This window comes from Wyeomyia smithii, chromosome 2, assembly GCF_029784165.1.
Source record: "Wyeomyia smithii strain HCP4-BCI-WySm-NY-G18 chromosome 2, ASM2978416v1, whole genome shotgun sequence".
NCBI lineage: Eukaryota > Metazoa > Arthropoda > Insecta > Diptera > Culicidae > Wyeomyia > Wyeomyia smithii.
This window is the reverse complement of record NC_073695.1, coordinates 169037144-169613859: the sequence shown is the minus strand read 5'-3', so window position 1 is coordinate 169613859 and position 576716 is coordinate 169037144. Positions and strand designations below refer to the sequence as shown.

The following is a 576716-nucleotide window of genomic DNA, read 5'->3' as shown; positions in this document are numbered from 1 at the left end:
AAACACTGAAAAAGTTTTCTGTTCTAGGGGTACCAACATTCATAGGAATGGTTAAAAATCTGAATCTTTTATTTTTTCCAATTTGAGTTCTAGGATTAAACCTGTGTTTACCTGTGTTATGATTTTCTATTCAAACTTATTTTTTTGAAAGTATTATAAGCGAACGTGACGGATACAAAAATGCTGAAGCCTTCTTACATGAGTAAACATGAAAAATTCATCATGTGTCGCAATACTTTCATAAACTATCGAAATTTTTGAACATCTTGCATTACAATAACTTTTTCTATTGTAAGAAAATGTTACTGCCGAGATATATGTTCCGCATTTGAAGTAACAGAGTCGACAGATGAGTACAAATTTATTTTTAAACTGATCCTTCAAAGATAATTGTAGCTTGTGTATGTATGTTTGCTGCATTGTTTTTACTGAAGGTATTTGCACGAGAGTTATCAAAAGTGGTTTCATTGCTTATTCGGCAGCCGAAGAGGAAAGTTAATTTTCTTGTGCGCTCCGCAGTTCGCTTAAATTAATTTACCGTTTTTTCTAGCGCTCGCTGGTGAAGAACAGTGTGTGGTAGTGGTGAAGTGCTTGCTTTTGGCGCGTGTGCTGGAAGGTGCTGCGCTTGTTTTTTTGGTTTGCTTCTTCTCCCAGCGGAACAGGGCGATTTGATCGGAGCTCCGGCGAGGAAAGGGAGGCGGTGACGCCGTTTCTCGGACGGTGAAGCATCGCAACTGTGCTGGAAGGTGTCGTGCGTTGACAGAGGAGAAAATCGGCGGCGCCGTTGTGCAGTCGATGTAACTCCCGCTAGTGCTGATTACAACTACATACAAAGATAAGTGACACTTTTTATTTATTCTCTTTCCCACTTGTGTATATACATAACTGATCTATCTTTCATTCTTTTTATACATTACTTTCATTCTTTTATACATACATCTTTCATTCTTTTTATACATACATCTTTTTTTTTACCTTGTATACATTAGGATATTACATATTTTTATACTTGATACATTGCGCAGCTGTTGAATGGTGGTTGGGGGTCTGGCTACCCCACCGGACCTTACATCCTCCTCAGAGGGTGAAGAGTCCGGGATGGACTTTGCCGAGATTCCCATAAATGACAACAACGCTTTCTTTGATGTGCCAATACGGGTCAAACAGTACCAGGTGAACCAACCCGGTCTTCGTTGGGTCGTGTTTTTCCGACCCAAAAATAAACCTCTCAGAGTTATGCAGATATGCAAAACTCTGAAGAAAGATTACACCAGGTTGACTGAGATTTTTAAAGTCAAAACGGACAAGCTGAAGGCAACGTTTTCTGATCCTCGACAAGCAAATGCTGTCGTCCAGGATCCAAATTTCAACATCGAGTACCGCGTTTATATACCGACACGCGTTGTTGAAATAGGTGTTATCACCGAGGCTGACCTCACTGAAGAAGATGTCATGAAAGGTGTTGGATGTTTTAATAACCCATCCCTTCCTGAAATCAAGATCCTTGAATGCAGGAGAATGTATTCCAAGGGTAATACGGGCAAATATTCCCCAAACGACTCGTTTAGAGTAACTTTTGAGGGAAAAGTACTCCCGGATTTTGTCGAGCTCCACAAGCTTCGACCACATGACTTTTTTTTCCGAAAGTCATGACGTGTACGAACTGTTTGCAGTTAGGGCACACGAAAACCCAATGCAATAAGAAATCTAAATGCTCCAAGTGTGGTGAAATCTCGGAGATTAGCCACACTTGTAGCGAACAGCACGTAAAATGCTGTCTATATGGAGGTGAACCACATAAAACAGAAGCGTGCCCAACATATAAATTGCGCTCAGAAGCGTTGAAAAAATCGACGAAACTACGCTGTAAGCAGTCATTCGCACAGATGCTAAAGACTGCCTTACAACAACAGGAAAATCCGTATTCCAGCTTGTAACATGACGATCCCAATGATGTTGAAGAGGTATATCAACCTCTTCCGTCAAGCGGGGCCGTGCGAAAACGACCAAGTGTATCTTCCCCCAAGCTCCCTAGAAAGGAGAGAAGAAAACGCATACATACCCCAAGTGGTCCACCTTCTAAGCAAAATATTGCTAAACCGTCACCTCCAGGATTCAAGCTTAATCCTGAGGGTAACAATTTCGATAAAGAGTTTCCCAAACTACCAAGAAAAAAATCTGCTTCCGCCAAAAAACAGTCATCGGAACCTAAAATACCGACCACTGATGGACGTATCTCATTCAAAATGATCGTTGAATGGATATTTACCACTTTTGGTTTATCCGGTACTCTTAAAAGTATGATTTCGGCTTGGCTTCCAACAATCTGCATGTTGGGTAAGCAACTAAGCACCAAATGGCCCCTCCTCGCGTTCGTATCCTTCGATGTCTAAATCAGACAACAGAAGTGACGAATCGACAACAAGGATCATACAATGGAACTGTAGAAGTTTGATCCCCAAATTAGATAAATTTAAACTTCTGGTTCACGATAGCAAATACGATATTTTCGCGCTATCTGAAACATGGTTATCAACTGATACAACACTAGCCGTACCAGACTTCAATATCATCCGTTTAGACCGAGGAAACTCTTATGGCGGAGTGCTCCTTGGTATCAAAAAATGCTACACATTCTTCCGTATTCCTCTCCCAGTAATTGACGGTATAGAAATCGTTGCTTGTCATAAAACAATTGCTGGTGAGGGCCTCACTGTCGCATCAGTTTACATTCCGCCTAGAGCTACTATTAACCGGTTGCAGCTGACATAAATAGCTGAGCTGCTTCCGACTCCACGCCTTATCCTGGGAGATTTCAACTCTCACGGTACGGCGTGGGGAGCACCCAGGGATGACAGCCGTGCTGTTCTCATTGAAAGTTTGTTGGACGACTTCGATCTGACCTTATTGAACATACCTGGGTTAGCTACGGGAATAGCAAGGCCTCCAATACGAGAGAGCACATTAGACTTGTCGATGTGCTCCTCCTCAATAGCTTTGGACTGCAAATGGGAGATTATTCAAGATCCCCACGGTAGCGACCATTTGCCAATTAGTATTATGAGCAGGCTCCATTCTGCTACCACAGTCGAAGTATGATCTTACCCGGAATATTGATTGGGAAAAATTCTCGAACATAATATCCCAGGGTATCGAAACAAACGAAGAGCTTTCCCCATCTGACGAATACAACTTCCTTACAACATTAGTGCTAGATAGCGCGTTGCAATCTCAGACGAGGCCCGCCCCTGAGAACAAGTTGAAAATTCGTCCCAACAAACAATGGTGGGACAAAGATTTCACCGAGATGAAAAAAGCTCTGATAGCATCATACTTAGCATTCAGGAATGGTGGCTCAATTGAGCTTTATGATCAGTTTAGAGAGCTGGAACTAAAGCAAGCTAAACTACACAAACTGAAAAAAAGATCGTACTGGCGAAATTTAATAAGCACGTTACTCAGAGATGCTTCTATGAGCTATCTCTGGAATACGGCTCGAAAAATGCGCAATAGGTCCGACAACAATGAGGCTAATGAATACTCTGAGCGTTGGATCTATGATTTCGCGAAAAAGGTATGTCCAGATGCAGCCCCGTCACAGCAGAAATTCAGTGACACAACGGCGATTGAAGAACCTGATTTTTCAATGATGTAATTCTCGATTGCCCTCGCGTCTTGCAAGAACAAGGCTCCAGGACCGGACAGGATCAAATTTAATTTGATGAAAAACCTGCCGGATTCAGCCAAGATACGATTTCTTGAACTGTTTAATAAACTTATCAGGAACAATATGGTCCCGAAAGCTTGGAGACAGGTTAAGATTATCGCAATCAAAAAGCCAGATAAACCTGCCGCAGATCACCGCTCGTACAGGCCGATTGCGATGCTCTCATGCATACGCAAATTGCTTCAAAAAATGATCCTGCGTAGAATTGAAAACTGTGCAGAAACAACTAACCAACTATCAGAGACCCAATTCGGCTTTCGTAGGGGCAAGGGCCCTAACGATTGCCTGGCATTGCTAGCCACAGAAGCGAAAATGGCTCTTGGCAGCAAACAACAAATGACTTCGGTTTTCTTGGACATCACAGGCGCATTTGATTCAGTTTCAATCGAAATTCTTTCCGAGAAACTGCATCAAAGAGGGTTCTCCCCTATATTGACAAACTTTTTGATGAACCTGCTGTCTGAAAAGCATTTACTTTTCAACCACGGTTCTTTAACAATAACACGAACAAGCTACATGGGTCTCCCCCAAGGCTCTTGTCTGAGTCCGCTGTTGTACAACTTCTACATCAGTGACATCGACACATGTTTGACGGACGGCTGCACGATGCGCCAGTTAGCTGACGACTGTGTAGTTTCAGTCACAGCGTCTCTAGCCGCAGACATGAAGAACAGCCTGCAAAACACGCTCGACAATCTGACCGTTCGGGCCAGTTGTCTTGGAATCGAGTTCTCGCTTGAAAAAACGGAGATGGTAGTCTTTTCAAAAAAGCGACCACCACCTCGTTTTGAGCTAGTTCTGTCCGGAAGACCCATCACTCAGTCACCTAGCTTCAAATATCTCGGAGTATGGTATGACTCTAAGTGCACGTGGGAAAAACATGTGAATTACCTGAAGCAAAGATGCCAACCGAGAATTAATTTTCTTCGGATGGTAACAGGAACATCATGGGGAGCTCATCCAAAGGATTTGATACGACTCTACCAAACCACGATTTTGCCCGTAATAGAATACGGTAGCATATGCTTCAGAGGTGTCGCAGCTTCACACATGCTGAAGTTAGAGAGGATACAATACCGTTGTTTGCGTATCGCTCTAGGTTGCATGCAATCGACACATACCATGTCTCTAGAGGTCATAGCTGGAATACTACCACTCAAAGAGAGGCTATTTGAGTTGGCCCTTCGTTTCCTCATTAGATCGGAAATAGCAAATCCAATGCTTATTGCGAACTATGAGAAAAGTTTGGAAGTTGTCCAGAAACCCTGTATGTCAGTATACCAGCGATTCATATCTACGGAGATAAACCCTTCGTCTGTTGCTTCATACCGTGAAATTTCACCATCGCTCAACAATTCTTCCGTTGTATTCGATTTGACGATGAAACAAGAAATCCATGGAATCCCTGAACACCTCAAACCAACAGTTGTGCCAGCAATATTTTCGGCAAAATTCGGTCATCTCCGGATATGGCGTTTTCAACACGGATCATCGCATATCCCGAAAATTGGCACAACCATGCTCCATATACGTAGCTGAATTAGCTGCCATACATAATTCGCTACATATTATCGAGCTCAAACCTCCAGACAATTATTTTATCTTTTCGGACAGTCTCAGTTCTATCGAAGCTCTCCCTTCGATTAAACCGGTCAAGCACCCGTCAGAAGTGCTGGTTGATCGGTCTTATACTATCTGTTTCGTGTGGGTTCCCTCTGATTGTTCAATCCCAGGCAATGCAGAAGCTGATTTACTAGCGAAAAAAGGGGCCATAGAAGGAGATACGTTTGAAAGACCGATCATCTATACCGAATATTTTCACCTGCCCCGAGAAATGGCCCTAGCAAACTGGCAGGACAGATGGGATACTGGCGACCTAGGGCGATGGATGCACTCGATCTCGCCCAAAGTGTCTACAAAAGCTTGGTTTAAAGGGCTCGACTTAACTCGGGATTTTATACGAGTTATTTCGCGCCTCATGTCAAACCATTACATAGCTAATACACACCTATACCGAATAGGATTAGTCGATAGCAATCTTTGCGAATGTGGAGGGTACGAGGATATCGAACACATTGTCTTCGTATGCCCTAAATACCACAGAGCAAGAAAAAAACTGTTCGATTCCCTCCGGAAACGGAATGCACCACCCATAATGCAAGTCCGTGATGCACTTGCCAGCCACAATGCCAATTTTCTTATCCCTATATACGAATTCATTAAAGAAATAAATTATCATATCTGGACTCTCTATCTTTCTCTCTGTCCCTCTCTTGCTATCAAGATCTTCATGAACAATACTTATCATCGTTTTTCTTTCTCTATTTTTCATCCCAGGTTTTGATTTCCGAAAGACGAGGACTCATCATCCTTCAATGCTATTAGTTATATAGGAAAATGTACATATTAGTTATAAGTCACATCATTTTTATTCAATTGTATTTTTGAAATGTATTTTTAACAAGAAAAGATGAGAGAATTTTTTAGCCAGTTTGAGGAGGAGCAGTTGGGATACAGGCTCTACTCAAGCTGGCTTTTCCCTACTCCAAATTGGGCCTAAATAAATATTAGAGTTAAAAAAAGTGGTTTACAACGTGGAATGAGGAGAACTAAAAAAATAAAAAATTTATTCCACCACTTATCACATTATTTTGGTTTTAATCAAACCGCATCTGGTTGGATGAGAGATGATGCATTTTTTACTTTATTAAGCAGCTTCTAAATCCCCGTTGGCAAGAAATGAAAATCGAACGTCCAATAATTTTGGTTGTAGATGGTTATTCAGGCCATCGCTTGGAAAATTATACAGGTGTTGTTATGAGAATCTAGTCAAGTTGGTTTTTTGTACCCCAACGTAACCCACATAAGGCCAGTTCTAGATTTAGCAATTTTTGCACTCCTTAAGGTGAAACTGGACGTGGTCGCGATCAACTCGAATTTTGCAATCTAATTTTTTGTTGATTTATGAAGACTACGTACATGAAACTTTGATCAATTGTTTTCACAACTGTTGCATGCCTGAGGTAGCAATTTGAGTGCTGTTTATTTAGTGGAAGCCGAATTTTTTACGATCAAAATACAGAAGTAAAAAGAACTCTAACCTCAAAATTGTATAGGAAAAGGCCACAATCCCGTTTCACCCTAAGCTGGTTGAAAAAACAAATGATGATGTATTACGCAAGGATATCATTATTAATGGTTGGAAATCAACTGGCCTTCAACCCTTCAATTTTGGTAATTTATTTATAGAGCATTTAACTGACACTGACACCAGACCAATCTCGTGACTTGACTAAAACATATACATACATCGCAAACTGATTTGAATCCCGTGAATGCCACTTTATTGTTGATCAAAACTGGCTAAGTAGACGGTAGTATAAATATGAATGCAAAGGACATAGTTGGTAACGAAAGCTGTAACACTGAAGCGTTCGATTTCGAACATTTGTGTTTAAGTTTTTTTGACCTTAATTCAAATGTAGAAAGCGATCTTCAATCATCAGAAACTGTCAGTAAGACTAAAGAGTTAGTAGCGAATACACTTTAGGGTGGTAATGGGAATCGATTTTTTGCATTTCGCTTAGAAGTAGAGCTCAAAAATTGAGACAGAGGTTCCACTCGCATCTTGTGAAACGTTTAATATGTAACATTTCTATCATATATGGCGATGTAAAAATCGACATATATGTTTATGGTTTATGCATCATTCAATTTCTGTATTTTATAAGATTTGTTGTTAGCATTAACAGTACGACATAATATGTTATAATAGTTATCATTATCAAATTTAAGAACTTCCCTTTCTCATCGAATATTTTTTGGTCTATTATCAAATCAAAATGAAATACCACGTTTGTGGTTCTGTGTTGCGCTATTTTTTTAATTAATCTAATATAATTCGTTATAAATCGCAAACAAATAGTGCGCTTCCAGAACCCATTTCAGTCACCTCTGGGGTGTCCCAGGGTTCGCATTCAGGTCCATATTTTTTTCATATTGTATGTAAATGACATTTCTCTCATGCTTAAAAAAATAAATATATTAATCTACGCAGACGACATGAAACTCTTCATGGAAATCAGCAACTCTAGCGACACAGAAGAATTCCAGAAAGAAGTCAACTTATTCTGCACTTGGTGCAATGAAAGCCTACTCCAACTCAATGTCAAGAAATGTAACGCAATAACATTTAGTCGAAAAATTGAAATACCACTTATTGTAACATCTTTAGAAAATCAAACTGTACGAAAATGCAAGATTTTTAGGGACTTAGGAGTAATCCTAGACACCAAGCTATTCTTTACAGGACATTATAACTCCATCATAAGGAAAGCAAATAGTATACTGGGCTTTATTAAGCGGTTCAGCTATAATTTTCAAGACCCGCACACTATCAAACTATTGTATATTACATATGTTAGACCTATTTTAGAATATTGTAATCTCATATGGAATCCTTATGTTGCCGCACACGGAGTACGTGTAGAATCAGTCCAAAAACAATACCTTCTATACACGCTTCGCAGCTTGAGTTGGACTGCATTTCCTCTGCCATCGTATGAAGCCCGTTGCATGCTCATTAATCTGCAAACACTTAAACAACGCCGCAAATTCGCAATGCTATTATTCGTCAATGACATGATTTCAAAACGTATAGATTTATCTGCAGTACTATCACAACTCAGCTTTTATACACCTTCACGACACCTTAGAACAAGAAAACTTTTTTCAGAAAAACAGTGCAGAACAAATTATGCAAAAAATGATCCCATAAATCGAATAATGCGTCAGTCGGTCAGTCTACATTGTGAAACCGTTGACATAACAATATCAAAAGAACAAATTTAAAAACTGTCTGTATTATAATCGCAGGGATTGGCCAAATCACAAGAATCAATAAAAGCGTCCTACACGTGCTAGTTTATAACAACGAATGACATTTATTTTGCCTTTTCTCTTCACTAAGCGTAGAGTTGGTTATGGTATAGATTGGTAATCATAAGGAGGTTCATCAGGGGTATGGCAAATCATGACAGTTCTTCCCCCCTGGGAGAGAATTCTGCTTAATTTACTAGAGTTAGTAAGTTAGTCACAAACTTCAAAGATTCAGCCTACGCGGAGGTCGCCGCTCGCGGATCGATCGACGAACACTATCGGGAGCAATTTCGACATTTGTTTTGGGTTGTGCGTTCCGTTTGCCGTTTGAGTCTAAGCCAGCTTCAGCGTCCCCTGCAGTACTATATACTGCAAGGTGTTGCTGGTCCACAGCGTCCAAAGTCTCTTGTAGAATAAGCGTCTTCGTCGGAGTCGTCAGAAACTATAGTTGAATCGGTGTCAAGTTCTGTTTTCGGCTGAAGTGCTTCCGTGATTGCTTGAGATGGTGTTATTGCTTTACAACGTCTTGTGATGTCAGTTGGGATCTGGATCGCCGGTTGCGCAGTTTGAATCGCGGGTCCTGGTTTCAGCTGGTCAATATGTCGTTTCCACATTCTTCCGTCATTTAATTCGATCATGTAATGGAGTCTTCCTATCTTTTCGGCAACCTTACCAAACCTCCATTTCTCGGAAATCGATAAGAAATCTCGAGCAGCTACTCTATCATTGATTGTGAACGAGCGCACCACTTGCTCTCCCCCTCGGAGATAGTTTGGTTTATCCCCTCTCGGCATCATTAGATCAATCCTCGACTTGAGCTGCCTTCCGAACACTAACATTGAAGGACTGTTCCCTGTAGAAGGATGCACCGTTCTTCGATATGCCATGAGTATCTTTTGTAGCTCATTTATCCTTGAACGTTTGGACATAACGTTCCGCTTGCCCATTCGTAGCAGGGTGGTACGGGGCTCCCATTTTATGTACTATTCCGTTCTTCTTTAGGAAGTTTTAAAAGCATTCTGATGTGAACTGAGTACCTCGATCAGTTACCAAGACCGACGGAAGTCCAAAAGTGGCGAAATATTCCCTCATTCTTTCGATGGTTGCCTCCGTGGTCATATCGGGTATAATCTTCACTTCAGGCCATTTACTATGTGCGTCAACTATAATTAAGAAGTTCAGCCCCATGAATGGTCCAGCGAAGTCTGCATGAGTTCTTTGAAATGGTTCTGAAGGTCGTTCCCAACAGTGCACCGTGACCTTACGAGGGTTTGTCCTAACACGAGCACAAGCTGTACAGTTTCGAGTTGTTTCCTCAATATGCTTGTCAATATTTTCCCACCAACAATACGATCTCGCGAGAGATTTCATACGTGATACACCGAAATGACCACGATGCAGCTCTTTCAAAACACGGTCGCGCAACGGAAAAGGAATATAAACCCGGATACCTCTCATTAACATTCGCCATGCATACTGAATTCGTTCTGATCAATGCCGAATCTTAAACGACCTTCAACGGCTCTTCCAGTTTTCAGTCCTTGAATCAGTTCCCTTACACTCTTGTCTTTGCTTGTTAACTCTCCAAGCTCTTGCGCGTTCACTAGAAATGTTTCAATCTGATTGATTTGCACAATGTTGACTTCCTCCACTTGGTGGCGATTACTTCGGTCGGTAACAGGTAAGCGTGACATCCCGTCAGCATTTCCATGATTCTTCGAAGCACGGTAGCGAATTTTAAAATCGAAACACTCAAGAAACACGGCCTAGTGTTGCATACGCACCGCTGAAAGTGTTGGTAGTCCTTTATTTGGCGAAAAGATCTGTACAACAGGTTTGTTGTCCGTTACCAAGATAAACCTCCGTCCGGAAAGGTACTGGTGGAATTTTTTAACACCAAAAATAATTGCATATGCTTCCTTATCTACCTGGCTGTAGTTTTGTTGAGTAGTATTCAGTGTCTGTGAAGCGTATTGAATTGGTCGCTCACTGCCATCCGGGTAAATGTGGCTCAATACCGCTCCAACCCCGTATGGCGATGCGTCAGTGGCTAACATCAGCGGTGAGTTAACGTCGTAGTGGACTAGCACGCGATCCGATTGCATCTCAACCTTAACCCATAAGAAAGCTTGTTCACAATCATCGGTCCACACAAATGGCGTTTTGTCCTTCGGTAGATTGATTAATGGATACAGCTTCGTACTCAAGTTCTTCATGAATCTAGTGTAGTAGTTCACCAGTCCTAAGAATGCACGAACTTGTTTCCGATTTTGCGGACGTGGCATCTTCTGTAATGCTTCTACCTTTTGTTGCATCTTGTGTACTCCATGGCGATCAATGGTGTATCCACAATATTCGATACTGTCAGCAAAGAACTCACATTTGGTTACATTCACACGCATGTTGTGTTCATGGAATCTTTTCAAGACTTCCCGCAAACGACACAGATGGACTTATAGTCGCCACATAAGCGAACTCTATTAGCCGATTTCATTACTGGTACGATCGGTGTTGCCCACTCGCTGCGGTTCACTTTTACGAGAACCCCACTTTCCACCATCTTGTGAATTTTGCACTCCACTGTATCGCGAATCGAAAATGGTAAAGAACGTGCTTTAAGAAACACTGGTTTCGAATCTTTCTTAAGATGCAACGCTGCTTGTATTCCCTCGATATTACCCATTGATTCCTCGAAGACTGCCGAAAACTCTTCAAGTAATTGTTTAACCACACCGGTTGGAGGTGTGCGCAAGGTGATCTTGTCCACCGAACTAACAAAGCCCCTCAGAATCTTTTTCCAGTCTAAGTGTAGCTCTCGCATCCACTCACGCCCCAGCAACGGGTGCCGCTTAGAGTTGACCACGAACAAACGCAACTTGTTTGTTCGACCTTTGTAAACGATCTTTGGTTCCACAACACCAAGCACTTCAATTTTGTTCCCACAGTAGCTTCGCAATTCAGTGTCCGTTGGTTGTATCTTCATATCAGTCAAGTATTTTGTCATGTCAGTACTACTAATTAAAGATACGGGGGAACCACTATCCACTTCAAACTGGACCAGTGATTCACCAACCTTTACTTTGAGGAAAATTTTAGATAAATCTTTGAAGTCATTTTCAATCTTACATACGTCAACAACGTAAACCTGATCGTTATCTGTGCATTCCAGTTCCGAATCGACACTACCATTTAACAGATTGGTCGAATATTTCTTCGATTTGTTCTTGCTTTTGGATTTTTGTTTATGCGGTTCATTGGTGCTGAGACATACTCTCTTTAGATGGCCTACCTTCTTGCACAAACTACAAACTTTATTTTTATGTTCACACTTGTCTGCCAAGTTTGCCTGACTACCGCACCGAAAACAAAAACACTTGTTAGTAGGGTTAGTTACCTTCTTAGCAGCGGTAACTGCTGCAGTATCTCGTCGTGATTGGGAGTTACGGTCCATCAAGTTGACGTGTTGCATACGCTGATTCAGTACTTCGGCCCCCTCGCCGGAAGCCTCCACCGATAGTGCAATCTGCTTAGCCTTGTCGAAGGTCAAATTCTTCTCCTCAATCAACCGGGTGCGAATACGATGATTTCGCAGGCCGAAAACTAACTGATTTCGCAGTCCATTCGGAAGATATTCACCCCTTCTCGCTGCATTCGCTTACTAAATTTCCACAACTCAACCATCTCTGGTGGCTTTGGGTCGAAGTATTCTCTAAGAAGCGTGACTATTTCGTTATATGTTTTGTTTTCAGGTTCGGTTGGAAATAAATTATCGCATAGTACGTCGTATGTTTCTGCGCCCATGAAATGGAGTAACATATTCTTTCGATTCGCCTCAGGTATTCCGAAAATTAGAAGCGCCCCTTTGAATCTCTTCACCCAACGAGACCACTTCGATTTATTTTTATCAAATGTCTCGACCGCAAAACTGGGTGGAATAGCAGCACTTCGAGTAGCAACATTTCCTTCGGATGTCATTATGTGTTCCCTGGTGTACACGACACACTTGAAGGTAACTAACACAACAGTGATAGCAAACAGCAATACGTATACCGTAGCAGAAGTAAGTGTACGTCAACGTTTTCCTCTGCGAAAACGTAGCAATGTGTGTGTGTAACTTCACTGGTGAGCCCCAATGGGGAACGCCTATCTTTCCTCCTCTTCGAATGGTGTTTTCATAGCGTCACAACCAGAGCCGTAGCTACTCCTTTTCGCGTGGGGGGGGGGGGGGGGGGGGGCAGAGAATTTTTATTTAATAAAATGTTATTTTTTGTGGAGTAAGCAGTTAAAAACCGTTATGTGCTCGAAAAAAAAGGATCTTTACGCGTCCAACGGAGTTCTCGGGTACTCACAAATTAAAATTCTTATACCGTTTGCAGTTTTCGTCCCATTTCGATTGTTTTAGTACCTAAAGATTCAGAAGCTCATTTATTTTCAAATAAGCGTCAGGGGTGTCCCGTAAGAATTTTCTTATTCCCGAAAATCCGGTTTTCCGGGTTGATATTCCCAGAGATTCCCGGAAATAAAGGAAAATTTTAATGAGTTTGCTAACTTAAATGAGCAGGTTTACATTGTGTAATTGAGTTTCAGGGGACCAATTTTTGACGCAGGTTCAGCTAGTTTTATTCTAACTTAGTAAGAGCTTCGTACATTTACTTTATATCCATATCGAGCTTGTATTCAAATACCCAGCCGTAAAAATACTCACCTCAATTGACGAGTAATGGAAGATATACAGTGAGGCGCCAGTGAGATGAATGAAAAAAGGTCATTCGAATATCGTTTAGCGGTAGGGTTCAAAAGTCCCCATGCAAAATTCCAGCAAAATCGGCCTTTGGGAACACGTCCCTCAAAGCGATCAATGATTAAACTTTCTGACTGATGAAATGCACAGATAAAAGTTCATGATATCGTCGATATCGAATTTTTTTTATGCCAAATATCTGAAAGATGCATGAAACGTCGAGATCTGGTGTACCTTATAGGAAAAAAAATAATTTTGGATGATTTTTTTTCGAGAAGACGAAACTTTTAAGCCCTATCGTTAAACGAAATTCGAAAAATTGATTTTCATTGGCACCCTAATACACAGGTTACGGCTAGGTATTTGTATTCGAGCTCGACGTGAAAACCGCTATTGATTAGCGTAACTGTGTATCTTTTGGTTCAAGGAACAAGTGTAGTCTGAACATGAATCAATCACACACATGAGAAAAATGCGTGGTGGGGCAATATAAACGCGTGGGGGGGCTAAACCCCCCCTAGCCCCCCGGTACCTACGGGCCTGGTCACAATAGGAACTCTGCATTTATTTGAACGCGGGATTACTAATCCGCTCGTCGCCAATTATTATAATCGCAGGGATTGGCCAAATCACAAGAATCAATAAAAGCGTCCCACACGTGCTAGTTTATAACAACGAATGACATTTATTTTGCCTTTTCTCTTCACTAAGCATAGAGTTGGTTATGGTATATATTGGTAATCATAAGGAGGTTCATCAGGGGTATGGCAAATCATGACAGTCTGAAATACAAAGGTAAAAAAATGCGCCTTGCTAATATGGTCAAGGATCTCATTCACATAAGAGATAACCGGGATCAGAGTATAGACTATAACATAGATGGGTATCTGAATCTCATCATCTCTCTTAGCTTCCATCCGCAATCCAAGAGCGCCGTTCAGCTGTCAAAGCACACATACAACAACTTTTTGGCTCAATCTCAAAGGATTCCGTAAAGCTTCTGGTTGAGAAAACTAAAACGTTGAACAAAACTTGCGGCCAGGACCAAATTATATGAATGAAAAAAATATTTGTTATATTACCGGCCATCTCGCGTTGCAACACAGGACTTCAGTAAAATGGAATAACAAAAACCGCACAAAGAACAGACTAACAAGCTACGAACAAACAGTTTGAAAAAAGTATGTAAAATTGTGCATGTGTGCCACGAAATATCCTACGAATTAAACCCCTCGTCGCTAAACGGTAAACTAAAGTGTGATGTCACTACCGTCGCTAAACAGCCTGTGTACTTTTCACTCCCTCTGGTACCGACTTTGAAATATATTTGTTATGCCGTTCGCTCCACAGCGACATCACCCTTTACTTTACCATTCAGCATAACGACGGGTTTAATCAGAGGGTATATTTTTGAGCACACCAACTTTTTTACACTCTCTCTATCGTTTCCTTGTTTGTCTGTTCTCTGTGCTACAAGCATAGACGTGATACTCAACGATAATTTCAAGTGTCTATGCAAATAACAGTAGAGGTGCTACACCACCGTTTGGGGTACTTTACGGTATTCTTATACATTTCTAGTCTGTCACAATCTGCCACATGCACATAAACTGGCGCTGCTGTCTAAATAAAAGATTTGGAGTGAAAACTGCACCAGATGGTGTTGCTGTTGTTAGCATGAATTACTGCTTCCATCTAAACGATGAATTTTATTGGAATTTGGAAGTTTGTTCGAAGTGTGGCGTCAGTTAGCTTATTCTCTGTCTGTTATCATTATTATTGTGATACTTTTATTCATTGATTGTATTGTCGAGTACTAATATATGAGATAAACAATTTATTAACGTATTGGCATGCAACATTCGCTAATTCGCTAAATCACAAATAGGCAACACTAATTTTCAGTTAGCGTTTTCAAGATCTTCCTGATTTTTAAACAGGTTAACGAACTGTTTAGCTAGAGATGGTCGGGTTTGATGTATTTCAAACCCGTACCCGACCCGAACCCGAATTTTTTTTTTCTGTCGAAACCCGAGCCCGACCCGAACCCGAACTTTTTTTATTCGTTCAAACCCGAACCCGACCCGAACCCGAAAATTTTATTTCTATGAAACCCGAACCCGACCCGAACCCGAAATCGTGGAACCCGAACCCGAAATTTCATAGATTTTATAGTCGGGTTTCGGGTTTTCATACCCAAACCCGACCTGAACCCGGAATTTTCAAACCCGAGCCCGACCCGAACCCGATTTTTTTTTCACCAAACCCGAACCCGACCCGTACCCGACACTTTCAAAAATTTTCAAACCCGAACCCGACCCGAACCCGTCGGGTACGGGTCGGGTTCGGGTTCGGGTTTGAAAACCCGAAACCCGACCATCTCTACTGTTTACGTTGCTGAAACATTATTCTTTAAAACGCTTATCGTTAACTCGCTCAATTTATAGTGAATCACAAAAAAAAAAAAATACAAAATTGAATTACTGATGGCGGTCATTAATTGCTTGAATGATAAATATGCTAGAGTTACTTCATGTATGATACATTCAACGATCATTTATCTTAATGCTATCTAGGGGGCCGTTCAATAATTACGTAAGCATATTGTTTCATTTTTTCTTTTCAGTTTGCTCTGTCGATTTGTTCGCACGCGTTACTTCTACGATCTGTTTTGTTCATTGCCATGGAAGAACATAAAAAGAGACTCGATGCTGCGTCGTTTGAGAAGTTGCAAATCAACAGTGTTTCTTATATTAGGTCTAGAATGTCCACTATATGGCTGCAATACCTTTGTCACAGGTTTTACAAATGAAACATCACGCGAGAAATTATCACCAAATGAAAACGATTGCGATTCTGACAATTGATGATAGCAGATAAAATACTCCTGTATTCGTAAATAAGAGTCATTTTTATACATTTGCAAATAATTAAAAATAGTTGATTTCACTTTCACTTTTTTGTGTGATAATCACAAAGTTTCCGTATTTGCATGGATACAGTTTTCTTTAATAATGGGTAAAATTTCACCCATTTTCTTGAGAAAATTCACCTTTCGAAATGAGTGAAATTGTACCCAGTTTTTTGACGTTTGATAGGTATACCCATGGGCGCAACTACGGGGGGGCTAAGGGGGGCTTCAGCACCCCTAGAAAGTTCTTAGCCCCCCCCCCCCCCCCCCCCTAGAAAATTCTTAGGCCCCTCCTTGAATTTCCCAGAGAATGAATGTATTCAATATAAATAAATTCCATGCTTCCTATCAGAGTATCAAAATCAACACAAATTGAGATGTCATAATTTGTTGGCTAAAACCTAGTACTGCACCCAGGATTCTCGAACCTAGACCTCTTACTTACCTTACCAATCAAACGAAAGCTGTAGTGGCTCGTGTTGTATCAAGAAATTAACGCCATGTTACTCGGTTTTGGGCTGTTTCGCCAGTTCCCCGAACGTCTAATCACCCGCAAGTCTCTTTCGATCTGGACGAGCCATCGTTCACGCTGCGCGATGTGATTTCAGAGAGTCGTCGTACGGCATCCTTACGACGTGACCGGCCCACCACAACCTATTGACTTTCACTTGGTGTGCAATGGAGTTCCCTCCTAGCAGCGGTTGCAGCTCATGGCTCATGCGCTGCCGCCATTATCCGTCGTCTGTCTGTAATTCACCGTAGATAGTCAGCAGCGCCTTCCGTTCGAAAGCTCCAAGAGCATTAAGAACCTCCGTGAAAAGCGTTGTTATATCGATTCCATAAAGGACTACCGGTTATATCAGGGTTTTGTACAGCGAAGGGTCAACTTCATGCGTCGTCGCACTAGACGACGAAGTGGTCATGTCCGAGCCAATATGCGCACCGCGATTGGTGCGTACGTTGGTAATGTCTGAGAAGAACGGGCTGTCGATGAGAACACGGTCAATTTGGTTTACTGTACGTTAGTCAGGTGAAATCCATGTGGTTTTGTGTATATCCTTTCGAGGAAACAAAGGACTTCGGACTGCCAGTCCGCGGGAAGCTGCGAAGTTAGCGCATAGCTGGCCGTTGTTGTTCGTCACGGGGTGCAGGCTGTGCGAGCAGATCACCGGCTCATATATGTTTTTCCTACCGATCTGAGCGTTCATGTCCCTAATGGCGATCTTGATGTCCCTACGCGAGCAGCTATCGTAGAGTTTCTCCAGCTGTGCGTAAAACGTTTTTTCTCTACATCGGGTCTTCCTTCGTGGGGGCAGAGCTAATTGGGATAGTGTAGTTGTAGAACTGGCCTTTTATTCTTAACAAACACAACCTGTTGCTGATCGCCTGCTATTTGATCACACGACTCTGTATCCTACCCAGCACTATAAAGCCGGTACCCAACTCATTGGTTGTGCCGCCGCTCTGGAGGTACTGTGCCCTGCGGCCATAAATTCACCGTATTTTCTCTCCTTTCCGGCAAAGCTTCTGGAGCGCAACGATGGCGAAGTGGCGGGGCTCTAGCTGATCCAGCAGAACCCGGTCGGCACCCGGGGCGTTCAGCGATCTACTGTTACATGTATCGAGCTTCTAATCGTAGTCCTAATTTTGTCGGCAGATCATTGCCGATTGTTCCGGCTCGTTTTGAATTCTTAATTCTTCGTAGTATGTTTATTTTAGCATGCGGCCTTACTAGGACTGCGATGCCTAGATGGCTGCCGCGGGCTGCCGTCTTGAGGGAGCTGGCGAGCAACCGCATTTCATAGTTCAACGGATCAGTCGCTGTTTGAGCCGCCCCTAACCTAAGGAACAGACGCTCAGACGAGCTGCTCTTCAAAGAGAACAACTACCCCTTCCCTGTCAGCATACGACCAAGTTCCCACCGGTTCACCGATCTTCACTTGGTTGCTCGTATCCCTGTTCTCAGTTGGTACAACGTGGAGGTAGGGATAAGGTACTGTTCCTTGGAACCCACTGGGGTCTATTTTATGCCAACTAGTACGGGTGTACTGCTAGAAAGCACTGTCCATTCGTTTACCAACCAGTACGGGTGTACTGCTAGAAAGCACTGTCCATTCGTTTACCAACCCTAGCTCTCCTCAATATCGTGTTGCTGTAGCGTTGCTGAAAAAGGTTGACGTTGACGCTGCGGTCAAGAGATTCAATCCCGATTTAACTGATTTCTTCTGCTGTTCCGGCTCTATTTTATGCGTTATTAAATAAGCATTAAATTCATTTAAATTCTTTTTTCTCTTATTTTAAATGACATATATAAAAACTAGCCCCCCCCCCCTAGAAATTTTCCTTGGTTGCGCTCATGGGTATATCCGTTAATGGGTAAATCGAGTTCACCCATTAAATAGGTTGGCTCACTTATTGGCGGAATGGTTGAAAAAGTACCCATTAATGGGTTTTCCTTTCTTACCATGTTGTTTTTGGTAATTAATACACTATTAGAGATCAATAAAAGGTTTTTATTCAAGCCATGATTTGAAAAAAGCAAACATAACATGAATTTTCAGAATTAAAGGTTAAACAAAACAGTATCATTTTACCTTTAATAAAGATTAGGATGAACATTACTCATCATTGACGGTAAACTCATTCTTTGCCCACACATGCGCTGGATGGATCTCAGCATCGTCCAAACCTTCAGAACACTCAATTACCTCAGTTGTCTCTCCTGCATCAATATCCTTTACATTAACCCATTCCCGGCGGAGATAAATCAGTTTTTACTTCAAAAAATGAGCTTTAATTTTTTTTTTATAGGGGGATTTGTTAGTAGCTTAAGTATTTATGATAAATATTAGTAATTAATGAGTATGTGTGTCCAATCACAAATGGTGACTTCTCAACACTGTTTTTTTTATTCTCGCTTATTTTCCGTCGGTCTATTTCCGCCACTGTTGTGGCCAATTACCGACGCCCAGGGAGGCGACTCCACACCCAGGTCCCTAACTCACGACCCGTTTATTAACGGACCGGCGCCAACGGCTTTACTTCCTTATGCGATGGAAGGCGTGATCCCAGAGATTTTTCGCCTCAGAAAATCTCCCGGTGTCGGCTAGGATTGAATCTAGACCAGTTTGGGTTGGTTGTGAGTGGATCACGCCACCTCACAACCATCGACACCTATGTCGGCGGTGGGATACGAACCCAGGCGTCGAGCGTGGTTGGCGGAGACGTTACCAACCACACTAGGCCCCCGCTCTAAACTCAACACTGTTAGTAATTTGTAATTTTAATTGTTAGGATTTGTTTGCTTTCGCAATTAGGACTTATCATTCGTAGGGATTTAAACCTACTTGTCAAGAAAGGAAAGTAAACTTACAACTAACTTAAATGCTAACTTATTGGCTATAAAGAGAGCTTATCGTAGCAATTGAGGATTGCAACGATTTTTGTCGAAAATTGTTAATAATTTTATTTGACAAAGCTTCTAATGGTTCAACACCAGTAAGTCTATGTAATTCGAGTGTACCAAACCAAGAAGGACGCTTCCAAATAATTTTCAGAATTTTATTCTGAATCCTTTGAAGCGTTTTCTTCCTTGTTGAACAGCAACTTGACCAGATCGGTACAGCATGAAGCATTGCTGGTCTAAAAATTTGTTTGTAAATCAAAAGTTTGTTTTTTAAACAAAGTTTAGAATTTCTGTTAATGAGAGGATATAAAGCAAAGCAAAGCCTAGGTGCTACATTCCGATTCGGAACTTGACCTTCTGTTTATTCTACACAGACTTCGCAGCCAACTGTTTTAGTGTACAGGACAATTGCGTGGCTAGCGCTACGATCCTACTGACACTAACAGTCTCTCCCGAGACAAGACTCGAACCTACGACAACTGGCTTGTTAGGCCAGCATCGTACCTCGAGACCAACTGAGAGATATAAACATCTCGTATATTTGATGCACTTGGCTTGTATACTCTCAATGTGCTCTTTGAAAATAAGTTTTTTATCGTAAATTAGTCCCAAGTACTTAACCTTGTCAGACCAACTTAAGATAACCCCATTCATCTTGACAACGTGATTATTGTTTGGCTTGAGGAAAGAAGCCCTAGGCTTATGAGGAAAAATTATCATTTGAGTTTTAGAAGCATTGGGAGAGATTTTCCACTTTTGCAAGTAGGAAGAAAAAATATCTAAACTTTTCTGCAATCGACTGCATATGACACGAAGGCTTTTTCCTTTTACGGAAATGCTTGTGTCATCGCAGAACAATGACTTTGTGCATCCTGGAGGCAAATCAGGAAGATCTGAAGTGAATATGTTATACAGGACTGGGCCCAAGACAGAACCTTGAGGCACACCTGCTCTGACAGGAAATCTATCAGATATTGAATTCTGATAGACAACCTGCAGAGTTCGATCAGTAAGATAATTTTTCAAAATTTTGATTAGGAAAATTGGAAAATTAAAAGTTTGCAATTTCGCAATCAAACCTTTATGCCAAACACTGTCGAATGCTTTTTCTATGTCTAAAAGAGCAGCTCCAGTGGAATAACCTTCAGATTTGTTAGCTCGTATCATATTAGTAACTCTGAGCAATTGATGAGTTGTGGAATGCCCATGGCGAAATCCAAACTGTTCATTTGCAAAAATTGAATTTTCGTTGATGTGTGACATAGTCAAACAGTTTACTTATTGAAGAAAGCAAACTGATTGGTCGATAACTTGAAACTTCAGCTGGGTTCTTATCCGGTTTTAAAATTGGAGTAATTTTTGCATTTTTCCATAATTTGGGAAAATATGCAATTTTGAAGCAGCAATTGAAAATTTTCACTAAAAATTTCATTGTGCTCTCAGGGAGATGTTTGATTAGTATATTAAAGATTCCATCGTCACCAGGTGCTTTCATATTTTTGAAATTTTTAATCTCATTCAAGTTAGTTTCAATTATTTCTGCAGGTAAAAAATTCTGGGATTAAAATAAATCAAATTGACGTGTGACTTCATTTTCAATTGGACTCACAAAATTCAAATTTGAGTTATGAACACTCTCAAACTGCTGAGCAAGTCTTTGAGCCTTTTGTTCATTGGATACAAGAAAACGTTCACCATCTTTTAAAACTGGAATAGGCTTTGAAGGTTTCTTAAGAATCTTCGACAGCTTCCAAAGGGTTTTGAATATGGTTTCAATTTTTCAACTTTAGTCTCAAAATTTTGATTTCTCAGAAGAGTAAATCTATGTTTAATCTCTTTCTGTAAATCTTTATAAATAGTTTTAAAAACAGGGTCACGAGAACGTTGATATTGACGTCTGCGGACATTTTTTAAACGAATTAGTAGTTGAAGATTTTCGTCAATTATTGGTGAATCAAATTTCACTTGAGCCTTTGGAACAGAATAATTCCTGGCATCAACAATTGCACATTTTAATGCTTCCAAAGCGGAATCAATATTCACTTCGTTTTGCAAATCAAGCTCATTATTGAAATTTCTCTCAATATGAGTTTTGTATCTTTCCCAATTAGCCTTGTTATAATTAAAAACAGAGCTCATAGGGTTTAAAACTGATTCATGTGATAAAGAAAAAAGTTATTGGAAGATGGTCAGAATCAATGTCAGCATGTGTGATCAAATCACTTCATACATGACTTTGATCTGTAAGCACCAAACCAATTGTTGAAGGGTTTCTTACAGAAGAAAAGCATGTAGGACTATTCGGAGACAAAATAGAATAGTATCCTGAAGAACAATCATTGAATAAAATTTTGCCATTAGAATTACTTTGAGAGTTATTTCATGATCGATGTTTAGCGTTAAAGTCGCCGATTATAAAAAATTTCGAACGATTTCTGGTGAGTTTTTGTAAATCACCTTTCAAATAATTTTTGTGCTCGCGTGTACATTGAAATGGTAAATATGCTGCGGCAATAAATAAAATCCCAAGTTCAGTTTGAACTTCAATTCCCAAAGTTTCAATAACTTTCGTCTCAAGATGGGTAAGAGCACAATGTTTGATTCGGCGATAAATAACAATTGCAACTCCACCGCCGGAACCCTGAATCCTATCATATCTATGAATCACGTTATTGGGATCATATTTTAATTTCATGTTAGGTTTCAAAAATGTTTCAGTAATAATTGCAATATGCACATTATTTACTGTTAAAAAATTAAAAAGCTCATTCTCATTGGCTTTCAATGAGCGAGCATTCCAATTTAATATTTTAATTGTTTTATTTAAAATCATTGCTAAATTTTAAATTAGAAACAATTTTATTAGTAAAATTTGTGCCTATTTAAATGGCTTCAAACATTGATTTTGCCTGCAACATGGCGTCCATAAGATCGAACATTGCCTGTTGCAGAAAAGAAAGTTTACCTGCCGTAATAGGCCCCAGGCAGTTGACATTAGAAAAAATATTTTCGGTAGTAATATTAGCTGGGGTAATAGGTGTACTATTATTTTCTAGCGTGTTTTGCTTACCCATATTAACGGTCATTTTCGAACTACCAACATTAGGCGGTAGAATGTTCGAACTACCTGTAACCTGTGCATATGTTAAACGGGTATGCAAAGGAGTAGGTAAACTATGCGTCACTGGTACGCTTGGAGAATTTTGGTTTGAAGCTTGTTTTAAATGGGAAATTGAATTTTGTTTACCTTGCCTTGCCTTAACAATTGCTAAACGGACTGGGCATTGATTAAAATTCGACATATGGTTGCCGTTACAATTCGCACAGCGAAAATTTTTACTCTCTTTCACAGGACATGTGTCATTTTTGTGAGAAGAGTCTCCACAAATCAGGCATTTTTGGTCCATGTTACAGAACTTTGAACCATGGCCATAACGTTGGCAAATACGGCATTGGGTGATATGCTTTTCACCTCCGCCAAACTTTCTATAAGCTTCCCATTTTACACGCACGTTAAATAAAGCATGTGCTTTTTCAAAAAAAAGTAAGTTATTAACCTCACTGCGGTTAAAATGAATTAAATAGTTTACAAGGGAAATTCCAGTTCGCTGACTGTTTTCGCCTCGTGATTTTTGTTTCATTAGAATTACTTGGGTAGGGGCTATACCAAGTAATTCTGTTAAAGTAAGTTTGATCTCATCAACGGTTTGATCGTTGGTGAGACCTTTCAAGACAACCTTGAACGGCTTGGCGTTCTTGGTGTCATATGTAAAAAATTTGTACATCTTGTCAGTTAAATACTGAACAAGACGATCACGATCCTTTATTGAGTCGGCTAATAAGCGGCATTCACCTCTACGGCCAATTTGATAGGTAACTTTAACGTCAGAAACAAACGTTGAAAGTTCCTTTTTGAATATATTAAATTCAGAAGAAATAGTTACCTCAATAGGTGGAACTTTCTCCTTTTTTAAAGATTTTACATTTTCATTATTAATAACTTCCATTTCACCAGCTTCTTGCTCAGGCAAAATATCAAAAGGATTGTCACTACAGACACTCGAAGTGTCAGAAAGAGATGCCTCTCTTTTCCTCCCCGCAGCGATGCGAGGTTTCTTTTTTCGTCCTGCCATTTCAGGTGATACGAAAAAAGTTAAAACAAATATTAAATTCAAAAGTAGGTAGTCTTGAGAAAGACTGATGGGAAATAATTTTCAGGTGGTCTTTAAAAGACACACTGACAAAACACAAACTTTGAAGCTATAGACAGTCAAAGTCCAGTCCACAAGCAACTGAAAACCTGTAGGACAGTTCAAGACGCACTCAATGAGCTTTAAATTCGTATTAGTAATCAACTATATGCACAATTACCACAAACGTTATTGAATATGGAAAACCAATCAGTCTAAAAATACTGAATCAGCGGACGATTTTTCAAGTTTAATTGTTGAACTCTAATCAAAGTTTGAATGTCAGGGGATGCCATATGGCATCACCCGCCGGGAATGGGTTAATCCACTCCACGTCTGAGCTCCAGTTTCCTCATCCTGAAGCAAGCACTATACTTCGCTACCTCTTCTGCCCTTAATTAGAGTTCTTCCGTAATTTACCTTTTATGAATTTTACCGTCCACACTTTAATGAACATGGCTATTTGAACAGCTGCATTAACAATGTTTTTCTTACGTAAGATAATCAATTCATTCCCCTCCCCACCTTGTAAGATAACGTAAGAAAATTACACACACCCCCTCTCCTCTAATTTGCTTGAGTAATTATTGAACGGCCCCTAGCCTAGCCTAGCAAGCCAGTCGTTGTAAGTTCGAGTCTCGGCTTGGGGGAGACTGTTAATCCAGTAGGATTGTAGCGCTAGCCCCGTAATTGTCGTGAACACATAACAGTTGGCTGCAAAGTCCGTGTATAATAAATAGAAGATCGAGTTACTAATCGGTACCTATGTACCATAAGGGTTTTATTATGCGGTTTCATGTTGATCACCCTCTTCTGTTGAATTGATTAAGTGGAAGTCAACTCATGATTATGATCATTAGGATAAAAATGTTAAACACAGTAAAATACAACTTTGCACAAATTAATATTTCAAAATTATATTATTTTTGAAGTAGAATACTTCTCTCAGGAAGTTCGGCTACATAGGGATGTGAAATGAAAATCTGAAACCGAAAAAAGTGAAAAATATGTCCAATTTCAAATGCTAATAAATCGATTAGTATTCGATGGATTTCCTTCGTTATTGTAGCAATAGATTGGAAAATCTTCTAAGATTCTTCCCAAAAGAAGATAATTGTAATTTTATTATTCGTACTATTGTACTATTGAAAATAGTCAAGCCTTGTCAAAACGAAAAATTCGATCTCTGGTTGGTCGTTATATGATTGCTTCCCAAGCACGGTCGACAGAATCATATACCTTGCAATTGAAAACATGCTATTTGGCCTATATAAGAGCCTGTTTCAGCCGAAGCCGCTCATAATAGTTCTAGACAGCGACAACAGCAGTCGTCCTTCCTTAGCAGCAGCGCTAGCCCTGTGGTTGGTCACCACGTCTTAGGAGCAGCGAGGTTCTTCTCAGCGTGTGTCGCCAGACTGCCATTATTCCCCCCATGTTGGGGCAGCATTCTGTGCAAGCATTCTGTGTTGGATCATAGCAATTTAAAACTGTCGCGCCCGTCTAATTTACTGAATGTGAAATAGCTTCCACAGTGCATGTTGTCCGTGTATCTTAATTCCCCCACTGTTGAGGCAGCTCAAAGGTTGCGATCAGCAACCGATTTTGAACCGCAAAGTGCCTTTTTCAAGGCAAATAAACAAATAATTGAAGGTTAATAATTTTCTGGCATCAGCACAAGCACACATTCTGTGCGGGATGCAATCAAATTCTGTTGTAGTTGTCTAATTTTCACTTTATTTCGTAAACCCTCACTGTAGGGGCAGCGCAAAGGCTGCGATCAGCATAACCGACTTTGAATAATAAACTGCCCTGTTAGAACGCATTCACAAAAGCAGTTAGTTCGACTATGCAGAGCTAATATGAAGTCGATTCAATCAATCAGCATGAACAGAATTTCGTCATCTCCCAGCTGCAAAGTTGCAACATGATGCAACACGCAACAGCGAGCAAACGAAATCGCTTGATGTTACAAACCGAAATAAGATAAGGGTTAAAACCGTTGCGTGTATGCGAGCACCATCAGTGTTTATTCGCTGGATACAAAAATCATATGCGAATTGTGGAATAATTTGTCTGAAGAACATTAGGGAATGGAACAACGTGGCGTGGCCTTTTTCGTAGCACCCTTCGGCTATAAAAGAGTGTTTCTGGGAAAATTAGCCACATTCATTAGTCGGAAGGTGAGCTGGATGGACCGTCCGGGTTACGTCTGTCTGATTTTTGCCGTACATCAGCCGGCACTTCCTCTAATGGAAAATTTGGATCATTTTGTTCAGAAGAATATTACTGTCGGTAATATTACAGAGATGCGATTGCATTCTATCCGATATGTAATTGAACAGTTGTTCTTTTGAAGACGAATGAAATACTTAATTTGAAGAGATAACAGTTTTGGGTACCAGTAGCAGTATGGTAACATGAAACGACGCGCTTTCGTACGATAGCGGCGGTGTTAGCGGTAGATGCATTTGCCAACACTTACTCCAGTAAAGTCGTGTCTAATTTTCAATGTGAAAACACCTTTCTATTGTGTTGGCCGTGCGCATAAGGCCTCTGCCAGGCTAAACGCGATAAGCGGCGCGAACCGATTCACCCGGCCGTAGGTTAACGTACAGCCGTAAGTAGAGCTGTGTAAGAGTATTCTACTTCAACCTTGCGGTCGTGGCTTTGCACACAACCCTCCTGTGATTTTTTCTGACACATTTGCAGAAGTGCAATTTAAAGCATTACAATTTGGTAAGCGGTGAATTTAACATAATTTGTAAACATTTACTGCATTCAATAACCTCCCCAGCTGGTCTCGAGGTACGATGCTGGCCTAACAAGCCAGTCGTCGTAGGTTCGAGTCCTGACTCGGGAGAGACCGTTAGTGTCAGTAGGATCGTAGCGCTAGCCCCGCAATTGGCATGTACACTTAACGGTTAAGCTGCGAAGTCTGTGTATGGTAAACAGATGGTCAAGTTCCGAATCGGAATGTAGCACCAAGGCTTTGCTTTGCTTTATTGCATTCAATAAGGGTAAACAGTATTTATTTTCTTTTATATTTGATCTACTAAAAAGGCAAGAAATTTAAAGTAGTGCATACAAATTGAGTTTTTAGTGAAAATCGTCAAATTGTTTCTTAACCCTTTTTTCTACTTCTTTTCGTCGTGACTGCAATAATTAGATAATGTTTACTACTTCTGACATGCCCATTGATTACACTGGTCAACACAGTTCAAAGCTCAAATCGGAAAAAAATGAAAGATTATAGCTATCCAATTATTTCTGTGAATTTTGGTGTCCCTAGTCATTACCTTTTTTTTAGAGACTTTAATGAGTTTTCTCGTAAACATAATGTTTAAGCGATGAACCCGACGAGCAAATTCTAAATGACACTCTCACGTAAGTTGACGCGTTTTGGTTATGGGCAGAGGCACCAAAATTCTGAAGATATAAGCTTTTATTTTTACCGGTTTGAGCTTTTAGAATTTTTCATTTTGTCGACCAGTGTTATTTTAGGCACTAAAATAATTTTAAACATTCTAGATCAACTTAAAATATTTTTATTACTTTTTCGACTTACAATTGCTTTTCAACAGTTTGATCAGTCGTTATACATGGTTTGTATCTTGTTATGAACAGCAAAAATAGTAAAAAAAGTTTTGTTTATCCTAGCCCGAATATTTTAGCGACGACCTTTCATGTTCTTGGTGAGAAATTAAAGTGATTCTATGTTGCCATAGTCGGGACAATGGCGAAGCACAGAGGAAAAGAGTGCTACTGACAACGATGAGAACAACGACGAAGACGACGTAAAAAAGAACGTTCTACGGTAGTAGCTGGGACCAATCTCTCTTGCTTCGGCTCAGGACCAACCGATGATGGTGTCGCTATAGCAACGCGGCACCCTACGTGTCGAGCTTTGGTGTTGGCTGCCATATTTACTCGAGCCACCCACTTTTAAACACCCTTAATATAGCGCATATATATTGTAGGGGTGAATATTTATTTAGCAAACATTTCTACTGGAAGCCAAGTACATTTTCCACAGCAAGTCCGCGTCGTTTGGATTCTGTAAGATACCTTGTTCTCTTTGGCGAGACACGACTAATGCCCTGGACCTGTCCTTAGTAGCATAGTTTTTTTTTCTATGTGGAAGGGGATGTTGTATTTTTGTGTATGATGAGCTATGCGTAAAGAATGAACTGTTCTGTACAACCCAAGTGCCGCGAGGTACCGTTGAAGGCAAATCATTCTCATTCTAACACTGTGACATGGGTTGTTTATATTTTTTACCCTCTTTTTTACATCATTCACTATATTCGCCCTCTTGTAATATAGACTGGGAGCTGGAGACAGCGGGCGCATTTTCGCATAGAAAAGCTGGTTTCCATGGCAACTGATCTTCGTTTTGTTGTCGTCCCTAAAGCTTGGAGAGTGGGATGTGTTGAATGTATGTTGACTCAACTACGAACCGTTAAGATTGGCCGCTCGATCTGGCTTTCCCTGCCTTTGAATCTCTTTGTCCGAGGAGGCTGATAACGAATCGATGCTTTCTTAGTGCATTCTCGGTATTGCAAATTTAATTCTCGGTATTACAAATTTAATTGGACAATAATTATCATGCCAGGGTTTTATCATAAAAAATGGATGTTGTGGAATAAAACGCACTTTTTTAAGTGTCACAGTTTTAATGTTAGTGTATAGTTCACAGATATCGTTATCCAGAGCCGGATTTACGGTTGTGGGGGCCCCAAAATGAAGCAAAAACCTTTTTTTAACTGTACGTATATAAAACCTTTATTTGTCTTGGAGAACCTAATAAAAGTTGGTTAGAAATTTTCAAAACATCTTTTTACAAGGTTTCTCGATCAGAAAACTTATCCATTATATGATCAACACTCAATTCCTCCAGTACCGTAAAAACAGCGGGGCGAATAGAAACAAAACTTCTGAGCTTGAAGAATGTTATTACAAGTCTTTGATAACATTAAAAAATCATGTAAAAGAATTTTCTCGGATAGTTCAGTTGTAAACAAGTCTTCTAAGCCCATTTCTGGGTTAGAAGCAATAAGTACTTTCAGTTTGTTACGAAAAAATTCAAAATGGAGGCTCATGTTCAGAGCATTTACGAGTGCCAAAAAACTTTACCAATGGAAGCCATTTTGTTCCACTTTGAAGGGGGAAGGGGGGTTGAGTTTGCGTTACTTATTGTTACATATGGGGGAGGGGTAGTTAAACCAGTTACGTAACTGTGATTTACCTTTAAAATCGAAATTTTTTTAGGGGTTTAGCGTTTCGGAGAAGGGAGTCATAATGAACGTAACTTGTCATTCCATAGGAAGGAGAGGGTCTAAAAGCTGGATTTCAGCGTTACGTAATTTGTGTACGACGCCTTACGGCATTCCTTATATTCACCATGCAAACTTAAAATGCTTCACTACTGACCCAGTACAGCCCACGAACCTCGAAGAATGTTATTACAAGTTCGTACAAAACACCGGATTCACTTTGCTTGACGCAAGCAGCAAGAATGTTACATAGAACAAACTGTCCCTTCGTCAAGCGGCCACGAAATATGGAATAAACTTCCTCAGTTACCATCAGAACCCTAAACAGCAGATAACCAAGCTATTAGCCAAAAACTTGACAAAAGTCGTGTTCATTTGCTACATGAATTGACAAAGACTTCCAAAACCCGAAAGAAACGGGTTAACGCCGTGTCTAGAGGGAGTACAAGAAGATCCCGAAACGGTAGAAATGCCCAATCCTGAAATCTTAATCCTACCGCTCCTAACGCTGTTAGGAGATATCCATACATTATGATGACGTACATGAATGATGAAACCGAACATTTCCGCTATTTAAATACTTTTTAACGTTTTTTGCATCCCATTTCAATAAAGATGGTGCAATTGTTTTTTTTTCTCCAACATAAAAATTTAGACTTTCATCAGAACAAAAAAAAACGCACTAGACTCTCATTTCAAAATAATTTTATGAAAATCGGTCCAGCCATCTATGAAATCGAAAGTTGCACATACACACGTACAGAAAATGCTCAGCTCGTCGAACTGAGTCGAGTGATATATGCCATTCGCCCCCTTGGAGCACTTTCATACCTTCGGTTTTGCCAGTGATTGCTATACCTTTCTAGGAGAAAGGAAAAAATACGAAATGCAACAGAATAGTTTTTTTTTTAATTCATGGAGGCCCCCCATTAATCCAACTCTGTCGTTATCAATATATTTATGTGCCACTAAAATTCATTTGAAACTTGCATCACGGAACTTTTGCAAAAATCTTCCAAATAAACGATATCATAAATAACTTTGGCGGTAGCACGAGACAAAGGTAAACTGCAATTTAACGTATTTGCAGGGTATTCGATAAGTTCGAATACATTTTAAAAATGTATTAGCAAAAATGCTTGGCCAGCATTTACGGCTAGATAAAAGTCCAGGGGATTGAGGCCCACAAATTCTTATCGATAAAATCATTCAAATTCTTCCGGAACCACGCTTGAACGATATTCGCCGTGTATACCGGTTTAGCGTCCTATTGAAGGACGTAATGATCCATCCCGTGGAGATCCAGAAGAGCCGGGTCCACAGCCTTTTCCAGAACATTGGCATGCGACGTTGATTTTTTCTTTTTTTCTCGATAAACGCTAGCGGGAGCGTCGAAACTACTGCATATTTTGAAATAAAATTTCTAGTTGCGGTTCAGACTCGCCGATAATGTACTTTGAAGTGAGTCAACCTTTGTCTCCAATACGTGGACTAAAGGAACATGTAACATGTAACCGTCATTCTTGTCTGTGGACTCTAAATAAGTCCCAGGATAACAATCAAATTGACCTGCTCGTAAAGAGCCCAACATTTAACTAATTTTTAATGTTTTTTATTCAAACTCATTACTCGACGGTATGTTACATTATATACAATTTTTACCTATCAACAGTAGTAGCAGCTAGTATGGATCCATCCTTTCCTTCACTCCATTTTGTTACGACATTTCTCACCCTCACCCTCTTGCCACTTTACTAAATTCTGTTCGAACATGGTGGACGAAAGAAAACTGGTACTACTTTAGAGTGTTTTAGAAGCTTTTCATTTATTCAAATCAAATTCTAATATTTTATCCTACGGATTCGAGGTCGGATGTACCTACATACACTTGTTTCGTTTTTCGGAAGGGAACCCCGCATATTTGCGATGGCTGCAAAGAAATCACAGGCAAATCCAATGTGCTTGCTCTTCAGTTGTTGTACATTTTGATATGACACTGACAGAGGCTGATCAAAGTTTTTTCCCGATGCGGTGTATCTAGATGTAAAAATTTAATTACCAGTCTTCCTTTAATGTGCAGATTGCACTGCTGGAGTCACAAGGAATGGCTGATGACGATGTGATGGCGGAGTGACATTGGTTGAGATTTTGATGTTAATTGGATTGGTTAACAGATTTAAAAAGCTTTTACGGTTTACAGTATAAATGGCACCGATCGGGGCTAGCAGGCAAACCATTAAGTTAAATGTTTTAGGTACCGTGCCTTTCGAAAATGAAAATGTCGGATCGATTTGTTGTATATTTAAAAAGCGGAAACAATTTGTTTTGTGCGTTGTGTGGCCCTGTGACGGAAGCAGCTAGCTTTTAAATTAATTACCTGCAAACTTAAGAGTTATAAAAATACACTGAATGATAATGTGAACAAACGTTGAGTGGATGCGGTGCGAGCGTGACACGTAATATGAAAATCGGCAAATAGGTAATAATTTATAAACACTCCTAACAAGTGTTTCAGTTTTAATTATTTGTGTTCTTTTTTGACTTTGTTTCAGTTGTAGTAAAAACTATTCAAAACGCTCATTGTGTTATTGCGGAATATTGAAACATCGATGTCTATATCAAAAGAGTGGTGGTCTTAGAGAGTTTTCCTGCGGTATACCATATCGTGAAGCAGGCTGAACATGACTTGTTTCACCACACAGGAATGACTTTAACCACATGGCGACACATGATCAACGGCAGCCCCGTCGCGAGACTAGGCATCTGCAGCCCTAGTGAGGCAGCATGCCGAAACAATAAAATACTACGAACAATCAAGAATTGAATACGGACCGGAACAATTGGCAACGGCCTAGGCGACGAAATAAGGACGACGATTGGAAGCTCGGTACATGGAACTGTAGATCGCTAAACGCCCCGGGTGGCAACCGGATTCTGCTGGATCTGCTAGAACCCCGCCACTTCGACATCGTTGCGCTCCAGGAGCTTTGCCGGAAAGGAGAGAAGGTACGGAGGACTTGTGGCCGCAGGGCACAGTACTACCAGAGCGGCGGGTACGAGCTGTATGAGCTGTACCGGCTTTATAGTGCTGGGCAGGATGCAGACTCGTGTGACCAAGTGGCAGGCGATCAGCAACAGGTTGTGTTTGTTGAGAATAAAAGGCCGGTGCTACAACTACACTATCCTCAATGTGCACTGCCCTCACGAAGGAAAACCCGATGTAGAGAAAGAAGAGTTCTACGCACAGCTGGAGAAACTCTACGATAGCTGCTCGGTTAAAGACATCAAGATCGTCATCGGGGACATGAACGCGCAGATCGGCAGGGAAGAAATATACAAGCCGGTGATCGGCCCGCATAGCCTGCACACCGTGACGAACGATAACGGCCAGCGATGCGTCAACTTCGCAGCTTCCCGAGGATTGGTAGTCCGAAGTACCTTCTTTCCCCGTAAGGACATCCAAATCAAATTGACCATGTTCTCATCGACGGCCGGTTCTTCTCAGACATTACAAACGTACGTACCTATCGCGGTGCGGATATTGGCTTGGAACCCCGTGGCTCAACATTAAGCAGCTCCGGAACTCCTAGGCTGCGGAGGAATACGCGCAACAGCTTGAAGCGGTGCTACTCACGGCGGAGGGGCTGGGCGCATTGCCTCTCGAAGAAGGCTGGTGCAGCATTCGCACAGCTATCGGGGAGACCGCAACGGCGACACTAGGAGTGGAAGCACCGAGTGGCAGAAACGACTGGTATGACGGGGAGTGCAAGGCAGCGGTGAATGAGAAGAACCAGACCTGGACAGGTCAACGAGAGAGAACAAGGCCAATTGCAAACGGGCACGGAACGACATGACCACGATTCTTAGACGAAAGAAGCGCCAGCAAGAGGATCGTGTACATGAGGAGCTGGAGCAGCTGTACCGTACCAGTGAAACGCGGAAGTTCTATGAGAAGGTAAACCAGTCCCGCAGAGGCTATGTGCCGCAGCGGATGACCGAGTACCAGCCCCTGATATTCATGAAGTTCTTTATGAGATCGGGAAGCTGAAAAACAACAAAGCCGCAGGCAAAGACGGACTACCGAGCAAGCTCTTGAAACATGGAAGAAAGACACTGGCTAGAGCGCTGCACTGGGTCATTTCCAGGATTTGGGAGGAGGGAAAACTACCAGACGAGTGGATGTAGGGAGTCGTCTGTCCCATCTACAAGAAGAGCGACAAGCTGGAGTGCCGCAACTACCGCGGTATCTGGCTTATCAATGCCGCCTACAAAATACTATCACAGATCCTGTTCCGTCGTCTATCACCTTTAACCAGGAGGTTCGTGGGTCAGTACCAAGCTGGTTTCATGGGAGCACGTGCCACCACGGACCAGATCTTCTCAATTCGTCAGATCTTACAGAAATGTCGCGAGTACAACGTGCCCACACATCACATCTTCATTGACTTCACGGCGGCCTATGATACAGTCGATCGAGAACAGCTATGGCAGATCATGCACGGCAACGGATTTCCGGATAAACTGACTCGATTGATCAGAGCCACCATGGCGCGAGTGATGTGCTACGTGCGTGTTTCGGGGATACTCTCGAGTCCCTTTGAATCGCGCAGAGGGTTGAGACAAGGTGATGGACTTTCCTGTTTGCTGTTTAACTTCGCCCTTGAGGGGTACACGAGGGGTACGATTTTCACAAGGTCTGTTCAGCTTCTGGGCTTCGCGGATGACTTCGACATCATATCACGTAACTTTGCGACGGTGGAGGAGACTTACGCCCGACTGAAAGCCGAAGCTGGACGGATCGGACTGCGGATAAATGCGTCGAAAACAAAATACATGCAAGCGAGAGGCTTTAAGGAGAACAACATCAGCCTTCCAGCTCAAATCTTTATAGACGGTGATGTGCTTAAGGTCAGGGTTTGCAATCCCGGGAACGATTTCCCGGGAAATAGCTTTTCCCGGGATTCCCGGATCCCGGGAACAGAAATATTGATTCCCGGGATCCCGGGATTCCCGAGTTCCGCGAAAAATTTTGTATGATTCACTATAGTTTCTTATGCAATATTGCAATAAAATTAAATACGTCAAACTGGTGCGACCTGAAATAAATTATTTAATAAAAACCCAAAGTCAATATAGTATTTCAACGTAAAAATCATCTTTACATGTTAATTAGTAAGCCTTCAAATGCTCTAAGACTGACTTATTTTGAGTCGTATTGAACTGATTATTTAATATTCTATCGTTTCCTTCCGGTTTGTCTCGGTCACAGAAAACCACCGAACGGCGAAATAACGAAATAACGTGGTTAATAAAACAAAAATCTTTCTTGGAATCTTACGTTATAATCAATAATGATATAAACTCCAAAAGGGTTTAAAATGTTGTTCTGTCAATGAAAACTAGATTTGAGACGCAGTTGATTTAAAATAAATCACAATGGCATAGTAAATATATTTAAATGAAAAAAAAAGCGAATAGGTTTGCTACCGCTCAAGTAAACAGTAAATATTTACTGTAGTGTAAAAAACATTTTGCTGGAAAAGTCCGTACCGAATATAGCAAATATTTTCCGCGTCCAATGCCTTCCTAAAGGCCCAAACACAATGGATACGTTTGCGTTGCGTTAACGTTAATTTGACAGAAAATGTATGGGCTAACTGTCAAATTGCCGCAAACGCAGCCGCAACGTATCCATTGTGTTTAGGCCTTAACACTCAGTTTTCTCTTCAACAAACTGAAAGAATGGGACACCAGTTTTCAATTAAGTGTAACAAAAGCTGTAATCGGTGATTTGAAAGTAACCTAGAGTTCAAACATTAGCGGTGATTCAGCAGACTTGAGCAAAGTTTTAGGGAAGGAAATAAAATTTTTGAGCTTAACGGAAAATTGTCAGCGGTTCTGAAGCGATTGTTTGACGACATGAATTCTCCTTTTCTGCAAATATATGCTACAAAAATCGATCACGAATTTTTTATGTTAACTTGAAAATGTTTTGTATTTTATTTGTTTTTTTTTCATACGTATTGAGAATGAAATTTTAAACAATTTTTTGTTACCTTTTACAGATAAACTTCATTTAAAATATCATTTTGCTGAAGAATTTGTCAGTTCTCGGTTCCCGGGAAATGCGACTTTTCATTCCCGTTTCCCGGGAAATTGATTCCCGGGAATATTGCAAACCCTACTTGAGGTGGTCGACGAGTTCGCGTATTTGGGGTCACTGGTAACCGCCGACAATAACACCAGCAAACTTTCACTTCGGAAGACACTTCGATCGAATCGAGTGCGACGACGCATGAAGTTGACGCTGTACAAAACCCTGATAAGACCGGTAGTCCTCTACGGTATCGAGACAACAACGTTTCTCGCGGAGGACCTTAACGCTCTTGGAGTTTTCGAATGGCGACGGCGCTTGAACCATGAACTGCACGAGCTGCTTGGAGAAAATCCAATTGCACACCTGGCGGAAGTCAATAGATTGCAGTGGGCTGGTCACGTCGTAAGGATGCCGGACCACAACCCTGTAAAATAATTTCTCTTCAGCAATCCTACCGGCACCAGAAATTGAGGGTCGTCAGCTTTTCCAGATTTTCGATGATTTTTTATTTTGTTTTTGGTACTTTCCAAATTGTAGTGAAAAAAAAAACGTCACTATTAAAACAATTGTTCATTTTTTTAAAAACATGCTTTTGAACAGGTTTCGGATAACTTTTCTTCTAGTATTTTTTAAACCATAAATTCAGTCACTACGAAATTAATTAGTTAGGAATTTGAAAACCAGCTTGTTCGTTTGACATTATTTATGTTCAAATTGTTGATTGTTGATGAGATAAAAGAGTTTCGTTATGTTGACATTTGTTACAAATTACTATGATGTCACGCCAATCGCATATTATGTTTTTATCGCTTGAGAATACTCTGATTTTTCATGTCAAAGGCACTAATGACAATGTTTACAACAACTGTTACCACCGTTATGCATATTAATACATTGTTGATAATGTCAGATTTCCGTTGTTCTTCGATTTTGTTGATATTAAACAGCATAACTAAAACTACGATGATGATTGCTTGTAAAATCTGTAACGTGGAATAGTTATATGATTTTTGTCATTCGCTGATAAGAAGTTATCATATTCTCACCTGCAAGGCAATAGATGTGAGAATTAGAATGAGCAGCAAGGTGTAAAATGGATGATCTAATTCAACTGTTAGGATGAATTTGAGCTGAACAGCATTCGCTGTAAGTAGCGCTAGATCCAACAATCCTTGTACAAATGATTTTCTTGTAGCGTAATCGTTGATGTTGAAGTTTTTGTTGCTGGAGATGGGCTGCAATTTATGATTGTATCAGATATCTTCTAACTATATGAATTAATGAGTTACTTCCGATGCTCGAGAGCCAACGTTTGTTGTGTTGCTATCCATGATTAAGGGAATGGTGCAATTACTCGACTGACTTGTTATATTTTGTAGTTTCGTCCAGCGACCAAAGTTGTTTTCAAAACAATCCTTGAAAGCAACAGTGTCTTTCAATCATGTGTATACATTACGATATCTTAACAAAGTTTTTGGATTTTTGATTATGATATACACTTAATGCATCATGCAAAACAATTCAATATGAAAATTTCTATACCTGTCCCGTTTTTTGTTTGTTGATGTTCATTTGACACGGTATAATGAACGTTTCGTTATTGTTATAGCTCACTGTGTTCTTATCAGCTATTTGAAGTATGCAGGCTTCAAATGTCTCAAACACTTGAAGTTTATTTTAAGTTAAAAGAAACGAACAATCAATTGATAAAACTGAGAAATTACGATTAATTAGTTGGGCGAATAAACTGAGTAGCCAATCTACTCTTTTGTAAAGCGTGATTTGAATATTCTTGATTCAAGCATCAACACTAATTTGTATAGTACACAGCTATAACGAGTGGTCTTATTTTGATAAACTCGAAATCATTTCTATTCGTAGGATACAGTTCATAGATGAATTAACAAGTTCATCACAAAAAGGCAGAATCACAGAAGGCATAACCATGAATGGCAGAATTTCAGGATAAGATAATAGACAGAATAAGACGAAAATATATGACGCAGAGTTATGAGTGACACGAGCAATAATTAAACGCTGCGAATTACAATAAAGATAAATTAACAATAATGATATGAATTGCAGAAAGATTAGTGAGCAATCAACCCTGAATGATTATGGTGACAAAAATTGAAATTTTCTGTCTGGACGTCCATATGAAGTTGGCAGGCGCATATTTTTAAGTTATGCTGGCTCAGCTGCGTTTCGTATCTACCGAGTTTCCGAAACTGGATAAATATTTTATTGCCAACCTGGAAAGTTCAGGAAAACGTCCGCTATCCGAACACCTACCAAAATTATAATACCAATCTCCCGGTTGGGTATTTTTGAAAATGCTCGCTCGTACCTACGCCTTTAGTTCATCTCGTAGCCTAGATTTTATTGCTGCACACTCTGGTCACCGAAACCTTTGCTCCAAGTGGATCTAGCAACCGAATCGTCCGAAAACAATTCAACTCAGGTTGACAAAATTGCATCGTAAAAGAGCAGTTAAGTACTGTTTCATCTCATTGGTTGCATAGAAAAAGGCCTTCCGTTGCCATTTAGGTGCCCATTAAGGTGAAACGGTATTGATGCCACAAACGGTGGACTTTCAGCCACCATTTCAATTTTCAGAAGCACAAGATTCGGGAATTGATAATGTGTTCCCTGTGAAAACGCTATTTTATGTTAGCTTCGGCGCAGCACACATATAATAGCGTTTTCACCGGCGATGCATTGACTGTTACCGATTCTTGTGCTTCTGAAAATTCGAAGTGGTGGCTCGAAGTTGGCCATTTGTAGCTTCAATGCCATATGGCCTTAATATTCAGCTTTGTCCGTGTTGTTGGTTTTCATGAATTTTGCAGGTTTCAAATCGAAATGTTTCATTATTGACATAAAATGTTGCTGTTTTTCATCACTTTCGCGGCATTTCGCGGGTTTTAGTGGACTTCACGGCCGATGCTGGATTTCGCGGAATTCGCGGCTTCCGCGAAATCGCGATTTACCACTGTCCCTAATGATAACTTTGCTCCACTTCAATTATACATTCTGTGTTTATATATTCGACCAGCCGACGTTGTTCGTATATTTCAAAAAAATGTATGCGAAATTTGCGCTGTGCGAACTTTTACCCTGCGCTATTGTATAAAACTGGACATTGAATAGTTAGCCAAAGGCTGCGTGTGTTTTTTACTCATTAATACAAAAAAATAAAAGATATTAAAAGCGTGTTATACTGAGAGTGAAAATTTGCTTGTCATAATTCTATATGATGCTTGAAACTTGAAACCGAAGCAAAAAACAACAAAATTACAATTGTGATGATGTTCACGATTATTTTTATCAGCTCATATATAAGCTATAATAAGCTTTATACATGGTGTAGGACAACTCATGTTGCCCCACCAGGAACTTGAGATATTGTTTACAAACACAAGCATTCCTGTACACGCGGTCCTGTGATCGCGCTGAAAGCTTGATTAAACAAGATTAAATTTATTATTTGTAATTACCTTACGCTAACCCTGATCAGCCTATACACCAGAGAGACGCCGAGACACTCACCGTTAAGGCAACTGTCAACATCAAAACGGGCGAGCTGTATAATTTTGCATTGCCGTTATCCGTTTTGATGTTGACAGTTGCCTTAACGGTGAGTGTCTTGTCATTTCTCTAATGTATAGGTTCCCTACCAGAGAGACGCCAAGACACTCACCGTTAAGGCAACTGTCAACATCAAAACGGATAACGGCAATGCAAAATTATACAGCTCGCCCGTTTTGATGTTGACAGTTGCCTTAACGGTGAGTGTCTCGGCGTCTCCCTGGTGTATAGGCTGACTAGCTAACCCTAACTGCTATCTCTTTCATACTTAAGCCTATAAAAGCGAAAGTTCCAGTGACTAGGAGAGCTAAGAGAGGCTGAACTAACCTGGGTCACTCATGCGTCGCTGAGTGCGCCGCGTGATCGTACTAACTGTCCTACTATTAAATGTTTGTTATTTTACCTGGACAAAAATGTCCAGGCTTTCGCGGTTCTTCATTTCCGCCCTAGTCAAACACAGCAGAAGGCTGTGTACTAGTTAGCTTTATTTCTGTTTGTATTTTATCACCCGGTAGAAGATTTATTCTTTTCCGGGATCTAGCTACGTCGAAGTGATGGAACCCTGAAGGTTATTTTCACGAAAGGAGGGGGTGCCGTTACAATGGCAATGCCTACCTGATATGTTTTGCTTTTAGTAGCATCCTGTAATCTACTATTCATGATCCTGCTATTCGATTTTCCACTTTTCGGTTGAAACTCGTATAAAGTTTTTTTTTATATGGCAAGTATTTTTGCCGAATTTTTGCTTATGAGCAATTTAAAAAATGGGCATCCATTTTAACCAACCATTTTTAATCTGGCTGAAACTTTGCACAAGTATTCCTATAAATCAAAGATGCCATTTTGTGCTATTAGTATATTTTTTATTAATTAAGGCTCATTTTTAAGCCAAAAAAAAACAAAGAAATTAAATAATCACATAATAGATTATATAAAAAAAAGAATAAAAGCAGATGAGAAAGGGACAAGACATTCTTAGTGCAAATAGAGGATTTATTTATGAAACAGACAGAAGATACCTAACAAAGGAAAGATTGAACCGATGCGGTTTGATTGATGAAAACTTGACGGAACATAACTTTTATGAAGACATGAAAGAATGATATCTTATGAGTAAACAAATTTTTTTAATGTTATTAGGAGAAGAAGGAAAATATTTGAAGAAAAAGCAAGATAAAGAAAATAGGTGACCAAAGCAAAGCATTTAAGCTATTTTGTAAAAATTAAAGAAAGTTTTTGATATTTTACTGCGGAAAGTAAAAGCGTAATACAGATAAATGGATTGATATGTGCCGAAATAAGTCTTAATGTAAAACAAAAAAAAAAGATGAAAAAAAAACATCAAAATATCAAACATCAAAGTTAGAGAATGCATAATGGAAATATTAGTAAACAAAGCACATTTGAAATGTTATGTTTGTCAAATGAGCAATTCTCGCTGAAACTAGGCCACTAGGTGCACAAGGTCTTTCAAATTTGATATAAATGCACATAGTTATTAGAAATAGAGAAAAAATGATAATGGCATTTTTGTTTGATCGAATTTAATGACCCCTTGGTCACCAAGGGGCGGAACAGTTTTCAGAAAAGTTGAAATTTTAGCAATTCTTGATGTATTATTTGAGCTATATCTCTAAAATTTGTAATGTAAAGTACTACAAGTAGCACTTTTCTGTAAAGAAGAATGATAGGGCTTTCATTTGAAGTGATCAGAATTCAGGCCGCCATCTTGAATTCGGCCGCCACCTTGGATTATATCAGAAAAATGCAATTTTGACCGTGTTCGCAACTACCGATTTTCGATCTGAGACCAGCATTGGAAAGCTGAGAAAAAATGCTATAAGATGCAAGAGAAAAATTTGGTGAGCATTAGTGTTAACCCATCAATTGAAGCTATTTTCCAAGCTGAGTTTCAAAATATTCATCGTACATCGCGCGATCAACGTAGTAACCTGTTTACTGAGACCAAGTGGATGTAGTTTATGCTATTGGTTCAATTTTTTGGAGCACGACTGATTTTTGAGAAGCTACTGAAAATGCTATTTTGGGAAGGTATTTATGATTACAAATATTTTTAGGGCTATAACGGTTTGTTTGATCGGTATGACGTCTTCGATAAAGTTGTGGATAATACTTTTGTCTTTCCGAAAAAAATATACACTCTATAACTTTTTTTTTGGTTGCATTGTTTCAGTAATTTTTTGTAGTTTTTATAAAAAAATAGATATAAAAAAATGAGCTTTTTAGATAGATATCGGCTCTATGATCATCAGATTTTACCTATTATCGCCCGGGGGGTGAATGATGCCCTAGAGCGATAAGTTTTTGCATCATGGTTTTTCATAATGCAGATTATCTTCCCGCAAAAGATTAGTTAGTAGTTAGTAGTAGATCTATGTCTTCATTGGCCCCCCGGGCGATAATAGCTAAAACCTGACGATAAATTTACATTTTTCTCTTACCTTTTCTTTATTTTAAAGTGTATATTTTTTCGGAGAAACAAGTAATTAACTACAACTTTATAGAAGACGTCGTACCGATGAAACAAGCTGTTTTGGCCCTGAAAATATTTGTAATCATCAATACCTTCCCAAAATAGCATTTTTCGATAGCTTCTCAAAAATTAGTCGTGTTGCAAAATATTTAACTATTAGCACAGAATGGCATCTTTTGCCTATATAAACGTCTCTTGCAAAGTTTCAGCCAAACTCAAAATGATAATTTAAATAAAATATTAAAACTGGGACATTTTTTGTGGAACTGCTCAGTATTAAAAAATCTATTGCTTTGTTAGTATCACACATGCTAGTGTTGTACTCATTATTCTCACTGTGTGTGAGTGAGAATAATGAGTACAACACTAGCATGTGTGATACTAACAAAGCGATAGATTTTTTAATACTGAGCAGTTCCACAAAAAATGTCCCAGTTTTAATATTTTATTTAAATTGTCATTTTGAGTTTGGCTGAAACTTTGCATAGACGTTTCTATAGGCAAAAGATGCCATTCTGTGCTAATAGTTTAATATTTTGCAACACGACTAATTTTTGAGAAGCTATCGAAAAATGCTATTTTGGGAAGGTATTGATGATTACAAATATTTTCAGGGCCAAAACGGCCTGTTTCATCGGTACGACGTCTTCTATAAAGTTGTAGTTAATATTCTTGTCTCTCCGAAAAAATATACACTTTAAAATAAAGAAAAGGTAAGAGAAAAATGTAAATTTATCGTCAGGTTTTAGCTATTATCGCCCGGGGGGCCAATGTAGACATAGATCTACTACTAACTACTAACTAATCTTTTGCGGGAAGATAATCTGCATTATGAAAAACCATGATGCAAAAACTTATCGCTCTAGGGCATCATTTACCCCCCGGGCGATAATAGGTAAAATCTGATGATCATAGAGCCGATATCTATCTAAAAAGCTCATTTTTTTAAATCTGTTTTTTATAAAAACTACAAAAAATTACTGAAACAATGCAACCAAAAAAAAAAGTTATAGAGTGTATATTTTTTTCGGAAAGACAAAAATATTATCCACAACTTTATCGAAGACGTCATACCGATCAAACAAACCGTTATAGCCCTAAAAATATTTGTAACCATAAATACCTTCCCAAAATAGCATTTTCAGTAGCTTCTCAAAAATGAGTCGTGCTCCAAAAAATTGAACCAATAGCATAAACTACATCCACTTGGTCTCAGTAGACAGGTTACTACGTTGATCGCGCGATGTACGATGAATATTTTGAAACTCAGCTTGGAAAATAGTTTCAATTGATGGGTTAACACTAATGCTCACCAAATTTCTTTTTTCTTGCATCTTATAGCATTTTTTCTCAGCTTTCCAATGCTGGTCTCAGATCGAAAATCGGTAGTTGCGAACATGGTCAAAATTGAATTTTTCTGATATAATCCAAGATGGCGGCCAATTTCAAGATGGCGGCCTGAATTCTGATCACTTCAAATGAAAGCCCTATCATTCCTTTTTACAGAAGATTGCTACTTGTAGTACTTTACATAACGAATTTCAGAGATATAGCTCAAATAATACATCAAGAATTGCCAAAATTTCAACTTTTCTGAAAGCTGTTCCGCCCCTTGGTGAGCAAGGGGTCAACAAATTCGATCAAACTATGATCATTTATATCAAATTTGAAAGACCTTGTGCACCTAGTGGCCTAGTTTCAGCGAGAATTGCTCAAATCGGATAAATCAAATACTAATAATGATGTACAACTTAGTAGGGGAAGAGAAACCAGACTATGTCATCCGAAAAGAAGAAAAATACGGGCCTAAATTGTAAGCAGAAGCGTAGGGTAGATAATAGAATGTAAGAAGCCCGTACGCGAGTGAACAGTAATTTTAAACAGCAAGTAGAAAAAGTAACAAAGCAAAAAAAAATTGATAAAATAATGGCAAAAAAATCACAGGAGGGTTGTATGCAAATCTACGACCGCAAGGTTGAAGTAGAATACTTTTACAAGAAAGATAACTCGGCTGCTTGCGTGTCAGTCATTCTGAAATCGGATTTGTTTCGTATATACCGCTTGTTAAGCACAGTATCAACAAATCGTAATAAACATCACACTGCTGTGCATTTGCAGCATCATCAAACTTCAGTTGTAGTTTATTAATAACCATTCATTACACTGTGCTACAAATGAAAAAAATGCAAGAACTTCTGAAGTGACCTAGGGTAGGTTGTAGGTCTTGTTGAGTATAACATTCGCTCATACTAGAAATTTTCCAAACACCCCCAAAATCTTAAGTTATGGTCAAAATACGGTTTTGTGGACCTCAGTGCATATATTTTTTAACTCAGTCATTTATCAACCGATTTTCAATATTTAAGCAGCTTTAGAAAGGGGACAAATAGAGCCTTCAAAACTTATACAGGTTTTAACTAATATCAATAAAATATGTTGAGTTATTTATTTAAGTTTAAATCTAATTTTTTAGATATTTTCAAGCAATTTTTCAATTTAATTCGAAATTTGCTGTCTATTTTTGTAAGAAACATACCACAAACATACTATAATTTTGAAAGTATATTCAATTCCGAATCGAACGAAAGTAGTTTTGTGGAAATCGGTTGATATTTGGCTAAGTTATATATTATTGTTAAGAAAACCAGAATTTTTGGCTTCTATCGCACAATTATTTCACGGTGCTACAAATGATGAAAAACTGCAAGAACTTTTGATGTGACTTAGTGTGGGTTGTAGCTTTAGTGAAGTGTTACTTGCGCGTTTACTTTAAGTTTTTCAAATACCCCGAAAAATATAAGTTATGGTCAAAACCCTGTTTTTTACCTTAGCTCACAATGTTATGTTTAATACGGTTATTTTTCAACCGATTTTTTATATTTTGGCTGTTTTGGAAAGACGAAAAATAGAGCTTTTTAAACATATAAGTATGTCTATAAAGTTTACCTATATGTGATGAATAGTTTTAAAATAAATAAGATGGTTGAATATACTTTCAAAATTATAATATATTTGTGGTATGATTCTTACAAAAATAGACAGCAAATTTCAAATTAAATTGAAAAATTGCGTGAAAATATCTAAAAAATTAGATTGAAACTCAAATAACTCAGCATATTTTATTGATATTAGTAAAAACCTGTATATGTTTGAAAGCTCTATTTGTCCCCGTTTTAAAAATGCTTAAATATTGAATATTGTCGCTGTCTAGAAATATTATAAGCGGCTTCGGCTGAAACAGGCTCTTATATAGGGCAAATAGCATATTTTAAATTGCAAGGTATACGATTCTGTCGACCGTGCTTGGGAAGCAATCATATAACGACCAATCAGAGGTCGAATTTTTCGTTTTTACAAGGCTTGACTATTTTTAATAGTACAATAGTTTGAATAATAAAATTACAATTAACTTCATTTGGGAAGAATCTTAGAAGATTTTCCAATCTATTGCTGCAAGAACGAAGGAAATCAATCGAATACTAACCGATTTATTAGCATTTGAAATTGGACATATTTTTCACTTTTTTCGGTTTTAGATTTTCATTTCACATCCCTATGTAGCCGAACTACCTGAGAGAAGTATTCTACTTAAAAATTAGACAACTACAACAGAATTTGATTGCATCCCACACAGAATGTCTGCTTGTGTTGATGCCAGAAAATTATTAACCTTCAATTATTTGTTAATATGCCTTGAAAAAGGCATTTTGCGGTTCAAAATCGGTTGCTGATCACAACCTTTGAGCTGCCCTAACAGTGGGGGAATTAAGATACACGGACAACATGCCCTGTGCAAGCTATTTCACATTCAGTAAATTCGACGGGTTCGACAGATTTAAATTGCTAGGATCCAACACAGAATCTTGCTTGCGTTGTCAAAAATTATTAACTTTCAATGACTTGTTTATTTGCCTTGAAAAAGGCATTCTGATTTCCAAAATTGGATTTCCTGATGACAATCTTCATGTTGCCCCAACAGTGGGGGAATAATGGCAGTCCAGCGACACACACTGAGAAGAACCGCGCTGCTTCTGAGACGTGGTGACAAACCACAGGGCTAGTGCTGCTGCTAAGGAAGGACGACTGCTGTTGTCGCTGTCTAGAACTATTATGAGCGGCTTCGACTGAAACAGGCTCTTATATAGGCCAAATAGCATGTTTTCAATTGCAAGGTATATGATTCTGTCGACTGTGCTTGGGAAGCAATCATATAACGACCAATCAGAGGTCGAATTTTTCGTTTTGACAAGGCTTGACTATTTTCAATAGTACAATAGTGTGAATAATAAAATTACAATTATCTTCTTTTGGGAAGAATCTTAGAAGATTTTCCAATCTATTGCTGCAAGAACGAAAGAAAACCATCGGATACTAACCGATTTATTAGCATTTGAAATTGGACATATTTTTCACTTTTTTCGGTTTTAGATTTTCATTTCACATCCCTATGTAGCCGAACTTCCTGAGAGAAGTATTCTACTTCAAAAATAAATGCACCACTTGCTAAGTAGGGCAGCTAGCATCTAAGAATTGACAACGAAACGAGTTCCCGATCATCGAAGACGACCGAGGTGATTACAACGGATGCTGAGATGGGGCATGCCATGATGCCCAGTACAGCGCGGAAAGGAAAGCAGACGGTTGCGAGGGGAGTTGAACGGCGGGTGTCTATGGACGGTGGAGGTGAAGCCAAACGATATTACCAAGAACAGACGAGCAGCATCCAGTTTTCGACCCCTGAAGAGGCCAGAGGCGCAACAGAACTCAATCAATGCGGTTCATGGTCGAGCCAGAATCGAGACTTCAGCGCGAGGACGAATACATCAAACTACACAGGGAAGGACGTAATAATTTGTTCTAAATATATATTACTCATTGAGAGTTTGTAGACTTCTACAAATAAGGATTCGAGGTCAAAGCCAAACGAGCAAAATGACGCTATAAAATTTTGCTCTTGTTTCATCAACAATGTTCTTTCCGCACTACGATTTGAAAGTGTGCGTACATATGTTAGCGGGTAATTGGACACCCAGTTTGCCTTTAAGGTCATGAAATCATGAATGTTGTTTTCCGACAAAATCATGACATATGACTCATGATATCATGATCCCAACCCCGAATATCATGAGCTATGAAGAGCGTTTTTAAGAATGTGAATCATGGCTATTACAAGCGTAACACATCGCTGTTGCATGTACTCATAGAATCATGAGTTATGACTCATGATACCATGAGTTGGACTCTGAATATCATGAGCTACTCAGAGCGTTTTTATAAATACGACTCATGACTGCTATAAACGTAACACATATCTGTCAAACTGCGCGCCGGTATATTCAGTGATTGCAAATTTAGAAACCGTGATTCATACCGTAGGTGGACTAGCGTATTTCATGTGCAAAACAAGGTTTTCGCGAGTGAAAGTGTTGATAAAACATATGACGAGTGTCCGGTTGCATAAATTAACTCAACACAGTATTAACAAGTGCGGTTAGAACAACTGTAGCAGAGAACATACGATCGGAAAAAAATCGGATTGGAGATCGGAAAGGATACAAAAAAGTAAACAACTTCTGATATCAGGTCTATAATATAATATGGTTATTGACGTAGTGCTCGTATACAAATATCTAGCCGTAAAGTTTGTATTTTCCATCAAGCCCAGTTTAGAGTTCCTTCGCTTGAAATGTAAACTCGTTGTTGCAGCAACAATTAGAATTGTTAGATAAGAAGCTGTGTGGCGAGTGTCATCTGCCTATTAATGATTTGAAACCAGTGCCCCGCATTGAACTATTGTAAATGGCCCGAAGAAGCCATAAAGATGAGTTCGCGAGGATGACACCACAACCAACCGATGAGAACCTCTACTGCCAGACGCACCCTGCCGTTTCAAACCCCCTGTAACCCGACGCTTGAACACGACAGCCAGGCAGCGGAAATCTACAGGGGGCAGCGCACCAGGCGAGTGAACGTTTGTTAATTTTTTTATAAAGAAATTCCATGTCTGAATACGTTAATTTTGTAGAAATGATATATAGCACTATTGTAATTAATTGAATTTTACGTGCAAAGGAAAGAAGGCATATTATATGAAGACGAATATGTATATAGTAGCATGAAAACGCAAAAATAATTGTTATGAAAAACACACCTATCGGCCTTCAGAACGGACCAGTTGACTATTGTCTCTTCTAGATAATGGCCAACTAGGCGGGGTGAAAGATTTGACGTCACACCCGGCGCAGCGTTACCTAATGTTCCGTCACGAGTCTCGTGATGAAAGTTTTTTTTTGTTCCCAGAAGGGCACAGCCTTCCGTTGTGGTTTAGTCAGGCGAAACATTTGGTTTCCTTGACAGAGGCCCGCGAACGGCTCTGTCAACACGACAGGTAAGAATGTATCAACAGATTATGCAATAGGTGGCGTAGAACTTCGCGCAGCCTTCTGCTGTGCCACACCCTTACTAACACGCAGAGAAACCTGAGTAAGAATCCCCAGGATACCGAGTTATAGGGTGACGGAATCGTGAAAGGAATCGCGAACACGATCCAGAGGACTCCCACTCACGATTCTTATTCACGAATCCTAGCGCCATATACAGGGCATTCCTGAGGATCCTTTTTTCAGGAATCCTTTTCTAGGACGCTCACGAATCCAATGTGAGGAATCCTAGAGAATCTATGCGAATCGTATGTGTTCGTCCGTGACTGCAGTCACGTAAACTCAAACAGAATAAACATTTTGTTGTAAACAAAACAGAAGTCACCGGTTCAACGGTGTTGATGCTCTCGCATGCGTTTTATCGTACATGCGGTACTAGATTATAAGTTAGAGCTTAAAGTAAATGGTAAACAGAGAGTGGAGAAAGCCTCTCACTCTGAGTTACCTGCAGGGTATATTTAAGCAGTGATGTACAAAACCAAAGTTAATTATTATCAGCTCAAGTCTTGAGTATTAATTCCGCGCCGACTGCGCGTACAAAATCCGAAAGTCCTGGTAGAGGTGGCACCGTCTCTACAAATTTCAATAATTCTTAGTAGTTTTAGTTTCTTAGTTTCTATTTCTTCAAATTCGAAAAAGAATAAGTTTTTGGCATCCGTCGCTGCACACATTGTCTACCTTAATGAACTAAAAAGATGCAGTTTTTCTAAAAAATCCAGTTCTTTGAAAAGTGAGTTTTTAAAGATATTTAGTTTAAAATTATTTTTTGAATTTTTAATTTAAAAGGATTTTATTTTCCTGGAGTGACAAAAATATTATCTACAACTTTGCTGACGACATCACATAAATCCTACAAATTGTTTTGGCTCAGTGAACATATTATTTTATTTATTTAGTTTGCTCCGAGACAATGTGCTATTTTAAAGTATAAAAGTTTCGGTTAGCGAATATGTTTATACACTCTTCAAAGTGACTTCAAAAAATCTTTTATTACCACAAACATTAAACAGTAAATACCACTTTCAAGTGAATGTACTGTTCCACACCAAATCGACTTTTTTTTCGTTCATGAACAAATTTTTGGAGATATTTGCAATAATAAAAAAATTGATCATATCTTGGAATGCTTCAATCAACATTATTCTTTTAGTTATTTTCAAATACAATTTTCAATACAAATTTCCCCTTGAATCCGATTCGTTACTCCTGCCATAGCTCAGGGCTCTGCTGATGTAAAGATGGCGCTAATTATTCCTTCAATCGTCACCCTTCTGCTGTCAAATTTACCGCCCGAATGTGTGCTGACGAAATGAAAAAAAGGGTAGCTCGAGAACAGTCTCTGCAGAGGGACGAACATTCCCTCATGATAATCCTATTCCCGCAACCGTTTAGTTAAAAAAATCGCATAAATTACATATTCCAAAAACGTATAATGGTTTTCGATTGAGGACAACTTCAAAGCAAAATCCATACAGTGGACCACTTATCCCCGAAGGGGATTAATAACACACGCGTGTGCGTCGGCTGGGGTTCTTCGGTGAATACCAGAGGCTAATACTTGAGCGTAGAGAGGGCGGCATATCGTATTAGTACTGTAATTGAGTGCTCTGCGCAAACATGGATTTCTGCAAAAGGATACGTCAATCATCTTTCATAATGCTGTTGCAGCATGTGAGAAGTTCATCCCTCTCCTAGGCGAACAAGGCTCAATTAAAATAATCTCTTTGCGCAAACATATAATACCACTGTGCGGTACTGAACCTCCATACAAGGTAAGATCATTCAATTGCTGCAAGGATATAAAAGGTGTAGACTTTCATCACCGACTGGCCGGTCCGATTGAAATTTTGCCGCGCTGCAAAAGTAAAAAGATAGATTTCGGGAGAAATTAATCCCTCCTGGCATGCCGTAAGGTACGGCTAGTGAATACCCAACTCTTTGCGCGTTGTTACTGATCAGTCCGTTGTCGGCTGCTTTGTGATACGATATGGCTTATGTACCTGCTATGAAAGAGATGCCACGGGCAAACATGGGCAGTTTCGATCTGAGTGGACAGATGTACGCTTACAAACGGGTCATCTGGGCAACACAGCGCATGACATTTTTTCTCTTTCTCTCTGAGTGCGTAGAGATTGATTGCAGTTTTTCTTGCTGTACTTAAGTGTTACTTTCTCTTCTATTTTTGGTATGAACGCACCCCCATGTGCATAAGATCAGATAAAAAATGATTAAACTAATTTTTGTTAAACCTTAACAGGCAATGAATGTTGTTGCTGTTAGTTGAATGATCAACTTTGTTAAGTCAAGTTAGTTTTATCACTTATTTCAATAGAAGCGCTTTGCTAATAATCTACTTTAGTTTAGGAAAAATAACATTAAATTTTGTAAAATTTATTATTCATTTTTTTGAGATAGATCGCTTTCATTATTGACAAATTGAGTAACGAAAATGAGTACTTGTTAGCTGGAGACCGATGCATAAAATATTTATGAGAATGTTGCACTTTACCTTTGACTCACCTTTTTTTAGTAACAATATCCACACTAATGTCAACGTATGACTTCTTCCGGCTGACTTTAAGTTTGTTAACATCCGACTATAAATCTTCTGCCGCATAAGATTCTAAAACCCGTTTTTGAGACCCTCGACGCGTTTGATGCTAATCCGTATAATTCTACCAGAAAGCTATTCAAGTAAAATTGAAATATGAGTAGTTTTGGCACACGTGAAAGATATGGCCAGATCTGATGACAATTATGTCTTCCCACACTGGGAGTGTTACCGTCTGCCAGTAATTCACACAAAATTTCACATGAAAAGATTCCTTTCAACGATATGTTTGTTTTCTATTCTACTTTCTTATTTTTTATTGTTTTTTTTTACTACGTAGAATGGGCAAAAGTTTGTCTTTCTTATACAGATATGGGATTTGTCGCTTGAACAAACGATCAAGATCCCCCGGGCACAGACGAGGTGATCCCGAAACGATTGTCGTTGTGCTGCTGGTATGATGAATGCAATTGAGAATGAACAATCACAAACGGCAGTTATTCGGGCTGCACCCATAACGCTTAAGGACATTGGGTGAGTGAATAGGCGAACAATAACGAAATGAGAATGGTAAAAGGGATAAGGTCGATTGGCACAATTAGAGGCATTTTTAGAATATTTATTTGCAGGAAGTGAAGCGTTACGTCAAAGGATGTTACCATTGCTCGAGGGTGGTACCGATACCGGGGTCTTTCTACAAACTAGGAAACTGCAATGTTCTATCATCTGGCGAAATTATTGCGAATAGATATTCTATTACAGTCATACCTCGATATAAGGCAACCTCGATATAACGTAACTCGATATAACGTAACTTTTACCTCGATGTAACGTAACTTTTCTCAATTTTCCAAAATTAAAGTGCAACAATTGTTTTTGGGGTGTATAATGTTCCGAATAAATGTTTTGAGTTAGTTTTGAAACTAATAAGTACCGTTAAATGGGGTAAAATTGACATTTATTTTTTCAATGTTTTGTGACTGGTTATGTTTGTCTACGAAAATTGTCTTAAAGGGACTTAAGACATGTTTATATATAATTTTAGGTGAAGGAAAATAAGTTTTTGCGCACTTTTGAGTAACCAAAAAGAATTTTGCATTAAAAAAAATATTTTTTTCGTGCTTCGATATAACGTAACTCGATATAACGTAACGAAACTAAAAATAAAGTTGCCTTATATCGAGGTAAGACTGTATTACTGCTTAATCCATCTCATCTCACGATAATAAATGCTTTTCGATCAATTCGAACTTTGTCGGTATTTTGTTTGTTCACTAACTGAGAAAATGACATTAAAAAGTAAAGTAAAGTTAAAATTCGAAGGATTCGAAGATGACGTATTTTACCAAAATTTAGTGATAGTTTCAGTTTCAGTCTTTATTGCATATTTTAGATCTATTTTAGATGTCCATTTCAATAGAATCGAATCCGTACAAAAACATTTTTTTGCTTTATGCACTAATGTTGGAATTCAATTCCTCTTCCTTCTTATGAATCGCGTTGCATGCTTAGTAATACAGAAACACTTGAAATAGGAAGAGAAATTGCTTTGGTCACCCTTGTTAACGATTTAGTTTCACAACGCATATGTTCGGAAAATTTGCTAGGAAAACCTATGTTCTATGCTCCTACATGTTCGCGAAACATTTTGTATTAAATTCTTATAGAACAGATGAACATATGATATGGTTGATAGTATGATAAGTCTTTTCAATAAACATTGTGAAGTTATGGATTCAACGGTGTCGCGAAGTGTTCTTAGAACATAATTGAACTCCCTATATTATAACTATTTTTTCAGTGATGTAGTCTAAAATGATTGACGCGAATAAATGAATCAATAGTTAGCCTTTAAATAACATTGGATTTCATTTTTTCATAAGAAAAGTTAAAGTTTTTCTTTCTGAAAGTATTGAAACCAATGTGATCGAGTCTGTATATAACAAGTTTTCGGTAATAACACAAAATCAATTGAATTTATCAACTACTAAATTGTACTTAAATTTATAATACTAAAAGAGAACCATGTGTGGTATCAAACAATTTTCAGTCAAAATGGAAAGAAAAGATAAAGCTGATTTGTTTTGCGATATGACCTGAAAGTGTCCACAAGCCTAGTCCGCAAAAAAGACATGTTGGTGACCCTTAAGAGAAGAATCATATTCGTATGAAGAATATGTTCTGTAAATGGCCAGGAATGCTAACAAAGCGTCGAAATGACGAGGCTTAGAGCCTTATACAAACTTTTGGCAATTGTCAGAAAGTGGTTCGTTAGAAATATTATATTATTCACATATTTTCAACTTGGTGATATTTATAGAAGAAACCAGAAACGTTTCTTTTTTTTTAAATTATCACCGCGATCAACATATTAATGAATCTTTTTCGAGACAAAGTTCTAAAATAAAATACACTCTGTTCGTGACCAACTACCGAACATTGAGATTTTATTTTTTTTTTTCAATTTCGCCATTGAAATTTAGAAATGGTTGGATGTGTACATACAAGTAATAACATAAAACAAGCTGAAATTGCAATGAATGCCGAAAGTATATCGGCTATTCCTTAAGATTTTCATGCGTCTACAGAAAAATTAGGTTTTAGGATTACTATCTAATAAAAAAAATTATGAGTATGTTATAAACACGAAAAATCAATTTTATTGGTCTTTTTAAGCAAATGTCTGTTCATAAGTAACTCCTGTTGTAATCGTTTTACAAAAAATATGAAAATTATCGAGGGAAACGTCGACATCATATTATGGTTTTATTTAATGATATACTACTTTCGCCGCTTTTAGCATTCATTGCTTCATTTTAGCGAGCCAACAAACTTTAGGTCTTCGTCACCAATTATTCTTGGTGACTTCCGTAAAAAAGAGCGTTCCTCTTGATAACGATTACAGATCATTACTTGATTCATTATTAAAAATTAATTGATACAATACTAATCGAACATCAGTTTAAAGGAATATGTGATTTTATTAAATTGAGCTAATCTATTCTTTGTTACTTGATTGGAAAAGGATAATAACTAAAATGCCGCGGAATTTCTGAAACGATCACATATCCTTCTATAACAACATTTGACATATCCTTCCTCAAAAAAGTCACGATGACTAAATAGTAACATCTGTTGGTCACAGTCCGATGTATGCTTTTTCTGATATTTATTTAAACCAGTTGATTACCAAACTCTTTGTGACAATGTTAATAACATATAAGTTTTTTCAAAATGTCGCAAATTCTATTAAACAAAACTTTTGACAAATATTTTCTTACAAAAGTCACAGTGACTAACTGGGGAAACTATTTCTATGAAAAGTCACTATGAATTTATTAAAAATATTTAACCGTGCCTCTAAATGACTTGGTGACTATTAAAAGACAAAATGCCATTTGTGCTTCATGCTATCACCGTGACTACTTAATAAAACAAATACCGTGGAGTGGGGTGAAATTGATCACCTGAAAATTCGTGATAAAAAATACTTATCAAAAGAAATTGCTCTTACAACACTAAGCAATGTTAACGTGTCCTTAAATGCAACTTTTGCACGATTCACATACCTGTCAAAGTTAACCCTTGGATGCCCGGTGCAATATTTCATATTTTTGAAAAATTCTTCTAACTCAGTCAAAACTCAATCAAATTTGATCAAACAAGTTTCCAAATAACAAAAAAAAGTATTGAATTTACTTAAGGAGTTATATACTTTCTTGGTCGTGAAAAATGAGGGAAGTTAGAATTTATTTTTAAGTGCATAGCACCATTTTAATTGTATCAAAGTTGTATTTTTCTGAAAGTACAGTTTATCAACAACAAAAAATACGTTTGATTTTGAGATATACCAATTATTACTGGAGTAATGGTCGTTTCCCCGAAACACTATTTTTTTGCAGAGGCTTGTTGTGATAGAGACTCAGCGGATCAACCGAAATTAAAAAACTCATATTATTTCATTAGTTTAGAAGTGTGCCGGGTTCTTGAACGAACGCTTTTATGAGCATTTTGTTTTCAGTGCAAACGGGAACGTTTTTCCCAAAAAATGCACCTTTTGAGCGCTAAAAATAGCATTAAAATTTTTTTTTGCGGCAAAATTTAACTGTATGTTTCAAAAAGCGATCGTCCAAGGACCGGCGAATTTAATAACGAAAATTTAAAAAAAAGATGAAGGAAATCGGTTCAGTAGTTTTCCCGCAATCAGGATCACGGCAAAGTTATTTTTCGGAAAACACTAATCCGAGATAGTTGCGTGTAAAGTTTCAAACTTAGCTCATGCGGCCGTGGCGAGGCGCGCTGCAAATCGCTCTAACTTTCTTCCTATTGCTCAGATCTTTATGAAAATTTGTTGAAATGTTCTCAAGATGTTGTATTTGAAGATAATGCAATATTTTTTTTTCGGTTTTTTAAAACCAAAAAGGAATATAACCCCTTAAAGTAATCTTAGTTGAGGGTTAATTACGTTAAATTTGGAGAAGTGAGTAAAGTTTGATAAAAGCTCGAAAAATGTAATTTTCAACAATGATCATTCCATACCATTAAAGAAATACTGATAAATTCGCAGGAAACCACAAAGATTTTAATTACAGTTTTTGATTAATTTTTTCATTAATTACTAGTTTTTGAGCTTTTGCAACAAATAGAATTGAAATCGGTCTAACGACGATCAAATAAGAACAAATTTAGCAACAAGCAGCTCGTGAACCAAAATAAACAAATTTTAACCTGAAATATCGTTATTTTCGTTTCCAAACTAGCTGTAAATGATATTTTTCAGTACAGAAATCATCATTTATCTTCAGCATATCAAAAAAAAAAGCACATTGCCAAAAGAATGTATGGATTTCAATGGTGATCAATTTCATCCCAATTTACCTCATAGTACCTTTTAGAATCATCAATTTTATTTCATGAAGTAGACGATAGAAATTTCACCAATAGCCATAGAGGTTTACTGGTGCACATACCAGTAGGGGGAAGTAGGTAAAGACGGACACTGCGGGTAAGATGGACACTTTTAATATTTCACAAACTAGAATGTATTATGATAGTTGAGTGATGCGAATACCTTCTTTATAGTGTGTTAATGCTTTTGAGTTGCATTATCGGTTTTCAGCAAGCAAACTGTCAAATTTGTAAGTAAAACAAAGAATATTTTCGTGATCGCGCAATTTGATGTAATTTTTATTCCACGGAAAATAGTGAAAAACTCGTGAAACTTACGTGTTTTCATTTGTTCACAATAGTAAAGTGATTGATTAGTCTTTCCTCGGTTTTCTAGTGAAAATCCAGCAGATTTTCGATGTTCCGATAGAGAGCTACGATCGTTTGAAAAATTTACAACCAGGTCGGGCAAGACGGACACACTATGGTAGGGAAAGATGGACACACGGATTTTCCAAGAATTTTCACATGTGGCATCTGTTGTGTACTACAGATGTTAATCACTTAGCAGTTAGAACAGGCCATATAGGCGGAGAATTTTCGCCTTCATCGAAGCCCATCCTCTCAAACTGTTCACGTGATGTATAGATGGACTCTAATAACGTAGAGTAATGTATGGCCATCACTTAACACATAAATCAAAAGAATACTTAACGTACTACATCTTTTTTGTAAGTGTCCACCGTTACCTTCGTAGTGTCCATCTTACCCACCCCAAGTGTCCGTCTTTCCCAACCATGTCAAAAAACAGCAATTTGTAGTCTTAATTTTGAAGACCCAAAACACATAAAACTTGGAGGAAGTTCACTAATACCAAAAATGATTATGAAAACAAATGACCTTAAGTTTCAATTCGTATGATTACTGCGATCTAAATAGCAATACCTAAGTAATTATTTAGATTAAACCTTAGGGTGTCCGTCTTTACCTACTTTCCCCTACTTGTTTTAAAATTATACTATTTCGGGAAAAATGTACATAAAGCTAGTTAATTGGAAATTACTATAAAAATTGATCAATTTCATCCGTTCCATGGTACTTTCGTTTCACAAGTAAAATAATTTCGTCTGTAACTCTTCAGGGGAATATAAATAAATTGTAGTTTATTTGTCACAGAGACAAAATAAAAAAAGTATTTGTTTTTTAATCATAGCTTTAGTGTCTTTTGTAACAAAATTCACACAAGTTTTTCAGAAAAAGTAATGGTTATTCGAGCATGAGCATGAGCATGATTGACCGCCCGCGGTTGCTACTCCGTTATTGCCAGATCAGCTGTAATTACACAGAGAACCAACAGATGATGTTTGGGACCAACATGCATCCTCAATGTGTAAAAACTGGCGACCTTAATCTTTGTATTAGGCAATACCAGCGCCGGCCGCATCCGAATGCAGGTCAAAGAAGGAATTTGTATAGGAAAATGTTGACGTGATACTCGCTTACTGGAAGCCGAGAACACCTCTGCACTTCCACGAGAAATCACTGGGATGTTGGAAAAAGGGCAAGGTACACAGCAGGGTTCGTTTTGGTAAACGATGCGCTGGTTTCGAGTGTCGGGTTCTTTAGAACAAGTATCGCGCGAACAAGTTCATTATATCCGCCACGATATTCATAATGCGATTCGAACTTATTCAGTTTGACAATGTAACACCGCAACAATAAATCGTACGCGAGAATACTAGACCTTTGATCAAATTGGGACAACTTCAAATGATATGGTATCTCCTCGTAAGGTGATCCTCTCTTCCTCTTTACACCGAAATCAAGGGCGCGTTGTTGATCTATCTTTAGATAATTCGACCTCATGAATGTATCGACGCGGAGTCTAGGGGTTCGTTCAACCGGACATTTCTACCTAACAAATCGACCAGCGACGTTTCTCGTATACACTTTGTCTGCTCTAAAAAAAACGATACGATCCCGCGAAAAACACACCTGAAAAACAGAATATAACAATGGTGCGCGCTTATTACGAAAACGAACCATGAGTATATTTCTTGCCAAACGGTCCGCGATGTAGCCTTTGCTACTCGTAGCCATCAGCTATTTGTCAATCCCGAGTACTTTCGAAGAAACGACTGCACGTCGGCCGACGCGATTCTTTAGAGGGTATACATTGTGTTTTCGTTAATCGCGATATTTATCGACCGGACGAAATCTTCGGTTAAACAGTCACAGTGAGACATGAACAAGTATTTGGGTATAGCCCTCGAAATCACTATATTCTAAAAACGTTCATATAAGTAAAATGCTCCCGAGCCGGAAACGCAGTTTACATCGAAGCACTATGCACGACCGCTCTATTCCCTCCTACCGACGCAGAAACTCGGGGACACGACTTTTCACGCCGATTCTATCTTAGTTGTCGATGCGAATGTTGCCTATTAAATAAAAAAAAAATTGGCAAAGTTTCATGCATGCAAAGCCTTAATAATTTAAAAATGCAAATTTCCATATTGACCAATATATGGTCTTAAGTTTGTTAACAAAATGCCGACCTAGTCATGTTTGGAACATTGTATACAAAACATAAACAGCCCAAAAGCTAGAAAAATCGGAAAAGTGAAGCATAAGATTTCATGTATTATCACTGCACCATACTCCCAGCTTCCATAAACCACACCATTGCTCTCGAGGTGAGAACATGTTTGCTAATAAAACCCTACTTGAAGCCTGACCGTGCAAAACCGTGGTAGATGACGGATTCAAAGTATACTATGCGTCATATTGGCTCATTACTAAGTTGAGCTACCCATTACCTTATAATGGGTGTGATACTGTTGGAAAGATAGAAAAATGGCAAAGTTTGGTGCATCTAAAACATTAAGTGCAAACATCAGGTGTAGATGTACATACTAATCAAAAGTCTTGAAATTATTGACAGGACCAAACCAATGATGATTATTTCAGGCTGACTAAATAATCCTCGAAAGTCAAACTCGACTCCATTGAATTTTCTATTACCTGTCATGCGAGAGTCAGTGCGTTTAAAAATTCATGGCACACGACACATCAGTAAATACAACTTCATTAATCTATTCTAGCATAAATTCTAATAAACAATACTATTACACAAAACCACACGAAAAAAGTCTCCAGAAAAACATCTTAATTACACTCTGTTTTCTATTTGGACAATCGAAACTGTAACAGTTAAACATTCATAACGGCCACAATCAAACGGCAACGGCACGGCAACGTCGCTCCTCAAACTGGCAACTACGTGGTATCCGGTGGATCATCACATGATGTAAACCATATTCGAACGCGGACCAATTAGAAAAAAAAAATTCCAAAAGCGAATCGTGTATGTCGTATCGAGCCCGTTGATAAGATAACCTACCTCACCTGACGATTCTTGTGGGAGAAAAAAAGTAAAACATTTCAAGACTCATCGCGCAAACAAAAAAAAACCCTACTCGCAGCCGAAAAGCTACCACACCTCGTGCACCCAACAGATCACACATTCACGCTTCTGCCAAAGTCCAAAGCCCGCTAAAAACCACTACACACATAGCCTTACATTCATGAAATGTTTGATACAAAAAACATATACTCATCGGTTTTAGTTTGGTTATGCCTATGCCAGCGAAACAAACGCCGACTAGCACAGCGCAACGCTATTCTCTCCGCTCTCCAGGAAGTGCCGTTCTCTTCGTTCACACCACCATATGCACTCCATTATCGCACGTTAATAATGAACCGCTTGTTAGCGCGACGCACGAAGTAGGCACTCACACTCACGCAACCTAACTGGCCTAACAATTTTCAATTTGATTTCGTGGATAAATTATAACTTACACGCATAGAACACTGTGTTTTTCACAAAACCTCCACTTTTCTCACTTAAAAAAAGCATCACAGATCACAACTGTACACTTTTTAGCAAGTTTGGCCCCTCATTTCACTTATAAATCAATAACTTTAACGGATTGCTTTCGGGGCACGTATTATCGGTTAGTCGTGTTGCCAGCTCCTCTTCCAGAAAAAGTAATGGTTATTCGATTACAAAAACTATTTCCATATAATATTTGAAACATTCGGAGACAATTTAAAAAAAAATGTCCTATTTTAATTGTGACTCTCGTGCGGTTTGGGTGTAGAGTAGACAAGATTGCTCAATTCACAAAATGATTAGACAAGCAAAATTTTATCAATTTAAAAATGGCCATAACTTCACGTAGGTTGGCAAATGGTTGGACACGTGTCACTTGAAACCTAATGCGGTCATACAACTCTGTCCAGCAATTCATATCCCAATCTCCACGAGGTGCCGACCGGAATACGAGTAACCTCAGCGGAAATCGGGTAACCAACCCCCGGTGGAAACTATGGTCGTATGCTGACTGGGAGGGGGGTCATACGCGGCTGTGTCCCCATATTAGGGGCGGCGTACAGCAGCGTCTAACCCGGAGCGTGCGGCTGAATTATGAAATGCGGTATCCCGCCAGCTACACCTAAGATGGCAGCCCCATCAGCAGGATGTAGGTATCGCGACTCTGGTAAGGTAGCATATCGAAACCTTTTTTCAACTACGGACAACGAAATTAGAAATACGGAACGGATTAATTGGCAACGACCTAGGCTACGAACAAGAAAAAATATTAAGGTACACGATTGGAAATTGGGTACTTTGAACGTCCGATCTCTCCACGAACCGGTGCGAGCTGGCTTGCTTGCTCGAGAACTACAGCGGCAGGAAGTTGAAATCGCAGCGATTTAGAAGGTTCGGTGGCCGAATTTCGGAGAATGGGAATTTCGCGCAGTAGACCCTATTGCCCACACTTCGACCGTATATGCGTGTTAAGGATTAAGGGCAGATTCTTCTACTACAGTTTAATCAACACCCTCGCACCGACATACAACAAATCTGATGAAGTCAGAGATGAGTTCTATGAAAAGCTAGAACGAACCTATGAGTACCCAAAACACGACGTAAAAGTCGTCATCGAAGATGCAAACGCACAGGTTGGGAGGGAAGAATTCTTCCGTCCGGTCATTGGAAGGCCTCCACTCGAAAACGGCCTGAGGGTGATAAACTTTGCCGCGGCCAGAGGAATAGCCTTATGTAGCTCCTGTTTTCCACGTTTAAATAATCGGAAACACATCCAAATGGAGAAGCCTCCCAGATCGATCACGTACTGATTGACGGTCGGCACTTTTAGGATGTTACTGATGTGAGTTTTTTTCGGGGACCAAACATTGACTGTGACCAATATCTCGTCGTTTGTAAGATCCGTGCACGGTTGTCGAACGTGCTGAAATCTCGCGCTGAGAGGACGACGCGTTTCAACATTCAGCGGTTGAAAGCTGATGGCGTGGTAGCAAAATACGCCAGAGAGCTGGATCAACGGATCGCATAACAGCAGGAGGAAGGAGTGAAAGACATAAATGGGCTGTGGAGCAGTATCTATGGTGCCATCAAAACGACTGTGATGGGCACTATGCGATGCGAAACGACTGGTTTGATGCCGAGTACCAGAGAGTGACAGATGAGAAGAACCGTGCCAGGAGCCGCATGCTCACTGCGGCTACGCGTCAGAGCAGAGAGAGATACAGGGAGGCAAGAGCTGCCGAAAATAGAGTGAACCGTTGGAAGAAGCGCGAGTACGAGTAGCAGGTGCTCGCCAGCGTAGAGGACAGCTATGCTAGAAACGACGTGCAGAGTTTCTATAGAACTGTCAACAGAGTCAGAAGCAGGAATTTCCCTGTGTCGGTTATGTGTACTGACAAGGACGGCAACCTGCATACTGACGAACCGACGGTTGCAGCCAGGTGGAAGGAGCATTTTCAGGCGCTATTGAATGGTGAGGAGCCGGATGAGCAGAGCAGGAACAGGATGACGATTATGAGTGACGAACAAGCTGTGGAGCCACCAACACAGGAAGAGGTGAAAAAGGCGATTAGTGAGCTGAAAAACGGCAAGGCCACTGGGAAGGACGGTATCCCGGCCGAACTTCTAAAAGCGGGAAGCGAGCGGCTGTACTATGCGATCCATCAGATAATACTAAGGATTTGGGCGGATGAACAAACGCCGAACGACTGGTTGGAAGGCCTCATATGCTCTATCTATAAGAAGGGCCATCGATCGGATTGTTGTAACTATCAAGGCATTACGTTGCTCAACTCCGCATATGAAGTGCTCTCCCGTATCCTGTTCTTCAAATTGAGACCGTTGACGGAATCCTTTGTTGGCGAATACCAGGCTGGTTTTCGACAAGAGCGTCGGGGTCATGACGGATCAAATTTTCATCCTGCGACGGATCCTCGATAAGTTCCGTTAGTACAACTTACCGTCTCACCATGTGTTTATAGATTTTAAGGCGGCATACGATTCAGTGAAAAGAAACGAGTTGTGGCAGATAATGCTGGAACACGGTTTCCCGAGGAAACTAATTAGGCTGCTTCGTATGATGCTGCAGGGATCGAAATCATGCGTGCGGATAGCTAGCGAGACATCAGCCGCGTTGGTAACGTTAGATGAAGCAGGGGGATGCGCTCTCTAACTTACTGTTCAACATCGCCCTTGAAGGTGCAGTACGAAAAGCAAACGTGCAAAGAAACGGTACGATCAACACGAAATCTCACATGCTCCTTAGTTTTGCGGACGACATTGATAGCATTGATATCGACCGTAGGGCCGTGGAGGAGGCCTCCGTGCCTTTCGAGAGGGATGCTGCGAGATTGAGACTTGTCATTAACCCTACCAAAACCAAGTGCATGGTAGCTGGAGCTCCCGTGGTGTTGGTGCTGAGGTGGAGATAGATGTGGAACGATTTGAAGTGGTTGATGAATTCGCTTTCGACATGTGACAACTATATGAGTCGTGAAGTAAAACGACAAGTTGCAGCTGCAAACAGGGCCTTCTACGGACTACGTAACCAGCTAAAGTCCCGTAGTATGCAAACTCGCACAAAACTTGCATTGTATAGGAGGCTGATACTCCCGGTGGCTCTTTACGGACATGAAGCATGGACGCTGAAGGAAGCTGATCGACGAGGGCTTGGAGTCTTTGAGCATAAAGTTCTGCGGTCGATACTTGGTGGTAAATTGGAATATGGAGTATGGCGCAGACGCATGAATCACAAGTCGTACCAGGTATACAAACATGCTGATATGGTGAAGGTAATACAGCGGGCAGGCTTCAGTGGGCTGGACATGTAGACAGAATGCCTGACGAGAGAGCCGCTAAAACTATTTTCAGTAGAGAACCAGGAAGAGACCGTCGACTTCGTGGTAGGCTCGCACGCGGTGAATGTGCGCGGTGGAAAAAGATGCACCTACTGCTGGTATACGAGGAGACTGGAGAACGGCTGCCCAAGATAGAAGAAGCTGGACATCTCTAATTCAGTCGGCTCTAGACCGGTGAACGGTCCGTTAGCCAACAAATTAAAGTAAGTAGTTACTTCACGAAAAATGGATCAATTTGGTCGCAACCGGTTACATTTTACTGCAAAAGTTTCCTAGTTTCTTAGTGTTAACTTCAATTTAGACGTGACCAACGAACACCGAAAATGTTACGGATTTTATGAGTGTGTTTCAAAATGTGTATTCTCGCAACGTGTGGTGTTTTTTCTGAATTTTTTTTATATTTAGGAATATGTTGGTCATAAATTTATATCTCGATGGTTCCGTCAAGAAACCATCGAGATATGAATTATTTGAGTATGGGTTTTGTTTTTGGCAGTTTTTTCCTGTAGGGTACATAGTATCACATCTCGTCTTTATATGAATATATTTATTTAATAATAAGAGGTTTGAATACTTAGAGTTTGAATAGAGGTTTGAATTTTGTCGATCCCCTGAATATGACTTAATCCATTCATGGACTAATTTGGCCGTTGTTTATTAGGAACCGTTTTGGCTCTATTAATATTTTTATCATTAGTGGGCAGTCGGCTCAGTTAATTCGATTCATGAATTTTTTGTGTTAACGGGAAATCTAACTTAAGGAGTTTCTCCTGAACCAAGTGCATATTAATGGTAAAAATATTTTTAGAGCTGAAACGGTTTGTCTTTGGCAAAATTGTAAATAAAAATCTTGTACTTCAAAAAAGTATACGCTGTTTTTGGTAAAATTTAAATTAATTTATTTTTATTTTTTCAAGTTCAGTAAACTATAAATGCATTGATGAAAATATTATTAGATCCAAAACGGTTTCTAATAAAATACTTATTAAAATACTTATTGTGAAGCACGTTTTTCAACCGCGATTTCATGAAACAACTTCCAAATACTACACATCCCAAGTATTATATTTCATGACATTTACCATTGGTGGTGACAAAATTATAGCCAAAAAACCGGTTTTGAGAAGAGGTGTACCACAAAAAACTTTATTTCATCGCATCCAGCAATTTTTTTCCTTTTAAACTTTTCCACAACTTTGCTAAAGGAAGCAATCTGTTATATTGAAAATTTGAATTTTATTTTATTAAACTGTTAGGTGGATTGATCGAAAAACCGAAAACGCTAAAAGTAAGGCCTTATTCTATGTAACAATTTTGCTGAAGACATTGAGTACATGAAATCAATTTTTCACAGTCAAATCAATAGCGATCACGATTTTTCGAGTTTAGACCACTGTGCAATGTGGGATTTTCAAATAATTCCTTCCACCAATTTTAAATGCCATAAAATATAATACTTGGAATGTGGAGATAATATTTTAGAAGTTATTTCAGGAAATGGTGGTTGAAAAACGTGCTTCACAATAATTACTTATTTCTTCGTTTTTATATCCTTTTTTTGTACTCTACGACCTTCTAAAGGGCATTGCTCGAAAATGTACCGCTCGACGATTTTGCAATTTTTACCAGAGATTCAAGAACGTCATAACGAATCGAATGGTGCACTCAGATCTTTTGGTGCATTTTTTTAATAATAACGGTCTGTGGAAGCATCGTGACTCATATGAAACAACTATGAAAATTTTTACTAAAACATGTATCGTGCTCTCAGAGAGATGTTTAATCAAAATGTAAATGATCTCATTGTGACCGGGAGCTTTCATGTTCTAGAAATTTAAAAAAAAATTCATCGTAGTTATTTAGTTCCAGTTACCTCTTTAGGTAAACATTCCGGGATTGAAGTTTGATAATGTTGTCGAGTTGTTACTCTTGAGCTAGACTCACAAAATTTAAATTAGAATTTCGAATATTCTTAAATTGCTGAGCAAGTATTAGAACTTTTTGTTCTAGATGGTCTTTAAAAATATGACCAACATCTTTAATTACGAGAATAGGCTTTGAAGGTTTCTTAAGAATCTCCTACAACCTCCACAAGGGTTTGAATATTCATACATTTGCATACTCTAACCACGGAAAATTCACATTATCTTCTAAGATCTTGGAACCTATATTGTAAGTTTACAAAAGAGTAAATGTAATCGTTCGTTTTATATAGTGTAATATACGATACATTGAGCCAACTTTGCAATTGATTGATTTTTTTCACTTACCTATACAACTATAGTTTTTGCGTAAATTGGTTCTCTTTCCAAACAACTTGGATTTTAGTTGACAGTTGAAATTTATTTCATAATTCCACGCGACGTCAGCAAATAATAATGAAACTTTTCTGCTGAATATTTTCTTAGCATTCTGACCCTCCGGTTTTGCATTGTAATCAACTATGGGAGGAGTCATCTCAAGGCGAACAAAAAGAGTTCCGCTTTAATATCCTGGATGATACCGAAAGCTGAGAAAGCAGCGGGAACGTAAAAATTAATCGTACGTTTCGATTGTTTATCATACACTTCGGGCTTTATGAAATGTCACCTACTGTGAACAATGGTTCAGACATTACATTTTCCTCGTTTCCTCTTATTCTCTCCACCCAAACACCCATCGCGGAGGGTAGACGCCTAGCATGGCCGTCAGTGAAATGCACCGGAACAATATCCGTCGTCGTCCCTTGATTGAGTCAGCCTGTGGCCAAACGACAGAAGGGGACTTTCGGCTTTGTTTGAAATAAATATGGCGGATATTTGCAATTTTTACACTCTATGTTTACCGAGTGCCTCTTTCGCCCCGATTTCAATGACAAAAGCAGCAATAAGAATTCTTGAACGTAATATTATGCTGCTCTCATACTGTGTGTGCCGAGGGGTTGCCACCCATCTTTCCGTACATCTTTTCATCCTGATCCCAACTGTGAATTTGGTATGCGACTGTCATGATGGTTCTGTGTACGTGCATTTCGATCGGTTGCTGTTGAGACGAGTGGTTGGTTGGAAAAATACACAATAGAAGCAACCAGCAGCCAAAACCGAGAGCGCTAGGGGTGGGTCCGGCTGCTTTCGAACGAATAAAGGAGCAAGAAACGAATTGATTGCCTTTTTCCTATACACCGAATATTAGCTCAGCCTCCCTCGTTTGCAACCCTCGCATCAAGTTTTGTGGAGAGCTAATGAATAGAATTGCGTATCTCAAGTGTGGATATGAAGGCTAATCATTTCGACATTTCAGGGATGTTTTTTAGACTTAGATCAACAGAGGAAAGCTACGAGGTTGTACATTATAAGAACAAAAGATGCGGAAATCGGCTTTGCTATATGTGCACAGATCTCAAATAAAAATGCGAATATTGGTATATATTTCCCAAGATAGGTTCGATGATTTATTTTACCATGTACTGTATTGGTTTTGGTATAAATTAATTTGTTTTTGGTATAAAATAATAAATATAAATATTTAATAACGGTGTATTTTTCTGCTTGTTTGAAAAATGTTCGAAATTATTGGAAAACTAACACTAGCATCAAAGTACTGCGACTTTTAGAAGGCTGTGTCAATAGTATATAAGCAAAAAGTATTCAAAGTTTTGTCGATCATTTCCGTGTAGTAATATAAAGCCTCATTATTTGCCCTCTTTTCATATATTTCGGATACATTTTCTTTCTTTCATCTTTCTCGATTGTTATTTATTCGAAAGAAAAGAACAATAAATAAATGGTTAAAGATGTTGCAATGCCCTGCCTGTAAAACCATCTAATACCGGTTTGGTTGTATTAATGAATGCATATATTTAAAACACTTCAGAATGTCTAAAAAATATTCTCACTCTATTTATTGTTTCTCGTGATAAATCTCTCTGCAATATTTCCGTATTAGGAATCGATTAAATTTCCTGCATTTTTTCATCACATTCAACGTGGATGCCTGCCACCAGCAGATGAGTTCACCCTAACAATACCGATCAAGCGTAGAATTCTATTACAATTGTTATCGTCGTCTAGATGCTATCCTTTTCTACAAATCCTCCGATGGCGGTATCCGTTGCACAACAACAAAAGCTTTGAAGTACGGGCGTGAAATATGGAAGGTAAATGGATTATTATGTATTTTCATTTCACGCTGGCAGCCTCTGAAAACTTTTATCCCATATTCATTTTTTTGTTATCTTCTTACGTTGCATTCGCCCAAAACACAACAAGAATGCTTCCCAAAATAAACACACTGGTCTGGTAGAAGAATACCAACGAAAGTGATTTCGGTACCCTGTTTAACGGTACACAAAATCGTAATAAGATAATAAAAAATCCTCTGTTTTTGATAAAGAGACTGTTGCAGAGGCTCCCATCGACTGTTACAGAATTTGCCAACAATCGGTTGAACCCCTTTTACGTATCTAGTTTCTTTTTACCATTATCATCTCCACTTAAGGGTACGTACTGGAAGTGCACACTGCACATAAACAAAAAAATAGAACGCATACATGCTTTTATGTGCATCTGACGATGTGACTTTCGTCGAGGGACTAATTTTGCTACACCCTCAAGAATAATCACTCAGACATACTCGACAAATGCAAATTGCCTGGTGGTAGACATAAAATTGCCCCAACGACCCACTCAGACTCAGGCTTAACAGTGTACATTTTAGCGAACAATTCGAATTTGGATTCAAATGTAACAATGTCAAACTACATCAATATTTTTTGGGAAATGAATATGTTGTTTTCTGCTTGTGGTTATTCACAGGCCTTATAATCAATATTCTTTAGTCTGGAATAAAAGGGTGGGTCGATAACACTGTGCTACAAATGAATAAAATAAAAATGCAAGAACTTCTGAGGTGACCTAAAAATTTAGATTTAAACTCAAATAACTCAACATATTTTGCAGATATTTCTAAAAAAAATGGAATTGGAAAATTTCTAGTATGAGCGAATGTTACACTCAACAAGACCTACAACCTACACTAGGTCACTTAAGAAGTTCTTGCATTTTTTCTCCATTTGTAGCACCGTGGAATATATGTGCGATAGAAGCAAATATTGTTGGTTTTCATAAAAAACTTTGATTCGTCATTGAAGATACTTTCAAAGTTTTAGTGTTTTTGTAGTATCTTTCTCACGAAAACAGGTGGCAAATTCAAAGTTTGTTTGAAAAATTGCGTACACTAGGTCCCATTAGAAGTTCTAAATCGCTGTAGCACAGTGTAATTATTGCGATACATTAAATTGATTAGTAAATCGGCTGTAGTTATCGGAACAAATTTATACAATAGGTTATTATATAGCAAAATCATCTTAAATGACCTGGAAAAACGCAAAAATTTAATCGACTATTTTTTATTTGAATGAAACTTAGCACATGAATTTGGCTTAGCGAATTGAGTATTTTTAACAGATGGAGAGATTGTTTAGATCCATGAGTTAATTTCTTGATGGACGTATGCGTTTTGGCATTGGTTTTATTCAAAGCATTGTAGCTCAGAAACCTTTAGTTGTAGAGAAAAGTTGTCTGAGGATGAGTTGTAGAAAATTAATAATGCCTCATAAAAAATACACTGTGAAAATTTTTTTTTTCTTGACTAAAGAAATTGACAAAATTGGCTAAAAAACACTAAATTTCAATTTAAAAAAGGATTGTTTTTTTTTTTATTTTTTCAAGAAACTTTAAGTTATTACGCAACTTTTAAGAAAAGTCCAGGATGGAGAAATAAAATTAATTTTTTATGGAAGATTGATTTTATTAAAATAATTTAATTTCAAAATTTCAAAAAATTTTCAAAATTTTCTTGTTCTAATGATTTTAAAAGATTCAGCGAGTCGTTTGAAATCAAAAAGCTCTTGGTGGTTAACATTCTAAATGCATCGGATTTCGAGTTGTTTTGAATTTAAGCTCGAAAAATTTGTAATATTGAGGAAAATACACGTTGTTCTTACTTTACGAACTAATTTCATTTTTGCCATATGACTTACATTTTCAGTTTAGTAAAGCGGGCAATGTATGTAGTTTGCGAGAATGTGAAAATGAACGGGAATAGAAGGTGTGACTTTAGACTTGGAAAAAATTTCCCTCGTCCAGACGGGACTCGAACCCGCAATCTCCGTTGTCTCCGGCAAGGTGTTTTAGCCAATTAAACTACTGGGAAAGGTATAACTCATCCTAAGACCAATGTCGAATCGCCCTCAACTATTGTGTTCCCGTATCTCAGCACGCCGCGATGAACTGCATACTTCTGTAACTGAGAGAGTGGTCTCTTTACGCACACTATGTATAAAGACTTATTATATCGACCTAAGGAGAGACAACTGGGTATAGATTTGCATCCACTTTAGGAACCACTCGTTGATTGGCTGAAATTGAAAACCCCGAGTGCGTTAAAATTTATCATCAGGCTTGCTGGCAGTGTTGCTGAGCAACATTGTTCGTTGTTTTGATTTATGTTTTTTAATGATGTCACCTGTTACAATCTAAAATAATTTTAAGTGAACATTAAAAAAATTACAAAGCGTACAAATACGGCCGTAGTAAAAGATCCGACTTGGATCATCTCTAATATGAATTACCAAAAGATCCAAAAGTGCGCAAGGAGTTATTACAGTTTTGCGTAAAGCATAAGAACAGCATACTGCTGCTCAATGTCGGGAGTAAATAGTGTAGTGTGAGCTTATTTCTACTCTAGAATCCGTTCTGGATTAAGTTTGGAACATACCTGTTGAGGCATATTGCTTGTGCGGAGAGTAAAATTCAGATGAGTCAATGAATGAATCATAATCATTGATGGATGACATGGTCGATTTTAAGTATATTAAAGATGCAGATTCTCCGGTAACCCTCAGACGGTAAAACTATCGCCTGCAGGAGGAATTGTGCATAATGGTGATAAAAAGCATTAAAATATTCATGTATTTTCCGAGTGAATGGCATCACTTACGAAAAATACAACAGGGATCATCGAGGTGGATGAGGAAGAATAGTAAGAAGCCAGATGTCGCTCCTTAGATATCTACAGCGACGCAAGCGATATGTTTGTTTGATTATGTTTGATTTTGACATTTGCTCTTCAGTTGTAAAAAGGCGTCAAAGCAAGAGGAGCAACGCATCAAAATTTCGCTCGCGCATCGTGAAAATCTGAACTACTCGCACGCCAAGTTGGCAAAATTGTTGAATGTGACCAAATCAACCATAACCAATTTAATAAAAGTGTTTGGAGAACGCTTGTCGACTGCCAGGAAAACAGCATCGGTGGGAAATCGAAATCCAAAGGACGCAAAAATGACGAAAAGAGTGGCCAGCAGTCTAGATGTCGCAATAAGCAAAACAAGTCGGCCAGACAACGAACGCGAAAATTGTACGGAAAGATTCTGATGAAGTTTGTTTGCGTGGTACAGAATGATGAAACATACGTCAACAGCTTCTTGGACAAGAAAAAGGTGGAAAAAATTTTCAAACATATTAAGCTGTCGAAGTTTGCAATGAAGTATCTCGTGTAGCAGGCTATCTTGTCCTGTGGTTTGAAGAGCAACTACACTGGGGTCGTTTTTTACGCGGGTTGTTTTATGCGTTTTTTTTAAACGGGGTATTTTTACAATAACGTGAATTATTTTTACTCGATTCGGAAGATTATTTGTACGCGGTATCAAATAAGTTTAGTATAAGTATATCTAATCTAATCCTTTAAATGCGGTACAAACAACCGCGTAAAAAGTGACCCCAGTGTATTTCATCGCGATAGGCTCCGTCAACCAGTTATTCCGTTCTATTTTGGCAGGGGTTGGAAGCTCCGATCATAGAAAAAGACTGGGCTATCGTCAAGAAGACACGAAAAACAGTTGTCAACAGTGTGCAGTTCAAGGCTAACTGGTCGGTATTAAGTCAGACCGGACCAAGTGACATTTTGATCATTTCGAGAAAAACGAATTTGAAGTTTGTTGTTCTGTGAATTTCGGAGTTTTCAATATTACTACGCAATTTAAATGCTATAGGTTAGAGATACCCTTTAACTGTATCATGTGATGACAATTGAAAAAAAAAACGAACGTTATGAGTTCGACAAAGACAATTTAAAAACTGATTAGGTGAACTTGGTTCACTCTGACTGAACCAAAGAAGAATCTATATTGACTTGGTCCATTTTGACTGAACAATTGAAAAAATAATTTTAGTCAATTCATCCTCGAACAGTCCAAAGTCTGGAAATTGTATTTTTAGCTTCTGCGACACCAAAATTAACCTTATCCATGCGATGAGAAATCAATGTTTACCTCAAAAAATTAACTTTAGACTTTTATTATTCTTCAACTATATGTACAATTGACACGAACTGTATTGCATATTAAAGATCAATCTGTTCTCTAACCGTACTTAATAGATTCATCGTGCAAATTTTCAAGTGTAATTGTTAAACTTAGATCAAAAGCCTTATGGCATCACCCGCAGGGAATGGGTTGATCAAAAATAATTCTAACAACTTAAATTTAATTTATTTCAACAAATTCTCATAAAATTGATGGTGGATTGGAGAAACGTACTTCAGTAGATGCATAATATCTGCATATTTCGCTTTTTGAAATTCCATGCCAAACATTCACTTACCCCATTTTTCAACCTCCTCAAGACAGATTTCCGTGGTAACATTTTCCACTTCGAAGTCAGAATCACTATAACCCATGGGCGCAACTAAGGAAAATTTCTAGGGGGGGCTAGTTTTCATACACTTCATTTAAAAAAAAATAGGAAAAAGAGTTACAATGCGCCTTTTTAAAAACGCATAAAGTAGTGTCGTAACAGAAGACAAAATCACTTCAACCGGGAATAAATCTTCGAAGATATATTGAATATCTTGACCATCTCTTTCAGCTGACACTGATTCGATATTGAGGCGAACTAGGTTTGGTAAACGGCTGGGCAGTGCGTACCAGCAGTACACCCATGCTAATCGGCATAAAATAGATCCCAGTGTGGTCCAAGGCATAATGCCATATTCTTAACTCCACGTGTAACCGACTGGAATACGAGCAACCATGAGAAGATTGGGGAACCGGTGGGAACTTGGTCGTATGCTGACAGGGAAGCGGTAGTTGTTCTCCTTGGAGAGCAGCTTGTCTGAGCGTCTGTTTTCCAGGATGGGGTCGGCTCGAACAGCGACTGATCCGAAGTGGACGGTGAACTATGAAATGCGGTGTCTCGCCTCTACACCCAAGACGGCGGCCCCGTCGCGAGACTAGGTATCGCAGCCCTAGTAAAGCAGCATGCTAAAATAAACATACTACGAACAATCAAGAATTGAAAACGAACCGGAATTACCCGCTATGATCTAGTGACGAAATAAGGCCGACGATTAGAAGCACGGTACATGTAAAAGTAGATCGCTTAACGCCTCGGATGCCGACCGGATCCTGCTGGATCAGCTAGAACTTCACCGCCGGCCGGTTCTACAACTACACCATCCTAAATGCCTACTGCCCGATATAGGGAAAGAAACGTTCTACGCACAGCTGGGGAAACTCTACGATAGCTGCTCGCGTAGAGACATCAAGATCGTCATTGGGGACATGAACGCTCAGGTCGGTAGGGAAAACATATATAAGCCGGTGATTAGCCCGCACAGTCTGCACACCGTCACGAACGACAACGGCCAGGGATGCGTCAACTTTGCAGCTTCCCGCAGACTGGCAGTCCGAAGAACCTGCTTTCCCCAAAAAGACATCCACGAAACCACCTGGAGATCACCTGACCAACGTACAACAAACCAAATTGACCATGTTCTCATCGACGGCTCTTTTTTCTCAGACATACAAACGTACGCACCAATTGTGGTGGGGGTATTGGCATGACCACTTCGATCGAGTCTAGTGCGACGAAGTAAAAAGTTTACGATGTAGCTGATACGACCGGTAGTTCTCTACGGAATCGATACATCAACGCTTCTGGCCTCAACGCTCTTGGAGTTTTCGAACAGAAGCTGCTGCGGACTATCTATTGTGGAGTACAGACAGACGACGGATAATGGTGACAGTGCATGAACCATGAGTTGCACGCGCTGCTTGGAGAGAACCCCGTTGCACACCTGGCGAAAGTCAATAGGTTGCGGGCCGGTCGCTTCGTAAGGATGCCGGACTATGATCCTGTGAAATCACTTCTCTTCAGCAACCCCGTGGACTAGGGGGCGCAGCGTGCGCGATGGCTCGACCAGATCGAAAGAGACTTGCGGGTGATGAGACGTCTGAGGAACTGGCGAAACACAGCCCAAAACCGAGCAGCAAAGCAACAACTCCTTGATACAGCACGAGCCACCACGGCACTCGTCTTATTAGTAAGGTAAGTAAGAGAGCTAGGTTTGAGAATCGATCCTGGGCACAGTACTAGTTCTCAGCCAATGAATGATGACTTCTCAATTTGTGTTGATTTTGATGCTCTGATAGGAAGTATGGGATGTATTTATATTGACTACAATTATTTCCTGGGAAATTCTAGGGGGGGCTTGAAACTTGCTAGGGGGGGCTGTAGCCCCCCTTAGCCCCCCCGTAGTTGCGCCCATGCTATAACCTGAACTTGTTTCTGAAATTGTGGAATTTTGCATCACCCACACTAACGGACAGTCCCACAGTCAGAACGGACCAAGTACATTTTTTTCATTTACTGGTAAAGTATACTTATTATGTTAACGGGTTTTGGGGCTTTTCGATAAGTTACATGGTAGCTTTAAAATCAACTTATGCTGACTTTTCACAAATGCCGCAAATTCCCGTAATAACAACGTTTTTGTATTTGACACATGGTCCACTCTGTCTGCACACTATGAGGCATGTTATCTGGTCAGTTAAGTGATAATAATAAAACACCAAAAAAATACATTTACATAGACGGCAAAATGTGAAACTTACCAGATTCCGACGATAGATAAAAGGAAGAGTCCTCTCATACAGAGAAATCTGTAAAATCACTTGAAAGTTCTTCCATAGTTCTTCCATTTTTCTTGCTTGTAACAACACGTGAACGATTTGCAATCGCATAAACGCGAACACTTGGTCCATTTTGACTGGTTACTATGCTCACTTTTCTCTGGTCATTCAGAAAAAAATTATGCCGTTATTGCTGTTGTTTCTGAGATAAACGAAATCTGGCTGATGTGTAATGTAGCGTAAGAAAATCTTGGTCCAATGCTATCATTAACTCGTTTTTTTCATTTTTGTGACTTGGTCCGGTAGGACTTAACACCGATCAACTGGCGTTCTGCGGCGAACAAAGTGACCAAGAAGGCTGTACATAACTTTATGGAAGGAGTGAAGAGAATGGAAGCTCGTGTCAATATTTTTGCTTTTTAAAAAAAATATATATTATGGGTATTCATGTCGAGCTCGTAAACAAATACCCAGCCGTAAAAATACTCTCTTCCATTGACGAGTAATGGAAGATACACAGTTTACGGCTGGGTATTCGTATACGAGCTTGATGTGAAGACCCCTATTATATAATGTACGAATTAAACTTGACCATAGTTCCAATTTGGGAAGCTGCGTAGTCGCAAGTAGTGCTGGGACTTTTAACCGGATATATTCGTGATCCGATTATCCGAAGCTCGGATGACGGATAGGTGAACGAATACTATCCGGATATCCTGATATTCGGATACGGATAATCGAATAGTCGGATAACCGGATTTTCGGATATTTACTATCCGGATATCCGAATTTTTTTCTGTCTTTTGAAGGTCATTTAAATAAAATGTAACGGCTGGCTTTTTCCACAAACCTCCACCGATATAGAATCCGGATACCCGGATATCCGATTATCCGAAAATCCGGATATCCTGTCGGATAATATCCGGATATCCGGTTAATCCGGATTATTAATATTTGTCGGATATCCGAGGCCGGATATCCGGATATCTTAATCTGGATAGTCCCAGCACTAATCGCAAGGTTTGTCAAGCGGATCATCATGGGTTCGAATCTTAGTAGAACCAGTCCATTCGATGTCAAAAAGGACTTCAGGCATGGGTTTATTCTCAGGCTCCCCACGGCACAGTGGTTCGAATTGTATGGCAAGGGCGGTCATAAATCATTTTTCTACAGTATTGCTCTTGAAAACTACTGAAATTGATAGAATTAGGTGTTTTTCGACTATAACAAACTTTTCTGGGACTGCCATCATCCAATATGTTTAAATTTTCTGGCATTGCCATTATTATGCATGCATGATAGGGTGCCAATCGAGTATAGGAAAAAGTTTGACCATTGAATTTCAAAATACGGCAGCTTTCAAAAGCTTAGCCTTCTCGAAAAAAATTTAAGCACAATCTGGTTTCGTTAAGTGCACCCCAAAGCGATCAAAGTTTGATTTTTCTTCTTTTACGTTATTCTTCTGGAATAACATCAAATAAATTTGATATTTTCTCAAGAAACTCCCGTATTTCAACACCAAATATCAAAATTCGAATATAGACAAACGTTCAAGAACAAATTTGTAAATTTGAGCTGAATGTACCACAACCCTTCTAAGAAAATATGTAAAAAGGTATGAAATTCAAACGAAAAAGTAACCATGTTCAGCCACTTGTCATCGACTAAGATGCAAATACATGAGGCTGGAACCTTTAACAAATCATTTTTATGTCCTGAATCTTTCGTTTGGTGGTAATTTGGTGATAGTATCTCGCGCGGAACACATTTAAAAGTTTACATGAATTCAAGTATAAGTAGTGCTCTCTGACTTTATTACTACGATCCCTCTTACGACTAATTATGATTACAGTTTAGCACATACATATCCAAACAACACCGCAATAGCAAAACAAACCTGTTTTCTGAAGGCTCATGATGAAAATAAACAGATGAATCTATTGAATTTGTTCTACAGCGGATATGTACACAATGTAAAAAAACACGTCTGTTTAAGTTGATTTTGCAAGTGTCAAACACCTTTCCTTATCTCGTGCTCAAAAGTAAACTGTACATAAAATAGGCCAACAAAAACAGCTGTTCTGCATTCTCAGGTCTATAACCGATCCATTTAACCACAAACCTTTTTTCTATTTTTGACCTATGGGCGAACCACTGTGCACCGGTTAAAAGTTCCAATAAAAAAAAATGACCAATTTACACACAGTTTTGTTTGACCAATTTTTGACCATAACATCCTTTAATTTCGGTCAAGTACGAAAAAAGTTTCGCATGATTAAATGTGTAATATTCGGTTCCCCCCTTAGGACATTTATTTTTGTGATATAAAAAATGATACCCTTCGGTTTCAGAATTCGGACAAGATTAGAAAATCCCTTCTGTAATTTTATGTTTAGTTTTTTATAATCAGCCCAAGTTCCAGAAACGGGCTTTTATTATCTAGACATTGCTTTACTTTACTTCTTGAAATGTGGCTCAGTTAGCTAAACATTTATGGTTGTCTGATCATTCAGGTATGAGTAAAAAAAAGTTAAAATTTTCTGGAAAAAAACAAATAAAAAAAGGAACCCAAGCAGTGTGATTAATTGCTATGATGTCTTCGGCAATGTAAAGACGGTATCGTGGAATGGGGTGAAATTGATCAATGTTAACGCAATGGCAATGTTAACGTGTCCTTAAACGCAACTTTTGCATGATTCAGATACCTGTCAAAGTCAACCCTTGCATGCCCAGTGCAATTGTTCATATTTTCGAAAAATTCTTCTAACTCAGTCAAAACTCAATCAAATTTGATCAAACAAGTTTCTAAATAACAAAAAAAATATTGAATTTACTTAAAGTAATCTTAGTTGAGGGTTAATTACGTTAAATTTTGAGAAGTGAGTAAAGTTTGATAAAAGCTCAAAAAATGTAATTTTCAACAATGATCATTCCATACCATTAAAGAAATACTGATGAATTCACAGGAAACCATAAAGATTTTAATTTCAGAGCTAGTTATTGAGCTTTCGCAACCGACCGAATTGAAATCGGTCTAACGACGATCAAATAAGAGCAAATTTAGCAACAAGCAGCTCGTGAACCAAAATAAACAAATTTTAACCTGAAATATCGTTATTTCCGTTTCCAAACTAGCTGTAAATGATATTTTTCAGTATATAAATCATCATTTATCGTCAGCATATCGAAAAAAAAGCACATTGCCAAAAGAATGTATGGATTTCAATGGTGATCAATTTCACCCCAATTTACCTTATAGAATTATCGAATTTATTTAATGAAGTAGACGATAGAAATTTCACCAATAGCCATAGAGGTTTACTGGAGCACATACCAGTACTTGTTTTAAAATTATACTATTTCGGGAAAAATGTACATGAAGCTAGTTAATTGGAAATTGTTATAAAAATTGATCAATTTCACCCCGTTCCATAGTAATGTTGTCCTTTCAAAAAATATATAATAAAGCAGAGTGTTACATTCCGCATCGGAACTCGACCTTCTGTTTTTTATACGCATTATTTTACTATTTGAGCAGTTTCTAAATACAAGATTTTAAAGAGCCTGTTTATTCCATTAACCCCTTTTCTAAAAACCTCAAATTCTGCAAACTATTGCATTAGTGCATAAACAAAAATAACCTGATAATTAAAGCCCAATGGAACAACAACGACACAAAACGGAGTTTCACTTTCCGCACAATTGGTTCGTAATTATGGTCAAAATCATGTAATAGAAAAATGAATTTTCTCACACATCTTTATAACGGCGCATTTTTTGAATATATCAAATGAAAGCACTTGAGTTGCACTACAAAACGTACTATTTGGATATCTATCCTAGATCTGTTGGCAAGAGAAAAACTGCTGTGGAAATCACCTTCAATTTTTAGAAAAATGCGAATATCTCATCATGTATTCTCGATAGCAACTTCCAATAACCCTCATTTTGTTCCCTTTACAGAGTAGAATAAACGTGCCAATTACAGGTTACCTAAAGTTATAACAATTTTACGATTTTGGCAGTTTTTGGACATCCATTTTTGACGTGCTTTTTTACCCCACTTACCCCTTTTCAAAAAATCTGATATTATGCAGAACATTGTACTATTATATAGATAAACAAACCCTGAAAGTTTCAGTCCGATCGGAGAACCTCGATACAACCTCCCTTGTAAAGGTGGTTGCGGTTCTCGCGAACTGGCTCTTAAATTGTTGGTGAATATTCTTTATCGGTAATTCGCAGTAAAAAACGGAAGATGGAGCTTGTTTCGTCTAATTTTGGTAAATTGAAGAAATATTTTGGAGTTACTTGAGTAATTTTTTATATTTTGTTTTACTAGATGCCGCCGATAAAATTGATGACGCTAATCGAAGTTCAGGGACTAGAAATCACATGATATTTTTTATAGCGGTACCTATTAGAATGGAAGAAATTGATCTATTCACGTAATCAACTCGTTTCGTACTAAATTAAAACTAAAAATACGATGTCAGATGATAACACTGGTCAGACCACAGCTTAAAATAGAAAAAAATTAAAGATTAAATCAAAGATCCAATGTGTCGGCAATATACCTGGAAAAATGATTTAAATAAACTAAAACAAAAGCATTGCAGGTTTTTCTTTACACTGAAGATCATAGAAGTGATTGAATTTTATTTCTGCTGAAATTGACATTTGAAATAGATTTACAAAACTTCAAGTTCAAGTTTCTCTGATTAGCATCAATGTCAGATAGGAACTTCTGAAACGTTACTCTAGGTTTATTTAATAATTGAAAAAGCTATCAAAGTTAGCCGCATGAACGGTACTGCTAGAAAATAATCGGAAAGGCTTCAACAGGCAAAAGTTTGTACTTTCAATTCAACTTTCAATTGACAGTCTAAAGATAGTTATTTAATTTCACTTGTAAAGATTGGCGTGATTTACAGTTAAGGCGCAAGCACCTTCAAAAATATCTAAGTATGTCAGATAACTTTTTTATGAGATAAAAAATAACAATATTTAGCAAAAACATGCATTTTTAGATGATTGGGAACTTTTTAAAAGGTTCTAAAATCTAGGAAAAAAATGAGGACAAAAAAAAGTAGGAGGTTGTATTCAGACACGACCGCATAACTGACGTAGAACTACGCACACTATTAACAAATGCATTGTTGTAAGTGTTTCAATAATGAGTCATGAAGGCTACTTATGCTTGTTTTGTGCTGCCTCAACACTGAGAGAATAAAGACACTGAAAACACGAGCTGTAAAAGCTGTTTCACATTCGGTGAATTAGACGGCCGCCACAGATTTAAATTGCTAGTATCCAGCACAGATGGCTCGCCTGAGTTGTTAAAAAATTATTAACCTTCGAATACTTGTTTATTTGCCTTGAAAAAGACATTTTGCTGCTCAAAATTGGATTTGCTGATGGCAACCTTTATGCTGCCTCAGTAGTGGGGCAATAACGGCAGTCTGACGACACACGCTGAGAAGTGAGAAGAACCGCACTGCTCCTGTGACATGGTGACCAACCACAGTGCAAGCGATTTGTTTGATTTAAGGGTAGCCACAGGCGCAACCCGCTGTAATCTGCTGTTACTGCTGAGTGCTGATATCTGCTAATATTGCTGTCAACGTTGTGGACGGTCTAGCCAACTCACCTTCCGACTAATGAATGTAGCTGGTTTACCAGAAACACTCTTTTATAGTCGAAGGGTGCTACGAAATAGGCCACGCCTTTCTGTTCAGTTCTATCATTCTTTAATGTTCTTAGACGAATTATTCCACAATTCGCATTTGATTTTTATATACAGCGAACAAACACCGATGGTGCTCTCACACACGCAACGATTTTAACCCGTACCGTGTTGCGGTTTGTAACATCAAGCGATTTCGTTTGCTCGCTGTTGCGTGTTGCATCATGTTGCAACTGAGCAGCTGGAAGACGACGACATTCTGTTCATGCTGATTGATTGAATCGACTTCAATTTATTCCTGTAAAGTCGAATCAATCACCTTTGTTAAGGTTTTCTAACAGAACAGGGCAGTTTGTGTTCAAAATCGGTTATGCTGATCGCAGCCTTTGTGCTGCCCCAGTGGGGAGATTAGATAATAAAGAAGTAATAGATTACAGTTACAAATCTTCTGATCTACCAATACTCGAAATATGTCATATCCAGAATACACCAAACACAGTTAACTTCAGAACAGATGTAGATAACCTCAACAGCACTTACACAGGCACTCTTCACACATACCAAAACACCACCTTCGCAGATCACAGAAGGCCGAAGCCCTTAACTGGTATATCGAGACGTTTGGTGCTACCTCGCTGCTGCTAAGATACGTGGTGTGATTTGTTTACTGGCGCTACCCACTGCTGCTCCTTCCGCAACTCGCTACGATGCGGCTAACTAGTTATACTATTCTATCGACCTTTTTTGGGAAAGGCAGCAAGCGACCAATCAGAGGACGTATTTTTCGTTTTAACAAGGCTTGACAGTTTTCAATAGTACAATAGTTCGCAGAATCAATCTACACTTTTCTACATTTGGGTGGATGCGTGTATAATTTTCCAAACAATTGCTGCAAGAATCAACGAAATCGGTTGAAAACAAACCGATTTATAAGCATTTCAAAAGGGACAATTTTCGTCCCCTTTTCGTTAATAGTTTTCCTATTTACATCCCTATGTGGCAGGCTAAAGTAAAACGTAGTTCTACGTCAAAATTGGGATTGGAAGAGATGGAAACTTGATGTCCTAGGCAAAGTTTCTTGTTTTGAGATTACCCAAACTTTACTGAAAACATTACGCATATATATCAATCTGATGCAAGCTGATGAGAAAGTTAATATTATATCTAACTTTTAGGTGGATTGATCACTTATCATTCTATATCAAAAAATGCGTTTTTGAACATCTTGAAACTTCTTCGAACATTCGCTATGCTTATAATTAACATTTGAATCACTGTTTGATTCATCGCACGAAAACGGCAAAATAAAACGTTGTGCAGTGGTTTAGTTTTTAATATAAACTACATCCAGAATGATGTTAATCTACACAGAGTGGGGCAAGAGCACAAAAATATTGAATCTATATAGAAAATCAGTTCACCCTGACATTTTTTAATGAAATGTTCTATGATGATAGAATTGGGTGAAAATGTGATAAAATCGTCAGCAGACAAAATCGGGGCGTGATATAATGGGGTGGCTACTGTATCAGAAACAAACTGGAATCTCAAATTCGCTGGTTTACAAGACCTCAAAATAGGTATTTATTTTAGAAATATCAAAGTAAAACGGCACCAATTCCCTATTAATAAAATAAGGACGTTTCGTTCTTGAGATGAGGTTATAGCGCCTTTCACTTAGTTGTCCTTTCAACATTAAAAATTAGTATTTTCGGGTATGATCACTTGATTATCATAGGATTAAGTGTGTTTTGGCTTAGGGATTCAAACCCATCAGAACGATAGGCGAAAATGTGATCAACTTCACTACGTCTTCACTAGGCTGTTATAATATATATTTTTTCCATCTACGAAACGCAAAACCGAGGGAAACTAATGTCGAATTCGTTTTTACGATAGGACTATACCGTCCCGGACTACAATTTTCAGCTTAAAGAAAAAACACTTTCCGAGCAGTTGCAATGGTGTGCGTAATACCAGAGATAGCTGTCTCTTTTTTTTGTTTTGGTCATTATCGCCATTGTCTTTTTGTCGCGTTTGTGCTACTGTACGGATTCGGACGATGATGATTCCAAACGCTTAAAAAGTTCCTCCATTTCGCAGATGTTTTGACAAAATAAAATCCTACCTGATGTTTGACACGCGAAGAACGATAATCAAAGCAAACCGATTTTGTCACATTTTTTTTTGATTGTAACACATACGTGTGAATGTGTTGGTGTCTTCAAAACTGCACTCTGTTTCTTTCGCGGACTGTCCGGGACAGAAAAAGGGTAGTCCGGGATAGTCCGGGATAGTCCGGAAAAATCAAATAAACCGTGATAGGACAAAGTGTAGTCTGCGCAAAAACGGAAACGACATAAGTATGATAATCAACAACCAGAGCGAACTTAGGTTTTTGTTAGTAGGTATTGGTAGTAGTTGAGCCATGCTTTTTGCTAGTTTTACTCGATGTTTCCAATTACTAACGCAACTCGATACAGTTTTTATAAGGTTTTTAGATAGAACTAGTTGAACGTTCCCGGCGATGCTCGGGATCAAAGGTTTCAAAGATAAGAATAATTTTTTATATTTCATTACTGCATTAGCTCAACTCACTTCCAAAATATAATTCACATTTTATACGTCCGTCATCACTTTTAGTACTTTAATATTCTGAGAACGCTCAGAACGGAAATACCCTTATTAGATTGTATTTTGTGATTTTGGGCTGATATACAGAAACTGTAAGTCGCCATTTTGCATTTCAACATGACGTATGGAGTTCCGCTTCCGTAAGTATTGAAATGTTGGCCAAATATCACTTTATGTTATTTTCCCGAAACCGGAAGTCGCCATTTTTTAATTCACAAAATTTCGTTAAAAATAAAAAAATAAAAGATTTTTAATGCTTAAGCTGCCTTTTAATCGATATTCAAACCAATGAATCGTAACCTTTCCTCCAGCTGAATGTTCCAAGAGTTCTAGTTTGGATTAACCTTAAAAAAAGTAAAAAATGTAAATCGAATCACGTAACGTGTAACTATTCACAAAACTATGAAAACATCAGAAATGAAATACTTTTATGCTCAAAACATGGATTATTCTGCAAAAAAAATTGTAGATGTTGAAGGAACAACGAACATTTTATTAAAAAAAAAAACTCAAATCATTGAATTTTGATTCAGAACTGCGCTTGAAAAGTCAAAATTTCGCATATCTTGAGATATAGCATTTTTATGAAAAATTAATCACGAAATTTGAAACTATTTACGTAAAAATGCTATATCTCGAGATTGGCTCATATTATCACGGGGTGATAAATGTTTCCTACGTAAAATTTTCCGAGAAATACCATGAAACAATCGAATTTAAAATAAAAATAGCTGCATTTGCCGAAAAATTCAAATTTAGTTTTCAAATACAAAAATAATCAATCTGGCAACACTTCCGCTCAAAAACAATATTTTTTCTGGATTCCTTGGCTTATTTTCTTTAAAATTCACCTATTACTATTTTTCGTGTGTATTACATTTATAAATTGTAAAAAAAATTAGTTTCGAAGTTTACAACTTTTTTCGTTAAAATGTTATATCTCGAGATTGGCTCATATTACTTCGGGATGATAGTAGTTTTTTACGTGAGCTTTTCCAAGGAACACAATGGAATTATCCAATTCAAAATAAAAATGGCTGCATTTGCCGAAAAATGTTAATTTAGTTTTCAAATACAAAATAAAATTATCTGGCAACAATTCCGGTCAAAACTTATATTTTTTCTGGATTCCTTGGTTTATTTTCTTCAAAAATCATCTATCAGTGTTTTTCGGACATCGTACGTCTATCAATTGAAAGAAAAAGAAAAAAGAGATTTTGTACAAAAAAAGCGTAACTTTGCAATAAAGAGGGGGGTCCTACAGAGCGGGAGTATTCCAATCGACACCAAATTTGGGATTTTTCCAAAGTGACAGTAGATGAATAATTCTCCCAACTTTGAGCAAAATCTGTGATGGTCGTGTCCAAGTTTGTGCTTTTTCGTGGTCACTTCGTATGGAATGACCCATATACAGAAAATCAACTTCAAACATACTTAGTTTTGTGAATAATATCTTAACTTTTAGCATTAAGATACCTTTTATTTTTCTCAAATGTCTTTCTTGAACGTTAACAAACATTTTAATGGAAAAAGAGTCACATGTCATCGCTTTTAACTTAGATTTAGAGGCAAATTCAGCAAAAATGGTCATAATTTTGCATTTCCACGCAATTTTGTGAATAATATCTCAAGTTTTAGTAATCAGATACTTGTTATTTTTCTTCAAATGTCTCTCCAGAACGTTAACAAACATTTTGATGAAAAAACAGTCACATGTCATCGCTTTAAATTTTGATTTAGAGGCAAATTCATTATAAAAAGTCGTAAATTTGTAGTTTTGTGAATAATATCTCAAGTTTTAGTTATCAGATACTTGTTATTTTTCTTCAAATGTCTTTTATGAATATAAAGAAACATTTTAATGAAAAAATAATCACATTTCATCGCTTTAAGTTTTGATTTAGAGGCAAACTCAGCATAAAAAGTTATAAATTTGCATGTTTTACGTAGTTTTGTGAATGATATCTAAAGTTTTAGTAATCAGATACTTTTTATTTTTCCTCAAGTGTCTTTCCAGAACGTTATCAAACATTTTAATGAAAAATTAATCATATGCCATCGCTTTGAATTTTGATTTAGAGGCGAATTAAGCATAAAAAGTCATAATTTTGCATGTTCTACGTAGTTTCGTGAATAATGTCTCAAGTTTTAGTAATCGATACTTTTTATTTTTCCTCAAATGTCTTTCCTGAACATCAACAAACATTTTCATGTAAAAAAATCACCTGTCACCGCTTATTTTTTGATTGAGAACGATTTAAAATGATGGTGGTGACTGTACATCTCAGAGACAAAGGGAATAACATAAATAAGATCAAGCGTTACGGAATTCCAATTTTATATAGTAGATTGTTCGGGCTATCATGCGAATCTGCTGAGTTACATTACACGAATCAGGAATGAATAACAGATACCCGTAGGCTCCAACGTCATGTAACGTCAATGATGTCTCGGAAAACAGTGGAAATGTACCAAATTGTCGAATGTTCTCACTTACCGATGCCGTAGCCAGAGCCGGATTTATGGGGGGGCCCAGGGGGCCCGGGCCCCGGGCCCCCACATTTTAAGGGCCCCCACAAATCGACAAAAAGATTTTTCTTTTTAAAAATGAGATTTAATCAAAAGTTCGATTTACAGTAAGAAAATTTGAACAGACCATTTCAATCTGACACTTTCCTTCAGTGTTATTTTTTCGCGAGCGCCAATATCACAACTACATCCATAAGAGTTCACCTTGGATTCTCTTGGAATGACACACATTAACACACCATTTGAATCGAACCAGCGCGCATTAAACGCCTAGAGTTAAAGTTTAGCCGACTGTCACTAAAAGCGCCAATCGAGCTGTCAAAACTCGTTCCAATCGAACATCAGCAATGTTAAAACTATGATGAAAAAACTGTTGACTGTTTGATTGGCACTTTTCAGTGACAGTCGGCCAAACTTTAACTCTAGAGCTTTAGCGCGCATGGGAGGTAAAGCAAAGAAAGAAAATAATCCACAAGTTTTTTTAATGCATTGCTTTTGCTTACTTGTCCGAATCAGGGATACCAGATGTGCTTTTCAAAATGCAGATTTTCTGAGCTCGTGTGCAGATTTTATTGACCTGCAGATGTGTGTAGTTTTTTCCTAGTTTCTATTATTGTCAGAGTCGTCTTATATTTGCGCCGTCTTTCTCAAATTGTGTGCAAATTTTTGCCTGTGTTTCGCATTTTTTTTCAAATTGCGGTAGTTTTTTTTCAGGTATCAAGAAAAAAACTTGAAGACGAAACTTATTAAAAATAGGTTGCGTGCGACTGTGAAGAATGAAAGGCAGTCAAACTTAGCATTATTAAGTTTCGAGTACGAGTATACTGAAGAAGATGAATGTTGATTATTTAATTAATAAGTTTTTTGCAAAAAAACTCGTAAAGCATAGTTTACAGTTCCAAGCGAAGTGAAAAATTTGACAAGTGAAAAAGCGTAAATTTTCGCTTGCGAAATCTGTCGCGAAAACCCGTTTGTGGAACACGCAGGTATTTCACCACCCTGCAGTTTACAGTTTAAGTGGAGTGAAACTCACGAGTTTACATTCCGAGCGGAGTGAAAATTGGCTGCAACTGACAGAATAGAAACGCACGCAAGTTTTCGCTTGCTGCTCCTTTTTCACTAGCGCTTGCATGCGTGAAAGAAATAAACCCAAGTGAAAAAGATGAGATCCACAACCATCGATTTCGCTGGATCGAATTTGTTTACAGTTCCAAGCGAAGTGAAATTTTTTGCAGGTTGCATTTTTCACGAGCGTGAAAAAATGAACATGTTGTATGAGATTTTCACTTCGCTTGGAACTCTAAATAGAGCTTAAGAAAAAATTCTAACAAATTTTTGGTAATTTTTCAATAGCAAATAAATGCTTTTAACTCGTACGATGAAAAACAGTTTTGTTTTAATTTGGGCCCCCCACTATAACTGGGCCCCGGGCCCCCACAATCGTAAATCCGGCCCTGGCCGTAGCAATTATTATTGGTCGATTTTCGCTTGCGGTAGATTAATTATGAATAAACAAATGAATGGCTATTTCAACCTATTGACCATCAGCATCAACATTGCTAGTGGCATTTCATTATTTCATTAATATCAAATTCCATCCTGTCCATGGATTTCGAACGCTGGAAGACAATCTGTGTGTGTTCATTTCGATCTGGTGATGAATGTTTGTTTGATATTTAAACTATCATCGTTGTCCGATTGGTGTGTGTAATGGGAATTCGCAATCCTACTGGTTGGTAGCGGTTGGAATTGTGAGCAGATGATAAGTTGCGCTATCTACATTTGACCATTCCGTCTGTCACTCTGGATAGCGTGTGATGGGTTAGGAATGCATGGCTAAAATTTGTATGAAAAAAATCACAGGAGGGTTGTGTGCAAAGCCACGACCGCAAGGTTGAAGTAGAATACTTTTACAAGAGAGTTAACCCGGCTGCTTGCGTGTCAGTCATTTTTTCTAGTAAATAAATGTTGACCGCTCATTGGCAGTATTGAAAATTCTGTGCAAATGAAGTTGAAGTACTACTCAATTTCAGTTTGCACATATAAATACGACCTCACTGAACAGGAAAAGTACAAACCCTTTGCGGCGCAAACAAGATTCAACAGTCAGAGTATATGTCCATGTGAATTCAAATTAAGATAATTAACTTTTGATTAAAGCTCAGAACGAGGAGAATTTTAAATCTTCAATTCATTTGTTTGGTTGTCCTAAAAAGGACAGTTTGTTGTTGAAAAAAAAATCGGATATGACGCTGATTGCATCTTTGTGTTACGCCGATAGCGGGAGTGGTGAACTTGCGTATGACGAAGGCATCGTATTACCTGTTTTATTGAATGGGAGAAAGAGGAATATTGTAAAATTTTGTAAACATTTAATTCAAACAATATTACCAAATCGTAATCAGGCACTCTGATAACAAAGTTGAAGGCTGTTTTCACACTGAAAAACAGACAGCCAGCAGAAGTTTTGATTGCCAAAATCCAGAATGCTTGTGTAGTTGCCGTAATAAGGCAGAGCTTCACCGGAGGAAGGCCGAAACCCTCAACCGGCAAGGATGCTCCGATAGCAGGAAAATAGTGGTTTCGCATTCAGGAACGGCATCGTAGTTAGGAATTCTATTCTGATCACCCGGCCGTAGGTTAATGTACAGCTCTACTTACGGCTGTACATTAACCTACGGCCGGGCGAATCGGTTCGCGCCACTTTTCGCGTTAAGCCTGGCAGAGGCCTAATGCGCACGGCCAACACAATAAAAAGGTGTTTTCACATTGAAAATTAGACATGTCTTTACTGGAGTAAGTGTTGGCAAATGCATCCACCGCTAATACCGCCGCTATCGTACGAAAGCGCGTCGTTTCATGTGGGGAATAATATCAACAATGAAAAATGACGCGCGTCTAAGCACACCCGAACTGTTTCGCCGTGCCGCTTCCATTTACTTTCTTATAACGTCGGCCTAATGGAAGTACCGGCTGCACCTACCGCTGAGGCTGTTAACATACTGCTACTGGTACCCAAAGTTATTAACTCTTCAAATTAAGTGTTTTATTTGTCCTTAAAAGAACAATTGTTCAATTCCATATCGGACATAATGCAATCGCATCTCTGTAATATTACCGACAGTAAAATTCTTCTGAACAAAATGATCCAACTTTTCCATTAGGCGACATCCATAAATTACGTAACGCAAAAAACCCAATTTTCGGACCCCCACCACCCCATGTGTAACGAAACGTAACGCCAACACCTTCCCCCCATAAAAATTACGCAACGCTGCAGAAGGATTTCCTTGATAAAAATGCTCGTTTTTGAGAGTCTCTCCAGAGATTTTTCGTTACGTAACGCTGAACTCACCTCCCCCCCTCCCCTGTGTAACAAATCGTAACGCCCGAGTATACTCCCCCTCCCCCCTACGAGCGTTACGTAATTTATAGATGCCGCTTTAGAGGAAGTGCCGGCTGATGTACGGCAAAAATTTCGCCCGATCGCTCGCGTTGGTGTTTAGCCTGGCAGAGGCCTGAGACGTGGTGACAAACCACAGGGCAAGTGATTTGTTTGATTTGAAGGCAGCCACAGGCGCAACCCACTGCTGATCGCAACCTTTGAGCTGCTCTAACAGTGGGGGAATTGAGATACACGGACAACATGCACTGTGGAAGCTATTTCACATTCAGCAAATTAGACGGGCTAGTGCTGCTGCTAAGGAAGGACGACTGCTGTTGTCGCTGTCTAGAACTATTATAAGCGGCTTAGGCTGAAACAGGCTCTTATATAAGCCAAATAGCATGTTTTCAATTGCAAGGTATATGATTCTGTCGACCGTGCTTGGGAAGCAATTATATAACGACCAATCAGAGGTCGATTTTTTTGTTTTGACAAGGCTTGACTATTTTCAATAGTACAACAGTGTGAATTATAAAATTAGAATTATCTTCTTTTGGGAAGAATCTTAGAAGATTTTCCAATCTATTGCTGCAAGAACAAAGGAAATCCATCAAATACTAACCGATTTATTAGCATTTGAAATTGGACATATTTTTCACTTTTTTCGGTTTTAGATTTTCATTTCACATCCCTATGTAGTCGAACTTCCTGAGAGAAGTATTCTACTTCAAAAGAACAGAATTACATTTGAGTCATAATCAATTAAATTAAATCTGGTAGATTGGTAGTTACTGATTAAGGGTAGTAAAAACATCAAGCTTTCTTACTATTCTTTGTTTTTGTGACCACAAATAGTGCCATACTGGAAAAACGAAGTGTGAAAGAATACGAGAAAAAAAATATTGTTGAGTCTCAAATTTCATAAGAAATATCTGTAATCATATACTGTAACAGCTCACTAGAAAATACCAAACTTATTTTAACCAATTTCAGAGCTATAACCTTCTGTCCCGCAAACGCGTATTGTGGTGGGAGATGTGGTCATTTCCTCGGTAGCCGGTATGCTCCACAGGATTTAGTCATTTTGAGGTTTGTCAACTTGTCTGCTGTTCGGGAGTTGAGAAAGGTGCGCTTTGAGGCCTATTCGAATATGCATGCCATGCGAATAAAGTTATGAATGAATACGAAATTGAAAATTTATCTCTCAAATTAATCTCCAGGATGTTGTGGGTGCGTGTGTTCGCATACGTAGGTACAAAGCTCGTATGAATTCACCGGTTGCCAGTGGAAGCTTTACCACTGGGCATATATGGAAATCGATTTGGGATTATTCCATTCTGGTACTTGTGAAAAACTTCCTGATCGATTGACCTGATGCGATGCATAATGAACGGCCAATCTTTTATTACTTACAATTGAAATAAAGTTTTTTCGTACATAGTTTCTTACAATGCAATATTTGTAACAAAAATCTCGTCTAGTTTTAATCTGATTATGTCATGGAAAGATATCAGATACAGGGTCAGTAATTTATGTGAAGTCGTTTCAGACATCATTAGAATAAAATTTAATTTGTGATAGAATTATGATTTTAACATTTGAGTTGCTGGTTTTGTTAATACTATTTAATTGTCTAAGTCTAAATTACTCCAAGTTTTGAGTTTAAAATAAAACTACGCATGCCATGTAGCGTTTTATATTGTACCGCAGATATTTTGTCGCCTATATGATCTGCTACTGTAAGGTGTATCAAGCCATGTTAGCAGAGCGTAATGAAGGGTTTATCCTTCTCATTTCTTCCCCCTTCGTTCCATTAGAAGCACAATTTTGTATCGCACCGTTAGGGCTGGGATGTATGTTTTTGATATCACGCTGTAGTGTTGACATCGTCTGCTCTTGAGTCTAGTATTATGCAGTTCAACGGAAAGAGGGAAAATGGAGTCGTCAAGAGTAGAGACCGTCATTGGGAAAGATATGCGAAGAAAAAGAGAAATGTTTATAACTATGTTTCTTTTTTATTATATAATAAAAATTTAAGGATAATTAAATATAATTGAGTTCACGTTTAATATACATGCATGAAAAAATAAAATATTCTATCGCGGCTTGTTTGTATTTAACATATCTTTCTCCGCGAAAATCTCTCATCGAGCGGTAACAAATGGGTTGACAGCGGGGTTGACAGTTTTCTAACTCAATGCCGTCCTCCAACGTACGTAATGTGTATTTATTCGAAGCCGCCGAGTTTCCCGTTTTGAATATTTTCCTATTGTAAAACCCTTAGGGAGGGAATATACATCCGAACAGCCAACCCGGAGAGTGGAAATTAAAAACAGCCATTATGTGATTACAGCTTCAAACTTTACGCCATGAGAGAGTGTTATGGCGCGTCCTATACCTAGACGACGATGCTGGAATAGCTACCAACGCTTTTTTCACGCTCACTGGATAATTCTGAATATGAAAAACTTGATTTGTGATGGCTTTTTCATTTTCCCTAAGAATATTGCAATAGATTTTCACAGCGTGACGTCGGCCACTTTTTATTTTGAAAATAATAAGTATAATGCACAGGCAGGCGGTTTCAGTTATATTCACGAGGGCTGCTCTCAGACAGAATCGGAAAATTTGAGTTTGCACGAGGCATTCTAATTGGATGCGACCTTTCAATGTAATGAAAACGATAGCTCTGGATTGCGGCATGCGCTAATGACGGAAAAAAAATTTACCTTCCATTCAGTGGATTGCTTAGGCTAATGAGACGACACTTGGTGGAAAGATTGTTGAGAATTTCCGTTTCAATTATCGCAAACAATGACGGGCTGCGCGTAGAGCAATTTTGACAACTGTTAATTGGTTCAGTTGAAATTTTATTTGATTACTGCAATGTATTTTCTGTAACGCTTGAAGTGCATCAATATGTGCTCATGGAAACATGTCAAAAGAATTTGCCTCATGTTAATGCCAGTATTTGAAATTACGCGGGTGAAAATACGAAATCTGAACCAAATAATTAAACAAAAATTCAATTTAATAATGAGACATATAAGACGTTGAAAATCGAATTTTTAGCAAAACAAAAACAACAACACAATTTTTGTATCGTTGTAACGATTAAGTTAAAAATTGACGTGGAAAAAAAATAAAACCGAAAATCGTAAAAATGTTAGAAGACAAACGAAACGATCGAGCATAAATTACTTATCAACTTACTTCTAATCTGAAATTCCATTTCAACATTTTATTGTTTTCAGGTAGAAACCGATTCTCGTGTTGCTTATATAATAGACACTCACTACTTTATTAATTTGGTGTTAATTTCATCGAACTAACTATTTGTACTCGATTTCTTCGAATTCTCTGGAGCTTTAGATGGACTTTCTTCAAAATATTAAATATTGACCAACTTTTCAAATGCCCTGAGTATTGTTTCAGTATTCTGTTGAACATGTGTGTATGACACAGTAGGATTGATAAGTGTTTTTTTCTCGATCTGGCTCCGCAAAACACTAAATTGTGTTATGTCTTGTCAAATAATTGTGTTAATAAAAAAAGAATTTATTTTTGTTTATTTTTCGATCATTTTTTGATAATCGTTCGTTCCGATTGTCTATTTTATAGTTTAGATAGAATAGTCATATAGAATGTTGCTTTTAATTCTTTAATTCTTAATTGACTGTTTCAAAATATCGTTAAATCATTGATTGTACACCGTATTTACCGGATGGACACTATTAACAAATAGTGGTTCCGTAGTCTCTCAACCGACCTCGAGGTATGAAACTGATGTAATATGCTCATGGGCGTAGCCAGAATTTCAAATAGGGGGGGGGGGGGGGCAAACTCTTCAAAATTTTAGAAGTAAAAAAGTGGTACACTAAGGTCGCTTTTCATGCGGTTGTTTTTACGCGGCTTTTTTGACGTGGATTTCGGAATTTACGCGGTTTTTTTACGCGGCACGTATCCCCCGCGTAAAAAGCGACTTTAGTGTGTTTTGAAAAATAGAAATAAATACTAGTCTTTAGTGAATGTTACATCAAGGCAACCAGTGAAAAGTTGTCCTTAACATCAGAGTGGAAAATTTGATTATTCTTTGTCCAAGCCACAACGGGGAATTCAAGATATGATTCACAAGATGGCCCAAATTTTACAGCGGATAGCGGTCCAGCAGCAGCAGCATCTGTATCAAACCCCGGAGCTGATTTTGGAGTCCCTCTCTTCGAACATCATCGAGTTTGTCTTCGACGAAGAAAACGGAGTTACGTTCGGAAGTTGTTGTTTAACCGCTACCAGGACCTTTTCGAGAGCGATGCACTGCCTATAATCGCATATCAGTCCCATCTGGAAAATTGACGAGTTGAGAAAATAGCGTTTAAAGATATTTTTCTTGTTTTGGGTAGTTCACCTGTTTGGGGTGGGTTATTCTTATTTTTTCGACATAATGTAATGAAATAGATCTTAATCATAACTTCCTCATTAAAAAATTTCTTTTTTCGTGAAAATTACAATGAAAAACAAGGAAGAGACTGATATGCGATTATTAAGGCCATCGAGTAGCAAAATAATTGCATACCAGTCTCACTTTCAACCGCTCGTTGTAGGGGTAATCATATTTTTCTCAAGTATTTTGAATATGGGCAAACGTTTATGGCCGCAGACAGCTTCTAAATATGCTGCTTGGAGAATGGCGGAGACGTCCACCCATTATTTACTCCGACTTTCAGGTCGTCGTTGTAAAAGTGAAATATAAGGTTGATGTCTTGGATATGCTTCTGAATAATTTCCTTTCGTACGCATTTAGTGTTTCGCAATACGTGCTGAATAAAATTATTCTGCATTAGCCCGTGCATTAAGCATATTGGAAAAGTGGTATTGAGAAAGGGAAGTTTCCAATTTCATTACAACAGTGACTTGACGGAAGACGACGGCGATAGAGGTACAAACTGTTTTAGCTAAGCAACTACAAACGATTTCTTTTGAGTTCTGACAATTTCAACTTAAATGATCATTTGAAGTGAGCAGATCATCCACAGGAAATTAACCCCTCACAGAAAGCAGCATTGCTCAAGGCTATTATCCCTCTGATTGACGAAACCAATAACCTTTCGGGAACAAACTTTCAGAAAAAGTGGCAGTTTCAGTGTCTTCTTAAAATTAATTTTTGTGTGGAATTTATTTGAAACAACCTAGCATTTATTGATAATTTGATGATTTTTTAACAGTAAAAAGCTTGAAAAACAGTACCAAGTACTTGTTATATGGATTGAAGAGAAAAATATGGCCATACTCAGGAAAAACATTTGGTGGGACTGATATGCGATTATTTTTAAAATGGGACAGTTCGACCTCACATTTTTTTCTGACTTTTTCGAATAAAACATACTTTTTTCTTTCCTTAATCGATAGTATAGCAAGACATAGATGGAATCTGATATTTAACTCAAAAACGATGAAAATCCATATAAATCGATGGGACTGGTATGCGATTATAGGCAGTGCAGGCCAGCTGAATGATGCGGCGAAGGTACGTTTACTTCTCCGGAAGCTGGACACCCATTCGCACAGCCGCTATCTCATTTACATCCTGCCAAAGCTTCCCAAGGACGTGAAGATTGAAGACACAGTCAATATTCTCAATAAAATCTTCGGGCATCAAACGTCAAACGTTCCGGAAGAGGGTTATTTGTCTTTTCACGATTGTTGTTGACCATCTGCTGATGAACACTCAGCAAGCAGAGAGCACTCAACCGCTGTTCAAATATTGTTGACCTCAGCCAGGTTTTCACCCGACGTAATGTGCTGAACGAGCGTTCAATCGTGCATGTTTCCATGGTAGAGCAAGTGCAATTTTAACTGCTTTCTCAGTCGCAGGGAAGAAAGAACGGGCTTTAGCTAGCAGGTCTATAAGATCCAACTCTTCCAAGTTCTTACGATCTGCTCTCATACTGCTGCAATGTTAATACAAAACTTCCACCTCTCCAACAAAATTGTCAACTTCATAAAAAATTACTCTTCTAACGACATGCGTATTACGTTAGCGGGATAGAGCAAGGATAACGCGTAGGCAGGTGCACTATATTCATCGAACCGTGTTTCCAGTGAGGTTACAAGAGAATCAAGGTAAGGAATTTTCACAGTTCGGTTCCAATACTCCAAGCTAGTTGATGCAGGCGGTTTTGCCCGGCACTTTTGCCGCTACAATATCCTTGGTGGATCAACTGAAAAACATGTGCAATTCCACGCAACATAGCGCAAGCATTTCAATCAATTATTTTTGATCTGGCTGTTACTTTACACAGATGTTTCTATGGGCTAAAGATGTCGTTTTGTGCTATTAGAGTTATTGAAAACAAAACTCTGCACCGGTGTCAACATTTAGGGGGGGGGGGCAACGGCCCCCTGCCCTCCTCTGGATACGCCTATGAATATGCTCGTTGTATGCTCGAATCCCGGATTAGCACATTCTGTTAAATAACCATCTTTCTGTGGAGAGAAATCATTTTTTTATCTCTGAATGAGCTAAAATATTTTACAGATCATTTATTTGGGCGTAAATAGTTATCCGTCATGCGTAAAATGCATGTGTTTTTCGGACATCAAACTGTCAACAAGAAGCAGAATCAAAAGCTCTTTTAATGTCCAAGAACACAGACGCCACTTATCTAGATTTACTCAATTTGCTAGCGAGTTTATTTTCTGAAGATTCGCATCGTGTAATAGCACAACAAATTTATTTGCTACAAAATTAGAAAAGAGGTTTGCTACTGTTTAAGCAAACAGAATAATGAACAAATATTCGCTATAGTGTAATAGCATAAAAAATATATTTGGCCGAGGAAAATATTGTGCAAATAAGTTCCGTGAGAAATATAGGGTAGATGATTCAATAGTTGTGGTAGCACCAATAGTTGCGGCATTGCTTTTAAATTCATCGTTTAAACTAATTAGAACCGAATTGCTTATGCTGCATGTTGAAGAAATAATAGATTAAACATAAGTTCTTATGTTACTACAACAATATATACTGAAAATATTTAAATTACTGAAGAATACTGTATTTTTCAGAAACTTACCCGGAAGGCACCACTCACTACTCATTTTCTTATTTTGTCCACGATTGTTTTAAGATGTGTGTGTGGTTTTAGTACGATTATTACTCATATAATTATTTTCCCAGATAACAGTTTATTATGGAAACTGTTGCACCGGTGAAGTTCTTTAATAGATGATCATATTATTTATAAATTACTTCCTCCACTATTGGATCACAGGATACACTATGCTCTTATAGTTGCGGTATGTTTCGCAATTCTGATTTACGTTTATCAGAACATATGTATGTGGGACTACTTTTGTATATTATAGACAAGCAGGTACTAGGGGACATACCTAAATGATGTTACTTATTACTATTCAATTTTTGAGCCCCACCTTCCCCTGCCACCGTGTATTTACCGATACTTCATACATGATCGGCCACAAAAGCTATCGCTCTCACCCCTAAAATGCTGTATAATGCATTTATGACCTCTTAATCGATGCGTACCCACTGCTTTTAGTCTTGTAATTCTTTAAAGCTTCAGTCGCTCTCTTAGTAAACACTAACGTCAAAAATATAAGCGCAAACATGGTACGAAGCAGAGGTAATAGACTCTAACTTCCAGTGTTGAGAAGTCACCATTTGTGAAAAAAAAATCTTCTGAATATTTCAAAATGAGCGCCATTGGTCTTTCTCTTCAGCCAATTTCAGCCCTTTTCAAATGTTAGTCTAAAGACATTTTATAAAAAGTATGCAAAATTTGTTTTATTTTAATAAAACTTACATACCCTCACTGAATTTTGCCAACATCTAACCAAATTGGCGCAAAATCCGTCTCTTAGTTAACTTCGTGCATTTTTGTATTTACTTGCAAACCGACTTGTCAACCTATTAAAAACAATATGATAAATAGTAAAACAATCAAAAACCACTTCAAGCGAGGCAAATACCTTCATTTAACCAAGCAAACACGAATGTTTTAAATACCGCAACTACAGGAACGCCCATTCACAACTATAGGAACTCTACCGCAACTATTGGAACAAAAGCGTGCAACTTATTTTAGTTAATTTAAACCCTCAAAGCAGATTCAAAGGTGCAAAATTATCAAATAAAACCCATTTCAACAGAAAATAGTGAAACGGACCAGCTAGATTCGTTTTTCTTAGCCAAAACATGGCTAAACATGCATAACTCTTGCTTAGCTCCTCCACTATTGGGTCATTTACCCTACCAAAAGCAAATGCTTCGTGTAATGTCCCCTTCAGTATAAAACTTCGATTACCTTTGTAAGTCGTCGGATATTCCGCCTTGCAACGTACACTGTGGTCCAGAAATGAAAAAAGCTGGTCAAAAGCCATTTTCACGTAAACGTTACATTTAAGAGCAATACTGTTTTCGGTAAAGTTTTAGAGTAAAAAAAGACCCTTCTTTAGACATTAACAGATCCATGACGAATCCCCCTTCAATGAGATGAAAAAATGTTTTCTCCAAAAATCAATATTTTTGATCGCCGTTTTTGGCGAAATTTACCAAATAACATAACGAAAAGCTTTGCAGAAGACACTAGGTACCTATTTCTCAATCTTACTAAGCTATCTGATTACGTTCAATTATGTTTAAAAAAAGATTTTTGCCGCTAAAAATCATATTTTATACCACTTTACCTTTGATATTATCACTGAAATTTTAGAACAATACCAGAACTTTATTTTGCATATGGGTCATTCCATGTCAAGTGATCAGGCAAATGCAACGACCCTCTCCGATTCGCTTCAAAATGAATAAAATGACTTGTTTTAGGTCGAAACAGAAAAATCCAGAGTTTTGGGACAATCGAACAACCCCCTCCAATTGCGTGGCCCTCCATTTTTGTATTTATTGACCAAAAATCATTTTCCATGTTTTGGAAAAAGATCATTGTAGTGTCCAGACGTACCAGCTCGACAAGAGCTCATTTTTCCGCGGCCTTTCACTGTGTAAATCTCTCAGTAAACAGACGACGAATCGCTGAGGAAATAATCTTCCAGCCGATCTCTAGGTATGAGAGTGTATGCGTGAATGTTAACCGAAGACTTGGTAGATACAGTCTACCCACAGTATTTTAAACATTGAGATAATGACAACAGAATAACCGCAGGATTCTGGATATAATATGCTTGTTATGTAGTATGAAATAACATAAATTTATTTTTTAATCTGAATATTTATTTTATGTAACCCGTATCCCCTACATCTTCTTTCTCTCCTACTCTTTATTGATAAACGCGATATAGGAACATATCTTTAAAACGATCTGGCTTTCGTGAAACTCTTTTTGACTTTCGTTTGAAATCTTCTTCCTTTACTTTGTCGCGAACTTCTTTCTGTACTTTAGAGTCATTAGGGAAATCAACAGAAATATCAGTGAGTTGTGGTCCTTGATCTTCAACTCCATCATGTTGCTCATCTGAATCCTGGTCATTTTCATTGTTACCAGAATCTGCTGCCAACTTTATGTCCCGGATATTGCGCGTGTATTGTACTCCTCTATCACTGATAATAAACACTTTTGCCCCTTCTCTCACGAGTACTGTGTATCTCTCCCTAGAGAATGTAGGATCCATCTTGTTCCGTTTCGCCACTGCAACCACAACTCTGTCTCCGACGATAATATCCGAAATCTTTGACCCACGATGCTGATCAGCGTACTTCTTGCTCACAAGCTTAGCTAGTGAATCTTTTTCACGCACTTCGTCTCTATCTACTTCCTGTGACCTGAGGTTTGCCTCCCAGAGGCACGGAAATGTGCCCCTATGTTTCCAACCCATCATCAACTCGAATGGAGTGATTCCCAGTCTTGAGTGAGGCTTTAGCGTATTATGAGAGTAAACGTAATCTTCAAGAGCCACTCTCCAATTTCTGTTATCCTGCTTCGCACCGGCGAGAGCTTTGATTATGCCTTGGTTTTGGCGCTCGATGGCACCGTTCGATTGGGGATGGAGTGGAATGGACTTCCTTACCTTGACCCCTTTATCCTGCCAATAGTTGATAAATTCCTGTCCTTGGAAAGGCGGACCGTTGTCACTCTGCAAAATCAGAGGCAGACCCCAAGTACAGAAAACTTTGCACAACGCCTCGTTGGTGCATCTCGCATCGATCGTTTTTATCTCGACTGCAAAAAGATATCTCGAATAGGTGTCCACTGCAACCGCAACCAGGAACAGATAAAAAGTCGACCTGTAAGATCTGCCAAGGACCATCTGGAAGTTCTCGGTTAGACAGTGGGATAGGCGGGTCCTTTCTCGAAATCACCAAACAAGTCTCACAATTCTTGACGAACTTCTCAACATCAGATGACATACCGTACCACCAAAAATGTTCACGCATAACCCTCTTCATTGCCCCGCACCCTATGTGACCTTGATGGGCAGCAACTAATGCTCGATGATGCAATTCTTTGGGAAGAAAGATCTTATCGTGCTTAAAATTAATTGGCCCTAGAGTACGAAGGAATTTCGCTTGGGCTTCATAACGCCGCAAGTTTTCTGGCCAGTACATAGAACTGATAGCACATCTAATCTCCTGTTGTTCCGTATCCGCTTCTGCCGCCAACTGAATGTCTTTCCATGAAATATCCATGAACCCGCCATCGATGGCGTACAAAATATGTTTATCAAATTCCTCATCGAAAGGATCGTCTTTTTGTGTTTCAGCTATCAAACGCGATAGAACGTCTGCAATGTTGAGATGTCCTGGTATACGCTTTGACGAAAAATCGTACGACTGCAGTCTTAGCGCCCAGGTATCAGCACGAGTTACGGCACGTTTTCCACACCTGTACCTACCGCCAAAGATGAACTCGTTCGCCTCAGAGTCCGTCCTTACAGTAAAAGATTTCCCAGTTAAATAAAGAGAAAATCTTTCGATACCCCAAACCATCGCTAAGGCCTCCTTTTGGGTCTGAGGATATTTCTTCTCGGTTTCGGAGAGCGCCTTTGATGCGCACGATATGATTCTTGGGACAGAACAGCTATCAAACTGAACTAGGACGGCTCCGAGGCCAACGGGGGATGCATCGACGTATAACTCCGTTTCGTCTTCATGACTGATGAAACCAAGCTTGCTGATTGTTTGAAGAGCGTCATTTTGTAGGAATTTAAACTCTTTTTCCTCCTCGTTTCGCCAATAAAAAACTTCAGATTTGGCCAGATTTCGTAGATTAACCGTTTTTTCAGCTCTATGAAGGATAAATCGTTCAGAAAAGGTCACCAAACCCAAAAAACTCTTAACCTCCAGTTATGACCGCGGACGTCGAAACTCTCGTACCGCTTTCATCTTATCTTCCTGCACCCGCAAACCATCGTGAGATATGGAGTATCCAAGGAACTTGACGGTCTGTTGGCCAAACACACATTTTTCTTTGTTGATCCTTACAATATGCTCCGCTAACCGATCCAATACGCATTTAAGATTTGCATCATGCTCCATTTTTGTTTAACCGTAGACCAAAAAATCGTCTAGGTAATTCCGAACTCCTTTACATCCGGACAAGATGGTGGTTTGAACAATCTCCTGGAAAATATCGGGAGCATTGCACAGCCCGAACGGTAAACGCTTGAACCGAAACATTGTATCCCCAGCGAAGAAATTTGTTAAATGTCGCGATTTTTCATGGATTTCAACGTGAAAAAAAGCACTAGACAGATCGATCGTTGAAAACCACTGCGCACATTTGAGATCTCCAAAAATCTCATCGATTGTCGGCATTCTAAACGGTGTTCTTACTAAACATTTGTTTGGCCCGCGGAGGTCGACTACCAGCCGAATATCCGCCTTGCCGTTAGGTACAACGAGTAACGACGAGCAGAATGACTTGTCCATCTCCTCGGAAACCTGTTCTATTATGCCAGATGTTATGAGGTCGTTCAATTTTCGCTCGGTCTCGAGTTTGAATGCTGGAGGAATGTGAGTGAAAATGATCCTTGAAGGAGGTTTGGACTGATCATAAGAAAGCATGACAGGCGGCACAGCAAACTTCGGGAACTCTGATGACGGCGTTAATACAAATATTTCACCGGGGATCAATTTTCCGATTTCAACAGAAAAATCCTTAACAACAGGAACTTTCAGACCAATTTGCAGAACGCTATACCTAAACGAGTGCATCACAGCCAAATTAGTATTATCATATCATAAAAGAGATTCACAAACAGCACCTGATAGCCGTGCCTCTACTTAGAAGTGCTCTAGCATTTGGCACCACGTAAAACTTCTCCATGAAGCACGGGCGATCTTCCGTTATGTGCAACTCGGCAACAAACGTAGCACACACCTCAATATTCTTTGAAGAAGCATACGCTCTAAGAGGTCTATCTGTACCATTCGAAATGTTAAAAATCGATTTTTTGAAATTCTCGGAACTCGTCAATTTGCCGAAAACTTCTTCGTTGACTGTGTTAATCTCGGATCCAGAATCGATGAGAAACACAACAGGAACCTTTGCAATATAGCCTACGATAATGCCGTTGGTATCATCAAAAACATCCAGTTTGTTAACGGACTCGATAGCCTAAAAGCAAATAGATGCTGCTACAATATACCTGAAGGTTGTAATTTTCTTTAAGCTTCACAAAGATTTCAGAGAAATATTTAACCGTTTTTTGTGGCAAAAAAAGAAGCAGATAAAGCTTTAGAACATTTAGTTAGAGTTCATTAGTTTATTTCAATTCAGATATTCATGTAACTAAAGCAGAAAACAGTTGATGAAATTAAGATAAATATGTGCTGGTGAGTATTGAAGATATAGTAAACCTGATCAAATTTATTCATGGTCACTTACTGCTTCCTTTACATCTTCCTCCTCCGTTGATACTACAGCAACCCGCTTCGGCTCGGGAGTAACGTTTTCATCAGCACGACGTTTGAATGGAAGTGAGCTCTGTCCTGGCATCTGGGTGCATGCCCTTTCGATATGACCCTGCACTTTACAGTTGCGACAAATCTTGAGCTTAGCATGGCAGTCGTCGTGTGTGTGATTGTAGCTGGTGCCCCGCTAACATCGGCTACCGCTGTTCCGTACATCATTCCCACGGCGTTTAGTAGTAACTCGACTTGGAGGTCCAATTAATCTAGGTCTCTGATCGTGTGAACTTCTACCTTGAAACGGATGAGCGCGACCTACAGCGGCGATGCTAGCTTGCTTATCCTGGCGATGGTTCTTGGCAAAAATCTCTTCGTTTAGTTGTTCGGCCTCACAAGCACGAATTTTGATCATCAAATCGGCGAGCGAACCGCCTTTACGGCTGATTTTTCGTCCTGCTTTGCGAACCTGAATGTTCAGAGCGTGATGTTGCAAAACATCCGCAACGTTTTCCAATAATTGTTCCTCACCGTATTCACACAGCTTGGCTACCGCAATTACATGTTTCACGTAGCACACATCACTTTCATTGGGTTTTTTAAAGATCGATCGAAGTTTTTGGCGTTATAGCAGTACGTAATCACGAGATCCGAAGTATCCATCCAGACGGCGAATAGCATTTGAGTATGGCGACTGAGCTTCACCTGGCATCGATGGCGAAGAGGAGTCTTTTCCACTGCTCATATGAATTCTTGTCGATATCCTGCTCCCCATCGTCGGGTTTGCATTCAGGAATATTCATAGATGCGAATGACATTGAGGTCAATAACATCGACTCATTTTGACTGGTGCTAAAATCCTCGCGAAGCGTGGAATGGCCACGGAAAAAAACACTGCCACCGTCTTACAAATTTGCTTCCAGCTGCTTCTTATCAGCCCGAGCTTGTCTTGGCTTCGTCGATAGAGCTGCACTCCGTTTTTTTTTTCAAGCTCCAAAGCTTCCAATAACTGCTTCTCTCTCTTCGCTGCTTGGCCTGTGGATTTCCTAGAAGGCGAATGCCTTTGAATTGCTGTTAATGAAATCCAATGGTAAGCACGAAAAACACAAGTCAGCTAGAGATGAGGACGCAAAACAAATTTACCCACACAAGGATAATGTATGCTACTACTCATATTGCTCTGCATCGCGCAGCTTAAACCTTATTTTTAATCAAGCAACTATTTCACCGACGTGAGAGTAGTTGTATGTGTGTGTCAAATTTTCTCTGGACTGCTCAAAGTTCATTTTTATTTGAACAAATGTTCCCCCTCAAAGGAAGCATTGAAATTTTTACCCACTCGAAGGTAAATCTACTACAGAACCGCTCAGAGCTCTTTTTTTTTTTTTATTTAACCCGTCATGGGTAAATCTGGAGTTGAACCGCCTAGAGTTCACCAATTATCCGCACGATGGAAACGGAATTTACCTATATAAAGGTAATTTGAACCGCTCAGAGTTCAAAAAATACATATACTTACTTTTTGGGAGCGTTTCTGGCTGCGCCATTGTAGTGTCCAGACGTACCAGCTCGACAAGAGCTCATTTTTCCGCGGTCCCTCACTGTGTAAATCACTCAGTAAACAGACGACGAATCGCTGAGGAAATAATCTTCCAGCCGATCTCTAGGTACGAGAGTGTATGCGTGAATGTTAACCGAAGACTTGGTAGATACAGTCTACCCACAGTATTCCAAACATTGAGATAATGATAACAGTATAACCGCAGGATTCTGGATATAATATGCTTGTTATGTAGTATGAAATAACATAAATTTATTTTTTAATCTGAATATTTATTTTATGTAACCCGTATCCCCTACAATCATATCTCAGAGACGGTAAGAGACAATATTAGACACTCTTTTTAAAGGTTAATAAATTTACAATCGAATGGTATCATCAGTTTTTGCAACCAGTGTTGCCAATATTGATATTTTTACGTTTAAAAACTAACACTTCGTTTATCTCAAAACACTCCCAATTTGTTTTTTTTTAAATCTGATGTCATCAATGTGTTCATCGGAAATTTTACATAAGAATCACCTATTCTCAAAATGCAATATGCGCCGTTGTAGAGATATTCAACTTTTAAGATAACGAGCTCGTTAAATTTACACAACAAATGTGACCAAATGTTGAAACTCACTCGAAACAAAAGCACTATTTCACATCTCAAGTGTGGGTTTCTCATGGCCGTTTTGATGGTTGATTCCTTTGTTTTTATAACGTGGTTTCTGTCAAAGCATACGCAGGTTGATTTGAGTTTTCACGAAAATAGGTTGGAGTTTAAAAAGTAAGTGTACAGCTGAAAATCACAATCGATCGCACTTAACATCGCGAGAATGGATTTTGTTCAAACTTCGGTCTGGTGTTCAACGTTTGCAAACTATATGCGGAAGCCATGGAAAACAGTTTGGCCAATATTTCGCAGCTAGACAAAAACAATGCTGCCATCCGCTGAATTGCCATGGCGGTGCTCGTAAGAAAAATTTAAAAATCATTTCGTCATGTTTTCAATCAGGAAATAGTAGAAGGTCGAAAGACATGCATCCAATGTGATGTAGCACTGAGAGCGGAGGTTTTAAGGATTAATTCGCGAGATAGAATGATGGATCAGGAAACAGGTGTAGCAATCGGTAAAAATAGTATACCTTAGCACAAGTAATGTTACAAGCATTATAATAGTTAACATTCATTATTTCCTTGTTATAGATACTGGTGAGTTCGATCATTTAGCTGAAGAATTGGAAACTCCGTACGAGCTGAGTAAAAGGATTTTTCACACTATATTCTTTACAACATGAAAATACTGGAAATGAAATGATTAGCTCACTTCTGCGAGGTCATTATCGTTTTGTTTTATTTGAAATTGTTTTGAACCTATTATAATTGTTTACTTGTATAGTAAAGCCACAACTGGTTTGCCGTAACACAGTTTTGCAATCTCTCATTGTCAAGCTCTGATCGGGTACCTATTTCAATTTAACTACAAAAGTTAAACAAAAATCGTCACGTACTTCAAAAATCAAACGTTAGTTTCTAACAAACTTGTTAAATAAATATAATTTATAAAACGCACGTTGTACTTTAATGGCTGTTAATTCAGGTACCATCAAGTAAAATGTAAGAAACCAGTTTTTGAGATTTGAAGCGGTGGTTTAGTTTGGGATGCGTTTTAATAAGGCTTATCGCATTTGTAGGCGTATTGTTGGAATTCAACGAACTAGTAATCTTAAAAGTTGAATATCTCCGCAACGGCGTATATTGCATTTTGTGGATAAATGATTCTTATGTAAATTTTTCCGCTGAACACATTGGTGACATCAGATTTAAAAAAAATTGGGGTTATTTTGAGATAAACGAAGTTTCAGTTTTTAAACGTAAAAATATCAATATTGACTGTTTGCAAAACCTGATGTTGCCATCCGATTGTAAATTTAATAACCTTTAAAAAGAATGTCCAATATGATGTGTTTCCCTCTGAGATATGATGTGTTTCCAAAACATGGAAAATGATTTTTTGTCAATAAATACAAAAATGGAGTGCCCCGCAATTGGAGGTGGTTTTCCGATTGACCAAAAACTCTGGATTTTTCAGTTTCGACCTAAAACAAGTCATGTTATTCATTCTGAAGTGAATCGGAGAGGGTCGTTGCATTTGCCTGATCCCTTGACATGGAATGACCCATATGTTACAGCCGACTTTATTTCATGATAATTGAGTTTCTATTCAATTTTTCTGGCGTAAGAAGTAACTTTTGACAAATAATTCTCGATTTTTTACCGTTCTTCATCACATCCCACGCACCAATTGAATTGTCCAAGTGGTCTGCACACATGGCAGTTAAAGTTTCTTGCAGAAACTTGCAAAAACTTATAAAATCAAGAAAAAAAAACAATTTTAATGTAAGTTCAATTATGTCATGTTGATCAATAGCGGATCTATGTTGGAAAAACATAGCAACCTCTGGATTTTTACGTTTTGATGCATCTTTTGAAGTGTTATCGATGCGTGTAAAGTCATGTTTACTTAGAGTTCCAAGCGAAGTGAAAATCTCATACAAAATATTATTTTTTTCACGAGCGTGAAAAATGCAACCTGCAAAGATATCACTTCGCTTGGAATTGTAAACAAATTTGATCCAGGGAAATCGAAGGTTGTGGATCGCATCTTTTTCACTTGGGCTTATTTTTTTCACGCATGTACTTTACACACTCGTGGAAAAAAGCCTCTAGCGAAAACTTGACGTTTCAGTACATTTATATTCTGTCAGTTCCTGCCAATTTCTACTTCGTTTGAAGTGTAAACTCGTGAATTTCGCTTCGCATGAACTGAAAAACTGCAGGTTTGTAAAATATCTGTGTGTTCCACAACGCCAGATTTCGCTTGGAACTGTAAACTATGCTTAAGCAAGTGTTTTTTTTTCGAAAATTCAATAAGGGACCATCCACATACCACGTGGACAGATTTTCAACGATTACTACCCCCCCCCCTCCCACCGTGGACAAATGCCCATATAAATTCTTATTTTTGTAAGAACTGTGGACATTCCACAACCCCCCCCCCCCAAAGGTGTCCACGTGGTATGTGGATGGCCCCTAAACATTTTTCATTTCTGGACCATAGTGCGTGGCGAGGGAAACTAAATCCACAAGAAGGTTTATAAACTTCATGTGGTGGAAGATTTTGAATCGATTCAACAGTCTCTGTGATTATCACTTTGTACAATTTCCAATCAATATTCCGCGTGGGATTATACCGCGTATCGATTAATCGCGTGCAAGTTGATCCATTCGCAACTGAAATTAGAATAGGCCATGAGGATCGCGGATTACCTTCCATGTCTAATCCAACCGTAACAAAGTGGAACATGAAGATAAATCCAAAGGGCTTGAATGAACTGGAGGTTTCGGAAGTGTGAAAGTCGAAGTCGTTACAAAAGTTGGAACATACCTCACATGGCTTCGAGGCACGTCTAACTCAATTTGGAAGAGACTATTGTCAGCGTGAGTGTGATTTTTACTAACCCAGCAACTATCAGTTGGCTGCGAATTTTTCTTAAGTCGGGAGCGAGCAACTACTTAGTTCAATCCATTGGCTTATCATGGAGTATGGACCAAAGAAAAGCCATCGACTTGATTGCAGTAACTATTGAGACATTATACTTCTCAATTTTGCATTATCTCTCACATCTTGTCTCATAGCCAGGCCTACTCTGTAGCGCAATATAATACAATATAATCTAAGAACGGGGACAAACCGTACCAACCGATATATATATATATATATATATATATATATATATATATATATATATATATATATATATATATATATATATATATATATATATATATATATATATATATATATATATATATATATATATATATATATATATATATATATATATATATATATATATATATATATATATATATATATATGTAAGAAGTAATAGAGTAGTAAGGGACAAAAATACGCACGGGGTAAAAGTACGCAGTGGCCTTTTCGAAACATATGAGCAATATAAACTGGCAACATTGTATGAATTTGCTGCATTACAACGTCAATTACAATTGTAAGGTTTGTAGGGTGAATTTGTTTTGTCGAAAATATTTTGGTGTTTGTCATAAAAATCAAACCAGTTGAAAAATTCATTGTGGGGCAAAAGTACGCATATCGCGGGGCGTGCAGTGCGCACTAAGCTTCTGTAACCGTAACGAAAAAATGTGTTCAAGGTCAAATTCAATCAAATACAGATATTTTTGCAACCGGGATGATACCCAGAGATAGTAAAATGGCTCAAACGCGATTTTGATGGTGACTTCCTGTTTCTAGAAAACACCTGGAAATGGGCGATACCCCCCCACAAATATGTGTTTTCCCGTAATCGAGATGGGGCCTGGAGACTGGAAAACAACACCCGAAAAAATCTTGGTTTCCAAAAGGCGACCTCCGGTTTCTGGGAAATAACAAAATATAGGCAAATAACAGGCAATATGGGTATATCCGGTTGGTTGGTAAACGGCTGGGCAGTGCGTACCAGCAGTACACCCGTACTAGTTGGCATAAAATAGACCCCAGTGTGGTCCAAAGCATAATGCCCAGCAACTCCTATCCCTACCTCCACGTGGTACCGACTGGGATACAAGCAACCAAGGGAAGATCGGTGAACCGGTGTGAACTTGGTCGTATGCTGACAGGGAAGGGGGAGCTGCTCTCCTAGGAGGGCAGCTTGTCCGAGCGTCTGTTCCCCATGTTAGGGGCGGCTCAAACAGCGTCTGATCCGGAGCGGATGGCTGAATTATGAAATGCGGCGTCTCGCCAGCTACACCCAAGACGGCAGCCCCGTCGCGAGACTAGGCATCCGCAGCCCTAGTAAGGCAGCATGCCGAAACATTAAAATACTACGAACAATCAAGAATTGATTACGGACCGGAACAATTGGCAACGACCTAGGCGACGAAATAAGGACGACGATTGGAAGCTCGGTACATGGAACTGTAGATCGCTGAACGCCCCGGGTGGCGACCGGATTCTGCTGGATCAGCTAGAACCCCGCCACTTCGACATCGTTGCGCTCCAGGAGCTTTGCCGGAAAGGAGAGAAGGTACGGAGGATTTGTGGCCGCAAGGCACAGTACTACCAGAGCGGCGGCACAACCAATGAGCTGGGTACCGGCTTTATAGTGCTGGGCAGGATGCAGAGTCGTGTGATCAAGTGGCAGGCGATCAGCGACAGGTTGTGTTTGTTGAGAATAAAAGGCCGGTTCTACAACTACACTATCCTCAATGTGCACTGCCCTCACGAAGGAAGACCCGATGTAGAGAAAGAAGAGTTCTACGCACAGCTGGAGAAACTCTACGATAGCTGCTCGCGTAGAGACATCAAGATCGTCATCGGGGACATGAACGCGCAGATCGGTAGGGAAGAAATGTACAAGCCGGTGATCGGCCAACATAGCCTGCACACCGTGACGAACGACAACGGCCAGCGATGCGTCAACTTCGCAGCTTCCCGAGGACTGGCAGTCCGAAGTACCTTCTTTCCCCGTAAGGACATACAAAACCACCTGGAGATCACCTGACCAACGTATAGCAAATCAAATTGACCATGTTCTCATCGACGGCCGGTTTTTCTCTGACATTACAAACGTACGTACCTATCGCGGTGCGGATATTGGCTCGGACCACTACCTAGTTGCGGTATCATTGCGCTCAAAACTGTCGAACGTATATCACGCGCGACATCGCCGAACCCCGCGGCTCAACATTAAGCAGCTCCGGAACTCCCAGGCTGCGGAGGAATACGCGCAACAGCTTGAAGCGGTGCTACCCACAGCGGAGGGGCTGGGCACACTGCCTCTCGAAGATGGCTGGTGCAGCATTCGCACAGCTATCGTGGAGACCGCAACGGCGACACTAGGAGTGGAAGCACCGAGTGGCAGAAACGACTGGAATGACGGGGAGTGCGAGGCAGCGGTGAATGAGAAGAACCGGACCTGGGCGATATACCTGGGCAGGTCAACGAGAGAGAACAAGGCCAATTACAAACGGGCACGGAACGACATGACCACGGTTCTCAGACGAAAGAAGCGCCAGCAAGAGGATCGTGAGCATGAGGAGCTGGAGCAGCTATTCCGTGCCAGTGAACGCGGAAATTCTATGAGAAGGTAAACCAGTCCCGCAGAGGCCATGTGCCGCAAGCCGACATGTGCAACGACGCGGATGGGAACCTTCTCACGGATGCCAGCGAGGTGGTCGACAGGTAGAAGGAGTACTTCGATGGACACCTGAATGGCGAAACAGCAAACAGAAGCGGAGCAGGAACTGACCTAGGAGCACCAGCAGCGGATGACCGAGTACCAGCTCCCGATATTCACGAAGTCCTTTGTGAGATCGGGAAGCTGAAAAACAATGAAGCCGCAGGCAGAGACGGACTGCCGAGCGAGCTCTTGAAACATGGAAAAGAGGCGCTGGCTGGAGTGCTGCACTGGGTCATTTCCAGGATTTGGGAGGAGGAAAAACTGCCAGACGAGTGGATGGAGGGAGTTATCTGTCCCATCTACAAGAAGGGCGACCAGGAGGTTCGCTGACCAGTACCAAGCGAGTTTCATGGGAGCCCGTGCCACCACGGACCAGATCTTCTCAATCCGACAGATCTTACAGAAATGTCGCGAGTACAACGTGCCCACACATCACATCTTCATTGACTTCACGGCGGCCTATGATACAGTCGATCGAGAACAGCTATGGCAGATCATGCACGACAACGGATTTCCGGATAAACGGACTCGATTGATCAGAGCTACCATGGCGCAAGTGATGTGCTTCGTGCGTGTTTCGGAGATACTCTCGAGTCCCTTTGAATCGCGCAGAGGGTTGAGACAAGGTGATGGACTTTCCTGTTTGCTGTTTAACATCGCCCTTGAGGGTGTGATCCGGAGGGCGGGCATCGACACGAGGGGCACAATTTTCACAAGGTCTGTTCAGCTTCTGGGCTTCGCGGATGACTTCGATATCATATCACGTAACTTTGCGACGGCGGAGGAAACTTACGCCCGACTGAAAGCCGAAGCTGGACGAATCGGATTACGGATAAATGCGTCGAAAACAAAATACATGCGAGCGAGAGGCTCCAAGGAGAACAACATCAGCCTCCCAACTCAAGTCTCTGTGGACGGTGATGAGCTTGAGGTGGTCGATGAGTTCGTGTATTTGGGGTCACTGGTGACCGCCGAAAATAACACCAGCAAAGCGATCCAGACAGGCATCCAGGCAGGAAATCGTGCCTACTTTTCACTCCGGAAGACACTTCGATCGAATCGAGTGCGACGACGCACGAAGTTGACGCTGTACAAAACCCTGAAAAGACCGGTAGTCCTCTACGGAATCGAGACGACAACGCTTCTCGCGGAGGACCTTAACGCTCTTGGAGTTTTTGAACGGAAGGTGCTACGGACTATCTACGGTGGAGTACAGACGGACGACGGAGAATGGCGACGGCGCATGAACCACGAACTGCACGCGCTGCTTTGAGAGAATCCCATTGCACACCTGGCGAAAGTTAATAGGTTGCGGTGGGCCGGTCATGTCGCAAGGATGCCGGACGGCAACCCTGTGAAATCACTTCTCTTCAGCAATCCTGCCGGCACCAGAAATAGAGAGGCGCAGCGTGCACGATGGCTCGACCAGATCGAAGGAAACTTGCGGGTGATGAGACGCCTGGGGAACTGGCGAAACACAGCCCAAAACCGAGCAACATGGCGACAAATTCTTGATACAGCACGAGCCACCACGTCTCTCGTCTGATTGGTAAGTAAGTATGGGTATATCCGAAATCGGGATGTTGCCCAGAGACCATGAAATGACCTCAGATGTCATTTTGGATTCCAAAATGATAACTTCCGGTTTCTCGAAAACAATGGACGAGTAGCCCCCAATATGAGTTTTTCTGGAATTAAAATGATGCCCTGAGACCGAAAATCGACTTCAGGCGCCATTTTCAAACTCAAGATGATAACTTTCGGTTCGTCTGGAGTCGTTTTCAGGGCTCATGGAATCATTCTGATTCTAAAAGTACTCATATGAGGTGGTATTTGGTCAATTTAGGATGTTTTCCGGAAACCGGAAGTCACCACCTTGAATTTAAAAATCGCGTTTGGGGTTGATATCTGGTCTCTGCGGATCATCCCGAGCACTGAACTACTCATATTGGGTGGTATTCGGCCAGTTTAGGTTGTTTTCCGGAAACCGGGAGTCACCATCTTGCAATTCAACATGGAATCTGGGAACGTTTTCAGGTTTCTAAACATTATCCCGATTTGGAAAGTACTCATATGGGGTGGTATTTGGTCAATTAAGGATGTTTTCCGCAAATCGGAAATCACCATTTTGAATTTAGAAATAAAAACCAGCCTGCGAAAGTAATTTTATGAACTATGACCGAATAATTGTAGTTGTTGCGGAACATATCGTCGGAAAACCGGATTTCCAGGGATAAAAAAAAATGTTTCGGGGCACCGCTCTAACACAACTAAAATGAATCAGTGCAAAATTAACAAAATATGATAAACTTCATTGAGGGGTTATAGAGCAAGATCGCGCGAAATGACCTATGGTCGAATATTGACCATTTTTGATTTGAATGAAACTTTGCACACGTATTTGGCTTAGCAAACTGAGCATTTTTCAAAGGTGGAGAGATTTTTTACACCCATGAGTTACATTCTAAAAGGGCGTATGCCTTTTGGCATAGGTTTTATTCCAAACATTGTAGCCCAGAAACCGTTGGTTGTATAGAAAAACTGTCTGAGAGTGAGTTATAGGCAATTGAAAATGCACCATAAAAAAATATACACTATACAAAAAAAAATTTTTTTTGACCAAAAAAAAAAATAAAAATAACCATTAAATTTCAATTTAAAAAGAAAATTAAGTTGATTTTTTTTTAAAGAAACTTGACGTTAATACGCAACTTTAAAAAAAAGTCCAGGATAGAGAAATGAAAAATATTTTTTTTATGGTAGATTAATTTTTTTATGAAAATTCTTATTCAAACATTTTTCAAAATATTTGTATTCTGATGATTTTAAAAAATGCAGAGAGTCATTTTGAATCAAAAAGCTCTTGGTAGTAAACATTCTAAAGGCATTGGTTTTCGAGTTATTTCTAATTTAAGCTCGAAAAATTATAATTTTTCAGAAAAATACACGTGTTTTTTAATTTGTCCATGGTTCTCCAGCGAAAACTATACGTTCATTGGAATGCTTGATCAAAAATGTACAATTCGTTCTTTGACAACAAAACGATTGGGCGAACGGTTCTCAAGAAAAGAGTTAAATGTTCAGAGTGATATAATTATATAAGAATCAAATATTTATTTTCGAGTTTTATTATCTTAGGAACATATTTTTTTATGACATAGATTCTTTACAGAACTAGTTTCACCTTATATTTTATATACATCATAAGTAAATGATTCGTCATCTTTTGAAAACAGCTTCGTTTGTATCTTATTTTCTGAAATCGGAACAAAAGAGTAATACTTTTGTGTGGCAGCTATTATTACAGATGTTTTTAAAATATTGCTCCAATCTGTTACTCCTTGTTCATATTCTTCATATGATACCCAACTAAATGACATTTTTGATGAATTTTAATTATATTCATACAATTCTTCAAATATTATTATAATTAAAATATGGTGCATTTTCAATTCCCTACAACTTATTCTCAGACAGTTTTTCTATACAACCAACGGTTTCTGGGCTACAATTTTTGGAATAAAACCTATGCTAAAAGGCGTACGCCCTTTTAGAATGTAACTCATGGGTGTGAAATGTAACTCTCCACCTGTGAAAAATGCTCAGTTTGCTAAGCCAAATACGTGTGCAAAGTTTCATTCAAATCAAAAATGGTCCTATAAATTTTCGCGTATTTCCAGGCGATTTGAAATGATTTTGCTCTATATACCTTTTTGCTCGAGAAAAAAAGAGAAAAGTTTTTCTGAGAATTCAGTTATTCAACAACAACAAAACACGTTTGTTCATAAGAAATACAAATTATTTGGGGAGTAATGGCCGTTCCCCTGACCCGCTTTTTTGGCAGAGATTTGCGGTGTTTACGATAGCGACGCAGCAGATCAACTGAAATCAAAAAACTCATATATTTTTTTAGTTTAGAAGTGTGCCGGGTATCTAAACGATCGTTTTTATAAGTATTTTTTTTTTAGTACAAACTGAAACGTTTTTCCCGAGAAAAACATGAGTATCTTCTTCTACTATATAAAAATGGAATTCCGTAACGCTTGATCTTATTGATATTATTCCCTCAGTCTCTGAGGTGTGCAGAAATCATCATCATCTTGAATCGTTCTAAATCAAAAATAATAAGCGATGACATGTAGGTTTTTTAACATGAAAATGTTCGCTGATGTTCAGGAAAGATATTTGAGAAAAAATAATAGGTATGTAATTACTAAAACTTGAGATATTATTCACAAAACTACGTAAAACATGCAAAACTATGACTTTCTGTGCTAAATTTGCCTCTAAATCAAAATTCAAAGCGATGACATATGATTCTTTTTTCACTAAAATGTTTGTTAATGTTTAGGAAAGGCATTTAAGAAAAAATAATTAGTATATGATCACTAAAACTTGAGATATTATTTACAAAACTACGTAAAACATGCAAAATTATGACTTTTTATACTTAATTCGTCTCCAAATCAAAATTCAAAGCGATGACATGTGATTTTTTTTCATTAAAATGTTCGTTGATGTTTAAGAAAGACATTTGAGAAAAAATAATAGGTATCTAATTACTAAAACTTGAGAAATTATTCACGAAACTGCGTAAAACATGCAAAATTATGACTTACTGTGCTAAATTTGCCTCTAAATCAAAATTCAAAGCGATGACATATGATTCTTTTTTCACTAAAATGTTTGTTAATGTTTAGGAAAGGCATTTAACAAAAAATAATTAATATCTGATCACTAAAACTTGAGATATTATTCACAAAACTACGTAAAACATGCAAAATTATGACTTTTTATACAATTCATCTCCAAAGCAAAATTCAAAGCGATGACATGTGATTCTGTTTTTTATTAAAATGTTCGTTGATGTTTAAGAAAGACATTTGAAAAAAAATAACAGGTATCTGAGTACGAAAACTCGAGATATTATTCACAAAACTACGTGAAACATGCAAAATTATGGCTTTTATGTTGAATTTGCCTCTAAATCAAAACTCGAAGCAGTGATCTATGATGTTTACTATAATAAAATGTTCGTTGTGTTTAGGAACGATATTTGAGGGAAAAATAATAGGTATCTGATTATTTGAAATTTAAATATTTTCCACAAAACCACATGAAAAATGCAAAACCATAATTTTTTAGGCTCAATTTGTCTCTAAATCATAATTCAAAGCGATGACACGTGATTTTTTTCAATAAAATGTTCGTTGATATTGAATGACATTCGAGATAAAAAATAGTTATCTGGTAACTGAAAATAGAGATATTATTCATAAAACTAAGTAAAACATACAATATCATGAATATTTTGGCTCAATTTGTCTCAAAGCTACGATATATGATTTTTTAATATATGAGTATGAGTGATATATGAGTAAAAATAACAGATTTTTGGTTACTGAAAATTGAGATATTATTCACAACACTACGTTAAACAAGCAAAATCATGAATATTTGAACTCAATTCGCCTTTATATCTAAATTCAAAGCTATAATATGTAATTGTTCTTCATTGAAATGTTTGTTAATGTTCAGAAAAGACATTTGAGGAATAATAATAGGTATCTCATTGCTAAGAGTTGATATATTACTTTAAAAACTACGTATGTTCGAAGATGATTTTCTGCATACAGAAAAACACATTAAAATACTCTTTTTAAAATTAATATATATTATACATATAATGCATGCAAAATTTTGACTTTTTGATCATGAGCTCAATTCGCCTGTTAATTAATTTTTTTTTCAATAAAATGTTCGTTGTTCCTTCAACATCTGCAAATATTTTCTTGCAGAAGAATTTATGTTTTAATTTGGTGCGAGTCGAGCAGAAAAAAATACATTTCTGATGTTTTCGTAGTTTTACGAATAGTAACACATTGCGGAATTCGAAATATTTTTTTACTTTTACCAAAACTAGATCTTGGCACATTTGGCTGGAGTAAAGGCCGCATTTCATTGGTTTAATTTTTTTTTGTTTCTACGTAGTTATGTGGATTAAAACGTTAACTTCTTCTCAGACGTGTTCCTTGGACATCAACAAACATTTTCGTTATAAAAATTCACATGTTATCTCTTTATATATGATTATAGAGGAGAACTAAGCATGTCACGCTAAACTCTTCTTACTTTGATTTCTTTCTTCTAAAAATTACATAAACAGATGTTTTACTGTGAACGATTGACGAATATCCGGTTATCACCCGAGTGTGGTATATTCGGAACTCGGATGACCCCACATAACATTTTCCAAAATAACGACTTATGGTTTCAGGAAAATAATCTAAAGTGGTATTTGGCCAACCATTTCAATACGTCCGAAACTTCCGAACTCCATACGTCATTTTGAAATCAGAAATGGCGACTTACAGTTTCTGTAAAACATCCCCAAATCACAAAATTCCATCCAATATTGGTATTTCCGTTCTGTGCGTTCTCAAAATGTTTAAGTACTTAAAGTGATGTTGGACGTATAAGATGTGAAATATTTTTGAAGTGCTAATAATGCTATGAATTATAAAAAATGATTCCTAATTTTGAAACTTTTGATCCCGAGCATCGCCGGGAACGTTCAACTAGTTTTTTTCTAAAAGTGAAGTTCTCATGCTACAAACAACATTCGAAAAACTCTGGTAATACGTTTTGAAGACAAAAGGTTCTTGTACCGCTTAGAAACAAAACCTAATTTTATGATAGTTTTTTGCAATAGTTTTGTTTCAAGAACAATAAGGAGCGTACTTTTGCCCCTCACTTCTCTATAATTCGTTGGGAGTGACAAAGCTAAGAAAGTACACTCCTTTGTTGACCAATTTCCTGGGATGGAACCGATGGAACATAGTTATTCCCTCCTTATGTTCGGGCTTCGAAACCATGGATGTAGCGCCTTTACTCGCTACAACTGTTACAATTGAAACTTGAGTACACTGGATTCTCTTTTTACGCGATTGATGCGTGTGCGGAAAAAAAGAATCGCTTAAAAAAAATCGCGTAATTTTGAACAAATCGCGTAATTTGGAGCAAATCGCGTAAAAAAGATCGCGTCGTTACAAAATCTTTCGCTATGTGGTAAGTGTGTGTGTATGTGAGTATGTATGTGTATGTGTGTCTATGTTTGTGTGTGTTACATCTTTGCTCATAAACAATATTTCCCATGTCACATATCGCGTAATTTCGAGAAAATCGCGTAAAAAAATCGTGTAAAATAAAATCACGTAAAAAAAAGTCGCGTAAAAACAGAATTTAGTGTACTAACTCTAGTCCTAGCATTTTTAGCTTATGGTTATAGTGGCATTACTCGCTCTCTCAGAGGATATACCTATGAATTAGAAATAAATTTAAGTTCAATGTATACTTAGAGTTTGTCTATAGCCCTTGTTTCTAAAGCAAAATTCATGGCTCCCCTGTGACACTTCGCGTGCACTATCATAAGTCAACCCTCGCTTGTGAATGATCACATGGAACGAACTCACCATCCAGGATTCTGTTCTTGTCGATGTTCGCCCTCGACGCGCCCAAACTGCCACTGAAATTGAAACCAAAAATACGTTAACCTTGAACGCCCGCAGCGACAGCGACGAAATGATGGTGGCCATGCTTTATGATTTCCAATTTTACTGTTGTCACTGTCATTTTTTCCGATGCGGTTTTTATTCTAAAACAACTCGACTCAGATGTTTCTACTATTGGCATTTTTTTCTATTTCTAAACCACTTTAATGACAACACCTCAAGTACGTAACAATAAAACATCATTGCACTACTGGTTATTTAGAAAATATACCACAAAGTACAAAATTTGTGAATTTTTCTAGTGAAATTAAACTACGTCAAAAATTTACGTCTTCCGGAGCCAGGTGTGGATTGAATAATTTTAAACTCATTCGGGACATTGGTTCATTTAAAGCCCGGTAACGGGAGCTTGAGCCAGGTGTAGTACGGATAACAGTTGTGCAAAGAAGTGGTATCGTTGTAATGAGGTTTCAGCGTTTCAGAAGTTTCAGTTATACTCCTTGGATTGATTTAAGAGGGAAGCTGTGAAAATTAAACTCATCATCAACTGTATAAAACAATGTTTATGGTGGCTGATAAAACGCGTGGAAGAAGTACTGTTCCTAAGACTGTGATAAAAGAGGATATTGGCACTCTCGTAACATGCGACAACGAAGTAAAAAGCAGCCGCGAACAAAATCTTTTAGGGCTTAAGTAGTCAACTAGGATCCCGCAGCCTGCATGTATGCACGAAATTTGCGCTTTATACAATGCTGATTCTTTCGGTGGTACTTTACAGCTATAATCGATGAAGGAAAACGACTAGCGTGTACTTGAAGGTTTCGAGCTTGGGATCCTGTGTTCAATACTTAGCGAAAAATTTAGTGAAGCATTTAGATAAATCCGGTATTTTGCTTTTCAAACGAACAAAAAAGCGACTGTTTTTCCCGATGCCATCTTTTTAATTTATGGTTCACGCTGGTTGGTTTAATTTTCTTTTTGGTTTTTCTCCTAGAGAGGTATAGCAATTACTGCAAATACTAAAGGTATGAAATTTGACAATTTAAGGAAGGGTTAAGGTTTTTCAGAAACCGGAAACTGCTTGAGTTTCAATACGAAGTATAGAGTTCACCCCGGCTTCCAAGCATTGTTCCGGTTTTTGAAAACATTGGGTAATATTTGTCCTTTTTAGGTTGTTTTCCATAAATCAGTAGCTACTATCTAGTGACGTCTCAATTGATCTAAGTGACGTCTCAATTTGATTTCTGGCCTCTAGGTATAACGTTCCCGCAATACTCATAATAGATGATATTTGGTCACTTTAAGCTGTTTTCCAGAAACTAAAATCGCCATCTTCGCCATCGAAATACACAGATTAGGCAGAGTTTGGCCATTTTGGGATGTATCCCGATAACCAGGAGTAGTCATCTGGATTTTTCGCGTGATGTATTTAAAACATACTTATTTTATGGTATTTGCATGTGTATGTGTTAATTTATGCTCATATGTGTGTAAATGTTATGTTTCAAATACTCGGTATAGTTGTGCTGTTGGCTACCAGAAATTCTTTATTTAAAGTGAAAAATAAATCAAGCAGAAATTTTCAAGGTTTATTTTTATCCTAAAAATTGAAGTGTTCGTGTAAATCTACTTTAACAAATAATAAGTTCGAATGAGAAAGGCTGGGTCTCACCGCTAGATGGATAATTTTGGGTTTTTATTCTTGGCGTTGATACCTAAAGTTTTAAGAAGTTGGTTGCATCTCGACCCATCTGATTCACAGTTGACAATTTATGCTAGTTACAGTGATGTTTTGAGTGATTAGTTGCAAATTAAATGATAGTTTTCAGTTGAGCTGAAGAACGAAAAAAGGATTTTAAATTTTAAATCTGCAGAGTATTTCTTAACTAATGAACGTATTTCAAATATGTTTTGTGTTAGTAAATCATGAGTATTCTTAACTATTAAGTGAATAGAATGTAATATAACAATAAAAACAATATCGCACGCTCAGCCTTGGGGCTAATAGCGGTCTCGATCAACTAGGATTAGTTGAGAAAATTCGTTATCGATATTTTTTTTGGCACATTTTGCATGTGTAGTATAAGTACAACGATGCACCGTGCCCCAGTGCTGAGTCGAGCGAATTTCCAGCACGAAAAGATCCTCGACTCGATCGGGAATCGAACCCGATATCACAACCGTGTGGGAGAGCTAGCCGACCGACATCGCTAACCACAGAGCCACGGGGACCACGCATATAGTATGTAATATACTGAGTACAAGCTTTGTTTTCGAAATATCTGCAATTTTTTTTTTCCAATTTGGAGAGTTTAGGAAAATATTTTCAAGTCTCCTTTATCTACCCTACAAATATAGTGTTGCAAAACATAACGTGTATAAGTCATCGAAAAAAATCAACCAGCCTTACGAAATATGTTTCAGAATAGAATATTCTTTTATACAATTTTCAATAGATTTTAAATAATGGAAAAAAAACTAAAAAAAGTACTACCAACCATTTTATATTTCCAATAACTGTTCATATCACTTTTAGAAAAAAATAATTTGACCGGATAATAGGTAGGTATCAAATTTTAGGATTTCCATGCACATAAACTACGCTTATTTCAGTCCTAAGCGCGACGACGCCTAAATTACTCGTCTATGTGTCGGAAACACATGCAAAGGAAGTTGTGTGAAATTTATACACGTAACACGTTTTTCCCTCCATTGGTTTTCTTTTGACAGACAGAATATGTATCAAGGAAGGGCGCCGCTCCGTGATTGAAGGGTGCGGTCTAAATTCAGATGAAATACGCAAAACAACGGCAGATGTTGAAGGGATCTAACTACGTGATAATAAAGACAACAAGCGTGTATTTTCTACGGGTTCACCCGCAGCCTGCCCGCCAGCCAACATCAGTTGATTGAATCTGATATTTACCTCTCACTGGGTATTACGGATCCCGTAAGCCTTCGTTCGGTGTGTATCGCTATCAAGCAGCAACTGGGGACCGTTTTTGGTTTGTCGGTGTCAGATCATAGTCCACGGGAAGTTGAAGTGATTGTGAAACAAAAATGGGAGAAGCTATAGCTGCCTGTGCGTACTATTAATAATAATAATTGGTATCTCTTACAAATCCTTATTAATGCGGAATAAACTGTGCATATTGGCTACATCCTTTGGGATTTCATTGCAGTTTGACCGTACCGTGATAGAAAGGCAGTATACCTACTATGTTCTGCTGTGAAATATAATCATTATTCTTAAGATCCAGAAATCTTAATTACTCGACACACTAGTTAGCATTATGTGTGTAATATTTTCGTACTGGTGGTGTGCAAAACAGTGAACAAGTAACGGGCTTACATCATGAGCTAATTGTTAACGTCAGGAAGCTTGTGACCCTTTCTCTGCATTTGTTATACTTTGAATAAATCCCATGTTTACATGTGTAAAGGATAGATTCAAAAACCATCAACTGTGCCTACTGTCAAAGCTTTACTTTACTCACACTACTTCATCCCTGCGTTTTATTCGGTAGCTGCAACGCCGATTCAACACGGAACGTGCTATGTCATTTTGCACTGCTAAGCGTTTTAACATTCAGCTTCGGCTATTGCACACAAGAGGGCTTCTAGCTCTTCTCTTTTTGAATACAGCAAGAGCCACATGTAATTTGTTGGGAATTATTATCTTTCTTTAAGTAATTTTTCTAACATTTTTCTTCAATCAATGTTACGAAACATGTAATTTAACTAATATTGTTGCTACATTTGCGTAATTTTCTTTGATTATAATAAACTACCCTCTATTGACCAAAGTTTACCGATTTATGGGTGCGAAATACAAGTTTTGCGGATTATGAGTCGTTTATGAATATGAAGCTTGTTCTAACTTCTGTCTACTGCTGAATGGTATCACGACGAAATCAACTACAAAGATTGGAATTTCATTTCTGAAATCTACAGTTTATTTATTGTGCAAACATTCTAAATGAAATAAAGTTATTTTCAAATATTGAAATCAGAAAATGCTTCCATTGAATTCTACTACGACATAATTTTTGCATTCAACTTCAATGTTTACCTATTGTATACCTATTTCAATATTTAATTTAAATCTACTAACAAAGTACTACTACTACAAGTACTACTCAACGAAGTTATTTTCGAATTTATTTTTTTCTTCATTTCAACGCTTTATTACTTAGTATTTTGTATTCCCATGATTGCTTCAAGATACTGGAAATTCATTTTTTATAAGTGAGCACTTATCTACCGGTCGCTGTTCTAGAGCTTTTTTTTAAATTAGAGTAAATTTGAGTATGTTATGTCCAACTATTGTTATTTAGTCAACCAGACCGAAGCGAACCACAATATAAAGCAGTTTATGTGGCTATTTAAATAATAGGAATTGTTGAATAGCTATAATCTTTCATTTTTGAGCTTTTGAGCTTTTGGAACTTTTTTCATGTTGTCGACCATTGTTCTATAAAACTTTGATTGCCTTTGTAATTGTTTTGTGGTACTTTTTAATAATGTAGACTATATGTAGTCTATATGTGATTGAGGATATTAACGAATTTAAATTGAAGTTTAACGATTCTTCAAAATTTTGTCATACGTAGTATGATATCGTTTTTATGTTGGCATCTCAAGTGAAACATAATTGAATGTAGCTTGTGAGGGAGGAGCTTAAAAAAATATAAAAAAGTAAAATAACTAGGTAAGTAAAACCAAAAAAAAACATTCAAATATCAATTAGAAGTCATTAGAATATCAATTATTCGTCTCAAATCAAACCACGGTTGGCACGCTCTTGCTTTGAATATGGGACAGGCCACAACGCACAACATTTTTCATTAACATAATAAAATGCTTTAACATGCATTTCTCACATCTTACACTACCAACAATCTCCTGGCGCTCTTTATAACTTATTTTACGTATCGTGATTCTCAATGAATGTGAGCGAAAGCCTTACACATTGAACTAAAACAAGTAATAAATAATTTTCTTTTCTGAATGAACACAATATGCAGCATTTAAGAGTGTATGATAAAAAATCAGAGTTGTATTTCACACCTTTCATGCATACTAAATACTGACTAGATGGTGGTCGTTGCTCTCGGAACAAAAGAGCGGCATTAGCACGAAGAGAAAAAAATTTCAGTATAGATCGTAGTCATAATCTGCTCCAAACCTCCCGTATTTGCTGTTGGTGACTCATTGTTATATTAGGATTCAGGGACAAGTGCTTCATACGTGTCAAAAAGAGACGTCTCATGAATGACGGCTGCTGGTGTTTTCATCGATGCTTTCAGTGACTTTCATGTTTAACATAACTGTGAATTACTGCTATATGTTGCATGTCCAGGTCATAAAACATCTGGAACGTGCTTAACAAAGTGTAACTTTATAACCTTTTAAGCTTTTGGTCAGAAAAATGTGTTTGTCATACTAACTAGGTGTGTATAGCATGTATTCAGTAACTTCATTATGCTCTACTATTACCGTCAGACCAAATGTTCATTATAAAAATGCATAATACATAGACACTTTTCTAACACATGACACTGCCCTAAAATTTGATGGATTTCCACTCGACTGATTTCATCAAATCGTATAGTTGATAAAAAATCGTACAGTTGTCCTTTTTTTGGCAGAGAGGCCATTTTATGATATCAGTTGTTTATGTTGACTCACGACTGCTGGTTAAAATGACCTATCCGAAAATTTGACTGATGAATAAAATATTCTATATCCGAAAAACGGTTTGTTTGATTGAAATAGTGCTTTTTTTTCTCCAAAATGGTTTGTTTGTTTTATGTTATGTCTAGCAAAGTTGTGCATAGTATTTTTGTTGTTTTGGATAGGTCCTTCTGAAACAGCAGTCGTGAGTCAACACGAGCAACTGATGTTATAAAATGACCTCTTTATTAAAAAAGGAATAACTCAAAAAAGCAAAATGGGAAATGACATTTAAAAAAAATTTATTTTAATTAATTTTCTATGGAATGCCTCAGGTGTGCAACTAAGTTCTCGCCATTTGTCAATAATCATGCTAAATAATCAACATTTGCGGGAATAGTTACTTTCCTCATTTCATTCAAAAAAATTTGCAGCTGCTGAAGCGTGCAAAGACTTAGCTTTGCCAGGGATCGAGAGTTAAAAAAAGTTATGAAAATGCTGCTCTGATTGAAACAGGACCTTATTGTTTAAACAGCAATATCGTGAAATGGCCCTTTAGGTAACAAATCTGTTAATTAAAAAGCAATAAAGTTCGTCTCCAGTCAAGTAACAACACGTACTGTCATATATTTTGCACGTGTTACGGGAGTCTAATAATGGACATTTTAACCACATGCAAAATTTTCTTTGTCGGAGAATGCTCCATCTCCAGTCAAGAAACAACACATACCGTCGCATATGTTGCACATACTGTCGCGGCCTGCGCTGCGGAAGGCGACTCACCCTGCTGCAGGTTAATGTACAGCTCTACTTAGGGCTGAACATTAACCCATGGCAAGGCGGACCATCATCGCAACGCATCCCGCGCCAGTAGATCCTCGGTCTTACTAGTTTCTTCTATCTCCAATTCATCCGGTGTGCGTATATTAGTTTGTTGTACGCATACGGAGTAGAGAAATAATATGACAAGAGCTGCCAAGCAAAGACAAAGACTTCAAATGCGTCTTGAAATCACATCACGATTTGTAAACTGCGTTGGAAAAAAACACAAACATTTGTTTTCTTGCCAGCTATCTAAAACACACACTCATCCCGTCATGGAAATTCATTTGGACCTGTTTGAAGATACAGAACTCGTGCTCATCTAGAACAACATTCATAACTCCTGAAACTCTGGTCACATGGTATTACATATTTCCATTTCAAGTAAATACTGGGGAACGAAACAGTGGTTTTTAATTAGACATTTGAGGTTGACGGGTGAGATTCTGATTATGTGTGAATAAAGGGGACAGAAATGAACCTGATCGTTGAATCAGTACGAATGCAGAGAGTGAAGTCTTGCTAACAAATGCATTGCGGCTCTTGATTGTATGTTCTCCTGCAGAACACATACAAGCGTGTGGTCGTCATATATTTTGTTACTTTTGCGTCACAATAAGACACAATAAGTAATAAAATATTGTTCAGAAGTAGCAAAATTTTCCCCGTTTTTTTTTTACTATTCTGTATGCCTGAAGGGCACTGGGTACTGAAATGCCACTGCGACATTCTTGCTGATTGTCTTATGTGGCGGGCCTCGATTGCTGTGCACAGGTTACGGATTGCTCGTACTCATTGATGGAGTAGAACTGTTTTGTTGTAAACCTGTACCCCAATTAGGTACAACATAGTTGATGAAACTAATTACCTGTTTGGGATTAGAGCTCCACACTTGGTATGGAGTTCAAAGGTAGCTCCCAAAGAAGTCGTACCTAGAGGAAGCAAGAGCTTCGCAAGAGCAAAGCAAATGCTCTGAACTCTCTGGTTCAGATTTGCAGAATCGGCAGGTGTCGTTCAACACTACGCCCATTTTCTTTAAATGATAAAAAGCGGGACAGTGTCCGGTGAGGAGTCCCGTGATTATCCGTAGGTCACTACGATTTAGACTAAGTAGCTTTCTGGCGGTTCCAGTGTTCGGATAGATAAACTGTTTAGCTTGTCCTCAACCCTGTGCCTGTTGCCATTGGGATACTATTTCTAGCCCTTCCCAAGTTAGTAGTTCGCTTTTGATAGCGGAAATGGACGTACCCAGAAACGGCTCGGGGCCAATAAACCGCTGAGCTGATCCCTGTCTTGCTAGGCAGTCAGCGTGTTCATTACCCTCGACTCCGCAGTGTCCGGGCACCCAAAACAGAAAAACTGAATTCTGTCGGGAAAGTTTCCGTAGAGTTTCAATGCATTCCCAAACAAGTTTGGAAGCGCATTTGACGGACTTAAGTGCTAGTAATGCTGCTTGACTGTCCGAGAATATACCGATTTTCGCATGTCTGTAGTTGCGTTGCAGACATATTTTCGCGCAGATATATATGGCATATACCTCTGCTTGAAAAACGGTGGGCCATTTTCCCAGGGAAAACGTTTCCCTGATACCGGGTCCGTATATACCAGATCCCGTTAGGGATCCCATTTTCGAGCCGTCCGTATAAAAACTGACGATGCCAGGTGGAAGATTAGGCCCTCCATTGTTCCACATAGAGCGGTTTGTTTCAATCACTCTATATGGAATATCCATGTTGGTCCTAACGTCCATCAAGTCGGAGACTAGCGGAGTTAGTTTGAACTCCCTAAGTATGCGAAGGTGGCCGATTTGGTCCTCTTCAAGTATAGTTTTCCTCCTTTGCAACCTTAAAGCGCCAAGCTCTGCTTCCTTTTTCACATGAAGATGTAGAGGTAGTAGGCAAAGCATAGCTTCCATGGCTGCAGCTGGAGTTGTTCGCATAGCGCTGGTAACCGAAAGACATGCAAGTCTTTGAACTTTTTTGAGTTTGGCTTGCGCAGTCACTTCGTTCACCTTAGGCCACCACACTAGGGCAGCATAGGTGATTCTTGGTCGGGCAATGGTCTTGTAAGACCAGAGTGCCAAGTCTGGTTTCAGTCCCCAGGTCTTACCGAACAGAGTTCTGCAGGCCCAGATCGCTGAGATCACTTTCTTAGCGGCATGATCCAGTTGTGCAGACCAGTTCAGTTTCTTGTCCAGAATAATTCCGAGATATTTGACTTCATTGCTGAAACCCAGTCTAACTCCATTCAGTATTGGAGGAGTGATGGAGATATTCCTTCGTCTGCCGAATGGAATTAGGACTGTTTTTAAGGGGTTTATGTTTAGACCCTCCTGTAAACACCATGACATGGTGGTATTCAGAGCCGTTTGCATTCGGCTCGACAGAGTTGCGTCATCTTTACATCTGACGATGAGGACGATGTCATCGGCGTATCCAATGACCTCGTAACCAAGCTGTGAAAGCTTGTTGAGAAGTGCGTCGACAACTAGTGACCATAACAAGGGCGAGAGAACTCCTCCTTGCGGGCATCCCTTGATCACTGGCATTGTTACAGACGAATCTCCCAAGGTTGCTGTGATCACTCTGCTAGAGAGCATTGTGTGTATCCAGCTCCTTGAAGTGTGGTCGATTCCCTTATGCGAAAGAGCCGTATCAATTGATGCAAAGGACGTGTTATCGAAGGCCCCTTCAATATCAAGAAAGGCACATAGCGCCGTCTCCTGATAACTCAAGGACTTTTCAATCAACGTCACTAAGCTGTGAAGAGCAGTTTCTGTTGACTTGCCGCTTTGATAGGCATGTTGGTTCCTATTTAGCGGGGAGTCTTTAAGAAACTCATCACTCATCATATTTATCCATTATTTTCTCCATCAACTTGAGAAGTGATGAAGTCAGACTTGTGGGTCTGAAAGTTTTAGGTAGGGTTTTGTCCTTTCTTCCAACTTTGGGGATAAACACTACCTTCACCTTCAGCCAGTTATCCGGAATATGGCCCAGGATAAAGCTGGCTCTGAAGAGGTTGATGAGTTCGGACATGATAACTGCGGCCATCTGGACCTGGAGACTTCATAGGGTCGAATGAGCTTAGAGCCCAGCCTATTGAAGCTTCTGTGAACAGTCAACGGGCCAGCAGGATGGACTCCCGAGACGCCATATGTCTCGAATTGTCCTGCTGCGACCCATCACTATTCTGTTCTTCGGTCTCTGTCGATCCAGGAAAGTGGGTGTTCATAAGAACCTCCAGCGTTTCCTTGGTAAAGACAGAGAGGCATCCATCCTCTTTCCTCACTTGTCCTAAACCGTTAGTATGTTCTTTGGACATCGCTTTTTGGAGCCGCGTAGCTTCCGGCAGAGTTTGGATTCTTTCACAGAAACTAACTCTGGATTTCCGTTTAGCCTTGCATAGCTCGGCGTTGTACTTAGTGAGGGACGCCCTGTAGTCGGCCCAGTTAGACGTGACTTTTGCCCTGTTGAACACCGCCTAGTTTTCCGACGAAGGTCACTAAGTTGATCATTCCACCAGGGTACGTCACGGCATACTGACCGCTGTGTTAGTGGACAGTAGGCGTCGAAAGCATCCATGATTCTGTTTTGTAGATCATTTGCTGCCGAATTCAGGTCAACTGAATTTCGAATGTTGCTGTAACTGAAAGTTCGTGAATCGATCAGGTGTTCCTTGAAGGATTCCCAATCTGTATTCTTAGGATTTCTGAACAGCTCTCTTTTCAGAGGGTTAGCCTCTATATTAAAAACGATGTGTCTGTGGTCCGACAAACTAGGTTCATCGGAGACATGCCAGTTTTTAATCCTTTCAGAAATAGAGGCGCTACACAGAGTGAGATCAAGGACCTCCTGTCTGATAGCGTTGATAAACGTGGGGTTATTCCCTACATTACATACATTGACATCGTTAGAAGTAAAGTATTCAAGTAGGTACTCACCCCTGGTGTTAGTGTCCGAGCTGCCCCAGATCGTGTGGTGAGCGTTGGCATCGCAGCCGATCAGAAACGGCTTGTTGATGGCCTTGCAGTACCGCACAAGCGCTGCAACTCCGGGTGGCGGTATATCACCTTGGTCGCCCGGGAAGTAGGCCGACGCGACAACTATTTCCTGCTTTTCTCTGGTTGTCGGTACTTCAACCGTGACGGCAACGACGTCGCGTTGGATAAATTCTGTAATAGGTAAAAAATTTAATTCTCTATTTAGCAGAATTGCAGTCCTTGGTTTGGACTGCGTGTCACAGTAGATTAACCTACCGTTAGGAGCGTTAAGTCCGAGAACTTTGGATTCGTTGATCCACGGCTCCTGGATGAATGCAGCCGCTAGCCGCTCTTTGGCGAATCTCCTGCAAAGAACACCCGAGGCGCCTTTTGCGTGATGGAGACTCGCTTGCACGCAGCGAAGGCTGCTCACTTTGCAGTGAAGTTGCCGTCTTTGTCAGGATCGGAAGATGATCCTGGTATTGGCTGACGGCAGCCAACAGCGGTTTGGCTGGTTGATGGAAGTTGCTCTTCCTCACTGTTCGGCTTCGGTTGCAGCAGTCGATTGGCAACAGAAGGTCGTCGCGCACACTGTGGCGGTTTTTGGCTCCGGGGGTGCGACTGTTCGGTGGTTGATGCTTCACACTCTTGCGAGTCTTCGGCGGAACCGTCCGAGCAGCCGCGGGGTTGCGTTGTTTGGGTGGTGACAGGGCACTCACGGGGGAGCATCCTGCGCGTACCTTCCCAACCGCAGGGTTGCGTTTGGGTGGTTGTGGGGCACTCCCGGAGGAGTTTTCCACGCGAACCTTTAGCCCATTCGCAGGATCGCTTTGCCTGGGTGGTGGCAGAGTACTCCCGGAGGAGTTACCCGCACGTACCTTCCCTAACATTGCGACGGAGTCTTTCCTGCCTGTGACGTTCGGCCTCCCGCTTACCTTTCGGATGCGTGCTTTGCCGAAACCGTAGTGCAGTTCATTGTTTCTACTCTCAACGAGTTTGGCCGATTCTACGTCAATATCCAGAACTAGTTCGACCAAGGTCTTTACCAATTTGCGGTTACAGACTCGCCACATTTTGGTAGAGAGATGGTCGTTCTGATTCTGGAGTGAACGAAGAATCTTCTCGTCCGGAGAGTTCGCACTGTCCGCGAAGTAACCGACATACCGTCTGGCCTTCGGCAGATCCTTCATGTGGTATACACGAAGTTGTGCTCCCTCCCATGGTACGAGAGAAGGTACCTCCCTTTCCAACCACTGCACTGTGTCGTTGTCGGCCCAGACAAGTTGCAGGAAGCCATTTTTTAAATGGCAACCGTTAAACTTGGGCTTGGTGGTTGGATTTTCCTGGTCCGAAATGTGATCGAGGATGGAGGTCCGGACAGCCTGAAGCTGGTCCGTTGTGAGTAGGGAGCTGGGGTGGGTAGCAGAAGTAACCGCAAGGCTTATAGCTCCCACCATGTCCCTATATGTAGCCGTCGGGAGCGGCTTCGAACCCGATTCCGAACTCCGCTTTGGACCCTCTGCTACAGTTCTCAACAATTCAAGTCTATTCGTAAAGGCTAAACTGAACCAAAAGAACCGTAACAGGCGGAGTAACCCGTTTGTGTTGGGTGCAAAAACAGTGAATGATATCCTGTGTATTTGGTGGGATCAGGTCAGTGTTGTTTATTATGAGCTGTTGCAACCGAACGAAGCCATCCCTGGAGAACGGTATCGACTTTAATACGCAAAAAACGGCCACGATACGAGCAGAGGTACGAAAAAACGCTTTTCCTGCTTGACAAAGCCCAGCCTCATACTGCCAAAGTTGTTATAACTTACATAGAAACGGCCAAATGACAAGTTATATCTCACCCGCCATATTTCCATGATATTGCATCGTCCAATTATTACTTGTTCGACCACTTGGTCCTCATTTGGAGCTACGGGTTTGATAATGATTGAATCTTTCATGGAGGGAGGCAAAACCTTTTGTGTGAAAAATAAAACTTCGGTGCCATACATTTCGATCTGTAATGTTACCTTCTGTTTATTCGACACAGACTTCGTAATCAATTGTAAGGGTAAGGGCCTTTATATTCTAAGGGTCCCCACAAATAAAGAAATAATAAACTTTTTTAGTAAGATTTGGATCACTGCGTGGTAAAAAAAATTCTCTAATTTCGAAAGGCTTTAATCCCTAGAACCTAATAAAATCCGCTTTCTAAGCAGTTTCACAGTCTAGAGAATATTTCCTTTGAATTGCATTTGTACAATTTGATTTTAAACAACAAACTTGCAATGTATGTATGCTAAATTGAAATTGCACTGTGTATTAATTTAAGTCCAATCTAATTGGGGGAACCGTCTTTTCTAAGAAGAAATTTATTAAAAAAGGGTGTGTACGATCCTAAGAATACAAGAATGATACAAGACAAGAATGATACAAGAATACAAGAATGTCAAATTTGGCATTGTGAAGGTGCGAATACGATATACCAAAGAAATTGTGTGTTGATTAGAGTGAGGGCAAAAGTACGCAGTTAATTGTTTTGACATGGGACTACGTCTTTGTTTTCTATACAGGTATGCATTCTGTGAAATTGGAAATAAAACTGGCAAATGTTGCGTCAGATTTCAAACGATAATAACAGCAACAATGAACCAATCACATGCGAGCATTCCTAGTACAAACGACATGTATACAGTGAGGAATAATTATCCGTGTGTTTTGTTTCAGTGTATAACTAAGATTTGACGGATTTTGTAATAAGCTTACCTAACATTCTGAAAAAATGCACGTAGAATTTACCGGGAAAAGTGGCTGATTCTCATCCACCTTCTTTTCACGTAACTTTTGCCGATTTCTCGAAAGCCGTTCATGTGTTAGTGTGTTAGTGTCAACTTCAGTGTCAATCGTCTGCGTGTTGGTCAGGTAATTATAACCTGATTTTCATGTACCTTTTTACGTGATATTCAGGTGAAACCAGAAACAGAACGCATAAACCCCACATGATTTTCACGCACTTTTTACGTGTTATTCAGATGGACTCTACGTGAATTTTAAGTAAATAGAATACACAGCGCATATAAAATATATAATTTATTTTCAACTTCTAAAGAATAATTACTTGTTTAAAATCGAGATTTCCGACAGGAGCAAAACAAGAATGGCCGGAACGATGTCAACCGTTCAACGGCAGGAGGTGTTCCGCTCGAAAATGACCGTTGACGATTCCAATCGTCCGGAAAGAATTCACCAACTGAAAATTTGAAAAAATTATATGTTTCTTTCGTTAATTTAAATAAGATTCTGGCTACTTACATTGCGTGTTTTTCAATATAGAATTAGCTGGAGCAGCTCATGAGTTCATTGTACGCCATATTGACTTATTTTGCATACTAAAAATTCACGTAAATTCCGTTGTCGGAATCGTCACACCCCAGTTACTTTAACACTAACAAAGTCAAAACACACAAATACCAACGCGCTTAAACTATTCACATTATAATTTGACCGATTTACGTGAATTGACAGTGAATCGTACGTGAAATTTAGGTGAAAGTTACTAATGTCACGAAAAATGGCAGATTTTCTGAAGGTCAGTCACTTACGTGATTTTTCAGATGGATTTTACGTGCCTATTTTTTAAAATGTAATTTTTAACATTGGCTGTGTGTAAACAAGTACCACGAAATCTCCTTTGAAACAGTGTGCATTAAGTGTTATAATGAAGTCAAGTCCATTACGCAGATTCTGTTGAAAGAATTCATCGATGGACGCCATCGCACAATTTTATTTACAGATGAGAAAATTTTCACTGTGGAGCAATTTCATAACCAACAAAATGACCGACAGCTTTTGCCTCAAGGCTCCCCGCATAATCAATAAACATAAAACGTGCCTAACAACTAGTTCGGGATATAGTCCGGACTGTATGGGGTATCGTTAAACCATATGGATTACCATCCGTTTATGGTTATTGATTATGCGGGTCTTCTAAGCGTATGAACGTAGCTCGATCACATCATCCAGTTTCGGTGATGGTTTGAGCGGGAAATATGGCTACCGGTAAAACCCCCTTAACCCTCTCGTTCCCAAATTAGTTTTTAGACGAACTTCGATAAAATCACTAAACATTTTTCAAGTTCTTATTGAAGCTTTTTAGAGGTACAATTGAAGACCGTCTAAATGCGGCACTGGGCACTAGAGGGTTAATATTCATTGAAAAGGGTGTAAAAATCAATCAATTTGTTTACCAAAAGCTTTTAACCGACACAGTGGCACCTTGGGCACGTGTACAATTCGGTAAAACTAAATGGACATTACAACAAGATTGGGATCCATCGCATGGAGCGAAAAAAACACTGCAACTCTGTAGCAGACTTTCCGAGATGTTTAACTAAAGGTGAATGACCTTCAAACTCTCCTGATTTAAATTCAATGTACTGTTCCGTTTGGTCTATTCTTGAATCCAGAGCCTGTACTAAATCACACAAATCATTGGATCATTTGAAAGCTAGTCTAACCAAAGCCTGGGATGCCATTTCTGTGGAAGAACTATCGTCCATCGTCGATAATTTACCTAAACGATTGAAGGCGTGCGTTGAAGCCAAGGGAGGACATTTCGAGTCTGTGATGTAAATATTACGAACCATGCTAGACACATTCTCTGCGAAGCTACACCAACAAACCAATTTTTGAAATGCATATTTCAGCAATGCGAATAATTTTCCTAAATTCTATAGTGTTTGAACCTTCCAAAAATGTAAATGTCAAATTTATAGTGTTTATGAAACTGTAGAAAACTAATTGCAAAGTTCAAGTAAAATAAACAAAAAACAAGCGTTTTTGGTTACATATTTTTGAAATGGTTACAAATGATCAGGAGTATGTATTTATAATACATTTTTTATGTTATATGACTGTGAAATAAGTGCTTCATTCGATGCCTAAAGGGTTTTGAAGTGAAATTTCAAATATGTTGATCTTAGGCCAATATGACAACAGGGGTAATTTAGCGTTGTAACGTCACGAAAAAAGTACAGTTTTTTACTTCATGGGAACTCCTTATATTCAATCAAAGTAATATTTTGTTTTTCTTTATACTCAAAAATACCTTTAATTTGATACTAAAAGATCGCATCTAGATTGAATACAACTTGAGTTACAACCGGGTTTAGTTTGCGTTGTAACGTCACGAAATTTTTTTTCTCCCATTATATAATATTCGTCTATGTTCAAAAACATACTTGACGCGTCTAAACTAGTTCACGTTACATCTGTCATATAACAGAGAATAAATTTTGTAAAATGGATTAATGTTTTTTATTATTAAACTGTGGGTCATCCATGAGTAACGTGACATTCTGAAAAATTATAATATTATTCTATTATATTATATTACAATGCATTGCGTGAGGGGGAATTGAAAATTGTCAACTTCCGCGTTACGTAACATGCGAATGTTCCATAAGAGAAAAACTATTGACGCAAGGTAACCGTATTAATGAAATGAATAGGTACTTCGTCCGCATCGCTCAAGCCAATCTTCCGAATGTGATGGTTATCGCAATTACGGGACGTGACAGCACCACATTTAACGATGAGAAGAACATTTTTGAACGACCAACACTATATCGTGGAATAAGCCAGCTATTTATTTTTGGGGGTCTAGATGAAAAAATCTTCAGCGGCAAAAATGCACTCGAATTTTCTTGAATAAGTAGTGTGAGTTTTAAAAAATCAAAGAAATATTACGGGAGCGAAAAAAGCTAACAAGCGGCATTTTGTGTTATTATTATTATTTTTGAAAGGTTTCTTGTATTTATTGGAATTAAGGACACATTTGTAAACTTAAGGACACAGAACTCACATTCCTTCACTGAAAATCTCCAAGTTTAAGTTTGGTTCTTCATTACCAAACATTAAACGACAAAGTAAATTTGTTACGTAATTTATGATTAACCCCACAAACCAAGTGCATAAAGTAGAAATAGAAATATATAAAATCAGATATTGAACTATTTCATATGAAAATGTCTAAGAAATATGTGTAAAATAATGGATATCGACTGATTCATATTTTCGTGACGTTACAACGGAGTGAGAATACCCCTTGCTGAAAAATGAGCGTTGTAACGTCACGAAATATAAAAGCTTCTCAAATATAGATGTTACCAGTTATAGGCACTCTAAACATGGCAAAATGTTCGATTATTATTTGTTATCAAATCGTGAAAGAAGAAATTGTTATAAAATTCCAAACAGAGCAGAGTTTTTGACTTTTGTAAGAAAAGTCCCGACACCTCAATTTCTCGCGCGTTGTAACGTCACGCTACATTTTTACTCCCCAAGGTAATATAAACAAAGTAAACAAATATCTTATGCATCATTCTTATAGGAAAATTTGTCTTCTTTCCGAATCTGTAATAATATCAAAGGGTTTCATGAAAAAAATACAAGTTAGAATTAGAATGATGCCAACATAATAGTCAAAACGTTGTAACGTCACGGTAGAATGTGTCTAATGTATCTACATTTTGTATAAATATGTTGTTGTTCAATATTGAAAGAATACAGTTATGACTAAAACATTGAAAACGGATAATTTTTCCTCACCCTGTAGACACCAACCATTCTCTGTATCAATATCAAAAAAAAAAAAAAAATAATTGTTAGACTCTCCCCGTCCCAATAGGTCAATTTATGTTCGCTTCCATGAACCTGGAGTAGTTTGATGTCTCGAAGGTATAGGTTTTTCGAAAAGTTTGAAACAACTCCTTATCTTTTAAGTAAAATTTACTGTTGAAAAACAGTTTTTTAAGATGAGTGCTCGAAAAATTGTGCTGCGTGGAATTACCCGTAGACGGGTGAGTTATTTTTATTTATTTTTTATCTTCGATGTTCACTTAATAATCGTGACCGACATAATAGCAAACGAGTAAGTTTATAGAATTTATAGATTTATTGAAGAGTAAGAGCCGGCGAGTGCTTGTGAATTTTTTGTCCATTTACTAAAATCTATTCAGAATATTTTATGTATACTTCAACATTGTAAGATATTTTTTTAATTTTTAACTTTACAAATAAAATAATATACTTATATTAGCTGTCTACAGTGAATGTAATTGTTGGCAAATGAAACAAACTTGTGAAGCAAAAAACAAAAATGAATCTTTTTGAGCTTTAACTTCGTTGTATAATTGGTAAATGTTGTTTGCTCAAAAAAAAAAAACACTACAGGCATAACATCATCAAGTGTAAATGAAGTTCTTTCGAGTGTGATAAAATATATTTTTGGAAAAATGAAGGGGAGGCTGAGAAATAAAACACGTAAATCACTGAACAAACGAATTTATTTTGTCTGTAAATACAGTAATTACAGTGTTTAGTCTCACGTCACCATTTCATTTTCATACAACTCTAGGGCTGTATACCTTGTAGTATTTGCAACAGAACTATTGCAAACAATTTTCATAAAATTCGGTTTTGTTTTTAAGCGGTACACGATCCTTTTGTCTTCAAAATGTATTACCAGAGTTTTTCGAATTTTGTTTGTAGCATGAGAATTTCACTTTTTAGAAAGAATACTCAAAGGCGAACGTTTACCTAGCATGCGGGGCAATAGTACGCAGTTTACGAGGCAAAAGATCGCACTGTATGAACAGTGTATTTTTTACACTATTCCTAATAGAGTTAATTGTTTTTTGCTAGTTTTGCACTGATTCTTTTAGCTGCGTAAGAGCCCGAGCAGGAGATAATATCATCAAAATATTACAACCAGATATTGGAAATACACCTCATTTTGATCTAAATATGGTTTACATAGTTGGTAAAATAACAAAAAATAATATTAAAATATTGTTCCTCCAAGATCATGTAAATAACAAAGCTTGATATTTCAATAAAAAAGTAGGAAGTTGTATCCAAGACACGACCACATAAATGACGTAGAACTACGTACACTATTAACAAATGCATTGAGTGTTTCATTACCCTAGTAACACAACTGGTTTTATCAAAGTTTTATAGCGCTTTTTGGCTGTATTGAGCGCTATAAAACTTTGATAAAACCAATATTTTTACTTGGGTAATGAGTCATAATGTCTACTAATGAAGGGTTGTGACCGTGCCGAGTTAAAAACCATACACAGCACACACACAAACAAATCATACCATATCATAGACACACGCACATCATACCATATCATACAGACACATACACTGCCGTTTCAATCATATTAGTCCCATGTTCTACACAAACCTTATGCACGCTGGGACAACTATGCTTGGAAAAGCAGTACACATCATACCATATCATACAGACACCCCCCCCCCCACACACACACACACTCACCATATCATATACACACACACACATCATACCATATCATACACACATACACACATCATACCATATCATACACACATCATACCATATCATACACTCACAGCAAGCAAGCGGCCAATCAGAGGACGTTATTTTTATTTCAACAAGGCTTGACAATTTTCAATAGTACAATAGTTCGTAGATTCAAACAACATTTTTCTGCATCTGGGCAGATGTGTGTATAATTTTCCAATCGATTGCTGCAAGAATGAAGAAATCGGTTGAAAACCAACTGACCTATAAGCATTTAAAAAGGGACAAATTCCGTCCCAGTTTTTCAGTTTGCATCCCTGTGTGGTATGCTAAAGTAAAACGTAGTTCTACGTCATCAAACCAATAATTTGCATTTAAAATCACGAAAATGACCGATTTAGATATTTTCAACTTGTTGAACACCTAATGCATAACTGAATATATTATGAATAATCAATAACGAACCATTTTCACTTAAAAACTTACCTTCAATCTGATATTTTCAAATCAACTAAAATATCTTATTGAAGGCATAGCGAGATATGATATCAAAATTTCATGATTTTTTCATATGCATGTTTAAAAAGTGAATATTTTTCGAAAAACACGATAAGTTCTCATAGCTAAATATGTTATTGATGAGTTGACCCGTAGTGGCTAGCCACTTTTAAAATGCATGTTGGACTATTACTTCGACTCACTACAAATACTGGTATTTATTCTAAATTGATGAAGCTTCTTCAAAAAATCTAGTTTAGAATCAAGATTCAACTATGACAATTCGACAATTCGATGCAGATGATCAACACTAATTTTGAACTCAAATGTTAACCTTGACTGTGAGAAACATCCTTCTTCCAGTGTATCATGAAAATGCTTGGATTGATCGGTTATTTGAAGACGAATGAATATCTTGCCTCCCATACGAAACCACTGCACAAAACAATTTTTAACATTATCTAACCATTTTCGAAAAAAATTTCCAATGATTTATTAATTTCGTTTAAGCTGTATAATTTAAAAGAGTTCAATTTTTCAATTGTATGATGTTACATTTCAAGTAAAACTTACAAAACAAACAAAAACAAATGTGATCGAGAAAAACATAACAATTTGCATAATAGTTGCCTACGATAAAATACTGAACTACTCCAGAAATCATTCATTCGTGCAAAAGTTTGCCTCCGTACTTTATAATAGTCATGGCAAAGCCTAGAATAACTGGGTACTGACGTCTCCTAATCATTATTGAGTAGTTCAAATCACTCTGTGATACTCCGGTATAACCTCACACATTATCAATTTCGCGCATGAAAAGCCTGTCCCCGCGTTCCCTTGTTCCTGGTTTTAAACTTGAAATGTGTGGTGTAAGCCTTGAATGTGTATAAGGGTTACAACAGGAAATACACTAAGGTCTTTTTACGCAGATTTCGAAATTAACGCGTTTTTTTATGCGGCTTTCGGATTCTACGCAGATTTTTCAGAAAAGTCGTTTTTGACGCGGCATTTTTTAATGGTAATTTATTTTAAAATCGCTTATTTAGAATGTCTGAGAATCGTTCGTTTTATATTTTTCCTTGATGTTTAGCTGTTCGTATATGGAAATAACACTGCTGTTAACCTTTTTTCGAAAGTATTTGGCAGAAATGGTTAAGAACCTTTAGCAAATGAAGTTTTCTACTCGAATTTCAGAATTCGTGTGGTTTTTCACGTCGACTTCGGAATTTGTCTTATTCTTTTATTTTAACAAATCAAATGCTTGGTTTTTGTAGGACAGTACCTATGTTGGATTTTTAAAAAATCGAAAACTACATGGCGATATTTCAAACATTTAAGGGGCCATCCACATACCACGTGGACAGCTTTGGGGGGGGGGGGGGGGGGTGGGTAATGTCCACGGTCCATACAATTTTTTTAAAATTTATATGGGCAGTTGTCCACGGAGGGGGAGGGGGGGGGGGTCAAAATCGCTAAAAATCTGTCCACATGGTATGTGGATGGCCCCTAAAATAAAAACCGGTAATCAAATTTGACATCATTTTTCAAAGTAATGACAAATAGTGTAAGCTTACTGTATCTGTATTTATAAAGCAATGACATAATATCTTATTATTTGATAACGTATTGGCTGTTGATATTTTTACATATCGGCAAATAAATTATCGCTTTAACCGTACAGTTTGAACGTCAGAGTGTAGTTAAAAGATTACGTTGGAACTCTTGTTTTAAATAACCCATGATGTACTTGACTTTTTCATAGTCGGGTACTGTCTTATGCCATCACTTAACAACCTAATTTTGATGAAGCCGTATGAGGTTACAGGACTAATTCAATATGTTACTATAGATTGACGTTCATAATCAACTGATAGTGGTTTTGTTAATTTCAAATCTCTGGGACATGCTGAATATTTATGACACTACGTTTCTTTTACATCCCGAAATCATCTTCGTCTGTCATCAGCGAAACATTATATTTTTGGCGGTTTTTGTCGATGCAACTGGATCAGAACATTTAGCCATGTGCGAATAATAACACGTGTGTCTAAGAAAGTTAAAACTCAGTTAACTCTGATTCCCTTACGCTTCAATGGGTCTGTGTCAGGCGAGAGGAGGTGTGTAGAGGACTAAACGCAATCAATGGTAACTTGTAGTTGCTACATATAAAAAATAACAAACGTTGGTGTACCTCAGGTTCATAGTTTGCTAGGAAAGAAGACAGTTTTAGTAACTTGCGTTTGGCGTGTGCGTGACCACTGACAGCTTACGAAATAATATATATATTCCGATGAGTTATGATTTTGTTATGCTCTCTTGCCCGGGAGCGGTGCCCCGAAAAAAATCCCTTATTCCCGAAAGCCGGTTTTCTGGAAATATGCTCCGAATCTCAGAAAGTTTATGAATATTTTGCAGAATCTTACAATTATTGGTTCAAAGGTCATAAAATTAGTTCCACAGGCCGGGTTTTGGGTGTTTTGGTGATATGTCCCGAAAATGGACCTTAGAAACAAATTAATAAAGTTTATTTTCGGAACCGGGATGATGTACAGAGATTCGAAAACACCACACCTGATACCATATTAGATTCCAAAATAGCGACTTCTGGTTTCAGAAAAGCAACGAATCGAAATAATGCTCTGAGAAATTCCAAGATGATGACCATCTTAGGTTGTTTTCTAGAAACCCATCTTGAAATTCAAAATGGTTTCTGGACCATTTTCCGATCTGTGGACATCATCCCGGTTACGAAAATAAATGTTGGATGGTATTTGACCTTGTTTTTTTCATTGTTCCTATGGCTTCTAGAAGCCCCAATCTATCCCGGAAGAACCATTTTGAAAGCATACAAACAAAACCATTAGAATGAATGTAAGGTTGTATTAAAAAATCATAAAACCATAATATTCCTCAGTTTCGGAGCATATCCGCATATCACTAGTTATTCTTAAATAATTTCTGTACAGAAACATCGTTATTAAACACATTTTTTCATGACGGTAAATAGCACTCAGTGCGTTCTTTTGCCACGCGGTTTATGCGTACTTTTGCCCCACAATGAGTTTTCCAATTAGTTTGAGTTTTATGACAAACACCAACATATTTTCAGCAAAACAATTCCACCCTACAAACTACAATTATACGAGAAATTTTTGGGTTCTGTTGTTTTCGAGGTTCTGTAGTTTTCGAATAGGTCACTCATAGTTACCAAAACTAAGAAATTAGATCAAAACAGCCAAAAACACCATTTAACCATTAAACGGAATCTTATGTGTTTACATGTGTGATTAACTGACGTTATAACACTGCAAATTCATACAATGTTGCCGGTGTACTTTGCTTGTATGTTTTGAAAAGGCCACTGTGTACTTTTACCCCGTGCGTACTTTTGTCCCATCAATAAGATGCCAATGGAGATACCTCTTAAAAACATGTTCTAGAAATTTCTGGCAAATTTTGGTGAGTTTTCCAAGATAAATTAGTGCTTTAAATATATACTTTATTCCGGGGCCCCCACACTAGACTGGGCTACGGGCCCGACAGTCGTGTATCCGGCTCTGAGCATAGGTCTCTATGACATCTATGACACAAAAGTATAACGTAATAGTATAGGAGCGAGATTATGCTGTCAATATTTATAATCTCGTTTTCGTTTTTGCGGTGTAGCTACCCCGCGGACTACACTTTGTCCTATAGCTGTTTTTTTTTTCATTTTCCGGACTATCCCGGACTACCCTTTTTCTGTCCCGGACAGTCCACGAAAGAAACAGAGTGCAGTTTAGAAGACACCAACACATTCACACGTATGTGTCAAAATCAAAAAAAAATGTGTCAAAATCGGTTTGCTTTGATTACCGTTCTTCGCGTGTCAAACATCAGGTTGGATATTATTTTGTCAAAACATTCGCGAAATGGAGGAAATTTTTAAGCTTTTGAAATCATCATCGTCCGAATCCGTACAGTAGCACAAACGTGACAAAAAGACAATGGCGATAATGATCAAAACAAAACAAAGTGACAGCTTCCTCTGGTATTACGCACACCATTGCAATTGCTCGGAAAATGTTTTTTTCTCAGCTGCAAAGTGTATTCAGGGGCGGTATAGTCCTGCCGTAAAAACGAATTCGACATGACATAGAGACTATGAACTATGACGAAATCAGTGCGTCTTGAACTGTCCTACAGATCAGACGTTTTTTCGGTTGCTTGTGGACTGGTCTTTGACTGCCTATAACTTCAAAGTTTGTGTTTTGTCAGTGTGTCTTTTAAAGACTACCTGAAAGTTATTTCCCATCAGTCTTTCTCAAGACTACCTACTTTTGAATTTAACATTTGTTTTAACTTTTTTCGTATCACCTGAAATGGCTGGACGGAAAAAGAAACCTCGCATCGCTGCAGGGAGGAAAAGAGAGGCATCTCTTTCTGACACTTCGAGTGTCTGTAGTGACAATCCATTTGATATTTTGCCTGAGCAAGAAGCTGGTGAAATGGAAGTTACCAATAATGAAACTATACAAAATATAAAATCTTTAAAAAAGGAGAAAGTTCCACCTATTGTGGTAACTATTTCTTCTGAATTTAATATATTCAAAAAGGAACTTTCAACGTTTGTTTCTGACGTTAAAGTTACCTATCAAATTGGCCGTAGAGGTGAATGCCGCTTATTAGCCGACTCAGTAAAGGGTCGTGATCGTCTTGTTCAATATTTAACTGACAAGATGTACAAATTTTTTACATATGACACCAAGAACGCCAAGCCGTTCAAGGTTGTCTTGAAAGGTCTCACCAACGATCAAACCGTTGATGAGATCAAACTTACTTTAACAGAATTACTTGGCATAGCCCCTACCCAAGTAATTCTAATGAAACAAAAATCACGAGGCGAAAACAGTCAGAGAACTGGAATTTCCCTTGTTGATTATTTAATTCATTTTAACCGCAATGAGGTTAACAACTTAATTTTTTTTGAAAAAACACATGCTTTGTATAATGTGCGTGTAAAGTGGGAAATTTATAGGAAGTATGGCGGAGGTGAAAAGCATATCACCCAATGCCGTACTTGCCAACGTTATGGCCATGGTTCCAAATTCTGTAACATGGACCAAAAATGTCTTAATTGTGGAGACTCTTCTCACAAAAAGGACACATGTCCTGTGAAAGAGAGTAAAAATTTTCGCTGTGCGAATTGTAACGGCAACCATATGTCAAATTTTTATCAATGCCCAGTCCGTTTAGCAATTGTTAAGGCAAGGCAAGGTAAACAAAATTCAATTTCTCAATTAAAACCAACTTCAAAACAAAATTCTCCAAGCGTACCAGTGACGCATAGTTTACCTACTCCTTTGCATACCCGTTTAACATATGCACAGGTTACAGGTAGTTCGGACATTATACCGCCTAGTGTTGGTAGTTCGAAAATGACCGTTAATATGTATAATTGTAATAATTGTACACCTATTACTCCAGCTAATATTGCTGCCGAAAATATTTTTTCTAATGTCAACTGCCTGGGGCCTATTACGGCAGGTAAACTTTCTTTTTTGCAACAGGCAATGTTCGATCTTATGAACGCCATGTTGCAGGCAAAATCAATGTTTGAAGTCATTCAAATAGGCACAAATTTTACTATTAAAATTGTTTCTAATTTAAAATTTAGCAATGATTTTAAATAAAACAATTAAAATATTAAATTGGAATGCTCGCTCATTGAAGGCTAATGAGAATGAGCTTTTCAATTTTTTAACAGTAAATAATGTGCATATTGCAATTATTACTGAAACATTTTTGAAACCTAACATGAAATTAAAATATGATCCCTAATACGTGGTTCATAGATATGATAGGATTCAGGGTTCCGGCGGTGGAGTTGCAATTGTTATTCATCGCCGAATCAAACATCGACTCTTACCCATCTTGAGACGAAAGTTATTGAAACTTTGGGAACTGAAGTTCAAACTGAACTTGGGATTTTATTTATTGCCGCAGCATATTTACCATTTCAATGCACACGCGAGTACAAAAATTATTTTAAAGGTGATTTACAAAAACTCACCAGAAATCGTTCGAAATTTTTTAAAATCGGCGATTTTAACGCTAAACATCGTTCATGGAGTAATTCTCAAAGTAATTCCAATGGCAAAATTTTATTCAATGATTGTTCTTCAGGATACTATTCTATTTTGTCTCCGAATAGTCCTACATGCTTTTCTTCTGTAAGAAACCCTTCAACAATTGATTTGGTGCTAACAGATCAAAGTAATGTGAGTAGTGATTTGATCACACATGCTGACTTTGATTCTGACCATCTTCCAATAACTTTTTCTTTATCACATGAATCAGTTTTAAACCCTATGAGCTCTGTTTTTATTATAACAAGGCTAATTGGGAAAGATACAAAACTCATATTGAGAGAAATTTCAATAATGAGCTTGATTTGCAAAACGAAGTGAATATTGATTCCGCTTTGGAAGCATTAAAATGTGCAATTGTTGATGCCAGGAATTATTCTGTTCCAAAGGCTCAAATGAAATTTGATTCACCAATAATTGACGAAAATCTTCAACTTCTAATTCGTTTGAAAAATGTCCGCAGACGTCAATATCAACGTTCTTGTGACCCTGTTTTTAAAACTATTTATAAAGATTTACAGAAAGAGATTAAACATAGATTTACTCTTCTGAGAAATCAAAATTTTGAGACTAAAGTTGAAAAATTGAAACCATATTCAAAACCATTTTGGAAGCTGTCGAAGATTCTTAAGAAACCTTCAAAGCCTATTCCAGTTTTAAAAGATGGTGAACGTTTTCTTGTATCCAATGAACAAAAGGCTCAAAGACACGCTCAGCAGTTTGAGAGTGTTCATAACTCAAATTTGAATTTTGTGAGTCCAATTGAAAATGAAGTCACACGTCAATTTGATTTAATTTCTTCCCAGAATTTTTTACCTGCAGAAATAATTGAAACTAACTTGAATAAGATTAAATCAATTATTAAAAATTTCAAAAATATGAAAGCACCTGGTGACGATGGAATCTTTAATATACTAATCAAACATCTCCCTGAGAGCACAATGGAATTTTTAGTGAAAATTTTCAATTGCTGCTTCAAAATTGCATATTTTCGCAAATTATGGAAAAATGCAAAAATTACTCCAATTTTAAAACCGGATAAGAACCCAGCTGAAGTTTCAAGTTATCGACCAATCAGTTTGCTTTCTTCAATAAGTAAACTGTTTGAGAGAATTATTCTTAACAAAATGATGTCACACATCAACGAAAATTCAATTTTTGCAAATGAACAGTTTGGATTTCGCCATGGGCATTCCACAACTCATCAGTTGCTCAGAGTTACTAATATGATACGAGCTAACAAATCTGAAGGTTATTCCACTGGAGCTGCTCTTTTAGACATAGAAAAAGCATTCGACAGTGTTTGGCATAAAGGTTTGATTGCGAACTTGTAAACTTTTAATTTTCCAATTTTCATAATCAAAATTTTAAAAAATTATCTTACTGATCGAACTCTGCAGGTTGTCTATCAGAATTCAAAATCTGATAGATTTCCTGTCAGAGCAGGTGTACCTCAAGGTTCAGTCTTGGGTCCAGTCCTGTACAACATATTCACTTCAGATCTTCCTGATTTGCCTCCAGGATGCACAAAGTCATTGTTCTGCGATGACACAAGCATTTCCGTAAAAGGAAAAAGTCTTCGTGTCATATGCAGGCGATTGCAGAAAAGTTTAGATATTTTTTCTTCCTACTTGCAAAAGTGGAAAATCTCTCCCAATGCTTCTAAAACTCAAATGATAATTTTTCCGCATAAGCCTAGGGCTTCTTTCCTCAAGCCAAACAATAATCACGTTGTCAAGATGAATGGGGTTATTTTAAGTTGGTCCGACAAGGTTAAGTACTTGGGACTAATTTATGATAAAAAACTTATTTTCAAAGAGCACATTGAGAGTATACAAGCCAAGTGCATCAAATATACGAGATGTTTATATCCTCTCATTAACAGGAATTCTAAACTTTGTTTAAAGAACAAACTTTTGATTTACAAACAAATTTTTAGACCAGCAATGCTTTATGCTGTACCGATCTGGTCAAGTTGCTGTTCAACAAGGAAGAAAACGCTCCAAAGGATTCAGAATAAAATTCTGAAAATGATTTTGAAGCGTCCTCCTTGGTTTGGTACACTCGAATTACATAGACTTACTGGTGTTGAACCATTAGAAGCTATGTCAAATAAAATTATTAACAATTTTCGACAAAAATCGTTGCAATCCTCAATTGCTACGATAAGCTCTCTTTATAGCCAATAAGTTAGCAATTAAGTTAGTTGTAAGTTTACTTCCCCTTTTCTGACAAGTAGGTTTGAATCCCTACGAATGATAAGTCCTAATTGCGAAAGCAAACAAATCCTAACAATTAAAATTACAAATTTCTAACAGTGCTGAGAAGTCACCATTTGTGATTGGACACACATACTCATTATTTACTAATATTTATCATAAATACTTAAGCTACTAACAAATCCCCCCTTAAAAAAAAAAAAAAAAAAAAAAAAAAAAACTATGACGAAATAGCTCATAGCCTACTATTCCGTCATGACGAAATACTTCATACGATCAACTGTGACATAGAAACTATTGCTAGAGTGTATACTAGCGTTCGTGTGGCGTCACTTCAAGAGTCTCTTTTAAGTCAGCCCTTGAACATACGACAACGGCTTGTTACATCTTTTCATGCCTGTATCAGAGAATGAAATGAAAGCAGTAGTGTACTGCCAAAAAAGAGCTCAAATATTCGATATTAAAAAAAAAACCGCGCTGCTCCTGAGACGTGGTGACCAACCACAGAGCTAGTGCTGCTGCTAAGGAAGGACGACTGCTGTTGTCGCTGTCTAGAACTATTATGAGCGTCTCCGGCTGGCACAGACTCTTATATAGGCCAAATAGCATGTTTTCGATTGCAAGGTATATGATTCTGTCGACCGTGCTTGGGAAGCAAGCATATAACGACCAATCAGCGGTTGAATTTTTCGTTTTGATAAGGCTTGACTATTTTCAATTGTACAATAGTGTGAATAATAAAATTACAATTATCTTATTTTGGGAAGAATCTTAGAAGATTTTCCAATCTATTGCTGCAAGAACGAAGGAAATCCATCGAATACTAACCGATTCATTAGCATTTGAAATTGGACATATTTTTCACTTTTTTCGGTTTTAGATTTTCATTTCACATCCCTATGTAGCCGAACTTCCTGAGAGAAGTATTCTACTTCAAAACAAACTGGACGGTGTTTTTTTTCACTTGACGATTTTGAGCGTAAAAATCTCATCTTTCACCTAATAATTAGTGCTCGATACTATTAATATGCATTAGAGTGGGGAGTCGTTATATGAAAAAAAAAAATGCAACTTGATAGCAGAAAGTCAGAACCAAGTATTTTTTGTTTTATTTGTGGCCCCAAACAATTCTTAATTTATCGGAAGTCGATCGACGTTTCTCCGCTTGGCGCATTGGTTTTTAAATTCGTATGAAAAATTGTATGGGGAACAAACTTTTTCGCATTTTCCATTTCAAAGAGTTCAAAATGGCCTAAACCATACGTTTCATGTCTTCAAAAGGTAGGAATTTTATGCCTAATAACTAGGGACAGTGGTGAATCGCGATTTCGCGGAAGCCGCGAATTACGCGAAATCCTGCGTCGGCAGCGAAATTTACAAAAACCCGCGAAATGCCGCGAAAATAATGAAAAATAGCAGCATTCTATGTCAATCTTGAAACATTTTTCGAAACCTGCGAATTTTCTGAATAGCAGCGACACGGACAAAGCTGAAGAATAATGGGCACCTCGAGGGCAACTTTTCCTACGCAACCAATAAAATGAAACAGTAGGGGAAGGGGTGATAAAAAGGACACCCTAAGCCATTTCCCGATTTCCTACACAGTTTAACACTACAACTACGGGTCGATAGCGTACATTAACTGAGCCACTAATGGTTAATACAAAAAAATAAGAAGAAGTACTCAAATATAGTATTTTTCGTAGTTTTCATGAGCATTTTCGAAAGCAGTTTTTTGGGGGTAAAATGAACATATGGCGGTGGTAATATGGAAACCTTGGGCGTGAACATTAATTATCCTTTCACAGATAGTAAAATGTTGTTCCATAGCACGTAATACATTTATGCATTCATCAACAGTTCAATTTTCACCGTTTGTCGTAGAATTAATAACAATATATGACCTTATCCACAAGAAACTTAGAAATGGTGAAAGGTTTTTTACGGACATTCCGTATTCAACGGTACGTTTGGCCGCGGCCATCTGTTCATCGGTCCGAGTTTACCTTTGCGTTTTTCTTATATAAACACGAAGCATCTAGATTTTTCAATGGAAATTAACACAGTTTTTCCCCCATCACCATGGGCTGTCCATTTTACCCGCACATACATATTATTGAAAATACCTCAATGTATTGAGAAAATCATTTGAACAATTACTAACCTTTGATGATTTCTGCTGGTTAGTTGTCTGAGTACAGATATTTGCAGAAAAACCGTTATAAAATATTGTTTTACACTAGAAAAAAACCTTGTTTTTTGTAGGCCAAAAATAACATCACCACCACGAATGTACACGTGTTTTTGTTTTTGTTTATTATTTTGACTGTTTGACTGTATCATGTCGCATACTTTGTCTCAAATAGCTTCTAGTGCCTCTAAGATAAGGTGCCAAAGAAGTTTGTACTAGTTTTCAACGTAATAGTCGAGATTTGAACGGGTGTCCATTTTACCACCCCTGTTCATTTTACCCACAATTCCCCTACTTCTGCTCTCTTACAACGCGATTTTGTCAACCTGGAACTGTCTTCGGTTGCTAGATCCTCTTCGAGCAAATATTTTGGCGATTGATAGAATTCCAAAGTGTGCAGCCAAAATCGAAGTTGCTAAATGACCTGAGTACCTACTAGTAAGCAATTTTAAAATACTTGACAGTGAGGTCGGTACGGTATTATTATTTTTGTAGGTATTCGGATCGCGGAAGTTTTCCTGAGCTTTTTCCGGTTGGCAAATAATATTTATCAATTCCTGGAAACTCGGAAAATACGAAACGCAGCGTGAGCCAAAACTACGTGCCTATCGACACCAAAATATAACTGAACACAATTTGACACAGTATGTACTTATAATCAGTGATGCAAAGAAATTATGAATCGTACGGTTAAATTACCGAATGTGAAATTAAATAAAACAGTTGTTTCTTATTGTTACGAAAAATTTTACTTTATTTAGTATTTTGTGTAAAAATAGTTGCAACGAAATGACCGCGAATTTTGAATATTTTTTATTTTGCCACCCGCAAAACTTCAACTTATTTGCCGCGTCCTCCTTGGTTTGGTACACTCGAATTACATAGACTTACTGGTGTTAAATTATTAGAAGCTATGTCAAATAAAATTATTAACAATTTTCGACAAAAAATCGTTGCAATCCTCAATTGCTACGATAAGCTCTCTTTATGGCCAATAAGTTAGCAAATAAGTTAGTTATAAGTTTACTTCCCCTTTTCTGACAAGTAGGTTTAAATCCCTACGAACGATAGGTCCTAATTGCGAAAGCAAAAAAACCTAACAATTAAAATTACAAATTTTCAACAGTGTTGAGAAGTCACCATTTGTGATTGGACACACATACTCATTACTTACTAATATTTATCATAAATACTTAAGTTACTAACAAATCCCCCCCTTAAAAAAAATCACTGTACATTATTCAGAACTGAATAAAAAAGTTGCCATATTGAAAACAAAATTCAGTTGTCAATAAATGGCATTGACTAACACAATTACCCTTTTTTGGCTTCAGCTAAGCCCTAAAGTTTATCTGAAGAATTTATGAGCTAGTGAGCCTGAAACAAATAATTTTTCGCTCAAGTCCTACTATTTATAGCAATCAGTTGTAAAAGTATCTATGCTATCGTAAAATGCAGAAAATTGTTGTTTGAACTGTTATACTATAGATGGGGAATGCACTATTTGCCCTCGTCTATAGCCTCTTCGTAGACACTGCCTGAATTAGGATATCTTAGTGCATCTTGATACAAAAGACAGCCTCAAAACAATTCAATTTCATTCTTGTTTTGGATACGGCGGCAAGTGAAACTGCATAGCTGCACATAGCCTCTGCTGTTGTTCATTGTCGTTATCGGTGCCTATAGAGGTAAACGTCATCTGGAGCAGAGAGACCATTAAATTAATTAACCCCAATTGAGTGTACTCCCAAACCTGTTCCACAAAATACATTGACATAAGACAGGCTGTCGTATTCTACGTTTAACTGTGCGGTCGTGACTTATAAACAACCTCTTCGACTTTTTGTATGTGGTTTCCGGCCTTGCTGAGATCCTCAGGCACTAAAAATCTTCTCCACGTCTACCACGTTCCGCTCGTTAGACTGGTATTGTGGCTAATTTGGAGGTTAAAAGGTTTAAAATATAAATAAATATTAGGATCGTTCTCGCGTAGCTATTTTAAAAAATAGTAACTATTAGTGGATTTATGTCCATTCCATTGTCCATTTTCCAAAAACTCTTTTTTAAGAGGCTTGTATACAAAAAGGGCATGGGCGCAACTGAGGGGCCGTTGCGCTCCAGGAGCTTTAACGCAAAGGAGAGAGAGTATGGCGAACTTGTGGCCGCAGGACACAATTTTACCAGAGCAGTGGCACAAACAATGAGCTTGGTACCGGCTGTATAGTGCTGGGCAGGATGCAAAGTCGTGCAATCAAGTGGCAGGCGTTCAGCGACACGTTGTGTTTGTTGAGAATAAAAGGCCGGTTCTACAACTACACCATCCGCAATGCTTCCTGCCCTCACGAAGGACGTCCCGATACAGAGAAAGAAACGTTCTACGCACAGCTGGGGAAACTCTACGGTAGCTGCTCGCGTAGAGACATAAAGATCGTCATTGGAGACATGAACACTCAGGTCGGTAAGGAAAATATATATACGCCGGTGATTAGCCCGCACAGCTTGCACACCGTGACGAACGACAACGGCCAGGGATGCGTCAACTTCGCAACCTCCCGCAGACTGGCAGTCCGAAGAACCTGCTTTCCTCAAAGAGACATCCACGAAACCACCTGGAGATCACTTGACCAACGTACAACAAACTAAATTGACCATGTTCTCATCGACGGCTCTTTTTTCTCAGACATACAAACGTACGCACCAATCGTGGTGGGGTTATTGGCATGACCACTCCGATCGAGTCTAGTGCGACGAAGTAAAAAGTTGACGATGTACCTGATACGACCGGTATTTCTCTACGGAATCAATACATCAACGCTTCTGGCCTCAACGCTCTTGGAGTTTTCGAACAGAAGGTGCTGCGGACGGACGACGGATAATGGCGACAGTGCATGAACCATGAACTTCACGCGCTACTTGGAGAGAACCCCGTTGCACACCTGGCGAAAGTCAATAGGTTGCGGTGGGTCGGTCGCGTCGTAAGGATGCCGGACGATGATCCTGTGAAATCACTCCTCTTCAGCAATCCTGTTCAGGACTAGGGGGCGCAGCGTGCACGATGGCTCGACCAGATCGAAAGAGACTTGCGGGTGATGAGACGTCTGGGGAACTGGCGAAACACAGACCAAAACCGAGCAGCATGGCAACAACTCCTTGATAGAGCACGAGCCAACACGGTTCTCGTCTTGTTGGTAAGGTAAGTAAGAGAGCTAGGTTTGAGAATCGATCCTGGGCACAGTACTAGTTCTCAGCCTCAATTTGTGTTGATTTTTATAAGAAGTATGAAATGTATTTATTTTGACTACAATTATTCTCTGGGAAATTCTAGGGGGGCTTAAAACTTGCTAGGGGGGGCTGTAGCCCCCCCTAGCCCCCCCGTAGTTGCGCCCATGAATAAGGGCAACATTTGGACATTGAAGTTTCCTGCTTCATCAGAATTACCTACGCGAAAGCGATCCAAATATTTTTTATATTTAATATATTGTTTTTGTTACAAATATTAATACGTTTCAAACGTGCATCAAAATACGAAAATGACACATGTGATATTGTGATGGTCCGGCGGTAGAATATTCAACGTTCTTTATCACAGTTCTGTATAGATGACACAATTTAATAATTTAATTTCGCTTCCTTCAAAGACATTGAAAGATATACAAGGACATGGAAACGTTCTCTTCTCTAGGGTGGGCAAGTCTAAATAGCTTTTATGGCAGTCTCCTATGCCAGAAAACCCGCATGGTGTGTCGTTCGGTTTGATCGCACGAAAGCACGAAATCAAAAATCAGTACACAGTTTTACACACGCAGCTCAATTTATTACCTGCTGTTTTCTGAAACTGACTTGCTCCTCAAATAAAGTTTAGTTCACAGTTGCTTGACAAACTGTTCATTTACAGTCATTAAACAACAATTCCAGTTGATAAAGATGAGTATATATTTTTATTCGCTTCTTTAACTACCAACAGCTATATCTGCTGAGGAACATAAAAAGGGGGACTATTTTACAATGTATAGAAGGCTTTAGCGTTTGTCATTTTCCAACTAAGGATGTTGCATGCGGAAAAGTTTGTCTTCTTATAGAACTTTTCCTAGTGGAAAATGCTATTCGTTTTCGACACGATGCCGGTTCGCCAATAATCATTATGGTTTACGATAGAAATCTACAATTTAAAAATAATTTTTTTAAATGTGAACAAATACTAACAAATTTGATAGGCAATAAAATGATTGCTCGATGTAGATAACCAATAAACATTCCAGAATAGACGCTACTTTCCGGCGGGATGGGCATTTGTGTTGGCTACAACTTTTGAATTATTTAGTGTTTTGTGAGAAAGCGGATTTAATTCACACAGTTGAAAAAATTTAGCAAGTGAGAGTTGTGTTCCGCCAATTACCATAACGGAATAATAATTGATCCTTTTCGAAATGTCATAGGTACGAAATGATCACAATTTTAAAACAGCACCAAAGTAAAAGCTTATGTTGGTGCACATGTTTATACATTCCTGTTACAAATACACTACATGTTAAAAATCAAGAAGAATAATTTTATTGTTAGCGTTATACATAAATGGTTACAACTCGTCACCATCAACCTTTATGGTTAAAAGAAATGTGGTGGTAGATGTGAAATTCTTTAGAGTGCAGGAAAACTACGATTAATGTAAAACTTCGTCAAAACACAGCTGCTCTCAGACAAAAATGCCTTTTTTTCCCTTGTAGAATACTGAAACGCTGCGGCCATTTTTTGATCTATTGTGGTATAAAAAATGAACTTGTATGGAGGAGCAAGGATTCAGCGTAAGAAATCAAAACAATTTGCTCCATTTTTAAGATATACCAGACCATGATTGTAGATAATAGAAATTTTGTACACTCTAAGTAAAACAACTGCGTAAAAATAAGTGCGTTCCGAAATCTTAAGTAAAAAAAATCAGCCTTCAGTTTTTCAAATAATTCTGGAAAAGTCTAAGGTGCATAGTTAATTCTCTTAGCGAATATTAAATGAGGGACGATTAGTGAAATATGGAATTTCTGAAATTTAATCCAAAATCAATGTAAAAAAACACTTAAAAATGCATTGATATATAACAATTTTTTCAACTTTCCAAAACCGAGTCTTTTATTGTTCGCTTTAGTGGGCTCAAGGGTGGAAAATATATGCTTATAGATCAATGATGAATTGTACAAAAATTAGTAACTAACAACTAGAAAACATTATTTTCAATAGTTTCTTTTATTTCTTTAAAATTTAAAAAATATTGAAATTTTTTTTTCAAGAAAGTAAGTAAAAGTTTTCGAATGCTTTTGCGCGAAACACTCCCCCCGCTACTGGATGGAAGGTGGTTCTAGAGCCCAAACTGGTAGAAATTTGAAAACTGTGAATTGTGGTGCCCTTAGCAAGCTCGGAAGTGCATAAAGTCTTCAGAGACATATGTTAAGTTTTCCTGTTAGCAACCGTAGAAGCGAACCCGACGAGCAATTACTCTGCGGCTTTTTGATACACTTCTTTCTATGAAAGGGCACCAAAATTCATTTTGTTCCAGTTTGAGCTTTGAGGCAAATATTTTGTTTTCGTTTTTATCGACCACTGTAATCATTTAAATCGATATCCCAATGGTCGGTCTTAACTGGTTCTCCCGGAGCGATAACACTGCGTTCTACAAACGTTTAGATAATTGTTAACAGACGTATTTTTATTTTGGCTGAAATTTAGCACAGATGTTCTCTTGGGTTGGAGGGGTCATTTTGTGCTATTAGTATTTGTTTTACTTTAATTGTTTTTTATTTTAAAATATAACTAGTACCACAGTCATAACAAACTTATTTTCAGATTCCATCGCGTAATTGGATTGGGTATCACAGAACGGTCACACAGTTTGAGTCATCTTCCGCCAGTCTGGTGGTATTCGGCTTTGTTTGAAAGGCTTCAGACCGTGTGATGACCGCATAGCTTATTGAATTCATTTATTGTTTCGATATTACGAACGTTTAAATTGTACATCGAACTCCGGTAGCTGAGCTTCGGTGTTTGCGATCCATGCAAGAATTCCTGATCAGCACCTCAAGGCGGCGGCGGTATGGCGGAGGCATTCTGACTGGTGGCTACTGTGGCGGCATCGACGGCCGCATTAGAAAGTCCAGAGATGCTTGAATTATTTTAACACGTTCGAAAATTCCATCCGTAACAAAGGCGAAATCTTTATTTCCTACTGCACACTGTATCAGTTTCGTTGCATCCCATTATATGGATCACAGTGTTAGGGTGGAGGACAGACGTCATTGAGTGTTCGCAATAAGCGTTTGGGTGGCTTTGATGGCAATATTTATACAATTGAGTGGACCACTCTACGAAACGCATGAGAATTGATTGGATTCCCAGTTGAGATCGGGTCGGGCGCTTCTCGCGAGAGGTGGAAAGTGTGAAATTGATTCCCCCGCCAAGGTTGGCTGGCGACTATCGGTTAGAGCCATTCAGTCCCGTATAACTTCTGTTTCGAAACACGAAGAAGACCTGAAATTCGCTCAATCTTGATCGTGTTGCATTTCGCGCTTCCATCAGAACAGATTAACTTTGGAATCCTTACATCCCAATTTCATTGAATTCACGTATATTCAATGGGACACCGCCTGACAGGACAAGTGATATAAATTTTTCTTATTTATCTGGGAAAATTCCTGACGAGATGGATGAATGGGCAAAACAGTTCAATCGAAGCGATGCCGGGGTTCGATACTGGCTAGAAGCACATCAGGACACACGGCATTCAATCGCAATCGATTTAAAGTGGCCGGCTGAATACTTCAGGAAAAGTGTGTTGTTTCGTTTTCTGCTCCTCTCAATTATGCAGCTTTGTCACCTCCGGTAAATTATTGCTCCGAGTCGGTGAGTCAATCTGTGGATTTTTTTTTCGTATGCAGCACAAGTGAATGGAGATTTTTTATGGAATCAGAATTCCCCATAGTAATTTGAAAATTTGATTGAGATAGAGTTGGGTGAAAAAATGATACGGTTATTGGCAAAAATAGGAAAACAATTGTAAAAAATATATATCTATATAAAAAGAGATTGGAATTTTCAACGTAGAAAAAAAACTTCCGATGGAAAATATATCTTTTAGTATATACAAGAATTTTACTTAATTCTATTCAAATGAAATTTTCTTATAATAAGCACATTCTTTATTCAATTATACAAGTAAATTAGGGGACATCCACATACCACGTGGACAGCTTTGGGGAGGGGGGGGGGGGGTTGGCTCATGTCCACGGTCCATACAATTTTTGCCTTTCTCCTAGAAAGGTATAGCAATCACTGGAAAAACCGAAGGTATAAAGGTGGTCCCAATGGTCGAATGTCATATACCACTCGACTTCTTTCGACGAACTGAGCATTTTCTGTGTGTATGTATGTATGTGTGTTTTGTGTATGTGTGTATATGTGTATGTGTGTGTGTATGTGCAACTTTTTTTTTCTCACTCACTTTTCGCAGAGATGGCTGGACCGATTTTCATAAAATTAATTGCAAATGAAAGGTCTAGTGGCGCCATAGGTTGCTATTGAATTTCATTGTAATCGGATTTTTAGTTTAGAGGTTATGTATCAAAATGTCAAAATCACGAAACATCAATATCTCAGAAACCAAACAACTGATTTCAATAAAACTGGTTTCAAATGGTTGGGCTGTCCCCAGAAGCCTTAACTTTTGAATATCGTTATGATTGAACATATGGTTTAAAAGTTATGTAAAGAAAAGTTATCCTGAGGTTGTTTAAACTCACTCACTTTGCTCAGAGATGGCTGAGCCGATTTTCACAAAATTAGTGTCAAATGAAAGGTCTAGTTGCCCCATAGGTTGCTATTGAATTTCATTGCAATCGGATTGTAACTGTGTCCGTTGTTCATAAAAATGTGAAATCACATAATGAAAGTAAACATATTGACTTTCTCCTAACGATCACTGGCTAATTAAAAGGTAGAAAAATGATTGAAATGGCCGAATGTCATATACTACTCAACTCAGTTCGACGAATCGAGCATTTTCTGCATATATGCATGTATAGGTGTATATGCTTGTGTGTGGGTGTGTACGTGTGTATGTGCACCTTTCTTTCGTACTCACTTTACTCAGAGATGGTCTGACCGATTTTTTCTATCTTGGTGTCAAACGAAGGGTCTATTTGCCGCTTAGGTTGCTATTGAATTTAATTGTAATCAAACTTTTAGTTTTGGCGCTGCGTCAGAATGTGAAAAACGCCCTTATATCTCAGAAGCTATGAACATAGTTGAATTCAAATAAATGGGCTTTCAAACCCTTAAACAATGAATTTCATATTGTTTAAACATGTGGTTTGAAAGTTATAGAAAGAAATGAAACCCGCAGACTGTTTAAAACTATAGCTACGATCAAAATATGTGGCCTCAACATCATTTAAATTTAATATTGTACTATTTCAATGTTTGCGGCCTTGCTCGGGATTGAAGTTGAAATTAAAAGTCATTTCTATCATTTCACTTTTTGTCTTTCTCCTAGAAAGGTATAGCAATCACTGCAAAAACTAAAGGTATAAAAGTGCTCAAAAGGGCCGAATGTCGTATACCACTCGACTCAGTTCGACGAGCTGAGCATTTTCTGCATGTGTGTGTATGTGTGTGTGTAACGCTCTCCCAATCTCACTCGATTTTCTCAGAGATGGCTGAACCGATTTCAATGAAATTAATTGCAAATGAAAGGTCTAGTTGCCTATTGAATTTTATTGTAATCTGATTTCTAGTTATGTATCAAAATGTGAAAATCACGAAACATCAATATCTTAGAAACTACACAATCGATTTGAACAAAATTGGTTTCAAATGAACGGGCTACCTAAAAAACCCTTAACTTTTGAATTTTATGAAGGTTGAACATGTGGTTCAGAAGTTATGGAAAGAAACGTGTCTGGAGACCATTTAATCTCACTCATGTTTCTCAGAGATGGCTGGACCGATTTTCATAAAATAAATGGTAAAATGGAAGGTCTTGTTGCCTCATAAGACCCTAATGATTTTTTCTGCAAACGGATTATTACTTTGCCTGTTATGTTTAAAAGTGTAAAATCCAGCTATGAAAAGAAACATATTCCGAAGACTACTTGGACTCACTCACTTTTCTCAGAGATGGTTGACCCGATTTCCACAGAATTAGTATCAAATGAAAGTTCTAGCTGCCTCATAACACTCTATTAAATTTTGCTGTAATCGGACTGTAACTTCGTCTGTAAAGTACCAAAATGTGAAAATTACGAAACTTCATTATCCCAGAAACTACACAACCGATTTGATCAATAATATTATCAAATGAGCGGGCTAGTTAAGGGTTAACTGATGAATCATGAGATTCACGACGACCATAAACTGGACGTAGCGCTCTTAGGACGATGACGTAGTAACCGCGAATAGCATCGTGAAGCGATTCTCGTTGCCGCAAACAGAGCTGTACAATTAGCCACGGCAACGAGAATCGCTTCGCACTTCTTAATGCATATTGAATTTAAATATTAATTATTTTGTACCACGTACATATTGTTGATATAATCGAAATATGGTCACCACTTTATTTCGTGTTCGTAAGGGGCCATCCACATACCACGTGGACCAAGTTTTAACGATTTTGAGACTAGTTATGATCAATTAGGTCGTGTAATACTTGAGATAATAGACTTTCGTTGTTTTAACAATTTAATACATAACGGTTGCTTAAGTTTGATTACAATCAAATGAAAAGGGAACGTATAGGGCAGCCAAACTTTGAAACCACGTATTCAATCATGATTCATCAGTTAACCCTTAACTAGCCCGCTCATTTGATAATATTATTGATCAAATCGGTTGTGTAGTTTCTGAGATAATGAAGTTTCGTAATTTTCAAATTTTGGTACTTTACAGACGAAGTTACAGTCCGATTACAGCAAAATTTAATAGAGTGTTATGAGGCAGCTAGAACTTTCATTTGATACTAATTCTGTGGAAATTGGGTCAACCGACTCTGAGAAAAGTGAGTGAGTCCAAGTAGTCTTCGGAATATGTTTCTTTTCATAGCTGGATTTCACATTTTTAAACATAACAGGCATAATAATAGTCCAATTGCAAAACAAATCATTAGGGTCTTATGAGGCAACAAGACCTTCCATTTTACCATTTATTTTATGGAAATCGGTCCAGCCATCTCTGAGAAACATGAGTGAGATTAAATGGTCTCCAGAAAACAGTTCTTTCCATAACTTCTGTACCACATGTTCAATCTTCATAAAATTCAAACGTTAAGGGTTTTTCTAGGTAGCCCGTTCATTTGAAACCAATTTTGTTCAAATCGATTGTGTAGTTTCTGAGATATTGATGTTTCGTGATTTTCACATTTTGATACATAACTTCTAGAAATCAGATTACAATAAAATTCAATAGGCAACTAGACCTTTCATTTGCAATTAATTTCATTGAAATCGGTTCAGCCATCTCTGAGAAAATCGAGTGAGATTGGGAGAGCGTTACACTCACACACACATACACACACATGCAGAAAATGCTCAGCTCGTCGAACTGAGTCGAGCGGCATACGACATTCGGCCCTTTTGAGCACTTTTATACCTTTAGTTTTCGCAGTGATTGCTATACCTTTCTAGGAGAAAGGCAAAAAGTGGAATGATAGAAATGACTTTTAATTTCAAGTTCAATCCCGAGCAAGGCCGCAAACATTGAAATAGTACAATATTAAATTTAAATGATGTTGAGGCCACATATTTTGATCGTAGCTATAGTTTTAAACAGTCTGCGGGTTTCGTTTCTTTCTATAACTTTCAAACCACATGTTTAAACATTATGAAATTCATTGTTTAAGGGTTTGAAAGCCCATTTATTTAAATTCAACTATGTTCATAGCTTCTGAGATATAAGAGCGTTTTTCACATTCTGACGCAGCGCCAAAACTAAAAGTTTGATTACAATGAAATTCAATAGCAACCTAAGCGGCAAATAGACCCTCCATTTGACACCAAGATAGAAAGAATCAGTCAGACCATCTCTGAGAAAAGTGAGTACGAAAGAAAGGTGCACATACACACGTACACACCCACACACAAGCATATACACCTATACATGCATATATGCAGAAAATGCTCGATTCGTCGAACTGAGTTGAGTAGTATATGACATTCGGCCATTTCAATCATTTTTCTACCTTTTAATTAGCCAGTGATCGTTAGGAGAAAGTCAATATGTTTACTTTCATTATGTGATTTCACATTTTTATGAACAACGGACACAGTTACAATCCGATTGCAATGAAATTCAATAGCAACCTATGGGGCAACTAGACCTTTCATTTGACACTAATTTTGTGAAAATCGGCTCAGCCATCTCTGAGCAAAGTGAGTGAGTTTAAACAACCTCAGGATAACTTTTCTTTACATAACTTTTAAACCATATGTTCAATCATAACGATATTCAAAAGTTAAGGCTTCTGGGGACAGCCCAACCATTTGAAACCAGTTTTATTGAAATCAGTTGTTTGGTTTCTGAGATATTGATGTTTCGTGATTTTGACATTTTGATACATAACCTCTAAACTGAAAATCCGATTACAATGAAATTCAATAGCAACCTATGGCGCAACTAGACCTTTCATTTGCAATTAATTATATGAAAATCGGTCCAGCCATCTCTGCGAAAAGTGAGTGAGAAAAAAAAGTTGCACATACACACACACACATACAAACATACACACATACATACATACATACAAAAAATGCTCAGTTCATCGAAAGAAGTCGGGTGGTATATGACATTCGGCCATTGGGACTACTTTTATACCTTCGGTTTTTCCAGTGATTGTTATACCTAGGAGAAAGGCAAAAATTAAAGCAAAAATAAGTACCTCGTTGAGAACTATTCTGCAATCTCACCTTCAACAATTAGAAATCGTCATTCCGCGTCGAACACCCGACAGAAACGGACGTGCAAAGTGATCGTTCTATTACAATCCGGTCCGTGTGTACGAATAGCCAAACAAAAGAGTGTATTATTCAAGGCCATCAGTTGACAGTCGAGTCCGTGTCGCTGTGCTGAGTGATCTCACACCCGGCTCACTGCTGGTGGCTGTATTGGTGCTGCTGTACTGGTGCTGCTGGCTGCTTTGGGTGCAGCTTCGAACGATCGGACAACCACTGCTGGAAGGAAGAAGTAAAGAGGTACGTGTTCTTGTCGGCGCAAGTGCGCTAGTGCGCTACATTTAGCGCGATGGATATAGATCCCTCGCCTCCCGTGCCACCATCCCCGAACCCCCCCTGACCCTGACCCTTCTGTTACCCCCTCCCCTGTTCATTCTCCAGTCCCCCCTCGCCCCAGGCTTTACCCGGACGGGTAAACAGCTCAACAGGGCAGGGCAGCTATACTGTTTATTTTCGTCCAAAGGCAGGAGTTAATTCAAAGCGATTAAACATACTGCAAATTTCTAAAGACCTGACGAAGGGGTACAAGGCCGTGACCGAAATTTCCAATGTCCGACCTAACAAGCTCCGTGTCGTGGTTAGTGATCTGGCACAGGCCAATGCTATCGCTTGCTCTGAGCTCTTCACACGCGAGTATCGCGTTTACATACCCGCACGAGACGTGGAGATCGACGGTGTCATAACCGATTCGAGTCTGTCTGTCGAGTGTATCCTAAAAAGCGCAACCGGTTGCTTCAAAAATACCGAAACACAGGCGAAGATTTTGGATTGTAAGCAATTGCGGTCCATGTCTCTCGTCGGCGGTAAAAAAGTTTACACTCCGTCAGACTCGTTTCGCGTTACGTTTGCCGGATCTGCACTCCCTAGCCACGTCTCGATCGACCGGGTTCGTCTGCCTGTGCGATTGTATGTACCCCGTGTTATGGATTGCACCAATTGCAAGCAGTTAGGCCACACAGCCGCCTACTGCTGCAATAAGGCACGATGTAGCAAGTGTGGGGAGACTCATGCGGAAGATTCTTGCAGTGTTAATGCTGAAAAATGTATTCACTGTGGGGAAAACCAGCATGAGCTCTCCACATGCCCGGTGTACATGCAGCGCAGAGATAAAATCAAGCGGTCACTTAAAGAGCGTTCAAAGCGTTCTTACGCTGAGATGCTGAAGAAGACCGTGACCACTTCTACCATAACATCGAACCCCATTGATCTGTTGCCCTCTGATGAAACCGATTCTGACGATTCATTAGCGGGAACATCTTATGCCAATCCTGGGGAGTCTAGGAAGAGGAAAAATGTTTCTTCTCCTAAACTTCCCCGTAAAGGTCCTAAGATTTCCCAAAGTGTAATGAAAAGTACGAACAAACCAAACAGTGCTGCGGAAAAACCGAAGCAAACTCCTCCTGGGCTTGCAAATTTAAAGTCACAGAAGGAGTTCCCAGCACTGCCAGGAACATCTAAAACCCCAGTTGTTCCTTTTGCACTCCCAGTTGATGAAACAACCTCTGGATTAGTGAAATTTTCTGACATTGTGGACTGGATTTTTGAAAATTTCAATGTACCCGATCCAATTAAAATTTTTCTTACAGCATTCCTCCCAACAGTTAGATCATTTTTGAAGCAGTTGACTGCCCAATGGCCCCTCCTTGCAGCGATTGTATCCTTCGATGCCTAATTCAACTGCGTATATGAAGGATTCTATCTCTGTCTTACAGTGGAATTGTAGAAGTATTTTACCAAAAATTGATTCGTTTAAAGTTTTGATAAATAAAAACAAATGCGATGCATTTTCCTTTTGTGAAACTTGGCTTACTTCAAATGTTGATCTCAACTTCCATGATTTTAATATTATTCGCCTTGATCGAGACACCCCATATGGAGGAGTACTTTTAGGGATTAAAAAGTGCTATTCTTTCTATCGTATTAACCTCCCCTCGATTCCAGGCATCGAAGTTGTCGCATGTCAAATGACAATACAAGGTAAAGAGCTTTGTATCGCCTCAATATATATTCCTCCCAGAGCACAGGTTGGGCAACGGTTGCTCTTTGATTTAATAGAACTTCTTCCCTCGCCACGTTTGATTTTGGGAGACTTCAACTCTCATGGCGTGGCTTGGGGTTCCCCATACAATGATAACCGCTCCTCTTTAATCTATAACCTTTGCGATGACTTCGACATAACTATTTTGAACAACGGTGAAATGACACGTATCCCGAAACCTCCAGCGCGCCCAAGCGCTTTGGATCTATCCTTATGTTCGACATCGCTACGGTTGGATTGCACATGGAAGGTAATCCTCGATCCTCACGGTAGCGACCATTTGCCTATTCTTATTTCAATTAATAACGGGTCAACTCGCATGCGACCAATTGACATTCCATATGACCTCACACGGAATGTCGATTGGAAGTTATACGAGGAAATGATTTCAAAAGCGGTCGAGTCGATTCAACATCATCCACCACTTGAAGAATACAACCTCCTCGCGGGTTTGATTCTCGACGCCGCGTTGCAAGCCCAAACGAAGAAATATTCCGGCGTAACGATCAAAGAACGACCTCCCACTCCGTGGTGGGACCAAGAGTGCTCCGATGTCTACACGCAAAGATCCGACGCGTTTAAGGCCTACCAGAAGGGAGGTATACCCGACGACTATATACGGTATTCGGAGCTTAACACCAAGCTTAAAAGCCTGGCTAAAGCAAAGAAACGCGGATATTGGCGTCGGTTCGTGAACGAGACGTCGAGGGAGACATCGATGAGCACTCTTTGGAACACAGCCCGAAAAATGCGGAATCGCGTAACGGTCAACGAAAGCGAGGAGTCTTCAAGTCGGTGGATATTTGACTTTGCCAGGAAAGTATGTCCGGACTCTGTTCCGGAGCAAAACATTGTTCGCGATGCGTCTCCGGGCCACGACGCGATAGAATCACCTTTTACGATGGCAGAATTTTCAGATGCCCTCCTGTCCTGTAACAATAACGCGCCTGGGTTAGATAGAATCAAATTCAACTTGTTGAAGAATCTACCCGGCAATGCCAAGAGGCGCTTGTTGAACTTGTTCAATAAGTTCCTGGAGCAAAACATTGTACCGCAGGATTGGAGGCAAGTGAAGGTGATCGCCATCCAAAAACCAGGGAAACCAGCTTCTGATCACAACTCTTATAGGCCGATTGCAATGCTATCCTGTATCCGGAAATTGATGGAAAAAATGATACTCCGTCGTTTAGACCATTGGGTCGAATCAAGTGGTCTACTATCAGATACTCAATTTGGCTTCCGCCGTGCCAAAGGGACGAATGATTGTCTTGCGTTGCTTTCAACAGATATTCAGCTGGCGTATGCTCGCAAAGAACAAATGGCGTCTGCGTTCTTGGACATTAAGGGGGCTTTTGATTCCGTTTCTATTGACATTCTTTCGGGTAAACTAACAAGGATTTTCTCCAATTTTGAACAATTTTTTGCACAATTTGTTGTCCGAAAAGCACATGCATTTTACGCACGGCGATTTGGCAACTTTTCGCATTAGCTACATGGGTCTTCCCCAGGGCTCATGTTTAAGCCCCCTTCTTCACAACTTTTATGTAAATGACATCGACGAATGTCTGGCAAATTCATGCACGATAAGACAACTTGCAGACGACAGTGTAATCTCTGTTACAGGAGCCAAAGCTGCCGATTTGCAAGAACCATTGCAAGATACCTTGGACAATTTGTCTGCTTGGGCTTTACAGCTAGGTATCGAATTCTCTCCGGAGAAGACTGAGATAGTAGTTTTTTCTAGGAAGCATGAACCTGCTCAGCTTCAAACACAATTAATGGGTAAAACGATTTCTCAGGTTTTGGTACACAAATATCTTGGTGTCTGGTTCGACTCTAAAAGCACCTGGGGTTGTCACGTGAGGTATTTGATGAAAAAATGTCAACAAGGAGTGAATTTTCTTCGTACAATAACCGGACAATGGTGGGGAGCCCACCCAGGAGACCTTATAAGGCTTTACCAAACAACGATACTGTCTGTTATTGAGTACGGGTGTTTCTGCTTCCGCTCCGCAGCAAACACACATTTGATCAAACTGGAGCGAATACAATATCGTTGTTTGCGTATCGCCTTGGGTTGCATGCAATCGACCCATACGATGAGTTTGGAGATCTTAGCTGGAGTACTACCATTGAAAAACCGCTTCTAGAGCCTGTCTTCTCGTATTCTAATCAAATGTGAGGTCTTGAACCGTCCCGTGATTGAAAATTTTGAAAGGTTAATCGAACTTAATTCTCAAACCCGTTTTATGACATTGTATTTCAATCACATGTCCCAAAATATTAACCCTTCTTCGAATATTCCAAATCGTGTCGACTTATCAAATACTTCTGATTCTACTGTGTTTTTCGATACATCCATGATAGAAGAAACTCGTGGAATCCCGGATCATTTACGCGTGCAGCAGATCCCTAAATTTTTTTCCAATAAATATCGAAACATCAACTGCAACAATATGTTCTACACTGACGGATCACTTCTTGATGGGTCCACTGGCTTCGGTATCTTCAATAACAATTTAACCGTCTCCCATAAGCTCGATAATCCTGCTTCTGTTTACGTCGCAGAATTAGCTGCAATTCAGTACACCCTAGGGATTATCGAAAAAATGCCCACGGACCATTATTTCATCTTTACGGACAGTCTCAGTTCCATTGAGGCTCTCCGCTCGATGAAAGATGTTAAGCACTCTCCGTATTTCCTGGGGAAAATACGGGAACATCTGAGTGCTTTATCCGAAAAATCTACTCAGATTACCTTAGCGTGGATCCCTTCTCACTGCTCGATACCGGGTAATGAGAAAGCGGACTCTTTGGCTAAGGTGGGCGCAACAAATGGTGATATTTATGAAAGACCAATTGCCTTTAATGAATTTTTCGCATTTGTACGTCAGAATACGATCATCAGTTGGCAAAATTTTTGGACCAAGGGGGAACTGGGAAGGTGGTTACATTCCATAATCCCCAAGGTATCGACGAACCCGTGGTTCAAGGGGTTGGATGTAGGTCGGGATTTCATTTGCGTGATGTCCCGGCTTATGTCCAATCACTATAGATTTGACGCGCATCTCCGTCGTGTTGGGCTCGGGGAGAGTGGTATCTGTGCCTGTGGTGAAGGTTATCACGACATAGAGCACGTTGTTTGGTCATGCCCTGTACACCGTGACGCCAGGTCTAGATTAATAGCTTCCCTGCAGGCCGAAGGTAGGCAGCCGGCTGTTCCTGTTCGTGATGTCTTGGCGGGCCGTGACCTATCCTACATGTCCCTTATATACGTTTTCCTGAAATCCATCCACGCCCCAGTTTAGTCCTATCCCCTTCCGCCTACATCCAACCAAACGACAAGAACACGTTAAGACCCCGGATCCGAAACAGCAATCAGACCCGCACGATACTCTCAAGGCCCGATGGAAACTACCCAATATGCCAGTCCGTAATATCTTGGCCCAGCAGCGGAGCAAATTTAATATGCTGCTTACCTATGGCAATGAAAACCATCAAATAGCAAACCTGTGCTTTTAATGCAAAATATTCTAGCTTTAAGTTAGATTTAGTTTCAGCTCGTAGTCGGCAGCGAGGATAAAAAATTTGCTTTTAGTTAATAAGATACTTTAGAAAGTAAGCTACCAGATATAATTGGCGCCGTTAAACATTGAATTGTATTTGTGCCGTGTCAAATAAACTATAGATGAAGAAAAAAAAAAATTAGAAATCGTGATTTGTCAAAGGTACTCGTGCTTTTATAACTCTCTCTCTGACACTGTAGTTTTTATTATTAAAAGTTAGATTTTGAACAAATCAGCTCTTTTTACCTAAATAATTTTTAATTTTTATTTTAACTTGTTTTCACCAGTTTCATTGTTCAGGTAATTTTTTGTAGTTTTTATAAAAAAAAACAATTTGTTTTCAAAAATGAGCTTTTTTAGATAATTAATTTTTAGATTATTACTAGCTGATTTCCGGCCCGCGTTTAAGTTTACGACGACAACGCATATCTCTCAAATATACATAACATCAAACTAATATTAATAGTACCATATATATAAAAGACTGTATGTATTTTGCCCAAAAATCAGTTTCCCTGAATTATGTTCTCAATGCCTGACAAAATTCTTACGAATATTTTCGAGAAAATAGCAATAGATAAAAATGTTAGAAACTTTAAGGAACGTTCTGATACTAATCTTTTGTAGTTTTAATTTAAAAAAAATAGATTTTTTCAAAAAGTTTTAGATTATTTTTTTAACTTCTTTTCAAAGATAGATTTATTTTAGAGTGTATATTTTTTCGGAAAGACAAAATTTTTATCTACAACTTTGCCAAAGACGTCATTCCGATCGAACAATCCGTTTCGGCCTCAAAAATATTTGTAATCATCAATATCTTTCTAAAATAGCATTTCAATTTCAATTTCAATAGCAATATTTATTTCAATTTTAATAGCAATATTTATACTTGCTAGTTTTAATATTTGGAACAACTTAAGAAAATGATTGTCCCTGATACCTGAAAATTCGTTGGATATATTGCGTTAAATCGACTTGATAATGTTTGATATTTAAAATTGAAAGTTTTTTCTTGAAATGAAATGAATTTAAGTAAATTTGTAACATTGAATTAAAAAAACAGATACGCAGTGCCACTCGTCAGAACGTGGTAGAAATATGGTAGACAGAAGAAGATGCGGCGAACCCAAATCTTTGCAAAGCTGGAACAGCTGCATCATTCTCAGGAAAGGCGAAAGTTTTGTCAGAAGCTCAACGCATACCGCAGAGGCTTTGTGCCGTGAGCCGAAACGTGCCGGGATAAAGATGGTAGTATTCTGACAGACGATCGTGAGGTGACCGAAAGGTGGAAGCAGCACTTCGACGAACACCTGAATGGCAGCTGGCAAGGATGGCCTCGGAGCGGAGCTTATGAATATGGGCCCGGAAAAGCTGGCCATTTGTTTGCACCGGCTGATTGCAAGAATTTGGGATACAGAACAGCTACCGGAGGAGTGGAAGGATGGGGTTATCTGTCCCATCTATAAGAAAGACGACAAATTGGTCTGTGGGAATTATCGTGCGATCACCGTCCTGAATGCCGCCTACAAATCATCATTTTCCGCCGACTCTCACCGCTAGCTAACAGATTTGTGCGAAGTTATCAGGCCGGCTTCGTGAAAGGACGGTCTACGACGGACCAAATCTTAATCATACGGCAAATCCTCCAGAAATGCCGTGAATACAGAACCCCACGCACCACCTATTTATCGTCTTCAAAGCCGTGTATGACACTATCGACCTAAAAGAGCTATGGAAGGTCATGGACGAAAACGGCTTTTCGGGGAAGCTGATTAGACTGATAGAGGCTACGGTGGATGGATCGCAGTGCTGTGTGCGGATTTCGGGTGGATTGTCGGGTCCATTTGAATCCCGCAGGGGGCTTCGATAGCGTGATGGTTTCTCCTGCCTGCTATTCAAAATTGCGCTAAAGGGTGTAATGAATCGAGCGGACATCAACACGCGAGATACGATTTCCAACGATCCATTCAATTCGTTGCTTTGCTGATGACATGGATATTGTCGGCAGAACAACTGCGGCGGTGGCAGAACAGTACAACAGATTTAAACGCGCAGCAGTGAGGATTGGGGTGTAGATAAATAAGTCTAAAACGAAGTATATGCTAACCGGTGGAACAGAAGACGAACGACATCGTTTAGGCAGTAGCATTACGATCGACGGCGATGAGTTCGAGGTAGTCGACGAGTTTGTCTATCTTGGCTCACTGGTAACCGAGCACAATGATAATAGCCGTGAGACCCAGAGGCGTATTATCAGCGGTGGTTGTGCCTACTATGGGGTCCACATGCAATTGCGGTCGAACAGACTGAGCCTCCGTACGAAGTGTAACCTGTACAAAACGCTCATTAGACCGGTTGTTCTCTACGGCCATGAAATGTGGACAATGCTCGAGGAGGACCTGCGAGTGCTCGGAGTTTTCGAACGACGGGTACTAAACAAATTTTTGGCGGCGTGCAGGAGAACGGAATATATTGGCGAAGGATGAACCATGAGCTCGCGCAACTCAACGGCGAACCCAGTATTCGAAAGGTTGCCAAAGCTGGACGGATACGCTGGACAAGGCACGTTGCGAGAATGCCGGACAACTACCTTGCGAAGATAGTGTTTGCCTCGAATCCGGCAGGATGAAAACAAGACCAGGTGGAGCGAGATCTGGCGGAGAGTACCCAATAACCGAGTGGAATGGAGAAACACTGTTTATCAGGCTATGTCATGACTGTATGCCAAATAAATGAATAAAAAAAAGGTATTTGTTGCTGGAGAATCACAAATAACTCACAAAAAAGCATATTTTAATAAAGTACCTCATACCTCGATATAAGGCAACCTCGATATAACGTAGCTCGATATAACGTAACTTTTACCTCGATGTAACGTAACTTTTACCTCGATGTAACGTAACTTTTTAAAATACCTTAAAATTTAAGTACAACAACTATTTTTGGGGTGTATAATGTTCCGAATGAATGTTTGTAGTAAGTTTTGAAACCAATATGTACCATAAACTGGGGTAAAATTGACTTTTTTGTAATGTTTTGTGACGTTTATTGTGCAGTCAGGAGTACCACAAGGCAGTCATCTAGGCCCATTGCTGTTTGTGCTTTCGATGAATAAACTGCCTGATGTGATCTGCCATGCAATCGTTTTGATTTACGCAGATGATGTGAAATTGTTTCTACCTATCAAACATAATGACGACTGCCAAAGATTGCAGAGTGAATTAAAAGGTATAGCTGAGACCAAGTGTCGTTTGGCGGCCTTACTACGTAACTCACATATAGCGAATTGAAGCAATACAGAAAAAATTCTTAAAGTGTGCTCTTAGGAATCTCGGGTGGAATGTAAAAGAACTACCTCCCTATCAAGATCTGTGCTCCCTGGCGATCCTTGACACGATTACTTCACGACACAAGATAAACGACATCGTCTTTTTCACGAACATTTTATCCGGACGTACTCACAGCCAATTTCTTGCTGAAAGATTGACCTTTAACAACAGCCAAGCCACGCTTCGACAACGTAGAACATTCGACCCCCCTTTTCGATCCGAATAAATGCATAGACTGGTTGTGTTTGTCTACGAAAATTGTCTTTTTCGTGCTTCCTTATATCGAGGTATGACTGTACCATTAAAATCATATTATTTCATTGGAATTTGTTAAAAATGTTGAAATCGAAAAAAATCGTTGAAACTTAATTTTTAAGTAAATAATAAAAAAAGTTTGCGTACAATGTCAAGTTTTAATGAAGAAATAATTTGAGGGGAAAATTTATTCTTTTTTTTTGATTTAATGTATAATTTAGTGTTTATTTTATAGTTTAAAAAAATTAAATCCAAAATTCTTGAAAACGTATGCATTCACGAAGGTAATTATTATCAGCTTTTCGATTTGAAATGACCATTTAAATTGTTGAAAATCATTGGATTACAAATACATAATGTGAAAAATGTCGAAATTATTTTTTTTAATTGACCCTCTGAAAACAATTTATATTTCGGTCCTGAACTTTCAATCAGAAGTTGCATTATAACTTCAAGTTTCTGGAAAAAAATTGAAAAAAAAATCTACACTGCTCTTTTGTGAACAAAATTTTGAGTTTAATAATATATTTTTCAGTCATAAGAAATTTTTTTCATTGTGTATATTTTTTTGTAAAGCATTATATGTTCCCTACAATTCATTTTTAGACAGTTTTAATGCACAACTAATGGTATCTGCGCTAAAATGCTTTGAACAAGAATTATGCCAAAAGATATATATTATTCAAATCAAAAATGGTCGATTGAATTTTTGAAAATTTTCAGATTATTTGACATGGAAACGCTCAGCTGTTTTTTTTTTCAATAAAATCCGCATAAATTTTCTACGATCAATACAAGCTGAGGTAATTCATGTTGCAACTGAGGCGTTGAAAAGGATACATCTTTCTCGTTGCGCTGACAAAATGAGATTTATTGCTTTATTTTTTAGTTTTAGTCACACGGTTGGCTAGTGCTGTGCCTACACGTTCCCATCTGATAATGCGTTCGAAAAGGCGAAACTCTGGTATGAACTTTAAATGATGCAACACAATATAAAGTTATAAAAATAAGTATCCACGATGTCAGATCGTGTCAAGTGTGTGACAAGATTATCGCTTCACGCCATCGTGATCAGTCGATCGAAGATGGTCAACAAAAGATAAATGGATTGCATCGGAAAAGCCAAGTCAAGAGGCTATAATTGAATATATTTCCATTCAATCACAATTTCATTGTTTCGACAATTTTAGCTTGGAATGGAGCGCAAAGCGGAAGTTCTCACAATATATTTCATGACGCTTTTTATACTAATGATTCGTATTCTCCGAGCAAGCCTTTAGATTACGGTTGAAGTGCTTAAATTATTAGGTAGCAGTTATTAAATTTGTATGCAGAAAAAGTTTGATGCCACTTTCCCCGTGCGCCTTTTTATTAAGTAATCTAACTAACCAGCCAACAAAGTTATTCCTTCATTTGGGCAGTGATTAGAATCAACCTTTTACACCCGTTGCGGCATGCTTTGCTTTTCCGTCCCGTGACCGACGGTGTTGAAGAAGCGGCAGCACATATGCTCCAACCTGGGAAGCTCTAAAGGTATCACATCCATCAGTTCTGCTGTCAAGTCATATGGGAGACACTTATATAGCTATTCGCTATCGTGACTTTCAGCTATAAATTTAGTTATTACCGATAGACGGCCACATTGAAACAATTTCCAGCCAGGTGAGTTAGCTGACTTTTACAAGCACTTGTAACGTATGCGTTTTTGTCACGTACGCGTCGCATTGTGGCATCGGAGTCCAGGTTAAACATACCCTTGAGCGAACGCAGTTCGGGAAGCTAACGGAACTTGGCATCACCCACTGCAGAGCACTTATTGCTTGATATAAAGGTTTATTTGTGCAGGCATGCAATATGATCTGATGTTTATTTCAAAATATTTCACTGTAAAACTTATTAAGCGTTCAATCGGTGAAATCTGAAAAATAGGTTTTGTAATTACATATCGACAGTTAGACACTTGACGATTGAGTGTAACATTCATCGAATCTCACTAGGTTGTTGTTGCAAAGAGTTGTGCTCTAACAATTGAGTTAACCTCTAGATGTAGGCAGAAATTCAACCAGGCGTAAACGCTCATTTGGTGTGACTTGACTGAGCGGTCCGCACCCACAGTTGGATTCACAGTCGGGTGATCAAACCATAGAACAGACAGCGGCAACAGCGGGTGGCCTGACAATAAAGGAAGAAATAATGGTCTAACCGTACGACCCAAATGTGTACGCATGATATCGAACAGCCTAGCGGCGGACAATGCATAAAAAGTTTGCATGATGCAAAAACGCACAATTAAGTGTGCACGAAAAAATCACTCAACCGAGGAATATTCGTTATAAATTTTAATATCTACGGGGAGCACAATAATAATAAATATAATTATGTTGTCACCCTTTATGAGCTGTGAAAGCGTCTCGATTTGTTGTGTCCTGCCGCGCCTTTCGGTTGACTATACGTGATATCGTATTGCTGATGGTGGCGAGAAAAAAACACCAATTTCGTTTCCATCCAGTCGCAAGCGCGGGGACTTTGGCGAGGATGTTCATTTGGAAATAATTGTATTTGTCGATTGACGCCCCGCTTGGCATGGTATGTCGCGTGTGTTGCGAACGAGCCGCATCGAACCGCGGTGAAGAATTTGTCGAAAGGGTGTTGAATATCCGCGCGCGATATTTTAATGGGATTATCACTTAATCCTCTTGTTCAAAGGACGTTTCGACCAGTTATGTCATTCGTAGAGCAAATGCGCCTGTTATACATACCAAGAATTCTACCGATCTGATAAGAAAACGTCGCAAACAAAACTAAAACTGTAATTATGTCAAAAACTAAACGTATTAGACATATTAAACTTCACTTGTGGATTAGGATGTAAAATTAGAATTTCTTGTGCGAGAAAGCACAACCAATAATTACAAAAGTTTTGTTGTGGTTTACAAAACAAAATAAAAGGGCAAGTAAACTTTCTCATATCATACCAATCTTCTTACTATTCTTCTTCTTCTTATTCGTTGCAAAGAAATAACAATCCAGATTTAACAACAGTTTATATATTTATAGATTTGACTCAAATTCCCATTTTACGTTACCTACAAGTTCACTTGGTACAAATAGAATTTCAAACGAATGAACAATACATTTTTCAGTTGTTCATTTGGTAAAAGGCCGAATAATATCGATGCGTCGGGTCCTCAGTCAGAGGGGGTTACTAACTAACGTACGGGGTAGTTAAACGCAACAAGTTGTAGCAAATGATGCTAGAGCACAATTCTCTAGCATGACTGATAAATTCGATCAGTTGTCACTGTGTAGCTTCCTTTTCTATTTAAAATTTCCGTTTTTTTGTGTGAAAATTATTCGATTGTGTAGATTTTATGTCCATAGAAGGTTAAGGAGTTACAAATAATTGAAATGGGGAAAAATTTATGACCTTATATTAATTTTTGTTGCTATTTTTTGTTGTGTTTGTGAATACCTTTTCAAACACAAATTCAGTATTCAAAGCAAGGATTACTGTTTAGCAATCCACGGAATCTTTTCAGATAATCAGGCTGCAATATTGGCATTAAAGCCTGCCAAATGTGTTTCCAGACTAGTCGGGAAATGCAGTGCAACATTCAGGGAGCTTTCTCACTTCAACAAGATAATGCTAATTTAGGTATTTAGGTCATGGAACATAAATATGCTGACATCCTAACAAGACAAAGATTTGCTCAGCACCAGAACCTAACCTAACTTTGCGGTCACCCAAAGGCTACTCAATTCAACTCGTAGTGAACTATGTATCATTCATTGGACTCCTCACTGGATACTGTCATGCTGTTTATAATTTGTCGCTTTTGCTTCGCTGAACTTGAGAGATCAGAGCAATTGCTTTGGTTTGAGGAGCTCTTGATTTATTTCGGAAGCTACCTTTGAACTCCATACCAGGTATGAAGTACCAATCCCAAAATGGACGCTGGGTATGTCGTTCTGCGTGCCCTTAACAAGACGTGAAACAAATTAGACTTGCAGGACGATATGAGACCGAGAAACGTAACCTGGTATTGAATACCATGTTTTTGAAAATCCTCTCAACCGCGAAGCTCTCTGTGCTTTACAAATGGGGCCGCGGAGCACTTTGTGTTCAGCAGTAGGGGCCGTTAAACCAAAAATATTGGGAACCACTGTTTCAGACTCCTCAACAAACACGCTCTGAGAGATCTAAACTTCTCGGTTCTGCGGTCAACTAGAAGTAAGACGGTCTTTTACCGAAATATGGACTAAGGTGGCCACTAGGCAACCCTCCAGAAGATCAAAACCAGGCTTTTGAAAATGGCTGTCTTTCCGTGACAGCAAATTTTAAACTAATCCGGCTCTCATTGTATTGCCCAGCTCACCCTGCTCCCCATACGTTCGGTACACAGTTCGACAGCTACTGACGACAGCACACACATGCAATGCCTAATTGCCAATGCCAGGGTTGTTATTTCTCACCTTCTTATATCTGCTGGTTTTTCCACGCTGTTACAAATCGAGCGAGAAGCAAAACCTTTCTCCTCCTTCATGCTTGAGAACGAGACATATAGCTTTGAAGGAGAAAACTCCAATGTATGTATCGGCAGCTATGAGAACCTCGCTTGAGGTGCTTCATGCTGTTCATGAGTGAGACTAACAACACTGGTTGCTAATGGCAGCCTTTACAGCGCAAAATCCTTCGCCACAAATTCAAACGGGCTGTCAGGTGGTTATAATTCACGAGAGTAAGGCCGATGCTATGATGCAGGCGAGGCAATGCGAAACACGTTTGTTTCGTGTGAATAATATCAACAATGGGAAAATACAGAAACGGTTTGCTTCGTGTTAATCATGGCATCGGCCTAAGAGAAAGGAGAAATGAAGGAGTGTGAGTCTGATATCATCGATGATAGCCGTAGCCGATCAGTAGGCTGTCAACAGCGCAGGCCAAATCAACAGGACATCCTCAAAATGAACAAATTAGACTCTCATGTCTGAACAAAATGAGCAAATTGAGCTGTCGTGTGAACACAAGACGGCTTCTTTACCTTGTAAGCTTTTGTTCTACGTGAGCTCTCATGAATAGCTCCCCCGTGGTATGGTAGTCCGAAGTACCTTCTTCCTCCGCAAATATATCGACAAATCCACCTGGAGATCACCCAACCAACAGACAGAGAATCAAATTTACTACGCTCTAATCGACGGCAGGTTCTTCTCCGACATTATCAACGTTCGCACTTACCGCAGTGCGGCTATAGATTCGAACCATTAAGTAGTAGCTGTGTGCATGCGTTCAAAACTAACGAATGCTGTAACTATGTATTGAGCAACTGAAACTGCAACTGCGGAACGCCGGGGTTGCACAGGTTACCCACGGAAGAACAGCATGGCGCAGCTACTCTTGAAGATGGCTGGAGGAGCATCCAATCCGCCATAGGTAGCACTGCTGTAGCGCTACTAGGTACTAGGGCTCCGAATCATAGAAATGACTGATTTGATGGCGAAGTCAAACAGTTAGCCAATGAGAAGAACGCAGCACGTTCGAGAATGCTGCAACACCGTACGAAAGCGAACGTGGGACGATACCGTCAGGCATGGAACAGCCAAAACTCAGTCCATCGGAGGAAGAAGCGCCAGCAAGAGAACCGAGATCGCGTTCTACGAGAAGCTGAACAGCTCCTGAAAAAGCTTCGTGCCGCAATTCGATATGTGAACAACTTCCTTGTCGACGAGTGTGAGGTGATCGAAAGGTGGAAGCAGCGCTTCGATGAGCATCTGAACGGCGATGCAGTAGAGCGCGAGGACGGTATGGCAACTGATCTTGGAGCACGAACAGAAAAACAGAATACCAGCCCCCGATTTCCTGGAGGTGAAGGAGGAAATTGGCCGGCTGAAAAACAATAAAGCTGCTGGAGTTGACCAACCTCCCAGCGAGCTTTTGAAATACGATAGGGAAACACTGGTTAGAGCCGTGCACTGAGTCTTTGTCAAAATTTGGGAGGAAAAACGAGTACCGGAGGAGTGGATGGAAGGTATTGTGTGACCCATCTACAAAAAGGGAGACAAGCTGGAGTGCGGCAGCTACCGGGCAATCACTCTGCTGATCGCTGTCTACAAGGTACTTTCCCAAATACTATGCCGTCCGATCAAGTAGAATCTGGCAATATTCAATATTCAATACCCACCCACCTCCACGTAGCGCAATTTTACATGTTTGCCACATGCAGTGTAACGCTTCGCTGAATACCCCCCCCCACTCCTGAGCGTATTATGTACTATATGAATGATCCCCATGACCTATATGACATTATGATTGAAATATGGTTCAAGGTCGCCAATTTTCAAAACTATTCGTAGAGTTTATCGGTTTTTCTAAATCCACTCTTTGATGGTGCTATGTAACAGTGTTACATAATGTACGCTGTAAAAATAAAAAAAACACCGAGATGGAAAAAAAACATCTTTAATGAAAACTTATGTGCAAGTCACGATGTTGAAAATAAAACACTTCATCATTATTATTAATCTTTTGGCTTGCCTTTTGACGACACTCTCTCTATCACTGGACTTGTTTGTTGCTAAATTGAGTATATATGTTGTCGTAAAACCCATAATATGTATTAACAAAACGGCATGAACTTTTTCCCCCTTTTTTCCCCTTTTTTCTATAAAATTTGTATCGGCCTAAATAAAAAAACTGAAAAGCTGTAAATTGAACCAAATCACTTCTGATAAACAAGAATATTTTTGATTGAATGAAACTAAAAGAAAACAAAACAGACTTATTTTATGTTCAATCGAATGTCTCTGTTTAGCACACAAAAGGGTATACTTTATTTTTTCACATTAGATTCTTACTTACTTTCCCTTTCGCTTGCACTCCTTTGAATCAGATAACAACCCAAGTTAGGTGGATGTTGTGATGAATGACGGTGTGGCTAGTGTAATGACGTCAGCTAGGCGTTTTCAAAGGGTATTTTGTTTTATTGCATTTTTAGATAGGAAACTATAGTGAATCATGAGGAATTTTCTGAGGAACTTGCGATTACAGGGATCCTGGAATTCATGGAAAAGATGTTTTCCAAAAAATCCTGCCCTGTATTGCAAACCCAAAGATTGATTCATCTGCCCCTGAACATCTAGCTGCAATTAGATTACTGTATGAAATCTTCTAATTTCGAACTCTTAAGCTTCTTGTAATGAAATATACACCGAAAATGAATTTTCTCTTTTACTTTAAATGGCTTAGCATCTTGGTTATTTTATTGTTGCTGTTGAATGCATCAAGTGCTGTTTATATAGATTTAAACATTGTTTATTTATTTGATTATTTATTTAATTATAGTGACTTTAATTTTGAGTTATTCGTCACTCAATATAAACATGTTTTGTACCTCAAAAGATTCAGAATTCGGCTCAGATTCAAATTCCTACAACTTCGAACAATTCCGCTAAGAGATATGGTCAGAACCTTGTTTACTATAAGTCAAGCTTTTATATTTTTCATTTATTTCTGCACAGTAAAAATAACATACGCTAAATTACGCTTAGGGGTAATATAAAATAATGCCCTAACTTTTAGAAATTAACATGCGATCAAGAAATTGTTTGAACTAATTTGTTTTTTTTTTTCGCGAAAATAAGCCAGCCATGATTCATTGTTGGATTCGCAGACAAAGTGTATCCTTCTGTAATTTAGAGTAGAGACTATAACACAGTCGAGATATCGAGAGATACGCAAAGAGAAAAGCAGTAAATATGGCAACCCTATGCTAAAATTCTATTTTAAATAATTCTGGCAACCACATTTATTTTCGCATGACTTTTCATAAGCACTAGAAAGTGTAATGAAATTTCGAAACTTTGTAAGGATATATTACTGAGTTTCCATGCTTGTTCATACAGTTATTTAATTTTCAATGCATCACTCATAATATTAGCATGACGAACACATTTTTCGTTGAAACCATAATTGCACCTGATTCACAGAATTTATACCGATTACAACACACATTGTGTACGAAAAGTAACACGCATGAGTTTGTTTATTTTGCACACTTGGAGCCTCATTTGACGGTTCACTTGGAGTTTTCGACCTCACTCTTTGCGTATCTGTTTATAACACCGTCTGTAATTTAGAGTAGTCCCTTTGTGACTAGACAGTCGTTTTCGCCATATGAGGTGGAAGTTACATTCTATGTAAAACATCTTAATAATTGTGTTACGAGAAGGTTGATAGAGTATGTTCCTAGTTTCCGCTTTGCCCTACAGCAGGATCAAAAATCAGTCCATAAATTTCGCAGCACGAGTCCACATAGTTATACTACAGAGGATGAGAAATTTGCTGCGAATTGGCAAAAGATCTACTGAAGAATATATGTTCTATAACTGCTTCGATTACCGCGTTATTGCGTTTATTTCGTTGGAAGCATCTACCATTAACTGTACTCTAATCGTTTCGGTACGATACAAGTGTCGACGGAAACGGAAACTATAAAACAATTGTCGCATTGTCACGTAGCCACAGAATGTATATAGGAAGACAAATTATGAATTAAAGGGCATTCAAAAATTTGTCGCTTTCTGGAACCGGTTCGTTTTCTGCGCGGTGGAGGTAATCGTTGCCGCAATAGGAAACGAAAGAAACATTTCTGTATCTCTTTTGACGCCATATGACCTTCGATCGGAAGCGGTCCGAACATAATTTTTAGTTAGCGGGATATTGTGTATAACACAACCAACTGTGTGGCCAGTGGCGTGAATATGAGTGGTTGGGGAGAGTGAGCTCATCACTTTTCCGAGATATCTTTGTCTCTGAAGATTAAGCGCTGTATCACGCTTCATCGCGAAAGTTATCTACGCTATATCGATAACTTCGTGTTGATCGATTATTTATTTGGCATTGTTACTTCGTTATGAGTATATATTCGAAAAAATAAATAATATGATCTTTCTATACAACGCTACTGACTCTTCACTTGAAACTTTCTACGGACTAGTGTAGGTTTAGCATACCATTTTTCAGAATTGCCACCTGGAATTATTGAAAACTAATTTTTATTAATTTGAATTTATTACACACATAATTGGTAACTTTTTTTCTCCGGGGGCTTATTGTGTTCAAGGGCCTATAATAGTAGGTGTCTATAGATATTGTCAGTTGCACTTCATTCTATGAACTTCCATGGTGCTTTACAAAGTGCATTCATTCATGCATGAACAAGCCGTCGGTAGAACAAAATTGGGTATATTTCTTTCACTCCTCGAAACCATATGTTGACAACGATTGCTCTGTGATGGTGGTGAGTGCAGACCTTTGTCATGAGCAGAACGATTCCCTTCAAGAAGCAAAATCGATGAGAACTTGAACGAACGAAGAAGATATACCATCGTGCATGCTGACCTCCGAGTGTCGAATTTTCCGGTGGCAACGACTGGTGAATTGACTGGCTATTTGTTGAACCCAGTATGGTGGCAAAGAATGTGGCAGTCACGCGTCATAAAGTGTTAGATAAATTATATTTTCTGGTAGCTGCTTGCGTTTGATGCGTGATAGGTTTCTCCCTCACGTTGAAGCTAAATTTATTGCATTAGTTGTAGGAAAACTTTTAATGAAATTAGATGTGGGTATGTGTCAAGCGTCGAGTTACACTCATAAAATACACCCTGATTAGGTAGAAACATGGATTACAATTCAATATTTCGGTAAATATCTAGTCATTGTTATAATACTGTTTCAAATGGTGACAGTGATACGTTTTATGGTTGAAGTATCATGATTCGTTCACACGCAAAAGTTCGAGTCTCTACCAATTACTGCGTTCTTCCAATTTCAACAAGTTACAATTTGATATTGCATAAAAATGTGCAAAATGCCACGATTATACAATGAATCCAACGATAAAGTTCTGTTATGTACACGATTGCACGAGTAGGTAGTGAAAAGATTTTCTGAATTCACAAAACTTAAATCTCCAATGAATAACTTGCCGGTCGTATCAGGTAAACTGAACTTTGTAATTAGGTAAAAAACGTTTACAGCTGACTCTTCTCTTCTTAGCAAATAGCGAGATGAGCAAGTTATTATTAATATAGAATTATTAGGATTTCGAAGCATAGTATTGACAACAACTGTTTTATTTTGTATTGCGCTGAAAATTGTTATCAAAAACAGGGTGTCATCGGAGAGTTCTGCTTATCAATCAACTGACGCATATTAACTGAAAAGTCCACTGCACATCTAGAAGACAAACACGCCATCAGCGTGAAAAAAGTAAGTAGTATTTGTGTAGAGCGCACGGAGGCACCTTTCACTAGTGATGCTATTGTGTCAACCAACATAAAATAACGAATTGTAACAAAACGCTTTCCGGATCTGCAGTTGTTGGGCTAGAGTGATCGGGAGGGACGCACAGCAACAGCGAACATTGGTACCAATAATAAAAGTTTGAAAATAGAAATGGAAACGGGAAAAAGCAATCAGCCGAGCGTGCCACAGCCAGACGAAATACGAAGTTTATGTCAAAGTTTATGACAGAACCAATTAAAAATATCCTGAACAATATAATTTTTTGTCATGTAAATATGATATGGCTGTTTGTTTGGTGCTTTTTGTCAGCGCTGCTAGTTTTCACGCTGGCTGAGTTCGATTACGTCCGGATGTCATCGCCACAGGGCTCGATTTGCGATGTGCCTATGCGTGTGTGAATGATAATTGATTTTGTTGAACTCTTACAGGTGTGTTTCAGGTTGAATCGCGAATTGATAATTCGATTGATGCAGTTCACGGATAGATGACTATTCTTTTTCGACATCGGTTATAGCCACGAAACAGCGCAAATTACATCAAACTTTAAGGCTTAGAAGGGAGACAACATACTGGTTTATCTATTAGGACGATCGTAAGTTTTAAGCCCAGAGGAAGTAAAAGAGACTAAAAAACCGGTAATAAACCTAAAATTTACGACGAGTCAAAAATCGATTTCCGATTAGAGCGGGTTTATATTAGGTGACATTTAATACCATCGCAAGTCGCTACGCGAACGTAAACTAGAAATTTCCGTGCCGAACCTCTTATGTATGATAGTAAACGTGTACGTTCTGGAAGCCGAACAATTAAAATTCCTTTTTCTGAAATGCACAAGCCGCGCTAAAACGATAAACCTTTCTTTTACGAGGATTAGGCCGTAAATCGGACCGTCAAACGAAAGCGCAAGCTGCGTGGTTTGTGTCATGTTATTCCAAAGCGTATAAATCTATGCAATAAATCTTGAAATTCGTTCATCCAGCGTTAAAATCCACTTCTGGCGGGGAGCTTATCGGTGGGCATCAATCGGGCTTTCGGCTCAACCACATCCATGTGCGATGAGTTGTTTACATACACATAGCTGCTTCTTCTATTGTTATTGACCGTTTATTCGAGCGAATTAAATTTATTAACAGCCCATTTGAATATTTTATATCCACCGGTGCGGAGTTCTAAAGTGATGCTATTTGTAGTGGATCGCAAACATGAAACTAAAAGCGGGATGGTCGATATTTAATCTCTCCGTCGGAGGCGTTTTGTTTTATTTACTGCCAATTGATTGATTGATAATTGATTACGTATTGCATTTAAACTATATCGAATAAAAGTTGGTGAAATGTCAAGAATCGAACGGTTTGAAATCGAAGGAAAGCTTCTGAAGGGTTCAAAACTTCAAAAAAAAAAAAACCTTCTCATCAATGCATCAATTATGCAGTGCAACTTGCAAACCACCATGTAAACAATAATTTGATAATATATTGTGTGTTGTGTTGATGTAGTTTTTCGAAAAATATCAATTCGAACATCTTTAAAGTATCAAGTTTCACTTGATAAAAACAAGGTACGTTTGTCGCAAGGAAAACTAAGTTGAATTATGCCTATATCTCTAGAGCAAATTAACTTACTCATCTACTGCTCTTATTTCATTTAGAAACTCAATAAAATTTATCCCGCGAAAACATATCACTTTTTGAAATTTACTGGTCAATTTGCTCAATTCGTTCGCCCTTGAGCTGAACCGCTCGCCGAATACGTCTCAGAAACGCATGGCATGAGACCCGCAGGTGCTCTTATGGTATTTTATTTCAGGCTGCCGCCAGCTTCCACACCTTTTACAGACCGCGCCCTCTAACATACCCCAGCAAACTAGAAATTGTATAAGAATGTTAATGGTAAGTCGTTCAAATGCACATCTCATGTTGAAATTACCTGAGATGTAACATTTAATTTGTTTATATCGTTCAAGATTTGAATAAAACGCTGTCTAAAGTATATATGAAGCAATTTAACGTGTCATCTAAAATCGTGAAATGTGTCATTTCTCTAAGTCGTATAGAATGCAATTTAAAGTTACAAATGAGGCCATTCAAACTAACCTGTGAAGGTATACAAAATCGTAAGCAATTTTTTTTACATTGTACGTATATGCACTTCAGACTTGTACACATAGGCGCATTTCACGCATTTCAGATGGCCATTTTTGGTCGAATAAGGGTTCACTTAACAGAGTTGAGCGCGAGTAATACGAACCAATTTGTTTACTGGGACTCCACAGGACGAAGTCCATAAGACTTGGGTTTTCTTCGTTTTGTGAACTGGCGCAGAGTCTTGTTGAAAAACCCAATCCCTGATTCCAAAATGACGACGTGGCCACGGCTCGACGACGTTCTGTAGAACTAGTTCTCTATTTGCATTTTGGCTGATCTTCACTCAGGGACAACAACCAGCAGCGGTGCTGCTTCAAAATTGCATATTTTCCCAAATTATGGAAAAATGCAAAAAATACTCCAATTTTGAAGCCGGATAAGAATCCAGCTGAAGTTTCAAGTTACCGACCAATCAGTTTGTTTTCTTCAATAAGTAAACTGTTTGAGAGAATTATTCTTAACCGAATGATGTCACAAATCAACGGAAATTCAATTTTTGCAAATGAACAGTTTGGATTTCGCTATGGGCATTCCACAACTCATCCATTGCTCAGAGTTACTAATATGATACGAGCTAACAAATCTGAAGGTTATTCCACTGGAGCTGCTCTTTTAGCAATAGAAAAAGCATTCGACAGTGTTTGGCATAAAGGTTTGATTGCGAAATTGCAAACTTTTAATTTTCCAATTTTCCTGATCAAAATTTTGAAAAATTATCTTACTAATCGAACTCTGCAGGTTGTCTACAGAATTCAAAATCTGATAGATTTCCTGTCAGAGCAGGTGTGCCTCAAGGTTCTGTCTTGGGCCCAGTCCTGTATAACATATTCACTTCAAATCTTCCTGATTTGCCTCTAGGATGCACAAAGTCATTGTTCTGCGATGACACAAGCATTTCCGTAAAAGGGAAAAGCCTTCGTGTCATATGCAGTCGATTGCAGAAAAGTTTAGATATTTTTTCTTCCTACTTGCAAAAGTGGAAAATCTCTCCCAATGCTTCTAAAACTCAAATGATAATTTTTCCTCATAAGCCTAGGGCTTCTTTCCTCAAGCCAAACAATAATCACGTTGTCAAGATGAATGTGGTTATTTTAAGTTGGTCTGACAAGGTTAAGTACTTGGGACTTATTTACGATAAAAAACTTATTTTCAAAGAGCACATTGAGATTATTCAAGCCAAGTGTATCAAATATACGAGATGTTTATATCCTCTCATTAACAGGAATTCTAAACTTTGTTTAAAGAACAAACTTTTGATTTACAAACTAATTTATAGACCAGCAATGCATTATGCTGTACCGATCTGGTCAAGTTGCTGTTCAACAAGGAAGAAAACGCTCCAAAGGATTCAGAATAAAATTCTGAAAATGATTTTGAAGCGCCCTCCTTGGTTTGGTACACTCGAATTACATAGACTTACTGGTGTTGAACCATTAGAAGCTATGTCAAATAAAATTATTAACAATTTTCGACAAAAATCGTTGCAATCCTCAATTGCTACGATAAGCTCTCTTTATAGCCAATAAGTTAGCATTTAAGTTAGTTGTAAGTTTACTTTCCTTTCTTGACAAGAAGGTTTAAATCCCTACGAATGATAAGTCCCAATTGCGAAAGCAAACAAATCCTTACAATTAAAATTACAAATTACTAACAGTGTTGAGAAGTCACCATTTGTGATTGGACACATACTCATTATTTACTAATATTAAAAAAAACAAAAAAAAAACAGCAGCGGTGTCCGGCCATCACAGCCATCACTGATGCTGGTTTCAGTCGCCTGGTGGCTCTCAGAACGTCGGCATCTCTTTATTAGCGCCTTTGCTCTTTTGAAGTAGAACTACGTCTATCTGGAAGTTAGGTACCTGGATTTTGGAAAAACTCATTAAGTCTTTGAAAAAGTTATCTTTGCTAGGAGCACCAAAATTCACATGAATGATTATAAAGCTATAATCTTTCATTTTTTCAGTTTGAGTTCTAGAGCAAAACCTGTGTTTACCAGTGTTATCCTCAACAGACTGGTGAAGTACACAGAGAATGTAAACGATCTGGCAGGTAAGTAGTTTGGCTTCCAGAAAGGTAGGTCAACGCTATTCTCTTCATCACCAAGACGATGGAGGTGGCGTACAGCGTAAGAAAAGAAGCATTCACTATTCCGCAACCATCACGCTTGACGTGAAGAATGTGTTTAAAAGCGCCATCTGTGACTCCATGGCGCTCGCGCTTAGAAGCATCCATGGTCCAGTGTCGTTGTACAAGTTTTGGAAAATTATTTCCGGAATCCTAGTAGTAGTAGCACAGTACTAGTTTACAAAACGGAGGAGGTTCACAAGTGCGTCCTAATCACCGCAGGAGTACCGCAAGGTTCCATCCTAGGTCCGGTGATGTGGAATGTCATTCACGGCGGACTATTGAAGTTAACGTTTAATGCAGGTGTGCCCTGTGTCCCCCAGAGAGGTCGAATCGAAGACCGTACTCAGCATACGCAAGGTCGAGGACTGAATGCAGCAAATTGGAGTAAGCGCACCATAAGACGGAGGTTACGGTTGTGTATAACTGTAAATCAGAGCAACAGGCGATGGTCAAAGTCGAAGACTGCATCATTATCTGAAAGCGATCTTTGAAACTCTTGGAGGTTATGGTTGATGACAAGCTAATGTACAAGAGCCACATCAACTAAGTGTGTAAGAGCTCAACGGCTATTATAGCATCATCTCAATTGATGTCGAATAGCTCAGCGGTGTACGATAGCATGAGGAGACATCTTGCCAGAGTGGTTTCGTCCATACTTCGAAATGGTGGGTTAGGCATATGTGGTCCAAAGCGCTAGGTTTTATTAGTTACCGTGATAAACCTGAAGGTACTTTCCAGGCTCATGTGACTGAGGGTTGCGAGAGCGTTTCTTATTTCTTGCAATTTTTGCGTGTACTACACGTACAAACATACCATTGGCGCATTACGCAGTCGATCAACTAGGAATTAAAATCCACCGCCACCTCCCCAAGAATTGGTTGTTTGGGTTTTATCCTCGTTCCAATCATCGGTTTGGATCAGAGCAGCCATCGGTGCCGGAGCAATGGCTGGAACATATGCCACCAGTAGCACCATTATCTTGACCAGCTTGCGATTCATCCGGATCGTTAACGGTCAGTCCTACAGTTGTAATATGTTTATGTCAATTGATGCTACAAACAACTTTCCCGAAGAAACAAAATGACTAGCACCATTTATTCAGATGATAGATACCAGCGTCATCTGTAGAAAAAAATTGAAGCTGAAGATGTTTTTATGGTGAACAACATTGCCGAAGACATAAACATTGTGGAAACAATTGTTAAGGAGTTATGAGGTTTTGTCGCACTAACGGACCAATTTGCCCCACTGTGTGCCGCAGGTATCCGGATTGGTCCGGAGGCGCATGAAGAAGTGAACTTCCACCTGACACAGATCTGATTCTGTCAGGCTTCGGCTGCTTCAAGCATTATTTACACAGGTTCGGGCACGTGGGGTCCTTCATGTGTCCCGAATGCGTGGATGAGGAGGAGAACGCTTAGCATGTCTTCTTCGTATGTCCTTGTTTTGTGCGTGCGAGGAGTTACACGCTGGTAAAGAGCGGGCTAGGCGCTCACCCGGAGAACTTAGTTCGGAAGATTGTGAAGACATCTGAAGTCCGGCTTGTCTAGCAGCCTCTCAGATAGTCCTGGAGCACAACGTAACCGGATGGATCAACCAACAACACGCCAGTGGTGGCTAACTGTCAGTCCAGGTGGTTAGATATGAGGTATAGGAGTAAAAAGCGTGCATAAAGCAAAAAAGCCACATCCCTACGCAATACTTAACCGTCGTTCCGGGATGATAAGGGACTGGAGACTTGAGCGGTTTAGTGGGTTCGATTAAATTAAAAAAAAAAAAAAAAAGCAATAGCACAGGATCATATGAGCTTTCACTGCAAAGTGTCCGTTAATAACTTAAACAGACTGCCGCGATATGCCTTGGTGGAATGAAATACTTAGCACCATGCGTCGGGTAGCTGGGTAACAGAGCTAAAATCAACTGGGATGCCTACAAAACTCCCGTTACTGAACAGAGTATAATTTTGCGAAGTTCACGGAGATTTCAAGCAACTGAGACCCTAAGAAATCCTTTGGAGCAGATACCATTTTATCAATCTACTTACGAAAATTGATCGTGGTAAACATGTCCGAACTCATTGTTCTTTACAGAGCTGGCTTGGTGGTATAAGCGACAGTCACACTTATTCAACTCTTCTCAAGTTGATTGGGAAAAAAAAACCGATAACTAAATCCGCAGTGAGTTTCTGAAAGACTCTCCCTTTCATAACCACTAAACTGCATATCAACAGAGTAAATCCATTGAAACCATTCTACACTGCTTAGTTGCGTTGATCTAGAAGTCTCTTAAATATAAGTAAACAGCGGTTTGTGCTTTTCTTGACATTAAGAAAGTGTCGAAAATTCTGTTCGAAAACTTTGTTTCTTGATATTGAGAAAGTGTCGAAAACATGTTGTTCGTATCCCTAAAGCAGTCGGCCCTTGTCGTCTAGCCAGGATATCCAGACCACGACCAGACCTAAGATGACAACTGGAACTCGTTAATTTCACCAAGTGACTTAAGCATTAAGAAGTGCAAAATTATTAGTTCTTAGTGTCACACTGTAACCCACGGACTCCACCCAAACCCCTAGCTTGATCAACGGATCGGCACCCACGGCTTTACTTCCTCATGCGATGGAAGGCGTGATCCCAGAGATTTTTCGCTTAAGAATATCTGCCGGTGTCGCCTAGAACTAGACCAGTTGGGTTGGTTGTGAGTGGATCACACCACCCCACAACCATCGACACCTATGTCGGCGGTGGGATACAAACCTAGGCCACCAGCGTGGTTTGCGGGGACGTTACCCACTACGCTAGGCCCCCCGCCATACGCAGGGTTGTTAGCAACCTAAACATTTTATCTACCACAACGGTTTCCTTAAGGCTACTTAGTTCAACTTGAATTAACTACGCGTCGCTGCGGAGCATTTGACTAAAAATATGATAGTCTTGCATGTTGATTTTTGTTTATGTATTTAATATTGTTATGTGTATACATTTAGGGTGCCAGCCAAAATGGTCATCTCGAATTTCAAAAAAAAAAAAACCCTAAACAAAATGTTCACCTGCTCGAAAAAACACCCTGTGCATAATTTCAGCTCAATCGGACTTAAAATGGGGTGTCGCAAAGCGATTGAAGTTAGGCTTTTTTGAAAACCGAAAAATCACCCAAAAAATCACCGGGGGTACGTGAAATTTCGGTTTTCGAAATTTTTTTTTGATGCCAAATGACCTAAAAACGCATGAAACGTCGAGAATTGGTGTCATCTGAAAAAATATTTTTTTGCAAAAATTTACTCTCTGGGACATAGTCGTTTTTTCAATTGTGGAAAGCGGAGTTCAAAATGTTTAGAATTTATCTTTTGAAATTGATCACTAGTCTCTCGAAACAGCTTGTATAGTGACATACACTATAACTAGCATCGAATACATTAGGTTTCATTAGGGTGGTTCATTTATTCGGCATAGGGTGGTTCATAATATTGTGAAAAATGAGTATAAAATAGAAAAAGCACTTCGGTTCGTTTGATTGGTGTGACGTCTTCGACAAAGTTGTAGATAATAATTCGGCCTTCCCAAAAATATTACACTCAAAAAATTATTCGTTCAAAAGTTAGAAGAAAGATTAAAAATTAATTATTCAAAAGGGCTCATTTTTTAAAAACTTGATTTTTTAAAAAAAACCTACGAAAGATTACCAAAACAATGAAACCAGTCCGATCATATAGAAATCAAGAAAAATAAGTTATCATTTAAAAAAAAAAAAATTTTCAATAATTTTTTTTAAGAGGCATATATTTTTGAAAGGACAAAATATCATCTACAACTTTGCCGACGTTTTATTTGATTGGCATAGTGTATCTGGCAAAGTTGTAAATAATAACTTCGTTCCTCCAAAAGAATGTACCCTGTGAAAAAAAAAATAAATTCAGAAAATATAACTTGTTTTTCTGATTTCTCCATGGCCGGTTTCGTTGTTCAGAAAAACTTTTGTAGTTATTATAACAAAAAATGGGTTTTATAAATGGGACGAACTAATTTCTAACTAATAACTAATTTATAACTTTCTTTTTTTTTAAAAACAAAACTATTATCTACAACTTTGCCGAAGATGTCACACCGCTCAAATGAACCGTGTTGGCTCTAAAAAATTTTGTAATCATCAATACCTATCCGAAATAGCATATTTCAATGACTTTTCAAATATGAGTTGTGTTTCAATAAATTAAACCAATAGCACAAAATGGTATCTTTTGCCTATAAAAACATCTATGCAAAGTTTCAGCCAAAGGGCACGTTAACGTTCTGATGATGTAAACATGACAGAAAATGTATGGTCGAACTGTTAAAACGACACAAACCCAGAAACAACGAGTCAATTGTGTTGCGTATCTGATTGAGATCCCTATACTCTCATTATCACTGAATAACATCGATACAGTCTTTTGTCCGATTATATAAGCCAGAGCACTGTGTGTTCAATCAAGTGTTGGCAAAGGACATTATTGTGGTAAATAAAACGAATAAATTGTCTGGTATAACATTCGAAAGACGAGTGCAAGTGTCTTAGAGAGTAGATTTTTCAAACAAAGTAATATAACATATTCCATCAGTTTCCACCGTTTCATTTAAAAGTTTAAGACACTTGGAATCGAAAACATTTTTCAAATATTAAAATTCCATGTACCTCCCGTGTGTGATTTTGCAAATGACATGAAAGCATTTAACATTTTCCACGAGACACAATCTTAATTTTGGTTGAGATAATTTTTTTTTTGTACAGAGTAGTTTGATACATTTTGTAAATATGTTTTGTAATAATTTGCCATTTTACTTATAATTTTTCCAATTCAACATTGCCACCCTAACGACAATGATATAACAAATATTATATTTTCAGGAATTTTTCTATTGGTATTCAGTGAACAGTGATTTTTTTTCATTTTATACTCATTTTTACACAATATTATGAACCACCCTATGTCGAATAAATGAACCACCCTAATGAAACATAATGTATTCGATGCTAGTTACAGTGTATATCATTATACAAGCTATTTCGAGAGACTAGTGATCAATTTCAAAAGTAAATTCTGAACATTTTGAACTCCGCCTTCCACATTAAGTCCCAGAGAGTAAATTTTTACAAAAAAAAAATTTCAGATGTCACCAATTCTTGACGTTTCATGCGTTTTTAGGTCATTTGGCATCAAGCAAAAATTTTCGAAAACCGAAATTTCACGTAACCCCCCCCCCCCTTTGCGTGATTTTCCAGTTTTCAAAAAAGCCAAACTTCAATCGCTTTGCGCCACCCCATTTTAAGTCCGATTGAGCTGAAATTATGCACAGGGTGTTTTTTCGAGCAGGTGAACATTTTGTATAGGTTTTTTTTTTGAAATTTTCTGGTCACTTTTTTTCCATACGATGATTGGCGCCCTAGTATACATATTATAGCACGTAGTATTGTTAGGTATATATTATAGGATACATAATGTAAGTTTAAGTTTAGACCTAGGTATAAACTCAGAGAATCAGACTATGAAGCATTTTGGATGTAACTAAAATTGGGCTGAAATTCGGCCTGATAATAAACTGTCCTGTTGTATGTTAAGGGTGGGCGAGATTATTTCCATCTGCGTTCGATCTTACGCTTGAAAATGTACGCATTTTTATTAGCATATCAATTAGCGAAGCGATGTTCGCTGAGTGTGCGGGAGTCAACAACTGAAAATGTAACACCATTTAGGTGTGCCCCGTTTGTGGTAGTAAAAACTCGAAGAGGAGAGATGAATGCAAACAATGCCAGTGACTGCCATCCTCCAACGCTAGTTGTTACCGACTAGAGCGGTGGTTCGATTGGAGTCTACTTCCTTCTATTGTTTGTAATAATCTTTGCCTCAATAAATTACGTCGATTTAAATTCCTGCTTCTGGTTGATTTGCTGTTCTTTTCCAGCTGAAAAGTTTGTGTCGGCACTCTATTAGGGTAAAGTAGAGAGGGGTTAGCACAGCGCGGGCCACCTCCGAATTCACGGGGGCAGGCGAACTAGTTAATTTGTTCCTAAACTGTGCGCTTCCTGCCTAATAGAATGCACATTTATGTAGATTGGCTTGATTCGATTCTTGACTCTCGGTGCATTGTCCCTTTATGCTGCCTTTCGCGTATGTGGGTATAACATTTATGCTACACTTTCCGTGGCTGAGGCGTTGGCATTCGACCGTATAGATTCAGCCGTCTCGATCGGGCTCGATCGAAACAAGGAAAGGAAAGAAACGATGCGTAATATAAAATTTTATTGCATGTTTACGCGCTTCAGTAAAGACGCACTCAATTTATTAAGTGGAAAGCGGTATAACTGCGATGACATCTCTTCTGGTTGGGATTGATTTATGTCGTGTTTGGGCCCCGTTCCCGACAATACGGATCAGCAAGGTATTATCTACGAGGCTTGACTTGTTGTTTATAGGAGTGCAACATGCGTGCTGCGTGCATTAGAGTGCGACTATTAGAAAGCATTGCAAGCCTCATTAGTAATTCGATGTTCAATAAACCTTTTGTAACATGGTTGGTATGCATTGTAAATTATAATTTTCAGGATTTTGTTTATCGCTGAATTTTTAGTGTACTGAAACATGTGCTAAAATATCAAACTGCTTGAACATTAGCTTTCTGCTGTCTCCGATTGAAGTCACTTCCGGTTGTCACACAGCTGCTGACAATTGGTCGATGGGAAGACCATAAATTGTCATGAGTTATAAAAAAGCAGCAATTAATAATCGATTTCCAATAACTTTTAATTTCCATTACTACATTAAGTCAACTTTATATGGTAATGATTATGCGTTTGAGTATGGTTGTTATTTAAATATTTTACTAACTGCAGCTGAAAGTGAACATTGTGTGCCAGACTATGGAAGTTGGTATGGCGTGCACCCTTTCGATGTCATGTTTGATATTATGTGGGTAGCTGTAAAGAAGTGATGAAAGAGCACATTCAAACCCTTTTCCCCAAGAGTTCCAATATGTGTGTGTTTTTTTGTGTCAATTTTGTACCATTGTATGTTGTTAATAAATCATGCAGTTGAAAAATATAAATTGTTTAAGCATTTTAGTGGTGGTTGAAAACAATAAAATCATTTTTCCTCGCAAGTAATTTCAATACCTGTCGGCTGACTCCTGTTTTTTACACCGAAGCTTGTTTAAAAAACCGAACCCGTTCACGATGTAAAAAAGCAACACTCTTGTTAATTTCATATACAGGCCTACTACCTACAAAACAGTTGTTATTATTGGTTTATTGAGGGATTGTCAATGTAATGGATGTTTGTCATTTTGTTTTAAAAACACTGGTCGACAAAGATTACCCTAAAGCTCAAATTAGTTGGGCTAAAAATATTAAAGCTTTTTGATCATTCCTGTCAATTTTGATACGTTTAGTGTGTGCAGAAGTGCGTCAACGTGCGGCAGAGTAATTGCTCACCGTGTTCGTCGCTTCTACGTTGGATTATGGGAAAACTCATTTAAGTCTCTGAAAAAATACCATCACTAGGGGCAGCAAAACTCACAGAAAAGGTTAAAAAGCTATAATATTTGTGTTTTTGTTGTTGTTCGAGCTCTAGGGCGAACATACCAGTGTAATTACCGAATTATCTGTCGCGTCCTGCGTCTCATTATTTTATACATTCTGTCATAAAGTTGCAGATCGTAATGTTAACGTGGGCATTGGAACAGTGATAAGTGACTTTTGCCATTTTTCGTTGATTACGTGCAGCAGCTTCACTTGATTTTTGGTCACGGACAGTAAATATATTTAAAACCAAGATTAAAATATCCAATAAGTGGTTAACTGAATATTTGTCCTGCTGCTCAAAACGTAGCGTTGCAAACGAAACAGCGATTTTTTTCTCATCGCGTCGCACTTACACTTTCGTACATTAATCCAAAGATAACTAGAACAAGATTCTTAACTTCCATATATTTCATACATTTTGAACACGACCGATTTCCGACGGTTAGTGCTGCCATCTGATAACTTAAATTCCCATTTAATTGTCACTATGAGCAAAACCGATTTATCGTGCATAGTCTGTCATCGATCGTTGAGCTGATCAAGAGGTGTAGCGGTTTGGTCAGCCCGACGATTAAGATAACTTGTAGATTAATGATTTATCATTTTTGCAATTAATGCTATTGCCAATTGCCTGTCAAAGTGGGGGTTTATATTGAGGGGTTATATTTATTTTCAGGGCTCATTCTACCCAAAACTTATAGTTTGATATGTCGCAAGCCAGGTTTCAGAACCTTTGTGCATATGGTCAGGTTGACTGGGGCACCCGATTTTTGCTTTATTAACCTCGGCAAGAGTGGTAAACTTGGCTGTAGAGCGTGCTCATAGCGGTTATCAGGAAGTTCTTTATTTTAAATTTTAAATAATGCGCCGATAATTCCTGATTCTTCCGGAAAGTTTCATGTTTCATGAACTAAACATTCTTACACATTATTATCATTTTTCGGATGGCAGCACCGTACAGTGGTCTACATATGGATACTGAAAAAATTGTTTCACCTTTCAGTAGTCATGTCTTGGCGCTGTCGTCAGTTGATTTTGACGTTAAGTATACATCATATCAACAGTGTATAAATTAGTTCGACTTTTGCTCACGCGCAGCGACAATCATGTCCGATGAATTCTGCAAGAGTCAGGTATCTTGTTCTAGTCATCTTTAGTGAATCCGTCTTTTCGTCTATTGATACTTTTTGCTATCTGAAAACATTAATATTGATGATACTGCCGTGCGACTCGTTAACAATTACAAATTGACTTAACCAGTACAATTTCTTTTTAACTGAATCAATAATATTTCTAAACATTGCATTGTAGTCAGTTTGTTTTAAGAATACAAAATAAACTTTGCGATTAGCCACAGGAATGAGTGTACGACTACCAGAAAAAATGAATATAAAAAATGAATTGTCTAATTGATGAAAAACTTTTGGCAATTTGTCAATACAAGTTTAATTTTATCTTTCGAGGACAAACAAATTAATTAGAAAGGGTTTATTTTAGAGTTCATTTCCATCATCCATAGTTCTAATAGTAGAATTTATCTAACGTAATCCTACATCAAGTATGCGATCTTGTCTCGAACATAACTAGTGTACTTAAGAAAAATCTGATATTTTTCATGCGTCAGTGTCTTCGAAATTTGAAACTAAGCCCGTTCACGTTGTAAATAGCAACACTTTGGTCAATTTTACACGTACTTATACAAAACAGTTATCATTATTGAACATGATAAGTTTGGATATTTGCGTGTTGAACGCAGGCTTTAACTGCGTGGCTCTATTGACCTTATTCTATATCAGGTTAAAATTTTCATTGCAAACTAATAAAATACGTAACTATCAGTTCACTTTATTTGCCATACTTCATCAGGGTACTACACGAATATAACCAATCCTAAATATCGGGTAGACATTCGCATGTACCGTGAAAATCGTGTTTCTTTGCAAAAAAGCAAAAATGATCGCATTCAAAAAACCTCATTTGATTTAGCAGAGCGTAAAGCCAACCAACATTTGAGAAAAGCGTCTAGAAGCAGTTTAATGACCACGCATTTTGTTAGTTAGTTCGTGGTTATGCGTGAGTCTAGAACTGAAATAATTCTTGGGTGATTTTATCTTTGGTTATTATACATATATAGGTATATATCCCAAGAAATTTTCTTTTACGGCCATGTATTGCGGCACACTACGAGTAGAATGATGTTTGATTACGAACTTTCTACACAGTTTGATTTTTACTATCTTTGACCGTTAGTACAGACGACAAACCAAAACGACATGAGGGGTGCAAGATGCTTCGAAGTTGTCAGTTTTATAGCTCATTCTAATATTTGCGACCGTTTAGGCGTAGCGCTTGCCAGCCTTTATGCTGAGATAGAGCGATAAAGTTGTAACGTTGTGTGCAAAAATAAGTTGTGTGTGTGTGTGTGTGTGTGTGTTTTATGGATAGAACCATAGCCAGTGACTAGCGAACTGACAGAGGCAATTTCGAGGAAGATTGCACGAGACGATAGTGACTATAATTAATTCGCCAAATTACGACATTTCTCCGCTGATAAATGGCGGTAATTGTTGCTTGCTCATTATTTACAGTCTAGTTAAGTATTTGAAAGGAGACGACTGTTGCAGTAAGGATTGTTGCGCAGAACGATTTCTTCTTTGACATTTCCATAATGTTCATAGAGTGTTCGTATTAGATTTTTTTTCTGATTTCTACAATCAACAAAAGTAATGAGAATACACAGAAAACATATAACTCTACCTTTTACTCCTGTACTGGTTTGCGGTGTTTCTAAAATTCATGAGCATAGGCGTATAAAACGCACCAGAAAAAGATTTGTTTAGCTAAGAAATATCAATATCAAATAGACCGCGTCGGGTGCTAAACGATTAACGTATATCGCACACCTCGACTGTTTACATGATGAGGTCTCGCTGTTGGTTCATTTATGTAAATTTTCGCCAAATGTAGAAATTCCGTGTTTCCTGACCAGTCGGTTTGGTTGATTTGTCAATTTACACCGGGGACAATTCGAAGCCGCAATTAGGTCTACGGGATATCCACAATGCGAAAGTTTGCCTTAGTTTAACTAAAGTGTAGGCAGTTACAAAAATAGGTCAAATTTAGATTCCGCTCGCGTTTTGCCACTTGATGCGAACATCAGCGCTTACGAGGTGCAAAGGCACCGCCTTATTTGGTATTTCGAAGCTACACTTTTACCCTTTATCGGAGCGCACGTATTCTCTTTGATGGTGTAGGAGTGAACACAAAAACGCTCCGCAAGATGTGAATGTTGTTGGCCAAGATACTTTGTGAAAGCAGAATTAAAAGATGGCGATGTGAAATTAGATTAGACATTAGAGAACGATTTTTTTCTGCTTCCCACAGTAAATTAGCAAATAAAATGTAGAAAACAGTCCATCAATTGACCTATACTGGAGTGCTCAACAAAAAGTTGTTTCAATTGCTATAACAAAGTTGGTGTCGATAGTCTTTGATGGATTTTGTAGTGCTTTACGTTTGAGACCTGATCGAAAAGAGAATTTGATCTCGATTATACTTATACTGACTGTGTCGTGAGATAAATTGATTGAGGATAAGGACTATGGTCTAGCCGTAGTAAAATGGTTCGTAACCATGCGTTGATTGAGAAAGTTTAACTTTTTTTTATTTCTCAATGATATGAAATATCATTGAAATAGTTGCGAATAATAGCGTGTTTTCATCAAATGGTAGAAAATACGTCTTTGAATACAAATAGTAGAATTATAATAGCTTAAACTCAATAGAAAAGCTCATGTTCTTTTGCACAGTACACTTGAGAACAGCAGTTGATTGAAATGCTTTCCTCACAATACGCAACATTTAAATCTGATCGATTTTTCAACAACTAGGGGGATTAGGGGCATAATGAGCACACGGGGCGAAATGGGTACCCCTCTTTTATGCGAAACTACGCATTTTTTAATACAATGTGGTATGTGGAACTCTTCCGTAGTTACTACAGTATCTCTTTATTTAAAACAAAAGTGATTTGTCTGTTTAAAATATGGAAATAATTTGAAAAAATCAACTTGGTTCCCGGTTGTTGGAAAAATTATTATTATTGTGCACTACAAAATTAGCTTCTACGGTCGTTCAAATGGCTCAATCAAGTATGTAGACAAATCAATATGACGTATGGGTCGTACCCCAAATTTCACCATCATTGAAGTTTCGATTTTAAGCTATAATTAGTGTTTAAATCTCATGTTAACTTTAACTAATTCGATAGGGGCGAAATGGTCACCTTTATGTGGGGTGAAATGAGCATACCTTGTTACATACACTTACGTGAAATTCATCTCAGTAGACTTGTGAGTTTGTCTGTTTCCATAGTCAGTGTTTGTTTACAGTGATGGTGCGAACATATTTCAGAAAATCTTTGAGACCGAATCGGTCAGAAAAAGGGACTGCAGGCAGAATTGGCCACCATAAGGCGCAACGGGACATTCACGAAACAAGCCGCCAAGTATCACGGCATCTCGCGACAAACGTTGGCCCATTAGTTGTACTTCTACACAGTTTCAAGATATGTTCTATAAGAGTGTTCATTATACCCCGTGGGTGCCCATTATGCCCCAGTGGGGTGCTCATTGTGCCCATCGGCTGATTGCTAGTTTTTGATGCATGAATCTAATTTGTGTTTTTCACCATTATACGATTAACTTTTCAATTTGTGAATAGTGTACCTTTAATTATAGATAGGTAATTCAAGTTTTGCACTGAAGACAGCTTAAAATTTTTGTCGTTTTCCATGCTTCAGCAACCAAGTTAGGGGGCTCATTATGCCCCTATTTCCCCTCCATAGGTTCATGCAAATGTGGATGCAAATTATGATCATTTTGTTGAAAATAGACATCTCTTTGAAACTACAGTAATCACCCGATTATATCACGCCCCAATTTTGTCTGCCCCCGTTTTGTCACCCTTTCTATCGGATTATGTCAACATAAAGCATATCATTTAAAAAGTCAGGGTGAATTAATTCTCTATTTCGATTCAAAATTTTAGTACATTTGTACAACTCCTTATAGAATATTATCATTCCGGATAGAGTTTACATAAAAACTCAATCATTGCAAAATACTATATGACTATAATAAACATTTAAATCATTATTTTATTATACGCACGAAAACGACAAAATAAAACACTGTGCATCGGGAGGGAAGCGGATTGGTGAGGACGCAGGTGGTTTTTGAATAAATGATCGTAATGTCATGGCATGCAAGGATTTCAATCTCTATTAGGATGTAAACGGAATTCTATAACAATTTTCTCTGTACTCTATTTCTACGGATAATGGTTACATTAAAATAGCATTTGAGTTTCTGGTAAAAAAAGCAAGCAATCCACAAGAACAATGAAAACAAACACCAATGTATGATTAACAAACTGACTAGCAATTAGCCTAAGTATCAACATAAACATCCAGAGCGTCATGAAAATTGTTCACTTCCAAATGTTCAACATTCAGTCATTCAGGACTCAATCGCTTTTCTTAATTCTAATAGCAATCGTTTGGAAAATTATCTATACACTCCATAGCACTTGTAAGCTATGGAGCCACCAATACAGAATGAGGTTTAAAAGGCCGTTAGTTAGCTGAAAAACGGCAAGGCCGCTAGGAAGGATAGTATCCCGGCCGATCTTTAAAAGCGGGAAGTGAGCTGCTGTACTATACTATTCACCAGATCGTGCTGAGGATCTGGGTGGACGAACAAATCCCGAACGACTGGTTGGAAGACGCTGGAGGGATCGGAATCATGCGTGCGGATAGCTGGTGAGACATCAGTCACGTTTGTAACGTTAGATGGCTTTGAAGCAGGGTGTTGCGCTTTCCGACTTACTGTTTAACATCGCCCTTGAATGTGCAGAACAAAGAGCAAACGTGCAAAGAAACGGTACGAAAACCACGTAATCTCACATTCTCCTTGGTTTTGCGGACGACATTCATCGGTATCGACCGTAGGGCTGTAGAGGAGGCCTTCGGGCCTTTTAAAATGGAGGCGGCGAGGTTGGAGCTCAACATAATTCTGCCAAAACAAAGTACATGGCTGGCAGGGAGCGTGGGAGTTCCGGTGGTGTTGATGCTGAAGTGGAGATCAATGGGGAACGATTTGAAGCTGTTGATGAATTCGTTTATCTTGGTACGCTTGTGACATGAGACAACGATATGAGCCGCGAAGTGTAACGACGAGTTGTAGCTGCTAACAAAGCCAAACTAGAGACTGTATGCGTATAATGGACCTTGTGCGTTTAGTGGACCTCTCTGGCACATTTTTGCAATTGTTTCTTGTTATTCTCATATTTATGCTGTTATTAATATTTATCACGAACAACTACAGCATGCTATAGATAAGATGATATGAATTTTGCTAATTTCTGCAAGAAAATGTGAATTATAATCAATTTTTGTTCAGCACAGCAGAACACAGCGGTTTGTTAGCCATTTTGTAAGCGGAGACGAAATATATTCTATTGTTTTCCAATCTAATTGTATGTTACAAATATAATTATAAACATGTTAATACCAAGCACTAATGCTAAATTTCACTATAAAAACCTTGAAAACGAAGAAAACGTTTAAAAAACACCTATTCTCTGAGGGTCCATTAAAGGCATAATCCAGGTTACTATGTTGCGTATTTGACAACCCTTCATCTCTGTTCATTTATAAACAAAAACTGTCGTTGGCGGGTGCGTTATGGTGAATATTTGTGAGCAAAATGGGGAAAACCAATCAGTGTGAGCGTAATTACACGGAATTAGATGTGCAAAAGTGTATGCTAGCGATCCAGAATCATGTTCGGATAAAGGAGGCATGTAGGCTGCATAAGGTGCCACGTTCAACTGTAAAGTATCGCCTTGGGAAAAATTGGACTGGAAAAGTAAGGAAAGGCCCTTCAACTGCGCTCTCCGATGCAGAGGAGGACGAGATAGTGGCATGGCTTAAACGAATGGCAACATTTAATCCTGGCCGTTAAAAAACATCTTACCAAGTTTCCTAGACCGAAGGGTTGCAACATGAATGCAGGTGATTTACCTACTATAGTTTTGTTTTCTCTACAAGTTGCTTAAGTGCTTATCTAAGGTCAAAGATGGTATCAAGCTTTCATGAAGCGTCACCCGGATTTGACCATGAGGAAACCTGAAGCAGTTTCGGCAGCATCTGCAACCGTCACAGAGGAAAATATTCGCCACTGGCTCCGATCTGTTTATAAGATTCTACAAGAGGAAGAACAAAACGATATTTTGAATGATCCACGCAGCATTTTCAACGGAGACGAGATTGGTTTTAGTTTGGACCCTGAAACTAAAGCAGTCATCTGTCTAAAGGCAACGAAAAACGTCTACGTAATTGACACGGGATCTAAAAAAAACATCACTGTTTTGAACACATACGGAGCCTCCGGAATAGCAGTTCCACCATGCGTGGTATTCCCATATCAAAGAATTCCTCTCAACGTAGCTAGCAGTTTTCCTTCGGACTGGGGTGTTGGTAAATCTGAAACTGGATGGATGACCAAAGAAGCTTTTATGGGTTACATCACCAACGTGTTTCATCCATATTTAATCTGTGAGAATTTTCCGCTACCGGTGATCTATTTCGTGGACGGTCATCGAAGCCATACTCCTTTCGAAACAGCGGAAGAATGTGTCAAACTGGGCATAGTTCTTATTTCGCTCTATGCCAATTCTACACACATCTTACAGCCGGCTGATGTGGCCATATTTAGGTCTCTCAAAGCCAGCTGGACCAAACAGGTGTCTTATTTTCCCTTTTTTCTGTTTGTTTCACTTAATTGAAATATATTTCATCCCTATGTAGGTGCGGATTTGGCAAGCTGAGCATCCCGGAAAAGTCATCAGGTTGGATGAATTTGGTGGTATTCTGGAGTTAGCAATTAAGACCTCGTTCAAACCGCAAACTGTAATAAATGGTTTTAGAGTTTGTGGCCTTTATCCTTTCAACGCTAACGCAGTTGACTACACCAAATCACGAAAGTTTGGCAACCATGCTTGAGAAAAGACGTAGCGAATAGTTGTCCTCGAATATAACAAATATAGTGTATTGAAACTATCACGACGGATACCGTGTAATACTTACTAGCAAGATTCAACAGTCGATTTGCCCGGGACGCGTTTTCAAAAGTGCTTGTTAAAAATTTTGCGCATATTTCGCAGTTATTCCGTTGGCCATAGCTGGTTTATTATTGTGCTATCGCTGAATCATCGCCTATTGTGCGGCCGTGCGTCAAGTCAGCTCTCTATCTCTACCCACAATAATGTCTGTTGATGAGCGCAATGCAAAACGTCTTAGGAGCAATACTGTGTCGGCCAATAGTACGAACAATCCGACTGGAGTAACATTGGACGATGTAATTAATTTGCTGGCCCGACGGTTCGATGAAACCAACGACAAAATTTATGTGATGAAGACGGAACTAAATGACAAACTCGATAAGATGAAAGAAGACCTTCAAATGCAGATCGACTCCGTTAAACAAGATGAGCATGAGCATGAGCATGATTGACCGCCCGCGGTTGCTACTCCGTTATTGCCAGATCAGCTGTAATTACAAAGAGAACCAATGGGTGATGTTTGGGACTAACATTCATCCTCAATGTGTAAAAACTGGTGATCTTATCTTTATGTTAGGCAATACCAGCGCCGGCCGCATCCGAATGCAGGTCAAAGAAGGAGTGTGTATGGGAATATGTTGACGTGATACTCGCTTTATTGGAAGCCGAGAACACCTCTGCACTTCCACGAGAAATCACTGGGATGTTGGAGAAAAGGATAGGGTTTGCAGCAGATTTCGTTTTGGTAAACGATGCGCTGAATTCGGGTACCGGGTTCATAGCAAATATCGCGCCTACAAGTTCATATTAACCTCCGCGAAAATTATTACGCGATTCGAACTCGTTCTGTTTGATATACCACCGAAAAAAGGGCACGCGAGAATACCGGAACTGCGATTAAATTAATACAGACTAAAATATTCGAACATTCCCTCAACAAATCATCATGCAACTACCGAAGAGAGTCTCCCATTGGTGTATCTCAGCCGACTACACAATGTTACGAGAGCTACGAAAGCTCTATCCACGTTAACGTCTCGACACTTCTATTGTTTCCTCCAAGAGGTTATACCGAAAACTACATCGCGTTGATAATCTATCTGTAGAAAACACGAACTCATGGAAGGTATCGACGTGACATTCGGACATCTGTTTATGAAGTCCTTATACAACTACCGAAACGTATCTCCCATTGATTTATCTCAGCTGACTACACGATTTTACGAAAACTACTGGAGTTGAGTCCACGTTAACGTCTCGCCACTTCTATCGTATCTTCGTGAAGGACCCTCTTTATACCGAAAATTATAACGGTAGATATTCGGTCACCCGGAGATATGGCTTTCTGCTTAACAGGTCGACTGACGACATTCGTCTGTTCTTAAAAAGCGATTTCCTGACATTAAGGCAGAACCGAAGCATCATGCACGACCGCTCTATTCCTTTCTACCGATGTGGACGCGTATGGACGCGGCGTTTCACGTCGATTTTCTTTTGTTTGTCTACGCAAGAGTCGCCTTTCAAATACAAAAATTGGCGAAATTCCATGCATCCATCCCTAATAATTTGAAAAATGCAGGTACACATATTTGCCAAAACGTAGTCTCAAATTTGCGAACAAAACGCCAAACTAGCCATAATTATAAAATAATATTCAAAACGACTATTCAAAAGCTAGAAAAATCGAAAAATAGTTAGCATCGATTCTGGTTAGTAGCAAAACTTACATTTCAAACTCTCATAATCCATGTGCATGTTTACCAAAACAACTTTAGCTATTTTGTTTAGTCACTGTTAACAAATTATGATCCATTGGGGGTCTCTATCACTAACGCTATTTTGTGTAGAACCATACGCGTGAAGCCGGGTATTCAAACTCTACTTCTAACCGTGGTTTAGTTTCGACTCCATGAATTTTATCCCAAAATGGCTACTTCTAAATATTAAATGCACGCGAACACGAATAGACTGCTTGTTCACTATCCCATTGATCTAATCCTCCAGCATTTAAAGAAAAATATAATAAAATATAAAAGAAACGCTCTCACCTATGTCATCCGGATCAGATTGGGAATAAGTTTAGGCTGTTGCCTGTCCTTACTTTTTCTCACACAATATTTAACCGACACTGTGGTTGATTAGGCGGAAGTTTCACAACCGATCTCAACTTCTAACAAACACTTGAATTGAGCTGGCTCCTGGCTGCAGCTGAAATTGAGGCCGCACCAAAAAGCACCCTTGTCCAGCGCACTAAACTCGACTCCATTACATAACATACACAATTTTCTTCCGCTTTCCTGGTGCTGATAGACCAGAATTGTCACAGTTAGTTGCTTATTAGTCACTTGAAGTCTGAATTCACAATTTCCGGGCTGATTTTTGCTCGACTAGCAACTTAACCTTTGATTTGATTCAGTTTACGATTACATTTATGAAACACTATCCGAGAACAATAAATTTAAGTATATTCAACGAGCAAATTGTGACACAGCGAAAAATTGCCTCCGTTCGCGTTCGTGGTTTACTTCGATCCAGATCGACTCCGTTAAACAAGATGTGCAAGAATTTAAAGCTGCTTGTACTGCTGAACTGGACACCTTTAGTGATAAAATTGAAAATATTGACGCTCGTGTTGCGTTGGCTGCCGAAAGTGTCTGTCGCCTTGAAAACCAATCGGAGCTTATCGCAATTGGCATACCCTTTCTAGCCAGTGAGGATCTACAAGCACAACTTAAGTCTATGGCCAAAGCGATCGGGTTCGATGAAAATAAATTGTCTCATGTGAACTGCAAGCAGCTTCGTTCTAAGCCTCTGTCGGATGGTGATGCTTGCTTCATAGTTATGCAATTTTCGATGCCTAGTTTACGGGACGAGTTCTACGCCGTGTAATACTTACTTGCACTACCACTTGAAACGAGATTTGTGCTTAAGACATATTGGAATAAACTCCGATAGACGAATTTACATAAACGAGAACCTCACAAGCCATGCAAGAATAATCAAACGGACTGCCCTGAGGATGCGTAAGGAGAAGAAGTTGGCGATGGTGTCTACAAAGCTGGGTGTTGTTTACATGAAGAAATCTGTGAATGGACCATCGCTTGCAGTAACATCCGTCGAACAGTTAGCTCAGATTTGACTATACACTTTTTTGTTATGTGAAATTAATGATTAATAAACAAGAAGCATTTTGTACGAAGATTATATAGTGTCAAAAGATAATTATAATGTGTGATATATTGATAACTAGAATAAAGCTGCCTTTTAAACTACGTTGCCTTCGCACAAAATGCAATGACTGTGTTCCATCCACACTTCCACGCTGCTTAATACCGAAGATTGTTATACAAACTGTTTTAACTATCGACAAATTCAACGTGTGCCATGCGAATGTACAAAGCTTGTGTGCACGCAACTGTAGTAAATTAGAAGAAATAAGGTGTATGCTGAATGACTCAAAAGTGACTGTGGCTTGTTTTACTGAGTCCTGGTTAAGTGATTCAGTTACGGATAAAACAATAGCGATACCAGGCTAGCGTGTAGTGAGAAACGATCGACTTTATAAGAGAGGAGGCGGCATTGTTATGTACGTGAAAGATAGTGTACGTTGTAGGGTTTTGTATTCATCCCGCGTAACAGAAAACTCAAGTTTAATAACGGAGTGCTTAGCTCTTGAAATTAGCGTTGGAAGCGATTCGATTCTTCTAATTGCTGTGTACAATCCACCGAACACTGATTTATCTGAGTTTGTGCAGATTGAGCTTTCGGACTTGTTGCTAGCGCTAGTTGCTAGAAAACATTATACTAGTGGGAGACGTCAACACCGACATGCTACGAAAAAGTGATAAACGAGATACCTTAGAACACATTTTTGAAACTGCATCTCTGAGTATTGTTGGAACCGAGCCGACGCATTTTCATAACGATGGCAGTTCGTTGCTTGACATAATAGCAACAAACAGACTGGACAAAATGATTCGTTTCAATCAAATTTCTGTACCTGGTCTCTCCAAACACGACATGATCTTTTGCTCTTTCGATATTAATGTTGACACCCAACTGCGAGAAAACACATACCGCGATTGCATTAATTTCGATGGAATGGCGTTACAATCTGCGATGGCAAATATACCGTGGGAGCAATACTATCAAATGGACGACGTCAACCAGATAACGGAGTTCTTTAGTACACATGTGGTTTCAGTTCACGATGCCTGTATACCTCTACGTACCGCTAAAAACCGGAAAATGAACAATCCATGGTTTAATGATAGTATTCGCAAAGCTATTCTCGAAAGAGACTTGGCATATAGTGACTGGAAACGAGCTTCACCGGAGCGCGAAGCTTTGTCATCACAAGTCTACAAGGTGTTACGGAGCCGCGTTAGCAAACTCATACGAAATGCTAAACTAGCTTATCATGAAAATTATTTTTGTTCCACTGACACAACTAAATCGCTATGGAGAAAATTGAAATTCATTGGGGGTGGGACACAATAAGCAAAACGACGAATGTTCTTTCGACCCTGACACGGTGAATATGAAATTTGCTTCACATTTCACATCAAGTAACGCATCAGAACACCAACACCTTGAAAGTTTTCCTGATCATGCAGACAATTTCGAATTCAAGCCAGTTCAAATGTATGATGTCGTGAATGCAATTTTTAATATTAAATCCAATGCAACCGGGACGGATAAGCTTTCTGTCAAATATCTAAAAGTTATTTTGCCACTAGTTATCGACCAGCTTGTGTTTTTGTTCAATAAAACGATTGCTCACTCGGAATTCCCTTCTACATGGAAAGAGAACAAAATTATCCCCTTGCGAAAAAAACGGCATGTCAATTCATTAGAGAACCTTCGACCAATAAGTCTTTTGTGTTCCATTTCGCAAGCGTTAGAAAAAATATTGAAAAGACAGATAGTATCCCACCTAACTCGGTACAGTCTACTGTCAGATCACCAAGCCGGTTTCCGGGAACGTCAAGGTGTAAAAACAGCACTACTTAGAGTTCATGATGATATTGCAGTGGCGGTAGATAATAAAAACAAAGCCGTTTTAGCCCTACTAGACTTTTCGAAAGCTTTCGATACGATCTCCCGCGATCGGCTATGCAATAAGCTCAGTGCTCGGTTTCACTTTAATCGCTCTGCTGTTGCTTTCACCCGTTCATATTTAACTGGCAGATCACAAACCGTGTACTGCGGGGCAACAAGGTCGCTAAGTTTACCAGTAACTTCCGGTGTGCCCCAGGGCTCTGTCCTTGGACCTGTCCTGTTCTCACTTTATATAGACGACCTGCCAAATGTGTTGCAGTATTGCAGGGTGCAAATGTTTGCTGATGATGTGCAACTTATTTGTATATATCCAGAAATGACGACTTCGGATCTAATAGCTCGTCTAAACGAGGATATGATTGCTGTTTCACGTTGGGCGACGGAAAACTGCCTACACATTAACCACTCCAAAACGAAAGCCATCTTATTTGGAAAGAATCGCACCGATAATTCGTCAACACCGGAACTGTTACTCGAAGGAAACCGCATTGAGATTACAAGTGTTGCGAACAACCTTGGCATACCTTTTCAAGCACATTTAGGCTAGGATAAGGCAGTTGCCGCTCAGTCTGGTAAAATATATTCGTGTCTCAGGACGCTTAGAACTACTGCATCAGAACTACCAATCCATACCAAATTGCAACTTTTTAAGTCACTCGTCTATCCTCACTTTTTGTTCGGTGATGTGATATATATGGGAATGAGCAGAGCACTACTGATGAAACTTGAAGTGGCCCTAAATAGCTGTATACGTTATGTCTATAATATAAATCGTTTTACGTCAGTGCGGCATTTACAGAAAAATTTGATTGGTTGCCCTTTGTTTCTGCACAAAATTGTAACGAAGCGTTCCCCGAACTACCTATTTGAAAAGCTTGTTCCATCTTGTAGCAGCAGAACCAATAATTTCGTAGTTCCTTCGCACAGAACAACATACTACGGAAACTCTTTTTATGTGAGGAGTGTGGTTCTCTGGACTAATTTACCTACGCAATTAAAACGAACAACTTCGGAGGCAATGTTTAAAAAAGGTTGCTTATTATATTTTAAGAACTAATGTTTATATTATGAAAATAATTTTAAGGAAAAAACTGTACTGTAGCGTAATGACAGAATAATACTATTGTACAACTTTGTGCCACCGTAATTTGACAAGCAAAAAGACGTATGTCTTGCGTCAATTAGTGAATTTTAATAAATAAATAAATAAATAAATAAATGTATCGCGGGAAAGCATGACGATCAGCTTCGCCAGAAAAAACCTGATGGGGTCGACGATAGGGTACTAATTCCCAGTCAAGATATTCAAAATGCAGTCAACATGATATCCACCAAAAAAGCTGCATTGTATCGATCAGTTGAACCGGATGATTTTATAAGTAGAACCGAAAAAACTCTGCGCTATATTTATAAAACGCTATTGGCGCCGCTCGATAAGCGCGACATGTCTAAAGAGGAATTGACCTGCGAAAGCCTAGCCGTTGGTAGTGTTACAGAGAGTCGTCGAGATGGAACGACCCAAACCGACCCAGTGATTGAACCATTACAAACGACGCTTGATCAAGAGTAATTGAACAATACAGATTTTTGTCGGTAAGTTCTAAAATGTTCAGCAATTTCGCAACACAATTGACTCCTCCATTTTTTTAATCAGGATGATTCAGCAATCGGAAATAATATTTTCAAATAATTTGGAAAACTTCTGCCTGCCGCAATGCGAGGTATCGTATGCAGTTTCTCTTGATGAAGTTCCAAGCAAGGAAATTGAAGACCGAGAGGTAAATGATTCTGGATACAAAACCTATGAAACGACACTGGTTTCCATCGAGGCGACTGAGGATAGATGCGACGTAGGTCGGAAACCAGAACAAAAAAACGAAACGGAAATTATCCTGAAACGTAATACTACTGAAGCATTCTTCGATGAACCACGAACACCGGCAAAAAAGCGAAAGATCTTTAAACAATGTAAAAGCCCGCCAGTACTAACGTCCAAAAAGCGGCTTGAGCTTCACCAGGCCAAACAGACAGAAAAAGAGAACATTCGCAAGGAAAAGCAAAATAAATCTGACGAAAAACGAGTCGAACGCATGAAGAATGCAAAATTAAAGAGGTTGTCGTCTATCAAAAAATTAGAGGAGAAATTGAAACATTTAAAGGAAGAAAATTAAATCGATCGTTTGTTTTGAAGAACTGTTGGATTTTGTATGATCATAAATATTTCTGTTCAATACATGACAATTTACAGTACGTATTGCATTGTTTTTCATAACCTAAAGCCTTGGGTGCAACATTCCGCTATCGGAGCTCTCTCTCTCTCTCTCTCTCTCTCTATATATATATATATATATATATATATATATATATATATATATATATATTTATTATATATTTGTTTAAATTTCCTTGGACGCACCCCAAAACTGAATAAAATTCAAACAAACAAAACCTTTATCAGCTTTAGCACTTATGACTAAATTTTCAAAATTGAAGACAGATAAACCTTGGTACTAATGAGAGAAAACAACATTGCATGACCAAATGTTGTAATTTGCGAATTTGCGTATTATGGACCCGGGTCCATTATACGCATAGTGATCCCGGGTCCATAATAGAAAAAAGGGTCCATTATGCGAACATTAAGACTAGTAATAGTTATTGATATTCGGCATTAAAAATTAAACTTAACCAGCGATTTTTTCATTGAATTAGGTAAAAGACTTCTATTTGAACCAAATATGAGAATGCTGCTTCAAAGATGTTCAGAATTCGAGCCGGTTACATCTAAATTATGCAATACACCTACTAAGGGGTCCATTACTAGCATATGAACCCTACGTGACCAGCTAAGATCCCGTAGTTAGCAAACTCGCAATAAACTAGCGTTGTATAGGACGCTGATCCTCCCGGTTGCTCTTTACGGACATGAGACATGGGCGCTGAAGGAAGCTAATCAACGAGTGCTCGGAGTATTTGAATGAGGAACGAGGGCGCATATATATGAATCACCAGGTATACAAACATGCTGATATAGTGAAGGTATTACAGCAGGGCAGGCTTCTGTGGACTAGACATGTAGCCAGAGTGCCTGACGAGAGAGCCGCCAAAACTATATTCAGCAGAGGACCAGGAAGAGGCTGTCGACTCGGTGGTAGTCCTCGCACTCGGTGGATGTGCGCGGGCCGCGGTGGAAGAAATACACGATCTGTTGGTGTACGAGGTGGCAGTTTGCTAGACGTGGCCACATCGACCATAACAAACGTTTTAAAAATGTTTGGGAAGCGTCTGTAGACCACCAGGAAGCCACCAAGAAGCAGCGGCAAGCGTAATCCGGACGTGGCAGCGACGACGAAGAAAGGTGGCGGCGAAATAAAAGCGGAATCGAAACCTCAATGTTTTCCATAATACTGTACAGCGGGCCAAGAAATAAGCCGTTGTCGTTGTCGATGTTTAAGAAGGTAAAGGCAAACCGAGATTACAATCAAAAGTCATCGGCGAAGCAGCGGTCCCGAAAGCTGTATACAAGTCTGTTCACAAAGTTTGACTGTGTCGCCATGGACGACGAAGCTTTTGTGAGGGAGGATTTCAAGCAGCTTCTGAGACAGGAGATTTATATCGCGTCATGGGAAGGAAAGTTGGCCGAATTTTTCGAAACAACAAAATATCGAAATTTCCAAAAAAATACCTCGTCTGGCAGGCCATATGCACAAAGGGTCAAAAAAGCGGCCTTTGCGTCACTACGGGAACCATCAATCAAGAGATCTACGTCCAGGAGCGCCTAGAAAAGCGGCTACTACCATTTCAAAACCAATATAATAAACCCGTGCTGTTCTGGCTGGACTTGGTGAGCTGCCACTATGGGAAAAAGGTAACCGAGTGGTACGATGTAAAAAACGTGGTTGTGGTTTTCAAACAGCTTCTGTTAAACGGAATTTCAAAAAATCCACAAAGAACGAGCAGCAGTTTGAATCTAGTTGGCGTTGGGCGGCGAATAAGGTTGATGAGACTACTGTGCAAAATTTAATGGAAGATGTTAAGCGGAGGCCACGTTAGTTCGGATTTGGAAAACCAAAATAATAAATTACCTTTTTTTTCAAATATATGAATTGAACTACCAAGAAAACATAGATTTTTGTAAACTGAGCAAAACTTCAAATGATACTAACTGCTAACTGAAATGTAATTTTTATTAAATGTGTTATTTAAAGTTTTTTTTCTTTAAATCTAACATTTATTCATTGATTTCGTTTGGCATAACGTCATGCCGAAGTGTCTCAGTATAACGAGAATAAATTAGTGGAATACGGAATCCTCCACTCGTATGTGATTAAATTACTCCTCAAATATGATTTATCACCATTCCTTTATCGGATTACAGCAGCTCCCCGAGGCTGTCATTGGATTGTGACCGTCAGTAGCCCCGAGTCCAGTGATGCGTATTTTACCTGTACCTACCGACTGGGCTCGGCAACGCATATAGTGGAGAACGTTGGATTTTCAAATATTTAATAATTCATGTTTATTGGGAGAGTTACGATACGATTCCCGGCAATATCAATCGTATTCGGAATCATAAATCTATCAACAGTTTTGTAATTGAATTTATGGCATGCCGGTTGCGTTTGTGATGCTGATGGAGGAAAACTGGGTTCTGCTGCACCGGTTGGCTCAATTAATTTACATATGCGATTAGCGCGAGAGCAGTTCACCGAATGTCCACCGCTGCTGGTACTGGACATGATCAACGTTACTCACGTTGCCTACCGGTTGCCGTAGCTGGCTAATGATTCCTAGCTGCCGATCCGGTTGAGATATTTACTGCATCGACAAGCATACCACAAATCAGTGTAACCATCGCGCACAATTGATCGAGCAGTGGAAGAGAACCCATGATTTATTGTCGTCAAAGAAAATGATGTTTGTGGTGATACTTGGCATTGCGCGATATATTTGTTCTAGGCAATCAGTGAAGGTTGAATAACAATTTTGCTTTCCTTGATATGGGCCAGAATATATAACATTTAAAGATTTTTTTACTTTTTAAAGTTTTACTACCTATTTAACTAACAATGAAAAGTGATTTGATTCCATAAAATGAAAAATGATAAAATCTCTTTTAGTTAGTCTTATTCATCGGTACTCTTACTACCATAATCGATTAAACAATCTCATAACCCACTCGAAAAGGGGTTACCTCTAGTTACAAAATGCCATACCCACGAAGCGCAATAGCATTGGCTGAATATTTGTGATTTATGGGTCCTTCATGCAATTCACACATAAAGATATTTTCTGTGCTTTATGAACTTTGACTTCCCGTTTGTTACTAAAGCATCATAACGTTTGTGATATTTTGAAGAGTAACTATTTTGTTTTTCATTAAGAGGGTATACCTAAAAATAAAAGCAAACTATGGGATATTTCGACGCTGATGGCACTTTCTGATAGGAAAAATTATTTTACACTGAATGATACTGGTGAAAACACTCAATTCGCTATTAGTTTATGTACCTGTTTAAATTATTAATGCACAGTTGAGATTTGTAGTTGAACATCTTTCTAAACTTCACGTAAAAATATTATTCATTCTTGTCAATGTTACACTATTAGGGCAGAAGTCGGTTTTAATTTAGTTGTTTTTGCAAATAACTAGTTGAAGATATGGGCGATATTTGTGCTATTGAAAATAGCAACGCCAATAAGATATTGCCAATAAGGATTGGAGTGTTGATTTTATGACCGAAACATCAGTAGTATCGTTGCCTGATCTAGTCGTCTATTTATGTGAAAACCAAAGAAAAAAAAAATACTACCAGCCTTCTTTTGAGGCAATAAAAATTTGATGTTAGTAGTTTTATGTAGGTATTACAGATCTAACCCCTAAAGATTTGTATCTCTTGAGTACACTATCAATGTGACCTGTGGCAATCGTAGTTATTGCCTTCCTCTCATATCGTTAAACTGTATTTTAGTGACCACTTTTCCATACTTACTAAGTTAGCACTGTATTTTGCAGCGAGTCCTTGCGTGGCTCGAAGCACCAAAACATTTCGGTTCGCCTTAACTTAGAGGAGATAGGCGCAAACCCTTTTGCTTTTAATAGCAATGACAATAATCGTAATTTTACGGTTGCTTTCTGACACGCAAGTCTCCACTCCCTTCTGTTTGCCTTTTTTTCCTGGATGAGCCGTTTTTCTAAATTGCATTAAGTGCCTCCTGTTGCCACAGTTATAATGAATAAACAATCATAAATCTAGAGCAGAAAATCAAAATTCCCGCTTACTGAGTTTGGAATTGCCGAGTACGGTAGAGGGTGAGAGACGAAACGAATTAGACATTCAGTAGCAGAGACTAGTTAAATGACAACAATATCAAAACTGGATGCTTGCGTTCTCACGCGAAATTGAAGTTTCCTTCGGTGCGCGTTTCGACAACCATGGCGAAGCCGTTAGTTTTTTTCATGTGACAGTACCAAAAGAACATCAGGCTTCGCCCAGGAAACGACTTTGCAGCGAAGCGTTAGTACACAACCTGGCTGTTTCCGAATGAATTTATGGCGCTTGTTTTGATATAGTTTTTAATTTGTCAACAATAATTACTAGAATTTAGTGATTCCGATAAAATTAAATTATGTTGTTGACAATGGTTCAAAAGTTGACAGGCAAAGAGTGCTTACGGATAGGGTGGTATTTCCAACAGAAAAATAGAAGCATGAAATTTTTAATTGATAACCCTTTGTGTTCTGTGAACATGTGTCTTATTAAATACCACATCGATTATTATTTTACCATTTATTGCGCGTTAAATTAAAAAGGGATCACAGCTGTTTTTTCAATAAATGTGACGGTTTAGCTTCAAAAAAGGGTGCCAGTAGGAACAAATATCATATACCTAGTAAAGCACATTCGAATAATTGCTGTAACAGTAGCGTTATATTACACTTGCTGCGAAATCCAATACGTGATCAAACTTTTTTATGCCTATTAAAATAGTCGAGATGTCGACAGCTGAGAAATGCAGTTACAAACAATTTCACCGAGTTCAATCAGGCCTTGGTAATGTTATCAAGATGAAACAAGTGCATCAAATTTGACGGTGCTTTGCTCTAGTCATCTTCATGTTCTATGACTAGCAAATCAGATTCCCCGCAGCATTTTGTCACAAAATCTCAACCAGCCCCAAAAAAACCAAATTAATCCACCTAGCAATGCGACCTGGCATTTCTCATTCAAACTTATTTTTTGTTTAAATAGATTTACATGAAAACTTCAATTTTCAGAAAAAAATACACCTTGATAATATTTACTGGATTTATATATCACCCTTAATAACAATTTTTTTGTAGACAACACCTAAACTATACCGAACATTTGAAACATAACATTCAAACACATATGAATATAAATTAACACACGCAAATAACATGAAATAATTATGTTTCAAATAAATGACGTGATTTTTTTTATCGTGGTATAGTTGAAACGTAACTGTACTCATATTGAGGTTGGACTTGATTTTAAATAGACTCAATAAAATTTTATATAAACTTAATTATAATCGATAAAATATCATTTTAGATTCGATTATTTTTAGTAGGATTTTTTTCTATTTCAAATATGACTTTCTTTTCACAACTTTTAAACCACATGTTCAATCATAATAATTCATCAGTCAAGCCTAGCCCGTTCATCTGATATCAGTATTGTTCAAATCGGTTGTGTAGTTTCTGAGATAATGAAGTTTTGTGATTTTCACATTTTGATACAATACTGACGAAGTGACAGTCCGATTACAGTAAAATTCCATTTGACACTAATTTTGTGGAAATCGGCTCAACCATCTCTGAGAGAAGAGCGGGGGCCTAGTGTGGTTGGTAACGTCTCCGCCAACCACGCTCGATGCCTGGGTTCGAATCCCACCGCCGACATAGGTGTCGATGGTTGTGAGGTGGCGTGATCCACTCACAACCAACCCAAGTGGTCTAGATTCAATCCTAGCCGACACCGGGAGATTTTCTGAGGCGAAAAATCTCTGAGATCACGCCTTCCATCGCATGAGGAAGTAAAGCCGTTGGCGCCGGTCCGTTAATAAACGGGTCGTGAGTTAGGGTCCTGGGTGTGGAGTCGCCTCCCTGGGCGTCGGTGATTGGCCACAACAGTGGCGGAACTAGACCGACGGAAAATAAGTGAGAATAAAAAAAAATCTCTGAGAGAAGTGAGTGAGTTTAAGTAGTCTTCGGAATATGTTTCTTTTCAAAGCTGGATTTCACATTTTTTTTAACATAACAGGTAAAGTAATAATCCGTTTGCAAAACAAATCAATAGGGTCTCATGGGGCAGCTAGACCTTCCTTTGACTCAGCTTGTCAAAAATCGATCATACCCCCCTTTCCCCATGAATGCTACGTCATTTAAGTATGATCCCCAACAGTTTTATTTTAAGTTGATATTTGAACACACGAGGACTGGCCTAAGCCAATATCGTACCTCGAGAAAAATTCGGTTTTCTTTAGTATATGTTTCTCAGAGTTTTTCTCAGCTTTCTAATTAAAATTTGTGAAAAAAGCATTTATTTCAAGATCAAAATCTAGCAAAAAATTCCATTATAATTGCATTATAACAAATTGCTTAAAATTGCAGTAAATATTTTCAATCAATTAGGCGCCCCATTATTATCAAATTTGAATGACTAGTGGCCTGTTGTTTGTTGTAGAGTTACGTTGTGTTTTTTATACTGGGGTACTCATTATGTAAACTCTCGAGTCCCTTCGAGTCTTTAAGAGGTTTACGGCAAGGTGAAGGATTATCGTGCTTGCTATTCTACATCGCTTTGGAAGGTGTGATACGTAGGGCTGGTATCGACGGATGACGGAGACATACATCAGACTGAAGGCTGAAGCCGGACGAATCGAACTGGCCATAAATGTATCGAAGACTAAGTACATGAGAGGAAGAGCATCCATAGAAGACAGTATCAACCCCCCACCACGAATTCATATTGGATGACGGAGATGAAATCGAGGTAGTAGACGTGTTCGTGAACTTAGACCGATGACTACTGACAACGATACCAGCAGAGAAATTCGTTGACGCCTTATGACAGGAAATCGTGCCTACTTTGGATTCTGCTCGAATAGAATCCGACACCACACGAAGTTAACTACAAAACACTGATCAGACCGGTAGTCCTCAACGGCCACGAAAATTGGACCATGCCCGTGAAGGAACAACGTGCCCTTAAGGTTCGAACGCAAGGTGCTGTGTGGTGGATCATGACGGAAGCGGATGAACCACGAGTTCCATCAGCTGCTGGGAGAACCACTAATCATTTCAAACGGCGAAAATCAGGAGACTACGGTGGGCTAGACATGTCGTAAGGATGTCGGACGTCAACCCGGAGAAAATGGTTCTTGATAACGACCCGCCTGGAACGAGGCAACGAGGCGCGCAGCGAGCAAGATGGCTCGATCAAGTGGAAGACGATTTGCGGGGCCTCCGCAGACGACATGGAGACATTTCGGCCTGAAGCTGGCTGGTAAGGTAAGTATTTATTTTGTAGAAGTGAAGTTGAAATTGGCCAAATGTGGGGTCAGATTTCAAATGGCAATAACTGTATAACCTAATGATGGATTACAATAAACACAAATCATGTGAAACAGAGCGCTGACTCTCGTTGTCTATCAGTGCAGCTGAACACATGCTTACTGTTCGCGCTCAACCAAGACGAAACTACAGTGATGCTTTCGACGGGGATAAACAGTTCATCTCAATTGTTGCAATTGCTGTTGTTGAGGATTGTAACAATTGTTGTCGGAAATCGCTGTTAATGACGACTGTACCAATTTTTGTCGGAAATTGATTTTGTTTGATATCTTCTAATGTTGCTTCAGTGAACCTATAAGGAGGCCTCAAAATCGTTTTTAGGAGTTTCTGTATACTTTTAATCATATTAATAAATTGCAGCTTTTTTTATATAAAATCCTGTTGAGAAGATGGTATAGAGTTCTTTTTGATAAGGAGATATAAAAATTTATTGATTTATTTTGTCATCACAAATAGGCAAATACAATATAATACAATAGTTCAATACTATGTTTACTTGCAAACTATTTTTCATTCAATATGCGTTGCGACTGCGTATTGAGCTCAAAAAGTGTTTAAGTTCATGCTGAAACATTGTAGAGTCAATGGTTTTGCCGTATTATAAGTGACCATCTCGCAATGGTCTTAATCGATTTAGAATTTGCCATATAGGAATTTATAGAAAAATTACTTATAGAATTTATACAATGCGCTGCGAAATGAAATCGTTTGCAAGTAAAACTTTTGCAAAACTTCTGTAAATTTAATTTTTAAGCATGCTTCATACGATGGAAGAGGAAATGATGTCCAGCTTAATTTTCGAAGGACATAAAATCAGTGCCGCATTTTCACTGATTCAAGTTGAAACTACCCCCAGCGTTAGCGGTATCAATTTCCAATGAAAGTCCGGTCATTGAAAGAAATGAAATGTCTGATTTAATATCGAAATTATTTTATTTGAGTCAACTCATTGCATGAAGTCGATGAACTAACCTATGAGGAAAAAAATCCGAACAAACTTTCAATTTCAAATTAAAATCTTGCGCAACTTATTTTTCTATATTTGTTTGTTTATTCAAGTAATGTAACTCATTAACAAACCTCATAGGAAAAACTCAGCTTCACATCGCGCTGATTTTCTGACCCTCTGGAGTACTTGCTTCATAGCTTCCTGAATTTCAGATGTTTTAATTGTTTTGAGCTCCTTCTTGATTTTTCTATCGAAGAATCGACGTTTTTTGCTTTGTAACCTTTATGGTAGACCATTCGCTTCAAATTTGCTCAAAAAGCTTCAATAGACTGCAGCTATGGCACATTTTGAGGATTCTATCCTTTCGGAATAAACCCGATATTGCCTTGCCGCATATCCGCTAAAGTTGCATTACCATAGAGTGACAATGCAAGGTTTGGCCAAAACACTACTTTGTCATTTTTATGGTACTTATATTTTAAGTTTTAAACCCATTTCATGCAGGTACTTATTCACCGTTTTTGGATCAATCTGATATTTATTGCCCAGCTCACGATATGATTTTTCCGACCCACCAGGCGTTTCCGCCCTCAGTTTCGCTCGAACTTTGCTCTCTTGTAAAGTGTGTTTTCGTCCGGAACCAGATTTTTCTTGAAGGTATTTCCATTCTTGAAGAGTTTGAAAATAATGTATATAAATGTTTTTTTTTTTAATATCCAAGATTTTAAAAATAGTGGAACACTTCACTTTTATATTTTTCTCGATTTCGCTCACAAAAATTGAAAATCAATTTACGACGGTCTTCTTCCGACAATGCCTTTTTCTCAACAAAGCGTCACTTGACAGAATCGACTGGTCGTGTTATCAGTTATATAAAAGTGAATCTCCATTTTGTGGAAAAGAATTTTTCGATTTGTGCAGCACTTCGATTCGTAGGCCAATTTAAAAGTTGTTCGGATTTTTTTCCTCCCACGTTATATAAGCATCTACATTCTCAACCGCACAAACATCGCTGAAGCAAACACAGCGTGTGCGAAATCACAGAAATGCAGCTGTCACTGTCAACTGATTGGAGCTGAAAGTCTCTTTAATTCTCAGCTCGTTTGTTAAAAATTGAAATTTAAAGATTTCAATCCCAACTAAAAATCCTTTCATGAAAGTGAAGGTTTGCAGCGCTGCATATGATAAAAACTGCTTTGTTATTGATTCTTTTCTTTCTTCGTGTGTGGTCGTAAAGGGGACTTGTAGGTTATAGCCAACATCCTGTGTATTGAGACGAAATACTCGAAATGTAGAAAGTGAAATAAAAACATAAATAATTCAATTTGTTCGCTATCTTTTGCTCTATCAGCACTTGTTTCTAGATTATTAAACTGGATTGGCAAACTTTAATAATAATTAATTAAAAATCTAAACTAAGGGACACTATATCAATTACCCCGAACCTATTTTAAGCAGTGTCAGTTTTGCAGGGAATTTTCTTTAGCACCCAAATGGCGCCTGAATGGCTACAATTTTGATTGATTTTTTTTCGATTGATGTTTATCGAAAGATTTTTCTGTGTTGAACGTCATTTTATACATTCGTAATATATGTCTTCTTCATTTTTTGTTTCCAAAAAGAGTTTTTTCAAGTATAGAGGTCTAAGTGAGAGCCTTGGAGGACACCAGAAGTGACTAGAATTGGATTTCAGTTTGTTCGTTGAATTTATCTTTTTTTGGTGGTTAGTAAAACATGAACCCTCCCAGCCGGTCTCGAGGTACGATGCTGGCCTAACAAGCCAGTAGTCGTAGGTTCGAGTGTCGGCTCGGGGGAGACTGTTAGTGTCAGTGGGATCGTAGCGTTAGCTCCGCAATTGTCCTGTACTGTGCACCAAGGCTTTGCTTTACTTTAAAACATGATTCAAGGCATTTCAGGAGCCGTTGCTCAAACCAAGTTTTTTGCAATCTGAATATGAATAAAGAAATTTAAAAAAATGTATAAAGAGCATAAAGAGCTTCTACGTGGTTTTTATACCGTGGCATTCAATGAATAAATTGTAAATTCAAGGAAATTGGTCGTTGTTGGGCCTAGAAACGGGCCTAGAAAAAACCATATTGCTACTCAACATTCGATTTTTAATTTGGAGGAATAGTTTTTAGTTAACAATTGCTTCGAATAGTTTAAAAATGTATGGCTATTCCACGATATTTACGTATTTCAGATTTCCTGCTAGATTTCAATATACCTAGGCACTATAGAAAAGCTTCTCCATTTTTTTTGGGAGGCTAAACAATGAAGCAGTAAGTTTCCTTGCAAGATTTCTTAGAGGGTCGTCAGGTCCAGGACTTGTTGAACCTAATAAATTATTTAACGCCTGCGAGCCTTCCAGTTGGTCTTGAGGTACGATGCTGATCTAACAAGCTAGTCGTCGCATGTTCGAATCTCGACTGGGAAAGATCATTAAAGTCAATAAGATCCTGGCACTAGCTCCACGAATAGTCAAACTTAAGTTTAGTTTTTTTTTTCAATGAGCATTATACAAGCAAAATGCATCAAATATACGAGATGTTTGTATCTTCTCGTAACCAGGAATTCTAGAATTTGTTTTAAGAATAAACTTTTGATTTACAAACAAATTTTTAGACCAGCAATGCTTAATGCTGTACTGATCTGGACAAGTTATTGTTTAACAAGGAAGAAAACGCATCAAAGGATATCGAATAAAACTCTGAAAATGATTTTGAAGCGTCCTCTTTAGTTTGATACACTCGAAGCTATGGCCGATGAAATTATTACCAATTTTCGCCAAAAATCGTTGCAATCCTCAATTGCCACGATAAACTCCTTTTATAGCCAATTAGTTAGCAATTAAATCAGTTGTAAGTATATTTCTTTTTTTTTTGACAAACAGGTTGAAATTCCTACGAATGTCCTAATTGCAAAAGCAGACGAATCCTAACAATTAAAATTACAAATTTCTAACAGTGTTGAGAAGTCACCATTTGTGATTGGCCGCTCAAACTTATTATTTACTAATATCTATCATAAATACCTAAACTAATAACAAACCTCCCTTTTTTAAAAAAAGAAAAAGTTTAATTTTTTGTGATTATAGAAGTTCTTTGGACAGGACTTTGTTTCAAGTTTAGTTTTGCTTTATATTCATCAAATGCATTACTGACAGTTTATAACATTGAAAGGCTTTATTATTTTAAGATTCGAATACTAGTCCTGCAATTATTCTGCACACGAAGTGTATAATAAACAAAAAGTCAAGTTCCGATAGCGAAATGTAGCACCAAGGTTTTTTAGCTTTCAACGTTGTTAATGGCGGGCTCCAATGAAAATTTCGTAAGAAAACCTCTCTGCAACACTCTTTGAGCAATACGACAACCGAATTAATATGTAGAAACTGTTATACGAATATACTAATACGCGTGAGAAAATTAATGAAATTGAGAGAATATTTCAGAACAAGAACAACGAATCATTGCTCAGCAACCTTCGCTTGGGAAGTGTCGCATTTATTTACAGCTGCTACCGTCATTAATTTTCTTTATAATTGCAGATCTGAAATATTGATTCAATATTGGAAATACCAGGATTTGCAACTCTACAGGATACCGCCATCAGTATTCAAGAGATTTGAAGATTCCAAGAGATCCAGAGCTATTCAAGATTTGCTGCTCTACAGGATACAGGAATCAGAGTTTTCAAGGGGTTCGAAGATTTCGAAAGATCAACAACAATTCAAGTACACCAAGAAATTTAAAGATCAAGATTTCTTTTATTATAACAGCTAAGTATAGAACTTAATTTATTATATTTGTATCCATTTGCATTTTTTGTTGCCCTACCATAGTGTGCTCTTTTACACACAATGGAAGTGGGTGAAAAAAATTTGACCGATCCTGTTTCTATTACACCTAAACCTCCTGACCCTTTTTCCACTGTCTCCTCAATTCCCTCACGCGTTAAACTGTATCCAGACGGATCGACTGGTTCATTCGTTGTTTATTTCCGACCAAAAATAGGGCCCAAATCAAAGCCCTTAAACATCATTCAGATATCTAAAGATTTAGAGTCTCATTTCAAGTCTATCATTGAAATTTCTAAGGTCAGACCTAACAAATTGAGAGTTGTGGTTAAAGACCTTACTCAAGCTAATAAAATTGCTACTTCGGAGTTTTTCACCCGGGAATATCATGTTTATGTTCCCGCTCGAGATGTAGAAATTGACGGTGTTGTTACCGATTCCAGCTTATCCAGTGAATTTCTTTTAAAAGACGGTGTTGGATATTTCAAGAACACTTCCATTCCAACGGTTAAAATTCTCGATTGTCAACAATTGAGATCCGTGTCCTTTGTAGAAGGGAAGAAAATATATTCCCCCTCAGATTCATTTCGTGTCACATTCGCTGGATCTGCTTTACCATCTCACATCTCGATTCACAATGTCCTTGTACCCGTTCGCCTATATATTCCACGAGTCATGAACTGCACCAATTGCAAACAGTTAGGTCATACTTCTGCCTACTGTTGCAATAAAAGTAGATGCGGTAAATGTGGGGGTAACCATCTTGATGACTCTTGCAATCAAGAAAATAATAATTGTTATTACTGTGGTGAAACTAAACATGAACTCTCGAATTGTTCCTTATTCATTCAACATAAAATTAAAATGAAACGATCTCTTAAAGACCGCGCTAAACGCAGTTATTCTGATCTCCTTAAGCAATCGGAAACAAATTCTCTTATTTCTTCTAATATTTATGATTTATTGTCCTCTGATGAGACGGACTGCGATGTTCCTCTTGCTGGTCCTTCTTTTTCAAACCCTGGTTGGTCTAGCAAAAGGAAAAATCTTTCTTCCCCAAAACTTCCCAACAAGGGCCCTAAAATATCACTTAATAGAAATGGTAATGTTCCCAAATCTAATCACGATACTGAAAAATCAAATCAAACTTCCTCTAGAATTTTAAATTTAAAGTCAACACAAGAGTTTCCACCACTATCACCCAAAAACTGTGATAGCTTATTCACACCTTCAAATAAACAAACAAAATAAGGAATTCTGAAATTTTCTCATGTAATAAACTGGATTCTTGAAGCATTAAACATACCGCACCCTTTCAGCAAATTTATTCATTCATTACTCCCTGTTTTCAAAACATTTTTAAAGCAGCTTACCTCTCAATGGCCCCTCATTTCTACTTTAATATCCTTCGATGACTAACTTATCGTCTGAGACTAATGATTTTATACATATTTTACAATGGAATTGCAGAAGTATCATACCAAAACTTGATTCATTCAAAGCTATGATTAATAATTTGAAATGTGATGTGTTTTCTATTTGTGAAACATGGCTCACTTCAGATATCAATCTCAATTTCAATAATTACAATATCGTACGATTAGATCGAGATATTCCCTATGGAGGTGTACTTTTAGGGATTAAAAAGTGTTATTCTTTTTATAAAATTAATTTACCTTCAATTCAAGGCATCGAATGTGTAGCTTGTCAAATTAACATACAAGACAAAGATCTCTGCATTGCTTCTGTATATATCCCTCCTAAAGCACTAATTAGACAACAAATGCTTTCTGATATTGTCGAACTTCTACCCTCACCCCGTTTAATATTGGGAGATTTTAACTCTCATGGTGTAGCTTGGGGTTCATCTTACAACGATAACCGCTCCACTTTGATTTATAATCTTTGTGACAATTTTAATATGACTGTTTTGAACAATGGAGATATGACACGTGTTCCGAAACCACCGGCTCGTCCAAGCGCATTGGATTTATCATTATGTTCAATGTCATTACGGTTAGATTGTAGCTGGAAGGTTGTCTATGATCCCCATGGTAGTGATCATTTACCAATTTTAATTTCAATTAATAATGGGTCAAATAGTACTCGACCAATTGACATTCCGTATGACCTTACATTAAATATTGATTGGGAAATTTATAAATTAAAAATTACAGAAGCTTTAGAGGCATTGCATCACCTTCCACTTCTTGAAAAATATGATTCATTTGCGGGTTTAATTTTAAATTCTGCAATACTAGCCCAAAAGAAAAAATATCTTGGCGTTTCAACTAAAAGACGACCTCCTACTCCTTGGTGGGACAAAGAGTGCTCAAAAATTTATGTTAAAAAATCAAACGCGTATAAGATTTTCCGGAAAAAAGGAAAAATCGAAGACTTTGTACGATACATGAAGTTAGAATCCATGTTTAAAAACTTGATCAAAGCTAAAAAACGTGGTTATTGGCGACGATTCGTTAATGAGCTTTCCAGAGAAACATCTATGAATACTCTTTGGAACACTGCTAGAAGAATGAGAAATCGAGTAGTGGCTAATGAAAATGAAGAATATTCAAATCAATGGATATTAAATTTTGCAAAAAAAGTATGCCCAGACACTGTTCCTGCTCAAAAATTATTCGTGACAATTTTTCTGAACAATCGGTGATGGAACTACCATTTTCTATTACTGAACTGTCTATCGCTCTTCTCTCTTCCAATAATAATGCCCCTGGTCTGGATAAAATAAAATTTTATTTACTGAAAAATTTACCTGACATTGCTAAAAAAATGTTGTTAGATTTATACAATAATTTTTTTGAACTAAACATCATTCCACATGATTGGAGACAAGTAAAGGTGATTGCTATCCAAAAACCTGAAAAACCTGCTTCTTATCATAACTCATATCGTCCAATTGCGATGCTTTCTTGTATTCGTAAATTGTTTACACATACCCAGTTTGGCTTCCGTAGAACTAAAGGAACAAATGATTGTCTCGCATTACTTTCAACAGAAATCCAGATTGCATTTGCTCAAAAAGAACAAATGGCTTCTGTATTCTTAGACATTAAGGGAGCCTTTGATTCTGTTTCTATAGATGTTCTTTCTGATAAACTTCATCAAAAAGGACTTCCTCCTAAATTTAATAATTTTTTATACAATCTACTATCAGAAAAACATATGCATTTCTCTCATGGTAGTTTGTCAGCGCTTAGACTTAGCTACATGGGTCTTCCACAAGGCTCATGTTTAAGTCCACTGCTCTACAATTTTTATGTGAGTGATATTGATGACTGTTTGGTAAATTGCACTATCAGACAATTTGCAGATGATAGTGTGATTTCTGCCACAGGTCCCAGGGCATCCGATTTACAAAGATCTTTACAAGATACCTTGAACAACTTATCCAATTGGGCAATACAACTAGGTATAGACTTTTCAGTTGAAAAAACTTAAGTTCATAAATATCTTGGCGTATGGTTCGACTCAAAATGCACTTGGAAAAGTTATATTCGATATTTAATACAGAAATGTCAACAAAGAGTTAATTTTTTGCGCACAGTAACTGGATCATGGTGGGGAGCACATCCTTGGGACCTTATTAAACTTTATCAAACTACAATTCTATCAGTGCTCGAATACGGATGTTTTTGTTTCCGTTCTGCCGCAAAAACTCATATCATAAAACTTGAACGAATACAGTATCGCTGTTTACGCATTGCTTTAGGTTGTATGCATTCAACTCATACGATGAGTTTAGAAGTGTTAGCGGGCGTTCTCCCCTTAAAAGATCGTTTTTGGATTATCACTTCTCGCATTCTTGTGAAAAGTGAAATTTTGAATCCTATGATAATAAATAACTTTGAAAGACTTGTTGAACTTCAATCTCAAACTCGTTTTATGACTGTTTATTTCAATTACATGTCTCAAAATATCAACCCTTCTTCATTTCCTTCAAATAATATTTACTTATTAGATACCTTTGATTCTACCCTATTTTTTGATACATCAATGTTAAATGAAATTCGTAGTATGCCTGATCAACTACGTATACAACAGATTCCAAATCTATTTCGTGAAAAATATCAAAATATAAACTGTAATAATTCATTTTATACCGATGGTTCTTTTCTCAACGGATCTACTGGTTTCGGTGTTTATAACAATAATTTATCCGTCGCTTACAAACTCGAAAGCCCTGCTTCTGTTTATGTCGCAGAGCTGGCTGCTATTCAGTACACATTAAGTTTTGTTGAAAATTTGCCTAAAGACAATTACTTCATCTTTACGGACAGCCTCAGTGCTATTGAAGCTCTCCGATCGATAAAAAGTATAAAGAGTTCTTCGTATTTTTTGAATAAAATACGCGACCATTTGAGTACTTTATCCGAAATCGCATCACAGGTTACATTAGTATGGATCCCTTCTCATTGTTTAATTGAGGGCAATGAGACGGCAGATTCATTAGCTAAGATCGGTACGGTACATGGTGACATTTATGAAAGACCTATTGAATTCAATGAATTTTTTAGTTCTATACGTCGAGAGTCGCTCATGAACTGGCAAAACTCTTGGAACAATGGAGATCTAGGAAGATGGTGTCATTCAATTATTCCTAAAGTTTCTTTAAAACCTTGGTTCCACAAATTGGACGTAAGTCGTGATTTCATTTGTATGATGTCTCAGCTTATGTCCAATCATTACTGGTTTAATGCTCACCTTCGTCGTATAGGACTCACAGAGGATCACCTTTGCACCTGTGGCGAGGGTTACCACGATATTGAACATGTTGTTTGGTCATGTCCGTTATATCGTGAAGCTAGATCCAATTTAGAAAATTCTCTTAAAGCTCGGAATAAACAACCAAATGTCCCTGTTCGTGATGTCTCAGCAATTTTAGATTTCCCATATATGCGTCTTCTATATTCCTTCCTTAAATCAATTGATGTTCCTATTTAGTACACTTTTGTTTTCATTTCAGATTCTATTTACGCGCTTAACCAGGAATAAGACGTTCCCGAAAATATATTTGGCCCTTGAAGCTGCAGGAACCATACTTATCAAGATTGTGTTTTATGATTTGTAACTTATTTATAATTGTATTATTGTATATGAAAAGATGAGAGGGTTTTTATGCCTGTTTGAGGAGAAATATTTAATAATTTTACTCAAGCAGGCTTTTCCCTACTCCAATAGTTATTTCGGCCCCGTTATGCTCTCTGCGATTGGGCCTTTATCTTATTACATTTAATTAGAATAAAAAAAAAAAAAAAGAAAAAACCAAGTATGATTCGTTGGTCAAAATTCACTGTCATCGCATGCGTTTTTAGATAAAACCAAATCCCAGATAATCCCGAGATTTTATTGATTTTCCATCGTGCCGCGGTAGAAATTTCATGGCAAGCGCAAAAAAAAAAACCGTTTTCCTTACCATTCGACCTCGAAGCAAAAGCATTAAATATTTTCGTCCACTGGCAAGCGCCAAAGAGCTGTTAAATTTTTATGAGTTTATCCTTCAGTTACAGCGTTGCACTACATCACCGAAGAAACTTTAGAGTATAGCCTGAAAAACGGAAACCGGGATGTGGAAAATTTCTATGGCTTTCTATGATAAACAAACTCAAAAAGCCATTTGATGAGCATTTTGTTAGTTATAAAGGAAATTAGTTCGATCGATCGTAGAGATAAGTTCAAAATATCGTGCCATTTGTTGATTGTTGCTTTTCTACGAAATGGAGGCAAGGGTAACAGCACTGGTTTTGCCCACAGCATGTTGTGTATAAAAAATATCAATTCCTTTACCCTTAGAAAACATATAATATATAAAAAAATAAATCTATTTTTGGCAGCAGCAAAGCCAGATAGGTGTTCTTTTTGCATTTGCAAAATCAGTTTACATTTCCTGGCAAATGAGTACCTATACTTTGATTCCAAATGTGATAATTTAATCGTGTTTCTCTGTTTCATTTTTAAAAAATGAAGTCAAATTTACTTTGATTCACTTACAATTTTAATTCCCGTCTTGCTAATATCTCTGGAACTCTTTGATTATGGACATTTCGGGTGATACAATTTGTAGAAAATTGACCATGGTATTCAGAGAATATTTGCATTTTGGTCAGAAATGTTGCCAGGTGCTGGGATATTCATTAAAAAACATTTGTTTCATTCATTTAAAATTTCTTAGTTTTAACTTGTATTTCGCGTTTTTTTATGTAATTTTCTATGTATTATTAAATGAAATAAGGTAAAACAGGCTGAATTAGATGTTTCTACCCTATAGAGATACACGAAAAGCACACGGATCATTTGTCGTGCCTGCGCTGCGGCTAGATTTCTGAATGCCACACGCAGTGCAGGACTCATGACACGTAATAACCAACCATTTATCATGTCGCTTGTTCTTTTCTTGTTCGCAAAAAAAAATTCGAAACATAAATTTTAATTATAATATTTTTAATTTATTTCTTAAAATAGTTTTGTCATATATTTACTTTTCAATTATTGCTCTTTACGACTTACAAAAATAGTCTAGTTTTGTTTTTGTTTTCTTGTGTCTCTTGTGGTGCTGATGTTACGAGACAAAACTCTCTCTGGGCATTGTTCTCGGTTGGTTGATTTCAGTTTCATTTCTGGTCAGCGCTTGCTGCATTTGTCTCAAATTGAACTGTTTGGGTTGCCTAGAAACGGTCGCTAATAGTAATATTGCTTTGTAACAAAACATAACAGGATCACTCTCCTGGGGAACTTAGTCTCTGCTTGGATGACAGATGTTAATAATAAAATTAAGGAAAAAAAAACTATTACTCAATAAATTATCACACTTTTTTGTTCAGTTAATTCGTAATTAAAATTATATTCTGTTTCGTCGGGTTTACCTAATAGTTACTATTTCTGCCATAACTAATGATACCTGCAATTAGTTGCTTGTTTTACTTCTTTTAACAACTTTGTTTCGTATTCATTTTATACTGCTGTGGTGACTACATGCTAATATTGAGGACACTGATATTGAATGCGAATCGCGAAACTAGTGAAGTGAATTAAGGAGGATTTTGTTTTGAGTGTGACCTGTTGACGCATGCGAGAAAGCGAAGGTTTAACAAAATTAGGCAGGCTAGAGGCAGCGAAGGCAAAACTTTTTTCCATATTCGCTCCTTTAAACTTAGTTCATTTTTGCCGTACACAGTCGCTTTTAGCGAGATTCTGATTTTTTTACGTTTAGCGGGCCTTTCGAGTCTAGTTTGATTTGAGTTTACACTTGTTTTGTTCACTATTTTATCTCGTTTGCGTTAAAAAGATTCAATTCTGCTATAGTACTTGCATTTTGTGTTTTAAATGTTGTAATTAATGAATTGCATGATGGTTTGTTTTTGTTTTTTTTCTTGTCAAGTATAACTATATATGTTAGTTTGTTTTGTTTCTTAGAAAAAAGGTCAATCGTCACTTGGTTTTTCAAATGCTGTTAGTATTTTGTTTTGTATTTCTTTAAAATATGCTATAATAACTGTACAAAATGTACAATGAGATGCATTTTGCTTAATGTGGCTGGTCGGTTGATGCAATGATACGTTTGTTAGCTCTAGTGTAGTAAGGAACGACAGCTCGTTTTATTTAGAAGAACTAAATATAAATAATCACTGGTTTCTAGTTTGTGACATGTTGATAATGCTCATGATTTATAAAATTTAGCATGCTTGAATTGATAGCATTTCGAGGAAGCAGTAAAACTATGTTTGAATTACCGAATTACCGCCCATTTCCTAAAAATTTTGTATAATTCGTAGACATGTCGCATCCTCCTTTCCCCAAAAAAGCTGTTCACGGCGAATGTGAATGACCCCTTTAAATTATAAACAAATAAGGTATAGTGTCCAAATTATACCATACAATATAATATTTGTAGAATTTTTACTTCAAGTAAAGCTTGAATTATTCCACATCTATTTAACTGGTTTTCTTGCCATCCAATGTTTCGAAACTTTTCGTAACTATAACAATGGTCAGAATCAAAGACATCTGGGCGAACAACAAGCCGCAAGTTAAGAACCTTAGCATTTTTCCCGATCATTATTTTTTGCAAAGTAAGGACTGATTTTGTCTAAATTTTAACTTTGCTTGGAAGTTTTAATTTTTTTTTTTGCGCGAATAGTGAAAAACTATTTATTTAAAAAAAATTGAAAGACATTCAAGCAATCAAAATATTATTATAAATAGGCAGACTTAGAAAGATGCGAAACCATACCGCATAACAAACCATTTGTAGCAGAAAAGTCTTAATGATACAGATAAAATCAATAAGAAAGACATATTAGGAAATTTCTCTAAAAAGTACGATTCTCTTAAAGTAATAAATACTGCACAATTCATCAAAATTGGATAGTTTTCAATGATCTAATGGTAATTTATTAATTTGCAATCATGTTTCATTTAATACTGACGCTATTATTTAGTTCTGTCATGTACATGTTTTTTGCACAGCATCATTATTTTATCGAAATCAAAACTTTGTGGGTTCATAACTTTTTGACCTCGTTCACACGTTTTGAAAAATAATAAATTGAACATGTGGGAAGATGTTGAAACTTTTTCGCATGAATATATCTTTTGCCCATGACGGTAAATATGTTCTTATGATTTGTTTTGACCTGTCAAATTATTGGCGTAGATTTTTGTAGTTTGATAGTTTTCACGTCGGTTGAGGGACGTGAACTTTTGTATAAAATTTTCACATCCCCTGAAATTATGTGGTATAATTGTATCGAAATCGGCGGTAAGCTTTCTCACACGAGAGGACAATACGCACAATAACAACCCAACAGATCTCACTGCAGTGGTTTTAATGTAAGTCTCTTAAGCTTATATCGAATGAGGGGAGCATGTAGGTGGGAAAGTAGATTGCGTTTGTTTGTTTTTTATCTCGAAACTGAAAAAAAATAAATCCAGCCGTACGTTACGCATATGCGCGCATGTTTGCTCTTGAGCAATTCCACAAAAAAAGGCAATTAATTTAATCGACCATTTTTTATTAAGCTGAAACTTTGCATAGACGTTTTTATAAGCAAAAGATGCCATTTTGTGCTATTGGTTTGATTTTTCGGAACACGACTCATTTTTTGAGTAGCTATTGAAAAATAATATTTCAGGAAGGTATTGATGATTACAAATATTTTTAGAGCAAGTACGGTTTGTTTGATCGGTGTGACGTTCGCGGCAACGTTGTAGATAATAATTTTGTTTTTCGAAAAGAAATATACACTCTAAAGAAATTATTATTTTTTGAAAAAGAGTTAAATGAAAATTGATTTCTGCATTGTTTAGGTAATCTTTTGTAGTTTTTATAAAAAACTAGTTTTTTTTCAAAAATGAGCTTTTTGATTGATTTTTTATTTTTCTATTAACTTCAAAAAAAAAATTTTTTTTAGAGTGTATATTTTTTTTCGGAGAGACAAAATTATCATCTAAATCTTTGTCTAAAACGTCAGACCGATGAAACAATCCGTTCTGGCCCTAAAAATATTTGTTATTCCAAAATAGCATTTTTCAATAGCTTCTCAAAAAGAGGTCGTGTTTCAAAAAATTAAACCAATAGCACGAAATGGCATCTTTTGCCTATAGCAAACGTCTATGAAAAGTTTCAGCCAAATCAAAAATGAAAATTTAAAGAAATGTTAAACTGGGCTCTGCTCGAATGCTACCAAATTTATCTTAGCAGTGCGTACCGAGGTGTACTTCTGTGTTTTCTCACTAGCGTGATTCACCACTCTCGTTTTGCTCAGCTGTGGTGTAAGCAGGAAGTGTATTAATTTTTCTGCGAGTGGCAGAAATACAGCACAGAGCAGAATAAAGAAGTTTTATGCAAAAAATTGCTACACGCAACGTTCATGCAGGGCACGAAGTGAGCGGTGAATATTCATTCTGCACTTTCTACATATTGAGAAGAATAACAAGTAGGTTATTGTAGCGCCTAGTCTTCGTTGTAAAGAAAGAGAGACTTTAATCTAAGAATGTGATTGCATTCAGAAATGTGAATGTCCACAGTAGTTAAATTCCAATGATGTATTATTTCCAATTTTTCCCATTGTTCTTAGTGAGTTTTTTACGGCATTTTTTGTTCAGGCCAGAAAAGATGAATGTTTTTTTACTGCGGAATAGCCTCAAAATACAGGAAAAGCATCATCATAATGATACAATGTTTTGAGAAATGGTTCGCCTATCCATAACTTTGCGATGATGATTATAATTTAAAATTCACGGATTTGAATAATTTTCAAGTAACATTGTTAACGAACATGAAATGTAACTTCTTTTTACCTTTTCCCAGAATTGTCGGTTCTAGGAAACGTCAACTTAATTTCCAGCATACTTAAAAAGCATGCTAATCTCATCATGCCCACGTTGTATATAAATAACAATGTTCCCATCTGAACTTGACATTGATATGCAAGCAGATATATGACTGATTTTGTGGATTTGAACATATCTTAGAAATATGATTGACGCAAAACGAGGTACGTGAGGTACTTGACTAATTCGTATTCTTCATGTTGTTAATTAACAACAATTTAAAAAAAAAAGGTTAAAGGTCATTGCTTTACTAAACTTTTTTTATTGCTTTGAACAAATAGACTAGATTGTCCAATGGAAAAAATACAGTTTTTGTGAAAAAATTCTGAGCATCGAAGGTTTATAATAAAGCAAGCTGCACAAAGCGTATAGGCTGACTGGAAATTATTTGAAATATCAGGGCAAATGACATGGTTTTGAACATTTTCATTAGGCTCATCATGGTACCTTTGCGTCATTTGTAAAATTTTCGGGTTTAGAAAATAGTTATGTTATTGATTTCTGATGAAAAAAATATGTTCTAAACTCAACAGAAAACAATCACGCAATATAATTCTAAAAACACATGTTTCAAAAGTCACACTCCAGCGCGTTTACGTAATCTCTGTTTATACCAGTTGATTCCCCATGACAGTAATGCTTTCTTTTTCTGGCAGAATATTGTACCGCTGCTTCGAATATTTGTAGAAATTACAGAACTGGAAATATACATCAGTTCGAAAATAAACGATTGATCACCAGCTGCATATGGTTTATGTGTTTCTTACCATTTAGAGCATCGCTTTATTTTATTTCCTCATAAAGATTTCGATCGAAAGTAATTTTATTCGCGTTTAATAATGCCAAGATAGTGATGCAGGTGAATAGATTTCATAAAAAAAAGTTATGCGGTAAATGAAATGATAAAAAAGAGCTGAATAAATGAACCATGAAACTGCAGACCCACAATTAGTTGTTTTGACTTGGGCAGTTTATAGCTTAATACTTTCTGTATCAATTCCGCATGTTAGGATTATTGCGCTCAGTAGAAACTAACCTTTGACGATTTCACTATACTCCGACCAGCCATTTGTTTGAAGATCAGTCTCTCAGAGAGCCAAATCTTACTTCGTTCCTGTACAACAATATAATTTACAATAGTTTATCGACTCTTTGGTAAAGGTTTTTCATCCATTTTTTTTCAATAAGTTGTAAGATGAAATTATTCGCGATGAGATTTTCTTTAATGATACTGGTTCGTATTTCTCCATTAGCGCACCCGGAGTACGGCCTTTCTGTCCATCTCTCTGCCTCCATTGCTAATATACACCTGTTCGGTCCAGAGTACGATCAATACTAAGCGATTGAAATTGAACATGTTGGTAGTTTTTAAAATAATGCAAATTTTTATATGACCCTTTAAGGATTCATTTAGCTAACTTTACACAAAACTCCTAGACGCTTCATTATTCGTGACTGATCGCGTTCCCAGCCTTCCGCTGCGGTCTAAGCTTTAATCATAAATATTTGCACAGTAATTCATCTAAATAACAGGTTCATCTAACATGCTTCTCATACGAAACCCTTGCCCCGTGGGTATGAAGACCGATGACAGACACCGTGCAAGAAATTCATAGTGCACTGAATAGCTTGCTGGAACTTATTGCCAACTGTCACATGTCCTGGTCGAGCTTCAGATTGCTGTCACTCGTTGGACAGTCCAGGAGTCGTCACTGATCGTGTCCGGCGAGTTGCTGAAGCTTGCTATTCTCCATATTACCATTGATGTTGTGCTGCACTTCTAGTCCATTGACCATTTTCTCTATGCTTTTCAACTCGGATGGTGAGTTCGAAGGCATAGCCGTAACCGTAGGTGCCGTAGAAGCTGCCTGTGGTGGAGGAATTGCAGCGGACGTTGCTTCTGCCGAAACCGGAGACGTAGGGTTTTGCGTTGGTGTTGGCGAAACCGAGATTGGCCTGGTGGGCGGCGAATTTGAGGCAGCTCGTGGATGGGGACTACTGCTAAGACTACGTGGACCCCCGGAATTAGATCCGGGTGTAACGGCATCAAATGCCGATCCAATACCTGATCCGGGCAAACTATACGGCGAAAACCGATGGCCTTTGAGGCTGTGCAGTGGCGAGGATGGTGAGTGACCAGAGTAGTGACCAAAAAAGGCCGGATGTTGTGCCGCCAGGGCAAGTTGGGCATTGAATAGTAAGCTTGGGTTCATCGCTGCCGCCGCCGCGTGGTTATGCAGCAGAGACAGATGATGTGGGGGGTACAGACCCGGTGGATAGAGATACGGTAACAAGTGTGGCGGCGGGTGGATTGGTGGCCCCACGGAGATATTCGGCGAAGGATATGATGTACCGGCGCTACTTGATGACTCCTTAGGACTGCCCGAAGTCGGACGAAAGGCACCTGTGCTTCCTGAAACACTGTCCGAGCAATTGGAATCACTTCCGTCGCGCTCGTTCTCATCGGATTGAAGCCGCCTTCGCATAGCTTCTTCTGCTCGCTGTACGTCTTCAAAGTTGAACCAACCTAATTGGATTGGTAGAAGGAAACAATGATACAAATATTTCATTAGAACCTTGCAGCAAACTACTGTTTCCTTTGTTTACTAATGATCTTACCTGCATGATGCTGCATTTGCTGGCTAAGGGAGAGAAGCGGACTTTGCGGTGGCCCGACGACATCCAGTAGCTTGTCGTCGTCGTCTAGGTTTGATATGCTATTCGTTCGGTGGTCCAATCCAGCTGGACCTCGGGAGGAGCTGACGGAACTCGGGCTTAGCTTGTCACCGTCTCCACTCCGTTGACCTATCAGCGATTGTCGGAAAGCAGAGCAGCTGGAAAGAGGGAAAGAGCCACTTGAGAGAAATTTTTTAGGAACTCTAACACCATTGATATGGGATTGTGCATATTCTGATGGGGGACTAATTTAACCGAGAAAACCAAAATACCCGACAATGTGTCAACAAGCTAAAAATCACCAAAAATTAGCACCCTTCGCTTCTAAGCATGGGTAATTTGAATGTATCGTACGTCGGTTCCGTTCTCGGCAGCCGGTTGCTGGGAAGTTCACCCTTTGCCGAAGGGTGCTAATGATCGATTTCCCATGCAGATTGCCTGGGGTGAAGCAAAACAGAAATGAACCAACACCGCTACCCCTCTGCCCCTGGCGTTCACGTCGCACACAAAAATTTTGTCAAGATATAAAAAGGGTGGTGATTCATTCCAAACAAAAAGTAATAGTTGCCTTCGCTGACTATCGTGTCTATGATTTCGAGATCCTTAGATGCAATAGTTAATTTATGTTGAATCTCATCATGACTCAGAGCAATTTGGCGATGGAGAGGATTTTTCTTTAAAGTTTGTAAACAATCGTGAATAAGCTATTTTACTGCACATAATAGACTGAAAAATCTTGTTTCGAATCTGTCCCTAGCTGGTTGAAGCAAACGACGAAATGCTTGCAAATTGGTCGCCAGTGATAAATTGTGCGGCCACGTGGACGGAAGTGGAATCACATCCCACTCGCCAATGGCAACCTTTAAGTGTTTTTTTTTTTGATCCTAACATTTCGTCGCTTGTGAATGGGAAAACTCGGTTATCTCAGGGAGAGTACCACGTAAAAATAAAAGTCATTTGTGCTCGTTTTGATGTCTTTTTGCATGTGTATCAAAAGAAAAGCACGAAAATTGTTTGCTGTCGTTATACTTATTCATGATAATATATAACAACGTGCGTGCAACTTAACCCGCTACCATATTGTTTATGTTACCAAAGTTGTTGATTGCACAACTGAGTAACTGACTTTTTTGCGCGGATTGACACACATAACAAGTAAGTTTCTCTTTTTTTGTTGCAATTTTGCATGTCTTTTTGACGAAGATGAACGGTGTTTTAGTGAATGGATAGAGCAAAAATATCATTCATCTATTTAAAAATTTTCAATGTTTTCGAATTATAAACTTGAGCGTTCAAACTCTGACAGCTGTATAAAAATTATTGTTCATTTTTAAAAGACAAATAATATAAAATATTTTTTTTTTCTCTGGCAAAAATACAATAGAAAAGAAGGTCTTTATAGCGATTGTCGTGACACTAATACACTGCTGAGTGATTTGTTTTGCGATAAGCAATAAACGGGAAACATATTGAAAGCTCGAATAACAAAACAACAATCGAAAGGGTTGAGCCGTCTAGAGCAGCTGACATAAATTTCGATTTTATAGTTCTATCACCGTGGAGCAGAAACACCGGTATAATTTATAGCAACAGTAGCACCATAAAATTTATGAAAATGTAACCGTGCTTGCAATAATGTTTTGTGTTAGAATTCGCGCGAACCGTGAACTCGGCATAAATATGTATGACAAATCCATGCATACAAGATGAGCCGAACCACCATAAGAACAAAACATTGATCGGTTTCGATCAAACAAGTGAAGTTCGAAAGTTACTCAGTAAGGATTGTATCATGTGCGAAACTCATTCAGGCCCAAGTAAATATTCAACCGAAAACGGCTGAATATTCACTCGAGACTCAACAGTTAATTTACTCATCTCTCTCCAAAATTAGAGGCATGATAAAATTAAATTAAATGAACAATGGTCATAAATAAGCTGACCAACTCCTGAATGAAAAAAATCCGGACCATTTCGTTAATACTCAACCTTATTGGATAGTCAGTCAATAAAACCCAAACTTTTGTCAAACGTTATATCTTTTATTTAAAGTTTGATGAAAACAAAATAAAAATTAGAGATTAAAACCTGTTTCTAAAATGTAATCGGTTTTTCATCTTGCCGGAATGTATACTTTTCTTGAGATGGAATTTTATTCAATATATTCGGTTGGGTCTTTGATGCTTGCTGGTAAGAATGTGTTTTTTGATAGCTGACTTTCCAACCGAGGCTATATCAAAATCTGTGTTTCTTTTTTTCTGGAATGTTAAATGAACATTTTCTTTGGGCTTTGCCCATTTTAAATAAACATTGCAATTGTTCAAACGCCTCGGGAACAAAAACGTTTTTTTATTCTTCTGAAAACGCTAGTGGTGACTCAGAACTAAACCTGCTGACTCTTGCTTTTCGGACGCGAAAAAACAGGTAAATATTTTTGATAATTTTTGAATCTCATTTTTGGTGTTCGTGAACTAACGAATGTCAACATTTAAACTTAAAAGAAACCCATGGGAACTGCAACATTTTAACGAAAGATCGAATCTCTGCTGTCAAATCCCCATGAAAAACTGAAGTGCATTTAAACTTGATCAAAGAGCGTTGATAGTTAATTTTAGTATGTTTAATGTTAAAAATCTGGAAAAAATTCGAACAGTTCAAAAATCCGGACAAAATCTGGACAGAAATTTAATCCGGACACCACCTCTGAAAATCCGGACCGTCCGGAAAAAATCCGTACGGTTAGTCAGCTTAGTCATAAAGTATAATTTGTAGCATATTGAATGGTTTTTTAATTCCATCATGTCCTATATCATGGTTTGAAATATGAACAAATATCGACTATTCTAGTTGGCTACTCACACGAAACGACCATGATCACATAAAAAAACGTTTCGCTGGTTTTGTGCAGTTAGAGTAGTAATATTGTTTAACCGACAATAATATTGTATCTCTTTGTGTTGTTGCATTTGCACAACATAACACTAAACCACCTAAACAGGTTCTTCCATTAAGGAACAATCAAGTGAATGTCCGCTGTCGCTCTCATTCACTGGGCAGTAAAATGCTCAACAATATTAGCTCTTTCACCTTTACGCGGTTGCCACCGTTGTGGTTATCAAATTGCTTAATTAGGGTTCATACAAGCAAACCGCCGGCGGTCCTCATAAACCATCCGATCGTTAATACAAAATTAACCTGCTCTTAAAACTGTCATCAACGGCTGGCTGGTTGGTATCAGACTGAATAGAGAAACTCGAGGACAGGTGCTGACGAAAGACAATTACAAATTAATTATTTATGAAAATGTTCTACGCGGAGGCTTTTTAGTTTGGCCGGTTAGCGATTAACACAAAAAAAACGGATGACAATGTATCCTTCATCACAATACCCGTCATAAAACATATTGATGAACATAGGTATGTTTGTGCTAAGTAATTTGTTAAGTTTTTTCCGCAAATGGTTCCCCTTTTTTGACTTGAAGTGAGCTCATGTGCAATTTAATGACATACAAATTGAGTGGAAAAAACATGAAGGCCATTTCAACTGCGCGTGTGTCATAATATTCGAGATAGAAAATGTATGTGACTTTACACAAGAATTACTATACGATTACTATATACAGAACAAAATAGCTATGAAAGGTAATGCTTAGGTACTACGTTAACTTTCAGAGTTGGGATCTTTGTTCAAACAGAAGTGTGTTCCATACGAATGATTCAACTTTTGCTTAGAAATGGTAATTTAAAAAAAAGGAGCCATCAGTGGAAAAATTAAGGAAAGGATTATGCATTCCATCTAGTGGTGTGATCTAGCCATTCTCATGCGAACTTTAATGTTCGGTTAAATACAAACTCATTATTATGGAAATATTTTTTCGAATGCAGATAATCTCTGCGACACTTATTATTGGTTCAAAACTGTGCAAGTGCAATTCCACAAAAAAACGAGCAACCATTTTGATCGATATTTTTCATCTGGTTGAAACATTGTACAGATGTTTATTGACTAAAGTTGTCATTGTGTGCCACTGTTATTTTTTTTTGAATCACGACTGGTTTGTGAAGAAAGTTTAAAAGAGTTTTACAAGGGATTACAAATATTTTTTAGAGCCAGAACCATTGTTTGATCAGTCTTTTGTCTTTCCAAAAAGAAACTTACACCGTGGAAAAACTTGTTTTTTCAGCAAAAAAGGCAAATAACCATATATAAATTATTTATATCGAAAAGCTCATATTTAAAAAAAAAGTTTTGATAAAAACTACAAAAGATTAGCTGAACATTGATGGTTATCTGATCATGAAGAAATGAAAAACAAAACAATTGAAATTTTTCAAAAATAATGAAAAAATGGTCAGCACGGTTTGTTTGATAAAATGTCTTTGGCGAAGTTGTAAACAGTAATACGGTCCTTTAAAGCAAGATACACAGTGGTAAAAAAAAATTCAAGAAAACCACGTAAAAATTTAATTACATATCAAATATCTCAAAAAACTTTTTAGAAATCTGTTTTTATTACGAAAATTACACATTGTTGGCTAAACAGTGATAGTCGTTTGAGCTAGGAGGAATAAAAAATTTCAAAAAAAAAAAATTGTTAAAACAAGTATTATTTTAGAATGTTTTTTACGGTTCGGAGGGACAAAATTACTATTTTCAACTTGACCGGAGACACTATACCGATCAAACGAACCGTTTTGGCTTTAAAAATATTTTACACTCGGGTCAGTCAATTGGATTTATATGTTCTTCATGCCAACGGGGAATCAAACTTGAGGGGTTTTCCCTAAGCCGACTGCCTAATAATGCTGACAATATTTTTATAGCCATAACGATTTGTTGGAAAGGATTTTTGACATTTTTTGACATGGGACTACGTCTTCGTTTTCTATATTTGGAAGCATTTTGTAAAATTGGAAATGAAACTGGCAAATATTCCGTCAGATTTAAAACGATAGTAACAGCATAACCACATGATGGACAACAATAATCAATATGTTGTTGAATACATAAAGTGTTAGAAAATTTTGAACTACGCTTGTTATTAATTATGATTATTTCATTGCTAAGCAGTGAAAATTGATAAATTTACGCGAACAATGAACCAATCAGCGAGCATTTCTAACACAGACGAGATGAATAAACACCGACCATTCCCTGTGATATTCTCTGTAATAATATCAAATAAAAAAAGACGGAATCTACCCGTTCCTACAGGTCAATTTATGGTTACTTCCATGAATTTAGACCAATTTTCGAAAGTGAAGGTTTTTCGAAAAGTTTGAAACAACCTTTTTCCTCGAAAAATTTCTAAACCTATGCTATTACAACGTATTGAGAACTGATGTCTTGAAAAAAAAAACATGCTGGTAGATGCAACAGTACCATACAGTATATGTGGAGCAGAGCGCCGCTGGTCTCTCGTCGTCGGACGTGCAACCAAGGAAAACTGCAATGCTGCTGCTCTGATGGTAATTGAAAGATAATCTCATAAGTATGGTTACCAAAAAAAAAAAAAAACTCACAAATCTATATCCGAATATCCGACTATTCGATTATCCGTATGATCCGAGCTTCGGATAACCGGATCACGAATATCACGAATATATCCGGTTAAAAGTCCCAGCACTAATATGAACGCACAAGTCAGACGAGAGGAGTTCTTTCGTCCCGTTATTGGTAGGGAAAGCCTTCACCCTGCTGATCGACGGCCGGCACTTTTCAGACTTCATAGATGTGCAGTCCTTTCGAGGGCCAAACATCTGCTCGGAACACTATCTCGTGGTAGGTAAAATTCGCACTCGGCTGTCCATCGTTATTCAATTGAGATCGGTGAGGAAGATACGTCTGGACATCCAGAGGTTATCAGCGGAAGAAATTGCTGCAGAGTATACGAGGAAAGTTGATAGACGGATCAGTGAATCAGCTGTAGTGGACCTGTGGAGGCAGATCCATGATGCAGTCAGCGAAACAGCGCGAGAAGTGATAGGCATGACAACAGAAACCACGCGTAGTGGGTGGCATGCTTGTCATTCTCCTCAGTATGTGAAAGGAGAGGAGATAAAATTCACCGCGCACTTCCCTTCCAGTATGTGCCTGCGTGTATCAAATGCTTTCACCACACTGCTTCTTTCTCCGCTCCAAAGTGTTTCAACCAGCTCACAGAGAGACAAACACACTTCCAGCTCATCCCACATCTGATATAAACAAGAGGGGTGAATCACTCTACAGAGAAAACGCAGAAGCACACAACAGTGTGCACTGGCGAATAGTCCGGAAGGTGAAAAAAACCTACCGGGCAAAAATGTAGTCCTCGTGTAGCTACACTGCGAAAACGAATTTCACCAAAGTAAATGTGACCGGCACGAGCAACGCAGTCTGTTTTTTTTCTCCCAATCTCTTTTCCTCTTCTGCCATGCTCAAGAAACCAATTGTGAAACGCACTGCAGATAGCTCTGCAGTGTAAATATTGTGCGTGATGTCCACACGTGTGAGAAAGTACACCATAGTTCATTGTCTCGCAAGAGAGAGATTTCAGATTTCACCGCAGTTCGTTCAGGTAGCTCAACAGATAAAAATCGTTTGTCGCTCTCTTCTAGCATGAGCGTTGCTTTGCTCTTTGGTATGGCGGCAGTTGTTTCCGCAGTGTTCTTCTGCACTCTAGAGGGTTTCTGAGGAGAAAAGACAAGCATGGTGGGTGGTTCGATGCTGAGTGTTAGGAGGTGACGGAAGGTGAATTGTGTGGCGCTTCAGATGCGGGAGAAATACCGAGGGGCAAGAGCTGCCGAAAAAAGGTTTCACCGCCGTAAGAAACGTGAGCACTACGATCGCGTCATCGCGGAGGCGGAGAATTGTTTCACCAGGCACGACACGAGGAGCTTCTATAGAATGATTAACGGAATCAGGAACCGGACCGTGCCAGTATCTGCCATGTGTAATGACAGGGAGGGGAACCTGATTACCGATAAATCGCAGGTGACCAGGGGTTGAAAGTTGCTTTCAACCCCTGGTCACCTGCGATTTATCGGTAACCAGGTTGCCCTCCCTGTCATTACACATGGAAGATACTGGCACGGTCCGGTTCCTGATTCCGTTAATCGTTCAAGAGAAGCTCCTCGTGTCGTGCCTGGTGAAACAATTCTCCGCCTCCACGATTTCGAAGTGCTGTTGAACGGTGATTGAGGTAGGATAGTCAAGGGGAACAGGATAGAAATTGGGGAGGACCCATCAACATTGGACGAGGTGAAGAATGCTTGCACAGAGCTGAAGCCGCTGGGAAGAATGGTTTGCCGGTCGAATTTTTCAAAGTCGGGAGCGAGCGGCTGTGTAATGCAATTCACCAGATTAACCTAAGTGTATGGTCTGAGGAACAACTACCTGCGGACTGACTGAAAGGACTCATATGTCCTATCTACAAGAAGGGGCATAGGCTCGACTGTAGCAATTATCGAGACATAACCTTCCTCAAATCCGCTGATAAACATCTCACCCGTATCCGTGACGGTTTCACATCAAGCGTTAGGATAGCGGGCGAATTTTCGGACGCGAAGCGAGGTGACGGGCTCTCGAACTTGCTGTTCAACATAGCTTTAGAATGTGCAATGCGAAGGGCAGATTTGCAGAGAAACGGTACTATCTTCACGAAGTCTCACACGCTTCTGGGCTTCGAGGACGACTGTTGAGGAGACCTGTACGTCTCTCAGAAGGGAAGCTGCGAGAATTGGACTCACCATAACTGCAAACGGCTAAAACGAAGTACATGATGGCTGGCGTGGTAGTCCTGCGGGTGTTGCTGCTGCGGTAAAGATGGATCGGAGTACTTTCAAAGTGGTCGACGAATTTGTTTATCTTGGTATCCTCGTAGAGACGGATCACGGCAACGAATAGGGCTAATTACAGACATACATAAATCATGGAAGCGAAAGGAGGCGATCAACAAGCGCTTGGGGTCTTCGAGCGTAGAATCCTGCGATCAATACTCGGAGGTAAACTAGAAAATGGGGTGTGGCGCAGGCGGAAGAATCACGAGCTGTACGATGTAAACAAACACGCTGATATTGTGACGCTGATGAAACACGGCAGGTTACAGAGGGCTGGCCACGTAGCACGGATGGCGGATGAGTGACCAGCAGAGATAATATTTAGCAGGGAATCGGATACTTCAAGGCAGACCTCGATCTCAACGTTCTGTCGTAAGTAAGTAAGCGTGAAACTCTTGGTGCTTCTTCAACAACAACGATACTCTTGTGCTCTGTCGAATCAATGTTGTTTGCACACAAAAAAACACTACAGGCACAATTTCGCCAAGCGTAAACAATATTCTTTCAAGTGTTGTTAAAAATATTTCTGAAAACAAAGTTTAAGGGAAGGCTGAGAATAAAAATATCTAAGTCATTGAACAAACAAATTGATCTGTCTGAGGACTCTGTAACCTTTATAACCTAAAATCCCTCTAACAACAGTATTTAGCCCCACGTCACTATTTCATACAACCCCCAGGGCTGTATACCTTGTAGTATTGTTTTTTCATTCTCCTAGTTCATTCAACTATAATATTTTATTGTTCGTTTAGAGGTCGACTGCAGAGAGCTTTAATAGGTAGTAATTACGGCTAAGCAGTTTCATGACTGCTAAGCCGTAATTACTACAAATAATATTTTAGCTAACATTGTTTGGTAGAAAGTCAGATTCTTACAAAGTGGGGTTTTTAGATATTTAATTTATAATTACATTTAAATCTGTTTTTTCCTAATTTTTTTGTCTTACGGTGTATATTTTTCTGGCAGGACAAACCTAACAACAATGCTAAAGACATTATACCAATCAAACAAACCATTCTGGCTTCAACTTTTTTCTTGATTTTGAAAATTTCAACTTATTTTTCATTTCTTCTTTCTGAATCAGTTGCAAATTTTATTATTAAATGGCGCTACGTTTTCCATTGTCATAGTTTGTTTTTTATTAATACTTAGAATGTTCAATGTCGGTTTTGTAAACAAGTCGAAATCCAGCTAAATTTCGAGAACAGGAAACGTACTGAAATAACTTTTTGATTTCAATCACAACAACAAAGTGGGTTGTGGTTCTTGGGGTTTTGATTTTGGGGATTTGCAAAGTCCATATTCGGTAAATCGTGCCCACGCTCTTTAGTCTTTTACATGTAATGAAAACCATTATTTCGAACAAGCCTAAAATCGCGCTTCTCTCCATAACTTTGAAACCACATGCCCAATTATTAGGAAATCAATTACTTAAAGGTCTGAGATACTAACTAATTGTTCAAATCGCCATGTAATCTCTAACATAGGAAATTTTTACGTTTTATACATATTGCAACCTTCTATTTGGCACTGAGATTGTGAAAACCAGTTCTGCTATCTTTGGAAATTGAGTGAGATTGGAGAGTCCGAGTCAAGTGGTATATCACATTCGACTTAGATCAAATCAAAGCTTTGTAATAATGATTTGGTCAAATCCAGTAAGAGCAACTTTCGTTAAGTATATCATATAAACATGATTTTTTTATTCAATTATTGTTGTATTTATCAAAGGTAACAGAATCTCCAAACAATTGGTGTTACATTAAATTTTCGACTATTCCGCGCGTGCTTCTATTTGAGCTCAATGGTTAGCATAAATAACACAGTTTGTTAACCACAGCAATCAAATATTTATCTTTGTTGGTAGATCTACCGAAAAGAAGGATACCACCAGGGGACCAATTCCATTCCAATTTGTCACGTGATTGTCCTCGGACTGGCAACTGGACTTGTGCCGGTGGTTGCATTGTGTAACTAATAATCATAACAAAAGATTACCATAACAAATCGAAGCCGTATGTGCGTGCGCTTTTATTTCTTCCAGATACCAAACGACAATTGAGTCGTTCGCTCGACGTCAATCGAGAATTCATTCGAGCTATGATCTGTACAGATGCACGTGGGATAAAATTGCGGCACGTGGCCGAAATGACTTGGGATGACACACACATGTACTTGAAAGTGAGTAGCACTGTACCGGACGGAGAAGGGCAAGCATAGAACACTTTACGACAGTCCCAAGTTATTGGCACATGCCGAGGGTGACAATTCTGTGTCCCAGTGAAAACTATCTATCAGTTGGGAGTATACATCTAATGGATATTGGTGTCAATTGGACTATTTATTTTATTTGTGCTAGAAGTGATTTATGCTGCCGATACTTGGCTATCGACAGGACAATCAATGATCGCGGTGAAAACTGTTTAAGTTATCAATAAATTACATTAATGTAATTTAATGTTGAAATGGACAGGCCCACTGTTAAAGTCACCCTTGTTTAATGTTTGTGTTATCGTTTGATTTCTTTGTATGAATAAACTCTGTGGAAAATTCTATTATTTTCTCATAATTTTCCTGCTCTCTTCGCTTTGAAAAACTTCGATGCTAATAAAATGTCACCACTCTACTACATTACAACAATAAATTTCAGAACATTAGTAATAAAAAATAATAAATTGAATTTTTCAATATTAAACTTTTTAACCAAAACGACCGTGGGTGGTGTGCCAAATTATAAAAAATATGCCAATTACAATGAATTGAAACACTCTGCGAGTTTTTATAGGTTCTTCGAATTTGGGATAGATAGTTTGCCTACAGTGAAGACCTGCACAATGCACACATTTTCCGTTTTTCCATAGCTCTACATCCACGTTCGGGTTGTCCGGAGAAAATGGAAAGATAATTCACTCAGCTCTCCGCTACTTTTGAGCTGATTAGTATTGATACATACGCGAAACAGGACATGCAAGTGCAGAATAAGCAAAAGATAATCTTCTATCGTACATACAGAACGTATCATTCAATATTGAGAGATTGTGTAGGTAGAAGTTAAAAATAAACAGTAATACGGTAAATCGTAAAAATATTCTATATGCTTCGGCCCTCAATAAAATGATTCACACTACACAGACTATCAGCAGTAGTGGACTGTAAGACTTTGGATCCACTTACTTCACATAGATCGACGCTGATAGGAGTCCGCTGTTACAAGAACCACAACTAGACCATTGCACTGTAGCAGTCATCATCAACGAAACGTTCTAGTTTTTCGCTCTAAGATCTTTTATGCTAGTTTGAATGATGGTGCGAGTGTAACGAAAGTATTTACTGGTGTAGCAAATTCAAACAAGTACCGCACACAAAAGTCCTAGTCATAGCTACCGCTCAGCCCACTCTGTTGTCTCTGCTACAACTACTGTACGAACGCCATGTTTGATGATAGTGGTTTCCAATTTTGGAGGTGCTACAACCGTTTTTATGCTGTGGTTCCACCGCTTTCCAGTTCCTGTTAGATGTACACGTCGGATGGTCTCTAAATTACCACCTCACACCCGGGTAAATTCGTTGTCCTGTGGAACAGGTCTGAAGTGGTGCGCGCACACACAAACGCACGTTTCTCGTGCGCTCATATCGCTGCGGTACATAACACTGGGTTATGATCCGTAGAGTGTATACATTAGACTGGCCAACGATTAATGGAAAAAACTCCAAATAACTTTATAAAATTGTATTACAATTGACTGAGTTATTTAAACACATTTTTAATTTGTATTTGATAAAATTTCCGTTGGTGTATATTTCTCTAAATTTAAATTTGAAAACTTTGTAAAAATTCATCACCATCGTTGAAAATGATTTCTAATCCAATTTTTATGGTCGGTCTAATAAAAGCATGTGTGACTACCGCGTACCTTGGACGGTGGGTTCATCTATCTTGTTTCAACTGAAACGTGAAAAGCGTCCGTGTGTGAGCTCTACACGGTGGAAAAGTGCCCTGAAGCTACCACGCGGTCGGTACTGTGTAGGACGCTAGAGCATTGGTGCCGGCAGCAGTGGCGGCTGTAGCTGACACACAACGGACGGCAATGATGGGGTGTCAAGAGTCACATCTCCCGATCCGGATCCGGATGGCTGTGTTTTCGGGAACCACCCGCAACCAGCCACTTCTTGGCGAGGGTATAAAATAACCCGTAACCGTGTAGTATGCAAATTGGTGGCAAATTAAACCACACCCAATATATAAGCTTTTTACACATCATCATGATGATATCAGTTTCGAGTTTTCAACAGCAGCGGCAGTCTCGTGTGGGTGTTAGCTTCACGTCGCATGATCTAGGCATGCTAGCGTGTTCTGGAGTACTCCTGGTTGAAAGTGGGTGTTTTCACGATTTTCTATGCTGATTTATGTTTTCAGTACTCTGCATCGGGAGAATTTGTTTCCTTTTTTCACCACTTCTGTTTTGCATAATGCCACGGAAAGAATTACCATCACGATAGCTGTGAACCGTTTGATGACGCCAATAGCAGGATTTTACAGAAACGACTAGTCGGGAAAATATTCTTCGCACAGGCAAAAGCTTCATGTGATCTGTTATACTACTTCGAAAATGCTCTTTCCTATGAATATGCATACTTTACAATGTTCTATTCTGGTTATAATCGATTGTGAAGTTTGCACCGCTTGTCTAATAATAGTGAAAAGCATCGTGAAAGTACTTTTCCGTACTACGTGCTTGCAGTAAAGAATGTGCAAAAATAGGCTGTGAATGTTCAAGAGTTACAAAGTTTTTTCTTTTAGTTTACAGTCGGCATCTGCGAATAGTCATCGTGAAGTGACTGCATTAGCCTGATGACGTATCTCACGCATTCTTGCACCCTGTTAGTAAAGTTCTACGTATTAGAACAGTTCTCTGTACTGCAGTGTTGGAATCACCACTAACCAAGTACAACATAAGCGATTGTTCCTTCGAAATTGAATTAAACTAAATTTCGCACCCACGCCGCATGTGGATATATTCCTAACTTAAGTTGTAAATTGCACACTGCTGGCATTACAGCCAACCGCCCTAACAAACCGAACACTGAAAACATTAAAATAAAAAAAGCAAGTGAAGATATGTTGTGATAAATTACCACAGACAGGCGGAGCAGGAAACGCCCTCGCGTATTACCAGACAGGCAACCCGCAAAGGGGCGAAGGAAAATAGTATTACACTTGCTGCCTTGTAATTTTCACATTACTCCCGGTGTTTGAATGTCTATTTTCTCGTTTTCATCACCCACCGTTGGTGATAAGGTTGCTGTGTGTGCTTCTATAAATATTTATTTATTTATAGATTCCTTTATTCTGGAAAGTTGGCTTTCGTTTTTCATGTTCAATTTTCGCATTTCGTACGGGTGCATCCAGGAGGCAAATTGGCGTTCTACCACCCGGCAAATGGTATTGCAAAAAAAAATGGGATAACTGGAAGTAAATTGTTTTCGATGATGATTATGATGGTTGGGTAGAAAATCCTTTGCAAGGAAAAAATAACAGACTTAGCTACTGAACATTAGTACACAGAAAAATTCCTGGAGGAGCGTAGTCTATAATTTTCAGCGTCGTAGCTGGTAGGAATTTAGGTCAAAGTAACATATGATTTCAGACAATACGCGTGCGGTAGGGGAACTTAAGCCCGCCAGAAAAAGAATTGGTTGAAAGTAAGTCAAGGTGGACGACGCGTAGGAACTCGACATATACAAGAATTTAGCAAGAATAAAATTACAGTTTAAATGAGTGTAACGATTTGGCAGGTGGATTTTAAAATCGGTTTCTCAGGTGGTCCCTGTGGTTCTGTGGTTAGCGATGTCGGTCGGTTAGCTCTTCCACGCGGTTGTGATGTCGGGTTCGAGGATCTTTTCGAGCTGAAAATTTTCTCGACTCAGCACTGGGGTATGGTGTATCGTTGTACTTATCCTACAACATGCAAAAAGTGCCAAAACAATATTAATAACGAAATCTCTCGACTGATATAGTTGATTGAGACTGCTATTAGACCTCCAGGCTAGCGTGCGATATTATTGTTTCATATTCTTGGCTCTAGTTTATACTCTTGTGGTAAGATTTTTACTAACTAATAAGAAATCTCTGTAAGCGTACTATCCGGCCAAAAACTGAATACGTAGGAAAAGAAAGTGAGAGAGAGAAACAAAGTCAAAGCTACAAAGTCCGGATACAGAGCGGATGGTCTGAGTTTGAATCTTAGTGGAATCAGACCGTTCGATGTCAGAAGGACTTTTAAGTATAGGTTATATCTTAGATATCCCCCTTACTTACTTTACTTATACTTTTACTTTTGCGGCGATAAACCGATTATCGATTCATCGCCGAATCCAGAATACGTATCCCCCTTATCTCTTCCCTTTTCATATCCCCTTCCCATCACCCGAATTCTCAGATTCCCCCTTTCATCTATCCAGTTCCCTCCCCCTATTTTTTCGCTTTGACTTCACGGGTCTGAGACCGACAAAACCCGTTGCTTACCACGATGACAAATATGTATCATCCTTTCCGTCAAAGTCGTTGGAGATGCAGAGGTAAACTCGGTCTCCAACAACAACAATTGTTACACTTTCTTCGTTCCTTCCTTCCCCAAGCCAAGATGGCTTGCAGTGATGTTGTTGCCGGTACCAGTATATTTTCCTTCAAGACATCAGTTTTAATAACATGCCGAAAGCAGGACCAAGCTTAGGAGAATGACTGGAGAGCGACATTATACTGACGACTTGTCTCTCTTTTCACTCTAACAGCCCAATGCATGAGCTGTTCATGAGAGCTCACATACAGCTACAGCTTAAACAAGGCAAAGAAACTGTCTTGTGCTGCGTACGACAGTTCATTCTTGCGCATGTATTTTGTTCTTTCGGACATGACAGCCCAGTTTGCTCAGTGTGACAGTCTGCTGATCGGCTGCGGCTGTCATCGACTCGCATTTTTTCGTTTCTCCTTTTTCACAGGCCGGTGGCATATTGAATACAAAGCAAACCGTTTCCATTGTTGATATTATTCCCCACGTAAGAAAAAACGTGCTTCGCACCATCTCTCTTTCATTCTTTCATCGGCCTTACTGTCGTGTATAGGATTTGTGCTGAAGGATGTCGGAAGATTATAGGCTGTCATTTACGACAGCTTGGAATAACCAACAGACATAAGGAGATGAAAACTAACATCCCGTATGGAGTTACATGTGTGCTGTCGTCAGTTGCTGTCGGACTGTGTAGCCGGATCAGTTAAAAATTTGCTGTCATTGTATTGCAGTCATTTTCATAACACTAAGCAGGACGACCAATTTATTGAGAAAGGAGATTGTCATGAGTTTTTCTAAACAGCTTTACCTTCAAGACATCAAATCAGTCTGAGCTCATGGAAGCAAACATTGGTTGGCATATTGAGACAGGGTGGTAAGTACTGTAAAACTTTTTTCTTATACTTATATAGAGAATACCACAATAGACGGTTGGTGTCTAATGGGTTGACATGAGGGTGGGGAATCGTTATATGGAAAAAACACAGGAGGGTTGTGTGCAAAGCCACGACCGCAAGGTTGAAGTAGAATACTTTTACAAGAGAGTTAACCCGGCTGCTTGCGTGTCAGTCATTTTTTCTAGTAAATAAATGTTGACCGCTCATTGGCAGTATTGAAAATTCTGTGCAAATGAAGTTGAAGTACTACTCAATTTCAGTTTGCACATATAAATACGACCTCACTGAACAGGAAAAGTACAAACCCTTTGCGGCGCAAACAAGATTCAACAGTCAGAGTATATGTACATGTGAATTCAAATTAAGATAATTAACTTTTGATTAAAGCTCAGAACGAGGAAAATTTTAAATCTTCAATTCATTTGTTTGGTTGTCCTAAAAAGGACAGTTTGTTGTTGAAAAAAAAATCGGATATGACGCTGATTGCATCTTTGTGTTACGCCGATAGCGGGAGTGGTGAACTTGCGTATGACGAAGGCATCGTATTACGTGTTTTATTGAATGGGAGAAAGAGAAATATTGTAAAATTTTGTAAACATTTAACTCAAACAATATTACCAAATCGTAATCAGGCACTCTGATAACAAAGTTGAAGGCTGTTTTCACACTGAAAAACAGACAGCCAGCAGAAGTTTTGATTGCCAAAATCCAGAATGCTTGTGTAGTTGCCGTAATCAGGCAGAGCTTCACCGGAGGAAGGCCGAAACCCTCAACCGGCAAGGATGCTCCGATAGCAGGAAAATAGTGGTTTCGCATTCAGGAACGGCATCGTAGTTAGGAATTCTATTCTGATCACCCGGCCGTAGGTTAATGTACAGCTCTACTTACGGCTGTACATTAACCTACGGCCGGGCGAATCGGTTCGCGCCACTTTTCGCGTTAAGCCTGGCAGAGGCCTAATGCGCACGGCCAACACAATAAAAAGGTGTTTTCACATTGAAAATTAGACATGTCTTTACTGGAGTAAGTGTTGGCAAATGCATCCACCGCTAATACCGCCGCTATCGTACGAAAGCGCGTCGTTTCATGTGGGGAATAATATCAACAATGAAAAATGACGCGCGTCTAAGCACACCCGAACTGTTTCGCCGTGCCGCTTCCATTTACTTTCTTATAACGTCGGCCTAATGGAAGTACCGGCTGCACCTAGCGCTGAGGCTGTTAACATACTGCTACTGGTACCCAAAGTTATTAACTCTTCAAATTAAGTGTTTTATTTGTCCTTAAAAGAACAATTGTTCAATTCCATATCGGACATAATGCAATCGCATCTCTGTAATATTACCGACAGTAAAATTCTTCTGAACAAAATGATCCAACTTTTCCATTAGGCGACATCCATAAATTACGTAACGCAAAAAACCCAATTTTTGGACCCCCACCACCCCATGTGTAACGAAACGTAACGCCAACACCTTCCCCCCATAAAAATTACGCAACGCTGCAGAAGGATTTCCTTGATAAAAATGCTCGTTTTTGAGAGTCTCTCCAGAGATTTTTCGTTACGTAACGCTGAACTCACCTCCCCCCCTCCCCTGTGTAACAAATCGTAACGCCCGAGTATACTCCCCCTCCCCCCTACGAGCGTTACGTAATTTATAGATGCCGCTTTAGAGGAAGTGCCGGCTGATGTACGGCAAAAATTTCGCCCGATCGCTCGCGTTGGTGTTTAGCCTGGCAGAGGCCTGAGACGTGGTGACAAACCACAGGGCAAGTGATTTGTTTGATTTGAAGGCAGCCACAGGCGCAACCCACTGCTGATCGCAACCTTTGAGCTGCTCTAACAGTGGGGGAATTGAGATACACGGACAACATGCACTGTGGAAGCTATTTCACATTCAGCAAATTAGACGGGCTAGTGCTGCTGCTAAGGAAGGACGACTGCTGTTGTCGCTGTCTAGAACTATTATAAGCGGCTTAGGCTGAAACAGGCTCTTATATAAGCCAAATAGCATGTTTTCAATTGCAAGGTATATGATTCTGTCGACCGTGCTTGGGAAGCAATTATATAACGACCAATCAGAGGTCGATTTTTTTGTTTTGACAAGGCTTGACTATTTTCAATAGTACAACAGTGTGAATTATAAAATTAGAATTATCTTCTTTTGGGAAGAATCTTAGAAGATTTTCCAATCTATTGCTGCAAGAACAAAGGAAATCCATCAAATACTAACCGATTTATTAGCATTTGAAATTGGACATATTTTTCACTTTTTTCGGTTTTAGATTTTCATTTCACATCCCTATGTAGTCGAACTTCCTGAGAGAAGTATTCTACTTCAAAACGAAACTTGATAGCAGAAAGCCAGAACCAAGTTTTATTTGTTCTATTTGGAGCCCCAAACATCTTAAATTTGTCGGAAGTCGATTGGTTTAGTTTCCGCTTGGCGTATTTCATTTCAAATTTATATGGAGATTTGTATGGAAAAACCAACATTTTTGCATTTTCCATTCCAAAGAGGTCAAAGTGGCTCAAACCATAGGTTTCATGACTTCAAATGGTAGGTTTTTTGATGCCTAACAACTTGGCCGAAAATATCAAGGAGCTAGGGTGTCCCAAAAAAAATACTGGAGCTGTTCAAAGTTGAGTATATCGAAATTTATGTTGCAAATCATTTTTTCTGCCAACACTGCCAGTGTACCGGCGTTAGTCAGATTTCCATCAGAAGTAACCTTTGAAACACGTTGTAGATTTTACCTACGACTAGAATATTGACCTGACTTTGTTTGTTCGATCCAGCTGAGTGTATAAACTCGTTACGACAGGTTATTCTGATGAAGGGCGAGAAATAATTTTGTACACTCACATGGCAAATCTCGAGCTTTCCTATCGTGCGTTGGGATGAATGCTTCACATGTGTAATTCGACTGTTTCAAGAGCTCTAGAAAGGTTCAAGGACAAGTTGACGATGGATCACAAGATTGGAGCAGGATGAAAACCGGGACCAACAAGCAGGAAAATGGAAGGAAAAGCCAATGAAAAAACCTGCCAACCCAACACTTCAATACGTGATGCAGCTAAAAAGCTTGAAGTTGGAGTCATTCGTCCAGAAGTTCAAGGTAAGAAATGGATTATATACGTACAAGGTTCAATAGTAGTGATCAACGCCAGCAAACAACTGCCAAAACGCGTGTCAGACAGCTCTACACAAACCAAAGGAAAAGCAGTTCGTCCGGAAGTGTGTTTCTCTGAATCGCTCAGTTTGAAAACGCATGACAAATTTCTAATGGTTGAATGCATAATTGTGGTGAAGTAAACATTATTGAAATAAACAATTTATTGAAATAAACAAACAGCAGTACGTTTACCGGGCTAACTTATACATAAATACATTAGAATATTCAGAACTGTCGCTCTCTACCTGACGCAATATAGATATGAACACACAGCTTCTGAACTTGATGGACTGAGTTGATAATTTCGATTCTAAAGAATTATTCGGCGAAGTCCTATGCATAATGGAACCTTATTGATCCTACCACAAATATGTAAACACTTCTTAGAGCATTCAATTCAACTACGAAACGCAATAACTAGGAGTAAGGCAATAACGTTTTCGGCGTTTCAAATTGATGCCGCTTTCGAAGGCGCAGCATGTGGTTGTTGCTCTATGGGATTTTTTCTGATTAATTTCTCGGCACAAATTGTCACTTGGGTTCCGAAGGGTTGGCAATGTAACCTATTATTATCGTTATAAAATGAAGGGTGAAGTGGTGAGTATCAAAATATTTATTGCCGAATGAGTTATGGATTTTGGAAGTGCGGATCAATTAGAATGTCGACAGTGAGTTAAGTGAGTTGGAATTTGATACATTTTCATTCGATAGAATTATCGATGTGAGAAACAGCCCGAGGGCAAATAGAGTCGGGGCCGTATTTACTTCTATTCGGCACTGATTTCCCGTTGCTGGGATGGGATCTACATAAATAACTACTGTTGATAATTGAAATCCTGTTAAGTGCAGTTATACATCAGGATCAAATTTCTCTACAGTGTATGCACTTGGGCTTTAATTGATTTGACCTTCCGTTCGATGGTGAGCGGGGGAAAATGATGCTCTAGGCGTAATTCTTTGTGCAAATAGAATGCACCCACCCTTGCTATTCGTTACGTATGTCTTGTATTTTGCCTCGCAGTTTTCGACCTTCAGTTATAGGCTATGAACCACACATACACACATCAGTCAGTCTCGGCAATCAACGCCGGTAGCACGATGGATACGACGACGACAGGCTGAACAAATAAATCCTCGCGCATAAACAACCTCCCCTTCGGCGACAAGATCTGCCTGTGGACAATGTGTTGGATGAATTTGCTAAATGGGGTGTTTTCCGATTTCTTAATGTCATTCACATTGACTTGTACAGTCTGTATATCTCCATTGTAATCGTGATCCTATTTTCGATGTTTATTTGGTATCACTTTAACCAAGATTACAACCTTTAAGACCGAGATTATGTCTGCTTTAAACAGACAACAGTTTGGTAAGAAACGGGGGTGCACAGAAATAACATTTGCTTAATCGAAGATTAAATAGATATTTGATCGGTCGGTCGGGGCTAAACATTTCAGGGCCGAGATTCAATTTCAATCAGAAGTCAGGTCAGTGTAAAGTCGCTGTCAGTCACGCGTTGTTTAGAAAATTTAAATTATAGGTCGATGTTGATCAATCAAATTGTCAACCTTTTGGCTATATCAAACTGTGACAGCGGTTAGGTACAGTTCTTTTCACGGGACTAAGCCATCAGACTTCAGAACATAATCGTGCTACCCTAATATAGGTGTAATGCTCTATCCACTTGAAACATTGTTTCGTTCCGGTGACTTCTAGCAATGTTCTTCTCCTGTAAATTTAGCCCCTGACCGGTGCTGGCTAAATGGGGGTGAATATAAATACTTCGATATCAATTATCAGAACCTTCCTAATCCTATTTACCATCATGATACTGATGCTGATGGAAACCCATATCGCCTTAAAGGAACATACCTGCTCATTCCGCTTTCGTCTCCCAGCCGAATCGAAAGGAACTCAGTGGCCAACGGAGTAGAAGAAAAGCAATCAATTCCAGCATCATTGATCGCCTTTTCTTAATCTGCTCCGTCGCCGTTGTCCGTCTTGGTCGATATCAGACTTAGGGAAAACTGCCTTTGTGGAGTGGGTAAAAAATTTCTCTTCGACTGTGAAAAATTGAACCGAATTACGCAAAATTTCATCCAGCGTTATGTAAAATTAAACTTGTGTACATTTGCAACGCAACAATGATTATGCGGGAGACCTTTTGCAAGTTGGAAACCCTTGCTACGATTCGGACTTTCCCTACTGGACTGGATTGGGCGATGTGAAGCGATTGTATTGTATTTTCGTTTTCTTGCCCTCGTGCGGTGCTATAAGGATATTACCAATCTGATTACTAGTGTTCGATTTGCGACGGTAAGGCTGGGGTTGCCATGTTTGATTTTCCAAATTGGTCACATGTGGGCAGCGAATGTGTCCTATTTCAATGCGAGAGTAGACTTATGCAGTAATAGGCACAACATACAATAATCGTTTCAGGTGAAAGGCACACTTATAATTTTTGGGAAGAATGTTATTTATTTTTCGTCGAACAAGATTTACGACTAGGTATATAAGCTTAAATTTCAAACGACAAATAACAACGAGATATTGAGGCAAAGCTTACTGAGGCATTCCTTCATTGGCCAGGGCCACCACAGTAACGTTCTGGAAGAAAGTAGGTAAACGGATGCAGGTGCACAAGAACGCATACAATCACTCACTTCTTCTTCGATATGCATTATTAACCGTTCTCAGTGTAGGGTTTCCGTTCCATATATTCTGCGACCGTTCAGTTCACAAGTCAAACCGCAACCGGCACGCCAGTCTGGCAAAGACCCTTTTCCACATACCATCAAAGTAGGCGCACAGCGGTTGTCGTAACCCGTCGATAGGAACCAAATTGCTGGCTTCCTGCGACAATTTTAATTGAATTATACAAAACATCAATTGAATTAATTCCCTCATCAGTGTGCACTTCTTTGCATACCGTATCACCCACAGCCGCCACCGCTGTATTGCGAAGATTCATCCGTAGCTCTAATGCTGTAGGGCTGATGGGCGAGTTCGGAATCACGCGTTCGCGTTGACGTCTGGGGTGACAAATAGAATAGACAGCACTGACTGACTGTCTCCGTACCGGCTCAAATGGAAGACCCCAGGGCGAATCTGACGCCCAGGCAGACTCGACCGCTTATAAATAGACAATAGAGCGATAAATTATGCAACGCCTGAGTTGCAATGGAAATTTCGCCCGGTTGACGTTTTTTTTCTGTTCATTCCGCTGTCCAGCCGCTCCCCTATGATGACAGGGAATTGGCGAGTTGGCTCGAGTTCCGGACAGAAGGGAACGACCAGATGCCAACTGTCGTCCGGAATCAGAGCTATCACAATCATGAACGCCTCGGGACTTTGGAGATAGCACCAGTTTCACTTTTTTGTGCTTTTCCTGTCTCCGGAACAATTTCTTTGACTTCCGCACGGAATGTGAGCGAGCGTAACAGGGGTTCTTCCCAACCGAATTCGAAAAGGGTATGCAGCGGTCACCAGCACAAATTCTTGACTTGCTGCGTATTGGCATAGAGGATGGCCCACGGGGCCAGAAATGGTTGACCACAGATGCGGATTGGTTCTGTTTTCAGTGCATCGTTGCACCATTCGTATAAAAAAATAAATTTTCAAGCTACATATGCTTATTAAATTATCTTTACGAAGTTTCTCGGTTTGTAATCGAAAGTGTGTAAAACGTGTTATAAAATTTAATATTTAAAAGACATACCTAACAAAGCCTTTGCCTAATCTTCGTAACCAATTCTAGTTTCAGAGCTCTAAGAAACTTTGTATTTTATTGGTATAGACTCTTACTTTACAGTAAGAGGCGATTTTACTTTTCACATTTTGCATACAAAAATTCACTTTGTTCGACAAAGTTGCAGCACCATTCTTCTATATGCCTTTTCGAAAGGCCTTTTGTGGAGTTTTTTACAGACTGCCACTAAAAATCTATTTTTTCAATATGTATAACATTAGTAGTGATTTTCTACATTTTTGCAATGTCCTACAACGTTGTTTGCTATAACGAAACAAACAATTTCATCAAAGAAAGTTTATTTTTATCTCTTATTTTCCTCTGGCTATTGACGATTTTTATTGAAACAATAAATAAATTAAAAACAGATATCTTCAAAATCTGCAAAAATCTACAGACAAAACATCATTCAACCCAGATAAAGACATTGGTCTGTAAGCAAATTAGTGCATTATTTTAAGTAAAATTTTCAAATACTAAATAAACATAAGAGATAGAAATAAACCTTCTTCGGTGAATCACAGTCAAAAGTTATATTAAAAAAATATTTCAAGGAGCATTCACAATAGTTCATTTCAATTGGCAGATAGAAGTATAGTGTCTTCGGCAAAGTTGTTTCTTATAAAATGTGCAACAACTTTACTCAGAAAAGCGGATTTGTATATGCTAAAATGAGAAAAATAAAATTCGTCTCTCAGTTTTAGGTAGATTAATCGCACAATTCTAACTTTCATTAAATAAAGAATAATTAACAAAACAAATTTGCTGAAGACACTACGGCTCCATAATATTTTTTTTCTGAGTGAAAAGTAATTTTTCGAAGAATTTGTTAGTTTTGTTATAGCAAACAGTATTGTAGAACATTAAAAAATTGTAGAAAATTACTATAAAAAGTTAAATTGCAAACAATTGACCTTTATGAATGTTTTATGGAAAACTCTAAAAAAGTCCATTCAAATAAGTAGATAGAAGTATGATGTCTTTTACAAAGTTGTTTCTTTTTAGATGTGCTATAACTTTGCCGAGCAAAGCGGATTTTTATATTCATTGCTAGGTAGATTAATCACAAAATTGTTAATTCCATAACAAGAAGAATAATCAATGAAACAACTTTACTGAAGACACTGTGGCTCTACAATCAATTTTTCTGGGTCAAAACAATTCCGATCACGTTTTTGCTGCTTTGAAAACAGTGTGCATGGATACGTATTCTGCAGAACGTTCAATTTTGTACCGTTTCTGCCGCACCCCAGAAGGATGACAACAGTAACGCAATTTTCAGATGCTCGCTGAGCAATACATTTCATTTACCTTGCGCGTGCCGATGAGCTATTTACAATATTTTCACTGGGCTTCTGCTCATGCGTTCATTCGACAAAGAAACTCTGCACTCTCTACAGCAGATGATGTGATGCACTCTGACTGTAAGCTCACAGTTGTTAGGAGGGGAGAAAATCTCTATCCCTATAAGATCAAGATGAACAAGTCAAAGCCTGTCCCAAAGTATGATTTATTTCAGCACAAAATCCGGGACATTAGGTTTTCAATGATTGATAAACAATGTTTTAAACGTCTAAACGGTTTGTTTGATTAGTGTAGTGTGTTCGGCAAAGTTGTACATAAAAATTTGTCCACCCAAAAAAAAAGTTTACACTTTAAATTGAAAGAAATGGCGTGTTTTTCAAAATATCAAAAATAATTGAGGTTTTAATCTACTATGTTCAAATAAACATAAATATTCAGCTAACAATGTGTAGTTTTCGTTAGAAAAAAAAAAAAAACAGAACTTTTGAAGTGAACTTTTGGAGAAATTTTTTTTTGTATGGACCCCATTGCGACCAGTATTTTGTTTTTATTTTTTCCTTTTGCAGTGCTTCTTATTGAGAAGAAACCTGCTCCGTGTTATAGTGCTTCTTGTCATCTCCTTCAGACTTAGTAACCTACTGCCTTCCTTATCGACCCTATCATATCCTCCTGCAAGCTATCACTCTAACAGTGTATAAAGTGCTATAAACTATGATATTAACGAAGCTTTAGACCACTGGTTATTACGTCTGGAGGGAAGTTTTGTGTAGAAGAGCCTATAAACAAACTCATACTTAAAGTCCCTTCTACTAAGATTCGAAGCTATCACCACTTCCTTGTCAAAGCGGACTCTGTAATCTCGCGGCTACGAAGCTCTTCAAAGATATTCAATTTATAATTATTCTTTAAATTTTTTCTCATGAACAATTTTTTTTCTTACGGCGTATATTTTTTTGGAACTACAAAAAATACTAGTATCTGAAATTTTGCGGAAAAAGTAAGATAATCAAAAAACCATTTTGGATCGAATAAAAAAGAAGATTTTGTGAAAATTTTAACTTTTTTTTTTAACTTTGACAGATATCAGTTTGATTGATTGTAGTTTATTACCTGATTGAACCGTTTTCCTGATATAGTTAGAATATTTTATTCATTAGAAACATTTTTGGATAGATCTTTTTGAAACAGCAGTCGTGAGTCTACATGAAGAACTGATATCATAAAATAACCTCTTTATCAAAAAGGAACAACTGTACAAAGTTTCAGCGTAATCGGAAATGACAGGCTGAAAAAATATTTGTTTTAACAGAAAAATATTTGTGTTAACAGATATTGAGTGCATCGTAAAAATCCGATAAACAATCTAACAATCACAGAATATCGAGCCTGTAGAATGCACTGCGCAACAATTACACAAAAAAAGGCTATTGTTACAATTCCAGTGCCGCATTAGAGTGTAGCCTGCGGTTGACAGCGTGGTACGTGCCCGGGTATATTGTAAATGATCCGCCAGTAATTCGAACAAATTAGTCCCCCAGAGCAGAATAGCTAGTGCAGGCAGGGTAAGCCTATCGGTTATCACAGCAAGGAAACTTACTTTTTCTCCCGCTTTCCAGCGCCGGTATCACGAAATCCTTTCGCAAAAGGGTTATTATCTATTTTCAATTGCGTTATCTGGAAATAGAACAAGTGGATAGGATTACAGTGGGGAGGAACATTCTCTATTTGCTGGTTCGATATCCGATCACGAGGAATGAGAACGATTGTTTTGATTCTTTGGGGTTGGCATAGAATCCACTGAAACTGTGTACTTGTTAAGACTATGTCTAATTAAATAACTTTGCACTTGTTCTTGTAAAATCATTCTAGACTTGAAATCCTTGACTTGAAAATCCGATCGTTTGTATAATTTCAATAACAAGTACAAGTAAGAAGACTATCAATTATATTAACCAAGGGGAATTTGTAACAAATTGACCCTACTCAATGTAGCAACTTGAGGTAATTAAAAACCAAAAAGTATTTTCTCTTCCTTAGAGTCTGGCACTCGATTAACTTTTTCAAGAAAGATATCTAAGTGTCTGTATACAATACAGTAATGCATAATGAGCATAACGAAAACAATTGGCATAAGGCAAAATCTACTCAACAAATTGGTTCAAATGCAACAAAGAACGCTAATTCTTTAAATCAGTTCATTTTCTCTAGATTACATTTTTGTAAGTCTTGTCGTGTCAAATACTTTTTCAATAAAAATAAAGTAAAAAATCTTTCGCGCTCTTCAAAAGTTTAAATCATCTAGTTTTGCATCAAAACTAATTTGTTAAAAAAAGCCTAATTAGGCTTCACATCTATAATACTTAATTGGACTGTCAAAGGGTGCTTTTAAACATTTGCCAGTGATCGGAAATCGAACAGTTCTATTCGCTATGTTGCATATGAATACATACTTTTTCATTTTGATATGCAGTAACGGCTATGAACTCGGTCTCCTTAAACACGTACGTCCGAAACGTAGAATACGGTAGCTTCAGGATATCGTTTGCTCGGACTAAGTGAAATCGGGGCTGGTATTTGTGCATTGAATTAAGTATCGTCTGAAAATAAAAAGAGAAAAGAGATAAAATCAGAGTTCGTTAGAGATTGGTAATCCTGCTGATAATGTTGTAATTAAAGGCTTTTAAAACTTTTGATAACGAACTTTCAAGAATCAATTTGGATAACCGAACAGAAGTCGTTTGTTCTTTCTTCCGATGCCCTCCCAGGCCGTAGATCAACCACGCAAAGTGGGAGGCCCATGGCGTCATCTTTCCAGGAAACTTTCCTCTTCCCCTTCGCGCGACAGATGACACCGTAAAATGGAATATTTATAACCATGTCAGACTTCGAGCGCAGTCGGCCCGTCCAGCTTCACGAATTTCCTGAGATATAAAAACCCAGGAAAAGAGCAATTATAAACGATCGATCGTAAAACCTCAAACGCGCAGGACCATTTAAGCAAAATAACCAAATTTTCCCAAGCAAACACCGGCCAGATCGACCTCACACGATCGTAGATTCAGCTCTCCTCCCATTTTACATCGCACTACTTAGCTCCCACACACTCGAAGTTGCCCCAATCCGATCCGGTTCAATCCTACCCACAGCGAGCATGAATGATGAAAGGAGGCGGAGGATGTCAGGTTTTACGTGATCTCAAAGCTGGCGGGCGGCGCAAAGCGTTGTTTCTGGGGACTTGACTCCAGCGGCGTACTTAGGGGTAGATCGAAACCGACACCAAAATGGAGGCCACCCGAGCAGACGGCTGATGCAGGCGCTACGCAAACCCAGGCTCTTCCTTTCAGTCTCCCGAGGCAGTAATCTAGACGTACCTCACGACGAACATCATAATCATCGATAGTTTATGAGCGTGCCATGAATTTTTCTCGATCTTATATTTCCCGAAGCTACTGAGCAAAGCCCAGACCAGGTTGCCTTATGGTCGCCAATTTGACGTAGTAACTGAATAATACACATAACAAGTGCAGTATCGGAAACGGTATTGATTTATCGCGACTTTTTTCAAGTGGAATGTTCTCAGCTGTGCCATACATAGCAAAATGGCAGCTGGTGGTTTAACAATTGACAGGTTTGCTCAGAAAATGTTCTATTGCTGTGTATTTTCGAGGCGGGTCACAGTACTGATTAGGTTGTCTTAGCAATATGATATTATTTTGAAACAGATGGTTGTTTCTAAACTAACTGATTTAATGTCAAGCCATATTTTGGTAGGTATTACTATTCCTGTGCGTCTGTTGTTTGGTTTAGATAAAGTCTACACTAACTAACTAATTAAGCCATATCCTGCGGAAATAGAAGGCACCCGCCAACATTCCTCGTTCGCTTCGGCTGCAGGGTCACAAACGACGAGACATGCATGCACGGTCGGCTGCCATCGTCTACCAAATGCCACACTGTCTTATCTGCTTTCGGATCAGCAACTTAATCGATTGCCAATAAACGAGGAATCCGAATGCTCGCATCTGCATCATTTGATCGAGTGCAAATTTGGACACCAAGCAACTTAACGCCCCTGCTAGCAGCAGCTTTTCAAGGATAACAAAGTGGAATGCGAACATTTTAGAAGGTACATTTTTTGTCGCCCTGCTCTCTCGAATGTATAATGAAGCTACATCGTCGGGTGCGGGCCATCCATTTTAGGCAAGTTAATTTTTCAATCTCAATTTGAGTTTGGTCTGGGTAGCCAGCAGCATCCACATACGGTTTCGATTGCCAAGGTCCCAAAAAACAACGGTCGTTTGTTTCAGTTTAACATTCCGACCCCCTTGCGCGTCGATGTCGACTCGGTGGAATCGGGTCCTAATTAATTGCTTAGAGAAAACACCAAACGAACCTCGCGATGATGGCTTGGGGTGATAAGACGTGGGTAATAAAATTGTACGTTTTGTGTTTGAACTGTATGATAATTTCGAGGTCTTGCTTGCTGTAAACGAACTATCAATCGCCCTTTAGAAAATTGAGAATGCATTGAATCGGCTTTCAGATAACGTAGACTCGTTACGACAGGAAGGTCAGGGACAAATGGTGCGTGTCGCGTTCCAAATGCTCGTTTCGTCCAGTTTTATAGCCAACGAAAGTGTCTTTTACGATCGGCCGATCACCGCATGTAAGAAAGTTACGCACATTAAAGATTTCCTGGAAGTGCGTATTCTGTACGCTTCGTTATGTATAAAATACATTTCAGTAGTTTTGGTGGTCTTCGACGGCAAATCGATTTTTCGAGATTACGAAGCGAATGGATTGCATGGTTTACGAAATAAACTCATCATCCCATTTGACGACATCAGCTGCAACTCAATCATTCCATCAGCTAGCGACTTAATCCGCAGTCCTCATGTGTAAGGGGCAACGATTATATAATCATCCTCCGCTTCTCTAACGAAGCAAAATTCCCATCTTCCTCCAATTTTTTTTGTCCGGGCTGCATCAGTAGGTTGATAGGAAGACTCAAACATTATCTTGTTAATTTCTTTCGTTTTCAGCTCATTCGAAACTTCCTTTTCTCGTTAAGCAGTGCCGAACTCGTTGGGTGGGACCAACCCGATTCGAGGATGCAGGGTCTTCGCGCGCGTCGAAATTAAATTTCTTCTGGAAGGTCGACTCGAGATGGTAGTTAATAATTTAGTCGTTTTAACATTATCCGTCTCTTCTCGACCTCCACAGGCGCGGGCCACATTCGCCGCGTTAGCGGCTCTTTAATCACCCAAGAATCAACTTTTTCTTTCATTAATTGGTCAGTATCACTGAAAGGAGGATTTTCCTCGGTGACTGACTCAAAGACCCGATGAATAGAGTGCAGAATTACGGATAATCTGAAAATCACTTGTCGTATTGTACAACGATTTAAGTGATCTCGAGAAAAAAAAGGCGATAGCCGTTGGGTTTGCAATCATAACTTGGCCAATCAGAGTCCATCAGGCGAGGCGCACGTCTGAATTGAAGGAATAAACGAATAAAGTGTAGCAGTTTCCTTGCACTAATAATAACGGTACATCTTTGAAACAGATGATGCTGAGAACCAGCTACCGTTTGCAGTATTTACCAATTGAATTTGATTCAACGTGTTACTAGCACGATTTTTTTTACCAACGATGTTTGAACAGAAAATTAACTCAGGCAGAGAATAAGAAATAAATAGAAGCAGTGAATGAGTGATCGTGATCATGATCAAATAAAACGATCCGATCACGATTTTGTGGTAGACCACCATAGTTGAACTTTTTGTTTGATTTACAGTGAATTCTATGCAAATTATTTACCAGTATGGTAACTTTTTATTAATAGTTATTAGTTGCTTCATTTTGTTCGTTTCCAATCAGGTACATGCGAGGTCACTTGAATCTTCACTATTGGCACGCAGAATATGCAAAATGGTGTAATTCTTTTTTCTTTATTTGGCATCTTAAGCAAAGAGCAAATTGTTGGTTAGGAAATTTTCGTTCTACTCCTCTTTTGTTTTTTCTTCTCTCCACAGTGACCCAAAGTTGCCGCTTTTATGTTCGAAATTAATATACGATCGATTAATGAATTCGGCACAGTTAGCCGCGGGTTAAGGTCTCCGACAATGATGGGCCATCGTCACCAGCAAACGAAGGGGAGAAATCAATCGACTGTATCGTGCTCTGCTCTATCGCTTTGGGATCCAAAATATTGTAGAAGTGTATTTTTTTATTGCAGTTTAGTGGACACTCATCAATTTCAAGGGTTTATTCCTACTAGCAGATAATATTCCGTGAAAAAGTTGCGGCTATCGATCGGGATCGTAAAAAATCAATAATGACTCAACGAAAAACGGAAAACAATAATTTTATGAAATTAATATCACCCTGTATTATGTATACCTGCCAGACGTCTAGGCAAAAAGGCGACATCAATGGTCGCGGCAGAAAAGCTCCAAACCCCGATTTTTATAGGTTTATTAAATTTTTGGCTCCACGCATGGCAGGTTTTGCACTGCAATGCAAAGGGCACGGGATGGAAGTTCGAGCGGCTTTCGAACGTTTTGTTCGGATAATGGCGTCAATAAGTTAAATTTATGTGACTTTTGTTGCGATCTTCGATCTTAGGCACCTTTTTTGTTGCAGTGACAGAAAATCTTCTGAATGTGGTTAACCGTGAGAAAACAGGCTCAGACTGTTAGGTTTGACTCGGATTCGCGCTCAGTAATTTAATGTGCAGCTTTTGCTAGAATTGTTGAAGTAGCCTGAACAGTTTTGCCGTACAAATTGACAATTTATAGCAGAATATCCAAAGCTTTTGGTTCCTTTTCGGTGAAATCAAGTGTGGTTGGTGTTTTATTAGGTAATCTTAACCGGCAATAAATTTTCACCACTGATCAGCAGCCACACCAACCGCGTGTAATAGCCTCCGAAATAGTGTCGATCGGTAACTAGAGATTCTCCGTTTTTCCCGAGCCCATAGCGGCACCCAAAAACAAAAGCCGAGAAGTCCCTCGGCAGCTGATTCACAATCCAAACAGGTAAATTAAAAGGATAAAAACACAGATATCAATTTAGATAAGAAAAAGATTTTTGAAATTTATTCGAATTCATTATGCCACTCGGCTCAAACCGCCTCGTAAGTGATATCCTCCGCAAGGCATTTCTGGATTAAATAATAATGTGACACTGGTCTTCGTTCGGACCGGATGGGTCAAATTTCATTCGTTTTGGAAATCGTCGCTTACTGAGCTGACCACCGGAGAATTTAATGACCGGCAACCGGTATTGGACTGGGCCCAAACAGCGCCGAGACCCTCATCGTACAACTCAAAATTGCTATATCGAGATTAATTTATTCTCGGTGAGCAAGGTGTGGGACATAATACTATTGGGTTGTTATAAATTGCCGAACGAGTTTCAGTCAGTTTTTTATATTTAGGTTTTTGTTTCCGAGCAATGATTGATAACGAGAGAATACCTTAAGAAAATGTTGTTTGCCAATTATTTTGAGGGTTTATTATTGATTGAAACAAAACAGACCCTGAGGAGTACTAAGCGCTTGAAAAATTACCATTTGACTGAATCGTTATCATCATGAGTCTCTATTGTTCACAAATTTACCGAAAAACAAGTTAAGTTTTGGAAGGAGGGCTGTAATTATTTAGCTTATTTAGACTTATAAGAAATTTTCCTTATCAAAGCGAGACAAGTTGTTGGAAACGAAGAGCGAAAAGGTATTTTCAGTCGGGAAAAGAAAGGGTTACTTTAATATAAAGAAGTCAAATTTCAAATAATTTGAAAAACTTCTTTTTATTGTAACGTTACTGTTTCTTTGGTTATTACGTTGCTAATATGGGTGATATTTTAATAAAATTGAAATTACAGAGCAGCATTCTATTCAACAATATGAGTTGGAGTTTTAAAGTTAGTTTCAAGTGTTTGATGCGACTCGCTTCTCCTGGTCATCATGCGACTATACGCTATAATGGAATTTCAACCTCCGAACCTTTAAACGAGCTGCCACACTCCGATGAGGTAATTCACGCGCATCGTTCACGGTCGCGCAATAAAATCTTCTGCAAATCCAAACAAAAGATATTTATTGTTTCTTTGGTAAAACGGAAGTGACGTTACCAACATGCTGCTCGCCGCCGTTATCATAATGAAACGCTAAAATTTCTGTCGTGGTGGCATTTTTCTTATCCATCACTGGTCGCAAAATGCTACTGTACAGTACACAAATCGAGTTAAAAACATAACTAACTACTTACTAATAATAAATTTTCAGAAGATTTGAAACAGTGAATATCAAACGAACACGTTTTCATTGCGCCTGACGGATGACTTGGCTTTCATTTTTTTACGAGTACTGAAAAAAAACGGAGGGAGAGAGAATCAACATTGCATGAAAGTGAAATGTTTCCTTGTGATGGTAGAAAAAACACTGACGTTTATGGTGGCTAATATTCACTTTCATGCAAAAGCACTGAAATTTTTCAGCCCTCACAATAGACTGCCAGCTTAAACATGGACATAACTGGTTAACGTTGCCTTGGCAATGTTTTCATTCGACAAAAGCTAAGTGAGGAGGTGTGACGCGACCATTGCGTTAGTACGTAAACCATCCTTCGGCGGTAGAGGAACTGCGTCGCCAACCCGAGTGACCAAGACGGTGCGGTTCGAAACTGCGTCTTTTCTCTAAGTTAAGAGCGGCTGATCAACGTCCTACAGTCAGCATGGGATTCTAAACAGCCCCGTCGAGACAAGGAGTGAGGAACGCCCAACAAGCCGCTTCGCAAAAACACCAAACGTTGCAAATATTAAAGAAGTAAATACGGATCGGAACAATCGCCATAGACTTAAATGACGAAATAAGGTCTACGATTGGAAACTCGTTAAATGGAGCTGCATGTGGTTATGTTTTCACGGTTGCGATAGCATCATATATGATGCATTGAATTCACGCAACTTCAAAACCTTAGCACTGCAGGAACTTTGCTGGTTGGGACAGAAGGTATGGAAAAGCGAATATAGAGAGGCAACCTTTTACCAGAGCGGTGGCACCACCCACGAGCTGGGGAATGGCTTCAAAATGCTGGATAGGATGCGCCAACGCGTGATCGGGAGCAACCGAATAGCCTGCACGCCGCGGCCAACGGTGTGTAAACTTCACAGCCTCCCGCGGTATGGTATTCAGAAGTACCTGTTTCCCCGCAAAAAAATTCATAAAATTACCTGAAAATTGCCTGATTTGCAAGTGGAGAACCAAATCGACCACGTTTTTAATCAATGGTAAATTCTTCTTCGACGTCATCAACTCGCACCTTCGTTGCAGCATGCATGCGCTCAAAACTCTCGACGGTGCAAAACACGCGACATTGAGCAACTTCGGGTAATACTGTTGTGCCAGCACTTGGTACAATGACTCCCAAAAGGAGAAACGACTGGTTTGACGTCGAGTGTGAACAGTTAGTGGAACGAGGGCGAACGTGGAGCGCTGCGCATCGAAACAGGCAAAACTCGGTCTTTCTGGAAGAAGAAGCGCATGCAGGAAGATCGAGATCACAAGGCGAAGGCGTAGCTGTTCCGTGCAAATAGCAACTGACTAGTTGCCGCAAAGGCTCGTGCCACAAGCTGACATATACAAGGACCAGGACGGCAACCTTCTCACGAAAAAGTGTGAGGTGATTGAGAGATGGAAGCAGTACTACGACGAACACTTTAACGGCGAGGTGGCAGAGGGCGACGAAAAGGGTACGATCAAATAAGGAGATTAGCTGGCTGAAAAACAACGGAGCAGCTGGAGTTGACCATCTTCTTAGCGAGCTGTTGAAACACGGTGACGAAGCACTGGGTAATGCGCTGCACTGGGTTCTTGCCAAGATTTAGGAGAAAGAGGTAGTACCGGAGGAGTGATCGATGGTACAATGTGCACCATCTACATAAACGGTGACAAGCAGGTTTGATGCAATAACCGTGCAATCACGCTTCTGCATGCCACCAACAAGGTGCTTTCTCAATTTTTTTTGTCGTCGAAAATCACCGTTTGCGAGGAAGTTCGTGGTGCAATACCAGGCGGCATTCATGAGTGCCCGCACCAGCATGGACTAAATATACCTGGTACGGTAGGCCCTGCAGAAATGCCGTGAAGGGCGAGTATCGATATGATTGGCACGATATTTGGGAGGCCTTTTCAGCTCTTTGGCTTCTCGGATGCCATCGTAGTACGAAACTTTGAAAACCTCTCACCACGGTTTTTTCTCTGTGTGAATTCATCACTGCAAGCAGAGACTTTTGATCTATTGTGATATTGCCCAAATGTTTTCTGTACTCCACCTCACCTAATGTTCCTCTCTGGCCAGGTTCATTCTTAGAGGGACTGATTATGTCAAGAGGAAGGAGTTTTATCGAAAACTCGTTCCTCCTGCCAACACCGCGTCACAATCACAATTTTCTGAAGAGGCTCTGCTGCCAAACCTCTAATCAGTTTTATCATAAGAAGGACTTATATTTTGTCAAGAGGAAAGAGTCTTATCGAAACCTCGTTCATTCAGCCAATATCACGCCACAATTACAATTTCCTGTAGAGAGCTCTTATACGTTACTCATACCAGTTTTATTATAAGAGAGACTTATTTTTTTTAGGAGGAAAGTCCACAGGTGTACTGTAGTCTTCAGCTTGAAAAGCCTGAGAATAAACCCATGATAAAGTGTTTTGACAACCAAATGGCTTGATTCCACTAAGATTCGAACGCACGACCACCCGCTCGTCATAACCTTGGGGTTACGAACTCCACCACGAGTTTAGATTAGCAGTGATGAAGTCGAGGTGGTAGACGTTTCCATGTACCTGGGCTGAACTCGTTGACGCCTTATGGCAGGAAATCGTACAAAACACGGATAGGCCCGGTAGTTTTCTACGGCCACGAAACATGAACCATGCTCGTGGAAAACCAATGCGCCCTTGGAGTTTTCGAACGGGAGGTGCGGTGGAGTACAGATGGAAGATGGATCATGACGGAAGCGGATGACCAACGAGTTGCGTCAGCTGCTAGAAGATCCACTCATTGTCCAAACGGCGGAAATCGGGAGACTTCGGTGAGCTGGGCATGCCACAACGATGTTGGACGACGAAAATGGTTCTCGATAACGATCCGACTGGAACGAGGTAACAAGGCGCGCAGTGACTGCTGGTAAGGTAAGTGTAGTAAAAAAATCAAAATCAATAAAATTAAACAAACCAAAAGTTTTATAAAAACCACATGAAGTTCTTCACAAAAATAAACGTTTTGTCTTGTTTTCAATATTTAGTAAAAACTAATACAGATTTGTAATATATATATTACTTTTCTCTCCTGCATCGGTGGAAGACGTTATTCGACATATTCGACAGTTTAATTCTTGAAAGTAGATTCTTCAAGGTTCATAGCAAGATTAGATTTTGATTTTTATAAAGTGCTCACGTATTACCGACATAAGTTTAGGTATCACGAAAGCCGATTCTTTTCAGTAGCATCTGCAATGCCTCGTTAAACAATTTTGCGCAATCAAGCATGTGTAAGCAATGACTATCAAAACGTTAGATTTCCTTCAAGCGCGGGGATGAAATTTGTGAAGAAATGCTATATGGATTTACTATCCATTTGTATTCGGGTCTGATAGATGTATAACTGGTTTCGGTGCCATCGTCCATGTCAACACAACAAACTGTAGCCACCGTCAAGCGATACATCACCCAAGGTACAAGCTAATTAGCGTGATTGAAAATCTATAGTCTCGCTAATGATAAAGCACTGATAGTCTCAAACGGTAGCTTTGAAGGCCGATAATGTAAATTAAGCGGAAAAAATAGTAGCCGGTGGAGAGGTATAATACTAACGATGCACGCAACTTTTTGATAAACTATTCATGTGGATATTCAATAATTCACACACATTCACTCTTGGCATAAGCAGCTACAGCCACTACAAAGCAATGCAATTTTAACGATGTTCGTATCACATTTTATAAAAAATAAAATAAAGCATGTGCGGCGGAACATGGGAGAAAGAGATCAATTCGTGAATATTTTATAAGCAATTTCATTGAAAAATCGTTGAAAACGCTTCAATCTGAACTCCCTTTTTTGTAACTACTGCAAGCCCAGGAAGTGCATTCGGTCAGTTCTATTTTGCGCTATATTGACCCGCAGCACCAACGCAACGGTTAGGGATTGGGCGCGAACGAGTGAAATAAAAACTATCGGATCTATCATGACCATCATCATCATCGCCATCCTCAACCTCACCATCAACACCATCCGCACTATAGTACCAATGAAAGCCAAAAAATACATGTTTTTTTCTTCTCGACCGGAGCCAATTTCATACACTTTCCGCGTGAATAAACCGATGCGTTATAAAATTTAATATTTTATTTCTCCCATTTCAATCGTTTTTTTAAGCGAGTGTGCGTGAGAGTGTTTCACCCGGCCGGTGTAATCGGTTCACGTTTTATGATGTTATGAACGCTCTAGTCTTTGCTTTTTTGTTTACTTTTTTACAACTTTTCAATTCCAATGCGGAAGGCAATTTAATTTACCAGTTCATTTGAATTGGAAGCTTGACAGTTCAATGAGTTTTTTTTTTCTACTAACCTTCAAACGAGTAAAACGAGGCTTTACTAAACAAACAATTATTTATTGTGCACTTATACATAACTCAGTTAATATGTGCATACTCGTGAATTTGCCAAAAAAAAATTCATTGTCCGGTAGCAGAATGTGTGTTTAATCTCAGCGATTTGTTTTCCTCCTCGACATTTTTTTCATTTGATATCGGTTTGGAGACCTCAATGTGAGAACCTAAAATCAAAAGCGACGAACCCGACAAGCACACGAAACATCGAAAATGTTTTGGAAACAAACATCCAGCAGAATAGAGCAGTGTTTCGTTGGTGGCAGACATTATCTTTTCTATAATAGAGCTATCGTTTTATCATCATCGACTTTTTTTTTTCTATTAATTAATTCACTCCCCATTAGTTCAGACTAAAGTTTGTTCTACCGAGGAGTGTCGCTTACCAGTTTTCTTTTATCGAGCAACGAAGTCTCCTCATTAACGGTTGTTCAAGCCCATAAGTTGTGCAGCGGAGCAATAAAAGTTAAAAATCAAGAATTCCTAACATTTCTCATATCTCCGGTGGCTAAGATTCGGGGACCACCAAGCGACTTGGCGAAGCGCAGAGATAATAAATAAATTGTCCAATCAACACCAGCTTCGTGCGAGTCTCCAAAGTTGGCCCCCCCGGCACACCATTGCTCATCTTGTCGCGATCCGGTCGGCCGGGGAAAGGAAATGGGATGTTCACCAGACACCATTCGATGGATCGATCGAAGCCATCCATGAGTGAGCGTAGATTATTCTCACTGTTCCGATCTGGCCTAACAACCTGTTTTTACCGTAGCCCCTTGTGCCTCCGTGATACGTCCAGCTTTGTTTAAATATTGAGTTTATTTATATTTTTATCCGTTCGCTTTTATAGCAATAAAAGCCATAGATTAACCCACCGGCTACCTAATATAAAAATGTTATGATCGTGGATGCAAATGAGCATGGCTGCATCTCATTCCGTTTACGCAGTTCCACAGTTCTACCGGATCACACTGTCAAGATTTACTTAATATCAATGAATTGTACCGAAATGAATCTCATAATTATTTTTCTCCACACAAGGATAATTTTACTTATCAACGGTGTGCTGAAAGTATCCGCGTTATTAATTGTGGTCTTTTAATTTTTTAAACCGATTTGTAATGCAGTGTTTAAAATGAAGCGAGAGAAGCAAATTCAGCTCGTATTTAAAGAGAAATTAGTTTAATTGCCTTCAATTATAATAAAACCAATATTAACTTTACTAATGAAATATTTTAGTAGCCAAACTGCCAAGAATTGAGCAAGGATTTATACTTCATCAGTGGCTAGAAAAAGTTGCATGTTAAATTACAGTTATAAGTGCAAAAGTAAACCTTTCGAGCGAATTTATGGACTCCATACTGCTGGAAAACACATAGGTACTTTATTTTTCATATTTCTCAAACTATCTCTCCACCACCCACGCTGTAACAAAAACTCCACCTTCGTTTTCAGGAATCGAACCTTGCGAAGAATGCAAAAGCATCAGAAGACTTCATTAGCTTCTCAAGTGTTGCTATGAATGAATCTAACCACGCCGCTAAAGAATAGAGTGCATGAGAGGGATAGAGTAAACACGACGAAAAAACTACTACCTTAGGGTAAACAAATGAAATCTCCTTGCCAAAGAAACTATTGAATGAAAATACACTGAATGAAACGAAACAGTCGCGGGCGGCCTGCGCCGGTGTTAGTGGCTTTCGGTAAGCCATCATCCCATCAGGCTTAAGAAAAAACAGTAAATGATGGCGGAAAACGGCGGAGCGCTGTTAGAGCTCATTAATTCAATTATTTGATTAATTAGATTCATTCGTTTTTATTGCCCTTTGTCTAGTTTACGTTAAGTTGCCTGGTCGAAGTTCGGTTATTTTTTTTTCTTCTTCTCTCTAACTATTTAACTGTTTCGCATCGGTCGGATTTAGAGTGAGTAAACCAGTCCAGTAATGAATGGTTTGCTTTATATAATAATATTTGCTGCAGCGCCGTTCGATCGGAATGATTGTGACATTTAAATGTGATTCAAGTCAGCTCTTAGGAGCACGACTGCATTTTAAGTCATATTTAAAATATAACGATTTGTTATTCTGTAGCGATTACAGGTCGTGTTAAGTATTGAATTTGGAAGAATAAGAATCTGCTTTTGTATTCCTGCTTTAGTTTACAAATACTCAGATTTGGATTGTGATTAATTATAAGTTGTGGAAAATACGAATGGTTGATAACATCTTACATTTCGTGATGGATTAATTATGAATGATTTTCAGTGTAAAATGTTTTGCTACAACCCCATGTTTTTGGGCGTTTAACTCACATGGAGCAATATTAATTATTTGATCATCAGATCGATAGTGAAAAGCGGGAAGGTTGTAAGGAATAAATATTTGAATTTTTCGAAGTTACTGCATCATTAGCACTAAACCCAAAAAGTCAAATTTTTTAATTTTTTTTCTCAGGTTAACACTAGATATCGACGTTTCTCGCATTTCTAAAACATTTGGCATAAAACAAAATTTTCGATAACGACAATTTCTTGATCTAATATTCCCAGGAAACTGGACAATTCAGACGGTCATATTAATTATGATTGAGAGATGAAAATACATATGATAAAACATTTTGCGGCACTATAATCACTTTTCTCCTGTTTCAGTTGGCTACCATCTATGATTTTATTTCGAGTCAGCTCTGAGGGACAGAAAGTGCTAACGAGTTTCTAATCAAGAGCCATAATTTTCACAGCGGGATAATATCAATCGAGAGGGCCGATCAGAGCATTCCCAGAAGAGAGAATTTGCCTGTTTATGGAAAATCACTCTTGGGGCTGCTGGCGGTGAGTAAAGATGTTTAATTAGAAATATGTACCCATGTTTTTTCTTCTTCTTTTTTCGCAAATGGTCAACATGTTTCAGCCTACTTAGGAGTTAAAACTTTAATGACTTGTGACGTGTGATTAATTTTTCTAATGTCTGCCATAGAATTCCGTGTACAATTGAACCATGTTTTTCATATAGGGGAACCGCTTCCATGTTCATCTCAACACCTATATTCAACTCAGGGCTTTTATTTGCCAAATTTACTGTCAAATTTTCTATTTTTTTTGAAGTAAAAGTAATTTTAATTTTACCCTTCGGTTTGGTTGAGTGGTTGGAAGCTTTAATTTGAATGAAAATAGTAAAATTTGACGGTAAATTCGACAAATAAGAGCGATGAGATGAATGTAGGTGTTGAGATGAATATAGGAGTGGTTTCGCGAAAAATAAGTGACCCTTGAGCTCAAACCTGTGTTTACCAGTGTTATCAGTATGAATTTTCGGTTTAACAGGCTATCAAACATTTGCACCGATTCAGGTATAAACACGCAAAACAGTACTATTATGGGTAAAAAAAATTGTTATTATAAAAATAATAGAATTTTCTGAAGGAGGACGTTGACTGAAAAGTTTTTGACCTGACAAAAAATGGATTGTACCAACCACGACTAGAATGTTGTCAAAATTTCATAATTTGTAACTAACTCGTTCTCTAGCTATTGCTCTAGAAGTGACACTATGTATCATGATTGGAACAATTTAGAATATTTTCATGAAATCATAGAATAATTACATTTATCGAAGCAATCTATTTGTCTAATTCACAGAAACAACAATTTATAAAAAACTCACGAATATATCGTTTTATCTGATCATAGAATTGGTATCTTGATCAGAACAGAATAGTCATGATCACAATAGAGTTATCGGTACAAAAAATACCATTTTTTCAGATCCATTTGAATTCAAGAATTTTTCTTGGGAAGACGATTTAATTCTTTGAAACTCATCTCAGGATTTCAAAATTGGCACTCTCAAGGAAAGAAGTAAGTTCTGCTAATGAAAACCTTTTCATGAATTGCACCTAAGTGAAATACAAAGTGTAGTGAAGCGGTGAAGTCCCAGAAGTATACTGGTCCAATCATGATTCAATACTGTTTCGATCATAATACAAAACAATATTTCGCACAAGAAGTGTTCCTACATAATATTTAGATATGATTTTACTACTATAAAATATACTGTGTTTTTCAAGAATTCCATTGGCGATGGCGTGATCCACTCACAACCAACCCAACTGGTCTAGATTCAATCCTAGCCGACACCGGGAGATTTTCTGAGGCGAAAAATCTCTGGGATCACGCCTTCCATCGCATTAGGAAGTAAAGCCGTTGGCGCCGGTCCGTTAATAAACGGGTCGTGAGTTAGGGTCCTGGGTGTGGAGTCGCCTCCCTGGGCGTCGGTGATTGGCCACAACAGTGGCGGAAATAGACCGACGGAAAATAAGCGAGAATAAAAAAAAAAAAAAGAATTCCATTATCACCGTTTGAAAAGGCATGATAGCAATCATAAGGGCGAAGCGTGCTCAAAAATGCATCATTTTTTTTCAAACTTTCTTACTAATAGTATTTCTTGACATATGTCAATGAAACTTTCTGCACCTCACCAGGAGAATAACTTGAATAACTTGAGTTTGAAATAACTTTTCGTTACGCATTAGTCATTCATAAACGAAGGCGAAGCAGTGCGCACGATGCGTGCCGCGTTTCTTAACAAATAATCTGAAAGACCAACGTGTCATTAGGAAGAAAATGTGCTGTGAATCTATCACTACACTTCCGAGTTCAATCAGGGATTGACTTTCGCTTGATCGGAGTCATCCGAATCGCTCAAAAATAAAACAGCCAGTTAAGTGATGATCAAATTTTTTTGGGATTCGCAAGGCATAACGTTCATCGACTACCATGAACATGCTAAAACAGTCAATTAACAATATTATTGTACATTATTGGATCGGTTGAACTTTAAAATCAAGGCAAAACGGCCGCATATGGCGAAGAAAAAAATCCTTTAACCAAGACAACGCTCCCGCCTATTCTGCTCGAGTTATGAACGGTAAATTGAACGAAATGCGCTACGAAGTGGTTCGTCATCCTCCGTACACGCCAAATTTTAGTGTAGAAGAACTAACATTCCTGGCCTTTGTGTGTGGAACGAGGATGAAGGGTGAAATTGGACACAGCCTAACATCTATATATCTCTCCTTCATATAGCGCCACTTGTTAAAATTATCCTTCAATATCATTTTTAAAAAAACGCATTAAAAACTTTAAAAGCATTGAAAACAGTTTGAATAAAAGCAACAATAATAGAGTTATCTCTTTTAAATAATACCTGTACTGCTGTTCTACGCATATTTGTCCCATGTTCCAAATCATGCAAACGAGAAAAACGATGTTAAAGTTTTACAATGCTTTTACGCATTGCGCCTATGTGACAAACGCAGTCATGGGTTTTTAAGCAGTTTTACCTTGCAATAGACTGTTTTCAATAAATTTAGTTGAATGTTTTGCGGTTTAACACTCTTTTCCATAGAAATACCCACTGGGACAATCATGTCGAGAAATTTGCCTTCCAATAGGTAATTTCTACGCATATCAGTCCCACTACGTGCATTCGATGTTTCCCAATACAAAGTTCGTTTTGGGAATACAAAGCTTTTTAATTTTTCACGAAAATGATGACGCTAATCGTGTTGTCTTTATAAGCAGGTGATGACAGTCGAGATGAAAGTTTAGTTAATTGAATAAGTATCAGATGACTTGCAATTACAAAGGGGAATTGTTTTTCCAGATTGCCCATATTTGAACGTTGTTAGGCTTCACATTTTGGCTACACACAAAAGACAGTTCTTATAACTTTCAATTAGTATGAATCTCAAGCGTTTATCTTTTTATGCTCGAAAAGAAAATGCATTCAGATTACAAACCAGCACACAAGGTTTCGGTATTCCGAACAAAGATATGAACGTACCGCATTTAAATAATCAAGCAAAGTGATTTTCGGTACCGAGTTTCTGACTCCCGTAATGTAGCCAAACGTTGTAAGGAGAAGTTTTTATTGCTCTGTAGCACTTCCCAAGTTGTAAATATGTGAATTAGTGATTAGTGGGATCGATTAGAATAAAAAAATGTAGTGGGACAATTATGTGTAGAAAATCATCGATGGGACAAACAGACTTGGTATGGTTTTCCAAGACTTTCGGAACAAACAATGTTATTTTTGAAAGTTTTTCAAAAATATACATAAAAATAGACTAATTGGTGATAAAAAACGAAAATCGACCAAAAGTAACATGGGACAACTATGCGTAGAACGGCAGTGTATTGACTATTTATTTAAAAGAACCGTTTAAATGCTCTTAAAGGTTGTTACGGTCAAAAATAGGTTAAACAAACAACTGTTTTTCGTGTCTGCTTGAGGTGGTCACCTGCCACCCGAGATATTTTTTTGTAAACTTCGACAGCTTAATGTGTTTGGGGATCTCTGCCACCTCTCCTTTTTCAGTTGCCGTATAATATTCCTGTTCAGGAAGCTGTTTGAAGTCTCCCTTGTCGTAAGTTTTATCATCCTGTACCACGCTATCTTCACGTAAAGTTTTCGCGATCGTTGTCTGGCCAATTTGTTTTGTTTATTGACATGATTTGGAGTCGCCACCTCTTTGTAAGTCGTAAGTCCGGCTCGTTTTTTGGCTCGATTCACAGTTGTGACGACACCCCCAATTTGCATGTGACATTTTGGACGGAAAGGTTGGGATTCCAAAGCTCTTATGTCACAGAATATCAAAAAATTGGTCGCAGGGACGAAAATACAGGATTTTTTGATACACGATAAAAATAATGCGGCAAATTTAGGTCGACCATTCTTTGGCCGTAATACCCTTCATGTGCGTAAAACGAACCACAACAAAGAGTTGATATCAGGGGATTGGTATGGCTGTCAAACTACTTACATTTTCCATGTAACACTCATTGATTCTGGTACCTGTGATTCTGGTACCCACTTTTTGGTTGGTTTGCCCTAAAACAACTGGAATGGAGTGAACGTCCCATAATTGCCATTGACTTATTTTCGAATGTATGTGTTCATGAATGGGAAAAACCAAGACTAAACTTTTGTTTTCACTACAATATGCACTTTTATTGAAAATCTTATATCGTGTGCAAGTATTTTCAATGAAATTTTGATTCCATGATGAATTCATGATTGGTAGGCAAAATTTTGACGGTAGAACTCCTCTGGTTGAAATGCACCGCAACAGAGAAGTGCATAACCCGGAATGGCATGGACGGCCTTTAAAAAGATTATTCTTAAACTTAGCAAGTACGGAGCGAAGCAGCATTAAAATACCATTGCTTTTTAATACCTTATAACAATTGACAACAGGATCATGAACCATACGGAGCAAATGTTAGCTAGTGCAACTTTATCGGCTTTCTCACGGTTCACAAAGAAATGGTGGTACTTTTTGCAGCGTGGTTTTTCTTGACCGGTTTTGCTTTATACTGCGGAAAACAACTCGAAATCGCGCAGTCGAAGGTGTGTGATTAAACGTTACTACGAAACTCTGAGCATCGCACGGAAGGAGAAATGCTGTCAGAATTGATGTTCTATCAGTCTATCAGTAACACAAGCGTGTTGTGGAAGCGTTTACGTGGAATGCCAATGCTTTGGCCTTTCGTTCAGAGAGCCAAGAACCGGGAGGGACTGTATACGTATAAAGTGTAGGAGGCTCTAAATTGTGACGAACGACAAAATACGGTGGAAAAGTCATGAATGAATAATGAGACTTACACCAAGGCAGCTTACGGGGCTATTGTCATTCACTGCCCTGCACAAGTTTGAAACTTTTAAAGTTTGCCAGAAAATACCTGATTTGGAAAGCGGTCTGTTCATGTGGCAAAAGGAGTGCGCCGTTTATGATTAACAGGACTGTATACGGAGAGATCTACCTCAAGGAGTGTCAACAGAAACGTCTGCTTTCTCTGTTAAAGCAGCACGAGGGAACTAGGATCTTCTGGTTGGATCTATCTTCCTGCCACTATTTAAATTATGCCTTGGAGTGGTACGAAGCAAACGAGGTCACTTTCATACCCAAGGACATGAACCCCCCAACGAATGAAGCAGGTACTACGAAAACACTCCGAAGAGATCAAATCTAAGGAGGAGATGAAGAAATAGTGGGTTGTTGTACAAAACCTAATGAGTGGAGTGAAGCGTAAGGTGCGAGCGTACGGATATGGCATTGAAATTGAATGAAATAAATATGCCAAACAGGCCCGGATTTGAAGGGGGGGGGGGCAAAGGGGGCAAATGCCCCGGGCCTCCCGATTCAAGGGGCCCCCTAGTCCTGGGGCGACCTTTTTTTTGCTCGTCACCTTCCAGAACGTTACTTTTAAATGTTTTAAGAAAAGAGGGCCTCATAAACAAATTTGCCCCCAACCGTCTAAATCCGGCCCTGATGCCAAAAGCTTACTTATGGGTTATATTTTATTGTCTTAAAGTTTGAAAAAGATCGCTCAACTAGAAAACTTTCTATAGCGTTTTTTTTCCTTGAAACAATTTGATGTGGGACACTCTTTATGCATGCTATTACGTTGGTAAGAACGTAGTTTTTCTGAGTTCAGATACACAATTTAATTATTGCATCTTACTTGATAATTGATCATTGTACTTTCTCTGACTTCACAATTCAGAAACCCAGAAATTTTATATATCTTATATTAACTAGTCTCGAAGAAAATAGTTCATATTGCGCTATAAAAACTATAAAATAATCTTGAAGGACGTGCGACATGCTTCACAGTACTATTTCTTAGACACAACCGCGGTATTCCCCATGAACATGGGATTAGCAGCGGAGAAACCAAAATCAAGCAGAATCTTATGATATGTACATTGGCTCTTTCGGCACACAGAATCAGTCAGGGTGGTTGATATGCATACATACGTGTGTGTGATATCTACATGCGAAATACGAAACTGTGTGTGTGTGGGAGGAATTCAGGATGCCGATCGTTGACTTCGCTGTTTCGGCAACGTAAAGAAACTTCAACCGGTAGCCGGTTAACAACGTTTTGCCTCTCTGGTGGCATCGCGATTGTCCGGCTCGACTCAATCTGAATAAATTGAAATAAACAGTAGCTGTCCGAGAGGTGATAAAAGCACTAATGAAACGGCTTTTTTATTTCGGGTTCTTTTCGTTAAATGACCTGTTTCCCGGGCTGGTGTTTGACGATGTTTACTGGCGACTTTCGCTTCGTATTTTTAAGAGGCTAAGTTTTGCATTATTCTAGAGTATGAACATGTTTGTATAAAATAAAAATGGAATGACCAAGCAATGATATTTTGCAGGTAGGCAAATTGTGGCGCATTGTGTTGTGCTGGAAATTAAAAAATGTGCTCATCAATGCACAAATAAATTGCTGCTACTTCTACTGTATGTGAAAGTCACTGGTAAACATTATCATCAATTCGTTATCAGTTAGTGCGAATCTAGATTGTCAACCGGAAACGATGCAACGACAGGTGTGTTCATGGTGCAGAAGCGCATTACACATCGCCACTGCATGATAATTTTCGAGCTGGAAACAATGCATAACGACAAGATCATTAGCTTTTCCTTACCCCATGGCCAGATGAGCATACAATCAAAGTGGGCGGCAACCGGGTAAACCGTTCTGTTGTGAGGCGGTTAATGATTGTGAAATCGTTTGCGAGAAATGAATCCTCCAGCACCGCTCCTATGGGCACGATTAAATAATAATAATAATTGTTAACAATGTTAATCTAGATCGTCATCGCGTTGTTGAACATGATCACGATCACCCTGGAACAAACCACAGTTAACCAACCAGCATAGAGGACAAGTTGATTTTCGCTACGATTGGACGCTTTCCCCCTCGCGGATGGCACAAGCAGCAAGTCGTGATGTGCGTCGTTGTTGTTGCTGACTAAAAACTGGGAAATAACAATCCTACATCATTTAGTAGGTCATAGTTTTCCTGGGAGATGCTCCCTCGCAAAAAAACGACCCCGGTGACGATAGGCACTCAACGTAATGATTAATAACATTAAATTACTATCATTAATAAAAATTGAACACAGTAGGAGGGAACCACGCGATAATCGTGTTTTGGAGCGTTTATTTTGCTAGCTGTTGTTTGCCTTTTTCATGCGATATACAAATAATGGGATGGTGAACAGACAGCGTAGAGGCTAGCTTGCAGAGGTGCGTATGTATCAACATCTGGTAGACACTAGGTAATAAACGCACGCACTCACGCATGTATTCAAGTAAGCGATAATGGAATTTTCATTATACGCTTTTCTAGTACAGGTATACCTCGATTTCACGCACATTCTCGTTTTTGAAATGTGCGTAAAATCGAATTGTGCATAAAATCGAATCAAAATTTTTTATTTTTTCATAACCCAAAATTAACTTCCGTGATCGGAAATGTGCAAGAAAACATGTAGGGGTCATTCAATTAGTATGTAACGTTCGAAAGGAGGGTTGGAAAGCTTGACAACCCATAGAAACAATATTAAGGGTCCAAAAAAGAGAGTGACATAGGAGCGTGGTCGAAGAAGGTAATTATTTGCGTTACGTAAATAATAGACGTTCTCTAATGTGCCGTGGGATACTCACCCAGAACATATGCAAAATGCTTGAAAGGAATTACTTAAAACAATGAAATGGGCGTGTGTGCATGTGAATATATATGTGTATGTGTGTTTGCGTGTGTACGTGTGTATGTGCGTATATATATATATATATATATATATATATATATATATATATATATATATATATATATATATATATATATATATATATATATATATATATATATATATATATATATATATATATATATATATATATATATATATATATATATATATATATATATATATATATATATATATATATGTGTGAATGTGTGTGTGTATGTGCGCTTATGTGTGCGTGAATATTTGTGCGTATACGTGTACGTGTGTGTGTGTGAGAGAGAGAGAGTATATGTGTGACTCACACATTTATTTTTACCCACATACTAATGCTAAGGAGGCATTGAAAACAGCTCTTCTATCTTCAAAGATGACTAGAACAAGATACCTGACTCTTGCAAAATTCATCGTACATGATTGTCGCTGCGCGTGAGCAAAAGTCGAACTAATTTATACACTGTTAATATGATGTGTACTTAACGTCAAAATCGACTGACGACAAGGCCAAGACATGACTGCTGAAAGGTGAAACAATTTTTTCAGTATCCATGTGGACGATTGTACGGTGCTGCCATCCGAAAATGATAACGTGTACGATTGTTTAATTCTCAAACATGAAACATTCCGGAAGAATGAAGAACTATCGGCACATCATTCAAGATTAAGCGTACCAACTGAACTTTCTGATAACCGCTATGAGCACGCTCTACAGACAAGTTTTCCACTCTTGCCGAGATTAATAAAGCAAAAATCGGGTAGCCCGGTGAACCTGATCATATGCACAATGGTTCTGAAACCTAGTTTGCAACATATCAAACTTTATGTTTTGGTAGAATGAGACCTGAAAATAAATATAACTCCTCGATATAAACCCCCACTCTGACAAACGCCATGTTATCTTGAGCGTCGAGCTGACCAAACTGCTACACCTTTTTCATATTGAACAGCTTAACGATCGGTGACGGACTATGCACGATAAATCGGTTTTGCTCATAGTGACAATTTTATGAGATTTTAAGTCATCAGATGGCAGCACTAACCGTCGAAAATCGGTCGTGTTCAAAATGTATGAAAAATATGGAAGCTAGGTGTTGTTCTAGTTATCTATGCTATCTTGTAACAGTACACGTTTTATATAAAAGTTTTAGTAAATTACTACAAAAGAGATTGTGTGCGTACGACGTCAAATATTTTACGTGTTAGACACGTATACAACCTTGAAAAAGTTCGCTGTTTCGCAAAAAAGGTCTTGTTGTTACTGTCTCCCGGTTTTCGGCAGACTTCCCAATCTATACCCAAGTAACAAAACTGGTTTTATCGAAGTTTTATAGCGCTGTTTTGGATGTTTTGAGCACTATAAAACTAAAATTGTTACTAGGGTATGGACCTTTATTAGTGAACCATGTCTAATATATATAACCCTTCTTACGCACAGTTTAATGAAGAAAACATACGAATTTAAAATGTGTTTGAAAAAAGTGTGCGAAAATCGAGGTAAAATGTGCGTAAAATCGAAGTACGTAAAATCGAGGGTGCGTATAATCGAGGTATAACTGTATTAGGGCTTCATTTGTATGTGCACCTATATTCATCTTATCACGCCTTTTGGATCAATTTATCATCAAATTTTACCATATTTTCACGTACAACTTTCAACCATCTGACAAAATCGAGAAGCAAATAGATTTACTTTCAAACATTTGTAGAAATTTGACGATAAATTGGATAAATGAGAGAAATAAGATGATTATAGGTGCAGCTGGCTGTTGAGATGAATAATGGAGCAGATGAATAATGGAGCAGTACTTGAAGTTAGTGCAATACTGTAACAATGTGATATGTTTGGTGACTACTTTAATATTCGGGCATTGATCATTGCTTAAGACACCTATTAAGGGCGAAGCCTCCACAATCATAACTAATATTATACACTGATTTTGTGGCAATTGCGGGACTAGCGCTACGATTCTATCGACACTAACAGTCCTTTACTAATAGGGATTCGAACGAACGATGACTGGCTTTGTTAGACTAGCGTAGTAACTAGAGAGCAGCTTGAACATCTCTTGTATCCATATTTCATTTGTTATTACGAGGGCTTTCAAAATTCAAGTCATTTTGCCAGATGTGTGAAGTGTTCATCCTTCCTTGTATTCTTGCATGTAAAATTAGTTTTTTGTGTTGTTAATGTTTTTTGCAAAGAATTTTACGTAGATTCTATATTTTTTGATCAAGCTGAGATTCCTCGTAATATCAAATGAAATATAAATACTTTTGATTTGGATTGGAGAATGTAGAATTAATGATGTTATGATTTCACACATACTTTTAAGAACTGCGTAATAAGGTGATGAATTTATTCAAATGAAATAGTGTAGTTTCTTCCAATTAACAAATTATTTCCAATTGATGAAAAATATGACATTTCTCTAATGTTGTGCGTTATCATACATGTCGACATTCTTACCTGAAAAATTGTTTTAGTGGGAAATGTTTCTTCACTATCTTCAAATGAAGAAAAGTACCATGGAAAGTCACCGCATTTTGTTGTATATTTATGGAGAACTTGCTTCAACTAAGTAAACGTGCAGTTAATGTTTGCGCGGTCAAAGCGTGAAAATTTTGGCTTGGAAGATAAAAAACGCCTCAGACAGCCCAAAAAGTCTGAAGTTGGGGAATTAGTACCATCGCCCGATTGGGATCCGCTATTCGAATCATCCAGAGTGACTTATCAACGGTTGAGATACGCCTCAAATTCATCGGAAAGCGTTTGCAATATTTCCGGGAATAGATTTCCCGGTAAATGGGAATAAAGAATTTTATTTCGCGGGAATTCTCGGGAGCCGGGAATGAAAAAAAAACTCGTTTGCGAATATGGAATTTGAATTAAAAAAGGGTAACCAAAAATCATTTTTAATTTCTTATCAATTCGCTTGAATAACGATTTTAAAACACTTAGAATATTCAAGTTTTTTTTTGTTGCAGATACTTGCAAAAAGGAGAACACGCGTTTATTGTCCGTCGAAGTAAGTTTTAAGGTTTTCAAGTCGTCAAAAAATCGTTTGAGATGCGCAAATTGCACTTACTTTGAGCTATTCGAATATTTAATTCAAGTCGAATTTATCCTCGGGTTTAAACAAACTATTGATTATAAATAAAGTTCATTGCTAACTTGGCAATTCTATCATTAGGTTCAACCATAGGGAAAAAACAAATGACAAAAGTGACAGGAAAAAATTGCCTTGCAAGTTGGGTTTAAAAGTTTTTAACTATTCAAGAAATCTTTACTAAATCGAAAACATATCAGTTTGACTTTTCCTGGAAACTCGAATGACTAATCCGCGTTGAGAAGAATTGCTTTTGATGTAGTTTGCTTATACCAAATTTCGGTATGAAAAAAGAGAAAATTCAAATTTTGATGCGTTCAGTAGAAAAAAAACACTAGCAAAGAAAGACACTAATGAAGCAAATATTTGCCAATTTTTTTTGTTAGGTAAATAAGAGAGCAAATATTTCTATCAAATAATAGAAGCAAACAGTTTGATCTTACACGAGCTAAAAAAAATTGACCGTCATTTCAACCAAAATTTGCTTCGTAACATACCCGCTTTAGTGCTACTATACGGTTCAATGACGTCAGCTTTGCGTTTTAATCGAATATTTAGTTTGATTGCACTTTTGAATAGTAAACTATAGTGAATCATGAGAAATTTTCTGAGGGATTCGGGAAACCCGGGAATTATTATTTCTAATTCCGTGATTCGGGAATCCCGGGAAAAGGTATTTCCCGGGTAATCGTTTCCCGGAATGCAAACCCGCATAATCAATAACCATAAAACGTTGCTAACAACTAGTTCGGGATATAGTCCCAACTGTATGGGGTATCGTTAAACCATATGGATTATCATCCGTTTATGGTTATTGATTATGCGGAAATCCTAATCGGAATGCTACTTGTTATAGTGCTTGTATTACCCCAAACATATATAGAATCTCATATTAGCCTCAAGCGAGTTATTAGAATGTGTAACGTGCTATGGCTTGATAATTTTTGGCAAATTTAGAACCGTAATTTTTCAGTCTAAAGAGAAGTTTTCATTTGGAGGAGCCTGAAAACACTGAGCTAATTCTACTAAAATTCGAACCCATTACTATTAGAACCGACAATAACACCCAAGCAGAATATTCACGAGAAATATATAATGCTGTGCAAATGGTGGGATAAGCTTTACGTAATCTATTATGAAGTGCTCTAAGCAGACGAAACCATCACAGACGGATAATTCAAGGATCAACCAGGCCTCATGTGACAACAGTTGTGAAAACTTATTAAGAAACGTCCGGGGAAAATTTTTCTTTTGCTTCAATTTCTACAAGCAATTTGTTGATTTACAGTTTGTTAAACTAGTATAAGGCGAATTTCACCTGAGCTGATGCTTAATAAGCTGTTACACAACAAAACTGTTCATTGGGTAGTTTCGATTGAAATTTTATGGGATCTGGGCAATTTTTTGGCGCTAAAGGGAGTGCGAGTGATAGAGGATTAAAGTATATGTGGAATTGTAAATAAATGTGTTCTCGAAAGACAGAAAATTGATTTTGATGAGCGAATAAGGTGAATGATATGGTACAATTTTCGCGGGTAGGAACAGTGAATATTTTATTGAATGCATTGACATTCGAAATTTAAAATACAGATAAAATATAATATGCAGCAAACTCGGCAGCAAAAAACATATGCATGAGAGTACAGCATCTTGAAGTTTGGCAGTGGACTAAAGTGCAATTAAAGAAATGGTCTATTAGTGTACACATTCTAGAAAAATAATTTGAAGCAAAATCACAAAGCAATTACTAGCTTACAGCACGCCAATACGCATATAACGCGAGCTGAAGTAAACAAACGCGGAAACGATCCCCTTCACGTATGTATCCTTATGTAGGGGAGAACCGTACAAGACGCACCAATTGGGTAAGATGGCCCATGCTATTAATTCCCCAAAATACTAACACATGTGGCTTTTTATGATGAAATTCTTCGCTTTTCTCATAAAAACCCAGCTTATCTACAGTTCTCATATGAAAAAGGGTGCCATGATGACTAAAATACTCAAAACACTGTGCAATTGGCTGTGGCTCTGTCCAACATGTAATTATTCATGAATTTTATTTAAGCTTTTATGATTAACTGACTTGTGAAAAACACAAAAAACTATGGTTCCCCTAACCTTTACACGTTTGGAGTTTATAATACTATGAGTATTTCAAATTATTTCACTAACTTTCGTCAACTTTTACCTAAAAACAATCAAAATTAAAATTGGGGCAGAATGCACTATGAAGAGCTTGCAAGAGATTGCTTGACAACTTAGATCGTGTTCCATTAGGGGAGAACCGTACAAGACGCACCAGTTGGGTAAGATGGCCCATGCTATTAATTCCCCGAAATACTTACACATGTGGCTTTTTATGACGAAATTTTTCGCTTTTCTCATAAAAACCCAGGTTCTCTACAGTTTTCAAATAAAAAAGTGTGCCATAATGACTAAAATACTCAGGAAACTGTGCAATTGGCTGTGGCTCTGTCCAACATGTAATAATTCATGAATTTTATTCAAGCTTTTATGATTAACTAACTAGTGAATAATACAAAAAACTATGGTTCCCCTAACCTTTACACTTTTGGAGTTTATAATACTATGAGTATTTCAAATCATTTCACTAACTTTCGTCAACTTTTACATAAAAACAATCAAAATTAAAATTGGGGCAGAATGCACTATGAAGAGCTTGCAGGAGATTGCTTGACAATTTAGAGCATGTTCCATTATTTTTGATTTTACTTTCGAGACTTCAAGCGCTTCTCACTTCACGTGCTGATTACTGCTAGTGGCATATTAGCCTGTAGCTTTGGAGCATACTGACCTTTGCTGTGGTGCGTTTTGGTCACGGACTTGTTTTGCGGCAATGGTAATTTTTACCAAAAAAGACATTGAATTCGAGTATTTTATAATAAACTTCGTCATAAACATAAAATAAATAGATCCTACAATCATCCTTCACGTTCAATGTCGCTTTGAAATGATTTGAAGCGCTGTAAATCGCGAAAATGCTTAACTGGTGCGTTTTGTACAATCCTCCCCTATTTTTGATTTTACTTTCGAGACTTCAAGCGCTTCTCACTTCGCGTGCTGATTTCTGCTAGTGGCATATTAGCCTACTGCTTTGGAGCATACTGACCTTTGTTGTGGTGCGTTTTGGTCACGGGCTTGTTTGGCGGCAATGGTAATTTTCACCAAAAAAGACATTGAAATCGAGTATTTTATAATAAACTTCGTCATAAACATATAATAAATAGATCCTACAATCATCCTACACGTTCAATGTCGCTTTGAAATGATTTGAAGCGCTATAAATCGCGCAAATGCTTAACTGGTGCGTTTTGTACAATCCTCCCCTAGAAGTTATCACACACAAATCACCCTGGGACAATCATGATGTTGAAGTTCGAAAGGAAGCGGAAAACTAGTCACAGGTACAAATCGTGCATAGGTTGATTGATGGCACGCGAGGACAATATTTTTCCGAGAAACCGTACGAATCGATAGATGAGCTTAGAATAGGGCTGTTCTGTTGTTGTTTTTTATTCCAAGAATACGTTATCCAGCGACTATCAAACAGATGTGTTTGGTTGTCGAGCGGGTGTGTTAGGAAGCAGGAGTCATTGCGTAATCGGTCGTATATTTTACTATTGATTTATTGATGGGATGGTGGTTGTAGGGTGATTTCACGATGCCGAATTACTTCGAGATTTCAGACACAAAATAGCTTTCTAATTAAATTAATGGGTTTGCAGTAAAGTTTAGATATCTCCGTTATTACTCACAAAACCGCGGTCGTTGTTGATTGAATTTCAAACTAAGTGAACAATGTAGCATCTCCAATGTAAACTATGAAAAAATTCTTTCGTGACAGTCACTCATTCCGACACCATATTGGTACTTAATTACCACACCATGTTTTTTCTCCTTAAGTTTAGAGAACCCATACATGCGAAACGCCAATCTGAATAAATGCATTATTGGCGCTGTCATTTTGCATATTCAAGCGGTGTAACCTGATACTGGGCCAATGCCGCCGCCGCCGCTTCTGAGCCGCCGGTTCACTGGCCATTCGACGATCCATTTTGCGAACAAGAGGTGCAACGAATATTAATACATAAAGATTTCAGTGCCGCACGCTGGTCTACGGCTCTCATAAAAAAGTGCATTCAAATCGAACTAGTTGAAGACCCACACACTCTCTTACCCTCGTACAGTTGCAGGCGGCCATCATAATCGGTACAAAGGAACACTAGATTGCACGTGAAAAGACGGAACCATAATGTCTCCGTTTTGCGATGGAATCCATTTTTCACTCCCGGGCGGTGCCGACTCTGCCAGGTATCACGTTAAGGCTCACGAGAGAACTCACGGCTAAAAAGTGGATCGAAATGCATTTTATATGAGTGCATGCATAAATTTATGAGTTGGCTGGTACGAAAACGGAAGGTCGGAGGAACGTGAAAACAAAGAATACAAGCGTGACAAAAACATAACCCCTTCTCTCGGTGCAAGAGAAAGAGAAGCGGCAAGCTATTTGGCGCATACGATTGTGTACGTGTGGTCATGCTCATGGTAAACCACGCTGGGATTAATGGGAGAACAAACATGGAGGTCGCCGCAAAGGTTGACGTCAACGATAAAATATGGCAGAAATTTTGTGTTGATAGCACGCAGTCTCACGCACGATAGGTACTGCTTGCGTTGTTGCCAGTCAAAGATTAAGATGGGCGCGGAATCCATCATCGCCGCAAACAGAAGCCGATGTCTGACTAATGACCGCGGAATCTAAGCTATTAATCTATGTTATCTACGTGACTTTAGTCCGTGCGGTATCGGTCAATCTCTTTGATCTTTTTACCGCATGAACTCGGTTGCAAACACACAGTAGTAGATGAATAAACACAAAGTGATGAACTTTGGGCGGCTTTTCAAAATGAAAAATATTTACACGACCAAATGCGCGTTTGTTGTCTACCTACCAGTAATTGTTACGAAGTTGGATTGGGTGCAGTAGCTCGAAACCTGCTCTTTTATGAACAAACAAAACGATAATCAAATCTATCGATTAAGGTGCAATAGGTGCATTTTACAAACGGAATCAGAAAGTGAGGCAGTAAGATGAGTAAAATTAAATCAGCATAACAGAACTTGACTACTATTGGCTACAATTTGTCTATTAATTAAGAGTGACTAACCAAGTTTCGAGTCTCATGACATCGAGGATCACAATCAACAGGTTGTTATTTGGATTTGAACGTTTGATATTGCTCTGATATGTTGTACAGCCCAACCCAAGTGATGCTCTCGAGTCACAACTTGCCATTTCCGTTCTGCGATAATGCGCAAATCATAGCCCACCAAGCTCTACAGGTCCACCCGAACCGCCAAACTCCGCACACCTTTCAAGACAGGCAGGCGGGAACATTACACTGCACTTGTTTTGATCGCCCCTTCAACTCCCCAATCAGCCTCTTTTCTACGCAAACGAGTCGTCTGTCTGTAAGTGTCTCCGCCACTAGTTAGTGCAGTACGACGTACAGTCGTATTAAATCTTCTGCTGTTTGCTTTTGATCTTATTCAAATGAAGCAGCAAATAAAGCGAGCGTAATCAAAGGCAAGCGAGCACAAAACAACTCGGTAGACAAACCGCAACAGCAAAAAACGCCAAGCCTGAGAGACAAAAATTGAATGATTTAATTACGTCTATTTTATTTGCTAATACAAGATCAGCGAGGTCTTCTGCCTTGTCTTCTTGTTTGCATGTGCCGCCAGGTCCCATCAAGAGACAGATTTTGGCGTTTGCTGCCCACGGAGCCGACAGTCTGAAGGCAGGGGAGAAAAGGACAACACAAAGAACGCGGTCTCTCCTTTTGTGGTTTCTTCTTGGCGAACCTTCCGACGGGCCGGTGTTTTCTTGGTTCCAGGGATCAAAGCCGTATGGCGCTACCGTTAACAGATCGCGGTCCACACGGCGGACCCTGCGAATGAAACCGAGAAAAATAGTTCAATTGTTGTGCCCTTTAGCTGCACAAGGACGGGGGTGGAAACGAATGTCCTGAATGCTCTGATTCCGTCGTGCATGTCTCCTTCTTCGTTTTGTGGGTTCATTGCAATTCATTTACGTATTTCTTTTAATTAATCGGATAATACCACGAGTTACCGGCGTGGGGCTGGCGGTTGTCTTACTGTAGTCGGTACTGCGGCACCGATCACATAAATTTACATCCCAGCTCGGGCAGCAGGCAGGTATTAAAAATTTCAACGAAACAGGCGCGGATTTGCACCCCTGCCACCAATGGTTGGGGAAAGGCCGTAGTTGCTTCGAGACCTGGGAGCAATGAGCTTCGTGTATTAAAGGGAGAAAAAAAAGTTTATTAGGGTCTATGTGCGGTTTCCGCAGTAGTTGGAGGGAGCCGCTGTTCTGTAGTGCTATTGGTAGGATTAAAAAGATACTTTTAATTGGTGCTTTTTAACGATTGTCGGCGGTTTCTACCGTGATTTAAGGGTGAGTTGAGCACATCCAAAGTAATCTTCAAGGTGCATTAGCAAAGTTGTTGATTCCGAAGTATCAAGTGCGCAGCGGGCAAGTTTTGCGCAAAATTCATTTCTTGGAGATTTGTACTGGTTGTTCAAATTTATAGTAAGAATGCGGTTTGTTTATTTGTAACGGAACCTGCAGTCTCTGTCTAGACATTTTGATGCGATAAATCAGAAGTTGGCAGAAAACATTATCTTTATACTGCAGTGGAAGAATCTCTTTCTCTTTCTTCAAAGGTTGGGCAATCATCTCAAAAACATTAACGAAAAGGAGTAGATACTACTTTTGGGATAAGTGAAAAGAATTATAAAATGTTGGCTAAGAAAGGACGTCGAGAATAATACGTTGTGTAACACATGATGATTAACACTTTTTAGTACTGTTTAGAGATTATGTGTGTAATGAAAACATCTTGGTTTAACCTATAAACCACGCCTTTGCACGCGTACTGAAGAAAGACAATCCTCAGCAAATTATTTATCTGCTCAATATAATGTTGCCAAAAATTTTTTTTACGTAATAAAAGAGAACCTATTCCTTACTTTGTTACATAACTTTAGATAGCACCTGAGCTCATTTTTATGTATTAGCTGAGAGAGCGTAATTTTTTAAGGTAAACGTGTTTTTTAAAATGCTTATCGTTGTCCTTCGATCTTTTAAAAAAAGATTTTTTCCGTGTTTAGTAATGTCGTAATGGTAACGTATCACTATTGGTAGTGGTCGTTATATATGAATAATAAATTAATTAGTCTAGAAAACTTATTTGTCAAGCAACAGAAAGGAAAAATAAAACCTTAACTTTAAACTATCTTACTGACTATAAAAAGATTGAAGATTGTAACAATAATTTGGTTCCACATATTTTCTAATGTTTCCACATTAGTGAACCTATGTAGTTGATTCGTGCTAAACCGCTTCAAGATCGTTTTCAAAAGTTTATTCTGAATTCTTTGAAGGATCTTCATCCTGGTTGCACAACAAAGGGCTTGGGTGTTCAGAGGGGGGCTGCATCTAACATTGCTAGTCTTAATATTTGTTTGTAAAGTAACAGTTTATTCTTGAGTCGAAATCTAGAGTTCCCTTTGATAAGAGGATATAAACATTTCATATAGGGTAACGGGGTATATTGGCCCATCCGTTAACATTTTACGCATTTTATCTGATAAATTCTACATATGCCAAAATACCCCCGTTACCCTACTTATTGCTTTTTGATTAAATAGTCTCATTGTGCTCCTCGCCACACAATCTTTATCCACAGGTTTACAACATACCTAACTATTCCACTGTTAATGTCATAACCGTTTTTCGGGCATAGAAAATTGCTGTACTGGCGAACGTGAACTCATTTTGATATTTATAATAAGGCGTCGTACACAAATCGCGTAATGCATGAAGGGGGGGGGGGGGGTTTGGGGGAGGTGGGTTGAGTCTGCGTTACTAGAGATAGTTACGTAACTGCAAGTTTGTTCTAAATTGAAAATTTCGGAGGGGAGTTAGGCTGTTCAGCGTTACGTAATTTTCGGGGGGAGTCATATCAAACGTTACTTATTTCCAAAATCTTTAAGGTTCTAGTCCTAGCGTAGGGGACATTCCTCAAAATTAGCAAATCTGAAATTTAAGGAACCACCTTGACCTCCCAGTTGTCAATAATATGATATTATAATATTAATAACATAATATTATTTGATATGTAACCTAACACAATGTTGACATTATGTAACATAAATTAAGCAGTGAATTGGGTTGTCAAGCTGAACAGTTTTTATATCATCTGAAAAAAACGCTTTTCTTTAAGCAAAACGAGATTTATGAAAAAAGGTTATCGTTGTCGTTCGCGTTTCCAATGAAGAATAAATACTACAAGGTATACAGCCCTAGGGTTGTATGAAATGGTGACGTGGAACTAAACACTGTAATTAGGGGATTTTTTTGTTACAAAATATACAGAGTCTGCAGACAGAATCAATGTGTTTGCTCACTGTACAACTGTACGTATTTTTATTTTCAGCCTCCCCTGGAAATCAATTTTTGAAATAAATTCAACAACACTCGAAAGAATATCGTTTATATCTGATGATATTATGCCTGTAGTATTTTTTTGTGCAAACAACATGTATTTGACAAGGCACAAGCATATCGTGCTTGTTGAAGAAGCACCAAGAATTTCTCGTAATGCGTCCAAGTCAGAATTAACTCTATATCCTCCGAAACCAAATCCAATAATACTTACGTTATCATAATGAATGGTTTTGTCTTATTTAACTCTGATTAAATCAAATCTAAAATATGGATCTTACTTTCCAAATAATATGGAAGCCCTTACAAAGGTTCATTAATTGGCAAACATAAGAAGATATTTTAAACAATATTATTAACAAGTTCCAGCAAAAAATCGTAGCAATCAACAATTCCATTTTTGTTTTTTGCTTGACATTTTTTTTCATTTGCCTACAACTACATTCGCTGTATTACGAAGACAGCTAATATACGTTTATCATGGTAAAGCTTAGAATAATAATATATCATCTAACAGTTTTGAAACGTAAAAAGAGATTCTGAAGGAATCTTAGTAAATACCTAAACAAAAAATTCGCAAGCATTCGCAGGCTCTTACTCTTCTATATATGTATATATTCAGGAATTTACTCTTTCGATACTATCCGGTCACGATTATTTAGTGAATATCGAAGATAAAATTAAATAAATATCCGTTACAAAAATTTACAATTTTTGTTGAGTAATTTATGGTAATCATATTTATGACATAAACTTTCAATCACCATCAACAGCAGCATTGCAGTTTTTCCTCGATCGCACACGTATATAAATGTACGAACAAAAGTGTACCACTGCAATACGAATAGTACCGCTGCAGTACGAATAGAAGTGTACCGCTGAAATGTACGAATAGAAGAGTACCGTTGCAATCATAGACGATGAGAGACCTGCGGTTCTCTGCTCCACTGGTACTGTCGCTTTTGCCAGCATGTTTTCTTTCAAGAAATCAGTTTTCATTACGTTCTGAAAGCAGGTTAAAACATTGTTCAATGATGGGGATTGTTTCAAACTTTTCGGAAAACTTTCACCTTCGAGATATCATATTAGTCTAAGTTCATGGAAGCAAAAATAAATTGACCTGTTGGGACGGGGAGACTCTGTCAATTTTTTTTTTGATATTGATACAGAGAATATCACAGGGAACGGATGGTGTTCATTCACGTCGTCTGTGCTAGGAATGCTCGCATGTAATTGGTTCATTATTCGCGGAAATTTGTTATTGAAACTTCTTATCAATTTTACCGCTTAGCAATGAAATTAGAGTGATAACTAGCATATTACAAAATTGTTATACATTTTTGCCTTTCTCCTAGAGAGGTATAGCAATCACTGGAAAAACCAAAGGTATAAAAGTGGTCCCAATGGCCGAACGTCATATACCACTCGAACCCTTTCGACGAACTGAGCATTTTCTGTATGTATGTATGTATGTATGTATGTATGTATGTATGTATGTATGTATGTATGTATGTATGTATGTATGTATGTATGTATGTATGTATGTATGTATGTATGTATGTATGTGTGTGTGTGTGTGTGTGTGTATGTGCAACTTTTTTTTCTCACTCACTTTTCTCAGAGATGGCTGGACCGATTTTCATAAAATTAATTGCAAATGAAAGGGCTAGTTGCGCTATAGGTTGCTATTGAATTTCATTGTAATCGGATTTTTAGTTTAGAGGTTATGCATCAAAATGTAAAAATCTCGAAACATCAATATCTCAGAAACCACACAACTGATTTCAATAGAACTGGTTGCAAATGATCGGGCTGTCTCCAAAACCCTTAACTTTTCAATTTCGTTATGATTGAACCCATGGTTCAAAAGTTATGTAAAGAAAAGTTATCCTGAGGTTGTTTAAACTCACTCATTTTTCATAGAGATGGCTGTACCGATTTCCACAAAATTAGTGTCAAATGAAAGGTCTAGTTCCCCATAGGTTGTTATTGAATTTCATTGTAATCGGATTGTCACTTTGTCCGTTTTTAATGAAAATGTGAAATCACATAATGAAAGTAAACATATTGACTTTCTCCTAACGATGACTAGCTAATTGAAAGGTAGAAAAGTGATCCAAATGGCCGAATGTCATATACTACTCGACTCAGTTCGACGAATCGAGCATTTTCTGCATGTATGCATGTATGCTGTATATGTGTGTGTGAGTGTGGGTGTGTACGTGTGTATGTACACCTTTCTTTCGCTCTCACTTTTCTCAGAGATGGTCTGATCGATTCTTTCTATCTTGGTGTCAAATGAAGGGTCATTTTGCCGCTTAGGTTGCTATTGAATTTCATTGTAATCAAACTTTTAGTTTTTGCGCTGCGTCCAAATGTGAAAATCGCTTATATATCTCAGAAGCTATGAACATAGTTGAATTCAAATGAATGGGCTTTTAAACCTTCTTGAACTCACTCACTTTTCTTAGAGATGGTTGAACCGATTTCCACAAAACTAGTGTCAAATGAATGGTCTAGCTGCCTCATAACACCCTATTCAATTTTACTGTAATCGGACTGTAACTTCGTCTGTAATGTATCGAAATGTGATCATCACGAAACTTCATTATCTTAGAAACTACACAACCAATTTGAACAATATTGATATCAGATGAACGGGCTAGTTAAGGGTTAACTTATGAATTATGATTGAACACGTGGTTTCAAAGTTTGGCTGCCCTATACGTTCCCTTTTCATTTGATTGTTATCAAGCTTAAGCAACCGTTATGTATTCAATTGTTAAAATAACAAAAGTCTATTATCTCAAGTATTACACGACTTATTTGAACATAACTAGTGTCATACAACCGAGTCATCTCTCAAACTTACAAATAACAAACTTCATAACAATTTGATATGCTGTTCAAAAGTTTTGGAAAGAAAAGAAATTCAAAGACTATTCAACACTATAGCTGCTTTGATCAATATATATGGCCTCAACATGATTTAAATGTGATATCGTATGTATTTGAACGTTCCCGGTATCGCTCGTTATTAAATTGTTCGAAATTAAGAGTCATTTATTTTATTTCGCTATTTCTTAAGCACTAACATTACGTCAAATTTCATATTTTATACTTCAATTACAACATTATTATTTTAGAACCCAAAGAGTGAATATACCTTTATTGGATTCAAGCAATCATGTAAGTCTATTTTTACAAATAATAAGTTTGAATGAGAAAGGCTGAGTCTGACCGCTAGGTGGATTGATTTAGGTTTTCTATCTAACAACATACTGGTTATTGTTATCCATCATGTGGTTATGCTGTTATTAACGTTTGAAATCTGACGCAACATTTACCAGTTTCATTTCCAATTTTACAGAATGCATCCCAGTATAGTAAACAAAGACGTAGTCCCACGTCAAAAACTACTCGAAATTCATTGTATGACAGTTCGCCGATGTACCAACTGTCATCCAATAGATTTTGATTGGTTTTTTATTCTTCATATATAACGATCGGTTGGCGAATGGTTGGACACGTGTCACTTGAGATCCTATTGTGGTCATTCACCTCTGACCAGCAACTCCTATCCCAACCTCCACGTGGTGCCGACCGGGATACGAGTAACCTTAGCGGGCGGCTGAATCATGAAACGCGGTTTCTCGCCAGCTATATCAAAGACGGCAGCCCCGTCGCGAGACTAGGTATCGCAGCCCTAGTAAGGCAGCATACTGAATATTAAATACTACGAACAATCCAGATATAAATACGGAACGGAATAATCGGCATGGACCTAGGCGAACGAAAAAGGACAACGATTATTGGAAACTCGGTACTTGGAATGTAAGGACTCTACTCGAACCGGCACGCGCAAGTATCCTAGAGAGCTGCGGAAGGTGAATGTGGAGGTTGCAGCTATCCAAGAGGTGCGGTGGCCGAAATCGGGAGAACGCGAATTCCGAGCAGTAGATCCTATTGCGGACACTTCATTTAAGTACCACATCTACTATAGTGGTGGCGTAAAAGCAGAAAGAGGAGTCGGTTTCGTGCTAATTGGAAAACAGATGAAGCGTGTCATTAGATGGAGGCCGATCAGTGACCGTATATGCGTGTTGAGAATTAAGGGAAAGTTCTTCAATTACAGCCTAATAAATGTGTACGCACCGACCAACGAGAAACCCGATGACGAAAAGGAGGAGTTCTATGAGCTTTGGAAAAGACATACAATGACTGCCCAGGACACGATATAAAGATTGTCATCGGTGATGCAAATGCACAGGTCGGGCAGGAAGATTTCTTCCGCCCCGTAACTGGTAGGGAAAGCTTCCACTCTACGACGAACGACAATGGCCTGAGGCTTGTTAATTTCGCTGCAGCTAGGGGGATAGCTATCTGTAGCACTTATTTTGCACGCCGGAACATACATAAGCACACCTGGATGCACCCGAATTGGGAGCTTTGCTCTCAAATTGACCAAGTTCTGATTGATGGACGGCACTTTTCAGACGTTACAGACATGAGGTCGTTCAGAGGACCGAACGTTGACTCGGATCACTATCTCGTAGTAGCCAAAATCCCCGCCAGGCTGTCCAACGTGCTGAAATCCATGGCAACGAGGAGGATGCAGTTGAACATCCAGCGGCTATCAACTGAAGGAGTAGCTGCAGAGTACTCGCAGAAAGTTGATGAACGGATTAAGGAAAGAGTTGAAGGGAACCTGAATGAACAGTGGAGGCACATCCACAGCTCGATCAGAACTACAGCGCGAGAAGTGTTGGGTGCAACTGCGGCAGCTGCGCCCAATGAGTGGTTTGACGCTGAGTGCCAGCGAGTAACGGAGGAGAAGAACCACGCCAGGGGTCACATGTTGGCCATGGCTGTGACTCGTCAGAGCATGGGTAGATATCGAGAAGCAAGAGCTGCTGAAAAGAGACTCCACCGCCGGAAGAAACGACAGCATTGGGAGCGTATTCTTGCGGAGGCGGAAGGTTGCTTCTCCAGGCACGATGCGAGGAGCTTCTACAAGAAGGTCAACGGAATCAGAAATCGAAACGTGTCAGCCCCTGTCATGTGCAACGATAGGGAGGGGAACCTGATAACCGATAAAACGAGGTGGCCAGGCGTTGGAAGGAACACTTCAGTGTGCTGTTGAACGGTGAGGGAAACAGTGGAGTAGAAAGGAGCAGGATGACTATTGAGAATGATGGTCAAGCTGTGGATCCACCATCCATGGACGAGGTGAAGAAAGCAGTGAAAGAGCTGAGAAACTGCAAGGCAGCTGGGAAGGACGGCATTCCCGCCGAACTCTTCAAAGTCGGGAGCGAACAGCTGTATCGTGCCATCCATCGGATCATGCTGAGAGCGTGGTCTGATGAAGAATTGCCCTCGGACTGGTTAGAGGGTCTCATATGCCCGATCTACGAAAAAGGCTATCGCCTGGACTGTAGCAATTATCGGGGCATAACACTTCTCAATACCGTGTACAAAATTCTCTCCCGCATCCTGTTCCACAGACTGAGGCCGTTGCAGGAGACCTTTGTTGGCGAGTACCAATGCGGTTTTCGAGGGGGACGCTCCACGACGGACCAAATGTTTACCTTGCGATAAATCCTCGATAAATTTCGAGAATACAACTTGCAGACGCACCATCTGTTCATAGACTTCAGGGCAGCGTACGATTCAGTCAAGAGGAATGAGTTATGGCAGATTATGATGGAACATGGCTTCCCAACAAAGCTGATTAGGCTGATACGTACCACCCTTGAAGGTTCTACATCAAGCGTCAGGATAGCCGGTGAGATATCGGACTCGTTCGTGACGTTAGATGGTTTGAAGCAGGGTGACGGGCTGTCGAACTTATTGTTCAACATCGCATTGGAAGGTGCTATACGGAGGGCTGGTGTGCAGAGAAGCGGCACCATCATTACGAAGTCGGACAAGCTTCTCGGTTTTGCGGACGATATCGACATCATTGGTATCAACCGTAGAGCTGTGGAAGAGGCCTTCGGACCTCTCAGGAGAGAAGCTGCGAGATTAGGGCTTGTCATAAACTCTGCCAAAACGAAATACATGGTGGCTGGCAGAGTGCGTGGTAGTCCGTCGGAGGTCGGTGCTGCGGTGGTGCTAGATGGGGAAACATTTGAAGTAGTCGACGAATTTATTTACCTGAGAACATAAGTGACATGTGACAACGAGGTTAGCCGTGAGATAAAGAGGCGGATAGCAGCTGCAAACAAGGCCTTTTACGGATTACGTAACCAGCTAAGGTCCCGCAGTCTGCAAATCCGTACTAAACTTGCACTCTATAAAACACTGATTCTTCCGGTGGCTCTCTACGGCCATGAATCATGGACGCTGAAAGAGGCTGATCGGCGAGCTCTTGGTGTTTTTGAGCGTAGGATTTTGCGTTCAATCCTTGGCGGCAAACTAGAAAATGGTGTTTGGCGCAGACGCATGAACCATTAAGTGTACCAGGCATACAAATCGGCGGATATAGTCAAGCGGATAAAACACGGCAGGCTTCAGTGGGCTGGGCATGTAGCGAGAATGCCGGATGAGCGTCAAGCGCAGGCTATATTTAGCAGGAATCCCGATAGAGGTCGACGACTTTGAGGTAGACCCCGCACTCGTTGGATGTGTGCTGTCGACGAGGATGCACGCGAAATAGGTGTTAGGGGCTATTGGAGGATAGCAGCCCAAGACCGAGGGACATGGCGACGTATTCTGGATTCGGCATTGGATCGATAAGCGGTCTGTCGCCTTTAAAGTAAAGTAAAGTAAAGTAAAGTAAGTAAGTAATATAACGATCGCTTCCAATAATTGCACAGTGGCGTCACAAAAAGAGAAGAAGAAAGAGATTTGAAAGTTGTCGCGGGTTTGTTTACATGGACTTGTAAACTTTTCACTTGCTCGAGTGAAAATGCGGAAATGTATTGTTAAAAATTCCATTTCGAATAAACCAAATGATTACGGTTATTTTAACTATTCATCCATTGTTCACAACCGGTGTCTACACGGTAAGAGTCGAAAACGCATCAATGGATAATTTTGTGCCCATTTTTTTTTGTCATAAGCAGCTGTCAAAAAATGGGTAAATTTATAGTAAATGTGAAATGGTTATAATTGTACGCAATAGGAAGACATATTCTTAGAAAAAAAGGGTCATTTTTTACCCTTCAATGGTGGAAAAATATTTCAAGTGTCTTTTTAGTTTGCTCTGTCGATTTGTTCGCACGCCTCACTTCTACGATCTGTTTCGTTTATGATTTGTCAATATTCGCTACGTTTACGAGAAAGCTCGTTTCAATCTCTGAAAAAGTTATCTGTTCTAGAGGCACTAAAATCTATAGGAATAGTAAAAAAGCTATAATCTTTCATTTTTTCCAGTTTGAGCTCTAGGGCCAGTTAACCAGTAATGTTCACGTGCCGTCAAAGTTAACCCTGGAATGCTCGGGACATTTTTTTCTATATTCTAACAAAATTCCTCTAACTTCGACAAAAATCAATAAAATTTATGGAACAAATTCTCAAATGCCAAAAGTCTATTGAATTTATTCGAAGGAAATAGAATTTAAGGTAACATTTTTACTGCCCAAATAACTTGGTTACAGTAAACAAACGGTCACCCTGAATTAATTCATGACCGTAGACCGTAGAAAGCTCGTAGACAAACCCGATACACTTTCCAATCCTTGTAAACGGCTGCATTTAAATAGAAACATTGGAAATAGAAAATCAAGTCGAAAAAACTAATTTTGCTAATTTCAAAACTAATTATTGACCTTTTGCCACACATATAATTGAAGTCGGTCGGACGTTGACCGAATGGGAGCAAAATTAATGAATGTCGTCTCGTTAGCCGGAATTAATAAACTTTAATCTAAAATATTGTAATTTTCACTTTCAAAGAGGGTGAAGATCAATATTTCATACCAACAATCATCATTTGCCATGTTCATGACATGTAATAGCACGGTTCAAATGAAATGCATGAATTTTAAGGGTGATCAATGTCACCCTGATTTGTTTCATAGAACCTTAGAGAATTCTCGTATTTCTTTTTAATAGTGAAATTTCACTGGTGCAAACCAGCATCTAAATGCCACAAGTAACCATACAATTTTTCCTAGGCTACTGTAAAGAAAAGACCTTATGAGCTGAGTTTGTGTGATTCCGCTTGTTATTTCCTGCAGAGTGTTTCATCATATAACGAAAAAGCAGATTGCTAGAAAGATCACCTAAACTTTTAATGTGATGTTAGAACCATCAACCGGAAAAGAAAAAGAACATAAAATAGTAATTTAATTAGCAGAGACTGTGAACCCAAGAGAGGTGGCGTTAGCTGAAAGCGGAAATCGCACTCTTGGTTCAGTAGCACTGTAGGTACTGGCCTGTAGCTTGCTATCGAATATCTGACCGGACACAATCGTGGTGTTGGACCTTTGGGAGCAGTGGGTGTCATAATAATTGGCACCACCCCTGGCTGGCGTAGAATGTCGAATCTGTGAGGGCAACCAAGGCGAGAGTGCGAATTAAGGCACTCTGGAAAATTAATTGGCGCACAGATTGAAAAGGTCTGATAGGAATACAATCATTCGTCATCGGTGCAAAGAGATTTTATTTCATTTCACTTTTTCTACGGGTTAAGCAAAACGAACAGAAAGTTATGTTAACGATTAATACGTTCATATGTAATTAATTTTTATTTTTGTTTTAGACTACACTGTGTTTGCTTTGTTGTCACCATAAACACCATTATCGCCACTTGGCGAAGATAATCATGGAAATTGATATCACGCCGTGTTTTGCTGATCTTCAGTGAGTCAATCAGCGGTGGGTGCTCTCTTCGTTTGAACATGTCTGCAACGGAGGCTACTGGTTTTCAGCTGGTGATCATTGCCGCAATCAGTGTCAAAAAACACTACTTTTTAACGAAAGAAACAGAGTAAGAATGTTAAAAAAGCCGTTCACCGCCCAGGTGAAAATATTCACCTTCTTGGATTTAACTGTTCAACGTTTGAATCCCATCCGCAGTGTCAATCACGCACTCCTGCTGCTCCGCACTGCCCACAAAACAAAGCCTATTCCGTGTTTAATGATCACATCATGATTAATTTCCTTCCTCTGGTTTGGTTGGTTCTCATTCGGGATTAAGCAGCCTACAGCTGAAAAACTGGGGAGCTTCGCTGGCGTTGCAGAGCACGAGACCAACCCAGTAACATGCCGCGGAAAGTAGCAAAATCGTGCCTGCTAAAGTCTTGCTGCGGACGGACAACTAGAGTCGCGTTGAAGCAAGATTCGGATGGTCAAGACAGTCCGATGATGAATGGATTTACTTGTTCACACAGCAAGCCATTCTCCTCAGCCTACTTCAGTCGGATAGCCTGCTTGTTGGTGAGGTAGATGGCGCTTAGATCCCGTGCATTTGGTAGCTCAGACAGTCGGCGTCAGTGTGGTAATTTTTCTTCTTCCTTGTTCGCGGGTTGCTTTCCCGGCTTACTCTTTATTGTTGTTTTCGTTTTTTTTATGTTTCCTCGGAAGAACGATCCACATTTTTGCAACCACTCCGGCACAGAGTGTAGATTTTCACATGGCACTGCCACTGTCGATCGACCGGCGATTCACTTGGATTGGCTGCAGTTGTATGCCGAAATAAAATCCAAAATAATTGGTATCTAAACATATGTCAATACAAGTTTTTGCTTCCTTTGTTCTTGTTGTGTCGTTCAATGCCGCTGTACAAGCTTCATTATCTTTCTAGTACTCCAGTGTATTTCGTTTTAGAGATGGTTTGTCGAGAGGTCCCAAGGCACTTAATAAATCAATGAGAAAGTAAACTGATTGCGATTTGCATTTAAGTTCTCGATCTCAATTGTTTACGAATTCATCACTTAGTTACTCAAAAGTGAAAATAAATAATCTCTTATTTGATATAATTGTTTATGCAATTATTCATTAAGGTATTTTCCACTACATCTCGAGATTTCTTTGAAATGCTTAGGAAGTACTTATTGCTATATGTATACAAAAAATAAGTCGAATTTCATATCTTTTAAAATAATAACTAAACGAAGAAATTTGCGTTAAGACCAAACAAATTAGACCACACATTGAAGGGGAATGCTATTTTTCGCAGTTGAGTCTTAAATCCGAGTACATGTATGCATTTGTTTGGAAAGTATTTTTGTTTCACAGCATACATGAAGCGGAAAATTAGGTATTAAAAACTAAGTTCCGCTATCCAAATCGAAGGCCATATTATATTGACACCGCTGTATAACCAGAACAAACTGTACAACTTTATACAATTCTTGTCGGAAGTCATTGAACGAAAAGGGTGTTAAAAAAAGCCGCCTGGTGGCGAAAGACTCAGTTTTGCCATCCACCGTGTAAAATACAAGTCAGTGCGGTGCGCAGCACTTTGATCTCAGCAAGCGCCTCTTTAGTATAACTTCTTCCTGCTGTCATTGTGGGTATAGATTTAGCTCGCATGCTGTGGGTCTGCTTCTGCCAGGCACTGTACCAGACGTTACCAACCGGATGATCCGTCGAAAGTTCCCTGTTTCTCGTGGTGGAACGCGACGGTGGCTGCGGCTGCAGTGATTCAGCCACTGCACAGAGGGAGCCCTCATCAGACGGGCGCGGGCGATTCACGCAAATACATAATAAAATGTATAAGCGCAAAAGTGCACTACGTGTGTGTCCCCCTGTGAGCCCACCAGCCAGCCTACAGCAGTGTCATCAGCGTGGTCGACATAACTTTCGTTTATGTGAATTTACTCTTCGCATGCTCTTTTAATACATACCCCACCACCACCCACCCGATGGACGTTTTTTACCAGTTACTTTCGATGGAGGGAAAGGTAGAGCTTCAAAGGAAAGCCGAACATGCCTTACGATGTAACACATACCGGCAACGGCTGTGCAAAACAGTTTATCCGTGCTGCATCCGACGAACAGATTCTGGCGTGTCGGGATCGCCGGAAAACTGACCTTCACTCTGGTAGCCACCAGCAGGCGAAGATAAGTGGAGACAGGAGTAACAAATGATAAGATATTAAGTACAAAATCGGACCCTGCTACGCTAAATATTATTTCATTATTATGAATCCCATCGGGACTCGATGCTCGTAAAATGAGTTAATATCGGGACACTAATTTTTGCGATCTGGCGAAGCGTTTATTCGTCGTATAAGGTCTACCATATAAAAAGGCGGTCGCACAGAAATTATTGATCGGTGCGCTCGTGAGACACCGACCGAGACGCATCCATTATCACACGATTCGGCACAACCATCGAATTGGCGGCATCGGCAAAAGAAAGAACATTGAACGTCGAGCGGACAGTATGCGGTCGTATCAGCCGCCAAGCGTTCGTTTGGGTGGTCTCTTGACTCGACTCGAGTTGCGTGATCCGCCTGCGTAGCTAACTGTCTTATAAAGCAGGTTATGAAACGCAGATTTCCGGTTCGACTGATTAGTCGTGTTTCCGGCACTGTGACGTGGTATGGAGTTGCTGAGTTTAATCAATATAATTGTTTCTGGCATGCTTAGTTAGACTGTAAATGCATGCCTGAATATTACAATTAGAGACTTTACAGAAAATTTATGTTATTCATCTGTTTTAGCTAAGAAAGAAGACAAAACTTAATTTTGAATGCAGTCTAGTTTTGTATCAGAGCGACTTTTAACGGATGACAACTGAAAATCAGAAATTTTTTTGGGGATCTTTCATTCCACAACAAACATGCTAAGAAAGGAATGAGAGTATGTATATGAAAGCTCTATCTTTCCCCTTTATGCCAGTATTTTTTGTTTTGTTTATGAGTGCTCAGCTCGGTTCAAAATGGCATTCAAAGAACGAGCATTCCGCAAGTGCGTTGTACAGTTCGCTATAAACGGCACAAGAATTTTGGCAAAAAGTTCTTGGTTAACCATTTTGAAAGCGAAAATCTTCCGGGTTCTATTATGTAGGGCTTTCTGCGAACTTCTACTAAAATCCGCCAGAAAGGTAGCGGAAGATTGGTCAGAGTAGTGGAAAGAAAAGAACTTTTTCTTTTTTGTCAAATCATGGTACAAGCCTAGTGCTTGGGCTATCTATCAAAATATATACCAGAACGAATGTGTGAACAACATTATGATTCCATTTCTTCCAAAACATCATACAGATGAAAAGTATGTGTTTTAGCCAGAGAAAATACCATCACAGCACGTCAAAAAACGCAAACGTTTCTGAACAACCACTCGACTCCATTTTTACCCCAAATTCGCAACCCAACAAACCCACCTCAGTGGGATCTTGAGTTCCTTCGGTGCAAAAAAAAAAAAAAAAAAAACTGGAGATCAACGAATTGCGCACAGTTGATCGATAGAATCAAGAGATGCATTCGAAAAGCGGACCTGAAGGCCGTACAACGCTCTGTTTTGGTATTATAAGAAAACTTCGTTGGGAGGCCGGTAACGGACCTTTTTCAAATGTTCAATATTTTTTGCTAGTTCACAATGAATTTATCTTTATGAGAAATAACATAGTTTTACTTTAAGTTCTTCCATCTGTTCTAACAGCTGTAGAAAAAATTTGGATGCATAATAAAAAACACCAATAATGTGAGACAAATGGAAGAAACTTGAGTAGTTCCCTGCAATTTTTTAAATGTGAATTGTTTCGAAATAACGTCAATCTCATACTTGAAAATTTTAATGTATACGGCACATAAATTTTACCACAGATTTTTTTTAAACGCTGAAACGTAAAGGTTTCGAGTGGAATAAAATAGTTCTAGTGAAATTGTGTACTTTAAACATTTTCTATGAACATATGTAAGCTATTTTCGCAGCTACTAGATATTAGTTTATCTCGAAAACCGCATCTTGTCTCAAAGTCGTTCATATGTCTTAGTTTTAAAATTTGAAATAGCCGAAAACTGCTGCACGCAAAAAATGTTCTACGGGCTAAATTGTTGGAAACAATGCGTTAGTAACGTTGTATTGAAAATTTGGATATTTGATTGAATTAAATTTTTGCCTTTCTCCTAGAAAACTATAGCAATCACTTGCAAAACCGAAAATATAAAAGTGCTCCAAAGGGCCGAATGGCATATATCACTCGACTCAGCTCGGCGAGCTGAGCATTTTCTGTATGTGTGTGTGTGTGTGTGTGTGTGTGTGTGTGTGTGTGTGTGTGTGTGTGTGTATGTGCAGATTTTTATTTTCACTCACTTTTCTCAGACATGGCTGGACCACTTTTCATGAAATTTATTGCAAATGAAAGGTCTTGTTGTCCCATAAGACCCTATTCAATTTCATTGTAATCGGATGTTTAGTTTAGAGGTTATGTATCAAATAGTAAAAATCATAAAACATAATTATCTCAAAAACTACACGACCGATTTGAACAAAATTGGTCTATAAAGAACGGGCTACCCTTAACTTTTGAATTTTATAAAGATTGAACATGTTGTTCAAAAGTTATGAAAAGAAACGTGTTCTGAAGACTGTTTAATCTCACTCATGTTTCTCAGAGATGGCTGAGCCGATTTTCATAAAATCATTGTCAAATGGAAGGTCTAGTTGCCCCATAAGACCCTATTGAGTTGTTTTGTAATCGGACTATTAGTTTGCCTGTTATGTTTAAAAATGTGAAATCCAGGCATGCAAAGGAACATATTCCGTTGACTACTTGGACTCACTCACTTTTCTCAGAGATGGCTAACCCGATTTCCACAAAATTAGTGTCAAATGAATGGTCTAGCTGCCTCAGAGAACCCTATTGAATTTTACTGTAATCGAACTGTAACTTCATCTGTAATGTACCGACTTGTGAAAATCATGAAACTTCATTATCTCAGAAACTACACAACCGATTTGATCAATATTGATATCAGATGAGCGGGCTAGTTAAGGGTTAACTGATGAATTATGATTGAACACGTGGTTTCAAAGTTTGGCTGCCCTATACGTTCCCATTTCATTTAATTATAATCGAACTTAAGCAACTGTTATGTATTAATTTGTTAACAATACAACGAAAGTCTATTATCTCAAAGAGTACATGACTTATTACTAGTGTCATACGAACGAGTCATCTCTCAAACTCACAAATAACAAACTTCATAACAATTTGATATGTGGCTCAAAAGTTATGGAAAGAAAAGAAATTCAAAGACTATTTAAAACTATGCCTGCTCTGATCGATATATGTGGCCTTAACATAATTTAAGTGTGGTATCGTACTATTTGAACTTTTCAAATTCATTGATTCCTTGCGATGTGTTTAAAGTCTGCAAATGCTTAACCAATCGGCCATAGGATATGATCAAAGTCAAATAACAACTCGTTTGAAATGATTGGTTTTAATCGAAGTGACAACATCCTTGACTGTTGGCTTGTGTACATCGCTTTAACTCTAAATATATTTATATTGAGTGGTATTCGGTCATTTTCAGCAGATTTTCTGGCATCAATCTGACACCGGCAATACCCATATTGGGAGGTATTTAGTTATTTAGGTTGTTTTCCCAAAATTAAGTGGTCGTCTTTAAATTCAAAATGGTGTCCAGAGTCAATGTTTGGTTTCTATGCATCATAACGTTTACGGAAATATCCATAATGAGTAGTATTCGGTCATTTCCCACTGTTGCCTAGAAGTTGCCATTTAGCAATTCAAAATGGTGCCTGAGGACAATTGTTAGCTCCTTGCATCATTCTGGTTCCAGAGATACTCATATTGGATAGTATTTTAGGCTGTTTTTCACAAACCGGTAGTCACCATCTTGTATTTCAAAATGGTATTTAGGATGGTTAAAGAAAAACTCATATTGGGTGATATTTGGTCACTTTGGACTGTTTTTCAGAAGCCGAAAGTCGTCATTTTGGACTTTAGAATTGCCTGTGAAATCAATTTCTGTAATCTAGGCGTAATTCTGGTTCCGAAAACATTCATATTGAATGGTATTTGGTCATTTCCGGCTGTTTGCCAGACACCGGAAGTCACCAACTTGAAATTCAAGACTGTGTCTGTGATCAATTTTTAGCTTCTGTGCATCTTTCTGGTTCCAGAAATACTCATATTTAATGGGAATCGCCATCTTAGAATTTAAAATGCTATCTGTGGTCGATTTTAGCTCCTGTGTATTATTCTAGATCCTGATATTATTATATTGGGTGGAAATCGGCCATTTTTGGCTGTTTTACAGAAACCGGAAGTTGCCATCTTATAATCCAAAATGTTGTCTGAGGTCGATTATGGAACATATTTGTAACCACTAAAAACATTCACCTGCCAATATGGTTCCATTTAGTTGATTAGTTCGCGAGATGTGCAGAAATTTGTGAAGAAACATGTACTTCCAGAAGAGGGAGGGGCGTCGAACCATTATGGACAAATTTGTTACCTCTAAAAACATTTACATACCAAATTTGGTTGTATTTTCTTGATTGGTTCTTGAACTGTGCGAAATTTGTGTTTAATCTTTATGGGTCCTCTTCCTTATAGAAGACAGATTCGGGTGTCAACCCATTATGTACATATTTGTTACCACTAAAAACATTAACCTGCCAAATTTTGTTCCATTTGGTTGATTGGTTCTCGAGATGTGCACGAATTTGTGTTTCATCGAACTATTATGGACATATTAGTTACCCCTTAAAACATCCACATGCCAAATTCGGTTTCATATGCTTGGTTTGTTCTTGAGTTGTGCAGAAATTTATGTTTCATTTGTATGGGACCCCCCAGAAGAAGGAGGGGTCTCAAACTATCATATAAACCTTTATCGGCACCAAAAACCCCTACATACAAATTTTGACGTCGATCGGTTCGGTAGTTTTCGAGCCTATATGGATCAGACAGACAGACAGACCGAACTGCATTTTTATATGTATAGATTACAACATCAATATTTTAGAACCTAAATAGTGAATATACACTTATTGGATTGAAGCGTTCATGTAAATCTATTTTTACAAATAAAAAAATGAATGAGAAAGGCTGGGTCTGACCGCTAGGTGGATTAATTTAGGTTTTTTACATATACAAAAAAGAAATAAAATCTAATAAGTCAACTAATTACATTATTTGATGCGTTTGTTATACTGCATCTCTGGTCAATATTTCAAAATCGTTGTACGGTAAATTTAGTGAGGCCCTTTCGGTATGTTCGTGAGTACCATTTCCATTTCATGAGATAGCTTCCAAAATGTTTAATATACATCCCAAGTATTTTATTTCATGATATTCACAACTGGCAAGACTCATTTGAATCTCGAAGACGCATAGTGATCCAAGCTCGAAGAAAAAGGTAATCATATGAGATTTGACTGTAATCAAAAAGTTTGTTTCATAAAGAGCAATTCTCGCTTAAACCGTTCCACTAGTGACATGAGGTCTTTCAAAAAGGATATTTTCATGTCTAAATGATTAAAGGTAGCGAAAAAATGAGAAAACCACTTTGGTTAGTCCATATTGATGGACCCCTCGGGCACAAATCGGTTAAACGGTTTTAACAAAAATTGATTTTTGAGCAATTCTTGACCTTTTTATTGATTTATTTCTCTTGAATTTGTCATTGGACCCCCTGAAACCAACACATCGTTTTCAAGAGGAAAGATAGGACTTTCATTTGAAGTAGAAAAAAATTGACCGCCATCTTGAATCTCGCCGCCATCTTGGATTTCATCAGAAAAATAGGTTTTTGAGCAAGTTCGCAACCACCGATTTTGAATTTGAAATCACCATTGGAAAGCTGAGAAAAAATGCTTTAAGATACACTCAAAACATTAGATGAGCATTGAGGTTATCTTGTAATTCTGGTCACTTTTCAAAATCGAGCTTCAAACAGTTCAACGCATGACGCGCGTCCAATATCAAATCATGCTGAGCCTGTGGTGTGTGTCTGTGTGTAGAGTATATTAGGGGCCATCCATGTTCCACGTGGACAGATTTTTAAGGATTTTGTTACCACCCCCCCCCTTCCCCTCCCCCACAACTTCTCATATAAATTCTCAAAATTTTGTATAGACTGTGGAAATCACACAGACCCCCCTCCCCAAAGTTGTCCACGTGGAATGTGGATGGCCCAATGCCTGTGTGACTTTGGGTCTTTACACAAATTACGTAAAGCAAAAAATCGTATCTTTGATCCCTTTACACTGCATTCACATTGTTTATTTCTTCACTCCCTCGCTCCTCCTTGAGTGTAACGTAATTTGTGATCAAGCTTCTCTACGATTTTTTTGCTAGAACAAAGTTTGGCTCCTTGTACGGAGGACAGTTTTTGCGTGTATAGTAATTAAACAAATTAATGTTAGATGTTGTTTTTGCTACTGTTATATATTGTTGTTTTCATGCATTAAACTTCTATCAACAAACTTAGGTATGGTTTATCAAGGTATAGTATGAATCAAGTATATCCCGAGTAATCTGGTTTGTGTATGCCAGCGTAAATAAAGTAAGAGTAGAAACATCACTTTTTTATCCCTAGCAAATTCTTATCGACGATAAAGGTACGTTTGCTACCTAACGAAATTCAGCCATTTTTTTCTTTACTCTCGCTTGTTTTCCGTCGGTCTAGTTCCGCCACTGTTGTTGTGCCAATCACCGACGCCCAGGGAGGCGACTCGCCAACGGCTTTATTTCCTCATGCGATGGAAGGCGTGATCCCAGAGATTTTTCGCCTCAGAAAATCTCCCGGTGTCGGCTAGGATTGAATCTAGACCAGTTGGGTTGGTTGTGAGTAGATCACGCCACCCCACAACCATCGACACCTATGTCGGCGTTGGGATTCGAACCCAGGCGTCGAGCGTGGTTGGCGGAGACGTTACCAACCACGCTAGGCCCTCGCCTGAAATTTAGCCAATTGGTTAAAGGCTATTCTAAAACTACGGTGCGTGGGTGCACTTACTACCTGTGAACTAGGAATACTGACTGTCCACATCAAACGCACACCACAGGCTCAGTATATTGCGTTGATTTGATATTGGACGCGCCTCATGCGTAAAACTGTTTGAAGCTCGTTTTTGAAAAGTGACCAGAATGACAAGATAACCTCAATGCTCACCTAAAATTTTGAATGTATCTTAAAGCATTTTTTCTCAGCTTTCCAATGGTGATTTCAAATTCGAAATCGGTGGTTGCGAACTTGCTCAAAAACACGTTTTTCTGATGAAATCTAAGATGGCGGCGAGATCCAAGATGGCGGCCAATTTTTTTTATACTTCAAATGAAAGCTCTATCTTTCCTCTTGAAAACGATGTGTTGGTTGCAGGGGATTCAATGACAAATTCAGGAGAAATAAATCAATAAAAAGGTCAAGAATTGCTCAAAAATCAATTTTTGTTAAAACCGTTTAACCGATTTGTGCCCGAGGGGTCCATCAATATGAACTAACCAAAGTGGTTTTCTCGTTTTTTCGCTACTTTCAATCATTTAGACATAAAAATATCCTTTTTGAAAGACCTCATGTCACTAGTGGGACGGTTTCAGCGAGAATTGCTCAAAACAGCTTTACTTTTGACGTTTCCGGTTTTTTTAATCAATCCTCTAAACAGTTTGATATTAAAAATATTTATGATTTTCAACATATATCTTTCCTTTGGCAAAGTTATAGATTAATTTAAGAAAAAAGGCTGAATACTGTAATCTATTTGTATATTGGACACGGCAAAACAAAACTTTTTTCGTACAATACCCCTCAAAAAAAATAGTTTTTATCTATAAGGGGCCATCAACATTCGACGTAGACAGAAAAATTGTCATTTCATACCTCCCGTACCCCCTCATGGACAACTGGACATTGATAAAACTCCCTTCACCCTATCCCCTCCTTCTTTATCCACGTGGACATTTTTTAATAATGAAGAATTGAAAAACGTTTCTTTCTGTGGCCCCTCATAACCTGGCCACGTGGAATGTAGATAGCCCCTAACTGCTTTTGTTATAGTCAAAACAGTATTGCGAGTAGGGGGATAATAGCATACTATGTCTCTCTATTTCAAAGGAATAAAGAGTCTTCCAAACTAAAGTGGTGGGTATATGGAATTTTTGCTGGGCATCTGCCTAGGGGTTTTATTTTAAATAAAGCCCCGGTATGTGGGCGACTGTCAAACGTGTTTAGTTTAGATAGAGCTGTCATTTCCTCCATTGCGAGGTAGAGAGAGGCTGGATAAGGGCTAAAAAATTTCAGCGCTTTTGCATGAAAGTGAAAAACAGCCACCATTAACGTCAGTGCTTTTTTCTATCATCACAATAAAATATTTCGCTTTCATGCAATGTTTATTCTCTCTTACCCGTTTTTTCAGTATTTGTGAAAAATGAAAACCAAGTCATCCGTCAGACGCAGCGAAAGCGTGTTATTTTGATATTAACTGTTTCATTTTCTCTGAAAATTTATTATTCTGAGTTTCATTATATGAACTGTAATGTTGTAAACTCGATTTGTGTACTGTATAGTAGTATTACGCGACTAGTGATGAATAAGGAAAAAGCTGCTACGAAAGAAATTTAAGCGTTTCATTATAGTAACGACAGCAAGCGTCACGTTGATACCGTTATTTTCGTTTTATTCAAGAAACAGTGAATATCATTTGTTTGAATTTTCAGAAGATTTTATTTCGTGACCATGAACGATGCGCGTGAACTATTTCATCGGAGCGTGGCAGCTCGTTTCAAGATTGAAGTTCTAGTGTGTTCATTGTAAGTGAAAATTGAAAAAGATTGGCTGTAATTTAAACAGAATTCCGGTAGGAGGTGAAAATGGTTTTTATCAGCCCTGGGTTGGATGAATAAAAACTCAAAACATTTTTAAAGTTGTAGTAGGATTATATGGTATAGACAATCCTCAATATCTAGTTCCATTTTCTAAAGAAAAATTTCTGTTTGCACAAACCCATCACCAACAAAAAACAGTGTTGGAACCTGTGCTTCAAGGAAGAAATGTCAAGGTCTTTGAACAGTGCTTTATTTTTTTGTATATTGATATTTTTACAAATTTCAGATCTAAAAATTCGGTATTTGACAAATAAAGAAATCTCGTAAGGTTTTTTTTCGAAATTTCCAATCCCCATTCCACCTCATAACGTGAGTTGTGGATGGCATTGTAAGATTTCTCATATCCCTCCTTGAATCGATGATTTAAAAAAATTTGCGATGAGATTGAAAAACCAATAAGCTATAACCAGTTCAGTTTATATTATATTAAAGTTAATATGTAAATGTGAGAATTAAGTACACGAAGTGAGGTATCTACAAAATTATTCAGCTGAATTCGATGCTTGCACAGGCTTCAATTGTTAGAATTTCAGCGTGGTATTTTTTTATGATTTTAGATATTTCAAAGTTGTGTAAGTGTTTGTTTTTATTTAAATTTCTAACTGTTAGGGAAAATTTTATCAAATATTTGCTACCCGTGCATAAGACATTCCTTTTTCATCCTGAAACATTATAAAATTTGAGGATGCTCCTGCAGCTCAAATGAAAAAATAAACCAAATAAACAATATATTAAATCAATACAGAGATAATAAATAGGCAGAATTTAAATCGATGGAAACTCCTTATTTCTTACATTCGCTCGTTGAACATGCGAAGACAGGGCTCTTTTTTTCGGTATCGCAACTTGAGATAATGAAAAGGTATGGAAGCATTAGTCGTTGTTTTAAAGATTTTTCATAAACAGGATTTTAGATATTAGAGAAACATTTACCATTAACAATGATTCACCGCATTCGTAGCAGAAATCACTGGTGAAGGTTGAGAGCTTTGATTTTTGTTTGAAATAGTTTTACTAAATTGTTTCATATTCATTTTTAAATTGAACGATTGTTATCTAGTAAACTATATATAACAAAATGGTTAATAATAGAAAATTAATAATCCATCGTAAATGTTTCTAGAACTGATGGTGTTCGATGAATAGCGTGATCATAGTACTGATACTGTGCTCAAACTTGCTTCTGAAAAGTAATACATTTTTTTTGCAAATTAAAATTAACAATGAAATACAGTCTTGAACTTAATGACTGCAGAAGGAGCGCAATATCATAAACGAATGTATCTCTATATCAACAGTAGATAATTTAATATTACAGTTAGTGCAACATAAACTTGAATCAGATTACCATCGAGTATGATTTTATGAGTACTGTTTTATTCCAGTTATTATTAACGTTGCAGACGTGGGATTTCAAATTTAAGTCTACAGAATATTATATTGAATTGATTTATGTTTGTAATATAATAACGAACACTTATTTTAATTTGTATAGAGGAATTAGTTATTCACTTAAAACATTTTCATGAAGCGAACATAACCAGACATGACACAGTATTTCGTAATTTCGCTTAATTTAAAAAACCAGCCGAGAAATGTGCCCTATTGTCAGAAAGGCCCCCATTAACTGGTATATGTCTGTTTTTTAAGATGGCTTCGAATCATACCTCAATCTGCAGGCGCATGTAAGCACGTGTATGTGTTTCATTTAGCGTATTGTTTTCATTATCGTACCGACGGTGGTGACCGGGAGAGTAGTATTGATTTTCCGCGAGATTTCGGTCGTCGAGTTGTTGATGTCGATGTTGTTGTGTGCAAAGCAGTTTGTTTACATTTTCATTCGAGGAAAAAATTTGAAAAAAAAATTACATACCCAGACGACGGAGGCATCGCCGACCTTGAAGATAAGAAAGTAAGAAGCATTAATAATCGAGCAAGTCGTTTTGTTTGATTTGATAAAGGATGTTTTTATATATTGTAATTCTGAATGACAACCGATAAAATTCTTTTCGGTTGTGTATGTTTCACTGATAACAGTGCGATTATGAACAAAGCTCCAAAATTCAGGCAATTTGAAGCTTTAATAATTGTAAGAAACGAATTCATTTTTGTGGTTCACGATGTGAACAGCTCCGCCGACTGGGTTTGCAACTGTGAGGGATATGTCAAGTGCGCCTGCTCTGCTCCACGCAGGAATGCCCACTTCAGCACTAGTCTCCCCTAAAGTCCCACCCACGGGAACGAAGCTGGTGGTTAATCGCCGACGGTAATAGGAATTACCAAACAAAACCATAAACAATCTCTCTGCAAAAGTATGTTAGTGTTCGTGTGGGCACCGAAAGCTTTCAGCATCACTCACGACCTGTGCTGCCGCCAACGAAGACCCGTGGTCGTGCTGAGAAGATGCCTTGGTATGATATCAAATATAAATCAATGAGTGGCGCCACCATGATTGATGGTTTTATTCCCGTGTCCTATAGTGAACGTAAAAGAAACGCGAAAGTACCCAATGTTGATGAGTGTTTGAACTAAATTAAAAATAAATGTATTTTCGCTGCTTCACAAAATATAATTTTGAAAATCAATTTCAAAATTCAATAAGATACGTTTGATTCATCCTTAACTCGTGCCGGTATATGCGATAGTTCCCCATACCTTCAACTAGATACTATGGGTAATAACATTCAGCACAATATTGCGTTACGATGCAGTGCCATACATGTCATGCCAGCCCACTCATTGGCCACTTTGCAAGATGCATGATGAGCCAATAACAGCACTCACTTAAAAACACCATGCTAGTCATCATAATCATCTACAATTTAAACTTTTCCTGTGCATACAGTCCAAACGATGTGGCATATCTGAATAGAAATTATAAACCGGTCGAGTTCGCCGACAGACAACAAGCTTCATACCTCAGATGTGGATTGACCAATCGAGTTGTCAAAGCCGAAGTCGCGCAAGTGAATCCATTCTCAGTGAAAAACACGAGCAGACAACGGGGTGAGCGTACGTTGCGGAAAAGACAATTTAAGGTCTTTAATTTTAATTACTCTTTAGCCCAAACGTACGAGGGAACTTTGGCTGTATGGAAATTGAAAAAGTCAATATTCTACAATACACACGTCGTCTCTCTGTTCATCGTTTTAGATTGCACATTTCCGCACCTTCTGCCTCCTACTCGGATCATCCATGGAGCAAACCGGACTTCTTGCATCCGACAGGGACTGAACAAAGTGGTTAAGCTTAAACAAATGAAGTGGTATTTTCTGACCGTTCGTTTAGCTCGAAGCCTCGCTCTTTATTAGTCTTTTTTTATTTCTGCATATTAATTGATAATAATGAGAAAAAGACCACCCTAAACTTTCAATAATTTTTCTTCATGGTGTCGTTGTTTCTGTTCAGTCCGACCGCGATGGTGTGGTGCTCAAAAATATTTCTTATTTTAATGACGACTAGTTTCCTGGTTTGCTGTTGGAATCGTGGTGTCCGCGAAAAGGAATGGTCTTCGAGAGCGTGATACGCGCTGAAAGATTGCCCAAGAGACCTCCACGATGACAGCTTTGTCATTTAATAAATTGCCGATTATCAACCATGGGGAACGAGAGACATTGACGTTAAGTGGAGTAGAGTAAAGATACGATTAAGAACAATCCACATGTAATAAAAAGTTTGTGCGCTATGCGTTTACATTTGAACTGCAGTATGATCTCCAGAATTTCTATGCAGAAATAAATTAGTTCAAACGTAAATATAAAGTCAACCGATCATGGGAAAATTGTACAACATACAGCACGGAAAAAACATACACTCCTTACCTATAAATACCCTTTACTTCAGAGCACCAGCAGAATGTAAATTTATTCACCAGACCTTCGAATAACCAGTACCAATTTGCATCAGATGCTGAGAAACAGAGATCGATCTGTCCATCGACAGCGCGACGACACCATGAAGGAAAAGGGTTAACATTTTGTCCATCAGACTTCAAACGTGTCCAGCGGCCTTTCGAACCAGCAGAGATATGGTAGCGCGGTGACAGGTCAACCGGTTCAGGATCTGACGAGCGCAATCCACGGTTCGAAGGATCAGCACAAAACAAAGGAGCGGAAAAATAATAATAAAACAAACCATTAACCACCGCACCAACCTGTGCATTTCTTCCCAGCTTTGGCCATCTTACGCCCGTAGAGGGCGGGTATGACCAGGGAAGAGGCTGGATAAGCAAATACGATGCAGATTTAATCAGCTCCGGTCGTCTGATGCCGTCCTTCGGTTTGATGTGTCGAATGTTTTAATACACCTTCTGTACTGTCGAACCCGTGCCGATAGGGGATTTCAACGTTGATCTTTGTCTTTTAATACGGCCAGGATCAAGCTGAGCAGTAGTAGCGCGAATGCACCCGAGTAAACAATTTTTATGACATTTCAAATCACCCGGTGTGATCTCGCGGAAAATTCAGTGATCTATCCTACAATAGACAGTTGTTTTTGTTTATTTGATTTGCTTTGAGAATCGCTTCCTGAAACATAAGTTAGATATATCCTAATAAAAGCTTGACTAATATTTTCAAAAATTTTTAACTGAGTTGAAAAACAAGCTTGAGTCGCGTTTTATTTTTCATTTTTTGATGGCAACTATTTAAACGAATTTTCAGCATAGCTACTTACATATCAATCATGTTGTAAGAACTAGCTAAATGGTTTGATTGGCAAACAAGCACGGGATGGTTGAAAAGAAAATATCTCACAGCGACAAACTTTTTCGTGTTTTGCTAGCTTAATTCTACCGCATTAGTAAAATGTAAGTTTTAATGTTGTGTATGATTAACGATATTAGTTATTAGGGCGGGGCAAAGTGATAGATTTTCCAAAACCAAGTCTTTTTGGTTCTTTTTGGGGCCTCAAAGAACCCCAAACTTACCGGAAGACGATTGGTTTTGTCTCCGCTTGGCGCATTGCAAAATTTGTATGAAAATTTATATGGAAAAACCTACTTTTTTGCATTTATCTTTCTAGAGAGCTTGATAATACTCTAACTACGTTATGTTAAAGTATGAGATTTAAGATGCCTAACAACTTTACATAAAACACTGAAGAGCTAGAATGTCCCTAAGAAGAGCTATAGCTGTTCAAAGTTGAGTATGTCGATTTAAATGCAGAAAATATTGTTTTCTGCCAACATTACCAATGTACCGACGTCAGTAGGATTCCCATCAGAAGTAACCTGTCGTAACGAGTTTATACACTCAGCTGGATCATGCAAACAAATTTAGGTCAATATTCTAGGCGTAGGTAGAATCTACAACGTGTTTCAGAGGTTACTTCTGATGAAAATCTGACTGACGCCGGTACACTGGCAGTGTTGGTAGAAAACAGTATTTGCAACATAAATTTCGATATAATCAATTTTGAACAGCTGTAGTATTTTTTGGAACACCCTAGATCTTTAGTGCCTTCGGGCAAGTTGTTAGGCATAAAAAACTACCATTAAAAGTCATGAAACCTGTGGTTTGAGCCATTTTAGGCTCTTTAGAATGGAAAATGCAAAAAAAGTTGGTTTTTCCATACAAATCTCCATATAAATTTGAAATGCAATGCCTCAAGCGGAGACAAAACCAATCGACTTTCGAAAAATTTGGGGTTATATGGAGCCTCAAATAGAACAAAAAAACTTGGTTCTGGCTTCTGTCATCAAGTTTCGTTTTTTTTCCATATAACGATTCCCCACCCTATTAGTTATATAGATGGGATTAAACTAGCTTTCTTAGCTTTTTATCAAATGTTATACGATAATCTGTGTAAATTGCTCAACGTTTCAGCCATTTTTAGACTTCCCTTAAAAAAGACGGCAAAAACGGCCGAAACGTTGAGCAGTCGACACAGATTGTCGTATATTATTAATAAAGGATGTAAGTTTCAATTATTAGTTTTTGAAGTTGGGAAGCACTTTTGAGATGCATGTGAGTCTTTGTCATTTTTTTTTCAACATGGCTGAATCTGATTTTTTTTAGAATACCGTTGAACAACAATTCCATATATCATGTTAGGCGACATTCATGTTTGAATGTTTATATGTAGCATCACTGCTAGCATCTCTGTCAACAAGAGTACTGTATACAAAATTGGAAGAAAAAGTATCTGTCAGTGTCATTTCAATCGAGCAAATAACTTATTAAACTCGTGAGGAGAAAAGAGAAAGGATGTCCAGTGTTACCAATGACATGGCGCCTCTCTTTATGCAGGCACTTTACAAGAAATATGTGAATTCGCAGCGAAGTTAGCCCATAATGGAGCAAAACAAACAAGATAGAGATGCCAGAGATACTGTTCATATTGATTCGTTTAAAAATAAATAGGGTAAGTGTACCAATCATGGCTGTATCGAATAATTTAAACTACAAAGTCCATAACTAATTAAAGCCATAGCTGGTATATTTTTAAGGTATTGTCATAACTGATATTCCTCCTCTGTTCTCCATTCGCCACGATTTTCTTAACTTCCTCTTCTTCCTATATGCGTGACGCACTACATGGTTGCCGCCTAATCAAGTGGTGATATTGCTTTTTAGTAGAGAGTTTTCATGCTTGTCTTAGTGCACGTTGTGAACCGGATTGAGGATAAAGTAGTTGATTTACTGTAGCTGAGAGACATCAAAAGCATTGTTTATCATGATTTATCAACCAACTCAATCAAATAAAGTACTATGTATGGTATTGGGGTATTTAACCTCAAAACTTCTCCTCAATTTTCACAAAAATGTAGTGATTATAATTACACTGGTAAAAACAGGTTTTGCCCTAGAGCTTAACCTGGAACAAAATTTGAGATTACAGCTTTTATACAATTCCTGTGAATTTTGGTTCCTCTAGTGGAGATATCTTTTCAGAAATTTAAATGCACTCAAAATATTTTCCACGTTATAGGGTAGTCGTTCCTATATTCATCTTAGTACCTATTTTCATCTCATCACGCCTTTTTGATAAATTTATCGTCACATGTTACCATATTTTCAACGTAAAACTTTCATCCACTTTACAAAATCGAGAAGCAAATAGATTTTCTTTCAAAATTTGTAGAAATTTGATGGTAAATTAAACAAATGACAGAAATAAGATGAATATAGGTGCACCTAGCTGTTGGGATGAACGATGGAGCGATTACCCTGGTTACCGCAAAAGGTATGTGAATATTTTCCACTATAGTTTTCAAGTAGATTCTACGTGGTAGTCATTTGAGTTCATTATGACCTGGTTCGATGAATTATCCATTGAATCTTATTCAGTAGAAATATGCATTTCATGTGAGTTTCACAAAAAATTTATCTACTGGTAAAATGAAAAGTATTTGAGTATTTGAAAGCTATCACATTTTATGCAACGCATAATTTTCAATTAGGTATTCCTCTAATTTTCAAGAGTTAAGAAATGATTTTCGAAAATATCGAAATATGTTGCATTATAAATCGCTCGGGTATGCAAATTTGTCAGTTCGCGAATGAATAAAACGACATAAAAGCTGGTAAATAGAGTAGAGGTCGATTGGAATGAAACTGATGATTTGTAATCAATACTGATGATCTTGGTACTGACTAGGTTAATGCGAAAAAGAACTGATCGATTCACTATCATGAATCCGGTCATTCAAATACATCGTCGAATCAATAGCAATTAAAAAGACATTGGAATTGTTTAAAACATTTTGCATTCAACGACGACTCTGGTTTTATTCATATGCATTCGGTCCCACGTTATTGGCACTAGCGTCAGTAAATTCTGTTGCAACAAGGCCCGCTATTGGCTGTTTCGGTTGCTGACGGTGATTAGGGATGCACGAGCATATGATACGCACCGACTCGCGAAAGTAACCAACGATTTTTTGAGTGCCCCAAAACTGATCGTTTGCCCAAAACCAAAGTCTACCGAAACACAATTTTGTGTGTATTGTACATATTCTGATGTCAATGTATTCATTGCGCAAATGTTGCGTTATCCTTTTGATACATTTGTTGTGCAAAGCCAGAGCATTCAATGTGCGTTTTGAGAGCACACCTCGGTTGATGTAAGCTTGAACTTTTGCGTGTACCTCTGCATCTCTAACGACGATAACGAAAACGGGGACTTCGTAGTCGCAAGGTTACTGAAAAGGTTTGACAAGCGGGTAACCTTGGGTTCGAATTTTAGTAGAATCAAGGCTATTCAGTCGGACTTAAGTATGAGTTTATTCTCGGGCACCCCACTAACCCTTCCTTTACACTTAATTCAGCAAAACCTCGCAACATATCTCTTGACAAAAATAAGTCCCTCTTACAACAAAATTGGCTAGAGGGACATTCAGTTGAAACCTCTCCAGGAAATTGTAATTTGCGATATTATTGGCTGGAGGCAGCGAAGCAAGGATTAACAAGCGTAAAAAGGAAGGATGAAAGAGCATACACACAAGCTCGAATCATAATAATCATGTCACGTACTCTCAACAGAGATGATGCTAATAATAGAAGTCAATACATACAGTCCAATATATAACGGAAAGGAAGCTTACTTTATCTCCGTTGTAAGTGACGAATGTTTTATACCCTTGCCACCCTTCCCTTTACACGCTTTTATATAGACTCTTATTTACCGAGCCTCATTAGTTATTAGGCCAAGTCACGGTAATTATAACTGCCTGGAGAGGTATTCGATCAACTGTGTGTGATTTTTTCCTAGAATCAAGCGTAAGGGAAAGGTTATGTAGGGGGATGAACGGAGGCCTAAACCCATGCGTAAAAGTCCCTCTGACACCGAACGGTCTGATTTTAGTAAGATTCGAACTCGTGACAAATCGCATTCCAAAGCGAACTCTGTAACCTTCGGGCCATGAGCTCCCCGTTACTGAAATCAATAAATTGGTTTTTGCCATTTACTTCTTAGAGGTTACTTCATGTAAACGTTGACCACATTAACAAAAAGTCCATTTTTTACTACCTAGGGTAATCGCTCCTATATTCATCTCAGTACCTATATTCATCTCATCACGCCTTTTTGATCGATTTATCATCAAATTTTACCATATTTTCAACGTAAAACTTTCAACCTTTTGACAAAATCGAGAAGCAAATAGATTTACTTTCCAAAATTTGTAGAAATTTGACGGTAAATTGGACAAATGAGAGAAATAAGATGAATATAGGAGCACCTAGCTGTTGAGATGAATAATGGAGCGATTACCCTACTTATAAATGTTTCGGCTGGAATCCCACCAATAGCACGTGTTATGTTGTCTTGTGAAGCATCAATAGTGTTGGGCTTGTCCACATACACCAACAATTTCATGTGGCCCCACAAAAAATTGTCCAGTGGCGTCGAATAGTATCTTGATTGCCAATTTACAGGACCAAAACGACAATCCATTGTTTCATGTACTATGTGGCATGTGGCACCGTTTTGTTGAAACCAAGTTCATATTTTTCAATTTAGATAATAAAAAGTCACGGATCATGGATAGATATCGTTCGCTGGCGTTTCGTCCAAGTTCTTCTTTGAAAGAAAACCGCCCAACGATTTCACCAGCCCATTAACCACAACAAGCAGTTGTTTTTTTGCCTTTCTCCTAGAAAGGTATAGCAATCACTTGCAAAACCGAAAGTATAAAAGTGCTCCAAAGGGCCGAATGGCATATATCACGCGACTCAGCTCGACGAGTTGAGCATTTTCTGTATGTGTGTGTATGTGTGTGTGTATGTGTGTGTGTGTGTATGTATGTGTGTGTGTGTGTGTGTGTGTGTGTGTGTGTGTGTATGTGTGTGTGTGTGTATGTGCAGATTTTTATTCTCACTCACTTTTCTCAGAGATGGCTGGACCGATTTCCATGAAATTTATTGCAAATGAAAGGTCTTGTTGCCCCATAAGACCCTATTGAATTTTATTGTAATCGGATTTTTAGTTTAGAGGTTATGTATCAAAATGTAAAAACCATGAAACATCATTATCTCGAAAACTACACAACAGATTTGAACAAAATTGATTTCAAATGAACGGGCTACCTTAAAAACCCTTAACTTTTGAATTTAATGAAGATTGAACATACGGTTCAAAAGTTATGAAAAGAAAAGTGTTCTGAAGACTACTTAATCTCACTCATGTTTCTCAGATATGGCTGAACCGATTTTCATAAAATCAGTGTCAAATGGAAGGTCTAGTTGCCTCATAAGACCCTATTGATTTGTTTTGCAATCGGACTATTACTTTGCTTGTTATGTTTAAAAATGTGAAATCTAGCTATGAAAAGGAACATGTGCCGAAGATTACTTGGACTCACTCACTTTTGTTGATGGCTGACTCGATTTCCACAAAATTAGTGCCAATTGATAAGTCTAGCTGCCTCATAACACCCTATTGAATTTTACTGTAATCGAACTGTAATTTCGTCTGAATGTACCGAAATGTGAAAATCACGAAACTTGATTATCTCAGAAACTACACAATCGATCTGATCAATATTATTATCAGATGAGTGGGCTAGTTAAGGGATAACTGATGAATTATGATTGAATACGTGGTTTCAAAGTTTGGCTGCCTCATACGTTCCAATTTCATTTGATTATAATAGAACTTATAAACTTATAAACTATTATAAAGCAACCGTTATGTATAAAATTGTTAATAAAACAAAGAAAGTCTATTATCTCCAAAATTACATGACTTATTTGAAAATAACTAGTGTCATACGAACGAGTCAACTCTCAAACTTACAAATAACAAACTTCATAACAATTTGATATGTGGCTCAAAAGTTATGGAAAGAAAAGAAATTCAAAAACTATTTAAAACTATACCTGCTCTGATCGATATATGTGGCCTCAACATAATTTAAATGTGGTATCGTACTATTTGAACGTTCCAAATTCATTGATTCCTTGCGATGTGTTTTAAGTCTGCAAATGTTCGACGAATCGGCCACAGCATATGATCAAAGTCAAATAACAAATCGTTTGAAATGATTGGTTTTATCGAAGTGACAGCATCCTCGACTTTTGGCTTCTGTACACCGCCTTAATTTTGAATACATTCATATTGGGTGGTATTCGGTCATTTTCAACAGATTTTCTGGCATCAATCTGACACCGGAAATACCCATATTGGGAGGTATTTAGTTATTTCGGTTACTTTCCAGAATTTAAAAGTGGTCGTGTTTGAATTCAAAATGGTGTCCAGGGTCAATGTTTGGTTTCTATGCATCATCTCGATTACGGAAATATCCATATTGAGTATTATTCGGTCATTTTCGATTGTTTCCTAGAAGTTGCCATTTAGCAATTCAAAATGATGCTTGAGGTCAATTGTTAGCTCATTGCATCATTCTGGTTCCAGAGATACTCATATTGAATGGTATTTGGTTATTTTAGACTGTTTTTCACAAACCGGTAGTCGCCATCTTGGATTTTAAAATGGTATTTAAGATAATTTCTTGCCTCCGAACGTCATTCTTGCTGAAGAAACGCCCATGTTGGGTGTTATTCGATCATTTTCGGCTGTTTCCCAGGACCCGGAAGTCGCCAACCTAGAATCCAAAATGGGGTCTTTGGTCGATTTCTCTAGATCCGGAGATACTCATGTTAGACGGAAATCGCCCATTTTTGGCTGTTTTCTAGAAACCAGAAGTTACCATCTTACAATTTTAAATAGTGTCTGAGGTCAATTTTTAGCTTCTTGCAACTTTCTGGCTGCGGAGATGCTCATATTGGGTGGTATTTGGTCACTTTGGGCTGTTTTTCAGAAACCGAAAGTCGTCATTTTGGACTTTAAAATTGCCTGTGGAATCAATTTCTGTCATCTGGGCGTAATTCTGGATCCGAAAACATTCATATTGAATGGTATTTGGTCATTTCCGGCTGTTCAATGAGAATCGTTCATTTCAGGCTGTTTTCCAGAAACCAGAAGTTGCCATCTTAAAATTCAAAATGTTGTCTGAAGTTGATTTATGGCTCCAGTGCATCATTACGATTCCAGAAATACCCATATTGGGTGGTATTTGGTCGTTTGCCGCTTTTTTTTTGGAACCGGAAGTCGCCATTTTGAATTTCATAAGGGCATTTGGAGACAATTTCGTGATTTCGAACGTCATACTGGTTGAAGAAACACTCATATTGGGTGACATTTGGTCATTTTCAGCTGTTTTTCAGAAACCGGAAGTCGCTATCTTACAATCCAAAATGTTGCCTGAGGTCGATTATGGAACATATTTGTTACCACTAAAAACATTCACCTGCCAAATTTGGTTCCATTTAGTGAATTAGTTCTCGAGATGTGCAGAAATTTGTGTTTCATTTGTATGGAACCCCTTTCTTCCAGAAAAGTGAGGGGTGTCGAACCATTATGGTCATATTTGTTACCCCTAAAACATCCACATGCCAAATTCGGTTTCATTTGCTTGGTTTGTTCTTGAGTTGTGCAGAAATTTATGTTTCATTTGTAAGGGACCCCTCCCTTTCAAAAGAGGGAGGGGTCTCAAACTGTCATAGGAACCTTTATCGGCACCAAAAAACCCCCTGCATATAAATTTTCACGTCGATCGGTTTGGTAGTTTTCGAGCCTATATGGATCAGACAGACAGACCGGATTGCATTTTTATATGTTTAGATTACAACATCAATATTTTAGTACCTAAAGAGTGAATATACATTTATTGGATTGAAGCGTTCATGTAAATCTATTTTTACAAATAAAAGTTTGAATGAGAAAGGCTGGGTCTGAACGCTAGGTGGATTAATTTAGGTTTTTTTTAAAATGCACAGCCATTTCTTGTATAGCATCTGGTTGCTCATTACAAGAAATTTGGTAATAACACTATAGTGGTTTCACTAGGTCGATTATGACGACTATAAAATGGCCGTAACAGGCAAAACATATTTTACAGAGCACGGATTTTGATAATATTGTGATTTGCAATCGTTATTCGTTTCGAAAGTTTTCTCACAATGGAATGGCATAGTATACTACAGTTTTGACTTTGACAGATGACGTTTAAACACTCTTACATGCCAGCGCTACCAACTTGAAAAAATCTCGTAAAAAATCACCCTTTATAAGATATGACTGTTCAGTTTCCCTTTTGGCAATAATGTTCTTTGGTAGAAAAATCACCCTTATCTCACATGAGAAAGGATAGTTTTTATGTTTTAGTTTATTCCAAATAAAATCTTTTAATTGCTGCATGAGGACTGATGAAATGTTGAAAAATCTTAAATGTTATAGTTTAGAATGTGCTGTTGATGAAGCAAACAAAAGTCTTTGTCGTTAAAAAAAATTAAAAAAGTCATTGGCTTGTTACGAAATTGTATTGCAGCACCTATACTTGGTAAAGTTTAAACTACAACTGGTAAAGTTTAAACTACAACTGGTAAAGTTTAAACTAAAATACAGGATGATTATAAATTAATGATATTGATTACCATTCTCTTTTCTCAGATATTTTTTATCGGAATTTTCTAATCTCAAATGTCAATTGGGTGTCACGAGACAATGAAACAATAATCTTCTTGATTCGACAAATGTTAATTTTATTTTTTGGCAATCGCAATCGCATTTAGTGCCGTGTTTCATAAACGAGATGATGGTAGCTCCCGTTTCTTCAATTTTTAACATAAGAGCTTTGAAGGTTTTGATTACGAATCGACTCTAATGCTTTTGAAAAGTATTTCAAATGCTGTTAAACAAGATTACTGAATTTAGAGTAGAAGACACTTGCATGTTTATATTCCGTTTTTAAAACTGCCTCATTCGAATTTTAAAGCATTGGTTATTTGTGGATTAGAGCATTGATCTTTTCTAGACGTGGAAAATAATTACGTATTTTTCTTTTTCAAAGCAGTCATTAATATTTTTAAATTATTACTTATTGAATTATTACTTATTAATTATTACTTAGAATAAACATCAAAGAACATATATTTTTAAGCATCAGTTTCATTCAAATAATAAATGGTGACCGAAAAATCATCATTTAATACTCAAGATAAAACTCTCACTTTTACACAATAAACACTGTTTACTCGGGGCGGCATAAAACTTTTTATTAGTCTTTTTTGTCTCCGATTCTTAACGACAGTTTTCAGCTTCTCCATCTCTTCCTGATAGCCCGAAATCAATCGACTTTGAATACTGTTGTGGGTCCGCTGCGAGGGGAAGGAATATTTATAATTTCCGAAATACGAATCAATGCGAAAGGCGAAAGAGGAACGGTCTATGGGTACGGGTAGCAAAACTGTCCTATATCGAAGAAATCAACATAAATAATGTGGCGCCCGTTGGACCCGAAAATGTTGCATCGTATCGGCTCGTTCTTTGCTCGTGGTTCTCCGCCACACTCACTGCGGCAATTCTCCGAGAATCCGAAGGGACCCCCGCCGATAACGATGGGTGAGGAAGACTGGAGCTTCGAGCGGAATGATGGGTCGGGGTGGATGTTCCACATACCCCAATGCCGACTGCATGTACCAAGGAATGTTCTGTATGTTGTTCGTTCCCGGTGGCGTTCTCGTCTCGGCGCGTTTGGAAACTAAGCGGGAGGATGCGTCTCAGTCGTTGGCCAAAAAAAGTAAAAGAGAAATAAAGTAATAAGCGGATACTTTCCGACGACACTCTTCTATTGTATGGTTATTTGGCCTCTGTATCACTTTCGTCGCTGGGAGAAGCATGCTTCTCTGATTTTTGATGGAGTGGAATCTAAATTTTGGCCAGACAGTTGTTGGCACGGGTCGGAATGCAACCTGGGACTCTAGGGAACGAAAAAAGATACCCGATTGCGGCTACGTTATGAGCAATAAATCACGAAGAAGATCCCAATTAAAAGATGCTTATCAGGTGAGTTTATTTTTTTTATGTTTGTAATGATATTATTCGACATTGCGCTTAGGTTGGAATTGTTGGTTTGACAAATTCATTGATGAAGTGGTTGATAGCAACTTTCCAGAATCCATAAATCACTAGAAGCATAAGAACTTTATCTAACATTGTCTAAATCCTCTCAGAAGCCAGGTTTAGTTATTACAAAACTAGTCTAAAGCAGGTTCGTTGTTTGGTGAGAAGCAGTCCTAGGGAAGACCAATTTCAAGAAAAGTAAAAATCATTTTGTGTAGCAAAGTGTTTTTTGGAGAAAAATCTTGGTAAACTTAATGCAAATGAGAATGAAAATCTTGCCAAAGTCAGGTTTATTGAAAATATTATGATTTTAACTTATTTCAATATCCCCGATTCTCCCTGCCATTCCCTGAAATGTGGAATTAATTTCCTTGATATTTTGAGCACTAGGTATGCAAAATACGCAAATGCGAATGAGCGTAACTTTGAAATCCCAGGGAAAAAAGCATAAACATAACAGCAACATTTCATGTTGAAATACAACAACATTTCATGTTGAAATAAATCCGTTTCAGCGCTCATAAGCCGTTTTGAAAAGAATCGCGGGTTAAATTTCCCCTTATTTCTTTCAATTTTTCCTGATTCTCCTAAACAAAAATCAATTTCTCGGTTTCCCCAATTTTCCAGGTTTTCGCCATCATGTTTTATTTTTTACTAGCGGATGAACACAGACCTACTAAAATTCAGCAGTGACTACCATAATGACAGTGTTGTTATCGAAAAATTTCGTTGCAGAAAAAAATATATGTATTTTTGCATCAATTTGTGGTTTGTTGAAGCTACAAAAAGAGAAAAGAGAAAACCCACTTAACTTCTTATCGATGTCATTTGAAATCCGAAAAATACCAAGGTTGCTATGAAACTATCTTTTATAATACTGTAACAATATTTAGAGAATCATCGTTCAGTTGCATTTTTCCACGAGCAGCACTAACATCATCTCGTGTTACCTCTCGACAGCAAAAAATCTTCACTTAAAACTGATAAAATTCAACTCCGTTATACGAAAAATGAGATGAAAATTATAACGAAAAAATGTGATTTTAACATGTTGCGTAAACCATTTACGATGGCATATGATTTTTTCGGTTCTTCTAAAAAGCATGCGAAAGATTTACTCATTCTTGAAAAAAAAAAAAAAAAATACGGAATAAATTTTTTCGTGCTGTACAACAAGTTTTATTATGTACACTAAAGTTCTTTTTACACGGGGGATACGTAGCGCATAAAAAAAGTTCGCGTGAATTCCAATACCCGCGTAGAAAAACTGCGAAAATTCCGAAATATGCGTGAAAAACTTCATTTCTTAAAGGTTTTTAATCATTTCTGATAAATATTTTCGAAAAAGAATCAATAGCAGTGTTATTTCCACCTGCAAATCGACCCGAATATCAAGAAAAAATATGTAAAGGTTAAGCCAAATCTGTGAATATTCAGTAGGTTGGATAAAGTAAACTTATCGGACGCTCTAAATGAGCGATTTGAAAACGAAATACCATTAAAAATTTGCTTTTGACTTTTCTACAAAATCCGCGTAAAAAAATGCGTAAATTCCGAAATCCGCAAAAAAACGCGTAAAAACTAGAGTACTAGTTTTTCTGTCACTACACAGTAAAAATGGTAATGTTTATTACAAGAGTTTATGCACTTGACTTAATTCGTAACGTGGCACTACAAGTTTCAGTAGCTGTGGATTGATTTTCAAGAGATTTACCATGGTGCAACTTTTTAATTGCAATGCACCACTGTTTTAATTCATTGGATTTGTATTGTGCAAGTGCAAGCTATCAATGTCAATACAAAATACAGATGGTGAGCCAAGAAAACACGCGACGAATGCAAGTGAGTTGGTTGTGTATGTTTCCAAACAGGGCTACATATTTTTGACCTGATCACAATACAACAACAACTACCGAATTCATGTTTATTTTGTTGATAAGACAACTGGTTACCAATTTCGCTCACTTCATGGACACCTTCAGTAAGCTTAACTTCCGACAGGCTTTCAATGACTTTTTAACCTGCTCGAAATCGTTTGATTCAGTCATTTCACCAGTCAAATAATTTCGCTTCATGGCGTGAAGCTACTGAAAACACTGTCATTGACATTATTCATTCTAGTGATTCGTGACGCTACGCAGCAGAAAGCGACGTGAAAGTAAGAAGAAAGATTTTTTGAATGGAAGCTTCCTACCACAAATAGACACACAATCGTTTACCGAGGAAAACCAAAAAGTTGTTTTAATATGTCAGATAGCTTTAGATAGATTATTTAGATAGATTTTAACATGTTTTTAAAAATTACATACCTAGACATAGCATATTGGCAAAAAGAAAATGTCTGGTAATCGAAAACATTAGAATTGAAAAAATTCACATAATGTTTCTTTCGTCTGTTGCTGCACGCCTCTGCTAGATTGCCTCAGTCAGTCACTGAGGCAATCAACTTTCATTGACATGATCTTGACTCTCTTAATGAGGCTTTTGATGGAAAACTGCTCGAAAGAGTATCTTTTCATTTTCACGTTTTAGAACCTCGCGTCAGTATAGACTAGCAATACTCAGAGAGAGAGAGAGAGATGCGAAGAGAGTGTTGTGAGCCAAACGAACATGTCAAAATCCGAGCCAAACGAACAAGAAAGATGACACATTGAGAGGTGCAATAAGCTTCAATAAAGAATATATTTATTTTTACACGTGATTTTAACTGGTGGTTTACAAACTCTTTGTATGATCTACAAAATAATGATGAAAGTATATAAAATTAAACATAAACATAAAACTTAACACCTTCACGGTTTTTGTGATGCACTTTATTATTCCCCAGGACTTCCACCGTCACCATCAGTTATACGAGTCGAATAAAAAAGTTAGTCAACATTGCGCTTTGAGAAGAGATCTGGCACCTCTGACAGGGCCGGCGTCACATTATTTTCCCGAGTGGGTAGTAAGCAATGGAGAGGGATTATTCCGTGTGGGTAAGTACCCACAGAGACATTTTCCGAAAGGGTTCTACTACCCACACTACCCACATGAACCGCCGGCCCTGACCTCTGATATGTGAAACCTAGTTGCCAAATCAGCGTTTTTTTCATCGCTTATCTCTCTCTCTCTCTCTCTCTCTCTCTCTCTCTCTGAGTATCTCTAGTATAGACCATCTCACCGAATCTCTGCAACCTCACTTTCTGACAGTAGGTGATAACTTTGTTTACGTTTTGGACTTTGTGCTTTTTTCTGGTGGAGCAGTCGTGTGCGTAGTTGGAAATGTTGCTCAATTTATAATTGCTCTTAGTATACTAGCGCCTCACGCACAACATTTGAAGGGCATTTTGGTCACATTCGAAATGATCTGCTATAGTTGAGAACAAAACTGCATCTCCCGAAGGTAAATAAACTTATTAGTAACTGAGCAAGGGAGGCGAAAATGAAACAGTAAATAAAGTATGGAGCTTGAAGGAATGTTCGTTCCAATCAGCCAAAGCAACAGGAGTGTGGTAATATGTAAAACTAGAGATACACTAAAGTCGCTTTTTACGCGGGGGATACGTGCCGCGTAAAAAAAACCGCGTAAAAAAACCGCGTAAATTCCGGAATCCGCGTAAAAAAAACGCGCAAATTCCGGAATCCGCGTAAATTCCGGAATCCGCGTAAATTCCGGAAACCGCGTAAAAAGCCGCGTAAAAAAAACGCGTAAAAAGCGACCTTAGTGTACTCAGAAAGAGAGAGAGAGAGATAAGCGATGAAAAAACCCGCCAATTTGGCAACTAGGTTTCATATGCCAAATCTCTTCTCAAAACGCAATGTTGACTAATTTTTTCATTCGACTCGTATAATCGGTGGTGACGATGGAAGTCTTGCTGAATAATAAAGTGCATCGCAGAAACCGTGGAGATGTTAAATTTTATGTTTATGTTTAATTTTACACACTTTCACCACAATTGATCATTATTTTGTTGACTTTGCAAAAGCTTTGTAAGACTCCGGTTAAAAACCTCTGTGATTACCCAATTTTGAAGCATTCTTAATTCATTGTTTAACAATAGAACAAGAAAAATGTATGAAAATAAACAAGTTTCATATTGTACCTAATTGCAATACCTTTCAATGTGTTGTTACTTTTCTTGTTCGTTTGGCTCAAATTTTGACAGTTCGTTTGGCTCACAACATTCTCTCCGCATATTTTTCCCTCTAAAGACCTAAACACAATGGATACGTTGCGGCTGCGTTTGCGGCAATGTGACAGTTAGCCCATGCATTTTCTGTCAAATTAGTGAAAATTTTAAACAATGTGAACAGAGCTTACTGTATCAGTATTAGTGTCAGTGATAATGCAACAAATTAGATCAGTCCAGCATTATTCGATTGAAGAGGAGTGCCAGATAGTTGTTCTAAACATACTAACTAAACATACTAAACATACATCTAAACATCTAAACATACAAGTATTATGTAGGTTGAAAGATAATTCAATTATATATAATAAAAATCAATCGAAATGAAAAATGATAAATAAACATGAAACCAGAATTACCAAAAATGAGTCTGACATCCTTCGAATGGTAGTAATGGTAAAAGCGAACTTACCTGGAAAAAGCAGAGAAAAATTGTTCATTATAATATTAGTTAAGAAATAGGTGATTTATTAAGGTTATTTACATTTACTATTACTACTTATATCATGATCAAAATTAATCGCTCTGTGCATAAAACTAAACTTTTTGATATTTATCTGTATCGTATAATAGAAATTACAACAAAACTTGTCAACAATCAACCATGTTAAAACGATTTTTATCTTATAAATAGATTGCATATCATCTTGTGATTTTTGTGTGTGTGTGATTGTGCAGCACACAATTTCCCATTAAAATCAGTAAAATTCGGAACCGCACAATCCAAATGTCCCGGTTAACAACCACTTCAAGGCGCCACCAACTGGTAGGAAGGCGGATTCATTTCACCTTGATAATCGCGAGACAATTAGCTACACATTCGCTTTCCTCCCTCATCATATTCTTCGAAGCACTGAATCTCACTCTTGGTCGTGTTTTCGCGAACGACTTTTGGTGGTGGTATAGTTTTCAGCAAAAGGAAAAAAATATACAGGATGAGAAGCTGTAGATTCGGCAGATCCGACAAAAAAAATATAAACATTCAAAGGAAAAACTTACCCGAGAAAGGCAAGCAAAAAAACTCTCGCCGAGAACTGAAGAACGAGATGAGATTTATGTTTTCTTGTTAAAATTTACGATCGCTTGTTTTGCGGCGCTTTCTGGCCATTTTTGGTCGATTTAATTTTGTCACGACGGCGCAACAGCAGCGCCAGGCTCAAACGATGGACCGAGGGAGTCTCGCGATGCCTATCGTACTTCGTCAGCTGCACTGTCGTCAGTCTATCAGACGTGGCATAGCATGCGGCCGCGGTTGCCAACGACTACGACATTGCAACGCGTCATTTTAGACATCATCGTCGTCGTCGTCGTCGTCGTCGGTCCTTTAGCTGATATAGTTTGCATTTTGCAACTTTTTTGTCAGTCACATTTTCGCGGAAATGAAAAGAGGGGGAAAGTGAGATGGGAAGCAGAAAACGATACTGGTGCAATAATCACACTTTTTCTGCGTGTTAAATTATATGCGTGAAACAAAAGCTGACGTACTCGCGGTAATAATAGTAAACACTAGATCATGAGCGTGGAATTATTTTATTTAAAATATCTAACACTGCTCAATGGCCGATAAATATAGAGGATAAAAATTACTCCATATCGCTATATCGTTTAATAAATACATAAAATGAATTATGATTTCAATACTGCTACATTGCACTTCGATAAAAGAAAAAAATAAACATGCACACTGCATAGATTGGCGGGACATCCATTTGACAGGCGCCAGACTGCCAGCTTCAAGGTGGCCATGGTAATTGTCACTGGGAAGCTTGCCTACTTCGGCTGCCAATTTCCTGAACCACTGCCCGGTTGGTGTCTCGGCTAAAGTATTCCCGTTAACGAGCCAACAATTATTTGGCAATCTTCCTGCTTCTCTCCCGATCATTCATCAACAGACATGTCATAAATATTTGATAATTATCATCATACTGATGAAGATTGGGACTTGTCTCCGCCACATGCGTAACGACACACCACAAGCTGGCCACAAGAGTCCAGCCAGAGCTATTATACCGTCCTCATTGTTTGTTTTCTCTGACCAATTTTCAAACCTTAAAAACGTATTTAACACGAACGCCAGAATGTGCTCCCCGTTAACAGTGGGGAGTGCTCCAACAGGTGCGTGTTACTGGGAGCTCCCCCCTCCACACCGGAGAGCGCGCGCACACACACGTAGGCACCAAGTGCTCGGCGTAAAGCATTCGCTTCGAACCTATAATCTTCGCTTCATTTTGGTGTAAAACAAACATAAGCAGAGTATATGATAATTATAGGTTTTCAATCTCGGCTGCACCTTCCCCGTTTTCATGATGATGCCTCGTCAATTCCAGCCATCGTTTCGAAGAAGAACCGACCATAAGACCTAAATTGGCTCGTTATAGATAGACGTTTTATTACTTTATACCAACCGAGGTTTCACGCGGTTTGTACGCGACTTCCGGCAACGAAGGGAATAGCAGAGCCATCGTGGCAAAGGAATGGTGTTGAAGTAAACGCACCACAGGTTGAAGTTAAAACTTTAATGAGTGCATTTTTGAGTACTGCTTCTGCTACTTTCGTCATTTTGACCCTTACAAAACTGCAAGTTTCTACGTCGTCTAGAGGACCTCACGTTCCAGATTGGTGCAATTAGATTAATCGTCCCGTGATTTGGTACGTGCGCAAAGGTCCTTATCAAATAATCACCGGCGCATTTTCATGGAAAACGGAAACAATTGCACGCTTTTCCATGCACCGTCGTAAGAGTGCATTTTTACTTCTCGCCCTAACACAGCGGGTGTTTGTGCTGCATTTTGCCAATGACGAGCGCAGACGGGAAATGCATTTCCGAGCGCTCGCTACGATAAGAGTGTTTTCCCTCCAAATTCGTCGTCGTCGGTCGGTTCGCCGCCGGTCACTGCGTCCCGCTTATAGCCTCGTGAGGCGACACCCGGGCCGTGGCGTCATCTTCTGCTGAGAATCGCGCAACCAGAGCAGCGCCAAGCCGGTCGCCAGAGACAAAAGCGTGACCAATTTATCCTCCTCGCCAATCTCAGCACGATTCATAATCATTTGAATAGGCTCCAGCCACGGTGCGGCCGACCGGATTCTCCCGAGAGGATCACCTGAGAGCCGAAACCAATGCGCACAGCGCCTGTGTGTTCCCCGCGTTTTTTGTTTCAGTTGGGTTTCCTCTTTGTGCTAGGCTTTCGCTACCAACCGGCGGTCGTTTTTCCTTGTTATCGATCGCTGTTGCTCTCTGGATGTAAGGCTGGTTCAGACTGCGGTTTGCCTTGTTTTGCCCAAGAAAAACAAATAATTCATAAATAATTGTTAACTACCTACTGGCGCCTGGTTCGATTTGATACTGAGCCGGCCGGCCCCAAAATCATAATTTTCATTGGAGGTCCGTCCGCGACAGGCCCCCATCGTGGTAGATCAGAGCAGGTCTGTTACTGGAAACGGCGAGTGCGCCTGGAAAGTTTTATACACCAATGGTAGGTATTACAGTAAAGGCAGTCAGCGAGCTTCGTTTGCAATTTGGTTCGCAGTGTATCAATTAGTTTTAGTTGTCTGGGGTCTACATATATCCCTTTCAAGGCTGGTTGCCGTTCGTAATCATTGGAAGGGGTGAGCACCGTATACATTTGACATACCTAGGGTTGGTGTGTTGAAGGAGGTAATTACGAGCGATTTTTGATATTTTAAATTTATCTTGATTTTCAATTTTGCCTACAATCGTTGGGATGCCAAAATCTATTTCAATGCAACAAATTTTCAAATAAGTTTTGAAAACAGTATTCTGGTATAAAACAAAGCCTGATAACATTTTTATTACATCAATGTAGAAAACTCAGCTTCGAGTATTTTACTCAGAGACACCAACTAATTTAGACACCTTGATGATAAATAAAGGTAAGTTGTTTGTCTTTGAGGATATTCATAAATTCTCACACTACTTTGTAATAGCGAATTAAAAACTTAATGAAATTTTACACAAGTAGCTATAATTTTGAGATATTTGAATACTTGTTAGTGAATGCAATATGCAGTGAAAATTAATTTGAATAAATCAATCAATTTTCTAAATTATTTTACTTGATCAGAATGTGTTTAGGTTATGAAAAACAATACCAAACCTTTTCTAAACTTATTTTTGTTTCAAGTGGTTTTATGATGGTTATTGAGTAGTTTTATGACCCAAATAAATTTAATAATAAACACTGCAAAATACACATAACAGCTACGTTAGTAAGATATCAAATTAATGAAATGTTGCACGAGTTATCGTGTATACTGCGTATTTTTAATAGGTGAAGGGTTTTCTTACACTCAAGAGTAGTTCTATAGGAGGTCGTCTGAAAATTTTTATATGCAATCGAAGGTTTCTAAGTTACAATGCTTTAAATGATGGGTATGTTAAAACACATACACCTTTAAAGAAAATTTCTCTTGAGTCTAAAAATGTTCCCCGGCGAAAAATACTTACTTTGCTAAATGAAGTACGTGTGCAAAGTTTCATTCAAATCGAAGGTGGTAGATATTCAACGATAGGTCATTCGGGAACATATAACCATTTAACCAATAATAAATAATACTTCTTCGCTCGAAAAGTAAAAAAAAAAACTAAATAAAAGTTAAAAATAAAAAGAAATCACAAAAAAAATCTGTTTGTTTACCTAGCACATAAAACATATTCTTTTTAATATTTCAATGTAATGAACCATATTCGAGAACTTTCGTGTGTGTCTCTTTGACATTGCTGTAATTATGATGTTGACGACGGCGATGATGATACAGCCCTGTCAGTTTCCCCCTAGCAGGCTGCTGGTAGTTTGTTCTAAGCAATAATTGAAAGCGCCCTTCTCATATTCCTTACTGCCTACCGTTCTACTACACAAAGAAGAGCATAAAAAATAATAGATAAACATCCTTCAGGGGTCCGGCGCTTATTTTTTTTTCTAGCTCTTCTTCACCTAGTAAAGCATTCGACCGAGAAAGGCACAGCAACATAAAACATTTCAACATAGAAGAAAAATGGTGAAAATAGTTTGGCTGATGTGAATCAAAGGCGAACCTGGTCAAATCTCGTATTCCCTTTTCGGTAAAGGTGGTCTCACTTGTTGGCGGCTCAGATGAACTCAGAGCAGCAGATGTATTAATTATGATTGCGAGTCTATTCTTCTCATTTTACCACGGGAATTACACGCTTCTATGGGTGATCATTGGTGTAGGGAAGCTCGGAATACTGAGCTTAATTTAACCGTGAAATAGATGGAAACTATGAAATCAATAGACGAGCAACTGTAAGCGTGTCAGTCTGGAGATTGCCGGTCTGACTAGTGGCTTTTGAAAAATGATTTATTAGTTATTGATTGGATTCAATTTTATAGCTAATTATTGGAACTTTTATTCCTTTCCGAGGTCCACTGTTTTGCTTGTTGGTGATCTGGTTTTCTTTGTTGTCTCATCCAATAGTCTGTAGACAAGAAATATATGTTTATGAATAACATTCAAAGTTTGCTACTTAGACTGGTGTTTACCCAATTCACCACGGGAAGTCTTCATTCAAAGTGTATTGATAGATTTACCATTCATTTGTTTTACTCGCCAGAAAAAATCATTTTTACCTAAGTTTGACATTCACCGAAAATTATGTCAATAGCTTCGATAAAACAAGAGTCTCATTTTAAAAACATCCTCTCAAATGACAGTGTGTGGTTAATATGTGTTCTGGCACAAATTACTCCTCTGATTGTGGAGTGGGATAACAAAACTGAACGTCAACGGAACGAAAATCTAAGAAATTTTAAAGTGACAGTTGACAACCCGAATGTGAGTTCTGCAGCACAGACAATTTGGAATTGATTGATGATGATCGTCCCCCTTCGGCATCGACAGCACCTACTTCTGATGTTTGGCGATAGTTCAAGAAATGGTAGACGAATCGCGTCTGGAGCACGATGATGATGAATTATTCAGAGAGCATGTTCAGCGGCAGATTCTGAAACAGGGTTCTCCGGAGGTGGAAAAAATGCTGCTCGAAACATATCACATTATGTTTAGATATCTTTTGTTTTCTTGTTGTTATACATTGCTGCCGTCATGCCTGCATCAGCTTCTCTCTTGTGCAATGAACCAAATAGAAGAGGATCCAAACCAATGCTGGTATGTTTTTTCAAATGTCGAAAACAAGCATTTTATTATGTCGAACGTTTTTCTTCCAGCATTTTCGCTACGGAGTCTGGCTTTCGAAAAGCCAGCGAGGGATGATAGCAAGACCATGGAATGATGTCTATTTCTCATCGTTATTTGGCCCCCTTCTTGAGAGACCGTAAAATGAAAAGAAATAGAAGTTCTGTCACCACCGACTGTTAACCGGCAGAATCGTCTCCCACATCAAACTGTGCATTTGTTGTCAACCATGTCGATATCGATCTCTGCTCATCACTAGCATCGAATCATCTTATGGCGACGTCTTTGTCGAAAAACAACCGCAGGAATTCATCACTGGCGCCTTAGCCCGCACGTCCATCAGGACGTATAAGTTGGAGAAGACAAATCAGAATTGAAAATGGTTCATATTGATCATTCCCGCGAGAAACAGAGGAAGAGATAGGCAGTACGAATGTAATGATTGGGATGGACGACAGCATGCCAATGCTACCGTCGGATACAAGTGGACACACGAATTAACGAGGGAAGGCTCACAGGATTTGCTTTGGAGACGAACCCTGAGTGATCTCGTGCACATACAACATTCTGTTGCGTTTTGTTTGTTGAGGATGAGTTGATTATCGTTCCAAATTCTTATGGTTTCCGTGGGGAGTTAAAGTTTAAAAATGTCGTTTTTTGTAAGATTCCGTTTTTCTTCCCTATACTGGTGTACGTTCTGTAAAACCGAAATTAGTATGTAAAGCTAATGCTGTTATGAACAACTGCACGAAACGTAAATTTATTAATGTACCGTTGGGTTGCTAAAATGTACAAGATTTTTATGAAATCACCTTCATGGAATTGCTTAGTATTTTTAATGTATGAAAACCTACTGTAACATATGCTCACCGTACTCTAATATGGGTGGATTGGGACAAATGGAACCTACAAGAATGTATAGTACTTCAGCTTAACTTCAAGAAAAAGTATTGACATCGTGATTCCACTTGCCCCTTTTTATCCTATACGTTCTTGAGGTTATCGAGAAAATAAACTAAAATAAGATATAATTTTGTAAGAAAGAGTCCTGGAGATGTATAGTTTTTGGCAAAAATATTTGTTTTGAGTGTTCTAACAACTCCTCTGAATAACACTTTCGTGAAAAATGCAACTAACAAAAGTTAAATACAAAAGTCTAAATTTGAAGTAAGTTCTATATAATATACTTTGTACATTGTACCGAATGAAGATATAATTTTCATTTGTTCAACAAAGTTTCATATTTTTGAATCTTCTACAACTCTTCTAAATAAACCATTCCTCTATCTTCTGACGCAAAAGAGTTAGATTTCTTTTTTTTTCTTCACAAATAAGTTAGATTTCTAATTTTTAGTATAGTTAACTTTCATAATTTTTGAAAATTTGCGATTTTTTGCGGTCATTCACACAAACCATTGTTCCGAAGGTATAATTAAGCTAGGATGAAAGTAAAAGGCGCTGTCTGCCTGCTGTCTCGTGCAGTTTTGAGTAACTTTCGTGACATATTATGTCACTACACATATTATATTATCCTTTGTACTGAAGAATGAAGTTAAGATGCTCTCACGGCGAAAAAGTCTGTTTCACATCGGCAAATTTTGTCAGCGTACAGATGTATGTGTGGCCTCTATAGAAAACTGTGTTTGTTATTGTTTGTACTGATGAGTTAATTGGAGATGCCATCACAGCTCAAAATTGTGCAAATTTTGACAGACTCTAACCAAAAACGTTGACCTTTGTGGTAGCGAATGTCTGCTGTATTCCGAACTTCTATTATTAACATGATAATATTCGTATGCTTTTGCCTTCCTTTTGACGCTTACTAAGCTTGCGTTGTTCCCTCATACCAATTTTTCTCCAATTTTTATTTGATGGAGAGGTTTCAACTAGGGTAAAGTAGATCTCTTTTTTCAAATCATGATTTGTGCAACCAATCCTAGGGTAAATTAACTTTCAGCATTCAATTTGAGTTTAACAATTATACTTGGAAATTTGCGTGATGAAACTGTTCAATACGGTAAGAGAACTGATCGATTTTTGATGTGTCAATTGTGCATATAGTTGATGAATAAGAGGAGTTTGAAGGTCATTTTTGAGGTAAAAGCTGATTTCTCTGCGCCGGGATAAACTTGACACGAAACTCGAAAACTCGAGAGATTTTCAGAAAATTTCCATCGGAAATCATTTCACCCAGCCAACATTTGAAAACTCCGATTTATGTTAGGAGAAATTAAGTTAATCTAATGAATACTCCAGTATAGATAGAAACTATAGGTTAATTTATCCTGTATCAGTATTACATTACGTTCATAATTATGCTCAAAGCACAAAGTTTAAACCTACGAAATTCATAATATTCGACATTAGTAAATGCTTTTCATAAAATATAACCAACTTATTTATGATGATTCAATTTCGTTTTTCATTAAATTAAGAACGGTCTCGAAAACCGATAATTTCGATAATAATTCAATTTTTCCTAGCATAAATCGAAATAGGGTAAATTAATCTATAGTGGACCACTTGTCAGATTAACTCAATTGCTCTCAACATAAATTGGAATTATTAAATGTTACTCTTGATTCTGATGCAGATTGGCTGGATAAGATGTTTCCCTTAGGAAGTTATTTGGAAATCCCTCGATATTTCGCATAAGTTGAGTAAATTTGGCGAGTTTACCCTAAATTAACCTATTGATGAATTCGTTTATCTTGTTACGCTTGTGACATGTGACAACGATTTGAACCGTGAAGTGAAACGACGAGGTGCAGCTGCAAACAGGGTCTCTACGCAAAGATGGGAAAAATCGTTTAAGTGATAATTAATCAGTAGTCCAAACTGATTCTCTATCGCTTTCGATAATTTCAAAAGGATATATGGTGAATATTTTTCACCCGCGATTACTTTGATTTGTTTGTTTCGTTTCGCGCTTTCGATTTTTTTCACACGTGTGGATAGGTAGTACAACACGCCCAAACCGAGAAGCTATTTTTTTTCTTTTGAATGTAAACAAAAATGAAAGCTGGATGTTCTACGGGGTGTTGTCTTCTAGATATAGAAATTTAGATACTGGTATTGTGGCCGGGGCGCACCAAACAGATTTCCAGAAAGCATGTATTCACATACAAGCTTTCATGTTATATAGGGCTTCGGAAGTGGTTTTCTTCGGCATAAGATCGCTGTAGAAAACCTGCCGAAGAAAACCACTGACGAAGCCGTTCGCTACCCCACATGAAGTACATGCAAGATTGAGATTTTAATTGCCTTATAGTTGGAGGTTTCAACCAAGAAATACATTAGAGAATTATCGAGTGAATAGTTTGATACTTTCTATACTTTATACTTTATGAGTCCAATTTTACATCATTGTGAGACAAATCTTTAGAGTATGGCATCATTTTATGTCGTTGATTCAATGTTGAATGTATTGCAAAAATTGCAGCTTAAAACTTTTGAACTGTAAAAAATCGGTGAGAGAATTTTCGTCTTCAGGAAACGAAAATTTTCAGTATTGATTCTCCTGAAATTATCACTAACGATTCTTTTTCATTTCTGTAACTGAGCAGCCGTATCATTGTTGATAAATGAAAATCAACAAAACGATTCCATGCAATAAAAAATCGGATGTGATTCTTCGAGTTAGTGATTTTTTCCATCCTTGTCTCTACGAACTACGTAACCAGCTAAGGTCCCGTAGTTTCAAACTCGCCCAAAACTAGCGCTGTATAGGACACTGATACTTCCGGTGGCCCTTTACGGACGTGGAACATGGACGCTGAAGGCTCGCTGATCGCTGATCGACGAGTGCTCGGAGTTTTTGAGCATAAAGCTCTGCGATCGATATTTGGCGGTAAATTAAAAATGTAGTGTGGCGCAGGCGCATGAATCACGAGTTGTACCAGGTATACAAACATGCTGATATAGCGAAGGTAATACAGCGGAGCATGCTTCAGTGGGCTGGACATGTAGCCAGAATGCCTGACGAGAGAGCCGCCAAAACTATCTTCAGTAGAGTACCAGGAGGAAGCCGTCGATTCCGTGGTAGAAGATGTACGATCTGCTGGTGTACAAGGAGACTGGAGAACGGCTGCCAAAGACAGAAGAAGCTGGACATCTCTAATTCGTTCGGCCCTAGACCAGTGAACGGTCCGTTAGCCAACAAAGTAAGTAAAGTAAAATACCTTACCTATAGTACAACCACAGACAAGCAGACGTGCAGACTCGATGACGATTTCATCGACCAGAAAAATAACGATTATTTAGAAATTTTGCTTAGAGGGCAATAATGACGTTAGTGTCGCTATAAGCAAGCGGGCACATTCATTATCAAAACCAAAAACCGCCAGTAATGCCACTGGTATTGATTTAAGCAAGCGTGCACACCGATTAGCTAAGACAAAAACCGTTTTACGAAGATAATTTAGTAGGCAATAAGCTCACATGGCGGTGCATGAGTGTAACGTTTTGAATAAGGATTTGAGGATTTTTCTTCGAAGAGGCACGTCTGTTTGTCTGTGGTATAACTTTTATCATTTTCAGAAAACTTTCATCGGGAAACCACCTATTCAGCCAATCTGCATTGAAATCACGGGAAATCTTTATAATAGGGTAAATTAAGTATAGTGGACCCCTATAGTGGACCATCCGCAAGATTTTCTCAATTTATGCGAGAAACGTTTGTGTTAAAAGAAATTGAGTTGATCTGACGAGTGATCCAATATAGATTAATTTATCCAGATTTTGTTAAAATATAAATAGTTTCATATAAAAATAGGCAATAGTCCATCTTACTCGCCTTGTCCCGTGGTTTCCCTATAAGAAAGTTCATTAGCCTTTCGATCAACGTGAACTCAACTAGGATATATTTACCTATACTGGACCTCTCTCCTATAGTCGTCAGATTAACTCAATTTATTCTAACATAAATCGGAATTCATACATGTTTTTCGAGAACTGAATTTAGTATCACGAATGAAGCATTACTTTACACTACGTATACATTGAACATTACTTTTGAAGTCAAATTGGTTGAAATTTTCGCAACGATACTTTTATGCCGTCTTTTCAAGCTACTTTTGGAATATATCACAGTGGAAATGAAGTTTTTCTTGTATTCAACATAAGCATATTTTTTCAGATGTAAAAAGCACATACTATTTTAAGCATTTCCCAATAAAAAGCACCAAATCCATAAAATGTCGAATGTTGTAATAATCCGGTGTGCACTACCAACTCAAAAAATATAATTTTTACTTGCAACCAGCCTTAGAAAATGTACAGTACTACGACAGCCGTTGGACGACAGGAGGGCTTCTTGCTCAGCAACAGTAGTTACACCAGCAAAAACGTAACAGTCCATGGAAACAAAATTGTGCGACATGCAGCGTTGCCGTTGCATTCGCCATGGACTTCAGTGATTATACTACTGTCATGCTTCTTGCCTGTGCGCGATGCAAAGCATGCTGTATTGTAGTGTTTCATTTGAACTTAGCTACATGCATCGTAATACAGCGAATTTGTCAATGATTTTTCTTTTAATCATAGCATGCCTGCGATGTGAGCGATGGGTAAAATGAATCAATTGTAAGCGGCTGTGTATTTGTGCACAAGAGCATATAGAGAGATTTTAGGTTGGCCACTTCTCCGGGTTTTCCCTGAAGTTTCTGGGTCTGGGAGGTAGTCTCCAGGGTTTCGAAGGGAAGTGAATTTTCTCCACACCAGCGAAATTATTTTCAACCTGCTCTGGAAGCGGCATAAACCAAAACGTGAACCAAAAACAGCAACCTTTTTGGACGATTCGTTTCCAACGAACCTAATTTTCTAGACTCTCACAATTTAGAAATTTAGCGTAACAGCTTTGGAAAAGTTTTCGGCGGTTGAGGCTTTTGGGTTGACGGCAATTCGGTACAACTTATCAATTTTAAAAGCAATAATTTGCTGGTATTGCCACAAGAATCAGTGAACTCGATCGGATGCTTTGAATTGCACGCACAAAATAAATAAATTATTGAAATGTTGTGGAACAACTTGATGTTTTTTTTTTGCAATTACGGTGAAGAAATATACTAGCTTTTTTGGGTAATTTCTATATTATATTAGCTGAAGTGGTGTTTGATAAATATTTCAATTCATTAGTTTATTTTATATTTTGCAAGTCAATGCAAGCCTTCCCGCTGTCTACTTTTGACAATCTCTGGGCAAGATAAACTTGTGAATTGGTCACCGTAGCTCTCAATTACAATTTGCCACGACAAGAAAATAAAGATGAAACAACAACAATTACGGTAATTTCCTTATACCTTGGTTTAGAGGATGTGTCAGCTTGTTTTATGATCAAGAATTCACAATCTGCAACTATTCAATCGATATAAATTAAACACATGACAGTTCATAACAGCCGCTCATGACGGTCGTCTATCGACAAACCGAAGGATGTTATCATAGCAAAACGACTGTTACCGCTACATACTGATTATGGAAGAAGACATACAGAATTTAGAACGGAACAGTAGCAAAGGGTTTCCTACGATCGGTGTACGGAAACGCTTCTAATCAAATATCGAATAAGGAGGCGTTGAACAGTGTTAGCATATTTATCAATGTCTATAATGCCAATATGCTCTGCACAGTTTCGTAACAGCTAACTTTGATGGATGTAGAGTTTAGTCACCAGCAGTTAATACTCGTTTGGAACGACAGTAGGAAAAAAGCAGTACTTTTTCGCAGGCTGCTTGCAACTTATTTTCGAAGCAATAGCAGAAAAAAATGTTACCCTAAAGCTCAGAAAAGTTGCCCTAAAAGATTATAGCTTTTTAAACATTCCTTCGGATTTTGGTGCCCCTTGTGTATGCAGAAGTACGTCAAAAAGCGGCAGAGTAATTGCTCGCCGGGTTCGTCGCTTCTACGTTGGCTTATAGGAAAACTTATTCAAGTCTCTAAGAAGGTTACCTTCCTAGGGGCACCAAAATTTCCAGGAATGGTTAAAAGGCTATAATCTTTCATGTCGTTCCAGTTTAAGCTCTTGGACAAAACCTGTTTTTACCAGTGTTATCATTGTCGTCCTGAAAAGTTAGGACGAAAGTTGATTACTTAGCAACATCGGCATAGTAGATTATATGTTTTAGATTTTCAAATTTCTCATTACACCCAACATGAAAATCATTTCAAATTTAAATACGCTTGTAATCTGTTATTGTTCAATGTCATTACTGAAATACCACTTAGAGCGATTCAAGAGATGTAATCTAATGCTGATTTATAGCAATATTCTGGATCTTCTTTAAAACTTGTTTGGTTGTTTGGTTGTAAAAGCATATGAATGGAGAACCTCTTAAAAATAGCTGTTACGAACTATTTTAGGGATAATTGAGCTTCTACAATTTTTTTTGACAAAATTAAACAGTGCATTTCGTAATCTAGTAACATACCAAAGAAGGCTTATAGGTTTTAACCCTTAAATGCGCACGATGTTGAAAAATCATCTGAAAACATAAAATCTTTGTTCAACAGGTTTACTGCTAATCAATATGCATGAAAAAAATTGAAAAATTTACTTCGCAATGTGCGAATATTACAATGTTGTTTTGAAACAACACTGCGACTTCATCGCAGAATAAAGTCTTAACAATTGCTTTTGTTCACAGTAATTTTGAAATTGGCCTTTTGTTAGTATAATTTCTGATAATTCAGACATTTTCACTAACCACCAACTTATTTTAAAATTTATTTTCAAAGACATTCAGCACCAGTCGGAAATCACGCCATGTTTGTTTTCATTTCCGACATTTTGACAGCAAAAATAAAAACAAAACATTCAAATACGGTACTTCCAGCTGTTAAGTTGTCTTCGTTAGAGCCTAGAGAGCTGTTCTAATGAATTATATTGCTAAAAAAAATAAAATACATATATTCCAAAACATTATTATTAATGTTGTTTTAAAACAACATTGCGCATTTAAACATTAAGTTATCATAAATTTCACAAGTTGTTGCTTTAATTACATTGAATACTGAACCAATAGTTACCATTGTTTGCGTTTATATTGAAATAATTTGGGAGCTTTGCATTTAAAGAAACGTCTCGTAAGGGACTAATCCTTAACCACTTGGTCATTGACAGGGGCCGAGGGTTCGCCAAAAAATCAGTAAAGATCGCCAAGTCAAGAATATGAGTGTTGTTACAGAAAAAAAATGCATTTAAAAGGTATAATTTCAATTTGGCCTAATTTGGCATTCGCCTCTGAAGCATAATAATTGAATTTTGCAGTGCGTCGAAACTTGAGACTGGTTTGGTTATAGGGATGCCAAGATGTAAAAAACATTTGTTGGGGTCTGGAAGTTGAAAGTAGTTTTTTTGTAGTGGGACTATACTAATGCGTCCATTAATTAGAACTATTGTAGTAGTTTGGGGCGCTTGTTTTAGATTATGATTATGATATCAATAAACGAAATTTTATAAAATTCGTTTTTAGTTCAGAATTATAGGTCTGAGAAATTGATCGTATTTTTCGCCCTTCCCACATCATCAATCGTCTTTTTATCGCTAATTGAACCTGCTCTTTAATAACTAGAAACTTTTCAGTTCATAACGCAAAACAAACGTTAGTTTTTGATTACACTGGTCGACAAAAGCGAGAAAAGTGTTGCCCTAAAGCTTGAAATAGCGGCCCTAGAAAGATTATAGCTTTTTAACTATTCCTGTGAATTTTGGTGCTCCTAGTCATTATCAAAACGCGTCAACTTACGTGAGAATTCGCATAGTAATTGCTCGCCGGGTTCGTCGCTTCAACGTAATGTTTTCGAGAAAACTCTCTTAAGTCTCTAAAAATGTAACCTAAAACACAAAATTCACAGGAATGGCTTAAATCTTATAAACTTTTTCTTTTTTCTAGTTTGAGATTTAGGGCCTCACCAGTGTTTTTCTTTTTAATCAATTTTTCATTTGTTTATACAGGTCGGACTCGATTATCCGGAGTTTTAAAAAACATTCCACTCCGGATAATCGAACTTTCCGGATAATCGAGCCATTTTTTTTTTATTTAAATTTTTAATATCTTTTATCTAGAACTGTGAGATTTTTATTATAATAAATTGTACACAATGCATGTGCCGACAAAAAAAATTAAAAATTGTCTTTAAACTGATTGTCGGCGTTTGTTATACATATATACGTAATTATAAATTATGTTATATTGATTACCTCGGAGATGTAAAAACGACACACGGGACAGGCCTGCTTGTGGTCATTATATTACAGGAATATGTTCCTACCATAAATCCGAAACCGGTTTACCAATAGCGGTTGTTCTCATTGGCAACAAAAAACCATAATTCGTAGCTTTTGGAGGTAATTAAGTAAAAATTGGTTGAAGAAACGACGAGAAAGCCGCCAAAAACGAACTGTCTAAGCGGAACGGGGCTTGTACCGCTACGATTATGAACGACCCTGAACCTCCCAATGACCCGGAAAACCAAAATACGTTATAGAAATATAGGAAAAAAATACTCCGGATAATCGAACCATTTTCACCGGATAATCGAGCCCCGGTTAATCGAGCCCCCGGATAATCGAGTCTCCGGATAATCGAGTCCGACCTGTACCTAATAAATAAATTGTATTTAAAAAAATATATCAAAAAATATATCTTATATATATTTATATATATTATATAATATTTATTATATATTATATATTATATATTATATATTATATATTATATATTATATATTATATATTATATATTATATATTATATATTATATATTATATATTATATATTATATATTATATATTATATATTATATATTATATATTATATATTATATATTATATATTATATATTATATATTATATATTATATATTATATATTATATATTATATATTATTTATTATATATTATATATTATATATTATATATTTTATATTATAGATTATATATTATATATTATATATTATATATTCTATATTATATATTATATATTATATATTATATATTATATATTATATATTATATATTATATATTATATATTATATATTATATATTATATATTATATATTATATATTATATATTATATATTATATATTATATATTATATATTATATATTATATATTATATATTATATATTATATATTATATATTATATATATTATATATATATATATATATATATATATATATATATATATATATATATATATAAGTACCTACAGGCTCATGTGCCTGAGGGTTGTGAGCGCGTACCGTACAGTGTCATACGACGCAATCTGCGTCCTGTCCGGCATGATGCCTATCAGCATAGCCATTAAGGAGGACGTAGAATGCTTCGATCAACGTGACACAAGGGGTATACGAGGCACCAGAAGGTCATTCTCGATGATCAGATGGCAGCAGGAATGGTCCAATTCCGCAAAGGGTAGATGGACGCATCGACTTATTCCGGACGTATCTGGATGGGTCGGGAGGCGCCATGGAGAAGTTAACTTCCACTTGACACAGATTCTGTCAGGTCATGGTTGCTTCAGGCAGTATCTACACAGATTCGGGCATGCGGGGTCCCCCATGTGTCCCGAGTGCGCGGATGCGGAAGAAACTGCTGAGCATGTCTTCTTCGTGTGCCCTCGTTTTGTGCATGCGCGAAGCGACATGATGGTAGTGAGCGGGCCAGACACCAGACACCACTCCGGACAACCTAGTTCGGAGGATGTGTAAAGACCCAAACATTTGGAGGGCGGTTTGTACAGCCGCCTCTCAAATAGTTTCAGAATTGCAAAACAGGCGACAGGTTGACCACCGACACGCCAGTGTTAGCTAACGGCCAGTCTCCAGGTTAGTTAGCTAAGTTAGCAAAGAGATCTATAGAACCAAGAGGGTGCACAGAGCACAAAAGCCGCTCCCCGAAGCAATACCTAGCGGTGGTCCCGGGGAGTATTATGGGCTGGAGACTGGAGGGGTTTTAGTGGGTCCGGTCACTGATTCAAACCAACCCCACACTCCCTGAGGTTGGTCACCTCAGGGGTTTGGATGCAAATTTCCCCTCCACCTGAAACAAAAACAAAAAAAAATATATATATATATATATATATATATATATATATATATATATATATATATATATATATATATATATATATATATATATATATATATATATATATATATATATATATATATATATATATATATATATATATATATATATATATATATATATATATATATATATATATATCTCAGAGCATGAATGAAAATTTGTTATAATAAGTGTAGACCTGAAAGTTGAAATATAATGAATTGATCTAACCGAAATGTAGAACATACCGAATGTTTAATAGCAAAAATGCTTCCTGTACCTACTATGGAAAACAAAAGCAGTTCTGGCGAAATGAAAAAAAAAAACAAAAAAAAAACACGTGGCTATAAGCAGTGGATCAATTGACTAAAGACGTCGAAAGACCTATGGTATGGTATGAGAGTATAAAAATTGATTAAAATATAACCACGTGATTTGGGAGGGCTCCTTAATGTTCATCAGCGATGAAAAAATACAGGCACAATGATACCACACAATGATACCACCAGAATATTTTCTTGCATAAATAAGATAGAGGAAAATTGTAAAATTTGATGTTTTGTAATTTTCAAATAATTAATAAACTTCACTTTAGTATTTGCACTTGCAGCAATATTAGAAAAGTTACACTTGGAATGTAAGTTTTTATCCTAATATTGTGGGAGAGAATTCGTAGTCTATTATTGCTGTCACTTGACAGCAAAACAATTTGTTTGATTTTTTTTCCAATCAAATCAAAATGTGTTGAAAGACAAAGTTGAAATCGAATCAAATCGAAAAATATTTTTTATTTTATTTAGTTTCGGTAGACGCATCACTGTTCTTTGTACTATTGTAAGATTCATGAGGATTTTATATTTAACAACCCGTATAAATATTTTTGAGTTAACATATAATGTTTATTTAAAAAAAAATCACGAGAAAAAATCATTTTGTTTTACTGGAATACAAGGACATATTTATATATTGTTAAAAACTATAAACAAAATTGAACTGTAATTGTTCAATTGACAATTGAATAAATCGCTTTCGCTTAGTATCTTGTAAGATGTCTTGAGATCTATAGAAGAAATCAATTAGAAATTCAGCTACAATAATAAACATGATGTACCTATCTTAATACACACTTCCCAAGTAACAAAACAGGTTTTATCAAAGTTTTATAGTGCTGTTTTGGCTGTATTAAGTGCTATAAAACTCTGATAAAACCGAAATTGTTACTAGGGTTGCCACTCTGCCACTTTTTTAAAAAGCGTTATGTCAAATAAGCACCAACGGAAGCGAACGAGCGATCAACTGTCTCGGGTCCAATTTGATTGGAAACCTGATTCGATATTTCCAATAATAAAGGTGATCGTAACTTAGCCTCGTTTATATCCTAATAAGTATATTAATTTCATAATTAATAAGGGTATTCATGTAGAGCTTGTATACAAATGAAACATAAAAATCTTCAACTCTTTTGACGACTAATGGAAGTTATACAGTTTACGGCTGGGTGTTTGTATACAAGCTCCACATAAAAACCTCTGATGTGAATTCAAGTTCACATTTTTCTGGTATAATGCCATTACATCAATTGTTTGTGTGTTGTAATGTTCGGCAGTAAAAAACTGTTTGTTAAATTTTATTTTACATTTCGGTTATTTGAGGTTACTCTTCGCTTTAATTTAAGGATAATGTTCCCTGCGAGTACTAAGCAGCTGTGATGATAGCAATGGTCACTAACTGCATCATAAGATGCATCCAAAAAGTACATGTTCATATGTAATTTGATAGGAGATTTACTATTCCTTCATCTTGTGTTACCTAGACAGCCGCAAAGCTGCCGTTTCCATGATTTCGTTGTTCTTGGTTCAGATCATTCAGCAGAACATAATTCCGATTGTTCGGCTCTAAACCGATCGAATAAAAATGATTAAACATTTCCGCATCCCTCTCTCGTACTTATTTCCTGTCTTCCTCCTAAGGGAGCAATCTTGCTGTTGCAGTTGAATGGTTTTGCGGAACCGCCACACAATGGATTTGTTTCGCCATTTCATTCCCCGCGTTTGGATGCCGTCGTATCTCTGTGGTCGTGCATGGTCAGCGAAAATATCATAATAAAAATATTCTAGTGGATACAGGCGAAAAGAAGATTGCGAAAAATGTAAAATCAGCTAATGGTCAGGCATGAAGGCTGGTACCGTGGCGAGTGAGAACAAGCGCGCGCGACTGCGAGAACGAACAAGCGGATAAAAAGGAGAAGCCGCACAATATGTCGTCGTGGTCGCCACCACCGTAGCCGCCGTCAACGCTGGCCGCCGCGTCGTAATCAAAGTTTGTTCGTGTGGATGTGTGTGGGGTGCGGCTTGGCTCTGTCCATTTCAATGCCCGCACTGGTCGGGCCCCCAGCATGCTCGTGGTGTGATCCGACAACATCATGTGCACCGGCGAACGCGACAAGGTCGGACTCCCGACATGCATGGTGAGGACATGAGTGAGTTTGCGGCGGTGGCGGTCATTCGGCAAGCAGAATACCGACGCCACTCCAGACTGTCCAATGCCTGGGCTAGTGTTTGTGCTGTACGTGGCCGATTATGATTTCACCGTGATGATCACTGCAGGAGGGGATTGGCAAAGTGCATACTGATGGCGAGATAAGCTCGAATAGCCATTCTTGGCGGCACATCATTATGACTCTTCGTGACATTGTGGCGAAAATGCGAGACCACAGTGTTCAATCTATGGGCTTTTCATCAACGCTTGGTAACCGGTGACTATTTTGTCTACACAGATCCGATGTACGGGGTTTGTTATTTTTTAAATTAAATAGATTCTCGAGTCACGGTGAACACCACTACATTTAATCTCCATCATGTGCCCTCCACTCTTTCTGCATTTGCACTTTTCGCGATGGTGTTATTCAATATCTTATCAAAAGTGGAGCTGCGAAGAGAGGCAAACATTGCCAGCAATGCAAAAGCTTGGAAAATCCAATACCTTCTTACTGGACCGTCGGATATTTGCGACTGGACCGGACCAGTCCGTATGAAGAATAAAATATTGGACTCGGCTCCGCCTTATAAGGTGTGGCAGACGCGCAAAGCAGGAACCGGATTCCCACTTTCTAGCCCAGCTTGAACTAGAGTTTAACCACCAGAGACGAAGACGGGGATTGAAAAGTGCAACCATCAATATACGTACACGGTGTGTACCTTTTCGAACACACTAGTCCGGTTTTGTACGCAAACCAATAATAAAAAGTGCCTGTAAAGGTGAGCAAGTGTAAATTAATTCAACAGCAATCGTCGCCTGGAGTCCCAGGAGCAAAACCCTCAAGTCACCAACGCGGACGCGTTAAGGGCTATTCCCACTGCTTCCGTTCAGGGACCGGGCCGGGACCGGGCTCGTCCGGGACTTTTCATGCATTCACACTGCGCCGTGCTTGAACCGTGCCCGCGCTGCGCTCTGGCTGAGAAATGTTGATGTGTGTATGTGAAAGAACGTCTTCCTCATTTTTTCATACCGCAGTTCACTCCGCGCGAAATATGTCACTACAACATACACCCATCCACCCGAGTGCCTTCCGTGCACTCTTCGGCCAACACAAAGTATCGTCGGCAACGATAGTTTTTCTCTCGCACTGCGGCAGCACGACGGCAACTCAACGCTGCCCCGGTCTGGGCACGGCGCGTCGGTGTGAATGCGTTCATAAGAACGCATGCAATCAATCTCAAACGAGCCCGGACGACACACGGATCAGCCACGGCCCGGTCCCGGCCCGGTCCCGGAACGGAAGCAGTGGGAATAGCCCTTTAATGTGAGTAATGAAATTTAGATAATGCAGCTTTGACGTGATGTACTTTTTCGGCAGGTACACGTGTATAAGTTTTTTTTGCTTTTTTCATCTAGTGCATGTGTGGCGTCGTGTACGGCCGGCATGACACGTCAACATGGACGACAAACAGGGCGATTTCAGAAGGACAATTGGAAAACTCTCACACTTACTTGTACCCAGCGCTCTCGCGCTCGCGACCGACTCAAACGTGTGAAGCGCGTCGACATTTTTAATTATACGTGCGCAACACTTCTTCACCCCTACCGCGTCGGTTGCTTCCAGAGAGTGCTTTCTGGGATGCGATTCTCATACCGTAGAGTGTTGTGCTGTAATTGTTTGCAGTACACCACATGTGTGAGCAGAGTAGCGTGTATGGCTGTGTGTGTGCGTGTGATCTTTTTCACACGGGAGGACACGAGAAGGAAATGGTACACAATGGGGTTGCTTGGTGCAGCGGTCCTGTCTCTATCCGGTTAGCTATGCTTTATCAACTCCGGAAAGTGCAGTGGTTGCATGCATTATGGCGCTGGTTAGTAACGTTAATTAGAGAAGGTTTGCTGCAGTGGTATGTGTATGAATGTTTTATATCTTGGGAACGTGACCCGATTTAAAGGACATACTACATACAGCTCGAAAGTTGTTGGTAAATATTTTTCTAATGCTACTTTAATAATAGTGATTTGTGCAATGTTGTATTCTTGCTTTGTCTTCAGTGTTACAACGTTTTATTTCAAATCGTTTGTGTTTCGGTATAGGAAATTATGAATTGTTCAACCGTCTGTAACAAAAAACATAAGGAAAGGTCTGTAACAAAAAACATAAGGAAAGGAAAGGATAGATCGTAGTATATAAAATTAGAGACCTCTATCTGATCTTTTAAAGTAAATTAAGAACCAAAAATCTCTCACTTTTTAAAAAGAAATAAATCAAAATTTTATCTTGAAACATGTCGCTATGTTGAAAGTTTCGTTTTCAAAAATCAGTACACTGGGGTCTTTTTTTACGCGGGTTATTTTTATGCGGTTTTTTTATACGCGACTTTTTTTACGCGATTTTTTACAATAACGCGGATTATTTTTACGCGGTTTTTTTAAATAACGCGGATTATTTTTACGCGATTTGGAAGATTATTTCTACGCGGTATTAAATATGTTTAGTATAAGTGAATCCAATAAAGTAAAAATCAATCGTATGGTTCATGACAATAAGATATTTTGTTTTATTAATCTAAATAATGCATATTTTCAATATATATATATATCAAAAAATAGGCAATTTCCGTTGATTCGGGAAGAAGGAACAAAACTACATTAATAATTGTATATCGATACGAGTCAGGGTTGTTGCGATTAGCTTCCGATAAAGGAACGAAAGCCCTAAGCATGTGGCAAAATTAATATAAAAAAGTTGTTGTCACGTTCTTCAATGAATTTTCATTTTAGAAGCACTAACTCAGTTTGTGTGTTTGGTTACCATTTTTATGTTATTTTTCAAGTTTATATTTGCTTACGTGCCATTATTTTTAATCGGATCTGTTTATTAAATGGAGTTTTTTTTTACGCGATTTTCTAAAATAACGCGGTTTTTTTATACGCGGATTTTTTCAACGCGGTACAACCAACCGCGTAAAAAAAAGACCCCAGTGTACACTAGTTTTGAGGACTATCAATCCTCAACAAATCAGTGTTTGCACAGCGATGGAAATATCTTGTTTGATTTAGATTTTGGTAGGAAATTCACTGAATAACTTGGTTCTTGTTAGTGCTCAAAACAAAGAGATTTTCAGTAATGTACAAAAAAATGTTTGATATTCCTGTATCGTTGAGAGTTTTGTGATTGATATTCTGAAAACTCCCAAACATGATGCCCTTGAAATATGAAACTAACCTGATTGTATAATACAATACAACAACATCGCACGCTAGCCTGGCGGGCTAATGAGGTCTCGATCAACTAGATTAGTTGAGAGAATTCGTTATCGATATTGTTTTCGGCACATTTTGCATGTTGTAAGATAAGTACAACGATACACCATGCCCCAGTGCTGAGTCGAGAAAATTTCCAGCTCGAAAAGATCTTCGACCTGATCGGGAATCGAACCCGGAATCACAACCGTGTGTGAGACCTAGCCGACCGACATCGCTAACCACCGAACCACGGGGACTGTATAATACTGTTCGGAATAATATCTAGCCTTTGAAGATCCCCAACATATTCGGCAATTTATTTGTTCTATTCAGCGGCTGACATTGCTTGCACCATCGCTATTAAGTAGGTAACAAACATCTCATTTTTATCCGTACTTCTAGTTTGAAGCTTCCTTCAGGCTACTATACAGATTTTATTTCAGACTGTTTCAGAGAAAAAAACATATACCATATAAAATTAAATTAATTAACACTCAATTTTTGAGATTTTGCAGGTGAATTTGGCGAACATAGAATACCTGGTGATGTGATTATTACAGCTATATCTAACTTTTATCAAACGCTGGCTTCAATTCAATACAATCTTAAGTTTGGAAATATCTTGAGCAATATAAATTGTTATTTAACTCGTACCTACATTAACAGCTAATTTAGAAAGAACCATTCTTGATTTTTTGCTTTTGATAACTACATAAATAGAAATAATTTTTATGTACAAATATATTCATTCCGTATGTACAACTTAAAACAGTGTCTAGTGGCAGTATAAAAGTATAAAGTACCATTTTCGAAATGTACCAAATTCAACTTTCACAGACATTTCAACAATGCCGAAATGGTCCAACAAATTGTCTCTACAATACTTTGTTGCCAATTAAAGCATTAAGAAGGATCAGAAAAAAATGCAACCCTTGGAGTGATTGTTTTCCACTAACAAGCTTTCATTTGGACTAAACAAACAAAATCACTTATTCCAATACTTATCCAGAAGAGCGGTCAAAGTGGATTAGGCTACAGAACACGTCCGAATGTATACTTTTCTAGCACCGGTAAAAGGTAATCCTAGGTAATTATTTCAGCAAATAATCTTCTTTCGTGTCTTCGTCGTGTAGCAAATCCGTTTGAGGATTTGCATTCCTGTTTCCTTCAGTATCTTGCTTCGCTCCCTGTTAAGGATTGGTGGACATTTCAGCTGAACGGCCAAGATCCATCTTCGAAAAAATATTTTTTTCCGTAACATGATTGCATATGAAAAAAGTATCAGTTACAAACGCGTTTTCCTTTACACACGCTGTGCCGATTTTGCGAAGGTGGAACTATGCTACACTTAATAAATCATAACCGTCATGGCTTAGGAGCGCTGACGTAAAGGTATCATAGCATATTGTGACCTGACATAAGATACTATAATAGTATTATAAACATAACCATTTACCCTAGATCCTAATTCGTAACGTAGCAGAGAGAACATAATACAGTTTCACGTCGGTGGTGCCGTCATACCGTATGGATTCCGGATTTTATCTGATGCCTATGGGCTTTGAAAAGTTCTTCGCTTCACTGGCTGTCACTGGTTCCGACCATGCATCTCACCTCTTGTACGTTGTACCGATGTATCATCGTGATGTCTGCGGTGTTGTGCTGTAGGGAGAATTTCGGATTCCAGCTGTTTTAAAACCTCGTTTTTATCTTTGCCGGGATATTGTTTCATCGCACGTCGGTCGTCGGCTGCCTGCAAGATAGATATCTGCTGCAGTGCCGAAAACGTAAACCAAATAGCAGAGCTAGTTTCAATTGCTGCTAATCCACTCAAATTAGGAAAAGTGTTTGTGAAACCGCTTGATCGAGGCGGGGCGATAACATGCCAATGATATTCTCCTGGTGGTGGCTTCAGGTTACTCGGCGAAGGGGTTCCTGGTGGTTTTTCATAATGGTTGAAGCGGATTTTTGGAAAATTAATTGGCCTTGTGGCGCGATGTGCCGATTGCTTAGGTATCACAGAATTTTAATCACTTTCTGGCTCATCACCATGACCTCGGCCAGGGTGTGACGAAATCCTTCGATGGATGACGGATAGAGTGTGTGTGTTTACAGCTAGCGGGGTGTCTAGAATCAGCCCGTGCAAATAACACAGGTTTTAAGGTTTTCAGCTCCATTTAATTATGATTGCTGGCAGCAGTGCCCGAATGAATCACCCTCAATCTACCTTTTGTCAAGTTTACCGAATAAAAATGCGATTTTATGTTGTCATGGTTGCCCTGGTTTTACCTGTGTTTTGATTTTCTACAAACAATTTTGAAACTAAAATAACCTCCAGTTATTTTCATTACAATTTAATAGATGACTGCTTTGAAGTATAGATTCGCCGGAATATTTATCATATCCTTGTCGGAAATGATAAATATAAACTGAATTCAAATAATAAAGTTCTTCTAATTTACCCAACATTCAACTTTTAACATGCACAAAAGGCACCTCGTAAAGTTATTAAGCATATTCATAGGAAATGTGAAGTTAGTTTTACATTTAGTTTGAACAGCTGTACACAAGTTTCTGATTTTTTTCTACATCAGCTAAGAGTAGTAAATTACTGAGTACAACGTGATTTTAACTTTTTTATCATTTTTCATCGATTTTTGAAAGAAGAATGAAAATTGCCCGAAATCTGTTGAACTACAGTTGGTGCATGGGCGAACTGACATTCAATGGATTTCGAGCAGTTTAATTTCCTGATTTAAACACCGAGGGAGAACGATCTTGAATTTAACACAATCATGCTGTGGTCAGGAAACGCTGCTATTTTTTTGTCTGTATTTTTGAGGTTTTCAGCCTGCGGCTGGTTCGCCTCACACAGCTTTTTATGATGGTAGTTAAAAACTAGTACAGCTAAACAACCCAATTGACTTTAAACTAGCTCTTCCTTTATATAATAATCGACAGTAAAGCCCTTTCAATTACAGTTCGAAGATAACGTTTTCTCCTTCCAGAATAAAGATACACAAATTTTCATCACGGATTAGCAAAATGGACTACATTATTAATTATGAGTGTAAACATCGAACAATAATTTATCCCATAACTTGTTCTTTTTTAAGGTACGTTTTCTTTCCGTACGCATCATTATCAATTTAACATCCTACCGGAAGGCACATTAGCACACAAACCTCCGAAATTTCAACTCATAATTATACACCTGCTCGCAGGAGGCCTTCTCTAGCTGGCGATAAGCCAAAACAAACAAGTTCAGATGATTTTTCAAATTCTTATAATTAGCAACTTTATTTATGATCGTCGTCGTGTCATTCAGCTGGCGGCCAGAGCAAAATCGTGGTCCATAGCGCGATAATTAATAGCAAGTGCCCACCTCATAAATAATTTAGAAATAGTTCAACCATTTTCCTGTCGCTCTCCCCCTTTTTCCTCGCATTATAGACACACACACGCACACTCGAAAGTTCCGAGCGTCATGACGGAAGCGGAGTTATCCAGGCGATCGCTGCAATCGACCGTTTTGTGCCATCAACGCCGCCGCCACCGGCACCGGGCGCAATCTCGATTTTCATACATTTTTACAACGCCTCGCACACCGACATTTGTGGAGTTCGCAACGGACATGAGCCGTGAATTTTTGAACCATTGTTTTATTATTTTCACAGCTGCGGTTATTCATCAACATTTTGACACCCAGCGTAGGCCTCTGGTGAGTACGCAGCAAACTAGCGATAGCTCTGGACCGATGGAAAGCTCCAGCGGGATTCGCTAGGGAAGGGAAGTTTTTCCCCGCGCGGGAATGTTACAGTTGTTTGTAAGACATTTATTATTCTTAATTATATTGTTTCGATTATTTTGTTTGCTCTGTTTGACTGTAGTCGCCCAAGTGCACGTTTTGATTTTCGGTCGCTAATACGAAAAGAACGTCACGCTACATTATCCGTGATGGGAGCGATTGGTAAGTCTCGTGGTACAGTGAGGTTGTGATGTTTTAATTGTCAAAGAAAAAGGTAGAAGAAATTGTAATGGAATGAACGGTAAATGGTTTTGTTCGGCGGTGCCGTTGGTAATGCTTCAATTTGGGGGTAATTTTTCCACGGTGTACACTTTCAGTAATATAAACGATCATTTCAGTCGAGCCTTGTGTTAAATAATGTGGTAATTGCAGTTAAAGTTTTTGGCACTTGTTTTGTTGCGCTTCGAATCGTTAGGTGGTGCCCATTCGTCAGGAGGTAGTGTTATAAATCACATTTATGTCTATCAGATGAAAAAGAGATTTCGTTTTTCTTTGTGTTGACAATACTGTACTGTACTGTAATTACTTTTGAACAAGGTATCATACATAAGTTTTGGTAGTTATCTAAAGAAACGAAAGTTTGGCCTTATCAACATTCTGTATAGGAAATTACCTAAAAAATGTATTAATCGCAATAGGTACGATTCTGAAGAGATAGAAATAAAGGTGAGTGTCTCTGAGATAATCGACGCAGTTGGAAGTGGACAGAGAAAGCGAAGCTTCGAATAGCCTAACGCAAAACGGAAGTGCTTTTGGTTAGAAACTGTGAAGCGGCGTAGCGAAAAGAATTTATCGTTCAAAAGTTTACTTTGAGGCGCGAGTTGTAGTTAAAATAATTAGTAATGAAGTTGGACGATCGGCTAATTGACAATGAATATTCAATATGTATTGTGTTATCCTTTAAAATAATAGTAAATATGATGTCAGCTTATAGTAAATGTTGCTGTTTTCCCATACCCGACTGAAGTAAGATATCAACTTTCAGGGAATATGAGTAACGAATGATCGAAATTAGAGAATATTCATTGATGCCAAATGCCCCATACATTGAGATCTGGGATGGGGCAGCCTTAATTCTGCGATCCTTTTCATTTTTTTGGCCGCTTTGAGGCTCAGCTTTCCGAAGTACGAATGAGCCCAAATTTTGCATGTGAAAGAATTCGCGTCAACTCGCCCAGATGTTGGCAACAATCTCTCAGTTTTTTATAAAACTTCGTTGGTATCTAGGCCGCACTACCCTCACTACTAGCTTCGTTATTTTTTTTATTTTCCTGAACAACATTTGAAAAGGGCTGAAGTTTTTTTTTAATCGATATATCTAAATCATGACAAGAGATAGAGAGAGTTTTTAAGGGATGACTTACAGGAAATTGAATGAGCTTTTATAAAAAACATATTGAAAAAAATTGACTGAAATAAATTTTATTTTAAAAAGATAAAGTGATTCTCAAAAAATCAGTCATCTTTTATTTATTTCAGAATTAAATTTTTACATAAATAATTCAGTTACCTCTTAGAGAAAATTTTTTCTAACAAAAACCTTTTCATGTTTGTCGCGGTTTTACTTTTTTGCCTCTGAGACTTTGACCGCTCATTAATGCCAAGAGTTATAGAAAAATTGTTAAGGGGTCGTTTTGACGGAATCTTTTCAACTTTTATCTAAAAATATTAGAAAAAGATTTTGACATCCTACACTATTTTTTTTTTATCAAAAGCAAGAAGTGGTTTAAAGAAATAGTTAACTCAGATTACATAAGAAAGAAGCTTTTTAGATTACCATTTTTTTGCCTGGAACTCTTTTGAATATACAAAAGTGGGCACTCTTGAAGAAAGAAATATTTTTCTTACAAAAACATTTTCCAGCGGCTCCATACATGGTCGTTTAGGAGCCGTTTGAAAACTGATGAATACAGACGATAAGCTGTTGGAAATACTGCTGGAATCGTGGCCAGAACTAAGTGATGGGTGCAATATTTTGACAGCAGTCACTGCATTCTTCATCATCATGCAGTCACTTTGAAGAAACTGTCATTATCGTTGAAAGAAGTCTTGCAGGAAAGTGTTTAAATAATCAACTTTGCATCAAGGCTCTTCCGAACAAACCAAGGTTATGTAAAGTGTTGTGTGAAACGATAGGTAGTCAGCATTCTTCTTTATTGCTACATACCGGAGTACGCTGTTTGTCTCGTGGAAAGACGTTGTCCCACTTGTTTGAATTGAAATCTACAGTAAGAATGTTTCTGAGCGACAATTATTTTGCATTGGGGACCAAATTTAATGATGCTTTAATGATCAGTGGCTAATCAGGTTAGTTTATTTAAGCTGATATTTTTCATAAAACGAACAATGTGAGTCTTTCAATGCAAGGCAAGATAATAACAATCTTCGATACAAACAACAAAATTACGGCCCTTACGACCATTTTAAGTTTTGTGCAAATTTGAAAAACATCCATTCAGAAATTGCGTCGAAGATATCATCCTAGAATTTCGAGGAAAATGATGAGCATTTCGAGGAAGGTGTTATAACAAATAAAACTCTTCCCGTAGATTAGTTTCAAAATGCGCAGGATTGGTTGAACAGTTTTTAACAGAGATTTCCAAATGAGATTGTAGGAATGACATGGGAGGAGCAGCCTTTGTCGATATCAGTGAAAACAAAAACATTGACATCAGCTGAATTTGGATGCCTGATTGATTTGACATCAGATGCGAATATGAAAGACAGTCCAAGAAATCGCTGGAGGAATTTTGGAGCCAAATGAAAAATGAATTCAAAATTTTGTCCGATGAAGCTGAGCTCATTCTCCTGTCAAGAATAAATACTTAATGCTGAACCAGCTACAATTGCCTCAAATAGTACCAAATATTGATAACACCGTGTAAGATGTGCTCAAACATTTCAGGGAGGGAAAGAGTGTGGATCAAGTGCCTCAAGGTAAGCGTCGTAGTAAAACATATGACCGCAAGCTCAAGGTATTGAGAACCGTCAGAGCAAACCCTGAACAATCAGATAGTGAAATCGAACAAAAATATGCTGCTGCTCGCAGTACCGTTCGAAGAATTCGTTTGCGAGCAGGATATTGTTCTTATCGATCCAACAAGCAACCAAACAAAACGTTGAAACGAAGTTTCGTCACCAAAACTCGAGCTCGGAAATCGCACCAGCAGGTTTTGACGAAAGACCAAGGATGCCTGTTCATTGATGTCAAAATGGATTTCAGACAGCTTCCGGGCCAAATATTTTACATGGCGACGGCATGAGGAGATGTTCCTGCGATGTTCAATTTAGCTTTTATCGACAAACTAGCTGACCCGGCAAACTTCGTTCAGCCCATTTTTTTCTTTATTAGAATAGATTTAAACATTCCAAATTTATTGATTCCTTGCTAATTGTTTATAGTCTGCAAATGCATGTCGAATCGAATGTTGGATACGATCAAAGTCAACAAATCGTTTGAAATGATTTATTTTATCGGATTCTGTAAATCACCTCTATTCTGGAAATGTTCATATTGAGTAGTATTCGTCCATTTTCGGCTGTTTTTCAAAAACCAGACGTCGCCATCTTAGCATTCAAAATGATATCTGGGGTCGATTTTAGGTTTCTGTGCATCATCAATCACGACTACGGAAATATTCATATTGGGTGGTATTTGGTCACTTTAGACTGTTTGCCAGAAACCGGGAGACGTCATCTTGGACTTCAAAATGGCATGTGAAGTTAATCTCTGGCCTCTGGGTGTCATTGTGGTTCCGGAAATATTTATATTGGGTGGTATTTGGTCATTTTCGGCTGCTTTCCAGACACCGAAGGTCGCCATCTTAGAATTCAAAATGGTTTCTAAGGTCGATTTGTGGCTTCAGTGCATCATTACGATTCCGAAAATTCCCATGTTGGGCTATTTTCCAGAAACTGGAAGTCGCCATCTTGGATTGCAGAATGGTATTTGGAGAATATTTACTTGACTAGTTCTCGAGTCGTGAAGACATTTGTGTTATATTCGCATAGGACCCCTTGCTTACGGAAGAGAGAGGGGTGTCGAACAACTATCGACATATTTGTCACCCCTAAAAACATTTACATACCTAATTTGATTGTATTTGCTCGATTGGTTCTCGAGTTATGCTAAATTTGTGACATCTTGAACATTCACCGGGCTCGTTTGCGCACTAGAAAGTTAAAACTTTCTTTCGTTTTGAAACCATTCCTAAAACCACGTATTTCTCTGGCTATTTTCTATAGCTGTAGCAAGTTCGCTCAAGCATTATCCTTACAAGTCGACTCGATCAGGAGTTAAATCGGAAATCACACTTCTCTAATAAAAATGCTCTGTAGCCATTCTGAATCTCGTACCGCGTTGAAGGGTATTTCGCTTCGCAAGCAAACGCATTCCAGTACACCACCCCAAGAAGTACAATCTGAGTACTAGGTGAAAGAATTTAAGCAATTGAAATGCTAGGCACACGAATGAAAAATTCCATGGGCATCAACCGAAGAATTTAATATCGCCGTTTTGGGTATATTTTTAGGTGGCACGGAGAAACAAATTTGTTCCTTCCAAGGTTGCCTAACCTAGTTGATTAAACAGGTATCACGTGCTCTGAACCGAAGACTTCCTTGTTTTTATTATCCTGTTTGCTTGGAGCTACACAATTAAGACGCTTTTATCAACAAATCCGGTACGAGAGGCGGCATTTCATGTCCAGCTCAAAGCTTCTATTCAGTTCGGTCCAGATTAATGCAACTGCATCTCCGTTCGTCTGTTGACGCTGACGGTAATTTGAAAGGTCTTGAGTTACGCCAACAGCGTTCGCAGCAAGCAGTGTCCATTCATCCGGCAAATGAATAGGTTTACCGAATGGGGAAAAACCTTTCTTTCGTTCGTTCGGTGGTGTCATAATCGTCATCATCATCGTCATTATCGTCATCTTCATCGCCATCCATAAATAATTCACACATTCGCATCTAATTGCATCTCGGTGCATTTCGTTCACAAATTTCATACACATTCCTGCTGAAGCACAATAAATATGTCTAGGCTCCATATGGTAGTGTACGTACATGCATCGCTCAACGAGGGCTTGATTTACACACCCTTATGAATATTGTGTGGAAAAGGAAGAATAACATAGCATAGCAAGCTTAAAGCATGTATATGGCAGTGCTCGAAAGATGTTCCCTTCCCTGTTACAGCATAGTCCTGCAGATTTTTCAGTTCCTGCTTGACAGTTGCGCCATATTTGAGCCATCATTAATAATGCATTAAAGTGCGTGTGTTTGCCCTAATCCCCCTGTCCATGTTTTGATGTGTGCGTGCGAATAATTAAGCGATGCCGGTTTATTTTAAGGTTCAGCACGCGAAACTTGTGTGCAAGTTCGAAATTTGCTGTGAGCCCGCGAGGAAGATTTTCAAATGTTCGAGACCAGAAGAATTTAGCACCAGATAAGAAAATAAAAATTAATTGAAAATTTGGTCCTAGGCTCCCATGGTAGGGCCAAATTCCAAAAGCGAACGATTTGCTTTTTCATATATATATATATATATATATATATATATATATATATATATATATATATATATATATATATATATATATATATATATATATATATATATATATATATATATATATATATATATATATATATATATATATATATATATATATATATATATATATATATATATATATATATATAAATATATATATATATATATATCTCCTCACCTTTGCTAAGTAGAATACACACACCGCTAAAGTGTACACGATGCACTCGAAAGCGTTTACTTCATTCAAACTCAATGATGAATGAGCCGCAAGTGCGATAAGAGAAATTGGAAGGTAAATTAATTATCGCTACACCCACTCACCAGCTTGTCATGCCCGCTCAACCAGCCTTCTGCTCCCTCTTACGGTACACGGTGTACTAGATAAAGGTTGCTAAATGGGTGGAGGAACGGGATGGGGTAGATTTTGTTGGTGCAAAGCTGCACTTCAACGGAAATACTTTTTCCGACTTTTTGCACAAAGGGATGCTCAAATTTACGGCCCTCAGACAGGTTTGTTGCATCTGGTCATCGATGCGTATTTGTTGAACATCTCTAGCATACAGGGAGGGAGCTCAATGGTGAATTACCCCTCGTCGGTAAAGCTGACAGAGGCGTTGAATCAAACACGGTTAACACTGCAAAAAAAGTGTAATGATGATAGCGTGGTTGAATACGATAAGTGCCACGAAACGAAAGAAAAAGAAGAAAAATTGCACATAGAAGTAGAGGGTGCAATATAGTTACAGTCCGGTTGAAATACGGTTGCAATTTCTGCTCTCGCTTGAGTTCTTGTAGGTGCCAAAAGGCGTGCCAGCCATTGCTGCTACCGCACAGTCTACTTGGCCGTATCTCCCGGCAGAAACGAAACTACATGGTAGGATTAGGTTGAAGGTACTTGGTTCATACACTTCCAGATTGGTGTTTGAGTATATGGCAGGGCACAAAACTTATGCACGTTTCTATCCGTCGAACCCATCTTGCTGGTTCATTTTGGAGTAGCTTCAAGAGAGAATCAATCGTAATGCTAATGTAGAAGGATTTATGTTCTACGCGTATAGTATGCAACGAGGTGCTTTCAGGAGCCTAACGGAAAATAACTCTGGCTTTCCAATTGGTGGTGAAAGTTTGAGAAAAAAAAACCTAATGCCATCCTCTGTGAAGCATTTTAATAGTATATGATGAGAACGCCTGGCAGCTGACGCTTTTTTTCGGATTCACGATATTAATTTAATTATTGCTTTCTGTGTGTGATACAGGGTCGAAAACAAAACAAAATTACAGTTAACAATTGGTTGATTGGGGGCTTGATAATGATACAGCTCGAGCCGTTGAAAAGATGTTGTTTTAGCTGGCTAAGGTGTTGATAAACTGGCAACGAGAATTCGAGGTGGCTCGACACTGCACTGTGGTCCAGAAATGAAAAAAGGTGGTCAAAAGTCATTTTCTCATAAACGTTACATTTTAGAGCAATACTGTCTTCGGGAAAGTTTTAGAGTAAAAAAAGATCCTTCTTTTGACATTAACAGATCCGTGATTAATCCCCCTACAAGTGAGATAAAAAAAATATTTTCTCTAAAAATCAATATTTTTTATCACCGTCTTTGGCAAAGTTTTTCGAAATAACATAACAAAAAACTTTGCTGAAGACACTAGGTAGCTATTTCTCAATCTTACTGAGCTATCTGATTATGTTCAATGATGTTTTAAAAAAAAGGTTTTTGCCGTTAAAATTCATATTTTATACCACCACACCTCTGATATTCTTACTGAACTTTTAAAGCAACATTAGGCCTTTATTTTTTCATATGTTATAGCAGACTTTATTTGATGATAATTAGGTTTCTTTCAATTTTTCCTGCCAAAAAATTTACTTTTGAAAAGTAATTTTCGATTTTCTGCCGTTTCCCAACACATCCCACGGCAAGATTACCACCAATTGAAGTGTCCATGTGCTCTGCACATACGGCAGTTAAAATTTGTTGCAGAAATTTGCAGAAACTTATAAAATCATGGAACAAAACAGCTTTCACGTAAGTTCATTTAAGTCATGTTGATCAATAGCGGATCTTTGTTGCAAAAAAACAAAGCAAGCTTTGCATTTTTACCTTTGATGCATCTTTTGAAGTATACTCGATGTATGTAAACACGTGGTTTTTGAAAATTCAAATTTCAGCTCAAATATTGCAAATATTGCTTATATAATTCATCTTTAGTAGGCAACAATAATAATTGGTTATTGTTTACATGCATTGATAATACTTCAAAAGATGCATCAAAAGGTAAAAATGCAATGCTTGCTATGTTTTTCGCAACAAAGATCCGCTATTGATCAACATGACTTAAATGAACTTACGTGAAAGTTGTTTTGTTCCATGATTTTATAAGTTTCTGCAAATTTCTGCAACCAATTTTAACTGCCGTATGTGCAGCGCACATGGACAATTCAATTGGTGGTAATCTTGCCGTGGGATGTGTTGGGAAACGGCAGAAAATCGAAAATAACTTGTCAAAAGTAAATTTTTTGGCAGTAAAAATTGAAAGAAACCTAATTATCATCAAATAAAGTCTGCTGTAACATATAAAAAATAAAGGTCTGATGTTGTTTTAAAAGTTCAGTAAGAATATCAGAGGTATAGTGGTATAAAATATGAATTTTAACGGCAAAACCTTTTTTTTTTTAAACATCATTGAACATAATCAGTTAGCTCAGTAAGATTGAGAAATAGCTACCTAGTGTCTTCAGCAAAGTTTTTTGTTATGTTATTTTGGAAAACTTTGCCAAAGACGGCGATAAAAAATATTGATTTTTAGAGAAAATATTTTTTTTATCTCACTTGTAGGTGGATTAATCACGGATCTGTTGATGTCCAAAGAAGGATCTTTTTTTACTCTAAAACTTTCACGAAGACAGTATTGCTCTAAAATGTAACGTTTATGAGAAAATGACTTTTGACCACCTTTTTTCATTTCTGGACCACAGTGCACTGGGAGCACGAGGCTTGCGTTATAGTAGCTTAAGTTGAAGTCTCAGAAGACCAATGCGAAACTTTTGTTGTATATGAAAAACCTTCAATGAAATCGTGCAATGTTATGACCAAAAGGTAAATTTTTAATCTAAATGTTGCAGGTTTACCAATTAAATAAGCTGGGCTAAACTTTGAACAACGAATACTATTTGAGTGTTATGCGTGAAATTAGTAAATAAATTCAATTTTTTACTGTTTACTTTTATAGCACAGATCCATTCTTATCATTAGCGGCAAAAGTTAAAAAAGTTTATTAAGATAATTTAAAAAAAAAAATAGATTAAAAATTATGTTAAAAATCAGTCTCCACAACATTTGAGATGCGTTTTCGGAGAAAAACGAAATTTTTAGAAAATGTTTATCATTGTCCTGCTATTTTTAAATGAAAAATAAAAAACTGCTCGAAATGTCTTAAATGACAGTTCGCCCATGTACGGTATATTGGGGTGGGCAAAAGAGTTTCGAAAAAATACGATTGATCTGATTCTAGAAATATATTCCGTAAAATTTTTGCGTGCAATGCGTCTTAACGGTCTTAACATTGTAACGCCGGTGAAATCCTGGAGATGTTTCACCAGAAAAGTAAGTAAGCGTCTTAACGGTAACTGATTGGAATGGTGGTTTTGATAGTAACTGTCTAGACCACAATTTTGCAAAATGGCGTGAGGGTTGTGAAGTATAAAAATAACAAATATAACTATCAGGAAAACAAAAAAGGAACGCCAATTTTCTAGAATTATTGAGGGAGCAAAATGATACGTTGCCCCTCGGAAACAAAAAATATTGGGGGGACAAAAAGTGCCTTGCCCCCCCAAAATTGGCGCCTATGGGTCTTGAATTTATAACCGAAATGCCAAAACTGAATAACATGTATGCAGTTTCTTTTGCTGTCTATCTTTATTTGCATCGTTATAAAGAAACCAATTTTTGGATGGACAAAGCTCTAAAAAAAGTTTTGTTGTAGGCCATATTAACATTGAAAATGTTTTGTTTGTTACTGTAACACACAATAAAAATATTTTGCAACTTGAAGAATACATCTTGAGAATACCAGATAAGATGGTATTTTCGACAAGTTTCTGTACGGAATAAATAAATTCACTAATCTTTTTGAAAATTATCATAAGTTCACCTTAAAATAGAATTGTTTTTTACGATACACGCCACACAAATTACTTAACATTGTTATAAATTTATTTATTTTATATTATGAACAAAAAACCAAAAGTTTGAAAGCAAATCGTTATAAAAAGTTGCCACACTATTAAACACCAAAACAAGATTTACGGAGAGTCATAAAAGTATTGCACTTATTGTTTATGATAATAACAATAATAATGCACAATGAAAAAATAATTTTGGCCACTTATAAACAACAAAATTAATATACTAATATTGTTATATGTTATGACTATTTGCTTGTTTTTTTTTTTTTTTTTTTTGCAGAGATATTCTAGACGAATTTGAAACTTTTATTTTATTGAAAAACAACACAGAGGCTATTGCGTGTAGAAATGTAGTAAGTATTTCCTGTTGACACCACACAAAATAATTTTTCCTACTAGAAATACGTATAAGTACGCTATCTCTATGGGCAAATCCTGGCGCAATAAATCATAATAATAATTACACTTGCGGGTTGAAAATCTATAAAACTGTCCCTTTTTTTTTACTTTGGTTTTAACATGAGCATAAGTCAAAGATCGCGTTAAAAGCTCAACGTGTAGCCGTCGTCGGGAGACGAATGCTTAGTTTGCGTGTCCTGTAACAACTCCAACGCGACGCGTTGAGGGTAAATGAGATCTGGCCAGAGGCGACCAAAGCTATGTGCCTCTGTGAAACTCTAAAACACTTTTTCGCTGATCGGGCTGTGATTATTGAGCCACGCCAACGTGTTGAGTTCTGAAGGTGCGAATGATTTCTTGTGCATGTGTCTACGCATAGCAATTCCAACCGTTTGCTAAGGCTAGTTGTTTTTATTATCGACAACATTTTTCACATACTTTTCTCTTTCTGTAATTAATAATTAAAGAAAGGTAAAACCATAAAACTACAATCTCATAAATATGAATTGTAGCATTCCTTGCTCCACTAATTTCCAAACCACTAGCCCTAGAACTAGCCGTCACTTGTTATGCGAGCACTCGAACACTGGCTAGGCACAGCGGTTGACTCTTGTTGTGGTTTGACCCCCTTGTTCTTGTCGCGCCCTGCGTTCGTTCGTGGTCACTTACGCTTCTGATCAATGTCCGCGTGGCACTCGTTTGCCTGTGTTTGCGTGATATGACTGTTTCGCTAGGTGTTTCCTGTCGCACCTCTGAACGGGTACATTGTACTAGAAAGAAGAAAACAAAACTATAAAAACTACAAGTGTCACTTCACCAAATGCCGAAAAGGCTAGCGAAAGGACGCCGGTGAGCGATGAAAGGCGCAAAATTTATCGCCGCTAATTATTACGACACTAGTGTCGTGGCCCAAACCTGGAGCTGATGACGTGCTCATAAAGTGGCGCGTAGATTCATGCCACAGCACAATTCGGTACTCCGAGGAACTACGGCGTAAGTGAAACAAAGTGTGGCTACTTTCACAGTCGAAGTACCTTTGATAGTTTGGTTGCTTGTTAGTAAAGCTTGTGCCGAAAAAATCGGGGCTTTGTTGTGACGAAAAAACCAGTCGTACCGACACCGTGCCAGTAGAACAGGAATTTGTTCGTGCCGCTATTCATTAGAACTTCAAGCTGGGCGTAAGTTTGATTACCAAAAAAGTTCAGGTTAATGTGAAAAAAACGGCAGATGGTAACCGGGAGGGGAATTGTTAATCGGCCAATCTGAGTGAACCACTGGGTGGGTGTGAGAAAAATATTTATTGCCGGTTTTTTGTTAGCTTTGACATATGGCCCAATGGAACGTTTGACAGTTGAACAATGAACTTGACAATTTGATTCATTCAACTATGATAGGAAAAATAGAATCAGCGAAAACCACCTTTCACCAAGCAATGATTTTACTATACTAATAGTGAAAAAAAAAAACGTTGTCTGTTTATTAGATTGACCACCGCTACACAAATGTAATCCCAGTGTCCATCGCGTGCTCAGCTGCTACCGAAAGCCGTGTTCGCGCCTCGGGCCGTCATTTATATATATTTGTTCACCAGGTCAACCAAGTGCGAGATCTGGCAAGTGTGACAACAATTTCACGCAAGTACAAAATGGCTACCGGTAGTGGTCTAAGCGGCAACAATTATTCACCCGCTGTAACAGTTGTGTATCGCTGTGCATCCGGTCAAAGTGGGCCATGGTTTTGGCGTATGCATACGGTTTTTGTTTGTAATGCATGATTTAACTGAATGAAACAATTTACTACGCAAAACAGATCGATCGAAATCAAAAACCGCGGAGCAATCCCTCGAAGTGCAAACGAAAACGAACCAACTCGAGCAAGCCACCAATACCACTTAACATTCATCGAGAGCACACCTAAATATGACCAATTGCGTGCAACGCGATCAGCTTAATCACGGTTAAATAATAACATCAGCAATATTGGAACACCGAAACTGGCGGCATCGGCGGCACTTTAATGTTGACTTCAGGCAACTTTGGCAAGTGTTCCGCTTCATGCACCAATCCTGATCGTTTGTGATGCGGATCCAAACCGACAAAAGCAAAAGAAGGTTAAACTAGTGCGATCTGCTCTGAATATTTATTTGTACACCGACTGCGCCGGGGTGTTCGTCAATCTAAGTAGGTATCAGCAAAGTTAGCTCATCTCCGTAACACAGCGAGGAAGAATATGAGCGGCAAGCTTGCCTCTGTTCTTCCAGCTCGTTGACATCCCTACACAAATTCGAATCAGTCCGGCTGTCACTCGCGGGCGCGATGAAGTGTTAACTCTCGAGAGGTGGCTGGTCAAAAAAAAAATCGGTTTTTAGCATGATAAGGCGAAATGCGAATTAGGACGTGCTGGGTGTTCAAAATCAGACGTGTGGCTGAACATCGAATTTGCTAAACTAAAGCGATCGGTTTGCAAATCAGAATTCTTAAATAAAATAATACAGAATCATTAAAGCATATGAATCGCTAAGTGCTATTGCTTGTTCATTCTAAAACCACTGAAAAATGTGAAACGTGCACTACATAAATCATATTTCCAAAATTAGGTTTATTATAGCTAGTAGAGGAGTCCCATCGAACGGAATGTCAAGTCTCCAGTGGTAGACCAACAAGCTGTCTACAGTCTGATAACATTCTTTATAGTGCAATCTTTGTCCCGTGATCGGCATATGTCTGCCCGATACGACACTGTCGAACGCACCGGCTCACGCTTGCTTTGATGTTTGCCAGTCAGTGGCCCATGGTACCGTTCGGTTAGATTGGCTTCCCACATCATATAAGTATTTTAGTTTCCGCTACCAAGGACGCCTTTCTGTTGGACCATCCTCAGAAAAGGGCAACCTATCCTCGAGTGTCCTCATTCCTGGAAGGTTAGGAGCCAATGTAGTCCGGGTCAACCTATTTCCGTATCGAATTAAAAAGCTACCACCATATAGTGCCACATCAGAGCAGCATACCAGACTAGGAAAAGGATCCGCATCGAGCAGTTTTCTCAAGGGTGCTAACTGCACGCTCCGATAAGTCCGTTCTAGATGGTGGCACCCTTAATTTGAACGCAATCTATCCAGCGAAAAGTGGTTCGATAAAAATATGTTTCGACACAAGGGGTATGTTCCATTCCGTTTTCCATTCTAGGATACCGCTTGGATTCGGGGATGTGTCACCACATGAAAGAAGACACGTGTTTACTCAGGTGGACTGAGCTGAGAAACTGGCCAAATTTGGGGGTAGGAAAAGGTGCAGAGATTCTGTCGCAGTTTCGGATGGATTGACTGCATCCAGAGATTCCGAAAATTTGAGAGTGGGTTTGAAGTTTTGTAGGAAGTCGATGAAAATAATAATATAAAAATAGCCCGCGGAAAATGTGTGTGTATCAGTTTTGTACATTTTTTGGTTAAACCTAGCAACCAGGTTTACTGTTTTTATTGATTCGCAGATAATTACAGTTTTTCTTTGTTTTTTTTTTAGATTTTTGTCGGACTTTCCTTGTATTTGCGCAGACGTTCTCAAAATGTGTGCAGATTTTGCATTTTTTTTAAGAGGGGGATTTGTTAGTAGCTTAAGTATTTATGATAAATATTAGTAAATAATGAGTATGTGTGTCCAATCACAAATGGTGACTTCTCAACACTGTTAGAAATTTGTAATTTTAATTGTTAGGATTTGTTTGCTTTCGCAATTAGGACTTATCATTCGTAGGGATTTAAACCTACTTGTCAGAAAAGGGGAAGTAAACTTACAACTAACTTAATTGCTAGCTTATTGGCTATAAAGAGAGCTTATCGTAGCAATTGAGGATTGCAACGATTTTTGTCGAAAATTGTTAATAGTTTAATTTGACATAGCTTCTAATGGTTTAACACTAGTAAGTCTATGTAATTCAAGTGAACCAAACAAAGGAGGACGCTTCAAAATCATTTTCAGAGTTTTATTCTGAATCCTTTGGAGCGTTTTATTCCTTGTTGAACAGCAACTTGACCAGATCGGTACAGCATAAAGCATTGCTGGTCTAAAAATTTGTTAGTAAATCAAAAGTTTGTTCTTTAAACAAAGTTTAGAATTCCTGTTAATGAGAGGATATAAACATCTCGTATATTTGATGCACTTGGCTTGTATACTCTCAATGTGCTCTTTGAAAATAAGTTTTTTATCATAAATTAGTCCCAAGTACTTAACCTTGTCGGACCAACTTAAAATAACCCCATTCATCTTGACAACGTGATTATTGTTTGGCTTGAGGAAAGAAGCCCTAGGCTTATGCGGAAAAATTATCATTTGAGTTTTAGAAGCATTGGGAGAGATTTTCCACTTTTGCAAGTAGGAAGAAAAAATATCTAAACTTTGCTGCAATCGACTGCATATGACACGAAGACTTTTTCCTTTTGCGGAAATGCTTGTGTCATCGCAGAAAAATGACTTTGTGCATCCTGGAGGCAAATCAGGAAGATCTGAAGTGAATATGTTGTACAGGACTGGACCCAAGACTGAACCTTGAGGTACACCTGCTCTGACAGGAAATCTATCAGATTTCGAATTCTGATAGACAACCTGCAGAGTTCGATCAGTAAGATAATTTTTCAAAATTTGGATAAGGAAAATTGGAAAATTAAAAGTTTGCAATTTCGCAATCAAACCTTTATGCCAAACACTGTCAAATGCTTTTTCTATGTCTTAAAGAGCAGCTCCAGTGGAATAACCTTCAGATTTGTTAGCTCGTATCATATTAGTAACTCTGAGCAATTGATGAGTTGTGGAATGCCCATGGCGAAAACCAAACTGTTCATTTGCAAAAATTGAATTTTCGTTGATGAGTGACATCATTCTGTTAAGAATAATTCTCTCAAACAGTTTACTTATTGAAGAAAGCAAACTGATTGGTCGATAACTTGAAACTTCAGCAGGGTTCTTATCCGGTTTTAAAATTGGAGTAATTTTTGCATTTTACATAATTTGGGAAAATATGCAATTTTGAAGCAGCAATTGAAAATTTTCACTAAAAATTCCATTGTGCTCTCAGGGAGATGTTTGATTAGTATATTAAAGATTCCATCGTCACCAGGTGCTTTCATATTTTTGAAATTTTTAATAATTGATTTAATCTCATTCAAGTTAGTTTCAATTATTTCTGTAGGTAAAAAATTCTGGGAAGAAATTAAATCAAATTGGCGTGTGACTTCATTTTCAATTGGACTCACAAAATTCAAATTTGAGTTATGAACACTCTCAAACTGCTGAGCAAGTCTTTGAGCCTTTTGTTCATTGGATACAAGAAAACGTTCACCATCTTTTAAAACTGGAATAGGCTTTGAAGGTTTCTTAAGAATCTTCGACAGCTTCCAAAACGGTTTTGAATATGGTTTCAATTTTTCAACTTTAGTCTCAAAATTTTGATTTTTCAGAAGAGTAAATCTATGTTTAATCTCTTTCTGTTACTCTTTACAAATAGTTTCTAAAACAGGGTCACGAGAACGTTGATATTGACGTCTGCGGACATTTTTCAAACAAATTAGAAGTTGAAGATTTTCGTCAATTATTGGTGAATCAAATTTCACTTGAGCCTTTGGTACAGAATAATTCCTGGCATCAACAATTGCACATTTTAATGCTTCCAAAGCGGAATCAATATTTACTTCGTTTTGCAAATCAAGCTCATTATTGAAATTTCTCTCAATATGAGTTTTGTATCTTTCCCAATTAGCCTTGTTATAATTAAAAACAGAGCTCATAGGGTTTAAAACTGATTCATGTGATAAAAAAAAAGTTATTGGAAGACGTTCAGAATCAAAGTCAGCATGTGTGATCAAATCACTACATACATTACTTTGATCTGTTAGCACCAAATCAATTGTTGAAGGGTTTCTTACAGAAGAAAAGCATGTAGGACTATTCGGAGACAAAATAGAATAGTATCCTGAAGAACAATCATTGAATAAAATTTTGCCATTGGAATTACTTTGAGAATTATTCCATGAACGATGTTTAGCGCTTAAATCGCCGATTATAAAAAATTTCGAGCGATTTCTGGTGAGTTTTTGTAAATCACCTTTAAAATAATTTTTGTGCTCGCGTGTGCATTGAAATGGTAAATATGCTGCGGCAATAAATAAAATCCCAAGTTCAGTTTGGACTTCAATTCCCAAAGTTTCAATAACTTTCGTCTCAAGATGGGTAAGAGTACGATGTTTGATTCGGCGATGAATAACAATTGCAACTCCACCGCCGAAACCCTGAATCCTATCATATCTATGAACCACGTATTAGGGATCATATTTTAATTTCATGTTAGGTTTCAAAAATGTTTCAGTAATAATTGCAATATGCACATTATTTACTGTTAAAAAATTAAAAAGCTCATTCTCATTGGCCTTCAATGAGCGAGCATTCCAATTTAATATTTTAATTGATTTATTTAAAATCATTGCTAAATTTTAAATTAGAAACAATTTTAATAGTAAAATTTGTGCCTATTTGAATGGCTTCAAACAATGATTTTGCCTGTAACATGGCGTTCATAAGATCGAACATTGCCTGTTGCAAAAAAGAAAGTTTACCTGCCGTAATAGGCCCCAGGCAGTTGACATTAGAAAAAATATTTTCGGCAGCAATATTAGCTGAAGTAATAGGTGTACAATTATTTTCTAGCGTGTTTTGCTTACCCATATTAACGGTCATTTTCGAACTACCAACACTAGGCGGTAGAATGTTCGAACTACCTGTAACCTGTGCATAAGTTAAACGGGTATGCAAAGGAGTAGGTAAATTATGCGTCACTGGTACGCTTGGAGAATTTTGTTTTGAAGTTGGTTTTAATTGAGAAATTGAATTTTGTTTACCCTGCCTTGCCTTAACAATTGCTAAACGGACTGGGCATTGATAAAAATTTGACATATGGTTGCCGTTACAATTCGCACAGCGAAAATTTTTACTCTCTTTCACAGGACATGTGTCCTTTTTGTGAGAAGAGTCTCCACAATTAAGACATTTTTGGTCCATGTTACAGAATTTGGAACCATGGCCATAACGTTGGCAAGTACTGCATTGGGTGATATGCTTTTCACCTCCGCCATACTTCCTATAAATTTCCCACTTTACACGCACATTATACAAAGCATGTGCTTTTTCAAAAAAATTTAAGTTGTTAACCTCATTGCGGTTAAAATGAATTAAATAATTAACAAGGGAAATTCCAGTTCTCTGACTGTTATCGCCTCGTGATTTTTGTTTCATTATAATTACTTGGGTAGGGGCTATGCCAAGTAATTCTGTTAAAGTAAGTTTGATCTCATCAACGGTTTGATCGTTGGTGAGACCTTTCAATACGACCTTGAACGGCTTGGCGCTCTTCGTGTCATATGTAAAAAAATTTTACATCTTTTCAGTTGAAAATTGAATAAGACGATTACGACCCTTTATAGAGTCGGCTAATAAGCGGCATTCGCCTCTACGACCAATTTGATAGGTAACTTTAACGTCAGAAACAAACGTTGAAAGTTCTTTTTTGAAAATATTGAATGCAGAAGAAATAGTTACCACAATAGGTGGAACTTTTTCCTTTTTTAAAGAATTGACATTTTGTATAGTTCCATTACTCATAACTTCCATTTCACCAGCTTCTTGCTCAGGCAAAATATCAAAAGGATTGTCACTACAGACACTCAAAGTGTCAGAAAGAGATGCCTCTCTTTTCCTCCCCGCAGCGATGCGAGGTTTCTTTTTCCGTCCAGCCATTTCAGGTGATACGAAAAAAGTTAAAACAAATGTTAAATTAAAAAATAGGTAGTCTTGAGAAAGACTGATGGGAAATAACTTTCAGGTAGTCTTTAAAAGACACACTGACAAAACACAAACTTTGAAGCTGTAGGCAGTCAAAGACCAGTCTACAAGCAACCGAAAAAACGTCTGGTCTGTAGGACAGTTCAAGACGCACTGAGCAGATTTTGTATACTTCCGCCTGCGCGAACGTATCTTTTTGAATCTCAGATCAAGATTTTTTCTTCAAGTTTGAAGCAGATTTTCCCAGTTTTTCAAGCAGTCGAGCAGCAGACGGTTTTTGAAAAAGTGGAAGAGGTTGTTTATAAGAAACGACCGCAAGTTTAACGTAGAATTACGACAGCCTGTCTTATGTCAATTTTTTTCCTCATCTTTAGTTTATTTGACACGGCACAAATACAATTCAATGTTTAACGGCGCCAATTATATCTGGTAGCTTACTCTCTAAAGTATCTTAATAACTAAAAGCAAATTTTTTATCCTCGCTGCCGACTACGAGCTGAAACCAAATCTAACTTAAGCTAGAATGTTTTGCATGAAAAGCACTGATTTGTTGTTTGATGGTTTTCCATCGCCATAGGTAAGCAGCATATTGAATATGTTCCGCTGCTGGGCCAAGATATTACGGACTGGCATATTGGGTTGTCTCCCTCGGGGCCTGAGAGTATCGTGCGGGTCTAGTTGCTGTTTCCGGATCCGGGGTCTTAACGTGTTCTTGTCGTTTGGTTGGATGTAGGCGGAAGGGGATAGGACTAAACTGGGGCGTGGATGGATTTCAGGAAAACGTATATAAGGGACATGTAGGATAGGTCACGGCTCGCCAAGACATCACGAACAGGAACAGCCGGCTGCCTACCTTCGGCCTGCAGGGAAGCTATTAATCTAGACCTGGCGTCACGGTGTACAGGGCATGACCAAACAACGTGCTCTATGTCGTGATAACCTTCACCACAGGCACAGATACCACCTTCCCCGAGCCCAACACGACGGAGATGCGCGTCAAATCTATAGTGATTGGACATAAGCCGGGACATCACGCAAATGAAATCCCGACCTACATCCAACCCCTTGAACCACGGGTTCGTCGATACCTTGGGGATTATGGAATGTAACCACCTTCCCAGTTCCCCCTATCTTATGTCAATAATTTTTTGCAATAGCTTTGGAAATACACTCGATTAGGGTTAATCATTTTGATGGTGTGAAGCGATATATTTTTCCATATATGTTTCGTATATTATTTTTGCTTTAATGGAATAACTGGAAAAAATAGGTGTGACTAAATTATTTCCAGTTATACCATTCTACAACGATCGAAAAAATACATCTCATTCATCCTGGCTCAGAGCGATCATTCGATAAGCTCCACCTTTATTTTTAGTTTTCAAGTTTTTCCTCAGTTTCGTAGCACGGATGTACTAAAATGATTTCTTGTGGACATTCTGTCGAGCCGGACCGATAGCACTCTCATGAAGGCAACAAAATAACATGTATTGTGTCGTGTTGCGCGGCTTGGAAGGAAAAAATGTTTCCTTCCCCGTGTCGCATGGAAGCAGATTATTGCGTGTTTGATACTGCCGACGGTAGACATTAGTATGAAGGTGGAAATTCTGCTGTGATGTCGAGCAATAACCGTCTTCTTCAAGACGTTACATCCATGTTAATTAATTGTTATGAATTTTCTAAAACGGACTCATCACCGTGAGCAGAACTTGCTGAACTTTTCTGTTTGTAATCGGATTTGTTTCGCATATACCGCTTGTGATGCACAGTATCAATGAATCGTAATATACATCACACTTCTGCGAAATTGCAGCAGCATCAAACTGCAATCAAAGTTGCAGTTTAGTAATAACCATTCATCATGCTCTTCCAAATACATTTAGTAGCCTTGAAAAAGGCTGGTTGCTGCAGTTGCAAATTTCATTCGATCAATGCTTCATGGTCCAGAAAGCGCGTGATATCGGCTCTGACATAGATTTTTCGCACGTTGTGGAAAGGGATAACTGGAAAAATTATTTTCAGTTATACCACACTCAGAAAAAATAACTGTTGAGTTCCATAAGAACCCCTTATGATTTTGCTCCACAAGGATCCCTTATAAAAGTCATAAGTTTGTCTTATGAATTGGAGAGGAAATTTTATTCTCGATCACTTACGATTTTTATAAGTCATACCTATAAAATTTATTGGTCGTATGTATGCATGTTATAAGAACAGACATATAAAAATCATAGCTTTTCAATGTGAATTTTATAATGTCTACCATGAAATTTATTATACTTTATGTAAACATGTTTTGTTAGAAAAAAAAACTTCTTCACTCTAGTTCTTTACTCGCAAATATATAATTAAGAGTGCAAATTTATGTAAGATTGTGTCAGGTGACACTTTGAGGTTTTACCATTCGGGAAACAAATTCGCCTTTGATTCTTCTTGTCAGTGTTATCCTCTTCAACTATCACAATAATTAATAGTGGCTAGAATAAACATAGATGACATGATGTAATAGTAGGATTTGTAGAGAGGTACTTACAGCTTTTTGCTCCAATTTTCAACCCAGTTTCTGCATAATTATTTATATCCACCGTAATGCTGGTCTGCCATTTTGCAGATTTTATAAGATATGCATATTTTTCATATCATTTTCATATCATTTTTTCTAGTAAATGAACGTTGACCGTTCATTGGCAGTATTGTAATTTCTTTTTGTTTGATATTTTGAATGAAGTTTATTGAATATTTTTAAATTTTGTGCAAATGAGAAGTTGAAGTGCTGCCGAATTATAATATGCACATTTAATACGACATAATTAAACGGGAACGGAACAAAGGCTACGGTTATGCAGAACGCGAATGCCGGCGCGATGCGATTCGCCTTACCGTGGTGAAATGTACAGCTCTTTTTAAGGCGAAGTAGAGCTATACATTTCAACAGATTTCGTTTTGCCGAATCGCATCACGCCGTTATTTGCGTTCTGTATGACCGTAGCCAAACACTAAGCGACGCAAACACGTAATAATAGTCAGAGTATGCATGTAGATGAAGATAATTAACTTTGGATTATAGCGCAAAACGAGAAAATATTAAATCTTCAAATATTCATTTGTGTTCTTCAAATTTCAGTTGTTCAATTTAATATCCGATGAAATGTCTGTTTATTATCTGATGAAGCTCTTATATAGGCCAAATGATGCATTCCCAATTTACTAGGTCCATAACGACCAATCAGAGGTCGAATTTTGTGTTTTGACAAGGCTTAAGAATTTTCAATAGTACAATAGTTCGAATGATAAAATTGCAATTTCATGCATTTGGTAGGAATCTTAGAAAATTTTCTAAACGATTGCTGCAAAAACGAAGGAAATCCATCGAAAACTAACCGATTTATTAGCATTTGAAATTTTTTTCACTTTTTCAGTTTTAGATTTTCATTTTACATCCCTATGTAGCCGAACTTCCTGAGAGAAGTATTCTACTTCAAAATTAAATCTTCATTAATTCATTTGTTGTCCTTATAAGGACAATTCGTCGGTTTCGTGCAACACTGGCACAACTCAAAAAACATAATTTCGAGAAAAACGCGTTTGAAAATATGCGTCGAAAATTTATTTTTCGATTTTCAAGAAAACTTTGTAGTTTAAGATTACCAATCCTTATTTAACACCTTTGGGTCTATTATGCACATATTACGTGCTCACGTTGTCCAAGTTACTCATAACTCTGGAATTTTTGTGATTTTCGAAATAGGATTTCGTGTGATGAAACTTAACAGTATTTGGCATCGTTTGCCATCAAAAACTCAAAAATGCAAAATTTTGAGTTGTGCCAGTGTTGCACGAAGCCGATGAATTGTTCAATTTATCATAGGATGTAGTGTTTATCTTACATCTCTGTGTTATCTTGATAGTGAGGACTAAGGCGCATGGTCATCACAATAAGAAAGGTGTTTTCACTAGACACGGCTTAACTGGAGGAAGTGTTGGCAAATGCATCTACCGCTAATACCACCGATATCATACGAAAGCGCGTCGTTTCATGTGGGGGATATCAACAACGAAAAATGACGCGCGTCTAAGCATAACGAGAGCTGTTTCGCCGTGCTGCTCCCATTTACTTCCACATCGGCCTCAGGGATGTACCGGCTGCATCTGCATCTACCGCTGAGGCTGTCACTATACTGCTATTGGTACCAAAAGCTATTAACTCTTCAAATAAGTGTTTTATTTGTTCTCAAAAGAACAATTCTTCAATTCAAAATCGAATTTACGCAATCGCATCTTTGTAATATTACCGACAATAATATTCTTCTGAACAAAATGATGCAACTTTCCCATTAGGCCTCTGCCATAATAGACGCGAAAAGCGACGCGAACCGATTCGCTCGGCTGTAGCTTAATGTACAGCCATCAGTAGAGCTGTACATTAACCTACGGCCGAGCGAATCGTTTCGCGCCGCTTTTCGCGTCTACTATGGCAGGGGCCTTAGAGAAAGTTGCTGGCTGATGTATTCACTTCATGCAAGCCTGCTGCTGATGCTTCCCGCTACCACACTGAAACAGCATTTTAGTGAAGGGAGTGTCGTTGCATCAGCTGACCCTGCTACTATCGATGCTGATATACCCGCTGCAACAGCTACGCTATCCATAGCCATACCACAGTTGTGGCCGCTATCCGCTATCGATGGCATCCACTGCACTGCTGCTAAGGGAGGACTGCTGTTGTCGCTGTTCAGAACTATTATGAGCGGCTTCGACTAAAACAGGCTCTTATATAGGGATGAAAATAGGAATGAATTATTTTTCGTACGTGGTGGAATGATATAACTTGAAAAATATGTGTGACTTCATTCTGGCTCAGAGTGATTATTTGATAAGCTCCATCTCTTTTTTCAGTTTCTAAAGTTTTTCCTCAGTTTCGTAGCACGGATGTACAAAAATGATTTCTTGTGGACATTCTGTCGAGCCGGACCGATAGCACTCTCATTGAAGTAACAAAATAACATGTTTTGTGTCGTGTTGCGCAGCTTGGTTGAAGAAAATGTTCCCGTCCCCGTGTCGTATGAAAGCAGATTATTGCGTGTTTGACATTGCCGATGGTAGACATGAGTATGAAGGTCAAAATTCTGCGGAGGTATCAAAATATAACCGTTTCAATTTAAGACGCAAGAGCGTAAGTGCTGCATTTCTGTTATCTGCTGCCATCCAGCACGAGAACAAGTATAAATTATAACCGGTCCTTCTCAGGGCAACCAACACGTTCTTGAGGCAATGTTGAATTTTTCCTCGCTTGCAAATGCTGAAATTCGCGGTTTTCCGTCTGTTACACACGATGAAAAATTTTAACTACTTCAATCACATAGTTGAAGAGCACCAAAAGGTGCTATTATATTTCACAACAGTAACAACACTGGCAAGTTTGTTCAATTATCATCATTCCGGATAACCATTCGCCGATGATTCTAGATCTCTCGGTTTCTCTAGTAGAATTGCCTGCCATTTCCAATAATTCTGCAGCTACCGAAAACTCCATAACAGCCGCCAGATAGACAGGTGCTTAAGTATCAACGCGCCCAGAACGATCAGCCAGAAATTGAAACCCGGCTTTTCTTTCTTCTTCACGATCAGCAACCAACGTCCGTGTGGTATCTGCACAATCATGGAATGAATTATACATAAAACATAAAGCGCGCATTCTTAGTCAATTAGGTATATTCTGTCGATCTTGTTAGGGAAAGAAGCATTGTGCGACCAATCAGAGGTCGACATTTGCGTTTCGACAAGGCTTGACAATTTTCAATAGTACAATCGTTCGAACAATCAGATTACAACTTTCTGCATTTGGACGGGTGCTTGGTTGATTTTCCAATCGATAACTGCAAAAATAACGAAAATCGGTTGGAAACGGACTGAGCTTAAAACGGTTGAAAATGGACAATTTTATGTGACGCTCTCGATGTTTTTGGTTTTTGAAATTGGATCCCTGTAATGAAATTGGTCCCCTGTATATGTTGCCGTAAGACGTAATTCTACGTCAAAAAAATCTGACATCTCTGGTTTCAATTGAAAGAAAAGATTAACATCGGCACTATCACTTGACGAATGTGAATTGAAAATAACTTTGAAGGAGGTTGCAGTTAAGTTGCGTCATATGAAATATGTTTAGAAATGGAAAATACTAGTGACCAACAGGGAAATAATTGGGTTGTTTAGCTATATCAATTTTTTTTATATCATCTGAAAGATCTGCATTTTCTAAGTAAAACGTGATTTAAAAAAAAATTCTATCGTTGTCCTTCGCTTTTTAAACCACGATTCAAAACTGCTCGAAATAGCTACAATGACAGTTCGCCCATATACAAACTGTCATTGTAGCGATTTGAAGCGAATTTAAACTCTTCATTTAAAAATCGAAGGATAATGATATAAAGTTTTAAAAAATTACGTTTTGCTCAGAAAATTACACTCTTTCACACGATATATATATATATATATATATATATATATATATATATATATATATATATATATATATATATATATATATATATATATATATATATATATATATATATATATATATATATATATATATATATATATATATATATATATATATATATAAATCGGAAATCCGTGAATAGCTAAACAACCCAATTATCCCGAAATATTGAAAGAAACTTGCGTGACGCACTATTTTTTTAAATCATTTTTTTCTAAAAGGGAGGAGGGCGTAAAATAAAGTAATCCATCACGATTTAACACCGTAACACATAAGAAAACTATCGTCAAATAACGTGACAACGTGAAAATAGTCATACTTCGCGTCAGTATTTCCGTCAATCATCAGTTATTAGTTTCATTTGTAAGAAACCGATGAACACCAGATAGGAAAGAGACTCCCAACCGTATCCAGACTCGCTTGACGGCGACGTGAATCAATGACAGTAGTCGAAAGGAATGAAATAAAAAAAACTGAATGAATCAAAATGGCTGCACGAAATGTTCATTTTCATTTTTATGTTTCCAAATTGTAGGACCCTGATGGCTGATAAAAGCAAAGCCTTGGTGCTACATTCCGTATCGGAATTCGACCTTCTGTTTTACTATACACAGACTTCGCAGCCGACTGTTAAGTGTACAGGACAATTGCGGGGCAAGCGCTACGATCCTACTGACTCTAACAGTCTCTCCCGACCCGAGCTCGAACATAAGACGACTAGCTTGTTAGGCCAGTATCGTACCTCGAGACCAGCTGGGAGATCCCCTGATGGCTAGTAAATCTATACCAAATTCCAATAATCCAATATTATGTTTACTGTCGAATTTAGCTATTGTGCATCATTGCCTTTCTGTTTGGCCAACCGTCAAGAATGATAATCATCTTTACAGTAACCGTATGCATGGTAAGCATCCGTATATTTATTAATGAAACAGTGTAGGTACCTGTCATAGAAAAACTAAGTTAATTAGATACAAGATTTTTGAAGATGCTATTATAAGAAATAAAATTGAATAATTCTCTATAAGCCACTGACAAACCAATTAAAAAAACTAGGCCAGAGCTTAAAGCTAATCCTGTACATTGCCTCAAAATAACAATTGCAAAAGCACGTGAGACATAACCGAAATGAAGACTAGCAGAACTATTATACACCCGAACGATGTCCATCACTAATCTAACGAGAATCTTTTTGCCAATCTTTATCAATACTCTTTCAAACGCATTCTACCATTTACCGACAAGATATTTCGTGCATAAAACCGGTTTGAACCAATAGGAAAGCGAAAAAAACTACTTTCGCATCCAAAGGTATACAAATCTATGATCCCATATTTTGTCCTGTTCGATCGTCAGATCATCCTTTTAATATTACTGATGCAATTTCTATCTCATCTATACCTCTGCAGTTTCTAAAAGTTGCAGCATCAATTGAAACGACAGTTGCGGTTCAATAGTACACAGTCCTGTGCGCATAATGTCTCGTAACCACCGCCATCGGCACATAAAACGTTCCAGTTTGCAAAGTCGAGTGCTTTCCAACAATGGGATCAATGTCCAAATAACATTCCTAATTTTCTAAAATACCTCATTGTAACACACAGCTCCCGAAACCAGGCGGCCTCTATTATTGAACCTTTTTATTTCCTAAATCTCTCAATCCTCCCATTCTCCTGTCAGAGCTTTTCATGTCAAAAAAATGTGGTAGACGCAAACCGGCTTGTGTAGCGGGCTAGAAAAAAAGCAACCGCTGCTAGTTTAAAGGTCTTCTCCTTCAAAGGAGGGTGGAAAGCGACGAAATTAAACCTAGAAAGGTAACCAAAAAAGACGCTACTGCTGCTATCCTCAAGAACTGCTCAAGGTATGTAAGCTGGTAAGAGGCTATGAGATGTCCTTTTTGCTTCATTCATTCGTACCCAAGGAGATCATTATCCGACAAATTTTCGGGTTTGAGAAACGTTTAAGCAATACCCGCAAATGTCACTCGCGCCAGGTTTTTCTATGTTGCCTGCTGCTGCCGGTGACAGTCACCGGTGAAGCGTTACCAGTGCCTGGTTTACAAGCAACTAATGGGTTGTAGAAGCCGAAGTAATTTGGGAACAAGCGATTATCTCGATTTTGGTGGCAGTGGGGTGTCGCTTTTTGTCTGTGTCAGCTCGTTCTGCTTTATTGATAAATGAAATTATGTTATGCTTTCTTACAGGATGCACATTGCGCAACTGTTGTAGCTCACTGTTGGAGGGAAACGCAGAGCTGCTCAATAGAATATTAGGACTCGTATCATAGCGTGTCGTTTGTACAGCTGTATTCGCTGTGCAAGGTGCATTAATTCCGTGGTAACTGATAGTTTATCTGAGAAGTCTCATTTGTATCTTTTAATATAGGTTACAAAAGTGATTCAGAGCGATCGAGAAGAAAAAATCGAAACCGGATTTCGATCCGATGCCCGAAGACGTATACATATTGCTGCCTTGCTCAGCAAAGATAATCAATCATTATACAAAACAGACAGACCGGCTTTTCAATCGATTCTCAGCCGTCCAAACAATAGCTTCAAGCTAGCCAACATCGATTTGCCTTTGTTTGCGTACCAACAAATAAATCACGGCTAAGATGCCGACTGCCAAAAAATAGCTCCTATCATCGTCCATTATACTTAACGCTTGTTTTAATTACGGTGGCGGCAAATTTTTCTTTGGTGTATCATCCTCGCACTTGATCGCCATCGGCCGTAAACAATGGACCACCGAAGATTAGCTCATCCACGTCGGGTTTAGCTTCATCAGGCGATTGCTTTTTTTCTACCGGTCTTTTAAACCACGTTTAAATATATATATTTATATTTACTGTAAACACAATTAAGCTCAATTCAAGTGGGTCTGTCGGTAGCTTTTGTCATCACATTAAACCAAGTGTACTTGTTTGTACGCGCGGAAGTTTATCAGTCCTGTTAAATAATACTGCCATTGATTGTGTTTTAGTGAAATAATCAGCCGCTCAATACTGTTAATATTAAGCGTTTTAGCTTAAGTCAAGGTTGCGAATATAGTCTTAGATTAAAGTTGATATTTATTTTCTCTTTTGAACTCCCGAGGTTGAATAATCCATTTTTCGAACCATTCATGGGTGTTCGTATGAGAAACAACCTGTCGATCTTCGCACAGGCTGCCGCCAGTGGATGAACATCGTGTGAGCACTCAGCCGAGTGTCATCACTGTCAATATTCTTAGGCTGAAAAGACGCGGTCAACCTGAATACTGCGCGCATTACGCTAGGATCAAAGAAGCCGCTGCTGATGGTAGTTATGGAGACAACGCCGCCGTCGCCGTTGCGCCGTTTACTTGTTGATGTGCTCTCGCGGAAGCCCGATTGACCGAATGACAACTGTCGACTGACAACAGTGCGCCAGCCGCCGACTAGTCGAGTCGGTCGTTAATGTGTCGTCCCATCCCGGTGGTGATGCGAGCACTTTGCCTATTATTTAGTGATGACAAATATTGTTGTAGCCTATATTTAATCTGCTGCTTTTTCCTCTCTCGCCAACCGGTTAAGCCAATTGCTCACTTAATCGGTCGATAACGCTGAGTTTATGTCGCATGCGACTTCTAATCTGTATGCTGGGTGTGGAAAAATTATTATTGTTTGCATGGAACCATCCAGTGCTTAGTGAATCAATTTAGGTGATTTTCACAGAAGCTGGTTGACTGATGGCAAACAAAACTTAAATATTTGCGAGTCGTGTGATTCATGAGGCCTCCGAGAAACTATTTTACAATGTGGGAAAATAAATAATCGGTACTTACAAATCCATGCTTATCACTAATGTTGTTGGTCAGTTTCAGCTTGTGAAACGAGACAACCTTCTGCATCCACTGCTCGCCGGTTGATGGTGAGTCCGGATGGATGTACATTCGTTTCGGCATTTCCGGATCCGCCTTACCAGCCACCATCCATCGGCTGGAAAAAGAACAGAGATCGTAAATATTTATGATATGTACATGGAAGACTTAATAATGCAAATCAGTGTTATGCAGAAATCGGGTGATGTGTGTTATTGTAATTTGAAAATCATGAGCCAATTCATCCAGATTTAAACGGAATTGAATTGAAGAAAATTCAAAACGCAAAAGACTCTATTTAATTTCGACCTTCTCAAATTATAATCAAACATGAATGATATGTTGATTGCTACGCTACTACGGTAGCACGCAATACGCAAATTGCCACAATGATCGAGGTGACATAAACGTCAAGGTAGCATAGTAAATAAGAAATGAAGTTGTCACAGAAGGATAACAGGAAACAGAAAAAAGTGAAAGACAATTGGATGGAATTTGAAAAACTATGTGTTAGTTGGAAAGATGAATAAATTCTTAAAAGTGGAGTTAGTAAAGGTTATTTCTGTAAGGTCCCTATCAGAAGATAATTAAAAAATAATAAACATGTAAGAGAGAGTTTATGATCACGAGATACCACGAACAGCATGTTAAAGTTGTACAGCTTTAGCGTATGGTAGAATCGTTGGAAAAGATTTAGAGGATTGCTGTAACAAGACAGTAAGACAGGTAAATAATACTGGTCGACAAAAAACTGTCGCCCTTAAGCTCAAAATAGTTGTAATATTCTCAATTTCAGTTCAAAACAACTTGAAAACGGGTACATTTAAGAAGTTGATGATTGTAAGCGATTCGATTTGAAATGATCATTCAAATTGTTTAAAATCATTGAAATACAAATATTTTGAACAGAAAAATATAAAAGATTCCTGTGAGTTTTGGTGCCCCTAGTGTATGCAGGTGATCGTCAAAGTGTGGCAGAGTAATTGCTGACCAGGTTCGTCGCTTTTACGTTGGCTTATAGTAGAACTCATTCAAGACTTTGAAAATGTTATCTTCACTAGAGACACCAAATCTCACAGGAGTGGTTGAAAAGCTATAATCTTCTATAGTTTTCAGTTCAAAATATTTGTATTTCAATGATTTTAAACAATTTGAATGGTCATTTCAAATCGAATCGCTTACAATTATCAACTTCTTAAATGCACCCGTTTTCAAGTTGTTTTGAACTGAAATTAAGAAAATTTGAAAACAAAAACTCAATTACGCATTAAATCAGAAAGAAATATTTTTTTGTTGAAATTTGACATTACTTCAAAGCTTTGATAAAAAGTTTTCATGTCAAAAATGAATTGTGTATATTGCAATAAATCCATGTTTGTTGCTGGAGAATCACAAATAACTCACAAAGAAGCGTATTATCATGAGATTTTTTTGCTAGTATTTATGATAAATATTAGTAAATAATGAGTATGTGTGTCCAATCACAAATGGTGACTTCTCAACACTGTTAGTAATTTGTAATATAATTGTTAGGATTTGTTTACTTTTAGGACTTGCAATCAGGACTTATCATTCGTAGGGATTTAAACCTACCTGTCAAGAAAGGAAAGTAAACTTACAACTAACTTAAATGCTAACTTATTGGCTATAAAGAGAGCTTATCGTAGCAATTGAGGATTGCAACGATTTTTGTCGAAAATTGTTAACAATTTTATTTAAATAGCTTCTAATGGTTCAACACCAGTAAGTCTATGTAATTCGAGTGTACCAAACCAAGGAGGACGCTTCAAAATCATTTTCAGAATTTTATTCTGAATCGCGGAGCGTTTTCTTCTTTGTAGAGCAGCAACTTGACCCGATCGGTACAGCATAAAGCATTGCTGGTCTAAAAATTTGTTTGTAAATCGAAAGTTTGTTCTTTAAACAAAGTTTAGAATTCCTGTTAATGAGAGGATATAAACATCTCGTATATTTGATGCACTTGGCTTGTATACTCTCAATGTGCTCTTTGAAAATAAGTTTTTTATCTTAAATTAGTCCCAAGCACTAAACCTTGTCAGACCAACTTAAAATAACCCCATTCATCTTGACGACGTGATTATTGTTTGGCTTGAGGGATGAAGCCCTAGTCTTATGCGGAAAAATTATCATTTGAGTTTTAGGAGCATTGGGAGAGATTTTCCACTTTTGCAAGTAGGAAGAAAAAATATCTAAACTTTCTGCAATCGACTGCATATGACACGAAGACTTTTTCCTTTTGCGGAAATGCTTGTGTCATCGCAGAACAATGATTTAGTGCATCCTGGAGGCAAATCAGGAAGATCTGAAGTGAATATGTTGTACAGGACTGGGCCCAAGACAGAACCTTGAGGCACACCTGCTCTGACAGGAAATCTATAAGATTTTGAATTCTGATAGACAACCTGCAGAGTTCGATCAGTAAGATAATTTTTCAAAATTTTGGTTAGGAAAATTGGAAAATAAAATGTTTGCAATTTCGCAACCAAACCTTTATGCCAAACACTGTCGAATGCTTTTTCTATGTCTAAAAGAGCAGCTCCAGTAGAATTACCTTCAGATTTGTTAGCTCGTATCATATTAGTAACTCTGAGCAATTGATGAGTAGTGGAATGCCCATGGCGAAATCCAAACTGTTCAATTGCAAATATTGAATTTTCGTTGATATGTGACATCATTCTGTTAAGAATAATTCTCTCAAACAGTTTACTTATTGAAGAAAGCAAACTGATTGGTCGATAACTTGAAACTTCAGCTGGATTCTTATCCGGCTTTAAAATTGGAGTAATTTTTGCATTTTACATAATTTGGGAAAATATGCAATTTGGAAGCAGCAATTGAAAATTTTCACTAACAATGCCATTGTGCTCTCAGGGAGATGTTTGATTAATATATTAAAGATTCCATCGTCACCAGGTGCTCTCATATTTTTGAATTTTTTAATAATTGATTTAATCTCATTCAAGTTAGTTTCAATTATTTCTGTAGGTAAAAAATTCTGGGAAGAAATTAAATCAAATTGGCGTGTGACTTCATTTTCAATTGGACTCACAAAATTCAAATTTGAGTAATGAACAATCTCAAACTGCTGAGCAAGTCTTTGAGCCTTTTGTTCATTGGATACAAGAAAACGTTCACCATCTTTTAAAACTGGAAAAGGCTTTGAAGGTTTCTTAAGAATCTACGACAGCTTCCAAAAGGGTTTTGAATATGGTTTCAATTTTTCAACTTTAGTCTCAAAATTTTGATTTCTCAGAAGAGTAAATCTATGTTTAATCTCTTTCTGTTAATCTTTATAAAAAGTTTTAAAAACAGGGTCACGAGAACGTTGATATTGACGTCTGCGGACATTTTTCAAACGAATTAGAAGTTGAAGATTTTCGTCAATTATTGGTGAATCAAATTTCACTTGAGCCTTTGGTACAGAATAATTCCTGGCATCAACATTTAATGCTTTCAAAGCGGAATCAATATTCACTTCGTTTTGCAAATCAAGCTCATTATTGAAATTATTCTCAATATAAGTTTTGTATCCTTCCCAATTAGCCTTGTTATAATTAAAAACAGAGCTCATACGGTTAAAAACTGATTCATGTGATAAAGAAAAAGTTATTGGAAGATGGTCAGAATCAAAGTCAGCAAAGCAAAGTGATCAAATCACTACATACATGACTTTGATCTGTTAGCACCAAATCAATTGTTGATGGGTTTCTTACAGAAGAAAAGCATGTAGGACTATTCGGAGACAAAATAGAATAGTATCCTGAAGAACAATCATTGAATAATATTTTGCCATTGGAATTACTTTGAGAATTATTCCAAGACCGATGTTTAGCGTTTAAATCGCCGATTATAAAAAATTTCGAACGCTTTCTGGTGAGTTTTTGTAAATCACCTTTAAAATAATTTTTGTGCTCGCGTGTGCATTGGAATGGTAAATATGCTGCGGCAATAAATAAAATCCCAAGTTCAGTGTGGACTTCAATTCCCAAAGTTTCAATAACTTTCGTCTCAAGATGGGGAAGAGCACGATGTTTGATTCGGCGATGAATAACAATTGCAACTCCACCGCCGGAACCCTGAATCCTATCATATCTATGAACCACGTATTAGGGATCATATTTTAATTTCATGTTTGGTTTCAAAAATGTTTCAGTAATAATTGCAATATACACATTATTTACTGTTAAAAAATTAAAAAGCTCATTCTCATTGGCCTCCAATGAGCGAGCATTCCAATTTAAAATTTTCATTGGTTTATTTAAAATCATTGCTAAATTTTAAATTAGAAACAATTTTAATAGGTGTACAATTATTTTCTAGCGTGTTTTGCTTACCCATATTAGCAGTCATTTTCGAACTACCAACATTAGGCGGTAGAATGTTCGAACTACCTGTAACCTGTGCATATTTTAAACGAGTATGCAAAGGGGTAGAAGAAGTGGGCGTTATAGGTACGCTTGGAGAAATTTGTTTTGAAGTTTGTTTTGATTGGGTAATTGAATTTTGTTAACCTTGCCTTGACTTAACAATTGCTAAACTGACTGGGCATTGATAAAAATTTGACATATGGTTGCCGTTACAATTCGCACAGCGAAAATTTTTACTCTCTTTCACAGGACATGTGTCCTTTTTGTGAGAAGAGTCTCCACAAATAAGACATTTTTGGTCCATGTTACAGAATTTTGAACCATGGCCATAACGTTGGCAAGTACGGCATTGGGTGATATGCTTTTCACCTCCGCCAAACTTTCGATACAATTCCCATTTCACTCGCACATTATAAATAGCATGTGCTTTGTCAAAAAATTTCAAATTTGTAACCTCACTGCGGTTAAAATGAATTAAATAATTAACAAGGGAAATTCCAGTTCTCTGACTGTTTTCGCCTCGTAATTTTTGTTTCATTAGAATTAATTGGGCAGGGGCTATGCCAAGTAATTCTGTTAAAGTAAGTTTGATCTCATCAACGGTTTGATCGTTGGTGAGACCTTTCAATACGACCTTGAACGGCTTGGCGCTCTTAGTGTCATATGTAAAAAATTTACACATCTTTTCAGTTAAATACTGAATAAGACGATTACGACCCTTTATAGAGTCGGCTAATAAGCGGCATTCGCCTCTACGACCAATTTGATAGGTAACTTTAACGTCAGAAACGAACGTTGAAAGTTCCTTTTTGAATATATTGAATTCAGAAGCAATGGTTACCACAATAGGTGGAACTTTCTCCTTTTTAAAAGAATTTACATTTTGTATAGTTTTATTAGTAATAACATCCATTTCACCAGCTTCTTGCTCAGGCAAAATATCAAAAGGATTGTCGCTACAGACACTCGAAGTGTCGGAAAGAGATGCCTCTCTTTTCCTCCCCGCAGCGATGCGAGGCTTCTTTTTCCGTCCTGCTATTTCGGGTGATACGAAAAAAGTTAAATTCAAAAGCAGGTAGTCTTGAGAAAGACTGATGGGAAATAGCTTTCAGGTAATCTTCAAAAGACACACTGACAAAACACAAACTTTGAAGCTATAGGCAGTCAAAGTAACCGAAAACACGTCTGATCTGTAGGACAGTTCAAGACGCACCCAAAGCGTATTATCATAAAAACCTGACCTAAACTTGCAATTGAAATATCTAAAAAACGGGTGCATGCAGAATTTTAGACGCCAGGAACTCTATGATTAAAGTCGTATTACCTCAACTTTAAAGTTAAACTTTGTCTTAAATTTCTCCATCCACAACTTTGTATCCAAAGTATTGGATTTCACATGTCGTAGTGATTCTCACAGGGTTTAATGTGGGTGTCGTAGTGATCATCACGGTTCTCAATACACTTCTCACCTCTTCAATGTGAGTTCCAATACGCACAGCCTAGCTGCGGTTCACAGGTTGTGGATAGCGAGGTTAGGTGCGAATATGATAAATAAGTACCACCGAACAAGCAGGTGGAGTTAGTTAGGGCCGGGAGATGCGTAGTAGGCTCTACACAATGACTCCTAAAAGGAGAGTTGACGTCGCCGTAAGCGTCTTAGCCGGTGCGCCTATTCTCCGTGATGGGGCCGCTACACCCAAGACGGCGGCCCTGTCACGAGACTAGCCATCGCCAGCCCAGTAAGGGGCCATTCACGTGGTGGACAGCTTGGGGGGGAGGGGGTTGTGTAATGTCCACGGTCCTTACAAAAAAAGAGAATTTATATGGACATTTGTCCACGGGTGGGGAGGGGGGGGGGTTAATATCTTCAAAAATCTGTCCACGTGGCATATGGATGGCCCCTAAGGTGACTTGGCGAAAAACACTTTACTACGAATATTCAAGAAGAAGAAACGGATCGGATAAATCGGTAACGACCTAGGGGCCGAATATAGGACACCGAATGGAAGCTTGGAACATGGAATTGTAGATCGATAAATATCTCGGGTGGCAAAAGGATCCTGCAGGAACTCTGTCAAGAAGGAGAAAATGCACGGAGGATGTGTGGCCGCAGGGCCCAATACTACCAGAACGGTGGTACAACAAATGAGCGGACTTTATTGTGTTGGGAAAGGTACAAAGTCGTGTGATCAAGTAACAGGCGATTAGCGACAGGATGTGCGTATTGAGAATCCGGCCTTTAGGTTCTACGTTTACTGCATCATCAATGATCACTGCCCGCATGAAGGAAGACCCGATGTCGAAAAGAAAGCCTTCTACGCACAGCTGAAGAACGTCTACGACAGCTGCTCGCAGTGGGACATCAATATGAACGCTCAAATCGAACCTGTATAAACCGGTGGTCGGACACACAAAGTCTGCACACCGAGACGAACAACAACGGCCAAAGATGCGTAAACTTTGCAGCTTCCCGAGGGATGATAGTCCGAAGTACTTGCTTCCTCCGCAAAGATATCCACAAAGCCACTTGGAAACCACCTGACCAACGAACAACAAACCAAATTGACCATGGGCTCATCGCAGGACGGTTTTTCTCGGACATAACCAGCATACGCACCTACCGAGGTGCGGACATTGACTCGGACCACTACTTAGTCTGCCGTAATCTCGCAGACTGACGTAAGCGCCAAAGTGGCCGATTTGTGTTTTTCATGATTAAACGATAGAACGCACCAAATTGGACCTATAGGCGCCGAAATTTGATCAAAAGTGTAAAAAATAGCGTAATTAATTCATGGAAACGAAATGACGTAAACGTCATTTCTACTCAACGTGCGTAAATCCAACAAAACTTTGTTTGCGATACGTTTATTACATTTAACGACTCATGAACTAATCAAGCGAATGGAACCAAAGTCGGCATGTTGAAGTTTTTCTATGGTGGTACGGCCCCTCTCCCTTCTCTGCACGAGAAGGGTTCCGTACAAATGAAACATATATTTGAATCAATTTTTCCGGAAAACAGCTTAAAATGAAATGATGCACAGGAGCCAAGAACCGACCCCAAAGACTATTTTGAATTCTAAGATGGCAACTTCTCCCAAAATTATCGAATACCTTTCAATACGGATATTCCCATAATCGGGATGATGCACAAAAGCCTCGACCCCAGAGAAGACCGTGTTAATCTCAGACCACGGATTCAGCTTAGCGGTGATGAAATCGAGGAAGTTGGCAAGTGCGTGCGCCTAGGCTAAATGGTGATTACCGAGAACGACATTAGCAGAGAAGTTAGTCGAGGTCCTATGGCGGGAAAGTCGCCGCAGCCAGAAGTTCACTACAAAACTTTGATCATACTGTAGCGCTCTAGGGTCACGAAGCTTGGTTCATGCTCGTGGACAATTATAGCAACAATTATATAAAAATCCTGTAATGGTTCATTTTCTGTCATTTTGCATGATTTATGTGACAAACATAACATCTACGTGAAAATCACATGCATAATATGTCTATCACATGCCATCTACGTGAAATTGACAACGTCAAACAAAATGTTCTAGAAGAAGTACCGCGTCAATTCTCTGTGCGAAAATATCCAGAAATCAAAATGGCGAAGTCTGATACAGTTTCAGAACATGAAACAGAAGTTCTCGTTGATATGTCAATAAGTGAGTTTCTGGAAAACCATATTAATTTGATATCGAGTTTCGAGCTTACAGATTCAACAGAGATTCAGTCCAGGAGACGAGAAATTACCTAAACATGCAGCTAACAATAATTATCGCCAGCGAATGCCATTCCATCTACCAGTTTTTAAATCGTTCAATTTATTTACGAATTGACGAATTTACATACCTGGTCGATTTATTATGCAAAATATTCGATAATTTCTGAAAACCATCTCCTGTATCTTAAAAATTAGAAAAATTATACGCTGTATAGAACTTTATAGATATAAGATACTAAAATGCTTTACACTTTATCGGTAGGTAAATTCTACGTGAAACTCACATGAAATGCATATGTCAATTGCATAAAATTCACAGGACAATTCATCTAACCAGGCCATGATGAACTCAAATGAAAATCACGTAGAGTTTACTTGAAAATGACAGTGGAAAATATTCACATAACTTTTCCGGTAACTATAACGTGAACATTATTTTGAGTGTATTATATTCCAAACTTTATTCATTTCCGAAAACGTATTCTTGGATCGCGACTATTTGACTGATTATGAACAAAAATTGTTGAGCGACTTGTCGCACACTACGATGGATGTGAAATAAAAATCGCTGTTTCTACAACAAAATGACGTTGGTAACATAACTTCAGTTAATGAACCATTTTCCACAAATCATACGTTCGGCAATGTTTTGTAATTGTATTAATGCATTATGTACAGATCATATTGTTGAAATTCGTCCTAATACTTATTATACAAACGATTTTGGAAACAGGTTCGTACTGAAAATTTTACTCACTGTCGCGTACGTCAGCCTGCGAGATTACGGCAGTAATGGCAGTTTGTATGCGCTTAAACCGATCCTCGCGGCTCAACACCAAGCAGCTACGGAACCCGTAAGCTGCCGGAGTCTGAGCTTGAAGCGGACTCTACCCATGGTAGAGGAGTTCGGTGCAGCTGCTCTCGAGGATGGCTGGATCATGATCCGCACGGCCATCAGGGAATCTGTGACGACGACACTAGGAACAGAGGCGCCTAGTGGCAGAAACAACTGGTATGATGGGGAATGCAAGGCAGCAGTAACAGAGAAAAGCCGGACCTGGCTAAATTACCTGAGAGTAATGACGAGCGAGAACCTGGTCAAGTACAGACGCGAAAGTTCTAGCGAGCCGACACAATGATGATGAAGGTAATCTCATCACGAACGATAGCGAGGTGGTCGAAAGGTGGACGCAGCACTCTGATGAACATCTGAATGGCGATACAACAAACAGAAACTGAACTAGAACGCACCTGGGAGTGCCAGTAGTAGATGGCCGGGTATCAGCCCCCGACCTCCACGAAATTCAGCGGGAAACTGGGAGGCTGAAGAACAACAAATCCACCGGCAAAGACGGTTTGCCATAAACATGGTGAAAAACACTTGCTAGAGCACTGCGCTGGATCAATTCAAAGATCTGAACGATTTTTTTCAGTAACCTCTCCGGCACCAGAAACAGAGGAGCATAGCGTGCACGATGGCTTGATCAGATTGAATGTGACCTACGAGTGATAAGACGCCTGGGAACATTGCGTCATATGGAACGAAACGACTTCTTGATACATCACGAGCCACCCCGGGAAGTATTGGAATAATGTCAAGTTTCAACCAAAAATTAATATAAGGGAAACATTTAATACTATTTTGATTTGATGTACATTCTAGTGTTTATTTCCCAATTGTCTCAACATAAAAAGTAACTTGAAAATGGATGCATTAAAGAAAATAATTATTATCAGCTTTTTCGACTTTAAATGATCATTTAAAAATATTTCGAAAAATGTCCATTATAATCTGTTTTTCATTTATGAAAGGTTGCGTTCTAACTTCAAGCTTAAAAAAAGTTGAATGGGTTCTTAGATTAGACACGATCGCAAGGTTAACGTAGAATTACGACAGCCTGTCTTATGATAATGTATTTCTTGCAATAGATTTGGGAATACGATTTTCTGCCACTTCCGCGTAGCCAATATTGTGAGGTGTTTATTTAACGAACAAATTAATCAATCGCTAAAAGTATGTAGATAGTCAGGAGTATTCCAGAAGCACTAATTGTAAGTAAAAGTTTCTAACAACTAAATAATCTAAAATCTAAATAGCTAAATATTAAACTATCGGAAAATTAAAACAAAAACTATCATTTTTAAAACCAATGATATAAATTAAAATATTAAAGTTTTTGCAACTATTTTTCAAAAAAAAACAAAAAAATAATCATAACCTATCAAAAAGCACATGGTACACATCGGTAACTTTCATACGGGTCAGAAATAATCGCGTCTATCTATTTGTCGTGGAAATTACAAACGTATAATGGGAACTAGAGGATTTCAGATATGTCTAATACTATCTATTTTGCCGGATGTAGGTTGATACACGCAACTATTGTGTAGCATGCAATAGTGTATTACAACTATTACAAGTTTACGGCTTCAATCGGTTTATTTTCGATCTAGCAACATTGTTTTGCCATATCTTATATATAAAATTAAGTTACATATATGTGCGACCGCCCATAACTTTACAACGGAGCGTCTGATTTGAGCTGGCTTAGTTTTGTTGTGTTCGTCTTCATCCAAGGCAAATTGTTACGGTGAGAAAACTAAGAAAATTTCAAGGAAAATGGTGGAATTCACGAAAATAGAATTTTCATACAACGAAGAAAAGAGATCGCAGAAGGCGCAATGAACAACAATAATACGACAGCAATTTAAAATTGGTGACTGTCGACAGTTTTTTTTTAAAATCATCCTTCAAAAGCTACCACCGAAAATTTAATACAAATAGAATCACGCTCGACTGGTGGCTACCGTCACAGTGATCTGATCCAACTACTGGAAACGACTAAACCGATCGGCGTGAAATTTTGTGTATAGGGGTGTCAGGGGCCGAGAAAGGTGACTAAGATAGTTCGGGATCCCTTCCTTTTCTGGAAGGGAGGGGTTCCATAGGAATGAAACACAATTTTCTGCACATCTCGAGAACTAACCAATAAAATGGAAGCAAATTCGACAGGTGAATATTTTTAGGGGTTACAAATATGTCGATAATAGTTTAACACACCTCCTTCTTCTGGAAGGGTGAAGTTTCCTACAAATGAAACTCAAATTTTTTCACATCTCCAGAACTAATCGAGTGAATGGAACCAAATTTAGCATGTGGAAGTTTTTGGGGGCTAAAAATATTTTAATGGTGTTTCAACACCCCTCCCTTTTCTCGATAGGAGGGCTCTTATACAAATCAAACGTTAACTTCTATGGTGGTTTGATACTCCTCCGTACTCTGGAAAGGGAGGCAGGTCTCCCATTCAAGCTAAACAGATATTTCAACCAGGTTTTCCTGAAAACAGCTTACAATGACCGGATCGATGCACAGGAGTCAAAACTCGACTCCATACGTCATTTATAAATTTAAGGTGGAAACTTCCGGTTTCTAATATGGGTATTTCCGGAATCGCAATGGTGCTCTGAAGCCACAAGTCGACCTCAGACAACATTTTGAATTGTAAGATGGCAACTTCCGGTTTTTGGAAAACAGCCGAAAATGGCCGATTTCTATCCAATATAAGTACCTCCGGAGTCCGGAACCAGAATGATGCACAGAAACTAGAAATCGATCACATACACCATTTTGAATTTTAAGATGGCGACTTCCGGTGTCTGAAAAACAGCCGAAAATGACCAAATACCACCCAATAAGAGTGTTTTTTTTAACCAGCATGACGTTCAGAGGCCAGAAATTTTCTTCAAATGCCATTTTGAAATCCAAGATGGCGACTTCCGGTTTCTGGAAAACAGCCGAAAATGACCAAATACCACCAAACCACCAAATGAGTATCTCCGGAATCAGAAGCTAAAAATTTACCACATACACCATTATGAATTGTAAGACTTTTGGTTTCTGTAAAACAGCCGAAAAAGACCAAATAACACTAAATATGGGTGTTTCTTAAACCAGAATGTCGCCCAGGGGCCAGAATTTGTCTGCAAATGCTCTTTTGATATTCAATATAGCGTTTTCCGGGTTCGGAAAAACTGCCGAAAAAGACCGAATATTGCCTAATATAAATATTTCCGTAATGGAGATGATGTATAGAAGCCAAGCATTGACCCTGGACACTATTTAAAATTTAAAGATGACCACTTTTAGTTTCTGGAAAACAACAAAATTACTGAACATCACTCAATATGGGTATTTCCGGAATCAGATTGATGTCAGAAAAACAGCTGAAAATGATCGAATACCACTCAATATGAATATTTTCAGAATAGAGGTGATGTACAGAAGCCATAAGTCGAAGATGTTGTCATTCCGATAAAACCGATAATTTCAAATGATTTGCCTTTTGACTTTGATCATATCCTATGGCCGATTCGTCGTGCATTTTTAGACTATGAACAAATCGCGAGGAATCAATGAATTTGGAATGTTTAAAATTATTAAATTAAACACAAAAATGGGCGAGAAGAAGTTTGTCGGGTCAGCTAGTTTGTTTATATTTGTATTCTGTAAACTCACCTGTTATGAAACTTGTACCGATAGTCATCCGCAGCCACGATATCTAGTAACAAAATGTACTTCGCTTTTGCATCTAGTCCCGACACTCGAAATTTCATCTGCGGGAACATTTGTCTGTGAGAAATAAAAAGGAAACAAAAAATTCATCAAGAATACAGTCAAAGCAAAGCCAATATTATCATATAATCGCTTATTACTTATTTAGTTAACGAGAAAACATATAACGACTATTTTTTTACACATCAAGTTAAGAGATCAAGTTGAAACTGTCGCAGAGGATTTATTATCGCGTGCTGATAATAATTATCGGCCTCAAAGTGATGAACGTTCCGGAGCGTAATCGAATCTGTCTAGTTTGGGTTGACCTTTCTAGTGGCGATGTTAATCACATCAAGAACACCATGGAACAGCTGGAGGGAATGAACGATGGTTGTGACTTTTTGGGGATAGAACTCTAAGCGAAGAGATTATAATTTAACACATCATTACTCTGATCATAAGCATTTTTTTCTTAGCTGATTAACGTTGTTACATTAAAAAGCAGTCGTCGATGAGTGCCTGTGATTGAATGCAACTTTGTGATTTTCAGTTATCAGCTTTATCGAAAAGTTGAAACAGATATAGTATTTTATAATATAGTATGTTTTTAAGTGTCCCACATATGCAAAGTGGAATATGGAACCTATTGTTTTTTTTTAACCTTCTTGGTAGTGAGCTACGAAATCTGTGATTAATTCTTCCTCACTATGGTAGCATGACAGGTATCATCAACACTTTGATGAATGGTAATAATAACGAATTAAAACGTCTCGTTGTAGCGAACGAATATCTTAATGAGCGGTCAGAAAACGTAAGTAAAGGAACGGTGGATGGATCACAGGAAAAGAACCGAACCAGACATAAGCGCTTAAATGTAGAATTAAAACAAAATCGAGCTAATTAATTAACAGGTGAAATGCGTTTTAAACGAGTAACAATGCGAATTGCACCTTTGGCGTCTTTTTGTGTTCATCGGTGTGGTTAGACAAGGGCCAAGGTATGGTTTTACACCACAACTTATTTTTCTTTTCATGGAAGGAATGACGGTGATGTTGGCTGGAAGTATTAGAACGACAGCAAAAGTATGCTGAAAAAAAAAAGTTTTAGATTCTTTGCCTATTTCCGCAAGCCGCACATAAATGTGCGAAATTACAACGCTAGAGAATTTGGTTCTGAATGGGATAAAAACATGAAAAAACTCAGATACCCCTGCTAGGTATACAAGTGTTGTTAATTTATTTTTTTGCAAACCTTTGTTAGTGTTCACCAGAAAACATGGTTTGCGCTTGCCTGACGCAGTCGGTGAAGAAGCGCTTGATTATATTTACCAACAGGCGCCTGTGCTAATGAGCACCAAAGTGCATGGGAATGTGTATACTAATGCACACGGATGATGCAGGCCGTCTCGCTCTTTTACACATCGGTCTCCGGTCGTGTTACCAGCCAATGTAAAAGGCGCATTTTTAATCAAATTTTACACTTCGCTGCCGGTCGAGACTTCGACAGAGGTTTTGCACCTTGAATTAGTGCGGTGGCGCTGCAGAGCAGTTCGGTAGAAATCCGCTCAGACCCCAGAACATCACACGTCACATCGTGTTTTGCTCGGATGAGTATCTGCGGCGATGATTTCGTCGTAGGTGAGTGTGATTAATTTGTTTTCACTAATTGATAATGATTTGTTAGGTGGCGTAGCGAAGAAGGCAAAAAATTGTATGAAGTCTATACAGTGGTGCAGAAGAAATGTGTGCCAGAAAAATTCGATACGAAATCCTTTAAAAAGTTGGTCGAGCTCATATAAGAAAGTTCCATTGGATTGATGCAGCAAATGAGAAATCTCATCATAGTATTCATAATGTTGTTTTAAATTAGAAAACATCAGTGCTTGAGACAGCATTTAATTTTTAAACTTTTATTCCAACGTTCTGAAGAATTAGAATCATATTAAACAATGTAAACTATCGCTGATTTAGGCAGCTACACATAAAACAAAACCACTGTGCCCTGCTGCACTGCACTTTTGCCTCATTATTTACCAAAAGCAAAGCGTGGCCTCCTGACTGGCGCCCTACTGATTCTTCACAACGAAACGTGATGGAGAAAGATTGAGTGATTTCTGCCCCTAAGGCGCCCAGACCAATGGGATGATTTAAATTGTTTTATTTAAACACATCATCATCGCCCATCATCGTCGACGTTATCATCGGTTCGCTGGTGCGGAGGCTCAGGGTGATATTCTACGGACTTACTCGACCCTCGACCACCCCGAAAGTGTAATGTAATACAGGGCTGCATCCGAAACGTGGACGATTTCATACTACACCTTACCAAAGTTTTCGCGGATTCAACCCTGACACTCGCGTACCATCAACAACGTGGCGCTAAGGCTGTCATCACCGGCAGACGCTTAACTGGCCAAGATCACGCTTCCTTTCGGTCAGCTTTTTTTCTGCCCCAGCATTATTCAACACTGCAACAGGCAACAAGGATTGAGGAGACGATTATTGTTCTGTCCGTCTGGTGAACAGGCAGGATCATTCTGCACGGTGGCCCAAACATCTTTTCTGCACGACCTGAATATGATTGGTTAGATGGGCTATACTTGACCAACACCACTCAGGAACGATGGAAAAGTAACTCAACAATGATGCAATTTCGAGAAGAGCTCACCAGGCAAAAAATGCGGTTAAACAAACATTTCAAATTATAAAACAAACATGATTTTACCTATGGGCGAACGTAAGATAATAATTTGGATTACTGCAAGAATAAGTAACGAATCATGGGGACAGCAGTTGAGATCACAAAAGGGAGCCACCTTAGCAGTTGGTTTTAATTATTGCCGCTGTTATGTTTTTCATATTGTAGAACATATTTGAAGCGCACAATTACCCATCGTAATCGAAAATTCATTAAATATGTCTGACGATGTAGTCCTTTTACGAGGCAACTTCGTATGGCCGCTGATTGAATATACACTAAAATCGTAAGCACAAAAGCAAACGTTGCGTTGATCATTTTTTTCTGCTAAGTTGTCCGAACAAAAAAGTGGCATAAAAATGATTCCCAAATTCATAAATGGGATGTCATAAAACAAATGAGGCTATCTTATGTGGTACTAATAAATATCAAATAAACTGAAAATTATATTAACTATGCTGAAATGTTTCGTATTCCGGTAAGTTTTATAGCAGTTTTTTCTTGAAGAACAAAAATATGTTACTCTGAGTTCGCACAGATATATCGCAAATATACCAACCATTCTTACTCGGGCAGTCTTTGTCAGTGCATAAAAGAAAAACAAACAAAATTTACAACCGCCCGAAACTGCAAGACGAGGAGCTGTTTGCCCGGACAATTTTCGTTCGAAACCGTTCGGACCGTTCAAATCGTGACGCTGCCGGAGGAGAAAGAAAAGGTGCAAGGTTCAAAAATGAAAAAAAAAAAAAAAAACGACTGCACCATCATCCGTCATCATTGACCATCATCATTGGCACCATCCTTGCGGGGTCGCGTTCGTCGTTGTCTTGTCTTCAGTATCATCTACGGAACGGTTTTATGTTCATGTGAGCAGACGCGTGAGGATCTCCTCAATGGGTACGCGAAAAATAAAACGGTTTATGCTACCAGACACTGCACCATGAATATTCATAACCTATAATAACTATATCAGCGTCACTGACAATAGCATTAATAATAATAATAGTAATAATAATGCAAAAAAAAAAACGGAACATGTAGACCTAATGTGATGATCAGCGTAAAGGGAAGATTGTCAAAAAAAATGGAAACGAAAGTCATTGACTACTTCGTCAGTTTGGATGTATAATATGATAGTTTTTAATTTGAACTAAAAAAAACTGCAACATTGTATGTTAGCCAGTGTTACTTTCAATTGGTATATGCAGCATTTTTATGAGTGGCATAAGCGCCCCTAATCGTAACAAATCTCAGTGAGTGTAATATGATATATTGATGATGCGCGGTTATGTTGTCAACTGCTTACAAGAGATGGTCGGGAACCCGAAACTTTTTTTTTTCGATCAAACCCGAGCTCGACCCGAACCCGAAAATTGTATTTCTATGAAACCCAGACCCGACCAAAACCCAAGATTTTATAGATTTCATAATCGGGTTTCGAGTTTTCAAACTGAATCCGACATTTTTAAACCCGCCCCCGACACTTTCAAAAATTTTCAAACCCGAACCAAACCAGACGGGTAGCAGTGCTCAGATTTAATGAGATTTGGAAAACATTACAGGATGCGGCAGGAAGAAATCTGCCAAATCTTCCAAATCTTGTTTTTAGCTACTTTAAGTAATAATATCAACGACGCCAAAAGCAAGAACATGTCTTTCGAACGTAATCCTCTGGCATCGACTGCCATATGCGCCTTATGGCAGATTTAACGTCTTCACATTAGGGTGATCTGTTTTGCTCGTCAATAAACATACATCCATGGTTTTCCAACAATACTAATTAAACTGTTTCACATTAAGCGTTAGGACAGCGGGTGAATTTTCGGACGCGTTTGTGACATTAGATTGTCTGAAGCAAGGCGACGGGCTCTCAAACATGCTGTTCAACATAGCTTTGAAAGGTGCAATATGAAGGGCAGGTTTGCAGAGGAGTGGCACCGTCATCACAAAGTCCTACATGCTTCTAGGCTTCGCGGCGACATTGATATAATTGGTCTTAACCGTAGAGCAGCTGAGGAGGCCTTTACGGCTCTCAAAAGGGAAGCTGTGAGAATTGGACTCACCATAAACACTGCCAAAACGAAGTACATGGTGGCTGGCAGAGAGCCTGGTAGTTCTGCGGTGGAGATGGACGAGGATACTTTTGAAGTGGTCGACAAATTTGTTTATTTTGGTACTCTCGTGACATGTGACAACGAGGTGTGCCGCGAGGTGAAGAGACGGATTGTGGCAATGAATAGGGCTTATTACGGATTGCGTAGCCAGCTTAGGTCTCGTAGCTCCGTACAAAATTTGGACGTGGAAGGAGGCCGATCGATGAGCGCTTGGGGTCTTCGAGCGTAAAATCCTGCGATCAATACTCGGAGGCAAACTAGAAAATGGGGTGTGGCGCTGACGCATGAATCACGACCTATACGAAGTATACAAACACGCTGATATTGTTAAGCTGATGTAACACGGCAAGTCACGTAGCATGGATGGCGTATGAGCGACCAGCGAAGATAATATTTAGCAGAGAACCGGATAGAGGCCGACGACTTCGAGGAAGACCTCGCAAGCGCTGCAATTGTGCTGTCGACGAGGATGCCAGAGCAGCGGGTGTACGAGGAGACTAGAGAGGACCAAGGTTTGTGGAGACGTATTCTGGATTCGGCATAGGATCTCAACGGTCTGTCGCCATAAAAACTGCTTCACAGCCTTCAAAATACCGATGTATCATACCGGTTTGCTAGCAATTTATGCACGGACTGACTAATTCTCGTTTGGCGTACGTGCATAACGTGGACCCCCACTTCCTGGTTTCCACTGATAAGAAACTTTTCCATGCAATATACTGTGGTCAAATGACCACTTTGGCAATCTCCTTCGGAGTCTTTTGGGCGAACAGTAAACTAGTAATAATTTCTATGACGTACATTTTCACAAATATTCAATAAAACAATTTCGATGCTTTGATGCAGCACTCGAAAGTAATCGTCAAAAGCAGAATCAAATGACTAATTGGACAAATTAATCCAATATCAAAATTGAAATAGTTTACCATTTTTTTCTGCCGCACCCTGTAAATCGCTATAATTACAATAAGACTATTGTGAATTTGCTCCCACACTCCGCACAGAATAGTAAAATGTGTGGTTTTGGCAACCAGTTTGCGTAGAAAAAAACTATACATCTTTTTAATTCAAATACGTCAGAAGGCAACCTCGTCTCAACTGGGATAGGATTTTACGACCGATTCACACCCACTCCCATGGACTATCGCACTTGAACTACGATTTTAAGTGTGCGCTCGGAGGGGCGTATGTTCCGAAGCTTTACTTCAGCTTTATATTTTGGACATTAAATCATAAATGTGGAACTGAGTTGCAGCCAACTAAAGTCGAAAAGTTTTGGTCATAAAACCACCTTCTCGGTGGTTCGCTCTGTAACTACGTGCTCAACCGCTAGAATATGGACAAACCCAAACTTACGGAACGTTCTTGGGGATTTTCATAAATATGCACACCACACCCAACAGCACCTATCGGCTCACGGCGCGGGCGTCTAAAGTCGTCACGGTCAGCGACTATCGTTCAACACCTTTTTATCTCTATCAATGAATTTACAGTCCCATTCGTGGCTCTCGCTTCGCTCAGAGTGGCTACTTTTCGGAGTGAATATTTTAATTAGCGACGATTATTATTCTTCTCTCGGCGGCGGTGGCTGCGCAAATCACTTTTCGGCATTGTAAGCTGCCAGTAGATATTTCCGCGCGTCGCCATTTCGGCCCACACGATTCGGTTGAGCTAACGTGCCGGTATCGTCTGCGTAGATCTCCTTTCCCTCTTACTTGTCTTAATTGCGACAGTGGCGAGGAAATAAAATGAAATGGTTTTCTTCCTGCCGAAACGTGGCTCGTAAATTATTTCACTTACAAGGCACACATTCGCGGTTCTTTGTCGAGCAAATATAACTTAGGCTGAACCTGCGCGGTTACTATGAACACCGAAGTCACTGACCAGGTCCCGGGGAGAGAGTTAAAACTTAATTAAATTTTTCATAATGACTCAGAATGGTAACGGGCGTTTGCGGTAGTGCGGTTGAGACGTCTTGAGTTAACTTTTCAATTTGAAACGGATCTTTTAATGGTCTACTTAATAAATATCTATAACTTATATCAATGTTAAGTTTTCGGTTGTATATAATATAGAGCATTCGTTAAGAAGGAATAAAAGAGTATGAAAAAGAATTGAATAAAACTGTTCTGAAACATTGGATTAGTAACATGGATTATGGATTTATAATATGAGCCGTTGGGGAACATTGTGGTCTAAAGACCATTTTTTCGAAAATGGGTTTTTTGCATGAACCGCATCTACTCAAGAAGCTGAAGTTGGGAGATTAAGAAAATTTCGAAAAATCGAACTTTGAAGCTGACTTATACCGTGTTAAAATTTCGTCTGAAACAGAATGGTCATTCTGTTTCGGATCAGAGTGGTCTATGTACATAAATCGGTGTAATACTATCATGTAACACGCAACATGTATCATATCACATGTGATAAGTAACATGTCACTTGTTCTGTACATGTCACACGTAATATGTAACATGTGACACGTAATGTAACATGTCGTGTTACATGTAATTTTACACATGACATCTTACATGTGACATGCTATATGTATCATATAACATGTGACACTAGCCATTTTATACGAGTTAGCGTCATTTTCTTTGTCATTTACCAGTTTTGTGGACATGAACAACTCTGTTACGAAACGATTCGAGGATTCCAGTGAATATATATATCAGAGTGGTCTATGTACATTGGTGAGATAAAATCAATTATTTCGCAAAGAAACTAATAATTTTATGTATTCCCATGTTAAACCACTTCATAACCTTTATATTAGAACATTTTGTTTGAAAGAATCTGTTGTACAGAATTTTATTAAAAGATTTTTAGAAAATTGCTTCTCCTGAAAAATTTGCTCGATGGCACTTCGACCACTCTGTTTCGTAACGGCTCATATGTGAAAAGTGAATTGCTTTGCGATGTTATCTATATTTTTCCGTTCATATCATAGATTTTCAAAACATGCAAATATGAACTGAAAAGTACTAGAAACAGGTTGCCAAAAAAGTGCGAACTTGAAATATAAATGAAAACAGGAATTTGAAATCTCATTCAATTTCAAAATTTATTGAGAAAGAATTTAAAACAGTTGATTGAGAAAATTGAAAATAGAGCAAGATGCTTTGTGTTTAATTGTATGTTTCGTTTCCTTTTTCATGCTTTGTGTTTATATTTTATGTTTCTTCGGGTGTTGGAAGAGTATCCTGATGAAGAAGAAAATAAAAATTAAAGTAAAATTATTGAATTAGTAGAGCTAGATCGCTTCATAGGTGCTTTCTGAGACCACACATCATACAAGTATCAGTACTTGATTGTGTCAATTATATACTACAATCCTCAAACCCCTCCAGAGAACTACGGGCAAACTTTGGAATGATAAATATGATAAATTATTTAATCAAACAAAAAAAGCATAAATAATAGTACATAAAAGCATTATCATGCACTCACTCTACAATAAATGATAGTACAAAATAAAAAGAAAGAACGGAGATCTTCTCTTGCCTAGCTATTAACCAATTGATAAGATAATCAAAATTTTGTGACAGATCGCATAACTACACTTGTCGGCAAGTGGACTCGTAACTCGCAATGCACATCCCATCCGTAACATACGAAGCTGTAGCCTTATCTTAATGACTACGGTTCTCCAGGGACCTCCAATGGTTATGTGGATCTTGTTTTTTTTCTTTCTTCTGCTATGGTTTCGAGGCCTTTCTTTAAGGCCGACGCGCCGGTTGGCCTTTGCTCACAGGAAAAATCAACTGTATAGTGTCATAAAATTATAACAAATTCATTTCACATTTCGCTTCGACTTGTCTCCGAAGCTATCTGCATATTATGATGGCTATGTGGTGGCAATAGAGACACTAATCAAAGCACAGGTTTTCTTGTTGAGAAAAAAAAGACTAAATGACCGGATCTAGTCGATGTCTTTATAAACACAAAACTAGACCAAGTCTCATACACTATATTTGTAGCAATTAGGTATGTCAATGCGGTTCAAGTGGGAAGCCAACGGTACGTATGCGATTATTATTGTGTTTACCAACAAGTGTGTGGCACGATGACCGATGGCTACGAGGCTAAGGCTACTTGCCAAAGCAGTTACCGATATTAGTCATGTGTGATGGGCGACTTCAGCATCAGTTACCAAGCGATGACGAGCCGTTTTTCCTCGATCTCCTATCCCGATGAATCGTCGGAGATAAAGACAGATTGCTCACCCGCCAGATATATAATTTTATAATTTATCAACACTTTATTCAATCCTATCTTCGCCGAACCAGTTTGCAGAGACGCTATTATCTTGCAAACGTTGCTCGCACATACATGACCCACCACCAGTTCATAAACGAATAATTAGCTATTCTGTTTGCAATTAAATAATATCATAAGTATTATACAAATAAATTAATACACACTTTCCTTAATGTTTGCGCCTTTATAACGCGCTTTTAAGTGACTCTTTATCACTCGGCCGTTTTCCAGCATCGCCGGCTTGGAAATGACATTAATAACAAGCAATCGAAGAGAAAATGGATGCTTAGGCATTTTCCCTGGGCCCACTGCTGTCGTGGACCTCACTCAATCCGAGGGCTGCCTGCTAGCGGTTTATGATCGCATGAAATCATTATATTCAGCGCAGTACGGGCGGCCGCCCTGCGATGGACTGAGACTGTATAGGTAGGCCTACGTGCGTAACCAGTTGGACCACTTTCTGGGAGGTGTTTGGTGAAAACGGAAATTGAACTGGTTTGCAACTTGCACGCCGGTGGTGGGTAAGTGAAATTTACTAATAACAGGCGGTGGAGATGATTGGACAACAAAGTAGATTACTTAGATTTTCAGCTCAGCTAGGATGTAGGCTATTTTACTTTGAAGCTTTCAAATGATACTGTATGGGTTATTGGATTGGCGTCACCTGTTAGTCAAATTCCAATCGGAATATATATAGTTTCGTAAGCTGTCAGTAGTCACGCACACGCCAAACGCAAGTTACTAAAACTGTCTTTTTTCCTAGCAAACTATGAACCTGAGGTACACCAAAATTGGTTATTTTTTTATGTGTAGCAACTACAAGTTACCATTGATTGCGTTTAGTCCTCTACACACCTCCTCTCGCCTGACCCATTGAAGCGTGAGGAAATCAGAGTGACTGAGTTTTAACTTTCTTAGGCACACGTGTTATTATTCGCACATGGCTAAATGTTCTGATCCAGTTGCATCGACAAAACCGCCAAAAATATAATGCTTCGCTGAAGATAGAGGAAGATGATTTCGGGATGTAAAAGGAACGTAATGTCATAAATATTCAGCATGTCCCAGAGATTTGAAATTAACCAAACCACTATCAGTTGATTATTCACCTCAATCACATATCATATAACATATCCAATTAGTCCTGTAACATCATACAGCTTCATCAAAATTAGGTTGTTAAGTGATGGCATAAGACAGTACCCGACTATGAAAAAGTCAAGTACATGATGGGTTATTTAAAACAAGAACTTCAACGTAATGCTTTAACTATACTCCGACGTTCAAACTGTATGGTTAAAGCGATAATTCATTCGCCGATCAGATATTATATCATTGCTTTATAAATACAAGTACGGTATAAACTTACACTGTTTGTCATTACTTTGAAACATGATGTCAAATTTGATTAATGGTTTTTATATTAGATGTTTGAAATATCGGCATGTAGTTTTCGATATTTCTAAAATCCAACAACGGTACTATGTTGCATTTCGTACAAAAACCAAGCATTTGATTTGTTGAAAAAAAAGGACAAGAAAAAATCCAAAATCAACGTGAAAAACGGCCTAAATTCCGAAATTTACGTAGAAAACTTAATTTGCTAAAGGTTTTTAACCATTTCTGCTAAATACTTTCCAACAAATATTAACAGCACTGTTATTTCCACCTACACAATGAGCTGAACATCAAGGAAAAATGTGAAACGAACGATCCTCAGACATTCTAAATAAGCGATTTTAAAATGCTATACCATTAAAAAAGCCGCGACAAAAACGACTATCCTAAAAAAATTTGCGTATAATCAGAAATGCGCATAAAAACGCGTTAATTTCGAAATCTGCGTAAAAAGACTTTAGTGTATTTCCCGTTGAAAACCTTATACACATTCAAGGCTTCACCACACATTTCAGGTATATAACCAGGAACAAGGGAACGCGGGGACAGGCTTTTCATGCGCGAAATTGATTATGTGTGAGGTTATACCGGAGTATCACAGAAAAAAATGTTCTGTGCAGTAGTTCCGTATGGGAGGCAAGATATTCATTCGTCTTCAAATAAACGATCAATCCAAGCATTTTCATGATACACTAAAAGAAGGAAGTTTCTCACAGTTAAGGTTAACATTTGAGTTTCAAATTAGCGTTGATCATCTGCATGGAATTGTCATAGTTGAATCTTGATTTCAAACTAGATTTGTTGAAGAAGCATCATCATTTTAGAATAAATAATAGTATTTGTAGTGAGTACAAGTAATAGTCCAACTTGCATTTTAAAAGCGGCTAGCCACTACGGGTCACCTAGTTCGAAAATAATATTATCCATTTTCAATTTCAAATAGTATGGTTTGAAATCATGTAGGGTTTGAAACTGGTCTTTAAAAAATGGTCCTAAAGTTTCACGACATTTTCTGATTACTATGTATCAGGTGAAAGAGTGTAACTTTCTAAGCAAAAGATGATTTAAAAAAATGTTTACCTTATCCTTCGATTTATAAATGAAGAATAAAAACTGCTCGAAATGCCTAAAATGACAATTCGCCCATATACCATACATGGGCGAACTGTCAGTTAAGACGTTTCGAGCAGTTTTCATTTTTCATTTGAAAATCGAAGGATAATGATGAACATTTTTCAAAAATCACGTTTGAAAATATCTGGTTCAGTTCGTGTTTGGGTTTGAAAACCCGAAACCCGACTATAAATCTATGAAATCTCGGATCCGGGTGTCAAATTCGGGTTCGAGTTTCATGAAAATAAAATTGTGAAAATAAAAATTAGTAATCATGACTACGCATTGTTGGTTTACTCTTAAATACGTTTCAAACAGTTTCTTTTATGATAGCTTTTTAGCTTAATAAACAATGTGGTCCAGATTTCTGGGCATAATCCTGGCTCTAGAAATATCAATAGTGCGAAGTATTCCAACATTCGTAGAACTGGAACTCACCAATTTGAATTTCAAGATGACGTGAGACATTACTTGATGTTCATAAGTGTCAAATCAGTCCTGGAAAGACTAATGTTGGGATGTTAAAAATCATCGTGCTAATTCAAAAAGTTTCCATAATGCACAAACACCCTGTTTTTCTTCTGGGGCTACCCTCCTCTTTTTTCAATATTTCTATGTCCACCTCCTTTGTATGAAGAACACGTACGACAAGTCTGGTGAATATCGGTTCAGGTATTCAAAAGTTACGTCGAAGAGGTCGAAACTCGAAGAGGTTTAAGGCAAGGTGATGGCCTCTAGTGCCTACTGTTTAACATTGCGCTGGAAGGTGTCATTAGAAGAGCGGGGATTAACACGAGTGGCACGATATTCCAAAAGTTGGTTCAGCTGACGATATCGATATTGTAGTTCGGACTTTTGTGAAGGTGCGGATGCGTACATCAGACTAAAGGACGAAGCCAAACGGATTGGAGTGGTCATCAATACATGAAAGGACGGGGCTCACGAGAAGACAGTTCTAACCTCCCACCTCGAGTTCAAGTTGGATTGATGAAATAGAGGTGGTCGACGAGCTCATGTACCTGGGCTCACTGGCCATCACATTCATCGGCGCATTATGGCAATCGTGCATACTTCGGTCTCCGGAAGACACTCCGATCGAGTAGAATTCATCGCCGCACTAAGTCAACCATCTACCAGACGCTGATCAGACCGGTAGTTGTCTACGGGCATGAGACATAGACTATGCTTATGGAGGACCAGCGCGACCTTGCGGTCTTCGAGCGGAAGGTGTTGCGTACCATCTTCGGTGGACTGCAGATAGACAACGGAACGTGGAGAAGGCAAGTGAACCACGAACTGCAGGAGCTTTTTGAAGAGCCATCCACCGTCCACACAGCTAAAATTGGCAGGTTGCGGTGGACTGAACATATCGTAAGGATGACGGACGACAGCCCGGTAAAGATGGTTCATGAAACTAATCCGCCAGGGACGAAACGGAGAGGTGCACAGCGGGTAAGGTGAATCGATCAGATGGAAGACAACCTGTGGACCCTACGCAGACTGCAGAGCTGGCGAAATGCAGCCATGGAGCGAGTGGAATGGAGACGACTTTTAGGTACAGCAAAGCCACACCACGGCTTATGACTGTTTGGCAAGGTGAGGTATGTCGGATACTGACTTGCAGTTTTAAGGTGTGGTCCCGGTTCCAAAAATACCAATGTTAGGGAGTAATTGAAGTTTTTCTTTAAGTTTTATGTATTTTCGAGAAACCAACAAAATCAACTTGAAAAAATGACATCGAATAGCAATATTTGGTCTTTGGGCGTCATCCTGAATCCGAAAACAGCCAACTCCTGAGTATATCCGGTTTTCGCAGAAATCCAGAAATCGGAACTCACCTACTTGAAGTTCAAAATGTCGTCAGATTCCGAATTCCGGTTTCTATGCGTCGGCATGTTTCCCAAAATACTAATATTGAGAGGTTTGTGAACGATTTTAACTGTTTTATACAGCCCCCAGAAACCAACAGTCACCATCATGGATTTGAATATGGTGCTCAATAGCATGATCCGATCTCTGGATATTAACTTAGAGCCACCAGACATGACGAAAAGCCTGAAAATCATCGATTTCAATCATTATAAGCATGGGCGCAACTAAGGAAAATTTCTAGGGGGGGGGCTAGTTTTCATGTATGCCATTTTAAAAAAGAGAAAAAAGAGTTTGCATATGCTTATTTAATAACGCTTAAAATAGTATCGTAGAAGCAGAAAAAATCACTTCGGGATAGAATCTCCGATGATGTACTGAATATCTTGAACAGATCGTCAACGCCAAGCTCTTTCAGCAACAATGATTCGATATTTAGGAGAGCTAGATTTGGTAAACGCTGGGCAGTGCTTTTTAACAGTTCACCCGTACTAGTTAGAATAAAATAGACCCCAGTGTGGTTCAAGGCTTAATGCCCTATTCCTACCTCCACGTGGTACCGACTGGGATACGAGCAACCAAGGAAAAACCGGTGAACCGGTGGAGTAGTTGTTCTCCTTAGAGAGCAGCTTGCCTGCGCGTCTACCCCACAGGCTAGGGGCGGCTCAAACAGCGACTGATCCGGACCGGACGGTTGAACTATTAAATGCGGTGTCTAGCCAGCTACATCCATGGCGGCAGCTCCGTCGCGAGACTAGGCATCGCAGCCCTAGTAAGGCAGCATACTAAAATAAACATACTACGGGGAAACAAGAATTCAAAACGAACCGGCACAATCGGCAATGACCCAGCCGACGAAATAGGGACGACGATTAGAAGCTCAATACATGTAACAGTAGATCGCTTAACGACCCGGTTGTCGACCGGATTCTGCTGGATCAGCTAGAACCCCGCCACTTCGACATCGTTGCGCTCCAGGAGCTTTGCCTGAAAGGAGAGAAGGTACGGTGGATTTGTGGCCGCAAGGCACTGTACCACCAAAGCGGCAGGCAATCAGCGACAGGTTGTGTTTGTTGAGAATTGAAGGCCGGTTCCACAACTACACTATTCCCAATGTGCACTGCCCTCACGAAGGAAGACCTGATGCAGGGAACAAGGCGTTCTACGCACAGCTGGAGAAACTGTACGATAGCTGCTCGCGTAGAGACAACCCTACCGGCACAAGAAATTAAGGGGCGCAGCGTGCATGATGGCTCGACCACATCGAAAGAGACTTGCGAGTGATGAGACGTCTGGGAAACTGGTGAAACACAGCCCAAAACCGAGTAAACTGGCGACTTCTTGATACAGCACGAGTTACTACAGCTCTCCTCTGACTGGTAAGGTGAGTAAGAGAGCAAGGGTTGAGAATCGATCCTGGGTGCAGAACTAGTTTTTACCCAATGAATGACGACATCTCAATTTGTGTTGATTTTGATGCTCTGATAAGTAGCATGGAATGTATATATATATATATATATATATATATATATATATATATATATATATATATATATATATATATATATATATATATATATATATATATATATATATATATATATATATATATATATATATATATATATATATATATATATATATATATATATATATATATATATATATATATATATATATATATATATATATATATATATATATATATATATATATATATATACAGTGGTGGGCACCGCTAACCGAAAGTTTAGCGACGCTAATCGCTAAGTCGCTAACCGGAAAATTTAGCTCGATAATCGCTAAACGCTAAACGCTAAACCCACATTAGCGGAACTTTCGCTAATCGCTAATCGCTAACTTTTTTATATGTAAATAGTTATATCGCTATATTTATTGCTCGTGTTTCGTAAGATTTGGACCACTTTGATCTGTTTTGGTTAAACAAACGAAAACAATTACTTTTTGAAGCTATTTACAGTATGAGGTTCACGAAACGGTATTCATATTTGATTTTGTAAAAACAAGAATAACAAAAGTTATTTAGCTTGCATTGAAAATAGATACTCTCAGGAATGTTTTCATAAAAATTCAATCATTATCTGAATCGAAACAGTAGAACCAAAGTTTTCATAATTTCAAGCGCATTGCAATTTACCAAAGTTCTTGGTGTGCCGAAAATTCAATTTAGACCTTGTGCTTGTTCTTCAAAATGCTACTGTGGCTTGTACGATAACTGGAACTCCATTCTAGGGTAAAAAAACTGACAAAAGTAACTTTCGCAGTAAAGTATGTTCATCTTTCGAAGCAATTTACGTACGCCATCAGCAATTCACCGTTTTTCTAAATATTTCTATTGTCGCTTCTCTACAAAATTTAGCGAATTAGCGATTAGCGTTTCGAAGGCCAAAATTTTAGCGGCGCTAACAGTTTCGCTAATCAGCTCAAAAATTAGCGAAATCGCTAACTGAATTTTAGCGTCGCTAATTAGCGAATTAGCGAATTAGCGGAGAGGTGCCCACCACTGTATATATATATATATATATATATATATATATATATATTGAATACAATCATTCTCTGGGAAATTCTAGGGGGGGCTTCAGCCCCCCCTAGCCCCCCCGTAGTTGCGCCCATGATTATAAGGTATTCCGGTAATTCACGAAAAATCTTGACTTCTCTATCAATTAAGATAAAAGGGTGTTCCTTCCCCTTTTTCATCGCCGTTAAAAAAGTACCTCGTAGATCAAGTTCGGGTATTCAAAAAACTGGGTATAGCAAATTTATAGTAGTTGGGGAAATTGCCATTTTCTAATAGCGGATAGTTAAAAATTGACGCATCTATTCGGAAACAAGTACATGCATACTATTTTTGATCAGCTTGATAGGAATACCATCCATTTCTACTGCATCCTGAAACCAAGATCATGATTATCTATTTCAGTTTCTGTAGCGGGTATTGCCAGTGTTGTTAGTCTCACTCATAAATAGCGTGCAACACCTAAAGTGAGGTTCTCGTAGTTGCCGATATCACACACTAGAGCATTCTCCATTCAAGCTATTTCTAGTTTTTTCGCGCTGTCTTCCTTGCTCGCATTCGTTCCCGAGATTATATGCACACACGCGCATTTTCAATTGAGAATCGTCATGTGAGAGTGATAGTGATAATCCCCGCTCTCAATTGAAAAGCATCATTTTGCATCAATTTGAAGCCCTTCAGTTGTCAAAATCAAAGCAAGAGCTTTTTACGGGGTTTTATGTGACTCACGGAGTGCTCGAAAAGGATACAAAAGTTTTTCAATTGAAAGTGACGAGTCAAAGCTTCACTATAACCTGATAATTGTCAATTGAAAATGACTTTATCAGGCTCTGATACTGATACTGATCTTTACAGTTGCACAAAGTCAATTGATGTACTCAAATGAGGCAACATCACTGAATGTAAATGAGAACCACCCCACACTTTCGCTGGAAAAATATGCCTCATTCCGATGAGTGTCTAAAGTGATCGAAGATACGTATGGATAATACTGACTAAAGCGCAATAACAAGTTCACTCATAAAATAATTTACGGTTATCGATCGACCCAATTAATGCTATGACTACATGCTACAATATTGCCCTGAACAGTAAACGCCGAAACAACAACTAACCAGTGCCACCCGAAGAGGAAACAATAAACTTGGCCGCAGTAACGCTCCAATCGGCCCCCGAGAGAAAACATGTCAAGTTCAAGCGGCAGGCGGCTGTTAAAAAAAAGCAACACGATTAACTTTCCAAGCAACGGAGCCAACCAGCTGACAGGTGCAAAAAGGCCAACAACAAATTTTTTTCCCTGTTTTGTTCGGCTGTCTTCATTTTTTCTCCACTAGGTATCCTAAGACGTTGATTCCCTCCACTGAAGAGCCATCCTGAAGACAGTTTGGCCTGAATAATTCCTTAAACAAATAACATAATTTGGGTATTATAAATTATCCATTTTTTACCCAAGAGATCGTTTTTGACTGTGCGTTCTTTTGCCTTTATAGTTTTCGTGGTTCTTTGCCTCTTTTGACGTCAAAACATAGGCCCGAAAAGAAGGGAGCAAGCGGTGCATCGCGATTTTGGACGCATATTACCAAACGATTTACTGTTAATATTAATATTTTATTTTGATATAATTTATCACAATTTGTTACAGTGGGGTAACGAGAGTTAATTTCTTTGTTTTATTTTTGATCATTGTCTTCGTCGGAGTGCAACGTACGAATAGTGCATGAGTCTGGATTTAGTTTTTGCGATTCAGAGGTAAGATTTCATTCTCTTCTAAATTCCTTTTCTAAATGCTACAATGGAATGGGGTGAAATTGATCACTTTACACTACTACAATTTACCAAGTTTTTACTAGTTTACTAAATCGTGGAGCTGATTCTATTTACCGTACTCAAGGGGATGGCAGCCCTATTCAAACTCTACACGTTTGACAGTAGGTAACATATCGGGGCTTTATATAAAAATAAAGCTTCGAGGGAGGCGCCCAGCAAAAGTTCCATATACTTTTCACTTTAGTCGGGAAGACTCTTTACTCATTCAAGATAGAAAGAGATAGCATGTTGCCATCCCCCTGACCGTACTGAGATAAGTTTACTGTACTCTCGCTTTTAACAGTCGCTGCGGTGAATCAATTTGTGTTTGTTTGATCTTATTTAGTGATGCGGTTTAAATTCCTGTCTGTATCGCATCGAAAAATGTACACCAAAGATAAATGGAGAAGCTTATGTTATTTTTGAGTAGCATTTTATTATTTTTTGTGCCTTAGGACCGCGCATTAGACAAAAAAGTAACAAACTTAATGTAATATAATGTAATGTGAACAAATTACATGATACACTTTAACAAAATTTCGTGATTGATTGAATGTTTCATTATTTATTACTCAAGCTATTACTTTCGAATCCCAGTCGAATGATAAATGTCACCCGAGTGTGTGAAAACACGAATAACATACCTAGTCTGGCGCACTCCGATTTTACCAAATTCTCACGCATCCCGTTCCCGACTCGTTGTTGGGTCATAAATTATCATAAGCTCATTCAGGTCGTTATTTTCATGAATGAACCAAACCTAATTTCTGCCTCTGCAGTCTCCCACAGATTGAAATCTTCAATGAGGAACTCTACATTTGAATATTAATTATTTGTTGAAACGCCAAACGTTACATCTCAAGGTCTCCGGGGAAGCGAAAAGTTATGACAAAACTTTAATGAATGAAACCTGACTTTCGTGAAATCCAATCGTGCTGTCCTTGTTTGTTCCGCTACCCGCGAAGTTTTATAAAAAAGCGCAGACACAAACGCCTGGAAGATCAACTTTCCGCTGTGTATATAGCATCTCTCATCATTTTCGGCCCCGATTGCCCCACCTGACTTTCCGACCGCAACCAGCTAAGAAAGGAAATAAATGAGAGATTTATGATCATTTTAAGGTAATTATTTGGCGTCACCGTGACCGAGACAGCGCGAGAATAAGCCTCGCATGGCCTCTGCTAGTCGATAGTCCCGTTCATTCGACAGCCAACGGGCAGCCGTCATTCCATGCCAGAGGTGAAATTTGATACTCCCAAAGCTGTTATTACGGCTGCTGTTGGCCGTCGTCGCCGCTTTTGTTTGGTGGAAAGACAGCGGAACAGGTAAACTGCGATGCGTTGCTTCCCACGCTTCCGATTCGCACTGAACTGTTTGGCGTTTGCGGTTAGTGTCGCTTGCTACGATTCCTAGCCAGTAGCAGGCAAATTAACCCTCTCCCGCTCACGAGGTTTTTCATGATTTAAAAATACTTTCCGGGTCAATTTAGGCAAAATACTTTGCAGGGTAGTTGAAATCACTGTAAAACATTGTATTTTGAAGAAAAAAGCGAATTTTGGAATGGTGCTCCAGAACACCTATGAGCACATCAGGGACATTTTAAAAAACACGAAAAAAAAATTCTGATACTTTTTGAACTATTTATTCAAATACTATAGAAAATAATGAAAACAACGTAGTTTTCGAAAAAAAAAACTTAGTTTATATCTATTTGATGATTTATTATTTATTGAGTAAGGAATTTTCTAGGCTACAAAATTGGCTCTCACTGCATCGATGAAAGGACGAATTTTGAAGAGCTTGTCATATCCGAGTTCTCCTCTTTTCTTCATCTCTGAGTTGTCATGTACCTAGATTTTGGCTTGCAGCTTTTCCCAGAAATTGTAAGTTTTCGTTTTTGGTCCGCTTTCAGTGCGTTTAGACCCACTTTCATTTCTTTATTGGCCCGTTTTTGTCTCGGAAAAAAACTCATGAACTTCATCTGGTAATGGATCTATCCCAAACATAGCGACTTCATCTTCGATGTCGCTTCTCATCTCATCAGCTTCTGATTCATCCCCTTATGGAATTCGTAGTGAGAAGAACGACCAGCAAAAAATGAAATCAGATATATAGTTTGGCCATCGGTTTTTTTTTTGTCTCCTGTATGCCCAAAGGTGCTCTGAGGCACCATTTAAAAACTTATGGAACAAGTGAACAAGAACAAAAATTGTTAATTTTATGGACCGTTACACTGAATGAACAATAGATCTACGTAAAAGTTATTTTTATTATAAAAACGAATAATGAATGTTTTAGAAAAACAGTTTCTAAAAACACACATTATTTTTTATCGTAAAATTCGGACTTTCTTCTGTAGTTTTCTTGATAACAGTTCAAACATTGAATCTGAAAGCTGACATTTGACATGCTAAGTTGAAAGTACATTAGAAATGCAAGATTTTGTAGAAAAAAGAATTCAAAATAATTTATTTTTTGTCGAGGTATAGTCATTACAATTCTTGGTGCTCTAGAGTCACCATGAGCGGGAAAGGGTTAAGTTAGACTTTTATCGCAGTGCCACTGGTTGTCATTTAGTCAAATGTAGGCACGGTTGAAAATTATAACGCATAACTTAAGTATTTTTTACTCGGCTCGAAACAATGTTCTTGAATGTTAAGAGTTGAGCTAATGATTCTAAATGCTTTTTAGGTCAAATGTTGCAGATCAGAAGCTGAATAATATGAATTCACAATGGAACCAGGTTGAACTCATTTCTAAGCTTCAGAGTTAATCCACATTTTTTCAGTTGAGTAAAATATTACTCGTTTTAGAATTCTTTTCACAAGCGTGTAGAGTCATTTCGCAATGACAGTTGACCGGTATTAGGTACCGTACGAAAAAGTGTCAGGTGTTTAATATCAAACATTCGATGATAGCGTGCGCTACTGTAATCTTCATCACCATCCACCAGCATCGGAATTAATAGTGCACATTTGCTCGGTGATGTGCTCATTTATTCATTAGATATTTCTCACTTCCATGGCAGCTTTCAACGCCCCATCCAGACACGTAATTATATCGCAATTTAAATGTAAATTAAAAACGACGTTAATGATTTATTGTTGTTGATACGTTTTTGCTGGTTTTGTTAAGTATTGTGTGCAACATGTACAGTTGTAGTTTAACCTGCCAGCTTACTTAGTTGCTGCTTGCTGGTTAATAAATGTTGCAGTACTGGTTTCAGTTCACGTTAGTGGTTCGCAGCTGATGTAAGGGTAAATCAATAATAATTTATGTAGGAGTCGTCGACTTTTGTTAATGATCTTATGACTCAATTGGTCCCTTCTAACCAGGCATCAAACTCTAGCCAAAAGGACGACCTCAATACTGACTTCAGGTAGTTTTTAGCTTGAACTTTTTTTTTTTGAACAATTAGATATTAATGAACAGAGTTTGTAACGTTTGCCTCCGGTGGGTAATAGGAAATACAATGTATTTTTTGGTATTAAGTTAAGGCTATTAACAGTATTATGTAAGGCACGCATTATATCGATGTTATAAAGCACATTAAAAATAGGCTCATTAACGTAATGTTATTCGAGTAATATTCATGATAATATTATAGCGTGATGACGATAACTGGACCAGCAGAAAAGAGGAGATGACAGGTTTCAGACGAGATTTATTTGTCGCGCATGGCTAATTATACACGCCAGCGCCTGCAGGTGAAACAGATCTGTAATTTTTCATTTGCAGCAGCCACCCGAAAGCACATAATTGTTATGTTATAGCTCTATTGGAGGTTCAGCGAGTTGACAGTATGGCCAAACCGTTTCGCTGACAGTAGGAAGCAGGTCGATTGCAATTTGAATAAAAAACTAATTTGTTGTACTAACTACCTTGGCGAACATTTGGTTCATATACCAAATTTACGGTAGGAATGTGTCAGGAGCGATGATACGCGAGGAAGTTACTTCGCTGGTGGTAACGATAATTTTTAATTGTTATTGATCACATTTCAATGGCCCGCAAATTCGTTAAAAGAAAGATCGTGTAGAACTTCTCGGAAAGGAAACCAAAAAATATACGTGGATGCAACAAAGTTAAAACACCTGCCAGTCGGCCCTGTGGTTAATCGCAATGTTTTCGTCCTTCATACCTCGTACAAACCGAAAGCGCATCGGTTTTCTCCTTTTTTGTCATCCTTACAGCCTAACCACTGCACAGGTCATATTTCTAAAAATTAGTTTAGCTTGTGATTTGAACGAGGTGCCAATCATACAATGTATGCGCCTGTTTTATATAAAAAAATGAAAACTAACCTATGTGGCGTTGTAAAAATCCAATAGATGGTAACTCTATCTACTAAACATATGATTCTGAAAGAGCACTTGCGTTGACTGCTTGCGAAGGAAAATAAAGTCAATAAGTGAAGGGTTTTAAACGAAGTGAAAAAAAGTATGAGGAAAAAAAGGTGAGGTTAGTACAAAAATAACATATGCTAGTGCGTACAACCGCATCTTTCAATGGAAGTTCCATGTACAGGACTTTAGTATAGGTCACAATCAACACCAACTGTGTTGAAGTTCTCAACCGTAACGTTATTATCAAACATGTTTTTTTTTCTTCTTCATGTTAATACCATTGCAAGGAACACAAAAGTTTGCACATCATCACACCGTTTACATATGTGGTCGGTTTGGTGGATATTGAAAACAAACTAACAAACAGAAAATTGAGTTTTGTTCAGGCGCTTTTTGAGTAAAGAGATGAGCTAATCCACCTAGCGGCGTGATTTGGTTGTTCTTATATGATCTCTTTTACGTTACGTGTACGTAACATGTACGCATAAAAAATATGTATAAAAAAATACCCTCACATGATACCCACATTTATAAATTCATACATATACATATGAACATAAATTACACTGAATATGTAAGGTATTTGATACTTTTTTTTAATTATAGTAATACTATTAATCCATTGCACAAAAAACGGGCAACCATTCCAATCGACCATTTTTGATTCAGTAGAAACTTTGCATAGATATTTCTATTGGCAAAAGATGTCATTTTGTGTTGTTGGTTCTTTTTTTCTAATTAAGACTCATTATATAGAAGCTATGCAAAAATGCTATGTTAAAAGGTATTGAAGAGCTCAAATATTCTTAGAACCAGAACGGTTTTTTTGATCGGTGGGATGTCTTCGGAAAAGTTATCTTCATCTTCTATTTCTATAAAAGACAAGTTTTGTGTGTATGTTTGTACGTATATTCCAGCATAACTATCGAATACCCGAACAGATTTCCATCAAACTTGGCATACGAGTTTATTTTACAAGAGAAGTGCCAATAGACTTATTTGATATTTTTCGTGCATTATGAAATCTTTTTGAATTAAAGAATTAAAGTGATTGAGACTGGTTATGTCTGGTAGCCAGAAATTGATTTCCGGACACCAAAACTCAGTGTCTGATGCCATTTTCAAATCTAAGATGGTGACTTCCGGTTCTGAGAAGTAGTATAAAACTGCGAAAAACATTCATAAATCCCCCAAAAAGTAACATTTCGGAACCAGGATGACGCTTAAGTATAGGAAATCGATGTGCGACTACATTTTGGAATTCAAAATGGCGATTTCCGGTTTCTGAAAATCTCCGAAAATGTATTATTTACTGCAATATACATATTTTTGGAATCAAGATGATGTTCGAATGATCAAATATCGATGTTCGACGCTATTTTTAACTCCAGTGATTTCCGGTTTCGTGAGAGCTGGGTGAATTTGAGGATTATGCTCAAATACTTCTCTATATTGATATTACCGGAGCTGACATGACACCGAGAAACAGATGATTGATGACTTACGCCATTTTAAAATTCCCGTCGGGATGCGGCATGTTTTTCCAAATCTGTATCATATTTCCAGTTCGCTTATTTTTCGCTTTCCCTACTTCACATGCTGTCTGCTTAATGAACTTCAAATCGTGACTTCCAGTTTTTGCAAAGGCTGTGTAAAGCTATCTATATGTATTTATCATGGGCGCAACTAAGGAAAATTTCTAGGGGGGGCTAGTTCTCGTACATTTCATTTAAAAAAAATAGGAAAAAGAGTTACAATGCGCCTATTTAAAAACGCATAAAATAGTGTCGTAACAAGAGACAAAATCACTTCAATCGGGAATAAATCTCCGAAGATGTATTGAATATCTTGACCACCTCTTTCAGCTGACACTGATTCGATATTGAGGAGAACTAGGTTTGGTAAACGACTGGGCAGTGCGTACCAACAGTGCACCTGTGCTAGTCGGCATAAAATAGATCCCAGTGTGGTTCAAGGCATAATGCCATATTCCTAACTCCACGTGAAACCGACTGGAATACGAGCAACCAAGAGAAGATTGGGGAACCGGTGGGAACTTGGCCGTATGCTGACAGGGAAGCGGTAGTTGTTTTCCTTGGAGAGCAGCTTGTCTGAGCGTCTGTTTTCCAGGATAGGGGCGGCTCGAACAGCAACTGATCCGAAGTGAACGGTGAACTATGAAATGCGGTGTCTCGCCTCTACACCCAAGACGGCGGCCTCGTCGCGAGACTAGGTATCGCAGCCCTAGTAAAGCAGCATGTTTAAATAAACATACTACGAACAATCAAGAATTGAAAACGAACCGCAATGATCTAGTGACGAAATGAGGACGACGATTAGAAGCTCGGTACATGTAACAGTAGATCGCTTAACGCCCCGGTACCAAAGGGGCAAAGTATTGGTGAGACCTACGTTTGAGAATCGATCCTGGGCACAGTACTAGTTCTCAGCCAATGAATGATGACATCTCAATTTGTGATGATTTTGATGCTCTACTAAGCAGTATGGAATGTATTTTTATTGACTACAATTATTCTCTGGGAAATTCTAGGGGGGGCTTAAAACTTTCTAGAGGGGGCTGTAGCCCCCCCTAGCCCCCCGTAGTTGCGCCCATGGTATTTATATTTTAGAACCGGGACTACACCCAGAAACTTCAAATAGATGTCTGATGCCATTTTGGAATCCAAGATGGCGTCTACCGTTATCTTAAAAGCTATTAAAAGCTGATGAAAATGTGAAATACCCTCCAATAAGTACATTTTCATAACCGATAAAATGCCTTGAAGCAAAAACTGGTGTCCGATGCAATTTTCCAGTCCGAAATGATGACTTCCAGAAAAACAATGTGATTGAAAGAGATGGTATTTCAAAACATCCAATCTGCTTTGATCGGTTTCAAAACAGATGTTTTTTTAGCTGCCACCACTTATGAACATGTTTCATGACATATTTATTGCATAATTTGATAACGGAGAGTCTAATCTAGCGTTTTGGATGAAAATACGCTGGAAAAAAAATTTTTGAAGTTGAACTGTTGCCGAATAAAAATTTGATCAAGAACATTGATCAAACAAGATAAGACGGCATTTATAAACGGGAGGAAAGGATTCACTATTACGGGAAGGAATCACGTTATGTAACAAAAAAAATCTGGAATGGCTATAATTTAAAAATACGAGTGAATTTATTAAGCTAATTTCTTTGCTGCGTGTTGTAATTTTTATAAGGGGGTAGGTGGCGTTACATTTTGTTCCGTATGGGAAAAATTCGGCATTTGCGTTATGTAATTTATGGATGTCGCCTAAGAGCTTCTGAAATGTAACTATAGATAAGGTGAGGTGAAAAGTGTTACGAAGAGTAAAAGATGGGGAATGAATGGAGGAGGAGGAAAGTTGAGTCGATAGCTGGGTTAGAATAGAAAGTGCTTTGAATAAATAGTTGGTGGAGGAGCGTGGGGTTGTGATAAAAAATGGTAAAAGAGGTGATGGAATAAATGATTTAAGGCTGAATGACCGAGTAGAAGCGCGAGAGAGAGAGAGAAAGATCCAGAGGGAGAGAGAGAGTTAGAGTTAGAGTATGGAAATGATTTAAACCTAATTTCAGCAACATAGAGAAACTATTTTTTGTATGCCTGAAAGGCATTTGCCACTGCGACAGGAATGTTTGTCTTTTGTGGCTGACCCCGATTGCTTTACACAGATTACAGGATGCTTGAACTCATTGATGGAGTTGAATTGGTTGGTTGTAAGCCTGTGGCCTAATTCGGAACTACATGGTTGATAAAACCAATAACCGTTTTGGGATTGGTTCTCTGTACCAGCTCAACTCCATAGTTGAGAGGTAACTTCCGAAGAAGTTGAACCTCGACAAAGCAAGAACCCCGCAAAAGCAAAGCAGATGCGCTGAGTTCTCAGGTTCAGCGTTTCAAAAACGGCAATTGTCGGTTGTGACTTAGTTGATTTGTTTATTGTCCGGTAAGGAGACCCGCGATGATACGTGGCTCACTACGAGTTAAAGTAAGTAGCTTTCTGATAACCGCAAGGTTAGGGTAGATAAACTGTTCAGCTTGTCTGCAATCCTGCGCATGTTGCCAATGAGATGCTATTTTTAGCTTTTCTATGTACTTAGCCTTCAATGGCGGATGTGGAGGTACCCAGAAACGTTTCAGGTCCGATGAATTGCTGAGCGATCTGCTGCTTGTCTTGCTAGGTTGTCGGCATGTTCATTTCCTACGATTCCGCAGTGACCGAGTACCCAAAGTAGCATGACTCTGTTGAGACGGGAAAGTTCCCTGAATGTTGCACTGGACTCCCGGAATAGTCTGGAAACACATGTGGCAGATTTCAATGTCAGTAGTGCTGCTTGACTATCTGAAAAGAGTTCGATTTTTGAATGTCTATAGGTGCGCTTTAGAAATACCGTAGCACAGACATAGATCCCTGATCCGGTTTGGGATCCAATTTTTGAGCTATCCGGATGGTGATGGAAGACTCGGCCCTCCATTGTTCCACATTGAGCGATCTGTCTCAATCACTCTATATGGAACGTCCACGTTTGGCTTCGCTTCCATCCAGTCCGGGACTGTTGTTACTAAAGGTGTCAGCTTGAACTCCTTCAGGATGCTTAGATGACCCGTTAGGTCACCTTCGAGCATCGCCGTATATCTTCACAGCCTTAGTGTGCCAAGATCTACCTTCTTCTTCACATGGAGATGAAGGGGCAGTAAGTTGAGCATGACTTTCATGGCTGCAGTCGGTGTTGTGCGCAGGGCACTGGTAATTGAAAGAAAGGCCAATCGATAAACTTTGGTCAGTTTTGCCTGGGCTATCGTTTCATTTACCTCGGGCCACCATACGAGGGCTGCGTAGGTTATACGTTGCCGAACAATGGTGATGTAAGACCAGAGCGCTAATTGTGCTTTTAACCCCCAGGTCTTGCCAAACAGTGTACTGCAAACCCTGATAGCTGAAATTGCCTTCTTGATAGCGTAGTCTAGTTGAGCAGCCCAGTTTAGATTCTTGTCCAGAATGATTCCAGCATGTTTGGTCTCGTTGCTGAAGCTCAGTCTTACCCCATTTGATAGCGGAAGAGTGATTAAATGCAACCTTCGCTTGGTCAATGATATAATGACTGTTTTGGCGGGGTTAATGTTCAGCTTTTCTTCTAAGCACCACTCAGAGGTGGTGTTAAGAGACGTTTGCATACGACTAGATAGAGCTGCGTCACATTTTCCCTCAACGATAAGGACTATGCCATCCGCATAACCATAACTTCGTAGCCTTGCTGCGATAGGAGAACGTCTGCCACCAAAGGCCATAGCAGTGGAGTGAGAACTCCTCACTGAGGACAACCTTTCACTGCCTCTACAGTGACAGACGTATTTCCCAATGCAGCTGTGGTCTTTCTGCTCTAAATCATTGCTTCGATCCAGTTCATTGTAGTATTGTCGACTTCTTTATTTTGCAGAGCCGTTTAAACTGACACAAAGGACGTGCTCCCTCAATATCAAGCAAAGCGCTGCGGATAGTTATAGAGAAAAACAAAAAAAGACTTTTTGTGTAATTATTATAATTTGGGAATCGACCGTAATATTGATATCGGGGGATTCCGGCTAAGCGGTCTTTTAATTCGGGAACACTTATTTAATTCTGTCCAACGTTTCAACACCTGTTGGTGTCTTCATCAGGGAAAAAATGCTAATTATTTGCTGATAAAAAAATTCGATAGAGACAAGGAATACAATTTTCAACCAGCTCTCAGTAACTTTTAAGCCCCAATAACAAAAATAACTTATATTGAATCCCGAGTAAGGTTGGGTACTCAGCTAGTAGATAATGATTGCTAGAAATGTGTAGATTTTAATATGAAACATTGAACCTTCTAGTTGATCTCGAGATTTGATGCTGATCTAATGAGTCGTCGCATGTTTAACATTCTCTTTTGGAGGAGAGCGTCTGTAGGGTCGTATCGATCGCTAGCCCCGCATATGATAATCTCATGTATACAGTAACGAAATCGTATATGTTAAACATGAGCTCAAATTTCGTTACAGGAATGTTTAAAATATTGCTTGCTATGTCATAACCTCAAATCCACACAAAAAAACTTGAAGAAAAATTTAACCAACTATCGATTTCTGATCTATGAATAATAATAATACCTATGAATACTTCAATTAAAGTGTATATTCAGAGCCGGCTCCCGCAAATAAAAGAAACCACTGCATTCATTATTTTGATCTTTTCAAAAGTCTTTGATCCCCAAAAACAATATTCGCTTTCTAAGCAGTTACAGAGTCCAAAGCATATTTCCTGAATTACATTTGTTCAATTTGATTTTGAACAACAAACTGCAAAATGTATGCTAAACTGAATTTGCGTTGCGTATTACTTTAAGTCTAATCTAACTGGGAGAACTGTTTATTTTTTCGAAACTGATTTACTGATAAATAGGTTGCGCACGACTCTAAAGAATGCAAAGCTGTCCAATTTGGTAATATACCTAATTGATAAATTTCCAGAGAAGATTACCTCATAAAAATAAACATGTACATGTTCTAAAAATTACTGACAATTTTTGGTATAGTTTTCAAAGATAAATTAAAGTTCTAAATATATATATTATTCTAGGGCCTCTACACAAGACAGGGCCCCGAGCCCCCTTAATCGTAGATCCGGCTCTGTGTATGCTAAATGCAATCTAAAACTCATGTTGAATCACCGAATAATTCCTGTATTGTCGTATGTTTAGAGTAATTATAATTATTTAAATCTCCACAATCTACCGCACCGCAATTTCAAACATTTTTTTCGAAAAACGGGTAGATTTAGTGCAATTGAAAACGAACGTGCTAATCCTTACAATTTTTGATAGCAAATAGATTTCACTGTAACCTGGTGGGTGTGACACCCAGGCGGAAAGGGGTGACACTCAAATTTTCCGCCCCGGGTGTCACTAGGTCACGTTACGCCACTGTGCACATGACAGATTAGTAACGAAAACAGTTGGTAAATTACTGATAGCAGAGATCAACAAGGAATTGCTTCAAGAATATGCGTACTGCAACATAATATATACCAAATGCTAGACGCAGAGCAATGTGATTAGTACCATTTTTGTTCTACATTTCAGCAAATAAATAAGAAAAAAGTAATTGACCTGTTCTATTTAGCCTAATCCGCTCTGGAAATAACCGGCCAAAGGGTAAACAATCTAATCCCTTGGAGCTGAGAGTTGTTTCAAAATCACTGGAACCACAACATTGAGTGTACTCATAATTACCGCGATGATAGTATTTCTGCTTCATTACGAACCAGACTGGGATTATACTTACTATGGGAGCAGAAAATGGACCGAAGGAAAATATACCCCCACACTGAAGTACAAACTAAGCTATAAGCACACGGAGAAGGTAGAAATATGATTTGTTACAATCTAAATTCTCGCCCATGGCCCACCGTGCTCTAGAAGGATTACCCATGGCGCGCAGGCCACCCTGTAGACGGTTCCGCTTGGGATCAGGGTGGCAAGTAGCGGGAGTAATTGAACGATTATTAATTCTCCCGCATGTTCACTCATCGCTTGAGCGGAAAAAACGACGTCGATTAGGTTTTTGTGTTGGTTTTTTTTTTCTACACACCCGCCACGAAGCTGAGAAAGGTAAAACCAGTTTTCGATTCAGTACCGTAAGAAAGAGGACTAGTAATGTGAGAAAGAGGACTACGTTTTCGCTGATTCGGCTGCAGAGAGAGGAGTAGCGTAATAATCAGCCACGGAGGGGAACTGTAGGCCCATCAGGCTCTTTCTTTCTCTCCCTAACAGGAATCGGAAAATCGAGAATATTGCTTTGGAGCACGATTTCGCAACAATTGCATGGCGTCTTCCGAGATGACGACGGTGATGATAATGATGATCATGAAAACTGGCGTCTGGGTCCTCGCTGGGTGGGAAAATTATATTGGCTGATGATTTCTTGTCATGATTGGTGATTTAGTTTATTCAGTGGCAGTAAAGCAAAAATGTAAATAAAATTTCACCATGGTTGTAGCTGGCATACGAATTAAAGAATGTTGGACGCGCAGTGCTACTTCTGCATTGCGCTCTGAAGTGTTTTTTTTTGTTAGGGAATTAGGATAACGTTGTCCATTGATGTGAACTTTTGTAATATAACTAGGTAGAAAGGTAGGTTCTTAGTTTAATATATCAAGACAAATGGGTTAAAAAAAAATATTCATGAATATTTTGAACCCATATTATACACTTAGACGATGTTATTTATTTAACAGCAAAACCTAAAATTATCATGTCAAACATAATGATTGCAAAGATTGTACCGTAACTCTAATAAAATTATATAAATCCAAAACACAAAATAAAACTATAAAAAAGCAGGTACGGAAATAAGGGAAACTCATAATATATGAAAAAAAAAGTTTATAATATCGATACATCCATAGAAACAAAACTTAAGTTCGAACACCACAACATGTACTGAAAACTAACTAAACTGAATTAAATGCGATAAAGGTAATCCTAGTTATAATGTAGATTTTACAACCCTGCATTTAGTGTTAAAAACGCAAATAATTTTGATCACGTTGTTCGAAGTTCGAAACGCACAGACATCATACGTGTATAATTTCTGCATTACCAAAGGATAAATTAACTGATACATTAAAAAGAGGGATTTCTGTTTTCTTCTCGTTCGCCACAATGCTGATCTCCACAATTTGTCGATTGTTTCATGTGTTTACTTGAGCCAGATGACCCTCGCACAGTGAGTGCGTGATCATATAAAGAAGGTTAAAAATCTAAGTCTAAACTCATATGGCACAAATGGAATAAAGGGCTAGGGCCCTGTTATGCTATTCCGCGACTTCTAGCAAAAGCTTCAATCATATGGTTTTTTTACCATCAAATCCTACTTTGTGTAAATAAATTACGGTCAAAAGTATACCTTCCCGATCGCATATAATCATCAGCACACGGACACGGACGCCACACTATACGTCTCCTTATGCTAACAAACGATTTTCGACCGCTGCTGACTGCCTACTTTGGTCAGACTGGCCTGCTGACTGCTGGCTGTGAAGACGAAACGAACCTTTCCCCGGTCCAAACGTAATAACCGATGGTCGCGGAAATGACCAGGGTGGCATCGTCGTTCTCTCGTCGAGCTCGCACTTGGACCTCGAGGGCTTGCGAAGCAGTAACAGCAGTGCCTCGGCGAGAAAGCGCAGCTTTTTTCCTGTCTGACTATGGAGTGGTTGCACCATGGAAAGGAAGATATATTTTTGAAATATAAACAAAACACCAAGAAACATGTAATTATGATCTCAACGGTCAGGCACCCAATATTAATAACGATAATATGAGGTTTTGTTTTTTCCCTGCTTGTGCTGAAGAAGAGAGGAAGCGATGTGATTCGGGCTGGCGACTTCGATTTTCTGGTGCGTTTCTCGCCCTCGTTCTCATAACGAGTCTGGCTCGAAACCAGTGCGAGGTGTACCGGAGTACCAATTTTGTGGTGTTAATAAGATAGAATGAGATCATTTCAATAAATTTCCCATCCTTGGAGAGAATGATGGGTTTGCTTCACGTAAGTAAGCAGGATGATATATTGACGTGCTGATTATGTCCGGGAAGTTAATGATTTTTGGCGTTTTCATTCCTGGAAAAATAATTTTAAATTGTATAGAATCTAAACTAGTGGATCAAACGGTTGCAGTTCGTCATTCAACGAATGGAGCATGTCTTGTTAACAAGGTGGCAACTCAACTTATGTTCCTATTAAAAAAGAAACATAGGTGGATATTAGTCAGTGCAACGACCTCAACCATGCCCTAGCCCTAGCAATAGATTAGCATCTACACGTGCAATATGCTACCTAGTCCAATCACAGAGGCAAAGCATACCGTGTTAAAATGTGCATATTTTTGGCATGCGGATAATTGTTGTCTGTCACCCCCTTTTAACCGCCTTGTTCCATGGTCACTGTAGCGTGTAGCAGCTAACATATATATCATACAGTGAACAGCCAAGCAGTCGTCGGGCTTACCAAGCTGTCATCGATTTATGATGTACCGAGCAGGAGTGAAGTAGAGGTAGGATGACCGAGTGACAAAATCTCACACGCAAGACGCTATTGCTACCGAATTCTAGCTAGCGTGTTGCCATCGAATACCGCTCTGTAAAAACAGGGCCGCCTGCTGACACTCTTTCAGCGACGAGGAGAGATAAGTCTACTTTTTGCCGACCCTGGTATCATGCTTCCGCTGGGGAACGATCTTAGCCCACCACCGCCTACTACTGATGAATATAGGCTACCCATACGTGAGTGAGTACGGTAGTAAAAATGCCACTCCAAGTGCGATTTACATCGCAAATCACACATGTGTAGTCTACTGACCGGCCAAACGATCATTCAGCACGGTTATGAATGTTGGGAGTCTCGAGAGTGACAGGCAACTCAAACATTGTTTGAACCATTATTCGGCGTTGTTTTAAATCTGCAAGACCGTTTCGTAGTTATCCGTTTTACCTCGTTTATCCCTCGCCATAAGTGCAGAACTTAGAGGCGGGAAGCATTTGTGCGGTTGTTGTCGCCACTTGAGCAGTACAGAATTTGACGTGACTTGTGGCATACATAGCCGGCAATATAGGAGAAGCAGACAACGAGAGAGGAAAGTGCATTGTAATGTACTTTGACGGTGTGCTGCTTCTTTTGTTACACACCTTTTTGCGAGCAGGACTTCACCAGAGTCGGCATGGTATGATTTGGATATATATATATATATGTATTCAAATAACCACAATTATAATAAAATAGCGAGCAACAGGATGAAGGTTTCAGTCAATTTCGAAAAGAGAAGGTGACGATTTTGATACGTTTCATAAGTTTTGGGACTTTGGATGATTATATTACAAAGTGGAACTTTTTGTTTTTTCAACTTCCCAAATAACATAACCTACATTTTTAATTAAAGACAAATCAATCACTTTTTAGCAGTGGGAATGTAATATCACTCGATTACATCAATCCAATCGATGCTGGTAATGTGGGAAAACCTCATTGAGACTGCTTAACAACGTAGTCTCAAGTGGGAGAACAACTTCATCGTCTTCTGTTCCAAATGGAATAAAAGATTGGAAGTGTACAGTATGACTTTCTTGGTTCTTGAGCCTAGTTACAAGCTTTTAATTTTTGAAGAAATAGAATTGATTGTGTTTTTGATGAATTTGGAAATTTTTTGATGCTCGTTTAACAAACACGGCAATTGACGCTATCTGTAGATACATTACGAAGAAAGGATTTTATGTGAAATCCGAGAATAAACATGCGTAAGTCAAATGGCCCGGTTCTGTCAAAATTCAAAATTGCAGGGCAAAAGGTAATGAAATCTTTAAGAAACCAATTACATGATTCAGTGCTACGTCACCATTCCATGCAAACTCCAGGGTTGTACACAGGGTACAGGGTAGATTATTTATTAATTCTTACCATGAGGTCATTGGTTTCCTCAACCATGTATTAAACCATAGGATCTAACTTAACTCCAACAGCATGTTTTTGTGATTTGATTTCTATGACTATGCAAAATTTAAATATAAACAAATACAAGCAACTGATGAACTACTTAACCTGGAAACAACATCTTTTTCTACCATGAGGCCATCGAGAGACGTATTCTTACCTGCAATGAAGAGAAAGAAATTTCGTTTTTAGGAACAAATTTTTGGTATAAGGCAAATGATTATTAGGCGGTGATTCGGCAACACTGTTTTTAAAAGTGTAGGGTCAAATCTGCATCGGCTCGTAAAAAACTAGTTTTAGTGGTGCAATTGGAACTACGGAATCATGTGTGATAGTGGAAGTGAACACTAAAACTTTGCTGCTGAAGATAAGTATAGTGCACATGCGGGAGGTACAGGCATACCTCGATTATACACACCCTCGATTTTACGTACTTCGATTTTACACACATTTTACCTCGATTTTACGCACACTTTTTTCAAAAATATTTTTAATTCAAATGCTTTTGGTCAAATTGTGCATAGTGCAAGATTATTCATATTAGAAATCGTTCACAAATAAGGGGCTGTCCATAAAGACTGGCGATACTGCCGAAAACCTCCTGGAGACAGTAATAACATCATCTCGAATAAAATTTTTAAAGGTTGTTATCTTATCTAACGTGTAAAATATTTGATGTCGTACGCACACAACCTTTTTTAGAGTTATTTACTAACTGTTTTATTTAAAACGTCTAATGTTGCAAGATAGAGGGGCTGTTTTCAATGCAGATCGGCGTTAGTATGTAGGCAAAAAGAATGTGTGGGTTACACACATACTTAAACACACACGTACATACACACGCACGTGCACATATACACACAAAAACACACACACGCGCATATACACACATACACACATACACAGACATACACAGACATACACACGCATACACATACATACACACAAACATACACAAGCATACACACACACATACACACACGTACATGTTCACATCCACACACATACACTTATACACAGATACACATACACAAGCATACACACACAACGCACATATATGCATATAAACACATATGCCTATAACATTGTTCTAAGCAGAGCCTGACAGTCATTTTCAATTGACAATTATCAGGTTATAGTGACGCTTTGATTCGTCGCTTTCAATTGAAAAGCCTTTGTATCATTTTCGAGCACTTCGTGAGTCACATGACACCTAGTCGAAAGCTCTTGCTGTGATTCTGACAACTGAAGGATTTGAAATTGATACAAATGCTTTTCAATTGAAAGCGGAGATTATCACCATCACTCTCACATGACGATTCTCAATTGCAAATGACAATGAGCGCTGATGGAGACTGAAGGCTTCTGACCTTGAAAATTTTTTGTATGTGCTGTCAAACTTTCCAACCAATCTTTCGAACCTTTCGTAATAAGTTAATGTTCCCTCAGATGTTTTTTGTAAATTTTCAATTACGGAAATTTATTTTGAGTTATAAAACATTATTAAAATTTTGCTTCGATTTTACGCACATTTCAAAAACGAGAATGTGCGTAAAATCGAGGTATACCTGAAGTTTAAAAGTGATCTTATTGTTGCTTCCAAAATTTTGCTTCATACATAGAGAGTGATAATCAAAAGGAGCGTCATTTACTTCCCACATGAAGGCTTGCATGGAAGCTTGTGTGCAGGTCCGAGTGGACAAACAGTACTATTGTTTCCACCATAGATGAAGCAAATGCATTGCAAATAAATGTCTTATTTTTCTTTTTTGATTATATTTTTTAATTTATCAATTATATTTTTGGTTTAATTTTCTTAGTGTTGCAATTGCGAAGGCGATCGATTGACACATTATTTATTACAAGTTTAGCAATTTGTCATCAAAATATAGGTAATATTTTGGTACATACATAGGTTATATTTTGGTACGTATATATGGAAAGATTTATCCATTTTACTATTTGGAACTCCTCTAGTGAATAAATATAACATGCTATCAAATACGGGTCAATTTTTTTATATAGATGTATCAAATGAATTGAAAGTCTAAAAATAATAATAAAATCTGTAAGGTTCTAATATTATTTTGAGGCGGGGCTCACCAAATGGAAAATTACTTCGGAGTGTACTGCAGGTACTCAGTCATTCTGTAAAGGGTCTTTGGAAGATCGGTAGAGCTAACACCTTCTAGATCCCAAAACTAAGATAGTTGCAGAAATGAAAGATAATTGCAACTTCCGTTTTCCATTAATCACTGCTAAACAGTGGGATCCAGGTTTCTACACACACAAATGTTTATTAGGCGGTTTTCCATTTTACGACCTTTTCTATGAAGGAGATGAAAACATTATGACACAACGACACATCATAACGTGCCTGGGCCTTAAAACAACATAAACAATGAACCTTTTATATTGATCATCAAAATTCTGCGAAAAAAAAATGAAAATATTAGATACTAAAAATGTTTGCTACTAGTTTGAAAATGTGATAGGTAATTATGACTAAAATAAATAATTATGGCCCGACTATTCAACTGGTAAACTGGTTCTGTATAACAAAAATTACACAAGTGTTGTATGTAAAGCCACAGCCGCAAAGTTGACGTTGAACTACGTAAGTTTGTTTGCTACATTACTTTCATTGTTGTATTCGAGAGTGATCAATCGCAATAACAATCATCTAACAAGGAAAATAGTCAAAGAAGGCCAAATAGCAGCTTATATGAGTATTGCCGAAATCGGGAAGATAATATTGGACCGTAAATCGCTTTTCAAATTTTTCCAGGGCCACCGCATTATTTTTAAAAATTAACACTAAAAAAGTAAAGCCTTGGTACCATATTCCGATTCGTTATTTGACCTTCTGTTTGTTATACACAGACTTCGCAGCCAACTGTTTAGTGTACAGGACAATTGCGGGGCTAGCGCTACGATCCTACTGACACTAACAGTCTCTCCCGAGCCGAGACTCGAACCTACGACGACTGGCTTGTTCGGCCAGCATCGTACCTCGAGATCATCTGGGTGACACTAATAAATAGTGTTAAACAAAAGTTATTAACAAAGTAAACTCAACGCATCTCATGCAAAGAATTCGCGATCACTCCAGAATGCAACAAGGCAAGTGTTACAACGAATCGCTACTGCTGCTACCCGCTGTTGCTTAGTTAGTACCGTCATAGTAGCCATCGACTAGTAAATTGATTGGTTTGAGCAGAAGCAGGCTCTTATATAGCACAAAGCGTGCATTCCCGATTTACTAGGTATATAATTTTGTCGACCATACTAGAAAAAGCAAGCAATAAGTGATCAATCAGTGGTCGTAACCTGCGTTTCAACAAGGCTTGACAGCACAAAAGTTCGTAGCACAATAGTTCGAATAATAAAATTACAATGAGCGGGGGCCTAGCGTGGTTGGTAACGTCTCTGCCAACCACGCTCGACGCTTGGGTTTGAATCCCACCGCCGACATAGGTGTCGATGGTTGTGAGGTGGCGTGATCCACTCACAACCAACCCAACTGGTCTAGATTCAATCCTAGCCGACACCGGGAGATTTTCTGAGGCGAAAAATCTCTGGGATCACGCCTTCCATCGCATGAGGAAGTAAAGCCGTTGGCGCCGGTTCGTTAATAAACGGGTCGTGAGTTAGGGTCCTGGGTGGAGTCGCCTCCCCGGGCGTCGGTGATTGGCTTAACAACAGTGGCGGAACTAGACCGACGAAAAATAAGCGAGAATAAAAAATAAATAAATAAAATTACAATTTTCTGCATTTGAGCAGATGCATAAATAATTTTCTATCAATTACTGCGAAAACGAAGAAAATCTATTGAAAACTAACCAGATTATTACCATTTGATATTGGACATATTTTTCCCTTTTTACGTTTTTAGAATTCGATTTTACACCCCTATGTAACCGAATTTCCTGAGAGACGTAGTTCTGCGTCAAAAATTCAGAAAAATCTATAATGTCATTAAAAGTTAAATGAGTATCTACCAAATTTATAATGTCAAAGCCAAGGATCGCACTGTATGACTGTTGAATATTTTAGAAGAATTAAGATTAGCACTTCATTCTTCTAATTTAAAGAAATGGAATTGTTAGTCCGACAATTAGAAAATTATATAACATGTGAATATACTATAATAAGTAATGACTTTATGTTTATATGCCGCTTCACATAGTTAGACGGTTGAAAACAGTTCATAAACAAAAGAAAATAGACCACTTGAATATTCAACCTGAGCCTGGAATTGTGCATATCAATATACCTTCGTGAGTCACTTTACGCAATCGCATTGGAAATCTAAAAAATCTTATGTCTGTTTGGCAAAAGGTACAGCAGGTCAAATTGGCATCCAAAAAAACCGCCAGACCGCAAACAATGTTAAACTGCTGCAGTAGCCGGGAATATAGAAGAGCCAGATGTTCATTTCTTGTCTGTCTGTCCACTTCAGGCTATATTCTTAGCGCAGCGGTTTGCTTGATAGTAAATTCTGCTGGTGGTAGAGTAATATACAATCAAGATGATGAAAACGTTGACAATTTGGTCAGCGCAAGTGCCCTCATCCAGATATCGAATATCGCTTTGAAGTTTGCGAGCCGACAGCAGCCCCATTGTTTATTTGGACAATTTAGCGTGCGATTGAATTCACACAATACACAACAAAGTTAAAGCATCTTATCACAGCTCTAAGCGAATTTCATCGACATACAAATTGCGTCAGGCGATCAAATTTATCAAAAATTTAATTTATTAAACCTGTGATTTTGGTTTAAAATATATTTCAACCTTCAACACTAATTTAATCATTACTGGGTTATATTCGATATGCAAAAAAAAAAAGAATTTGATTTTTATTCATTCAATAAGCATTCCTTTGTGCTCAGCCCAAATCTCACAGTTCGACTGTCGGCAAATTTCAGAGGCCATTATTCAAACAATTAAAAAACACAATAAATAATATTCCAGCACTAGCAAGCTAAGAAAACCGTCATGTGCGTAGAAAAGCATGGGTTGCGCTTGCTGCCGACGTGCTTGCATGTATGGCTGTGTGCATGTGTGTGAGCCTACCTCTTACAGACAGCGTAAACAACCCGGAGAACATCGCGTGGAAAGCGAACGCGCGTTACACGCAAGGAAGCGAAACAGCAGCAGGAAAGTACGCAGCCGATTTCGGTTCTTCCGTGTTGATATTGAATACAGACGCTATTCACAGTCTACCTACTTCGTGTGCAGTTTTGAGGATTACCATGTGGAAAGGCGATACACCTGAAACAGCTGTTGATAGTAGCTACTGTTTTGGGGTACCGTTTCTGCACATGCATTGCAGTATCATTCGCGAGGTATTTGGGTTTGGAAAGTTTTGGCACCGCATTAGTGACACTCGGCAGGTTAAGAACAACTTCAAAAGCGTAAGTATTCGGAACGTACGTACTACGGTAGTCAGTACAGATCACATTGCAGCGAGTATTGCGATCAAGGTATTGCGTTGCATTGAGTTAAATGATTTACAACTCAATACGACTGCCGCAACGAAAAAGAAGCTGACAGAAAGTTAGGGTGAATCGATATTTTATTTTTTGAAGAACAAAAGACAATACAGGGTTTTGAGGATACAGTAAAGTTGTCAATAGCTTTATTTAAAAATTATAGTTAAGAATTGAAATTTATTAACTAAATTAACCGAACGCCCAAATCGCCAGAATCGAATCTAAATTCCAACGAAGTCTTGGCAACACTGCCACACTGCCTCTGCATGGAGCCGTCTTCAAGAGCACACAGTGAACAAAGACACCCGACAGAGCCACAGGCTTCTCCTGTTTGGTGACGATGAACCGTCTTAAAGAGAGGAAGCGGTTAATTTCGGCAAACCGCAAATCACAAGCATATCATCTTTCTATCGAGCTTATTATTTCAACTTGAAAGGAAGAGGAAAATTTAAAACAAGAAAGGGTAGCACAACAACGTGGCAATCGAAGAAGTTTTCTTTCAATGAATGCCGTCGCACAGGGAACTAGTTTGCACACGAAGGGACGGCACAGGCTGGGCTCTCGATGTAATATAATGGTGCACTGCTTAAGTATCCGCTGGTTAGCTCCCTAGTCATTATGGTTGTATTCGAGGAAAGTTCAACACAAACTCAGCGTATTCTAAAGTTCATAAAGTTGTTTGGCAGATTCACCCTGGGTAAAAAATACTACGCACTAGACAAACCTTTCATTATCGGATTATCAGTTGTGGTGATGATCAACATGGAAAATGTGTGCGGAACAACCAAACAGCAGTTGTAGGGTAATTGTAGCACGGAAGCAAGAGCTGGTTATCAGCTGGTCTCGAGTCACGGCATTTGTCGTTTGAATTCATGCAACAATGTACGGAGAATGATTATTTCCTCTATAACCGATCGCAAGCGAATGATACACATTATTAGTTATGCGTTTGTATTCCACCTCAGTACCTGCCGTAGGATTAAACGCTCCGTAAGCCGTTGTCACAGATTTTATTTGAATTTATTAGTGCTCGCTCCACCATCGACTACACCGTTGTTTTTATCCGCTCATTCATCTTGGCTCGCTCGCCGCCTGCTGGTGTGTGCATGTAAGTGGTGGCTTTCCTCAATAAATTATTTTCAACGAGCACTACTGCCGTCACTTGGTGCCGCCGTTGTTGCTGCAAGGTATGCACCACTCAGTGACGTATGTCTGGCTGCAGGCTGCAGGTCATAGTAAGCTTCGACGAGGCGGAGAGTGCGACAGAACAGATGATTGGGGTTAGGTTATAAATCAGCTGATGAAAATGCTCGTGTTAACTTTTATTAACACTGTGAAATCAGTTTTATCCTATTTGATACTGTGCGTAGTCGTTCCGCACCGAAAATGCATTGCTACATATTTGTCGATTTGTTACCCTATAATATAAACATGCAGAATGAACCAAGTCCGGTCTGATCCGTAAGGCTGGAATAAGAAGCTACATACACAAAGGAGGCAGAACAGGTAAAGAACTTAATTATTATGCAACGGCGTCAAAAATGTTTAATAGGAAAGAAATATCCACTCGTAGCGCCCACACCCTTGGGCTTGCTTTAAAAAGGGGATGGCAATTATGACTCTTCCAACGCGGAATTTCTACCAGGGACGTATCATGCTGATGCCGGGGAAAATAGATTTCAATATTTTTGCTAAAGAATCCTCTTTGCTATCAGCCGGGATCATACTGCAGCGTGTCAGGAATTGATGACGACATCCAGGGAGGTATTTGTGTGCTCGACTCGCCGGAACGAGCGTGCAGGGCAGTTTGTTTTCAAATGGAAAATTTTCACAGCAGTTATCCGGCGTTCTTCCTCATTTCTGTGCGGTATCCACAAGCTTTTCAAACATAAAAGCATTTTTTTGTCTTTCCAGCTTCTATACACTACAACCTTTCGTCCTTTAAACCCTTCAGTCTGCACACAGGGAAAGTGGTTTTCCGCGGTAAACCTATCCATAGAAAAAAAACAGGCACGGGAAGAATGATAACGGTGAATGTCGCTGAGAGTGTTGTGGACTTACTGACAGGCTGATTGTTAGCAACGTCGTTGAAGCATGTGTGAAAATATGACTATTAAATCTGTCTGTTCCTGCTTGCTCACAGGGAACCTAGCAACATAAATTTTGCGGTCAGTTACGATATATGCAAAAATTAAGTTTCACAGCAAATCATCCACTAAATTTATGGAACCTAGTCGAAACAAAAGTTCTTGCGACCCGAGTAATTGTAGTTGAAGTTGTATTAAATATAGCTGGATTCAGTTGATTTGGTGTTCAGAAAAAAAATTGATCTTGTGGCTTAGAATATCACAGCATTGTAAAGAATGTTAAATTTCACAACTCACTAGCATGATTAGATTGTTCTTCCATCAAAAATTTCCTAGCCCATCAGAACCAGAATTACCCGCGGCTTTACTAAAGTGGCTTTCATCCGAGCGGGAAAAATGCCAACAGCCTCACCGCTACTCTACTTACCAATACCAAGCGAATCGAGACAGCAACTGCCAGGATTGCCAGATTGACGGCAGTCTGCAACGGAATGCATCGTAGCAATTCTCGTCAAGACTCTAGCGTGTTTGTGTGGGTGCAACCATTGGAAACGTGAAAGTGCTTACGAAACCAGGACATTCATGTGCTGTACAAAGCTTAATCAATAATACTTTCGTTGGTTTCGATCCCAGGATGTAATGCAATGCGCCAATATCAAGCGCGGTGGTTTGAAACATGTGTCACCAGGGGAACATCACAACGGAAGCTGTGTTTACTAAATACCATACGCCCCTTGTAACCAGGGTGGTTATATAATGTTATTATACGTTTATTTTTTCATTTTGCGAATTATTCACCCCAACTCAGCATAGATTCGCGTAGCTTTTGAAGCATTGAACGATTAGTATGCATACCAATCAGATGTTAAACGAAAGCCTATTGGAGGGATTTGAGCGGCACTTCAAAAATTTTGCCTTTGCGTACATCATAATTATGAAAAACTGGTTTTTGCAGCGATGGAGGATAATAAAGTGGTTTGCAATTTCCATTTCACACGGAAGCATATTGGAGCTTTCTTTGATCCCGATCCTGAGACGAACGTAAAACTGCCAAGCTAAATGGATTTGCACCATTCTTTGAAATTTATTCGGATTATGACGGCCTTATGAAGCAATCCTCTTTCATATCGTCGTGTAAATTTGATTACTGTTTGTGTTTCCAACGTTGCCCATCTTGGATCAGGAAATTTCTAATTAGGATTCTTTGAAATTCGAGTGCATCACTCAGCAAATGCTTCATCCGTCCCCTTCAAAAGTTAAAGATGTCTCGGCCAAATCTGCCAACTATGACAACTAAGTGTGTGATGTTCCCATATTATTACCCTTGTAAAGCTGCAACAATGTATTCAAACAATTTTGTCTTCTACCGCTTGCATGCTTTGCGAATCCCTTACTCACGTGGAGCCCTTCCACCCGGGGCAGGCCACAAATTCCCATGAACAAGTGCATATGTATCGTATGTAAAGCGACATAGATGCACAACGTGAAAAATCTATACCAGAAACTCAGTTCCTATCCGTCCGGCATTTCGTTCCTGCCTGTCTATGCCAACCGTGCTACCTATTCGCACACTCGCGCACGGACTTAGAGAGAAGAAAGGACCGTGGTGTTATCGTAAAAGCGGAGCATTATTCTATGCATAGTAGAGCAGCAGCAGCTCTCAGTGAGCTTTCGACAAATGAACCATGGGGAGCTTAGCATGGCGTTTTCTTTACCAACCGGATCAATATTCCAGCAGGATATACCAAAACGGTAAGAACAGTGGAGCTACACGGGGCATGCTTTTCGCATCAATCTCTTTCGCTGAGTAAGCACCAAATGAGTTACAGTATAGTGGAGGTAAATGTTGGTTAAGAGTGCACCCTCAACAGGATGTGCTGTTATTATGACATCGAAAAAATGAGCTTAACAACAAACATGTAGCTTTCCAAAATATGCTTGATCACAATACACACTGAAGTAGAATTTATCAATATCTTCTAGAATATTAAAACTAAATAGAAGATGATACTTCTGCAACAGTATAATCCACAGCCGAAATCAGTAGTGAAGGTACAATCAACAACACCTCTCACGTTGCATCCACTGCACTTCAAGTGGTTCATGAATGCAAAAGCCCAAAGTCCGCCTTCGCGTCCGTTCTCACAACGATTAGCGATTGCCCCAGTGCAGTAGCGCTCACATCCTGGCATTTTGTTAGGCCCTGACAAGACGTAACTGCGACCGCATGCCGTAAAGATTGCGTCCAAGTGCCCAAGTCACATCAAATCGTACTCGCTCGCAACGCTTGTGTGGAATATTGAAATTCATAATCAGCATCGTTTAGCTCGCTGTATGTGATATTATATTTATGATGCTTCTTCAGTGCGTTTTCAGTGTCGGTTCGGTGTTTCCCTCTCACTTCGTCGGTGTGTTTGGGGGCAGAAGACGACGGTGCATGTTGTATTGTTCTACTAAATTTATTAGCCATACGCCTGGCCCGTTGGGGTCTCTCTACTCGAATGACGTGACACTTGTCTCCGAACCAACCGTCGAAGGGTCCCACGATGTTGAGGAACGCGCAAAAATGTACTTTTGATTACTGCTTCGATCGTGTCCGGGGCACATTTGGGCTGCCTACCTTTTTAAGCGAGAGTAGCATCCCAGGCGCACAACAATCACTCGTTAATAACGTTATTAGAAATATATTAAAATTTAATATTAATAATAAATATGAATACATTAGACGGTTATCTGGAAGCGGGCGAGGAATCGTACATCACGATTACAGCACACAACAGACCCGTTCGATTCTGAGCATGTCGCCGCAAAGTGAGCCATTAGTGGGAGCATGTAGAAATATACATAGCCGACTGTGGCGTGTATAACCACATCTATGCACTCTTCAGGGTTGGAGCCAAATAATCAGCCTACCTTACTTATTGAAATTCATCGCGAAAAGTAAGGTGTGTGGGTGATGCGAAGAAATCGTGCTCGGGTTTCCTCTAGAGAAGCGTGAATAATGTCATAAAGTGCTCGCCTGTGACAAGCATGGTTCACAATACAACAGTCTATTTCTAAAACTGATGTTTAGAATGTGTGCGGCTTTACTATTCACTAGTTTTTTCAATAAATTTATTGCGAAATCGATCTTTTTTGCAATTTACAACACACTGATAAACACAAGTTTTGCCCTAGAGCTCAAGCTACAAAAATGACAATTTATAGCTTTTTAACCATTTCGGTGAATTTTTGCGCCCATAGATAAAATAACTTTTTCAGAGACCTAAATGAGTTTTTCCATGATGCAACGTAGAAGCTCTGCAGGCACTCTGCCGCACTTTGACGCACCAAAATTTACAGGAATGGTAAAAAAGCTCTTGTTTTCTTAGGGCAACTATTTTGAGCTTCGAGGCAGCACTTTTTTCACTTTTGTCAACCAGTGTAATCGTTGTGTTTTAATTTTTCGAAATCTTTTTTGTGATATCGACAAGATTGCTTATTCAATTCTGGGGTGTCAATTCCATTCCATCGGTCGCGTGCCGATAATTCGCTTCACAAGTACAATTTTGAAACATGATGTGCGACAAACTTGCAGTTCTCAAGTAATGCTACAAGTTTGTCAAAGAAAGCAGGCACGCCGCGAAAGAGTACCCTAAAATTGAATATGCAACCTTGGATGTCGATATTCAGGAAGGCTGCGATAAGTTGCGGATCATGAAATGAAGAGTTTGATAAGTTGTTGTATGTTTAGAGTAAATTCAATTTGTTTATTATAATTTAGTGACCCTCATTTTGATAGTGAAAACACTTGGCATCTCAATCTTTTTGACAGCAAATTGTTTGGAAAATCTGTATCTTTTGACATAAATAATTAAATTTTAAACGGATCAATGTAATTTTTTAATTTTTTATTTATGTTTTATGTGTATCTTTCATACAGATGAAAGCGTTTTGAAAATTTGAGTTTGAACACTCGGCATTGTCAGATACTGAAGTCGCCAAAAGACTGAAAAAGGCTTAATCGACCCGTCATGATGTACTGAAACGTTTTCATGAACGAACAACTCCTGATCAGATGGATCAGAGGACGCATCGTTGTGGAACTCACTGTCGGAAGCTGAGGTAATACTTTATACAATTATGGTAAATGCATATCTCTCGAACCACGACATCGCAAAAAAAAAACACAATGGTCATCGTTACTTCCGTGCCTGCAAGTAATCAAATAGGACGCCAGAGCAGCCTGGTAGCCAAAAGAAACGCTCGAAAAAATTTGGAATTTTTAGAGGCTCTCATATCCCGCACAACAAACACGCTCAAAGAAGAATGAGAGTATGTAGGTCCCTCTCCTCTTTATGGCAGTATATTTTGTTTTATTTATGTATGCCCAGTTCTTCTCAAAATGACGTCAAAACAAGGAGCATGCCGCAAGCGCATTGTACAGTTCACTATGAACTTTCGGTTTCTATTGTGTATGATTTCCTGTAAACCTCAACTATAATCCACAAGGAAGATAGTAGAAGACCGGCCAGCGTATTGGACAAAAAGGTATTTTGTTCTTTTTGTCTAAATCATGGTTAAAGCCTGATCGCTTGGTTATCAATCAAAATATATACCAGAACGAATGTTTGAATCGAATTCTGATTCGGGAACATCCATAAATGACGTAGCTTTTTTTGGCTTTTTTTTGACACCCCCCTCCCCAATCGTAGCATTTCGTCACAAAATCAGGACTCCCTCTAGATAATTACGTAGCTTTATAACCACTCCCCCCCCTCCCCATGATAATTTTTTTGCAAATTTTATTATCAAAAACATACCTTGTGTCATAAATGAACAACAAAAGACAAGGAAGTAATAAAAAAATAACCCTAAACATACAAAACAGTGATGAAAAAGAACAATCAGAAAAAATCCAAATTTTTTTTCTTAGTTTAATATTGGCTACGTAGCTTGGCTTGACCTCCCACCCTCCCCCTCGTCACTTTTCGTCACAAAACTGCAAACCCCCTCCTCCCCCCTCGAATGCTACGTCATTTATGAATGTTCCTTTCCATTTATCACAAATTATTACAAAACACCATACCGATGAAAAGTATGCCAGGTAAAATATCATCACCTTACGCAGAAAAAAACACAAACGTTTCTGAACAACCATTCGACTCCATTTGTAACCCCAAATACGCAAGCTCACGAATCTATCTCAAGGGTTGATATTTGTTGACTCTTGAGTGAAAGTGAAAAAAAGCATCCATAAATCTAGATAAACATTTCAAAAGGTCCTATCTGCTTCCATCGTTTTTCTGGAGCGTCCTTTTATTTTGGTAATGGTTCAAATTTAGTAACTCTCTGAAGCGAGGTTTTCGTTCAGAAAAATAGAGGGATCCCTCCGCTATCAACTGGTGCAAATAACGTGTCATAAAAGGTGTTCAATAAGTTGTGGTGATTGAATGAAAGTGATCGATCAAAAAATCGATCAAAGCAGATAGGACCTTTTGAAATGTTTCTCTAGAAATGTTATTTTTTTGCAATCCTTTCAGAGTTCTCCCTTCCCGCTTTTGCATGGAAGTGAACTGTCAAAACACCTCATTATTTTCCATGCGATGGAACCAAGACAGCAAAATCTGTTTATTTCTTTTTACTATGCCTATGAAATATTTCACTTTCATGCAATGTTCATATACTCTTTCTTCGTTCTTTCGTTATTCGTTAATAAAGATTGTCAAGTCATCGGTCAGTGTCGGTGAAAAAGTGTTTCGGTGAGGTTCGTTTTGGCTGATTGGAACGAAATAGTGATCGACGACAACGATTTTATTACGCCAAAAGAAACTGTCCGGAGCACTCTTTCAGATCCACATTGATGTTTCTATGGGCAAAAGATGCCATTTTGTGCTACTGGTTGAATTTTTTGGAACGCGACTCATTTTTGAGAAGCTATTGAATAATGCTATTTTGGGAAGGTATTGATGATTACAAATATTTGTAGGGCCAAAACGGTTTCTTGATCGGTGTGATGTTTCGGCAAAGTTGTAAATAATAATTTTATTTTCTTGAAAAAAAAAAAATGTACACTTTGAAAAAACTTTGAAAAAATTTTTGAAAAAAAGGTAAAAGAAATATTGAAATAAATTATCTGAAAAAGCTCATTTTTTTAAAATCTAATTTCTTTTTATAAAAAATGCAAAAAAATACTCAAACAATGCAACCGATCCGATCATGTAGAAATTAGGGAAAAAAAAATTATGATTTTTTGAAAAAAAAAATTTAAAGGGTAATTTTTTCTATGGAAGGACAAAATTATTATCTACAACTTTGCTAAACACACTATGCCAATCAAACAAACATCAAACAAACAGACTGTAATTTTTTTTAATTCCCCATAGAGGGCTCTATTGGAAATTGAAAATATTTCTACACGGGTTGAATGATTGGTATATTGTCAACAAAGTTGTAGATATCAATTTTTCCCTTCAAAAAAATTTGTTTTTCAAAAACTAACTTTTTTTCCCGAATTTTTCCATGATCGAACCGATTACATTGTTTGGGTAATCTTTTGTAGTTTTTATAAAGATAAATAAGATTAAAAAAAAATGAACTTTTTTAGATAGGGTATCGAACGTCTAGTGGTTTTCTCCGGCCCCCTTTTGCATAAGATTGCTGCAGAAAAACTGCCGAAGAAAACCACTGACGAAGACGTTCGATACCCTAATTGATTTTTAATTTTTCTTTTAACTTTTTTTGCAGAAATTAAATATTTTTTCAGAGTGTACATTTTTTTCGGAAAAATAAAATTATTGTCTACAACTTTTCCGGATACGTCACACTGATCAAACAAACCGTTTTGGCCCTTAAATATTTTTATTCATCAGTACCTTCCTAAAATAGTATTTTCCAATAGCTTCTCAAAAATGAGTCGTGTTCCAAAAAATCAACCAATAGCACAAAATGGCATCTTTTACCTATAGAAACGTGTATGCAAAGTTTCATACAAATCAAAAATGGTTGAATTAATTGGTTGCCCGTTTTTTCGTGAAATTGCTCTGCAGATATTCTGCGTCACAGCAATTGCATCATCCTTATTAAAAACAACGTGCCACCAGCTACCAGAAACAACCACCGCTTTTCCTGGTTTTAGCGAAATTTCAATCTGCAGTTTTCGAAAATGATGGAATAAAATGACACAGCCGAAACCAGAACCCTTACCGGCTTGCAATCACACAGTTTTCCTTCATGCTACGCAAAATGGGGATACATTTTAACCACTATTCTCTTGGACTCACTCTTACTTCGATTAGTTTTGACGTTTCGTCTTGATAACGCTTGCTGTTTGTTTTTCGTTTTCGCTTTGACGAAGGAACAGTGAAGATCAATTGTTTGGATTCGTCGTTGAAGATCATTTGGTTGGATTCGAACGATGCGCGCGAAAAATTCCAACTGAGTGTAACAGCACGTTACTAGGACGAAAATGTGTGTATCTGAAAGAGTGCTGCGATAGTTGGAAGTGAAAATTAAAAATGATTGGTTGTAATTTTCGAAGAATTTTGCTGGGGAAAATGACTTTTATCAGCACTGAGTACAACAAGCTGAAGATGAAACGTACGTGAAGATGGATTCCTCGTCACAAAGTAGACAATGTACTCGAAAATATATATGAAACCTGCAGAAACATCTTAACCCTCTAGTGTTCAAACCCACCATTAGGCGAGTTTTTTTTTTTTTTTATTCTCGCTTATTTTCCGTCGGTCTAGTTCCGCCACTGTTGTGGCCAATCACCGACGCCCAGGGAGGCGACTCCACACCCAGGACCCTAACTCACGACCCGTTTATTAACGGACCGGCGCCAACGGCTTTACTTCCTCATGCGATGGAAGGCGTGATCCCAGAGATTTTTCGCCTCAGAAAATCTCCCGGTGTCGGCTAGGATTGAATCTAGACCAGTAGGGTTGGTTGTGAGTGGATCACGCCACCTCACAACCATCGACACCTATGTCGGCGGTGGGATTCGAACCCAGGCGTCGAGCGTGGTTGGCGGAGACGTTACCAACCACACTAGGCCCCCGCTATTAGGCGAGTTTCGATAAAATCACTATAAATCCTTATAAACAATTTTTAAGTATTTTTTAAAGATTTATACTGATTTATATGGTGATTTTACTGAAACCCATCCAAAAGCGGGTTAGGGTACTAGAGGGTTAAAGGTTCAGGAACGATTTGGCAAGCTGCCATTTCAACAGTCGATGGAGTCGATTACATAGGAAAAGACCTGAACCCTCCCCATTAGTCCCAGTTTTGCCCAATTCAAAAATATTCGGCAATTAGGGTTGATAATATATTTTGGACATATGTATATTTTGGAAAGGCTCCGTTTTTTGAACGAATAGCAGTAAGGAAATCTGGAAAAACGTTTCATAACTAAGGAAAAATATGGATGTATACTAAAATTGTTGCCTATTGCCGTTTTCCAGCCGCAATCAAGAGGAACAAAGAAAAACTAACCTTACCTCAAGAAGCTAAAGTTCTTAATAACAATGAAACACCATCAAACTAGTTATTTTTGTATTTATTTGATAGAATTTACAATTGCATCTAGACTACTGCCTAGGCTGTCCAAAATACCGGAATCACCCAATCAAGCGGAAATTTAAGAAGAGTTGCAAAGTGACTCGGGATGCTGCAGACATGAAGAGATCATGAAATAAAATGGTCGCTTACAAAGATATCAAGAGACTGGAAATCGCTCTGCTTTCCAGGATGCGACAAAATAATCCACGATGAGCCACGCAACTTCGAAGTTGTGGCACTTCAGAAACTTTGTTGGACAGGACAGAAGATATGGACAAGCGGGTGCCGGCGGCTTCTCCCTCTACCAGAGTTGTGCCGCCACCAGCGAGCTTGGAACCGACTTCATAGCAAGATGCGCCTACGTGTGATAAGGATGTGCAAGTTGAGGATAAACAGCCGGTTCTTTAACTAAAGCATCATCAATGTGCACTGCCCACATAAAGGGAGACATGGAGGCAAAGAAGCGTTCTACTTCAAGTTGTAACTGGTCTACGATAGTTGCCATTGACGGGACGTGAAAACCGTCATTAAGAATAGAAATTCTCAGGTAGGACGGGAGGTAATGTACAGACCGATAATCGGGCCAGAGAGCCTGCACGCCGTGTCTAATAATAGCGCGTGAATTTATCAGCCTTCCGTGGTATGGTAGTCCAAGGTACGTTCTTTGCCGCAAAGATATCCACAAAACCTTCTGAAGATCACCAACAGACAGAGAATCAAATCGACCTTGACGGCAGGTTCGATGTCAACACCAGTCGCACCTACCGCAATGCGAATATGGATTCCGACTACAATCTAGTAGCTGTATGCATGCGTTCAAAACTCTCGACGGTATATAATACTCGCCGTAGACGAACGCCGATAACGAATATTGAGCAACTACGAAACGCTGGGGTTGCACAGGAATATGCGCAGCAGCCGGAGGGTGCGCTAACCACGGAAGAGCAGCTTCGCGCAACCACTCTTAAAAACGGCTGGAGGAACATCCGATCCGCCATAGGTAGCACTGCTGTAGCGTTATTAGGTACAAGAACACCGGATCATAGAAACGACTGGTTTGATAGCAAATTCAAAAAGTTAGTCGACAACGTAGAGATGGTAACGATGCAGCAACATCATACAAGAGCGAACGTTAAACTAACGACACTCGGAAGTTCTACGAGAAACTGAACAGCTCCCAGCCTGGAAAAGAGCAAAAACAGTTCCAATCAAAAAGAAGGAAAACAGTACTTCCATCACTAATCTGCGCCCGATAAGTTTCTTGTGTGCTAATTCAAAAGCGTTTGAAAAACTAGCTCAACATCAAATATCCAAATTTATTAACGAAAACAACTTGCTACATCCACTAAAGTCTGGTTTTCGCAGTGAGCATAGTACGAATACTGCTTTGACCAAGCTAGCGTTATCGACAAAAGAGGAGTAGCTGTCTTATTGCTGATCTCCTAATGCTAAGGCATTTGAGCGTGTATCTCATTGTAAACTGGTCAACAAGTTAATATCACAATTCAATTTTAGTCAGAGCGCTGCAAACCTAATTAGATCATACTTAAATGGACGATTTCAGACTGTTGTTCACAATAATATTATGTCTTCATTCAGTGCAATTAAATCAGTAGTTCCACAAGGTTCAGTGTTGGGCCCATTACCCTTTTCTCTATTTATAAATGATTTTCCATCATATCTGGAGTTTTGTGCCATTCACATGTTTACCGAAGATGTCTAAATTTATTTAGGTGTCGCTGGTAATATCAGTATAGAGGATATGGCCGGAAAAATCAATCATGATCTAGAAAAGGTTCTTCGATGGTCTAAAAGCAATCTACTTTTAGTTAACCCTTCTAAAACCAAAGCGATGTTTATTATTAAACATTAAAATCCACCTACTCCACCTTTCAATAAATTAGAAAATCTCGGTGCAATATTCATCTCAAATTTGACATGGGATTCGTATATGAATTCTCAATGAGGCAGAATTTACGGCACTTTGAAGCGTCTTAATGTGGTAGCAAGGCAACTGGACACAACTACGAAAATAAAAATGTTCAAGTCGCTGATTTTTCCATATCCGCTTTCACTTAATCCGCTTCACTTAACAGGTTAAGGGTTGCATTAAACTCATGTTTCAGATATGTGTACAATATGAATAGGTATAACGTGCATCTTCATTCACAAAATTATTAAATCTAGGCAACCACATTACTTATTTACCAAACTCTAGTTTACGAGTAATACTAGAACAATGAGTTTGGTGGAGCCGATACATTCATCCGCCTACTATGGACAATCAATGTTTGTGAGGGGCATTGTTTACTGGAATAGTTTGTCTACCTACACCTTTAAAATCAACTGAAAATGCCGTTAGCTTCAGAAAGGGTTTACTTGGGAAGCTTGCATGCAATGAAATAGTGAAACAAATTGTAAAATGTAATGTAATCTCGATATAGAAACTTGTAGTTATATATAGATATAAAATTAAACTTCCTCCATTATGTAACAATTAAAAAAGGAAGATTCATCAAGTCACATATATTATAAATAAATAAATAAATAAATAAAGAAATAAATAAATAAATAAATAAATAAATAAATAAATAAATAAATAAATAAATAAATGAATAAATAAATAAATAAATAAATAAATAAATAAATAATAAATAAATAAATAAATAAATAAATAAATAAATAAATAAATAAATAAATAAATAAATAAATAAATAAATAAATAAATAAATAAATAAATAAATAAATAAATAAATAAATAAATAAATAAATAAATAAATAAATAAATAAATAAATAAATAAATAAATAAATATGGAAAGGTTCACGGAATACCGCGATACTTCCAATTGGAATAGTGGTTTTACTCAGCTGAATATATTTCCTGTCGTGTTATTTTTTTTTTTTTGTTTCTTTACTTAAAACAAAATTCTTACATGCAAGAAGCAATGCAAAGAGCACTTTAGTAACTATAAGAATATTGTTTTAATTCAACATACTTCAAGTTATGTCTTAGTATGAAAACTTTGTACGTGAAGTTTAAAAAAAAAGGGTCAACCGTTGAAAAAACTGATTGAGGAAGAATATAGAACCGAAGCGATAAAAGTTAATAACGAATAATCATCATTTTCATGTTTCATTGGTGTGATTCACCGTCGACAGTCACAGTTTTTTAAAGGAGGTTTTGTTAATAGCATTAATATTTATACTGATTATTAGTAAAAAATATGTTTGTGTGGCCAATCACAAAGGGGAATTCTCAACATTGTTAGAAAATGTAAATTAAAATTGTTGAGATTTGTTCGATTTCGCAATTACTTATCATTCGTGAAACCTACTTGTCAAAAATGGAAAGTAATCTTACAGTTAACTTAATTGCTAACTTATTGGCTATAGCGAGAGATCATCGTAGCAATTGAGAACTGCAACGATTTTTGCCGGGAATTGGTAATGTTTTTTTAGACATAACTTGTAATGTTTCAACACCAGAGTCTATGAAATTCGACCAATCCAAGGATGACGCTTTAAAATCATTCTCAGAATTTTATTCTGGATTCTTTGAAGCGTTTTATTCCTTGTTAGACAACAACTTGACCAGACCAGTGCAGCAGAAAGCCTTGTTGGTCTAAAAAATTGTTTGTAAATCAAAAGTTCATTCTTCAAACAAAGCATAGAATTCCTGTTAATGCGAGGATATAAACATCTCGTATATTTGATGCACTTTTCACAATGTGCTCTTTGAAAATAAGTTTATTTTTGTTAATTTAGTCCTAAGTACTTAACCTTGTCCGACCAATTTAAAATAACCCCATTCATCTTGATAACGTGATTATGTATGGCTTTAGAGAAGGAGTCAATTGCGGTTTAGAAGCATTCAGGGAAAATTTTCATTTTTTCGAATAGGAAGAGAAAATATCTAAACATTTCTGCAATCGCCTGCGAATGACATGCAGACTTTTTCCTCTTACGGAAATGCTAGTGTCATCGCAGAACGATGACATGATGCATCCTGGAAGTAAATCAGGAAGATCTGAAGTTAGCATGTTGTACAGGACTGAACCTTGAGGCACACTTGCTTTGACAGGAAATCTATCAGATTTTGAGTTCTGATTGACAACCTGCAAAGTTCGATCAGCTAGATAACTTTTTGAAATCTTCATCATAAAAACTGGAAAGTGTAAAGTTAACAATTTCACAATTAAACCTCCGTAATAAACACTATCGAATGCTTTCTCTATGTGTAGTAGAGCAGCTCAACTAACCTTCAGATTTGTTAGCTAGTATCAAATTAGTAATCCTGATCAATTGATCAAAAGTGTAATGCCCATGGCGAAATTCAAACTGTCCATCTACCAAAATTGGATTTTCATTTATGTCTGACATCATCCTATTAAAAATTTTCTCAAACAGTTCACTTATCCAAGAAAGTCGATAACTGTAAACTTCAGCTGGGGCTTTTATCATTACCAGGAGCTTTCATATTTTATGAAATTTTTAATAATTGATTTAAACTCGTTAAAATTAATTCCAATTTCTTCTGCAGCCAAAAAATGAAATTAAATTATATTGACGCTTGACTTCATCTACAGACAGTCATAGTTTTGGATAATTCATTTCAATTATGCTACAAATTTTTTCAATATTTGAGTTACTCGGTGATAAGAATCAACTTATATTTATAATGCCTTAAAAATTTTATCTTGCATTAGGCGAAGTATATGACTTACTTTCTCCCTTTCCTACATTTCTTCTAATATATCAATAACGAAAATCATGCTCAAGCGAACGCAAGTATAGATTTTATTTTAGTTTCCCACTTGTTACCAGAGTTTTAGCCATTCAAATAAATCTAAACCAGCTTAAACGGAGAAATGGTCAATAACAGACGCAAAAACAATAGTGATGGTAAAAAAAAAACCAACCATCATAAACGGTCATGTGCTTGTGATGGTAATTGGACAATTTTTTGCACGATAAAATGAAAAACACGGCAGCAGTAATGTCTGCCCGTGCTTAGCTTTGTGTGCACAAATGCATATGAAAAGCGTATAACTAGATGTATAATGTGCATACATCATAACAACGGTTGGTGGTTACCTAGTACCTAAATATATTCACCTTGCCTAAAAACCAGAACTTCTTTCATGAGCTATGATAGAGTAATTAAATGCAAAAAACAAAAACAAAAAACGTTGTAATGTTTCAATTGAGTAAGTCGAAAAAGTGAGGCTTATTTGGAAAATAAGAGATCATTAGTGTTTTTTTTTTTTTTTTTTTGTTTATAATTATATCTCCAGATCAAAATACTTCCATTCCGATATATCTTTATTGGATTCTTCCCGGTCAAAACCTGACAATGTCACTTGATGTTCAATCACTTAACCCGAGCTTAAGCTTTCCCGAAACACCATCACAACCAGATAATGACTTTATGAACAAATTTTCACGAGAACCACTCTCCGGTGAAAGATAATCCAAAATGCCATCAACACTCCCCGAAAGCTGCACCAAAGCGTTGCGAATCACCCGTCCGCCGTCGAACCCGCTTGTAGTGTAGTTAAAAGAGCCATAAATGAAATTAAATAAATGCATTTGCTGGTAGGTTTGTACGTGTGAGCGACCACTTTCTGGCAGTCACAGCGCTTCCGACAGGGTGCCACTCAGACGGGGAACAAAGATGGCGCTACTCGAACTGAAAATTTCCATATTTTTTCAATCATCAACTGGCACTGCCGTCAGCCGGCGTAACCGCACCTACCAGCACCAGCACCGCTACTGACAGCCACCAACAAGGCAGTCATAAACGTGTAGACGGGTGTACGCGCCCCAAAACCAATCGGTAAACCACTTGTCAGTTTTAATTTTCAACGGCTGATTGTTGGCTAGCGTATGGTAGCATAAAATCGGGAAAAGTATTATACTATCGAGTAACATGAAGGATGAACGTATTAATAAAACGGTTGGCTGGGATTGAATTAATGCTGCGGTAGTGTCAAAATTCTTCGTATTTAGAATGCGTTGTATTTTGTTTATTTTTGTGTCGAAAAAAAATCTCATGGACAAAACCTGTGGTAGCAGCCATTTTTTCAATGCCTCAATCATCATCATCAAAACCTTTTTTAATCTGATGTTTCTAACGTATTTTTCCGTAATTATTAAATCTAGTCGCGTTAGGTTCGAATCGGAGGCTGGAAAAATACTGTAAAAAAGACTTTCCATGGACTATTTCATTTAAATTTTATAGATATCATAACTAAAGCTCAATTTAATTTTTTTAGTGATCCCATAATATAACCATCAATTGGTCTAAATGTAAGATTTTTGCCTGGCAAACCATCGACTGTTCGAATCTTGGTTGAGGTGAAATGGGACGGAGTCCATATTACATATATCCATATTTTATCATTGTTAACAGTACATGATTACCAAATTTTTATAATTTTTAATGCCATAAAATTCAACAAAATCATAAAAAATTGAACATTTCTAACTGCTAGCGCAGCATGCTGCTGACAGTGCTGGCAACACGGGCACAAGATTTGACACACGAAATTGACTTAAAACAAGAAAAAAGCAAAAACCGGAATTTTGAGAGGCGCTACACTTTAGGGGCAAGTTTTAGCCCATTTCGGCCGATTTTTCGCGGAAATTAATTATGATCGCGCTGTTTATGAGTGTAAAGAGAAAAGTATACTTAGGGTAGGAAACGGCTTAAGCAGTAGCGCCTATTTTAATCAGTCGAAGAAAACAGGCCTCAAACTCCTGCATTTTGATCAATATCGACAATTTCAATGAGGGAACGAAAATTTTGATTGTCTGGCTGTCTTACGAATATAAGAAATACCGTTAATCACAAAGAAATCTGTGAACAATTGCAATTGAAACAAATCGACCTATATTGCAGCCATTCAGGAGCCACATCGGGTGCTGAAAAAAAAAACGCCTGCAAAACAGATGGAAACTGCTTAAAATAGGTTCGGGGTGATTGGAATAGTGTCCCTCGATTGGTAACTTTGATTGATGATTGTTAAAGTTTGCTAACTTAGTTTTACAATCTGAAAACAAGTTCTGACAGAGAAAACGATAGCGAACAGATTGATATACTACTGTTTGAGTTTCACTCAACACATTTCGAGTATTTCGTCTGAATACACAAGCGGTTCCTAAAGCTGCTTAGAATATGTTCCCTACCCTACTTTGTGTGGTTACGCGACTCTTACGTGCCGATATTTTTGGAAAATGTTCTAGTCACTATTGGCACGAGAATATAAACAACACGAGAGAGAATAAATAGTGATGTGTAAAATAGCAAGATTGAAGCGTCACGGCGAAACTAATGTCGTTTTCGTTTTCGCGGTGTAGTTACCCTTTTTCCGTGCTATACTTTGCAGCTTCAAATAGAACATTTTCAGTGTCATTGCATTGGTATGCGTAATAATGATAGCTGTAAATTCGTTTTGTTGTGGTCATTATCGCATTCGTCATTTTGTCTTGTTTCCATTTCATATGTTCATCTCGCAAATTTTACCACGTGGAACGAAAACCAAAACAAACCAGTTTTGACACATACGTTTGAATGTGTTGGTAACTTCCTACATTACACTCTGCTTTTTTCGGGTGTCGTCAGGGACAGGAAAAGTGTAGGGAGAGACAGAAAAAGGGTAGTCCGAAAAGTCGAATAAAACATTTTGGGTGTCAAAAGTGTCGTTTGAGTGTAGCTACACCGCGAAAACGAAAACGACATAAATGTGCAAACTGATTAAATTAGGTGCTCTGATGCTGGTCTAGCAGTTTCACCAGAAATAATTACAGGTTAGTTGAAAAATTGTATTGTTTAGTTGGAAAATCAATGATATTCTATAAGGCATTCCCGAAATGCGGTAGTATGCAGGAGGAAGCCATCGGTCGTCCCATGCTTGGATTTCGTCCCGTTTCACGTTAAGGCTAAAAGTGTCACTAGAGTTATAATGCTAGCCTTGCAATCAGTGTTGTCACATTTTCATCTTTACTTACTATTTTTGTACCAAAATCTGTACCATTGGACCACAGTTTTTTTATTTGGTAAACTTAAAAAACAAACAACTTCGACGTTATATGATCATTGTTTTAGGAAATTTGTGACTGTATTAACTTTGTTGATATCAATCCTGAAAACTAGCTCGATTGTCAATAAAAATTTTGCGCATTTATCAGTGTGCGTAATGCATGTTATCGAGCCTGAATGGTTGGATCTTATTATACGGAGTTATTCAGTAAAAAAAACAATGAAAACCATGATTCAGTAACACTACCGAGTTTTAGATGTTGTGTGTCAAAATTTCAGTTGGGTTGAACCGAGATTTACGAAAAAATGTGACAGCTGCCATGTTTTTTCGCCAATAAACTACCATGGAACGGAGTGAAATTGATCAACTTTTATAGTATTTTCCAATTAACTAGTTTCATGTACATTTTTCCGGAAATAGTATATTTTTAAAACAAGTACTGGTATGTGCTTAGAAAACCTCTATGGCTACCGGTGAAATTTTCATTGTCAACTTCATGAAATAAATTCGAGATTTCTATAAGGTACTATGAGATAAATCGGGGTGAAATTGATCACCCTTGAAATCTTTGTTTTTTTTTTCGATAAGTTCATGATAAATAATGATTTCTGAACTGGAAAAATATCAATCACAGTTAGTTTGGAAACGAAATTCATTAATTTTGGTTCACGAGCTGCAGTTTGCTAGATTTACTATCATTTGATCATCGTTAGAACGATTGCAATTCGGTTTGTTGCAGAAACTCAACAAGTAGCTCTAACATGAAAATCTTTGTGGTTTCCTGTGAATTCATCAGTATTTCTTTTATGATATGGAATAACCATAGTTGAAAATTATATTTTTTAAGGGTTTATCAAACTTTACTCACTTCTCCAAATTTAACGTAATTACCCTTCAAATAAGATTATTTTAAGTATATTTAATACTTTTTTTGTTATTTGAAAACTTGTTTGACCAAATTCAATTGAGTTTTGACTACGTTGGAAGAATTTTTCGATAATATATAAAACTGCACCAGACATACAAGGGTTAACTTTGACAAGTATGTGAATCATGCAAAAGTTGCATTTTGGGACGTAAACATTGCCTAGTGTTGTATGTTCAGTATCTTTTGATTAGTATTTTTATCACGAATTTCCAGGTGATCAATTTCACCCCATTCCACGGTACTGAGAGTCTGTCACAAAGTTTTGTCTAATCTTTTCTAACAATTAAAAATAAGCTGTGTTTGTCTGTACTTTTTGAAAAAAACACTTTAATCTGTACCGACAAAAAAAAACGAGAAAATCTATACGTTTCCAGATAAATCTGTACAGTTGGCAACAGTGCTTGCATTTGTGCTGTTCACACTTACGATTGACAAGTTGTAAAACGTCAAATTCCGAACAATAATGTTCAATGCTTTATTTGTTTATTTCAACGAATCATAAATCATGTAACATAGCTTAAAAAAGTCGAAATTACATACAATGTTTGTAATTTGTAATTTGTAATATGTAATTTGCAATTTGCAATTTGCAATTAGTAATTGATAATTTGTAATTTGTAATTCGTAATTTGTAATTTGTAATTTGTAATTTGTAATTTGTATTTTGTAATTTGTAATTTGTAATTTGTAATTTGTAATTTGTAATTTGTTATTTGTAATTTGTAATTTGTAATTTGTAATTTGTAATTTGTAATTCGTAATTTGTAATTTGTAATTTGTAATTTGTAATTTGTAATTTGTAATTTGTAATTTGTAATTTGTAATTTGTAATTTGTAATTTGTAATTTGTAATTTGTAATTTGTAATTTGTAATTTGTAATTTGTAATTTGTAATTTGTAATTTGTAATTTGTAATTTGTAATTTGTAATTTGTAATTTGTAATTTGTAATTTGTAATTTGTAATTTGTAATTTGTAATTTGTAATTTGTAATTTGTAATTTGTAATTTGTAATTTGTAATTTGTAATTTGTAATTTGTAATTTGTAATTTGTAATTTGTAATTTGTAATTTGTAATTTGTAATTTGTAATTTGTAATTTGTAATTTGTAATTTGTAATTTGTAATTTGTAATTTGTAATTTGTAATTTGTAATTTTTAATTTGTAATTTGTAATTTGTAATTTGTAATTTGTAATTTGTAATTTGTAATTTGTAATTTGTAATTTGTAATTTGTAATTTGTAATTTGTAATTTGTAATTTGTAATTTGTAATTTGTAATTTGTAATTTGTAATTTGTAACTTGTAATTTGTAATTTGAAATTTGTAATTTGTAATTTGTAATTTGTAATTTGTAATTTGTAATTTGTAATTTGTAATTTGTAATTTGTAATTTGTAATTTGTAATTTGTAATTTATAATTTGTAATTTGTAATTTGTAATTTGTAATTTGTAATTTGTAATTTGTAATTTGTAATTTGTAATTTGTAATTTGTAATTTGTAATTTGTAATTTGTAATTTGTAATTTGTAATTTGTAATTTGTAATTTGTAATTTGTAATTTGTAATTTGTAATTTGTAATTTGTAATTTGTTATTTGTTATTTGTAATTTGTAATTTGTAATTTGTAATTTGTAATTTGTAATTTGTAATTTGTAATTTGTAATTTGTAATTTGTAATTTGTAATTTGTAATTTGTAATTTGTAATTTGTAATTTGTAATTTGTAATTTGTAATTTGTAATTTGTAATTTGTAATTTGTAATTTGTAATTTGTTATTTGAAATATGTAATATGTGATTTGTAATTTATACCTGTATTCATTATATTGAATTAAATATAATTATATACCCATCGTATACCACAATTTTTGTATTGCAACCCCCAACGTTAATACAACCTATCCTTCTCCAGATTGTTTACTCTTTTTTCAAGAGTTTTGTATCGCGGTGCAGCGACCGCTTGGTTTCCAAACAACAAGAAAAGAGCCGAACTGAGGCACTTGAGTTTCCCCTGTACTGCGAAAAATTTAGCGCGATCTTTCCCGAAAAAAAAATCCGCCATTTTCCCTTCTCAGCTGAACAGGGTAATGATTCAACACGTTCGTGCCGTTACTCTTCCCCCTTTCCTTCTTACAGTCCACTGAAACGCGCCGTTTGGCACAAAAGGCACACAAATTTTCTATTTTCTCAGGAGGTGTTTGCTAATTTCGACACCTCCAAATTTCACAGCAAAGTGCTCAGTGTTTCCTTCCCCAATAGGGTACTTTACAGCTAGAAGGGGAGACAAGTATTTGCCACTGAATAGGCTTTTCTCGTCTGTCGTATTTTTCGGCTTATGCGGTGCTGCTATACTGGAAACAAAGACTATAAAGGATGCATCCATTTTTTTTTCGCCAGGAACCAAAAAAGGTTTCAGTATTAGCTTCTTCAGTTTCTATTCAGGGTACTGTAGAAAGAGAGATGTGCTATAGTGGGCGATTCTACGAGGGCAGTATCGTTATTGTCATTGTGATACTTGTTCCACCTTTGAAGTATGTTTTCTGTTATGAAGTGATTTTTTACAATATTTCTGGATGTTATGGTGCAAAAGAATAGTTTTTCCAGAATAGCAGTAAAATGAAATGGACAATCATTGCCTAACAACTGTCAGTTCCATTCTATTTTGTATATTGCGAATCTGAAAAGTTCTGTTCAAAAGGAATTGATTTGTTTTATGGCTACAGTAGGAAGTGTTAAAGATGCTCAAAAAATGGGAAAGCGAAAATATGTTTATATTGTCTTCATTAGAATCCAAACTGTTCACCAAAAATTGCTTCAGTTTTTCAGCACATGCGAAAATCGAAAAGAAGTTTGTATCAACGCAAAAGGGATGTTTTATTTTTATCCATATCATTAAGTATTAACTTAAATCTTCAAGAGTAGTTTATGATAATAGGTATAGCTACAAATATCAGCAAATTTAGATGTAATAAACAGTTTCTTGGTTGATCGAATGCGCTAATGCACTATTTTCATAACTATTTTTAGATGCAATAACGAAAAAATATCTTGAAACTTCTACGATGTTTACACGAAACTAAAGTCAATTCAAACTTTCTTAATATTTCGAACCGCAGTTTAGAAAAAACTGGATAAAAGTTCTTAGAATTGTAGCACATAGTTGAGTAAACCCAGGCAAAATCTCAAACATGGAAAAATAAATATTTCAGAGAACAAATTACTCTGGAAATACCTTTTCTGAGAAGAACAAGTCTACTGAAATAAGTCGTGAAGGTCGGAATAATGCGATACTATTAAAAGCGCTATTTTTGGATGAAATTTCAACTGCTATACTGTAGGATGTTTTAAATCAATAGTCGATTTTAGTATAGCAACATGCCAACTAATACCGAATATTTCTACACCAACGTATGTTATTTGAGATACAAGCGATGGTACTTGTCATATTTTTGGCATGTTAATAATCAGGGCATATACAATGCAAACCCCTAGATACAAGTTAAGGGGCTGTTTAATAATTACGTAAGCATATTTTTCCATTTTTTCAATCCCCCTCCCCCTCTTGTAAGACATCGTAAAATTTTTTGATACCCTCCTCCCCCTAGTAAGATCTTACTACACATACTATATATAGATTTTTAATATAGTTTTATCATCTTGAAGCAAGCATAATACTTAGTTTCCTCTTCTGTCCTTAATTCGAGTTAATCGTCCTTCCGTAATTTTCTTTGTATGAATTTTACCGTCCACACTTTCATGAACATGATTTTTTAAAGAGCTCCATTAACAATGTTTTTCTTACGTAAGATAATCAATTCAGCCCCCTCCCTCCCCTGTAAGGTAGCGTAAGAAAATTGCACACCCTCTATTTGCTAACGTAATTATTGAACGGCCTCTAACTCCAGATATTTTTTTTTAAGTAAAGTTCCAAACGGTTGTTTTATTATGTTAGCTAGTGGACTTCGAGAAACTGTTATTTTCTGTAAGCTAAATATGAGGAAGTTTTAGTCTGGAAGAGTTCCTAAATATTTAATTTTCCAGCAATTATTCCCGTTTTCATCTAAAAAATATGTAAAAAATATATATTTGATGGATAACAGAATACATTTCTATCGTCAAGTTAATTAATAATCATATACTAAAGTTAATAAAATTAATCATATACTTAAGCAAATGAAGTAAAGATTATCTACAGGGTGGTGAAAAAGTTTTCAAAATCAAATGTCTCAATTTTCCCTAATATTCCCTGAAATATAACATTAAATTCCCTGATATTTTTCAGTATTCGGCACAAAACAGGGTAACGTAGATTAACGCAACTCTGAAGTCCCAATGAAAAAAGTATTCGATTGGATATGAAACCGAGCCGTAGAGGTCCCGAATTAGCGTTTTGTGCCAAAAATAATCGGGTTTTTCGCTAGAATCGTTTAGAAAAGAATCACATTTCGGTTAAAAAATTTTCCCTGAATATTTTTCAGTTTTCCCTGATTTCCCTGATCGAAAAATGAATTCTCTGACATTCAGAAATTTGAAAAAAAGATTGTTGAAATGGTTGTCGCAATACAGTGCAGTGTAATGCAGTTTTTTTTTTTCAACTAGAATAAGTGAATATTCGTGAATTTAAAATATACTGCAAAGAGCAAATTTATCTGGAAAATTCAAAATTGCCCTATAAGCAAACTTCTTAAACAACGAAATTCGTGTAGAATTGCCGTAAATCCATTCGCGTTAAAAGAATCCGAAATGTATAAGCTGCGCAGAAAGTAAATTTAGTGTACTTCTTAATTCTCCAAACTACGGCGTAAAAATTTTCCAAGAGATAACAACGTAAACCACAGTAAAAAAACGAATAATATGTTCATTAACAGCGTCTTGTGCTAATTTAGTTTTTTGTTATCCTACTAAAGCTGATATGGTATGTTTGCAAATATTTGAGAGCACAAAACTGGAAGAATAATGGATTTTAACTAACAGAGTCTACCGAAGATCACGTATAAAATGGAGTATGGAATTATCCTTATTTTGACTATTAAAATCATCAAATGTCAGCACGTTTAAACGCAGTTCCTGATCGTGTACCGGAGACTGTTTCTTGTGCTCTTCGAGAATTATTATTAAAAGTTTGCGGAAAATTCGAATTTTTGTAGGAAAAGATGATTGAAAATTTTGATTTTTTCTGCTAACTTAAATTTTTTGAGTGATCAACAAAATTCTTTGTCTATCATAATAATTTGGAGAATGAGTTATTATTGTTCTGCGATAATAAATGAGATTTGTTTTTAAACAGCACTATGTCACTCCAACACTTTTTTCATATGACAAAATCATCTACAGTAAAAGGCCAACAGTTTGACACCAAATTTTTTTTGCCCGAGTATCTTGAGTTTCCGACCATTGTGCATTATAGCGAAGCACATCGTTAAATATTTCCTGTTGTCTCACTCGTATCGAAATAAATTGTTGGTCGCAGTGCTACAGTGTTCGTTATTAAAAGGCACCCACAATATTGCAAACAATATTGCATACAAATAAGTGAGTTTAATTAGGCAATTATCTTCAGTTATATGTTTCATATTTTCAAAGTCTGCATTTTGTGCAAATGAAATTTTGTGAAATTATTTTTGGTGAATTCTGATTTCTGATGTCTGGTACCATTATACGTTCCACTTGCATTTCATCTCCAATAAACACGAAAAAAATTAAAATCTATCGAGTCTTAGTTTTATTCTAGAGCAAACATGCAGATTAAAACTAAGTATCTACATTTTTATTTCTTGGTAAGATATTGAACTTTGTGCATTCAACCATTCTTCTGTCCAGATTAACTTGTAGGTTGATAACCTATATTGAAACAAATACAAAGTTTCATACTAAGCACATATTATGTGATTATTCTACTCAATTTACACATGATAACATCATTTGATCGTAGGCAAGAGTACGGAAATTTAAATTTTTTAATAAATAACTAAACAAGGATAGAACATGTGGTTGAACAACTTGGGCAACTTCTAAAAACAAGGATATAAACATGTAATTGAACTACATGAAGACATATTTCTTATATAATAACATCTCTTCAATAACTAATCTACACGATTTACTGGAAACAAGTTTTCCATTGCAAACACGTTCATAAATCCGGCAAATGACGTTGCCTCATGTTTCGTTAATCACTCCTATTAGCAGTTATTAATGTAAACTTAACAATTTTTTTCAAACATAACAGATTTCTCTTAAAAAAAATAATTTGCGTTTTTGAACACTCATAGAATTCTTAATAATCGTTCACATTTTAGGATTTTTTTCAGATTCAATTTTGAAAATTGAAATTTTTGCAGCAGTTGTTCTGAATTCTGATACATGTCGCGTTTTAAGTGGAACGTTACTAGTATTTCGATCGATTGTGACCTGAGAATTGTGACTACCGCAATACTGACACTGAATTTTTGAAGTATAGCTTACTTGTGTGAGGCTTTATGGACTATTTTCATAAGCAAATTTTGTTTATTTCACTACCAAATATCCAAAAGAATTGAAGAATAAATTTTGGAGGAAACTATTTTCAAGCGAGAATAATAAATTTGGTCTGAAACCCGTAAAATATTATCACTTCACCCATTATTTTCTTCCGATATTGAAAGTTTTCGGGTTCTTATATACAAAAAACAAATGTATCTTCGCTTTGGAAATTAAGATTGAATATTTTTCCACATTCTTCAGCAATGTGAAACACTTTGTTTATAGTGGAACCACTATTTTACATAATATCAAAACTGAGCAACATACTACGCGTCTTTTTTTTAAGCCGACGGCTTTTCAGTTTTCCCCTTTTTACCCGGACATTGATGAACTTTCAAGTCCTTACCTGCCACTTTTCGTGATGACCATCTCCGTTCCGAGCTTGTGGAACTTCTCCCACAGCTCTTTGCCCTCGAGTGTCACCTTGGGGTCATCGACAACTCCGTCATCTTCTGGTTGTAGCGCCCGCAGTGGTCTCATCGCCGAATGGTGCTGATGGGCAGCGACGGCAGCCATTACAACGTCCTCTGCGGTTGTGTACGCCGTTCCGAGTGGGTGGTGCGGATGCGGATGGTGTGGAGGTAACTTGGGCAACAGTGCCCCCGGGTACAAATGTGGCGGGGGCCCACCGGGGGCACCAGAAAGGGCCGCTAGGGCGGCGGCCGGAAAGTACGGAACGTTAGCGGCGGTGGCAGCGGCAGCACTCGCGGCAGCAGCTGCTGCCACTCCGGCACCTCCGGCGCTTGGCGAGTTCTGTCCTTGCGGCGGAGAGCCCGCAGTCAACAGCGACGACACGCTGAAGTCAGTGGGTCTCGGTAGCTGCAGGAATGGATGGTAGGCCATTCCCTTCGCCGGCCTACTGAATTCGTCAGATTGAAGTAATTCTTGACCGTCGTATCTCATCACAACATCACCGAGAGTTCGCACCACACGTGTGTCTCGTCGTTGTTTTCCTTACTACTTTACTACGGCCACGGCGACGGATAAAATAATCTGAAAAATTACTCCTGATTTCTTTCCTCCCAATATTACTGAATCGCTTTATATTTATCCATGTAACACGGCACTTTGTTAGGATTTTCTTAACTTTCAGTGTAAATTCACAGTACATTCACAGTAATTAATTTTCTTGCATAATATATTCATGATAATTCATACCCTTCTGTCACTCACATCACTGATTGTTTTCCAAGTCGAGCTAACTAGAGCATTTGGTACTGTAACAGGTTGGGCAATATTTTAATTTGGAGCTTTCAATAATTAATTACTAGGTCGCTAAGCGGGCGCAGTGCAGAAGGCTCCTGTGGTAAATATTCGACACGGTTCGGTATAACACGTAACACTCACACTTCCGGCCGTACCCAAAAACTGCGATGTTAGCTTTTCTGCAGCTTTGTTGGTTTATCCTAATTTCGACGAAATTTCTCGGCGCCGCTCTCGAATCTGTAGATCGCGAAAGAAAAAGTCGGGTTTACACACGCTTCGTTTACGACAACACCGCAGGGCTTATTAGCCTGTGCCACCAGATTCGGACCGCTACGGACGGAGCCACTACTAATACGCATCGAAAAAGTCGTGAAAAGTGCGTGTTGTATCGTGAAATGGCGTGAAACACTCACATCCATACCGGATCCACTGGACTCATTGTGTTAATGGTTGGGGAGGGTGCTGCGTTGGGCTCCACAATTGCGAGGGGGAGGCTGCGAGAGCCGCACGAGAGCGAGAGAAAAAAGTGAAACAAAAACTACAACAACAACAACGATGCTAACTTCACGCCGGCCGTGTATGAACTGGTTACCGCTGCAGCGACAAACTAAGCGCTTGGTGTCTGGTTTTTGGTGTCTGTAATCACACCTTTCGTGTCGAACTGGTGTCGGCCGCACCCCTCTGTTCCTCTCGCTCGCACCAGTGTGCACACACACTCCGTCGAATGCGGTGCTGCTTGTAGTCAGGCCACTCCCTCTATTTTGTGTGATAATCGTCGCGGATTGGTGTGTCGCGTCCAATCGGCACACTAACATCGGATTAGAGAGCGAAAAGTCTTGTGTGAAGTCGTCGTCACCAAGAAGAGGACAAAAACCGGTTCTCGGAAGGAGACTTTCCGTTGACGCTGGTAGTGTGAACGTTGGTGGACTCCGTCGGCGGGGGTGCGATTGCGATTATTAAAGAGGGCTTTGACTCTTTTTTTTTTCTTGCTGCTCAGTCTTGTGGCATTCCTTTCATCTCTCTTCGCGGCTTCTCATACATTTGCTGGCCACACTCCTTCTCTCCCACGACAAGACTCGACACTATCTTCTAGGTGCATGTGTATATTGGAGCTGTTATTTATTTTCTTTTGATGCCGTTGTTTATTATTTTTACAAACTCTCCCTCTTTTGGGTTGTTTGCGGGTTTACTTCGGCAGCAGTGTATGCGTGCGTGGACATATTCATTTTCGTGCATACTCTTTATTTATTCTCTTGTGTCGTGTTGCGGCTCACGGGTTGACACACCAACACACCAAACTGGGGTGTAATATAATTTGATATTATTTCACACCAACACACTGGTAAAGTTTTTCATGTCAGCGAAAAAATAGCGACAACATCCAATATGCTTTCAATTTATGCGCAATAGAGACTCTTCTGTCTAGCGTTTTGCCTTTGTCAGTCAGTCCGAGAGATGTTCCCTTGGCTGAGTGTGTAGTTGTAACGATACGGTCGTGTGACACTTCCTAACGCCTCACCAACCGTTCTATAAAGTCATTAGTGGGGTTTATGCACTCTCACACAGCGATGAGCACCGCGAGCACTAACACTCGTGGCTGTTTGGGGGGAGAGAGTTCGAATAGTGGGCGCTGGTTGCGGTGCCGTACAGTGGTGGAATCGACACTTACATTTCACCACCTCCACCAGGTTAATATTCTACCACCCACCACCGTCTCGACTGCAGGTTCAACAAAACGACAGCAGAGGGAGTACTATCGACAGCAGCACTAGTAGCGTAACCAACACCCACAGATTGGCGTAAAATTTACCAAATTCATTATTACACTCGTAGCTGTGATTTTTCTCTCCGTGCGTGCGTAAGGATATTGGTTCGATGCTTCTTCCTTTGCTTTGCTCTTCTCTTTTTGCTCTTCTTCAAACTGTTTTCCTGTCCGTTTCCTAGGGGCCGTATCTGCTGGGCTCCCTTATTGCAGCCTACTCGGATGAAGGCAACAAAAAGTTGAATGTGAGTTTTTCGCTTCAGTTGAGCTGAATCTGTCCGAAAACAATTTTGGTCTTTATTGATTTTTTGTCTATACCTATATCGCACTTACTGGCTGTTACAACAACGGGATACTGGAATTCCGCCTTGCATGTTTTTTTACTTCTTCTAAGAAAATTTATTGTGCGATATCTTCTTACAGTACATATCCTCTTTCTGCTAGATCGATGATGGCAGGCTGCTCCATTGTCCCTATCAGGCAAGAAAAATTCTCTCCTTTTTGCTATTGATTGGATTGTTTGAACAGCAGCAGCAGCAGCAGGAGCAGCAGTCCTGTAGAGAAAGAAAAAGAAGTTGTTTGGAATGGAAGCAGAATTTCTTTATCACAATGCTTGAGACTTGTGGGATTGTTTTTTAGGTGTTTTAATTCAATGTATTTTGTCAATTCAAGGGATAACAGATGGAATCGATTTGCCTTTAAGAGCGGGATTTGATCACATGTTTTCTGAGTGAGACTCTACACGAAATCTACGCATTTGATTTCAAATGTGATAGAAAGCATCAAAAAAATTTAAAAAAAAACAAAGCCTTTAAGCTTTGTGTGCTTTTAAATAAATATTTAATAAACTCATGAAAAGGTATACAATATTCCTGAGCAAACTGTCAATTTGAGTTGAAAAAATCAAAATGTAGTAAAAGTTAAGGGATTTGAAATTGCATTCGAATTAAAATAAGCTAACTCTAAAAACCAAAAACGTTGACGTTCTATGAAAAAAATCCACTTTAAAAGATTCATCTGATGTTGGTACCGTAAACTGGGGTGACTTTGATCACCGGGGTGACTTTGATCACCACACCTCTTTTTTGAAAATGTGGTAAAAAAGCGCTCGTAGTGCTTGGGATTTGTCGTAATCTTCACTGATTGTCTGGATATATGTCTGCATTGCTACTACTCATGCATTTCCTGCTATTTAAAGAGTGTTTTTTTTTTTGCTAAAATATTAATTGAAAATAAAGTGTATTTTTGGCGATTTTTGTTGCATACAAAATTTGGGCAATTGCATAAGTCATATTCCACGTGGACTAGTTTTTGATGATTTTAGACCACCTTCCCTCTCAGTGGTTAATCATTCATATATATTCTAAAAAATTTGTATGAATCTTGGATATTCGCCAACATAAACTGTTCACATAGAATGTGAATGGCCCCCAAATTGCTTTCCTTATTTATAAACTCGTTTAAATAGTTTCAGGCTGTTTCATTTAGTGAAAGTAGCAAACTGTTACTCCGAATTCATCAGCAACAGCAAGATTGTTGCTTAAGTTTTGAAGTAGTGACTGAATCTTTCTCAATGCATGCCAGTACTTATTTTAAAAATTTCAAACAATATTGTTTCCAGTATACAGGCATACCTTGATTTTACGCACATGCTCGTTTTTGAAATGTGCGTAAAATCGAATTGTGCGTAAAATCGAAGCAAGATTTGCAATATTTTTCATAACTCAAAATTGATTTCCGTAACTTGAAATTTGCAAACAAACATATAAGGGTACATCTAATTATTACGTAACGCACGAACGAAGGGGTGAACGGTTTGGAAAGTTTTACCGCCCATACAAAAAAAAATTCAAAGTTCTAAAAAGAATTGCATTATTTGTGTTACCTAATTATTAGACGTTCTCTAATGCATCGTGCATGGTAGGAAAATCACCTCGATTATTTAAAAAATACTCCTTCAGGTGCACAAAGTAGTTCCACAAAAAATTTTCCAATTTCAATATTTTTATTGTAATTTTTTATTTGGCTGAAACTTTGCATAGACGTTTTTATGGGCCAAAGATGCCGTTTTGTACTATTGGTAATTTTTTTATGAACACGACTTATTATTGAGAAGCTATTAAAAATTGCTGTTATGGGAAGGTATTGATTACACTAAGGTCGCTTTTTACGCGGTTTTTTTACGCGGGTTTTTTTACGCGGTTTTTTTTTACGCGAATTCCGGAATTTACGCGGTTTTTTACGCTTTTTTTTACTCGGCACGTATCCCCCGCGTAAAAAGCGGCTTTAGTGTATTACTAATATTTCGAGAGCCAAAACAGTTTGTTTGATCGGTGTGACGTCTTCGACAACGTTGTAGATAAAAATTTTGTCTTACGAAAAAACACTCTGAAAAGTAATATTTTTTAAAAAATAAGGCTGATACAAATTTCGAATTCTTTTTATGTCCAAGGTTATCAAAGTTAGCAAAGGGGGTGGTAAAAAATAAATAACACCGAGACGAAAAAAAAGAAATATCTTTGATCAAAGTTTGTGTGCAAGTTATGACGTTTGTAACTAGCACTCAAATAAATGTTGAAAAATAACATTTTATTATTATTATTATTTATTTCGCTTGCCTTTTGACGACACTCTCGCTGTCACTGGACTTGTTTGTTGCTGAATAAAGCATTTATGCTGTCGGAAAACCAATAAAATGAGCAAAACGGTTTGAGCTTTTTTACTTCCCCTTCCAATATTCAAGATTATTGAAGGGGGGGGTGACATAAAATGAAAATAAAATTTGTAACGGCCTAAGTTGAAAAAAATTAAAAATTATCATCTAAAAAAGCTCATATTTTAGATATTTAATTTTTCGTCAAAATTAAAGAAGATTACCGTAAATTTTTTCTCCTAATTTCTCTATGATTGGACCGTTTCAATTTTCAAGTAATTTTTTGCAGTTTTTAGGGAAAAAAAATTTTTTTAAGCTAGAGCTAGAACAAGCTAGATTAGATTAATAATATCCTAATTTTCTTATGACTTTTTTTTCCAAAAAAAAGTTATTTTAGACTGTATATTTTTATTTCGGAATTATTAATTACATCTTTGTTGAAAACGTCACACCGATAAAAGACATCGTTTGGGGATTGAAAATATTTGTGATCATCAATACTTTCCCAAAATAGCATTTTGAATAGCACCTCAAAAATGAATCATGTTTTCCAAATTTTTCTCAATCATTTATTAATGTATTTTATTCGAACTTATCTAACTCATCGTATTCATTATGCACTTCTATAAAGTGCCTTCCCTGTTTTGGTGTTACACAGTTCATCAATGGCCCTCAGTTTTTGAACGACATGAAATAAAACAATTTCTAGTTTCCATTAGGTGCTATCCATATCCTACGTGGACATATTTTGGCTAAATTCAGACAACCCTCTCTCTCTCTCCGTGGTCAAACGATATAAAAAATTCTCGGAAATTTTAGCGGACCGTGATCACTTTCCTACCTTCCGACTCCAATTTAAGCTAAAACGTGATATATGGATAACCTCTTATTCTGGAACGATGTCTAATGTAATGTACCTGCAATGTGTACAATTAAAATAAAAAACATTTGACTTAAAAATGTGTTTGAAAAAAGTGTGCATAAAATCGAGGTAAAATGTGCGTAAAATCGAAGTACGTAAAATCGAGGGTGCGTATAATCGAGGGTGCATATAATCGAGGTATAGCTGTATTCTGAAAACATTTAAGATACAATCAAAAAAGCGATCAAAGTCACCCCAGTTTACGGTATTTAGAATCAAAACAAGATAAAAATTATTCAATGACCTCTAATAGTCCAGCTTACAAAACTGAAACCTAAAACGGACTAGTACCTATTTTTAGGAGGGAAACGCATTTTAAAAATACTACGGTACTACGGTATTGTCGGGAAAGTTGTATTTAATGTTATCGCTGCATGTTACTTTTTATTCGAAAAAGAAAATATTTGAAAATTTATCATTAATCAGCTAAAAAGTAAACACTAGTGGAAATAGTAAGTCGATTTGATTTATTCTACTATTATTGAGATATGCACTCCTGATTAAATCTTTAATAATTAAGAATTCTGGACAATCAAAATTTTATCTAACGGTAACCCTATTTCGTAAATTTTGCTATGAATAAAAATCCGCACACTTAAGAATGATATAACTTCTCAATTCTCATCGCTCTTAAATCGGTTTAGCAAATTGGTTGTTTCATTTTTGTTGCAATTAAAGGCTATTAATATAGATTCAAACATGTTTTGTATATGGAAAAACAAGAATTTAGAATTCGGCTTTGATTCGAATTCCGCACACTTTAACGTTATCGCTAAGATTGGTAAAGGTAGATAGGCAAACCGTCTAAATACTGACTGTCACTTTTTTCAACACCTACTGATTCCTTGAAAGTGGCCCTGCAGTAAAGAGCTATACTTCACTGGATTAAGAACATTCCAATGAACGAAATGGTATATAATAATCATACTTTTTAGTGCACTAGCTATAACAATTCGTTTTTAATTCTGCAGTGTTCGATGTTTGAGACTGTTCGAAGTTTGAATCAAAACGGCATATTCAGCTATGAATAAAAATCCACAGGTTGCACTGAACAAATTTATGATTTTAATGGAAGCGCATTATACTTGAATGAAGCTCAATAGCACAAAGTGTCCTCACCATATTTTAATAAATGGAATGGCACGGCAGAAGTGATCATAGTAAAGCTTAGTATCGCATACATAGTTTCTTAGTTGGCATCAATGCTTTGATTTCGAAAGCAAATTACCCTGATTCAAGAGCAGCGACATGAAACTGGAGATCTAATTATATATTGCCAAACAAAGGTCAACTATCTCCAGAGAAAATTTACCATCCTTGCCCCGTCCTCGCAACTGTTGGGGTTGAAAAAACTAATGTTGGCCCAACATTTACTAACGAGAAACGCAGAGAGCTCTACGTGCCCTCACGAATGCCATGCGAGATGGGAAATGTTAGTAAGAAAGCAAGACCTTGGGATACATGGGGTGGGATACAAGCGGTTAAACGGTTTTTAGAACAGTTGTATTTTGAGCAATTCTCGATCTTTTTATTTAATTATTTCTCTTGAATTTGTCATTAAACTCTCCACAATCGGCAAGTCGTTTCAAATAGGAATGACAGAGCTTTCATTCAAAGTAGGAAAAAATGGCCGCCATCTTGGATCTCGCCGCCATGTTGGATTTTATCAGGAAAACGTGTTTTTGAGCAAGTTCGCAACCACCGATTTTGAATTTGACACCACCATTGGAAAGCTGAGAAGAAATGCTTCAAGATATATTCAAAAAATTAGATGAGCATTGACCTTATCTTGTCATTCCGTACGTTTACGTATTAAGATATTCTATCACTGGGCATTGCAGTTTTAAAAAATCGATTGTTTATTTTATATGACACTTTTTTTCCTGTATGGGCTTCCTCGCTGCGACCAGAATGCCCGGGTGTCTGCTGTATCCCGCACTTCTGTTAATAGCAATACCTAATGTGCTGTGCTACTCTTCCTTACACGCTTACTGTTCTACTATACCGATACTCGTTCCTCTTGCCAAATATCACCTATTATAATTCCCTGGAGAAGTTTCGTCGTGCGTCCTTCTGGCCAGTTTTATTGATAAGAGGAACTTATTTTTTGTTAAGAAGAAGTCACGCAAAGGTATTTGCAGATTTCAGCGTAGAGGAAGGGTAACTGGTGGGGATCCTGAGAGTAAACCCCCTTAAGTCCTTTTTTGACATCGGATGGCCTGGTTCTACTAAGATTCGAACCCACGACCATCCACTTTACAAAGCGGACTCTGTAACCTTGCGGGTACGCAGCTCCCCAAGTTATATGACAAGTTGTATGACACTTTTTTTTTCTTCATCTATAATTTATTTGACACGGCATGTATGACACTTTGAAAGCTCTAAAAAATTTAACATTAATACAATTCATATACCATACAGAATGCTAAAAGAAAATTTTCGTTGTAGAACATCGGAAATCCAAATTGTACTGCACGCAATTTATGTTATTTTAAAAACTATTATACAAATGATTGCACAAGTAAACGGCTTTCATAGCTAAGCTTTAGAGCACCTTCGCTCAGTAATGACAGACTAGCTGTAACTACCCTGATAATTTGCCGCCATACGAAAATCTTTGCCTGCTGGAGGGGATGAAACCCCTTGAAGAGCGTCGTAAGGACATACTGGCCAGAACAGTGCACAAAATCCTCACTGGTTGCTATGACTGCCCCGCTATCTTGACAATGCTTCAGCTGCAATGCCATCTTCGTCCACAACGTCATCAGCGATTACTGCAGACCAACGCACACCGCACGAATTATGGCCAGCATGAACCTGTTCGTCGGATGGCCCTGGTTTGTAATCGTCAGAATGTTAATTTTAATTTCTAGTATAGTTAATAAATGTGCATTGTTTGTTTTGACTTTATCTATGTTATCTGTATCGGATTTTTGTAATATCTCTGTATATGTTTTTGTTTTTTGAAAAGATGCTGGGTTTTTATGCCGCCTTGATAGTCGCCTACCAGAGACTTTCATGGTGGCTTTTCCCAGCCATACACTCACTTATTCATTAAGACTGCTAGTCGGATGGATTTATTTCAATAAATAATAATGATAATAATAATAATAACTATCGTGGCCGTGAATAAAAGATACAGTCACGCCAGTTGTTCATAACTGACTGTTGCAATATTTGTTCTCAGAAAGTGAATAACACGACTGGCACTAAGGTATACCAAAAGAAATTGACTGATTAGTTGGCTACCACACAAGAATGAATTTATCAACGTTCGTGTTATTGTCTTTCTCCAGATCAACTTAACGAAAGTGCTCTTTCAAATCTGATAATAACAGCGTAAAAACAATTAATAACATAACTGTTTATAATTAATTGTTCCCAAATACATAAAAAAATTGATTTTTTTTTCAAACATTACTATTTATAATTTTAATAACGTAGAAAGTATAACTTTTCTTTTAGTGAAGGGTGTTTTATTTTCATGGACCACTGAAATTGAGTCATAAAAAAGATTACAAGTGTAATACATTTCAAAAATAGAAAAATCAAAACTAAAAACTAAAACTAAAACTGACTAAAACTTTATGTTGAATATATAAATTTTAGACAACTTTTATCTTTCAAACATGTGAATGATGGAGCTTGGCAAATGTTAGTTCCCACTCTCTGCCTACTTAAACACGTTATAATACAAAAGACCTCTCCACGCTTTTACTGCCACAACGCAATAAGCTGGAAATTCTAGTACTTAAGATTTTCAAAGTCCATCGTCGATCGATTAGACTAATTCATTTTCAATTCGAGTGAAACTTTGCACCCGCTTTTGATATGAAGGAGTTAATGTTTTCAGAAATTGAAAAGTTCTTTTCAACTAATAATGTTATTTAAAAAAAAAGGTCGCATGGATTTCATCCCACACACTTTAAAGTGGCTGTAGCGGGAAAACTTTCGGTTTAAGGTACAAACACAGATTAAGTAATTAAGGGATTGATAAGAGTTTGTGCCATATTACGCAAATAGCCAGTTAACTTATATTTTTACGAATTTATCAAATGAGTCTAAATAGAATAACTGGGAACGCTTTCTATGAAGGATATAACTTCTTCTTTGCATGTAGCTTGTTCTTGCATGCATCTAGGATCCCCATCGGGACAGTAAACGTACTAATAAATTCACTTCACTTTGGTGTAATTGAGCATGTTTATTTTAGTGATGAAAAAAGGTAAAGATCTGAATAACAGTAAAGTAAAGACCAAAATCATGAAACTTGCATAAAATGAAACACAAAATGCCCAAAATATAAAAAATTGTGAGAAAACAATTGCAAATTAAACTTCAAATACCGGGAAGCAACAAAAAATACGAATTAGGCTTCAGGATTAACTCAAATTGTCTTAAAGTTACTTATAAAACCCAGAACAAACAAACGAAAAGTTAGTTCCGAGTTAAACTGAAAACAGTAACGCTTCTAGACAAAACAATCAAAATTAAGCCTAACATACCTGAAAAATATTGCTGAAGGAAAAAAATAAACCATAGCCTACTTCTAACTGAAAGTAGTTTCAAGACCAGAAGTTGCCAAAAAGTAAAAAGTTTAAAAAAGTCAAACTAACATTGATTTTCAATAAACTTAAAAATACTTCATAGCAGCAGAAAAGCAGAAAATACATGAAAATTAACAAAATAAACTTAAGCGCTCCTAAAAGCTAGAGTAACCAAATACAAAATAATCAAAAATACACTCTTGAATAACTGAAGGCACTTTAACCCTAGAAAGATAGTCTGCGGCAATTTGACTCCTTGTTCTTAGTGACATTGCCCTCTTGTTTTTCGAATAGTGCGAAAACGTTTTAGTTTTTCAAAAAACTGGATTCTGGTATTTGTTATGTATCTATGTCTTGACACCATGAAGCTCACTCATTATTAAATTTTAAACAAAAACTTGCATTTTGTATGATTCAAAATTTACGAATCAATTTAACGTCAAAATAAGATTATCTTTCCAGGGTTGAAAGGTTAAGAAAACGAACCATGAATAAAATCTCATACATATCTCTAACTTCTAGAAGACAGAATGACCAGAAAATTACATGATCAAAGTTCAGTCAAAATGCTGAAAAACGTAAAACAGCCACAACACAATTTAATTCCAAATTGAAACGAAACCCGTTCAAAAAAGCAAAGAAGCGTTTCTAAAACAAAACCAATAAACAGCTAAAAATTCATCTCGAGTTAGTATCTAATAACTTAATACTATAAACTAGAACAAATATCAAATTTAAGAAAAATAAAATAGATAAAAAATAAATGTATGATATATGTATCACATCTGTTAACACTTCGAAAGGCTTGGAAGAATAAAAAATCCTTCCGAATTGTGCTTAATATGATTGCAAAACGTTTCTAAAGACTACAGGGTGTTCAACAAGTTCGAATACAATTTTCCATCGTTGTGTAGGAGCACATCATGTGCATACTGTGTATTGGTATAGGTGACAGCTTTAGCCTCATATAGGTTACCGATGGTTAACCGATGCGCATGGTGTTGTCTCGCTGTCATTTGCTGTTTGTTTACCGCGCACGATTAACGAGTACCACGATGTAGTAGTAGAGTATATTCGCGAAAAGGGGTGGGCAAACGGCTCTTATCCAAGAGCGGCTCTAAGCCGCTCACACACTGTTGCGAACTGAATCATATGAGCGGCTCATGGTTCACAATAAATTACGTGCGTATTTTGGTTTCGGGCGAACTATCAGTTTCGATGCGCTCAAATAACCGTGGTATGTTTTCGTGAACCGTTCGTTCGTTCGTTGGTTTTTATGAACCGATGTATACGAACGGCTCGTGAGCCGTTTGCCCATTCCTATTCGCGGATATACAACTGCCGCACAGTGTCCAAAATGATCGGCTGCAGGCGCTAGCGTTGGCCAACAGCCCTCGTCTCACATAAAAATCTCGCGATTTCAGAGTGCCGCGTCGGTGATGGTTTAGGAGCCGTATCCACGCGTGAGAAGCTCCCACTGGTGTTTGTCGAGAAAAACTTTAAAATTAACGCCGCCTACCATAAGGCAGAGGTTCTAGAGCAGATTTGTGCCCCTGCACTTCGGGACCACTACGGGAAGGATGACCTTCACTTATGCCGAGAAATCATATTACTTTTGACTCAACTGGTTGAATATCTGGTCATGACCAGGAATCACCTCCCCCTAAAATCCGGGCCAAACTTTACAGTTTAGGACAATGGTGTCTTCGGGAAAGTTCATCATTCAAGTTGTTTTGTTTCATGTTTTTACAAGTTTCTGCAAAATTTTGCCATCAATTTTATCTGCCGTGTGTGTAAAGCACTCAGACAATTCGATAATTGGTAATATTGCGATGAGATGTGATGGGAAGCGATAAAAACCGAGAATCACTTGTCGAAAGTGATTTTCTTCGCAAGAAAAATCAATAGAAACTTAATTAGTATAATATAAAGTCTGCTGTAACAAATAAAAACATAATGGTCTGATGTTGTTTTAAAAGTTTAGTGAGAATATCAGAGGTATAGTAGTATAAAGTAAGAAGTTTAACGGCAAAAACCTTTTTTTAGCTAATTGGACATCATCAGATAGCTCAGTAACATTGAGGTGTAGGTACCTACCCGATCAAAAAGAGAAAAACAAAAATGTAACAGAAGCTGTTAGTTTGTTTTGGAAAAAAACCTTACAGACTGTGTTTTCAATTTGATCCCGTTAGGTGTTAAAATAACAGAAATTATAACAGAAATAATTCTACTAGTATCGAAAACATATCAAACTTTGTCACTAACGTATCAGCTTTCTAACAAAATAAGATAATATATATAACAGTATAATAACAACCATTATAAAAAACAACAGGTTTTGATAAAGACGAAAAATTTGTTAGACTTGTTTCAGAACAACTTCATTCCAGGTTTTGCTATTATAACTCATTCAGATTCAATTTTGTTATCAAAATCATATGGGAAAATACAAAATTGTTTCAAAACATGTTATTTGTATCTCGCGTTGATAGAATTTTGTAATTATTTAGTTATGCTCTTCTGATAGGGTAGTGTCTTAGCAATTTTTTTTCGTTATGCTATTTTGGAAAACTTTGCTAATTGTTTTTTTTTTCTCAAGAAAATAATGTTTTATCTCACTTGTAGAAGGATTCATCACGGATTTGTCGATGTCAAAAGAAAGTCTTTTTTACTCTAAAACTTAGTCGAATACAGCATTACTCTAAAATGTAACGTTCCCGAGAAAATTACCTTTGACCAGCTTTTTTCATTTTTGGACTACAGTGCGATACTTTGCTAATGATTTATAATTCGAAGATTTTTTGCATGATCTTAATAGTTGTCTTCAATAATACAGAAGCTCGCGATGATTAACTTTTTAAATGCATTCGTTTTTGAGTTATTTCGAATCTGGTTCAAAAAAATTTGAATTATTTGTTAAAATAGGGTATCGAACGTCTTCGTCAGTGGTTTTCTTCGGCAGTTTTTCCGCAGCAATCTTATGTTTGCATAAGAAGGGCCGAAGAAAACCACTGCCGAAGAAAACCACTGCCGAAGACGTTCGATACCCTGTATCTTTTGTTGAATGATTTGGGATTTCTCAGCAACAACAGTAACACTATAGAATTGTGATCACTAGAAATATTCAGTTGTATAAAAAAGGCAGAGCTTCGGTGCTTTATATGCACAGACCTCGCAGCCCACTGTTTAATGTATAGGACAATTGCGGGGTTACCGGTACGACCCCATAAACACCAAGAGTCTCTCTTGAGCCGAGACTCTAACCTTCGACGATTGACTTGATAGACAAACATCGTTGCTCGAGACCAAATATAAGGTGTATAAAGTTGTAATGAGTTGTAATGCTTTGCAAAAAAAAGTAGGACGAAAAAATGTATTTTTACAAAAAAAAACCTAAATTAATCCACCTAGTGGTCAGACGCAGCCTTTCTCATTCAAACTTTTATTTTTTAAAAATAGATTTACATGAACGCTTCAATCCAATAAATGTATATTTACTCTTTAGGTTCTAAAATATTGATGTTGTAATCTATACATATAAAAATGTAGTCCGGTCTGTCAGTCTGTTTGATCCATATAGGCTCGAAAACTACCGAACCGATCGACGTGAAAATTTGTATGTAGGGGTTTTTGGTCCCGATAAAGGTTCCTATGATAGGTTGAGACCCCTCCCTCTTCTGGAAAGGAGGGTTCCAATACAAATGAAACATACATTTCTGCACAACTCAAGAACAAACCAAGCAAATGAAACCGAATTTGTCATGTGGATGTTTTAAAGGGTAATAAATATGTCCATAATGGTTCGACGCCCCTCCCTCTTATGGAAGCACATGTGTCTGCACAAATTTCTGCACATCTCGCGAACCAATCAACTAAATGGAACCATATTTGGCAGGTGAATGTTTTTAGTGGTAACAAATGATACACAGCTGCTGAAATCGACCACAGACCCCATTTTGGATTCTAGGTTGGCGACTTCCGGTTCCTGGGAAACAGCGGAAAATGATCGAATTACACCCAATATGGGTGTTTCTTCAACCAGGATGACGCTCAGAGGTCAGAAATTATTTTAAATACCATTTTGAAATCCATGATGGCGACTTCCGGTTTGTGAAAAACAGCCTGAAATAACCAAATACCATCCAATATGAGTATCTCTGGAACCAGAATGATGCAATGAGCTAACAATTGACCTCAGGCACCATTTTGAATCGCTAAATGGCAACTTATAAGAAACAGTCGAAAATGACCAGATAATACTCAACATGGATATTTCCGTAATCGAGATGATGCATAGAAACCAAACATTGACCCTTGACACCATTTTAAATTTAAAGACGACTACTGTTAGTTTCTGGAAAACAACCAAAATAACTAAATACCTCCCAATATGGGTATTTCCGGTGTCAGATTGATGCCAGAAAATCTGCTGAAAATGACCGAATACCACCCAATATGAATATATTCAGAATTAGGGCGCCAAAAGCCAACAGTCGAGAATTTTGTCATTTCGATAAAACCAATCATTTCAAACGATTTGTCTTTTGACTTTGATCATATCCTATGGCCGATTCGTCGTACATTTGCAGACTTTAAACACATCGCAGGAATCAATCAATTTGGAACGTTCAAATAGTATAAACCACATTTAAATTATGTTGAGACCACATATATCAATCAAAGCAGGTATAGTTTTAAATAGCCACATATCAAATTGTTATGAAGTTTGTTATTTGTAAGTTTGAGAGATGACTTGTTCGTATGACACTAGTTATGTTCAAATTAGTCATGTAATCTTTGAAATAATAGACTTTCGTTGTTTTATAAACAATTTAATACATAACGATGGCTTAAATTCAATTATAATCAAATGAAATGGGAACGTATAGGGCAGCCAAACTTTGAAACCACGTGTTCAATCATAATTCATCAGTTAACCCTTAACTAGCCCGCTCATCTGATATTAATATTGATCAAATCGGTTGTGTAGTTTCTGAGATAATGAAGTTTCGTGATTTTCACATTTCGGTACTTTACAGGCGAAGTTACAGTCCGATTACAGTAAAATTCAATAGGGTGCTACCAGGCAGCTGGACTTATTAGTTGACACTAATTTTGTAGAAATTGGGTCAGCCATCACTGAGAAAAGTGAGTGAGTTCAAGTAGTCTTCGGAATATGTTCCTTTTCATAGCTGGATTTCACATTTTTAAACATAACAGAAAAAGTAATAGTCTGATTGCAAAACAAATCAATAGGGTCTTATGGGGCAACTAGACCTTCCATTTGACACTGATTTTATGAAAATCGGTTCAGGCATCTCTGAGAAACATGAGTGAGATTAAGTAGTCTTCAAAACACGTTTCTTGTTATAACTTTTGAACCACAAGTTCAATTATTATGAAATTCAAAAGTTAAGGGGTTTTCAAGCAACCGTTCATTTGAAATCAATTTGGTTCAAATCGGTTGGGTAGTTTTCGAGATAATGATGTTTCATGATTTTTACTTTTTGAACCATAACCTCTAAACTAAAAATCCGATTACAATGAAATTTAATAGGGTCTTATGGGACAACGAGACCTTTCATTTGCAATCAATTTCATGAAAATCGGTCCAGCCATCTCTGAGAAAAGTGAGTGAGAATAAAAATCTGCACATACACACACATACACACACACATACATACAGAAAATGCTCAGCTCGTCGAGATGAGTCAAGTGATATATGCCATTCGGCCCTTTGGAGCACTTTTATACTTTCGGTTTTGCAAGTGATTGCTATACCTTTCTAGGAGAAAGGCAAAAACTAAAAAACAAAATGCTCAGTGATATTTTTTCTGTTGAAACTTCAAGTTATTACAAAACTTTCGGTGAAAACTTTAGAATGAAGAGGTAAAAAATATCTTTTTTAATGTTGAGTTTTAGAACATTTGTGTGATTCATACTATATTAAGAATAACCATGTTCCAATCGTGATAATTTTCAAATTTATGTTTAAATAAATTAAATCATGAATAAAAATACACCTTTTTCAAAAGTTATTCAACAAATTTAGATTTGAAGGAAATGTGTTGATAGCAAAAAATTGGTTGAATAATTTAGAAGTTATCGAATGTTAACATTTCTATTATTATTTTTTTCAATGATTAATTTTTTCATACTCAAGCCTGAGAGCGTTGAACTTTATTAATATTGGTTGCATTAAGAAGGTACTCTTTTTTGAAGTTGTTTGGTTTTATCTCCGCTTGGAGCATTGCATTTCAAATCTGTATAAAGGTTTGTATGGGAAAACCTGCTTTCTTGCATTTTTCATTCTGGAGAGATCAAAATGGCCTAAATCATACGTTTAATAACTTCAAATGGTAGGTTTTTTGATGTTCAACAACTTTTCAGAAAACATCTGAGAGCTAGGATGTTCCTAAAAAATGCTAGAGCTGGTCATAGTTGAGTATGTCGAATTCAATGGTGAAAATCATTATATCTGCCAACAGATATAGTTGGATTCAGCCTAAACCATCTGTCTCAAATAAATTACGTGACTAATAGTAATAACCGTCTCCTTGATTTGGCTCTGACTAATAATGAACCCTTGTGTGCACCTTCTGAGGCCGAGCCGTTAGTACCTCTAGACTTCAACCACCCCGCACTGGTAATTACGGTCCACCAAATAGTGCCCGTTGAATTTGAAAATTTTCCAACCGAACAAAATTTAGATTTTTGCAGAACTGACTTCAACTATTTGAGCTATTCAAATTCACAAATCGACTGGCAATTTTTGGAAAGTGGGCCTTCCCTCGATGATGCAATTAGTTATTTCAATAACATCATCAGTACTACCCTTGTTTAGTGTGTTCCTGTTCGCCGGCCAGTACCTAAGCCCCCATGGTCTAACATTTGCTTGCGCCAACTGAAACGATTGCGGTCTTTGGCGCTACGTAAATATTGCAGAACACGGAACCCGTTCACGAAATAAACATTCAATCATGCTAGTAACTCCTATCGGATTTAGAATTGCTACCTGTACAAACTGTATACTGTTCGGATGCAGAGTTGTAGACGAAACCCCCGACGTTTTTGGTTGTTTGTTAACAGCAAAAGGAAAGAAGAAGGTCTACCTAAATACATGTTTCTGGACAATCGTCAGGGTAACACGACACTCGCGAAGTGCACTTTATTTGCTCAACACTTTTAGCAGATCTTCCGCAGCTCTACTGCTACAACTAGAGAAATAGGTTCAGCTCTAGATGTTATCCCCAAATACGTCATTGACTTCATGGTAACCAATGGATCGCAAATTGGAAGCTGCAATCGACAAAACAAGTTCATATTTTGCTCCTGGGCCTGATGGCTTCCCTTCTTGCGTCCAAGAAAAATGTAAAGCTGTATTCATAAGCCCACTGTGTTTGCTACTTAACTTGTCGCTTCGACGATGTGTTTTCCCTACCAGTTGGAAAATATCGACCATGTTTCCGGTGCACAAAAAAGGCGACAAACGCAACGTGCAGAATTACAGAGGTATAACTTCTTTTTACTCTTGTTCAAAAGTATTTGAAATCGTTTTCCATGATGCACTTTTCGCTAGCTGTAAACACTATATCTCGATCGATCAGCATGGTTTTTATCCAAAACGTTCTACCGCTACTAACCTCGTTCAATTCACTGCAACGTACCTACAGAATATGACCGAAGGAGCCCAAATCGATGCAGTTTATACTGGTTTAAGAGCTGCATTTGACTGCGTTGACCATGGTATCCTGTTCGTTAAGATTAGTTAAGATTTTTCGAATTTATCAGGCGTTCCGCAAGGCAGTAATTTAGGACCACTGCTCTTTGCGTTGTACATTAATGACGCATCTCTAAAGATGCCAGAAAATTGCCGAATGTTTTTTGCAGACGATGTCAAGTTATTCAAGACAATAAGGAATACTGCAGACTGTCTCGAACTCCAGCGACTAGTCGACGTTTTTCTCAAGTGGGGCTCCATTAACCTGTTGACAGTTAGTATCCAGAAATGCTGCGTGATTTTGTTCCATATGAAAAATGCTCCGGAAATGTTCAGTTATACTAACCAGGTCCGAGATTTGAGAGTTACGTTAGATTCTACCCTGTCCTACTGTTATACTACTCTCTGGTGCGATCTGTTCTTGAAACAAACTCCGTAGTGTGGTGTCCATTCAACGCAAATTGGATTGCAAGAATTGAATCCGTGCAAAGGAAATTTGTACGGTACGCTTTACGTTTTCTTCCGTGGCGAGACCCGCAGCAGCTACCGACGCACTCGGACAGCTGCCAGCTTTTAGGCATGGAAACACTACAGCAAAGACGTTTTTATACACAGGCTGTGTTTGTCTTCAAAATTTTAACCGTTGAAACCGATGCCCCGAAAATTTTGCAGCAGTTAAATCTTTATGCTCCGGAAAGGTCTTTAAGGTGAAGAAACTTTCTTTTGCTACCGCATCGCACTGCGTCATATGAGCAAATCGACCCCATTCGATTCATGTCAGCTAGCTTCAACGTCGTAGCAGATTCATTCGATTAAAACATCTCTGTAACAACATTCAAACAAATTCTTCGTAGACGACAGGTTTAATTGTTTTTAAAGTGTGTTTTAATTGTTTTTATAGTGTGTCTTATCGTTTGTAAATATTAATTAGAATTTAGTTAGTAATCTATATTATCATTAAGACCACCAACGTGTCAGATGATTCAACAACAATAAACAATAAACGCTACCAGTGTACCACCGTCAGCCGGATTTATATCATAATTAACCTCTTCAACTCGTTATAGATCCTACCTGCGTCTAGAATATTTACCTAAATTTACTTGCTTTGTCCACCCAAGTGTATAAACTCGAAACAACAGCCTACTTCTGATAGAAATCCTACTGACGCTGGTACACTGGTAGTGTTTTGGCAAAATTAATTATTTTCATCTCTCAATCCGATATATTCAAATTTAAGCAGCTATAACATTTTTTAAGGACTTCCTAGGTTCTCAGTGTCTTTAGCAAAGTTGTTGAGCATCTAAAAGAATAAAGTTTAACGTAATTTAGTGCACACATGAAGCATCTCTAGAAAGGGAAATGCAACAAAGTAGGTTTTCCCATACAAATTTTCATACAAATCGCGCCAAGCGGAGATAAAACCAATCGACTTCTGATACGTTGAGGATTGTTTAAAGCCCCAAAAAGAATCAAAAAAACTTGGTTCTGGAAAATCGATCTCTCTGCCCCAGCCTACTATATAAACTAGAACGTACAAGGTGTCACCGTGGGAGTGATGCACACATTCAAGTGCCTCCCGATCAAGGTTGTTAATCGATAATCTATCGCAAACGCCGATAACGATACCGTCTGTTATCGTTATCGACGATGACGCTTACGTCTTCAGACATTATCGTCATTGTCAATGACGATAGCTACTGGACGGTATCGAAACAATAACGTTTGTTTATTACCATCCACTGCAATACCATCTTTTGCTTTATTAGTTATATCATTTAGATACATTTCAAATGCAAATATGACAATGCTACATACCTTACTATTCGAATTTGTGCTTTAAAAAGCGCCTCATAAGCTAGAACAATCGAAACTGAGAAATTTATTTTCCTGATGAGAAGCGAAACATAAATAAATAAGGAAAAGTTTCTTCCTGTTGCCTAGTGATGTTTCGTCACCAATCCTTCGAAGTGAAAAAACGTTTCCACACCCCGTGCCTGCTTTGATCAAGTCGTACACCATTCGCTATCACAGCAGACAAAACTGGCATAAGGCGGTAGTTAGCTGATAACGTCTGGTAACTATCGTTATCGCCGATATCGTTAATGTTTGAAGACGGTATCGTCATCGTCAATAACGATACCATACGTTATCGGTAACGGCGATGACGATTATCGACGATAATCTATCGTATTAACAACCTTGCTCCCGATGCTAACTCTGCCCTACCTAATCGGCTGTTTTTGTTTTGATTGTGACACATGTTGGTAGTTCACTTGTAAGAGATAAAACCAATGTTTCACTTTTTCCATTAAAAAAATTGCAATGATTTCAAGTAAAAAACCAAATGAAGATTTTGTATCTTGCTGGAATGAGCAACATACAGATCAGAAAAAAACTGTCATATCTAAATTTGAGCAGATTATTTGTATACAGGACCATCAAACTATTCAAGAAAACTGACACAGTAGTTCCCAGATGGAAACTGGGTAAAAAAGGGAGTGTGCGGACTGCAGCGATGAGCGGAGTTTCTGGTAAAATGGCTCGTGAAATGATCGATACGGAGCTTTCTAGACACGGAAGATCCACGGATTATCCCGCAGAGATATTGCCACAAGGTTGCAATATCTCGATTGCTACTGAAGACGCACGCTGCTCACAAAGTTGTTTTTTCAGATGAAGAATTTATTCACTTTGGGGGTTGTTTAGAACAAACAGAAGATAAGAGAGGAGTGGGACGATTCCAGAATACTTCAGCTGTGATGGTTTGGGAAACAATGTCCAACAGAGAAAAGTTGCCTCTGCTATTTATCGACATATTTAGGCGTGAAAATCAACAAAGATCTACAACACATTATCAAAGACCATTTGCTGCCTTGTACCAATGAATAATTTAGAAAAGAAAATTTATGCTTTCAACAGGAGTCAGCGCCAGTGCATAAAGCATTGGTTTTTCAGAAGAAGTGCAAGGAACATCTACCGTGCTTCAAAAAAATCCGCGGATTTAAAACCGCGTGAAAAAACCTAATGTATGAACAAACCTAAAGTAACAAGAAATGAAATTGTACCAATAAATTAAACCAAGAAAATAATTTTTTTTTATAAGAAATCCGTTGGCAACGCTTTCCTGTATTGACGTATAGAAAAATTGTTTCTCACATCATCTTCGTTGTATGTGTGGTGTGAATGAGGCGCGTGTTAGAGGCGATTGAAAAAGACTAACCCATCATCGAGTGATATGGAGACGTATGCGGGAATCAGCAGTGGCTGCGCGAAAAATTCAGATACTTAATGAAATTATTCAACTGCCTAATTTGCTGCAAAGATTCTTGCCATGCAATTTAATCTTTAGAACATGATGCAGGAATTTACATTTTTAGCGTGAGTTGCGTATAAACAGTTTCTACAGCCAACAGATACTATTCCTGTGTTGATTTGAGTGATAAATTCTCAATTGATAAATTCTCAATTTTTTTCGTAATAATTAGTGAAAGCAAATTCAACAAAACACGCATGAGAGATTTTTTTCGCGTATATGGTTGTCTGCATAGATAACATGAATTTTTCAATGTGGCCACCGGTTAACATCGCTGGGTTGTTATCTACCCGGTTGCTAGGCAACAAAGCCACTGGCTAGCTCCGGAAAGAACCTGCCCCACTTATGAGCAGTTTGTATAGAAGCTGAAGTAGCAAGCCGAATTGCAGCAGATGTTTTTATTATTCTCGCCTTTGTTACATTCGCTGTATACGACTTCGCTAGGAAATGGCATTGAGTGCGTAAAAGCGAAAAAAAAACATTTCCTAGCGATCTTTTACGTTTCAGTTTTATTTATGAGCTTTGCACATGAGCTGTCAGGTGAGTGTGTTGCGAAATCTGAAATGTTTTGTTGAATTTACTCAAGATATGACATGTTTCAAAAAGTTTGCAATGTTCGTCAGAAATGATTCAATATAATTATTTTGTCAACGTATGAGAGCGTGTTTATTGAATTGAAAGTAGACATCTACATGTTATTCATAGCTAAAAAACTTCTACTATTTTTCTGCTTCTCATATCAACCTTGGTAATTTGAATTCAATACTTCTGATGTATTATTGATGCTCATGAACTCATAAGTTGCAAAAACATATCAAATAGAAAAAAAATGTTATGCATTCTTTATGTTTCCCGTCAAAATCTCAAGAATGTAGCAGTTATGGCCTAAGAAGTTTGGATAGAGTAGTGCCATAAATGCTATTATTGGACTTATACTATTTGGCCATAACTGCTTCGTCATCGTTTTCATACGATTAACAAAAATAAAAAATGGTTTTAAAAAAAGCGGTCACCTCATTTATGCAAATTTAGCTTAAAATGGAGCAGCAAAAACTTTTCCATTTCCAACGCGATTTCGCGTTAAAATGTTTCATATACATGACCCCTTGACAATTTTTCTCTTTCTCTTTCTCACTTACTCTTGAAAAAAAAAAGTTCACGGTGAAAATATTTCATAAGATGACCCCTCGGCAATTTTTTTCACATCTCATGTCATAGAAACTTTAGCCCTTTTCAAACTTTACTCTAGTTTTTTTTTTGTAATTGAAGTAGGTATGCGAGTTACTTAATTGTGTAAGGCCTTTAACTCTCAAAAAATTGAGAGACTACTGCCAACAACCGGTCAATTATTTAAGTAAAAAAACATACGGTCGAGTTGGTACGAAATTCGTCAATCCATCTCTCACGAAATGTGACCAAATTTTATTGTTATATCTTCACTACAGAATTCTACATATCTAAAGTACTTCAAAAGAAAAATGTTCGTGCAATTTCCGAAATAAAAATAGTACAAAAAAACGGAAAAATTGAAAAAGATAGTCTCAAGGATGCTGAATCCTAGAACAGTCGGCCCACAACACAAGTTAAGTGTAAAATTGTCCCAAATACCACAACGAAAAGTAATCTGTTTTTGATACGTTTGTTGAGTATGGTATTGAGTATATTTATTATAAGCTACTTTAAATCCAGAAATCCAAATGACGTCCAAAAATTGATTTTTCATCCCGGAGCTTCGAAAAATATTTGCACATTGAAGATAAAACTCAACTGGACATTTTGAATTCATCAAAAAAAAAAAGTTAAAACTACAACAATTTTTATATTAACACCTTATTCCAACATTGTTCATACGTTGGAGTTGCTAACTTTTGAAACTGATGAAATACAATACTGTACTGAATCTCTCATCATCTTCCATATATCACAAATAAATGCATAATTGGTTGAAGTTTATTTTTCAAATTTGGGTCAATTTTTTGTTTTCAAAAATTTTGTCAACTCGTGTCAAAATCTTAACATAATCGTAAATTATTTTTTATTAATTCACTAGTACGAACCGCTAACAAAACATCCTATTGTTTGCTGGCATTTTTTTACAGAATTAACAGATGAGTACTACTTATATTACATGAGCCGTTGAGAGCAGAAGTGGTACAGGTGCCATTGAGTAAATTTTTCAGGAGACGTGATAAACGAAAATATTCGAATAGTAAACTAGTTTCAACAATTTTTTCCAACATAAATGCACTAAATCATTACTAAAAAGGGTTCCAAAAGACGGTACTTTAAAGCATAACGATTTCTGGTTGAGAAACTTACACAAACTTCAACTGAAAAACATGTACCACTTTTGTTCTATGGGGAAAATAATGACAACCAGAAAACGTTGAGAGCAAAATTAATACATGCCCAGTCTGTTTTAGCTCGCTTATCTTAGGACATAGAACATTCATGTCTTCAGCGGAGTTGTCCAAGTGATTGAGTACTATAGGATGATGATCTGTTTGTTAAGGAATTCTGTCACTTCGTGGCACTAGTGTATATGTATTTAGTAACAGAAGAAAAATTTTACTTAATCAAGATCGAATGGGGCAAATTCAAAGGAAAACACCCTGGTATCTTTAGGGATTGTTATTTGGTCGATAATAACTACACGATGGACCCAGGTTCAACTTTTGGTAGACTACCCGGATCCAGGAACACAGTAGAAGCGAAAAACTAAAAATTATTTTGGCTATAACTCTGGTATAAGTTACCAGATCTCGGCTTTTTTTTTTTGATATTATGGTATATAATTGCGTTCTGCCTCAATTTATACAAAAAAAACAAAAAGTGAAAAAATGGCACATGTACCACTTTTGCTCTCAACGGCTCACATGATTACCATAACTGTGCCATCGGCCTAAAAAATCCAATATATTTGTGTTTTCATAAACAGTTCCTAAAACTTAGACTCAATGGATTTATAATATTGAATTTAAGTATTTTAAAACAGCCCGTAATCTCTCTACGTAAATGTCTGTCTTTTTCACGTAAGCTATATTATGATCAATTATATTGACTCTTAAGAGTTCCCAACTGGGTTGGAGTATGGGGTTTTGTTTAACATAATTATCATGCAAATTTTTGTGTCCATCTACTAAACTTTTCCCATGCAGAATTGTTTGACACAAGTAAGCCTTTCAGTTGCAACTGAATATGGGGCCATCCACTAATTACTTGAACATTTTTTGGAATGAGCGAGTTAGTTAAAATCTGAGAGTTCAGGTTCTCAGGATTGCAAAAGTATGCAGCACAACAGTTTGGTTACGACTTCCTGCTGGTAAGCCAAAGACTTCACCTGCATGTATTTTTCATTGTGGGAATCTAGCGGATTATTTGTTTTTATTAAACCAAGTGACACAAATCAATATTTGTGTGTAAAAACATAATGGGGTAAAAATAAAAAAAAAAATCATAAATGATAGAATTACTAGAAACCGTAAACCTTACGAAACAGAACTATCATACGATTATAAATTGTGATGATGATGAAATATAATTATTTTGTAATCAAAATATCATATTCAATCAGCTTACTCAAGCGATGAAAATTTATACATTTTATTTATAAGGTCAAAAGTAAAGACTACTGCACAAACTTAGTAAAGACTTCTGCACTAACTTTCTGAAACGAGGGATATAAAACTAATTTAAATTTTCGCTGGTAATTCGTTGAAATTTTACTAGTAAATTAACTTAGAAGCCATCAATCCATCTGTCAATGTTATTATGATCGAGTTATTTTGGTGCAATACAATGCCGTGTTAAAACGTTTCCGTTTACATACTCTGCGCCAATAATGATTTTACCAAGACGAAAAGTTGTTTACCGAGAGCTTTCGCTTCACCAACACGGCGCCAAAGTGATCAAATCTTCTCCTCAATTACTTTTCACTGTTTTGTTTGCTTGCTAACCCCACAACATTCCAGTTTCATGTTCTAGCTACACTCGTAAGCACAACGTGGATGGGTCCACCAGGATCCATGGCAAGCAAATCCACATAAGGGTTAATTAAAATAGGTCCTCGGTCAACTGCAATCGTGACCAATCCCCGGCCAGCCGTTTCGCTGGTGCACAACGATTACTATCTAAGAACCTCGCGGTAGTAAGCTTCCTGAAAAACACAAACACAAACTTTTCTTCTGCTTCCGGAGGTGCAATTTCACACTCGCACTTTAGAGAACGCTGCACGATAATAATCGTTTGTAGCGAGACTGGTGAGTTTCAAATTTATTCCTATTTTTTAGTGGCACAGTCCGTGTCCTTAACAAATTGAGAAAAAACAACACACGCTCGAACCGAGATGACGGTACCGGCAAATAAGCGGACAGCATTCGCTGGCCAACGAGCAAACCAAAAAGTCCCACTGCCGAGGCGACGAACGACGCGAGATTGACGACGCGCCGCACAAATTTCACACACAAACTGCGATCTGGTCAACGTGCCGCCGTTGGTGTAAGGTTGAAGTGAAAAAGATTTTCATACATTTCATGCGAGCCGAGCAGCAGCAGGCTGTGTGTTAAAATGTGTTGCTTATGCTGTTGATTTTTTTTTCGATGCCGTTCGTGTGTTATTGCTTGGTTTGGCTGGTATTATTGCTATTATTTACTATGCTTTTGCCACGAGAGAAAGACTGAGGCGCGCGCGAATCCACACCACACAGTCAACGACGGAGGAGCTATCTGCCTGCCGTCGGTTGGTTTGGTGGAAAAACGAACAGCAAAAAGTTTCTAGCGATAACGGAGGTGGCCAACGATGGAACGACAACGAAAAAAAAAACGGAATCTCCCGCACTCACGGCCGTACCGAAGAAGACACTCCACGTCGAAAACAACGATGACGAAAACGACTCTACACGATGGCCACGAATAGCATGCGGGGGATTTGCTGGCAATGTGGCGAGATGACAACGGAACGATAAGTAGGCGCGAAGAGAGCGCGCATAGAAAAACTACTCTCCTATACTGACTGGTACGACACGGCCGGTGTTGATGATCCGACACGGTACGAGCAGTGCGGATCGAGCAAGCGGTGCTCCAGTGAGTATGCTCAATTATAGCACTCCCACAGCATCCATCCAAGGGCACCTACGGTCGGGCAACATTCACCCCGCCCGAACCTCATCTCGCCCAGACGAAAAACCGACGGCCGCAACGGAACGTTTCAAAGTCAGGCAAACATTGAGATGACAGTGGTGCGATTACAGCGCTTTACCGCTGCTTTCAGCTGCCAAGCCAGGGGGCCCCGGCTGTGACTGTCCGTTGGTAATCGCCAAATAGTAAAACCTAGAGGCAACCCCGCGCACTGCACAACCCTTGCGGCTATCCAACCAAAATATCCACCCACCGTGCCCACCCAACCAACGGCAGTATCACACAAATTTATTATCTAGAAGTTTATGCCTGACAAACACACAAAAAGACTGCTCGCTTACCACTCCGCACCACTTTGAACCAACAGATCTGCTTAGCAGTCTGAAATGGGGAAAATTATATGTGACAGCAATCTCCGTGTCGATCGAGGCGCCTTTGGCAGCCGCCGAAATCTGTATGTATTTTCTTGTGAGGGCTTCCATATACGTGTATACGAAGAATGGTCTCTGGGGTTTCCACCGCTGCACGACACCTCATCACACCACAGTGGCAATGGAGGGGAAAGAGAGCGAGATTTTTTTTCCACCGTATCCGCTCTTCTCTAAATTTGGTTTTATTTTTAAACACGCCTCTACCACTAAACACCATGATTCGACATTGGGTATGTGTACGTGAACTCCACACACCAACACTAACTACATACACATAGCGGATGAGAAAAAAGGATGCCAACAGAATGTCAAGCGAAACAGCAGATAGTTATAACAGCAGCAGCAGTAGCAGCAAAATGGAAAATGCAACTTGTAGTGAAGGAACAATTGGATGCTGATATACTTCTGCTAAGACCGGCTGATTGCTTGCTGCTGTCAAGGAAAAGTTCTACGCATCGTATCATAACGCAGGAACCCACGCTCGCTTTTCAGGACCGCATCTTGTAGACGTGCGCTAGGCCGACTGGCTGCTGGTTACCCTGGGTGCACTGTGTTGGATTCTTATGTGCCATGCAGAGTGTCAATTGTCTACCAATTTTGTTTTTTTTTTTTGTAGCTGCATTTTTGTTTAACTCTTTCAGTGTCTGAAAGAAGTAGCTGATCCGAATGCGTATGTGAGGGGTTTTTCGCCAAGTGGAGCACTCATTTTTTGCCAGTGGGTGGCAAGTGTGGATGTGGATACGAATGAGTTTATGTGTGTGTAAAATCGACATTCGAGGACTTGATAGGAGTGGAGTACATCGTATACACCTAAGCATAAGCGGTTATAACCTGTGCAGCATACAGAGCGCATATGTTTTGCCTATTTCTAGCGTGCAGAGGCTAATTATGGAATAGTGCAACGATCGAGACAGGGAGCTCATTAGTCTGACGCTTGAACTATATGTTTTCCTGAATAAATGTTTCGACCCGAGAAAAGAATATTTAAGAAGTAGATGTTCACAAAAACTATTCTATATAACTATTATTATTGTCAAACCACACTCTATTCTGTAATTGTTTTGATTTCTTGAACGTTAGCGCTTTGAATTTGAATAATTTACCAATTTGAGTTTTTCCAAGATGAAATGATCACTTTTTACAATATTTTGCAAATAACTCGGTTCATGTTGATTTTTTCGAAACAATTTATACCAAAGAGAGTTTATTAGAAATTCTATAAATTTTTGACATTTTGTTCAGTGGTGTCAAAGGAATTTTACGGAAATATATGAAGTTTCCCGGGTACTCAAGCGTTAACTTGTAAAGGAACGTGAATCTCTTTAAAGTTATATTTGAGGACACATAAAGATTGTGTAGTAGTGTTGTAAAATCGGTATCTATTAAAGTATTAAAAAAGTACTGATTTTTGATCACGAATTCATACGTGTTCAATTTCACTCTATTCTACGGTACTTGAAGTTCCATACTTGATAAGACCTAAACGTGACACAGTGAAAAAATTTTTACTGCACTATGTCGAAAAATATTTTTTAAATGTAGTACATTAATATTTGGCTGCGTCTAGGACCAAAATACAAAGAGTATAATTTTTACATTAGGACCTCAAATTTGTCGGCAGCAAAATTTAAGTCTCGTATATAAGTTCATGAATAAGTTTTATTATGACATTGTATCAATTGGGGATTGCTTTAACAATCCTTGCTGTACTTCCAAAATTCGTATTCATTTATTAGGGGTCAATCACAGATTACTGAAGGGGAGTTTCGGAGTTATTGATTCCACATAATTAGCTGAATAATAGTAAAACTATCTTTAATCAGATTTAAAGACGACTGTAACATGAAATTTCAAGGGAAATACGGCTTTTTCAGTCTTAGGGGTATATCAAAACGTTACTAGGTTTTATGTCCGACGTTTCGGCCTTCGAACTTGGCCTTCCTCAGGAGATCTACAAGTTTATTAGAACATTTCATAAAAATAGCACATTTTTTCCTTCAAAAAACTCTGACATTGTTTTTTTCTCAAAAAACTTACATAAAGTTGTACCGTTTTTCGTTCAGCGTACTAAGCTTTACGATAGGTTGTCATAGCTGTCTATAGGATCTCTTTCAAAGTACCTATGTTGAAAGGTTAGAGTTAGTTTGAGCTTTAGAGATTACCTACAAACTTTTACCACATCACAAAGCACGATGCGTTGGTGGATTTAATTTCAAAATGGACTCTTACTTATAATTAAATGTTTGAAACCAGTATTGGTGTATAGGGCAGGAGTGGAGATGAAATTTGCATCTATTGGTAATGGTTTTGGCTGTAATGTCGTTTCAAGCTGTATTGGAGACGATGTGGCTGGTGGAGATGGTGGCCGGGGTGGTAGTGGTGTTAGCATTGGGGGTGGAATATTTGTTTTGGTTTTGGTTGATTTTCGCAATCGTATGCAATAGTCCGGCGTAGATCGAGCTCATTCCTTCAACATCTATCCTGTAGTTTACAGTCTGAGGAGTGTTGTAAATGTGAAAACATTCAAGCATTGGTAGTTGAGATTGGTAGTTGAGATTGGTGTTGGTGTTTGATACAATGCTCTAAAAGAGCTGTTTTGCTACTCATTTCGACTACTGCTTGATCATTGTAGGTGTGACCCGCGTTCAAGATACCATCAAGTTTGTTTACATTTGACTTGCGGCCACTCATACGGATTTTTAGCTTGTTTGTAGTCATACCAATATAGCACCCCGCGCAGTTCCTGCACGGAATATTATAGATGACGTTATGCTGCAGCATTGCGTCCACCGGGTCCTTTACATTCGTATATAGTATTTTGGTGGTACGTGCATTCTGTTAGCTATAGTGATCGACGGGTAATCGTCTTTAAGGCACCTGACGATAGCATTACTCAAACCTGGGACGTAGGGAAGTGATACATATTGCGTTGTTTGATCCTGTGTATCTCGTGTGACTTGTTGACGTTCGTTCAGCGCCCGATTCATAATGCGATTGATCAACGATGAGGGATAATCATTGCACCGAAGGTGATAATGAATGATTTGTTTTAACCGTTTTTCCTCTGGATGTGATGTTATCTTTGATAATTAAAATAATTCAAAAATATTTTTGAAATTTAATAAATACGTTAATAATAAAGAAACCCTAACACCATTACGTACTATGTGGATGTTTCCTTAGGTTTTTTTTCTCTTTAAAACTCATACCAATCACTAACAAAATCAAAGTTCTGAAAGAATTTTATTGAGCCGAAGGTCATATACCTCTCGACTCAGTTCGACGAACTGAGACTTCTTGCGAGTGTGTATGTATTAGGGTGCTCTCCCAGCTGGTCTCGTGGTACGATGCTGGCCTAACCAGCCAGTCGTCGTAGGTTCGCGTTTCGGCTCGGGAGAGACTTTTAGTGTCAGTAGGATCGTAGCGCTAGCCCCGCAATTGTCCTGTACACTTAAAAGTTGGCTGCAAAGTCTGTGTATAAAAAACAGAAGGTCTAGTTCCGATACGGAATGTAGCCTCAAGGCTTTGCTTTGCTTTTTTATGTACTAGGGTGGGAATCGTTATATGGAAAAAACGAAACTTGATAGCAGAAAGCCAGAACCAAACTTTTTTTGTTCTATTTGGGGTCCCAAACAATCCTTAACTTACCTGAAGTCAATTGGTTTTGTCTCCGCCTGGCGCATTGCATTTCAAATTTATATGGAAATTTGAATGGAGAAAACCAATTTTTTTGCATTTTCCATTCTAAAGAGCTCAATGGCTCAAACCATAGGTTTTATGACTTCTAATGTTAGGTTTTTGATGCCTAACAACTTGTCTGAAGACACTAAAGAGCTAGGGTGTCCTAAAAAATACTAGAGCTGTTCAAAGTTGAGTATGTCGAAATTTATGTTGCAAATCATTTTTTCTGCCAACACTGCCAGTGTACCGGCGTCAGTCAGATTTCCATCAGTAGTAACCTCTGAAACACATTGTAAACTCTAGCTACTATTGACCTAAATTTGTTTGCTTGTTCCAGCTGAGTGTATAAACTCGTTACGACAGGTTACTTCTGATGGGAATCCTACTGACGTCGGTACATTGGTAATGTTGGCAGAAAACAATATTTTCTGCATTTAAATCGACATACTCAACTTTGAACAGCTATAGCTCTTCTTAGGAACATTCTAGCTCTTCAGTGTCTTTTGTAAAGTTGTTAGGCATCTAAAATACTATACTTTAACATAATGTAGTGCATTATTAGAGCATTATTGAGCTCTCTAGAAAGGTAAATGCAAACAAGTAGGTTTCCCCATATAAATTTTCATACAAATTTGAATTTCAATGCGCCAAGCGAAGACAAAACCAATCGACTTCCGGTAAAATTAGGGTTGTTTGGGGCTCCAAAAGGAACCAAAAAAACTTGGTTGTGGAAAATCGATCGCTCACCCATTTTTCTCCAGCTCAAGGCTGGACTGTGTTACACAATCTTAGTTGCAAATGAATGTTCTAGTCGCTCCATAGGTTTCCAAAGCTATTGAATTTAAATATAAGAGGACTTTTAGTATAACCATTAATATCACAAAGTTGAAAAAACGAAACCCTATTGTCTCAAAAATAACCGTTTGGATAAATTTCGTGCCAAATGTTTGTTTCGAAAGTAACGGAAAGAAACGCGATAAAAACCATTTAAAATTATATGTAAAAATGTAAATTATTTACCTACTACAATATACTATCTGTTATAGTTCCTAAAGTATGAAGAGTACATCCCAAGTGCAACCGAACTTAACAAAATAGAACAGTTCTGCCCAAAGTAATTCTAGAATCAGGATAAGAAAATATAACATAAACCGTTGAATGCAAAAATAAATATTAAAATTAAATTAATGAATGTACAATAGGGTGGCAATGACTGTATGGAAAAAAAATTATCGTCGATTTTCAAAAACCGACCATGTACATTTTGTTCATTGGCCCAAAAAAATATCTTTGCAAAATTTCAGCTCAATCGGACGTGATTTGAGGACCCCTCAAAGCGCTCAAGGTTGTGAATTTTCGACCCTCGAAAATCTATCGAGAGGGAGTACATGGAATTGGGAAAATCGAAATAATTTTTTCGATCCCAAATATCTTTAAAAAAAGCATAAATCGTCGAGATCTTTAGTTATCTCAAAAAAAAAAAAAAACTATCGAGATCTATCTAGGTCTATCTAGGTCTTAGCCGTTTCCTGGGCAACCGAAGGCTTAATATGGAATATTTTAGAACTGGCGTCTAAAATGACTCGCAACTCGTTCCAAACCAGATGTGAATTATTTTAATGTTCATAAGGTATCTCAAACTTTATTTTCATTAGGGTGGTTCATTCATTTTTTACTTGGGTGGTTCCAAAAACATTGCCAGCTTTGTGTCAGTGCATCAAGTCCCTCAAAATAGTCATACTCTACCTCTCCATTCAAGTGAAATCACTTGCCAGAGAGCCACATTTTCAACAGAACAAAAATACAGTAAATAGTCGCTTGTGGCTCAATCTGACGAATACGAAGGGTCTATGATGCACACCTATTGTCACGAATCGCTGCAAAAATTCTCTCTTATAACGTGTAATCAATTCCACGTTTTCGGAAGTTTGACACGTTGGTCATCACTATTAATTGTTAAGAAACGCAGCACGCACCGCGCGCACATCTCCTTCGTGTTGTAACATTTTTGAATGATATCACCAACGCTTCCATTCGAGATGCCTATGGTCTTAACGAAGGCCCATACTCGAAAAAAAGGTACCATTTTTATCCGTGTGTAACTTTTTTGTCCGTGGGTAAAAATTGATGAAAAGCGTATCCTGTGAAGGCTCGGAAGGTGTCGGATTGATTCAAGCGTAATCCAAACCGCTGTGTTCCGCCTGGTTCGTTCAGCAAACTATGAGACGAGCTGAGCTTTGTGTAACTAAGGTCCGGAAGGCACCGAACCGGCGTGATCAACAAAACACGGCGGCCAAATCCCGCCTGTATCGCTGAGTGGTTAACGCATTATCGCGAGTGGTTAACGGAACTGATGTATGTGGTTATGGATGACAAAAACCTACATCAAGGCAAACGCAAAGGACGCAAAGCAGATACCGGCGCTGGAGTTCTACGTTGCCAAAGCACAGTTTGATGTTCCGGAAGACATAAGGAGGAAGAATGTGGACAAATTCGCCAAAAAATACCTGCTCTGTCAGGCCATATGCCAATGCGGTCCCACGAAGGCAAGACATTATTTTGACCGGACCTAGCATCATGCCATTACGCGCGATTGATTGGTACAGAAACAATAACGTTTTTTTGTACTAAAAACCGCCCTATCCAAGTTCACCAGCGGTTCGTCCGGTGGAAAGATTCCGTGCCATAAGGAAGGCCAAAGTTGGAAAATCGTCCAAGGTTGTTAAGTACGAGTTGGAGTTAAAGAAAGAATGGATGGAAGTGACCAAAAAGGTCGGCTCCACCGTTACACAAAATGTTATGAGGGGTCTTAAGGGAAAGGTGCAGGCTTCCAGTGATGCAAAGGAAATTGAATAAAGTAATTGTACCGAAACATAATCAATATGTTTAAGTTTATTCCCTGAAAGTTTCAAGAAAAGCCGACTTGAAAAAAATGTTTTTGGCGAACACTTTTGTTTGGTGCGTTGTTTTTTTTTTCTAGCCTACAGGCTATAGCTCGCTCAATTTCACTTTGAGGTCATTTTGCACGATTTCACAAGCTATTCGATACTTTCTGGCGCGATTGACCTATTGGTTGTAGAGATACAGTTACGACGAAATTAAACAAACCAATACTCTACGATTGATCTAGCTAAAGCATGTCTTACCATCAAGAAGCAATGCCTTATCGAAAAACGTAATTCACCTTTTTTCATGGTAACTTAAAACCCTTCAAACGGGTCAAACTTGTTATGAAATTTTGACAGCATTCTAGTAGCGATTGGTACAATCGGACAACTTCATAGATAATTGATTTGTAGTTATTGATTTGTGAATTGTTTCAGTCCATGTAGTAAAAGTTAATGAACAAAATTACAAATATGGCACTACCTTTTCGATTCAAATAATATTTGAGTTAAAAAAAAACATTCTTAAAAGTACATATTTTACATATAAGCAGAATCACTTGTGCTGCTTATTGTTTTTACAAAACCCTCAAATATGAACACCGTTTTGTGTATTTTGAATCTCCGACTGTTGAAAGTACTTAAAGCAAAACCTTGATCCTACATTCCGATTCGGAACTTGACCTGCTATTTATTATTCACAAGCCAACTGTATATATGTAAAACTATTGCTAAATTTTCAGTTAGCGGTGCCCACCACTGGCGACACTACGTAAAAAATTATCAGTTAGAAAGTTATTGTTGAAATTATGATTTCGTTAATGCTCCAGCTTAAAACACTAAAAATCTACGAAAAATTTTTCCTAAAGAAGAGTAAGAAAAATTTTCTATTTGTTACTTCTGTCATCTCTTCATAGTAAAAAAATTACTCCCCGTTTTTACTTTCCTATCGAGCCGTTACACTGTGTTTGTTTGGTTTAAAAATATTGTGCACAAAAAAGTTCTAGTGTAGAGTAGAAGCACCGGTTTTGGCCATGGCACCAGTTTTGGTCATGATAGAATGAAATTGATAACTGAACCGTTGCGAACCAGAGTGGTCTAAAGACCATTTTTTTTCGAAAATGAGTTTTTTGCATATTCCGCATCTACACAAAAAACTGTACTTGGGAGATCAAAAATATTTCAAAAAATCAAACTTAAAAGGTGATTTATAGCATGTTAAAATTGCATCCGAAACAGAATGGCCATAACAAAAGCATCCAAAACATGTGACATGCTATATGTACCTTATAACCTGTGACACTAGCCATTTTATACGAGTTACCGTCATTTCACCAGGTTTGTGTACATAGACCACTCTGTTCCGAAACGATTCGAGGATTCCAGTGAATATATATATATATATATATATATATATATATATATATATATATATATATATATATATATATATATATATATATATATATATATATATATATATATATATATATATATATATATATATATATATATATATATATATATGTGAAGTCAGAGTCAGAGTGGTCTATGTACATTGGTGAGATAAAATCACCGATTTCGCAAAGAAACTGTTAATTTTATGTATCCCAATGTTAAACCACTTCATAACCTTTATATTAGAACATTTTGTTTGGAAGAATCCGTTGAACAGAATTTTATTCAGAGATTTTTCTAAAATTGCTTCTCCTGAACAATTTGCTCGATGGCACATAGACCACTCTGGTTCGCAACGGCTCAATTGTGAAAAAGTATCTTAAATTACTCCTATTTCGAAGTCTCCTATTGAAACTGCTGATATTATTCGACAAAATTATCACTAATTGTAGCAAATGAATAGGCGTATTTTACTTTTAATAAGGGAACTAATTATACATTCCCCAATTCACTATACAGTCTAACGTTTAGGTAATTTGCAAGCTATTTTGCATAGAGCATAATTTTGTTGAGGTTTGTCTATTTCTATAACAAATGTTGTTACCAGCATCAAGCACAACTCACTACAGCACATGGATAAGAAAAAGTGGACATTTTGGTGCGATTTTTTCTCTGCTTTCAGAAATAACAAAAGCATCCAAATACGTTCAATGATTCATTCTTAGCCACAAATCAAAGCAATTTCATAATTCAAAATCCTGATATTGGCCATATGTAAACGAAACCATGGTAACGTATTAACGTTGATGCAAAACATAAAAAGTACGGCGTTTTTCAGGCTGTTATAAGATATCGTATGAGATACATGAAAACACAAAATTGGTTTTGGATAAGAAAGGTTTTATTACTACAGCACCGCTACTTAATATAATATACCCGTTCTCCATTTGTTCAAATTATTCACAAAACTGTAACTTCAGTTGTATTTATCAAAACTAACGCTTCGCACTCTTAACCTGGTGACTATAGTAAATGACACTCGAGTTTCCTGGATGTTTGCAAGTAATACGAAGAAGTTTCCACATGAAAAAAGCAAAGAGCGGAAGCTTATAAATGTAGATCAATGACAGACGAAAAATTAATACAGATCAATGATGTGATATCAGTGTTATTAAACATCCTACTCAACTCGAAGCACTTTGCCCTGATAGCTATGTGTGAATATAATATTATTATTTAGTTTGATTCAAAGATTTACTGGCTTTTAGTTAGTTCAATAACGAGGACTTTCTGCTAAAATATGTCTAGATGGTAAAGTCAAATTATAAGGCAAGTTCATGTGAATTCAATTTTTTCGCGAATTGGCCCAAGTGGCCAATTTAGAAATGCTATGGCCAAAATAAGAGCCTAGAAAAGTTATTTGGTTGGAAAATATGTAAACAAAATAACAAAATTTAATTATTTAAAGTCAATGTTAGTGCAGAATATAATCGAATTCATCCGATTTCCTCGTTGAACTGATTGAATTACATATTTTTCGAAGGAAGAAGAATAAATACCTCTCATTAATAACCTACTATGGCCAAAACCGGTGCTTTTACCTTACTGTGTTTTTAAATCATTTGAAATAGCTGTTTGCTGTAGACTACCGTTTGCATTGAAAAAATAAACTTTTTTCGGATGGAGAAGATATAAACAAAGACAGATCGTCGAGTTTGACAATTTACCCATGGAAAGTAATTAGTTTTGTTGCAAAAAATTTCACGCCCTTGCGAGTGGCCTTTCGGAAGTTAACCGTAACATTCACCATGGTGGACGAAAATTTGGGTACCACATCGATATTCAGGCACTCCATCTTCTCACCATCGCTTCGAGCAGTGGGTCGACTCCAATTCCGGCCAGAACATCGCGTCTTCGTCCAAATGGTTTTTCTTGATGCACTACAAAACTCCGAGATATCCAGTCTTGAGTGAAAGAAGAGCTGGTTCGACATTCCCTTCTCGCTGATTGTCAGCCACAACAGCACCTTCTTGAGAACTTGGGTTGTGATATGAACTTCATCTCGGAGCTCACTTCCTTTAAAGGGGAATTAAAATACGAAGCGCCCTGCCAGTCGTTGCTATCCAGGGTGTGATACGTCTAAGATACTCCGCAAAAATCGTTATGTCTATCTTACTCTGCCGGTGCCGCTGCTTCATTTCCTGCAGTTCCGTGATTAGTAGACGGGACTGCGGTTTCCTTACATGTATGTCAATGTTTGCCAGGTACTTTTTCAATGTTTGGCCGATTGCACCGACCTCCCGCCCAAGCGCACGGTCTTTCTCTTCAGCATCATTTGAAGCATCTTGTCACTCAGAGTCGTCGGCCGTCCGGAATCGGACTTTTTTCGATACATTGATTGTTGTGTAAGTCAGTCACATGTTGTTATATTTACTTTAGTTTACAATCGAATGGAGGCAGTAACCTAGTATAAATAGAAACTTAGAGTTGGATAATTATTTTTCAAAAGCAGTTTATGTGAATTAAAATTGTTGAAAATATTGATGCAATTCAATATTTCTAATGATTGAATAGTATTTATTTTTGAGAGAAATGTCTGAATTATTTCAACAAGTTAACCCTCTAGTGCCCAGTGCCGCCATTAGACGGTCTTCAGTTACACCTCTTATTCATTGTGATTTTTCGAAGTCCGTCTAAAAATTAACTTGGACACTAGAGGGTTAAGTAAAAAGATCTAAAATGTTGGAACCAGTTGCAAAATTCGCATTTTTTTATTTTGCGGTAAAACCAACAGACTGCTTGTCTGCTCAGAGAGAATTCTGTTTCCAAAATTTCATAGGTTAATTCATTCTGCATTTTGATTTTTGTGAACCTAATTTCAATAATCAAGCTAATTTGAATAAATAATTGGACTCTACGCTTATGCTTACGCGCCATCTCTCAAGGATAAAAATGATTGTACTAGTTATATCTCCTTGATTGAGTTGCAGAAACACTCATGCACATTGAGGAAAACGTAAGCACACAGATCAGTGTCTCGGCTATCGGATATTCATGTCAACATTTTTGAACTGATTCGCACTTCATGAAAACCTTACCTTTTTTTACCCAAAAGAATTTTTACTAAACATTTTATTCTATTTGAAAAAGCATGAAAAATCATTGCCAAAACAAAATATTTTCAAATTGGCAGCGACTAGCGAGGTGTTTATTTATGCGATTTGTCTTGGCGTTTCTTGCGGTGAAGCGGCACAGGGTGGTTCTCAATGCTCAATGTACTAAGCGAAATGTAAATTGAATAGAAGTCAGTAAAAAAATATCGTTTTCGTAGTAATCGGCCATCGTTCGGTTTTACCCTCCGGTCGCTTCTAGCCGCCTTTCCCCCCATAAACAGTCTCCAAAAATCAATGATCGGTAAGTTTTTTCAAAATGTTTTCACAAGTTATGACAGTTTACGGTTGAAGAAGCCTTCTTATGCCAATAAACAATGCAATAACATTTACAATTTACATTTGTTTGTTTTTGGAGATCTAAGTCACAACCCAAAAGCATGTGGTTTTTACCTATTTTGCGCTACTTATACATGCAAATGTCTTCTTTTTTCTCACCTACATAAACCTCATTGGATTGTACAGTCATACCTCGATATAAGGCATTTATTATTTTTATTTTCGTTACGTTATATCGAGTTACGTTATATCGAAGCAAAAAAAAATTTTTTTTCTAATTTATGCAAGTATGTTAATGGTTACTCAAAGATGCGTGAAAACCTATTTTCCATAACCTATCAGTATTTTCAAACCTTTCTTATGCCCATATAGAGAAAATTTCAACAAGCGAAAAAAAATTTTTTTAATTGATTCAACACTGTGTATTGTTACTGAATGATGCGTGAAAACCTATTTCCCATCATCTATTAGTATTAAACCTACCTTATGCCCATTTCGGACAATTTTCGCATTGGTTTCATTGGTTTCAAAACCTGCTACAAAAATTTTTTGGAAGCACTTTATAGCCCAAAAACAGTTGCTGTATCATTTATTTTCAATTTCAATACATTTTAAAAAGTTACGTTATATCGAGGTAAAAGTTACGTTATATCAAGTTACGTTATATCGAGGTTGCCTTATATCGAGGTATGACTGTATCAACCTTAACTAGCAAGCTGTCTGAATTTCATGACATCTTATCAACTCGTTCTGAAGTTGTTAATGTTGAAGTGACACTACTTCTGTAATTTTTGTTAAGTGAAAAAAACGTGAATATTGTATTTTTTATTCAGCATTGCTTCCTTATGTTCAAGAGAAAATGAGCGAGCTAGTTAAGACCCTAGACATCTAAAAAAAACACGCGTTTCTAACGATTGATCACAAATACCATTGTGTCAAGCTTTGGTGGTCCCCGTGATTCTGTGGTTAGCGATATTAATCGGCTAGTTCTCCCACACGGTTATAATATCAGGTGCAATTCCCGATCAGGTCGAGGATATTTTCGAGCTGGAAATTTTCTCGACTCAGCACTGGGTACCGTTGCACGGTGTATCATTGTACTTATTCTACAACATGCAAAAAGCGCCAAAAACAACATCGACAACGAATTCTTTCAACCAATCTAGTTGATCGAGACCGTTACTAGCTACACAGGCTAGCGGGCGATATTGTTGTTTGTCAGGTGTAATAGGAAGAAATTCTTGAAGCGCGATTCGTGGTAATATATGTAACATAGATCTTTCGCAATACTTAAGTCGGCAGAATCAAATCCGGCCCTGGACACAGCAAAAAAACCGGTAAAATTTTGTATTTGCAAGTGTTTTTTTTTTATATATATAGGGGATGTTTTGTGATGAATTAATTATTTACTAATATTTATTCAAAATTTTTATTGTGTGTTCTGCCACAAACGGTGGAATATCAACACTATTACATATATTTTAAGCTTTATTTCATTAAAAGATTGTAATTGCTTCCGCAGTTAAGTGAATATAATTGTAGGAAAATTGTAAACCTACTTGTCAAGAAAAAAAGGAATTTAAAATTAAACCTTAATCTAATCTTCCACCTATCTTACTGACTCACGCAAAAGTTGGATGGTGCGAAACCAGTACGAAATTGTGCGTTTTTAGCGCAATTGTTGATGTAATTCGGAACCAGTACAATGATTGCGTGTTGGGCATAACGCAATTAATGCTCTAGCGTTTCTTGAATGTATTTGGCAGCTCCAAACTACTACACCTTAACAGTTTCAACTGGTATCAAGCAGCATTGCAAAGCGAGAGAGAAGCAAAACCATTCTCCTCCTTTCTGCTTGAGGACGAGACATATGCTACGCTTTTCAAGTCTTTTGCACACACGCTTTCGAGATACTTTTTTTTCTTCATGCATTCCTCTGAATAGCAGCAAGCACGCACCGACAGTATGAGTGAGAGACTAACAACACTGGTATCAAGTATGTACAGCACGGGTGTCTCGCTCATTTCGTGAAGCAACGAGATATCGCCTTGCGCGTCGCAATCCGAACCGAAAGAGAAGCGAAAGAGCAACCTGCAAATTGTATGTGACGTGTCTAGTCTTGTCGCACATACATGGAAATTCTACGAGCGAGAGAGAAATTTCTCTCGTCGCTTGAGAAAAAAGCACGTGCAGTCACTAATACATTCGACGTGAGAAATAAAGTGTCGGTGTATGAAACATATTCTGATTTCATTCTATGTCAATGTATTCGCAGTACAACTGTTGCGTTATGCGTTTCACACATTTATTGTGCGATTTCTGTGCAACATTTGTGCGAATCGAGAAGACACAATGATTGTACAAGACTTCAACTTTTGCGTGTATAAAGTGAGCTTATCGTTGTAATTGAGGATTGCAACGATTTTTGTCAGAACTTATTGATAATTTGGTTTGACATATTTTCTAATGTTTCCACATTATTAAGTCTATGTAGTTCATTCGTGCTAAATCAGCGAGGACGCTTCAATATCATTCTCAGAAGTTTGTTCTGAATCCTTTGAAGCATCTTCTTTCTGGTTGTCCAACAACTTGTCCAGATGGGGACTGCATATAACATTGCTGGTCTAAATATTTGTTTGTAAATTAGTAGTTTATTCTTGAGACAAAGTCTAGAATTTCTGTTGATAAGAGGATACAAACCTTTTATATATTTATTGCACTTCTTTTGGATATTCTCAATGTGCTTCTTGAAGGTAAGAATTTTATCATAAATTAGCCCTAAATATTTAACTTGGTCAGACCAATTTGAAATTTCACCGTTCATCTTAACAACATGATTATTGGTGGGTTTGAGAAAAGAAACTCTTGGTTTATGTGGAAAAATGATTAATTGTGTTTTTGATGCATTACCCAAGTAACACGGTTAGTCTTTAATAAGTTTAGGCAATTGATATATAACAAATCTCGTCACTATAACAATAATGTATAAACTTATATACAACTTGTTAACAACTCAAAAAGCGCAAGGGGCGGAGCCAATATAAAACATATATTCAACTTCAAATGGATTGTTCACACGACTTATATAAAACAACTTCATAACTACTATAATCACCACTCTCACATTTCCAATACCAACAAATGGTGGCCTGTGATTAATAGGTCATAAACAAATTGCACAAATGAGTTGAAATTTCACTCGCTGATGATTGTTTCTAATACATACAAAACAGATGAAAAAATTTACGCGCTTCGAAAATACCACAATATGATAGTAATCAATATAATATTTTTTTTAAATTTGAAATAAAGAAAAAAGTAACAGATGAACTCTAGAGGAATGAGCCTCAGGTATATATTTTCGATAGGATTATATTATGAAACGTGCCTTTAGCACAGAAAAATGGTGTTGAATATTATTTTGGCACGCCGCTTGCGCTTACGAGGCAGCCATGTTGATTATTAGCATTCGTTGAATGGGTACACCGATTGCCCAAAGATTTTGTCCGTTATATGACCATTATCTATAAAGTTTATTTCGGTAAAAATATCGCAAAATAATTGAAAAAAAATGTACATTGAAACATCAAGGTGAACTAAAATGTCATGCACTATGTACTAATTATTTGAACTTTCTTACTCTTTTAGCAAACCAAGCGAGGAGTAATTTCTGCCACAATTTGGAGATGGAATCGTGAAACCAATTAAGCAAGGCTATATAAAGCTACTACAATCTATAAAAAAAACCGCCGTCACCATCCTGATTATTGTAGTAGAGAAAATAATATAAAAATTCTCCTAACCAAACCACGCATTAAACAATATATTTTGAAATTTAAGTAAAACAGAAATATTTAAACATTGATTTGAGGTTATTAACGATGATCAAAACAATAATAATAAAACCGAAGATCGTTGAGCAAGACAAAAAAGAGAATTGAAACAAATCATGGCCGATCAAATCAAACTTTTTTTTCTGTTTTAAGTAAATTGAATGATAGATTTATTGATTATAATTTACTCTCAAATTTATTATTTGTGTTTAATCAAACATAAATTCCCTGGGTGTTTAAATATTTTATATAATTTTGAATATTATAACAGTATTTTGATCTGCACTGTATTTGATGAAGAAAAAATAGTTCACACCATAAAATCACATTTACAACAGATTTAAAACAGAACTACAACTTTTGCGGCCATTTTTCAATTTTGTCTCCACTATACGTTTTGCTGTCAAACACATATTCACCACTGTTGTCTCTCTTGCATTCTCAAGGGAAAAACTAGTTATAAACATGTTATAAATCAGTTTTTACAGCAATTCGTGATGTATTTACAACTTCAACTTGTTATTTCGATTTAAAACATCATTCCGATTTAAAACATCAATGCGAGTGAATTAAAACCCAATGTTTTCCCTGTAATTTATTTATGACTTATTTATAACTTTTTGCTTTCATTTTTTTCGTAAAAGATGATGCATGTGTTACTTGGGTAGGAGGAATCTTCCATTTCTGCAAATATGAAGGAAATATATCTATACTTTTTTGCAGCCTACTGCATATGGCACGAAGGCTTTTTCCTTTTACGAAAATGCTTGTACCGTCACAAAACAAAGATTTCACACATCCTGGTGGTGAATCAGAAAGATCAGAAGTAAAAAGACTGAGCCCAAGATACTTCCTTGAGGTACACCAGCTCTAACAGGCAATCTATCAGATTTACTATTCAAATAGTTAACCTGAAGACTGCGGTCTGCCTTGTATTTGCAAGTATTTTTGGGATTCACAAGGCATAATATTCATCGACTACCTTAAACATAGTAACACCAAAGACTAACAGATATTACACTTTGAACAAATTTCCAATGAAACGATGAGTTCGGATGATAGCAGTAGTTTACTTGAATAACACTAGCACCATCCGCTGTCGTGTTCGCACTGCGTTTTGTATTTCGACGGCAGCGCTAGCTACGGGCATGTGGCAAATTGGGAATCGCAAAACTGTATGCGATTGTTTGACAGCGCCCCAGACGCTGTTGCCGCGCGACGACTGTTATTTGATTGGTAATTTGAAGTGATCGTTTTATGTGGTGATGGAGTTAAGTTCCAGTGTTACATCTGTTAGTCTGTGGTGAAACAATCAATAATGAATGCACATTATTCGATCCATTGGTCGGTAAAATGAAATCGAAACCGCCGTAAGAAGAAAAAAGTTCTCTCACCAAGACAACACTTCCGCTCAATCTGCTCACGGTATGACCAATAATGAATAAATTGCGCTATGAACTGATTCCTCACCCTCCGTGTTCGCCAGCTTCAGCCCCGCGCGACTATTTCTTGGTCCTCAGGTTAAAAATATGGCTTTTTGACAAATGATTCCATTCAAATAAAGAGGTAGAGTTGGAAACGAACGACTATTTCAAAGAACTTGACGTGCAGCACTACAAAAACGTCATCGAAATGTTAGAAGATCGTTATAACCTTTGCATAACTCTAGATGGAGACTATATCGAAGAATAAAACAATCTTTTTTTTTTCATTAGTAGACCAAAGACTTTTAAATCAATCAGATAAGGTAAATCAGATAGGGTGTTTTGGAAAAAAATGTATCGCAGTTTGTACTGTAATACAGCGACCCCATACAAACACTCATACATACATATTTATATATGAGGATAATGCTCAATTCATTAAATTAAGTTGACGAAGTGACCTTCTGGGCCTAGAACCCATTTGCGGTTTTTGGACCGTTTTTATAACTTTTCTTTTACTATAACCAAAGTAAAAAAATCAGAATTTTATTTACATTCACGGTCAGGTTTACTTCATTATGCACAATGTTTACCGAAAATGACTGCCCCAAGTAACAGAATAGGTTCAATCTGCTTTATATTTTATGTATACTATCTTATTTTCACCTAGGCACCTTTCCCGGTACAGCTCAAGGTCCTTGCTAGAGCAGCTACGTAGCTTCCGGTTGGTTTAAAATCGTAGGTTCATCATACGACCAGGTGTAGCAGGCACAGAGGAAACCATTTTTAGGAGTGTTGAGGTTTTGATAATTTTCAATAGAGATTGGTTATATTTATAGATACCAAACTATCCAACAGCTAATGCCATTTGCACTATAATCAATTTCTCTAATTATTTCCTGTCGCAGGATCAATGATAAAATTTATTCTGAAAAATCTGAAGCATATTCGATTTCCCAGTCCTGTGCTTCGATCATAGCTTGGTTAAACCATTTGATGCCAACTAAAAATTTACTCTCCATTTATCATAAGTATTTGATATTACAATCCTCAGGATAAGTGCACCTTTTGATATGTCCATAATTAGTAGACTGTTGTCTATCAATCTTCGGATGTGTGTACAAATAAGCTTCGCTAACACCCATATCAAATAAATAGACGAGTAGCGAAGGCGATGCTAGTAGCAAGCTTCTACGGTAAAAAGAGCCTGTGTTTCTAGATAATGAACAACTAATGAGTCCAGACTTTTGGTATCAGTCTGGTATAGAAGCAAGCCTCATAAAACTACTATGCGCACAGGTCATGCTTCTGTGTACAACCGTAAACTGGTGCATTCTTACGCGGATTCAATTCCAACAGTCGATGACCACAAAACAAGCCGTCGCTGGCTGATTCTCGCAAACAGTGCGGACGTATGGTTTCTTCGCAGGCCCTTACCGCAGGATTGGTAAACATTTATCGACAACACAGCTCAATCGTCCACAAAGAGCGAATCGATTGTTTTCACCCAGAAGTCCGACTGCTGGTAGCGACTGTTTGTAGATTTAATTGAGCTTCACTGGATGCAAATTGGTGCTGGCTGTATGTGGCTACGCATATAAATACAACACGATCAGCATCGCAGTTGGCTCTGAGAGCACGCAGATAATAGGCATTGAAATGTTTGTTGTTTTATAAGCGTTTTTTTGTGAAATATATTTTAAAATTAAGTTTAAACTGTAGCTAAGGCAAATAATAGCAAACTATTTTTACTTTGTTTTGTGGAAATATTGATTATATCTGATATTTCAAAACGAGATACTAATTAAATGCCATTTTTTTTATATTTTCATATAAATAAAAATATTTCTTGTTACATTCTATCGCCAAGAGGAAAAATCAAAAAACTTAGTGAGTGTAAAATTTTATTTACGTTTTAAATTGTTTCTCTATTGGTTATCAATTAAATGACTGATGCGCCCAAATACAAGTGTTCTAAAATCACAAATAACAAATTGTAGAAATATCTTAAATATATTATTCATTAACAAAGCAGTAAAATTACCCCTGTTAAAAATTTATTCTAAATTCGTATTAAGATTCCTAAATATTATTGGATTTATCATGAGTAAGTCCAAGGGAAAGTGAAAATAAACAAACGCCTAGCCAGAAAAAAGCCAAAATACTTCAAGTACACTAAAATTGCTTGTCGGCTAAAAAACCGCGTAAAAAGCGGCCTTAGTGTATTGGTGAACGAAAAATCGGACCACAAATAGTTACACTCCTAACTGTTTCATTTTTTTTTTGTTTTGCTCACGAAAAAGTTTTCTGATGACAAAAATACGCAAATTAAAGCATAAAATTGCACCTATATAATATCTGTTGATATATGAATATCTACCAAACTTACAATTTTTTTAACAATTTAGTTTCATCGTCCTGCTCGGGTCAGGCCTTTTCAATCTTCTAGAAAATCTATAACGAGCGTCTTAGCAGAGTGATTGAGATCAATCAAAGAAATAGTTATCGGTTTCCGTTATACTCTACTAAATTTTTTGGAAATAAATATTGAAATTCAGTCCGCAAATATATATTTCGACTGTGACGTACAGTCTTCCTCAGTGCTTATGTGGACTGGTAGACGTAAGAAAGGAAATTATCCAGCAGCCAATCCAAGACTACAGCCTTATATTTTGCCTTTTCAACGAAGACCTTAAACTCGGGGTAAGTATTGGGTGGACGTCTCCGCCATTTTCCACGCTGCATAGAAACTGTCTGCGGCCATAAACGTCTGCCCAAATTCAAATTCTTGAGAAAAATATGACTATTCCTACACCGAGCGATTGAAAGTGAGACTGGTTTGCGATTATTTTGCAACTGGATGGCCTCAGTAATCGCGCATCATCGTATCTTCCTTATTTTACATTGTAATTTTCCAGAAAAAGGCAATTCTTTAATGAAGAGGTTATATTTAGGGTCTTTTTCATTACATTATGTCGAAAAAATAAGAATAACCCACCCCAAACAGGTGAAATATCCAAAACAAGGAAATATCTTTAAGCACTGTTTATTTAGGCAGCAAGCGATCCTATTATTTTTATCTTGAACCCTCAATCCCTTTGCCACTAATGATTTGTATTTTTTCCAATTCTTTAAATTGAAGTTTAAACTACATTTTAAACAATGGCTCAGAAGCGCAGTAGGTCACAGTGGACGCGCGAACGTAAACTCCGATATTGATTACATATTCGATATTCGCTAGCACCCCATCCTATGAATGTGGAAAATGTGTACACACTTTCGAACAGTTCCACTGACTTTCATTATCGATATCGATGAGTGAAAAATCGAAACTTGTTAAGTTCCCATAATGGCCTTCAACGCGTACACCCCCTTTTGCCAACGCCTGACATAAATTAAGTGTGCGTGTGGCCGAGGCAAAATAATACCAGCAAGCACACAGCGCAAAAAGCCTGCCCAGCGAAAGATAACTTTAATGTACGAAAACATAGTGTAACAAGATTACAATTATGATTCAATCTTGTGCGGAATTAATTTAATTTTACGAATTTGGGATAAAAAGGAATGGAAGAGTATTGACGCACGAGAACGCACGGCGTGCGCAATGCAATGGAAGGATGCACTAGTAAGTGTATGCGTGGCTACCATTGAAAAGCATAAAGAGAGATGCTTACAATAGGAAAACGAAACGAAAGAGAAGAGATCCGTACGAAATAAGTGGCACTCACAATGTGAGTTCTCCCAGTGGTATGCGTGTGGGCCGTGCGCTGTTGCCAATGTGTTTTCGGTTGCAGTCTACACGCTGCACACACCAATAGAATGGGGTGGAGCTAAATGCATAGTTCACTGTGATGCCATAAATTATGCTCCACCAACACAAAGCAGTGGGCGAAAAAGTAGGAGAAAAATACTCAGAGAGGGCGCAACACATTAACCTGAGAAAGGACGACTGTGCCTATAGTACGGTGTCAGTTTTAATCCTGTCCTGGTACAGCTTTTGACAGCCATCAGATGCTAGGATTTTTCGGTGAGGAGAGGGTCATCGGTCAGCGGTTTAAGTTGCCTTTATTTTATTTCTACGGTTCTTCTTGATCACCGAAAGTATAATTAAGGTTTACTCTCTGGGCGAGTTTTTGTCGAGCGCTGAATGCAGTTGCTACTGCAGACAAAAGAAAATCTGTACATGTTTCCCAATCGGTCAGGAGATAAACGAACACAAAAATCATTTCTAGTTTTCTTCGGTGCCGCTTTTTTGTACCCGTTGCAGTGTACAATTCGACTAACTTTTTTATCGATTCTGCCTGATACTCGGTATTTTGAATTCTCGTGTTTTTGTTCTATACGGGTGCTGCATCCTGTATTTGATTTTGTGATTTTTGCTGTTTTCCCATCTGTTTGACGCGGGCCTTCCGATCGATCTCCTCGCAGCTGTTGAACAGAGTGCCCGTTTTGTGTTCGGTTTTAATTTGCAATTGACAAATTTGGTTTTATCTTCTACATTTGATTGTATCACAGTTCTCAGAAAAACGTTCATGGCAGCGGCGGTTACTTTTTATGTAGACTCCAATTAATAACTTGTTGTGATGTTCGGTCGCCATTGAGGGTCGAACGGGAGGATGATTTCAAGCTGGTATCGTATCCGGCGTAGTTGGTATAGACCAAATCGGTATGGCATTAGCGTTAGGATTACGAACAGATTAGAGTGGAGTGATGACATAAAATGTAATACAGCTAAATCGCGGTAATCAAACATCACACGAAATTTAAATAAATGTTGCATTTAGTTCAAGTGCGTTTTTTTAGTTTTTTTTCTGATTTATCACTCTATATCATCACTATAAAATGAAAACCTTTGAGTAATAAAATAAATTTATGTCCAAACAATTATGTCGAAGAGAAACGGAAAATTCAATTTTACTATCGTAGTCAAACATCCTAAGAAAAAGCTTTTGACTTTTTCACATGAAAAAATGATAAAATGATAGATTTTAGTACTTCAATCAAACTAAAAATCACAAATTTGTTTACGATTGGAAGAAAACTGGGAAATTGTTCTGAATTTATGTGCATTCTCGGATTTTTTGACTGTTGACAGTTGGACCAAAACCGACCGTAATACTGATTTTTCTTATTGTTAGAAAGATAAGTGTTGAGTCTTGTTGGCATTGAACTTGAATTAGTCTAGAGAACCGCAGTTGGAAGAGACTGTAAGAGTGAGAGTAGAAGCATATTTCCTCCATGACTTCCAAAGCAGGCAGATGGCGCTTTGTTCTGCAAAATACATTCGACAAACGTCAATAATCGTTATTATTTTTGGTGGCTTGCATCCATAATTAACAACAAATAATAATACCAAACAATAAATAAAATTGTAGACATATTTTTTCCACGACAGCCTGTTATTTGAAAATTGTTCTCTCTAGTAGTATTTAAGTCAACTTGTCACAGCAAGAAGCATAGTAGGACATAGTGAAATATTGCAAAGAACTTTCATCCCATTTAGTCACGAAATTTCGACACAGAAAAATGAAAATGATACAACAGCAGTTTCACTCTCACTCAAACTGATATTGAGTGTCACCCGAGTCAATTATCAGTCAATAATCATGTCAGTGATATAAATGATATATCTTAAATCGAAATTATTTTAACTTAGCCAATGCATTGCATGAAGTCAATGAAGTAGGTGGATACAGGAACCTACAACGCATAAACATCGCTAGTAATGCAGCCAGTCAGCATTACCACTGTCAACTGATTGGAGCTGAAAGCAATTATCACTTTCAGTTTGTTCGTGTTGATACTGATATTCGAAGTTTTCAGTTTTAACTAAGAATCTACCGCTGACCGTGAAAATTTGCAACCGTGGTCACAACCTAGAAGATATCTGTTTATGTTTTTTTTTTTTCAAACGCATATTAAGCAACTTACATATTTTACAATAAACATGATACACGATTTTGTTTGGATATCGGTCAATCACGCCGAAGGCTTCAGCAGTAGTGCACATTATACGGAGATTCCATTTTGCCGATGGTATCTATTTTACATTATCTTTCATCCCGATGGAGCCTTTGTCCATGCTCTCTAGCCCACGAATGTAAAGTGCTGCCAATGTCTGTGCAAGTACAAGGTTGTAGGCTAAATGTTTGAAATCGCACTATAGTTTTGTAGTCGAAGTTTGCTTTGATTTTATTAACGCTCCATGTTGGATTATCTGGTTCATTCAAATCTAATGTACAAGGTGCGGCAGGAAAAAAAATTGGAAGCCCGATAGCCTTGGAATGTTCTAGTGGCCGATCAAATAAACAAACAAAAAAATGGAAAAATGTATTTCATTACATTTCGATTTTCAACTACTCAAGCAATATCGAAATTTTCGTGCTCAGTTTTCTTTATTATGTTTTTGCAAACAAATGAACTCGATGTGTCTTCCGTTTTATCAATGACATCCTCAAGACAATGCTGGAAGAAGAGCATGCCCTTCAAACGCAGACCTCTGATATCGACAACCACGTGCGCGTTATGACAGACTTCAAAAGCTTTAAACTAGGATGAAATGCTTTGTCGATTTGTGCTACAACATGCCAAATCGAATAAACCAACGGATTTCGTACTGGACTTCAAGAAAGCCACAAATCTCTCGACTAAAACTTTTTGTTTTCCTTCAGCTATCGTTGAGTCCGATTCGACCCTTGATGTGGCTTCCCATCCGGTTATAAGAGAAGGTAGCTTTCACTCAGGAAAGCACTTAGTTTTTTAAGATAACGATACACTAGGGTATTGACTTTACCACGCAAATTTTTCAGTAAAATGAACTGGTCTGTATTGTAATTCCGATTCTGGTGCAGCACTTGAAAGTAAACGTAACCAAATACACTGTAAACAAAAATAAGTCATTAGTTACACGAATCAACCCAATATAAAAGTTAAAACATTTTCGCATTATTTCCTGCCGCACCCTGTAGACTCCTATCTTCTGAACATTTGAATTCTGTTTTGAATATTTTAAACCTATTTTGATTTGATTGACGCTCAATTAAAAGAAACATAAATTGAAACAAATTTTATTCAAGAACATAATGTTTGTAAAGAAAAAAAAAAGTTTCGCTTGGATACCAAACAATAACATATGAAGAGGCTAATGCAACGCAAAGCCATGATTATTATAAATCGACCTTCTGTTCATCAGATGCTGACTTCGTGACCCACTATTAGTGTACATATGACAATTGAGGGCTAACACTCAGAAGCGGCATTCAAACATACGAATAAATGATCACGGCTGTCATGGTTCTTAGAAAACCTAAAGCAGGCAAAGACGAGGCAATATTGGTACGTAACTTATTTGCACAAATTTTTTATCGGTCAAATATATTTGCTATGCTATTACTGCCAGTAATCGTAAGTTAGTCCCATCTGTAAAAATTTGAATTCGAGAAAACAGCTTCGAAAGATATTTTATTCACGCTCAGTTATCACTTAGTTAAGATGAATTATTTTGGCAATATTCATGCTAAAATATAGTTTGCATACTAGCCTGCACTAATTACGTTGTAAAAACTACTGAAATCATTGATTTTATGATGAAAACCTTGAGTGTGACACCGAAGTGAAAAGTAACCGCAAGTTAGGACATGGGATAATTCGACTTGGTATTGATTTTCACTTTTGTTGAACAAACCACTATTTTTCATCGGTACATCTGAAATTACACTCAAAGACAGGCCTAAATCCGATGCTAACTAAAAATTGACAAAATTACAGATGGGACTGACTTGCAGTTACCGGCAGATTACACTATAGCAAATATTTGTTCTTAACTTTGTTAGCTTGAACAATATTAAAGTCTCTTCGCCTATTTTATAGCAAATAGGGTAACCGCTCCTATATTCATCTCAGTACCTGTATTCATCTCATCACGCCTTTTTGATCAATTTATCGTCAAATTTTACCATATTTTCAACGTAAAACTTTCAGCCTCTTGAGAAAATCGAAAAGCAAATAGATTTACTTTCAAAAATTTGTAGAAATTTGACGGTAAATTGGACAAATTAGAGAAATAAGATGAATATAAATGCACCAAGCTGTTGAGATGAATAATAGAGCGATTACCCTACATTTGCTATGCTATTACACGATGCGAATTATTTTCGAAAAATAAACTGCAAAGAAAACCTAGCAAATCTAGTTTTCATTAGCAGAACAATATTTCATCTGTCACTTGCAAATATATTTTTTTTGTTCTGGTATATAAACGGTAGTATGCAACATTATATTCTTTGCTCCAAAAAACCTGGAGGCAGACAGCTAGTTTTCGCTGGCATTTCGATGATTGACCCGTCATTTGATGCCTTGCGTTCCAGAAATGGAAGCAGCCGCATTAAACGCCCTCCAGAACCAACATGTATAACGACCGATCAGACTACTTTCTATTCATACTTTTTTCATGATACACGGATTTTCATGTTACATTTTCACCAATAACATTGCCGGTAATCATAAAAACAATAACAATATCGCACGCTAGCCTGGGGGCTAATGCGGTCTCGATCAACTAGATTAGTTGAGAGAATTCGTTATCGATATTGTTTTCGGCACATTTTGTATGTTGTAGGATAAGTACAACGATACACCGTGCCCCAGTGCTGAGTCGAGAAAATTTCCAGCTCGAAAAGTTCCTCGACCTGATCGGGAATCGAACCCGATATCACAACCGTGTAGGAGAGCTAGCCGACCGACATCGCTAACCACAGAACCACAGGGACCACATCATAAACCGGTCGGTAATCATAAACAATTTATATTTATCGGAACAATCTACCTGTCTAGTTTACATAAACAATAAATAATAGTAAATCCGACGTGAGTTTATTTAAATGTATCATTTAATCTGATTATATAATTCGTAGAAAAATCGGAACAGGGTATATCATAATCGTAACACAACAGGGGCCGTCCACATTCCACGTAGACAGAAAAACCTTTTTTTAGAGTAAGTCAATATGGCAGAAAACTCCTATAGAAGCTGGAAAGATAAAAACTTTTCTACAAGATCAAAAAGAACAAAAAAAAATGCAAATACACCAAATAAAACTCAAAATGCATGAAAACTCTCCGAGAAGCAAGCTGGCTGAAACCGTTTAAGAAAATTTAAGAAAGTAAAGAATACTTCAATTTCAGTTCAACTTCAATTTCAGTTCAACAAGTTCTCAAAAAACAGGAAAGATCTGCTATCAAAAATTTATTTCAAACTAATCCAAAAATCTTTAAAACGTCGCTTAAAGGCAGAATGGAAACATACAAAAGTTTATGTTGAAAAACGTGCCTAAAATTCAGAAGAAGTCGAAAAAAAGAGTTTTGAAAATAAGTTTTAACACGTTAATGGAAAAAAAAACAAAAATTCTATAGACGCATCGAAGGTAAGAAAAATCGAAAATAAATGGAATTATGATTTTTTTTCCAACCGGTTGAAATCTCTTCTAAACAAAAAATAGTTCTACTTTTAAAAAAAACAGTTGAAACCAAAAATGAAAATGATCTTAAATTTGGTTCAAATTAATAAAATAGGGAATTTTAACGAGAGGAAAAGGCCAAAAAGAAAATAATTCAAATTCAGCCTAATTCATAAGGATTCTTCAAAATAAAGAAAAAGGCCAAAGCAAAAATAGATTCCCAATTTAGCCAAGAGTTCTTCCATAGATGGATGAGACTAATGACAAAACTGAATCCAAATTAAGCTCATAGCTTAGTTGAAAGTGCCTCAAAGAGTTAAAACAAGTTTATGAAAAATGATTTCACATTTGCCTGAAAACAAACTGTACCTCTGCTAACAAAAGAAAACAAAAAAAAAATATCTTGTTTACTGTAGAATTTTCAATACAGTGACATGCGTTCGTTTAGACGCACCATGTTTTTCATAGATTTTTTTTCAAAACTATTTGGATTTTGAATGTCATCACTCATTTTTATTTTTTATCATGAACTAAAACAAACAGCATCATTTCTTTAGAAAAAGTGCACTTGATAGAATTAAAAAAGCGAAAAATTAAAAATAAGTAAAAGCTCCAATTTTCTGAGTCAATCAATTGGCTAATAGTTTGTAGCTGCTCCCTTATTCCTAATAACTTCAAATACTATTCTGGGCATTGACAAGGTTATGGAGAGTATTTACAGAGATTTATTGCCAGCATGTACGTGAGCATGATTTAAGGTCGTTTACTGTGTTGAACTGGCATCCATTGGCGTAAACCCTTGCAGCCAATATACCTCAGAGGTTCTCGATCGGGTTGCAATCCGAATTACATGTTGACCAATCAAGTACGGTCATGTCTTTTTCAGAGAAACCAGGCCTTGGTTTGTCGGGAAACATGAATAGAAGCGTTGTCTTGCTGAAATACAACAGGTTTTTCCATATGATCTCCTAGTATAGAATCAAAACGTCTTCCAGAAGCTCGCAGTAGTTGCTGGAATGCATTTTGGTGGTGATCCAGCAGATAGGAATCTCTTCGTCATAAGAAAATCCTCCCCATGCCATAACCGTTCCTCTACCAAAATTTCGCTTGGATCGAGTGACATTAAAATCCACCAGATTGTGCCAGTATTGACTGTAATAGGCCGTTTCTCATCAGAAAAAAGATGGCCCTGATTCTTACAGTCATTACTGGCACGATTTGGTCCGATCCGAGCGAAATTTTGGGGGAGGAACGGTTATGGCATGGGGAGGATTTTCTTATGACGAAGAGATTCCTATCTGCTGGATCACCACCAAAATGCATTCCAGCAACTACTGCGAGCTTCTGGAAGATGTTTTGATTCCATACTAGAAGATCATATGGAAAAACCTGTTGTTGTTCAGCAAGACAACGCTTCTATTCATGTTTCCCGACAAACCAAGGCCTGGTTTTTCTGAAAAAGACATGACCGTACTTGATTGGTCAACATGTAATTCGGATTGCAACCCGATCGAGAACCTCTGAGGTATATTGGCTGCAAGGGTTTACGCTAATGGATGCCAGTTCAACACAGTAAACGACCTTAAATCATGCTCACGTACATGCTGGCAATAAATCTCTGTAAATACTCTCCATAACCTTGTCAATTCAATGCCCAGAATAGTATTTGAAGTTATTAGGAATAACGGAGGAGCTACAAACTATTAGCCAATTGATTGACTGAGAAAATTTGAGCTTTTACTACGTTTACTTAAGGTGCGTCTAAACGAATGCATCAGCTTATTTTTAATTTTTCGCTTTTTTAATTCTATCAAGTGCACTTTTTCTAAAGAAATGATGCTGTTTGTTTTAGTTCATGATAACAAATAAAAATAAGTGATGACATTCAAAATCCAAATAGTTTTGAAAGAAAAATCTACGAAAAACATAGTGCGTCTAAACGAACGCATGTCACTGTATAAACCAATGTATTTTTTGGGAGATTTTCATTTTTCTAGAAAAAACGTGTCCACGTGGACATTATAATTACCCCCTCCCCCTTTCATGGACAAGGGTGGACATTTGTGTACCACTCCCATAACTTGTCCACGTGGAATGTGGACGGTCCCATATATATCATTATCGGATCAGCCATTTCATTTAAGGTTTATTAGAATTCAAGGATTTTTGGTAGACAAAGACTTTAAAGCAAATATTTCGCACAAGAAGTGTTCATACATGAAATTAAGATGTTATAGAAGCTTGCTACTAAAAACATACCGTAAATTTCGAATAATTGATTCCATTATCACTGCTTGAAAATAAGCCAGCAATCGTAGCAATCGTAAGGACGAATTGTGTTCAAAAATGCATATTTTTTCAAAACTTTTTTACTAATAGTATTAGAATTCCAATGAAACTATCTGAACATCATCAGGAGAATATGTTTGATGATACTAGTAACTATTTGAAATAACTTTCGTTAGATAGTGAAGCAATCTCGATTATGAAAAATTGTTCCGATCATTGTACATTTTCGGACTGTTCCGATCATGGTACAATACCCTATACCAGCGGTTCTAAACTTTTTTTTGTCCACTTAGCCCTTGGTGGTATTTTCCAAATATAGGTACTTGGGGCTTGGAATATTTTCGTAGTGTGGGAGAGTAGTGGTAGGCCATGTTGTGGTAGTCTAGTTCAGATTTTTTTTTTTAATTGAACTTACTATAGACCAGCGGTTCTCAACCTGGAAAACCTTCAAGTGGTACGCAAAAGAAAGATTAGTAATGGCGGGCAAAGTAATTTTGTTTTTTAATACTTCATTTGTTGTTCTAACTTGCTCTTAAAACATGACTGTAGCAATCAAACAAATCATAGTTAAATTTGAAACCTAAACTAGACTACCACAAATTAATCTATCACTGCTATCTCCCATTCTACGAGAACATTCCAAGCCAGGGGGTACAATTGATTTGGAAAATGTCACCAAGGGGTACGTGGACAAAAAAAGGTTGAGAACCGCTGCTATAGACTGACCAGATTTTCTCGGAATAAAAACGGGACAAATGGGTTCAAAAAACGGGACACATGATAAAATTGATTTTTGATAATTTTTACAAACCAAAGCTTGCGAACAATTATTCATTGCTTTGATGAACTTACCCGATCCTGAAGAGTGTGATTTTTTGCAGTGAGTTTCTGGAATTTGTCACATGATGATCGTGATTGGTCATGGTCTTTATCATGGTTTCAACTTTCAATCGCGACTTTTTAGTCAGTTAACGATAGGGAATGTCCTTCCGGTACGGTGCGGTACTACCAGGAAGGCATAAAACGTACTCAGTCATATTAAAAAATTCTGCTGCTTGGAAACTTATTTTCCATTTAGTAAAAATTTCAATGCAAATCTCTATTTAAGATTTTTTCAAGGAGTATTCGAAAGCGGTACAAAACGGCAAAAAGGCGGGACGGTTAAAAATAGTCGAAAAAACGGGACTGTCCCGTTCAAAACGGTACGTCTGGTCAGCCTAACTTACTATAGTTTATTCGATTGCTACAGTCATGTTTTAAGAGCAAGTTTGAACAACAAATGAAGTATTACAAAGAAAAATTGTTTTGTCCGCCATTACTGATTTTTCTTACGCGTACCCCCTGAAGCCTTCCGCGTACCCTAGATTGAGAAACGCTGCCCTATACCATTTTATTCTGTTTATCATAAGAAACCATTTGAGAAGTTAAAAATTCAAGATTTCGGCCATTTTGGTAGAATAAGGGATAACCTTCCGACCGTAAGGACACAACCGGTGCCATGAACGGTCTTTAAAAACGTAAGCTACTGAGTTGTTGTACATTGAAGATGACAAATCGATTCCAACTTAGCCATCTTAAGCTTATTTTTTGTACAACTTCATAAGCCCAATCCATCACGGAGTAGAAACTACAAAATGTGCTGTCGTTCAAACTCTCAAACTTATGCAAATTGATTGACTTGTAAAGTAAAATGCCCATGTGTTACATTCCGTAATCAACCTGTGAATTGATTTTGGCCTGTAATATCGTTGTTTTCGTTTCCAAAGTAGCAGTGATAGACATTTTTCAGTTCAGAAATGATCATTCAACATGTAAGTACAAATAATAACACATTTCGAATAGAATGTAAGTCATTTAATCACAAAATATTTCAAATGAAACAGATACATCAAGCCGCAAGCAGGAAAATCAAGTTGGTTAATTGATTCCTATTAAAAATATAATAAAATAGATACACACATCTTTTGGATTACCGCTTAATCACAAACGTATTAACCATAGATCATCTACTCTACAAAACCTTTCAAATGCATTTTTTTTAAATTTATTTGGCCTTTGCTGGGAAATCCGTATTGGTTAATCTGTTGCATTGTAGTCACATAAGCATCTGAATTTTTTTAAATCAAAATTCAACGAATTCCGAGATAGTTAATCAAAAACAAAAAACGACATGCTATTTATAACGCTTGTTCCAATACAAAATATATTTGTATGTGATTCAGACTTTTTTGGTTTGGAAAAAAACTAAAAAAAACGGCTTTTTCGAAGAGTAAATCTACTTTGAAAGAAAAAAACACAAAATATGCAGAGTAGTTCAGTTAGAAATATTATAATATTCATTCATCACGCCCAAAAAAGTCCATTGGACTCTGAAAGGTTGTCAATCCTATCTAGTTCGAGCGAAATTCTCTCTGGAACAATTCCTCTGATAATAATATTTTTTGTAATATATATATTTTTTTTTTATTCTCGCTTATTTTCCGTCGGTCTAGTTCCGCTACTGTTGTGGCCAATCACCGACGCCCAGGGAGGCGACTCCACACCCAGGACCCTAACTCACGACCCGTTTATTAACGGACCGGCGCCAACGGCTTTTCTTTCTCATGCGATGGAAGGCGTGATCCCAGAGATTTTTCGCCTCAGAAAATCTCCCGGTCGGCTAGGATTGAATCTAGACCAGTTGGGTTGGTTGTGAGTGGATCACGCCACCTCACAACCATCGACACCTATGTCGGCGGTGGGATTCGAACCCAGGCGTCGAGCGTGGTTGGCGGAGACGTTACCAACCACACTAGGCCCCCGCTATTTTTCGTAATTGCCATTTTCGATTCGGCTGAAACTTTGCACAGATGTTTCTATTGGGTGAAAATAACTAAGGCACTAAGGCACAGTAAAGTGCTTTAAAACATAACGGGTCACGAAATTCATCGGCGATCTTGAATATGAATCCCAATTGCCGGTTAGCCTTGGCGATAATGTGGGTATAGTAGTGTCTGAGCGGCAACTCGCTATCCAATTTTTGTGCTATTAGTTTTTTTATCGCGACTAACTTTTGTAAACGACTTATGTAAAAATGGTATTGATGATTACAAATAAATAAACGTTTGGGGCAGCCACACTTTGAAACCACGTGTACAATCATAATTCATCAGTTAACCCTTAACTAGCCCGTTCATCTGATATCAATATTGTTCAAATCGGTTGTGTAGTTTCTAAGGTAATGAAGTTTCGTGATTTTCACATTCCGATACATTACAGACGAAGTTACAACCCGATTACAGCAAAATTCAATAGGGTGTTATGAGACAGCTAGACCTTTCATATGACACTAATTTTGTGGAAATCGGTTCAACCATCTCTGAGAAAAATGAGTGAGTCCAAGTAGTCTTCGGAATATGTTTCTTTTCATAGCTGGATTTCACATTTTTGAACATAACAGACAAAGTAATAATCCGTTTGCAAAAAAACTCAATAGGGTCTTATGGGACAACAAGACCTTCCATATGACACTGATTTAAGGAAAATCGGTCCAGCCATCTCTGAGAAACATGAGTGAGATTAAATAGTCTCCAGAACACGTTTCTTTCCATAACTTCTGAACCACCAGTTCAATCTTAATAAAATTCAATAGTTAAGGGTTTTTTAGGTAGCCCGTTTATATGAATCCAATTTTGTTCAAATTGGTTGTGTAGTTTCTGAGATATTGATGTTTCGTGATTTTTACATTTTGATACATAATCTCTAAACTAGAAATCAGATTGCAATAAAATTCAATAGGGTCTTATAGGGTAACTAGACCTTTTATTTGCAATTAATTCCATTGAAATCGGCTCAGCCATCTCCGAGAAAATCGAGTGAAATTGGGAGAGCGTTACACACACACACATACAGAAAATGCTCAGCTCGTCGAACTGAATCGAGTGATATACGACATTCGGCCCTTTTGAGCACTTTTATACCTCTAGTTTTTGCAGTGATTGCTCTACCTTTCTAGGAGAAAGGCAATAGGAGAAAGGCAAAAAGTGAAATGACAGAAACTTTTTATTTCAACTTCAATCCTGAGCAAGGCCGCAAACATTGAAATAGTACAATATCAAAAACAAAATATTTTGATCGTAGCTATAGTTTTAAACAATCTGCGGGTTACATTTCTTTCTATAACTTTCAAACCACTCACTGTTCACAGCTTCATTTAGACCCTTCATTTGACACCAAGATAGAAAGAATCGGTCAGACCATCTCTGAGAAAAGTGAGTGCGAAAAAAAAGGTGCACATACACACGTACACACCCACACACAAACATATACATCTATATATGCATACATGCAGAAAATGCTCGATTCGTCGAACTAAGTCGAGTAGTATATGACATTCGGCCTTTTGGATCACTTTTCTACCTTTTAATTGGCCAGTGATCGTTAGGAGCAAGTCAATATGTTTTCTTTTATTATGTGATTTCACATTTTCATGAACAATGGACAAAGTTATAATCCGATTACAATGAAATTCAATAACAACCTATGGGGCAACTAAACCTTTCATTTGACACTAATTTTGTGAAAATCGGTACAGCCATCTCTGAGAAAAATGAGTGAGTTTAAATAACCTCAGGATAACTTTTCTTTACATAACTTTTGAACCATATGTTCAATCATAACGAAACTTAAAAGTAAGGAGTTTTGGAGACAGCCCGATCATTTGATACCAGGTTTATTGAAATCGGTTGTGTGGTTTCTGAGATATTGATGTTTCGTGATTTTTACATTTTTATACATAACCTCTAAACTAAAAATCCGATTGAAATGTAATTCAATAGCAACTTTTTGCGCAACTAGACCTTTCATTTGCAATTAATTTTATGAAAATCGGTCTAGCCATCTCAAAAGTGAGTTAGGAAAAAAAAGTTGCACATACACACACACATTCGGCCATTGGGACCACTTTTATACCTTTGATTGCTTTTCCAGTGATTGCTATTCCTTTCTAGGAGAAAGGCAAAAATGTTCCGATCATGATACATTACCTTACATCCCAGAAAAAAAAAAACAATTTCTTCAAAAGAAAAAAAAACAAAAAATTATGTCAAACTAAATAACTCCAACACCCCACTTTTTAAAAATTCGATAATTTTCTTCGAAAACTGTACAACGTTAGCTAAACATCGCGCTTGAAGAAACAAGAACTAAAAAAAATCTCAAATTTATTTTTACAGTGCATACTTTCTGGGAAGGACAACATTATTATCTACAACTCGAAGATTATTATCTAACGATCGAAAAAAACGTGTTGGCTCAGTCTTTTGTGGCAATCTCCGGCGCCCGGGGAGGCGAGGACCCAAACTAGCGAACCGTTTACAAACGGAACGGCGCAATCGTCTTAATTTACTCAAGCGATGGAAGGCGAGAACCCAGAGATTGTTTGCCTAAGAAAATCTGCCGTTGTCAGCTATATTTAAATTTAGACCAGTTGTGTTGGTTGTGAGTGGATCATTCCACCCCATCGGCACCTATGTCGGCGTTGGAACTTGAACCCAGTTCACCAGCGTGGTTGGCGGACCCGTTACCAACTACGCTAAGTCGACGCCTAAACGCCTTGTTATCCCATTCTTCGCAAACATATTCAAGAAACGATTAAATATCCAGTGAAATGCGATTTTCAATAGCAGGGCTAAATTCAAACCAACAACTCCCAAAAATGAGTTCATACTTTTAATTCATCTTTTATGCTTAACCCTCTAATGCCCAATGCCGCCTTCAGATGGGCTTCAGTCAAACCTCTAAAAAGCTTCAATAAATACTTTAAAAACTTTTATAAAGATTCATAGTGATTTTACCGAGGGCCGTCTAAAAACTAACTTGGGCACTAGAGGGTGAAACATATTTTGGAAGAATTTACAATAACTTTTGTATGTGGCTCCACATAAAGCATATTTAATCAATAATAGTATATTTGACAAGTTCATAAAGTACATTGTCACTAAATGCTATTTTTCTATCCTTTGTTCAAAGTTCGTACTGGAATTAATTTGTTATTGTCAAGCAACATAAAATCATTTTCCACAAGAATGGTATTTACTTAGAAATGATTTCACGTCAATACCATTATCATATGGATACTCCATGAATTTAAATGTCTTTGTCGATAATTTTAAGGAACAAAATTCTCTCTCTTAGCCATAGTTTGAGTAATGTACTTTTGATTTGTTATTTGTGGGGGATTTGTTAGTACCTTAAGTATTTATGATAAATATTAGAGCTTATCGTAGCAATTGAGGATTGCAACGATTTTTGTCGAAAATTGTTAATAATTTTATTTGACATAGTTTCTAATGGTTCAACACCAGTAAGTCTATGTAATTCGAGTGTACCAAACCAAGGAGGACGCTTCAAAATAATTTTTAGAATTTTATTCTGAATCCTTTGGAGCGTTTTCTTCCTTGTTGAAGAGCAACTTGACCAGATCGGTACAGCATAAAGCATTGCTGGTCTAAAAATTTGTTTGTAAATCAAAAGTTTGTTCTTTAAACAAAGTTTAGAATTCCTGTTAATGAGAGGATATAAACATCTCGTATATTTGATGCACTTGGCTTGTATACTCTCAATGTGCTCTTTGAAAATAAGTTTTTTATCATAAATTAGTCCCAAGTACTTAACCTTGTCAGAGACCAACGTAAAATAACCCCATTCATCTTGACAACGTGATTATTGTTTGGCTTGAGGAAAGAATCCCTAGGCTTATGCGGAAAAATTATCATTCGAATTTTAGAAGCATTGGGAGAGATTTTCCACTTTTGCAAGTAGGAAGAAAAAATATCTAAACTTTTCTGTAATCGATTGTGAGTGCGAAAAAAAAGGTGCACATACACACGTACACACCCACACACAAACATATACATCTATATATGCATACATGCAGAAAATGCTCGATTCGTCGAACTAAGTCGAGTAGTATATGACATTCGGCCTTTTGGATCACTTTTCTACCTTTTAATTGGCCAGTGATCGTTAGGAGCAAGTCAATATGTTTTCTTTTATTATGTGATTTCACATTTTCATGAACAATGGACAAAGTTATAATCCGATTACAATGAAATTCAATAACAACCTATGGGGCAACTAAACCTTTCATTTGACACTAATTTTGTGAAAATCGGTACAGCCATCTCTGAGAAAAATGAGTGAGTTTAAATAACCTCAGGATAACTTTTCTTTACATAACTTTTGAACCATATGTTCAATCATAACGAAACTTAAAAGTAAGGAGTTTTGGAGACAGCCCGATCATTTGATACCAGGTTTATTGAAATCGGTTGTGTGGTTTCTGAGATATTGATGTTTCGTGATTTTTACATTTTTATACATAACCTCTAAACTAAAAATCCGATTGAAATGTAATTCAATAGCAACTTTTTGCGCAACTAGACCTTTCATTTGCAATTAATTTTATGAAAATCGGTCTAGCCATCTCAAAAGTGAGTTAGGAAAAAAAAGTTGCACATACACACACACATTCGGCCATTGGGACCACTTTTATACCTTTGATTGCTTTTCCAGTGATTGCTATTCCTTTCTAGGAGAAAGGCAAAAATGTTCCGATCATGATACATTACCTTACATCCCAGAAAAAAAAAAACAATTTCTTCAAAAGAAAAAAAAACAAAAAATTATGTCAAACTAAATAACTCCAACACCCCACTTTTTAAAAATTCGATAATTTTCTTCGAAAACTGTACAACGTTAGCTAAACATCGCGCTTGAAGAAACAAGAACTAAAAAAAATCTCAAATTTATTTTTACAGTGCATACTTTCTGGGAAGGACAACATTATTATCTACAACTCGAAGATTATTATCTAACGATCGAAAAAAACGTGTTGGCTCAGTCTTTTGTGGCAATCTCCGGCGCCCGGGGAGGCGAGGACCCAAACTAGCGAACCGTTTACAAACGGAACGGCGCAATCGTCTTAATTTACTCAAGCGATGGAAGGCGAGAACCCAGAGATTGTTTGCCTAAGAAAATCTGCCGTTGTCAGCTATATTTAAATTTAGACCAGTTGTGTTGGTTGTGAGTGGATCATTCCACCCCATCGGCACCTATGTCGGCGTTGGAACTTGAACCCAGTTCACCAGCGTGGTTGGCGGACCCGTTACCAACTACGCTAAGTCGACGCCTAAACGCCTTGTTATCCCATTCTTCGCAAACATATTCAAGAAACGATTAAATATCCAGTGAAATGCGATTTTCAATAGCAGGGCTAAATTCAAACCAACAACTCCCAAAAATGAGTTCATACTTTTAATTCATCTTTTATGCTTAACCCTCTAATGCCCAATGCCGCCTTCAGATGGGCTTCAGTCAAACCTCTAAAAAGCTTCAATAAATACTTTAAAAACTTTTATAAAGATTCATAGTGATTTTACCGAGGGCCGTCTAAAAACTAACTTGGGCACTAGAGGGTGAAACATATTTTGGAAGAATTTACAATAACTTTTGTATGTGGCTCCACATAAAGCATATTTAATCAATAATAGTATATTTGACAAGTTCATAAAGTACATTGTCACTAAATGCTATTTTTCTATCCTTTGTTCAAAGTTCGTACTGGAATTAATTTGTTATTGTCAAGCAACATAAAATCATTTTCCACAAGAATGGTATTTACTTAGAAATGATTTCACGTCAATACCATTATCATATGGATACTCCATGAATTTAAATGTCTTTGTCGATAATTTTAAGGAACAAAATTCTCTCTCTTAGCCATAGTTTGAGTAATGTACTTTTGATTTGTTATTTGTGGGGGATTTGTTAGTACCTTAAGTATTTATGATAAATATTAGAGCTTATCGTAGCAATTGAGGATTGCAACGATTTTTGTCGAAAATTGTTAATAATTTTATTTGACATAGTTTCTAATGGTTCAACACCAGTAAGTCTATGTAATTCGAGTGTACCAAACCAAGGAGGACGCTTCAAAATAATTTTTAGAATTTTATTCTGAATCCTTTGGAGCGTTTTCTTCCTTGTTGAAGAGCAACTTGACCAGATCGGTACAGCATAAAGCATTGCTGGTCTAAAAATTTGTTTGTAAATCAAAAGTTTGTTCTTTAAACAAAGTTTAGAATTCCTGTTAATGAGAGGATATAAACATCTCGTATATTTGATGCACTTGGCTTGTATACTCTCAATGTGCTCTTTGAAAATAAGTTTTTTATCATAAATTAGTCCCAAGTACTTAACCTTGTCAGAGACCAACGTAAAATAACCCCATTCATCTTGACAACGTGATTATTGTTTGGCTTGAGGAAAGAATCCCTAGGCTTATGCGGAAAAATTATCATTCGAATTTTAGAAGCATTGGGAGAGATTTTCCACTTTTGCAAGTAGGAAGAAAAAATATCTAAACTTTTCTGTAATCGATTGCATATGACACGAAGACTTTTTACTTTTACGGAAAGGCTTGTGTCAACGCAAAACAATGACTTTGTGCATCCTGGAGGCAAATCAGGAAGATCTGAAGTGAATATGTTGTACAGGACTGGACCCAAGACTGAACCTTGAGGCACACCTGCTCTGACAGGAAATCTATCAGATTTTGAATTCTGATAGACAACCTGCAGAGTTCAATCAGTAAGATAATTTTTTAAAATTTTGATTAGGAAAATTGGAAAACTAAAAGTTTGCAGTTTCGCAATCAAACCTTTATGCCAAACACTGTCGAATGCTTTTCTATGTCTAAAAGAGCAGCTCCAGTGGAATAACCTTCAGATTTGTTAGCTCGTATCATATTAGTAACTCTGAGCGATTGATGAGTAGTGGAATGCCCATGGCGAAATCCAAACTGTTCATCTGCAAAAATTGAATTTTTGTTAATGTGTGACATCATTCTGTTAAGAATAATTCTATCAAACAGTTTACTTATTGAAGAAAGCAAACTGATTGGTCGATAACTTGAAACTTCAGCTGGGTTCTTATCAGGTTTTAAAATTGGAGTATTTTTGAAGTAATATGCAATTTTGAAGCAGCAATTGAAAATTTTCACTAAAAATTCCATTGTGCTTTCAGGGAGATGTTTGATTAATATATTAAAGATTCCATCGTCACCAGGTGCTTTCATATTTTTGAAATTTTTAATCATTCAAGTTAGTTACAATTATTTCTGCAGGTAAAAAATTCTGGGAAGAAATTAAATCAAGTGACGTGACTTCATTTTCAATTGGACTCACAAAATTCAAATTTGAGTTATGAACACTCTCAAACTGCTGAGCAAGTCTTTGAGCCTTTTGTTCATTGGATACAAGAAAACGTTCACCATCTTTTAGAACTGGAATAGGCTTTGAAGGTTTCTTAACAATCTTCGACAGCTTCCAAAAAGGTTTTGAACATGGTTTCAATTTTTCTACTTTAGTCTCAAAATTTTGATTCCTCAGAAGAGTAAATCTATGTTCAATCTCTTTCTGTAAATCTTCATAAATAGTTTTAAAAACAGGGTCACGAGAACGTTGATATTGACGTCTGCGGACGTTTTTCAAACGAATTAGAAGTTGAAGATTTTCGTCAATTATTGGTGAATCAAATTTCACTTGAGTCTTTGGAACAGAATAATTCCTGGCATCAACAAATGCACATTTTATTGCTTCCAAAGCGGAATCAATATTCACTTCGTTTTGCAAATCAAGCTCATTTTTGAAATTTCTCTCAATATGAGTTTTGTATCTCTCTCAATTAGCCTTGTTATAATTAAAAACAGAGCTCATAGGGTTTAAAACTGATTCATGTGATAAAGAAAAAGTTATTGGAAGATGGTCAGAATCAAAGTCTGCATGTGTGATCAAATCACTACATACATGACTTTGATCTGTTAGCACCAAATCAATTGTTGATGAGTTTCTTACAGAAGAAAAGCATGTAGGACTATTCGGAGACATAATAAAATAGTATCCTGAAGAACAATCATTGAATAAAATTTTTCCATTGGAATTACTTTGAGAATTATTCCATGAACGATGTTTAGCGTTAAAATCGCCGATTATAAAAAATTTCGAACGATTTCTGGTGAGTTTTTGTAAATCACCTTTAAAATAATTTTTGTGCTCGCGTGTGCATTGAAATGGTAAATATGCTGCGGCAATAAATAAAATCCCAAGTTCAGTTTGAACTACAATTCCCAAAGTTTCAATAACTTTCGTCTCAAGATGGGTAAGAGCACGATGTTTGATTCGGCGATGAATAACAATTGCAACTCCACCGCCGGAACCCTGAATCCTATCATATCTATGAACCACGTAATTGGGATCATATTTTAATTTAATGTTAGGTTTTAAAAATGTTTCAGTAATAACTGCAATATGCACATTATTTACTGTTAAAAAATTAAAAAGCTCATTCTCATTGGCCTTCAATGAGCGAGCATTCCAGTTCAAAATTTTGATTGGTTTATTTAAAATCATTGCTAAATTTTAAATTAGAAACAATTTTAATAGTAAAATTTGTGCCTATTTGAATGGCTTCAAACATTGATTTTGCCTGCACATGGCGTTCATAAGATCGAACATTGCCTGTTGCAAAAAAGAAAGTTTACCTGCCGTAATAGGCCCCAGGCAGTTGACATTAGAAAAAACATTTTCGGCAGCAATACTAGCTGGAGTAATAGGTGTACAATAAATTTCTAGCGTGTTTTGCTTACCCATATTAACGGTTATTTTCGAACTACCAACACTAGGCGGTATAATGTTCGAACTACCTGTAACCTGTGCATAAGTTAAACGGGTATGCAAAGGAGTAGGTAAACTATGCGTCACTGGTGCGCTTGGAGAATTTTGTTTTGAAGTTTGTTTTAATTGAGAAATAGAACTTTGTTTACCTTGCCTTGCCTTAACAATTGCTAAACGGACTGGGCATTGGTAAAAATTTGACATATGGTTGCCGTTACAATTCGCACAGCGAAAATTTTTACTCTCTTTCACAGGACATGTGTCCTTTTTGTGAGAAGAGTCTCCACAAATGAGGCATTTTTGGTCCATGTTACAAAACTTTGAACCATGGCCATAACGTTGGCAAACACGGCATTGGGTGATATGCTTTTACACGCACGTTATTTAAAGCATGTCCTTTTCAAAAAAATTTAAGTTATTAAACTCACTGCGGTTAAAATTAATTAAATAATTTATAAGGGAAATTCCAGTTCGCTGACTGTTTTCGCCTCGTGATTTTTGTTTCATCAGAACTACTTGGGTAGGGGCTATACCAAGTAATTCTGTCAAAGTAATTTTGATCTCATCAACGGTTTGATCGTTGGTGAGACCTTTCAATGCGACCTTGAACGGCTTGGCGCTCTTCGTATCATATGTAAAAAAATTATACATCTTGTCAGTTAAATACTGAATAAGACGATTCCAATCTTTCAATGTTTGGGCCAGTAAACGGCATTCGCCTCTTCGGCCAATTTGATAAGTAACTTTGACGACGGAGAGAAACGTAGAAAGTTCTCTTTTAAAAATATTAAATTCAGAAGCAATAGTTACCACAATAGGTGGAATTTTCTCCTTTTTTACAGAAATTTCACTTTGAATAGTTTTGCTTTCGAACATTTCAATTTCGCCGGCTTCTTGCTCAGGCAGAATATCATATAAATTTTCACTGCATAAGCTAGTTTCAGAAAGAGATGCCTCTCTTTTCCTCCCCGTAGCGATGCGTGGTTTCTTTTTTCGTCCTGCCATTTCAGGTGATACGAAAAAAGTTCAAAAATAATACCAAATTGCAAGTATTGAGAAAGAAAGAAATAGGTAGTCTTGAGAAAGACTGATGTAAGTTAACTTCCAGGTAATCTTTAAAAGAAAACACAAACTTTGAAGCTATAGGCAGTCAAAGACCAGTCCACAAGCAACCGAAAATACGTCTGATCTGTCGGGCAGCTCAAGACGCACTGTTTTTTTTTAACTTAAAAGGTATAAAAGCAAAGCCAAGCCTTGGTGCTACATTCCGATTCGGAACTTGACCTTCTGTTTATTTATACACAGACTTCGCAGCCGACTGTTTAGTGTACAGGACAATTGTGGGGCTAGCGCTACGATCCTACTGACACTAACAGTCTCCCCCGAGCCGAGACTCGAACCTACGACGACCGGCTTGTTAGGCCAGTATCGTAACTCGAGACCATCTGGGAGACTTAAAAGGTATATGAACCCTTTAAAAAACACAATTTTTGGTGTCAATACTGAAAATTATAATTATTGCATTTTGGCTTCTAGACGCTATCATATACAGTTAAAGCTCAAACGTTTTGGGACGATTTTCTACGATATTTCTTCAGTTCAATTTAGTCTCTTTCACGCGCTTTCACTTAAATTTGGATCATATCCCCCACGTAAATAAAACCTGACCATACTGCGCGTCAAGTCCCTTGAAATAGTCTTCGTTCGAGTAGAATCGCTTGTTAGTAGGCCACATTTCCAATCGATCCACTCTGCTAAACCTTATTTGTTAAGAAACGCTGCACGCATCACGCGCACAACTTCTTTGTTTGTAAACATTTATGAACGGTTTAATCACCGGGTTCCTTTGAGATGCTTATGGTCTAAACTAGCTCGCGCAATTCCACTTTTAGTATGATTACAAGATTTTCCAACGTGGCCGTCTCATTTGCTCCTGAGTGTAGTGCATTGATTTTAGAGTAGAGGTCTCAATGGATTTGAGTTAACCAATATTTTGCGGTTGAACTAATTGGAACAGATGTTCCGTAAGACTTATCTCTTCGTTACTTCAAGAGCAATAAATTGAGAATGAGTTAATTACATTTCATGAACTTTTAGCAGAATTATAGTCAAAATTAGTGTAATTCGACAACCAGAATATTTTTCCTTTGGCTACGCCATCTCTGTGTCATGGTTAAAATAAACTACATTTTTGTGAATACTGAATTCCCAAGTAATACACGTTGGTATAGAATAGTTGACGTTACCTATTCCATGACATCTCTATCACCAGAAAAGCGCAAAACATGAAGGCTAATAGAACAAGTACCGATAACAGCATGAAAGCAAGCCAACTTGATAGAATTACGTGGAAAAATACATCTCGAGTACTAATACGGCAATGCGCAAATCTGCTGCTATGACAACTGTTAACCAGCGCATGCGCAAATGTGTTGTGTCGGCGCAGTGTAACTAGATCGACAATAACTTTTATAAGTGGCACTTTTAATTGATTATAAATTGATGACAAACAATAATTTTCAACCTTTCAAAAAGAGTTGTTTCTTCTGCTTGAATATTGAAACTGTTTTCGCATAGTTTCAACGTTATCTGGATATAAAATCTAACAAAACTAGATAACGTTGTTAGATATACAATAACAATAAACTGAATTGATATTGGTTACACTGCAAGCGTTTTGTTTATCTTTTGATGGCACGTTTTGACCCGCTTCGAATAAATATAGAAATCGTTCATATAATTCAATTATTAATTTGATCAAGTATTTTTAAGTTGAGTGTTGAATGCTACGACTGTTGTACTAAGGAAAAGCATTTTACAGGTACGTAATGTTGTTATTAGATGGTGTAATGTCTTACGAAAAGACCAAGTGATAGTGATTGTTATTCTTGAGCTCATGTTATTAAAAACATCTCCAAAACCAGAAAAAATGAGCTTGTTTTCGAAATGCGGTTTAATTACTGATCAAAAACAACTTTAAACACAATATAATAACACAAGTTTTTAATTGCACTTGTAGTACACTTATATGACTACTTTCGTTGTAATCTATTTTCTAACAAGTTTTGTGTGTTACTTGGGTTGTGTACATGTTTGAGGCGGTATAAGAAACTACTCGTAACATTAAAAGATATGTTCTTCCCAAGGAACCAATCGATTACGTTTTGTAAATATGCCACCAATGAAACATATCTTGTCTTATTCTGACTATGCACTCCGAACCTGTAGGAATACTTGATATCTTGATTATATCTTACAGGCAAAATACAATAAGTTAGTCAACTACCATCTGCTATTCTAGAGAAATGTACCATTTTACAAAAACAGTATTCCTGTTACGAAAAATCGGGATAGAAAACACAGGAACTAAAATGATCTAGCTTAAAAAAAAAGGAATGCAAGTACCACTAAAATATAATAAAATATACACTACCACAATCAAAACGAATTTTGCCGGAAGAGTATTATTTTCCCACCTGAAATTTCAAAACACTGTTCATTTACTGATTTGTCTATTAGCCCATGCATCATGTCAAGGTTCACACAAAATATTCGAAAGAAAATTAATCAGGAACAATGAAATTGGATTCTGGAAATGACTTCCTGAGCCTCAGTTTGATACAGAAACTAATAAAGTTCTGCAGTAAATTACATTTGAAACCACACTTAATTACTGAATGTCTTCCACGTTAATCTCATTATTATGGATAAAAGCAAAAAGAGACAGATTACCGTTCCAAACCTCGGACCTCTCATAATAAAACGCCCTAATAGCCTTCTAGTACAGTGTCGTAGAATTATAAAAGGTACATAAACCAGGTAGATATCGTTGCTGTGATGCGAACCGCACGGACGGAACCAGCGACCGAAGAAAAAGCACGCCTCAAACCAATAATGGCGAAAATGCATTTTAATGCTCTCCATGTCACCGGCTTCACATGCAACCATTCCGAAGGGGACGCCGTCATCATGTGCGTATTTCATGCTGATTCTATTTGCATAAGGTGTATGGGTACTTACTACTTGCATATAGTCCACCCGACTTAGCGTTTGCTTTGCATATTGCACGTAGCAACATCTAAACAACATGCGCGCCTGAAGGAAGCAAAAAAGGGAAACAAAAAAAAAGAATCCTGATGCGAAACAACCGAGAACGGCAGGTTGTCAAAGCAAGTCCTCCCGAATGAGTAACTCCACTTTCCACAAGACGCGCGGCGATGCATTTCTCCTTCATGGTGCACTTGCGTTCACAACACTCTGGTGCGGATGCACTCCGTATCTGCATTTGCTGTCGCCGCGCTTAATGAGATTTAATTTTACCAACAAAATGGCGCCCCGATCGGAACACGGCAGGAGTTCTCTGCTGCTATGTGGTACCCCGAAAAGTTCAGCGCTTGTAGGCATCTCCTACTTGGTTGCCATTAAAAAATACGACGACATAAATATTGTTATGTACTCGAGCTGAGGAACACATTTGGCACAGGCGAAAAAAGTGCAATATAAGTTGCGGTAAATGGCCACGATATTGTATTTTTAAAACCTTCTCATTGGTGATTTGCATTGGAACATTTGTATTGTCGATAGAGATAAGTGAAGTAGAAGTTTATTTTTTCATGAGAGGAACAAAATATAATGTAGGTACATTTACGCAAATTCATTTTATTTCTTTTTTCTAAGCTAGTGCTTTTAATGTTTTCTAGTCAGTTTCTAGTGTCTAATTATTTAATATTTTAGCGATTCGCGTGGAATACAAAAATTTCAAAAAAATAGAATGGTAGCAGCCTGAGGCTGAGAAACGGACAAAATAACTAAATTCTAAGGCTAGTTTTGTAAATCTCTTATTAATAAATGGATTGTTGATTGTTGTTACTATAATCTGCAAATTCTGTTTATAAAACGCATATTATCGATTCATTAGTTCCTAGCAAAACATTAGTGATAAATGAATCAAAACACGTTCACATTTTTGTTCAAATGTTCCTTGCTATTCATTTTATATTAAAATTGCTCTCATTTCTAAAACAATGAACTAAAAATTTATGAATTTTAAAGAAAAACAATGACACATTCTTAATGATAATCAAACGTTCTTCTGGGCTAGGGATGTCATTTTGTGCTATTAAAATTTCCTCTGAATCGCGGCTCTTTTTTGCAAAATGTTTATATCTTTTTATTTTTCCTGTAGGAGCCAATGACCACTGCTACCATTAGTTAGATATATTGTAATGAAAATATTTATACACAAAATGTATTGAAAATTGCAGATACACTTTAAGACTAAGAAGATTGTTTGACCGGTGTGACATCTTCCTCAAATTTGTAGATAATATTTTTTTAGCTAAGCATATGTAGTTTTTGTGAAAAATCAGATCTTCAATACACGAGCTTTTTGAGATATTGAATTATAATTATTTTATAAATTATTTTTTGAAAAAAAACTTTCTTTCTAGCGGTACATATTTTTTCTGAAACGACAATAATAATCTACAACATTGCTGAATACAACATATAAATCAAACAAATAATTTTGGTTTATATAAAAAAATAATTCAACTAATAACTTTCGAAGTTTAGCAAATTTTCATAAAGTTCTCATAAAAAAATATATTTTTCAAAAATTTAGTCGCGAAAAAATATACAAATAGGACAAATGACTTCTTTAGACAGAGTTTCAGACAGATCAAAAATGGTCGATCAAAATGATTGAATATTTATTTTTATTGCTTATCTGCATTCCACTAGTTATTTGAAACTCAAGAAAACAGTTTATGATAGGTAGTTTTTAAATCATCCATATTAAAAACATTATCTTCCTTTTTTTTTTAATCGCTGAGGTAACTTGATATCAAAACTTTTGCTTTTATACACTTGTCTCACGAATTATGAGTCTTTTGAGATTGAGAGTATCGGATGATTTCAATTAAAAAAAGTTGAGAAAGACAACTCCAGAACTGGATAAACCGTGGTATTCCCATAAGCTCCAAAACTAAAGGATGTCCCACATCAAACTGCTTCACGGACAAAAACGTTGTAGAAAATTACCCATTGGGTATTCTCTCTTGTAAATTTGGGTAGTTTAGGGTATATTGCGTAGAAAAATGGCGGAAAATAGCCGTCAACGGTAAGTTATGTGGTTTAACGTTGCTACGAAACTCGGAGCATCGAACGGAAAGAAAAATGCGATCAAAATAGATATTAGGACCACAAGCTTTCCATGAACGCGCTCAACCGGAATCCCAATGCTTCAGTCAGGGATGTGGCCAAAAAGTTGAATCTGTCAAAGTCTTTCGTCCAGAGAGCCAACGTCCGGAAAAGACTGCACTTGTATAAAGTGCAGAGGGATTGAAATCGTGATGAACGGGATAATACGGTGAAGAAGTCACGGGCCCGGAAACGCCTTGTTATCCCATTCTTCGCAAACATATTCAAGAAACGATTAAATATCCAGTGAAATGCGATTTTCAATAGCAGGGCTAAATTCAAACCAACAACTCCCAAAAATGAGTTCATACTTTTAATTCATCTTTTATGCTTAACCCTCTAATGCCCAATGCCGCCTTCAGATGGGCTTCAGTCAAACCTCTAAAAAGCTTCAATAAATACTTTAAAAACTTTTATAAAGATTCATAGTGATTTTACCGAGGGCCGTCTAAAAACTAACTTGGGCACTAGAGGGTGAAACATATTTTGGAAGAATTTACAATAACTTTTGTATGTGGCTCCACATAAAGCATATTTAATCAATAATAGTATATTTGACAAGTTCATAAAGTACATTGTCACTAAATGCTATTTTTCTATCCTTTGTTCAAAGTTCGTACTGGAATTAATTTGTTATTGTCAAGCAACATAAAATCATTTTCCACAAGAATGGTATTTACTTAGAAATGATTTCACGTCAATACCATTATCATATGGATACTCCATGAATTTAAATGTCTTTGTCGATAATTTTAAGGAACAAAATTCTCTCTCTTAGCCATAGTTTGAGTAATGTACTTTTGATTTGTTATTTGTGGGGGATTTGTTAGTACCTTAAGTATTTATGATAAATATTAGAGCTTATCGTAGCAATTGAGGATTGCAACGATTTTTGTCGAAAATTGTTAATAATTTTATTTGACATAGTTTCTAATGGTTCAACACCAGTAAGTCTATGTAATTCGAGTGTACCAAACCAAGGAGGACGCTTCAAAATAATTTTTAGAATTTTATTCTGAATCCTTTGGAGCGTTTTCTTCCTTGTTGAAGAGCAACTTGACCAGATCGGTACAGCATAAAGCATTGCTGGTCTAAAAATTTGTTTGTAAATCAAAAGTTTGTTCTTTAAACAAAGTTTAGAATTCCTGTTAATGAGAGGATATAAACATCTCGTATATTTGATGCACTTGGCTTGTATACTCTCAATGTGCTCTTTGAAAATAAGTTTTTTATCATAAATTAGTCCCAAGTACTTAACCTTGTCAGAGACCAACGTAAAATAACCCCATTCATCTTGACAACGTGATTATTGTTTGGCTTGAGGAAAGAATCCCTAGGCTTATGCGGAAAAATTATCATTCGAATTTTAGAAGCATTGGGAGAGATTTTCCACTTTTGCAAGTAGGAAGAAAAAATATCTAAACTTTTCTGTAATCGATTGTGAGTGCGAAAAAAAAGGTGCACATACACACGTACACACCCACACACAAACATATACATCTATATATGCATACATGCAGAAAATGCTCGATTCGTCGAACTAAGTCGAGTAGTATATGACATTCGGCCTTTTGGATCACTTTTCTACCTTTTAATTGGCCAGTGATCGTTAGGAGCAAGTCAATATGTTTTCTTTTATTATGTGATTTCACATTTTCATGAACAATGGACAAAGTTATAATCCGATTACAATGAAATTCAATAACAACCTATGGGGCAACTAAACCTTTCATTTGACACTAATTTTGTGAAAATCGGTACAGCCATCTCTGAGAAAAATGAGTGAGTTTAAATAACCTCAGGATAACTTTTCTTTACATAACTTTTGAACCATATGTTCAATCATAACGAAACTTAAAAGTAAGGAGTTTTGGAGACAGCCCGATCATTTGATACCAGGTTTATTGAAATCGGTTGTGTGGTTTCTGAGATATTGATGTTTCGTGATTTTTACATTTTTATACATAACCTCTAAACTAAAAATCCGATTGAAATGTAATTCAATAGCAACTTTTTGCGCAACTAGACCTTTCATTTGCAATTAATTTTATGAAAATCGGTCTAGCCATCTCAAAAGTGAGTTAGGAAAAAAAAGTTGCACATACACACACACATTCGGCCATTGGGACCACTTTTATACCTTTGATTGCTTTTCCAGTGATTGCTATTCCTTTCTAGGAGAAAGGCAAAAATGTTCCGATCATGATACATTACCTTACATCCCAGAAAAAAAAAAACAATTTCTTCAAAAGAAAAAAAAACAAAAAATTATGTCAAACTAAATAACTCCAACACCCCACTTTTTAAAAATTCGATAATTTTCTTCGAAAACTGTACAACGTTAGCTAAACATCGCGCTTGAAGAAACAAGAACTAAAAAAAATCTCAAATTTATTTTTACAGTGCATACTTTCTGGGAAGGACAACATTATTATCTACAACTCGAAGATTATTATCTAACGATCGAAAAAAACGTGTTGGCTCAGTCTTTTGTGGCAATCTCCGGCGCCCGGGGAGGCGAGGACCCAAACTAGCGAACCGTTTACAAACGGAACGGCGCAATCGTCTTAATTTACTCAAGCGATGGAAGGCGAGAACCCAGAGATTGTTTGCCTAAGAAAATCTGCCGTTGTCAGCTATATTTAAATTTAGACCAGTTGTGTTGGTTGTGAGTGGATCATTCCACCCCATCGGCACCTATGTCGGCGTTGGAACTTGAACCCAGTTCACCAGCGTGGTTGGCGGACCCGTTACCAACTACGCTAAGTCGACGCCTAAACGCCTTGTTATCCCATTCTTCGCAAACATATTCAAGAAACGATTAAATATCCAGTGAAATGCGATTTTCAATAGCAGGGCTAAATTCAAACCAACAACTCCCAAAAATGAGTTCATACTTTTAATTCATCTTTTATGCTTAACCCTCTAATGCCCAATGCCGCCTTCAGATGGGCTTCAGTCAAACCTCTAAAAAGCTTCAATAAATACTTTAAAAACTTTTATAAAGATTCATAGTGATTTTACCGAGGGCCGTCTAAAAACTAACTTGGGCACTAGAGGGTGAAACATATTTTGGAAGAATTTACAATAACTTTTGTATGTGGCTCCACATAAAGCATATTTAATCAATAATAGTATATTTGACAAGTTCATAAAGTACATTGTCACTAAATGCTATTTTTCTATCCTTTGTTCAAAGTTCGTACTGGAATTAATTTGTTATTGTCAAGCAACATAAAATCATTTTCCACAAGAATGGTATTTACTTAGAAATGATTTCACGTCAATACCATTATCATATGGATACTCCATGAATTTAAATGTCTTTGTCGATAATTTTAAGGAACAAAATTCTCTCTCTTAGCCATAGTTTGAGTAATGTACTTTTGATTTGTTATTTGTGGGGGATTTGTTAGTACCTTAAGTATTTATGATAAATATTAGAGCTTATCGTAGCAATTGAGGATTGCAACGATTTTTGTCGAAAATTGTTAATAATTTTATTTGACATAGTTTCTAATGGTTCAACACCAGTAAGTCTATGTAATTCGAGTGTACCAAACCAAGGAGGACGCTTCAAAATAATTTTTAGAATTTTATTCTGAATCCTTTGGAGCGTTTTCTTCCTTGTTGAAGAGCAACTTGACCAGATCGGTACAGCATAAAGCATTGCTGGTCTAAAAATTTGTTTGTAAATCAAAAGTTTGTTCTTTAAACAAAGTTTAGAATTCCTGTTAATGAGAGGATATAAACATCTCGTATATTTGATGCACTTGGCTTGTATACTCTCAATGTGCTCTTTGAAAATAAGTTTTTTATCATAAATTAGTCCCAAGTACTTAACCTTGTCAGAGACCAACGTAAAATAACCCCATTCATCTTGACAACGTGATTATTGTTTGGCTTGAGGAAAGAATCCCTAGGCTTATGCGGAAAAATTATCATTCGAATTTTAGAAGCATTGGGAGAGATTTTCCACTTTTGCAAGTAGGAAGAAAAAATATCTAAACTTTTCTGTAATCGATTGCATATGACACGAAGACTTTTTACTTTTACGGAAAGGCTTGTGTCAACGCAAAACAATGACTTTGTGCATCCTGGAGGCAAATCAGGAAGATCTGAAGTGAATATGTTGTACAGGACTGGACCCAAGACTGAACCTTGAGGCACACCTGCTCTGACAGGAAATCTATCAGATTTTGAATTCTGATAGACAACCTGCAGAGTTCAATCAGTAAGATAATTTTTTAAAATTTTGATTAGGAAAATTGGAAAACTAAAAGTTTGCAGTTTCGCAATCAAACCTTTATGCCAAACACTGTCGAATGCTTTTCTATGTCTAAAAGAGCAGCTCCAGTGGAATAACCTTCAGATTTGTTAGCTCGTATCATATTAGTAACTCTGAGCGATTGATGAGTAGTGGAATGCCCATGGCGAAATCCAAACTGTTCATCTGCAAAAATTGAATTTTTGTTAATGTGTGACATCATTCTGTTAAGAATAATTCTATCAAACAGTTTACTTATTGAAGAAAGCAAACTGATTGGTCGATAACTTGAAACTTCAGCTGGGTTCTTATCAGGTTTTAAAATTGGAGTATTTTTGAAGTAATATGCAATTTTGAAGCAGCAATTGAAAATTTTCACTAAAAATTCCATTGTGCTTTCAGGGAGATGTTTGATTAATATATTAAAGATTCCATCGTCACCAGGTGCTTTCATATTTTTGAAATTTTTAATCATTCAAGTTAGTTACAATTATTTCTGCAGGTAAAAAATTCTGGGAAGAAATTAAATCAAGTGACGTGACTTCATTTTCAATTGGACTCACAAAATTCAAATTTGAGTTATGAACACTCTCAAACTGCTGAGCAAGTCTTTGAGCCTTTTGTTCATTGGATACAAGAAAACGTTCACCATCTTTTAGAACTGGAATAGGCTTTGAAGGTTTCTTAACAATCTTCGACAGCTTCCAAAAAGGTTTTGAACATGGTTTCAATTTTTCTACTTTAGTCTCAAAATTTTGATTCCTCAGAAGAGTAAATCTATGTTCAATCTCTTTCTGTAAATCTTCATAAATAGTTTTAAAAACAGGGTCACGAGAACGTTGATATTGACGTCTGCGGACGTTTTTCAAACGAATTAGAAGTTGAAGATTTTCGTCAATTATTGGTGAATCAAATTTCACTTGAGTCTTTGGAACAGAATAATTCCTGGCATCAACAAATGCACATTTTATTGCTTCCAAAGCGGAATCAATATTCACTTCGTTTTGCAAATCAAGCTCATTTTTGAAATTTCTCTCAATATGAGTTTTGTATCTCTCTCAATTAGCCTTGTTATAATTAAAAACAGAGCTCATAGGGTTTAAAACTGATTCATGTGATAAAGAAAAAGTTATTGGAAGATGGTCAGAATCAAAGTCTGCATGTGTGATCAAATCACTACATACATGACTTTGATCTGTTAGCACCAAATCAATTGTTGATGAGTTTCTTACAGAAGAAAAGCATGTAGGACTATTCGGAGACATAATAAAATAGTATCCTGAAGAACAATCATTGAATAAAATTTTTCCATTGGAATTACTTTGAGAATTATTCCATGAACGATGTTTAGCGTTAAAATCGCCGATTATAAAAAATTTCGAACGATTTCTGGTGAGTTTTTGTAAATCACCTTTAAAATAATTTTTGTGCTCGCGTGTGCATTGAAATGGTAAATATGCTGCGGCAATAAATAAAATCCCAAGTTCAGTTTGAACTACAATTCCCAAAGTTTCAATAACTTTCGTCTCAAGATGGGTAAGAGCACGATGTTTGATTCGGCGATGAATAACAATTGCAACTCCACCGCCGGAACCCTGAATCCTATCATATCTATGAACCACGTAATTGGGATCATATTTTAATTTAATGTTAGGTTTTAAAAATGTTTCAGTAATAACTGCAATATGCACATTATTTACTGTTAAAAAATTAAAAAGCTCATTCTCATTGGCCTTCAATGAGCGAGCATTCCAGTTCAAAATTTTGATTGGTTTATTTAAAATCATTGCTAAATTTTAAATTAGAAACAATTTTAATAGTAAAATTTGTGCCTATTTGAATGGCTTCAAACATTGATTTTGCCTGCACATGGCGTTCATAAGATCGAACATTGCCTGTTGCAAAAAAGAAAGTTTACCTGCCGTAATAGGCCCCAGGCAGTTGACATTAGAAAAAACATTTTCGGCAGCAATACTAGCTGGAGTAATAGGTGTACAATAAATTTCTAGCGTGTTTTGCTTACCCATATTAACGGTTATTTTCGAACTACCAACACTAGGCGGTATAATGTTCGAACTACCTGTAACCTGTGCATAAGTTAAACGGGTATGCAAAGGAGTAGGTAAACTATGCGTCACTGGTGCGCTTGGAGAATTTTGTTTTGAAGTTTGTTTTAATTGAGAAATAGAACTTTGTTTACCTTGCCTTGCCTTAACAATTGCTAAACGGACTGGGCATTGGTAAAAATTTGACATATGGTTGCCGTTACAATTCGCACAGCGAAAATTTTTACTCTCTTTCACAGGACATGTGTCCTTTTTGTGAGAAGAGTCTCCACAAATGAGGCATTTTTGGTCCATGTTACAAAACTTTGAACCATGGCCATAACGTTGGCAAACACGGCATTGGGTGATATGCTTTTACACGCACGTTATTTAAAGCATGTCCTTTTCAAAAAAATTTAAGTTATTAAACTCACTGCGGTTAAAATTAATTAAATAATTTATAAGGGAAATTCCAGTTCGCTGACTGTTTTCGCCTCGTGATTTTTGTTTCATCAGAACTACTTGGGTAGGGGCTATACCAAGTAATTCTGTCAAAGTAATTTTGATCTCATCAACGGTTTGATCGTTGGTGAGACCTTTCAATGCGACCTTGAACGGCTTGGCGCTCTTCGTATCATATGTAAAAAAATTATACATCTTGTCAGTTAAATACTGAATAAGACGATTCCAATCTTTCAATGTTTGGGCCAGTAAACGGCAATCGCCTCTTCGGCCAATTTGATAAGTAACTTTGACGACGGAGAGAAACGTAGAAAGTTCTCTTTTAAAAATATTAAATTCAGAAGCAATAGTTACCACAATAGGTGGAATTTTCTCCTTTTTTACAGAAATTTCACTTTGAATAGTTTTGCTTTCGAACATTTCAATTTCGCCGGCTTCTTGCTCAGGCAGAATATCATATAAATTTTCACTGCATAAGCTAGTTTCAGAAAGAGATGCCTCTCTTTTCCTCCCCGTAGCGATGCGTGGTTTCTTTTTTCGTCCTGCCATTTCAGGTGATACGAAAAAAGTTCAAAAATAATACCAAATTGCAAGTATTGAGAAAGAAAGAAATAGGTAGTCTTGAGAAAGACTGATGTAAGTTAACTTCCAGGTAATCTTTAAAAGAAAACACAAACTTTGAAGCTATAGGCAGTCAAAGACCAGTCCACAAGCAACCGAAAATACGTCTGATCTGTCGGGCAGCTCAAGACGCACTGTTTTTTTTTAACTTAAAAGGTATAAAAGCAAAGCCAAGCCTTGGTGCTACATTCCGATTCGGAACTTGACCTTCTGTTTATTTATACACAGACTTCGCAGCCGACTGTTTAGTGTACAGGACAATTGTGGGGCTAGCGCTACGATCCTACTGACACTAACAGTCTCCCCCGAGCCGAGACTCGAACCTACGACGACCGGCTTGTTAGGCCAGTATCGTAACTCGAGACCATCTGGGAGACTTAAAAGGTATATGAACCCTTTAAAAAACACAATTTTTGGTGTCAATACTGAAAATTATAATTATTGCATTTTGGCTTCTAGACGCTATCATATACAGTTAAAGCTCAAACGTTTTGGGACGATTTTCTACGATATTTCTTCAGTTCAATTTAGTCTCTTTCACGCGCTTTCACTTAAATTTGGATCATATCCCCCACGTAAATAAAACCTGACCATACTGCGCGTCAAGTCCCTTGAAATAGTCTTCGTTCGAGTAGAATCGCTTGTTAGTAGGCCACATTTCCAATCGATCCACTCTGCTAAACCTTATTTGTTAAGAAACGCTGCACGCATCACGCGCACAACTTCTTTGTTTGTAAACATTTATGAACGGTTTAATCACCGGGTTCCTTTGAGATGCTTATGGTCTAAACTAGCTCGCGCAATTCCACTTTTAGTATGATTACAAGATTTTCCAACGTGGCCGTCTCATTTGCTCCTGAGTGTAGTGCATTGATTTTAGAGTAGAGGTCTCAATGGATTTGAGTTAACCAATATTTTGCGGTTGAACTAATTGGAACAGATGTTCCGTAAGACTTATCTCTTCGTTACTTCAAGAGCAATAAATTGAGAATGAGTTAATTACATTTCATGAACTTTTAGCAGAATTATAGTCAAAATTAGTGTAATTCGACAACCAGAATATTTTTCCTTTGGCTACGCCATCTCTGTGTCATGGTTAAAATAAACTACATTTTTGTGAATACTGAATTCCCAAGTAATACACGTTGGTATAGAATAGTTGACGTTACCTATTCCATGACATCTCTATCACCAGAAAAGCGCAAAACATGAAGGCTAATAGAACAAGTACCGATAACAGCATGAAAGCAAGCCAACTTGATAGAATTACGTGGAAAAATACATCTCGAGTACTAATACGGCAATGCGCAAATCTGCTGCTATGACAACTGTTAACCAGCGCATGCGCAAATGTGTTGTGTCGGCGCAGTGTAACTAGATCGACAATAACTTTTATAAGTGGCACTTTTAATTGATTATAAATTGATGACAAACAATAATTTTCAACCTTTCAAAAAGAGTTGTTTCTTCTGCTTGAATATTGAAACTGTTTTCGCATAGTTTCAACGTTATCTGGATATAAAATCTAACAAAACTAGATAACGTTGTTAGATATACAATAACAATAAACTGAATTGATATTGGTTACACTGCAAGCGTTTTGTTTATCTTTTGATGGCACGTTTTGACCCGCTTCGAATAAATATAGAAATCGTTCATATAATTCAATTATTAATTTGATCAAGTATTTTTAAGTTGAGTGTTGAATGCTACGACTGTTGTACTAAGGAAAAGCATTTTACAGGTACGTAATGTTGTTATTAGATGGTGTAATGTCTTACGAAAAGACCAAGTGATAGTGATTGTTATTCTTGAGCTCATGTTATTAAAAACATCTCCAAAACCAGAAAAAATGAGCTTGTTTTCGAAATGCGGTTTAATTACTGATCAAAAACAACTTTAAACACAATATAATAACACAAGTTTTTAATTGCACTTGTAGTACACTTATATGACTACTTTCGTTGTAATCTATTTTCTAACAAGTTTTGTGTGTTACTTGGGTTGTGTACATGTTTGAGGCGGTATAAGAAACTACTCGTAACATTAAAAGATATGTTCTTCCCAAGGAACCAATCGATTACGTTTTGTAAATATGCCACCAATGAAACATATCTTGTCTTATTCTGACTATGCACTCCGAACCTGTAGGAATACTTGATATCTTGATTATATCTTACAGGCAAAATACAATAAGTTAGTCAACTACCATCTGCTATTCTAGAGAAATGTACCATTTTACAAAAACAGTATTCCTGTTACGAAAAATCGGGATAGAAAACACAGGAACTAAAATGATCTAGCTTAAAAAAAAAGGAATGCAAGTACCACTAAAATATAATAAAATATACACTACCACAATCAAAACGAATTTTGCCGGAAGAGTATTATTTTCCCACCTGAAATTTCAAAACACTGTTCATTTACTGATTTGTCTATTAGCCCATGCATCATGTCAAGGTTCACACAAAATATTCGAAAGAAAATTAATCAGGAACAATGAAATTGGATTCTGGAAATGACTTCCTGAGCCTCAGTTTGATACAGAAACTAATAAAGTTCTGCAGTAAATTACATTTGAAACCACACTTAATTACTGAATGTCTTCCACGTTAATCTCATTATTATGGATAAAAGCAAAAAGAGACAGATTACCGTTCCAAACCTCGGACCTCTCATAATAAAACGCCCTAATAGCCTTCTAGTACAGTGTCGTAGAATTATAAAAGGTACATAAACCAGGTAGATATCGTTGCTGTGATGCGAACCGCACGGACGGAACCAGCGACCGAAGAAAAAGCACGCCTCAAACCAATAATGGCGAAAATGCATTTTAATGCTCTCCATGTCACCGGCTTCACATGCAACCATTCCGAAGGGGACGCCGTCATCATGTGCGTATTTCATGCTGATTCTATTTGCATAAGGTGTATGGGTACTTACTACTTGCATATAGTCCACCCGACTTAGCGTTTGCTTTGCATATTGCACGTAGCAACATCTAAACAACATGCGCGCCTGAAGGAAGCAAAAAAGGGAAACAAAAAAAAAGAATCCTGATGCGAAACAACCGAGAACGGCAGGTTGTCAAAGCAAGTCCTCCCGAATGAGTAACTCCACTTTCCACAAGACGCGCGGCGATGCATTTCTCCTTCATGGTGCACTTGCGTTCACAACACTCTGGTGCGGATGCACTCCGTATCTGCATTTGCTGTCGCCGCGCTTAATGAGATTTAATTTTACCAACAAAATGGCGCCCCGATCGGAACACGGCAGGAGTTCTCTGCTGCTATGTGGTACCCCGAAAAGTTCAGCGCTTGTAGGCATCTCCTACTTGGTTGCCATTAAAAAATACGACGACATAAATATTGTTATGTACTCGAGCTGAGGAACACATTTGGCACAGGCGAAAAAAGTGCAATATAAGTTGCGGTAAATGGCCACGATATTGTATTTTTAAAACCTTCTCATTGGTGATTTGCATTGGAACATTTGTATTGTCGATAGAGATAAGTGAAGTAGAAGTTTATTTTTTCATGAGAGGAACAAAATATAATGTAGGTACATTTACGCAAATTCATTTTATTTCTTTTTTCTAAGCTAGTGCTTTTAATGTTTTCTAGTCAGTTTCTAGTGTCTAATTATTTAATATTTTAGCGATTCGCGTGGAATACAAAAATTTCAAAAAAATAGAATGGTAGCAGCCTGAGGCTGAGAAACGGACAAAATAACTAAATTCTAAGGCTAGTTTTGTAAATCTCTTATTAATAAATGGATTGTTGATTGTTGTTACTATAATCTGCAAATTCTGTTTATAAAACGCATATTATCGATTCATTAGTTCCTAGCAAAACATTAGTGATAAATGAATCAAAACACGTTCACATTTTTGTTCAAATGTTCCTTGCTATTCATTTTATATTAAAATTGCTCTCATTTCTAAAACAATGAACTAAAAATTTATGAATTTTAAAGAAAAACAATGACACATTCTTAATGATAATCAAACGTTCTTCTGGGCTAGGGATGTCATTTTGTGCTATTAAAATTTCCTCTGAATCGCGGCTCTTTTTTGCAAAATGTTTATATCTTTTTATTTTTCCTGTAGGAGCCAATGACCACTGCTACCATTAGTTAGATATATTGTAATGAAAATATTTATACACAAAATGTATTGAAAATTGCAGATACACTTTAAGACTAAGAAGATTGTTTGACCGGTGTGACATCTTCCTCAAATTTGTAGATAATATTTTTTTAGCTAAGCATATGTAGTTTTTGTGAAAAATCAGATCTTCAATAAACGAGCTTTTTGAGATATTGAATTATAATTATTTTATAAATTATTTTTTGAAAAAAAACTTTCTTTCTAGCGGTACATATTTTTTCTGAAACGACAATAATAATCTACAACATTGCTGAATACAACATATAAATCAAACAAATAATTTTGGTTTATATAAAAAAATAATTCAACTAATAACTTTCGAAGTTTAGCAAATTTTCATAAAGTTCTCATAAAAAAATATATTTTTCAAAAATTTAGTCGCGAAAAAATATACAAATAGGACAAATGACTTCTTTAGACAGAGTTTCAGACAGATCAAAAATGGTCGATCAAAATGATTGAATATTTATTTTTATTGCTTATCTGCATTCCACTAGTTATTTGAAACTCAAGAAAACAGTTTATGATAGGTAGTTTTTAAATCATCCATATTAAAAACATTATCTTCCTTTTTTTTTTAATCGCTGAGGTAACTTGATATCAAAACTTTTGCTTTTATACACTTGTCTCACGAATTATGAGTCTTTTGAGATTGAGAGTATCGGATGATTTCAATTAAAAAAAGTTGAGAAAGACAACTCCAGAACTGGATAAACCGTGGTATTCCCATAAGCTCCAAAACTAAAGGATGTCCCACATCAAACTGCTTCACGGACAAAAACGTTGTAGAAAATTACCCATTGGGTATTCTCTCTTGTAAATTTGGGTAGTTTAGGGTATATTGCGTAGAAAAATGGCGGAAAATAGCCGTCAACGGTAAGTTATGTGGTTTAACGTTGCTACGAAACTCGGAGCATCGAACGGAAAGAAAAATGCGATCAAAATAGATATTAGGACCACAAGCTTTCCATGAACGCGCTCAACCGGAATCCCAATGCTTCAGTCAGGGATGTGGCCAAAAAGTTGAATCTGTCAAAGTCTTTCGTCCAGAGAGCCAACGTCCGGAAAAGACTGCACTTGTATAAAGTGCAGAGGGATTGAAATCGTGATGAACGGGATAATACGGTGAAGAAGTCACGGGCCCGGAAATTGTACACCCAGATGTTGGCAAAACCTCCAGCAGCTTCCGGAGCTACTGTTTTTCATGGCCCAGCACAAGTTTGATGTTCCGGAAGAAGAAAGGAAACAGAAACTTTCAAAGTTTGCCAAGAAATATATGTATTGGTAAGCGATCTGTTCATGTGGGAAACGGAGTACGCCGTTCGTAACTACCGGAACTGTAAACGGGAAGATCTACCTGTCAGAGGTATGAAATTAAATTTCAAAAACTTAGTTGGTTTTCTGTATTTTTTTCACAAAAATTGTAATGTTCGAAAAACTGATGATGATAATTAAAATAGCTGACCTGGCTAACTTCGCTCCTGCGGTGTTTTCTCTTTATTTGAATAATTTTAAACATTGAAAGCATGGGAATTCCTATTGATTCCACATACTTCAAAAGATTGACCTTTCAATTTGGTTATAGTCTGCAAATGAACGACAAATCTGATATTGGATACGTTCAAACTCGAAAGGCTAATCGTTTGAAATGATTGATTTTATCATGATGGCAATATCCACGCCTTGAACTGTACTTGTAATACATAAATTTTTGTATGCTTCACGTCAAATCTTATCCCATTCCATAATTTTGGTTGGTTCAGGTTTCTAAGCATCATCTGTTGGATAGTTGTTTCATGATTATTCTCACAATCTACTGAGTTACCATTTACAATTTGTTAATTTTCTCGTTTTTCGTGTAGAAAGATAAAATTCAAATACTCAACATATTTGTTTTTTCACTTTCACAAGATTGCAAGTGAACTTAAGCATGGTTCACATGATTCTGAAAGATTAAATGCATTTGTTGCATTCGAGAGTGATCGCAAATGATAAATTCAAAACAAACTTCTCCTCTTCATTCTTCGAATCATAGAGCTTAATATTACCATAGACTATTTCGTATCAGTATGTTTATGTCAATAACTTTTATCTAACACTAATGAAATAACTCTCTGAAAATATTATGGTGCCGTAAAGAGATTCAAATGGGGTCTAATTATGACACCTGTGCCTCATACCGATTACGAAAGTACCCATATTAAATGATGTTCAGTCATGTTAGGCTGTTTTTCAAAAACCGGAAGTCGTCATCTTTGACTTAAATTGGCATGTGAAGTCAATTTCTGGCCTCTGAAAATTATTCTGATTCCAGAAATACCGATATTGGGTGATATTGGGCTGTTTTTCATGCACAGGAAGTCTCAATATTAGAATTAAAAATAATGTCTGGGCTGACTGTAGGCTTCTGTGCATCATTCCGATTACTGAAATATCCATATTGGGTGGTATTCGACAATTATTTTGGGCTGTTTTCCAGTAAACAGAAGGCGCCATTTTGTAATTGTTGGCCTCTGGGTATTATTCTGATTCCGAAAATACTCATATTGGGTGATATTCGGCCATTTTGGTTTGCTTTCCAGAAACTAGAAGTCGCCATCTTAGCATTCAAAATGCTCTCTGGGCTCGATTTTAGGCTTCTGTGCGTCATCTCGGTCATTTTAAGCAGTCTTCCGGAAACTTAGTTGTTTGTTCTTCTTGTGTGGACTCATCACTGCGACCAGAGACATTTGACCTATTGTGACATTGCCCAGCTGTTTTCTGTACTCCACGCTTCATATTATTGGCAGTATCACTATTGAAGTAAGTGATACGCTTATCACTTATATCCGTGCTTGTGTGTGATTTTTACCCTTCCGTTTAATATTACTACCCTACTATACCCAGCCTCTTTCTATCCTACCAATATCGCTTAATTACAATTTCCTGGAGAGAACTTTCATACGTTACTCAGACCAGTTTTATTATAGCATGGACTAATTTTTGTTAGGAAGAAAGCACAGTGCAAAATTTTTTTTTGCCTTGGCTTCTATGTATGATTTTTTGATGAAGTTTGATGCGAAAACAAATTTCTCCGAGTTTGAACATATTTCAACTTAAAGGGCAATAGTGGCGCCATTTTGAATTTTTTAGAAATCGGAAATTTTCGATGTTTTTTTCGACGCCATTTTGTTATAAGACCAAATATCAAAATTCTATGAGTTTGTCTACATATTAGCATCTTCTTACCCATCTTTTAAAAAAAACAGATCTTAAATCGGACCAAAACTGAGCTCAAAACGGTGATTCTACGAAACCGGTTTTGGCATGGTTCTAGTATATTTCACAGAGCAAAATAATATCGAGTATGTATGAGCATTAATGGTAATGCGCTAATATCTAAAAGTGGTAGTCAAATTATATCTTATATTGAGTAAAAAAGTCTCAGAAATCGATTGGCAGGTGTCTGATCTACGAAAAATGTCAGCAACATGTCGATTTAGCCCCATTTCCCCTACAATATTAAATTAGGTTATTTCGACGTTAAATTAGCTTATTTGAAATCTGTTTAATGTAATATCAAGAGTGTAAGCGATACTCAAAGATACAATAACAATTTGGCATCGAACGATCCTCGCCTTTTTTCGGGAAGGGGGTCGCATTTGACTTTATCGAAGACGCGATGATTCTGTCTCATAGCTGAAGCGAGATTTTTATGTTTTGACCGGTCCTGGCCAAAAATTCAACCCCCTCCCCGCAAGGGAGGAGGATTATGTGATGCCAAATTGTTATTGTATCTTTGAGTATCGCTTACACTCTTGAAATTACTTTAAACAGATTAATTTAACGTCGAGGTAAATCTAATTCAATATTGTAGGGGAATGGGGGCAAAATCGACATGTTGCTGATATTTTACGTAGATCAGACACCTGCCAATCGATTTCTGAGACTTTTTTACTCAATATAAGATATAATTTGACTACCACCTTTAGATATTAGCGCATTACCATTAAGGCTCATACATACTCGATATTATTTTGCTCTGTGAAATATACTAAAACCATGCCAAAACTGGTTTCGTAGAATCACCGTTTTGAGCTCAGTTTTGGTCCAATATAAGATCTGTTTCTTTTAAAACATGGGTGAGAAGATGCTAATATGTGGACAAACTCATGGAATTTTGATAATTGGTCTTATAACAAAATGGCGTCGAAAAAACCTCAAAAATTTTCGAATTCTAAAAAAAAAATAGGAGGGTGGTATCCAAGACACGACCGCATAGTTGACGTAGGACTACAATAGTTTTATATTTCCCTTTGAGGCTCTATTTGATTTGAGCTTGTTTTACTTTCAGCACGGTTAGATTTTGGCACACATGTGCCTAAAACGAGCGATTATGTATTATCACATTTCTTAGTTTTTTCGATTATTTCAACCAATTTAAGCTCAACATCCTCCAAAAGAAGGGTATTTTGGTTCTTTATGTTGCAGAAGCGGATGACCGGAATCGGTAAAACGGTTCCTGGAATATGAACGGAACATGTGCCGGTAATATAATGATCATGATCTAAGCAGTACTAAGCCTCTAATTACTCGGGTAGTAATATCAAGTATCTAGGTCGTCAGCCTTAATTCATAAAGCGACACCTCAAACGACTTGGAATTGAAACTAGTCATTAGTGGAAATATCTATGAAAAAAAGTCATGAAAAGAGAACCGTTCATTTTTGGCATGCTTCAATCTTGGCAACAGGAAAATTCTGCCGTGTCGTCTCTGGCAAAATCGAACTGGGTCTGTAATTTGACTATTCATTCGCAGCCCTCTATTTTAGAAGAAAAAATATTCTCTTTAACATTGATGAATACCTTTCATTCTAACACAGTCAATTTTCTTCAATACGCGAAAAGGCAAGCTTCCATGCATACCTAAATTGAGTGCGATTTAGTAGAAATTAAACAATATTTATTTGTCTTGTGAACGAAGGCTCATTCTCCGATCACCAAGCGGCAAAGATGCCACATTATAAAATTTTCCTGCAGTTACAAGTTCATGGAAAAAATAAAGATAAAGAATTACAGTTTTTAAACAAAAATGTATACTCACAGAAAATTTAAAATGGACATGAGAAAAACACAGTGTAGAGTTCAAAAATAAACAACGCATTTTATCTGCACAATGAACCTAATTTATATACCATGCTACCTGCCTCTACCGACACGTACAGAATACGTCCCCGGTGGCGCAGCGTATTTTGCGGCATCCGAATGATCATATCGAATTCTGATATTTGCTACTATACGAAATAGAGAGACAATTCAAACAAACGAATCAAACGGCAATTCGATTGTGTTCCAGTTCGCAAAGCGATACCTACGCGTTAACCCAACACGCCGCACTGTTCGTCGACAGCGGCAATGTAGTCTTCACTTGGCTTGGCTGCCAGCGTTGCCAGGTATCCAGATTTTGCTGGATTATCCAGATTTTTGAACATGTATCCAGGTAGACAGCTTTGATGTCCAATTATCCAGATTTTTCATGGATGATCCAGATTTTATTTTCTCTGTTCCGCAAAAATGTCATCACTTCAATTTTGGCGCGAAATTTTGCAATTTTGTCACCTCAAATTTTGCGTACCCCAAGACTTTTATTCGAAAAATTAACCTTTCACCCCACGAAATGACTGCCAGATTTCTTCCAGATTTTTATTTTGCCTTTTCCAGATTTTTGAAAAAATGACCTGGCAACGCTGTTGGCTGCACACAAATGAATATCGAGTTCTACTGCACTGATAGACGACGAGTAACCAGCGGTCTATTCATACATTGCTCGGTGCAGTACTGTTACCTGTGCCAGCATCTTTTCCTTCAAGACATCAGTTTCAAGAACATTTTAACAGCAGAACGTAAAACTGTCTGATAATGAAGGTGATTACGAACTTTCCGAAAAAGCTTCACGTTCAAGACATCAAATCAGTCTAGGCTCATGGAAGCGAACATTAGTAGACCTATTGGGACGGGGAGATTCTGTCAATTTTTTTTTGCCACTGCTATACAGCAGGCAGTTGGTGTCTACTCATGAAGTCTGTGCCAGGCGTGCTCGCATGTGATTGATACATTGTTCGTGAAAATTCGACCTTGAAACTTTTATGAAATTTTCACTGTTTAGCAATGAAATGATAATGATAACTGAGGAATCACAAAATTGTCCATCATTTTATCTATCCAACGACATACTGATTATTGTTTTCCATCATGTGGTTACATCAGTATCACCGTTTGAAATCTTTCATTCCAACGTTACACCTTTAGGTTTTAGTTTCCGCAGAATGTATCTGGATATAGTGCGGTTAGACGTAGTCCTACGTCAAAATTCAAAATGGCGCTGATGTTGCCCCTTAAGTTGACATATATTCAAACTCGGAGATATTTGGTTTTGCATCAAAATACACAAAAAGTGGAAGGGGTTGTTTATAAGAAACGACCGCAAGGTTAACGTAGAATTACGACAACCTGTCTTATGTCAAAATTTTTTTGCAATAGCTTTGGAAATACACTCGATTAGGGTTTATCATTTCAATGGTGTGAAGTGACATATTTTTCCGTATGGGATAACTGGAAAAATAGGTGTGACTAAATTATTTGCAGTTATACCATTCTACAACGTTCGAAAAAAATACATCTCATTCATTCTGGCTCAGAGCGATCATTTGATAAGCTCCACCTTTATTTTTAGTTTTAGGGTTTTTCTTCAGTTTCGTAGCACGGATGTACAAAAAGGATTTCTTGTGGATATTCTGTCGAGCCGGACCGATAGCTCATGAAGGACCGATATCTCATGAAGGCAACAAAATAACATGTATTGTGTCGTTAAGCGCGGCTTGGAAGGAAAAAATGTTTCCTTCCCCGTGTTGCATAGAAGCAGATTGTTGCTGCAGCATCAAACTGCAATCAAAGTTGCAGTTTAGTAATAACCATTCATTATGCTCTTCCAAATATATTTAGTAGCCTTGAAAAAGGCTGGTTGCTGCAGTTGCGAATTTCATTCAACCATCGCATAAATGCTCCATGGTCCAGACAGCGCGCGATATCCGCTTTAACATAGATTTTTCGCACGTTGTGGAATGGGATAACTGGAAAAATAGGTGTGACTAAAGTCGCATGGAAGCAGATTGTTGCGTGTTTAATACTGCCGACGGTAGACATGAGTATAAAGGTGGAAATTCTGCTGTGATGTCGAACTATAACCGTTTTGTTTTAAGACGCAATAGCGTAAGTGCTGCATGTTATCTGCAGCCATCCAGCACTAGAACAAGAGTAGATTACAACCGGCCACCAACACATTCTTGAGGCAATGTTGAATTTTTCGTCTTGCGAATGCTGAAATTTGCGGTTTTCCGTCTGTTACACATGATGAAAAATCTTAACTACTTCAATCACATAATTGTGGAGCACCAACAGGTGCTATTATATTTGACAACAGTAACAAACTGGCAAGTTTGTTCAATTATCATCATTTCGGATAACCATTCGCCGATGATTCTAGTTCTCCCGTTTTCTTCAGTAGAATTGCCTGCCATTTCCAATAATTCTGCAGCTACTGAGAACTCCAGAACAGCCGCCAGATAGTCAGGTGCTTAAGTATCAACGCGCCCAGCGCGATCAGCCAGAAATTGAAACCCGGCTTTTCTTTCTTCTTCACGCTCAGCAACCAACGTCCGTGTGGTATCGGCACAATCATGGAATGAGTTATACATAAAACACAAAGCGCGCATTTTTAGTCAACTAGGTATATTCTGTCGACCTTGTTAGGGAAAGAAGCATTGTGCGACCAATCAGAGGTCGATATTTGCGTTTCGACAAGGCTTGACAATTTTCAATAGTACAGTCGTTCGAACAATCAGATTACAACTTTCTGCATTTGGACGGGTGTTTGGTTGATTTTCCAATCGATTACTGCAAAAATGACGAAAATCGGTTGGAAACGGACTGAGCTTAAAACGGTTGAAAATGGACAATTTTTGTGACGCTCTCGATGTTTTTGGTTTTTGAAATTGGATCCCTGTAATGAAATTGGTCCCCTGTATATGTTGCCGTAAGACGTAATTCTACGTCAAAAAATTATATGTAGAAACTAAAGCAGAAGAAAAGTCAATTTTTGTTGCACTGTGAAGTCAACAAGGGTGCTGTAGAATTCAGCTTGAAGAAAGGGTATGTGGTGGTTAGCCTGAGAATAAACTTATATTATGGTCCTGGCCTGGCCTTATTCTACTAAGATTCGAACCTACGACACCTCGCTTGCCAAAAAAGGCTCTGTAAACTTGCGGCTACGGAGCTCCCCAAAAAATATGTTTTTCAATTGTGTGGGATAAATGATGACGTGCGAAAAGTGAGCAAGCGATACAAAATAGGTATTTAGTGAGGCCGAGTTATACGTCTTGCCGGTAATCAGAAACGCATCTGACCGGAGATTAGAAGTTGTGGGTTCGAGTTCCACCTGCTAGACTATATTCTTCGTAAATTTCTAATTAACTATTTCCCTAGTTAGTACATTTTTTAATCGTCAACTCCACATTTCCTGATTCTAAAGTTATGAAGAAATTTGTGTTTCATTTGTACGAAAGCCCTCCACTTACAGGAAAGGAGGGGTCTCAAACCACCACATACATACTTCTTGCTTCCAAAAACCGCCTCATGTTAAACTTGGTTCCATTTGCTTGATTAGTTCTCGAGTTATGCAAGAATCTGTTTTTTTTTATGGGACACCTTCCTCCCAGAGAAACGAGCGGTCTCGAACTACCACATAATGATTTCTAGCTCCCAAAAATTTTCCAGAAGAAAGAGGGGTTGTCGTTCTTTCATAAAAATATTTCCAGCTCCCAGAAGCTTCTACCTGTCAAATTTGGTTCTGTTTGCTTAATTAGTTAACGAGTTATGCGGAAATTAGTGGTCCATTTGTATGACAGCCCTCCCTTCCATAGGATGAAGGGGTCTCTAACCAACATATTAACTTTTCAATTTCAAGCAGCAAATGTGGTGTTGACGATTGAAAAATGTACTAACTGGGGAAATAGTTAATTAGAAATTTACGAAAAATATGGTCCAGCAGGACTCGAACTCACAACCTCCGGTCAGTTGCGTTTCCGATTACACCACCGCAAGACGTAGACTCGTCAACTCCACATTTACTGCTTGAAATAGAAATAAAACAGCTTGACTGGCATCATAGTCATTAAAAATAAGAAAGACAACATATTAACCTTCCTCGGCCACAGAAACCCTTACTTACAAATTCTCACGCCGATACACTAATCTGTTTTTGAGTGCTTGAGATAAATATGATCAAATCTTGTATCATCGGCCACAAATTCACGGTAATTGTATCCTACTCATGACAAACTTGGCGCTTTGTCAAACATTTAGGGCTATATGCTGATTCATACGTATTTCTGAATTTTTAGGCTTTGGATGCAGAGAGTTTTATTTGTTTTCACTCTTAATAGGTAATTTTTGCGACGATAAGTTGAAATAACTGTAAACGATACGACGACACGATCGTTATTTCTTTCACAATCCGTGTTCGAAATTGTCTTCCTTGCGAGGATAGCTGAATAACCAGGTACCGTGTGGTTGCCAGTTTGAACGACGATATCGCATGCTATTATGATCTTTTTCCTTCTTGTCAAAATCATGGTTCAAGCCTAGTGGTTTGGCTATCAATCAAGAAGAATACCAGAACGAGTGTTTGAACAAAATTTTGTTTCCATTTCTTCAAATACAGATGACAGATAGCTACTGTATACAGGGTGTTCAATAAGTTCGAATACACCTTAAAAATGTGTTAAACAAAATCAAAAAACAAGATACTCTTTTCTAAGTCAATTTTAATTGAGGCTGATGTTTATTGATGTTAATTGATGCTTATTGAGAACCTTTAAGACATACACGACGACATTACGCTTGGACGGCGAATGTGAGCCGGTGCGCCGTCTTGTTGAAAGATGTAATGATTCTTCCCGTAGCGGTTCAGAAATGTCGGGGCCATAACCTTTACCAGATTCTCTTCTCGTTTCCAGAGTCTTATAATACGCAGCCTTGTTTTTCACAATTGTCTCGATAAACGTCAGTGGGAGTTTCCTAAGCCTGGATACAGCCCCTATACCTTCACCAACGTGGCGCTCTGGAACCGCGGAATGTTTATGTGGGACGAGGGATGCTGGCCTACGTCGGCGTCCGCAGCCGATCATCTTGGACATTGTGTTGCTGTTGCAAGACAAAAATTTTTTAATCAAAAAATACGAACTCTATTTTCTTAAACCGTCGTGCGGGGCTTCTTTTGACATGTGGTACTACTTTGGACACTTCAGTTTTATAATATTTTTTAACAAAAATACTCTTTTAACTTGTAAATCACCTTCTACATGTTGATACAATGTGTTTTGGGCCGTTTTGCATAACCTGTTTTAAAAAATCTCACGTTCATGCTTGTCAGAAAACGATTATGCTTAAAATAGTCGTGCGGTGGTAAATTATAGTTGCTGAAAATTTTGGTAACTCGATATTTTCATCAAAAAACTATCCCTTTTTCATATTTGGCTATCACTTTTATTAGTGTTGAGTTAAGAATTGTTATTATTGCAAAAATATTGAGGTCGGTAAAATTTTGTTGTCAGCTGTTGTAAAGTTGTGTTTGTGTTCATTCACACTAGGTTCTAAAATAGTACGAACCTATTGTAAACAGGAATATGTAAAAGTTAAAAAGTATTGTAATTTGGAATAAAAAATATATTAATTGAAAAAAAACTACCGAAAGGCCAGAAGGTTTTTCAGGTTTCAAAGTTGTTTATTTTCTATCATTTTTTTTGCGATAGCTTAACGGGTCATCGTTACACCCGATTTACTGGGGTGTCTGGACTTAGCCTAAAATAGTTTCTTACATATTAACTTTTACACAAAAATATAATTTAGTTCAAAAAAATATATTTTTAATATATAGAGTTCTATAAATTTCTTAATCTGTCTAAAGTAGCCCCCAGCACGAACAAACAAACAGCTTTTTACTATAATAAAAGTTTCAATTACATAAAGTTGCGAAACTTGAGAAAAGTGACAAAGGAACCCCTCCATGACGGTATACGGTTTCAAATATATTGTCTACCGGTGACCGGATGCCCAGACATCGTCAAAGTACCCATATCGTGCGTGAATTCGTATATTAAAGATCGCATCGCAAACCACAGTGGATCCAGATCAGTACGTTTCCACTAACAATAGCTTCCTCCTATGATACTTGTGGATGGTGCAGAGGATTCCTCGGTTTCTAGTAGCAACACATTCCTGGAATCCCTTTATTAGTTGATCTGCATTGGGGGTGGGCAGCTATGTTACTGATCATTAAAAAGTGTAGGCGGAATGAGAATAATTTGGTACTTTTAAGTATCAGCTCAGCGGCTTTTTGAGCAATTCCAACAGATTATGATCAATCACCAAAAACAAAATTAACATATTATAAAAACCTACTGTGCTTCAGCCATTCAACGACATATTGATTCCGTACAGTTGTATGGAAATCGAAATTCTCCCTTTCTCAGACGTTACATGCTCATTTCAGTTTTTACAGAATGTATCCCTGCTCCATGAAAAAAGACGTGGTCCTACGTAAACAAAGTGAAATTATTCCCCTGTGCAAATATGAAAGAACACATTTTTAGTATTCCCATATCATTTTTACTTAAGCTGTATTTATCGAAAACTCATAAAGCTTCCGTACAATATAACCATATAAAACTTTTACACAAGCACATTTGTTTACATCACGATATAGATCAAAGCATTGATTATTATTAATTGATTTTTATTAATTCTAGTATATTCTAGTATATTCCTCCCTATCTGGTCTCGAGGTACGATGCTTGCCTAACAAGCCGGTCGTCGTAGGTTCGAGTCTTGACTCGGGAAAGACTGTTAGTGTCAGTAGGATCGTAGCGCTAGCCCCGCAATTGTCCTGTACACTTAACGGTTGGCCGCGAAGTCTGTGTATAGTAAACAGAAGGTCAAGTTCCGAATCGGCTTTGCTTTTTTTAGTATATTTTAAATCATATGTTTTCTATCCCGATATTTCATAATAAGAATACTGTTTAGTGTAAAATGGCACGTTTCTCTAACATATTTGACCAACTTATTTTATTTGGTCTGTGAGATGCAATGAAGGGATCAAATCTACCTAGTCTCCCCTATTTGTAAAAGATTTCTTTTAGGAATTCTGTATAAAACAAACATTACACAAAATCGATTTTTGCAGTTACGCCAACTCGATCAGATGATAGCAACACCCTCACAAATTCCAGTAAACTGAACTTCACTAACTGAGTAGATAATTTATTTTTTAATATGGACTAACATTTGAAAAGGACTGAAGTTGAAGAGATAGAGATAAATTTTCGAGTAAGTGTTTTTGGGAAATTGTCTGAATCTGCATCTAAACATATTTTAAAAAATGAATTTGCGATCATGCACTGGAAAAAATTGATTTCGTGATTTTTAAAATAACGATCATCTCATTTTTTTGCAGATAAGGTATTTTTTCAAAATGAACGGTGTTTGTTTCTGAACTCCCAAACGTCTGATCGACGTACGGCAATGACAATGTTAAAAAAGCAATTAAATATGCGCTAATTTCGTCGCAAAATATTGATGTAGTTTCGTACCACCCAACTGTTGTGTTTGTAAAAATCCAGTTTCCATTGATATATGCGTTCAATAATTATTTAGGAGTCACTGAATAATTTTACGTAAATTATCAAATTTGCATTTTTAAATGTTTCTTTTTGCTTAGCTAAACCTAAAAGCTTAATTATTTTTTGTTCAGGACTTTTCAGAAAAGCCGAAGAGCATGTTTGACAGAAGAGCTCAGCTTCTAAAGTCCTACGTTGCTAACGAATATACAGACTAGGTGCATTTGTTCATCCAATTTGTTTATAAAGCAACTGATCTTTTTGTCCATGAATGCATTGGGCCGTGACAGTTTTGTTTGTTTGCTGTATCATCACCGAACGCAGTGTAATTGCAAACCACAGCAACTACTATTACATATGGTTTCTACACATCACAAGTGAGCGCACAAAACTCTTCGTTTTGTAGTAGGTACGTAGTCTCCTTTAGCTACACTTTCTGAATACAGCACAGGCTTCAGTTTTGTTCAACAAAACGTAACGAAGCCGTGGCATCCTTCGCACATATTGAAAGAAATTAATTACAGGTACGTGCACTCTTATACGACACAAACTTAGAAATATGTCAACACAATCGATTCATATATTGGAACTACCCAGAACGTACATTTTTGTGTTTACTATTGTGATCGCCATTACTTTTCACGACTTTTAGACTTCATAGTTTTTGTATTCTTAACTGGGTAAAATCATCGTTTGAAACTAGGACAAACTATCTAGGTAGAGTCATTAACAGTGTACATGATGTGAAAAACGGGGTCTATGTGGCATGCAACCGATCGGCGACGGCTGGCGGAATAAATCATTACTTTACGCATCAGCATTAATGACACGTTCCGTCAATCGGTCTAATGAAAAGTTTCATTGTTTTATCGAGTTGACAGCACAGCTACTATTGTCAGTGATGCGAAAATGGCTACAACAGGGATATATAATTAGTGAAAACAATGAGATGTGTACTACGACATCTATCGCTTTTTTCCGCGCAGGTAGCGAGAGGTAACGCAGTGCACTAGGCGTACCAATTGTAATAAAGCTAAGCCTTAAAATTGGCACTTTTATGAAAGAAGGCAGATTTAGGTCTCGATTATTCTATCAACCTGTCATTTGATAATATGTTTGAAATTTCTCACACCACAGAAGCGATGTTCAAATGTATTAAGAATTGCATTTCAAACATTAAAAATACCAAATTGCTGTTCAAATATTGGCTTTTTGTTTTATTTCAACTAACAATAGACCTCAGGGATTTTTTGGTTGTTATACTGGGAAGAATATGATGTTGAATAATTGCTATATTGAAAAAAAGTCTTTGGGATCTAAACAAACAAATATCTTTTCATATGATCATTTAATGCAATAGTGGTTTGTGGGGACGTGCGGAAGTTACTTCGATTTATCGAAGATCTTCCTCCAATATGCAGATGATCAAAAACGTGCTGTTACAAAAAAAAATTACAATTACCTGCTTTAACATTCGTTCAAGCTCTAACATCGTGCTAATAGCACGGTGCTATATTGATAATGTCACTCGCGAACATAAATGATCTAGGATCATTAACAATGAAAACAACAAAGAAATCAGAGACTGTTGCAGTGATTTTGTTATTTTAATTTTATTCATTAATATTTTTAATGACACCATCTGAGAGATTTCAAATTTGTGTGGCAGTTCCGTTGATTAACTTTTCGACCATCATAGTCATTAAACGATTTATTTATCACAAGTTTGAGTAATAGCTCAAAACATAGTTTGTGAAAATTTTAAGCAATTCGCATCATACTGTTCAGCCATACTGCACCAATTGCGAAAATACATTCGTGAGTATTAGAAAATTACGAACAAAAACTGCATTACACATAGCCCCCAGGGCTTAAAATTTTCAGTTGAAATTTTTATAATATTTCACTAACTGCAATAGCAATTTTGTATTAAAATTTGTGTTTCAACGACAATAATTTTTCTGATTTCAAATGCTAGAACGCGCAACTATTGAAGCTATTTGAACTACCTACCTATACATTTTTATCATAATTGTCAGTTCCACTTTCAATTGAAAACTCGCGGTCGATTATGCTAATTTTTAATCAGTTGAATTCATTGTTAATCATTGTTCGTTTTTCTCCATAAGCCCGACCGCCTGTTTGGCCAAGCTAAAGTTACCACATCGCTGATACTGTTTACACATCTGCATCTCGCCGCGCCGGAACAGAAGCGCGAGAAAAAACACACACACTAGGCGCCTGCACCTATGCCATCATCATCACCTTCTGTTTGGACGCGTTCCGACCTAGCCACGATATGTCTGTCTGGATGAGAGGTAAGTCACAACGGGCCGACCGAGGGCCCTGGACGGAGACGGTTCGCTGAGTTCGGTCTGACCACGGCCAAAACAGTCGGACACGATGCGTTTTCTGCACTTCCGACCGAGCATTGCACTCAAGGGTTAAAATTATTGATGAGACCAGAAGCCAGAAAAACCGTGTCAGACTCAGCAGGCGTCGAAAGTGCAACCGAAGCGAAATATCTAGCTGAGCGCTTTTGGCAAAAAAAGTGGTACCGTCAGAGGCAACTACTTTGAACCTGCTACCCTATCAGAAGAGCATGACTAAAAAATTACAAAATTCTATCAACGCGAGTTACAAATAACATATTTTGAAACAATTTTGTATTTTCCCATATGATTTTGATAACAAAATTGAATCTGAATGAGTTAAACTAGCAAAACCTGGAATGAAGTTGTTCTGAAACAAGTCTAACAAATTTTTCGTCTTTATCAAAACCTGTTGTTTTTTATAATGGTTGTTATTATACTGTTATATATATATTATCTTATTTTGTAAGAAAGCTGATACGTTAGTAACAAAGTTTGATATGTTTTCGATACTAGTAGAATTATTTCTGTTATAATTTCTGTTATTTTAACACCTAACGGGATCAAATTGAAAACACAGTCTGTAAGGTTTTTTCCAAAACAAACTAACAGCTTCTGTTACATTTTTGTTTTTTCTTTTTGATCGGGTACCCAACACATAAATCCTGGAAATTAAATAATTTTAGTTGAATGGTTTCTATTTAGTTTTGTAGCGATTAATGTTGTTTCAACAGTGAGCTTCCGAACTGAAAGTTGTAAAGCAGCGTTAGCTATGGAGTTACACTTAAAGCAAGCCCACCAGTGGCAAAATTGAAGTTTCTAAAGCTAGTTTGGCAACTCCCACCATAACGCGGCAACCGCACCGGGCGTTGCTATGTTGGTTTGGGAAATAGCAATCCTCACCTCGGGTAGTAGCGAGTTATTAAATTTGGCAACGCGATAGCAACGTGCCGCATCGTTGCTATTTGATGAATAATGTCAAACTGTTGTTTGTTTTGTTGTGCTCGATAATAAATGTTCGTAACAATATTATGAAAATAATGAGTGTTTTGAACATAATTGGTCGGCCCTAGAAGACGAAGCGCTTTGCCTTGGTTAAACACGTCGTAGGACGCAAGTATCGGCGTGAACTAGTGAGCCACTCCATTTTAATTTCGATTGGGCTGAAATTTTGCACAGGGTGTTTTTTTTTTTTTTTAAATTCGAGATGACCATTTTGATTGGCACTCTAATCTACACGAAACATAAAGTTCAAGTCCTCACAAGATTGGTCAATCATGTCATTATTTCAGTAAACCTGGAAGGTTTGAGCGAATTGCTCGTGAGTATTACCGACTATTGCTGCTGACTCTTTTGAAGGCATGTTAGTCTCAATTTTCCTGTTGCGTCCGGTTGTTGAATAAAAGAAACCCTTTTTCGCATCTACAGCTGTTTTAATCTTCAAAAACAACGTAAGACGAATTCGAAAGCGGCGTCGGAAATGGTCATCGGTATAGACCGGTTTTTTCCGAAAAAAAAACATTGTTAAAACGCTGGATGGCAACTCCCTCAGCATAGCGGTCGATATTTTACCGCTGAGAGCCACCCCGAATCTTTCCAAAAATCCTTTTCATGCTCGCGTATAAAACATTTGATCCGCGAAATCATTTCTTTGTCACTAGAATCAACCAAATAGTCAAGAATAATTTCCGCATTCTCTTTTGGCTGCAAATTTGCAAATATCAATAGCAAGTTGTAGAAATCGAGACAGCACAAAGTACAAAATACAATTAATGACAGTTCGCCAATTTTAAGTATAATAGTTATTGAAGGCATGGTTGCAGAACGTGCCACGGTCTAACGCAATTACTTTAATAATTTAAATATAATAAATAAATAAAATAATATAATAAATAAATAAATTTTATTAAAGTTTAATTAAACATAGGTACAAGGATAAAAAAAAATCCATGCACGCACAAACGAAGAAACCTGCAACAGAATTGTGTTATCGATAATTTGGGAAAACGGAAACAAAGGTAACAGAGTTGCTTGAAATAAAGGGGACATTTTATGAAGCAGAAAGGATGCAGGTCATTCCGGAAACAATTGACGGACAGATAAATTGGTTATAACTAGATGCGCAGAATTTCTGGGAAATACGACTCACACAAACATTTTGCTAACGCTAGCTAGTGACGGTCTTTAAAAATTGGCAACTGCCGGCGTAAAAAAGAAATAGATGAATTAGTAATCCCCAATAGCAACGACCGGTGCGAACATCGGTTGCTATCCAAAATAGCAACGGCCAGCGTTGTGAAAATAGCAACTCAAATGGCAACTCACTGGTGCGCTTGCTCTTAGGAGCCAGTTCGCGAGAACCGCAACCACCTTTACAAGGAAGGTTGTATCGAGGCAATGGAATATAGAAAGGTACGGAGATGGTTTGAGTCTCGGGTTCAAAGGGTTTCTCTTTTGTTAACAGTGATGACGTAGAAGTCAAAAAACAATGTACAAAAATCAATGTTCGGTACTTTTTTTTCAAGAAATTTTACCAAGTTATGACAGTTTACGGCTTAAAATGCCTACCTGCGTCGTTAAACAATGCGGAACACAATTCCAAATGGCATTTTCTTGTTTTTGGAGATCTACGTCACATCCCCACAACACGTGCTTCTGTTTACCCCTTGTTTATAACTAATACAGACAAATGTCTTCTTCTTCCACACCTTTGTATACCTCTTTGGTATCGAGGCTCTTCGATAAGGCTGAAACTTACAGGGTTTGCTCATCTATATAATAAAGCAATTTTTTGCGTAACATCAGATTTTTTAAAAGGGGTAAGCGGGGTAAAAAACTCGCAAAAATGGAGGTCCAATAACTGCTAAAAACGTAAAACTGGTATAACTTTGAGTAAACAGATTCGAATTTGCTGAAAATTGGCATGTTTGTTCTACCATATAGAGGGTACAAAACGACGGTTATTAGATGTTGCTGTCGAGGTTACACGATTAAAAAAAAAAAATTGAAAAGACTATGGGTTTGTTCAAAACATCGTGCATTTTACGATGACCCTGGTTTTATTCATATGCACTGGGTTCCACGTTACCGGCACTAGCGTCAGTAAATCCTGTGGCAACAAGGCTCGCTATTGACTTTTTCGTTTGCTGGCGTTGATTACCGATTCACGAGTCTTTGTTACTCACCGGCTCGCGAAAGTAACCAGGGGGTTTTGAACCCCCCCTAAACATTGATCGTTCGCCCGAAACCAAACTTTACCGAAGCATCACGATTTGTGTGTATAATACATGTTCTGATTTCGATCTCTGTCAACGTGTTCCTTGTACATTGTTGCGTTATGAATTTCACATAGTCAGAGCACTCATTGTGCGTTTCGAGAGGGTACATTGCACAGTGGCCCAGGAATGCAATCTAGCGGAACAAAATTAATAACTCCCGATCGTGTTGGTTTTTTGAGATAGTGTTTTCGGCAATGTTCATGAGAATCATCAAGGAATATTTTTGAATGAAAATATTTGTACTAAACGTGTACTAAACTAGTACTATTTTTTTCTTTTTTTCAATTTAGAAGGATGTTTTTTTTACAAAGTTGTTTATTAGTCAATAATATGAAACTCTTCCAAAGTGAAGCCATAGTGTATGAGATATTTTTGTACAAAATGTACAGAAAAACATTTATTTTTATGTTTTTTTTTTTAGTTTTTAAAGTGTACTAACGAACTCTATGAGTTTATAACTATAAATCTATCAAACTTTGAACTTTGCCAAAGAAATAGGATGGCTATGACATGTAGTTTTTGAGATATTTAAAGAAAAAACGAAAATTTCGATGGTTTTTTTAAATGTTATATCTCCGTAAGCGCACAAAAGCGGAACCTGAAACTCTCAGGGCTGAAAGAATATTCAACTAGGTGTGTTAAGATAAAATTTCAGCCCGGAACTCCTTGGAGCTTTTATTCTGTGAGTATTTTTGTAAAATTCTACAAAATTAGGATAAACGTGCTATTTATTATTCAATATTATGCCAAATGTCTACGGAGATGTTAAAGAGAATTAAATATGAACTCTTTTGGTCTAAAAATATTTAGTTCAATATTTACAATGAACTATTAAAGTCTTATGAAATGCTTTTTTTTTTCAATAACGCATAATTGAGCTGTATTCTTTTTACCCGTTTTCACCGACAATTTTTAATTGGTTATCTTCCAAGCGAAGTTCAAAATTTTACAGTAGACGGAACATTAAGTTTGAAAATAAAGCTTGAATTTAAAAGCTAATGCTTGGATTTTAAAGTTTTTTTTTTTAATGTATGGAGAAATGAAGAGGAATAGGAGCAAATCAGTTTTGAACAATGATATATTTATGTTATTGATTAGTATCTTAAAAAGTATCCTATTCGATTAAAAAATCATTTATTAAGCCTTAAATATTTCATTTTAAATATTGAACTAGATAGTTTTAGACCAAAAGAGTTCATATTTGATTCTCTTTAACATCTCTGAAGACATTTGGCATACTATTGGAAACAAAATAGCATATTTTTTTCTGATTTTAAAGAATTTTACAAAATTACTCACAGAGTAAAAGCTCCAAGGAGTTCCAGGCTAAAATTTTGTCTACAGACACCTAGTTTAATATTTTTTCAGCCCTGAGAGTTTCAAGTTGTGCTTTTGTGTGCTAATGGAGATATGTCGTTTAAAAAAATCATCGAAATTTTCGTTTTTTTTAGTATCTCAAAACCTACAGGCCATAACCAGCCTAATTCTTTGGCAAAGTTATAAATTAAAAGATTTATAAATAAAAACTCATAGAGCTCGTTAGTACATTTAAAAAAAATAAAAATTAAAGTTTTTTGTCAATTTTATCAAGAAAAATCAATTTTATCAAGAAAAATCAATATCTTCATGAATAGTTGTGGCTTTGGAAGCGTTTCATATTATTGACTAATAAACAACTTTGTAAAAGAAACCATCCTTTTAAATTGAAAAACTGAAGAAGAAAAAATTAGTACACGTTTAGTACAAATGTTTTCATACAAAAATATTCCTCAACTTTTCTCATGAACATTGCCGAAAACACTATCTCAAAAAACCAACACGATCGGGAGTTATTAATTTTGTTCCGCTAGATTGCATTCCTGGACCACTGTGCATTGGTTGATTATGGCTGACTTATTATATACTTATGACTTTTGCGTGTAGTATGTATTTTTGTAAAAGATATAAAATATATATAAAATTTTGGGAAAAGTTGCACATTATTAGCCATTTTGTTGATATTCGATTGAGATTTCCAATTAATAGTGTTTCGGCTTGCAGTCTTTTCGTAAAAATCAAAACGCACAGAATACTATATGAAAACTATTGCTTTCGGGACTATTGAACTACCGATCCATCCACCCACTGTCGCTAAAAATTAATATAGCTTCCAATTTTATCGCACGAGTAAACGATCTATCCACCAACCTAACTGATACCCAAAAGAGAAAGATCATAATTCAGCAGCTCAAATTGAACGACTATCCACTCAGTCTAATTAATAGATGCAGGAATTGTATTAAAACCGCTTAAAACATCGGAACCACCCACAACACACCCGCAGCAGAGAGAATATATCGGCCGATACCGTATTTACCGATGCTAATGCCCCACATAGTTAGGATTTTAAAACAACAGTACCTAGAAGTTTGGTATCAACCCGATGTACACACACCGTGCGCAAATTTCTCACCCAAATCATTACCTAAACATAATATCGTATACAACCTTGCAGCAACTGTGACAAAAGTTATATTGGCATGATTAGTAATCCGCTTAAAAGCAACATAAACAAACTCGATCAACTGTTGAACTCAGGACTTCCATACACCGATCCCGCAATACGTTCTCTTAAAGAGAAAACAGCGCTTATCTCTCACTGCATCGACGAGTGTCATCGGTTCAACCTTACCGAAACCAAAATATTGGACTTCACACTCTGAGCTTGCTCGAGATGATATGGATTTACAACGACACATCCACAGTCAACAAACGCAGCGACGTAGGCGGACTAAATGCTACATTCTCTGGCATCTTGCATGCAATAGACAACCACATAAACAAACAGCAACAGGTAGTAAACATCACGAACTAGGTTACAGTAATATCCACATGAGTAGTGACAACACACCGAAGCAGTACAGTATAGTGAAGTTTAAAAGTTATCCCAATAAGTTTATTTTAATAGCACATAAAACAATCAAATATCTTTGATGTACATAACTGGACGCTTACACATAGAAATATTACAGTTAATGACGATAGACAGAAATCTAGTAAGTACACGCAACGCCTACATACTCCCCACACTAAATTGTTAACATGTTTTATATAGTAATTCCCGGAAGAAGGCTAACTACACTGAGCCGAAACAAGGACAGTAGACAAACTTCTGTTTTGATTTTTACGAAAAGACTGCAAGCCGAAAAAAGGTTAGGTTGGAAATTAAGATATGAGTGAACTTTCCATATAAAACTATTTATAACACTTCTAGGTGAAATAATCACTAAATCGTCCATTTGAAAATATGTAAGCTCAATAAAATACATAGAAAGTTTTTCCAATAAAATATATAATATATAAAAATGAGGCAGAAAAGATCTAAAAAAATATAATTGTTGTGCTTTGTTCAAAATTATGTAATTGCAACGAAAGATGCTTTTTGTTTCTAGTATGCCTACAAATTATATGTAACGTAGCTTCGAAAGGTTTAACCATTCGCCCAATAGATGGTTAAAAGTATGTGTATATCATAAAACATTCTAAATATATTAAAATTATTTCAATACATAATATACCAGACACCTACGCCCAAACTTTCACCAACCTACGGTTTACTGTTGCTAACACCAGAAACCGATTCGTAGTGCGCCATGATTTTCGCGCCATCCGTGTGGCGTTGCACCGGCGGTGGATTTCTCGCGCTTTGTCTCACGTTCGGCCATTATTGAACCGGAGGGCTTTCGTCGTAGGAGTCCACATCAGCCGGGTCTGTTGTTCAAATGCACTTTCGCCTCACACCAGTTTAAATTTGACGAGCTTCCGGTGCTTTTTATAGGCAGTCAAAGCTCTTTCCCATTGCTGTGCTGACTGTCTCCGGGAACCCGCCAACAGGCTGAGCAGCGCACTTTTGTTGCATCGTTCCTCTGGCATAGTATATGCAGCTACAGACGGGTAACCGTGGCAAGAGATAACACTTTTCCCGATTCCTCGATGCAATCAGAATTCATTCGGCAAATATGTGTTTTGGCGTTGGACTGCATAAACACAATTGCTAAGCAGCGTCGAGAGTTTTGGTCAATGTGCAGACACACAATCAACCAGAGCCGTTTCCTGGTCACCGGCCATACTTTGGCCAACGACGCTCTACTGCAGCATCTGGGTACATAGAGCTGTTAGTGCATATTGATTGGGATCGCGAACTCGCTGAAGTTTGTTTTCAATCAGTCGGACCATGTTTTATGCTGGGCTAGCTAGCCTTTATGAGTTGGATTGCTTGTTTCACGCGATCGGACGGAGAAGTGGCGCTTTTTACAAGTGCGAGAGCTTTCTGATTGATACACATCAGATTTACGTTCATTTCGGGAAGCCCACTTATTGAACGTTCACCCAAATAGTCGGCGAGTTCTTCAAACTGTAGCATTTAAGGAATGCACTTGTATAACGAATGAAAGTGTTGAAGTGAGTCATTGGATAAATAGCTTTTAAATGTGTATTCAATATGAGTTGAATATCGTTGCATCAAATTGCAAGAATTGCTAAATTTAAGGTCATTTGACAGCATCTATTTTTAATGGCCAAACAGCATTCGTTAATCATTTTGACATGTAGAATTTGAATTAAAAATGCTTCATAAACAGTATTAAGTCGAAGATGGCTGTAATAAAATTAAACATTTCAAAAAAGAAATCAATGTACACAACAAAAAATGTTCACAAAAATATACCCGAAAATAATTCAAAACCGACTCTGCAAAAAGGCAAACCATGTTAAACTGATTCACTAGTTCAGAACTCTCCTGCTTCATTGGTTACAGCAGAAAAACCATATTCGATAGTCGCGATAAATTGTGTAGCAGTTTACTGGAAACTCATTCGAGTTTTTCCGAACTGATTGTGAGTGTTTATACCAGTCCTAGGTATACCACGGTCGTCTGTCTGATCAACCCCGTTGGATAGCAATTTTCTGCACACCAAAACCGCAATCAACGACCGAGCGAATTCAAAAATTCATGCCCAAGGGCGTTGGAAATTCATGCCCATGTTCAACTAAAATATTTGCTTACGGCAACCTTGAATGCGCCTCCACCACAATAACTTTACCTCGATACAATATGAAATAGGGCCTTGAATTTTTCTTTATTCTCATTTTCATTCAAACAAAATAGTGGCAGCAACTAATACCGTTGAACTACAACTAACCGCACGATGACCATCCAGCGTAACATTCACCAAAACGAAATGCGTTTATAATAGATATCATGCAGTGAATTTCCTTCGAATATACATATTGTCTTGGTTGGTGAATTTCTTTGACCACAACCGGTGGTAAGTACAAGTAGATCAAAACGCACAATATTACTGCCTGTGCATGAACACCGATTGTTGCAGACGTAAGCAAGGGTGGCTCCTGCATCGAAGGAAAGTACCTTTGCTTTTCGTCTATGTCTTGAGAAATATTTACAACGGTTTTTGCGGTTAGCAATTTGGTCAGTTAATAGCAGGCTAGTAAGTCTGTAGACCGAATGCATGACTTTTAATATACATTTCACATTGAGTTCGTTATCAGGTAACCAGTTTTTGAAGTAGAATACTTCTCTCAGGAAGTTCGGCTACATAGGGATGTGAAATGAAAATCTAAAACCGAAAAAAGTGAAAAATATGTCCAATTTCAAATGCTAATAAATCGGTTAGTATTCGATGGATTTCCTTCGTTCTTGCAGCAATAGATTGGAAAATCTTCTAAGATTCTTCCCAAAATAACATAATTGTAATTTTATTATTCACACTATTGTACTATTGAAAATAGTCAAGCCTTGTCAAAACGAAATATTCGACCTCTGATTGGTCGTTATATGCTTGCTTCCCAAGCACGGTCGACAGGATCATATACCTTGCAATTGAAAACATGCTATTTGGCCTATATAAGAGCCTGTTTCAGCCGGAGCCGCTCATAATAGTTCTAGACAGCGACAACAGCAGTCGTTCTTCCTTAGCAGTAGCACTAGCTCTGTAGTTGGTCACCACGTCTCAGGAGCAACGCGGTTTTTCTCAGCGTGTGTCGCCAGACAGCCATTATTCCCCCCGTGTTGGGGCAGCATGAAGATTACCATCAGGAAATCCAATTTTGGAAATCAAAATGCCTTTTTGAAGGCAAATAAACAAGTCATTGAAAGTTAATAATGTTTGTCAACGCAAGCAAGCATTCTGTGTTGCATCCTAACAATTTAAATTTGTCGCACCCGTCTAATTTACTGAATGTGAAATAGCTTCCACAGTGCATGTTGTCCGTGTATCTTAATTCCCCCAATGTTAGGGCAGCCCAAAGGTTGTAATTAGCAACCGATTTTGAACCGCAACATGCTTTTTTCAAGGCAAATAAAAAAATAATTTCAGATTAATAATTTTTTGGCATCAACACAAGCAGACATTCTGTGCGGGATGCAATCAAATTCTGTTGTAGTTGTCTAATTTTCACTTTATTTAGTGAACCCCCCCACTGTAGGGGCAGCGCAAAGGCTGCGATCAGCATAACCGACATTGAATAATAAACTGCCCTGTTAGTACGCATTCACAAAAGCAGTTAGTTCGACTATGCAGAGCTAATATGAAATCGATTCAATCAATCAGCATAAACAGAATTTCGTCGTCTCCCAGCAGCCAAGTTGCAACATGATGCAACACGCAACAGCGAGCAAACGAAATCGCCTAATGTTACAAACCGCAATAAGATACGGGTTAAAACCGTTGCTTGTGTGAGAGCACCATCGGTGTTTATTCGCTGGATACACTATCTACTGTCTACTGAACGCAATAATCTGCTTACATGCGACATGGGGACGGGAACATTTTCTTCAACCAAGCTGCACAGCACGACACAAAACATGTTATTTTGTTGCTTCATCGAGAGTGCTATCGGTCCGGCTCGACAGAATGTTCACAAGAAATCATTTTTGTGCATCCGTGCTACGAAACTGAGGAAAAACTTTAGAAACTGAAAAAAGAGGTGGAGCTTATCAAATGATCGCTCTGAACCACAATGAAGTCACACATATTTTTCAAGTTATATCATTCCACCCCGTACGTAAAATAATTCATTCCTATTTTCTTCCCTATATAAGAGCCTGTTTTCATCGAAGCCGCTCATAGTAGTTCTGAACAGCGACGACAGCAGTCCTCCCTTAGCAGCAGCGGGAGCGAGCAGTGGGTACCATCGATAGCGGATAGCGGCCACAACTGTTGCATGGCTGCGAATAAGCGTAGCAGTTTCAGCGGATCTCACCATCGATAGCAGCAGGGCCAGCAGATGCAGGTACAGCGGATACCAATGGCGGCCACAACTGTGGCATGGCTACGGATAGCGTTGCAGGTGCTCAGCAGTTGGGCCAGCGTATAGCGGCCACAACTGTGGCATGGCTATGCATAGCGTAGCTGTTGCAGCGGGTATATCAGCATCGATAGTAGCAGGGTCAGCTGATGCAACGGCACTCCCTTCACTAAAATGCTGTTTCAGTGTGGTGGCGGGAAGCATCAGCAGCAGGCTTGCATGAAGTGAATACATCAGCCAGCAACTTTCTCTAAGGCCTCTGCCATAGTAGACGCGAAAAGCGGCGCGAACCGATTCGCTCGGCCGTAGGTTGATGTACAGCTCTACTGATGGCTGTACATTAACCTACAGCTGAGCGAATCGGTTCGCGTCGCTTTTCGCGTCTATTATGGCAGAGGCCTAATGGGAAAGTTGTATCAGTTTGTTCAGAAGAATATTATTGTCGGTAATATTACAGAGATGCGATTGCGTAAATCCGATTTTGAATTGAACAATTGTTCTTTTGAGAACAAATAACACACTTATTTGAAGAGTTAATAGCTTTTGGTACCAATAGCAGTGACAGCCTCAGCGGTAGATGCAGATGCAGCCGGTACTTCCCTGAGGCCGATGTAAAGGTAAATGGGAGCAGCACGGCGAAACAGTTCGGGTTATGCTTAGACGCGCGTCATTTTTCGTTGTTGATATTCCCCACATGAAACGACGCGCTTTCGTATGATAGCGGTGGTATTAGCGGTAGATGCATTTGCCAACACTTCCTCAAGTAAAGCAGTGTCTATTTTTCAATGTGAAAACACCTTTCTCATTGTGTTGACCGTGCGCCTTAGTCCTCACTATCAAGGTAACACAGAGATGTAAGATAAACACTACATCCTATGATAAATTGAACAATTGTCCTAATAAGGACAACAAATGAATTAATGAAGATTTAATTTTGAATTAGAATACTTCTCTCAGGAAGATCGGCTACATAGGGATGTAAAATGAAAATCTAAAACTGAAAAAAGTGAGAAAAATTTCAAATGCTAATAAATCGGTTAGTTTTCGATGGATTTCCTTCGTTTTTGCAGCAATCGATTAGAAAATCTTCTACCAGATTCCTACCAAATGCATGAAATTGCAATTTTATCATTCGAACTATTGTACTATTGAAAACTCTTAAGCCTTGTCAAAACACAAAATTCGACCTCTGATTGGTCGTTATACCGCGCTTTCCCAAGCACGGTCGGCAGAGTTATGGACCTAGTAAATTGAGAATGCATCATTTGACCTATATAAGAGCTTCATCAGATAATAAACATTTGAACAACTGAAATTTGAAGAACACAAATGATTATTTGAAGAGTTAATATTTTCTCGTTTTGCGCTATAATCCAAAGTTAATTATCTTCATCTACATGCATACTCTGACTATTATTACGTGTTTGCGTCGCTTAGTGTTTGGCTACGGTCATGCAGAACGCAAATAACGGCGCGATGCGATTCGGCAAGACGAAATCTGTTGAAATGTATAGCTCTACTTCGCCTTAAAAAGAGCTGTACATTTCACCACGGTAAGGCGAACCGCATCGCGCCGGCATTCGCGTTCTGCATAACCATAGCCTTTGTTCCGTTCCCGTTTAATGATGTCGTATTAAATGTGCATATTACAATTCGGCAGCACTTCAACTGCCATTTGCACAAAATTTAAAAAAATCCAATGAACTTCATTCAAAATATCAGACAAAAAGAAATTACAATACTGCCAATGAACGGTCAACGTTTATTTACTAGAAAAAATGATTGACACGCAAGCAGCCAGGTTATCTTTCTTGTAAAAGTATTCTACTTCAACCTTGCGGTCGTGGCTTTGCATACAACCTTCTTGTGATTTTTTTTTTTTTGGGAAAGCTGATAGAAAAGTACATCTTGTAAGCCAGCAATTTGAATACTAATTCAAATTATCAATTCTGGAAGCCAAAAGCGTTACAGTCGAACATTTATTATAACTATAATAAATTTGAGTGATGGTGATTTAATCAAGAGATTTCCAAAATATATGCTTATTGGCTGTGTAGTCCAAAATTTGTAAAATATATTGCACTGCATATCGATATTTTATCAATATCAGTGCTTGGTGTATCAGTGATACGAGCGCCTCTTAGTAGGAGCATTACCACTCGCGTTAAAATGACGGTTTCAAGTTTTTACACATCCTTTGAAAATAAGATGAACGTCTGTGGTTATACTTCGCAGCATTTACCTCAACTTTATAACTCCTCTGACCACCATGATTGATAGGCCACTCTGGGACTTCGTATCATCCGAACGTTTTCTTCTAGTTGCTTTATCAAAATTGAACGTTATTATGTGGTGCAAACGGATATGATTTACAAAATTTAACAAATTTCCATAATACTAGGGATACCATCCGTCCTGATTTAGCAGGACCAGCATGTCCTGATTTTGAAATCCTAATTGGGCGTCCTGATTTATTTTTCATTTTCTACCATTTGTCCTGATTTTCCTATTTCGGCATCCGATCGCTGAGATCGATTTTTGAGCTCGGTTTAATCTATTTGCATTTTTAGCAAAACTGAAAGTTTCTGAGAGGAAATGGTTACCAACAATTTATACGTTTGTCAGAGTGCGTTTACTTTCTCGAGGAATATTGTGCTTAAATATTTAAATATTTAAACACTCAGATGCTCCTGGTGGCGAATGGTCTTTGCGCACGCCGCTCAGCTAGATTCGCGGTGTTCGACAAGAAAGATACTCATTGTTGGCCTTCGTAATGTGTTAACTTCGCGCGCAACATTGTTCAATTTGGGAACTTCCACGTTGGCTCATACATTTCCTTTCTATCGCAGTCGTGGAGATGCAGAGGTAAACTCGGCCTCCAACAACAACGACTTTTACACTTCCTTCCTTACCCTAACGATCGTAAGGACGTGGCCGGCGCCGTTATCGATTTATACACTGAAGATGGCAAACTAATCCCAACTAGCCATATACGTGGTTCTTTGTGCAACTTCACTAGCTCAGATCGATCACGGAGGAGCAACTACGAAATGTGCGGTCGTCAAGCTCAAGCTTAAATGGTAACCAACAATATATAGTTTTATAATTATAGATGAACTTGACAACTTTTTACTAGAGAACTTCGTAAAAACATCCAAAATTATTATTCCAACTCATAGAAAGCAAAAGTGCGAGTTTTTCTTGGTTTGCTAGTTTGGGTTAGATCAAATTTGTGCCGAAAAAAAGTGCCTGGTGTTTGACTCGGATCAGATGGTGTCCCTACACAATACACAGAAAAATACTCTCATATTTGCGCAAGAGTAATCTGTGTGAAGTTCTTATCCGCATTCACGTAAGAATCTAGACTAACTGAAGGCAACACATTCGAATCGCTGCTGTTTAATTTATTTTCCCCAACGCTGCTACTGCAGAAAAATTTGTTACGGATTGCGACAATCGTTAAGCCACAATGAACCAATTGTCTCGTGCATTGTATTATTCAGTCATCCTGTTCTCTACCGCAGAAGTACAACATATCTTCGTTTACTTAGAATTTTTTCTTGTTGCTTTAGAAACAATAACTAAATCTTCTCCCTTTTGTAACAAATTTGTTACTTGAAAATTTATAACGTTTACTCCAGTCAAAAACAGCACATACTGACCCATATTTTGCCCTAGTTTTTTCTACTAGTTTTTTCCATCTACAATTTAAACGTGCATTAGGTTTAGTGCGTGTTTGTTCATCGTATGCATATGGAGTAGACAAAAAATATGACAAACACAGCCAAGTATAGTTCTTCTCCGTCATATAGTACGCAAACGTTGATGACTTCAAAAATATCATAAAAAGCAAAGCATTGGTGCTACATTCCGATTCGAAACTTGACCTTCTGTTTGTTATACACAGGCTTCACAGCCAACTGTTCAGTGTACAGGATAATTGCGGGCCTGCTGACACTAACAGTCTCTCCCGAGCCGAGACTCGAACCTACGACGACTGGATTGTTAGGCCAGCATCGTACCTTGAGACCATCTGGGGGATACAAAAACATCAAAAACATTATATGCTTCTTAACATCCCATCGTGATCTAAAAACTGCGTTAAAGAAAAACAAAAAAAAACATTCTTTCTTCCATGTTGAAAACACACTCTTATCGGTTCATGGAAACTCATTTGGATCTGTTTGATGAAACAAAACTCGTGCCCATCGTATTTGTATTTGTATTTGTATTTGTATTTGTATTTGTATTTGTATTTGTATTTGTATTTGTATTTGTATTTGTATTTGTATTTGTATTTGTATTTGTATTTGTATTTGTATTTGTATTTGTATTTGTATTTGTATTTGTATTTGTATTTGTATTTGTATTTGTATTTGTATTTGTATTTTTATTTGTATTTGTATTTGTATTTGTATTTGTATTTGTATTTGTATTTGTATTTGTATTTGTATTTTCATTTGTATTTGTATTTGTATTTGTATTTGTATTTGTATTTGTATTTGTATTTGTATTTGTATTTGTATTTGTATTTGTATTTGTATTTGTATTTGTATTTGTATTTGTATTTGTATTTGTATTTGTATTTGTATTTGTATTTGTATTTTCATTTGTATTTGTATTTGTATTTGTATTTGTATTTGTATTTGTATTTGTATTTGTATTTGTATTTGTATTTGTATTTGTATTTGTATTCGTATTTGTATTTGTATTTGTATTTGTATTTGTATTTGTATTTGTATTTGTATTTGTATTTGTATTTGTATTTGTATTTGTATTTGTATTTGTATTTGTATTTGTATTTGTATTTGTATTTGTATTTGTATTTGTATTTGTATTTGTATTTGTATTTGTATTTGTATTTGTATTTGTATTTGTATTTGTATTTGTATTTGTATTTGTATTTGTATTTGTATTTGTATTTGTATTTGTATTTGTATTTGTATTTGTATTTGTATTTGTATTTGTATTTGTATTTGTATTTGTATTTGTATTTGTATTTGTATTTGTATTTGTATTTGTATTTGTATTTGTATTTGTATTTGTATTTGTATTTGTATTTGTATTTGTATTTGTATTTGTATTTGTATTTGTATTTGTATTTGTATTTGTATTTGTATTTGTATTTGTATTTGTATTTGTATTTGTATTTGTATTTGTATTTGTATTTGTATTTGTATTTGTATTTGTATTTGTATTTGTATTTGTATTTGTATTTGTATTTGTATTTGTATTTGTATTTGTATTTGTATTTGTATTTGTATTTGTATTTGTATTTGTATTTGTATTTGTATTTGTATTTGTATTTGTATTTGTATTTGTATTTGTATTTGTATTTGTATTTGTATTTGTATTTGTATTTGTATTTGTATTTGTATTTGTATTTGTATTTGTATTTGTATTTGTATTTGTATTTGTATTTGTATTTGTATTTGTATTTGTATTTGTATTTGTATTTGTATTTGTATTTGTATTTGTATTTGTATTTGTATTTGTATTTGTATTTGTATTTGTATTTGTATTTGTATTTGTATTTGTATTTGTATTTGTATTTGTATTTGTATTTGTATTTGTATTTGTATTTGTATTTGTATTT

General features: G+C 37.8%; 2 protein-coding genes across 6 annotated transcripts; both read right to left on the bottom strand.

Moving 5' to 3' along the window:
- Positions 1-35908: 35908 nt before the first annotated feature.
- Positions 35909-36586, bottom strand: LOC129725611 (ninjurin-2-like). The gene is made up of 3 exons (XM_055681641.1): positions 36513-36586; positions 36270-36458; positions 35909-36206 (listed from the first exon to the last, which is right to left on the bottom strand). The coding sequence occupies exons 1-3, from the start codon at positions 36552-36554 to the stop codon at positions 36027-36029; spliced, it is 411 nt and encodes a 136-aa protein (XP_055537616.1). The 5' UTR covers positions 36555-36586; the 3' UTR covers positions 35909-36026.
- A 186362-nt stretch (positions 36587-222948) lies between these two features.
- Positions 222949-486890, bottom strand: LOC129721425 (optomotor-blind protein). 5 transcript variants are annotated; one of them, XM_055673975.1, is made up of 10 exons: positions 485870-486890; positions 463174-463394; positions 460219-463114; positions 394535-394648; positions 381868-382021; positions 309616-309639; positions 255499-255645; positions 254646-254722; positions 229480-229715; positions 222949-229387 (listed from the first exon to the last, which is right to left on the bottom strand). In XM_055673975.1, the coding sequence occupies exons 3-10, from the start codon at positions 460773-460775 to the stop codon at positions 228570-228572; spliced, it is 2127 nt and encodes a 708-aa protein (XP_055529950.1). In that variant the 5' UTR covers positions 460776-463114; positions 463174-463394; positions 485870-486890; the 3' UTR covers positions 222949-228569. The 5 variants fall into 5 exon arrangements, with proteins under 5 accessions (XP_055529950.1, XP_055529949.1, XP_055529948.1 ...); XM_055673974.1 differs by having other exon boundaries at positions 460219-463394; positions 485850-486890; XM_055673973.1 differs by having other exon boundaries at positions 460219-463394.
- Between the last annotated feature and the right edge of the window lie 89826 nt (positions 486891-576716).

What these genes read in the sequence shown, in the direction of transcription:
- LOC129725611 (XM_055681641.1), bottom strand. Translation starts at nt 36,554, where the DNA reads ATGGATAGCAACACAACAAACGTTGGCTCTCGAGCATCGGAA. An exon ending in TTGGCTCTCGAGCATCGGAA is followed by an intron (nt 36,459 to 36,512) that starts GTAACTCATTAA and finishes CATAAATTGCAG; the next exon opens with CCCATCTCCAGCAACAAAAA. An exon ending in TCACATCTATTGCCTTGCAG is followed by an intron (nt 36,207 to 36,269) that starts GTGAGAATATGA and finishes TCCACGTTACAG; the next exon opens with ATTTTACAAGCAATCATCAT.
- LOC129721425 (XM_055673974.1), bottom strand. Translation starts at nt 460,775, where the DNA reads ATGAGATACGACGGTCAAGAATTACTTCAATCTGACGAATTCAGTAGG. An exon ending in TTAGTGATAAGCATGGATTT is followed by an intron (nt 309,640 to 381,867) that starts GTAAGTACCGAT and finishes CTTATCTTCAAG; the next exon opens with GTCGGCGATGCCTCCGTCGT. An exon ending in CTGCATATCAAAATGAAAAA is followed by an intron (nt 254,723 to 255,498) that starts GTATGTATTCAT and finishes TTCTATTTCCAG; the next exon opens with ATAACGCAATTGAAAATAGA.